Here is a 567016-nt window from a genome sequence, read left to right on the forward strand (position 1 = left end):
TCTCCCCTTGCGCTTCTGTCTTTTTTTCCTGCCAACTGCTAAGACTCTTTGACTTACCTGCCCTGAGAGGATAGGATCTGCATTTTTGGCTTCACATGCTTTAAGTTTGTCTAGTACAGAGATTCTCAAACTTTTTTGTCCACAGACCACTTAGGTGGGGCAAAAGAGCCTCCAGACCACCTACTGCTTCTACCCCACCCTCTGTCGCTTTCCACTGCAAAAAAAAAACATCAGAATTGATCGGAACTTATGGAAACTACAAATATTTCACTGCCTTTTTCCTAGTAATTGTGATAAATTTGTGATTTTTAAAATCAAAAATCATAAGTAAAATATTAATTTATGCCAGAAATAAAAATATAGACATTTTCATATTGTAAACATTTTTTTCTTTGGCCTCCTTGTCTCGGGAGACAATGGGTAAGCGCCTGGAGGTGGTCAGTGGTTTGTGGAGCAGCGCCTTGAGTGGCTATAAAGGCCAATTCTAGAGTGACAGACTCTTCCACAGGTGCTGCAGATAAAATTGGTTGTCGGGGCTGTTACATAGTTGGCTCTCCCCTTGCGCCTCTGTCTTTTTTCCTGCCAACTGCTAAGTCTCTTCGACTCGCCACACTTTAGCCCCGCCTTTATGGCTGCCCGCCAGCTCTGTTAATACTACAAGAAAGCACATTATATGTTATAATCTTCTTCTCGGAAACTAATACTGATCTTACATCTGTATTAATCAAACAAAATCAAGAGTAAAATCTTTCTTATAAAACTACATTGTTGTTACACGTGCTTATGATGACTCGTGCCATGCTCGCAGGAGCCGGTCTGTCTGTGTGACACCATGCGAGTGGAAGGGTTCAGGGTTCTCTCCTGTTCTCTCATATGGCCTCAGCTGTGGTGTTGTATGTCAGTGACTTGCATTTTGGACCAGCCCAGGACCACCTGGAGGACTTTTGTGCACCACTAGTGGTCGCAGACTACACTTTGAGAACCACTGGCCCAGTGTATTGCTGCCAAGTGGGGTTTATCTGTGGCCTGCAATGAAGCACAGTTGGCTCAGTAAGTACAGTACAGACTGACCATCAGAGGTTACCCACTCCCTGGAAAATCTCATACCCTTTGTAATGGTCCTGATGAATGATATAGAATCACAAGGGGAAGCTAGATAAGCACATGAGGGAGAAAGGAATAGAAGGATATGTTAATGGAGTTGGATGAAGAGGGGTAGGAGGCAGCTCATATGCAGCATAAGCACCTGCATAGACCAGTTTCTGTGCTGTAAATACTTTGTTGCCTATGCTGGCTTTATGGAAGAGCTACTAATTAACCCCACACCTCTGCAGTTGACCCAAATACTTCCTTTTCAAGTACACATCCAATTTCCTTTTGAAAATTACGATTCACTATTCAATCTGCTTCCACCAGTGCATTCCAGATCATAACAACTCGCTACGTGTAAAAAAAAAACATCTCGCCTCATCTCAATGAGAAATCTTCTGAAAGCTCCTTTAAAAGAAAGATGGGTTCAGTGTCACCTTGAGTTTGAAAGCATTGGATGTGCAAACGCTGGGACAAAAAGGGGACTTGTAACTTTGTCTTCTGCCTCTTTACAGCCTGAGAAAGAACAAAGCTTCACAGCCAATGAAGTACTTTAGAAGTGTAATCACTGCTGTAATGTAGGAACCGTAAGCACAATCAACACAGCTGGACTGTATATTCTAGGACTTACTAATACTCTATAGTTTCTGTATCACTTCCTGGATCTATATTCAAACAGACTACTTTAAGCTGTATAATTTATTTGTTGTCACATCTGCTGCCATGTACGGGAACTTTAACATCTAGTTAACTATTCCAGGAGACATTTTCCGAATCCCTTATGCCAACAGGGTTCAGGTATGCAGAACGCCAAGGGTTGCCAACTCTCCAGGACTGCCCTGGAGTTTCTAGGAACTAAAGATTCATCTCCAAGAGACTGCTGTGAACAACCCCAGGAGAAAAATCTTACAGCTAAAAAAAATTGCGTGTTTGTTTTTGCTTTTGCTTTCATTTATTAGTTAGAAAAATATCAGAGACGGGTGGGGGTGGGGAAGGCTGTTTGGGTGGATTGGGGCAGGAGGTAATGTATGTGATGAAACTTGCAAGTATACATGCAATCTGAATTGGTAACCCCACACAGCATACAGTTTTTATACTGACACTGATTGTCCACATTTTTGATGTGAAAACAGTTCAAATTTGGGAAATTCCCTTCACACATGATTCATTACTCGCCTTATATCAAAACAGAACATGCAACATGTTTTCCATGTTTAACACCAATCCAATATTACCTCATGTTTCTCACTAACGAATGCTGTTTGCAGTTAGGTGCCACCCAAATTCCTCAATAGTAGCCTCTGAGTCACAAGGTTGTGGGTTCACTCCAGAGCCTTGAGCACATCATCCAGCCTGACACTCCAATGCAGTACTGAGTGAGTGCTGCACTGTCAGAGGTGCCGCCTTTCAGATGAGATTTTGAACCAAAGTCCTGTCTATTATTCAACATTTTGCATCTAGCACACACTTCCTGCTTATTACACTTACTTTCTGTGTCAAAATTTTGTTGTATGCTTGGTATCACTTCTAGGTGTAATATTTTGCTATGACGTCTAACTATAAGGAGCATATACTTATCTTTCAGTTTTTTAGGAGGTGCTGCTCCTCCTCACAGATCTATTCCTCAGGTTTATTCCTCTTTGTGCTGCTACGCATTTGAGATTTACTTCTAGCTTCTATTTTTTTCTTCTAACCTTTTTAGTGTAAAATGTCTTTTTAAAAATTTACTTACCCTGCCTTGAGCCTCTCACATTCCTGACGTCTTCTTCTCCACCGCACATGCCATTGTGGGGCCTTGGATCTCTGGCCAACAAACTGTTCTCTCTTCCAATTGTCAATGCTTAACCTCAGGCCACCACATTTGCATCCATCTGGCATGTTGGGTCTCCAGTCCCCATCTGGCTCCAATGTCTGCCTAACCCTTGTCCTGCTCAGAGCTCAGGCCTATTGTTGTCTGCGCTCCTTGGCTCCATCGCCCACCTATTCATGCTCCCTTTTAGGCCTCTACCATCTGCCCTACTCCCTCACCTGCCCACTTCCCTGTGCTTAGTCTTTGCTAGTTTCCTGCCGATGTTCCATTTGGAGCACTGTAACAGCTTTCAAACTAAAATTACCAGTTTCAGTGGTGCAGCAATGCCAGCTTCCCACTCTACCTGATACACTGGTGATTGCTGCCATCTCAGGTCCAATTTCCCCCGGGACTGCAGCATTGGCCCTCAAACATATATACACACAGTAACTCCTACCACCCTTGTAATGTGTGAATGGAAGTTCTATATCTCGAGGTATAGATGTGTGAGGGCACCATTAGGGTCACCAACTCTGATTGGTTTCATCACCTGACCTCCAACCACCCCTTCCCATGCGCCTGCCACTGGTCACCTGACTCATCCATCCTCAGGGCACATCTCCTTCCTATTCCCAATTGAGAAGCGAACAGACTCTTTCTTACTTGATCGAATGAAATTCCACTTATCCTACCTCCAATGTTTTTCAGAACTAATAAACGAAAGTGTTCAGTGAAAGTTTAAAAAAACACTCGCTCGTGTGGAATACAAACAGCAGCATGGACCTGTTGGGCCGAATGGCCTGTTTCTGTGCTGTAAATTCTATGGGTTTTTTTAATATCCCAATGATTCTTCTCCAGGGTTGCTCACATCAGTGCCTGGGGGATCAATCTTCAATTCCTGCAGACTACATATCAATCCTGGAGTGTTGGCAACCTTTGGCACCTAGTAGATTAAAAAATATGGTGCCACATACAGAGCAAAAGATGGGTCAGCTGCCACACTGTGTGCAGACACTGTAATTTTGGGGACAATTTCAACCTAACCCACTTTTTGGGAAACTGACAGGAGAATGGGAGCAACACTGGTTTTATATCCCGCCTGACTTTTCTCACCATTGGAGTCATCTTTGCTTTTGTATGAACTGGATGAGAATCTTGTAAAAGGACTCCTGTCTGATTTCCTGCATTTGCTCAGACTTTCTGCAGCATTGGGTCAAATCCTGCCCACCAGACAATGCAGCCTTTGTACTAAATCAGTTGAAAAAGGAGTAAACTGTTAAGAAAGAGCTGCTTACCCGAGTATCTAATCAATCAAAAAGCAACTGACCTTTGGGCAGCCTGGTTTACAAATCTTGAGAATCATTCCTTATGATCGGCATGTTCTCGGAAAGTCAGCCAATATCAAGGCAGAATCCTTCTTAACAACAGACCATTGTCCTTTAGTGGAATTTAGAGTAATTAAATCAAAAAAGCAGGTACTGTTTATTAACAATGGTCATTAGGGGTTAGCCGAACTTCAAATGCTGGAATCCAATCTTGTTAACGATTAACCTTCCAAAAGAAGAGTCACAATTAATCATGTTCTTCTTCTGCAGGATTTTATAAGTAAACTCAAACAAAGCCCTACTCATAACTGCATTGTAGAGTATTGATATATCAGGTTTTAATTCTGATAGAATGTTACAATTTGACATACCTATCTACTTTGAGGCAAGCTGTTCAATGCTCTCATCCCACAATGAATGGGCTTCCTATTTTTAATTGCTTTCTTCTTTAATTCCTTTCCAATAATAATGATACATGCAGAGATATACTGATGGCAGATTTCTTACTCATAAACTTGTTATAAACAGTTATAATTAGCCCCATATCCCTTAGTAACAGCAATGTACAGTACTATATGTTCTAGGCTATCCGAAAATGAATCTGTGAAATGATCTGTAAGAATAACTGGATAATGGTAAACAAGAGATTCAGCGATCCTTCCTCTCAGATGATTAATAACCAAGGAAACATGTACATGCATCATATTGTACTGTAATTTTCCAATTTTCCCTCTTGTCATGATCCAATCTTTTTTTTCTCTCTGGGAAATAAGTAATGTGTCTTCAAGGCTTGCAAAGAATCAATATTGCTTTAAGAACCAGCAAGCCTTAGGAGTTAGAAAAAAATGCATTTTGGTTGCCGTTGGATACAGCTATTTGGAGACTGTGATTCAAAGGGTGCATTCTCATTACCTTGGATACAGCCACTTGGACTGATCATCAAGCAATACATTGTTACAATTCAATTTTGAACTGGCTTTTTAGTTGAAGACAGTCTGTTCTAACAAAACACAGACAGACAGCTGGTGTTAGCACCTGAAAGAAGAGCTTTCAACCATTTAAACTGAAGGAAGAGAATTTAGTCTGTTTAATTATTATTATCTCTCAAAATTCAATAAAAAAGTCAAAGCCAAAACAGAGATCTCTGACAATTTAAACTGAAGGAAGGGAAGTTAGACTGACAATCTTTCATCCCTCAAAAACTCTAAAGTCAGATTGATTCCATTGAAAGTGTTTGCAAGTTGTTAATTGTTGAAAATCATTGTTGAAAGGAAAGCATCACTTACTGCTGGAATTAGACTACGGACTGTTCTACTGTTGAAGAACCTTTTTCCCCATCAGATGGCTGTGAGGATTTCAAGCAACATTGAACTGTAAATTTGCAAGGACTCTAATTTTTTCTATTTTAAATGTTGTTCATGTCTTAGTAGTGTTTAAGAATTTTGTTTTTCTAATTAAACAGTTAATTTGTTGATTTAAAGACACCTGGCTTGGTTAGCCTCATTTGGGGGTTAATAGATGGTACAATTTGGCTGGGTCTTTCTTTCATTTGGAAAGTTTAAAATGATATGTTAGGAGATCTGTGGAGGGATGGGATTGAATTAACAGTGCATTTCTCCCACCACAATCAGAATCGTATATTTTGATTAGGGGCTTTGACTGGAACACTCTTCCATTGTGGAGCCTCCCAACACAATGGTGCAGATCGCAGAATCAGTTCTGTTTGTTATAGTCCTCATTCCCGTCTGTGCTGCTACCCAAAAAGGCTTCATGCCGGGAACAGAAACTTGGAATGTTTTTTACATGTGTTTGTGTGTTCTGCATATGTACAATGAGAAAGCCCAAGTACAGTATTGTAATGCCCTAATATACATAAAGAATAACATATCACTATCAATGATTCACAAAAGCAATTGTTCAGCAAGCATCAAGAAAATTGTGAACTGAATGCACTTGTAGTCAAATAATTATCCATATGTTTCACAATTTATTTTAAGAATCTTGTTGACATTTTGTTGTGGCTGGCCTGATTTTGGTGCATAAAATAATAGAGATGATCATGACAGGGGAACTGAAAGTATATAGATCACAGTAAAGCAAGTACAATGTATAAGGTACAGTCTTCTTCTTTCTTCTTTGGCCTCCTTGTCTCGAGAGACAATGAGTAAGCACCTAGAGGTGGTCAGTGGTTTGTGAAACAGTGCCTGGAGTGGCTATAAAGGCCAATTCTAGAGTGACAGACTCTTCCACAGGCGCTGCAGATAAAATTGGTTGTTGGGGCTGTTACACAGTTGGCTCTCTCCTTGCGCTTCTGTCTTTTTTCCTGCCAACTGCTAAGTCTCTTCGACTCGCCACACTTTAGCCCCGCCTTTGTGGCTGTCCGCCAGCTCTGGCGATCACTGGCAACTGACTCCCACGACTTGTGATCAATATCACAGGACTTCATGTCGCGTTTGCAGACATCTTTAAAGCGGAGACAAGGACGACCGGTGGGTCTGATACCAGTGACAAACTCGCTGTACAATGCGTCCTTGGGGATCCTGCCATCTTCCATATGGCTCACATGGCCAAGCCATCTCAAGCGCCGCTGGCTCAGTAGGGTGTATATGCTGGGGATGTTGGCCGCCTCGAGGACTTCTGCGTTGGAGATACGGTCCTGCCACCTGATGCCAAGGATTCTCCGGAGGCAGCGAAGATGGAATGAATTGAGACGTCGCTCTTAGCTGACATACATTGTCCAGGCCTCGCTGTCATAGAGAAAGGTACTGAGGACACAGGCTTGATACGCTCAGACTTTTGTGTTTCGTATCAATGCGCCATTTTCCCACACTCTCTTGGCCAGTCTGGACATAGCAGCAGATGGCTTTCCCATGCGCTTGTTGATTTCTGCATTGAGAGACAGGTTACTGGTGATAGTTGAGCCTAGGTAAGTGAACTCTTGAACCACTTCCAGAGCGTGGTCGCCTATATTGATGGATGGAGCATTTCTGACGTCCTGTCCCATGATGTTCGTTTTCTTGAGGCTGATGGTTAGGCCAAATTTGTTACAGGCAGCCGCAATCCTGTCGATGAGTCTCTGCAGACACTTTTCAGTGTGAGATGTTAATGCAGCATTGGCAGCCAAGAGGAGTTCCCTGATAAGGACCTTCCGTACTTTGGTCTTCGCTCTAAGACAGGCAAGGTTGAACGACCTGTCATCTGATCTTGTGTGGAGGAAAATTCCTTCTTCTGAAGACTTGAACGCATGTGAGAGCAGCAGTGAGAAGAAGATCCCAAACTGTGTAGGTGCGAGAACACAGCCCTGTTTCACGCCACTCAGGATAGGAAAGGGGTCTGATGAGGCACCGCTATGCTGAATTGTGCCTTTCTTATTGTCATGGAATGAGGTGATGATACTTAGTAGCTTTGGTGGACATCCAATCTTTTCTAGTAGTCTGAAGAGACTACATCTGCTGACGAGGTCAAAGGCTTCTTTCATACTAAACCCTGTCACCAGGTTTCATGGAGGCACCCAAGATCACGTCGTTGGCACCAGCTGGACCTCATCGTCACAAGGCGAGCCTCTATAAACAGTGTCCAAATCACACGCAGCTTCCACAGTGCAGATTGCAACACTGACCACTCCCTGGTGTGCAGCAAACCAAAGAAGTTACATCACTCCAAGCAGAAGGGCCACCCGCACATCAACACTAACAGAATTTCTTATCCACAGCTGTTATATATAAGTTTCTAAATTCACTTGAAAAAGCCCTTCAAAACACTCCTACAGGGGATGCAGAGACCAAGTGGGCCCACATCAGAGATGCCATCCATGACTCAGCAATGACCACCTATGGCAAACGTGTGAAGCGGAATGGAGACTGGTTTCAATCTCATAATGAAGAGCTGGAACCTGTCATCGCCGTTAAGCGCATTGCATTGTTGAACTACAAGAAAGCCCCAGCGAGTTAACATCCGTAGCACTTAAAGTAGCCAGAAGCACTGCACAAAGAACAGCTAGGCGCTGCACAAATGACTACTGGCAACACCTATGCAGTCGTATTCAGCTGGCCTCCGACACCGGAAACATCAGAGGAATGTATGATGGCATTAAGAGAGCTTTTGGGCCAACCATCAAGAAGATCGCCCCCCTCAAATCTAAATCAGGGACACGATCACTGACCAACGCAAGCAAATGGAACGCTGTATGGAGCAATACCGAGAACTGTACTCCAGGGAAAATGTTGTCACTGAGTCCGCCCTCAATGCAACCCTGTCTCTGCCAGTGATGGATGAGCTGGACGAACAGCCAGCAAAATCGGAACTCAGTGATGCCATTGATTCTCTAGCCAGTGGAAAAGCCCCTGGAAAGCTCGGCATTACCCCGGAAATAATCAAGAGTGCCAAGCCTGCTATACTCTCAGCACTCCATGAACTGCTTTGCCTGTGCTGGTATGAGGGAGCAGTACCACAGGACATGCGCAATGCCAATATCATCACCCTCTATAAGAACAAGGGTGACCGCGGTGACTGCAACAACTACCATGGAATCTCCCTGCTCAGCATAGTGCAGAAAGTCTTTGCTCGAGTTGTTTTAAACAGACTCCAGAAGCTGGCTGAGCATGTCTATCCTGAGGCACAGTGTGGCTTTCGAGCAGATAGATCCACCATTGACATGCTGTTCTCCCTTCGCCAGGAGAAATGCCGTGAACAACAGATGCTCCTCTATGTTGCTTTCATAGATCTCACCAAGGTACAGTACTATATATTTTATTGAACATGTATATAACTGTTACAATATAGGATATATTAGAAATATTCCGTATGATATGCTACTTGTATCTATTTTGGATATTTAAACTAGATATACTCTAGTGGTCCTCCTCTGATCTTTTTCTGACCCAAAACTTGGAACCAGTATTTGAGATGAATCCTGACCATGGCTTTGGACAGAGACAGAACAGTATTTCTTGTTTTGTATTTAATTGTACTGGAATTGCACCCTAACACCCTACTTGCTTTTGCAATAGCCTCGTGACACTGTTCATGGACCTTCCATGACTTGTGCACTCTAGCTAATAGTCTTTCATGCATTACATCCTTGTGTTGGCTAATGTGAATTTTATATCTGATCAGGAAATGTTTCCTGGGTGGGCATGAGCTGTCACACTTGCAAAATGTTACATGACTGAGCAAATTAAACAGTGAATGCTCAGAAACACCAGAGTATAGGCACAGAGTGAATGGACAATAGTACATCTGTCTAAAGGTTCACATTTACCTTCTTCTGTCTGGTGAGGTCACTGAACTTTATCTGGCATTGGAGCAACATCCTTGGCGCAGTGCTGCATCTACTGATGGTCTCGGCCACCTCTTTCCTTGCCTGGTGTGGCCACTGCCTTCAGGAGCTTTCCTTCAGTAGCAAATAAATGGTGGGAATGATACCCACCTTCACTGCCTGGGCGCAGCTGATCACCTTGCCTTTGCAAACCCCATGGTGCTGTTGATTTCGAGGGGATGTGAATGGAGCAGGTTCTGCAACTGGTGGGCAATCTGCTCCGCCAGATGATTCCCCCAGGTGATGAAAGTGAAAATTACCAGCCCTCTTCCATAAAACCCTCCTTTGCTGTACTTCCTGCAGTAACTGCTCAATTGTCTCAATGTCATAGCAGGGTGCCCTGATGTAACCTGCCCTCTTCTGAATGATTTGCCATTACTTCACCCACGTCTTACTTCATATATGTGCCGACAGAGCATTTTATTGCCAATTGTAATGATCTACAGCCACAAGTTCATTCACAGTCATACTCCAGGTTATCAGCTCACAGTTTGTGTGCTTGAAAAATGTTCACTCAGCTTCCGAGTTGTTTGGCTGGATTCAGGGTTACCCCTGCAGGTTCTGACCAGGTCCCAAGGCATGCCTCTCCCTTTAAGCATGGGTGACCCTTGAAGGCCTTTTACTTCCTGGGTCATCATCACTGTGCCAATAACAGGCCCTAACAACAACAACAAACACAACAAATTGCAGCATTGTATAGGTGCTTCACACGCGCGTTACCAAACTAAATTTGACACTGACCCACATGAGGAAACATTTGGACAGGTGATCAGAAACTTGGTCAAAGAGGTTGGTCTTTAGGAGCATCTTGAAGGAGGAGGGAGCGGCAGAGAGATTTAGGGAGGGAATTCCAGAGCTTAGGGCCTACGTACCTGAAGGCACAGCCTCCAATGGTGGAGAGAGTAAAATCTGGGATGCGCAAGGCCTTGGAGGAGAACAGAGATCTCAGAAGACTGTAGGGCTAGTGGAGGTTACAGAGATAGGGAGGCCCACCCAGTAATGCCCTGGAAATGCAAATGAAGTTTAAGACAAAATCTGGTTGGTCAGTACCCATGTCAGAAGCAGTGCTATCTTTGTGCACTGTCCAAGCACCGTGCTCATTTCCATGGAACTCAGGAAAATCGTCTCAAAATAATCCAACATTTCTTATCCTTCAGTAACTTATTCATTCGGGGTTTTATCTTGAATCCTCATTGCTTACAGCTTAACGAGTAGCACGTTATCAGATACTCTTTGCTATTGACAGTACATTGCATCTAAATCTCTTCGGAATATTACTTCCTTTTAAATGTGAAGGAGGGTGATCCGGCAGGAGGTTCCCTTCTGCATCAGTGTCATCTCAGTCATAGAGTCATTCAGCATAGAAACAGGCCCTTCAGCCCACCGCGTCCATGCCAACCATAATGCCTGTCTATACTAATCCCACCTGCCTGCATTAATTCCATATCCCTCTATGCCTTTCTCATTCAAGTACCTGTCCAGATGCCTCTTAAATGTTGCTACTGTTCCTGCCTCCACCACCTCCTCTGGCAGCTCATTCCAGATACCCACTATTATTTGTGTGAAAAATTTACCCCTTTGATCCCCTTTAAACCTCCTCCCTCTCACCTTAAATCTATGCCCTCTAATTTTAGCCACCCCTACCATCTATTGCTAATTAGATGTGATTGTGCTCCTGATAACTGCGTCCTGACAATCGTCCATTATTTCGCTCAGAATGGGAGTGAAGACAATGGGGATAATTTTGACTTTGGGCTCTGTGTGTAAATGAGTGACAGTGGATCGGAACCCCATTTTATTTCTCTGGCTCAATTTTGAGATGAATCTTGACCATGGCTTTGGTCAGAGACAGACAGTATTTCTTGTTTTGTATTTAATTGTACTCAATTTTTATTTCCTGCCAATTCGTTATTGCCTGATTTATCCTATCGCACAATGTCAAAATTAACCCCAGTGGATGTGCAGCTGCCAGCTGTTTCCAAGCTACTGGGACCTGACCACTGTTCATCAACTCCCTCATAGTGATTATCAATGCCTCAAGTCTCAGACCTGATCTGATATAGTGCTCTGGGATAAATACTATTCACCTCTGGAGATCTATTTGCTGTGACATTTCTAGATTTTTCTTTACACTTTAGACTGTATATTTTGATTTCCATGTTTCAGATTACTCTTAAAAGCACCAAACAAGCCCAAACACTCCTTCCAGGTGAAGCAGCGATTTACTTATACTTCTTTCAATTTACTATACTGTATTCGCTGCTCACAATGTGGTCTCCTCTACACTGGGGAGACCAAATGCAGATTGGGTGATCGCTTTGCGGAACACCTCCACTCAGTCCGAAAGCATGACCACGGGCTTCCAGTTGCTTGCCATTTCAACACCCGCCATCCCCCCACCCACTCTCATTCCCAAATTTCTGTCTTTGGCCTGCTGCAGTGTTCCAGTGAACATCAACACAAGCTTGAGGAACAGCACCTCATTTACCGATTAGGTACTCTACAGCCTTTCAGACTGAACATTGTGTTCAATAATTTCAGAGCATGACTGACCCTTTCTTATTATTATTTTATTTTGTTTTATCATTTTTTTACCATGTGCCTACCTTAAACTGGGTATTTCATGTTTGTGCTTTTGGCTCGGGCTGTTCATTATTCTGTCATTAACACCCTCTCTGCATTAATGTTTTGTCTTTCACCACACCATTAGCATGCTTTCTTTGCCTTTGCCCCATGACCTCCTTGTCAGTTAATCTCTCCAGACCTCTATCACACACTTTCCCTTTTGTTCTCTTTCCCCCCGCTTTACTTGCTTAAAACTTATTACATTTCTAACCTTTGTCAGTTCTGATGAAAGGTCATAGACCTGAAACGTTAACTCTACTTCTCTCTCCACCGATACTGCCTGACCTGCTGAGTATTTCCAGCACTTTCTGTTTCTATTAGCATTTCCACTTAGCCTGATATATAGATAAATTTCACGGCATACCATTTCTGCTATTCACAATGAGTTGCCCATAGTTGATTTTAACACTAACCCTAGCACCCAAACTGCAACCCCTAACCTTAATCCCCAGCCTAACACCACAATCTTAACAATCTAACCCTAACATCCTAACCCTCAACCCTAACCACTAACCCTTAACCCAATTCCAACACTAACCCTACCCCTACTTGCTAAACTCTAACACCGTAATTCTAACACTCTAACCAGAAATGTTAACTCTAACCATTAACTCTGAACCCTGAATTGTACGGTGTCAATAACACAATGCAGGGCAGGCTTCAGTGTTGATATGCAGTCCAGATGCAGAATCCTCCATGTCTAATATTCCAATATGGGTTTCCAAAGCAGATCCAGATCCTTGTACTTTCAACCATAAGTCATGATTGTAATTTCTTTGGCCTCCTTGTCTCGAGAGACAATGGGTAAGCGCCTGGAGGTGGTCAGTGGTGTGTGGAGCAGCGCCTGGAGTGGCTATAAAGGCCAATTCTAGAGTGACAGACTCTTCCACAGGTGCTGCAGAAAAATTTGATTGTCGGGGCTGTTACACAGTTGGCTCTCTCCTTGCGCTTCTGTCTTTTTTCCTGCCAACTGCTAAGTCTCTTCGACTCGCCACACTTTAGCCCCACCTTTATGGCTACCCGCCAGCTCTGGCGAACGCTGGCAACTGACTCCCACGACTTGTGATCAATGTCACAGGACTTCATGTCGCGTTTGCAGACGTCTTTAAAGCGGAGACATGGACGGCCGATGGGTCTGATACCAGTGGCGAGCTCGCTGTACAATGTGTCAGGGGATCCTGCCATCTAGAATTATAACAGATATTAATGAAACAGGTTTGAGGATCTAACAATTTGTTATAGGTGCTAAACTCCCATATTTTTGGTACTTCCAGATATTTTGAGTGAGTGGGCTAAGAAAAGATTCCAGTGAGCAGAAGCTCTCCAAGACCTCACCTTGTGTCAAAGATTGGTTAGGCTCCAGATGGAATATTACGTTCAATCTTTCCAAAAGGAGTCAAGGTATTGGAGAAGGTGCAGAAGAAATGATAGAAGGGGTGAGAAGCTTTGGTTATGGGGAGAAACTAGAGAAGTTAGGGCTCTTTTCATTAGAATAGAGAAATTTAAGAAGAGATCTGGTAGAAGTGTTCAATATTACAATGGGTTTTCAGAAAGGTGAATCATTGGTTAGTGAGTCAGTGGTGAAATCGTGTCCAGCTATGGATGGGTGCAGCTTCAACAACAAAGAACAAAGAAACAAAGAACAAAGAAAATGACAGCACAGGAACAGGCCCTTCGGCCCTCCAAGCCTGCGCCGATCCAGATCCTCTATCTAAACATGTCGCCTATTTTCTAAGGGTCTGTATCTCTTTGCTTCCTGCCCATTCATGTATCTGTCTAGATACATCTTAAAAGACGCTATCGTGCCCGCGTCTACCACCTCCGCTGGCAACGCGTTCCAGGCACCCACCACCCTCTGCATATCCCCCCTAAACTTTTCCCCTCTCACTTTGAACTTGTGACCCCTTGTAATTGAATCCCCCACTCTGGGAAAAAGCTTCTTGCTATCCACCCTGTCTATACCTCTCATGATTTTGTACACCTCAATCAGGTCCCCCCTCAACCTCCGTCTTTCTAATGAAAATAATCCTAATCTGCTCAACCTCTCTTCATAGCTAGCGCCCTCCATACCAGGCAACATCCTGGAGAACCTCCTCTGCACCCTCTCCAAAGCATCTACATCCTTTTGGTAATGTGGCGACCAGAACTGCACGCAGTCTTCCAAATGTGGCCGAACCAAAGTCTTATACAACTGTAACATGACCTGCCAACTCTTGTACTCAATACCCCGTCCGATGAAGGAAAGCATGCCGTATGCCTTCTTGACCACTCTACTGACCTGCGTTGCCACCTTCAGGGAACAATGGACCTGAACACCCAAATCTCTCTGTACATCAATTTTCCCCAGGACTTTTCCATTTACTGTATAGTTCACTCTTGAATTGGATCTTCCAAAATGCAACACTCAAGAAGCTCGACACCATCCAGGACAAAGTAACCCACTTGCTTGACCCTCATCCACCATCCCTCCAGCACCTGCATCAAGTGACAGCAGCGCATATCATCTACACTGTGCACTGCAGCAACTTGCCAAGGCTCCTTCGACAGCACCTTCCAAACCCTCGACCTTTACCAATTAGAAGTACAAGAGCTGCAGACACATGGGAACACCACCACCTGCACGTTCCCCTCCCAAGTCACACACCATCCTGACTTGGAAATATATCGGCGTTCCTTCATCAAAATCCTGGAACTCCCTACCTAACAGCACTGTGGGTCTACCTGCAGCACACAGACTGCAGCAGTTCAAGAAGGCAGCTCACCACCACTTTCTCAAGGGCAATTCAGGGTGGGTAATAAATGCTGGTCTTGCCAGTAATGACCACATCCCATGGATAAATAAAGAAGAAAAATGTAACCAGAGGGCACAGGGATAAGATCATCACCTAAAAATCAAAGGGAGGGCTGTCTTTTGAGTAGAAGGTTAGAACTTGGAATGCTCTAACAGAAACTGTGCCAGCCCATTCAGATCAAACTGCTACACAGAGTGCCCCATGATGACCAACCAGTAGGTCATCTCAAAGGAGGCACAGGGAGAGAGAAGTGATAGCCTGATCCACAGCTTTGACACAGTGCTAAAATTAAAGTCTATCTGTGATGAGCTCATGAGGGTTCTTCTGATAGCATTGACTTTTTTTTCTCTTAAGCCAGAGATTTGTAGAAATATTTGGAGTTTGTTTTGACAGCCGCAAAAATAGTAGAAAATCACGTAACTCATCATCACGATGGTATTCGGGTGAAAATTGGACATTTTGTAATAAACACCAATGGGTGAATGCGTGAGATAATGTAAATCTAGAGACACGTGATAGGTTGTCCCTGGTATATCTAAAAAAAAGTTCCATCCTGTGCTGCCGCCCATTGGTGCGTAAGAAACGAGTTGCATTTCTATAGCATCTTGTCACATCTTCAGGATGCCCAAAGTGATACTTTGTAGGCAAAGGGATTACTTCCGAAGAGTTACATAGTAAACACACCAGCCAGTTTGCAAATAGCGAGGCACCACAAAAACGGAATGATCAGATAACCTGCTGTCGGCTGAGGGAGGATTGCTGGGCAGGACATCTCTGTGCCTTTCTTCAAATAGCGCCAAGAGATTGGTTACATCCACCTGAGCAGGCTTTGGTTTAGGGCCTTGTTTGAAAGATGGTACCTTCAACAATGCAGCACCCCTCCAGTAGCACACTCTAGTGCTCGATGGTCTCAGTACCGCACTGGAGTGATGGCCACAATGTTGCATTGGAGTGACAGTCAGTAATGCGGCTTGAACTAGAGTTGCCAACTCTGACTGGACGCATTCTTGGAGGTTCCATGAATTTCCATCTCCAATCATCCCGCCCAGTCAAACAACTCCCCCCCCTCCCACCGCGCCCACCCACCCCCACCCCACACACACATCTATATTTTGATACCTAATAACAGACAGGTTTGGCCAAGAGTGGCTCAATAAATGCAGCCGAAGCTGTTGATCAAATGGTGCAGGAAAATCTTGCCATGGGCTAAAAGGAAACAATATAGTTCACTCCCTTATGTTTTAAATGGAATTGGAAAGTGTAAGATTGGTGTAGTTCATAGCACTCACTTATGTACGAGAGAAGTGTTGAAAATGATGAGGAGTTCTGGTAGAGTAGATTGGGAGAAACTGTTTCCAGTGACAGGAGGGTTGGTCACCAGGGGACACCGATTTAAGATAACTGGCAAAAGTACTGGGGAATGAGGAGAATTTTTTTTTACATGGCAAGTTTTTATGATCTGGAATGCACAACACCTAAAGGATTTGCGTTTGGTTTTATTGGGGACGCTTCATTGGATTAAAATTCCAAGGGGGCTCAAATCAAGATTTTTTTTACCGTGGGAAGTTGAGTATTTGAAACAATCTGTGGGATTCTGTCTGCCCATGTTCCAAATGTTCAATGAAGATGAGAACAAAAACTTTATTTAAATGATTTTTCTCCAGGGTCGATCAATGTCCAAGAGATTAATCCTTAATTCCTGGAGACCATAGTACTCACAACATTCAAGATTCCTAAGTGAGTGTTACCAACTGCACCAAATTTACACAATCTTTCCTTTGACATTTAAAAGGCGATAGGGTTGGGGTCGGGGTGAACTGTTCTTTCCTTTTAACCCATGGCACGGTTGTCCTGCACTTTTTGATTGACGGCTCCGGCTGATTTTACTGAGCTGTACATTCTTGGCCAAACTCGTCTGGCATGTGCTGGTGAGTCAGACCCACTCAGGCTCCTGCACAACGTGGGACACAACACATAACACGGACACAACACTCGGGAAATAAAACAAACAGCACTTAACAACACACTCTCAAAACATCTCCAGCAACTACATCCAATTGCACCCCTAGTGCTTGTTTGTTTCTGTTTTGTTCTGTTCTGTTCAGGATGCAAAAAAGTAAACTTTGGGAAACTGCCACTCGCATTTGCAGACCGCAGGGTTCCTTAAATAGTCCTGGGAAGGGGTGGGGGGGAAGAGGAGAGTTGATTGACAGGTGCAGCCATTCGAGCAAGTGAGCTAAGGCAAGTCTCAGAAGTGGCGGAATGGTTAGCAGAAACTTGCTTCCGTTGTATTAGAGCTATTATTTCCTACATTAGAGACTTTTTATCCGTGGATCCATTGTGAAACACAACTTCTGGTGACAAGGTAAGCACCTTCTCAAGGAAAATGGTGTATCACAAGATAGCCTGCTGGAGCTGTCACTGGTCTATTTTTAAACTCGACCAATAGCACTGTTATAACTGTGTATCCATGCTACTTTTTGCTTAATTTGCAGATGTACCTAATTTTATGTACTTGCAAAACCATTAATTTTAAATGAGGAATTTGAGAGAAAATATGCTGCAATTAAATTAAATTTAGATACATATTTATTGTTTTTGTTAGTCGACTTTTGAAATAGGATGTTACTAATTTGAGAGTTGCAGTATCTAATTTAACTTAATGTTGAAACTTCCTTTTATCAGCTGTACACAGAATCGAAAGGATCTGTGTGTCTGGTTGTATTCGGGACGCTTCATTGGATTTAAATTCCAAGGGTTGGAGTATTTGAAATCATCACAAGTCTGCACAAGTTGCAAGAGGGAGTAAAGAATGAGTTCCAAGCGGGCTATCCGATCTTACTCCAGCAACGGCCGGTACTCTTTTGATACTAACGAAGAGGATGAACCCCCTTCCAGGGGAGATGCTAGTCGCAATTACTTTCTCAACGTGCGACCTGAGAACAGGTGAGGTCCCCAGGTGCCCCAGTTCATTTCAGCAACAGTAAAGGCCATTCAGCCCCTTTAGCTGGGTCTGCCATTCAGTGAGATCATGTCTGATCCGTATCCTAACTCCATAAGCTTAATACCCCCGCCTAACAAAAATCCACCAATATCAATTGTGACATTTTGAATTGCTCCCCCCCCCCATCAAGCCTCAATTGCAGGGAAACCTGAAAATTCAGGAAAGCCCGGTCCCCACCTGCTGAATTTAGTCACAGGGCTTTATTTGAATTCTTGTACTCAGTACCTCTCCCTGCAATTGGCCAGATTGAGAAGCTGGTGTGGGAAAGCTAGATGATAAAGGCTGCAGCTGGGGACTGGAGAGACGGAGATATCATGTGGGGGGGGGGGGCTGCCAGAAGATTGTGGGGAGGGAGGCAGATCGTGACACTGGGAGAAACACTCCTGATTCTCCTGGCCTACAAGCAGAGCTGGATCTGGTTGGCTTCAACTCCCTTCAGCTGCCAGAGACCCTGGGAAAACCAGCCCCCAGCCATTACATCCAAATGACTGCTGAAGTCTCAGCACGCAGCCTCATTTAAGATGCTATAATTACTGACCCACCTCTCGAGCAGGTTACTTGCCCAACCCCCCAACTTGCTCTGCTTAAACTGGGAGTAGGCATGTCGGGGTTGTGTTTCCCATTTTTATGAATTTAAGCACACCTGGAAGGGGGGGGGGGGGTTAAAATTCCTTCCACAGCACAGCTCACAATCAGGCCATTCGGCCCATCATGCCTGTGCCATCCCTCTGAAAGAGCTATTCAATTAATCCCACTCTCTGCTCTTTCACCATAGCCCTGCACTATTTTTTCTTTTCAGATATAAAGCCAATTCCCTTTTGAAAGCCCTGGTTGAATCTGCTTCCACTACTCTTTCAGGCTGCCCATTCCAGATTGTAACAACTTGCTGCGTGTAAAAGAATTGTCCTCATCGCTGCCACTGATTCTTTTGTCAGTTAACTTAAAGCAGTGTCTGCTGGTTACTGATCGCCCTGGCAGTGGAAGCAGTTTCTCCCACCTACTCTGCCAAAACTCTTTATCTATCAAATCTATCTAGGGCGATCAATCCCAGCTGCTCTAGTCTCTTCACGTAACTGAAGTCTCTCACCCCTGGTACCATTCTAGTAAATCTCCTCTGCACCCTCTCCAAGGTCTTGATATCCTTCCTATAGTGTGATGTCCAAGAATTGGACAGCGTTCTCAGCTGAGGTCTAACCAAACATCTTCCCAGTTTTCACCCACTGCAGCAAAAAGGGCTAGATTGCACATCTGTACAAGGATGTGGCATTAACATCTGCCCAATAGCCTTTGATAGCCAAGGGCAAGCTACAGAGTATTATCGCATCTATCTTAAGAACATAAGAACTAGGAGCAGGAGTAGGCAATTCAGCCGCTTGAGCCTGCACCGCCATTCAACACGATCATAGCTGATCTCATCTCGGCCTCAACACCACTTTCCTGCCTGTTATCCAAAACCCTTCAACCCTTTACTAATTAAAAATCTTTCTATCTCCTCCTTAAATTTACTCAATGTTGCGGCATCCACCGCACTCTGGGTAAATTTGCTCTTGGCAAATTATGGCCAAGCAATGAGGGTTTTACTTTTTTTTGTACCTACTCTAATGTGTTTTTTCATAACATGTAAACTTATTTGTTTCTTAATGCTTTCATTGTTGTTTGGAATGTCAAGGTGGAGAGTGATAAGAGATAGAACTCCACCATCCTTTATGTGAGTCTTAATCAGTTTTATTGTCAGTAAAATAAATTCCACTTATTAACAAACTACTGTTGGGATTTGTTTTACTGATGATTGCAGGAATGTCATAGCTTCTGTATTATAGATTATAAATGGCATGTCTAGTACGCTTGGATCTCACAGTCCAGTTGTAACACTCGAAGCATCACATAGCAGATGTCATGTTTTGTTACAGATGCAAAATGATGTGGGGTTGCTGGGTGTTTCAGAGCCGCAACCTCAAACTGACAACCTGCAAAGTTTCCTGATCACGCAACAATTACACTCTGATTGGTCTGAGCAGGTGTTTACTTAACAACAGTTAGACTTTGTGGCCTTAAAGAGACACACTACCTTCACAGAATCATTCAAGTCACAGTACAGAAGGAGTCTATTCAACTATGTACCTGTTCTAACTCTTCAACTGGAACTGCCCACTTTAATTGTATTTCCCTGTCCTTACCACATATTTTATATGCTGTTCCCTTTTTAGTTATCACTAATTTATCAAAAGGCATTTGTGGCGAAGCACTTCATGTTTTAATATCATTCTGTGTGAAAATATTTCTTTCAACTTCCCTCTCTATTTTTCCAGTGATAATCCAGACTCTCTTTACCCCCCTGTTACCGATTCACCAACTAGTGGGAAAAAATCTTCCCCTATTTATCCACTTAAAACTATTCATAGATTGAAATTTTTTTGAGTCCTTTATGACTATACCTTACCCCTACAGGAGAGTTTCTTTGCTGTGCCCTTTCCATGCTTTTAATATCTTTGCTATAATTGAAAAGCTAAAGAGGTCCCTGGAACACACCAGCGGTCACCACCCACTAATCACAAAAACACCCATTCATCTCTAGACTTTGTTTCCTGTGACTTCATTCCCTTAATATGGCATGTTTTCATTTTCATAACATGTCTAAGTGACATCTCATCAAATTTCCTTGAAAATTCATATATTTTACATCTCTAATTGATTTCCTCAAAATAGCAATGAAACTAATATACCCGTAAAAATCCACACTGACTTTTCCTGATTATACATGTGACCTTTCCAAGAGTTCATACATCAGTGTTAAGCCTACTTGGTGTATAGTTTTTTGGCTTCTCCCTTTCACCTTTCTTGAACAGGGGTGCAACGTCTTTTTTTCCACAGTTTCCTGTCGAATATTTATCTGCAGAAGTGGTTCTTTTACACCCTTCTTAGGTAGTCCTTCAGTCCTAACTCTGTCAAACCCAATGTTAAATACAAAATGGTCCCCTTTCTTTCCATGTGGTTCCACCCTTCTCTGACTGTCCTTTAACTTATGTAGAATTTACCGCACAGAAACAGGCTATTCAGCTCAACGGGGTTATAGAGTCATAGAGTCAATTATGGCACAGAGGAGGCCATTGAGTCCATGCCAGTTCTCCACGGAGCAATCCAGTCAGTCTCAATCCCCTGCTCGATCCCCATAACCCTGCAAGTTTATTTCCTTCAAGCGCCTATCCATTTTCTTTTTGAAATCATTGATTGTCTCCGCTTCTAGGCACCGAATACCAGGTCATTACCACTCGTTGCATTTAAAAAAAAAAGATCTTCCTCATATTCCCCCCTGCATCTCTTGCCCAAAAGCTTTAATCTGTGTCCTTGTACCATCATTTCATGGAAACAGTTTTTCCTTGTCTATCTAAACCTGTCATAATCTTGTACACCTCTGTTAAATCTCTCCTCGATCACACTTGCTCTAAGGAGAACAACCCCAGCTTTTCCAACCTAACCTTGTAAATAAAATCCCCCATTCCTGGAACTTTTCTGGTAAATTTCCTCTGCACCCTCTCAAGGACCCTCACATCCTTTACCCGTTTGAAACGTACTTAATCTGCATTTTCTCTATCTTGTATTTAAATATCTTCCATTGTTGTTTCAGTGTTTGATCTGCTTTTTCCAGCCAGTTAATCTGCGCTCGCTCATCCCACTGAAATTAGCTAATTTCCACTCCCAACAGCTTTATCTTGGACTTCCATTTCTCTTCATCTATTTCCAACGTGACCCTCGTTAATTTATTTGCAGTCAGCTTTGGCCAGGTTCTGACAATGTAAAACTGCAAAGTGATTGGCGGGAGAAGAGGGTCATTAACCACCCCCCAATCCCCTGCTGACTACACTCCCAAGAGCATATATCAAGAAATCCCAAGCTCCTGTGCCCAAGGAGTGTGGAAAATTTACCGAGCTTCCCCTAAAAACTCACTTCAACTAGTCCTTGTGGTAGTGAGTTCCACATTCAACGATGGAATGTGAAGTCTATTATTCCGCTGCTGAGTTGGATCTCTGCTTATTATGGTCTGTCCCTTTGAGTCAGCCAAGTGGGAATTGATATAAAACCGGAATATTAACAATGGTAGGTCAGGGAAGTCTGGGTGGTATCTAAAGTAAGATTAGTATAAATAATCTGATCTCTCCGGGCATTCCCCTGGTGACACACCACATTATAAGGAGAGGAATACTAACTGCATTAGTCTTCAAAATAGATGCACTAATAATCAGATTCTCCACATTCTGTAACCTTTGGATCATGCATCCTGCTGTTACCTAGTTCAACACAACCGTTGTTAGACATTTACTATTGTAACTATGGAAACAGTCCTGCAGCTTTTCCAAGATTGCTCTTCATTTTGACAACAAGCTTTTGTCATTTTCTAGCTTAGTGAGAAAACTTAAATTTCCCTCGAATAACAATTCTTTTGCTACCGCAAGCCTCGCAAAATGCCTTTCCAGTCTCATCCTTGATGTCTTTCCCACTGTGTGGCGATCTCCCCCTGACTGGACCCCACCAGTAAAACCTTTTTGGCAGTTGTAGTTGTACCTTTCAGTTTCTTCCCTATCTCTCCAGGAAATATTGTAGCCGGAATATTTAGCTTGTCCTTGCTAAAGTCAAGTTTCTGTCATTCTAATTAGTGCATCTGCTTCCATGCGCAAAGAGGTGGCCGGGCATGGCTTGGGACGAGAAGGGCTCATGAGGATGCCATGAATGTCAGGGATCGCCTGATACAGGAACGTTTCAACTGAGCCCCTCTCACCCAGGTTGAGGGACATGGCATGGAAGGGAGTCCGAGATACCTGTGCAAACACATGCATGGAAGATGCAGTCTGGAACATCTAATCACTGACTGCCAATGAAGGAATCACATTTGCCCAGGGGCTTTGACCTCACCATGGTGGATTCCGTTATCTCTTTCATCACCTATACCACTTTTTCTGTTGTGGCAGTTATAAATGAAGTCCCAGCCCTGTGGATTACAGTGTCATCATTTATACAGTGTGAAGAGAGGGAAATAATAGCCAGAGACAGTAAGAACTTCTCTTCTTCTTTGGCCTCCTTGTCTCGGGAGACAATGGGTAAGCGCCTGGAGGTGGTCAGTGGTTTGTGGAGCAGCGCCTAGAGTGGCTATAAAGGCCAATACTAGAGTGACAGACTCTTCCAGGTGCTGCAGAAAAAATTGGTTGTCGGGGCTGTTACACAGTTGGCCTTCCCCTTGCGCTTCTGTCTTTTTTCCTGCCAACTGCTAAGTCTCTTCGACTTGCCACACTTTAGCCCTGCCTATATGGCTGTCCGCCAGCTCTGGCGATCGCTGGCAACTGACGCCCAAAACTTGTGATCAATGTCACAGGATTTCATGTCGCGTTTGCAGACGTCTTTAAAGCGGAGACATGGACGGCTGGTATGTCTGATACCAGTGGCGAGCTCGCTGTACAATGTGTCCTTGGAGATCCTGCCATCTTCCATGCGGCTCACATAGCCAAGCCATCTCAAGCACCGCTGGCTCAGTAGTGTGTATATGCCGGGGATGTTGGCCGCCTCGAGGACTTCTGCGTTGGAGATACAGTCCTGCCACCTGATGCCAAGGATTCTCCAGAGGCAGCGAAGATGAAATGAATTGAGACGTCGCTCTTGGCTGACATACGTTGTCCAGGCCTCGCTGCCGTAGAGCAAGGTACTGAGGACACAGGCTTTATACACTCGGACTTTTGTGCTCCGTGTCAGTACGCCATTTTCCCACACTCTCTTGGCCAGTCTGGACATAGCAGTGGAGGCCTTTCCCATGCGCTTGTTGATTTCTGCAGCGAGAGACAGGTTACTGGTGATAGTTGAGCCTAGGTAGGTGAACTCTTGAACCACTTCCAGAGCGTGGTCGCCGATATTGATGGATGGAGCTTTTCTGACGTCCTGTCCCATGATGTTCGTTTTCTTGAGGCTGATGGTTAGGCCAAATTCATTGCAGGCATCCGCAAACCTGTCGATGAGACTCTGCAGACACTCTTCAGTGTGAGATGTTAATGCAGCATCGTCAGCGAAGAGGAATTCCCTGATGAGGATTTTCCGTACTTTGGTCTTCGCTGTTAGGCGGGCAAGGTTGAACAACCTGCCACCTGATCTTGTGTGGAGGAAAATTCCTTCTTCTGAAGACTTGAATGCGTGTGAGAGCAGCAGTGAGAAGAAAATCCCAAAAAGTGTGGGTGCGAGAACACAGCCCTGTTTCACGCCACTCAGGATAGGAAAGGAGTCTGATGAGGCGCCGCTATGCTGAATTGTGCCTTTCTTATTGTCATGGAATGAGGTGATGATGCTTAGTAGCTTTGGTGGACATCCGATCTTTTCTAGTAGTCTGAAGAGACCACGTCTGCTGACGAGATCAAAGGCTTTGGTGAGATCAATGAAAGCAATGTAGAGGGGCATCTGTTGATCGCGGCATTTCTCCTGTAGCTGACGAAGGGAGAACAGCATGTCAATGGTGGATCTCTCTGCTCGAAAGCCTGTGCAAACACATGCATGGAAGATGCAGTCTGGAACATCTAATGACTGACTGCCAATGAAGGAATCACATCTGCCCAGAGGCTTTGACCTCACCATGGCGGATTCTGTTATCTCTTTCACCACCTATACCACTTTTTCTGTCGTGGCAGTTATAAATGGAGTCCCAGCCTTGTGGATTAGAGTGTCATCATTTATACAGTGCGAAGAGAGGGAAATAATAGCCAGAGACAGTAAGAACACATCGCTTTGCGCGATGCGGTGGCCTCTGCACTCGGCCACTCCTACTCGGTGCTCCCCTCTGTGGCCTCGGAGGAGGAGGAGGCAGCCTGCTTGCTTGTCTCTGTCTGGGGCTGAGCTGCTCGTGGCGGTCATCCTCATCGTGGAGGTGCCCTGGGGGTGTCTCCAGAGGCTGCTGCACCTGCATCATTGCAGGGGCAGCCTCCGACACTGGGCCCTGCTGCACAAGTGGTCCAGTCAGAGGGGCCAAGGAGGCCAAGGATGGTGAGGGCAGGGGTGGCACCCTCATCCTCCTCCGTGACATCCTTGGCCCTTGCCATGCGCTCTGGATGGCTGGAGGAGGCCTCCCTCTCGGGTGTAGCTGGTACCATTCCAGAGATCTCTGTGCCACTAGCGCCACTGAGTGGTTCATGCCACACAGCATGTTATGCATCCTGTGGACGTCAGTGCACAGTTCCTGCATACACTCCGAGTGATGACGCATATGGCTGTCCAAGAGGTTGGCCACTCTCTTCATGGAAGAGCTCATGCGCTCATAGCCCTGAGTCATGATGGCGCACTTGAGCTGGATGGACCCTTCCATCCTTTGCCCATGGCCCCACGCTCCCTCAGGGACTTCCGACATGCAGGAGGACATCTGCTGCTGCTGTTCCAGATAGAACCTCTTTTCCAGTCACTCCTGAGGCCCTGTATCTGTGCTCAGCTGCGTAGGACTGTTTCTGCCCACACTCCTCCAAGGGGAACTGACCACGGCTCCCTCTATCTCTGGCACCTCCTCCTGCCACCAGTGCCATGATCATCACCCTTTGTCATTCTATCTACACACATGTGAGAACCCACCGAGGTGAGAGTCTGTGCGCTGTAAGGCATGATGGTGCTTCTTCATCTCCATCTTGCTGCCCTGGGCCTGCGGAGGGAGGGGGAGAGGTTGCAGTGGGTTGGACATCTGCAGCTGCATGACACAAGAAGAGATGATGAGAGCTAGCCTTGGAGAGTAGAAACTGCTGCAGTGCTGAGGCTATCCAGTGTTACCCAGACAGCACCACCTTAATGACCACTTTGCCCTCTGTAATCACCAGGGCTATCAAGAGTTCTCATTTCACCAGGCCTGACTGCCTCCTCTTCCACTAACCTGGCTCTCTCCATTACTGCCTGCTCTATTGGGGTGATGCTGTAGAAGAACAGCACCTCTCTTCCCATCTGGGCCCTCTCCCAGACATTGTGTGCCTTTCTTCTGCAAGGACAAAAGAGAGCAAGATAAGGCACTGTTGTCATATGGCCAATGGTATCTGCCCCTGTCCATTAGGAGCTACATGTCTTAGTGGTGACAGGTCCTCAGCAGCACTATGACTGTGAGCCATTCTGAGGGGTAGGTGCCCTGGGCGCACACCCCTCCCATGTTGAGGAGCAGCATGCGTCCTGAGGCTCCTCAGGTGGTGTGTCTGCTGGAGGGTGCAAGCCCTGAGAACTGTCCTGAGGATTGGGGGTTTCATTCGTCTTGCCGGAACATGTGAGGTCGTTGAGCTTTTTACGGCACTGAATCCAGGTTCATCTCTCGGTGGCACCTTTCTGAATCTAGGCCTCTCAGGCTTCGTCTGTTGACTTCCTCCTGCCGCTCTCTGGGAAGAGGTCTACCCTCCTCTCCTTCACGGCCTCCAAATATTAGATCCACGTGGGCATAGATGAAGCGAGGGGCAGCCCTGCCCCGGGTGCAGGGCCACCAGCTCTACTGTGACATCTCACTTCTCTCTGGTACTTTGGAAGGCTTTGTCACAATCATCAGATTTCTCCCTTCGGTCAACCAGCAGCCTCAGTGATGGCGGCCGTGGGGAGACTCAATCAGTCCCGCACTTCATCTGACCCGCTTCCATTCCCACCCTCATGGGTTTGGTCAGGGAACACGTCTCTTTATCAGTTAAGGGCTCGCCCACTTGACAATCATGACTTTAATCACCAGAGGTGAGTGCGGGACCCAAAAACAAACCCACTTCCTGGTTCCTGACTCTGTGGCGAAAATTCAATCCTCTCTCTGTGTCGGTTCATCCTTGCCAATAGTATTTTATTTTCCAGTGCACACCGTATGCAGGCCATTTCCATCAGAGATGCCAACAGTAGTCTGTGTCATCTGAAAGTACCGTGCTGTAAATGCATGCTGAATCTGGTTCTGGATGAGGATGGCCATTCGGCCCATCTTAGCTCATCTAACCTACAAATCATTTCCTATATTCCAACAGTGACGACACTTCAAAGGTACTTCATTAGCTGCAAGGAACCTTGGGACATCCTGAGATTGTGAAAGGTTCTATTTTAAGGTCTTTTTGGGGTTTTTTTGGTCCAAAATGACCCTTATTGCAGCACTGAATTGTTTCTTAAATGATTCCAAGGTTTTCATCTCCAGTACTCGATCTGGGAATGTGGAACACTCTTTGTGTGAAGAACAATTTCCTGATATCAGTCCTAACTTTATCTTTTTTACTAGTTTAATCAAGTTACCACTTTCTATTCTCTGTATTTAGCTTAATGTAATTTTCCAGATATAGCTTTTCTATTTTAACTATCACATTCCAGAAAGGACGTTTGAGGACTCGTCTACTGAGGTAGTATGGGCCGAGGTTAGAAACAGGAGAGGTGAGGTCACCCTGTTGGGAGTTTTCTATAGACCTCCGAATAGTTCCAGAGATGTAGAGGAAAGGATAGCGAAGATGATTCTCGACAGGAGCGAGAGTAACAGGGTAGTTGTTATGGGGGACTTTAACTTTCCAAATATTGACTGGAAATACTATAGTTCGAGTACTTTAGATGGGTCTGTTTTTGTCCAGTGTGTGCAGGAGGGTTTTCTGACACAGTATGTGGACTGGCCAACTAGGGGCGATGCCACATTGGATTTGGTACTGGGTAATGAACCCGGCCAGATGTTAGATTTAGATGTAGGTGAGCACTTTGGCGATAGTGATCACAATTCGGTTAGGTTTACCTTAGCGATGGGCAGGGACAGGTATATACCGCAGGGCAAGAATTATAGCTGGGGGAAAGGAAATTATGACGCGATTAGGCAAGATTTAGGATATGTAGGATGGGGAAGGAAACTGCAGGGGATGGGCACAAACGAAATGTGGAGCTTATTCAAGGAGCAGCTAATGCGTGTCCTTGATAAGTATGTACCTGTCAGGCAGGGAGGAAGTTGTCGAGCGAGGGAGCCGTGGTTTACTCAAGAAGTTGAAGCGCTTGTCAAGAGGAAGAGGGCGGCTTATGTTAGGATGAGACGTGAAGGCTCAGTTAGGGCGCTTGAGAGTTACAAGCTAGCCAGGAAGGATCTAAAGGGAGGGCTAAGAAGAGCAAGGAGAGGACACGAGAAGTCATTGGCGGATAGGATCAAAGAAAACCCTAAGGCTTTCTATAGGTATATCAGGAATAAAAGAATGATAAGAGTTAGAACAGGGCCAATCAAAGATAGTAGTGGGAAGTTGTGTGCGGAATCAGAGGAGATAGGGGAAGCGTTAAATGAATATTTTTCGTCAGTATTTACAGTAGAGAAAGAAAATGTTGCCGAGGAGATTACTGAGATACAGCCTACTAGGCTAGATGGGATTGAGATTCACAAGGAGGAGGTGTTAGCAATTTTGGAAAGAGTGAAAATAGATAAGTCCCCTGGGCCAGATGGGATTTATCCTAGGATTCTCTGGGAAGCCAGGGAGGAGATTGCAGAGCCGTTGTTGTTGATCTTTATGTCGTCATTGTCGACAGGAGTAGTGCCGGAGGACTGGAGGATAGCAAATGTTGTCCCCTTGTTCAAGAAGGGGAGTAGAGACAGCCCTGGTAATTATAGACCTGTGAGCCTTACTTCGGTTGTGGGTAAAATGTTGGAAAAGGTTATTAGAGATAGGATTTATAATCATCTTGAAAAGAATAAGTTCATTTGCGATAGTCAGCACGGTTTTGTGAAAGGTAGGTCGTGCCTCACAAACCTTATTGAGTTTTTCGAGAAGGTGACCAAACAGGTGGATGAGGGTAAAGCCATGGATGTGGTGTATATGGATTTCAGTAAGGCGTTTGATAAGGTTCCCCACGGTAGGCTATTGCAGAAAATACGGAAGTATGGGGTTGAAGGTGATTTAGAGCTTTGGATCAGAAATTGGCTAGCTGAAAGAAGACAGAGGGTGGTGGTTGATGGCAAATGTTCATCCTGGAGTTTAGTTACTAGTGGTGTACCGCAAGGTTCTGTTTTGGGGCCACTGCTGTTTGTCATTTTTATAAATGACCTGGATGAGGGTGTAGAAGGGTGGGTTAGTAAATTTGCGGATGACACGAAGGTCGGTGGAGTTGTGGATAGTGTCGAAGGGTGTTGTAGGGTACAGAGGGACATAGATAGGCTGCAGAGCTGGGCTGAGAGATGGCAAATGGAGTTTAATGCGGAGAAGTGTGAGGTGATTCACTTTGGAAGGAGTAACAGCAATGCAGAGTACTGGGCTAATGGGAAGATTCTTGGTAGTGTAGATGAGCAGAGAGATCTTGGTGTCCAGGTACATAAATCCCTGAAAGTTGCTACCCAGGTTAATAGGGCTGTTAAGAAGGCATATGGTGTGTTAGCTTTTATTAGTAGGGGGATCGAGTTTCGGAGCCACGAGGTCATGATGCAGCTGTACAAAACTCTGGTGAGGCCGCACCTTGAGTATTGCGTGCAGTTCTGGTCACCGCATTATAGGAAGGATGTGGAAGCTTTGGAAAGGGTGCAGAGGAGATTTACTAGGATGTTGCCTGGTATGGAAGGAAGGTCTTACGAGGAAAGGCTGAGGGACTTGCGGATGTTTTCGTTAGAGAGAAGGAGGAGGAGAGGTGACTTAATAGAGACATACAAGATAATCAGAGGGTTAGATAGGGTGGATAGTGAGAGTCTTTTTCCTCGGATGATGATGGCAAACACGAGGGGACATAGCTTTAAGTTGAGGGGTGAAAGATATAGGACAGATGTCAGAGGTAGTTTCTTTACGCAGAGAGTAGTAGGGGCGTGGAACGCCCTGCCTGCAACAGTAGTAGACTCGCCAACTTTAAGGGCATTTAAGTGGTCATTGGATAGACATATGGATGAAAATGGAATAGTGTAGGTCAGATGGTCGGCGCAACATCGAGGGCCGAAGGGCATGTACTGCGCTGTAGTGTTCTAATGTTCTAATGTTCCTCTATATAAGATCATCAAAGATACTCTTTTCCAGACTTAAAAGCCTCAGTTTCTTCAGAATACAATGGATGCCCACACCAAACAGAGATTAGAGAAGTGAGTTGTCAGACACTGTATATTTGTGGTGGAACTCAGTGCTATTTTATTGGCAAACTGCTTGACTGTTTTATTGATTTGCTTCGTTGAGAAGAACCGTGTGGTTAGCTGATTGGGTAATTGAACTGTGTGGTGCGGCACTGAACCGTGCTGACTGGGAAAAGCCCCCCCCATTTTGATCACGTGTTTGTTTCTGAGCGGACTGACCTCAGCCAGAGCAACAGTGGGGTGACTGCTATTGGCTCCACGTCCTGGAACTAGGGATGTCAGTCAAGCGGAGAACCCCTGCGGGAAAGCACAGCTCAAGTGGGGACAGAATCGTCTCGGTAGTGTTGCTGCCCCAGTCGAATAGCTGGCCGGCATCCATCTGGATCTGGAACTGGAGAGTTGCCAGCGTCTGTGGAATCGTAGCTTAGCAGGAATCATGGCCTCTGGAAAGGAAAGTGGAGAAAGTATTTGGGCCTAATTGAAGTTCTTCTCATGCCTACATTTCTCAGAAAAACATACGTGACCAGGTCTTAACTGGAGACGAGCTCAGTCACATTGAAACAGGCACTATTGTTATGCTAGGCAGTCTACTCCTTTAACCAATGAAATTCGCAACACTTGAACAAGTACTAGTGCAGGTTGTCCAACCTTTTCACGTTACAATTTTTGTCTTACATAGGGGGCCAGTGATACAATTTCGGAAAGATAAAGGCATTAAAAATGTATCTTACTGTTAATCAAATCAACAACAAATGTCCATTTTTGTGAAGAAGCTTTAAATGAGAAGGCTGATTTATTGACTTACTTTCTCTTCACTATTTTGGACACTGATTTAGTGAGATGCATGGCATTTTTGCTGCTTGCACAGGTAGTCATTGTTTGCCTGCACACTTGTTCTAATGATGTGGAGTATTCTGGATAGTTTTCCATCTGTCAGGAGTGATCTTGATCACTCTCTCTCTCCCCCCCACTCTCTCTCTCGCTCTCTCTCTCGCTCCCCCCTCCCTCTCTCTCTCTCTCTCTCTGTCCTCCCCTCTCTGTGCTATCCCCTCCCCATGTCATTTTTGCTGTCTGTGTCCTCCCCCTCTCTGTCCCCCTTTTCTCTCTCTATCCCCTTCTCTCTGTCCCCCCACACTCTCTCTCTGCCTGTCGCTCTGTCTGTCTGTCTGTCTCTCTCTGTCCCTTTCTCTCTCTCTCCCTCTCTCTTTGTCCCCTCTCTCTTTCTGTACCCCTCTTTCTCTCTCTGTCCCCCCTCTCTCGCTCTGCCCCCCCTCTCTCACTCTGCCCCCCCTCTCTCGCTCTGTCTCCCCCCTCGCTCTGTCTCCCCCCTCGCTCTGTCCCCCCCCCTCTGTTCCCCCCTCTCTCTCTCTCTCAGCCCTCTCTCTCTCTTTGTCCCCCCTCTCTCTCTGCTCCCCTCTCTCTCTGTCCCCTCTTTCTCTCTCTGTTCCCCCTCTCTGTCCCCCCCCTCTCTCTCTGTGATCGTTGCAGAGAGCAGGAACACTCAGCAGATAGTTGGTCAGTTTTTTTAAAGAAGATCGCAAGCCAGTTTCACAGCTGACAGGTGCTGAGAGCAGGAACAGTGGTTTCTGAACTTTGGATTCACGGTTTTCTCGCTGGTTTTTAAAAAAAAGTCGGAACCCGCCAGAAAACCCCGAATCTGTCTGAAGTTGGGAAACCACTGTACTTGCTCCCAGCATCTGTCAGCTGTGAAACTGGCTTCCAATTTTTTTTTAAAGCCGGTCTGGAAGAAGAAGAAGACAAAGGGAAATTTCTCACCTCCCTGGACCCCTGGCGAGGATGAGGAACGGCCCGGGTACATTTTCCACCGGCGGGCTGGATGGAACCCTTTAGTGGGCCGGATCCTGACCCGCAGGCCGTATGTTGGACAACCCTGTAGGAGTGTATTTTCCCTTGGGTTAAGTATTTGTGGGGGTGAGTGGGTAGTGGTGGGTGAGGGAGGAGCACGTTTCAAAAATTAAAAAAGTATATATATTATGAATTAAACTTGGAGAATGTTTGGAGCAGATGGGTTTGGTAAGGGTGATGATTATTGACGATGGAATCACCTCCTGTCTCACTGCTGCAGGCAGAAACTTAGCTAAGTTGTCTTTTGAGACTCAACGGCAACTAGCGGAGCTGACCAGTAGACAGATGCAGTGGATACAACATGTGCTCCTCAGCAAAGGGAGTGTTAATTGTGTTGTAGCATCACACAACTCGTCACTGTCCAAGGACCTAGAGCGTGTTGCCACCTCCTGAATCTCTGCTCATCTTTGCTGTAACTCCCTATTTGAATCCCTCCAATTAGTTTTCCACTCCTCCCAAAGCACTGAAACGGCCCTAGCCAAAGTCACATATGTTGTTCTCTCCCATTCTGTGGTGGATTATCCCTCGTGTTCCTTGAGCTCTGCAGCTTCAGGCACGGTTGACCATATCATCCTCCTCCAATGTTTACTCTCCATTGTCCAGCTTGGTAGGACTTCCCTTGCTTAACTCCAACCTTATATATCTGACTGGAGCTCCGAGCATCTCTACCAAAAGCTTTTCTTCCATTCCTGCTCTATCATACTTGGAGTACCTCGAGGTCTATCCTTTGCCTCCTCCTAGTCCTTATGACATGTCGCTGCTTGGTAACATTATTCAAGACATGGGTCGCCTTTCATATGAGCACTGAAGGCAGTAAATTCTACCTCCACCAGCTCTCTCGACCCGCTCCACTGGCTCTGCTTGTCTGACATCAACTTGGCTTCTTGCAGTTTTCTACAGTTCAACATTAGGAAGATTGAAGCCATCATCTTTGACCCCTGCCATAAACCCTCACCACCGACTCCATCTCCAGCCTGGCCATTTTCTCAGGCCGAGTCACACCATCTGCAACTTTATCATTTTATTCAACCCTGAGCTGAGCGTCTGGCTCCATACCTTTAATAAAGCAGAGACCCTCAAATGACCAACGCTGTAACATTGCTCACCTCAGCCCATCTACAGCTGGAACCCTCGTTCATGCTCAGACTCAACTATCCCAACCTTTCATCAGCAACTCTCCGTAAACCTCAGTGTATACAAAAGCTCAGCTGCCTGTATCCTATCCCGCACCAAGTCCCCTTCACCCATCACCATGTTCTTGGCTGCTGGATCCCAACTTAACCTTCTGTTTAAATCTGTGGGCTCACTCCTCCCTATCTCTGTAACCTTGTCCTACATCCCCTTCTCAAACTTGTACCTCTGGCCCTGGCTTCTTGTTCAAACCCCCTCTCACCCCTTCCTCCTTTGCCTGATAGTTGGCTGCCACGCCATCGGGCTCTTGGGTCAGTGCGCTCCCTAAACTCCTTTGTCACAGCACCTCACTCTCATCCTTTAAATCTCTCCCTAATACCCTCTGCTGCGCATCTCAAAGGCAACTTGCCGCCAAAGTGGATTAAATTTGGGGCCAGTGTCACTGGCAGCTGCCCTCAGGCCGATTCTGGGGGAGAGAGGGGCGAGGCGGTGGGGGCAGCAGGGTGGGGGTGTAAGCTGGCAGTCATCTTCAGGGGACTGCTGTGGAACTGAGAATGGGATGGACACCCCATCTCTACATTCAGGTCATTTAAAAAAAAAGTTATCTTGTCAGCCGCAAGTAGACCTAGTTATCCTGAACGTGGTGCAGGCAGTGTTTAATACACTCCGGTTCTGAAACAGGCATTAGCCCCTCTATTTGCACAAGCAAAAGGCTAATGTCTGATTGAGATGCGAGCTCTGCTGCCTATATTTCAGCCTTTGTCAATATGACGAGTGACACACTTCCTGCAAGGAATGTGTGCTCACATACACCCTCCCTGCCATATTGGATGCCTGTGCAGACCAATGGGTTTGTGATGTTCCTCTACTTGCTGTTTTAACAAAGATATCATCTTGATCAAAATGAATGTGATAATACCTCTTAAAATAGCAGACAGAGGGATGTCACATGAATGTGTGGGCAATTTTATTACCACCGGCTGTAATTTCTGGTTGATAGTGGGTGAGCTGTGTTTGTCATTGTGGCTCAATTGGTCATACTCTGACCTCTGACTCATGAGGTGCTGGGTTCAACTCCCACTGCAGGACTGGAATGTAAAAATTAAACTTCACACTGCTGAGGGAGTGCTGCACTGTTGGAGGTGCTGTATTTTGGATGAGTTGTTAAACTGAGGCCCCACTTGCCTGCTTGGGTGGATGCAAAAGATCCCAGGGAACTATTTTGAAGAAGAGCTAGGGAGTTATCTCTGGTGTCCTGGCCAATATTTATCCCCCAATCAACGATATCGCTAAAACAGATTATCTGGTCATTATCACGTTGCTGTTCATGGGAGCTTGCTGTGCACATACTGGCTGCCGTGTTTCCTGCATTGTAACAGTGCCTAGACTTCAAAATGTACTTCATTGGCTGTAAAATGCTTTGAGATGTTTGGTGGTCGTGAAAAGTGCTATATAAATGCAAGTCTTTTATCTTTATTTATGATTAAATTAGAGCTTATAGCACATTCCAAAGTATCCATTGCAATATACAGACGCCACCGTAACCCATCAATAAGATTATAGCCTCTAACTCACTCCCACATATCCATTATTCTGTACATGAATCACCCGGTTACCTTGACTAAATTACAACCTATTATTGTCCTCACCCATTCAGCTTTTTAATGTGGAAACTGTTGCATCCCTCAATTAGATTGCAACTTATATTTTCTTCTGAGTAGCCAGAATTCACTATCTGCATCCAGCCATTCTGGAACCCATTAATGTTAGGAAGTGTCGAACTCCTGCTATGATTTTTACTGGCATGAGAAAACAGTTTTGTGGCTAGATTGAAACCTCACCTTGGCAGGAATTGATTTTTGCATATATAGTTTAGTTTAAAAACAGTAGTGGTCAAATGACCAATTTTCGTTTGTGATGAATTCTGTGCTGGATTTTAACTGCACACATAGGGTTAAAATTGGTTTTACTCTGATATTTGTAAAGAATATCTTGAGCATTATTGGTTGTCTTTTCTTTTTAGGCAAACGTTTTGCAGCATCATCGCTCAGATAACTGAAGAGACCCAGCCAGGTTTTGAAACCACACTTAAATCCCACGCAGTATCTGAGGATACCGATGTTAAGTTTACCTGCATAGTGACAGGTAATTATACGGGAACTCAGTTTTGTTCTTCAGTTCGGGCATGTGATGAGACTGTTGAATGGTTTCATGTGCCAAGTTGGCTTTATTGTTGATATATACTTCTTACCTATTGGGATCAAAGCTTTATTCGTGTGGCTTGTTAGCTATAGTGCTGGACTCCTAGCAAGGAGCCATAAGCATGATGCTAGTCTTGAGAGCAAGGGCCAACAAGGCAGGCCAAACTTGAATCTTCAGAGGACACCAGCCCGGGAGTATTCGATAACGAGACCCTAGTTTGAATCCCAGCACTGAGCATACAACCCAAAGGCTAGAATCTTGTACTGCTGATTAGGAGAGCAAGCTCAAATCCTAGTCTCCACAGTTCAGGAGGTAGACCAGTGGAGCATTTGGCTTTATTAAGGAGGCTTGTGTTTAAAACGCAGTCTTGAGAACTTCAGGGAACTTCCAAGGAGGATGCCTGAGCTCAAATATCAATCTCTAGCTTTACCCAAGAGCTCAATTTGGCTTTGAATTGTTTACATTTCATTGGTACTGGATTGCAAGTACCCCAAATTGCAGTTAATTTACGATTTCTTGAGTATTCCCAGGATATGGCAACACCCTATAATGTAGACAGGAAGCATCTGTGCAAAAGAGGCCCTGGGACTATAATGACAGATTGTTTCTACAGTCCCATCCTAAACGCATCAGAAATTCACCATCATTATATAATCCTCACTGTAAGGTATATGTGTATATATGTGGAGGCTGGGGCAGGGAACTCATTCGTGGATATTTCACAGCGGGGGATTCTATTGAAATTCTTGATGATGGCAAAGCTGATGAAAGGCTATTTCAACTCATACTTTCTGTCTTTCTTATTGTAGCCATTACTGAAAGATGTGATGAGCAACTGTACAAAGACCTGGGTCATTAGTTAGTTAGAAAAAGTCCTTTCGTAACTGTGATCTGGGCTCCCATCCAATCCTGGGCTAATGAGAATGGAAGTTTCCTCCCTCTATTACTGTGTGGGTCCTCAGTTTGGGCATGCTTAATCCAGTCCTGTAATGAGGCACAAAGAGCTCCAATTGTAAGTCTCAATGGACAGGTCTTAAGAAACATAGATGTGGGATTGGTGCAGTCCTGTAGTAAGGGGCTTAAGGCAGCTGGAGCGGGGGGAGGGGTAAATGTAGGTAGGAGGTGCTGCTAATCAGCTGACAATGCTTGGTACAGACCTGGGATGGCTGATCAAAAGCTGACCCCCTAAGTGGAATATTATTCCATATCCCAGCACAGAATGTCCTCACAGAAAAAGTTGTAAAATGTATCAGTTGCCTGAAGAAATTTGAAGCAGATCAGATCATGTGAGATATATTCAATTACAGACTATCCCATTGGGCAGCTGACCTGCTTCCAGTTGTAACTACTACCTTGCCTTCAGTTTTACGGAGACAGAAGCCCGAATTTTACCTCGGGCGAGCGGCAAGTGCGGGGTTGGTGGGGCAAGAGTCAACATCTCTAATGTGAGCTCACTGCCATTTTAACTCCCAGGCCTCATTTTAAATACACTAGATCCAACTCCTGCTCAAACCCGGTGTCGGTGACATCATGGTAGTGGGTGGGGTGGGGGCGAGAGTAGTAGGAGGTTGCAGCCTGTTTTGTGTTTTTGTCAGGTCTGCTGGTTGTTGGTAGTTAAAATCAGGGCTTTTAGATCCAGAAAATGTTTCTGAATCCTGACCTTTAATGTATTCACGTACAGTGCATTCTCTGTGAAATACTCCGATTGAAATTTGGCTGTTTCTATTCAGGAGATGGAAGTCCATTCCAATTAGAAATTTGGGATAAAGTAAATCAATTAATTTCCTAATCAACCATACTACAAAGCTACTGTCACAGTTTATTTCCAGGTTAGTGCAGAATACACAGGCCAGGATCTACCAATCCGCTCATCTCATATGAGGCTCACTGAAGATAACTAAGAAAGAACTTACATTTATATAGCGCCTTATGCTACCCTAAGGCACGCCAAAGCGCTCGGTAGCCAGTGAACACTTTTAGCCATGTCGTCACTACAACAGTGTAAGGAAACGGCAGCCAATTTGCGCACAGCAAGATTCCACCAGCAGTAGTGATAAATGACTGGATTATCTTTTTTTAGTGATGTTGCCCTGAGACAAATGTTGGACAAAGACGAAGAATTTGCGTTTTCTATAGCGCCTTTTACAACCTCAAGATGTAACAAAGGGCCTCACAGCCAATGAAGTACTTTTGAAGGATAGTCGCTGCAGGTTGTGTCGTTGGAATGTTGGCCAGGGCACTTGGGAGAACTCCCCCGCACGTCTTAGAACTAGGAACATAGAATCTTTTACATCCGCCTGAGAGGGCAGGCAGGGACCTCAGTTTAATGCTGAAAGACAACACCTCTGACAGTGCTGCCTGGATTATGTGCTCCACTCTCTGTTGTGAACTCACCTGCCAACTTAGAGGCAACAGTGGTACCACTGAGCCAAAGCTGACACCAATGTATGGGTTGTTAATGCAATGTGTTCAATCAGTGATGAATCTCAGTATGTTAATCTTGCAAAGCGTGACGGGATCTCTTAAGGAGACAATGGACAACGTGACCATTTATATTCCAGTAATTTAAAAATGATCTGCTGTATGGTTTGTTTCTGGAATGACAGTGTCCCAAGCATTATTCTGGGGTTGGATGTATTTTTAATGGAGAATATGACCTGCAATGGAATGGACGCAGAAGTGGACTGTGGTTGTTAATCACAGAAGTTTGAGAGCAATAATTGAGACTGAAAAATTAGTAAGAGCACAAATGCAGCTCTGATAAACATCAGGACATGTTTTTATGACTCTGTGATGTCTCCAATCTCAGTTTACAGTTTGCACAATGGCAAAAACGGGTATTACACATCAATTCAATTTTATTTTCGTAACACACCATATGACTTGCATGCACGGGGAAGAAACAGGCAGAGACATGTGAGCTAAGATGTAAGCTAATACAAGTTGTTGTGAGGTGACATGAATGTTCCCCATGCTGAAGGCTTCTGGTGCTGGTCTCTTGTTGCAGCCCTCAGCCTTCTGTCAGGGGCCCCCAGTTACAGAACCTCTCAGCAATGTGCATGTCAATGAAAAGAGCTCGTCAGTGCAATAAATCAGACCCTGTTAAGTGACTTGTAATACGCAGGAGGAAAATTCACTCCTATCTGGGCATTGTGCAATTCTTCTTTGTCACCGTGTCATACAATCACACGGCACTGAAAAAGCCATTCGGCCCTTAGTACCTATGTCAGCTCTTTGGAAGAACTATCCCATTAAACCCACTCTCCTGCTCTTTCCCTATAACCCTATACAGGTGGGCGGCACTCAGAGCAATTTTCATGTCACTGCTGCCTGGTTTTGTCTAAAACTGGGGAGTGTGTGAAGAGCACATCCAATCCACTGATTAACGCTTAAGATTACCCCCAAGCCCAAGGGTTTAAATCTGGCAGTCCACTCACATTCTAGTTCTATATGGAGTTGAGTTTTCTGTTCCCAGAGCTAATGGATTACCTATGCAGAGACGTACAGGGGTGAAGGAGCGCTCATCATCTTGGAGTCCAGGAAGGCTCCCCTGCTCAGGCCCACCTCATCTTGTTGCATTTTCCTGTGTTTGCTTTGCCCAGACAACTCAGTAGCTGCTGGCATAAGAGCAGGGTAAATCAGCCCTTCAATGCCATGGTGTCACTATAGACCAAGTGCATTTGTGCCTGCTGTTTTGTGGCTGATGTCTGACTCAGTATTAAAAGCAAAAAATGCTGGAAAACACTCAGCAGGTGCACAGCATCTGCAGAGAGAGAAATAGGGTTAACATATTAGCCTAAAGCCAATGGCATTTCATCAGAATTGGTATTACCTGCGGTACATCTTACAGTTAAATATATCTGGCGTCAATATATATCCATTATAAAATAAAAATGTGACTGTTACAGTGTTACGTTCAGTTTCAGCAGCATTTCAAGATGCCAAAGGACTTGGGACCAGAGCCTATTTTGAACTCTTGCTGTGGGAACTGCAATATAAGCAGTCCATTTGGAAAGAGAAGCTTTTTATGTTGGCTGATGCAGCATAAATGAGATGCGTGGAGTCCAGAATGTTGAAGATCTCAAACAGGTTTATTACAGCTAAACTAATATATATAGCGCAGAGCTAACTATTTACAGGACCTGCCTTTTGGTGTTACAATTACAGAGTGAGACTAGAAAGTACTAGACTGCGTCCTGGTACTTAGCTTACTAAGATCTTAAAGGGACATCACTCTTAAAGACAATCACACAACATCCCCTTTCTTTCCAAAAATAAGTCCCGTATGCTAAAAGTGAATATACATAAAATTAGATAACATCAAAATTATTTACACATGGATAGAGATTGTGAAGTTTACAGATACAGAGGCTCAAAATTGTCTCGGTGGTTTGACAACTCTAGCTCAGGGACTTTGTGTCTCATTTGTTGCTGTTCTTTCAGAAGTTTCTCCCGCTCTGCATTCAGTTTTTGTTGCTCTCTTCAGTCTGATAACATATTCTGTTGCTTTTATCAAGATGACTGCTTTTGGGGCCTTATCATTCTTGGAAGGTTCCGGCATCTCATCTCGAAGAGCCAGCAGACAGTGCTTCAACTCATTCCTCTTCTGCCTCTTCAGGACATTGTGTGTCCTTTGCCTCGCCTCGCCTCGCCCTCTGTGTCTGAAGGCTTGGGGCTCAAGGTCGAGGACTTGTTGGGGGAAGAGTACTTGGTCTCATGAAGATACCTGTCTGTTCTGGCTCGTTGTGGTGCTGGCAGTTTTCTAGAGAGCAGAAGCGAAGTCGTGGCATATTTGTGCTGTTGCTAGGTTTCCAGACTGCACGTTTGATGCTGGTTGGAGTCTGCGAGCGGGTTCGGGTCCTTGAAGATTTCCCCATGGCAATACTCTTGTGGATAGTTATGATGTTGAGGTCCTTACACACTGGTAGTCCTGCCACTGCTGGTCCGCTCATGTCTACCAGTTGAACGTTTGTGCTTTCTGTGCTGACTCAGTGTGAGTAATCTTGGTCTCTTCTGCTGTAATGGGTACCTGGTGACCCGTGGATAATGAATGTTTTTTTTGGTCAGATACTTAGGAAAACCCTTCATTCATGCTTAAGAGTGGAGTGTGTGCTATGGAGAGAGAGTGCGCATTCCAAATCAAGCAAACATAAACTCTACCTGTGTGGATTTCTTCATGTGGAGTTGCACTTTACACTCTCACCCTGTAGGAATGTGCCCCACTAACCAAAGACCCAGAGAGAATAGGTACAGATTGGTTGGGGTCCTGCAGGTGTGTGCAGCAAGAACGCATATGATAGTGTTATGACCAAGGCGGGAGGAGTGCACTGTTAATTCAGTCCCACTTCTCCACAGGTCACAACATATTTTTAAAATTTTCCCACTTTCTGAAACATTCAGATTTTCCCCAGAATAGATCACACTGGCCAGGTTTCTTTACTGAACAACAAAATTAACAGTTTATTATAAAACAAGTCTTAACTGGTAATGAAGTAAAACAATATCACACAGATCAAATTTTTAAAAACTCCAACATTAAATTATAAAATACCCCTTTCTACATTAACCAAATTTTAAAGTCCCTTTTTTACCTTAGTCCCTTCACATTCACACACACATATATACACGGGTTAGCCGTAAAAAAACCCCAGGATTTTTGGATCAGAACTCTATTACAGACAAAAAAAAACTCCCAGGCAGATCACTTGCCCACTCCTGAAGAAAATAGCAGATGAGACATGCTGCTCCAAACTGGCACACAGTCTAACCTCCAAGCACACGCAGGCAAGTCACTAGAATCTTCCAGAACAGTTCCCTTCAGGTGGCGTTGAAAATTATTTTTGCAGGCTCTCTTGAAATACAGGAAACAAGATGAATCGACACAGTGGACTTCACAGAATATTTTAGTGAATTGCGGGAAGGCGAGCTGGGTTGTAGTCTTCTGTTCTTTCTTGGAATTCTGTCCTTCTTCTGCAGCAGACTTGACTTTTATCTGCTTCCAGAAGGTAAAACCACAGGCACACTGACTGACAACCAGAAAGTTTGTCAGTTTTTCTGCCCATCCCAGGTGCACTGCTACCACTGGGCTTGTCCAATCAAAGGAGCGCTTGTCACTTTTCTGCCCCTGTTACTAGGGTTTCCATTCCATCTCCAACCCGAGTCGTGTGACAGCCAGCAACACTGTTGCCAATCTGACTCCCTCAGTGCCCTCTTGATGACTTCCTTTAAAAAAAATACCTGGTCCAACCTTTATTCATTAATCATAAATTCCTTCAAAAAATATTTTTTAACAAAAAAAGAATCACTTTCATAAAAATAGTCCATTGAGAGATGGTTCGACCAGTTGCAGGTGTAGAGCTCCAGCAGCAACTGCTTGCCTCTTTGCGACCCAGTCATCTTAAACAGGGATGTAGCAGTTGTCACACCTAGTATTCAGGCCGTGCTTCCCAGCAGTGCCTCAGAGACACCTGCCATCAACGTGGTGGCAGATCCCACTCAGGGTAACTTGCAATCTGCCCGATACCTCAAGGTCTAGATGTCCCTGTTCAGTGATGTTACAAACTGGCCTCCAGGTTGAGATGGCAATGGTTTTAGCAAAGAGACATGCCCATCATGAGAGTTTGCTGCCGGAGCACTCAGGTTGATATAACAGCGAATCACAGGAATTGTCATCACATTTTATATGTTATAAACTGACTGTGTAACTCAGGAGAGGGGGAACATGGACTACTTGAGGCATTTGAAACAACCATAAGGTTCTGAAGGAGGCATTGTTAAATATAGATCTATAATATCTTGTTGATCTGCATTATTAAGAGGTCTCCTTTAATATTTATCCCCAGTAACTGGGTCCAACTAATCATCAGCAAAACTGACTAACCTTTGGTCGCTATCAATAAGTGTCAAACATGTCTAAGTGTGCAGCAGTCTTCCCTCTCAGTCAGAATGCCCATTGCAAAGACTCAAATGCATAAAGCAGTCTGACAATCCAGTGCAGTACTGAGGGAGTGCTGCACTATCAGAGTTTCCGTCTTTTGATGAAGCATTAAACCAGGGCCTCGTCTGCCCTGTCAGGTGGATGTAAAAGATCCCATGGCACCATTTCAAAGAGCATCTGAGTTCTCCCAGAATCCTGGTCAATACTTAGCCCTCAACCAAACCTTCAAAAAAACAGATTATTTGGTTGTTATCCTAAGGCTGTTTGTGGGATCTTGCTGTGCACAATTAGGATGCTGCATTTTCAACAACAATGGGTACACTTCAAAAGTACTTCTTTGGCTGTGAAAAACTCTAATGAAATGCAACTCATTCTTTCTAATACAGGCAGATACAATGGATAAAAAAGCTTTGGTCCGGAATATTTTTGTGCGTGTTTGTTTTCTTTACTATGTTGTTAGCAAGGTTTGGACATCATGGACCGGATTTTCAAACACCGCTGAGAGGTGGAACAGCTGCAAGTGTCCCTGGATTGTTGGCACTTGGTCCTGTGGTCTCCGGAATGCGATGCTATTGTCAAAGTGCCGCTGGCAGGGAGGGAATGGGTCGGTGTCACGCCTCCAATTAATTGCCTGTTGAGCTCATTAAAGAGCTCATTAATAGGCTTGTCAGTATCAATAAGCAGTTTTTAAAGGCTGGGAACAGGGAAGACACCATGGGGAGCGGGGGGGGGGGGTGTGAAATGACATCAACAGTGCGGAGGGCCATTGGGGGCCATGGGAAGGGCTGATTAAATTAAATTAAATAGGCAGAAAATAAAGTTTAGTTACTTCAGATGAGTGGCTATTGCTGCAGCTGGACGTGTTTAATGTCACAGTGGAGAGTGGCAGGAAAGCGGAGAGGGAAATGAGCCTGCTGGCATCACTGGGGCAGCTGGGGGTTAGCAGGGGAAGGCCTGCTGAACGCACAACTCCCAGCTGAGGGAGGTTGGATGGGAAGAGGCCACGCTGACATTGGACAGAGCAGCCAGGTTGCGCTGCAGCAGCTGCAACTTCCTGGCCAGCAGGAGGCCAGAGGAGCACAGCGGCGGGGAGTTGGGGGTATGTGTGTGGGGAGTGTGGGTCTGCAAGAGGATGTGTTCCCTTGCCCTCACAGGCCCCTCCGAGATCCCCAGTGACTCATTTGTATCAGCAACGGCAAGCCCAAAGATGGCTGCCACTTGCCTTCAAAACCTGCTTTCAATTCCCCATCCCCTCGTCCATAACGCTTCTGCCACCTCTAATTGGGCACCAGACTCGCTCCCATGCCAATTACCTGCCATTCAAAAATAGTGCCTGTGGGGTCGGGACTTGGAAATGCTCCGGTTGCCAGGGTCCCGATCCGAAAACGAAAATCCAGTATGCCTGTGAATGTTTATATGACAGTGTCTGACTTGGATGTATTCCATTGCTAGGTCACCCAGCGCCAGAGATCACATGGTACAAAGATGACAAGGAGATGGACCGATACTGTGGCCTTCCCAAATATCAAATATTCCGCTATGGAAAGAAGCACTCACTTCACCTGTACAAGTAAGTGGGGGAGGCGACATTCCCTAAAATGAAAAAGGAGACGAGGAGATTACATAGAATTACATAGAATGTACAGTGTAGAAACAGACCATTCAGCCCAACTGCTCCACACTGGTCTTTATGTTCCACACGAGCCTTTTCCCACCTTCATCTAACCCTATCAGCATACCTTTCTATTCTTTCCTCCCTCATGTACTTATCTAGCTTCCCTTTGAATGCATCTAAGCTATTCACCTTGTGGTCGTACCACATTCTTTATCTGGGGAAAGAAGTTTCTCCTGATTTCTGAAGTGGGTCTGTTAGTGACTATCTTGTATTTATGGCCTACGGATCTTTGCTGTGCTGTGTTTTCTCCACTGGAGCAGGGTGCAGCACTGTGGGACCATGCCCCTCTCTCCTGCCATCTCTGATGCTATTTTAGTCGGTCAGCGGGTAGAGGAGTAGGTGGCATCTTGCTTGTTCTTTTCCCTCTGTAATGATGGACCAGATTTCCTCTAAGTGCATTGTTGTCACTCCAATATTTGTTAACTTTGAAATCAAAACAAGAAATGCTGGAACCACTCAGCAGGTCTGGCAGCATCTGTGAAAAGGGAAGCAGAGTTAACGTTTCGGGTCAGTGACCCTTCATCGGAACTTTGTATGGGGGCTGCGTATTAATGTGCAGGTGTGCTGCCCAAGAGGATACTCAGGTCTACTTATTAGATTGTTTTTAGAGATTATACAGCCACCTATGGAAGAAAGAGTAGCAAGACGGTTACTGTTTTAGCCCTACCCATTTATTGCAATGTATCTATATTGTGTTCTGTCTCTTGTGTCTCTACCAAGCACCATCACACAGTCCCAGGTTAGATGCAGCATTGATTAGACAGAGTGAAACTCCGCGTTATGAAGCAATCTAAGTGAAATAGGGTGAAGGGGTCTTGCAAAGTTGAACTCCTGCTTCTCTGCTGCATCAAGCCTTCCACAGTGAGGTTAATTGACGGTTAAAACTCCTCCAGTACACCAGCACATATTCCTGAATCACGTGCAGTGGATGATCAGACCAGTGCAAAGCTCCCTCAGCATCACTGTGATACTGCCCCAGATTTCCCTGCGCTTACTTTTTTTTTAACTTTTCACTGGTACAAACTTTGATTTGCTTTGAAGAAAGTACAGCCAAGATGGCAATGAATTCCACTCCATGGCAGTCTTCCATTTTCTTTAATCAGTGTTCAATCAGAGTAGGCTCACAAGCGGAGTGAGTGGTATAGGTGTGATTTCAGTGGGAAAATAGCGGCATTAAGAAAAGCCTTTTTTAAAATTTTGTGTCAGGTGTACTTAAGTTCTGAGTCTGCTGCGGTCCGAAAACGGCTGATATACAACATATACTGTATATATTGGAGAAGGCTGAGGAGATTGAATAGAGATGTTTAAAATCGTGAGGAGTTTAGATAGGGTAAATAAAGAGAAACAGTTTTCAATGGCTGAAGGCTTGATAACCAGAGGGCACAGATTTTAGGTGATTAGCAAAAGAACCAGAGACATTGTGAGAAAAAACCTCTTTACTCAGCGAGAAGTCGGGATTTGCAATGCTCTGTCTGATAGGGTGGGCAATTTAAATTCAATTGTAGCTTTCAAAGGAAATTGGATAAATGCTCAAAGGAGAAAAAATTGCAGTGACTTGGGGAAAGAGTGGTAGGGGAGTGGGATTGCTTTTCAACAGACCAGCGCATACGTGATGGGTCAAATGGCCTCTTGCGCTGTACTGTGATACTAGGATTGTCCAATTTCTTGACAACCAATTGTAAAGGATCTCTCTATATACCTGAAATAATGATGTCCCCATAACTAATGATGCTAGCGTCAGACCCGGTGACAGAGAAACGCAGTTAGTTGGTGTAAATATTGTGAAAATAGATTACTGCCCAAAAATCAAACATTGGGATTTAGATGATGCTTATATTCATTTAAGCTTTGTTGCCATGGATTGTGATCTGGGTTACATTATAGCCTGTAACGTACTCCCAGGTATCCATTATTGTAAGTAGAATCATAAAATCACAGAATCGTAGAAAGGTTACAGCACAGAACAAGGCTATTCGGCCCGCCGTGTTCGTGCTAACCCTCTACAAGAGCAACTCGGTTAATCCCCCTTCCCCACCCATTCTCTGTAGCCCTACAAATTGTTTCTCATCAGGTAATTATCTAATCTCCATTTGAAAGCCCTGACTGAATCTGCCTCCACCACACTCTCAGGCAGTGCATTCCAGATCCTAACCACTCACTGCATAAAAAAGGTTTTTCCTCATAGTTCTTTTGACAACCTCCTTAAATCGGTGTGCTCTGCTTTTTGACCCTTCTGCCAATGGGAACAGTTGTTCTCTATCTACTCTGTCCAGACACCCCATGATTTTGAACACCGATCAAATCTCCTCTCAAACTTCTCTAAGGAGAACACAATCCCAGCTTCTCCAATCTGTCCACGTAACTGAACTGGAATCATTCTCATAACACAGTGATTATTGACAACGCAGCTGGCAGCTGATGTCATCCGACTGTGCCAATATGCGCACATGCGCAAATTGGTTCCTACCTTTTGCGCATGCGCTGCGTTCTGCAGGACTGGTTGGTGCATGCGCAGAAGACGTCATCGTAACGCGGGCAGATGGTGGGTGATCCGGGCCGGAGAGATCCGGGGTTGGGGGAGTGGGGAGAGCGCTGTCGAAGACGTTGCTGGTGGCAGGTGCACTCTCCTTCTTCTGCCTCCCCCTCCCCCTGCTATGTGTTTAGGTTGCCATCTTGTGATTATTTGAGCAGCGCCATCTTTAATCCTGGCAGCTGCTTGATGTCGCAGATTGCGACATTTTACTGGCACAGGCTGCATTTGCACATGTGCCATTGCAGTGCCACCTAGTGGTTGCGTTGTCAGCAAATGCAGCCTTCTCATAAATCTCTCTGAAGCCTTCACATCCTTCCTAAAGTGCGGTGCCCAGAATTGGACACAATACTCCAGTTGAGGCTGAACCAGTGTTTTATAAAGGTTCATCGTAACTTCCTTGCTTTTGTACTCTGTGCCTCTATTTTTAAAACCCAGGATCTCATTTGCCTTTTTAACCACTTTCTCAACCTTCCCTGCCACTGATTTGTGCTCATATACCCTCAACTTCTGCACTGCTTTTAGAATTAGAGTTATTGAGAGATACAGCACTGAAACAGGCCCTTTGGCCCACCGAGTCTGAGCCGACCATCAACCACCCATTTATACTAATCCTACATTAATCCCATATTCCCTACCACATTCCCACCATTCTCCTACCACCTACCTACACTAGGGGCAATTTACCTACCAATCTGCAGTAGGATGGGAATAGAGGGATACGGACCCCGGAAGTGAGAAGGTTTTCGTTTAGGCAGGCATCAAGATCGGTGCAGGCTTGGAGGGCCGAATGGCCTGTTCCTGTGCTGTACTGTTCTTTGTTCTTTGTTCTTGTTCTTTGGCTGTGGGAGGAAACTGGAGCACCCGGCAGAAACAGGGAGAACTTGTAAACTCCGCACAGGCGGTATCCAGAACCGAACCCAGGTCACTAGAGCTGTGAGGCTGCGGAGCTAACCACTGCGCCACTGTTCCGCCCCAAATTGTGCCCTTTATTTTATATTGGTTCTCCTCATTCTTCCAAGATCTATCCATTCCACCAGCCTGTTTAAGTCCTCTTGGAAGTCTATTACGATCCTCCTCATAGTTCACAGTACTTCCAAGTTTTGTGTCATCTGCAAATTTTGAAATTGTGCCCTGCACACCCAAGTCTAGGTAATTAATGTACATCATGAAAAGCAGTGGTCCTAATACCGAACCCTGGGGGAACCCCATTGTATACCTTACTCCAGTCCAAAAAAAAAACCTTTCATCAATACTCAATTCCTGTCACTCAGCCAACTTCATATACTGGCATGGATTGAGAATTAGTTAATGGACAGAAAACAGAGTAGGAATAAATGAGTAATTCTCAGGAAGGCAGTCTGTGACTAGTGGGCTGCTGCAAGGAACAGTGCTTGGGCCACAGCTATTCACAATCGATATCAATGATTTGGATGTGGGGACCAAATTTAATAGTTCCAAGTTGATGACACAAAACTAGGTGGGAACGTGTGTTGTGAGGAGGATGCAAAGAGGCTTCAAGGGGATTTAGACAGGCTAAGTGAGTGGGCAAGAACATGGCAGATGGAATCTAATGTGGAAAAATGTGAAGTTATCCACTTTGGTAGGAGAAACAGAAATGCAGAGTATTTCTTAAATAGTGAGAGATTGGGAAGTGGGAAGGGACCTGGGTGTCCTTGTTCATAAGTCACTGAAAGCTAACATGCAGGTACAGCAAGCAATTAAGAAGGAAAATGGTATGTTGGCCTTTATTGCAAGGGGATTTGAATACAGGAGTAAAGAAGTCTTTCTGCAATTGTATAGAGCCTTGGTGAGACTGCACCTGGAGTATTGTGTACAATGTTGGTCTATTTACATTGGAACATAGGAGCAGGAGTAGGCCATTCAGCCCATTGAGCCTGTCCCACCATTCAATACGATCATGGCTGGATCATTCACTTCAGTGCCATTTTCCCACACTATCCCCATATCCCTTTATATCATTGGTTTACGTAAGGAAGAATGTACTTGCCATACAGGGAGTGCAGCAAAGTTCACCAGATTGATCTCTCGGATGGCGGGATTGTCCTATGATGAAAGATTGAGGAGCCTGGGCCTATATTCTCTAGAGTTCAGAAGAATGAGAGGTGATCTCATTGAGGCATACAAAATTCTTACAGGGCTCGACTGGGTAGATGCAGGAAGGATGTTTCCCCTGGCTGGTGAGTCTAGAACCAGGGGACACAGTCTCAGGATAACGGGTAGACCATTTAGGACTGAGATGAGGAGGAACTTCTTCACTCAGAGAGTGGTGAACCTTTGGAATTCTCTACCCAAAGGGTTGTGGATGCTCCATCATTGAATACATTTAAGGCTGGGATAGATAGAATTTTGGTCTCTCAGGGAATCAAGGTGAGTGGACAGGAAAGTGGAGTTGAATCCTAAGATCAGCCATGATCGTTTTGAATGGCAGAGCAGGCATGATGGGCTATATGGTCTACTCCTCCTATTTCTTGTGCCATTGTGCCTTTTGGAAATCCATGTACACCACCTCAACTGCATTGCCCTCATCAACCCTCTCTGTTACCTCAGCAAAAAATTCAGTCAAGTTAGTTTAACATGACTTGCCTTTAACAAATTGTGCTGGCTTTCCCTAATTAATCTGCACTTGTCCAAGTCACTGTTAATTTTGTCCTGAATTATTGTTCCTAAAAGCTTTCCCATCAGTTAAACTGACTGGCCTGCAGTTGCTGGGTTTATCCTTACACCCTTTTTTTTTTAACCAAGGGTGTAACATTTGCAATTCTCCAGTCCTTTGAAACTACCACCCCCCCTGAACATATCTAAGGAGGATTGGAAGATTATAGCCAATACTGCCACAATTTACACCCTAACTTCCCTCGACATCCTCGGATACATCTTATCCAGGCCTGATGACTTATCAACTTTAAGTACAGCCAGCCTTTCTAATATCTCCTCTTTATCAATTTTTAGCCCATCCAGTATTTCAACTACCTCTTTGACTATGACTTTGACACCATCTTGTTCCTTGGTAAAGATAGATGCAAAGTACTCATTTAATACCTCAGCCAGGCTCTCTGCCTCCATGCATGTATCTCCTTTTTTGGTCCTTTATTGGCCCCACATCCTCCTCTTACTGCCATTTTACTATTTATATGTTTATAGAAGACTTTTGGATTCCCTTTTATGTTAGTTGCCAGTCTCTTCTCATACTCTCGCTTTGCCTCTCTGATTTCCTTTTCCACTTCCTGTCTGAACTTCCTATATTCAGCCTGGCTCTCACTTGTTTTATCAACCTGACAACTATCATATGCCCCTTTTTCTGCATCTTCTGACTCTCTATCTCTTTCGCCATTCAGGGTACTCTTGCTTTGGTTGTCCTCCCTTTCCCCTTCGTAGGAATGTGCCTCAACAGTCCCTGAACCATCTCCTCTTTAAAGGCAGCCCATTGTTCCGTTACAATTTTGCTTGCCAGTCTTTGATTCCAATTTACCCGGGCCAAATCTGTTCTCACCCCACTGAAATTGGTCTTCCAATTTGGTATTTTTACTTTCGATTGTTCCTTCTTCTTTTCCGTGTCTAACCTAAACCTTATTTTGAAATTTTAGTTCCGATTCACGAGCCCAGATCATTTATCTAAGTGGTGAGCACCAGTGGTCTCAGCATCAATCATTATAGAACATTCTGAGTCATTGAATGTATTATTGAATGGCTTCGTTGGACAGATTTTTGATTGATAAGGGAGCCAACAGTTATGGGAGACAGGCAGGAAAGTGGAGTTAAGGTCACAATCAGATCAGCTATGGTCTTATTGAAAGGCAGAGCAGGCTTGAGGGCCGGAATGGCTTCCTACTGCTCCTATTTCTTATGTTCTTATAACACCACTTCACACCTTTTGACCTATTATCACTGTTCCCTAAAGTTCCCCTACTGACACTTGATCCACCTCATGTGCCAAAACTAGGTCGAGCAATACCTCCTCACACGTTGGGCCAGAAACATATTGATCAAGAACATTCTCCTGAAAACACTTCAGAAACTCTTCCTTCCTCTGCCCTTTACATTATTAATATCCCAGTCTATATTAGGATCATTGAAGTCCCATTAGAATAATAGATAATTGAGTGTGTATATATCATAGAGTAATTATAGAAAAGAGGCCATTCAGCTCAATTATATATGTATTTATTCTATATAATTACCATCCAAACCCCTCAATTATACAACAGCCTTTTAATTCTCTGAAGTATCCATTACTTACTCCATATGTAAACTACCTATTCACCTTGGTTAGCTTATAGCCATTTAATCACTCTCAGGTATCAATTATATATCAGTATGATCATTTTGAGGGCTTGGTTTGACTTGTATTTTAAAGTTGGAGTAATCAGAAGGTTGCAATCGAGCGGAAACTTTTCATTTTTAGTCTCCTTGTTTAATCAATTTTCAAGTAAGCCCACCCTCATTTTCACCTTGCTGCATGTCGAATTACATAAGAATTTACAGCACAGTAACTGGCCATTCAATCCACGAGGTCTATGTTAATACTCCATGCGAACCTCGTCTCACCTTACTTCATCTCAACCTATCAACATTTCCTTCTGTTCCATTCTCTCTCTTGCACTTGCCTAGCTTCCCCTTGAAGGCATTAAAGCCACTTTTATACTGCCCAATTTTACCGTCCAGGGAGAGCTACATCTGCACACTTATCCCTTCCTGTCGGGCTCTTCTCTCGTTATATGATGCGGAGACCCAGTTGTGAATGACATGAGGACCAGCTCCTTCTAAGTATTTTACTGAAACGCTCCTGTATACTGATGACAAGTTTCTAGACTCACATTTTCATTGGTGTATCATGCTATTGGTTACCTCAACATTGTGAAGTTCCTATTATTCTGCTGATAACAGAGAGAAACCGTCTTGGAATATAAACAGAGACCTTTTTAAAATAGTTTGTTTCAACTGATCCCCACCAGTAAATTCCTGGATTTTTCTGGGTTAGTAGATTGGTGGAAAAATGATTTTTGCCAATTTTTTTCTTTTCAAAAGCCAGAATTCACCTATTCCTCGCAGATTTTAAAATGCGTTTCCATCATACTGGTGATGTCAACATCTGCGTTAGATGATATCCACACACAATGGGGGGAGTTTTATGCTTTCCCCTGTGGTGGGTTTGGAGGCAGTGAGAGCATAAAATCGAGTGGGATGGTAGTGTGGGGGGTGGGGGGGTGGGGTGTGGGGGGGGGTGGAGGGGAGCCTGTGAACAGCCTTCCTGTCCCGCTGCCAATTGAGGCCCTTAACTGGGCAATTAATGCCCTGTCATCACACAGGAAGCACCACATGATAATCTGTGTGGGCTGCTTCCCTGCTCTAGGAAAGGGGTCCCTAGGAAAAAGGCACAGCGCCTGAACGAGGAACCCGGCAACGGGAAAGGGGGGTCCCACTGAGAGCCACACCCCTGCCCTTGATAACGACCCCTCCCACACCTCCCCTACCCCGCAACCCCCACCCCGCAAGACCCCTCCTGCCCTGACCTACCTGTGGTCTGGGTCCAGCGACACTCCGAGGCCTCAGATAGCTGCTCCACTGCAGCAGCCACCACCTCTGTGGTGGCGCTGCTCAGTGGAAGAGCTGCCGCTCTCTAATTGGCCGGCAGCTCTCTGAGGGCAGGACTTCTGGCGCCGGGGTCCTTGATCCCATGGAAGGCCCGCTGCTGTCCACTTTAATGCCTTCCACAGAAGAGGCGACATAGCGCTCTTGGCGTCGCTTTTTCCGCACATCAAGACTCCCGTCGACAGCATCAAATCCTGGCTAATGTGTACGATGATGTCACTCGTATAATGCGCGTGCATCCTGGGACTGCTTAGATATGTTCACTTGTTGAAGATAGTGATCAACTGATTGACGAGCTTCTCTCTTAATGCTTATAAAGAACCTGCATTTATATAGGGGCTTTCAGAACCTAAAGAGTTTCAGCGGTAATGAATTACGATTGAAGTGTAGTTGCTGTTGTAATGTAGGAAATGCAGCGGACAATTTGCACCCAGTAAGGTCCCACAAACAGCAATGAGACAACAGTAGTTAGTCTGCTATTTAGGGGCTGGTTGAGAGATAAATATTGGCCATAACACTGCGCAAACTCCCTTGCCCTCCTTCGAAATACTGCCATGAAATCTTTTATGTTCATCTGACAGAGCAGATGGGATTTTGGTTTAACATCGCTTCCAAAAGACAGCACCTCTGACAGTGCAGCATTGCCTCAGTAGTGCACTGGAGTGTCAGCCGAGATTAGATGCTTAGGTTCCTGGAGTGGGACTTGGGAACCCACAACCTTCTGACCTAGACACAAGTGTGCTCCCCACTGAGCCACAGACAACACATTACGCTGGGGTAGAGCAGCTGAGAGCCGAAGCAAAGTGTGATCAGTGAAATGTTGCTCAGTGCAGGATGTGTATGGAATGACAGGAGATCTAAAGAGCAAGAATATTTAAGGAAGATGTTTATAAATAAATAACGAAGTGCTTCATTAGTCTCTGGTTGCTTCCTTTTGAGGTATAGTGATATTCTGATTTTCTGCTCATTTTTTGATGGGCAACATTTGAAAACACCCGCTGTTTTAAATGGAGAATTGTAATAGCACAGGGGAGGCTCTTCGGACTATTGAGACTGTGCCGTCTCTTCTGAAAAAGCTGTGCACTCTCACTAGTCCTACTGCCCGCTCTTTCCCAAAATGATAGAATCTGACAAAGTTGTTTTTAATAACCTTTGGTTCCACTTAATGTGCCATTTACATAGTGTTTACAGCACAGAAACAGGCCATTCTGCCCAGCAGCTCCATGCTGGTGTTTATACTCCTTAACCGGCCCCCATCCTTCTTCGTGTCACCCCATCACCATACCCTTCTATTCCTTTCTCCCTCATTGTGCTTATCCAGCTTCCCTTGCATGCATCTCTGCTATTCATCTCAACCACTCCACATGGTAGCGAGTTCCACATTCGAATCACTGTCTGGGTAAAGAAATGTCTCCTGAATTCCATATTGGATTTATTAGTGACTATCTTATATTTATGGCCTCTTCTCTAGAGAAATGAGCACCTGTTCAGTCTCTTCTGACAGTTCTAATCCCTCATCCTTGTGAATCTTTTTTGTACCTTCTCCAGTATTTTTATAATGCGGAGAGCAGAACTGTGCTCAGTACTCTGTGTGATAAAATGCAAGTGGGAACTTCTCTACATCTACCTGTCAAACCTTTACATAATCTTAAAGGCCTTTATCAGGTCAGTCATAATTAACTATGAAGACAACAACTAAGTGGTTTTCTCCCAGACTTCATCCAGGATACCTGGTTAGACCTCATTTACAGTAACTGGGTTCAGTTCTGTGCACCACACCCCAGGAAGGATATATTGACCCCTGAGGAGTTGCAACACAGATTCACCAGAATGGCACTGTGACTAAAAGGGTTAAATTATGAGAACAGGTTGCATAGACTGTGCTTCTATTCCTTGAGTGTAGGAGAGTAAGGAATGATCTAATTGAGGTGTTTTAAGATGATTTAGAAGAGAGTCCAGAACAAGGGAATAACCTTAAAATCAGAGCTAGGTTGTACAGGGGAACACTTTTTCACAAAAAAGGTAATGGAAATCTGGAACTCTCCCAAAAGGCTGTTGAGGCAGTGGGTCAATTGAATATTTCAGAACTGCGGTCGATAAATTTTTGGGGGCAAAGGTATTAAGGAACCAAGATTGAGTTAAGATGCATCATCTAATTGATCAGCAGAACAGGCTGGAGAGGCTGAATGGTGTGCTCCTGTTCCTTGTTCCTTCACTTGACCCTTCTACCAGAGTGTCCACTCCCACTGCCCCACATCAATGCACATTTCAATTTGCGTATCTCTGCACACTGAATGTTTTCTTGACGGACTTAACTGGAGCTTTTAGAGAAGTTGCTAATAACCAGGAAACGTTTATGCCAACAGGTGTACTGAAGATGATGCAGCCATTTACCAGGCTTCAGCCAGGAACAACAAAGGGATCGTGTCCTGTTCTGGAATACTGGAGGTTGGCACCATGAATGAATACAAGATTCATCAGCGATGGTTTGCCAGGCTTAAGCAGAAAGCAGAAACCAAAAGGCGCGAGTTGGAGGAAACTCGGATTAGGGGCAAGGAGAACGTGGCGCACGCAGCTAATGCTCAACGTCAAGATCTCCTGAGGACAGTGAGTCCAGAGCGGGCCCAAAGGAAACGGAAGTCACAGGCTAAGGCCAATGCAAACTCAACTGACTCTCTGAGCAATGAAGATGTGTTCAAAGTGCGCATCCCTGATCCGGAGGCAGTGTTACACAAGAACATAGCGGGTCCATCGAGCGCTAATACAACGGGCAAACCAACTCCTTCAGCACCTGAAGTCCAAAATGGCTACTTGATGGGTCCCCAAGGGACCGAGCTTGTCGCGGTTAAAGATGGGAAACCACCAGTGAATAATTCACTGGAGAACTTGGTAGAAAATGGCATTTCATTCATCGATTACCTCTATGAAACAACTGAGCTTGTTAAGCCACGGCCCACGGCTAAGGATTTTGCAGCGAGAAAGAAAAAGAGGAAGCTCTCGGAAGAAGAGGGTGAACTATCGATGAGAAAAGCAGAGGACAATTCGCAGGGCATCTGCGATGAAAGTGCACTAAATGGTATTGATAAGAGCAAGGACCCTGACACATTATCACAGCGCCTCCCAGATACTTTGAAGAGAAACAAGTCAGGTGCAGATCCTCAACCCTTTAAGTCTGGGGATTACATGGAGGTTGATGAGCAGGTATCATCAGTGATGTTAGGATGGAGGCAACACTCAGCACTGCCTTCAAGTTCAAAAGGTGTGCTTACCGGGAAAGAAAAGGACCTGACGCCACTAAATTACCAGTCACCCAAAGACACAGAACCTGAACGGACTAAGTTCATAAACGATGCAAAGTCAGGCGTTGATGAAGAGCCAATGTATTCCAGTCTCCAAACTCCTGTTAAAGATATGTATTTCTCTGTGAAAGATATGTTCTTTGAAACTATTCAGGAACCTGAGAGGAACAGGCAGCCACAATTACCTCAAGTCATGGAAGCTAAAGACGAGGCTACCACCCAGCTCCAGGGTCACACTAACCATCAGGAGGCACGTTCGGGTGAGAGTATCGACGCGCCATACTTAATGGAGGTGATGCCAAATTGTGACCCTAAACAAGACAAGGCATCTGAGGATTTGCAAAATATAGGAACTTCCAGGACTGAACTGGACATTGTCCATTCAGAAATTCAAAATAAAGGCACATTTGACAACAACATAACCAATGATAGCAACAAAGCTTTAGAGTGTGGCATAAGTTATGTGGCCATATCTGGGAAGGGGACTCGAGAGAACTTCAGTTCTCCTCTCTGCTCTCTGGATACGATGCCACAACCCACTCTCCAGGCCTTGTGTCCATTGGCAGTCATTCAACTCGAAGATAAACCAAAGGCTTCACTTCCACTTGTGCAAACGGACCTCGCAGAAGGGCTGAAACGAGCTTCACCAACACAGCAGCTGACACATGAAGCTTTTTCTGAGGTAAGTGTCTTCTTCATCCAGGATGACCTCATGTAAAATTGCATTCTAATTGGGCTAGAGGGTAATGCAAGAGGCACTTCAGGCCTATTTATAGAAGCATTAAGCATGCACAGTTTGACAGGAGTTGAATTTGATGACATCTGTTCTGGCTTTTGATAGCAGTAATGGGTCACCTCCAGACTGGGAGGCAAAACCACATGCTCATCTGTGTAGGGGACATATGATACCATAACATATATAAAGAAATGCAACTGCCAGGAAAAATCAGCTAATTAGAGATAAAGTTGACCCTCTCTTTAACACTTTCTTTTGGAAACTACGCAAGAAGATATCGTTTGCAGAGGTGTGGTGCAGCGAAGGAGTTTTAAATGGTTTCTCAGTTACTGAGAGAGTTATAAATAGATTAGCTGTGTTGTACTTTTTTATTTTTCAAATGGAAGCACGTCTCTGCACCTCGAGGGACAGCGTAGATTGCCAATGAAGAAAGTTAGAAAGGTGACAGTCCCTCGTGCTTGGATGTCGTTATACGCTAACCTCAGTATGGTCTTCCTTTACTGATCCATTTAAAGACACCTCCCCTGCACTTCAGCATCTTTCATTCAGTTCTTATGAAGAGACGGAAAGCTGAATGTTTCAAGGATGAAGCCCCTACCCAGGAGGCAATTTAGCTTTCTTCTCTATTACAGTGTTCCCCCACATGCCGCTAACCCAGTGGAGAAGGAGACACTCAATGTAAGCAGTTTGCAGTGAGAACCAATCACTGGAACCAGTCGAACTGCAGGGAATCCAAACAGTGCAGTTTGTTGATGGGGATTGAAACAAGTGACTTTCTAAAGCTTACACACAGTTTTGCTGGAATTACCACTTAACCTGAACACTTCATACCTGTTAATGATAACAGTGCAGAACATCGGTTGAGCCTTGTTTTAATGCACTGAGCCTCGGGTAACCTTTGCTTACAGATAGAAACATAGCAACATATAAAAATAGGAGCAGGAGTAGGCCATTCGGCTCTTTGAGCCTGCTCCGCCATTCAATACGATCATGGCTGATCATCCAAACTCAGTACCCTGTTCCCGCTTTCTCCCCGTACCCCTTGATAACTTTAGCCCTAAGAACTACGTCTAACTCTTTCTTGAATATATTTAATGATTTGGCCTCAACTGCTTTCCATGGTAGAGAACTCCACAGGTTCACCACTCTCTGGGTGAAGAAATCTCTCCTCATCTCAGTCCTAAATGGCTTACCCCTTATCCTTAGACTGTGACCCCTGGTCCTTGACTCCCCCGCCATCGGGAACATCGTTCCTGTATCTAGTCTGTCCAGTCCTGTTAGAATTTTGTAGGTTTCTATGAGATCACCTCTCATTCTTCTAAACTCTAGTGAATACAAGCCTAATCGACCCAATCTCTCTTCATACGTCAGTCCTGCCATCCCAGCAATCAGTCTGGTGAACCTTTGCTGCACTCCCTCCACAGTAAGAACATCCTTCCTCAGATATGGGGACCAAAACTGCACACAATACTCCAGATGTGGTCTCACCAAGGCCTTGTATAATTGCAGCAAGACATCCTTGCTCCTGTACTCGAATCTTTCGCTATGAAGGCCAACATACCATTTGCCTTCTTAACTGCCTGCTGTACCTGCATGCTCACTTTCAGTGACTGGTGCACAAGGACACCCAGGTCTTACTGCACCTCTCCCTTTCCCAATCTATTGCAGTTCAGATAATAATCTGCCTTTCTGTTTTTGCCACCAAAGTGGCTAATCTCACATTTATCCACATTATACTGCATCTGCCATGTATTTTCCCACTCACTCAACCTGTCCAAATCACACTGGAGCTTCTCTGCATCCTTCTCACAGCTCATACTCCCATGGTAGCTTCCATGGCATTTCTGATGCTCTGTCCATATAGCGAAGACAAAGCCTTATTTGAACAATAGGGCGTACATTTCAGCTTGTATATTTATGGAGGTGGATAGTGAAACAGAACATTAATTTTCTGTTGTATACCCAGGGTAAAGTATGAAATCTGTCATGCTATCAGGGAGTGCAGATGATCAATCTGTGGGAACAAAGCACTTGCCTGGATAGGTGCAGCTCCAACAACACTCAAGAAGCACGACACCATCCAGGACAAAGCAGCCCGCTTGATTGGCACCCCATCCACAAACATTCACTCCCTCCACCACCGACATAGAGTGGAAGCAGTATGTACCATCTCCAAGATGCACTGCAGCAACGCACAGGGCTCCTTAGATAGCACCTTCCAAACCGGCGACCTCTACCAACGAGAAGGACAAGGGCAGCAAATGCATGGGAACACCACCACCTGCAAGTTCCCCTCCAAGTCACATACCATCCTGACTTGGAACTATATCACCGTTCCTTCACTGTCACTGGATCAAAATCTTGGAACTGCCTTCCTAACAGCACTGCGGACTGCAGTGGTTCAAGAAGGCAGCTCACCACCACCTTCTCAAGGGCAATTAGGGATGGGCAATAAATGCTGGCCGAGCCAGCGACGCCCACATCCCATGAATGAATTAAAAAAAAGCCATTAAGGGTTCAGTTTACAATGCAAAAAATATCAGGTCATACGAATCTAGAGCTGGGTTGTTCAACATACGGCCCGTGGGCCAGGATCCAGCCCGCCAAAGGTTTCAATCCAGCCCGCAAGTGTAAACTATACCCAGGCTGTTCCTCAACCTCATCAGGGCTCCGTGACTGAAGATGGGAAATGTTCTGTTGTCTCCTTCTTGCAGTCTGGCTTTTTAAAATAAATTGCGCTGAGTTTCACAGCTGACAGATCCTGACATGGGGAACAGCAGTCTCTGAACTTCGGACAGATTCGGGATTTTTTAAAAGGCCGCCGGAAAACCCTGAATCTGACCATTTAGAAAGTATTCTGATTTATCCTCTTTAGGTCCAAGGTGGATGACCTTACATTTGCCTACATTGAAAGCCATTTGCCAATTCACTTAATCTATTAATATCTCCTTGTAACTTTATGCTTCCATCAACACTGCTCAGAGTGCCACCTATCTTTGTGTCATTGGCAAACTTGGATATGTGGCTCTCGATCCCATCAGCGAAGTGTTTCTCCTGCTGATTGTGGTCTCTCTCTTTCCCTGCCATAATCACCTATTCCTCCTCCCCTCAACCCTGATAGCACTTCTCTACCTACTTCATGATCATTGACCTTCTCTCCACCCCACCCCTCTAATTGATGGGGATTATCTCTGGCTGAAACCTCTTGTCGGTGGCTCTCCCTCCTGGCTGCTCCTGAGACTGTCAGTTTGACCAGCTGCCAGGCGGGAAACTGAACAACAAAATGTTAATGAGGTCCTGCCATTAAGTTCATGGCTTTGCCAGGTTCTTCAGCCAATTTCAGTCTGCCCTGCACCCTCCCCTTAAATATCAGGGCCAAGGAGTAAACTTTGTGGAAAACTGGAATGTAAAGCTACATTTTACCCTTTCGTGGCATGTTGGCTTATTTTTTCTTTTGAACGATTGAGCCACCTGGACATATCTGTAGAGCTACCTCAAAAACTGTGTTGGAAGAGAGCAAGTTGCTCAACAAACTTGTTAGCCAGGGAATGTGTATTTCTTCGGGAAGATCTAAAAAAAAATGGGAAAAATTTTAGAAATGTGAAGTAAAATATTTAGGCCTCTATAATATGTTGCCTGTGTTTGAATTGACAGTAGATTGATTTGGCATGCCTTGTGTTAAACATAAATTGATAATGAAGTCAGTATGTTGGAAGCGAATAGGATATGATCTGGTGTGCAAAAGCAAAATACTGTGGATGCTGGAAGCTTGAAATAAAATAGGAAGGGAATAGAGGGATATGGGCCCCGGATGTGCAGAAGGTGTTAGTTTAGGCAGGCATCAAGATCGGCGCAGGCTTGGAGGGCCGAATGGCCTGTTCCTGTGTTGTACTGTTCTTTGTTCTTTGACCGAAGTTCAGAAACTGCTGTTCCCCATGTCAGGATCAGTCAGCTGTGAAACTGATTTAAGATTTTAAAAAAACTGACCAACCATATGCTGAGCAATCCCACTCTCTGCAGCCATCAGAGAGAGAGAGAGAAAGGGGGACAGAGGGAGAAAGGGGGACAGAGAGAGATAATGGGGGTCAGACAGAAAGAGAGAGGGGGCAGAGAGTGAAGGGGACAGAGAGAGAGAGAGAGAGAAAGGGGACAGAGAGAGAGGGGAGGACAAAGAGTTAGGGGGGGCAGAGAGAAAGAGAGGGGCAGAGAGAGGGGGACAAAGGGAGAGAAAGGGGGACAGACAGAGAGAGATAAAGGGGACGGAGAGGGAGAGAGAGAGAGGGGGAGCAGAGAGAGAGGCAGAGAGAGTGATGAAGATCACTCGACAGAATGACATCTATCCAGAATACTCCGCATCACTACAACAAGTGTGCAGGCAAACATTGACTATTTGTGCAAGCAAAAAAATGCTAGGTATCTCTCTAAATAAGTGTCCAACTAGTGACCAGAATGTAAGTCAATAAATTAGTCTTCTCATTTAAAACTTCTTTGCAAAAATGCACCTTTGTTGTTGTTTTGATTAATAGTAAGATAAATTTTAATGCCTTTATCTTTCTGAAATTGTCTCATCGTCCCATGTAAAATGAAAATTGTAATGTGGCTCCCCACGCGAAAAGGTGGGACACCCTGATCTAGAGGTTTAACCCCATCCATAAACATTCACTCCTTCCAACACCGACACACAGTGCCAGCAGTGTGTACCATCTACAAGATGCTCTGCAGCAACGCACCAAGGCTCCTTCGACAGCACCTTCCAAACCCGCGACCTCTACCACCTAGAAGGACAAGGGCAGCAGATGCATGGGAACACCACCACCTGCAAGTTCCCTTCCAAGTCACACACCATCCTGACTTGGAACTATATCACTATTCCTTCACTGTCGCTGGGTCAAAATCCTGGAACTCCCTTCGTAACAGCACTGTGGGTGTATCTACCCCACATGGACTACAGCAGTTCAAGAAGGCAGCTCACCACCACCTTTTCAAGGGCAATTAGAGATGGGCAATAAATGCTGGCCTGGCCAGCGATGCCCACATCCCATGAATGGAAAAAAATACGAGGATAAACTGTTTGAGAATTGATGAATTTAATTGCACTTCAGTGCAGTGTGAGGGAGTGCTGTATTATTATCATTTTGGTGATGCGTTGAACTGAAGTCCCATCTGTCTGCTGAGCCACAGGTAAAAATTTCATGGCATTACTCCAAGCAGCTCCGTGTTCTGGACATTTCTACTTTTCATCAGCATTATCAAAAAGAAAACAGATGAGATGATCATTGCTGCTTGTGGCTTCTTGCTGTGCACAAATTGGCTGTCGCTTTCGCCTTTATGACAACAGTTGAAAGGTAATGAATTGGCTGTGAAGTGTTTTGGGATGGTTTGAGGAGGTGGAAGATACTACACAAACCTGACTTCCTTCATTCTTGAGTGCAGCAGGTCAGGATTGAATGGTGAAGTTGTGAGGTTGAATATGCTGGAGTGCAGCTTGACACCAGTGTAATTTAGGGACAGCTTTCCCTAGGCAGATTAAACATGTGGGATAATGTCCACAATAAGGTAGTTTGTACATACTATGTGGAAGAAGTGAATTTAATGGGTGAATATCCTTTTCTGTTACATGCATTATGTTCTTGTATATGGACTGGGAAAAAATCAAAGGCCTTGAGTACTTGACTGCTTGTATGTTTACTTCCCAACTGGTCAACAATATCTTGCATTTATATCGCACCTTTACCTTAGTAGAGCACCCTAAGGAGCTTTGCAGGTGCAAAATCAGACAAAACTTGACCCAGAGCCATTAGGACAAAAGCTTGGTCAAAGAGGTAGGTTTTAAGGAGTGTCTTAAAGGAGGAGAGGGAAGTTTAAGGATGAATGTCCAGAGCTCACGGCCTAGACTGCTGAAGGCTCAGTCGGATGGTGGGGCGAGGGAATTTGGTGAGGCACAAGAGCCCAGAGTGCTCGGAGGTTGTAGGGCTGGAGGAGGTTACAGTGAAATGGAAGGGTGAGGCCACAGAGGGATTTGGAAAAAAGGATGAGAATTTTAAGATCGAGATTGGTTAAGAAGGTAAGAGCCCATGGGATTCAGGGCAATTTGGCAAATTGGATCCAAAATTGGCTTAGTGGTGGAGGCAGAGGGTGATGGTCGAGCGTTGTTTTGTTTTTGCGACTGGAAGCCTGTGACCAGTGGTGTAGCACAGGGATCGGTGCTGGGTCCCTTGCTTTTTGTAGTGTACATTAATGATTTAGATAAAAGCAAAATGCTGCAGATGCTGAAAATCTGAAATAAAAGCAAGAAATGCTGGAAATACTGAGCAGGTCTGGCTGCATCTGTGGAGAGAGAAGCAGAGTTAACGTTTCAGGTCATTGACCCTTCTTCAGAAATATTATTAATGATTTAGACGTGAATGCAAGAGATATGATCAGTAAGTTCGCAGATGACATGAAAATTGGTGGTGTCGTAAATAGTGAGGAGGAAAGTCTTAGCTTACAGGACGATATAGATGGGCTGGTAAAATGGGCAGAGCAGTGGCAAATGAAATTTAATCCTGAGAGGTGTGAGGCATTTTGGGAGGACTAACAATGCAAGGGAATATACAATGGATGGTAGGACCCTAGGAAGTACAGAGGATTAGCGGGACCTTGGTGTACTTGTCCATAGATCACTGAAGGCAGCAGCACAGGTAGATAAGGTGGTTACGAAGACATATGGGATACTTGCCTTTATTAGCCGAGGCATAGAATATAAGAGCAGGGAGGCTATGGATGGAGCTGTATAAAACGCTAGTTAGGCCTCAGCTGGAGTACTGTGTACAGTTCTGGGCACCACACTATAGGAAGGATGTGATTGCACTGGAGAAGGTGCAGAGGAGATTCACAAGGATGTTGCCTGGGCTGGAGCATTTCAGCTATGAAGAGAGACTGAAAAGCCTAGGGTTGTTTTCCTTAGAGCAGAGAAGGCTGAGGGGAGATATTATTGAGGTATACAAAATTATGAGGGGCATTGGATATGTTAGATGGAAGAAACCTTTTCCCTTAACGGAGGGGTCAGTAACCAGGGGGCATAGATTTAAAGTAAGGGGCAGGAGGTTTAGAGGGGATTTTAGGAAAAGTTTTTTCACCCAGAGGGTGGTTGGAATCTGGAACACACTGCCTGAAGAGGTGGTAGAGGCAGGAACCCTCACAACATTTAAGAAGTATTTAGATGAGCACGTGAAATGCCATAGCATACAAGGCTAAGGGCCAAGTGCTGGAAAATGGGATTAGAATAGTTAGGTGCTTAGTGGCCGGCACAAACACGATGGGCCGACTGACCTGTTTCTGTGCTGTATAAGTCTATGACTCTATGAGGTGTTGCTGGACCAGGCACCAGTGTAGGTCAGTGAGCACAGGTGCGATGGGTGAATGGGACTTGCTGCAAGTTAGGATACATCAACCAAATTTGGGATGAGCTCAATTTATGGACGATGGAAGATGGGAGGCTGGCCAGGAATGCGTTGGAATCATAATCTGTCACCAGGTATTGGTGAGTGCTTTGGAAATGATAAAGCCAGAAATTTCAAACATAGAGATCTAATGAAGGGTTATTCATCAAGTGTTACAAAGATAGCTGCTGCTGTCAGCCTTCTAGATAATGCTCCATTGATATTAAAAAAGGGATATCACACTTTATTCAACGCGAAGCAACTCAGGTTTCTGAAGTAGAGAGATAACTCAGTGCACAGTTGCCTTTCCAGTCCTTTGACAAGCAACTTTGATCAACAATCATCCAAATAAGAATATACATGCAAGAGCTGTGGTCATAAATAAACTGCAGCTATGAATAGGCATTTGTAAGCACTTTGGGATGTGTCGTTCAACCTGCAGGCATGAAAATCAGGCACAAGGCCCTAAAAATTAAGGACAATACGTCAAAATCAGGGACATTTCAGTTAACTGAAAACAGCATCAAGAATTAACTAATATTTTCATTTTTGCTGTATAATCTATGTGTTTCTCATCTATTACACAACTCAAAGTCTCAATTCAAATAACGGGAGTTTTAGTTTTGTTCTGACTTTCTTCTTCTTCTTCTTTGGCCTCCTTGTCTCGGGAGACAATGGGTAAGCGCCTGGAGGTGGTCAGTGGTTTGTGGAGCAGCGCCTGGAGTGGCTATAAAGGCCAATTCTAGAGTGACAGACTCTTCCACAGGTGCTGCAGAAAAAATTGGTTGTCGGGGCTGTTACACAGTTGGCTCTCCCCTTGCATTTCTGTCTTCTTTCCTGCCAACTGCTAAGTCTCTTCGACTCGCCACACTTTAGCCCTGCCTTTATGATTGCCCACCAGCTCTGGCGATCGCTGGCAACTGACTCCCACGACTTGTGATCAATGTCACAGGACTTCATGTCGCGTTTGCAGACGTCTTTAAAGCGGAGACATGGACGTCTGGTAGGTCTGATACCAGTGGCGAGCTCGCTGTACAATGTGTCCTTGGGGATCCTGCCATCTTCCATGCGGCTCACATGGCCAAGCCATCTCAAGCGCCGCTGACTCAGTAGTGTGTATAAGCTGGGGATGTTGGCCGCCTCGAGGACTTCTGTGTTTATGCACTGCTTAAGTCATATCGCTTATATTCTATATTGAATTGTTTTTTACACTCCTCTAATGGAGGGATTAATACTTTCCACAATTTTAATTTTACACCATTTAAATCTTTAGCTCTGTAAATTCAAAAGAAAACGTTCTCGGATTCAGAAATAAGATAAAACAATTAACCTGCTTTGTCTCCCAGCTCTGTAACTTTAAAAAGGTTTGATAAGACTGCAAACACATCAGACTGAATGTAGAGTGAGGTGAGTAAGTTCAGCACCATTTACTTCAGATGTCCAGAGCGATCCCTTACTCAGTGGGATCATCATGGGTAACCCAGAGGCCTGGACAAATAATCCAGAGAACTTGAGTTCACATCTCACCATGACAGTTTGTAAATTTGAATTCAGTTTAAAAAAACAAAACAAATCTGGAAGTAAAAAGCCAGTATCAGTAAAAATGACCATGAAGCAGTCTTATTGTTGTAAAAACCCAACTAATTCACTAATGTCCTTTAGGGAAGGAAATCTGCCATCCTTACCTGGTCTGGTCTACATTTGACTCCAGACCCACAGCAATGTGGTTGACTCTTAACTGCCCTCTGAAATGGCCTAGCAAGCCACTCAGTTGTCAAGGGCAATTAGGGATGGACAATAATTGCTGACCTTGCCAGCAACACCCACGTCCTGTGTAAGAATAAACAAAAAAAACTACTGACCAAGCTGGCTGAATGCAAGGACATAGCTGCCAGACGGGACCTGTGACAGATGGTGAGAGAACCAACATGAGGGAATAACCTACTTGGCCTTAGCCTCACCAACCTGTCGCAGATCTATCTGTCCATGACATTATTGGTAGAAGTGACCACTGCACAGTTCTTGTGGAGACCAACTTCCGTCTTCACACTGAGGATACCGTCCATCGTGTTATGTAGCACTACACGACCATGCTAAATGGGATAGATTCAGAACAGATCTTGCGGCTGAAAACTGGGCATCCATGAGGCACCGTGAGCATCAACGGGAGCAGAATTGTGTTCAACCACAATTTGGAACCTGATTGCTTGCATATTCCTCATTCCTCCATCAATATCAAGCCAGGTGACCAACCCTGATTCAACAGGCAGTGTCGAAGAGCATGCCAGGAGCAGCATCAGGCATACATAAAGATGTGGTGCCAACCTGGTGAATTTTAATAGGGCTACATGCATTCTAAACAGTGGAAGCTGCATGGTATGGACAGAGGTAAGCGATTCCGCAACCAACGGATCAGATCAAAGCTCTGCTGTCCTGCTACATGCAGTCACGAATGGTAGTGGCAGTAAGCAACTAACAGGAGGAGGAAGCTCTGTGTACACCCCCCATCTTCAATGATGGTGGAGCCCAGGACGTGAGTGCAAAAGACAAGGCTGACGTATTTGCGACCATCTTCAGTTTGAAGTGCCAAGTTTACAATTCTTCTCGGCCTCCTCCAGATGCCAGTCTTCAGCCAATTTGATAAACTGCATGTGATTATCAAGAAATGGCTGAGTGCACCGGATACAGCAAAGGTTACAGGTCCTGACAACATCCTGGCTGTAGTACTGAAGACCTGTGCTCCAGAACTAGGCACACCTCCATGCATATGGCACTGGCATCTAGTCTACAATGTGGAAAATTGCCAGGTACATCCTGTCCCCAAAAAGCAAAACAAATCCAACCCGTAATTAGCGTCCTCTCAGCCTACTCTCAATCAACAGCAAAGTGATGGAAGGAGTCGTCAAAAGGGCTATCAGGTAGCACTTTCTCACCAATCTGGAATGTTCTGCCTGAAAGGTTGATGGAAGCAGATTCAGTAATAACTTTCAAAAGGGAATTGGGTAAATCCTTTAAGGAGAACAGAAATGCAAGGTCATGGGGAAAGGGCAGGGGGAGTGGGATTAATTGGTTAGCTCTTTCAAAGAGCCAGCACAGGCATAATGGGCCAAATGGCCTCCTTCAGTGCTGCAGTGTAATTCTATAACCTGCTCACTGATGCTCAGTTTGGATTCTGCCAGAACCATTCAGCTCCAGACCACATTACAGTGCTAGTCCAATCATAGACATGACCTGAGTTCCAGAAGTGAGGTGGAACTAGTATTTGACCAAGTGTGGCACCCCAAGGAGCCCTAGTAAAAGTGAAGTAGTAGGCTGCAGAGGAAAACTCTCCAGTAGCTGGAGTCATACTTGGCACAAAGGAAGATGATCATGGTATTAAAAACAAGAAATGCTAGAAATACTCAGCATCTGTAGAGAGAGAAGCAGAGTTAACAATTTCAGGTCAGTGACCCTTCATCTGAACTGGCAAATATTAGAAATATAACAAGTTTTAAGCAAATAAAGCAAGGTGGGGCAAGAGATAACCAAAGAGAAGGTGTTGAAAGGACAAGTTCACAGAGAATAACTGACCAGAAGATCATGGAGCAAAGGCAAATGGTATGTTAATAGTGTGGTGAAAGACAAAGCATTAGTGCAGAGAGGGTGTTAATTGACAGAAAAATGAGCAGCCTGGCCCCAAGCACAAACCTGAAAAAGAAAACAGTGGGTATACACAGTAGAAACAAACTAATATAAAATAAACAAATAAAAAAGAAAAAAATAACTAAAAATAAAAATGAAAAGGGGGGGCCCGTCATGCTCTGAAATTATTGAACTCAATGTTCAGTCCAGCAGGCTATAGCCTGCCTAATCGGTAAATGGGATGCTGTTCCTCGAGCTTGCGTTGATGTTCACTGGAACATGCAGCAATCCCAGGACAGAGATGTGGGCATGAGAGCAGGATTGCTGTGTTGAAATGGCCAGCAACAGGAAGCTCGGGATCATGCTTTTGGACTGAGCGGAGGAAGATGATCATGGTCACTGGAGGGTAGACATCTCAGACACAGGAAATTCCTCCAGGCAGCATCCAGGGCCCATCTATCCTCAACTGCTTCATCAATGACCTTCCCTCCATCATGGTGGTAATGGGAATCTTTGCTGATGAGTGCACAATGTTTAATTCTATTCCCAACTCCTCAGATAAAGAAGCAGCCTGACCCTGCATGCAGCAAGACCTGTACAACATCCAGGCTTGGGCTGCATAGTAATATTTGCACCACATAAGTGCCAGGCAATGACCATCTCAAACATGGAAGCATCTTAAACCTCTCCCCTTAACATTTAGTGGCATTTCCATCACAGACTCCCCTACCATTAACATCCTGGGGGTTACCATTGACCTGAAACATAACTGAACCAGCCACATAAATGCTGTGGCTACAAGAGCAGGTCAGAGGTTGGGAACTGTGGCGAGTAACTCACCTCCTGTCTTCCCAAAGTCTGTCTGCCACCTACTAGGTTCTGAATGGATGCAGCTCCAGCATCACTCAGAAAGCACAACACCGTCCAGGACTAAGAAGCCACTTAATAGACCTAGCATCTACTGCTAATCAGCCCACTGTGGCAGCAGCGTGTATTATCTACAGGATGCACTGCAGCAACTTGCCAAGATTTCTTCAAACGCACCTTCCAAACTCAGAACCCCTACCACCTAAAAGGACAAGGGCAGTCGACGTATGGGAACACCACCACCTGCAGGTTCCTCTCCAAATCACACACCACCTGACTTGGAACTATATCACCGTTCCGTCACTGTCACTGGGTCACAATCCTGGAACTCCCTTCCTAACAGCACTGTGGGTGTATCTACCCCACACAGCCTGCAGCGGTTCAAGGTAAAATCTACCACCATTTTCTCAAGGGCGATGAGGGATAGGCAATAAATGCTGGCCACATCCAGAGACTGAATTTTTAAAAATCCCATCTTTTTTGTTGGTGGTTGTTGCTTAGGCCCATCATTAACTCATAGATTTTGATCTTCATCATTTGGTGGCTTTCATTCCTTTCCCCTGCTGATTGACACATTCACTGGTTGTTGAGATGATATTTGTTGCTCTTATAGGAATATCAAATTTGAGCCAATTTATACATGGCATGTGTGATTCCCAAGTGCGATGTTTGATGTGTATTGGAGAGACCGCAGAGGCTAGACACATTGGGCTGAATTTTTCCCCGGGTGGCGGGAACCTGACGTTGGGACCATATGCAGGTCCCAAGCCCGGGCTTTTGGTCAAGGCGTCGGCTGTCGCAATTTTGTCAGGCGGGCTCCTAATTGGCCGTTTCTGCATTCGCCGTTCAATTAAGGATGGTGGGCAGAACAGTGGCGTGGGAGGCCCAATCAGAAGGCCCACTGCTCTGGCTGGCTGGCAGCCCCCCACCAGGAGAGGTGGAGGCCGCTGAGGCAGAAAGGCGAGCACGAGGGCGAATCGAAATGCTGGTGCTCTCGGATGCCTGCAGAGAATGTAAAAAGAAAGAAGACCCACAGCTTTTCGGGACAGCGGTTTGGAGGGAGAACCACTCTCTAGGATTGATTGTGGCCACAGCTGCGGCCTCTTCACACTTGCGGCTCATTTTTTGGGTCAGTGAGAGGAGGCACCGATGGACCTTCAGCCTGTCGCTGGGAGGCTACCTCGAAGTTGTGGGGGGCTGGTTTGGCGTTGGAAAATTACTGCTAGCATCTGAAAATGACCCCTAAGCGGGGTCTTAATTAGCCTACAGAGCTGCCTGCCTCCGGGGAGCAGATAGCCGATTCCTGTGGTAGCTGGAGCCTGGCAAACTCATCCAGAGGTGGCACAGCATTGGGAAGCTGTCCTGAAAGGATTTTTTGCATATTTCCCGCCCCCTCCCGCCTCCATGGTGCTGGGAAAATTCCAGCCAATGGCTCGGAGGTCCTGAGTGTCCCAGATCTCAGTTTATTAAGCAAATGGCTGTTTGTCACGTGAACAAGAGATGGCGATCGGGAATTTCTTTGGAGCTACTCCAGCACAGACACATGCTTTCCGCGGGTCTTCCAGCAAAATTAGGATAGCAGACCTGGATAGGCCTTGTGGAAGTTCCTAGACCATAACTTACTGAGTCTCTTACCGATCCCAGTGTATGAGAACACAAAACAACGTCAAGGATCTGAAGAATTTATCTAGTGGATCTTATGAAATAAAATGTGCCCATGCTCATTTCTAGTAGAGGAGTTAGCTGTTTGTGACTGAGGTAATCATTTTTCAGAAAGCTTCGCAACTTGTGGGTTAAACAATATTCTCTTTGTCTTTATGAAGCCATTAGATACAAGTAATGCACGCTCTGCAATGAGATAACCAGTTGTTTCATCAGTTGTTCCAGTTCAGCATCAACTTTGCTATTCAGGAAGCGTGGAACTAATTTTATTTCCAGCGCTTTTGGATTGACATAAAATCTACAAAAAAACCCAAAATCACTGACCATTTCTCCACAAAGGAGGAAAGTGTATTCAGTGTTGCTTGTCCCAGCTGTGGCTCAGTGGATGACAATCTCACCACTGAGTGAGAGGGTTAAGGGTCTAAGTCCCACTGCTCAGCCGGGATTTCACATTGGGCGGATGGGAGCCAGCCACCGACTGAAAAGTTGGTTGCGAACCCGCTTCCGCCTTGCTTGGGGATCCGACCCGCATTTTACGGGTCCCAGGCTTTAATTGTTCCAAGGTGGGACTTCCACCCGCTTGAGGGAGGAAGTCCCGCCTCATTGAGCTGCTGGCCAATCAGCGGTCCGGCAGCTCTTAGTCCCAGCAGCGCCACCGGGAGCGGTGGTCACTGCTGGGACTGCAGCCCAGCCGAAGACAAGTAGCTGGTAAGACAGGTAGGTTTTGGGTGCTTCGCCGAGGGTAATTGGTCGGGTCCCGGTGAGGCAAGGTTGGTCAGTTGGGGGGAAGGGGGGCGTATTGGGTGCTGGGGTGGTTGGGGTAGCGGGGGCGGCCCTCCATCGGGCCTGGTTTTCACGGGTGGCATTTCCACCACAAGCAGTGGTCACTTAAGGGTTTTGATTGGCCTGGGACGGGCAGGCTGTTTTTTGCCCCCCCCCACCCTGCATAAAGGGGGGGAGGGTGGAAGATGAGAGCGGGCCAGGAAGCCTCCCGGAGCCTCCCCCTCCATTTTATGCCACCCCCCCCTCCCCCTCCCGCCACCACCATCCGTCACGTTGGGGTGGCGTAAAATTACGGCCCTCGACTTGGCACTCCAGTGCAGTACTGAGGGAGTGCTGAAGTTTCAGATGAGATTGTAAATTGAAATCCTGTCTGCCTTCTCAGCTGGATGTAAAGGCTCCAGTAGCGATATTCGAAGAAGAGGAGGGGGAATCTCCCTGCTGGCCTGGCCAATCCCTCAGCCAACACCACGCTAACCGATTACCTGGTCATTATTGCTTTGCTGTCTGTGGGAGCTTGCTGTGCATAAATTGGCTGCCACATTTCCTACATCGCAATAGTACTTCAAAAGTACTTCAATAAAAGCAAAATACTGCAGATGCTGGAAATCTGAAATAAAAATGAGAAATGCTCTCTACACTACCCCATCCTGCCCTCTTAAGACATTCTAGCATGGATTAGCTGCACTCCTGGAGCCAGGTCTAACAGAAGTTAGATGCAAAGTAAATGTTGAGATAATATACAGGCACATCATGCCCTAACCCTGACCGTAGAAGTCTCTTCCATTGACTAATGCACCATTTTCTTTTCCCACAATAGCCCTCCACCTGGACTGTGGTTTCTAATCCAGTAATGGCCAGCTCTCAGCTTACCACTCATTGCTTATAGGATTTATCACAGAGGGGAGACTCTTGAACTGAAGTGTATTCTATGCCCCTGTGCCAGCTAACCTGTGATACAGAGTTTAGAACTGGGCCCTTCTCAAAAAAAAAATACAGTATTTAATTCTGAGCTTCAAAGAACTAATAGGCTCTCACATCCGCAGGTCAACTTGTGATACATGCTCCCATTGCTTATAACGAATGAGCAAAGTCTACCTCAAAAAGTGTCAGTAGAGTGAAATTACATGTGAGGTTTGACCATATGGACACAATGTATTAGATTGAAATTCCTTGGTCCAGTATTGTGACAGAGGGGTTAACTTGGGTTATTAAAACAGTGGGAAAGAACATTTTATATCAATGTGCTAAGTGTTTGCCAATATTACAGTGTAATTTAATCTCAGAAACCTTTCATTGCAGCAAACATGCAAAAATGCAAGTGGAAGTCAGACTCTTTGACAGGCCATATCTGGAGAGCAAGTAACCTAAGATTTCTGACAGGTCTTAATCTGTTTAAAACAATGGGTTAAACTAAAACCAAATATAGAATCTAGACACAGGACTTTAAACAAACTCTGCTATGTAAAATGTGAACCATAGATGTTTACAACAAAGGAGGAGGAGGCTTTCAGCCCATTGTACTTGTTTATTTTAAGATACAGCACTGAAACAGGCCCTTCGGCCCACCGAGTCTGTACCGACCAACAACCACCCATTTATACTAACGCTGCAGTAATCCCATATTCCCCATCACCTACCTACACTAGGGGCAATTTACAATGGCCAATTTACCTATCAACCTGCAAGTCTTTAGCTGCGGGAGGAAACCAGAGCACCCGGCGAAAACCCACACGGTCACAGGGAGAACTTGCAAGCTCCACACAGGCAGTACCCAGAATCGAACCCGGGTCGCTGGAGCTGTGAGGCTGCAGTGCTAACCACTGCGCCACTGTGCCAGCTCTTTGCTACAGCAAACTAAAACTGATGTAAATATCGTCTCTGCCATCCCACCATTTCCTGGTCTTTCTTTTAAGCACATTACACATTACCCATTACCCATGTCTCGGCTCTTGTGTGTGCTTTTACTTATCTAGTCCCATTTCTTTTGTTCTGATCCTATTTAAGCATTGTGCATTTTTCAGTTTTCAGTTCTGCGGGAGGGTAACGCTCCAACCGTAACATGTCAGAGGCTGACTGACCGACTCTGTGTGTGTGTATTTGTGTGGTGTGTGTGTGTTTGTTTGTGTTTGTGTGTGGTGTCTGTGTGTGGTGTGTCTTTGTTTGTGTGTGTGTGTGTGTGTTTATGTGGTGTTTCTGACGTCTGAATTTGCTTCAATCCAATATCAACTCCACTGCCCTGCTCTGTCCCCATAGCGTCCAGTCCATCAAATGATGAAACAACAGCACTGGTCTCTGTGGCAAAGCATTACATGTTTTAACTACTCTGAATCAAGATATTTCTCCTGATTTCTCTCCTCACTCTCTCAGGTAGACCTTGACTTTATACGATATTGTGAAATGAGTGTTCGGCAGCCAGCAGCCTCTTTTACATCTCTCTTGCGTTTTATTTGCAGGAAGTCAATGGGGAGAGATAGAATCTGGCTGCTGACTTGCAATCACCCCTTTTACACCATCACACAAAGTCAAGATCTAGCCCTAAGTGTGACAGTTTTGGAACTAATGATCACTTATTACTGACTACCCAACTAGAGGAGATGGTCTTTCCCCATTCACCACATTCAAACCCATTATAATTAAAATGAAAACCTCTGTTAAAATTTCCACTTAACCTTCTTTGCCTTGTATTAATAGTAATGAGAAGCGATCACAAAACAGTAATAATCCCAGTATGTGTAACCTTGTAGAATAATTTGTGTTACTGATTTAAAGATTCATTTCTTTTTGTTTCCTATTTCAGAGTGTGGGGTGTAAGGAACAGGAGGGATCTGATATCTCACCTGTTTCTGAGAGTATAGGGGACGTGTGCAGTGTCGGTTCCTTGAATGGTGAGTGGGAGAAATTGGATTTCTTGAACATCTTGGAGCAAAATGACATCTCGGATGAGCACCCCACTCCAGAGACCACAACTTTGGAAGGGGCACAGCCGGAGCTAAGAGATTCCCCCAGCCCGTGCGTGTTACCGCTTCAGAACGACAAGGAGATGCAGTTAGCCGCAGGAAGGAGAAGCCAGACCACACAGCCTGTCTGTCAGCAAGGTCTGGACCTTAAAACTGATGCTGAAGCAATGGAAGTCACCACAACGGCTCCTGTTGGCGATAAGAGTCAAGTCCTAGACATGCCTCAGACCCCCAGAGAAGGCCCAGAGCCTGTAGATAATGTGGCCCCTGAAGTGAAGGAAGCAAGAACCACAGCAGGCCAACCATTTGTCACAGACAGCTTGGTGGCAGGAACTTTCATTGATTTAGCGCTTCCCTTTGTTGAAGAAAACACTGCTGAGGCAACGGCTACCGACAAAAAAGAACCCGAGGAAGCTGTTGGTGAGATTGAAGGTGAATTCCTGAAAGTTGATCATGCAGAGGAAGTAGAACCTGAGGAGCGTGTGCAACGCGATGTGTCCACAGACAGTTTTGGCGCTAACTTAGTCGAAAAGTTCCTATCTTACTTAAAGATACCCAGTTTTCTATTGGGGGAAAAAGCCCCCGCTGTCGATGTTGGAAAACCAAATATCTCACCCGTCCCTGAACTGCACTCGCATAATGAAGGCAAAAGCACTTTGAAACCAGCTAAAGGAGTTTCAGATCCAAATAAATCACTGCTGACCGCCATGGAGCCATTGTTACAGAAGGAGCTTGTTGGCACTGGAAGAACTGGTAGTGAAAATCTCCATGTTACTGAAGAACCTACTAGATCTTTGGCAGGGATAAATGTCGACCATGTCGGATTCAACGTTATGCCGTTATCTAGCACGGTGGAAGAATCTAATGTGGACACCTTTACCTCAGCGTCACCTTTGAGTAAGAAAAGCATTGATCTTGCCCTCCCAGCTGTCGCACCACCCAGCACTCCTAACCGCACTACTAGTGTGTCAGAGACGCAATCATCTGTGCACCCAACAATTTCTGCGGGGCCTTTGGAAGACCTTGGCGTTAGCCCTACAGAGATAAATCTAACGGTGACACCAGAAGGTGGAAAGATTGGAGGGGCACCTACTCTTCTGTCAATCTTGGATGTTAACAATCTTGAAGGCGCAGAGGAAGGGCAAGGTGTGGCTGCCTTTCCATCTGCCGACGGCAAAACCGCTAAAAACGCAGCCCCATGTTTGGTAGGCACAGCAGAAGAAAGTGGTGTGCTAAAGGAGGTTACCAGTGATGGAAGTAAACTGCTGGAAGTGACGTGTATTCCAAATAACGAAACAGTTTCTGCTCTAAAACCATTGATACCGAATACAGAAGATGTTACCTCAGCCAATGACTTACAAATTACAAAGGGTATCTCAGATACCCAGGTGTCCGAACTTAACCAAGTGCCATCCATTGTAGTGGGTAACGTTGCGTTTAAAAACACAGGAACAGCAAGCATAGAGGAGAACGAGGCAGTAAAGAGAGACATACCTACAGTGCCACTTCTGCAAGGTTCGGGCACCAAGATTAAGCTTAGTGATACCCCGCTCGTCATCCCATCTGCCACACCGGCTGAGCTTGCTTCAGGTGCCCGCCGCAAAATCTTCCTACCCAGGTCCAAGCAACTAGACGATTCCGAAGTGCCAGCTTCCGATGTGCTTAACTTGCCAACACAACCAAAGAAAGAGGAGGCAGTGAAGAGAATCCACCATACACAAGGGGATGCCGGCCACACCGAGGAGGAATCGAGCCAATTTCCGTTGGCACCCAGGAGAAGTGGCGCCCTCTTGCAAGCCCCTGTGGTGCAGCAGACTGTGCCGTTGGAGAGACGCTCTCCGACGATGGCACGGAAGATGTCCACACTTGAAGTGCCGAAGCTTTACCAGGAGCCCGAAGATAAAAATGGAGGCTCCCCATTGGCTAAAGGAGAGATGACCAAGAATGCCAAATCCGCTTCTGTTAAAAGTGAAGTAAAAACGGAAGAGGCCAAATCAACTAAGAACCCCTTTAAAGGTAAGAATCTGAATGAAACCTTCGGACAAATACAGCACTTGCAGTAGGGACTTGCCATCAAAGGGAACATGGATTGGAGAGTTGGAGCCGCTGTGTTGTAGCATTAGCTGCCAACCTGTTCTCTTTGAAAGTGGTTCCTGCTGGGAGTGTGTAGGAGCTGAATTTATCCTTTAGGTTTTTTCTGAAGGTTTTGATATTAATTTCTCCCTGGACCTTGCAACAACTGTGACCGGCATGACGCGCAAGTCAAACCTTTACTAATTCCCTGCTGGTGCCATTTGTAAGATGGTGATGAATTTTAATCCCCAAGAACGGGTGAGATGTTCAAACTTTAAAAATCTCCAACTGGACCCCAACTCGCCCAGAGACACTCACCATATAGCAACCTCCTCACCATCCCCAACTCCCCCTCCACTCTTGAGGTTGGGAATCAGACCTCTCCGCCCACCCTGGGATGCGAACTCCCCTCCCGGGATTGCAGATCCTCAGGATTGGGAAATGGATCCTCTCCTTGAGTCGGAGATTGATCCCCCCGCCCCCCCCCACCTTGCCGGCCATCACCTCACGCTCCACCAGTAAGAACAGGCAATATCCCTGCCTGTCCATGAGGTTGACTCGCGGGTGGGAAACCTGTTTCGGGGACAGAATTCTGATTTTCCCACTTCCTGTAAGGAAGTTTTTCTGGGATTGGCCACTAGGCAAGGTGATGGAGAGCAGCACAAGCCAGTCTCTTGAATAAAATGCCACTTGTTTATTTTTCTGCTGGATCTAAAACAGGAATTTCTGGGCTTTTGTGATCCTTTGGCATCAAGTACCAGTGAAGGGGCTGGGACAGAGTGGAGATATTTCATTGTGTGTTGCAATGCACATGATGGGCAGGATTTAGTGGAGCCAGCGGGGGTCCTGGTGCCAGGCTGAAGAGGCGTTTGGAAACGCTCCTTAACCATTTGGAGCCCCCCACTGCAGCGATTCTACAGCGCCAGGCCATTTAACAGCCCTGCACCAGGATCCCCACCCCTTTAAAGACGGAGATCCCACCTCCAAGAGCTGCCGGCCAATCACAAGGCTGGCAGCTCCGTAGTATCGGTGACGTCACTGGAAGCGGTGGCCAGTGCCAGTACTGCAGGAAGTGTTGGACCCAGGCCCACGCTGGAGACCCAGATTTAAGGTAAGTGAGGCGGGGTCACGGGGGCCAGTCCAGCAGGGCTGGGCAATGGAGGAATGGAAGGTGGGTGTTGAGTGCAGTGCGAGGGGAGGTTCAGTGAGGTAGGTGATTTTCTGCTGGGGGGGCCCTCCCTGGCCCACAGATTGCCCACAGAGGAGGCCACCCCTATCCACCCAAAGCTTGCAGGGAGGTTGCTTCATTTTACTGGGTGATCTCCCTGTGTGGTAGAGGCCCCCACCACTCTGGCCGCTGGTGTAATTCCAGCAGGAGGGGGAAGAGGCCCTTAAGTGGCTGATAATAACCCTCTTCAGGGCCTCAATTGCCCTCTGGGTGGGAAGGCTGTCTTCGGCCTATCCCACCTCTGACTAAATTCCGGTACAACGAGAAGGCAACAGACCCTCCGCACCCCTGCCTCCCGTCACAATTCTATGTACACCCCCACCCACCCCACCTCCTCGTCCGTCTCTCGGGGGCCCATTAAATTCAGCCCTATTTGTAATACTGTGACTAAGGTCCTAGCACCTGAATGAGTATTTGAATGAGTATTTGTAACCATTAGATGGACCAAAATATCTGGTTAAAGCTGCTTTTTCAATATGGGTTCGATCCTGTAGAAGGATGAGTGTTCATTTAGCTCAGTTGCACTGTCAGTTTTCAGCTTTCCCTGTGCATAACGGGAATCCTGGCTCGGAAATCAGTAAATCTAGCTCAATCTTCCATGAATTTCCCTGGATGGGAAATCCTACTTGGGCCCCTGATCTTTGCCCCAAGTCCCTGATGTACACTCTTGGTAGGTGAAGGAAGCATTGTGTTGGATAATACAGAACAACTCACTTCTGGTTGTTTCTATTTTACATCCCAGAGATCTGCCCTGTCATATTGCTGCCCAGGTAAAAACCCCTGCTGTCTTTTAGTGAATGTTGTATATAGTCCTTCCAGCTCCAGTATTAAGCCCCCATAGAAGGCAGCAAAAGTGAGCTCACGGGGTCCTCCAGTCAGACCTAGGCGACTTTTCCCTGAGGTGAGACATTCTAGGTTTTCTACCAAGACCTGATGCAATCCAGAACGCAAAGATAGCACCCCCTCCTCCACCTCAGATGATCTCCTTCCCATATTATTTCCCTTTCTTATGGAGGAACATCTAGCATCTGGTTCCACGCCCTTGTGACATAAGGAAATCAATGAACCCATCACCTCTGTGCTCACTGGTTTGTGTTGGCTCGCAGTTCAGCAACGCCTCGGATTTAAAATTCTCATGCTTATGGTCAGGTGTCTCCCTGGCCTCCGTGCAGCCTGCTCCAGCCCTACAACCCTCCAAGAACTCTACAATTCCGGCATCCCCGATTTCCTTCTGTCCACCAAGAGCCGCCAAGACCCTAAGCTCCTGAATTCTCTCCCTGAACCTCTCTACCTCTCTCTCCTCCTTTAAAATGCTTCTTAAAACCTACCTCTTTGACCAAGCTTTTAAAGCAAGTTACTGTTATAGATAGATGGGATTTTCAAGATGGTGGGCAGCTATGTCGGGAAAGATAGGGAGGGAGAGCGAGAGAGAGATCAGTGGCAACTTGTGTCATACTGTGGGGTGTAGAATTGTCACTGTTAGGGGAAGGGAAGGTATCAGTGTCGATATTATTGCATTGACATCTCCTGCAAGTGCCCCAGTGACTTGGATGAAGCTTTTGCACATTGGCAAACAAGGTTGGAAAATTGAGCCAGTAATTCTGGCATCTCGTTAAGCACATTCCGGTTTTGTAATAATCCTAGCTAAACTAAATTAAAAAAGAAATAAAACTTAAACTGGTTTCATTTTAATCAAACTCACTTTGCTGACTGGATCAGAATACACTGTGGGGAACAGAGAAAGAGTTAAGTTTATTTTACTGGTGAGAAAGAGGTTTTATAAGTCATGACTTCACCTTTTTCTTACTCATGAAGTGAGGTGAGTTGGCTCACTGTGTCCTGAATTAAAACTGGTCGCTGTGACTGATTTCACGCATGTCTGGGATGAGATTTGAACTGTTGGATCTGCTGTTCACGGAAGCTCTCGAGGCCACTTTCTCTGGGCCATCTGTGACGAGACTTTTTATATTTGCCTTCTTCAGCTCCTCAGGTAATTCGAAAGATTAGAGCGGAGCAGTTTTCAGACGCTTCTGGGAATCTGAAGCTTTGGTGCCAGTTCTTCAATCTGTTGAGCGACTCCACCATCACGTGGCAGAAAGATGGACGTCACTTGGACAAGTTAAAGCGAAGGTAACTATTGCCAGCTTGTGTTACATTCCATCTTATACCAGGGACCCCAGTGATAGATATTTTGGTCATTTGTTCCAAACGGATAGACTCCTTGTTGTAGGTCTGAATTTTACGCCCCCTCCCCCGCAGGAGCGGGCTGGATACGGGGTGGGGGGGGTGTGAAATTGTGTGGGGGAGCAGGTGGGTTGCTGTTCCCGTTGCCTTCCCTCCCCCTCTGCAATTTTACGAGCGGTGGGGGAGGTGACAAACGACCCGCCCGCACCAGGCCAATTGAGGCCCTTAAGCGGCCAATTAATTGCCACTTAAGGGCCTCCTCCCGCCACCGCTGGTATTTTACCAGTGGCAGCCGGGAACTTCACCACCCGGTAAAATCTGGCGACCCTCCTTGCGGGCCTGGGGTGGGGCAGGGTACCCTCCTGACTGGGCACCCTGCGCCCTTCAGAGGAGTTGCTCCCCCCACCGTCCAGAGTGACCCCAGCGCCCCCTCGTCCAGGGCCCAGCCAGTTGTCCCTGGCGAGGCCCAAAACCCTACTCACCTTTATGGAGGCCGATGTCCACGGTCCTCTTCTGGCTGGGTGCAGTCCCAGCAGTGGCCACCACTCCCAGTGGTGCTGCTGGGACCGAGAAGCTGCCGTCCCGCTGATTGACCGGTAGCTCTTGGAGTAAAATTACGGCGTAGCTTCCAGGTCCAGCAGAGGCGCGCTCACCCCTGACCTTTTGGCCGGTGGGCGGAGCCTTCACCCTGATCTAGAATTCCGTCCGCTGTTTCATCTGGGTACAGCCGTAAGCAACCTACTCAGGTCATAGGGCTGAGATTCTGATCTAGCACTGGCTGAAAATCCAGCATTTTTTTTTTCAGTATTGTCCTGGATGCTCTACAGATTGAAGATTAATCTCCAGGACAACACAGGAGAAAAATCATAGGGACAAAAATTCTTTCAACTCTTTTTGTTATTTATAAAAGGCTGTTTGACCGATGGTTAAGAACCGTCCGATCTGGTAATGAAGAGTCTGCTCATTTTACAGTTGGTGAGAGAAGGCTGTAATGCACAGAGGCTGTGTTTAAATGAACTCGGCTGTAAATAGACTTTGCTGTAAAATTGATTATTTGTTCTAAGTGTTGCCCTACCTCCAACTCATTGGCTGACAACAGTGTCATCACGTTGTTCATTTAAACAATTGGGGCGGCACAGTGGCGCAGTGGTTAGCACCGCAGCCTCACAGCTCCAGCGACCCAGGTTTAGTTCTTGGTGCTGCCTGTGTGGAGTTTGCAAGTTCTCCCTGTGACCGCGTGGGTTTCCGCCGGGTGCTCCGGTTTCCTCCCACAGCCAAAGACTTGCTGGTTGATAGGTAAATTGGCCATTGTAAATTGCCCCTAGTGTAGGTAGGTGGTAGGAGAATGGCAGGGACGTGGTAGGGAATATGGGATTAATGTAAGATTAGTATAAATGGGTGGTTGTTGGTCAGTACAGACTTGGTGGGCTGAAGGGCCTGTTTCAGTGCTGTATCTATAAAAAAAATAAATTGTTCCATTTAATTGAGACTTGTACCCTCATCTCACACTCCTTTCTGCTGTGGGGTTAAAGACTGGGGAAACTGGAACTGCCCCTGCCACTTTGAGCCATGCTACTTTGTGCCTGCACTTTAACAGGAGAGAGCCAATGGCCTTAGTTGCCCTTCCTGCAGCAGGAACTCCATTGGCCCCTCTAAAAAATGTAGGATTCTTCCCAGTTGTGCTCTTCACAAATATATTGTGCCCATCTTATCCTCACACCATCAGTGGAGCTGCTCATACCGCCTGAAGCTCACATTAATGGTGCATTCAGACTTCGAGAAAAGGTTAGCTTCAGAAGGCCAAGCCTGCTGGCTGTTGACACTCCTTAAAGAAAACCTCATGGAGCAGCGGGGAGCTTGAAGCTTCTGTCCTGCTGCAATTTGAACTGCACTGCAGGAACCTAGGCCAACAAAGAATATTCCCATTCAGTTAGATGGTCTCTAAGGAAGTGGTTTCTTGGCTTGAGGTGTTCACTGCCTGTGCAGTCTAATCATTTGCTTGTTGCATTTTTTTTTCAGTGCTGGTGATGAGAGTCAGGTGTCACTGGCAATTGTACAGGCCTCGAAGAAGGAATGTGGAGTTTACAAATGTGTCGTAGAGAATGAATACGGTTCTGACGCTACTGATTTTCTCTTCAGCAATGAAGGTTCGTGAAAATGTTAGGCCTGTTACGGAAATGTCTGAGGTGACATCACGGTGTTTTGATAAGAGGGGAAGGTGTTGCCGTGTTTGGGAGACTGGAGGATAGCTTGGATTTTTGAACTGCCAAGGATATGATTCTGTGATTATCATAGTCTTTGTGTCAGATGTGACAAGGTGCCTTTAGGCTCTTTGTCATTTGGGCACAGCTCCTGTAATAGACAACAAACCATTCAATGGGCTGATCCACCACGGGAAGTATAGCTACCAGTCCTCCTCCTAGGCTGGAAAAGCAGGCGTCACTGGCTCAGTCCCAGATATCAGAGATATTACTACATTAAGTTAATGGGCAAAACTGTGACAAATGGGATTTTATTGTGGGCAAGTGTAGATCATCCACTTTGAAACTAAAAATGATAGGTCAGAGTACTTTACTAGTGGTGAAAAGATAGAAGTAGTGGAGATCCAAACAGAATTAGGAGTCCATGTATATAGATCATTAAAATGGCCTTTATACCTAGAGGGCTAGAATGCAAGTGGTTAGAAGTCATGCTTCAGCTATACAAAGCCCTGGTTAGACTACACCTGGAGTTATGAGCAGTTCTGAGCACCACATCTTATGCATTTGCTGACAATACAACCACTAGGTGGCGCAGTACTTACACATGTGCAAATACAGCCTCTTCCACTGAAACGTCACTGTCTGCGACGTTCTGGCAGCTGCCAGTAGTAAAGATGGCACTGCTCAATTTATCACAAAACGAAAACATATGGAAACCAAAATGGCCACTTCTGGTCCCTGCTCCTGCTCCCCGCAACGGGTTGTTTCATGAATTTTATTGACGATTATTTCAGGACACAAACCCTCATTTTAAACCAGTGAGCATTTTAAAAAGAGGTTTCTAACATTTTGGAGGTTGGAACAGATAAATCCTGGGAGCTTGTGTTCAGCATGAACACCGGCAGAGAGCTGCTTCTGTGTTGTAATAAGAGCCAAATCCACAACTTGATCCAGCATCACTTCAGTGAGCTTTGTGTTTAGACCTGAACTCCAGGATAGCTGCATGTGTGGGATTGTGTGTGCAATTCAACTGAATCCGTGGCCTTGCCCCTTCTTCCCCCTCGGCCGCTCGCTCCCCTGCTCCCTCCCGCTCGCAGTCTCCCTCCTCTCCCCTGCCTATCTTGTCATTCTCTCTCTTTCACGTTTCCCCCGTGCGGGGGGAAAAAAGGCTGAGCGAGCACCGAGCGCATGCGCGGAGACCGACCAGGCACGTTAGGTGATGATGTTTTCCCGTGCATGCGCTGAACAATCCTGGCAGGACAGTAGGCCGCGCAGGTGCCGAGAGCAGGATCCCGTTTGAGCATGTGCGCAGCTTGCAGCGCTCTGATGAGGTCAGTGGGACGCTGCGTTGTCAGGAGTCACTTTGTATGAAGAATATATTGGCCCTGGAGGGAGTACAGTGTAGATTTACCAGAATGATGCTTAAACTCCAAGGGTTAAATTATGCGGAGAGATTACCCAAACTAGGGTTGTATTCCCTGGAATTTAGAAGATTAACAGGTGATTAGATTGAAGTTTTCAAGATATTAATGGGAACTGATAGAGGAGATAGAGAGAAACTATTTTCATTGGTTGAGAATCTAGGGGGCACCGTCTAAAAATTAGAGCCAGGCCTTTCAGAAACACTTTGACACACAAAGGGCTGAATTTTGTTGTCCGGCGGCTAAGAATGGCGGCAGGTGCAGAAAATGGCAGCTGCCCCGCATGGGACCCTTGCTGCTACGATTACTCAGTGGGTGACCACTTAACATACTGACGGCGGGCCCCCCACGCCCTCCCAGTCACGTAGCGGGGGCAGCATTGGCGATGCCGTTCATGGTGTCACCTGATACAGGAGCAGGTGCTGGTGCCATTTTGGAAACAGAATGTCTCCTGACAATGCAGAACATGCACAGAGCAATCGCTGACATCATCAGTGCGTTTGAACATTGGCAGCGTGCCAGTATGGGTCTGCATATGCGCATGTCAACATCACCAAGCAATCACGTCCGACGTGATGACGTCTGAGTGTTACTTCACCCATTAATGGCCGCACTCACTGCCTTCTTCCCCTCTAACAGCACGCGGCGACCCCCCCATCCCTGCAATCGGCGCCTCAATCACCGCTTCTCTTGCCGTCTCCCTCCCTCTGTCCTCTCCCTCGAGTAGCTGCTCGAGACCGTTCCCGCCTGCTTGCCGCTCCTGCCTGCTCACCACTCTATCCCGCCTTTCTTGCCTGCTCGTCACTCCATCCCGTTGCCCCCACCTGCTCGCCACTCCATCCCGCTGCTCCCGCCTGCTCGTCACACTATCCCGCTGCTCCGGCCTGCTCACCACTCCATCCCGCTGCTCCCGCCTGCTCGCCACGCAATCCTGCTGCTCCCGCCTGCTCACCACTCCATCCTGCTGCTCCTGCCTGCTCGCCACTCAATCCCGCTGCTCCCGCCTGCTCACCGCTCCATCCTGCTGCTCCTGCCTGCTCGCCACTCTATCCCGCTGCTCCTGCCTGCTCACCGCTCCATCCCGCTGCTCCTGCCTGCTCGCCACTCAATCCCGCTGCTCCCGCCTGCTAGTCACTCAATGCCGCTGCTCCCGCCTGCTCACCACTCCATCCCGCTGCTCCCGCCTGCTCGCCACTCCATCCCGCTGCTCCCGCCTGCTCGCCACTCCATCCCGCTGCTCCCGCCTGCTCGTCACTCAATCCCGCTGCTCCCGCCTGCTCACCACTCCATCCCGCTGCTCCCGCCTGCTTGCCACTCCATCCTGCTGCTCCTGCCTGCTCACCACTCCATCCCGCTGCTCCCGCCTGCTCACCATTCTATCCCGCTGCTCCTGCCTGCTCACCACTCAATCCCGCTGCTCCCGCCTGCTCACCACTCCATCCTGCTGCTCCTGCCTGCTCGCCACTCAATCCCGCTGCTCCTGCCTGCTCACCACTCCATCCCGCTGCTCCCGCCTGCTCGCCCCTCCCTCCCGCCTGCTCACCTCTCCATCCCGCTGCTCCCACCTGCTCGCCACTCCATCCCGCTGCTCCCGCCTGCTCGCCTCTCCATCCCACCTTTCTTGCCTGTTCGCCACTCCATCCCACTGCTCCCGCCTGCTCGCCACTCCATCCTGCAGTCAGGTTGGAGCAGGTAAGAGTAGCAGCGATATCAGGAGGGAGTGGGAAACTGAATTCGGCAATTGAGGTGGTGACTGCAGGAGGGAGGGGTTACTGTTCGGGGGGAGAGTGGAGGCGGTGATCGTGGCTATTGAGGAGTGAGGCAGTTTGGGTTCAATTTGTCTTTTTGTGTCAGATTGAGCAGCACCATTTTTATTACTGGCTGCTGCCTGAAACGTCACTGTCTGTGACGTCGCAGACAGTGACGTTTCAGTCAATGAGGCTGCATTTGTTCATGTGTCAGTACTGCACCACCTAGTGGTTGCATTGTTAGCAAACACAGCCAATTTAAAAGGCTGCCAGCGCTGAAAACTGTTCAACATAATGCGGAGTTGCCCCATTCCCCACCTCGGTGGCTCCAGCTTCTCCTGGACGGGAAAATGAAGGCGCGTGAGTCCGCACAACGTGCTCAAGATTGGGAACTGAAGGTAAGATGACGGGGAATTAAATTTAAATTGATGCAGAGTGTATTTTAAATATGTAAAGTAGGGTCCCATCGCAGAGCGGCGGAGTTGCCACCACAGAGCCTTGCCACCGCTGGGACCGGCAATCCTGGCATCGGGTTCCTTGGCGGCAGCTTGATTCTCCGGCTTCTCCCCCCACCGCTCCCCAACCCCCCCACCCCCGACCGCCAGGCAACCCAACATCGAGCTGGGAAAAAAATCCAGCCCAAAGAGTGGTAGCAGTTTGGAACTCTCTTCCACAAATGGAAGTTGATGCAAGGTCAGTTGTTAATTTGAAATCTGAGATTGGTAGATCTTTGTTGACCAAAGGTATTAAGGAATGTCGGGACAAGGCAGGCATATGGATCTAGCTATTTGAAGAAGAGCAGGGGAGTTCTCTCTGATGTCCTGGCCATTACTTTATCGCCCAACCAACACCTAAAGCAGATTATCTGGTCATTATCATGTTGCTGTTTGTGGGAGCTTACTGTGCGGCGATCGGCTGCTGTGTTTCAACAGGTCATTACACTTCCAAAATACTTCATTGGCTGTAAAGGGTTTTGGGAGATCCTGAGATTGTGAAAGTCTCAATATAAATGCAAGTCTTTCTCCTTATTTCCCGTCATGGCTGTGCAAAATATTGCTAAGTTTTGAATGAAAATCTAACTGCTTTGTTTGTCGTCGCAGTGTTGTCTGGATTTATTTCAAGGGAAGAAATCGAAGGTAAGGTACAAGCCCCTATTCGCATGCACCCCACTGACATTTTGCTAATAATCACAGCTCCGTCATTCTTTATAACGCAGTGTGCCCCCGCTGCTTTGCTTCTGTGTTCCAGTGGGTGAGGAAATCGAGATGACTCCCATGTTAATCACCAAAGGTCTAACTGATGCAGGATTCTGGGGTAGCAAACTCTTTGGCCGAATTATGACAAAGGAGCTGCATTTTGGTGATGGATTTCGGCGTAAAGCTAGTCGAGTGAAGGTTATCTATGGATTAGAGCCGATATTCGAATCTGGTGCTACTTGCATTATCAAAGTGCGGAACTGCATTTCCTATGGGACCAAAAGTAAAAATGGCCTTATTGAAAGAAACCATGATATCACTATGCAGGTGAGGAGTTCCTCTAGATAAAGATGGTTAATGGTATCCAAATAGATCCCGTTGGAATACCTGTGGAAATTATTGCCGATTTCCCCATCCTCCTTGGTAGGATTGGTATTCTGGAAATTATGGATCAACTGTATAATGAGGTAGGATTGATAAGAGATCTCATAGTTAAGGATCCTTTAGGGGGAAGCGATCATCACATGGTAGAATTTCAAATTCAGTTTGAGGGTGAGCAACTCTGGTCTCAAACCAGTGTCTTCAACTTAAACAAGGGCCATTACAGAGGTATGAAGAAAGAGTTGTCTAAAGTGGGCTGGGAAGATAAGACTACAGGGGAAGTCAGAAGATGAGCAGTGGCAGACCTTTAAGCAGATATTTCATAACACTCAGTAAACATTTATTCCGGTCGGAAGGAAGGACTGGATGAGAACGATGAACCACCCGTGGATAACAAAGGAAGTTAAGGAGAGTAGAGGCCTGCTCAGGTCGGGAAAAAGGAACCCATGTAGTGTATTTGGATTTTCAGAAGGCGTTCGATAAGGTGCCACATAAAAGGTTATTGCACAAAATAAGAGCTCAGGGTATTGGGGGTAATGTGTTGGCGTGGATTGAGGATTGACTAACACACAGAAGGCAGAGAGTCAGGATCAATGGGTCTTTTCTCAGGTTGGAAAGCTGTAACTAGCGGGGTACCACAGGGATCGGTCCTCGGGCCTCAACTATTTACTATTTATATTAATGACTTGGAGGAAGGGACAAAGTGTAGTGTATCCAAATTTGCTGACGATATAAAAATAGATGGGAGGGCATGTTGTGATGAGGACACAAAGAATCTGCAAAGGGATATAAATAGGTTAAGTGAGTGGGCAAAAACTTGGCAGATGGTGTTCAATGTAGGAAAGTGTGAGGTCATCCACTTTGGTAGGAAGAATAAAAAGGCAGATTATTATTTAGATGGAGAAAGACTACAAAATGCAGCAGTACAGAGGGATCTGGGTGTTCTTGTACATGTAACACAAAATGTTAGCACGCAGGTGCAGCACGTAATTAGGAAGGCAAATGGAATTTTGGCCTTTATTGCGAGGGGGTTAGAGTTTAAAAATAGGGAAGTTTTGTTACAACTGTAGACGGTGTTGGTGAGGCCACACCTGGAGTACTGCGAACAGTTTTGGTCCCCGTATTTAAGGAAGGATATACTGGCATTGGAGGCAGTTCAGAAATGGTTCACTAGGCTGATTCCTGGGATGAAGGGGTTGACTTATCAAGAATGGCTAAACAGGTTAGGCTTTTATTCATTGGAGTTTAGAAGAATGAGAGGTGATCTTATTGAAATATATAAAGTTTTAAGGGGGCTTGACAGGTAGATGTTGAGAATATGTTTCCACTGGTGGGGGAATCTTGAACTAGGGGGCATAGTTACAGAATAAGGGGTCACACATTTAAAACTGAGATTCGAAGGAATTTCTTCTCTCACAGGGTGGTGAATCTCTGGAATTCTCTGCCTCAGAGAGTTGTGGAAGCTAGGTCACTAAATGTATCTAAGGAGGAGGTAGATAGATTTTTGAAATCTCAGGGAGTCAAGGGTTATGCGGAGCAGGCCCGAAAGAGCAGTTAAGGCCTGGGATAGATCAGCCATGATCTTATTGAATGGCGGGGCAGACTTGAGGGGTTGAATGGCCTACTCCTGCTCCTATTTCTTATGTTCTTATGTAACTGAGCCAAAGGGCCTCCTTCAGCTGAATGCATCTTCTGAGATTTACAGATGGACAGTCATTAGCCCAGCGTTGCTCATGTTAATTAGCTCCCTCATGCTGCCAAGGTCAGGAACTCTATCAAGCCAATTTTCCTGATCCAATCAGTACTGAATTCTGTGTAGCCGACGGGAATCCTGACGCCAGGCCCAAAAGGGGAGGGGACACCCCACCTCAGCCATTTGGAGAATCCCCGGCTGTACTTAATGGCATTCAGGCAATTAACTGCCTGGCTCCGGGGTCCCTGTCCCTTTAAGGTTGGGGATTCCACCTCCAAGAGCTGCCGGCCAATCAGCGGGCCGGCAGCTCAGCAGTCCCAGCAGCACCACTGGGAGCGGTGGCCACTATTGGTACTGCAGCAGGCATTTGAAGAGTGGTGCTGGAACCTGGACTGCAGGTTTAGGGTGGCACAGTGGCGCAGTGGTTAGCACCGCAGCCTCACAGCTCCAAGGACCCGGGTTCGATTCCGGGTACTGCCTGTGTGGAGTTTGCAAGTTCTCCCTGTGTCTGCGTGGGTTTTCTCCGGGTGCTCCGGTTTCCTCCCACAAGCCAAAAGACTTGCAGGTTGATAGGTAAATTGGCCATTATAAATTGTCACTAGTATAGGTAGGTGGTAGGGAAATATAGGGACAGGTGGGGATGTTTGGTAGGAATATGGGATTAGTGTAGGATTAGTATAAATGGGTGGTTGATGTTCGGCACAGACTCGGTGGGCCGAAGGGCCTGTTTCAGTGCTGTATCTCTAATCTAATCTAATCTAAATGGAGGTGGGCTCACCAGGGACACTCATTCGGGCCCCAGCGAGGGTGGGGGTGTGGTTGTGTGTTGAAGTCAGGGGGTGGGGGGGATGGTTGATGGGAGAGGGGTGGCCTTTGCCGTCGGTGCCCTCCATGGGCCACAGATTGCCTAAGGAGGAGGTCCCTCCCCCACCCTAAAGCCTTGATTTACTGGGTGACCTCCTCCCGTGGTGGAGGCACCCCTCACCAGCAGCGGCTACAGGAGGCCCTTAAGTGGTCACTAATTGCCCACTTGAGGGCCTCAATTGGTCTCTGAGCGGGAAGGCCTATCCCGCCCTGGACTAAATTGATTGGTGTAGGGAAGGCAATGGGCATTCCACCCTCCCGCCTTCCTGCACAATTTTATGGGTCCCCTGCCTCCCTTCCCGTCACAAGGGGTCATAAAACTCAGCCCAAAATTACTTTATAACAAATCAACACAAATATTTAATTTTAGAAGCATCCAGATAATGGCCCTCACTCATCAAAATGGGACTTACTGGTGGTACACATCTCTCCTTAGTCTAGCCGCTCCCCCCACCCTTCAGCCAGAGGAATTAGCCTTTTCCCATTCACGCTTAAAAATAATTCAGAATTATAAAAAAAACTCTATTAAATCTCTTCTTGGTCTTCTGTGTTACAGTGGAAGCTGTTCCACTATTTCAAGTCCCTTCTCATGTAGTTTCCCATCTCTGGCACCATCCTGGTCAGTCTCGGCTGTAAAACTTCATGTCTTTACTATGGTGGTGGTGAGGAATGTGGTGAAGATGTTGCGGTTGATAACATTTTGAATCTGTCTATGAGGGGACTGATGATTGTTTCCAATTTACAGGAATGTAAGCTTCAAAACACAGCGAGAGAATACAGTAAAATATTTGCAGCTGAGGCTCGGGTGGTTGAAGACTTTGGCCCAGTGCCAGAGTAAGTGTTTTGGTGCACCATTAATTCTCTTATTGTTTGCTTGTCTTTATTTTCAAAAGATCGTCTGCCAGTCATTTGTTGCTTACTTGGAATTTTTGTTTCCAGGGTAATTCCATTGCATTTGCTGTATCGCCCTGCCAACAATATCCCCTACGCAACAATAGAGAAAGATTTGAATGGACATTTCACAAAGTATTCAATGGAAGACAAAAGCAAGAATCTGCCAGAGAATAGTGACTCGGAAATTGGACTGAAGTGTCACACCTTTCAACACTGGATTTACCAATGGACAAATGGCAATTTGCTAATAACTGACTTACAAGGTAGGGTTAAAATTTCACCGTGTAGCACAGAACAGATTGCTCACAAAATACTACCGACAGGCAACCTGTACTTGATAACAGCGTGATCACTGAAAATTTACTGATACCACTGAAATATAAAGCTATGTGAAATAGATGCCTTGACTGTAGAGCATTGTAAATACAGACCAATCTTTAGAGAAATGTAAGTATACGACCAGTGATCACACTTCCTTACTGTAGTGTGGTGTAAATTCAAACCAATTTACATGCCGTCTACTATGCACACAGCCTCATCATTCATATAGTTGTACTATACAACAATGGAAACATGGTTGGTATCTGCTTTACAACAATGCAAAAATGGACTAATCAGTGAGACAGCTGTATGGTAGAACAATGTTAATAATACAATTCAATCATCAGAGTGATGGAAGGTGTTGTCAACAGTGCCAAGATGCACTGCAGCAATTCACCAAAGCTTCCTTCGACAGCACCTTCCAAACCTGCGACCTCTACCACCAAGAAGCACAAGGGCAGCAGATGCATGGGAACACCATCACCAGCAAGTTTCCCTCCAAGCCGCACACCATCCTGACTTGGAACTATATCGGCATTCCTTCACTGTCGCTGGCTCAAAATCCTGGAACTCCCTTCCTAACAGCACTTGTGGGTGTACCCACACGCCGTGGACTGCAGCGGTTCAAGAAAGTGGCTCACCACCTTCTCAAGGGCAATTAGGGATGGACAACAAATGCTGGCCTTGCCAGCGATGCCCACATCCTGAGAATGAATAAAATATCACTAATACATACCTTTGATACTAAACAGCAGTGTTAATACAGACTCGCTAATGAACTTCCGTTTTACTGGGCACAAATGAAAATGTACCTGTCATCAGTGATAACAAGTATTAGGTCTTTCTAAATAAAACGGAGGAGTGCAAGATTGTTACCAGGTGTTAAGTGGCCGTGGTGCATTGTCTTGTTGTCTAATGGGCGGCACGGTGGGGCAGTGGTTAGCACCGCAGCCTCACAGCTCCAGTGACCCAGGTTCAGTTCTGGGTACTGCCTGTGCGGAGTTTGCAAGTTCTCCCTGTGACCGCGTGGGTTTCTGCCAGGTGCTCCGGTTTCCTCCCACAGCTAAAGACTTGCAGGTTGATAGGTAAATTGGCCATTGTAAATTGCCCCTTGTGTAGGTAGGTGGTAGGAGAATTGAGGGAAGGTGGGGATGTGGTAGGGAATATGGGATTAATGTGGGATTAGTATAAATGGGTGGTTGTTGGTCGGCACAGACTCGGTGGGCTGAAGGGCCTGTTTCAGTGCTGTATCTCTCTGTGACTCTAATGTATGCAACACTCTTGTTAACACTGCGATATGGTGGCAGTTACTGGACATTGGCTGCTTCACAGTTTTGCTGAGAAACGGTGGAGCAAAAGAATGCTTTGTTGGAGTCGCCAGCATAGTTTGGAGGGTTAACGGAACACAAGCGATTCATGAAATAGACCGGGCTGTGAAGGATATTCATAGATGTCTATGTTTCCTTTTCTGTTATGTATCCCAGGCAGTCTTGTGGAATTATCTTTTGTGGACGCGTGCCAATGTGTAAAGTGGCATGCCCAGGCTCAATGTTAAAAAGTTGCAATCAAGGCATCCTATTTACTTGTATCTCTTAAGAATTCATCAAGTACCATTTCAAATTTCTGGGACATGCCCCCATCCATCTGATTTCCCTCCCCACCTATTGATCTAATTTCTTGCATGCTACAGTTGTCATGTATGTGTACACTCATCATCTGAGAAAAAACTGCTGGTTGAAGGGGTCTAATTTGCCTCAGATTCCTCTACATCTCGTCACAATGCGTACATATTATTTGGTGTTTTATTGAGTCTGTTACTTCCCATTGCTGTTTACCGGCTTAATGTTTAGCCACATTCCTTGAAAGTCGAATCTAAGTGCCCATCCAATGAAATTTTGAGTCTTTGCATCTGTCCAAGGTCAATGGCAATCTAGGTGTCTATAGGAGCATCCATCTAGACTATGGTTTGCTTCTTCCTCCATCTTAGAGACTTGATAGTGTGGTGTCTGTGTGCTCCTGAATTCCCTCACAGTGCGATATCTTTAAAAATTATTTTTAATGGGAAGCGGATGCCTCTGGAAAAGGCCAACATATGTTGTGCATCCCCAGTTGCCCTTGAACTGAGTGACTTGCTAGGCCATTTCAGAGGGCAGTTAAGAGTCAACCACATTGCTGTGGATCTGAATTCATATATGGACGAAAGAGCTGAACTCAAGAGGTGAGGTGAGAGTGACTGCCCTTGACATCAAGGCAGCATTTAACCGAGTATGGCATCAAGGAGCCCTAGAAAAACTGAAGTCAATGGGAATCAGGGAGAAAACTCACCACTGGTTGGAGTCAGACCTAACGCAAAAGAAGATGGTTGTGGTTGTTGGAGGTCAATCATCTGAGCTCCAGGACATCACTGCAGGAGTTCCTCAGGGTAGTGTCCTAGGCCCAACCATCTTCAGCTGCTTCATGAATGACCTTCCTTCAATCATAAGGTCAGAAGTGGGGATGTTCACTAATGATTGCACAATGTTCAGCACCATTCGCAACTCCTCAGATACTGAAGCAGTCCGTGCAGAAATGCATCAAGACCTGGACAATATCCAGGCTTGGGCTGATAAGCGGCAAATGACATTCACGCCACACAAATGCCAGGCAATGACCATCTCCAACAAGAGAGAATCTAACCATCTCCCCTTGACATTCACTGGCATTACCATTGCTGAATCCCCCACTATCAACATCCTAGGGGCTACTATTGACCAGAAACTAAACTGGAGTAGCCATATAAATACTGTGGCTACAAGAACAGGTCAGAGGCTAGGAATGCTGCAGCAAGTAACTCACCTCCTGACTCCCCAAAGCCTGTCCAGCATCTACAAGGCACAAATCAGGATTGTGATGGAATACTCTCCACTTGCCTGGATGGGTGCAGCTCCAACAACACTCAAGAAGCTCGATACCATCCAGGACAAAGTAGCCCGCTTGATTGGCACCTCAGTCGCAAACATTCACTCCCTCCACCACCGATGCATAGTGGCAGCAGTGTGTACCATCTACAAGATGCACTGCAGCAAGGCACCAAGGCTACTCAGGCAGCACCTTCCAAACCCGTGACCTCTACCTCCTGAAAGGAAAAGGGCAGCAGATGCATGGGAACACCACCACGTGCAAGTTCCCTTCCAAGTCACACACCATCCTGACTTGGAACTATATCACCATTCCTCCACTGTGACTGGGTCAAAATCCTGGTATTCCCTTCCTAACATCACTGTACGTGTACCTAACTCACATGGACTGCAGCGGTTCAAGAAGGCAGCTCACCACCACCTTCTCAAGGGCAATTAGGGATGGGCAGTAAATGCTGGCCGAGCCAGCGATGCCCATATCCCATGAATGAATTAAAAAAAACATGTAGGCCAGATCAGGCAAGGACAAAAGATTTCCTTTCCTAAAGGACATTAGTGAACCAGATGGGTTTTTATGACAGTTGATAGCTTCATGGCACCATTACTGAATTCAATTCCAGATTTTTATTAATTAATTTGAATTTATGAATTAATTGAATTTAAATTCTACCAGCTGTCGTGGTGGAATTTGAACTTGTGTCCCTAGACCATTAGCCTGGGTCTCTGGATTACTAGTCCAGTGACATTATCACTGCGCCACCGTCTCCCCCATGTCCCTGTGCCTGAATCCCCTCTCATCGTGTCGTCTGTATGCCTGAGATCCCAGTGACTGTGCAGTTGCCATGTGTATCAGTCCTGGGCTCAGGAACAGGTAGAACAGAATGATTGAATACCAACACTATACATTTGAATGCTCTATTTACAGATTCTAAACTGATTCTGTCGGTGCCTCAAAACCAAAGTAAATAGTGTGAAGTGTTCGCTAACATTTACACAGTGCATTGACTCCAGTCTCTTGCTCAGAATTACTGAAGGTTGAGTGTTACAAAGCTTTAACAATATTGACAAAGGAACTAGACAAGAATATTTTTACATAGTGAGGGTGGTGGAAGCACATGCAATAATAGCTTTCAAAAGGGAATTGGATAAATACCTGAAAAGGAACATATTTACAAGGCTTTAGGAAAGAAGAGGGGAGTGGGACTAACTGGATATCTCTTTTTAAGAGCTGGCACAGGCGCAATGGGCTGAATGTATAATTCTGAGATTTCTGACGGGTTTCTGATGATATGGATCCCCATTCGATTTCCCGACTCTTGCTTGTCGATTCTGTGCTGCCATGAGCTATCCTGTCAGATGAACGATTTACCCTAATAAAATCTAACCCTTTCTGGTGTCTAATGGGGAAAATAGCATCATTGAGCCTCAATGCTAAGTGGAGCTGCTGCACGTTTTTTTTTGCACTTGGGGAAAATAATCTCTTGAACGTTCGAACGCAGCTGTAAAGGGCACATTGGGGTTGAAATTCCTCAAAAGGGGTTTCTGCTATGTCTCTGCCGTTCTGTAGCTGCTTTATAAAATGCAGAATCTCCGTCTGTCCCTGAGAAGGTACACAAGTCATGAGGTGGGGACACCCTAGGCCAGTGGTTCCTGATCCTCAGAATCTAATGAGACTGGAGTAGTATGGACAGTTGCTATGCTAATACTGGCCTCCACAAGGGCATATGCAGCTCCCACTTGTCCCCTCCTCCAGAGTTTAAATGTTCTTCAGAATGACTTTCCCATAGCAGTCCCCTTGCTAAAAGGGTTGAAGAGACCCGCAGCCAAGGTTGTTGGTATTGGTGTGTGGGGCGCATGGGCAACCAACCAATTGGAGATGCATCCACCCGACCCATGTAAATAAGCTGTCCTCCCACTGACTACAAACTCCGCTGAGGTCAACGCTGGAGGGCGTGACCTCAGGGTAATGGCCTGGATCGTGACCCAGGGAAATTAGAGGGTCTGTTTCTTTAAAACAAATGTCGTAGCTTAGTAAACCATTTTGTTTTCTGTCTGTACAGGAGTGGGACTGAAACTCACAGACGTGCAGATCGCAACGACTTCCAAAGGGTAGGTCAGGGTTGTGATTCATCCGGTCGAACTTTATTTGCAATTGAACAGCATCTTTCAACTCTGGAAGCTCAAATTGGATCCAGTCCAGACTGGAGAAAGTCTCCTCTCTCCGGCGTATGCAACAACAATAACAGCCTTGACAGCTGAAGGCATGTCCACCAATGGTGGTGTGATTAAAAACAGGGATGCATGAGGCCAGAATTGGAGGAGAGCTGGTATCTCGGAGGATTGTAGGGCTGGAGGAGATTACAGGGATAAGGCAAGGCCATAGAAGGATTTGAAAATAAGGATGAGAATTTTAAGATCGAGTTGAGCGTATTGTAAGTGAAATAACTGTGGCTACTCTCAACCCATTGCCTTGTGGCATGGATCCATAGCACAAAACTAACTGTAATCGACCCAAAATGGTACTTAAAATTAGCAAGAGATGAAAAAGTGAAACACAAAATGTTGGAAATGCACAGGAATTTGGTATCTGAAAGCAGCACATTTGTCAGTGTTCTCTGGCGTGATGTGGCAACCCAGCAGCCAAAATGTAGCCCTCTCCTCTTGTGATCCTTACAGGCCCACGGTGTAATTGTAGTATTTTCTGTTTCCATTTGGTTTTGGCAAATTAATTTAGAGAGGCTATGTAGAACGACTGGGGTGGGAAATGGAAAGATTCACAGTAGGAGACGGTCACCTGAAGAAGACACGTTATTTGTGAAGAGTAGAAAAGCTTCATGCTGCCCCAGTCATTGCTGCACCTGACCTGCTTTTAGCATTGATGCTAACACTGCAAAAGCATTGACTTCCATTAGCTTGATGAACAGAAACAGTCACAGATTAAAGCAAATTGTAATTAATATATCGAATATTGATGGCAAAAATGCACACACAAAGATGAGGTCTGTTAAATGTACAGAATTACATAGAATGCACAGCACAGTTCAGGCCACTGATTATGCTCCACACCAGCCACCTCCCACCTCTCTTCAACTAACCATAGCACCATCATCTTCCATTCCTTTCTTCCTCATGTACTTATGCAGCCTCCCCTTAAATGCATCTATGCTATTCACCTCAAACACTCCAACTGTTAGTAAGTTCCACATTCTAGCCATTCTGTAGTTAAAGAAGTTTCTCCTGAATTCCCTACTGGATTGTTTAGTGACTCTCTTATATTTACGCACCCTAGCTTTGGTCTCCCTTACATGTGGAAACATCTTCTCTACATCTAGCCTATTAAACCTTTTCATAATCTCAAAGATCTCGAATACAGAAAGTGGGTGAATAGTTTCTGTCTGTGTCCCCCACCCCTCCTCACTGTTAGTGGAGTGAAAAATTTAATTGTATTTCTTTCTGCAGGTATCAGAGCCTGACAGGGAACTGTTCTTCCTCAGTTATTGAAGAGTTTGCCACTGTCCATCGGTGTAACCGCTACTGTGAGGCGCTGGGACTAAAAGGCATTGAAACTGTCCAACCAGTTAAACCTAAAGCATCCAAGAGCCCATTGATGACTAGGAAGGCTCACTCGACACAGTCCAGCCCACAAGTCCAGAGGAAGGGTCAGTCCAGCCCACAAGTCCAGAGGAAGGATCCCCAATCTAGCCCATTAGCCCAACGCAAAGGCCTGTCAAGCCCACAGGCATCTCGAAAGAGCGTGACAAGCCCCAATGTTGCTCGCAAAGCTGGCAACGCAGAGGACAACACCCAGCAAACAGTAAAACACAAAACTGTGGAGATCCCCAAGTCTGTCAAACTGCGGTAAATGTGTTGGAACAACCGTCCATTGGATTGCGGCAGGGTATCAAGCACTTTTTATTTTGGCAAGCAATTGTTTAATGCGGTAAGATTTGAGTCAAATGAGGGATACAAGAAACCAATGAAAGTTAAGTGTCATCGGCAATAATGTCCCCGGGTACTTAATGCCCACAGGAAGCTTCATACATTTTAAATTACAAGAATGATCATGGGTGGGTGACATTGAGTTACAAGTCGTTCCATTGGGTGGTTCTGGAGATGTCAGAAACCAGGAGAACAAAGCGTTGAGTGTTTTATGAGCATAAGCAGAACCCTGAGATTTGCTCCTGAACTTGCTGCCTGCAGTTTGCTGTTCTTTATAGTATATTGGCATAGAAATTTGTCTTGGGCAGTGGTGCAAAACGGGTAGTATTGTTCTATGCTCCACTTGATACTCAGTTCCATTGCAGTCCACTGGAATTAAATAGCAGGAGCTCCATCACCCGGGACAAATTTCTGGGCCATAGTGTATGGTTTATTCTTGTTTTTTCAATTGGCTTTTGAGTTTATGATAGGAAAGGACCTCTGCAGCAGACATTCTGAGGTGGTAAGACATAGTGAAAGGGCGTTAAAGATGACAGTGATTAAAACCCTTAAGGTATACTGTGCCTCATGATGGGTACTTCAGTATTATGAGTATTTTTTTTTGGTAGCAGATTACGGGTAAGTAAACTATTCGGTATATATTATAATTAGCTGGATGGAGGATTACCTGGGACCATTATTGGGAGATCGACTCAAGTTTTGTAATGTTTTAAGGACAACACTTCAAAATGCTGGTATTAGTTTGGTTTGTGTTTTTTGTTTGCAATGACTGAAAAACTCAACTCTATTGGGAAGTGTCCCTCAGCGAGCAGTGAAGTGTAAGTAACAAGGAAATTTGCAAAAGGTTATTAACGGCAGTTGATTATAGTTGATTATAGCTCATGAATTTGGATGATCTGGATTAATCTGTAGTTAGAAAGCCAATGCTGAATGACACCATGTGCATGAGTTAACGCATCTCTTCTCCGACTGCTCTTGTTTCTGGATCACATCGTGTTGGCATACCATATATCCCCAGTCCCAATTTCTGGTGCAAACATGCGATCCCTAAATTCTTAGCTGTTTGCTGTCCGATTAAATACAAGTGGGGAGGATCACAGTTGGGTAATGGATCCTTCCTAATTTTCTGTCCATCTATTTAAATAAAATGGAAGATTGGGAGCGATGTGTGACCAGGGTGTGAACCTCCCTGCCTGATGTTCCTCTCTGCAACTCTGTCGAGGGATCCACAAGGCACAGGAGCAGCAACAAGAAAGTCTGTCCCTTTGTTCTCACTCCTGGGACCTGAATTCAGTGCCAGCTGAGATTGATGGGATTATCATTAATTTTGTCGCTGACCATCTAATTTGTCTTGGTACTGTGGGTGAGTAGTTGGGCTTGTTAGTGCCCCTTTATTTGGATGCTATGAATGCCCATAGAGCACACTTTTTGGGAGAATCCGACCATGTCCCGCACTGCTGTGGGCTCTAGCCTGCATGCATTGAGTATCTGCTGGAGGTATGCAGAACAGGCAGATTGTTGACGTCAGTAAGCATGCACTGCTGATTTGATGCTAGGGGTGCTATTTGGAGCCCAGTGCTCCAGCTAGCACTCTTTCTTAACCTTGCAAAGCTGAATGTGCATTGAGCACAGAAAGGACTCTCCCCCCCCCCCCCACCTCTCCCATTTACAGGGGTCATCACTGCTTATTGCAGGTTGATTTCTTCTGGCTTCTTCTTCCTGTTATGATTCTACAAGTAAAAGCAAAATACTGCGGATGCTGGAAATCTGAAATAAAAACAAGAAATGCTGGAACCACTCAGCAGGTCTGGCAGCATCTGTGAAAAGAGAAGCAGAGTTAACGTTTCGGGTCAGTGACCCTTCATCGGTGTTTGCTGCTTTCTAGGGTTGTTTCAAACTGTAAAAGTAAACAGGGAGCGGTGTTGGCCTGTACTGAAAGACTTTTTGATGACTTCAAGGCTTCTCCACAAACCAGTTGCTCCCAGACATGGGTGACCTCGTTGGCATTCTCCTTGGAAAACAGCATGACTGGGGGAGAATGAAAAGAGGCCACATGAAACAGGACAAGCTGCTGGAAGAGGGAGGAGGAAGAGGAGAGAAGAGTTCTCAGCAGGAGGCCATATCCACCCAGGATGTTCAGGCATCAATTCTCTTACCTGAATCTCAGCGAGGAGCAATGCGCAAGACATCTGCGCTTCATCAAGGGTGTCCTCACTGAAATCTGCTACCTGCTGCAGCCACACTTGCAACCTCAGAGCAGGGCAAGGATCGGATTGCCAGTGACCTGTGAAAGTGACCGTGACGATGAACATCTAGCACTGTTAAGGGAGGTCACTGAGGCTGTCTATTCAATGAGTGATATCTTGCCGGAGACAAGCAGGCGGAGTGAGCACACGGTTTCGCTAGGATTGCAGGCTTCCTCATGGTGTAGGGTGCATTAGTCGACACCACTTTGAGGGTGCTGCGTGCCAACTCTGCCCTATACCGGGACTGAAAGGGCTTCCACTCCCTGCCACAAGCTATACAACAAGTTGCTGAGGAGCAGGAGCATGAGGAGGACGAGGAAGAGAAGAGGCAACCTAGATATCTCCTTTCTGCCTGGGCTGTCCATTCAGAACTCATCCGGCTGCAATACCAGTAACCACAACCCCAATTCCTCATTCACCAACAGTCCCACACCTTACCTCCCCTCTGTCACTGACCATCAAAGCACCTGCTTGGCCACAATGTAAAATTAAAGGCATGCGCAAAATAAACATTCCAAACCAAGTTTAGAAATAAAATCATGCCATATTGCATACAAAGGTCAACTAATCACCCTTGGTTATTACCTTAGTGTCTGTCTTCCACGTGTCTTTGCTTGTCCTAGTGTTCCTACGCACTGCTGCCCAATTGACTGCAACATGGCTGGGGGAAGGTTGCTGACTTTCAGTAGAGGAGACTGCAGATGGTCTTGGAAGACGACCTTGAGCACCTCTGGGACTAGAAGGACCTAGGCCACTCATGTGAGGTCATTGAACCTCTTGCGCCACTGCATCCAGGTCCTCTGAACTTGGCTCCTGTTATTGACAGCTATCTTCTCCCACTGGCTTTTGAGCATGTATCTGGAGGCCTTCCTGGCCCCCTGTGGATACAGGACATCTCTCTTGCTTTCCACCTGCACCACCAAAGGCTTCCAGTTCAGCGTCCAAAAACCTTGGAGCCCATGCTCGCCCATTTTGTGCCATTTATCACTGTTTCCCAGGTCAGGTTCACTTCCTGCATGACTGCCAGCACTTGCTCCAGCCACAATGCACCTTCTTTTTAAACCAGCTTTAAGCAGTGCAGGTTAGCTTCAATTGATGTCAGCCACGCATGATGTTGGCCTCTAGCTGATGCATCTGGCCAATCAACGGTGCAGTTAGTGTTGGCTGCACGCTGAAATCATTCAAATCAGCAGGAAGCACAAAGCTGGCGTACTGCCTACATGGCAGTGAATGGCGCAGGATAATCACAGTCCCTGTCTCTGTTTACGGGGGCTATCCAATTTAGCTGTCAGTGAAGCCAAGTCCAAGTGGGCCGCAGTCCACTGCACTAACCTCAACTGACTGGCACTAAATTGGTCGCCCATTGATAAGGCACCTTTCTATCAAAGTGCACAAAATCGCAAGATAGACACAGATAAGAGAGGCCATTTGGCCCATTTTGGCTTGTCCATTCAGAATAAAATTCCTGCATCCCTCCCAGTCACACCAGTGCTATTGACTGCTGAAGCACAGGCCTTGTGGAGTTAAAGGCAGTGCATGTTGTCTAATTTACATTGTTCCAGCAGTGGTGAGTCTGTTGTTACCTGCTGGTGAATCCAGTAGGGCCTGCAAGAGACTAGTATCAGACTCCATGTGTAAAGGAGGTGAGCGACAAATGGAGATGGTTCTGGTGTTCCTTTCTTGGTGTTCCCAGTGCATAGAGCCACAAAGCGAAGCTGCCTACTGGAGCCCACCCAATTGGCTGGCGCGGGAAATGAAAATGTCACAGTGGCATGACGGTTAGAGATGTACCTCTGAGGTTGAGATTGAGGCATGTTGTTGGGACAGAGTGGAGGGCACTGAACAGTAGCAGCTAGAAACTTCTCCAGACTGGCAGTGCTGAATGCTCACATCAGGTAGAACAAAAAAATGGTGGGATTTCCACCATGTCTCACCACTGAGGTATTTTGACTTTTTGAGCACCAACGCTCAGCCAGAATGACTTGAGAACAGAAATGATCTGCTGAACCAAAATCCTGCTGCAAATGCCCACATTGGGTACACATTGGTTGGCCCAGTGCTGAGACCTAGTTAAAGTGTACAAGGTGGCATTAGGAGGTTAGGAATCCTGATTGATGAAGTTCGCAGGTCAGCACTTGCCTAATGTAGCACACAGGAGTGCATTAAGCATTCAGACAGGACACTGGTCGATCGCAGTTGCTACCCTATGACATCATGGAGACTTCTCATGGTTCATCTAGTTGAATGATGTATTTGACCAGCATATCTGCTCAGGGTAAAATGTCATTGGCTTTTATTGTCTAGTAACTTGAGATCTATCTTGGGAAGGAGCAGCTATCTCCAAATTCACACCTACCATTTGGATTTGGGACGTAATTGTGGGAATGCCCCAATATGGACTGGTGCAATTGGGTTACCAGTTAGTCTGGGAGTTGTTTGCGAAAATGCCTGACGTGACACTATGTGAAATGGCAGTAAGATCCAAGGGGGTTGGAAGTCGATGATCCTGGGAGAAAAAAATGCTATCAATTGGCGCAGTTTGGAAGCCACTTTGTATTTCACCCCTGCTGTTTCCTAGGATGTGGTGTGGCCATCAGCGCCATGTGACTGAGCAGAATGGATTCTGGAGCTGTAATCATTTAACCTTGCAACATGCCAAGGCAAACTGGCACTTCACAACAGAGTCATGGTGGTAAAATGCACATTTTATATATATATATATCTCTAGGGGAAAAAGTTTAAAAAAATTAAAAGCATTGAAGTTTTGGAGTGAGCATGCTTGGTCAGTCATTGGTCATCCCACAGACCATTAGTCTCTTACCGGGTATATCAGTAGAGCTAGAGGTCGGGGTCGGGTGGATGAAGTGTTTGCATATTTTGCTGCTGCTGCTGCTTTATACAGTAAAGCAACACTGACCCAAACACTAGCACCCCGAAGGGGTCTGACTCAAAGCCATTTGCATGCAATCAAAACAGTTTGGCAGTCATTAATGACCACAAGTTGGACACATTCACTTACCCTTTTCAGATTAATGTTGATTGATAGCGAGATAGTGAGTCATTCGGTTCTGTTAGTAGTGGCTACATGTTTGGTTAAACGTGCACCGATGACAAAATAGAGTGGGTGGCGTAGGAAGAACCCGTGTAAATATACAGACGCTATTGTTCTTGAAGACTTGTGTGCTGTTTACATTAAATGAACAAATCAGTTGATAAAATTCTATTCCAAGGACTAAAACTGTTTGAGAGTTTCCTGCAGTTGTGCTACATATAACGGGAGCTGTGCCAGGAAGACTGGGTCAGTCAGTGAGAGCCAATGGATGTAATCCCAGATATCTCAACGATACTTCTCTTCCCTGTTCTGGACTGTGCCCTTGGCTTGTGAATCTTGAGTGGATGATTCGACTGACTGGCAGGCAGACCGAGAACACCACTATATAAAAAGGAACAGATTCTGGATATCAGTGCTTCAGTTGGACTCACTCCTGTCACAGGCAATTGTGAGGCTGAAATGTTTGATTTTCCCACACCAGTTAAACATTGCTTCAGATGATCCTATCTATGAATTAACTGCTTGTGTGCAACCTGAGAATGGGGAATATGTTGCATCCCAGCTTGGTGTACAAGAATCAGCTAGAGATTATATTCTTTCTACTTGTTTATTTTAAACACAGCTTTAAACATTAACATTTGCGCTTCTGTATGTCCTTAATGGGCTACAATGATTTGAGCAAAAAAAAAGACAATTTTGCTATATACATAGGAACAGCAATAAGCCATTCAGCCCCTCGAGCCTGTTCCTTCATTCAGTTAGGTCATGGCTGATCTATACTTTAACTCCATTTATCCGCCTTTGATCCATAATCAAGCGGTCATGAAAATCCATCAATCTCAGTCTCGAAATTTCCCCCTTAGGCAGAGAGGGTTCCAGGTTTCCACTACCATTTGTGTGAAGAAATGCTTCCTGATTTCATTAGTGAATAGGCAGGTTCTAATTTTAAGGTTGTATCCTGTTTTTTCTGGATTCCCCAACAGCGGAGATAATTTCTCCATATCTATCCTACCGAATCCTTTTCTAACTTGAAACGCCTCAGTTGTGCTTGGCAAAGTGAGGCATGTAATGCCATTCTGGGCAAGCAGTATTAGTATTAGACATTCTCCAGATCTGGTGCAGCACAGATTGATGCAGAGCAAAGCTACCTCTGCCCTGCCCCATTGGTGTGCCTTTGCTCCCACCTCTAAAGAGCACCCTCTACTACACTGGTGGGGAAACTTTCCATCTCCAACAGAAACCATTATTGGGCCTGCCAGGATGATACTGCCAATTAATGACGAGACGTGGTCACTTCATCTGTCTACACTGGATTTGAACCAAGTTTACAAAGTGAAGAGACAGTCCTAGTTGTCAGTTCGGGGTTTCCAATGACTTCTCCATCAAAGTGATGACGAACCATTGGACGAATCTTGATGGAAATTTCCTCCCCCACCAGTGTCTAACCTACTGCATCACTCAGTTCCTCAAAACACAAATTTCAAATCCTTATAAAACTTCTTCTTGCAAGACTGACTATAGCAGTTCATGACTTTGACTATCAATGGACAGACTAGTCCGATCTAATTTGGATACGAGTACTTGTAATGTGGACCAAGGAATTCAAAACCTAAGAATAAATTAAACTAATTTACAATTTTCTTTCTTTATGAAATATCTTTGCGATGGTATTGTTACCAAAAGATTCTGCTTAAATAAGCACATGACCTTTGTTCCAAATCACCCTCTAAATATGAATATTTGTATAGTTCTATCAGATTTTCCTGCCCTTATACTCATGTTTTCTGTGATTTGTTCTTTGAGTTCTCTCTCTCATACATATAAAATAAATATGGCTGTTCTTAACAAACCTTATATCATGACTTGCATTTATAATAGTACCTTTAATGTAGTTAAACATCCTAAGGCACTTCAGAGTAGTAAATCAGACAAAAATTGATACCAAACTAAAAAAAGAGACTTCAGGACAAGTGACCAAAGCTTGTCCGTAGAGGCAGGTTTTAAGCAGCGTCTTAATGAAGGAGAGAGAGGCAGAGTTGCGGAGGTTCGTGGGGGGAAGGCACGGCTGCTAATAGTTGGATGAAGGGAATGGGGGATGCACAAGAGGCTAGGGTTGGGGCATATGCAGAGTTCTTGGAGGGTTGTAGGGCTGTAGGAGGTTACAGAGGCAGGGAGTGGAGAGACTATGGAGGAATTTGAACGTGAGGATGAGAAGTTTAAAACCGAGGGCTTGGTGGACCAGGAGCTAATGTATATAGAGAGTGTAACGACCCGGTGAGAAAGAGGTCTAGGGTTCCATTTCAGCCTTCACCTGGTCTTACTGTAACAGGGTTTAATTTTAAACACACCGTGTTTTCGCTCCTCCTTGGTGAATCCTTGTTCACTGCTTTCCAATTATAAGGCAAAAAAAACAGCACAAACAGGTTTTCTTAGGTTTAAAGAAGACAAGTTGAAATTTATTAAACTTGAACGGAAACTCTAATTTGGTTGACACCTATGGATACATGATTCGCCCACACTAGCATACATACACGATACACACATGCAAATAGAGACAGAAAAGAGCAGAAGAAAAATAAAGCGGAAAAATTTGAGGCAATATCTGAAGAGTTTTTGTTACGGTTCTTTGAGCTCACTGTAGAGTCCTCGTTTGTAGGTAGTTCTTGCTTTTCGTTGGGGACCAGTATTCTTCTTAAACTTTGTTCATTGTAGGAGACTTTTCTCTCTTGGGGTTCATGTGTCTTCAGTGGATTCAGAGGCTTGTGAGAAAGAGATGGGAGCAGACAGCAGAAATCTTCTCAGTCCAGGAGCAAACAGTCTTTCTCTCAATTCAAACTCTTCGTGGCCAGTTCAAAAAACACTGGAGCAACCAGTTAGTCATGTGAGCAGCTGGTCTAACCAGTCCTGGATTGTATCACCTTAGCAGTCTCTGGAATGCTTCTCTTACACACAATCCCTGGTGATCAAGGTCCATTGTGGATTGAATGTGTCAGGGAATGGTCCTTTATCCTTCCAGCACTGACAATATTGCAGATGTCTTTTCCAGCCATGGCTGATCTGTTTAACAAGTCATTTTTTCGCTCCAGCAACAGTTTAAAATCAACGTCATTGACAAAATTAATGTGCCTCATTCTTGGCAGGTGGGGGCCTAGCATGAAAAGAGAAAGAGAGAACTCTAATTTGTGACTTGCAATGCAACCTTTTGTATTTGCTAAATAAACAACCCATTGAATATAGTCGTTTGTATTGCTTTTCCTGTCAAAGTTACCTCAGCTAAAGTTCAAACATTCATGCTTTGTATTATTTTAATCTTTATCTAAAGGTAATTTCCCGATAATGTCAGCGCTCTTTATAATTGCCTCCTGACCATTAGTGTTAACAGCCCTCTGGACTTTTCCATCACTGGGCTTTCAAAAAGCAAGTTTTGGTATTCTGTGTGAATAGCTAATCTTACTGTCAATCCTATAAAGAATTTGGGGAATTACAGATGAATTGTTTGCAGGGAGTGACGCTGATATATTTAGGGAGTTTGTGGTTTAAAATAATGACATTGACGCTATTGAAAAACAAAAAACTGAGGTTAGAGTAGGCCGCTCCAGTTGAATAAGTGTAATGGGACTAATAGCCTCCTTTGTGCGGTGAACTCAATGACTCTATGATTGTTGATCCTTTTTACTCATCCAACAGACTGAAAGCTTTGGGAAATTCCATCAACTCTGAGTGCTATGCATCTCAGTGAGGCACAGGCCTCTGGCACACTTACAGGGCAGGATTTTAAGAGCTCACCATCGTTCCCCACGGCAAGATCAAAAAATGGCGGGCTGTACGCTGAAGAGCCGCCGCGATCTCCCACGAGGCGGCACTGTTACATAGCCAGGGCGGCCTGGCCCCCTCAATCATGTGGAGAGGGCGGGCTGTCTGTCGTTGGCAATGGCGTCAGCTGCCTATGTGCAGGCGCTGGCGCCACATTTTTAAAGGGCAACCAACCCTGCCGGTCAATTTGAATTTTTCAAGTGAACCGCCCCCACCCCCCCCAAATTTACAAAATAAAATTGTAACGTCCTTTTCCAACCCCCCAATAAAAATTACAGTAAGCTTTTGCCCTTCCCCCGCCCCCACAAAACACTTACCTTTGTATTCTGACCTTCCCCCACCCAGAGTGCACGAAGTTGAAAGTTCACCCCTTCCCACCATCCCCTACACTGATGATGCTTATTTGACCCCGTGACCCCCCCCCCCCACCGCAGTAAAAATCCTATCTCCTCCCCCCTCTCCACCAGTGTCACGCCTGCTTTCCCCAGATGGGGAATTGAAGGGGCATGAGTGCCGACCACCGTGCCAAAGATCACGGCAGGCCCGGTAGATTCAAGGTAAGTTGACTTCAGTTTATTCATCTCATTAATTTAAATATTTCAATCCAGATCCCGTCGCCCATTGGCGGCAGGTGCGGGTGTGGGGCGGGGAGGTGGGGGGTGGTGGGGATGCCACGGAGCCTCACTGCTGTCGGAAGGATCGGGCCGGGCCCTCCTGGTGTCGGCCTCCATGGCAGGCCTCTGCTGCAACCATCTTCTGGCCCCCTCCCCCACCAGAGAGCCTAGCTTGGTAAAATCCAGCCCATAGATTCTCATCCAGGTAAATGTAATCATTTTCTTGTTTATTTAATATTTAATGCTTTTATTGTGTTAGGAATCTTATTGCGTGAATTGAGTTGTGACACTTGATTCAAGCCGTTGATATATATTCTAGCCTATCTCCCATGGCATTGCACACAGACCCCGAGGAAAGACTTGCCCCTCTTACCTGCCTCTATGTTGTAAGTTCCTTATTTGCTTGCTGTTCTGATTTTGTGTATGTGTGTGTCTGTCTCTCTTTTACTGATCCCCTCTCTGTTTTCCCATCTCTTTTGTTTTTCCTCTCTTTGCTTTGGCTCTTTCTCTTACTTTGCACAGTCCCCCCGGTCCCCTTCAGCTTTTCTGTGTCCCTTTTTCACATGATGTGTCATATGAGGAAATCAATTGCTTTCAGTAACACTAAATGGATAGTACTGGGGAAATTCGAGCAAGATGTGAACGGCTTCATTTGTAAAGGCTGAGATCAAAACCACTTGGACAAGAAGGGGGACAGTTGGGGTAGGAAGTAACGGGTGCTCAGGGTGGATGATGGTAAGGAAGAGGGGAGCGGAAGAATCAGACAGTGCTTTAGGCCAGCAGGACAGTGGGGTGTTAGTGGCTCCAGGTCTCAGCTAATGGTTAGTGGGATAAACAGGTTGTACTGTTCATCGACACAGACAGATTAAAGGCCAGTGGTAGGATGCTTTAGGAAAAGGAAGGTGTTGGGGTGGGGGGAGGTGTGGGTAGGAAGGAATGGGAACTTGAGGTACTTGGAGCAGGAAGTGACAGGAGTGAGAGTGAAATAGTGAGGATCTGGCATTCGGAGCCGAGGGTGAGGAGCAGTAGGAGGCAGGTGAAAGGCTGAGGGATGGAAGAGTAGGGTGAGAGGAAAGCGTGGGAACATTTGGTTCTGCTCTCAGCTATAGAGCTGGGGAAGACCCTGTTATTAAAAGTCTTTTTCCAACTTAAAAGAGGAAAATCTGTTGGATAGCATCACACTCCTGTAACAGAGCCCCCTGTGCTGCCCGAGCCCCCTGTGCTGCCCGTCCCCCCCAATGTTCCTCCCACCTCCTCCCCACCCTCCTGCTGCCAACTTTCCGATAGTGACTCTGCCCACACAATCAGGGTCAGGAAAGATTACTCCAAGGTGTTTAATATTTTGTGGACAGGAGGTTTACAAGGATGATAATAAGGATGAGGAACTTGCATTATGTTGGGATTGTTCTCCTTAGAGCAGAGAAGGTGAAGGGGAGACCGAATAGAGGTATTCAGAATGACGAGGTGTTTTGATCGAGCAAGTCAGGTGAAAGTGTTTCCTCTGGCAAGTCGGGTCATAGATTTAAAATAGTTGGCAAGAACTAGAGGGGAAATAAAGAGAAATTTCTTCACACAGAGGATGTTAAGATCTGGAACACGCTATCTGAAAGGATGGTGGCATTAGATTCCACTGGAACTTCCAAAAGGAATTTGGACATGTACTTGAAGAGAACTAATTTGCAGGGTTATGGGGAAAAAGCTGGGATGCATGACTAAATTGAATAGCTCTTTCAAAGAGCCAGCACAGGCATGACGGACTGAATGGCCTCCTTCTGTACTGTAAAATGCTATGATTTTAATCACTGTCAGACTATTTGAGAATGTTTTAAAAATCAGGCTTGGTGTGGGACGGGAAAAAACACTTCCTTCACATTTGTCTTAATGTAAGCATTGACTGCTACCTGATCAAAACGACTGTATGTTGCATTAGTGCTGTTTAGACTATTCCTGCTCAACTGTAATTATAATACAGTGGAACCCCCTTTATATAAAGCATCAAAATTAACCATATCACAATGTCATTATGAGGAGTTTCATTACATGAAGAATTAAATGAATAATTCCATTAGGACTTTTGAAATGTTTCATTTTTTGGGAGTTTAATTATCAAGGGGAATTCTGCTACAAAAGAAATTTTATTCTAAAGGGACTTTTATTATAAGATTTCATTATAAAGGGTGTTTCATTATAAAGGGTGTTTCATTGTAACAATTTCATTATAACAGATGTTTGATTTTCACTGCATTGACTATGTTAATAATCATGGTACTGAGGTTAATATGCACATCCCTCAAACTCAAGTCTTTTCAAATTCACATCACTGTGTATCACACTAAGAGAAAATAAATAAAATATTGTCCAACTGAATTTGCTATTGATCGGATTTTTCTTTTATTTAAAAATAAATCAATATATGTTCAAACCAGTTTAACTGTTTAGCACAATGCATTCGAAAAGAAAAAAAGCTAACAGAATGTAAACTGTAGCTATTAGCGATGATAGGTTGTTTTTGATTCAGTGTTCAGCAGCTGCACTGGTTCAGTTTTGAGTTCCGGTCGTGCCATACTACACTGTTACATAGTGTAAAATGTTGCCGCCTTTCTCCTGTTAAAACGTACGTTCCAACTTGTATCAACATTCAGTACTTCTACCAGTTTGAATGCAATAAAACCAGGTTCCATTATTATCCACTTCAGAAAGAAAAGCTTGCGTTTATATAACACCTGTCATAACCCTAGGATGGCCCAATGTGCTTTACAGCCAACAAAGCACGTACTGAAATCTAGTCACTGTTGTAATATATAAAGTGTGGCAGCCAACTTACACATAGCAAGGTCCCATAAATGGCAATGTAATAATGACCATATAATCTGTGTTTAGTGGTGTTAGTTGAGGGATAAATATTATCCAGGACACTGGGGAGAACTCCCCTGGCTCTTCTTCAAAACAGTGCCATGGGATATTTTGCATCCACCGGAGACTAAACGGGGCCTTAGTTTATCTGGAAGACGCCACCTCTGACAGTGCAGCACTCCCTCAGTACTGCAGTGGAGTGTCAGCAAGGATTTTTGTGCTGAAGTTTCGGGAGGAGACTATAAACCACAACCTCCTGACTCAACGGCGAGAGTGCTACCAACTGAGCCAAGGATGACATTTAAAAGCCCCTCGCCCCCACCGCACACCAATGGCAACTCCCAGCCTCTCCCTCAAGCAGTCAGAATTTCTGTTGACTTCCACGCAGATAAACTTGAGGCTACGACAAGTCTGTACCCTGGAACAGTTTGCTCTGGCCGCCTGTCTCGATTCCACAGTCTTGTCCACGCCCAGACCCTGGAGAAAGCACGCGGGTTGTCCGCCAGTCTGCTTGAGGCCTTCCGTGACTGATGGACACCTCAGGGAGTAGAGGGCATCGTGAACACTGGGAACAATGTTTGATCAATTTACTTATGGTTTTATGCTTTAATTCCTTATTCGTTACGCTTCTTTAAAAAGGGTTCACTTTTCTTTGGCCTTTGATAACACTGGGGCACTCAGTGTCCCCTTATTGGTTTAGTTAGAAAAGACATCCTGAAACAGTCCAACCACACCCAGTGGGCACCACACACAGATATGATGGACACTTGGTACAATATTATTATTTAGTTTGCTAACTTTATGTTTTTCTTTTGTTTAACCTCTGTTATCGGTAATGCCCCTTTTAAAAAAATGTTATTAATTTTGTTTTCTTCAGTTGCTGTTACAGGTTAAACTATAAAAGAAGCCCTGAAACAGTGCAAACTCATTGACAGATTCGGAACTAAACCTACTCTTTATTCGAGGCAACTGTTATGATTTTCCTCGATTACACTCTGTTAAGAATTGACTGCATATTAAGTCGTTAATTCTTTGACACTTCTAATTGAGTCAATAATGGCTTGCAATTCAGTGTTCTAGTTAAATATAGCTCCAGATTTTTCTGATCTAGACTCAAAACGCTGAGGTTTGTTATTTCTGTGGAGTAAGAATGACATGGCAATACAAGGACAGTGGACACTTATTTAAAGATGTGACACTGTAAGCTGTCTGGTACATGTTCAACCACATGGTAGTGGGACGTTAATCAGTAACTCGGTCAATTGGGAGTTATTGGGAGTTAAAGCTAGCTTCAGAGTGAGTTATTGATCTCCTTTCTGGCAGGCAGCCATCAAACTTTCACTCAATCCATTTTGTTCCCTTTTGACAGTTGTTGCACATTTCGTGGATAACAGTACCTGCAAACTAATTGTCATCTCTGTGCAGGTGAAAATATATGGACTTCCTGAGTGTAAAGGTAGAATACTGATATAGCTCATGGCCAAGGGTTGCCAATCCTCCAGGATTATCCTGGAGTTTCCAGAACTTGAAGAGATTGACAACCAGGGCACTGCAGCAAGCGTTCCTGGAGAAGAATTATCGGGGCATGAAATGATCCTGAGCTTTTTTTTAATTGGCATTTTCTTCGAACACTTTCAACTTCGTAGTTATAAAGAAAAATTTGGAGATAGGGGTAAAAGGGCTCTTTAGTTGAAGTTGAGACTCATCCAATCGGGCGGCAAAGAGTCTAATTGCTTGTCAATTGGAAAACAATGCGCTATGAAGACGGACATGTTGGTAGACCAAGGGTGGGGGAGGGTCTGTTGGAGATGGGAAGTCATGTGACGACACACCAGGAACCCTAGCATGGCCGGGTGACTTTGGGGCACAATCATACGGTGCCCACTGACTGGCTCAAAGCCTTCCCAACCAGTGGACACTGTAGGTTAGGGCCTGCCTTATTGGCAATGGTAGGTTAGGGCCTGCCTTATTGGCAATGGTAACCAAATTGTTATTTACCATCGACAGTACACACGTTTAATTTGACTGGGTTGGTGGTTATTTATTACTCGTATCTGGCTTCCGATGCTTGTCCTGGTAAGGCCACTGTATCTGCCCAGACAAAGTGACATCAAAATACAAGATAGTCCCTTCACCTGATGATATAAAGCCTGCAGTGATAAGCTGAGGGGGCAGATCAGCAGGAATGTTTAGTTTATATTAGAGATGCTCAGTTTATATTAGAGTCACCGCTCTAGTTAAGCTGCATTTAGTGATGCCACTATTCCAGGCCAGAATGGAGATGATAACTCCTACGTCAGTTACACCTGGAGGCCGCACTGCTGTAAATGACTGGGTTTGATTTTATGTACATTGTGTAACTATCCTCCACTCACTGCGTTTTGCTGGAGAAATAATCCTGCTTTTATTGGGAGAAGTTGCTGTGATTTTGTTCTTGACTTCTGTACGCTGTAATGTGTGACAACTCTTTAAATAGACTCTGTAGACAGTTTACTATAGTGCACTGTTTATACAGACCCTGTAATGTATGGCAACTCTTCAAATAGATTCTGTACACTGTTGGCTGTAGTGCATTGTTTATACAGACCCCACTTGCTGAGTAAATAGACTGCTGTGAGTCCTGCTGTAAGTCAGACCCCACATCCAATTCATTGGCTGACACAGTGGTCTCAATAGACACTCTACCCCCAGGTACTGTGGAACCCGTTCTTTTGTTAGGTGTACGGAAATGAGGTCTCCATTAGTAAATGAAAAACAATTTGAAACAAGTTTTGAAGCAGCAAAACATTTTTTAATTGACAAAGCCAAAAATACTTAATTTGACAAAATATCAGTCTGTCCCTTGAAGCCTGTTGCCACCAGACTTATTTTAAGAGCAGTTTGTTGCACTGGGTCTATTACAGGAAATCTGTGTGGAGGCTTGTGACATTCATTTCCACATAATATACAATGCCGTGCTCTCCTGGCACAGACAGATGTGGCTCAGTAGATAAGGTCTCTCAGCTCTGAGGCAGAAGCTTCTGGGTTGGAGAAACTTGAGCACATAATTCAGTATGACACTCCCAGTGCTGTACTGAGGGAGTGCTGCACTGTTGGAGGTGCTGTCTTTTGGAATGAGAAGCTAAACTGAGGCCCCGTCTGCCCTCTCGGGCAGTTGTAAAAGATCCCATTTTGAAAAAGCGCAGGGGAGTTCTCCACGGTATCCTGGCCAATATTTATCCCTCACCAACATCACTTAAAAAAAATGATCTGGTCATTTAAATTGTTGCTGTTTGTGGGACCTTGCTGTACTGTGTTTACTACATTGACAACAGTTACTAGACTTTAAAAGGTACTTAATTGGTTGGGCAGTTGGGCATCCTGAGGTTGTGAAAGGCGCTACATAAATGCAAGCATCTCTTTAGACACCTGGAAAGCAAGGCAGAAAATTCAGCAACAGAGCTATTCAAACACAGAACAGGGACAAAGGATTAACATCCAATTTTCTTGTGTGTAGTGCCTGTTCTCAGGTACTAAAACCAGAACAGTCTGCTCAGTAGTCCCACATGCAGGTTTCTTCCATTTCAGGTACTATTATCTTGAGTGAAGGTCGTGATAATCTACGGTGCAGATGCACTTGTCTTACAAGCTTTCTTCTGCACTAACAGAAAGGAATGCTTAGAGATACCCACAGCTATATCTGACTGTGCCACTAGAATGGTGTAGTTCTGGGCACTGGACTCGTAGTGACTGAGAATGATAACTCATGCAGTAAATGTATAAATATCAGATTGTCCCTTAGACAACTCAGCACTTCCATCTATAGAGAAACAGTCGGCTGTACTGAGACCTGCTCATTAAGCATCGTGCTCCATAAGATGATCTAGAATACCCCTGTGGGACCGAGAAACTGGGTGTGTAACACTCACCCGAAATACTGATGGAGTGCTGCACTGTCGGAGGTGCAGTTGGAATACCCCAGAAAGACTCCGGCTGCTTTGGGTTCACATGGATGTCTGTCCTGGGAGGCACATCCAGCAGGGTTGGATCTTTTCTCTTAAAGGGGACTCATTCCTTTTTTTTTCCAACTTGCTGCTCAGTTTGTTTTCAATGTTTCTTTGCTTCCGAAAAATGAACTTTGAACTGCTCACAGTTTTAACCTGGCAACTGCTACCTGTCTTCCCAGGGAACAGACATGGTACTCTGCTGACACAGGTTTCACTAGAAGCAGCCTGCCCCTATAATTGTAAGTTGCCTTATTAGAGGAAATCTGTGCAGAGATATTTGACGTTTATTTGCATGTGATTTACACTGCAGCGGGGAGTAGGCAAGGACCCACTGGGTATCAGCCGTGGCTCAGATGTAGCTCTCTCACCTCTGAGTCAAAAATTTGTGAGTTCAGGCTTTGTTTCAGAGACTCAAGCACAGAGTCTTTGCTGAGGGAGTGCTGCACTGTTGGAGATGCCACCTTTGAGATGAGATGTTAAACAGCTCTCTGGGAAGATGCAGAAGATCCCACGGCACTACTTCGAAGGAGAGCAGGGGCGTTCGGCCAGGTGTACTGACTGAAAATTGATCCTGCAACCAACATCACTTAAAAAAGGACTGGCATGGCCCTCAGAGGTTTCTTACAGGCATCTGGATGGCAATTTTGAAGCCTAGGCCAGAATTGCTCAACTGACTTGGAGGTCATAGTAGCTCCAGTCCCGTCAGCTAGGATGACAGGGCTGCTTCAATCCACATCACTCCATTGTTGATGTTCATGCACTTGGGGAAGGTAAGGGGGTAAACTTCCATAATGGTTCTTCTGCTTTCTTGAAGTGAATCAATTATGCAAGATTTAGATATTATAGGCTAGACTTTCCACTTGGGAAAAATCCCAAGTAAAAGTGAAGTGGGCTGACCCTTTGGGAAAGTCCCAGTAGTATATAATCTCGCCGCTGAATGGGTGTTTGGAGTAGCTAGTGCTAAGCTAGTGACTTCAGAGGTGTTTGCAGTCGGGGTCAGAATACAGTGAGGCAATAGGTCAGGCTGTTCAGATCCAAGCAATGACCTCATTCATGGTTAACACTGCCCACTATTAGCCTGATGCCTGACAGCCCGATTAAACTGGGGTATTGTTCCCATGTACTCCATCCTTATTGAGTTGACAAGGCACTGATTATGTTTCTCGATAAGGACAGGGCGGCTGTTACGTTCACCATCGTAAGGACATTGGCACTTTGACCCTATAGCTCCACTAACAGGTTCATGAATAAGCTACTCAAGGCCTATTGTGATGATGTCACTGCTTGCGCGTCATGCTCTCTCTTCCACCCCTCTCCCCCCCCCCCCACAATAGATTAATAAATAGATAATCTAGGCACACTGGGTTGAAGTCATTGTGTGTTTGTGTCTCTCTTTCTCTTCCACCCTCCCCCACAGATTAATCAATAGATAATCCAGGCATATTGTGATGATGTCACTATGTGTGTCATGCCCTCTCCTCCTCCTCCTCCTCCACAGCACGACTGATAGACAGACAATCTAGGCTCATTTGATGGTCACAATGTACAAACAAGCCACGTTAAAATGCAGTACAAAAGGAAAAGTTTTATGCAGATCAAATCTGGACGGACAATCACTGCTGCAGTTATCAACTGGATGTACGTGTACAGAACTCACAACTCCAGTGACTAATTAATTGGGAGAATCTCCACATTTCAGGAATGTGTGATTTATCATATTAAGCAAATGTTTGTTTGGCTTGTACATGTTATTTTCTTTACGGGGGAAAGCATCATTCACACCACACACACACTATTGTTATACAGACCACAACAGTTATTGAAATAGGTTAAGCTCTGATTAACACTTGACCATTGTCCATCGAAGGTAATAGTTCCATTCCCAATAATGATCACACTGTGGGGAAAAAAGACAAGGTCAGTTCTGACAGTTACATAACAAGAATAACACAAGAAAGTATGGAGCAGGAAAAGCCCTTTCAGTAAACAAGTCCTCTAACCCCTGCACACAAGGGGGGTATTTTATGCTCTCCCAGTGTCAGGTTTGGAGGCAGGGGTTGCCCAAATTCAGGCTGAACAGCCTTCGCACCCCGCCACTAATTGAGGCCCTTAAGTGGGAAATTAATGCTCAGTTGAGGGCCTCATCCCGGGCGGGTCTGTTGCCGCACGGGGAGCCATGCCAAGCAAACCCATGCAGGTTGCTTGCTGGCTCCAGGGTGGGGAGGGGTGGGTCCCTCGTTAAAAGGCACTTAGTGCCTGAACGAGGGACCTGGCATCGGGAAGGGCGGGGAGCCAACTGAGAGCCACTCCCCTCCCCTTGCTACCAACCCCCCCCTACACTCTCCTGCGACCCTCACCACGCGAAGCCCCTCCTGCTGTGACTTACCTGTGGTGTGGTTTCAGAGCCTGGGGTGAGTCCATCTACCAGCAGCAGCTACCGCCTTCATCGTGGTGCTACTCAGTTAAAGAGCTGTCGGCCTCTGACTGGCCGGCAGCTCTTAGTAGGCAGGACCTCTGCAGCCGGGGTCCTTGATCCCGGGGAAGGCCCTGTCCACCTAAGTGCCTAATTGGCACTTCTTTAGGTGGGCCTTTCCCGGAGTAGGCGATGTGGGGCTCTCGCCAATGTTTTTGCCGGTGGTCGAGACCCTCAACCCGGCCAAGATACCGGATTTTAACTCATCAATTGCCTTGAGGCAACAGCCTTGCTCACAGGTCTTCAACCAGGGTGGCTTTCTATTGCACGTTGTTTTGGGGCTGATGTCAGCTTGTATCGATGCTGTTTTTCAGCATTTTTCAAGTTCTGTAGGTTGGCGTCAATGAGGTTTGGTGTTTGGGTAGCTTGGAGGTGGTGACAAACCGTGAATCATTGGGTTGGAATTTCTTGCTGTGATGCAGTGACGATGGAAGCAAGACTATGGGAGATGGAGGCTGGCAGATGCCACATGGTGGGCTACAATGGCCCGATCAGGTGCCGTGTTCCCTGGACAGATCTGCCTGGTCAAGACTCCCACCCAGTCATGGACTGAATGAGGATAATCAGCTAGTGAGATTGGCCATTACTGCCAATGGGTTCAGGCCTGTACCATGTGGTTCTGGAAGTTCCTGTGGGGGCTGCTGGTGGGGTGGGGAGGAGAGTGGATGGTGGAAGGATCATAGATTGCGCAAATTAATATTGTTTTCGTTTTCAATATAAAAACTTGGCTTTGAGATTTTGAACTTTGTAGAGAGAGGCATGCCTACGTTATTAATGCTTTTGCAACATGACAATATTTCAGTTTTTCCATTTGGAACTAAATGGATGTTTGTTCTTTCAGAAAGAAAGTAGAGTTGGGGAACTAATGGAAAGTAAGGGGTTGTTCGAGGAGCCGGCAGTCTGGGCAAGTGCTGTATCTCGGAAAACAGCAGCGCTGAACGGGAGAAGAATCACTGGGCTGCAAGCCAAATATTTCCCGAGATCAGCTTCCTCTGAGCACTGTGCAGCTGCCGGGAGTGCCAGATAGTGAACCCCCGCCCCCCTCCTTCCTGCCTTCACGTACAGCACTAGCTAAATTGCTCCTTCGGAGAGCAAGTGCAGACATGACAGGCTGAATGGCCTCCTTCTGTGCTGCCAAAAATTCTGTAAAGCTGACCATTTTTGTTTCCGTCCAGCTCACTGGAGTTCTAATTGAAGAGAAAACAATAACTTGCAAAACAGATATTGCTTATAAAAAACTTGGCGAGGCAGGTGTGAAAGAACAGTTTCAACCAACAGCAGTCAGAAAGAAATCAACCAATTGATTTAGATGTGAATATAGGAGGTATGATCAGTAAGTTCGCAGATGATACGAAAATTGGTGGTGTCATAAATAGTGAGGAGGAAAGCCTTAGATTACAGGACGATATAGATAGGCTGGTAAGATGGGCGGAGCAGTGGCAAATGGAATTTAATCCTGAGAAGTGTGAGGTGATGCATTTTGGGAGGACTAACAAGGCAGGGGAATATACAATGGATGGTAGGACCCTAGCAAGTACAGAAGGTCAGAGGGACCTTGGTGTACTTGTCCATAGATCACTGAAGGCAGTAGCACAGGTAGATAAGGTGGTTAGGAAGGCATTTGGGATAATTGCCTTTATTAGCCAAGGCATAGAATATAAGAGCAGGGAGGTTATGATGGAGCTGTATGAAACGTTAGTAAGGTCACAGCTGGAGTACTGTGTACAGTTCTGGGCACCACACTACAGGAAGGATTGATTGCACTGGAGAGGGTGCAGAGGAGATTCACCAGGATGTTGCCTGGGCTGGAGCATTTCAGCTATGAAGAGAGACTGGATAGGCTAGGGTTGTTTTCCTTAGAGCAGAGAAGGCTGAGGGGGAACCTGATTGAGGTATACAGAATTATGAGGGGCATTGATAGGTTAGATAGGAAGGAACTTTTTCTCTTAGTGGAGGGGTCAATAACCGGGGGCATAGATTTAAGGTAAGGCGCAGGAGGTTTGGAGGGGATTTGAGGAAAAAAATTTTCACCCAGAGGATGGTTGGAATCAGGAACGCACTGCCTGAAGGGGTGATAGAGGCAGGAACCCTCACAACATTTAAGAAGTATTTAGATGAACACTTGAAATGCCATAGCATACAAGGCTACGGGCCAAGGGCTGGAAAATGGGATTAGAATAGTTAGGTGCTTGATGGCCAGCACAGACACGATGGGCCGAAGGGCCTGTTTCTGCGCTGTATAATTCTATGACTCAAATTGGTCTCGAGGCATCAGCTGGGAAAAAGGCAATTGACTACCAGAGCAAACACTCCTGCTAAGTTGACTAAGAAAAGGGGGTGAAATTGGTCCATGCCAGTGGCGGAAATCAGTGGAAAAGATAACTGAGCATGAGTGCAAGAAGGACGTTCAATTTGTTGTTGCCTGTTTCTGTGGTAAAGGTGGAGATCAATTTCACTCTGCATCGAGAAGCTGAGCAACTCACCTGTCATAGAGATTTTGACAGCAGGTGAAAAGCTCACCACTGGTCCCATTGAAGGCGCTGATGTTGAAGTAACTCACACAATCCACCGATCCCCTGGGCACAAAGAGAATTCCTAATGCACAGAAACAAATGTGAGAGTCTGGCTGCTTTGAGAGTATTCAGTCATTGACACCTTTCAGTTTTGCAGGACATTTGGTTCATGTTTGGGGCGGATGGTGGTGGGGAGGGGATGCGCTACAGAATTAAGAAGGGGTGCAGAAGAGAACGTAATGTTAAAAAGTCCACTGCATACCTGCGACACATGCATTTGCCATCGAAGTAAAGAATCCCGTCAACAGAGCGTGGATGATGATTTCTGCCATGTCACTCTTTCGCGATGGAGCTATGCTGGCTGTTGAGAGCAAGAGAGAGAAAAAAATGTAGCTGAATCTAACGGAAAAAAAGACTTTCATTTATATAGTGCCTTTCGGGATGTCCGGAAGTGCTTTACAGCCAATGAAGCACTTTTTGGGTGCAAAGAGTGGAGACTTCCCCTGACTGAAACATAGTCAGAGTGTGAAGGTGGAAATTTGGTTCATGTGGGAATTAAGTGCAGAATAGTACAGTGCAGTTAGTAATCGAATAGTTAATTAAAACACAATAAAGATGGCAGGGCAGGTGATGTGTTGCAGCTGTAGCATGTGGGAGCTGGTGGACACCAATGTGATCCACAGCAATCACATCTGCAGTATCTGCGGCTCGAGGAGCTTCGGCTCAAAGTGGATGTGCTGGAGGCTGAGCTACAGATACTGCGATGCATCAGGGCGGGGGAAAGTTGCCTGGACACTTTGTTCCAGAAGGCAGTCACATCCTTTATGATACATCTTGTGATTTGGTCAGTGGTCAGAGACAGGAGGGTGTGACTGTGAGTGAGACAGGTAAGGTGATCCAGAAGAAAGAAATAGAGGTTCTGCAGCCCTTGCAATTGTCGAACAGGTTTGAGGTTCTTTCAGCTTCTATGGATGAGAGCAAGGGCTGCATGGTGGATGAGCAAACTGACCATGGCACCGTGGTGCAAAGAGCCATTCAGTGGGGGAAGTAAATAGGAATGTAGTGGTAGAAGGGGACAGTATAGTCAGGGTGATAAACACAGTTCTCTGCGACCAAGAGCGAGAGTCCAGAAGGCTGTGTTGCCTACCTGGTGCCAGGGTATGGGACATCTGCTTAGAGCTGGAGAGGAACTTGCATTGGGAGGTGGAGGATCCAGTAGTCATGATCCACGTGGGTACCAATGACATAGATAGGACTAGGAAAGTCTAGGAAAGAGGGTCTGCATAGAGAGTATGTGCAGCTAGGGGCTAAATTAAAAAGCAGAACCTCAAAGATAATAATCTCTGGATTGTTACCTGAGCTATGAGAAAATTGGAGTAAGGGAAATAAGAATAGAGAGTTAAATGCGTGGCTCAAAGATTGGTGTGGGAGAAATGAGTTTTGATTCATGGGCACTGGCACCAGTACTGGGGAAAGTGGGAGCTGTACCATTGTGACAGTCTTCGCCTAATCCATTCTGGGACCAGTGTTCTGGCGAGTCGTATAACTAGGGCGGTGGAGAGACTTTAAACTAAATAACAGGGATGAAGGCTCAAGTGAGGGAAGATGTGATAATTTAGAGAGAGAGGAGAAGTCAAGAGAGCAAGGTAACAGTAAGGGAAATTATAATCTGAGTGTGGCAGGAAGGGAAAATTGGAGGGAAGTAAAACTGGTAACAGGAAGTAGAAAAGCAGTAAGCGAAATTAGAAGATAGACAAAGCGAAGGCAAGACATCAATTAGGATCAGAATGCAGAATAATGTTAAAAAGACAAAGTTAAGGCCACTCTATCTGTATGCACACAGCATTCACAACAAGGTAGATGACTTGAAGGCACAAATAGATGGAAATAAATATGATTTAATTTCCATTACAGAGATGTGGTTACAGGGTGACCAAGACTGGGAACTGAATATTCAAGGATATTCGTCATTTAGGAAGGATAGGCAAAAAAGAAAAGGAGGTGGGGTAGTGTTCTTAATAAGGGACAAGATCAGTACACTAGTGAGAGAAGAATTTAGATTGAAGGATCAAGATGTAAAATCAATTTGAGTGGAGCTAAGAAACATCAAGTGGCTGCAAACATTGGTGGGAGTTGTTTATAGGCCAATCAGTAGTGGTAATGTTGAGCACGGTTTAAATCAGGAAATTAGAGGTGCATGTAACATGGGTAATACAGTAATAATGGGCAACTTCAATTTACATATGGACTGGGTAAACCTAATCAGCGCTAATGCTGTGGAGGATGAATTCCTGGAATATGTACAAGATGGGTTTCTGGAGCAGTACATTGAAGAACCAACTAGGGATCGGGCCATTTTAGATTTAGCATTATGTAATGAGAAAGGGCTAATTAATAACCTTGCTGTAGAAGAGCCTTTGGGAAATCGTGACCATAATATGATAGAATTTTACATTAAGTTTGAAAGTGATATAGTTCATCTGAAAGTAGGGTCTTAACCTGAACAAAGGAAACTATCAAGCTTTGAGGGACAAGTTGGCTATGGTGAATTGGGAAAATACACTAAAACAGGCAATGGCTAGTATTTAAAGAAGTATTACATGGTCTACAATAAATATATATTCCTCTAAGCCACAAAAGCCCAACAAGAAAGATGAATCAACCGTGGCTAACAAAAGAAGTTAAAGATTGCACCAGATCAAAGAAAGTGGCTTACAAGGTTGCCAGAAAAAGTGGTAAACCCGAGGATTGGGAGCAATTTAGAATTCAGCAAAGAATGATCAAGAAACTGATAAAGAAAGGGAAAAGAGAATATGAATGCAAGCTAGCAAGATACATAAAGGCGGACTGTAAAAGCTTTGTTAGGTATGTGAAAAGGAAAAAATTAGCAAAGACAAATGTGGATCCATTACAGTCGGAGACAGGAGAATTTATAATGGAGAAATGGCAGGGAAACTAAATAATTACTTTTTGTCTGTCTTCACAGAAGAAGATACAGAAAATCTCCAAGAAATACTGGGGAACCAAGGGACTTGTGATAATGAGGAACTGAAAGAAATTAGTATTCATAAAAAGGTAGTACTCGAAAAGTTAACTGAATTGAAGATTGATAAATCCCCTGGACCCTTTGAGCTACATCCCAGAGTGTTGAAGGAGGTGACTTTAGAGATAATGGATGCATTGGTGGTTATCTTTCAAAATTCTATAGATTCTGGAAAGGTTCCTGTAGACTGGAAAGTAGCAAATGTAACCCCATGACGTAGGAAAGGCGGGAGAGAGAAAACTGAGAACTACAGACCTGTTAGTTTGATGTCAATAGTAGGGAAAATATTAGAATCTATTATAAAGGATGTGATAACTAGATACTTAGAAAATAATTATATTATTGGGTAGAGTCAACACGGATTTATGAAAGGGAAATCATGTTTGACAAACCTGTTGGAGTTTTTTTGAGGCCGTTACTTGTAGCATAGATAAAGGAAAATCAGTGGATGTGGTGTATTTGGATTTTCAGAAGGCTTTTGATAAGGTCCCACACAGGAGGTTAGTAAACAAAATTAGAGATTGGGGGTAATATACTGCTATTGATTGAGAATTGGTTAACAGACAGAAAACAGAGAGTAGGAATAAGTGGGTCATTCTCAGGATTGCAGGCTGTTACTAGTGGGGTACTGCAAGGATCAGTGCTGGGGCCACAGCTGTTCACAATCTATAGAAATGATTTGGATGTGGGAACCAAATGTAATATTTCCAAATTTGCTGATGACACAAAACTAGATGGGAATGTTAGTTGTGAGGAGGATGCAAGGAGGCTTCAAGGGGACTTGGACAAGCTAAGTGAATGGGCAAGAAAATGGCAGATGGAGTAATGTGAGTAAGTGTGAAGTTATCCACTTTAGTAGAAAAACAGAAAGACAGAGTATTTCTTAACTGGTGAGAGGTTGGGAAGTGTAGATGCCGAAAGGGACCTGGGTGCTCTTGTTCATGAGGCACTAAAAGCTAGCAAACAGGTGCAGTAAACAATTAGGAAGGCAAATGGTGTGTTAGCCTTCATCACAAGGGATTTTGAGAACAGGAGTAAAGAAGTCTTGCTGCAGTTGTATAGAGTCTTGGTGAGACTGCACCTGGAGTATTGTGTAGAGTTTTGGTCTCCTCATTTAAGGAAGGATATACTTGCCATAGATTTTAGAGGGAGTGCAACGTTGGTTCACCAGACTAATCCCTGGGATAGCAGGGATTATGAGGAGAGATTGAGGAAACTGGTCCTGTATTCTCTAGAGTTTCAAAGAATGAAAGGTGATCTCATTGAAACTTATAAAATTCTTACAGGGTGGATGTAGATAGGATGTTTCCCCTAGCTGGTGAGTCTAAAACCGGGGACATAATCTCAGAATAAGGGGTAGGCCATTTAAGACTGAGATGAGGAGGAATTTCTTCACTCAGTGGTGAATCTTTGGAATTCTCTACCCAGACAGCTGTGGAAGCTCAGTCATTGAGCATGTTCAAGACAGAAATCGATAGATATCTGGATACTAATGATATCAAAGGATATGGGGATAGCACGGGAAAGTGTCATTGAGCAGATAATCAGTCATGATCTAACTGAATGGCGGAGCAGGCTCTTCTCCTGTTCCTATGTTCCTATTGAAGTTTAGTCACTGATACTGACCAGATAATCTGTTTTCGTAATTTTGGTTGAGGGATAAATATTGACCAGGGCACTGGTTGAATGCCCCACTTTTGTTTGAAATAGTGCTTTGGGATCTTTTACATCCTCCTGAGAGAGAAGACAGGCAGTGGAATTGTATGCTGGCAGCAGCGTCTCGACATCGGGGGAAAACGATGCCAAGATCCCAGCATTGCCTCTTCTACGGAAGGCATGCCAAATTTAGTGCCAATCAGGCACTTAACTGGTCAGTGGTGGGCCTTCCATTGTATTTAGGACCCCGTCGCCGCAAGTGATGCCCTTGCAGAGCTGCCAGCCAATCAGAGGCCGGCAGCTGCAGCAACCAGAAGCTGAGGAGTGCCGGTGGCACCAGGCTCAAGGTAGGTCAGGATGGGAGGGGTCTTGCGGGTGGGGTCGCAGGGGGGAAGGGGATGGGGGTCAGCAGCAAGGGCAGGGGTGTGGTCCTCAGTGGTCCACCTTTCCAATGCCAGGTCCCTCATTCAGGCCTTCCCGCCCCAGACTAAATTTCGGAGAAGGCAGCATGGTGGCAGGGTCCCTCCCACCACAAGCCAGCGCCCCACCCGATTTTATGCTCTCCCCACCTCCAAACCCGCCATGGGGGAGAGCATAAAATTCCACCCAGGACCTCAGTTTAACATCTCATCTGAAAGACAGCATCTCTGACAGTGCATCACTCCCTTAGTAGTGCAGTGGAGTGTCAGTCTGAATTGTGTGCTCAAGTTTCTAAGGTGAGACCTGAACCCATAATCTTCTCACTGAGAGCTGAGAGTGCTACAGTTGACTCTCTATGATCAAGGCTTAGACACAATTCTTTTTGTTCAGCTTTAAGTGTTGTCATACTGAGGGAGCTCGAGACAAGGCAGACAGTTCTCAAAACAAACTGGGATATTGGATACTGACCATGTTAATTTGTCTCAGTGGCCAGGATTCTTCCCTGTATGTCAGAAGATGTAGGTTCAAGCCCCACTGCAGGACCTGAGCACATAATCTAGGCTGACACTTTCCATGCAGCACTGAGGGAGTGCTACACTGCCAGAGGTGCAGTCTTTTGGATGAGACATTTAACCAAGGTCCCGTCAGCCTGTTCAGATGGATGCAAAAGATCCATGGCCCTGTGCAAGGAAGAGCAGAGAGTTCTTCCAGTGTTTTGGCCGACATTTATCGTGCAATCAGCACCACCACCAATAGAGTATCTGGTCCCTTATTTGCTGTCTGTGGGATTTTGCTATGTGGAAATTGGCTGCCACGTTTCTCCACATTATGACAGTGACTACACTTCAAAAGTACTTCATTGGTTGCAAAGTGCTTTGGTGCATTCCAAGAACATCCAAGATGTTATATAAATGCAAGACTCTTATTTCCAAATCTGGTGCAGCTTGAGCAGTTTATATTGGTATTGATACTAATGTTCTTATGCTCCAAATGACAATAAAATAGTGACTTATAACACTTAACTATTGTAAATGAAGCTTCCCCATGACATCACAGACCACCTCCATGAGCAATCCACAATGACCCAGGTATAATTCTAGAACAGTGGCGGCACGGTGGTGCAATGGCTAGCACTGCAGCCTCACAGCTCCAGTGACCTGGGTTCAGTTCTGGGTACTGTCTGTGTGGAGTTTGCAAGTTGTCCTTGTGACCGTGTGGGTTTCTGCTGGGTGCTCCAGTTTCCTCCCACAGCCAAAGACTTGTGGGTTGATAGGTAAATTGGCCATTGTAAATTGCCCCTAGTGTAGGTAGGTGGTAGGAGAATGGTGGGGATGTGGTAGGGTATTTGGGATTAATGTAGGGTTAGTATAAATGGGTGGTTGCTGGTCAGCACAGACTTGGTGGGCTGAAGGGCATGTTTCAGTGCTGTATCTCACTCTATTTAAAAAAAAAGAACTGTACTGAGTTAAGTTGATCTCAGTTAACTGTACAAGTGGCCTTAGTCTCCCTAGAATAGGATGTGGCTAGATCAGTCAGGGCTCCTTCTGATTACTATCCAGTGACCCTTAGTGGACATTACCCATGGGTGAAAAGGAGTACTGTTGGTTGCATTACGTTTAAAGGTCCAATATTGTCCTTGGGCTCATGAAGACAGAAAGAAAGAGCTTGCACCAGATTTGGAAATAGAAGTCTTGCATTTATATAACATAAAATAAAGGGTCTTTCATAACTGCAGGACGTCCCAAAGCGCTTTACAGCTAATGAAGTACTTTCAGCTTCATTTAATTAAAGAAGCCTGGAGCCGTACTCCAAAGTGTCTTCAAGAAAAGAGCAATAGGCGAAAAACGGAAAAAAACTGAACAAGAAAAATCAACATAGTGGTTTGGTAATGTGGTTTTAAACCACTTGAAGATCGTAGGTTAACATTGAAGGCCTTTTTGACATAGACTGATTTTGCGTTAGCTACTTACAGAGTCCTCCAAGCACGATACCAACGGAAGAGAAGTTAGCGAAGCCACAAAGGGCATATGTAGATAATGTTTCTGACCTGCTCTACAAAAGTAAAACAGAAAATGTAAACCTTTTTGACAAATCGTTCCGGTAAAAGCTCCCAACTGGGGTTAGGTGACGTTGCTTTCGACTTACCTGAATGCAAAATCATCAAATTTCAGAGGGGCCAAGTCGGTGGGCCCCTCAGAGCAGAAGAGAAACCTGTTGGTTGGAAGCGTTTGGGCCATGGGTGCAGCCTTTCCTGACGTCGGTCCCCTCTTTGGGCATGGAGCCTCTGGCTCCGAAGGGCCCCAGCCTACCACAAGATCACCATAATTGGGGCCTTAAAGAATGTAAATTGCCTGCCAACCTCCAGGCAGCAGGCAGGCAATCTGCTTCCCAGTCCGTCCCGGGAAACATGCCCGGCAGCAGAAATGCATCAGGGAGCCATCTCGACGCAGCTCCCCACTATTGTCCCAGTTCCCTCCCCGCCTCCAAGCCCACCACCACTAGGCCGGGCAAATTCAGCCCGTAGTCTCAGTTGATCTCCTCCTTAGTCGGCACAGACTTGGTGGGCCGAAGGGCCTGTTTCAGTGCTCTACCTCTAAATAAATAAATAAATAAAAACTGGCAGTAAGGCGAGAAAAGATTGACTTATTGGAATTGGATGCCATGTTGAGTTAATGCAATCTCCTGGGTTTGAATCCATGAGGTAAAGGGTTCCTCATTCCATTGGCTACCAGCACTCTCTGGTGGCTGACTAGTTATTTAACCTAATCCCCTTGATGACACTGTGCATACTCACTGAAATCCACTGCTTTTTGCCATTGATAAATTCGGCTACACCAGCCAGTCGGTTTGCCTGGTACATGGAAAGCTTCTCGTAGGCCACAAACTCATTGAGAAAGAGTTTGATTCCAATCAGTTCAGCGACGAGGAAAGAATCATTCCAGTCTATGCCTATCATGAAGGCAAGCGGCATGAAGACATAAGAGCAGATGACCTGCATAAACCATACAAAATAGACCTCACTACAGGACTCACAGCTTCAATTAGCCTCAGAGTGTTTGCGCAGGGCAGTTAGGGAAATTAAACATATTTTATTTATAAGGTAGAAAGCCAAACTGAGAAGTTAGACCTATCAGGAAAGATTGAACAGGAAAGGGCTCATTTCTCTGCAGAACAGGAAGTTGAAGGGTGACCTGATAGGGGTGTTTAAGATTATGAAAAGCTTTTTAAAAAAATTCTTTCATGGGATGTGAGTGTCTCTGCCAATGTCAGCATTTATTGCCCATCCTGAATTGCCCTTGAGAAGCTGATGGTGAGCTGTCTTCTTGAATAGCTACAGTCTATGTGCTTTGGTACACCTGTTGTGCTGTTAGGGAGGGTGTTCCAGGATTTTGACCCAGTGACCCAGTGACGGTGAAGGAACAGCGAAATAGTTCCAAGTCAGGATGGTGTGTGACTTGGAGGGGAACTTGCAAGTGCTGTTGTTGATGGGGCAGACAGAGAAAAGATGTTTCCACTTTTGGGGGAAACCAAATCTATAGGTCATAAATATTAGATAGTCATCAATAAAGCTAACAGGGAATTCAGAAGAAATCCCTTTACCCAGAGAGTGGTTAGAGTGTGGAATAAGGTGCAGTTGAGGTGAATATGTTTAAGGGGAAGCTAGATAAGCAAATGAGGGAGAAAAGAATAGAAAGTTATATTGATAGTGTTAGCTGGAGAGAGGTGGGAGGAGGCTTGTGTGGAACATAAACACTGGTTGGATTGAATGGCTGGATTTTGTGCTGTATATTCTCTGTAATTATTAATCAGAAGTCACTGTTACGGGAAGTGAGTCGGGAGCAGCAGAGAGAGCTGTATATAAATATTGAGTAAATGAAATGCAGCTCATTTGCAAGGTCATCAGTACCCGTGTGGAGATCACGCGCTGTACTTTCAGCCTGTCAGTGTACCTGTACACTTCAAATTTCTTTAGTTTTTATCATATCATTCTGAATCCCACTATCTATACTGAAATTAGTTTAGTTTAGCCTTTTCTGCCAATTACGCTTGAAACCTGTTATGCACACATTCATTTTCCTCAATCCCACTATCTTTAGTTATCCACTTGTGATCCCACTAGAATCCCATTATAATAAATCAGTCTTTTTATCAATCCTTCTGACCTTTACTCAAGCAGAAGGACCTGAGCAAATACATCCAAGGATCCTGAGGGAAATGGAAGAGAAATTAGTAGAGGGTCTTGAAATTGATATTGGCGAGTAGTCAGTGTAATACCCATTTTCAAAAAGGGAGTGGGAGCGAATCTGTGTAATTAAAGGACTGTTAGTTCAGCAACTGTGGGAGGGAAAGTTTTGGAATATTTAACTAATGATAAAATGACAAAATGTCTCGAAGAAGAGAAAATAATTATAAGCAGCCACCCCAAATTTCAGAAAGGAGAACTCTGTTTGATAATCTCTATAGATATCTTTGAGGAGGTGACAGATGTAAATGGGGAAATGCAGTGGATGTGGGGTACATGGACTTTCAGAAAGCCTTTGAGAAGGTACAAAGAAGGAAACTACTGGAGAACATTAATGGGTATGGAATTAGGAGAAGGGTAGAAACAGAGAGTAGGAGTTAGGAAAAGTCTCTCAGTGTGGTTGGATGTGGGTTACTTTCTGTTGAATGTGCATATTAATGATTTGGATATTGGACTAGAAGCAGTACTGTGCAAATTTGCAGACCATACTGAAATATGGTCTAATGACTTCTTAGTAAGACTACAGTTCAAGTCATGCACTTTAGAGCTCAACACAATAGGAAGGATTTTGAGGTAACAGAGAGATCACAAGGTAGATTCACTAGGATGTTGCTGGTAGGAAGAACAAGGGAGATTATTGGATTTATTTCAGAGCTGTTTAAATTATGAAGGGATGGGACAAAATACTAAGATGAAACAGTTCCAATGGTAGAGGGATCTAGAATGAAGAGGCATAGATATATTAAATGTAGGAGATATAGGAGAGAAAGAAAAAAGAAAGACTTGTATTTATATAGCGCCTTTCATGACCACCAGACATCTCAAAGCTCTTAAGCCAATGAAGTACTTTTGAAGTGTAGTCATTGGTGTAATGCAGGAAATGTGGCAGCCAGTACATGCACAGCAAGCTCTCACAAACAGCAATGTGATAATGACCGGATAATCTGTTTTTTGTGATGTTGGTTGAGGGATAAATATTGGCCAGGACACTGGGGAGAACCCCCCTGCTCTTCTTTGAAATAGTGCCATGGGATCTTTCACAGCCACCTGAGTAAACAGATGGGGCCTCATTTTAACTTCTCATCTGGACGATGGCACCTCTGACAGTGCAGCACTCCCTCAGTACCGCACTGGAGTGTCGGCCTAGAATTTTGTGCTCAAGCCCTGGAGTGAGACTTGAACCCAGAACCTTATGACTCAGAGGTGAAAGTGCTACCAACTGAACTAAAAAGATTGGTGAGGCTGTGGAACGCACAACCACACATACTGACTGAAGTAGAAACCATATCAACATTTAAGAGTAAGTTATATCGGTGGTTGAAGGGAAAGTGGGGTAAAGGGATAAAGGAACAGGGTGGGGACATGGGATTGGGATTTCTTATCATGTGGAGGGTAACCATCAATATGGACTGGTTCTGTGTTGTAATATCTATCTGATTCTTTTTCACAAAATGGTTCTCTCGTCCCTCCATTTTATTGCCTTTCTCAGTTATTTCGCACTTATTTAGGGTAAGTGGGGGGTCATTAGTTAGTTTAGTCAGCTAGCGTGTGATGCAAAAAGATGCCAATAGCACGGGTTCAATCCCTGTACCGGCTGTGGTAGTTTATGGAGGCCTGTCTCCTCACCTTACCCATGCTTGAGGAGTGGTGTCCTTCAACTTATACATCACCAACTGTCTCTCTCTAATGGGAGAGATGCCTATGGTCTTTTGGGACTATGGCTACAAATAACAATTTAGGGTAACTGAGTTGCCATGACATCTGTCTGTAGCCATAAATTGGCAGATGAAATTACCATAGGCTAAGTAAAGGCTGCCTGCGTGACAATGTTCTCCTTTAGGTGATAAAGTAGACAGGCCTGAACAACAAGTACAAATCTCTGATTGATTGCTGGATGGAGCTGTGCAGAATAACTACACTGTACCTGGAAGCTGAGCTCTGGATAGTCCACCATACCACCAAACCAGGAGAGAGCCGCATTGAGAAACTCCAGAATAGCTAAAAATGCAAGTAGGTTCACAGCGATGTTAGCAATCAGACCAATGGAGGCAGAGGCACCATTACTTGCAGCTTCTAGAATATTCTGCTCTTCTCTGAAGGGGAATAAATGAAAGAAATAATTACTTTCCCTCCAATGTGGAACTGGAATGGCAGAGAATGTTCATGACAATAGTTTGAAAAACTGAGCAAATCATAGATAGATACAGGACAGAAGGAGGCCATTCGACCCATCGTGCATGTGCTTTGAAAGAGCTATCCAATTAGACCCACTTGCTTACTCTTTCCCCATAGTCCTGCAAACCTATCCCCTTCAAATAAATATGTTGTATAAATTTATGTTTTCCTCATCTTTTCTCCCCCCGAGCCTCTGGTTACCAAGCCTTCTGCTGCTGGAATCAGTTTGTTCTTACTTACTCTATCAAAACCCTTCATGATTTTGAACACCCCTATCAAAGCACAACCTTCGCCGCTTGAACAAGACCAATCGCAACTTCTCCACACAACTGAAGACATATTTTTAAAAGTCAGAGTGATTATTGAGACCACTGCGTCAGCCAATGGGTTGGAGGTTGGGGGCGGGACTTGTTAGTTTTAATTTACAGAGTCCCGGAAGTCATGACTGAAATTACAGCAAACAGTGTCTATCAAGTACAGCAGGGCTACTTCTGAGGGGAGGATAGTTCCATAATAGAAATTAAATGTGTAAAGTCAATCCCAGTGCAGTCTCCAGGCATGATTGACGGGGGATTTATGCAAACATCTCCATTCTGGGCAGGACTTGGGGCATCACTATATACCGCCTCCATTTATTTTGGGTCAATTAAGTTTCACCAGATGGTTTCTCACCAAAACAGAGAGAGCTCGCTGGTTCTGGACAGTGGGTATCGGGTGGCTTGGAGGCTGCCCGGTTGGCACTCAGGTGAGTCATCGGTGGAGTAAGGGGATTTTGGGAGGGTAGCTGGCGATTGAGAGGAAATTGGAGGGAGCCTGGGGGACAGTGGGTCAAACTTTCGTTGTGGGGGATGGGGGAGCAGACCTGCTCTCCCTGGCCCCTCAAAAAGTAGATTTTAACCTACCTCACTGGGCCTCTGCTGAGTATCCAGCAAGTTCTACTGGGCGAAGCATCCATTACTCAATAGACCATTAAAATCGAAGTGATAGTTGCCAATTTGCCAACCCTTATAAGGGAACAGCCCAAGTCAGGTGGGCACCCCATCCACCCAATAAAACACTGGCAGGAAGTTGGACATAAGACAGAAAATGATGGGCAAGCCTACAGCTTTGATTTTAACTCCTGTACTGCCCAGTTTCCAGTGGGCAGAGGGCGTTAAAATCCCTTCTGTGGTGTCAACATCAAGCTTTCCCAGGCTCGAAGCTCTTGCCTACAATGTCTTACCAAGGACACCCAGGTCAGGCTGTAGGGCCTGAAACTCAGCTTCAAATTTAATGTCCCTGCTCCACCAGTGTGATTTTTTTTTTCTTTTTGCAATTCCCACACCATCCATTGTTGTCAGTGGCCGGCAATTTAATGCCAATTTCTGGGCAGCGTTTTGCTCTGGGCCCATAGGAGCTGAAAAGGAGTTCTCCTGATCTCCCACTTTAATGTTGGAAGGAACACTAGAAGTGGTCACGTACACCCAAGTTAAGGCAGGCAATTAGGAGACGCCCCAGGGAAATCTGACTCGGGAACCTTTGTAGCCAGTAGAAGATCAAACTTTTCTTTCCAAGCACTGTGGGCTGGAATTTGATGGTAGATCTTGGATGTTAATGCACCACATCTATAGCACCACCCACTGCTGAGCATATATATTAAAGGTAGTCCAAAGTTTTTCTATCATAAAATGAATATTATGATCGCAATCAGATTAGGCGAATGTCACACACCCAGAATCTAGTTTCACTCCTTCTTTGCTCATAAACTTGGATTCTTCGAGTTCAGGGTAGCTGAGTTTTGATAGAGCAAGTGCGCAAGGTGCTGCCATTACTGAGGCTGCTATCAAGCTGGAGGCGTTAATCTGTAATGCAAGATCAGAACGTCAGATGATTAAAGCAGTCGATTGAAAAGGAACTGATCAACACAGAAGGAGTAGACCATACGGCCCATCGAGCCTGCTCTGCTATTCAATGTGATCATGGCTGATCTAAGGCTTCAATTCCACTTTCCCGCCCGCTCCCCAATAACCCTTGATTCCATGAAAGACCAAAAATCTATCTATCCCAGCCCTTAAATGTATTCAATGATGGAGCATCCACAACCCTCTGGGGTAGAGAATTCCAAAGATTCACAACCCTTTGAGTGAATAAATTTCTCATCGCCGTCCTAAATAATCGGCCCTTTATCCTGAGACTATGCCCCTATGTTTTAGATTCCCTGACCAGTGGAAACAATCTCAGTGTCTATCCTATTCAGCCCCTTCAGAATCTTGTACGTTTCAATGAGATTGCCTCTCATTCTTCTAAACTCCAGAGAATACAGGCCCAATTTACTCAGCCTCTCATCCCAGGGAGCAATTTAGTGAACCTTCTTGCACTGCTTCCAATGCAAGTATATCCTTTTTTTAATATGTGAAGAACAAAACTGCACACACTACTCCAGATGTGGTCTCACCAAAATCCTCTACAATTGTAACAATACTTCTTTATTCTTGTACCTCAATCCCCTTGCAATAAAGGCCAACATGTCATTTGCCTTCCTAATTGCTTGCTGTACCTGCATGCTAATGCAACAGAGTATCTGTCAATTTCTTGATAACTAGTGGATTATTTAAAAAAAAAATAGGAATACTGCTTTGCCTTTGGAACAGAATTTAAATTAACCCACCAAATGAGGACACCAGTCTTATATTAAGTATCCTCTATATTTGCATATGCTTTGGACAGATTTTACAATTCAATATTGTGGTTTGTTTCGTAAGGTTTGGTGCTGACGGTACCCTGGGAATTTGTCAGGAAGTGGATCCAGGGCCAGAAGAAGCCCAGGTAAGAACACTTTTTGAAAGGTGTCCTTGGGGACTAGGGGAAGCTGGAGCTCTCCAGGCTTCATGAGGAAGTTGTGCATGTAGAGAAGAGGATTAGGCCAAATGCAAAGGCTCTGCTTTGATCTAGAATTCGGGTGTGACTAAATGTGGAAGGCAGGGGCATTTATATTGCTTGCAAACCAACACCAAATCACAAAATAAAAACTGAAAATGCTGGAGAGAGAAACAGAGTTAACGTTGCAGATCGATGACCCATCATCAGAACCAGATCACGAATTGTTGCTGCTTCTTGGACTGTGTAAGAACTATATTTTGAAGAAAATATTTTTAAAACCTTACAGACTGATTCATCCTTGGTTGTTTTATATGTAATCATTATTATTTTGAGTATTGCTAATAAAAGAGACATGCTGTCGAAACGTTCCGTCTTGCACTCATCAGGACAGACGCAAGAATGCCAAATTTCAAAGGGAGCAACAATTTATACTGCATGAGAAAAGGGTACTGATTGGTCGAGGTGTTGCCATGGAGAATGTACCAGGGAACTGTTGTCCCTCACGCCTTGTTTACTTCAAAAAAGGCGCATTGCCTGGACATGTTCCTTTTGCCTGTAGAGGATAGGTCACTGTGTATGAATATATGTAGCTTCTAATAACTGTAAGTCAGCCACAATGCAAGCCCAACTGATAATCTTAAAGTGGTTGTTAGTGTAATTCTTAGCATACTCTCCAGAGGCATGCTACTCCTATTCACAGGAACAGGAGTGGGCCATTCAGCCCCCAAGCCTGTGCTGCCATTCAATTAGACCATAGGTGATCTGTATCTTAACTCCATCTACCAATCTTGGTTCTGTAACCCGTAATACCCTGACTCATCAAAAACTATCAATCTCAGTTTTGATTTTTTTAATTGACCCCCCCCACTACCCCACCCCACCCTCGATCTTGCTAGCTTTTTGGAGAAGAGAGTTCCATATTTCCACCACCCTTTATGTGAAGGTTTCAAGAGAGGAGACAGTTTCTAGCCATAGATAGTGCACCAATAGATTGGAGAGAGAATCTGAACTGTACCAGTACACTTACCCCAAAGGAGATGTAGGCCCCAAGCACACTACCAGCAATCGTGGCAAAACCTCCGGTCATTACGGAATGCATTTCAGACTTGGTCAGATCTTCCAAATAGGGTCGAATGAGAAGCGGGGCCTCCGTCTGAAAAGGAATTAAATTTCCTTCATGGTTGTGTTACAACCCTGTCTGAAAACAGTTCCATCTGCCACATGTACAATAAGTGGAGAAGTCGGGCTTATGGATCAATTCTTTGACAAGTTCCTACTCATCAACTGTGACCTCGAGTTCTACCCCGGCGGTTTAATAACTTTGTTGGCCTTCTCCAAATCAAAGGAGGGCAGAGTGAGTGAAACTAGAATGACTGTCAGGTAATCTGGTCATGGCCATGGACCTACCTGCCCCACAAAGATATTACCAGCGATGCTCAGAGACTCTGTTGCTGATGTACCCATCGTGAGTTGCATCAATGTTGCAATCTGATATTAAAAAAATAACGACAAGTATGATTAAGGATTTCACACAGACGACATATTGGAATGAAATTAGGGACAATAGTGGTTTATTTCTGCTTAAAACATCAAAAGGGTGATGGTGTGGAACAGTGTGGTGAGTTGGCAAAGATGGATGGGGTGGCACTGTGTGATAGAACAGCAAGGAGGGCAAAATTACATGGTGGTGGGAGATGGATGTTCCTTCACATTGCCACCACCCACTGACGTCACTGTCAGAGCTGTGCTACCCTGAGGCAGTGCTGAATAAAGACTTTCCACACCCATGTGGGAAACGTCCTTGTCAATCCAAACATGTGCAGCAATCAAACATAACGTCACGGGGATGGATGTGGCAGAGCTGTGGTAAAACTATGAGGAATCAGTGTGGGCAGACTATCAGTACCTGAAATAAAAAGAGAGGGAGAGGATGTCACATCAACTTAAATTAATCAAATACAATAAAAGTGTTTCTTATTCAACCTTATTATTTACAGCCTTGAAGAAAGTTGAGGGGTAACCCAAAGGGAGTTTAAAATTATGAAGGGCTTTGATAAGGTAGACTTAGTGAAGATGGTTCCACTTATGGGGGAGACCAAAATTAAGGGCCACAAATATAAAATAAATCCAGCAGGGGAACCCACTTTACCCAGAGCGTGGTTAGAATGTGGAACTCACTACCACATGCAGTAGGTGAAGTGAAAAGCATAGATGCATTTAAGGGGAGGCTAGATAAATACGTGAGGGGGTGGGGGGAAAGTCATTTTAGGATATGTTATGTTAGGGTTAGATGAATTAGGGTGGGTGGAGGTTTGTATGGAGCATAAACACCAACATAGACCAGTTGGGCCAAATGGCCTGTTTTTGTGCTGTAGCTTCTCTTTACCTTAATAATCAGCCACTGCATCGCACCAACATAGTAGAGAATAGACATCACAGAGCTGAAGAAAACAATAATTGGCAATGCCTGTGGACAGAGAGATGGATCATCAGAACAGAAGCTGGGAGAAGAACTGAGGCAGCAAACCTGCCACGATTCTCATTTTTCTCCACTGACAACTACAGGACCTGCGCACGTGACCAAAGCTGACACTACAGTGCAGTACTGGGAGAATGCTGCGCTGTCAGAGGTGCCCTTTCTTCAAGAGAGATATTTAAAAAACTGTCTGCCCATCCAGGTAGAAGTTAAAGGCCTCCTGACACTTTTAGGAAAAGAGCAGCTGAGTTCTCCTGCACTGCTGACCAACATTCATCCCTCAACCAACAGCAACGTAAAGCAGCTTCATTGCTCATTTATCTCATCCATGCTTGAATCCCTGCAATCAGGTTTCTGCTCCTGCTGCAGCAGTGAACAGCTCTAATCAGAGTCACAAATGACATCCTATGTGACTGTGACCATTCGATCCTTCCTTGTCCTGTCTTCATCCTTTGATACAGTTAACCAATCCATCCTCCTCCAATACCTCTCTTCCATTGACTGTCTGCCAGAGACAGGCGTCACCGGTTCCACTACTACCATTCCAGTCATAACCAGAGAATCTCCTGCTTCTCTTCTACTCCTGTACCATTACCTCTGGTATCCCTCAAGGATCTATCCTTGGCCCTTTCCTATTTCCCATCTACCTGCTGCCCCTCAGTGACATTATTTGAAGACATGGCATCAAATTCCACCTGTTGGTTGATGACATCCAGCTCTATCTCACCACCAGCTCTCTTGACCCCCTCCACCGACTCTGTGCTATCAGACTGTTTGTCCAACATCCAGTACTGGATGAGCCTCAATTTCCTCCAATTAAACATGACTAAGTCCAAAGCCATTGTCTTCGGTCCCCACTGCAAACTCCATTCGCTCGCTACCCATTCCATTCCCCTCCCTGGCCACCGTCTCAGGCTAAACCAGACTATTGGCAATATCAAAATCCTATTTCAGCTTGAAATGAGCTACCTACTCCATATCACAAAGATTACTTCCACCTCCATAGCATTGCCCGACTCTGCCCCTACTTCAGTTTATTTGCTATTGAAACCTTCATCCATGTTTTTGGTACTTCCAGACTTGACTCTTCCTATTCTTATTCTTGTGTTCAAATTTCTCTAGCATCTCTAGCCTCCTTCACCTCCTCCAGCCTTACAACTCTTAAAGAACTTTGAAATAAAAACAGAAAGTGCTGGAAACACTCAGCAGGTCTGGCAGCTCCTATGGAGAGAGAAGCAGAGTTAATTTTTCAGGTCTGTGATCTGATGAAAGGTCACCGACCTGAAAGGTTAACTCTGCTTCTCTCTCCACAGGAGCTGCCTGACCTGCTGAGTATTTCTGGCACCTTCTGTTTTTATTTCAGATTTCCAGCATCCGCAATATTTTGCTTTTATTTTAGTCTAAAAGAGCTTTGCTTTCTTTCAACTCTAGGCTTGTGCATTCCCTAGTCTCTTCACTCCACTATTGGTGGCCTGTCTAGGCTCCAAGCTTTGAAATCCCCTCCCTAAGCCTTTCCGCCTCTCCACCTCTCTCCCCTCCTTTAAGAGGCTCCTTACTACTTGCATCTGTGACCAATTTTAGCTGCACATCCTAGCACCTCCTTCTTTGGCTTGGTTTAAATGTTTGCTTCTGTGAAGCACCTTGTGATGTTCTCCTGAGTTATATAAAAGCAGCTTATTGTAGTGTGGTTTGTGGGATCTTGCCATGCACAAATTAGCTATCTGGATAACAGAGGCTACACTTCAAAAGACTTGGTGATTATTTTAGCATATCTTCTCACTCAATTCAGGGCAGCCATGGCGGGGAAGGTAGGGGAGTGGGGAGGTGGGTGGGGGTGGAGCAAGTGAAATGGCACAGACCAGTCAGGTCTCAGCCTCTTCCAGCTGGATGGGCGATCCCCCTCTTTTCGGCGTACGATGGTAGCATCCGTAAAGGAGAAGGAGTTGCCACTAAGAGTTGGCAGGGAGAACATTTCCATTCATTCCTCTGTCAGAGTGAATAATGCAACCATAATGTTGAAAATGTTGCATATAATTAGATAAAACCAGTTTTTAAGTGGGTGGAGTTCTGTACTTAACAAAGCAAGAGATACCAATACGGAGGGGGTTTTTCCGCCCCCCTCCCCCCACAACCTTCTACATCCTGTGTCACGGTCAAACACTTCCAGGTCAGTTAGAACATGGACTAAATGCAAAGGTAATTTGCTGCCTCATTGATCCAAATACATTAACGTGACTTTGTCTAAGGAGGAAACTGTTGAGTATTCAGGTTTGATGGCATGTCATAGGCCTGAAACATTGATCTGAAGCACAGATGTTACCTGACCTACTGAGTGTTTCCAGCATTTTCTTTCTTTAATATTCACTCATAATTGCAGTCACATGAACTGTGCCAACATCCCATTTAGTATTTAAGTCTAATTCAATCAGATTGGTAATGCCAGTGTCTCCAAACGAGTGATGCCCACGTCTGAATTGCCCATCTGGATTTTACATCGGTCAATAAACTACCAAAGTGGCACAGCAGCTCCCATCGTTAGGTAACAGGATTTGTTGCTGGGCAATCTTTCAATTTATCGGAGGAATGATAGTTTGTAGAGAAAACATTTTATTAAAATATCATTAGAGAGCACTAACTAAGTGATTTTAACCTGACATTTATATCATGGTGACAATCGGAGCAGGTGCCAAAGTTCATCAGAGCATAAGAAAGTGGAATACTGACCTGAAAGGCAAAAATGCCGTTGATCAGATTATCTCCAAACAGAAATCTGGACCCTGCTGTCGTATAGTTCAAAAAGGTCTGTAAGAATAAATAAAAGAGGTAAGAGATATAGCAGCAACTGTAAAGCTTAGATTTTGTAGATGTCTCCGAGTTCTTTCTATCCAAGCTTGAGTGAAATGGAATTAGTGTTATTGAGAGCTAAAATTAAAACTATGTAGAAGATTATTCAACCCCTGCCATTAGCCCTTCTTCTTTCCTCTTTTGGGCTCTTACACCATCTGACCTGTCAATACAATATCAGCTATTTTCACCATTTTAATTGTTTTGTTAATAAGTACAGACACAGAAATTGGATCACATCGGAAACAGGTCATGATGCAGTGTGCAAACCAGAGTGCAGTGTGTGCCCCAGAGGGCAGTGTGTCTTACAGAGGGCAGTGTGTGCTCCAGAAGGCAGTGTGTGCCCCAGAGGGCAGTGTGTCTAACAGAGGGCAGTGTGTGCTCCAGAAGGCAGTGTGTGCTCCAGAGGACAGTGTGTGTTCCAGACGCCAATGTATACAGAGGGCAGGGTGTGCTCCAGAGGGCAGCGTGTACTCCAGAGGGTAGTGTATGCTCCAGAGTGCTGTGTGTGTTCCAGACACCAGTGTGTGTTCCAGAGGCCAATGTATACAGAGGGCAGTGTGTGCTCCAGAGGGCAGTGTGTGTTCCAGAGGCCAGTGTGTGTTCCAGAGGGCAGTGTGTGTTCCAGAGGGCAGTGTAAGTTCCAAAAGGCAGTGTGTGCTCCAGAGGGCAGTGTGTGCTCCAGAGGGCAGTGTGTGTTCCAGAGGGCAGTGTGTGTTCCAAAGGGCAGTGTGTGCTCCAGAGGCCAGTGTGTGCTCCAGAGGGCAGTGTGTGTTCCAAAGGGCAGTGTGTGTTCCAGAGGTCAATGTATACAGAGGGCAGTGTGTGCTCCAGAGGGTAGTGTGTGCTCCAGAGGGCAGTGTGTGCTCCAGAGGGCAGTGTGTGCTCCAGAGGGCACTGTGTGTTCCAGAGGCCAATGTATACAGAGGGCAGAGTGTGCTCCAGAGGGCAGTGTGTGCTCTAGAGGGCAGTGTATGCTCCAGAGTGCTGTGTGTGTTCCATAGGCCAATGTATACAGAGGGCAGTGTGTGCTCCAGAGGGCAGTCTGTGTTCCAGAGGCCAGTGTGTGTTCCAGAGGCCAGTGTGTGTTCCAGAGGGCAGTGTGTGTTCCAAAGGGCAGTGTGTGTTCCAGAGGCCAATGTATACAGACGGCAGTGTGTACTCCAGAGGGCAGTGTGTGTTCCAGACACCACTGTGTGTTCCAGAGACCAGTCTGTGCTCCAGAGGGCAGTGCGTGCTCCAGAGGGCAGTGTGTGCTCCAGAGGGCAATGTATACAGAGGGCAGAGTGTGCTCCAGAGGGCAGTGTGTGCTCCAGAGGGCAGTGTAAGCTTCAGAGTGCTGTGTGTGTTCCAGACACCAGTGTGTGTTCCAGAGGCCAGTGTGTGTTCCAGAGAGCAGTGTGTGTTCCAAAGGGCAGTGTGTGCTCCAGAGGGCAGTGTGTGCTCCAGAGGGCAGTCTGTGTTCCAGAGGCCAGTGTGTGTTCCAGAGGCCAGTGTGTGTTCCAGAGGCCAGTGTGTGTTCCAGAGGGCAGTGTGTGTTCCAAAGGGCAGTGTGTGCTCCAGAGGGCAGTGTGTGTTCCAGAGGCCAATGTATACAGAGGGCAGAGTGTTCTCCAGAGGGCAGCGTGTGCTACAGAGGGCAGTGTATGCTCCAGAGTGCTGTGTGTGTTCCAGACACCAGTGTGTCTTCCATAGGCCAATGTATACAGAGGGCAGTGTGTGCTCCAGAGGGCAGTCTGTGTTCCAGAGGCCAGTGTGTGTTCCAGAGGGCAGTGTGTGTTCCAAAGGGCAGTGTGTGCTTCAGAGCGCAGTGTGTGCTCCAGAGGGCAGTGTGTGCTCCAGAGGGCAGTGTGTGTTCGAGAGGGCAGTGTGTGTTCCAGAGGGCAGTGTTGGTTCCAGAGACAGTGTGTGTTCAGGAGGGCAGTCTGTGCTCCAGAGGGCACTGTGTGCTCCAGTGGGCAGTGTGCCTTCCAGAGGGCAGTGTTTGCTGCAGAGGGCAGTGTTTGTTCCAGAGCGCAGTGTGTGTTCCAGAGGCCAGAGTGTTTTCCAGAGTGCAGTGTGTGTCCCAGAGGGCAGTGTTTGCTCCAGAGTGCAGTGTGCCTTCCAGAGGGCAGTGTTTGCTGCAGAGGGCAGTGTTTGTTCCAGAGCGCAGTGTGTGTTCCAGAGGCCAGAGTGTTTTCCAGAGTGCAGTGTGTGTTCCAGAGGGCAGTGTTTGCTCCAGAGGCCAATGTGTACAGAGGGCAGTGCATACTCCAGAGGGCAGTGTGTGTTCTCGAGGCCAGTGTGTGTTCCAGAGGTCAATGTATACAGAGGGCAGTGACTGTTCCAGAGACCAGTGTGTGTTCCAGAGGCAAATGTATACAGAGACCAATGTGTGTTCCAGAAGGCAGTGTGTGCTCCAGAGGGCATTGTGTATTCCAGAGGGCAGTGTGTGGTCCAGAGGGCATTGTGTGCTCCAGAGGGCATTGTGTGCTCCAGAGGGCAGTGTGTGTTCCAGAAGCCAATGTCTGCTGAGGGCAGTGTGTGCTCCAGCGGTCAGTGTGTGCTCCAGAGGGCAGATTGTGCTCCAGGGGGCAGTGTGTGTTCCAGAGGGCAGTATGTGCTCCAGAGGGCTGTGTGTGCTCCAGAGGGCAATGTGTGTTCCAAGAGGGCATTGTGTGCTCCAAAGGGCAGTGTGTGCTCCAGAGTGCAGTGTGTGTTCGAGAGGCCAGTGTATACAGAGGGCAGTGTTTGTTCCAGAGACAAGTGTTTGTTCCATTTGGCAGTGTGTGTTACAGAGGCCAATGAAAACAGAGGGCAGTTTGTGCTCCAGTGACCAGTGTGTGTTCCAGATGCCAATGTATACAGAGAGCATCGTGTGCTCCAGAGACCAGTGTGTGTTCAACATGGCAGTGTGTGTTCCCGAGGCCAATTTATACAGAGGGCAGTGTGTGTTCTTGTGGGCAGAGTGTGCTCCAGGGGGCAGTGTGTGTTCCAGAGGGCAGTGTGTGTTCCAGAGGGCAGTGTGTGCTCCAGAGGGCAGTGTGTGCTCCAGCGGGCAGAGTGTACTCCAGCGGGCAATGTGTGTTCCAGAGGGCAGTATGTGCTCCAGAGGGCAGTGTGTGCTCCAGAGGGCAATGTGTGTTCCAAGAGGGCATTGTGTGCTCCAAAGGGCAGTGTGTGCTCCAGAGTGCAGTGTGTGTTCGAGAGGCCAATGTACACAGAGGGCAGTGTTTGTTCCAGAGTCAAGTGTTTGTTCCAGTGGCCAGTGTGTGTTACAGAGGCCAATGTATACAGAGAGCATTGTGTGCTCCAGACACCAGTGTGTGTTCCACAGGGCAGTGTGTGTTCCAGAGGGCAGTGTGTGCTCCAGAGGGCAATGTGTTTTCCAGAAGGCAGCGTGTGCTCCAGGGGGCATTGTGTTTTCCAGCGGGCAGTGTGTGCTCCAGAGGGCTGTGTGTGCTTCAGAGGGCAATGTGTGTTCCAGAGGGCAGTGTGTGTTCCAGAAGCCAATGTATACAGAGGGCAGTGTGTGCTCCAGAGGGCAGTGTGTGCTCCAGAGGGCAGTGTGTGTTCTAGAGGGCAGAGTGTGCTCCAGGGGGCAGTGTGTGTTCCAGAGGGCAGTGTGTGTTCCAGAGAGCAGTGTATGCTCCAGTGGGCAGTTTGTGTTCCAGAGGGCAGTGTGTGTTCCAGAGGGTAGTGTGTGTTCCAGAGGGAAGTGTGTGCTCCAGAGGGCCGTGTGTGTTCCAGAGGGCAGTGTGTGTTCCTGAGGCCAATGTATACAGAGGGCAGTGTGTGCTCCAGAAGCCAGTGTGTGTTCCAGAGGGCAGTGTGTGTTCCTGAGGCCAATGTATACTGAGGGCAGTGTGTGCTCCAGAGCGCAGTGCGTGCTCCAGAGGGCAGTGAGTGCTCCAGACTGCAGTGTGTAATCCAGACGGCAGTGTGTGCTCCAGAGGGCAGTGTGTGTTCCAGAAGGCAGTGTGCGTTCCAGAGGCCAATGTATACAGAGGGCAGTGTGTGCTCCAGAGGCTCGTGTGTGTTCCAGAGGGAAGTGTGTGTTCCAGAGGGCAGTGTGTGTTCCAGAGGCCAATGTATACAGAGGGCAGTGTGTGCTCCAGAGTGCAGTGTGTGTTCGAGAGGCCAATGTACACAGAGGGCAGTGTTTGTTCCAGAGTCAAGTGTTTGTTCCAGTGGCCAGTGTGTGTTACAGAGGCCAATGTATACAGAGAGCATTGTGTGCTCCAGACACCAGTGTGTGTTCCACAGGGCAGTGTGTGTTCCAGAGGGCAGTGTGTGCTCCAGAGGGCAATGTGTTTTCCAGAAGGCAGCGTGTGCTCCAGGGGGCATTGTGTTTTCCAGCGGGCAGTGTGTGCTCCAGAGGGCTGTGTGTGCTTCAGAGGGCAATGTGTGTTCCAGAGGGCAGTGTGTGTTCCAGAAGCCAATGTATACAGAGGGCAGTGTGTGCTCCAGAGGGCAGTGTGTGCTCCAGAGGGCAGTGTGTGTTCTAGAGGGCAGAGTGTGCTCCAGGGGGCAGTGTGTGTTCCAGAGGGCAGTGTGTGTTCCAGAGAGCAGTGTATGCTCCAGTGGGCAGTTTGTGTTCCAGAGGGCAGTGTGTGTTCCAGAGGGTAGTGTGTGTTCCAGAGGGAAGTGTGTGCTCCAGAGGGCCGTGTGTGTTCCAGAGGGCAGTGTGTGTGCCTGAGGCCAATGTATACAGAGGGCAGTGTGTGCTCCAGAAGCCAGTGTGTGTTCCAGAGGGCAGTGTGTGTTCCTGAGGCCAATGTATACTGAGGGCAGTGTGTGCTCCAGAGCGCAGTGCGTGCTCCAGAGGGCAGTGAGTGCTCCAGACTGCAGTGTGTAATCCAGACGGCAGTGTGTGCTCCAGAGGGCAGTGTGTGTTCCAGAAGGCAGTGTGCGTTCCAGAGGCCAATGTATACAGAGGGCAGTGTGTGCTCCAGAGGCTCGTGTGTGTTCCAGAGGGAAGTGTGTGTTCCAGAGGGCAGTGTGTGTTCCAGAGGCCAATGTATACAGAGGGCAGTGTGTGCTCCAGAGGGTGGTGTCTGTTACAGAGGCAGTGTGTGCTCCAGAAGGCAGTGTGTGTTCCAGGATCCAATGTATACAGAGGGCAGTGTGTGCTCCAGAGGCTAGTGTGTGTTCCAGAGGGCAGTTTGAGTTCCAGAGGGCATTGTGTGTTCCAGATGACAATGTATACAGAGGGCAGTGTGTGTTCCAGAAGCCAATGCATACAGAGGGCAGTGTGTGCTCCAGAGGGTAGTGTCTGCTCCAGAGGGCAGTGTGTGCACCAGAGGGCAGTGTGTGCTCCAGAGGGCAGTGTGTGCTCCAGAGGGCAGTGTGTGCTCCAGAGGGTAGTGTGGGCTCCAGAGACCAGTGTGTGTTCCAGAGGGCAGTGTGTGTTGCAGAGGGCAGTGTGTGCACCAGAGGGCAGTGTGTGTTCCAGAGAGCAGTGTGTGCTCCAGGGGGCAGTGTGTGCTCCAGACGTCAGTGTGCGCTCCAGAGGGCAGTGTGTGTTCCAGAGGCCAATGTATACAGAGGGCATTGTGTGCTCCAGAGACCAGTGTGTGTTCGATATGGCAGTGTGTGTTACTGAGGCCAATTTATACAGAGGGCAGTGTGTGTTCTAGCGGGCAGAGTGTGCTCCAGGGGGCAGTGTGTGTTCCAGAGGGCAGTGTGTGTTCCAGAGGGCAGTGTGTGCTCCAGAGGGCAGTGTGTGCTCCAGAGTGCAGTGTGTGTTCGAGAGGCCAGTGTATACAGAGGGCAGTGTTTGTTCCAGAGACAAGTGTTTGTTCCAGTGGCCAGTGTGTGTTACAGAGGCCAATGAAAACAGAGGGCAGTTTGTGCTCCAGTGACCAGTGTGTGTTCCAGATGCCAATGTATACAGAGAGCATTGTGTGCTCCAGAGACCAGTGTGTGTTCCACAGGGCAGTGTGTGTTCCAGAGGGCAGTGTGTGCTCCAGAGGGCAATGTGATTTCCAGAGGGCAGTGTGTGCTCCAGAGGGCAGTGTGTGCTCCAGAGGGCAATGTGTGTTCCAGAGGGCAGTGTGCGCTCCAGAGGGCAGTGTGTGTTCCAGAGGCCAATGTATACAGAGGGCAGTGTGTGCTCCAGAGGGCGGTGTCTGTTACAGAGGCAGTGTGTGCTCCAGAAGGCAGTGTGTGTTCCAGGATCCAATGTATACAGAGGGCAGTGTGTGCTCCAGAGGCTAGTGTGTGTTCCAGAGGGCAGTTTGTGTTCCAGAGGGCATTGTGTGTTCCAGAGGCCAATGTATACAGAGGGCAGTGTGTGTTCCAGAAGCCAATGCATACAGAGGGCAGTGTGTGCTCCAGAGGGTAGTGTCTGCTCCAGAGGGCTGTGTGTGCGCCAGAGGGCAGTGTGTGCTCCAGAGGGCAGTGTGTGCTCCAGAGGGTAGTGTGGGCTCCAGAGACCAGTGTGTGTTCCAGAGGGCAGTGTGTGTTGCAGAGGGCAGTGTGTGCACCAGAGGGCAGTGTGTGTTCCAGAGGGCAGTGTGTGCTCCAGACGTCAGTGTGCGCTCCAGAGGGCAGTGTGTGCTCCAGAGGGCATTGTGTGCTCCAGAGGGCAGTGTGTGCTCCAGAAGCCAATGTCTGCTGAGGGCAGTGTGTGCTCCAGCGGTCAGTGTGTGCTCCAGAGGGCAGATTGTGCTCCAGGGGGCAGTGTGTGTTCCAGTGGGCAGTATGTGCTCCAGAGGGCTGTGTGTGCTCCAGAGGGCAATGTGTGTTCCAAGAGGGCATTGTGTGCTCCAAAGGGCAGTGTGTGCTCCAGAGTGCAGTGTGTGTTTGAGAGGCCAGTGTATACAGAGGGCAGTGTGTGTTCCAGAAGGCAGTGTGCGTTCCAGAGGCCAATGTATACAGAGGGCAGTGTGTGCTCCAGAGGCTCGTGTGTGTTCCAGAGGGAAGTGTGTGTTCCAGAGGGCAGTGTGTGTTCCAGAGGCCAATGTATACAGAGGGCAGTGTGTGCTCCAGAGGGTGGTGTCTGTTACAGAGGCAGTGTGTGCTCCAGAAGGCAGTGTGTGTTCCAGGATCCAATGTATACAGAGGGCAGTGTGTGCTCCAGAGGCTAGTGTGTGTTCCAGAGGGCAGTTTGTGTTCCAGAGGGCATTGTGTGTTCCAGAGGCCAATGTATACAGAGGGCAGTGTGTGCTCCAGAGGGTAGTGTCTGCTCCAGAGGGCAGTGTGTGCGCCAGAGGGCAGTGTGTGCTCCAGAGGGCAGTGTGTGCACCAGAGGGCAGTGTGTGCTCCAGAGGGTAGTGAGGGCTCCAGAGACCAGTGTGTGTTCCAGAGGGCAGTGTGTGTTGCAGAGGGCAGTGTGTGCACCAGAGGGTAGTGTGTGTTCCAGAGGGCAGTGTGTGCTCCAGGGGGCAGTGTGTGCTCCAGACGTCAGTGTGCGCTCCAGAGGGCAGTGTGTGTTCCAGAGGGCAGTGTGTGCTCCAGGGGGCAGTGTGTGCTCCAGACGTCAGTGTGCGCTCCAGAGGGCAGTGCGTGTTCCAGAGGCCAATGTATACAGAGGGCATTGTGTGCTCCAGAGACCAGTGTGTGTTCGATATGGCAGTGTGTGTTACTGAGGCCAATTTACACAGAGGGCAGTGTGTGTTCTAGTGGGCAGAGTGTGCTCCAGGGGGCAGTGTGTGTTCCAGAGGGCAGTGTGTGTTCCAGAGGGCAGTGTGTGCTCCAGAGGGCAGTGTGTGCTCCAGAGGGCAGTGTGTGTTCCAGCGGGCAGAGTGTACTCCAGCGGGCAGTGTGTGTTCCAGAGGGCAGTATGTGCTCCAGAGGGCTGTGTGTGCTCCAGAGGGCAATGTGTGTTCCAAGAGGGCATTGTGTGCTCCAAAGGGCAGTGTGTGCTCCAGAGTGCAGTGTGTGTTCGAGAGGCCAGTGTATACAGAGGGCAGTGTTTGTTCCAGAGACAAGTGTTTGTTCCAGTGGCCAGTGTGTGTTACAGAGGCCAATGAAAACAGAGGGCAGTTTGTGCTCCAGTGACCAGTGTGTGGTCCAGATGCCAATGTATACAGAGAGCATTGTGTGCTCCAGAGACCAGTGTGTGTTCCACAGGGCAGTGTGTGTTCCAGAGGGCAGTGTGTGCTCCAGAGGGCAATGTGTTTTCCAGAGGGCAGCGTTTGCTCCAGGGGGCAGTGTGATTTCCAGAGGGCAGTGTGTGCTCCAGAGGGCAGTGTGTTTTCCAGAGGGCAATCTGTGTTCCAGAGGGCAGTGTTTGCTCCAGAGGCCAATGTGTACAGAGGGCAGTGCATACTCCAGAGGGCAGTGTGTGTTCTCGAGGCCAGTGTGTGTTCCAGAGGTCAATGTATACAGAGGGCAGTGACTGTTCCAGAGACCAGTGTGTGTTCCAGAGGCAAATGTATACAGAGACCAATGTGTGTTCCAGAAGGCAGTGTGTGCTCCAGAGGGCATTGTGTATTCCAGAGGGCAGTGTGTGGTCCAGAGGGCATTGTGTGCTCCAGAGGGCATTGTGTGCTCCAGAGGGCAGTGTGTGTTCCAGAGGCCAATGTCTGCTGAGGGCAGTGTGTGCTCCAGCGGTCAGTGTGTGCTCCAGAGGGCAGATTGTGCTCCAGGGGGCAGTGTGTGTTCCAGAGGGCAGTATGTGCTCCAGAGGGCTGTGTGTGCTCCAGAGGGCAATGTGTGTTCCAAGAGGGCATTGTGTGCTCCAAAGGGCAGTGTGTGCTCCAGAGTGCAGTGTGTGTTCGAGAGGCCAGTGTATACAGAGGGCAGTGTTTGTTCCAGAGACAAGTGTTTGTTCCAGTGGGCAGTGTGTGTTACAGAGGCCAATGAAAACAGAGGGCAGTTTGTGCTCCAGTGACCAGTGTGTGTTCCAGATGCCAATGTATACAGAGAGCATTGTGTGCTCCAGAGACCAGTGTGTGTTCCACAGGGCAGTGTGTGTTCCAGAGGGCAGTGTGTGCTCCAGAGGGCAATGTGTTTTCCAGAGGGCAGCGTGTGCTCCAGGGGGCAGTGTGATTTCCAGAGGGCAGTGTGTGCTCCAGAGGGCAGTGTGTGCTCCAGAGGGCAATGTGTGTTCCAGAGGGCAGTGTGTGTTCCAGAAGCCAATGTCTTCTGAGGGCAGTGTGTGCTCCAGCGGTCAGTGTGTGCTCCAGAGCGCAGATTGTGCTCCAGGGGGCAGTATGTGTTCCAGTGGGCAGTTTGTGTTCCAGAGGGCTGTGTGTGCTCCAGAGGGCAGTGTGTGTTACAGAGGGCATTGTGTGCGCCAGAGGGCAGTGTGTGCGCCAGAGGGCAGTGTGTGATCCAGAGGGCAGTGTGTGTTCCAGAAGGCAGGGTGTGTTCCAGCGGCCAATGTATACAGAGGGCAGTGTGTGCTCCAGAAGCCAGTGTGTGTTCCAGAGGGCAGTGTGTGTTCCTGAGGGCAATGTATACTGATGGCAGTGTGTGCTCCAGAGAGCAGTGCGTGCTCCAGAGGGCAGTGCGTGCTCCAGAGGGCAGTGTGTGCCTCAGACGGCAGTGTGTAATCCAGACGGCAGTGTGTGCTCCAGACGGCAGTGTGTGCACCAGAGGGCAGTGTGTAATCCAGACGGCAGTGTGTGCTCCAGACGGCAGTGTGTAATCCAGACGGCAGTGTGTGCTCCAGACGGCAGTGCGTGCTCCAGAGGGCAGTGTTTGCACCAGACGGCAGTGTGTGCTCCAGAAGCCAGTGTATGTTCCAGAGGGCAGTGTGTGTTCCTGAGGCTAATGTATACTGATGGCAGTGTGTGCTCCAGAGGCGAGTGTGTGTTCCAGAGGGCAGTGTGTGTTCCAGAGGCCAATGTATACAGAGGGCAGTGTGTGCTCCAGAGGGTAGTTTTGGCTCCAGAGGGCGGTGTCTGTTACAGAGGCAGTGTGTGCTCCAGAAGGCAGTGTGTGTTCCAGAGGCCAATGTATACAGAGGGCAGTGTGTGCTCCAGAAGCCAGTGTGTGTTCCAGAGGGCAGTGTGTGTTCCTGAGGCCAATGTATTCAGAGCGCAGTGTGTGCTCCAGGGGGCAGTGTGTGTTCCAGTAGGCATTGTGTGCTCTAGAGGGCAGTGTGTGCTCCAGAGGGCAGTGTGTGCTCCAGAGGGCAATGTGTGTTCCAGAGGGCAGTGTGCGCTCCAGAGGGCAGTGTGTGTTCCAGAGGGCAATGTACACAGAGGGCAGTGTGTGTTCCAGAGGGCAATCTGTGTTCCAGAGGGCAGTGTTTGCTCCAGAGGCCAATGTGTACAGAGGGCAGTGTATACTCCAGAGGGCCTTGTGTGTTCTAGAGGCCAGTGTGTGTTCCAGAGGTCAATGTATATAGAGGGCAGTGACTGTTCCAGAGACCAGTGTGTGTTCCAGAGGCAAATGTATACAGAGACCAATGTGTGTTCCAGAAGGCAGTGTGTGCTCCAGAGGGCATTGTGTATTCCAGAGGGCAGTGTGTGGTCCAGAGGGCATTGTGTGCTCCAGAGGGCATTGTGTGCTCCAGAGGGCAGTGTGTGTTCCAGAAGCCAATGTCTGCTGAGGGCAGTGTGTGCTCCAGCGGTCAGTGTGTGCTCCAGAGGGCAGATTGTGCTCCAGGGGGCAGTGTGTGTTCCAGAGGGCAGTATGTGCTCCAGAGGGCAGTGTGTGCTCCAGAGGGCAATGTGTGTTCCAAGAGGGCATTGTGTGCTCCAAAGGGCAGTGTGTGCTTCAGAGTGCAGTGTGTGTTCGAGAGGCCAGTGTATACAGAGGGCAGTGTTTGTTCCAGAGACAAGTGTTTGTTCCAGTGGGCAGTGTGTGTTACAGAGGCCAATGAAAACAGAGGGCAGTTTGTGCTCCAGTGACCAGTGTGTGTTCCAGATGCCAATGTATACAGAGAGCATTGTGTGCTCCAGAGACCAGTGTGTGTTCCACAGGGCAGTGTGTGTTCCAGAGGGCAGTGTGTGCTCCAGAGGGCAATGTGTTTTCCAGAGGGCAGCGTGTGCTCCAGGGGGCAGTGTGTTTTCCAGAGGGCAGTGTGTGCTCCAGAGGGCAGTGCGTGCTCCAGAGGGCAATGTGTGTTCCAGAGGGCAGTGTGCACTCCAGAGGGCAGTGTGTGTTCCAGAGGGCAATGTATACAGAGGGCAGTGTGCGTTCCAGAGGGCAATCTGTGTTCCAGAGGGCAGTGTTTGCTCCAGAGGCCAATGTGTACAGAGGGCAGTGTATACTCCAGAGGGCAGTGTGTGTTCTAGAGGCCAGTGTGTGTTCCAGAGGTCAATGTATACAGAGGGCAGTGACTGTTCCAGAGACCAGTGTGTTCCAGAGGCAAATGTATACAGAGACCAATGTGTGTTCCAGAAGGCAGTGTGTGCTCCAGAGGGCATTGTGTATTCCAGAGGGCAGTGTGTGGTCCAGAGGGCATTGTGTGCTCCAGAGGGCATTGTGTGCTCCAGAGGGCAGTGTGTGTTCCAGAAGCCAATGTCTTCTGAGGGCAGTGTGTGCTCCAGCGGTCAGTGTGTGCTCCAGAGGGCAGATTGTGCTCCAGGGGGCAGTGTGTGTTCCAGTGGGCAGTTTGTGTTCCAGAGGGCAGTGTGTGCTCCAGAGGGCAGTGTGTGTTACAGAGGGCATTGTGTGCGCCAGAGGGCAGTGTGTGCGCCAGAGGGCAGTGTGTGATCCAGAGGGCAGTGTGTGTTCCAGAAGGCAGGGTGTGTTCCAGCGGCCAATGTATACAGAGGGCAGTGTGTGCTCCAGAAGCCAGTGTGTGTTCCAGAGGGCAGTGTGTGTTCCTGAGGGCAATGTATACTGATGGCAGTGTGTGCTCCAGAGAGCAGTGCGTGCTCCAGAGGGCAGTGCGTGCTCCAGAGGGCAGTGTGTGCCTCAGACGGCAGTGTGTAATCCAGACGGCAGTGTGTGCTCCAGACGGCAGTGTGTGCTCCAGAGGGCAGTGTGTAATCCAGACGGCAGTGTGTGCTCCAGATGGCAGTGTGTAATCCAGACGGCAGTGTGTGCTCCAGACGGCAGTGTGTGCTCCAGAAGCCAGTGTATGTTCCAGAGGGCAGTGTGTGTTCCTGAGGCCAATGTATACTGATGGCAGTGTGTGCTCCAGAGGCGAGTGTGTGTTCCAGAGGGCAGTGTGTGTTCCAGAGGCCAATGTATACAGAGGGCAGTGTGTGCTCCAGAGGGTAGTGTGGGCTCCAGAGGGCGGTGTCTGTTACAGAGGCAGTGTGTGCTCCAGAAGGCAATGTGTGTTCCAGAGGCCAATGTATACAGAGGGCAGTGTGTGCTCCAGAAGCCAGTGTGTGTTCCAGAGGGCAGTGTGTGTTCCTGAGGCCAATGTATTCAGAGCGCAGTGTGTGCTCCAGGGGGCAGTGTGTGTTCCAGAGGGCAGTGTGTGTTCCAGAAGCCAATGCATACAGAGGGCAGTGTGTGCTCCAGAGGGTAGTGTGGGCTCCAGAGACCAGTGTGTGTTCCAGAAGGCAGTGTCTGCTCCAGAGGGCAGTGTGTGCGCCAGAGGGCAGTGTGTGCTCCAGAGACCAGTGTGTGTTCCAGAGGGCGGTGTGTGCTCCAGAGGGCAGTGTGGGCTCCAGAGACCAGTGTGTGTTCCAGAGACCAGTGTGTGCTCCAGACGGCAGTGTGTGCTCCAGAAGCCAGTGTGTGTTCCAGAGGGCAGTGTGTGTTCCTGAGGCCAATGTATACTGATGGCAGTGTGTGCTCCAGAGAGCAGTGCGTGCTCCAGAGGGCAGTGCGTGCTCCAGAGGGCAGTGTGTGCCTCAGACGGCAGTGTGTAATCCAGATGGCAGTGTGTGCTCCAGACGGCAGTGTGTGCTCCAGAGGGCAGTGTGTAATCCAGACGGCAGTGTGTGCTCCAGACGGCAGTGTGTAATCCAGACGGCAGTGTGTGCTCCAGACGGCAGTGCGTGCTCCAGAGGGCAGTGTGTGCTCCAGACGGCAGTGTGTGCTCCAGAAGCCAGTGTATGTTCCAGAGGGCAGTGTGTGTTCCTGAGGCCAATGTATACTGATGGCAGTGTGTGCTCCAGAGGCGAGTGTGTGTTCCAGAGGGCAGTGTGTGTTCCAGAGGGCAGTGTGTGTTCCAGAGGCCAATGTATACAGAGGGCAGTGTGTGCTCCAGAGGGTAGTGTGGGCTCCAGAGGGCGGTGTCTGTTACAGAGGCAGTGTGTGCTCCAGAAGGCAGTGTGTGTTCCAGAGGCCAATGTATACAGAGGGCAGTGTGTGCTCCAGAAGCCAGTGTGTGTTCCAGAGGGCAGTGTGTGTTCCTGAGGCCAATGTATTCAGAGCACAGTGTGTGCTCCAGGGGGCAGTGTGTGTTCCAGTAGGCATTGTGTGCTCCAGAGGGCAGTGTGTGCTCCAGAGGGCAGTGTGTGTTCCAGAAGCCAATGCATACAGAGGGCAGAGTGTGCTCCACAGTGCAGTGTGTGCTCCAGAGGGTAGTGTGGGCTCCAGAGACCAGTGTGTGTTCCAGAAGGCAGTGTCTGCTCCAGAGGGCAGTGTGTGCGCCAGAGGGCAGTGTGTGCTCCAGAGACCAGTGTGTGTTCCAGAGGGCGGTGTGTGCTCCAGAGGGCAGTGTGGGCTCCAGAGACCAGTGTGTGTTCCAGAGACCAGTGTGTGCTCCAGACGGCAGTGTGTGCTCCAGAAGCCAGTGTGTGTTCCAGAGGGCAGTGTGTGTTCCTGAGGCCAATGTATACTGATGGCAGTGTGTGCTCCAGAGGCGAGTGTGTGTTCCAGAGGGCAGTGTGTGTTCCAGAGGGCAGTGTGTGTTCCAGAGGCCAATGTATGCAGAGGGCAGTGTGTGCTCCAGAAGCCAGTGTGTGTTCCAGAGGGCAGAGTGTGTTCCTGAGGCCAATGTATTCAGAGCGCAGTGTGTGCTCCAGGGGGCAGTGTGTGTTCCAGTAGGCATTGTGTGCTCCAGAGGGCAGTGTGTGCTCCAGAGGGCAGTGTGTGTTCCAGAAGCCAATGCATACAGAGGGCAGAGTGTGCTCCACAGTGCAGTGTGTGCTCCAGAGGGCAGTGTGGGCTCCAGAGACCAGTGTGTCTTCCAGAAGGCAGTGTCTGCTCCAGAGGGCAGTGTGTGCGCCAGAGGGCAGTGTGGGCTCCAGAGACCAGTTTGTTCCAGAGGGCAGTGTGTGTTGCAGAGGGCAGTGTGTGCTCCAGAGGGCAGTGTGTGTTCCAGAGGGCAGTGTGTGTTACAGAGGCCAATGTATACAGAGGGCAGTTTGTGCTCCAGAGACCAGTGTGTGTTCCAAAGGCCAATGTATACAGAGAGCATTGTGTGCTCCAGAGACCAGTGTGTGTTCCAGAGGGCAGTGTGTCCTCCAGAGGGCAGTGTTTGCTCCACAGGGCAGTGTGTGCTCCAGTGGGCAGTGTGTGGTCCAGAGGGCAGTGTGTGCTCCAGGGGGCAGTGTGTGTTCCAGAGGGCAGTATGTGCTCCAGAGGGCTGTGTGTGCTCCAGAGGGCAATGTGTGTTCCAGAGGGCATTGTGTGCTCCAAAGGGCAGTGTGTGCTTCAGAGTGCAGTGTGTGTTCGAGAGGCCAATGTATACCAAGGGCAGTGTTTGTTCCAGAGACAAGTTTTTGTTCCAGTGGCCAGTGTGTGTAACAGAGGCCAATGTATACAGAGGGCAGTTTGTGCTCCAGAGACCAGTGTGTGTTACAAAGGCCAATGTATACAGAGAGCATTGTGTGCTCCAGAGACCAGTGTGTGTTACAGAGGGCAGTGTGTCCTCCAGAGGGCAATGTGTTTTCCAGAGGGCGGTGGGTGCTCCAGAGACCTGTGTTTGTTCCAGAGAGCAGTGTGTGCTCCAGAAGCCAGTGTATGTTCCAGAGGGCAGTGTGTGTTCCTGAGGCCAATGTATACTGATGGCAGTGTGTGCTCCAGAGGCGAGTGTGTGTTCCAGAGGGCAGTGTGTGTTCCAGAGGGCAGTGTGTGTTCCAGAGGCCAATGTATACAGAGGGCAGTGTGTGCTCCAGAGGGTAGTGTGGGCTCCAGAGGGCGGTGTCTGTTACAGAGGCAGTGTGTGCTCCAGAAGGCAGTGTGTGTTCCAGAGGCCAATGTATACAGAGGGCAGTGTGTGCTCCAGAAGCCAGTGTGTGTTCCAGAGGGCAGTGTGTGTTCCTGAGGCCAATGTATTCAGAGCGCAGTGTGTGCTCCAGGGGGCAGTGTGTGTTCCAGTAGGCATTGTGTGCTCCAGAGGGCAGTGTGTGCTCCAGAGGGCAGTGTGTGTTCCAGACGCCAATGCATACAGAGGGCAGTGTGTGCTCCAGAGGGTAGTGTGGGCTCCAGAGACCAGTGTGTGTTCCAGAAGGCAGTGTCTGCTCCAGAGGGCAGTGTGTGCGCCAGCGGGCAGTGTGTGCTCCAGAGACCAGTGTGTGTTCCAGAGGGCAGTGTGTGCTCCAGAGGGCAGTGTGGGCTCCAGAGACCAGTGTGTTCCAGAGGGCAGTGTGTGTTGCAGAGGGCAGTGTGTGCTCCAGAGGGCAGTGTGTGTTCCAGAGGGCAGTGTGTGTTACAGAGGCCAATGTATACAGAGGGCAGTTTGTGCTCCAGAGACCAGTGTGTGTTCCAAAGGCCAATGTATACAGAGAGCATTGTGTGCTCCAGAGACCAGTGTGTGTTCCAGAGGGCAGTGTGTCCTCCAGAGGGCAGTGTTTGCTCCACAGGGCAGTGTGTGCTCCAGTGGGCAGTGTGTGGTCCAGAGGGCAGTGTGTGCTCCAGGGGGCAGTGTGTGTTCCAGAGGGCAGTATGTGCTCCAGAGGGCTGTGTGTGCTCCAGAGGGCAATGTGTGTTCCAGAGGGCATTGTGTGCTCCAAAGGGCAGTGTGTGCTTCAGAGTGCAGTGTGTGTTCGAGAGGCCAATGTATACAGAGGGCAGTGTTTGTTCCAGAGACAAGTTTTTGTTCCAGTGGCCAGTGTGTGTTACAGAGGCCAATGGAAACAGAGGGCAGTTTGTGCTCCAGAGACCAGTGTGTGTTACAAAGGCCAATGCATACAGAGAGCATTGTGTGCTCCAGAGACCAGTGTGTGTTACAGAGGGCAGTGTGTCCTCCAGAGGGCAATGTGTTTTCCAGAGGGCGGTGGGTGCTCCAGAGACCTGTGTTTGTTCCAGAGAGCAGTGTGTGTTCCAGAGGCCAATGTGCACAGAGGGCAGCGTATACTCCAGAGACCAGTGTGTGTTCCAGAAGGCAGTGTCTGCTCCAGAGGGCAGTGTGTGTTCCAGAGGGCGGTGTGTGCTCCAGAGGGCAGTGTGGGCTCCAGAGACCAGTGTGTGTTCCAGAGACCAGTGTGTGCTCCAGAGGGCAGTGTGTGTTCCTGAGGCCAATGTATACTGATGGCAGTGTGTGCTCCAGAGGCGAGTGTGTGTTCCAGAGGGCAGTGTGTGTTCCAGAGGGCAGTGTGTGTTCCAGAGGCCAATGTATGCAGGGGGGAGTGTGTGCTCCAGAAGCCAGTGTGTGTTCCAGAGGGCAGAGTGTGTTCCAGAGGCCAATGTATACAGAGGGAAGTGTCTGTTCCAGAGACCAGTGTGTGTTCCAGAGAACAATGTGTGTCCAAAGAACAGTGTGTGTTCCAGAGGCCAATGTATACAGAGACCAATGTGTGTTCCAGAAGGCAGTGTGTGTTCCAGAGGGCATTGTGTATTCCAGAGGGCGGTGTGTGCTCCAGAAGGCATTGTGCGCTCCAGAGGGCATTGTGTGCTCCAGAGGGCAGTGTGTGTTCCAGAGGCCAATGTATACAGAGGGCAGTGTGTGCTCCAGAGGGCAGAGTGTGTTCCAGAGGGCAGAGTGTGTTCCAGAGGGCACTGTGTGCTCCAGAGGGCAGTGTTTGTTCCAGAAGGCAGTGTGTGCTCCAGAGGGCAGTGTGCGCTCCTGAGAGCAGTGTTTGCTCCAGAGGGCAGTGTGTGTTCCAGAGGGCAGTGTGTGCTCCAGAGGGCAGTGAGTGTTCCAGAGGTGAGTGTGTGCTCCAGAGGGCAGTGTGTTCTCCAAGGGGCAGTGTGTATACCAGAGGGCAGTGTGTTCTCCAGAGAGCAGTGTGTGTTCCAGAGGGCAGTGTGTGCTCCAGAGGGCAACGTGTGTTCCAGAGGGTAGTGTGTGTTCCAGAGGGCAGTGTGTATTCTAGAGGGCAGTGTTTGATCCACAGGGCAGTGTTTGCTCCAGAGGGTAGTCTGTGTTCCAGAGGGAAGTGTGTGCTCCAGAGGGCAGTGTGTGCTCCAGAGGGCAGAGAGTGCTCCAGAGGGCCATGTGTCTTCCAGAGGGCAGTGTTTGCTCCAGAGGGCAGTGTTTGCTCCAGAGGGCAGTGTGCGTTCTATCGGGCAGAGTGTGCTCCAGAGGGCAGTGTGTTCTCCAGAGGGCAGTGTGTGCTACAGAGGGCAGTGTGTGCTCCAGAGGGCAGTGAGTGTTCCAGAGGGCAGTGTGTGTTCCAGAGGGCCATGTGTGTTCCAGAGGGCAGTGTTTGCTCCAGAGGGCAGTGTGTGTTCCAGAGGGCAGTGTGTGCTCCAGAGGGCAGTGTGTTCTCCAGAGGGCAGTGTGTGTTCCAGAGGGCAGTGTGTGCTCCAGAGGGCAGTGTGTGTTCCAGGGGGCAGTGTGTGTTCCAGAGGGCCATGTGTGTTCCAGAGGGCAGTGTTTGCTCCACAGGGCAGTGTGCGTTCTATCGGGCAGAGTGTGCTCCAGAGGGCAGTGTGTTCTCCAGAGGGCAGTGTGTGCTCCAGAGGGCAGTGTGTGCTCCAGAGGGCAGTGAGTGTTCCAGAGGGCAGTGTGTGTTCCAGAGGGCAGTGTGTGTTCCAGAGGGCAGTCTGTGCTCCAGAGGGCAGTGTGTTCTCCAGAGGGCAGTGTGTGTTCCAGAGGGCAGTGTGTGCTCCAGAGGGCAGTGTGTGTTCCAGAGGGCAGTGTTTGCTCCACAGGGCAGTGTTTGCTCCACAGGGCAGTGTGTGTTCCAGAGCGCAGTGTGTGCTCCACGGGGCAGTGTGCGTTCCAGAGGGCAGTGTGCGTTCCAGAGGGCAGTGAGTGTTCCAGAGGGCAGTGTGCGTTCCAGAGGGCAGTGTGTGCTCCAGAGGGCATTGTGGGCTCCAGAGGGCAATGAGTGTTCCAGATGGCAGTGTGTGCTCCAGAGAGCAGTGTGTGCTCCAGAGGGCAGTGTGTTCTCCAGAGAGCAGTGTCTGTTCCAGAGGTCAGTGTGTGTTCCAGAGGGCAGTGTCTGCTCCAGAGGGCAGTGTGTGTTCCAGAGGGCAGTGTGGGCTCCAGAGGGCATTGAGTGTTCCAGATGGCAGTGTGTGTTCCACAGGGCAGTGTGTGTTCCAGAGGGCAGTGTGTGCTGCAGAGGGCAGTGTGTTCTCCAGAGCGCATTGTGTGTTCCAGAGGGCAGTGTGTGCTCCAGAGGGCAATGTGTGTTCCAGAGGGCAGTGTGTGCTCCAGAGGGCATTGTGGGCTCCAGAAGGCAGTGTGTGCTCCAAAGGGCAGTGTGTGCACCAGAGGGCAGTGTGTGTTCCAGAGGGCAGTGTGTGCTCCAGAGGGCAACGTGTGTTCCAGAGGGCAGTGTGTGTTCCAGAGGGCAGTGTGTGCTCCAGAGGGGCAGTGTGTGTTCCAGAGGGCAGTGTGTGTTCCAGAGGGCAGTGTTTGCTCCACAGGGCAGTGTTTGCTCCAGAGGGCAGCCTGTGTTCCAGAGGGCAGTGTGTGTTCCAGCGGGCAGAGTGTGTTCCAGAGGGCAGTGTTTGCTCCACAGGGCAGTGTTTGCTCCAGAGGGCAGTGTGTGTTCCAGAGGGCAGTGTGTGCTCCAGAGGGCAGTGTGTGTTCCAGAGAGCAGTGTTTGCTCCACAGGGCAGTGTTTGCTCCAGAGTGCAGAGTGTGTTCGAGAGGCCAATGTAGACAGAGGGCAGTGTTTGTTCCAGAGACAAGTTTTTGTTCCAGTGGCCAGTGTGTGTTACAGAGGCCAATGTATACAGAGGGCAGTTTGTGCTCCAGAGACCAGTGTGTGTTCCAAAGGCCAATGGAGACAGAGAGCATTGTGTGCTCCAGAGACCAGTGTGTGTTCCAGAGGGCAGTGTGTCCTCCAGAGGGCAGTCTGTGTTCCAGAGGGCAGTGTGTGCTCCAGTGGGCAGTGTGTGTTCCAGAGGGCAGTGTGTGCTCCAGAGGGCAACGTGTGTTCCAGAGGGCAGTGTGTGTTCCAGAGGGCAGTGTGTGTTCCAGAGGGCAGTGTTTGCTCCACAGGGCAGTGTTTGCTCCAGAGGGCAGTGTGTGTTCCAGCAGGCAGAGTGTGCTCCAGGGGGCAGTGTGTGTTCCAGAGGGCAGTATGTGCTCCAGAGGGCTGTGTGTGCTCCAGAGGGCAATGTGTGTTCCAGAGGGCATTGTGTGCTCCAAAGGGCAGTGTGTGCTCCAGAGTGCAGTGTGTGTTCGAGAGGCCAATGTATACAGAGGGCAGTGTTTGTTCCAGAGACAAGTTTTTGTTCCAGTGGCCAGTGTGTGTTACAGAGGCCAATGTATACAGAGGGCAGTTTGTGCTCCAGAGACCAGTGTGTGTTACAAAGGCCAATGTATACAGAGAGCATTGTGTGCTCCAGAGACCAGTGTGTGTTACAGAGGGCAGTGTGTCCTCCAGAGGGCAATGTGTTTTCCAGAGGGTGGTGGGTGCTCCAGAGACCTGTGTTTGTTCCAGAGAGCAGTGTGTGTTCCAGAGGCCAATGTGCACAGAGGGCAGCGTATACTCCAGAGGGCAGTGTGTGTTCCAGAGGCCAGTGTGTGTTCCAGAGGCCAATGTATACAGAGGGAAGTGTCTGTTCCACATACCAGTGTGTGTTCCAGAGAACAATGTGTGTTCCAAAGAACAGTGTGTGTTCCAGAGGCCAATGTATACAGAGACCAATGTGTGTTCCAGAAGGCAGTGTGTGTTCCAGAGGGCATTGTGTATTCCAGAGGGCGGTGTGTGCTCCAGAGGGCATTGTGCGCTCCAGAGGGCATTGTGTGCTCCAGAGGGCAGTGTGTGTTCGAGAGGCCAATGTATACAGAGGGCAGTGTTTGTTCCAGAGACAAGTTTTTGTTCCAGTGGCCAGTGTGTGTTACAGAGGCCAATGTATACAGAGGGCAGTTTGTGCTCCAGAGACCAGTGTGTGTTCCAAAGGCCAATGTATACAGAGAGCATTGTGTGCTCCAGAGACCAGTGTGTGTTCCAGAGGGCAGTGTGTCCTCCAGAGGGCAGTCTGTGTTCCAGAGGGCAGTGTGTGCTCCAGTGGGCAGTGTGTGTTCCAGAGGGCAGTGTGTGCTCCAGAGGGCAACGTGTGTTCCAGAGGGCAGTGTGTGTTCCAGAGGGCAGTGTGTGTTCCAGAGGGCAGTGTTTGCTCCACAGGGCAGTGTTTGCTCCAGAGGGCAGTGTGTGTTCCAGCAGGCAGAGTGTGCTCCAGGGGGCAGTGTGTGTTCCAGAGGGCAGTATGTGCTCCAGAGGGCTGTGTGTGCTCCAGAGGGCAATGTGTGTTCCAGAGGGCATTGTGTGCTCCAAAGGGCAGTGTGTGCTCCAGAGTGCAGTGTGTGTTCAAGAGGCCAATGTATACAGAGGGCAGTTTGTGCTCCAGAGACCAGTGTGTGTTACAAAGGCCAATGTATACAGAGAGCATTGTGTGCTCCAGAGACCAGTGTGTGTTACAGAGGGCAGTGTGTCCTCCAGAGGGCAATGTGTTTTCCAGAGGGTGGTGGGTGCTCCAGAGACCTGTGTTTGTTCCAGAGAGCAGTGTGTGTTCCAGAGGCCAATGTGCACAGAGGGCAGCATATACTCCAGAGACCAGTGTGTGTTCCAGAGGCCAATGTATACAGAGGGAAGTGTCTGTTCCACATACCAGTGTGTGTTCCAGAGAACAATGTGTGTTCCAAAGAACAGTGTGTGTTCCAGAGGCCAATGTATACAGAGACCAATGTGTGTTCCAGAAGGCAGTGTGTGTTCCAGAGGGCATTGTGTATTCCAGAGGGCAGTGTGTGTTCCAGAGGGCAGTGTGTGTTACAGAGGCCAATGTATACAGAGGGCAGTTTGTGCTCCAGAGACCAGTGTGTGTTCCAAAGGCCAATGTATAAAGAGAGCATTGTGTGCTCCAGAGACCAGTGTGTGTTCCAGAGGGCAGTGTGTCCTCCAGAGGGCAGTGTGTCCTCCAGAGGGCAGTGTTTGCTCCACAGGGCAGTGTGTGCTCCAGTGGGCAGTGTGTGGTCCAGAGGGCAGTGTGTGTTCCAGAGGGCAGTATGTGCTCCAGAGGGCTGTGTGTGCTCCAGAGGGCAATGTGTGTTCCAGAGGGCATTGTGTGCTCCAAAGGGCAGTGTGTGCTTCAGAGTGCAGTGTGTGTTCGAGAGGCCAATGTATACAGAGGGCAGTGTTTGTTCCAGAGACAAGTTTTTGTTCCAGTGACCAGTGTGTGTTACAGAGGCCAATGTATACAAGGGCAGTTTGTGCTCCAGAGACCAGTGTGTGTTACAAAGGCCAATGTATACAGAGAGCATTGTGTGCTCCAGAGACCAGTGTGTGTTACAGAGGGCAGTGTGTCCTCCAGAGGGCAATGTGTTTTCCAGAGGGCGGTGGGTGCTCCAGAGACCTGTGTTTGTTCCAGAGAGCAGTGTGTGTTCCAGAGGCCAATGTGCACAGAGGGCAGCGTATACTCCAGAGGGCAGTGTGTGTTCCAGAGGCCAGTGTGTGTTCCAGAGGGCATTGTGTATTCCAGAGGGCGGTGTGTGCTCCAGAGGGCATTGTACGCTCCAAAGGGCATTGTGTGCTCCAGAGGGCAGTGTGTGTTCCAGAGGCCAATGTATACAGAGGGCAGTGTGTGCTCCAGAGGGCAGAGTGTGTTCCAGAGGGCAGAGTGTGTTCCAGAGGGCACTGTGTGCTCCAGAGGGCAGTGTTTGTTCCAGAAGGCAGTGTGTGCTCCAGAGGGCAGTGTGCGCTCCTGAGAGCAGTGTTTGCTCCAGAGGGCAGTGTGTGTTCCAGAGGGCAGTGTGTGCTCCAGAGGGCAGTGAGTGTTCCAGAGGTGAGTGTGTGCTCCAGAGGGCAGTGTGTTCTCCGAGGGGCAGTGTGTATACCAGAGGTCAGTGTGTTCTCCAGAGAGCAGTGTGTGTTCCAGAGGGCAGTGTGTGCTCCAGAGGGCAACGTGTGTTCCAGAGGGTAGTGTGTGTTCCAGAGGGCAGTGTGTATTCTAGAGGGCAGTGTTTGATCCACAGGGCAGTGTTTGCTCCAGAGGGTAGTCTGTGTTCCAGAGGGAAGTGTGTGCTCCAGAGGGCAGTGTGTGCTCCAGAGGGCAGCCTGTGCTCCAGAGGGCCATGTGTCTTCCAGAGGGCAGTGTTTGCTCCAGAGGGCAGTGTTTGCTCCAGAGGGCAGTGTGCGTTCTATCGGGCAGAGTGTGCTCCAGAGGGCAGTGTGTTCTCCAGAGGGCAGTGTGTGCTACAGAGGGCAGTGTGTGCTCCAGAGGGCAGTGAGTGTTCCAGAGGGCAGTGTGTGTTCCAGAGGGCCATGTGTGTTCCAGAGGGCAGTGTTTGCTCCAGAGGGCAGTGTGTGTTCCAGAGGGCAGTGTGTGCTGCAGAGGGCAGTGTGTTCTCCAGAGGGCAGTGTGTGTTCCAGAGGGCAGTGTGTGCTCCAGAGGGCAGTGTGTGTTCCAGGGGGCAGTGTGTGTTCCAGAGGGCCATGTGTGTTCCAGAGGGCAGTGTTTGCTCCACAGGGCAGTGTGCGTTCTATCGGGCAGAGTGTGCTCCTGAGGGCAGTGTGTGCTCCAGAGGGCAGAGAGTGCTCCAGAGGGCCATGTGTCTTCCAGAGGGCAGTGTTTGCTCCAGAGGGCAGTGTTTGCTCCGGAGGGCAGTGTGCGTTCTATCGGGCAGAGTGTGCTCCAGAGGGCAGTGTGTGCTCCAGAGGGCAGTGTGTGCTCCAGAGGGCAGTGAGTGTTCCAGAGGGTAGTGTGTGTTCCAGAGGGCAGTGTGTGTTCCAGAGGGCAGTCTGTGCTCCAGAGGGCAGTGTGTTCTCCAGAGGGCAGTGTGTGTTCCAGAGGGCAGTGTGTGCTCCAGAGGGCAGTGTGTGTTCCAGAGGGCAGTGTTTGCTCCACAGGGCAGTGTTTGCTCCACAGGGCAGTGTGTGTTCCAGAGCGCAGTGTGTGCTCCACGGGGCAGTGTGCGTTCCAGAGGGCAGTGTGCGTTCCAGAGGGCAGTGAGTGTTCCAGAGGGCAGTGTGCGTTCCAGAGGGCAGTGTGTGCTCCAGAGGGCATTGTGGGCTCCAGAGGGCACTGAGTGTTCCAGATGGCAGTGTGTGCTCCAGAGGGCAGTGTGTGCTCCAGAGGGCAGTGTGTTCTCCAGAGAGCAGTGTCTGTTCCAGAGGTCAGTGTGTGTTCCAGAGGTCAGTGTCTGCTCCAGAGGGCAGTGTGTGTTCCAGAGGGCAGTGTGGGCTCCAGAGGGCATTGAGTGTTCCAGATGGCAGTGTGTGTTCCACAGGGCAGTGTTTGCGCCAGAGGGCAGTCTGTGTTCCAGAGGGCAGTGTGTGTTCCAGAGGGCAGTGTGTGCTGCAGAGGGCAGTGTGTTCTCCAGAGCGCATTGTGTGTTCCAGAGGGCAGTGTGTGCTCCAGAGGGCAATGTGTGTTCCAGAGGGCAGTGTGTGCTCCAGAGGGCATTGTGGGCTCCAGAAGGCAGTGTGTGCTCCAAAGGGCAGTGTGTGCACCAGAGGGCAGTGTGTGTTCCAGAGGGCAGTGTGTGCTCCAGAGGGCAACGTGTGTTCCAGAGGGCAGTGTGTGTTCCAGAGGGCAGTGTGTGCTCCAGAGGGCAGTGTGTGTTCCAGAGGGCAGTGTGTGTTCCAGAGGGCAGTGTTTGCTCCACAGGGCAGTGTTTGCTCCAGAGGGCAGCCTGTGTTCCAGAGGGCAGTGTGTGTTCCAGCGGGCAGAGTGTGTTCCAGAGGGCAGTGTTTGCTCCACAGGGCAGTGTTTGCTCCAGAGGGCAGTGTGTGTTCCAGAGGGTAGTGTGTGCTCCAGAGGGCAGTGTGTGTTCCAGAGAGCAGTGTTTGCTCCACAGGGCAGTGTTTGCTCCAGAGTGCAGAGTGTGTTCGAGAGGCCAATGTATACAGAGGGCAGTGTTTGTTCCAGAGACAAGTTTTTGTTCCAGTGGCCAGTGTGTGTTACAGAGGCCAATGTATACAGAGGGCAGTTTGTGCTCCAGAGACCAGTGTGTATTACAAAGGCCAATGTATACAGAGAGCATTGTGTGCTCCAGAGACCAGTGTGTGTTACAGAGGGCAGTGTGTCCTCCAGAGGGCAATGTGTTTTCCAGAGGGTGGTGGGTGCTCCAGAGACCTGTGTTTGTTCCAGAGAGCAGTGTGTGTTCCAGAGGCCAATGTGCACAGAGGGCAGCGTATACTCCAGAGGGCAGTGTGTGTTCCAGAGGCCAGTGTGTGTTCCAGATGCCAATGTATACAGAGGGAAGTGTCTGTTCCACATACCAGTGTGTGTTCCAGAGAACAATGTGTGTTCCAAAGAACAGTGTGTGTTCCAGAGGCCAATGTATACAGAGACCAATGTGTGTTCCAGAAGGCAGTGTGTGTTCCAGAGGGCATTGTGTATTCCAGAGGGCGGTGTGTGCTCCAGAGGGCATTGTGCGCTCCAGAGGGCATTGTGTGCTCCAGAGGGCAGTGTGTGTTCGAGAGGCCAATGTATACAGAGGGCAGTGTTTGTTCCAGAGACAAGTTTTTGTTCCAGTGGCCAGTGTGTGTTACAGAGGCCAATGTATACAGAGGGCAGTTTGTGCTCCAGAGACCAGTGTGTGTTCCAAAGGCCAATGTATACAGAGAGCATTGTGTGCTCCAGAGACCAGTGTGTGTTCCAGAGGGCAGTGTGTCCTCCAGAGGGCAGTCTGTGTTCCAGAGGGCAGTGTGTGCTCCAGTGGGCAGTGTGTGTTCCAGAGGGCAGTGTGTGCTCCAGAGGGCAACGTGTGTTCCAGAGGGCAGTGTGTGTTCCAGAGGGCAGTGTGTGTTCCAGAGGGCAGTGTTTGCTCCACAGGGCAGTGTTTGCTCCAGAGGGCAGTGTGTGTTCCAGCAGGCAGAGTGTGCTCCAGGGGGCAGTGTGTGTTCCAGAGGGCAGTATGTGCTCCAGAGGGCTGTGTGTGCTCCAGAGGGCAATGTGTGTTCCAGAGGGCATTGTGTGCTCCAAAGGGCAGTGTGTGCTCCAGAGTGCAGTGTGTGTTCAAGAGGCCAATGTATACAGAGGGCAGTGTTTGTTCCAGAGACAAGTTTTTGTTCCAGTGGCCAGTGTGTGTTACAGAGGCCAATGTATACAGAGGGCAGTTTGTGCTCCAGAGACCAGTGTGTGTTACAAAGGCCAATGTATACAGAGAGCATTGTGTGCTCCAGAGACCAGTGTGTGTTACAGAGGGCAGTGTGTCCTCCAGAGGGCAATGTGTTTTCCAGAGGGTGGTGGGTGCTCCAGAGACCTGTGTTTGTTCCAGAGAGCAGTGTGTGTTCCAGAGGCCAATGTGCACAGAGGGCAGCGTATACTCCAGAGGGCAGTGTGTGTTCCAGAGGCCAGTGTGTGTTCCAGAGGCCAATGTATACAGAGGGAAGTGTCTGTTCCACATACCAGTGTGTGTTCCAGAGAACAATGTGTGTTTCAAAGAACAGTGTGTGTTCCAGAGGCCAATGTATACAGAGACCAATGTGTGTTCCAGAAGGCAGTGTGTGTTCCAGAGGGCATTGTGTATTCCAGAGGGCGGTGTGTGCTCCAGAGGGCATTGTGCGCTCCAGAGGGCATTGTGTGCTCCAGAGGGCAGTGTGTGTTCGAGAGGCCAATGTATACAGAGGGCAGTGTGTGCTCCAGAGGGCAGAGTGTGTTCCAGAGGGCAGAGTGTGTTCCAGAGGGCAGTGTGTGCTCCAGAGGGCAGTGAGTGTTCCAGAGGTGAGTGTGTTCTCCAGAGGGCAGTGTGTGTTCCAGAGGGCAGTGTGTGCTCCAGAGGGCAACGTGTGTTCCAGAGGGCAGTGTGTGTTCCAGAGGGCAGTGTGTATTCGAGAGGGCAGTGTTTGATCCACAGGGCAGTGTTTGCTCCAGAGGGCAGTCTGTGTTCCAGAGGGAAGTGTGTGCTCCAGGGGGCAGTGTGTGCTCCAGAGGGCAGAGAGTGCTCCAGAGGGCCATGTGTCTTCCAGAGGGCAGTGTTTGCTCCAGAGGGCAGTGTTTGCTCCAGAGGGCATTGTGCATTCTATCGGGCAGAGTGTGCTCCCGGGGCAGTGTGTTCTCCAGAGGGCAGTGTGTGCTACAGAGGGCAGTGTGTGCTCCAGAGGGCAGTGAGTGTTCCAGAGGGCAGTGTGTGTTCCAGAGGGCCATGTGTGTTCCAGAGGGCAGTGTTTGCTCCAGAGGGCAGTGTGTGTTCCAGAGGGCAGAGTGTGTTCCAGAGGGCACTGTGTGCTCCAGAGGGCAGTGTTTGTTCCAGAAGGCATTGTGTGCTCCAGAGGGCAGTGTGCGTTCCTGAGGGCAGTGTTTGCTCCAGAGGGCAGTGTGTGTTCCAGAGGGCAGTGTGTGCTCCAGAGGGCAGTGAGTGTTCCAGAGGTGAGTGTGTGCTCCAGAGTGCAGTGTGTTCACCAAGGGGCAGTGTGTATACCAGAGGGCAGTGTGTTCTCCAGAGGGCAGTGTGTGTTCTAGAGGGCAGTGTGTGCTCCAGAGGGCAACGTGTGTTCCAGAGGGCAGTGTGTGTTCCAGAGGGCAGTGTGTATTCTGGAGGGCAGTGTTTGATCCACAGGGCAGTGTTTGCTCCAGAGGGTAGTCTGTGTTCCAGAGGGAAGTGTGTGCTCCAGGGGGCAGTGTGTGCTCCAGAAGGCAAAGAGTGCTCCAGAGGCCCATGTGACTTACAGAGGGCAGTGTTTGCTCCAGAGGGCAGTGTTTGCTCCAGAGGGCAGTGTGCGTTCTATCGGGCAGAGTGTGCTCCAGAGGGCAGTGTGTTCTCCAGAGGGCAGTGTGTGCTACAGAGGGCAGTGTGTTCTCCAGAGGGCAGTGAGTGTTCCAGAGGGCAGTGTGTGTTCCAGAGGGCCATGTGTGTTCCAGAGGGCAGTGTTTGCTCCAGAGGGCAGTGTGTGTTCCAGAGGGCAGTGTGTGCTCCAGAGGGCAGTGTGTTCTCCAGAGGGCAGTGTGTGTTCCAGAGGGCAGTGTGTGCTCCAGAGGACAGTGTGTGTTCCAGGGGGCAGTGTGTGTTCCAGAGGGCCATGTGTGTTCCAGAGGGCAGTGTTTGCTCCAGAGGGCAGTGTGCGTTCTATCGGGCAGAGTGTGCTTCAGAGGGCAGTGTGTTCTCCAGAGGGCAGTGTGTGCTCCAGAGGGCAGTGTGTGCTCCAGAGGGCAGTGAGTGTTCCAGAGGGCACTGTGTGTTCCAGAGGGCCATGTGTGTTCCAGAGGGCAGTGTTTGCTCCAGAGGGCAGTGTGTGTTCCAGAGGGCAGTCTGTGCTCCAGAGGGCAGTGTGTTCTCCAGAGGGCAGTGTGTGTTCCAGAGGGCAGTGTGTGCTTCAGAGGGCAGTGTGTGTTCCAGAGGGCAGTGTTTGCTCCACAGGGCAGTGTTTGCTCCACAGGGCAGTGTGCGTTCCAGAGGGCAGTGTGCGTTCCAGAGGGCAGTGTGTGTTCCAGAGGGCAGTGTGCGTTCCAGAGGGCAGTGTGTGCTCCAGAGGGCATTGTTGGCTCCAGAGGGCATTGAGTGTTCCAGATGGCAGTGTGTGCTCCAGAGGGCAGTGTGTGCTCCAGAGGGCAGTGTGTGCTCCAGAGAGCAGTGTCTGTTCCAGAGGTCAGTGTGTGTTCCAGAGGTCAGTGTCTGCTCCAGAGGGCAGTGTGTGTTCCAGAGGGCAGTGTGGGCTCCAGAGGGCATTGAGTGTTCCAGATGGCAGTGTGTGTTCCACAGGGCAGTGTTTGCTCCAGAGGGCAGTCTGTGTTCCAGAGGGCAGTGTGTGTTCCAGAGGCCAATGTATACAGAGGGAAGTGTCTGTTCCACATACCAGTGTGTGTTCCAGAGAACAATGTGTGTTCCAAAGAACAGTGTGTGTTCCAGAGGCCAATGTATACAGAGACCAATGTGTGTTCCAGAAGGCAGTGTGTGCTCCAGAGGGCATTGTGCGCTCCAGAGGGCATTGTGTGCTCCAGAGGGCAGTGTGTGTTCGAGAGGCCAATGTATACAGAGGGCAGTGTGTGCTCCAGAGGGCAGAGTGTGTTCCAGAGGGCAGAGTGTGTTCCAGAGGGCAGTGTGTGCTCCAGAGGGCAGTGAGTGTTCCAGAGGTGAGTGTGTTCTCCAGAGGGCAGTGTGTGTTCCAGAGGGCAGTGTGTGCTCCAGAGGGCAACGTGTGTTCCAGAGGGCAGTGTGTGTTCCAGAGGGCAGTGTGTATTCGAGAGGGCAGTGTTTGATCCACAGGGCAGTGTTTGCTCCAGAGGGTAGTCTGTGTTCCAGAGGGAAGTGTGTGCTCCAGGGGGCAGTGTGTGCTCCAGAGGGCAGAGAGTGCTCCAGAGGGCCATGTGTCTTCCAGAGGGCAGTGTTTGGTCCAGAGGGCAGTGTTTGCTCCAGAGGGCATTGTGCATTCTATCGGGCAGAGTGTGCTCCCGGGGCAGTGTGTTCTCCAGAGGGCAGTGTGTGCTACAGAGGGCAGTGTGTGCTCCAGAGGGCAGTGAGTGTTCCAGAGGGCAGTGTGTGTTCCAGAGGGCCATGTGTGTTCCAGAGGGCAGTGTTTGCTCCAGAGGGCAGTGTGTGTTCCAGAGGGCAGAGTGTGTTCCAGAGGGCACTGTGTGCTCCAGAGGGCAGTGTTTGTTCCAGAAGGCATTGTGTGCTCCAGAGGGCAGTGTGCGTTCCTGAGGGCAGTGTTTGCTCCAGAGGGCAGTGTGTGTTCCAGAGGGCAGTGTGTGCTCCAGAGGGCAGTGAGTGTTCCAGAGGTGAGTGTGTGCTCCAGAGTGCAGTGTGTTCACCAAGGGGCAGTGTGTATACCAGAGGGCAGTGTGTTCTCCAGAGGGCAGTGTGTGTTCTAGAGGGCAGTGTGTGCTCCAGAGGGCAACGTGTGTTCCAGAGGGCAGTGTGTGTTCCAGAGGGCAGTGTGTATTCTGGAGGGCAGTGTTTGATCCACAGGGCAGTGTTTGCTCCAGAGGGTAGTCTGTGTTCCAGAGGGAAGTGTGTGCTCCAGGGGGCAGTGTGTGCTCCAGAAGGCAAAGAGTGCTCCAGAGGGCCATATGACTTACAGAGGGCAGTGTTTGCTCCAGAGGGCAGTGTTTGCTCCAGAGGGCAGTGTGCGTTCGATCGGGCAGAGTGTGCTCCAGAGGGCAGTGTGTTCTCCAGAGGGCAGTGTGTGCTACAGAGGGCAGTGTGTTCTCCAGAGGGCAGTGAGTGTTCCAGAGGGCAGTGTGTGTTCCAGAGGGCCATGTGTGTTCCAGAGGGCAGTGTTTGCTCCAGAGGGCAGTGTGTGTTCCAGAGGGCAGTGTGTGCTCCAGAGGGCAGTGTGTTCTCCAGAGGGCAGTGTGTGTTCCAGAGGGCAGTGTGTGCTCCAGAGGGCAGTGTGTGTTCCAGGGGGCAGTGTGTGTTCCAGAGGGCCATGTGTGTTCCAGAGGGCAGTGTTTTCTCCAGAGGGCAGTGTGCGTTCTATCGGGCAGAGTGTGCTTCAGAGGGCAGTGTGTTCTCCAGAGGGCAGTGTGTGCTCCAGAGGGCAGTGTGTGCTCCAGAGGGCAGTGAGTGTTCCAGAGGGCACTGTGTGTTCCAGAGGGCCATGTGTGTTCCAGAGGGCAGTGTTTGCTCCAGAGGGCAGTGTGTGTTCCAGAGGGCAGTCTGTGCTCCAGAGGGCAGTGTGTTCTCCAGAGGGCAGTGTGTGTTCCAGAGGGCAGTGTGTGCTTCAGAGGGCAGTGTGTGTTCCAGAGGGCAGTGTTTGCTCCACAGGGCAGTGTTTGCTCCACAGGGCAGTGTGCGTTCCAGAGGGCAGTGTGCGTTCCAGAGGGCAGTGTGTGTTCCAGAGGGCAGTGTGCGTTCCAGAGGGCAGTGTGTGCTCCAGAGGGCATTGTTGGCTCCAGAGGGCATTGAGTGTTCCAGATGGCAGTGTGTGCTCCAGAGGGCAGTGTGTGCTCCAGAGGGCAGTGTGTGCTCCAGAGAGCAGTGTCTGTTCCAGTGGTCAGTGTGTGTTCCAGAGGTCAGTGTCTGCTCCAGAGGGCAGTGTGTGTTCCAGAGGGCAGTGTGGGCTCCAGAGGGCATTGAGTGTTCCAGATGGCAGTGTGTGTTCCACAGGGCAGTGTTTGCTCCAGAGGGCAGTCTGTGTTCCAGAGGGCAGTGTGTGTTCCAGAGGCCAATGTATACAGAGGGAAGTGTCTGTTCCACATACCAGTGTGTGTTCCAGAGAACAATGTGTGTTCCAAAGAACAGTGTGTGTTCCAGAGGCCAATGTATACAGAGACCAATGTGTGTTCCAGAAGGCAGTGTGTGTTCCAGAGGGCATTGTGTATTCCAGAGGGCGGTGTGTGCTCCAGAGGGCATTGTGCGCTCCAGAGGGCATTGTGTGCTCCAGAGGGCAGTGTGTGTTCGAGAGGCCAATGTATACAGAGGGCAGTGTGTGCTCCAGAGGGCAGAGTGTGTTCCAGAGGGCAGAGTGTGTTCCAGAGGGCAGTGTGTGCTCCAGAGGGCAGTGAGTGTTCCAGAGGTGAGTGTGTTCTCCAGAGGGCAGTGTGTGTTCCAGAGGGCAGTGTGTTCTCCAGAGGGCAACGTGTGTTCCAGAGGGCAGTGTGTGTTCCAGAGGGCAGTGTGTATTCGAGAGGGCAGTGTTTGATCCACAGGGCAGTGTTTGCTCCAGAGGGTAGTCTGTGTTCCAGAGGGAAGTGTGTGCTCCAGGGGGCAGTGTGTGCTCCAGAGGGCAGAGAGTGCTCCAGAGGGCCATGTGTCTTCCAGAGGGCAGTGTTTGCTCCAGAGGGCAGTGTTTGCTCCAGAGGGCATTGTGCATTCTATCGGGCAGAGTGTGCTCCCGGGGCAGTGTGTTCTCCAGAGGGCAGTGTGTGCTACAGAGGGCAGTGTGTGCTCCAGAGGGCAGTGAGTGTTCCAGAGGGCAGTGTGTGTTCCAGAGGGCCATGTGTGTTCCAGAGGGCAGTGTTTGCTCCAGAGGGCAGTGTGTGTTCCAGAGGGCAGAGTGTGTTCCAGAGGGCACTGTGTGCTCCAGAGGGCAGTGTTTGTTCCAGAAGGCATTGTGTGCTCCAGTGGGCAGTGTGCGTTCCTGAGGGCAGTGTTTGCTCCAGAGGGCAGTGTGTGTTCCAGAGGGCAGTGTGTGCTCCAGAGGGCAGTGAGTGTTCCAGAGGTGAGTGTGTGCTCCAGAGTGCAGTGTGTTCACCAAGGGGCAGTGTGTATACCAGAGGGCAGTGTGTTCTCCAGAGGGCAGTGTGTGTTCTAGAGGGCAGTGTGTGCTCCAGAGGGCAACGTGTGTTCCAGAGGGCAGTGTGTGTTCCAGAGGGCAGTGTGTATTCTGGAGGGCAGTGTTTGATCCACAGGGCAGTGTTTGCTCCAGAGGGTAGTCTGTGTTCCAGAGGGAAGTGTGTGCTCCAGGGGGCAGTGTGTGCTCCAGAAGGCAAAGAGTGCTCCAGAGGGCCATGTGACTTACAGAGGGCAGTGTTTGCTCCAGAGGGCAGTGTTTGCTCCAGAGGGCAGTGTGCGTTCGATCGGGCAGAGTGTGCTCCAGAGGGCAGTGTGTTCTCCAGAGGGCAGTGTGTGCTACAGAGGGCAGTGTGTTCTCCAGAGGGCAGTGAGTGTTCCAGAGGGCAGTGTGTGTTCCAGAGGGCCATGTGTGTTCCAGAGGGCAGTGTTTGCTCCAGAGGGCAGTGTGTGTTCCAGAGGGCAGTGTGTGCTCCAGAGGGCAGTGTGTTCTCCAGAGGGCAGTGTGTGTTCCAGAGGGCAGTGTGTGCTCCAGAGGGCAGTGTGTGTTCCAGGGGGCAGTGTGTGTTCCAGAGGGCCATGTGTGTTCCAGAGGGCAGTGTTTGCTCCAGAGGGCAGTGTGCGTTCTATCGGGCAGAGTGTGCTTCAGAGGGCAGTGTGTTCTCCAGAGGGCAGTGTGTGCTCCAGAGGGCAGTGTGTGCTCCAGAGGGCAGTGAGTGTTCCAGAGGGCACTGTGTGTTCCAGAGGGCCATGTGTGTTCCAGAGGGCAGTGTTTGCTCCAGAGGGCAGTGTGTGTTCCAGAGGGCAGTCTGTGCTCCAGAGGGCAGTGTGTTCTCCAGTGGGCAGTGTGTGTTCCAGAGGGCAGTGTGTGCTTCAGAGGGCAGTGTGTGTTCCAGAGGGCAGTGTTTGCTCCACAGGGCAGTGTTTGCTCCACAGGGCAGTGTGCGTTCCAGAGGGCAGTGTGCGTTCCAGAGGGCAGTGTGTGTTCCAGAGGGCAGTGTGCGTTCCAGAGGGCAGTGTGTGCTCCAGAGGGCATTGTTGGCTCCAGAGGGCATTGAGTGTTCCAGATGGCAGTGTGTGCTCCAGAGGGCAGTGTGTGCTCCAGAGGGCAGTGTGTGCTCCAGAGAGCAGTGTCTGTTCCAGAGGTCAGTGTGTGTTCCAGAGGTCAGTGTCTGCTCCAGAGGGCAGTGTGTGTTCCAGAGGGCAGTGTGGGCTCCAGAGGGCATTGAGTGTTCCAGATGGCAGTGTGTGTTCCACAGGGCAGTGTTTGCTCCAGAGGGCAGTCTGTGTTCCAGAGGGCAGTGTGTGTTCCAGAGGGAAGTGTGTGTTCCAGAGGGCAGTGTGTGCTGCAGAGGGCAGTGTGTTCTCTGGAGCGCATTGTGTGTTCCAGAGGGCAGTGTGTGCTCCAGAGGGCAGTGTGTGTTCCAGAGGGCAGTGTGTGCTCCAGAGGGCATTGTGGGCTCCAGAAGGCAGTGTGTGCTCCAAAGGGCAGTGTGTGCACCAGAGGGCAGTGTGTGCTTCAGAGGGCAGTGTGTGTTCCAGAGGGCAGTGTTTGCTCCACAGGGCAGTGTTTGCTCCAGAGGGCATTGAGTGTTCCAGATGGCAGTGTGTGCTCCAGAGGGCAGTGTGTGCTCCAGAGGGCAGTGTGTGCTCCAGAGAGCAGTGTCTGTTCCAGAGGTCAGTGTGTGTTCCAGAGGGCAGTGTGTGCTCCAGAGGGCAACGTGTGTTCCAGAGGGCAGTGTTTGCTCCAGAGGGCAGTGTGTGTTCCAGAGGGCAGTCTGTGCTCCAGAGGGCAGTGTGTTCTCCAGTGGGCAGTGTGTGTTCCAGAGGGCAGTGTGTGCTTCAGAGGGCAGTGTGTGTTCCAGAGGGCAGTGTTTGCTCCAGAGGGCATTGTTGGCTCCAGAGGGCATTGAGTGTTCCAGATGGCAGTGTGTGCTCCAGAGGGCAGTGTGTGCTCCAGAGGGCAGTGTGTGCTCCAGAGAGCAGTGTCTGTTCCAGAGGTCAGTGTGTGTTCCAGAGGTCAGTGTCTGCTCCAGAGGGCAGTGTGTGTTCCAGAGGGCAGTGTGGGCTCCAGAGGGCATTGAGTGTTCCAGATGGCAGTGTGTGTTCCACAGGGCAGTGTTTGCTCCAGAGGGCAGTCTGTGTTCCAGAGGGCAGTGTGTGTTCCAGAGGGAAGTGTGTGTTCCAGAGGGCAGTGTGTGCTGCAGAGGGCAGTGTGTTCTCTGGAGCGCATTGTGTGTTCCAGAGGGCAGTGTGTGCTCCAGAGGGCAGTGTGTGTTCCAGAGGGCAGTGTGTGCTCCAGAGGGCATTGTGGGCTCCAGAAGGCAGTGTGTGCTCCAAAGGGCAGTGTGTGCACCAGAGGGCAGTGTGTGTTCCAGAGGGCAGTGTGTGCTCCAGAGGGCAACGTGTGTTCCAGAGGGCAACGTGTGTTCCAGAGGGCAGTGTGTGTTCCAGAGGGCAGTGTGTGCTCCAGAGGGCAGTGTGTGTTCCAGAGGGCAGTGTGTGTTCCAGTGGGCAGGGTTTGCTCCACCGGGCAGTGTTTGCTCCAGAGGGCAGCCTGTGTTCCAGAGGGCAGTGTGTGTTCTAGCGGGCAGAGTGTGTTCCAGAGGGCAGTGTGTGTTCCAGAGGGCAGTGTGTGCTCCAGAGGGCTGTGTGTACTCCAGAGGGCAGTGTTTGCTTCACAGGGCAGTGTTTGCTCCACAGGGCAGTGCGTGTTCCAAAGGGCAGTGTGTGCTCCAGAGAGCAGTGTGTGTTCCAGAGAGAAGTGTGTGCTCCAGAGTGCAGTGTGTGTTCCAGAGGGCAGTGTGTGATCCAAAGGGCAATGAGTGTTCCAGCAGGCAGTGTGTGTTCCAGAGGGCAGTGTTTGCTTCACAGGGAAGTGTTTGCTTCACAGGGCAGTGTGTGTTCCAGAGGGCAGTGTGTGCTCGAGAGAGCAGTGTGTGTTCCAGAGAGCAGTGTGTGCTCCAGAGGGCATTGTGTGTTCCAGAGGGCAGTGTGTGTTCCAGAGAGCAGTGTGTGTTCCAGAGAGCAGTGTGTGCTCCATAGGGCAGTATGTGCTCCAGAGGGCCATGTGTGTTCCAGAGGGCAGTGTGTGTTCCAGAGGGCAGTGTGTGTTCCAGAGAGCAGTGTGTGCTCCACAGGGCAGTGCGTGTTCCAGAGGGCAGTGTGTGCTCCAGAGAGCAGTGTGTGATCCAGAGAGAAGTGTGTGCTCCAGAGGGCAGTGTGTGTTCCAGAGGGCAGTGTGTGTTCCAGAGAGCAGTGTGTGCTCCACAGGGCAGTGCGTGTTCCAGAGGGCAGTGTGTGCTCCAGAGAGCAGTGTGTGATCCAGAGAGAAGTGTGTGCTCCAGAGGGCAGTGTGTGTTCCAGAGGGCAGTGTGTGCTCCAAAGGGCAGTGAGTGTTCCAGCGGGCGGTGTGTGTTCCAGAGGGCAGTGTGTGCTCGAGAGAGCAGTGTGTGTTCCAGAGGGCATTGTGTGTTCCAGAGGGCAGTGTGTGTTCCAGAGAGCAGTGTGTGTTCCAGAGAGCAGTGTGTGCTCCAGAGGGCAGTATGTGCTCCAGAGGGCCATGTGTGTTCCAGAGGGCAGTGTGTGTTCCAGAGGGCAGTGTGTGCTCCAGAGGGCAGTGTGTGTTCCAGAGGGCAGTATGTGTTCCAGAGGGCAGTGTGTGTTCCAGAGAGCAGTGTGTGCTCCACAGGGCAGTGCGTGTTCCAGAGGGCAGTGTGTGCTCCAGAGAGCAGTGTGTGTTCCAGAGAGAAGTGTGTGCTCCAGAGGGCAGTGTGTGTTCCAGAGGGCAGTGTGTGCTCCAAAGGGCAGTGAGTGTTCCAGCGGGCAGTGTGTGTTCCAGAGGGCAGTGTGTGCTCGAGAGAGCAGTGTGTGTTCCAGAGGGCATTGTGTGTTCCAGAGGGCAGTGTGTGTTCCAGACAGTGTGTGTTCCAGAGAGCAGTGTGTGCTCCAGAGGGCAGTATGTGCTCCAGAGGGCCATGTGTGTTCCAGAGGGCAGTGTGTGTTCCAGTGGGCAGTGTGTGCTCCAGAGGGCAGTGTGTGTTCCAGAGGGCAGTGTGTGCTCCAGAGGGCATTGTGGGCTCCAGAAGGCAGTTTGTGCTCCAAAGGGCAGTGTGTGCACCAGAGGGTAGTGTGTGTTCCAGAGGGCAGTGTGTGCTCCAGGGGGCAACGTGTGTTCCAGAGGGCAGTGTGTGTTCCAGAGGGCAGTGTGTGCTCCAGAGGGCAGTGTGTGTTCCAGAGGGCAGTGTGTGTTCCAGAGGGCAGGGTTTGCTCCACAGGGCAGTGTTTGCTCCAGAGGGCAGCCTGTGTTCCAGAGGGCAGTGTGTGTTCTAGCGGGCAGAGTGTGTTCCAGAGGGCAGTGTGTGTTCCAGAGGGCAGTGTGTGCTCCAGAGGGCAGTGTGCACTCCAGAAGGCAGTGTTTGCTTCACAGGGCAGTGTTTGCTCCACAGGGCAGTGCGTGTTCCAGAGGGCAGTGTGTGCTCCAGAGAGCAGTGTGTGTTCCAGAGAGCAGTGTGTGCTCCAGAGGGCAGTGTGTGTTCTAGAGGGCAGTGTGTGCTCCAAAGGGCAGTGAGTGTACCAGCGGGCAGTGTGTGTTCCAGAGTGCAGTGTTTGCTTCACAGGGAAGTGTTTGCTCCACAGGGCAGTGTGTGTTCCAGAGGGCAATGTGTGCTCCAGAGAGCAGTGTGTGTTCCAGAGAGCAGTGTGTGCTCCAGAGGGCAGTGTGTGTTCCAGAGGGCAGTGTGTGTTCCAGAGAGCAGTGTGTGTTCCAGAGAGCAGTGTGTGCTCCAGAGGGCAGTATGTGCTCCAGAGGGCCATGTGTGTTCCAGAGGGCAGTGTGTGTTCCAGAGAGCAGTGTGTGTTCCAGAGAGCAGTGTGTGCTCCAGAGGGCCATGTGTGTTCCAGAGGGCAGTGTGTGTTCCAGAGGGCAGTGTGTGTTCCAGAGGGCAGTGTTTGCTCCACAGGGCAGTGTTGGCTCCAGAGGGCAGTCTGTGTTCCAGAGGGCAGTGTGTGTTCCAGCGGGCAGAGTGTGTTCCAGGGGGCAGTGTGTGTTTTTAGAGGGCAGTGTGTGCTCCAGAGGGCAGTGTGTACTCCAGAGGGCAGTGTGTGTTCCAGAGGGTGTTGTGTGCTCCAGAGGGCAGTGTTTGCTCCACAGGGCAATGTTTGCTCCACCGGGCAGTCTGTGTTCCAGAGGGCAGTGTGTGTTCTAGCGGGCAGAGTGTGTTCCAGAGGGCAGTGTGTGTTCCATAGGGCAGTTTGTGCTCCAGAGGGCAGTGTGTTCTCCAGAGGGCAGTGTGTGTTCCAGAGGGCAGTGTGTGCTCCAGAGGGCAGTGGGTGTTCCAGAGGGCAGTGTGTGTTCCAGAGGGCAGTGTTTGCTCCACAGGGCAGTGTGTGTTCCAGAGGGCAGTGTGTGCTCCAGGGGGCAGTGTGTGTTCGAGAGGGCAGTGTGTGTTCCAGAGAGCAGTGTGTGTTCCAGAGAGCAGTGTGTGCTCCAGAGGGCAGTGTGTGCTCCAGAGGGCAGTGTGTGTTCCAGAGAGCAGTGTGTGTTCCAGAGAGCAGTGTGTGCTCCAGAGGGCCAGGTGTGTTCCAGAGGGCAGTGTGTGTTCCAGAGGGCAGTGTGTGTTCCAGAGGGCAGTGTTTGCTCCACAGGGCAGTGTTGGCTCCAGAGGGCAGTCTGTGTTCCAGAGGGCAGTGTGTGTTCCAGAGAGAAGTGTGTGTTCCAGAGAGCAGTGTGTGCTCCAGAGGGCAGAGTGTGCTCCAGGGGGCAGTGTGCGTTCCAGAGGGCAGTGTGTGTTCCAGAGGGCAGTGTGTGCTCCAGAGGGCATTGTGGGCTCCAGAGGGCATTGAGAGTTCCAGATGGCAGTGTGTGCTCCAGAGGCAATGTGTGTTCCAGAGGGCAGTGTGTGCTCCAGGGGGCAGTGTGTGCTCCAGAGGGCAGTGTGTGCTCCAGAGGGTAGTGTGTGTTCCAGAGGGCAGTGTTTGCTCCACAGGGCAGTGTTTGCTCCAGAGGGCAGTCTGTGTTCTAGAGGGCAGTGTGTGTTCTAGCGGGCAGTGTGTGCTCTAGAGGGCCATGTGTGTTCCAGAGGGCAGTGTGTGCTCCAGAGGGCAGTGTGTTCTCCAGAGGGTAGTGTGTGTTCCAGAGGGCAGTGTGTGTTCCAGCGGGCAGTGTGTGTTCCAGGCGGCAGTGTGTGTTTTTAGAGGGCAGTGTGTGCTCCAGAGGGCCGTGTGATCTCCAGAGGGCAGTGTGCGTTCCAGAGGGCAGTGTGTGCTCAAGAGGGCAGTGTTTGCTCCACATGGCATTGTTTGCTCCACCGGGCAGTGTGTGTTCCAGAGGGCAGTGTGTGTTCTCGCGGGCAGAGTGTGTTCCAGAGGGTAGTATGTGTTCCAGAGGGCAGTATGTGCTCCAGAGAGCAGTGTCTGTTCCAGAGGTCAGTGTGTGTTCCAGAGGTCAGTGTCTGCTCCAGAGGGCAGTGTGTGTTCCAGAGGGCAGTGTGGGCTCCAGAGGGCATTGAGTGTTCCAGATGGCAGTGTGTGTTCCACAGGGCAGTGTGTGTTCCAGAGGGCAGTGTGTGTTCTCGAGTGCAGTGTGTGCTGCAGAGGGCTGTGTGTTCTCCAGAGCGCTTTGTGTGTTCCAGAGGGCAGTGTGTGCTCCAGAGGGCAGTGTGTGTTCCAAAGGGCAGTTTGTGCTCCAGAGGGCAGTGTGTTCTCCAGAGGGCAGTGTGTGTTCCAGAGGGCAGTGTGTGCTCCAGAGGGCAGTGTGTGCTCCAGAGGGCAGTGGGTGTTCGAGAGGGCAGTGTGTGTTCCAGAGGGCAGTGTTTGCTCCACAGGGCAGTGTGTGTTCCAGAGGGCAGTGTGTGCTCCAGGGGGCAGTGTGTGTTCGAGAGGGCAGTGTGTGTTCCAGAGAGCAGTGTGTGTTCCAGAGAGCAGTGTGTGCTCCAGAGGGCAGTGTGTGCTCCAGAGGGCAGTGTGTGTTCCAGAGAGCAGTGTGTGTTCCAGAGAGCAGTGTGTGCTCCAGAGGGCCAGGTGTGTTCCAGAGGGCAGTGTGTGTTCCAGAGGGCAGTGTGTGTTCCAGAGGGCAGTGTTTGCTCCACAGGGCAGTGTTGGCTCCAGAGGGCAGTCTGTGTTCCAGAGGGCAGTGTGTGTTCCAGAGAGAAGTGTGTGTTCCAGAGAGCAGTGTGTGCTCCAGAGGGAAGAGTGTGCTCCAGGGGGCAGTGTGCGTTCCAGAGGGCAGTGTGTGTTCCAGAGGGCAGTGTGTGCTCCAGAGGGCATTGTGGGCTCCAGAGGGCATTGAGAGTTCCAGATGGCAGTGTGTGCTCCAGTGGCAATGTGTGTTCCAGAGGGCAGTGTGTGCTCCAGGGGGCAGTGTATGCTCCAGAGGGTAGTGTGTGTTCCAGAGGGCAGTGTTTGCTCCACAGGGCAGTGTTTGCTCCAGAGGGCAGTCTGTGTTCTAGAGGGCAGTGTGTGTTCTAGCGGGCAGTGTGTGCTCTCGAGGGCCATGTGTGTTCCAGAGGGCAGTGTGTGCTCCAGAGGGCAGTGTGTTCTCCAGAGGGTAGTGTGTGTTCCAGAGGGCAGTGTGTGTTCCAGCGGGCAGTGTGTGTTCCAGGCGGCAGTGTGTGTTTTTAGAGGGCAGTGTGTGCTCCAGAGGGCCGTGTGATCTCCAGAGGGCAGTGTGCGTTCCAGAGGGCAGTGTGTGCTCAAGAGGGCAGTGTTTGCTCCACATGGCATTGTTTGCTCCACCGGGCAGTGTGTGTTCCAGAGGGCAGTGTGTGTTCTCGCGGGCAGAGTGTGTTCCAGAGGGTAGTATGTGTTCCAGAGGGCAGTATGTGCTCCAGAGAGCAGTGTCTGTTCCAGAGGGCAGTGTGTGTTCCAGAGGGCAGTGTGGGCTCCAGAGGGCATTGAGTGTTCCAGATGGCAGTGTGTGTTCCACAGGGCAGTGTGTGTTCCAGAGGGCAGTGTGTGTTCTCGAGTGCAGTGTGTGCTGCAGAGGGCTGTGTGTTCTCCAGAGCGCTTTGTGTGTTCCAGAGGGCAGTGTGTGCTCCAGAGGGCAGTGTGTGTTCCAGAGGGCAGTGTGTGCTCCAGAGGGTATTGTGTGCTCTAGAAGGCAGTGTGTGCTCCAAAGGGCAGTGTGTGCACCAGAGGGCAGTGTGTGTTCCAGAGGGCAGTTTGTGCTCCAGAGGGCAACGTGTGTTCCAGAGGGCAGTGTGTGTTCCAGAGGGCAGTGTGTGTTCCAGAGGGCAGTGTGTGCTCCAGAGGGCATTGTGGGCTCCAGAAGGCAGTGTGTGCTCCAAAGGGCAGTGTGTGCACCAGAGGGCAGTGTATCCTCCTGAGGGCAGTCTGTGTTCCAGAGGGCAGTGTGTGTTCTAGTGGGCAGTGTGTGCTCCAGGGGGCAGTGTGTGCTCCAGAGGGCAGTGTCTGCTCTGCAGGGCAGTGTTTGCTCCACAGGACAGTGTTTCCACCTGAGGGCAGTCCGTGTTCCAGAGGGCAGTGTGTGTTCCAGAGGGCAGTGTGTGTTCCAGAGGGCAGTGTTTGCTCCACAGGGCAGTGTTTGCTCCACAGGACAGTGTGTGTTCCAGAGGGCAGTGTGTGCTCCAGGGGGCAGTGTGCATTCCAGAGGGCAGTGTGTGTTCCAGAGGACAGTGTGTGCTCCAGAGGGCAGTGTGTGTTCCAGAGGGCAGTGTGGGCTCCAGAGGGCATTGAGTGCTCCAAAGGGCAGTGTGTGCTCCAGAGTGCAGAGTGTGTTCGAGAGGCCAATGTATACAGAGGGCAGTGTTTGTTCCAGAGACAAGTTTTTGTTCCAGTGGCCAGTGTGTGTTACAGAGGCCAATGTATACAGAGGGCAGTTTGTGCTCCAGAGACCAGTGTGTGTTCCAAAGGCCAATGTATACAGAGAGCATTGTGTGCTCCAGAGACCAGTGTGTGTTCCAGAGGGCAGTGTGTCCTCCAGAGGGCAATGTGTTTTCCAGAGGGCGGTGGGTGCTCCAGAGACCTGTGTTTGTTCCAGAGAGCAGTGTGTGTTCCAGAGGCCAATGTGCACAGAGGGCAGCGGATACTCCAGAGGGCAGTGTGTGTTCCAGAGGCCAGTGTGTGTTCCAGAGAACAATGTGTGTTCCAAAGAATAGTGTGCGTTCCAGAGGCCAATGTATACAGAGACCAATGTGTGTTCCAGAAGGAAGTGTCTGTTCCAGAGGGCATTGTGTATTCCAGAGGGCGGTGTGTGCTCCAGAGGGCATTGTGTGCTCCAGAGGGCATTGTGCGCTCCAGAGGGCAGTGTGTGTTCCAGAAGCCAATGTATACAGAGGGCAGTGTGTGCTCCAGAGGGCAGAGTGTGTTCCAGAGGGCAGAGTGTGTTCCAGTGGGCAGAGTGTGTTCCAGAGGGCAGTGTGTGCTCCAGAGGGCAGTGTTTGTTCCAGAAGGCAGTGTGTGCTCCAGAGGGCAGTGTGCGCTCCTGAGGGCATTGTGTGCTCTAGAAGGCAGTGTGGGCTCCAAAGGGCAGTGTGTGCACCAGAGGGCAGTGTGTGTTCCAGAGGGCAGTTTGTGCTCCAGAGGGCAACGTGTGTTCCAGAGGGCAGTGTGTGTTCCAGAGGGCAGTGTGTGTTCCAGAGGGCAGTGTGTGCTCCAGAGGGCATTGTGGGCTCCAGAAGGCAGTGTGTGCTCCAAAGGGCAGTGTGTGCACCAGAGGGCAGTGTATCCTCCTGAGGGCAGTCTGTGTTCCAGAGGGCAGTGTGTGTTCTAGTGGGCAGTGTGTGCTCCAGGGGGCAGTGTGTGCTCCAGAGGGCAGTGTCTGCTCTGCAGGGCAGTGTTTGCTCCACAGGACAGTGTTTCCACCTGAGGGCAGTCCGTGTTCCAGAGGGCAGTGTGTGTTCCAGAGGGCAGTGTGTGTTCCAGAGGGCAGTGTTTGCTCCACAGGGCAGTGTTTGCTCCACAGGACAGTGTGTGTTCCAGAGGGCAGTGTGTGCTCCAGGGGGCAGTGTGCATTCCAGAGGGCAGTGTGTGTTCCAGAGGTCAGTGTGTGCTCCAGAGGGCAGTGTGTGTTCCAGAGGGCAGTGTGGGCTCCAGAGGGCATTGAGTGCTCCAAAGGGCAGTGTGTGCTCCAGAGTGCAGAGTGTGTTCGAGAGGCCAATGTATACAGAGGGCAGTGTTTGTTCCAGAGACAAGTTTTTGTTCCAGTGGCCAGTGTGTGTTACAGAGGCCAATGTATACAGAGGGCAGTTTGTGCTCCAGAGACCAGTGTGTGTTCCAAAGGCCAATGTATACAGAGAGCATTGTGTGCTCCAGAGACCAGTGTGTGTTCCAGAGGGCAGTGTGTCCTCCAGAGGGCAATGTGTTTTCCAGAGGGCGGTGGGTGCTCCAGAGACCTGTGTTTGTTCCAGAGAGCAGTGTGTGTTCCAGAGGCCAATGTGCACAGAGGGCAGCGGATACTCCAGAGGGCAGTGTGTGTTCCAGAGGCCAGTGTGTGTTCCAGAGAACAATGTGTGTTCCAAAGAATAGTGTGCGTTCCAGAGGCCAATGTATACAGAGACCAATGTGTGTTCCAGAAGGAAGTGTCTGTTCCAGAGGGCATTGTGTATTCCAGAGGGCAGTGTGTGCTCCAGAGGGCATTGTGTGCTCCAGAGGGCATTGTGCGCTCCAGAGGGCAGTGTGTGTTCCAGAAGCCAATGTATACAGAGGGCAGTGTGTGCTCCAGAGGGCAGAGTGTGTTCCAGAGGGCAGAGTGTGTTCCAGAGGGCAGAGTGTGTTCCAGAGGGCAGTGTGTGCTCCAGAGGGCAGTGTTTGTTCCAGAAGGCAGTGTGTGCTCCAGAGGGCAGTGTGCGCTCCTGAGAGCAGTGTTTGCTCCAGAGGGCAGTGTGTGTTCCAGAGGGCAGTGTGGGCTCCAGACAGCAGTGTGTGTTCCAGAGGGCAGTGTGTGCTCCGGAGGGCAGTGTGTGTTCCAGAGGGCAGTGTGTGTTCCGGAGAGCAGTGTGTATTCCAGAGAGCAGTGTGTGCTCCAGAGGGCAGTATGTGCTCCAGAGGGCCATGTGTGTTCCAGAGGGTAGTGTGTGTTCCAGAGGGCAGTGTGTGTTCCAGAGAGCAGTGTGTGTTCCAGAGAGCAGTGTGTGCTCCAGAGGGCCATGTGTGTTCCAGAGGGCAGTGTGTGTTCCAAAGGGCAGTGTGTGCACCAGAGGGCAGTGTATCCTCCTGAGGGCAGTCTGTGTTCCAGAGGGCAGTGTGTGTTCTAGTGGGCAGTGTGTGCTCCAGGGGACAGTCTGTGCTCCAGAGGGCAGTGTCTGCTCTCCAGGGCAGTGTTTGCTCCACAGGACAGTGTTTCCTCCTGAGGGCAGTCCGTGTTCCAGAGGGCAGTGTGTGTTCCAGAGGGCAATGTGTGTTCCAGAGGGCAGTGTTTGCTCCACAGGGCAGTGTTTGCTCCACAGGGCATTGTGTGTTCCAGAGGGCAGTGTGTGCTCAAGGGGGCAGTGAGCGTTCCAGAGGGCAGTGTGTGTTCCAGAGGTCAGTGTGTGCTCCAGAGGGCAATGTGTGTTCCAGAGGGCAGTGTGGGCTCCAGAGGGCATTGAGTGTTCCAGATGGCAGTGTGTGCTCCACAGGGCAGTGTTTTCTCCTGAGGGCAGTCTGTGTTCCAGAGGGCAGTGTGTGTTCCAGAGGGCAGTGTGTGTTCCGGAGGGCAGTGTGTTCTCCAGAGCGCATTGTGTGTTCCAGAGGGCAGTGTGTGTTCCAGAGGGCAGTGTTTGATCCACAGGGCAGTGTTTGCTCCAGAGGGCAGCCTGTGTTCCAGAGGGCAGTATGTGTTCTAGCGGGCAGAGTGTGTTCCAGAGGGCAGTGTGTGTTCCAGAGGGCAGTGTGTGCTCCAGAGGACAGTGTGGTCTCCAGAGGGCAGTGTTTGCTTCACAGGGCAGTATTTGCTCCACAGGGCAGTGTGTGTTCCAAAGGGCAGTGTGGGCTCCAGAGGGCAGTGTGTGTTCCAGAGGGCAGTGTGTGTTCCAGAGGGCAGTGTTTGCTCCACAGGGCAGTGTGTGTTCCAGAGGGCAGTGTGTGCTCCAGGGGGCAGTGTGTGTTCCGGAGTGCAGTGTGTGTTCCAGAGAGCAGTGTGTGTTCCAGAGGGCAGTGTTTGCTCCACAGGGCAGTGTGTGCTCCAGAGGGCAGTCTGTGTTCCAGAGGGCAGTGTGTTTTCCAGCCGGCAGAGTGTGTTCCAGGGGTCAGTGTGTGTTTTTAGAGGGCAGTGTGTGCTCCAGAGGGCAGTGAGTTCTCCAGAGGGCAGTGTGTGTTCCAGAGGGCAGTGTGTGCTCCAGAGGGCAGTGTTTGCTCCACAGGGCAGTGTTTGCTCCACCGGGTAGTCTGCTTTCCAGAGGGCAGTGTGTGTTCTAGCGGGCAGAGTGTGTTCCAGAGGGTAGTATGTGTTCCAGAGGGCAGTATGTGCTCCAGAGGGCAGTGTGTTCTCCAGAGGGCAGTGTGTGTTCCAGAGGGCAGTGTGTGCTCCAGAGGTCAGTGTGTGTTCCAGAGGGCAGTGTGTGTTCCAGAGGGCAGTGTTTGCTCCACAGGGCAGTGTGTGTTCCAGAGGGCAGTGTGTGCTCCAGGGGGCAGTGTGTGTTCCGGAGTGCAGTGTGTGTTCCAGAGAGCAGTGTGTGTTCCAGAGGGCAGTGTTTGCTCCACAGGGCAGTGTGTGCTCCAGAGGGCAGTCTGTGTTCCAGAGGGCAGTGTGTTTTCCAGCCGGCAGAGTGTGTTCCAGGGGTCAGTGTGTGTTTTTAGAGGGCAGTGTGTGCTCCAGAGGGCAGTGAGTTCTCCAGAGGGCAGTGTGTGTTCCAGAGGGCAGTGTGTGCTCCAGAGGGCAGTGTTTGCTCCACAGGGCAGTGTTTGCTCCACCGGGTAGTCTGCTTTCCAGAGGGCAGTGTGTGTTCTAGCGGGCAGAGTGTGTTCCAGAGGGTAGTATGTGTTCCAGAGGGCAGTATGTGCTCCAGAGGGCAGTGTGTTCTCCAGAGGGCAGTGTGTGTTCCAGAGGGCAGTGTGTGTTCCAGAGAGCAGTGTGTGTTCCAGAGAGCAGTGTGTGCTCCAGAGGGCAGTGTGTGCTCCAGGGGGCAGTGTGTGCTCCAGAGGGCAGTGTGTGCTCCAGGGGTCAGTGTGTGTTCCAGAGGGCAGTGTGTGTTCCAGAGAGCAGTGTGTGTTCCAGAGAGCAGAGTGTGCTCCAGGGGGCAGTGTGCGTTCCACAGGGCAGTGTGTGTTCCAGAGGGCAGTGTGTGCTCCATGGGGCAGTGTGCGTTCCAGAGGGCAGTGTGTGTTCCAGAGGGCAGTGTGTGCTGCAGAGGGCAGTGTGTGCTCCAGAGGGCATTGTGGGCTCCAGAAGGCAGTGTGTGCTCCAAAGAGCAGCGTGTGCTCCAGAGGGCAGCGTCTGCTCCAGATGTCAGTCTGTGTTCCAGAGGGCAGTGTGTGTTCTAGTGGGCAGTGTGTCCTCCAGGGGGCAGTGTGTGCTCCAGAGAGCAGTATCTGCTCCACAGGGCAGTGTTTGCTCCACAGGACAGTGTTTCCTCCTGAGGGCAGTCTGTGTTCCAGCCGGCAGTGTGTGTTCCAGAGGGCAGTGTGTGCTCCAGTGGGCAGTGTGCGTTCCAGAGGGCAGTGTGTGTTCCAGAGGTCAGTGTGTGCTCCAGAGGGCAGTGTGTGTTCCAGAGGGCAGTGTGGGCTCCAGAGGGCATTGAGTGTTCCAGATGGCAGTGTGTGCTCCACAGGGCAGTGTTTGCTCCTGAGGGCAGTCTGTATTCCAGAGGGCAGTGTGTGTTCCAGAGGGCAGTGTGTGTTCCGGAGGGCAGTGTGTTATCCAGAGTGCTTTGTGTGTTCCAGAGGGCAGTGTTTGCTCCACAGGGCAGTGTTTGCTCCAGAGGGCAGACTGTGTTCCAGAGGACAGTGTTTGCTCCACAGGGCAGTGTGTGTTCCAGAGGGCAGTGTGTGCTCCAGGGGGCAGTGTGTGTTCCAGAGGGCAGTGTGTGCTCCAGGGGGCAGTGTGCGTTCCAGAGGGCAGTGTGTGTTCCAGAGGGCAGTGTGTGCTGCAGAGGGCAATGTGGGCTCCAGAGGGCATTGAGTGTTCCAGATGGCAGTGTGTGCTCCAGAGGGCAGTGTGTGCTCCAGGGGGCAGTGTGCGTTCCAGAGGGCAGTGTGTGTTCCAGAGGGCAGTGTGTGCTGCAGAGGGCAATGTGGGATCCAGAGGGCATTGAGTGTTCCAGATGGCAGTGTGTGCTCCAGAGGGCAGCGTGTGCTCCAGAGGGCAGCGTCTGTTCCAGAGGTCAGTGTGTGTTCCAGAGGGCAGTGTGTGTTCTAGTGGGCAGTGTGTGCTCCAGGGGGCAGTGTGTGCTCCAGAGGGCAGTGTCTGCTCCACAGGGCAGTGTTTGCTCCACAGGACAGTGTTTCCTCCTGAGGGCAGTCTGTATTACAGAGGGCAGTGTGTGTTCCAGAGGGCAGTGTGTGTTCCAGAGGGCAGTGTGTTCTCCAGAGCGCATTGTGTGTTCCAGAGGGCAGTGTTTGCTCCACTGGGCAGTGTTTGTTCCAGAGAGCAGTGTCTGTTCCAGAGAGCAGTGTGTGCTCCAGAGGGCCATGTGTGTTCCAGAGGGCAGTGTGTGTTCCAGAGGACAGTGTGTGTTCCAGAGGGCAGTGTGTGTTCCAGAGGGCAGTGAGTGCTCCAGAGGGCAGTGTTTGCTCCACAGGGCAGTGTTTGCTCCACCGGGCAGTCTGCTTTCCAAAGGGCAGTGTGTGTTCTAGCGGGCAGAGTGTGTTCCAGAGGGTAGTATGTGTTCCAGAGGGCAGTGTGTGTTCCAGAGGACAGTGTTTGTTCCACAGGGCAGTGTGTGTTCCAGAGGGCAGTGTGTGCTCCAGGGGGCAGTGTGTGTTCCAGAGGGCAGTGTGTGTTCCAGAGAGCAGTGTGTGTTCCAGAGAGCAGTGTGTGCTCCAGAGGGCAGAGTGTGCTCCAGGGAGCAGTGTGCATTCCAGAGGGCAGTGTGTGTTCCAGAGGGCAGTGTGTGCTCCATAGGGCATTGTGGGCTCCAGAGAGCATTGAGTGTTCCAGATGGCAGTGTGTGCTCCAGAGGCAATGTGTGCTCCACAGGGCAGTGTGTGTTCCAGAGGGCAGTGTGTGCTCCAGGGGTCAGTGTGTGCTCCAGAGGGCAGTGTGTGCTCCAGGGGGCAGTGTGTGTTCCAGAGGGCAGTGTGTGTTCCAGAGAGCAGTGTGTGTTCCAGAGAGCAGAGTGTGCTCCAGGGGGCAGTGTGCGTTCCACAGGGCAGTGTGTGTTCCAGAGGGCAGTGTGTGCTCCAGAGGGCAGTGTGCGTTCCAGAGGGCAGTGTGTGTTCCAGAGGGCAGTGTGTGCTGCAGAGGGCAATGTGGGCTCCAGAGGGCATTGAGTGTTCCAGATGGCAGTGTGTGCTCCAGAGGGCAGCGTATGCTCCAGAGGGCAGCGTCTGTTCCAGATGTCAGTGTGTGTTCCAGAGGGCAGTGTGTGTTCCAGAGGGCAGTGTGTGCTCCAGAGGGCATTGTGGGCTCCAGAAGGCAGTGTGTGCTCCAAAGGGCAGTGTGTGCACCAGAGGGCAGTGTATCCTCCTGAGCGCAGTCTGTGTTCCAGAGGGCAGTGTGTGTTCTAGTGGGCAGTGCGTCCTCCAGGGGGCAGTGTGTGCTCCAGAGAGCAGTGTGTGCTCCACAGGGCAGTGTTTGCTCCACAGGACAGTGTTTCCTCCTGAGGGCAGTCCGTATTCCAGAGGGCAGTGTGTGTTCCAGAGGGCAGTGTGTGCTCCAGGGGGCAGTGTGCGTTCCAGAGGGCAGTGTGTGTTCCAGAGGTCAGTGTGTGCTCCAGAGGGCATTGAGTGTTCCAGATGGCAGTGTGTACTCCACAGGGCAGTGTTTGCTCCTGAGGGCAGTCTGTATTCCAGAGGGCAGAGTGTGTTCCAGACGGCAGTGTGTGTTCCGGAGGGCAGTGTGTTCTCCAGAGCGAATTGTGTGTTCCAGAGGGCAGTGTTTGCTCCATAGGGCAGTGTTTGCTGCAGAGGGCAGTCTGTGTTCCAGAGGGCAGTGTTTGTTCTAGCGGGCAGAGTGTGTTCCAGAGGGCAGTGTTTGCTCCACAGGGCAGTGTGTGTTCCAGAGGGCAGTGTGTGCTCCAGGGGGCAGTATGCGTTCCAGATGGCAGTGTGTGTTCCAGAAGGCAGTGTGTGCTGCAGAGGGCAATGTGGGCTCCAGAGGGCATTGAGTGTTCCAGATGGCAGTGTGTGCTCCAGAGGGCAGTGTGTGCTCCAGGGGGCAGTGTGCGTTCCAGAGGGCAGTGTGTGTTCCAGAGGGCAGTGTGTGCTGCAGAGGGCAATGTGGGCTCCAGAGGGCATTGAGTGTTCCAGACGGCAGTGTGTGCTCCAGAGGGCAGCGTGTGCTCCAGAGGGCAGCGTCTGTTCCAGAGGTCAGTGTGTGTTCCAGAGGGCAGTGTGTGTTCCAGGGGGCAGTGTGTGCTCCAGAGGGCATTGCAGGCTCCAGAAGGCAGTGTGTGCTCCAAAGGGCAGTGTGTGCACCAGAGGGCAGTGTATCCTCCTGAGGGCAGTCTGTGTTCCAGAGGGCAGTGTGTGTTGTCGTGGGCAGTGTGTGCTCCAGGGGGCAGTGTGTGCTCCAGAGGGCAGTGTCTGCTCCACTACGGCAGTGTTTGCTCCACAGGACAGTGTTTCCTACTGAGGGCAGTCTGTATTACAGAGGGCAGTGTGTGTTCCAGAGGGCAGTGTGTGTTCCAGAGGGCAGTGTGTTCTCCAGAGCGCATTGTGTGTTCCAGAGCGCAGTGTTTGCTCCACAGGGCAGTGTTTGCTCCAGAGGGCAGTCTGTGTTCCAGAGGGCAGTGTGTGTTCTAGCGGGCGGAGTGTGTTCCAGAGGGCAGTGTGTGTTCCAGAGGGCAGTGTGTGCTCCAGAGTGCAGTGTGTTCTCCAGAGGGCAGTGTTTGCTTCACAGGGCAGTGTTTGCTCCACAGGGCAGTGTGTGTTCCAGAGGGCAGTGTGTGCTCCAGAGAGAAGGGTGTGTTCAAGAGAGCAGTGTGTGTTCGAGAGAGCAGTGTGTGCCAGAGAGCAGTGTGTGCTCCAGAGGGCAGTATGTGCTCCAGAGGGCAGTGTGTGTTCCAGAGGGCAGTGTGTGTTCCAGAGGTCAGTGTGTGCTCCAGAGGGCAGTGTGTGTTCCAGAGGGCAGTGTGGGCTCCAGAGGGCATTGAGTGTTCCAGATGGCAGTGTGTGCTCCAGAGGGCAGTGTGTGTTCCAGAGGGCAGCGTCTGTTCCAGAGGTCAGTGTGTGTTCCAGAGGGCAGTGTGTGTTCTAGTGGGCAGTGTGTGTTCCAGGGGGCAGTGTGTGCTCCAGAGGGCAGTGTCTGCTCCACAGGGCAGTGTTTGCTCCACAGGGCAGTGTTTGCTCCACATGACAGTGTTTCCTCCTGAGGGCAGTCTGTATTACAGAGGGCAGTGTGTGTTCCAGAGGGCAGTGTGTGTTCCAGAGGGCAGTGTGTTCTCCAGAGCGCATTGTGTGTTCCTGAGGGCAGTGTTTGCTCCACAGGGCAGTGTTTGTTCCAGAGAGCAGTGTGTGCTCCAGAGGGCCATGTGTGTTCCAGAGGGCAGTGTGTGTTCCAGAGGACAGTGTGTGTTCCAGAGGGCAGTGTGTGTTCCAGAGGGCAGTGTGTGCTCCAGAGGGCAGTGTTTGCTCCACAGGGCAGTGTTTGCTCCACCGGGCAGTCTGCTTTCCAGAGGGCAGTGTGTGTTCTAGCGGGCAGAGTCTGTTCCAGAGGGTAGTATGTGTTCCAGAGGGTAGTGTGTGTTCTAGAGGACAGTGTTTGCTCCACAGGGCAGTGTGTTTTCCAGAGGGCAGTGTGTGCTCCAGGGGGCAGTGTGTGTTCCAGAGGGCAGTGTGTGTTCCAGAGAGCAGTGTGTGTTCCAGAGAGCAGTGTGTGCTCCAGAGGGCAGAGTGTGCTCCAGGGGGCAGTGTGCATTCCAGAGGGCAGTGTGTGTTCCAGAGGGCAGTGTGTGCTCCAGAGGGCATTGTGGGCTCCAGAGGGCATTGAGTGTTCCAGATGGCAGTGTGTGCTCCAGAGGCAATGTGTGTTCCACAGGGCAGTGTGTGTTCCAGAGGGCAGTGTGTGCTCCAGGGGTCAGTGTGTGCTCCAGAGGGCAGTGTGTGCTCCAGGGGGCAGTGTGTGTTCCAGAGGGCAGTGTGTGTTCCAGAGAGCAGTGTGTGTTCCAGAGAGCAGAGTGTGCTCCAGGGGGCAGTGTGCGTTCCACAGGGCAGTGTGTGTTCCAGAGGGCAGTGTGTGCTCCAGAGGGCAGTGTGCGTTCCAGAGGGCAGTGTGTGTTCCAGAGGGCAGTGTGTGCTACAGAGGGCAATGTGGGCTCCAGAGGGCATTGAGTGTTCCAGATGGCAGTGTGTGCTCCAGAGGGCAGCGTGTGCTCCAGAGGGCAGCGTCTGTTCCAGATGTCAGTGTGTGTTCCAGAGGGCAGTGTGTGTTCCAGAGGGCAGTGTGTGCTCCAGAGGGCATTGTGGGCTCCAGAAGGCAGTGTGTGCTCCAAAGGGCAGTGTGTGCACCAGAGGGCAGTGTATCCTCCTGAGCGCAGTCTGTGTTCCAGAGGGCAGTGTGTGTTCTAGTGGGCAGTGTGTCCTCCAGGGGGCAGTGTGTGCTCCAGAGAGCAGTGTGTGCTCCACAGGGCAGTGTTTGCTCCACAGGACAGTGTTTCCTCCTGAGGGCAGTCCGTATTCCAGAGGGCAGTGTGTGTTCCAGAGGGCAGTGTGTGCTCCAGGGGGCAGTGTGCGTTCCAGAGGGCAGTGTGTGTTCCAGAGGTCAGTGTGTGCTCCAGAGGGCATTGAGTGTTCCAGATGGCAGTGTGTACTCCACAGGGCAGTGTTTGCTCCTGAGGGCAGTCTGTATTCCAGAGGGCAGAGTGTGTTCCAGACGGCAGTGTGTGTTCCGGAGGGCTGTGTGTTCTCCAGAGCGAATTGTGTGTTCCAGAGGGCAGTGTTTGCTCCACAGGGCAGTGTTTGCTGCAGAGGGCAGTCTGTGTTCCAGAGGGCAGTGTTTGTTCTAGCGGGCAGAGTGTGTTCCAGAGGGCAGTGTTTGCTCCACAGGGCAGTGTTTGCTCCAGAGGGCAGTCTGTGTTCTAGAGGGCAGTGTGTGTTCTAGCGGGCAGTGTGTGCTCTCGAGGGCCATGTGTGTTCCAGAGGGCAGTGTGTGCTCCAGAGGGCAGTGTGTTCTCCAGAGGGTAGTGTGTGTTCCAGAGGGCAGTGTGTGTTCCAGCGGGCAGTGTGTGTTCCAGGCGGCAGTGTGTGTTTTTAGAGGGCAGTGTGTGCTCCAGAGGGCCGTGTGATCTCCAGAGGGCAGTGTGCGTTCCAGAGGGCAGTGTGTGCTCAAGAGGGCAGTGTTTGCTCCACATGGCATTGTTTGCTCCACCGGGCAGTGTGTGTTCCAGAGGGCAGTGTGTGTTCTCGCGGGCAGAGTGTGTTCCAGAGGGTAGTATGTGTTCCAGAGGGCAGTATGTGCTCCAGAGAGCAGTGTCTGTTCCAGAGGGCAGTGTGTGTTCCAGAGGGCAGTGTGGGCTCCAGAGGGCATTGAGTGTTCCAGATGGCAGTGTGTGTTCCACAGGGCAGTGTGTGTTCCAGAGGGCAGTGTGTGTTCTCGAGTGCAGTGTGTGCTGCAGAGGGCTGTGTGTTCTCCAGAGCGCTTTGTGTGTTCCAGAGGGCAGTGTGTGCTCCAGAGGGCAGTGTGTGTTCCAGAGGGCAGTGTGTGCTCCAGAGGGTATTGTGTGATCTAGAAGGCAGTGTGTGCTCCAAAGGGCAGTGTGTGCACCAGAGGGCAGTGTGTGTTCCAGAGGGCAGTTTGTGCTCCAGAGGGCAACGTGTGTTCCAGAGGGCAGTGTGTGTTCCAGAGGGCAGTGTGTGTTCCAGAGGGCAGTGTGTGCTCCAGAGGGCATTGTGGGCTCCAGAAGGCAGTGTGTGCTCCAAAGGGCAGTGTGTGCACCAGAGGGCAGTGTATCCTCCTGAGGGCAGTCTGTGTTCCAGAGGGCAGTGTGTGTTCTAGTGGGCAGTGTGTGCTCCAGGGGGCAGTGTGTGCTCCAGAGGGCAGTGTCTGCTCTGCAGGGCAGTGTTTGCTCCACAGGACAGTGTTTCCACCTGAGGGCAGTCCGTGTTCCAGAGGGCAGTGTGTGTTCCAGAGGGCAGTGTGTGTTCCAGAGGGCAGTGTTTGCTCCACAGGGCAGTGTTTGCTCCACAGGACAGTGTGTGTTCCAGAGGGCAGTGTGTGCTCCAGGGGGCAGTGTGCATTCCAGAGGGCAGTGTGTGTTCCAGAGGACAGTGTGTGCTCCAGAGGGCAGTGTGTGTTCCAGAGGGCAGTGTGGGCTCCAGAGGGCATTGAGTGCTCCAAAGGGCAGTGTGTGCTCCAGAGTGCAGAGTGTGTTCGAGAGGCCAATGTATACAGAGGGCAGTGTTTGTTCCAGAGACAAGTTTTTGTTCCAGTGGCCAGTGTGTGTTACAGAGGCCAATGTATACAGAGGGCAGTTTGTGCTCCAGAGACCAGTGTGTGTTCCAAAGGCCAATGTATACAGAGAGCATTGTGTGCTCCAGAGACCAGTGTGTGTTCCAGAGGGCAGTGTGTCCTCCAGAGGGCAATGTGTTTTCCAGAGGGCGGTGGGTGCTCCAGAGACCTGTGTTTGTTCCAGAGAGCAGTGTGTGTTCCAGAGGCCAATGTGCACAGAGGGCAGCGGATACTCCAGAGGGCAGTGTGTGTTCCAGAGGCCAGTGTGTGTTCCAGAGAACAATGTGTGTTCCAAAGAATAGTGTGCGTTCCAGAGGCCAATGTATACAGAGACCAATGTGTGTTCCAGAAGGAAGTGTCTGTTCCAGAGGGCATTGTGTATTCCAGAGGGCGGTGTGTGCTCCAGAGGGCATTGTGTGCTCCAGAGGGCATTGTGCGCTCCAGAGGGCAGTATGTGTTCCAGAAGCCAATGTATACAGAGGGCAGTGTGTGCTCCAGAGGGCAGAGTGTGTTCCAGAGGGCAGAGTGTGTTCCAGTGGGCAGAGTGTGTTCCAGAGGGCAGTGTGTGCTCCAGAGGGCAGTGTTTGTTCCAGAAGGCAGTGTGTGCTCCAGAGGGCAGTGTGCGCTCCTGAGGGCATTGTGTGCTCTAGAAGGCAGTGTGGGCTCCAAAGGGCAGTGTGTGCACCAGAGGGCAGTGTGTGTTCCAGAGGGCAGTTTGTGCTCCAGAGGGCAACGTGTGTTCCAGAGGGCAGTGTGTGTTCCAGAGGGCAGTGTGTGTTCCAGAGGGCAGTGTGTGCTCCAGAGGGCATTGTGGGCTCCAGAAGGCAGTGTGTGCTCCAAAGGGCAGTGTGTGCACCAGAGGGCAGTGTATCCTCCTGAGGGCAGTCTGTGTTCCAGAGGGCAGTGTGTGTTCTAGTGGGCAGTGTGTGCTCCAGGGGGCAGTGTGTGCTCCAGAGGGCAGTGTCTGCTCTGCAGGGCAGTGTTTGCTCCACAGGACAGTGTTTCCACCTGAGGGCAGTCCGTGTTCCAGAGGGCAGTGTGTGTTCCAGAGGGCAGTGTGTGTTCCAGAGGGCAGTGTTTGCTCCACAGGGCAGTGTTTGCTCCACAGGACAGTGTGTGTTCCAGAGGGCAGTGTGTGCTCCAGGGGGCAGTGTGCATTCCAGAGGGCAGTGTGTGTTCCAGAGGTCAGTGTGTGCTCCAGAGGGCAGTGTGTGTTCCAGAGGGCAGTGTGGGCTCCAGAGGGCATTGAGTGCTCCAAAGGGCAGTGTGTGCTCCAGAGTGCAGAGTGTGTTCGAGAGGCCAATGTATACAGAGGGCAGTGTTTGTTCCAGAGACAAGTTTTTGTTCCAGTGGCCAGTGTGTGTTACAGAGGCCAATGTATACAGAGGGCAGTTTGTGCTCCAGAGACCAGTGTGTGTTCCAAAGGCCAATGTATACAGAGAGCATTGTGTGCTCCAGAGACCAGTGTGTGTTCCAGAGGGCAGTGTGTCCTCCAGAGGGCAATGTGTTTTCCAGAGGGCGGTGGGTGCTCCAGAGACCTGTGTTTGTTCCAGAGAGCAGTGTGTGTTCCAGAGGCCAATGTGCACAGAGGGCAGCGGATACTCCAGAGGGCAGTGTGTGTTCCAGAGGCCAGTGTGTGTTCCAGAGAACAATGTGTGTTCCAAAGAATAGTGTGCGTTCCAGAGGCCAATGTATACAGAGACCAATGTGTGTTCCAGAAGGAAGTGTCTGTTCCAGAGGGCATTGTGTATTCCAGAGGGCAGTGTGTGCTCCAGAGGGCATTGTGTGCTCCAGAGGGCATTGTGCGCTCCAGAGGGCAGTGTGTGTTCCAGAAGCCAATGTATACAGAGGGCAGTGTGTGCTCCAGAGGGCAGAGTGTGTTCCAGAGGGCAGAGTGTGTTCCAGAGGGCAGAGTGTGTTCCAGAGGGCAGTGTGTGCTCCAGAGGGCAGTGTTTGTTCCAGAAGGCAGTGTGTGCTCCAGAGGGCAGTGTGCGCTCCTGAGAGCAGTGTTTGCTCCAGAGGGCAGTGTGTGTTCCAGAGGGCAGTGTGGGCTCCAGACAGCAGTGTGTGTTCCAGAGGGCAGTGTGTGCTCCGGAGGGCAGTGTGTGTTCCAGAGGGCAGTGTGTGTTCCGGAGAGCAGTGTGTATTCCAGAGAGCAGTGTGTGCTCCAGAGGGCAGTATGTGCTCCAGAGGGCCATGTGTGTTCCAGAGGGTAGTGTGTGTTCCAGAGGGCAGTGTGTGTTCCAGAGAGCAGTGTGTGTTCCAGAGAGCAGTGTGTGCTCCAGAGGGCCATGTGTGTTCCAGAGGGCAGTGTGTGTTCCAAAGGGCAGTGTGTGCACCAGAGGGCAGTGTATCCTCCTGAGGGCAGTCTGTGTTCCAGAGGGCAGTGTGTGTTCTAGTGGGCAGTGTGTGCTCCAGGGGGCAGTCTGTGCTCCAGAGGGCAGTGTCTGCTCTCCAGGGCAGTGTTTGCTCCACAGGACAGTGTTTCCTCCTGAGGGCAGTCCGTGTTCCAGAGGGCAGTGTGTGTTCCAGAGGGCAATGTGTGTTCCAGAGGGCAGTGTTTGCTCCACAGGGCAGTGTTTGCTCCACAGGGCATTGTGTGTTCCAGAGGGCAGTGTGTGCACAAGGGGGCAGTGAGCGTTCCAGAGGGCAGTGTGTGTTCCAGAGGTCAGTGTGTGCTCCAGAGGGCAATGTGTGTTCCAGAGGGCAGTGTGGGCTCCAGAGGGCATTGAGTGTTCCAGATGGCAGTGTGTGCTCCACAGGGCAGTGTTTTCTCCTGAGGGCAGTCTGTGTTCCAGAGGGCAGTGTGTGTTCCAGAGGGCAGTGTGTGTTCCGGAGGGCAGTGTGTTCTCCAGAGCGCATTGTGTGTTCCAGAGGGCAGTGTGTGTTCCAGAGGGCAGTGTTTGATCCACAGGGCAGTGTTTGCTCCAGAGGGCAGCCTGTGTTCCAGAGGGCAGTATGTGTTCTAGCGGGCAGAGTGTGTTCCAGAGGGCAGTGTGTGTTCCAGAGGGCAGTGTGTGCTCCAGAGGACAGTGTGGTCTCCAGAGGGCAGTGTTTGCTTCACAGGGCAGTATTTGCTCCACAGGGCAGTGTGTGTTCCAAAGGGCAGTGTGGGCTCCAGAGGGCAGTGTGTGTTCCAGAGGGCAGTGTTTGCTCCACAGGGCAGTGTGTGTTCCAGAGGGCAGTGTGTGCTCCAGGGGGCAGTGTGTGTTCCGGAGTGCAGTGTGTGTTCCAGAGAGCAGTGTGTGTTCCAGAGGGCAGTGTTTGCTCCACAGGGCAGTGTGTGCTCCAGAGGGCAGTCTGTGTTCCAGAGGGCAGTGTGTTTTCCAGCCGGCAGAGTGTGTTCCAGGGGTCAGTGTGTGTTTTTAGAGGGCAGTGTGTGCTCCAGAGGGCAGTGAGTTCTCCAGAGGGCAGTGTGTGTTCCAGAGGGCAGTGTGTGCTCCAGAGGGCAGTGTTTGCTCCACAGGGCAGTGTTTGCTCCACCGGGTAGTCTGCTTTCCAGAGGGCAGTGTGTGTTCTAGCGGGCAGAGTGTGTTCCAGAGGGTAGTATGTGTTCCAGAGGGCAGTATGTGCTCCAGAGGGCAGTGTGTTCTCCAGAGGGCAGTGTGTGTTCCAGAGGGCAGTGTGTGCTCCAGAGGTCAGTGTGTGTTCCAGAGGGCAGTGTGTGTTCCAGAGGGCAGTGTTTGCTCCACAGGGCAGTGTGTGTTCCAGAGGGCATTGTGTGCTCCAGGGGGCAGTGTGTGTTCCAGAGGGCAGTGTGTGTTCCAGAGAGCAGTGTGTGTTCCAGAGAGCAGTGTGTGCTCCAGAGGGCAGTGTGTGCTCCAGGGGGCAGTGTGTGCTCCAGAGGGCAGTGTGTGCTCCAGGGGTCAGTGTGTGTTCCAGAGGGCAGTGTGTGTTCCAGAGAGCAGTGTGTGTTCCAGAGAGCAGAGTGTGCTCCAGGGGGCAGTGTGCGTTCCACAGGGCAGTGTGTGTTCCAGAGGGCAGTGTGTGCTCCATGGGGCAGTGTGCGTTCCAGAGGGCAGTGTGTGTTCCAGAGGGCAGTGTGTGCTGCAGAGGGCAGTGTGTGCTCCAGAGGGCATTGTGGGCTCCAGAAGGCAGTGTGTGCTCCAAAGAGCAGCGTGTGCTCCAGAGGGCAGCGTCTGCTCCAGATGTCAGTCTGTGTTCCAGAGGGCAGTGTGTGTTCTAGTGGGCAGTGTGTCCTCCAGGGGGCAGTGTGTGCTCCAGAGAGCAGTATCTGCTCCACAGGGCAGTGTTTGCTCCACAGGACAGTGTTTCCTCCTGAGGGCAGTCTGTGTTCCAGCCGGCAGTGTGTGTTCCAGAGGGCAGTGTGTGCTCCAGTGGGCAGTGTGCGTTCCAGAGGGCAGTGTGTGTTCCAGAGGTCAGTGTGTGCTCCAGAGGGCAGTGTGTGTTCCAGAGGGCAGTGTGGGCTCCAGAGGGCATTGAGTGTTCCAGATGGCAGTGTGTGCTCCACAGGGCAGTGTTTGCTCCTGAGGGCAGTCTGTATTCCAGAGGGCAGTGTGTGTTCCAGAGGGCAGTGTGTGTTCCGGAGGGCAGTGTGTTATCCAGAGTGCTTTGTGTGTTCCAGAGGGCAGTGTTTGCTCCACAGGGCAGTGTTTGCTCCAGAGGGCAGACTGTGTTCCAGAGGACAGTGTTTGCTCCACAGGGCAGTGTGTGTTCCAGAGGGCAGTGTGTGCTCCAGGGGGCAGTGTGTGTTCCAGAGGGCAGTGTGTGCTCCAGGGGGCAGTGTGCGTTCCAGAGGGCAGTGTGTGTTCCAGAGGGCAGTGTGTGCTGCAGAGGGCAATGTGGGCTCCAGAGGGCATTGAGTGTTCCAGATGGCAGTGTGTGCTCCAGAGGGCAGTGTGTGCTCCAGGGGGCAGTGTGCGTTCCAGAGGGCAGTGTGTGTTCCAGAGGGCAGTGTGTGCTGCAGAGGGCAATGTGGGATCCAGAGGGCATTGAGTGTTCCAGATGGCAGTGTGTGCTCCAGAGGGCAGCGTGTGCTCCAGAGGGCAGCGTCTGTTCCAGAGGTCAGTGTGTGTTCCAGAGGGCAGTGTGTGTTCTAGTGGGCAGTGTGTGCTCCAGGGGGCAGTGTGTGCTCCAGAGGGCAGTGTCTGCTCCACAGGGCAGTGTTTGCTCCACAGGACAGTGTTTCCTCCTGAGGGCAGTCTGTATTACAGAGGGCAGTGTGTGTTCCAGAGGGCAGTGTGTGTTCCAGAGGGCAGTGTGTTCTCCAGAGCGCATTGTGTGTTCCAGAGGGCAGTGTTTGCTCCACTGGGCAGTGTTTGTTCCAGAGAGCAGTGTCTGTTCCAGAGAGCAGTGTGTGCTCCAGAGGGCCATGTGTGTTCCAGAGGGCAGTGTGTGTTCCAGAGGACAGTGTGTGTTCCAGAGGGCAGTGTGTGTTCCAGAGGGCAGTGAGTGCTCCAGAGGGCAGTGTTTGCTCCACAGGGCAGTGTTTGCTCCACCGGGCAGTCTGCTTTCCAAAGGGCAGTGTGTGTTCTAGCGGGCAGAGTGTGTTCCAGAGGGTAGTATGTGTTCCAGAGGGCAGTGTGTGTTCCAGAGGACAGTGTTTGTTCCACAGGGCAGTGTGTGTTCCAGAGGGCAGTGTGTGCTCCAGGGGGCAGTGTGTGTTCCAGAGGGCAGTGTGTGTTCCAGAGAGCAGTGTGTGTTCCAGAGAGCAGTGTGTGCTCCAGAGGGCAGAGTGTGCTCCAGGGAGCAGTGTGCATTCCAGAGGGCAGTGTGTGTTCCAGAGGGCAGTGTGTGCTCCATAGGGCATTGTGGGCTCCAGAGAGCATTGAGTGTTCCAGATGGCAGTGTGTGCTCCAGAGGCAATGTGTGCTCCACAGGGCAGTGTGTGTTCCAGAGGGCAGTGTGTGCTCCAGGGGTCAGTGTGTGCTCCAGAGGGCAGTGTGTGCTCCAGGGGGCAGTGTGTGTTCCAGAGGGCAGTGTGTGTTCCAGAGAGCAGTGTGTGTTCCAGAGAGCAGAGTGTGCTCCAGGGGGCAGTGTGCGTTCCACAGGGCAGTGTGTGTTCCAGAGGGCAGTGTGTGCTCCAGAGGGCAGTGTGCGTTCCAGAGGGCAGTGTGTGTTCCAGAGGGCAGTGTGTGCTGCAGAGGGCAATGTGGGCTCCAGAGGGCATTGAGTGTTCCAGATGGCAGTGTGTGCTCCAGAGGGCAGCGTATGCTCCAGAGGGCAGCGTCTGTTCCAGATGTCAGTGTGTGTTCCAGAGGGCAGTGTGTGTTCCAGAGGGCAGTGTGTGCTCCAGAGGGCATTGTGGGCTCCAGAAGGCAGTGTGTGCTCCAAAGGGCAGTGTGTGCACCAGAGGGCAGTGTATCCTCCTGAGCGCAGTCTGTGTTCCAGAGGGCAGTGTGTGTTCTAGTGGGCAGTGTGTCCTCCAGGGGGCAGTGTGTGCTCCAGAGAGCAGTGTGTGCTCCACAGGGCAGTGTTTGCTCCACAGGACAGTGTTTCCTCCTGAGGGCAGTCCGTAGTCCAGAGGGCAGTGTGTGTTCCAGAGGGCAGTGTGTGCTCCAGGGGGCAGTGTGCGTTCCAGAGGGCAGTGTGTGTTCCAGAGGTCAGTGTGTGCTCCAGAGGGCATTGAGTGTTCCAGATGGCAGTGTGTACTCCACAGGGCAGTGTTTGCTCCTGAGGGCAGTCTGTATTCCAGAGGGCAGAGTGTGTTCCAGACGGCAGTGTGTGTTCCGGAGGGCAGTGTGTTCTCCAGAGCGAATTGTGTGTTCCAGAGGGCAGTGTTTGCTCCACAGGGCAGTGTTTGCTGCAGAGGGCAGTCTGTGTTCCAGAGGGCAGTGTTTGTTCTAGCGGGCAGAGTGTGTTCCAGAGGGCAGTGTTTGCTCCACAGGGCAGTGTGTGTTCCAGAGGGCAGTGTGTGCTCCAGGGGGCAGTATGCGTTCCAGATGGCAGTGTGTGTTCCAGAAGGCAGTGTGTGCTGCAGAGGGCAATGTGGGCTCCAGAGGGCATTGAGTGTTCCAGATGGCAGTGTGTGCTCCAGAGGGCAGTGTGTGCTCCAGGGGGCAGTGTGCGTTCCAGAGGGCAGTGTGTGTTCCAGAGGGCAGTGTGTGCTGCAGAGGGCAATGTGGGCTCCAGAGGGCATTGAGTGTTCCAGACGGCAGTGTGTGCTCCAGAGGGCAGCGTGTGCTCCAGAGGGCAGCGTCTGTTCCAGAGGTCAGTGTGTGTTCCAGAGGGCAGTGTGTGTTCCAGGGGGCAGTGTGTGCTCCAGAGGGCATTGCAGGCTCCAGAAGGCAGTGTGTGCTCCAAAGGGCAGTGTGTGCACCAGAGGGCAGTGTATCCTCCTGAGGGCAGTCTGTGTTCCAGAGGGCAGTGTGTGTTGTCGTGGGCAGTGTGTGCTCCAGGGGGCAGTGTGTGCTCCAGAGGGCAGTGTCTGCTCCACTACGGCAGTGTTTGCTCCACAGGACAGTGTTTCCTACTGAGGGCAGTCTGTATTACAGAGGGCAGTGTGTGTTCCAGAGGGCAGTGTGTGTTCCAGAGGGCAGTGTGTTCTCCAGAGCGCATTGTGTGTTCCAGAGCGCAGTGTTTGCTCCACAGGGCAGTGTTTGCTCCAGAGGGCAGTCTGTGTTCCAGAGGGCAGTGTGTGTTCTAGCGGGCGGAGTGTGTTCCAGAGGGCAGTGTGTGTTCCAGAGGGCAGTGTGTGCTCCAGAGTGCAGTGTGTTCTCCAGAGGGCAGTGTTTGCTTCACAGGGCAGTGTTTGCTCCACAGGGCAGTGTGTGTTCCAGAGGGCAGTGTGTGCTCCAGAGAGAAGGGTGTGTTCAAGAGAGCAGTGTGTGTTCGAGAGAGCAGTGTGTGCCAGAGAGCAGTGTGCGCTCCAGAGGGCAGTATGTGCTCCAGAGGGCAGTGTGTGTTCCAGAGGGCAGTGTGTGTTCCAGAGGTCAGTGTGTGCTCCAGAGGGCAGTGTGTGTTCCAGAGGGCAGTGTGGGCTCCAGAGGGCATTGAGTGTTCCAGATGGCAGTGTGTGCTCCAGAGGGCAGTGTGTGTTCCAGAGGGCAGCGTCTGTTCCAGAGGTCAGTGTGTGTTCCAGAGGGCAGTGTGTGTTCTAGTGGGCAGTGTGTGTTCCAGGGGGCAGTGTGTGCTCCAGAGGGCAGTGTCTGCTCCACAGGGCAGTGTTTGCTCCACATGACAGTGTTTCCTCCTGAGGGCAGTCTGTATTACAGAGGGCAGTGTGTGTTCCAGAGGGCAGTGTGTGTTCCAGAGGGCAGTGTGTTCTCCAGAGCGCATTGTGTGTTCCAGAGGGCAGTGTTTGCTCCACAGGGCAGTGTTTGTTCCAGAGAGCAGTGTGTGCTCCAGAGGGCCATGTGTGTTCCAGAGGGCAGTGTGTGTTCCAGAGGACAGTGTGTGTTCCAGAGGGCAGTGTGTGTTCCAGAGGGCAGTGTGTGCTCCAGAGGGCAGTGTTTGCTCCACAGGGCAGTGTTTGCTCCACCGGGCAGTCTGCTTTCCAGAGGGCAGTGTGTGTTCTAGCGGGCAGAGTCTGTTCCAGAGGGTAGTATGTGTTCCAGAGGGCAGTGTGTGTTCCAGAGGACAGTGTTTGCTCCACAGGGCAGTGTGTTTTCCAGAGGGCAGTGTGTGCTCCAGGGGGCAGTGTGTGTTCCAGAGGGCAGTGTGTGTTCCAGAGAGCAGTGTGTGTTCCAGAGAGCAGTGTGTGCTCCAGAGGGCAGAGTGTGCTCCAGGGGGCAGTGTGCATTCCAGAGGGCAGTGTGTGTTCCAGAGGGCAGTGTGTGCTCCAGAGGGCATTGTGGGCTCCAGAGGGCATTGAGTGTTCCAGATGGCAGTGTGTGCTCCAGAGGCAATGTGTGTTCCACAGGGCAGTGTGTGTTCCAGAGGGCAGTGTGTGCTCCAGGGGTCAGTGTGTGCTCCAGAGGGCAGTGTGTGCTCCAGGGGGCAGTGTGTGTTCCAGAGGGCAGTGTGTGTTCCAGAGAGCAGTGTGTGTTCCAGAGAGCAGAGTGTGCTCCAGGGGGCAGTGTGCGTTCCACAGGGCAGTGTGTGTTCCAGAGGGCAGTGTGTGCTCCAGAGGGCAGTGTGCGTTCCAGAGGGCAGTGTGTGTTCCAGAGGGCAGTGTGTGCTGCAGAGGGCAATGTGGGCTCCAGAGGGCATTGAGTGTTCCAGATGGCAGTGTGTGCTCCAGAGGGCAGCGTGTGCTCCAGAGGGCAGCGTCTGTTCCAGATGTCAGTGTGTGTTCCAGAGGGCAGTGTGTGTTCCAGAGGGCAGTGTGTGCTCCAGAGGGCATTGTGGGCTCCAGAAGGCAGTGTGTGCTCCAAAGGGCAGTGTGTGCACCAGAGGGCAGTGTATCCTCCTGAGCGCAGTCTGTGTTCCAGAGGGCAGTGTGTGTTCTAGTGGGCAGTGTGTCCTCCAGGGGGCAGTGTGTGCTCCAGAGAGCAGTGTGTGCTCCACAGTGCAGTGTTTGCTCCACAGGACAGTGTTTCCTCCTGAGGGCAGTCCGTATTCCAGAGGGCAGTGTGTGTTCCAGAGGGCAGTGTGTGCTCCAGGGGGCAGTGTGCGTTCCAGAGGGCAGTGTGTGTTCCAGAGGTCAGTGTGTGCTCCAGAGGGCATTGAGTGTTCCAGATGGCAGTGTGTACTCCACAGGGCAGTGTTTGCTCCTGAGGGCAGTCTGTATTCCAGAGGGCAGAGTGTGTTCCAGACGGCAGTGTGTGTTCCGGAGGGCTGTGTGTTCTCCAGAGCGAATTGTGTGTTCCAGAGGGCAGTGTTTGCTCCACAGGGCAGTGTTTGCTGCAGAGGGCAGTCTGTGTTCCAGAGGGCAGTGTTTGTTCTAGCGGGCAGAGTGTGTTCCAGAGGGCAGTGTTTGCTCCACAGGGCAGTGTGTGTTCCAGAGGGCAGTGTGTGCTCCAGGGGGCAGTATGCGTTCCAGAGGGCAGTGTGTGTTCCAGAGGGCAGTGTGTGCTGCAGAGGGCAATGTGGGCTCCAGAGGGCATTGAGTGTTCCAGATGGCAGTGTGTGCTCCAGAGGGCAGTGTGTGCTCCAGGGGGCAGTGTGCGTTCCAGAGGGCAGTGTGTGTTCCAGAGGGCAGTGTGTGCTGCAGAGGGCAATGTGGGCTCCAGAGGGCATTGAGTGTTCCAGACGGCAGTGTGTGCTCCAGAGGGCAGCGTGTGCTCCAGAGGGCAGCGTCTGTTCCAGAGGTCAGTGTGTGTTCCAGAGGGCAGTGTGTGTTCCAGATGGGCAGTGTGTGCTCCAGAGGGCATTGTAGGCTCCAGAAGGCAGTGTGTGCTCCAAAGGGCAGTGTGTGCACCAGAGGGCAGTGTATCCTCCTGAGGGCAGTCTGTGTTCCAGAGGGCAGTGTGTGTTCTAGTGGGCAGTGTGTGCTCCAGGGGGCAGTGTGTGCTCCAGAGGGCAGTGTCTGCTCCACTAGGGCAGTGTTTGCTCCACAGGACAGTGTTTCCTACTGAGGGCAGTCTGTATTACAGAGGGCAGTGTGTGTTCCAGAGGGCAGTGTGTGTTCCAGAGGGCAGTGTGTTCTCCAGAGCGCATTGTGTGTTCCAGAGGGCAGTGTTTGCTCCACAGGGCAGTGTTTGCTCCAGAGGGCAGTCTGTGTTCCAGAGGGCAGTGTGTGTTCTAGCGGGCAGAGTGTGTTCCAGAGGGCAGTGTGTGTTCCAGAGGGCAGTGTGTGCTCCAGAGTGCAGTGTGTTCTCCAGAGGGCAGTGTTTGCTTCACAGGGCAGTGTTTGCTCCACAGGGCAGTGTGTGTTCCAGAGGGCAGTGTGTGCTCCAGAGAGCAGGGTGTGTTCCAGAGTGCAGTGTGTGCTCCAGAGGGCAGTGTGTGTTCCAGAGGGCAGTGTGTGTTCAAGAGAGCAGTGTGTGTTCCAGAGAGCAGTGTGTGCTCCAGAGGGCAGTATGTGCTCCAGAGGGCAGTGTGTGTTCCAGAGGGCAGTGTGTGTTCCAGAGGTCAGTGTGTGCTCCAGAGGGCAGTGTGTGTTCCAGAGGGCAGTGTGGGCTCCAGAGGGCAGGGAGTGTTCCAGATGGCAGTGTGTGCTCCACAGGGCAGTGTTTGCTCCAGAGGGCAGTCTGTGTTCCAGAGGGCAGTGTGTGCTCCAGGGGGCAGTGTGCGTTCCAGAGGGCAGTGTGAGTTCCAGAGGGCAGTGTGTGCTGCAGAGGGCAATATGGGCTCCAGAGGGCATTGAGTGTTCCAGAGGGCAGTGTGTGTTCCAGAGGGCAGTGTGTGCTCCAGAGGGCATTGTGGGCTCCAGAAGGCAGTGTGTGCTCCAAAGGGCAGTGTGTGCACCAGAGGGCAGTGTATCCTCCTGAGCGCAGTCTGTGTTCCAGAGGGCAGTGTGTGTTCTAGTGGGCAGTGTGTCCTCCAGGGGGCAGTGTGTGCTCCAGAGAGCAGTGTGTGCTCCACAGGGCAGTGTTTGCTCCACAGGACAGTGTTTCCTCCTGAGGGCAGTCCGTATTCCAGAGGGCAGTGTGTGTTCCAGAGGGCAGTGTGTGCTCCAGGGGGCAGTGTGCGTTCCAGAGGGCAGTGTGTGTTCCAGAGGTCAGTGTGTGCTCCAGAGGGCATTGAGTGTTCCAGATGGCAGTGTGTACTCCACAGGGCAGTGTGTGCACCAGAGGGCAGTGTATCCTCCTGAGGGCAGTCTGTGTTCCAGAGGGCAGTGTCTGCTCCACTAGGGCACTGTTTGCTCCACAGGACAGTGTTTCCTACTGAGGGCAGTCTGTATTACAGAGGGCAGTGTGTGTTCCAGAGGGCAGTGTGTGTTCCAGAGGGCAGTGTGTTCTCCAGAGCGCATTGTGTGTTCCAGAGGGCAGTGTTTGCTCCACAGGGCAGTGTTTGCTCCAGAGGGCAGTCTGTGTTCCAGAGGGCAGTGTGTGTTCTAGCGGGCAGAGTGTGTTCCAGAGGGCAGTGTGTGTTCCAGAGGGCAGTGTGTGCTCCAGAGTGCAGTGTGTTCTCCAGAGGGCAGTGTTTGCTTCACAGGGCAGTGTTTGCTCCACAGGGCAGTGTGTGTTCCAGAGGGCAGTGTGTGCTCCAGAGAGCAGGGTGTGTTCCAGAGGGCAGTGTGTGCTCCAGAGGGCAGTGTGTGTTCCAGAGGGCAGTGTGTGTTCAAGAGAGCAGTGTGTGTTCCAGAGAGCAGTGTGTGCTCCAGAGGGCAGTATGTGCTCCAGAGGGCAGTGTGTGTTCCAGAGGGCAGTGTGTGTTCCAGAGGTCAGTGTGTGCTCCAGAGGGCAGTGTGTGTTCCAGAGGGCAGTGTGGGCTCCAGAGGGCAGTGAGTGTTCCAGATGGCAGTGTGTGCTCCACAGGGCTGTGTTTGCTCCAGAGGGCAGTCTGTGTTCCAGAGGGCAGTGTGTGCTCCAGGGGGCAGTGTGCGTTCCAGAGGGCAGTGTGAGTTCCAGAGGGCAGTGTGTGCTGCAGAGGGCAATATGGGCTCCAGAGGGCATTGAGTGTTCCAGATGGCAGTGTGTGCTCCAGAGGGCAGTGTGTGCTCCAGGGGGCAGTGTGCGTTCCAGAGGGCAGTGTGTGTTCCAGAGGGCATTGAGTGTTCCAGATGGCAGTGTGTGCACCAGAGGGCAGTGTATCCTCCTGAGGGCAGTCTGTGTTCCAGAGGGCAGTGTGTGTTCTAGTGGGCAGTGTGTGCTCCAGGGGCCAGTGTGTGCTCCAGAGGGCAGTGTCTGCTCCACAGGGCAGTGTTTGCTCCACAGGACAGTGTTTCCTCCTGAGGGCAGTCTGTATTCCAGAGTACAGTGTGTGTTCTAGCGGGCAGAGTGTGTTCCAGAGGGCAGTGTGTGTTCCAGAGGGCAGTGTGTGCTCCAGAGTGCAGTGTGTTCTCCAGAGGGCAGTGTTTGCTTCACAGGGCAGTGTTTGCTCCACAGGGCAGTGTGTGTTCCAAGCGCAGTGTGTGCTCCAGAGAGCAGTGTGTGTTCCAGAGGGCAGATGTGTTCCAGAGAGCAGTGTGTCTTCCAGAGAGCATTGTGTGCTCCAGAGGGCAGTATGTGCTCCAGAGGGCAGTGTGTGTTCCAGAGGGCAGTGTGTGCTCCAGGGGTCAGTGTGTGCTCCAGAGGGCAGTGTGTGCTCCAGGGGGCAGTGTGTGTTCCAGAGGGCAGTGTGTGTTCCAGGGAGCAGTGTGTGTTCCAGAGAGCAGAGTGTGCTCCAGGGGGCAGTGTGCGTTCCACAGGGCAGGGTGTGTTCCAGAGGGCAGTGTGTGCTCCAGAGGGCAGTGTGCGTTCCAGAGGGCAGTGTGTGTTCCAGAGGGCAGTGTGTGCTGCAGAGGGCAATGTGGGCTCCAGAGGGCATTGAGTGTTCCAGATGGCAGTGTGTGCTCCAGAGGGCAGCGTGTGCTCCAGAGGGCAGCGACTGTTCCAGATGTCAGTGTGTGTTCCAGAGGGCAGTGTGTGTTCCAGAGGGCAGTGTGTGCTCCAGAGGGCATTGTGGGCTCCAGAAGGCAGTGTGTGCTCCAAAGGGCAGTGTGTGCACCAGAGGGCAGTGTATCCTCCTGAGCGCAGTCTGTGTTCCAGAGGGCAGTGTTTGTTCTAGTGGGCAGTGTGTCCTCCAGGGGGCAGTGTGTGCTCCAGAGAGCAGTGTGTGCTCCACAGGGCAGTGTTTGCTCCACAGGACAGTGTTTCCTCCTGAGGGCAGTCCGTATTCCAGAGGGCAGTGTGTGTTCCAGAGGGCAGTGTGTGCTCCAGGGGGCAGTGTGTGTTCCAGAGGGCAGTGTGTGTTCCAGAGGTCAGTGTGTGCTCCAGAGGGCATTGAGTGTTCCAGATGGCAGTGTGTACTCCACAGGGCAGTGTTTGCTCCTGAGGGCAGTCTGTATTCCAGAGGGCAGAGTGTGTTCCAGACGGCAGTGTGTGTTCCGGAGGGCAGTGTGTTCTCCATAGCGAATTGTGTGTTCCAGAGGGCAGTGTTTGCTCCACAGGGCAGTGTTTGCTCCAGAGGGCAGTCTGTTTTCCAGAGGGCAGTGTTTGTTCTAGCGGGCAGAGTGTGTTCCAGAGGGCAGTGTTTGCTCCACAGGGCAGTGTGTGTTCCAGAGGGCAGTGTGTGCTCCAGGGGGCAGTATGCGTTCCAGAGGGCAGTGTGTGTTCCAGAGGGCAGTGTGTGCTGCAGAGGGCAATGTGGGCTCCAGAGGGCATTGAGTGTTCCAGATGGCAGTGTGTGCTCCAGAGGGCAGTGTGTGCTCCAGGGGGCAGTGTGTGTTCCAGAGGGCAGTGTGGGCTCCAGAGGGCAGTGAGTGTTCCAGATGGCAGTGTGTGCTCCACAGGGCAGTGTTTGCTCCAGAGGGCAGTCTGTGTTCCAGAGGGCAGTGTGTGCTCCAGGGGGCAGTGTGCGTTCCAGAGGGCAGTGTGAGTTCCAGAGGGCAGTGTGTGCTGCAGAGGGCAATATGGGCTCCAGAGGGCATTGAGTGTTCCAGATGGCAGTGTGTGCTCCAGAGGGCAGTGTGTGCTCCAGGGGGCAGTGTGCGTTCCAGAGGGCAGTGTGTGTTCCAGAGGGCATTGAGTGTTCCAGATGGCAGTGTGTGCACCAGAGGGCAGTGTATCCTCCTGAGGGCAGTCTGTGTTCCAGAGGGCAGTGTGTGTTCTAGTGGGCAGTGTGTGCTCCAGGGGCCAGTGTGTGCTCCAGAGGGCAGTGTCTGCTCCACAGGGCAGTGTTTGCTCCACAGGACAGTGTTTCCTCCTGAGGGCAGTCTGTATTCCAGAGTACAGTGTGTGTTCTAGCGGGCAGAGTGTGTTCCAGAGGGCAGTGTGTGTTCCAGAGGGCAGTGTGTGCTCCAGAGTGCAGTGTGTTCTCCAGAGGGCAGTGTTTGCTTCACAGGGCAGTGTTTGCTCCACAGGGCAGTGTGTGTTCCAGAGGGCAGTATGTGCTCCAGAGGGCAGTGTGTGTTCCAGAGGGCAGTGTGTGCTCCAGGGGTCAGTGTGTGCTCCAGAGGGCAGTGTGTGCTCCAGGGGGCAGTGTGTGTTCCAGAGGGCAGTGTGTGTTCCAGAGAGCAGTGTGTGTTCCAGAGAGCAGAGTGTGCTCCAGGGGGCAGTGTGCGTTCCACAGGGCAGTGTGTGTTCCAGAGGGCAGTGTGTGCTCCAGAGGGCAGTGTGCGTTCCAGAGGGCAGTGTGTGTTCCAGAGGGCAGTGTGTGCTGCAGAGGGCAATGTGGGCTCCAGAGGGCATTGAGTGTTCCAGATGGCAGTGTGTGCTCCAGAGGGCAGCGTGTGCTCCAGAGGGCAGCGTCTGTTCCAGATGTCAGTGTGTGTTCCAGAGGGCAGTGTGTGTTCCAGAGGGCAGTGTGTGCTCCAGAGGGCATTGTGGGCTCCAGAAGGCAGTGTGTGCTCCAAAGGGCAGTGTGTGCACCAGAGGGCAGTGTATCCTCCTGAGCGCAGTCTGTGTTCCAGAGGGCAGTGTTTGTTCTAGTGGGCAGTGTGTCCTCCAGGGGGCAGTGTGTGCTCCAGAGAGCAGTGTGTGCTCCACAGGGCAGTGTTTGCTCCACAGGACAGTGTTTCCTCCTGAGGGCAGTCCGTATTCCAGAGGGCAGTGTGTGTTCCAGAGGGCAGTGTGTGCTCCAGGGGGCAGTGTGTGTTCCAGAGGGCAGTGTGTGTTCCAGAGGTCAGTGTGTGCTCCAGAGGGCATTGAGTGTTCCAGATGGCAGTGTGTACTCCACAGGGCAGTGTTTGCTCCTGAGGGCAGTCTGTATTCCAGAGGGCAGAGTGTGTTCCAGACGGCAGTGTGTGTTCCGAAGGGCAGTGTGTTCTCCATAGCGAATTGTGTGTTCCAGAGGGCAGTGTTTGCTCCACAGGGCAGTGTTTGCTCCAGAGGGCAGTCTGTTTTCCAGAGGGCAGTGTTTGTTCTAGCGGGCAGAGTGTGTTCCAGAGGGCAGTGTTTGCTCCACAGGGCAGTGTGTGTTCCAGAGGGCAGTGTGTGCTCCAGGGGGCAGTATGCGTTCCAGAGGGCAGTGTGTGTTCCAGAGGGCAGTGTGTGCTACAGAGGGCAATGTGGGCTCCAGAGGGCATTGAGTGTTCCAGATGGCAGTGTGTGCTCCAGAGGGCAGTGTGTGCTCCAGGGGGCAGTGTGCGTTCCAGAGGGCAGTGTGTGTTCCAGAGGGCAGTGTGTGCTGCAGAGGGCAATGTGGGCTCCAGAGGGCATTGAGTGTTCCAGACGGCAGTGTGTGCTCCAGAGGGCAGCGTGTGCTCCAGAGGGCAGCGTCTGTTCCAGAGATCAGTGTGTGTTCCAGAGGGCAATGTGTGTTCCAGAGGGCAGTGTGTGCTCCAGAGGGCATTGTAGGCTCCAGAAGGCAGTGTGTGCTCCAAAGGGCAGTGTGTGCACCAGAGGGCAGTGTATCCTCCTGAGGGCAGTCTGTGTTCCAGGGGGCAGTGTGTGTTCTAGTGGGCAGTGTGTGCTCCAGGGGGCAGTGTGTGCTCCAGAGGGCAGTGTCTGCTCCACTAGGGCAGTGTTTGCTCCACAGGACAGTGTTTCCTACTGAGGGCAGTCTGTATTACAGAGGGCAGTGTGTGTTCCAGAGGGCAGTGTGTGTTCCAGAGGGCATTGTGGGCTCCAGAAGGCAGTGTGTGCTCCAAAGGGCAGTGTGTGCACCAGAGGGCAGTGTATCCTCCTGAGCGCAGTCTGTGTTCCAGAGGGCAGTGTTTGTTCTAGTGGGCAGTGTGTCCTCCAGGGGGCAGTGTGTGCTCCAGAGAGCAGTGTGTGCTCCACAGGGCAGTGTTTGCTCCACAGGACAGTGTTTCCTCCTGAGGGCAGTCCGTATTCCAGAGGGCAGTGTGTGTTCCAGAGGGCAGTGTGTGCTCCAGGGGGCAGTGTGTGTTCCAGAGGGCAGTGTGTGTTCCAGAGGTCAGTGTGTGCTCCAGAGGGCATTGAGTGTTCCAGATGGCAGTGTGTACTCCACAGGGCAGTGTTTGCTCCTGAGGGCAGTCTGTATTCCAGAGGGCAGAGTGTGTTCCAGACGGCAGTGTGTGTTCCGGAGGGCAGTGTGTTCTCCATAGCGAATTGTGTGTTCCAGAGGGCAGTGTTTGCTCCACAGGGCAGTGTTTGCTCCAGAGGGCAGTCTGTTTTCCAGAGGGCAGTGTTTGTTCTAGCGGGCAGAGTGTGTTCCAGAGGGCAGTGTTTGCTCCACAGGGCAGTGTGTGTTCCAGAGGGCAGTGTGTGCTCCAGGGGGCAGTATGCGTTCCAGAGGGCAGTGTGTGTTCCAGAGGGCAGTGTGTGCTGCAGAGGGCAATGTGGGCTCCAGAGGGCATTGAGTGTTCCAGATGGCAGTGTGTGCTCCAGAGGGCAGTGTGTGCTCCAGGGGGCAGTGTGTGTTCCAGAGGGCAGTGTGGGCTCCAGAGGGCAGTGAGTGTTCCAGATGGCAGTGTGTGCTCCACAGGGCAGTGTTTGCTCCAGAGGGCAGTCTGTGTTCCAGAGGGCAGTGTGCGTTCCACAGGGCAGTGTGTGTTCCAGAGGGCAGTGTGTGCTCCAGAGGGCAGTGTGCGTTCCAGAGGGCAGTGTGTGTTCCAGAGGGCAGTGTGTGCTGCAGAGGGCAATGTGGGCTCCAGAGGGCATTGAGTGTTCCAGATGGCAGTGTGTGCTCCAGAGGGCAGCGTGTGCTCCAGAGGGCAGCGTCTGTTCCAGATGTCAGTGTGTGTTCCAGAGGGCAGTGTGTGTTCCAGAGGGCAGTGTGTGCTCCAGAGGGCATTGTGGGCTCCAGAAGGCAGTGTGTGCTCCAAAGGGCAGTGTGTGCACCAGAGGGCAGTGTATCCTCCTGAGCGCAGTCTGTGTTCCAGAGGGCAGTGTTTGTTCTAGTGGGCAGTGTGTCCTCCAGGGGGCAGTGTGTGCTCCAGAGAGCAGTGTGTGCTCCACAGGGCAGTGTTTGCTCCACAGGACAGTGTTTCCTCCTGAGGGCAGTCCGTATTCCAGAGGGCAGTGTGTGTTCCAGAGGGCAGTGTGTGCTCCAGGGGGCAGTGTGTGTTCCAGAGGGCAGTGTGTGTTCCAGAGGTCAGTGTGTGCTCCAGAGGGCATTGAGTGTTCCAGATGGCAGTGTGTACTCCACAGGGCAGTGTTTGCTCCTGAGGGCAGTCTGTATTCCAGAGGGCAGAGTGTGTTCCAGACGGCAGTGTGTGTTCCGGAGGGCAGTGTGTTCTCCATAGCGAATTGTGTGTTCCAGAGGGCAGTGTTTGCTCCACAGGGCAGTGTTTGCTCCAGAGGGCAGTCTGTTTTCCAGAGGGCAGTGTTTGTTCTAGCGGGCAGAGTGTGTTCCAGAGGGCAGTGTTTGCTCCACAGGGCAGTGTGTGTTCCAGAGGGCAGTGTGTGCTCCAGGGGGCAGTATGCGTTCCAGAGGGCAGTGTGTGTTCCAGAGGGCAGTGTGTGCTACAGAGGGCAATGTGGGCTCCAGAGGGCATTGAGTGTTCCAGATGGCAGTGTGTGCTCCAGAGGGCAGTGTGTGCTCCAGGGGGCAGTGTGCGTTCCAGAGGGCAGTGTGTGTTCCAGAGGGCAGTGTGTGCTGCAGAGGGAAATGTGGGCTCCAGAGGGCATTGAGTGTTCCAGATGGCAGTGTGTGCTCCAGAGGGCAGCGTGTGCTCCAGAGGGCAGCGTCTGTTCCAGAGGTCAGTGTGTGTTCCAGAGGGCAATGTGTGTTCCAGAGGGCAGTGTGTGCTCCAGAGGGCATTGTAGGCTCCAGAAGGCAGTGTGTGCTCCAAAGGGCAGTGTGTGCACCAGAGGGCAGTGTATCCTCCTGAGGGCAGTCTGTGTTCCAGAGGGCAGTGTGTGTTCTAGTGGGCAGTGTGTGCTCCAGGGGGCAGTGTGTGCTCCAGAGGGCAGTGTCTGCTCCACTAGGGCAGTGTTTGCTCCACAGGACAGTGTTTCCTACTGAGGGCAGTCTGTATTACAGAGGGCAGTGTGTGTTCCAGAGGGCAGTGTGTGTTCCAGAGGGCAGTGTGTTCTCCAGAGCGCATTGTGTGTTCCAGAGGGCAGTGTTTGCTCCACAGGGCAGTGTTTGCTCCAGAGGGCAGTCTGTGTTCCAGAGGGCAGTGTGTGTTCTAGCGGGCAGAGTGTGTTCCAGAGGAAAGTGTGTGTTCCAGAGGGCAGTGTGTGCTCCAGAGTGCAGTGTGTTCTCCAGATGGCAGTGTGTGCTCCACAGGGCAGTGTTTGCTCCAGAGGGCAGTCTGTGTTCCAGAGGGCAGTGTGTGCTCCAGGGGGCAGTGTGCGTTCCAGAGGGCAGTGTGAGTTCCAGAGGGCAGTGTGTGCTGCAGAGGGCAATATGGGCTCCAGAGGGCATTGAGTGTTCCAGATGGCAGTGTGTGCTCCAGGGGGCAGTGTGCGTTCCAGAGGGCAGTGTGTGTTCCAGAGGGCAGTGTGTGCTGCAGAGGGCAATGTGTGTTCCAGAGGGCATTGAGTGTTCCAGATGGCAGTGTGTGCACCAGAGGGCAGTGTATCCTCCTGAGGGCAGTCTGTGTTCCAGAGGGCAGTGTGTGTTCTAGTGGGCAGTGTGTGCACCAGGGGGCAGTGTGTGCTCCAGAGGGCAGTGTCTGCTCCACAGGGCAGTGTTTGCTCCACAGGACAGTGTTTCCTCCTGAGGGCAGTCTGTATTCCAGAGTGCAGTGTGTGTTCTAGCGGGCAGAGTGTGTTCCAGAGGGCAGTGTGTGTTCCAGAGGGCAGTGTGTGCTCCAGAGTGCAGTGTGTTCTCCAGAGGGCAGTGTTTGCTTCACAGGGCAGTGTTTGCTCCACAGGGCAGTGTGTGTTCCAGAGCGCAGTGTGTGCTCCAGAGATCAGTGTGTGTTCCAGAGGGCAGATGTGTTCCAGAGAGCAGTGTGTCTTCCAGAGAGCATTGTGTGCTCCAGAGGGCAGTATGTGCTCCAGAGGGCAGTGTGTGTTCCAGGGGGCAGTGTGTGTTTTTAGAGGGCAGTGTGTGCTCCAGAGGGCAGTGTGTTCTCCAGAGGGCAGTGTGTGTTCCAGAGGGCAGTGTGTGCTCCAGAGGGCAGTGTTTGCTCCACAGGGCAGTGTTTGCTCCACCGGGCAGACTGCTTTCCAGAGGGCAGTGAGTGTTCTAGCGGGCAGAGTGTGTTCCAGAGGGCAGTATGTGTTCCAGAGGGCAGTGTGTGCTCCAGAGGGCAGTGTGTTCTCCAGAGGGCAGTGTGTGTTCCAGAGGGCAGTGTGTGCTCCAGAGGGCAGTGTGTGTTCCAGAGGGCAGCGTGTGTTCCAGAGGGCAGTGTTTGCTCCACAGGGCAGTGTGTGTTCCAGAGGGCAGTGTGTGCTCCAGAGAGCAGTGCGTGCTCCAGAGGGCAGAGTGTGCTCCAGGGGGCAGTGTGCGTTCCAGAGGGCAGTGTGTGTTCCAGAGGGTAGTGTGTGCTCCAGAGGGCATTGTGGGCTCCAGAGGGCATGGAGTGTTCCAGATTGTAGTGTGTGCTCCAGAGGCAATGTGTGTTCCAGAGGGCAGTTTTTGCTCCACAGGGAAGTGTTTGATCCAGAGGGCAGTGTGTGTTCCAGAGACCAGTGTGTGTTCCAGGGACCAATGTGTGTTCCAGAGACCAGTGTGTGTTCCAGAGGCCAGTGTGTGTTCCAGGGACCAATGTGTGTTCCAGAGACCAGTGTGTGTTCCAGAGGCCAATGTATACAGAGACCAATGTGTGTTCCAGAGGGCAGTGTGCGCTCCAGAGGGCAGTGTGCATTCCAGAGGGCAGTGTCTGCTCCAGAGGGCATTGTGTGCGCCAGAGGGCAGTGTGTGTTCCAGAGGGCATTGAGTGTTCCAGATGGCAGTGTGTGCTCCAGAGGGCAGTGTGTGCTCCAGAGGGCAGTGTCTGTTCCAGAGGTCAGTGTGTGCTCCAGAGGTCACTGTGTGCTCCAGAGGGCAGTGTGTGTTCCAGAGTGCAGTGTGGGCTCCAGAGGGCATTGAGTGTTCCAGAGGGCAGTGTGTGTTCCAGAGGGCAGTGTGTATTCTAGAGGGCATTGTTTGCTCCGCAGGGCAGTGTTTGCTCCAGAGGGCAGTCTGTGTTCCAGTGGGCAGTGTGTGTTCTGGCGGGCAGTGTGTGCCCCAGGGGGCAGTGTGTGCTCCAGAGTGCAGTGTGTGCTCCAGAGGGCCATGTGTGTTCCAGAGGGCAGTGTTTGCTCCAGAGGGCTGTGTTTGCTCCAGAGGGCAGTGTGTGTTCTATCGGGCAGAGTGTGTTCCAGAAGGCAGTGTGTGTTCCAGAGGGCAGTGCGTGCTCCAGAGGGCAGTGTGTTCTCCAGAGGGCAGTGTGTGTTCCAGAGGGTATTGTGTGCTCCAGAGGGCAGTGTGTGTTCCAGAGGGCAGTGTGTGTTCCACAGGACAGTGTGTGCTCCAGGGGGCAGTGTGTGCTCCAGAGGGCAGTGTCTCTTCCAGAGGTCAGTGTCTGCTCCAGAGGGCGGTGTGTGCTCCAGAGGGCAGTGTGTGCTCCAGAGGGCAGTGTCTCTTCCAGAGGTCAGTGTCTGCTCCAGAGGGCGGTGTGTGTTCCAGGGGGCATTGTGGGCTCCAGAGGGCATTGAGTGTTCCAGAGAGCAGTGTGTGCTCCAGAGGGCAGTGTGTGCTCCAGAGGGCAGTGTCTCTTCCAGAGGTCAGTGTCTGCTCCATAGGGCGGTGTGTGTTCCAGGGGGCAGTGTGGGCTCCAGAGGGCATTGAGTGTTCCAGATGGCAGTGTGTGTTCCACAGGGCAGTGTTTGCTCCAGAGGGCAGTCTGTGTTCCAGTGGGCAGTGTGTGTTCCAGAGGGCAGTGTCTGTTCCAGAGGGCAGTGTGCGCTCCAGAGGGCAGTGTGTTCTCCAGAGCGCATTGTGTGTTCCAGAGGGCCGTCTGTGCTCTGGAGGACAGTGTGTGTTCCAGAGGGCAGTGTCTGTTCCAGAGGGCAGTGTGTGCTCCAGAGGGCAGTGTGTTCTCCAGAGCGCATTGTGTGTTCCAGAGGGCAGTCTGTGCTCTAGAGGACAGTGTGTGTTCCAGAGGGCAGTGTGTGTTCCAGAGTGCAGTTTGGGCTCCAGAGGGCATTGAGTGTTTCAGAGGGCAGTGTGTGTTCCAGAGGGCAGTGTGTATTCTAGAGGGCATTGTTTGCTCTGCAGGGCAGTGTTTGCTCCATAGGGCAGTCTGTGTTCCAGTGGGCAGTGTGTGTTGTAGTGGGCAGTGTGTGCCCCAGGGGGCAGTGTGTGCTCCAGAGGGCAGTGTGTGCTCCTGAGGGCCATGTGTGTTCCAGAGGGCAGTGTTTGCTCCAGATGGCAGTGTGTGCTCCAGAGGGCAGTGTGTGCTCCAGAGGGCAGTGTCTGTTCCAGAGGTCAGTGTGTGCTCCAGAGGTCACTGTGTACTCCAGAGGGCAGTGTGTGTTCCAGAGTGCAGTGTGGGCTCCAGAGGGCATTGAGTGTTCCAGAGGGCAGTGTGTGTTCCAGAGGGCAGTGTGTATTCTAGAGGGCATTGTTTGCTCCGCAGGGCAGTGTTTGCTCCAGAGGGCAGTCTGTGTTCCAGTGGGCAGTGTGTGTTCTGGCGGGCAGTGTGTGCCCCAGGGGGCAGTGTGTGCTCCAGAGTGCAGTGTGTGCTCCAGAGGGCCATGTGTGTTCCAGAGGGCAGTGTTTGCTCCAGAGGGCTGTGTTTGCTCCAGAGGGCAGTGTGTGTTCTATCGGGCAGAGTGTGTTCCAGAAGGCAGTGTGTGTTCCAGAGGGCAGTGCGTGTTCCAGAGGGTAGTGTGTGCTCCAGAGGGCAGTGTGTGTTCCAGAGGGCAGTGTGTGTTCCACAGGACAGTGTGTGCTCCAGGGGGCAGTGTGTGCTCCAGAGGGCAGTGTCTCTTCCAGAGGTCAGTGTTTGCTCCAGAGGGCGGTGTGTGCTCCAGAGGGCAGTGTGTGCTCCAGAGGGCAGTGTCTCTTCCAGAGGTCAGTGTCTGCTCCAGAGGGCGGTGTGTGTTCCAGGGGGCATTGTGGGCTCCAGAGGGCATTGAGTGTTCCAGAGAGCAGTGTGTGCTCCAGAGGGCAGTGTGTGCTCCAGAGGGCAGTGTCTCTTCCAGAGGTCAGTGTCTGCTCCAGAGGGCGGTGTGTGTTCCAGGGGGCAGTGTGGGCTCCAGAGGGCATTGAGTGTTCCAGATGGCAGTGTGTGTTCCACAGGGCAGTGTTTGCTCCAGAGGGCAGTCTGTGTTCCAGTGGGCAGTGTGTGTTCCAGAGGGCAGTGTCTGTTCCAGAGGGCAGTGTGCGCTCCAGAGGGCAGTGTATTCTCCAGAGCGCATTGTGTGTTCCAGAGGGCCGTCTGTGCTCTGGAGAACAGTGTGTGTTCCAGAGGGCAGTGTCTGTTCCAGAGGGCAGTGTGTGCTCCAGAGGGCAGTGTGTTCTCCAGAGCGCATTGTGTGTTCCAGAGGGCAGTCTGTGCTCTAGAGGACAGTGTGTGTTCCAGAGGGCAGTGTGTGTTCCAGAGTGCAGTTTGGGCTCCAGAGGGCATTGAGTGTTTCAGAGGGCAGTGTGTGTTCCAGAGGGCAGTGTGTATTCTAGAGGGCATTGTTTGCTCCGCAGGGCAGTGTTTGCTCCAGAGGGCAGTCTGTGTTCCAGTGGGCAGTGTGTGTTGTAGTGGGCAGTGTGTGCCCCAGGGGGCAGTGTGTGCTCCAGAGGGCAGTGTGTGCTCCTGAGGGCCATGTGTGTTCCAGAGGGCAGTGTTTGCTCCAGAGGGCAATGTTTGCTCCAGAGGGCAGTGTGTGTTCTATCGGGCAGAGTGTGTTCCAGAGGGCAGTGTGTGTTCCAGAGGGCAGTGCGTGCTCCAGAGGACAGTGTGTTCTCCAGAGGGCAGTGTGTGTTCCAGAGGGCAGTGTGTGCTCCAGAGGGCAGTGTGTGTTCCAGAGGGCAGTGTGTGTTCCAGAGGGCAGTGTTTGCTCCACAGGGCAGTGTTTGCTCCACAGGGCAGTGTGTGTTCCAGAGGGCAGTGTGTGCTCCAGGGGGCAGTGTGTGTTACAGAGGGGTGTGTGCGTTCCAGAGGGCAGTGTGTGTTCCAGAGGGCAGTGTGTGTTCCAGAGGGCATTGTGGGTTCCAGAGTGCATTGAGTGTTCCAGAGAGCAGTGTGTGCTCCAGAGGGCAGTGTGTGCTCCAGAGGGCAGTGTCTCTTCCAGAGGTCAGTGTTTGCTCCACAGGGCAGTGTTTGCTCCAGAGGGCAGTGTGTGTTCCAGAGGGCAGTGTGTGCTCCAGGGGGCAGTGTGTGTTACAGAGGGAAGTGTGCGTTCCAGAGGGCAGTGTGTGTTCCAGAGAGCAGTGTGTGCTCCAGAGGGCCATGTGTGATCCAGAGGGCAGTGTGTGTTCCAGACGGCAGTGATTGCTCCACAGGGCAGTGTTGGCTCCAGAGGGCAGTGTGTGTTCCAGCGGGCAGAGTGTGTTCCAGGGGGCAGTGTGTGTTTTTAGAGGGCAGTGTGTGCTCCAGAGGGCAGTGTGTTCTCCAGAGGGCAGTGTGTGTTCCAGAGGGCAGTGTGTGCTCCAGAGGGCAGTGTTTGCTCCACAGGGCAGTGTTTGCTCCACCGGGCAGACTGCTTTCCAGAGGGCAGTGAGTGTTCTAGCGGGCAGAGTGTGTTCCAGAGGGCAGTATGTGTTCCAGAGGGCAGTGTGTGCTCCAGAGGGCAGTGTGTTCTCCAGAGGGCAGTGTGTGTTCCAGAGGGCAGTGTGTGCTCCAGAGGGCAGTGTGTGTTCCAGAGGGCAGCGTGTGTTCCAGAGGGCAGTGTTTGCTCCACAGGGCAGTGTGTGTTCCAGAGGGCAGTGTGTGCTCCAGAGAGCAGTGCGTGCTCCAGAGGGCAGAGTGTGCTCCAGGGGGCAGTGTGCGTTCCAGAGGGCAGTGTGTGTTCCAGAGGGTAGTGTGTGCTCCAGAGGGCATTGTGGGCTCCAGAGGGCATGGAGTGTTCCAGATTGTAGTGTGTGCTCCAGAGGCAATGTGTGTTCCAGAGGGCAGTTTTTGCTCCACAGGGAAGTGTTTGATCCAGAGGGCAGTGTGTGTTCCAGAGACCAGTGTGTGTTCCAGGGACCAATGTGTGTTCCAGAGACCAGTGTGTGTTCCAGAGGCCAGTGTGTGTTCCAGGGACCAATGTGTGTTCCAGAGACCAGTGTGTGTTCCAGAGGCCAATGTATACAGAGACCAATGTGTGTTCCAGAGGGCAGTGTGCGCTCCAGAGGGCAGTGTGCATTCCAGAGGGCAGTGTCTGCTCCAGAGGGCATTGTGTGCGCCAGAGGGCAGTGTGTGTTCCAGAGGGCATTGAGTGTTCCAGATGGCAGTGTGTGCTCCAGAGGGCAGTGTGTGCTCCAGAGGGCAGTGTCTGTTCCAGAGGTCAGTGTGTGCTCCAGAGGTCACTGTGTGCTCCAGAGGGCAGTGTGTGTTCCAGAGTGCAGTGTGGGCTCCAGAGGGCATTGAGTGTTCCAGAGGGCAGTGTGTGTTCCAGAGGGCAGTGTGTATTCTAGAGGGCATTGTTTGCTCCGCAGGGCAGTGTTTGCTCCAGAGGGCAGTCTGTGTTCCAGTGGGCAGTGTGTGTTCTGGCGGGCAGTGTGTGCCCCAGGGGGCAGTGTGTGCTCCAGAGTGCAGTGTGTGCTCCAGAGGGCCATGTGTGTTCCAGAGGGCAGTGTTTGCTCCAGAGGGCTGTGTTTGCTCCAGAGGGCAGTGTGTGTTCTATCGGGCAGAGTGTGTTCCAGAAGGCAGTGTGTGTTCCAGAGGGCAGTGCGTGCTCCAGAGGGCAGTGTGTTCTCCAGAGGGCAGTGTGTGTTCCAGAGGGTATTGTGTGCTCCAGAGGGCAGTGTGTGTTCCAGAGGGCAGTGTGTGTTCCACAGGACAGTGTGTGCTCCAGGGGGCAGTGTGTGCTCCAGAGGGCAGTGTCTCTTCCAGAGGTCAGTGTCTGCTCCAGAGGGCGGTGTGTGCTCCAGAGGGCAGTGTGTGCTCCAGAGGGCAGTGTCTCTTCCAGAGGTCAGTGTCTGCTCCAGAGGGCGGTGTGTGTTCCAGGGGGCATTGTGGGCTCCAGAGGGCATTGAGTGTTCCAGAGAGCAGTGTGTGCTCCAGAGGGCAGTGTGTGCTCCAGAGGGCAGTGTCTCTTCCAGAGGTCAGTGTCTGCTCCATAGGGCGGTGTGTGTTCCAGGGGGCAGTGTGGGCTCCAGAGGGCATTGAGTGTTCCAGATGGCAGTGTGTGTTCCACAGGGCAGTGTTTGCTCCAGAGGGCAGTCTGTGTTCCAGTGGGCAGTGTGTGTTCCAGAGGGCAGTGTCTGTTCCAGAGGGCAGTGTGCGCTCCAGAGGGCAGTGTGTTCTCCAGAGCGCATTGTGTGTTCCAGAGGGCCGTCTGTGCTCTGGAGGACAGTGTGTGTTCCAGAGGGCAGTGTCTGTTCCAGAGGGCAGTGTGTGCTCCAGAGGGCAGTGTGTTCTCCAGAGCGCATTGTGTGTTCCAGAGGGCAGTCTGTGCTCTAGAGGACAGTGTGTGTTCCAGAGGGCAGTGTGTGTTCCAGAGTGCAGTTTGGGCTCCAGAGGGCATTGAGTGTTTCAGAGGGCAGTGTGTGTTCCAGAGGGCAGTGTGTATTCTAGAGGGCATTGTTTGCTCTGCAGGGCAGTGTTTGCTCCATAGGGCAGTCTGTGTTCCAGTGGGCAGTGTGTGTTGTAGTGGGCAGTGTGTGCCCCAGGGGGCAGTGTGTGCTCCAGAGGGCAGTGTGTGCTCCTGAGGGCCATGTGTGTTCCAGAGGGCAGTGTTTGCTCCAGATGGCAGTGTGTGCTCCAGAGGGCAGTGTGTGCTCCAGAGGGCAGTGTCTGTTCCAGAGGTCAGTGTGTGCTCCAGAGGTCACTGTGTACTCCAGAGGGCAGTGTGTGTTCCAGAGTGCAGTGTGGGCTCCAGAGGGCATTGAGTGTTCCAGAGGGCAGTGTGTGTTCCAGAGGGCAGTGTGTATTCTAGAGGGCATTGTTTGCTCCGCAGGGCAGTGTTTGCTCCAGAGGGCAGTCTGTGTTCCAGTGGGCAGTGTGTGTTCTGGCGGGCAGTGTGTGCCCCAGGGGGCAGTGTGTGCTCCAGAGTGCAGTGTGTGCTCCAGAGGGCCATGTGTGTTCCAGAGGGCAGTGTTTGCTCCAGAGGGCTGTGTTTGCTCCAGAGGGCAGTGTGTGTTCTATCGGGCAGAGTGTGTTCCAGAAGGCAGTGTGTGTTCCAGAGGGCAGTGCGTGTTCCAGAGGGTAGTGTGTGCTCCAGAGGGCAGTGTGTGTTCCAGAGGGCAGTGTGTGTTCCACAGGACAGTGTGTGCTCCAGGGGGCAGTGTGTGCTCCAGAGGGCAGTGTCTCTTCCAGAGGTCAGTGTCTGCTCCAGAGGGCGGTGTGTGCTCCAGAGGGCAGTGTGTGCTCCAGAGGGCAGTGTCTCTTCCAGAGGTCAGTGTCTGCTCCAGAGGGCGGTGTGTGTTCCAGGGGGCATTGTGGGCTCCAGAGGGCATTGAGTGTTCCAGAGAGCAGTGTGTGCTCCAGAGGGCAGTGTGTGCTCCAGAGGGCAGTGTCTCTTCCAGAGGTCAGTGTCTGCTCCAGAGGGCGGTGTGTGTTCCAGGGGGCAGTGTGGGCTCCAGAGGGCATTGAGTGTTCCAGATGGCAGTGTGTGTTCCACAGGGCAGTGTTTGCTCCAGAGGGCAGTCTGTGTTCCAGTGGGCAGTGTGTGTTCCAGAGGGCAGTGTCTGTTCCAGAGGGCAGTGTGCGCTCCAGAGGGCAGTGTGTTCTCCAGAGCGCATTGTGTGTTCCAGAGGGCCGTCTGTGCTCTGGAGAACAGTGTGTGTTCCAGAGGGCAGTGTCTGTTCCAGAGGGCAGTGTGTGCTCCAGAGGGCAGTGTGTTCTCCAGAGCGCATTGTGTGTTCCAGAGGGCAGTCTGTGCTCTAGAGGACAGTGTGTGTTCCAGAGGGCAGTGTGTGTTCCAGAGTGCAGTTTGGGCTCCAGAGGGCATTGAGTGTTTCAGAGGGCAGTGTGTGTTCCAGAGGGCAGTGTGTATTCTAGAGGGCATTGTTTGCTCCGCAGGGCAGTGTTTGCTCCAGAGGGCAGTCTGTGTTCCAGTGGGCAGTGTGTGTTGTAGTGGGCAGTGTGTGCCCCAGGGGGCAGTGTGTGCTCCAGAGGGCAGTGTGTGCTCCTGAGGGCCATGTGTGTTCCAGAGGGCAGTGTTTGCTCCAGAGGGCAATGTTTGCTCCAGAGGGCAGTGTGTGTTCTATCGGGCAGAGTGTGTTCCAGAGGGCAGTGTGTGTTCCAGAGGGCAGTGCGTGCTCCAGAGGGCAGTGTGTTCTCCAGAGGGCAGTGTGTGTTCCAGAGGGCAGTGTGTGCTCCAGAGGGCAGTGTGTGTTCCAGAGGGCAGTGTGTGTTCCAGAGGGCAGTGTTTGCTCCACAGGGCAGTGTTTGCTCCACAGGGCAGTGTGTGTTCCAGAGGGCAGTGTGTGCTCCAGGGGGCAGTGTGTGTTACAGAGGGGTGTGTGCGTTCCAGAGGGCAGTGTGTGTTCCAGAGGGCAGTGTGTGTTCCAGAGGGCATTGTGGGTTCCAGAGTGCATTGAGTGTTCCAGAGAGCAGTGTGTGCTCCAGAGGGCAGTGTGTGCTCCAGAGGGCAGTGTCTCTTCCAGAGGTCAGTGTTTGCTCCACAGTGCAGTGTTTGCTCCACAGGGCAGTGTGTGTTCCAGAGGGCAGTGTGTGCTCCAGGGGGCAGTGTGTGTTACAGAGGGAAGTGTGCGTTCCAGAGGGCAGTGTGTGTTCCAGAGGGCAGTGTGTGTTCCAGAGGGCATTGTGGGTTCCAGAGTGCATTGAGTGTTCCAGAGAGCAGTGTGTGCTCCAGAGGGCAGTGTGTGCTCCAGAGGGCAGTGTCTCTTCCAGAGGTCAGTGTCTGCTCCAGATGGCAGTGTGTGTTCCACAGGGCAGTGTTTGCTCCAGAGGGCAGTCTGTGTTCCAGTGGGCAGTGTGTGTTCCAGAGGACAGTGTCTGTTCCAGAGGGCAGTGTGTGCTCCAGAGGGCAGTGTTTTCTCCAGAGCGCATTGTGTGTTCCAGAGGGCAGTCTGTGCTCTAGAGGACAGTGTGTGTTCCAGAGGGCAGTGTGTGTTCCAGAGGACAGTGTGTGCTCCAGAGGGCATTGTGGACTCCAGAAGGCAGTGTGTGCTCCAAAGGGCAGTGTATACACCAGAGGGCAGTGTGTTCTCCAGAGGGCAGTGTGTGTTCCAGAGGGCAGTGTGTGCTCCAGAGGGCAACGTGTGTTCCAGAGGGATGTGTGTGTTCCAGAGGGCAGTGTGTATTCTAGAGGGCAGTCTTTGCTTCACACTGCAGTGCTTCCACCTGAGGGCAGTCCGTGTTCCAGAGGGCAGTGTGTGTTCCAGAGGGCAGTGTCTGCTCCTAAGGGCAGTGTTTGCTCCACAGGGCAGTGTTTGCTCCACAGGGCTGTGTGTGTTCCAGAGGGCAGTGTGTGCTCCAGGGGGCAGTGTGTGTTCCAGAGGGCAGTGTGTGTTCCAAAGGGCAGTGTGTGCTGCAGAGGGCAATGTGGGCTCCAGAGGGCATTGAGTGTTCCAGATGGCAGTGTGTGCTCCAGAGGGCAGCGTCTGTTCCAGAGGTAAGTGTGTGTTGCAGTGGTCAGTGTGTGCTCCAGAGGGCAGTGTATGTTCCAGAGTGCAGTGTGGGCTCCAGAGGGCATTGAGTGTTCCAGATGGCAGTGTGTGCTCCAGAGGGCAGTGTGTCCTCCAGAGGTCATTGTGTGTTCCAGAGGGCAGTGTGTGCTCCAGAGGGCATTGTGGGCTCCAGAGGGCAGTGTTTGCTCCAGAGGGCCATGTGTGTTCCAGAGGGCAGTGTGTGTTCCAGAGGGCAGTGTTTGCTCCACAGGGCAGTGTTTGCTCCTGAGGGCAGTCTGTGTTCCAGAGGGCAGAGTGTGTTCTAGCAGACAGAGTGTGTTCCAGAGGGCAGTCTGTGTTCCAGAGGGCAGTGTGTGTTCCAGAGGGCAGTGAGTGCTCCAGAGGGCAGTGTGTGTTCCAGAGGTCAGTGTGTGTTCGAGAGGGCAGTGTTTGCTTCACAGGGCAGTGATTGCTCCACAGAGCAGTGTGTGTTCCAGAGGGCAGTGTGTGCTCCAGACAGCAGTGTGTGTTCCAGAGAGCAGTGTGTGCTCCAGAGGGCAGTGTGTGTTACAGAGGGCAGTGTGTGTTCCAGAGAGCATTGTGTGTTCCAAGAGAGCAGTGTGTGCTCCAGAGGACAGAGTGTGCTCCAGGGGGCAGTGTGCATTCCAGAGGGCAGTGTGTGTTCCAGAGGGCAGTGTGTGTTCCAGAGGGCAGTGTGTTCTCCAGAGCGCATTGTGTGTTCCAGAGGGCAGTGTGTGCTCCAGAGGACAGTGTGTGTTCAAGAGGGCAGTGTGTGTTCCAGAGGGCAGTGTGTGTTCCAGAAGGCAGTGTGTGCTCCAGAGGGCAGTGTATTCTCCAGAGGGCAGTGTGTTCTCCAGAGGGCACTGTGTGTTCCAGAGGGCAGTGTGTGCTCCAGAGGGCAATGTGTGTTCCAGAGGGCAGTGTGTGTTCCAGAGGGCAGTGTGTATTCTGGAGGGCAGTGTTTGCTACACAGGGCAGTGTGTGTTCCAGAGGGAAGTGTGTGCTCCTGGGGGCAGTGTGCGTTCCAGAGGGCAGTGTGTGTTCCAGATGGCAGTGTGTGCTCCAGCGGTAAGCGTGTGCTCCAGAGGGCAGTGTCTGTTCCAGAGGGCAGTGTTTGCTCCACAGGGCAGTGTGTGTTCCAGAGGGCAGTGTGTGCTCCAGAGGGCTGTGTGCGTTCCAGAGGGCAGTGTGTGCTCCAGAGGGCAGTCTGTGCTCCAGAGGGCATTGTTGGCTCCAGAGGGCATTGAGTGTTCCAGATGGCAGTGTGTGCTCCAGAGGGCAATGTGTGTTCCAGAGAGCAGTTTTTGCTCCACAGGGAAGTGTTTGCTCCAGAGGGCATTCTGTGTTCCAGAGACCAGTGTGTGTTCCAGAGACCAATGTGTGTTCCAGAGACCAGTGTGTGTTCCAGAGGCCAATGTATACAGAGACCAATGTGTGTTCCAGAGGGAAGTGTGCGCTCCAGAGGGCAGTGTGCATTCCAGAGGGCAGTGTGCGCTCCACAGGGCATTGAGAGGTCCAGAGGGCCGTGTGTGCTCCAGAAGGCAGTGTGTGCTCCAAAGGCCAGTGTGCACACCAGAGGGCAGTGTGTTCTCCAGAGGGCAGTGTGTGTTCCAGAGGGCAGTGTGTGCTCCAGAGGGCAACGTGTGTTCCAGAGGGCAGGGTGTGTTCCAGAGGGCAGTGTGTGTTCCAGAGAGCAGTTGTGCTCCAGAGGGCAGAGTGTGCTCCAGGGGGCAGTGTGCGTTCCAGAGGACAGTGTGTGTTCCAGAGGCAGTGTGTGCTCCAGAGGGCACTGTGGGCTCCAGAGGGCATTGAGTGTTCCAGATGGCAGTGTGTGCTCCAGAGGACAGTGTGTGCTCCAGAGGGCAGTGTGTTCTCCAGAGGGCAGTTTGTGTTCCAGAGAGCAGTGTGTGCTCCAGAGGGCAGTGTGTTCTCCAGAGGGCACGGTGTGTTCCAGAGGGCAGTGTGTGCTCCAGAGGGCAATGTGTGTTCCAGAGGGCAGTGTGTGTTCCAGAGGGCAGTGTGTATTCTGGAGGGCAGTGTTTGCTACACAGGGCAGTGTGTGTTCCAGAGGGCAGTGTGTGCTCCTGGGGGCAGTGTGCGTTCCAGAGGGCAGTGTGTGTTCCAGGTGGCAGTGTGTGCTCCAGCGGGCAGCGTGTGCTCCAGAGGACAGTGTCTGTTCCAGAGGGCAGTGTTTGCTCCACAGGGCAGTGTGTGTTCCAGAGGGCAGTGTGTGCTCCAGAGGGCAGTGTGCGTTCCAGAGGGCAGTGTGTGCTCCAGAGGGCAGTCTGTGCTCCAGAGGGCATTGTTGGCTCCAGAGGGCATTGAGTGTTCCAGATGGCAGTGTGTGCTCCAGAGGGCAATGTGTGTTCCAGAGAGCAGTTTTTGCTCCACAGGGAAGTGTTTGCTCCAGAGGGCATTCTGTGTTCCAGAGACCAGTGTGTGTTCCAGAGACCAATGTGTGTTCCAGAGACCAGTGTGTGTTCCAGAGGCCAATGTATACAGAGACCAATGTGTGTTCCAGAGGGAAGTGTGCGCTCCAGAGGGCAGTGTGCATTCCAGAGGGCAGTGTGCGCTCCACAGGGCATTGAGAGGTCCAGAGGGCCGTGTGTGCTCCAGAAGGCAGTGTGTGCTCCAAAGGCCAGTGTGCACACCAGAGGGCAGTGTGTTCCCCAGAGGGCAGTGTGTGTTCCAGAGGGCAGTGTGTGCTCCAGAGGGCAACGTGTGTTCCAGAGGGCAGGGTGTGTTCCAGAGGGCAGTGTGTGTTCCAGAGAGCAGTTGTGCTCCAGAGGGCAGAGTGTGCTCCAGGGGGCAGTGTGCGTTCCAGAGGACAGTGTGTGTTCCAGAGGCAGTGTGTGCTCCAGAGGGCACTGTGGGCTCCAGAGGGCATTGAGTGTTCCAGATGGCAGTGTGTGCTCCAGAGGACAGTGTGTGCTCCAGAGGGCAGTGTGTTCTCCAGAGGGCAGTTTGTGTTCCAGAGAGCAGTGTGTGCTCCAGAGGGCAGAGTGTGCTCCAGGGGGCAGTGTGCGTTCCAGAGGACAGTGTGTGTTCCAGAGGGCAGTGTGTGTTCCAGAGGGCACTGTGGGCTCCAGAGGGCATTGAGTGTTCCAGATGGCAGTGTGTGCTCCAGAGGGCAGTGTGTGCTCCAGAGGGCAGTGTCTGTTCCAGAGGTCAGTGTTTGTTCCAGAGGTCAGTGTGTGTTCCAGAGGGCCGTGTGTTCTCCAGAGGGCAGTGTGTGTTCCAGAGAGCACTGTGTGCTCCAGAGGGCAGAGTGTGCTCCAGGGGGCAGTGTGCTTTCCAGAGGACAGTGTGTGTTCCAGAGGGCAGTGTGTGTTCCAGAGGTAAGTGTGTGCTCCAGAGGGCAGTGAGTGCTCCAGAGGGAAGTGTTTGTTCCAGAAGGCAGTGTGTGTTCTAGTGGCCAGTGGGTGCTCCTGAGGGCAGTGTGTGTTCCAGAGGGCAGAGTGTTCTCCAGAGGGCCGTGTGTGCTCCAGAGGGCCGTGTGTGCTCCAGAAGGCAGTGTGTGCTCCAAAGGCCAGTGTGCACACCAGAGGGCAGTGTGTTCTCCAGAGGGCAGTGTGTGTTCCAGAGGGCAGTGTGTGCTCCAGAGAGCAGTGTGTGTTCCAGAGAGCAGTGTGTGTTCCAGAGGGCAGTGTGTGTTCCAGAGGGCAGTGTGTGTTCCAGAGAGCAGTGTGTGTTCCAGAGAGCAGTGTGTGCTCCAGAGCACAGAGTATGCTCCAGAGGGCCGTGTGTGTTCCAGAGGGCAGTGTGTGTTCCAGAGGGCAGTGAGTGTTCCAGAGAGCAGTGTGTGCTCCAGAGGGCAGTGTGTGCTCCAGAGGGACATGTGTGTTCAAGAGGGCAGTGTGTGTTCCAGAGGGCAGTGTGTGTTCCAGAGTGCAGTTTGTTTTCCAGAGGGCAGTGTTTGCTCCACAGTGCAGTGTTTGCTCCAGTGGGCAGTGTGTGTTCAAGAGGGCAGTATGTGTTTTAGCGGGCAGAGTGTGTTCCAGAGAGCAGTGTGTATTTTTAGAGGGCAGTGTGTACTCCAGAGGGCAGTGAGTGTTCCAGAGGGCAGTGTGTGCTCCAGAGGGCAACGTGTGTTCCAGAGGGCAGTGTGTGCTCCAGAGGGCAGTGTGTTCTCCAGAGGGCAGTGTGTGTTCCAGAGGGCAGTGTGTGCTCCAAAGGGCAGTGTGTGTTCTTGAGGGCAGTGTGTGTTCCAGAGGGCAGTGTTTGCTCCACCGGGAAGTGTTTGCTCCAGAGGGCAGTGTGTGTTCCAGAGGGCAGTGTGTGCTCCAGAGAGCAGTCTGTGTTCCAGAGAGCAGTGTGTGTTCCAGAAGGCAGTGTGTGTTCCAGAGGGCAGTGTGTGTTCCAGAGAGCAGTGTGTGTTCCAGAGAGCAGTGTGTGCTCCAGAGGACAGAGTATGCTCCAGAGGGCCGTGTGTGTTCCAGAGGGCAGTGTGTGTTCCAGAGGGCAGTGTGTGCTCCAGAGGGCAGTGTGTGCTCCAGAGGGACATGTGTGTTCAAGAGGGCAGTGTGTGTTCCAGAGGGCAGTTTGTGTTCCAGAGGGCAGTTTGTTTTCCAGAGGGCAGTGTTTGCTCCACAGCGCAGTGTTTGCTCCAGTGGGCAGTGTATGTTCCAGAGGGCAGTGTCTGTTTTAGCGGGCAGAGTGTGTTCCAGAGAGCAGTGTGTATTTTTAGAGGGCAGTGTGTGCTCCAGAGGGCAGTGTGTTCTCCAGAGGGCATTGTGTGTTCCAGAGGGGAGTGTGTGCTCCAGAGGGCAGTGTGTGTTCCAGAGGGCAGTGTTTGCTCCACAGGGCAGTGTTTTCTCCACAGGGCAGTGTGTGTTCCAGAGGGCAGTGTGTGTTCCAAGAGAGCAGTGTGTGCTCCAGAGGACAGAGTGTGCTAAAGGGGGCAGTGTGCGTTCCAGAGGGCAGTGTGTGTTCCAGAGGGCAGTGCGTGTTCCAGAGGGCAGTGTGTTCTCCAGAGCGCATTGTGCGCTCCAGAGGGCATTGAGTGGTCCAGAGGGCGGTGTGTGTTCCAGAGGGCAGTGTGTGCTCCAGAGGGCAGTGTGTGCTCCAGAGGGCAGTGTGAACACCAGAGGGCAGTGTGTTCTCCAGAGGGTAGTGTGTGTTCCAGAGGGCAGTGTGTGCTCCAGAGGGCAACGTGTGTTCCAGAGGGCAGGGTGTGTTCCAGAGGGCAGTGTGTGTTCCAGAGAGCAGTGTGTGCTCCAGTGGGCAGATTGTGCTCCAGGGGGCAGTGTGCGTTCCAGAGGACAGTGTGTGTTCCAGAGGGCAGTGAGTGCTCCAGAGGGCACTGTGGGCTCCAGAGGGCATTGAGTGTTCCAGATGGCAGTGTGTGCTCCAGAGGACAGTGTGTGCTCCAGAGGGCAGTGTGTTCTCCAGAGGGCAGTGTGCGTTCCAGAGAGCAGTGTGTGCTCCAGAGGGCAGAGTGTGCTCAAGGGGGCAGTGTGCGTTCCAGAGGACAGTGTGTGTTCCAGAGGGCAGTGTGTGCTCCAGAGGGCACTGTGGGCTCCAGAGGGCAGTGTGTGCTCCAAAGGGCAGTGTGTGTTCTTGAGGGCAGTGTGTGCTCCAGAGGGCAGTGTTTGCTCCACCGGGCAGTGTTTGCTCCAGAGGGCAGTGTGTGTTCCAGAGGGCAGTGTGTGCTCCAGAGGGCAGAGTGTGTTCCAGAGGGCAGTGTGTGTTCCAGAGGGCAGTGTGTGTTCCAGAGAGCAGTGTGTGTTCCAGAGAGCAGTGTGTGCTCCAGAGGACAGAGTATGCTCCAGAGGGCCGTGTGTGTTCCAGAGGGCACTGTGTGTTCCAGAGGGCAGTGTGTGTTCCAGAGAGCAGTGTGTGCTCCAGAAGGCAGTGTGTGCTCCAGAGGGACATGTGTGTTCAAGAGGGCAGTGTGTGTTCCAGAGGGCAGTGTGTGTTCTAGAGAGCAGTTTGTTTTCCAGAGGGCAGTGTTTGCTCCACAGTGCAGTGTTTGCTCCAGTGGGCAGTGTGTGTTCCAGAGGGCAGTGTGTGTTTTAGCGGGCAGAGTGTGTTCCAGAGAGCAGTGTGTATTTTTAGAGGGCAGTGTGTGCTCCAGAGGGCAGTGTGTTCTCCAGAGGGCAGTGTGTGTTCCAGAGGGCAGTGTGTGCTCCAGAGGGCAGTGTGTGTTCCAGAGGGCAGTGTTTGCTCCAAAGGGCAGTGTTTTCTCCACAGGGCAGTGTGTGTTCCAGAGGGCAGTGTGTGTTCCAAGAGAGCAGTGTGTGCTCCAGAGGACAGAGTGTGCTAAAGGGGGCAGTGTGCGTTCCTGAGGGCAGTGTGTGTTCCAGAGGGCAGTGCGTGTTCCAGAGGGCAGTGTGCTCTCCAGAGCGCATTGTGTGTTCCAGAGGGCAGTGTGTGCTCCAGAGGACAGTGTGTGTTCAAGAGGGCAGTGTGTGTTCCAGAGGGCAGTGTGTGTTCCAGAGGGCAGTTTGTGCTCCAGAGGGCATTGTGGGCTCCAGAAGGCAGTGTGTGCTCCAGAGGGCAGTGTGTTCTCCGAGGGCAGTGTGTTCGCCAGAGGACACTGTGTGTTCCAGAGGGCAGTGTGTGCTCCAGAGGGCAATGTGTGTTCCAAAGGGCAGTGTGTGTTCCAGAGGGCAGTGTGTATTCTGGAGGGCAGTGTTTGCTACACAGGGCAGTGTGTGTTCCAGAGGGCAGTGTGTGCTCCAGGGGGCAGTGTGCATTCCAGATGGCAGTGTGTGTTCCAGATGGCAGTGTGTGCTCCAGTGGGCAGCGTGTGCTCCAGAGGGCAGTGTCTGTTCCAGAGGGCTGTGTTTAGTCCACAGGGCAGTGTGTGTTCCAGAGGGCAGTGTGTGCTCCAGAGGGCAGTGTGCGTTCCAGAGAGCAGTTGTTGCTCCACAGGGAAGTGTTTGCTCCAGAGGGCAGTCTGTGTTCCAGAGACCAGTGTGTGTTCGAGAGACCAATGTGTGTTCGAGAGACCACTGTGTGTTCCAGAGGCCAATGTATACAGAGACCAATGTGTGTTCCAGAGGGCAGTGTGCGCTCCAGAGGGCAGTGTGCATTCCAGAGGGCAGTGTGCGCTCCAGAGGGCATTGAGAGGTCCAGAGGGCCGTGTGTGCTCCAGAAGGCAGTGTGTGCTCCAAAGGCCAGTGTGCACACCAGAGGGCAGTGTGTTCTCCAGAGGGCAGTGTGTGTTCCAGAGGGCAGTGTGTGCTCCAGAAGGCAACGTGTGTTCCAGAGGGCAGGGTGTGTTCCAGAGGGCAGTGTGTGTTCCAGAGAGCAGTGTGTGCTCCAGAGGGCAGAGTGTGCTCCAGGGGGCAGTGTGCATTCCAGAGGACAGTGTGTGTTCCAGAAGGCAGTGTGTGCTCCAGAGGGCACTGTGGGCTCCAGAGGGCATTGAGTGTTCCAGATGGCAGTGTGTGCTCCAGAGGACAGTGTGTGCTCCAGAGGGCAGTGTGTTCTCCAGAGGGCAGTTTGTGTTCCAGAGAGCAGTGTGTGCTCCAGAGGGCAGAGTGTGCTCCAGGGGGCAGTGTGCGTTCCAGAGGACAGTGTGTGTTCCAGAGGGCAGTGTGTGTTCCAGAGGGCACTGTGGGCTCCAGAGGGCATTGAGTGTTCCAGATGGCAGTGTGTGCTCCAGAGGGCAGTGTGTGCTCCAGAGGGCAGTGTCTGTTCCAGAGGTCAGTGTTTGTTCCAGAGGTCAGTGTGTCTTCCAGAGGGCCGTGTGTTCTCCAGAGGGCAGTGTGTTCTCCAGAGGGCAGTGTGTGCTCCAGAGGGCAGAGTGTGCTCCAGGGGGCAGTGTGCTTTCCAGAGGACAGTGTGTGTTCCAGAGGGCAGTGTGTGCTCCAGAGGGCACTGTGGGCTCCAGAGGGCATTGAGTGTTCCAGATGGCAGTGTGTGCTCCAGAGGGCAGTGTGTGCTCCACAGGGCAGTGTCTGTTCCAGAGGTCAGTGTTTGTTCCAGAGGTCACTGTGTGTTCCAGAGGGCCGTGTGTGCTCCAGAGGGCAGTATTTGCTCCAAAGGGCAGTGTGTACTCCAGATGGCAGTGTGTGCTCCAGAGGGCAGTGTGTGCTCCAGAGGGCAATATGTGTTCCAGAGGGCAGTGTGTGTTCCAGAGTGCAGTGTGTGTTCCAGAGGGCAGTGTGTGTTCCAGAGGGCAGTGTGTGTTCCAGAGAGCAGTGTGTGTTCCAGAGAGCAGTGTGTGCTCCAGAGGACAGAGTATGCTCCAGAGGGCCGTGTGTGTTCCAGAGGGCAGTGTGTGTTCCAGTGGTCAGTGTGTGTTCCAGAGAGCAGTGTGTGCTCCAGAGGGCAGTGTGTGCTCCAGAGGGACATGTGTGTTCAAGAGGGCAGTGTGTGTTCCAGAGGGCAGTGTGTGTTCCAGAGGGCAGTTTGTTTTCCAGAGGGCAGTGTTTGCTCCACAGTGCAGTGTTTGCTCCAGTGGGCAGTGTGTGTTCCAGAGGGCAGTGTGTGTTTTAGCAGGCAGAGTGTGTTTCAGAGAGCAGTGTGTATTTTTAGAGGGCAGTGTGTGCTCCAGAGGGCAGTGTGTTCTCCAGAGGGCAGTGTGTGTTCCAGAGGGCAGTGTGTGCTCCAGAGGGCAGTGTGTGTTCCATAGGGCAGTGTTTTCTCCACAGGGCAGTGTGTGTTCCAGAGGGCAGTGTGTGTTCCAAGAGAGAAGTGTGTGCTCCAGAGGACAGAGTGTGCTAAAGGGGGCAGTGTGCATTCCAGAGGGCAGTGTGTGTTCCAGAGGGCAGTGCGTGTTTCAGAGGGCAGTGTGTTCTCCAGAGCGCATTGTGTGTTCCAGAGGGCAGTGTGTGTTCCAGAGGGCAGTGTGTGTTCCAGAGGGCAGTTTGTGCTCCAGAGGGCATTGTGGGCTCCAGAAGGCAGTGTGTGCTCCAGAGGGCAGTGTGTTCTCCAGAGGGCAGTGTGTTCTCCAGAGGACACTGTGTGTTCCAGAGGGCAGTGTGTGCTCCAGAGGGCAATGTGTGTTCCAGAGGGCAGTGTGTGTTCCAGAGGGCAGTGTGTATTCTGGAGGGCAGTGTTTGCTACACAGGGCAGTGTGTGTTCCAGAGGGCAGTGTGTGCTCCAGGGGGCAGTGTGCATTCCAGAGGGCAGTGTGTGTTCCAGATGGCAGTGTGTGCTCCAGTGGGCAGCGTGTGCTCCACAGTGCAGTGTTTGCTCCAGTGGGCAGTGTGTGTTCCAGAGGGCAGTGTGTGTTTTAGCGGGCAGAGTGTGTTTCAGAGAGCAGTGTGTATTTTTAGAGGGCAGTGTGTGCTCCAGAGGGCAGTGTGTTCTCCAGAGGGCAGTGTGTGTTCCAGAGGGCAGTGTGTGCTCCAGAGGGCAGTGTGTGTTCCAGAGGGCAGTGTTTGCTCCACAGGGCAGTGTTTTCTCCACAGGGCAGTGTGTGTTCCAGAGGGCAGTGTGTGTTCCAAGAGAGAAGTGTGTGCTCCAGAGGACAGAGTGTGCTAAAGGGGGCAGTGTGCGTTCCAGAGGGCAGTGTGTGTTCCAGAGGGCAGTGCGTGTTTCAGAGGGCAGTGTGTTCTCCAGAGCGCATTGTGTGTTCCAGAGGGCAGTGTGTGTTCCAGAGGGCAGTGTGTGTTCCAGAGGGCAGTTTGTGCTCCAGAGGGCATTGTGGGCTCCAGAAGGCAGTGTGTGCTCCAGAGGGCAGTGTGTTCTCCAGAGGGCAGTGTGTTCTCCAGAGGACACTGTGTGTTCCAGAGGGCAGTGTGTGCTCCAGAGGGCAATGTGTGTTCCAGAGGGCAGTGTGTGTTCCAGAGGGCAGTGTGTATTCTGGAGGGCAGTGTTTGCTACACAGGGCAGTGTGTGTTCCAGAGGGCAGTGTGTGCTCCAGGGGGCAGTGTGTGCTCCAGGGGGCAGTGTGTGTTCCAGATGGCAGTGTGTGCTCCAGTGGGCAGCGTGTGCTCCAGAGGGCAGTGTCTGTTCCAGAGGGCAGTGTTTGCTCCACAGGGCAGTGTGTGTTCCAAGAGAGAAGTGTGTGCTCCAGAGGACAGAGTGTGCTAAAGGGGGCAGTGTGCGTTCCAGAGGGCAGTGTGTGTTCCAGAGGGCAGTGCGTGTTTCAGAGGGCAGTGTGTTCTCCAGAGCGCATTGTGTGTTCCAGAGGGCAGTGTGTGTTCCAGAGGGCAGTGTGTGTTCCAGAGGGCAGTGTGTGCTCCAGAGGGCAGTGTGCGTTCCAGAGGGCAGTGTGTGCTCCAGAGGGCAGTCTGTGCTCCAGAGGGCATTGTTGGCTCCAGAGAGCAGTTTTTTCTCCACAGGGAAGTGTTTGCTCCAGAGGGCAATCTGTGTTCCAGAGACCAGTGTGTGTTCCAGAGACCAATGTGTGTTCCAGAGACCAGTGTGTGTTCCAGAGGCCAATGTATACAGAGACCAATGTGTGTTCCAGAGGGCAGTGTGCGCTCCAGAGGGCAGTGTGCACTCCAGAGGGCAGTGTGCGCTCCAGAGGGCATTGAGAGGTCCAGAGGGCCGTGTGTGCTCCAGAAGGCAGTGTGTGCTCCAAAGGCCAGTGTGCACACCAGAGGGCAGTGTGTTCTCCAGAGGGCAGTGTGTGTTCCAGAGGGCAGTGTGTGCTCCAGAGTGCAACGTGTGTTCCAGAGGGCAGGGTGTGTTCCAGAGGGCAGTGTGTGTTCCAGAGAGCAGTGTGTGCTCCAGAGGGCAGAGTGTGCTCCAGGGGGCAGTGTGCATTCCAGAGGACAGTGTGTGTTCCAGACGGCAGTGTGTGCTCCAGAGGGCACTGTGGGCTCCAGAGGGCATTGAGTGTTCCAGATGGCAGTGTGTGCTCCAGAGGGCAGTGTGTGCTCCAGAGGGCAGTGTCTGTTCCAGAGGTCAGTGTTTGTTCCAGAGGTCAGTGTGTCTTCCAGAGGGCCGTGTGTTCTCCAGAGGGCAGTGTGTGTTCCAGAGAGCAGTGTGTGCTCCAGAGGGCACTGTGGGCTCCAGAGGGCATTGAGTGTTCCAGATGGCAGTGTGTGCTCCAGAGGGCAGTGTGTGCTCCAGAGGGCAGTGTCTGTTCCAGAGGTCAGTGTTTGTTCCAGAGGTCACTGTGTGTTCCAGAGGGCCGTGTGTGCTCCAGAGGGCAGTATTTTCTCCAAAGGGCAGTGTGTACTCCAGATGGCAGTGTGTGCTCCTGAGGGCAATGTGTGCTCCAGAGGGCAATATGTGTTCCAGAGGGCAGTGTGTGTTCCAGAGGGCAGTGTGTGTTCCAGAGTGCAGTGTGTGCTCCAGAGGGCGGTGTGCGCTCCAGATGGCAGTGTGTGCTCCAGAGGGCAGTGTGTGTTTCAGAGGGCGGTGCGTGTTCCAGAGGGCAGTGCGTGTTCCAGAGGGCAGTGTGTTCTCCAGAGTGCATTGTGTGTTCCAGAGGGCAGTGTGTGTTCCAGAGGGCAGTGTGTGTTCCAGAGGGCAGTGTGTGCTCCAGAGGGCATTGTGGGCTCCAGAAGGTAGTGTGTGCTCCAGAGGGCAGTGTGTTCTCCAGAGGGCAGTGTGTGTTCCAGAGGGCAGTGTGTGCTCCAGAGGGCAATGTGTGTTCCAGAGGGCAGTGTGCATTCCAGAGGGCAGTGTGTATTCTGGAGGGCAGTGTTTGTTATACAGGGCAGTGTGTGTTCCAGAGGGCAGTGTGTGCTCCAGATGGCAGAGTGTGCTCCAGCGGGCAGCGTGTCTCCAGAGGGCAGTGTCTGTTCCAGAGGGCAGTGTCTGTTCCAGAGGGCAGTGTGTGCTCCAGAGGGCAGTGTGTGCTCCAGGGGGCAGTGTGCGTTCCAGAGGGCAGTGTGTGCTCCAGAGGGCAGTGTGTGCTCCAGAGGGCATTGTTGGCTCCAGAGGGCATTGAGTTTTCCAGATGGCAGTGTGTGCTCCAGAGACCAGTGTGTGTTCCAGAGACCAATGTGTGTTCCAGAGACCAGTGTGTGTTCCAGAGGCCAATGTATGCAGAGACCAATGTGTGTTCCAGAGGGCAGTGTGCGCTCCAGACGGCAGTGTGCATTCCAAGGGCAGTGTGTGCTCCAGAGGGCATTGAGTGCTCCAGAGGGCCGTGTGTGTTCCAGAGGGCAGTGTGTGCTCCAGAGGGCAGTGTGTGCTCCAGAGGGAAGTGTTTGTTCCAGAAGGCAGTGTGTGTTCCAGTGGCCAGTAGGTGCTCCTGAGGGCAGTGTGTGTTCCAGAGGGCAGAGTGTTCTCCAGAGGTTCGTGTGTGTTCCAGGGGGCCATGTGTGCTCCAGAAGGCAGTGTGTGCTCCAAAGGCCAGTGTGCACACCAGAGGGCAGTGTGTTGTCCAGAGGGCAGTGTGTGTTCCAGAGGGCAGTGTGTGCTCCAGAGGGCAACGTGTGTTCCAGAGGGCAGTGTGTGCTCCAGAGGGCAGTGTGTTCTCCAGAGGGCAGTGTGTGCTCCAGAGGGCAGTGTGTGCTCCAAAGGGCAGTGTGTGTTCTTGAGGGCAGTGTGTGTTCCAGAGGGCAGTGTTTGCTCCACCGGGCAGTGTTTGCTCCAGAGGGCAGTGTCTGTTCCAGAGGGCAGTGTGTGCTCCAGAGGGCAGTGTGTGCTCCAGGGGGCAGTGTGCGTTCCAGAGGGCAGCGTGTGCTCCAGAGGGCAGTGTGTGCTCCAGAGGGCATTGTTGGCTCCAGAGGGCATTGAGTGTTCCAGATGGCAGTGTGTGCTCCAGAGGGCAATGTGTGTTCCAGAGAGCAGTTTTTGCTCCACAGGGAAGTGTTTGCTCCAGAGGGCAGTCTGTGTTCCAGAGGGCAGGGTGTGTTCCAGAGGGCAACGTGTGTTCCAGAGAGCAGTGTGTGTTCCAGGGAGCATTGTGTGCTCCAGAGGGCAGAGTGTGCTCCAGGGGGCAGTGTGCATTCCAGAGGACAGTGTGTGTTCCAGAGGGCAGTGTGTGCTCCAGAGGGCACTGTGGGCTCCAGATGGCATTGAGTGTTCCAGATGTCAGTGTGTGCTCCAGAGGGCAATGTGTGTTCCAGAGAGCAGTTTTTGCTCCACAGTGAAGTGTTTGCTCCAGAGGGCAGTCTGTGTTCCAGAGGGCAGGGTGTGTTCCAGAGGGCAACGTGTGTTCCAGAGGGCAGTGTGTGCTCCAGAGGGCAACGTGTGTTCCAGAGAGCAGTGTGTGTTCCAGGGAGCATTGTGTGCTCCAGAGGGCAGAGTGTGCTCCGGGGGGCAGTGTGCATTCCAGAGGACAGTGTGTGTTCCAGAGGGCAGTGTGTGCTCCAGAGGGCACTGTGGGCTCCAGAGGGCATTGAGTGTTCCAGATGGCAGTGTGTGCTCCAGAGGGCAGTGTGTGCTCCAGAGGGCAGTGTGTGTTGCAGAGGTCAGTGTTTGTTCCAGAGGTCAGTGTGTGTTCCAGAGGGCCGTGTGTGCTCCAGAGGGCAGTATTTGCTCCAAAGAGCAGTGTGCACTCCAGATGGCAGTGTGTGCTCCTGAGGGCAGTGTGTCCTCCAGAGGGCAATACGTGTTCCAGAGGGCAGTGTGTGTTCCAGAGTGCAGTGTGTGCTCCAGAGGGCAGTGTGTGCTCCAGAGGGCAATATGTTCCAGAGCCCAATGTGTGTTCCAGAGACCAGTGTGTGTTCCAGAGTCCAATCTATACAGAGACCAATGTGTATTCCACAGGGCAGTGTGTGCTCCAGAGGGAATTGTGTGCTCCAGAGGGCAGTGTGTATTCCAGAAGCCAATGTATACAGAGGGCAGTGTGTGCTCCAGAGGGCAGTGTTTGCTCCACAGGGCAGAGTGTGTTCCAGAGGGCAGTGTGTGCTCCAGAGGGCAGTGTGTGCTCCAGAGGGCAGTGTGTTCTCCAGAGGGCCGTGTGTGTTCCAGAGGGCAGTGTGTGCTCCTGAGGGCAGTGTGCGTTGCAGAGGGCCGTGTGTGTTCCAGAGGGAAGTGTTTGCTCCACAGGGCAGTGTGTGTTCCAGAGGGCAGTGTGTGCTCCAGGGGGCAGTGTGTGTTCCAGAGGGCAGTGTGTGTTCCAGAGAGCAGTGTGTGTTCCAGAAAGCAGTGTGTGCTCCAGAGGGCAGAGTGTGCTCCAGGGGGAAGTGTGCGTTCCAGGGTGCAGTGTGCGTTCCAGAGGGCAGTGTGTGTTCCAGAGGGCAGTGTGTGCTCCAGAGGGCATTGTGGGCTCCAGAGGGCATTGAGTGTTCCAGATGGCAGTGTGTGCTCCAGAGGGCAGTACGTGTTCCAGAGGGCAGGTTTTGCTCCACAGGGCAGTGTTTGCTCCAGAGGGAAGTCTGTGTTCCAGAGGGCAGTGTGTGTTCCAGAGACCAATGTGTGTTCCAGAGACCAGTGTGTGTTCCAGAGGGCAGTGTGTATTCTAGAGGGCAGTGTTTGCTCCACAGGGCAGTGTTTTCTCCAGAAGGCAGTCTGTGCTCCAGAGGGCAGTGTGTGTTCTAGCGGGCAGTGTGTGCTCCAGGGGGTAGTGTGTGTTCCAGAGGGCAGTGTGTGTTCCAGAGGGCAGTGTTTGCTCCACAGGGCAGTGTTTGCTCCAGAGGGCAGTCTGTGTTCCAGAGGGCAGTGTGTGTTCTAGCGGGCAGAGTGTGTTCCAGAGGGTAGTACGTGTTCCAGAGGGCAGTATGTGCTCCAGAGGCCAGTGTGTACACCAGAGTGCAGTGTGTTCTCCAGAGGGCAGTGTGTGTTCCAGAGGGCAGTGTGTGCTCCAGAGGGCAACTTCGTGTGCCAGAGGGCAGGGTGTGTTCCAGAGGGCAGTGTGTGTTCCAGGGGGCCATGTGCGTTCCAGAGGACAGTGTGTGTTCCAGATAGCAGTGTGTGTTCCAGAGGGCAGAGTGTGCTCCAGGGGGCCATGTGCGTTCCAGAGGACAGTGTGTGTTCCAGAGGGCAGTGTGTGCTCCAGAGGGCACTGTGGGCTCCAGAGGGCATTGAGTGTTCCAGATGGCAGTGTGTGCTCCAGAGGGCAGTGTGTGCTCCAGATAGCAGTGTCTGTTCCAGTGGTCAGTGTGTCTTCCAGAGGTCAGTGTGTGTTCCAGAGGGCAGTGTGTGCTCCAGAGGGCAATGTGTGTTCCAGAGGGCAGTGTGCATTCCAGAGGGCAGTGTGTATTCTGGAGGGCAGTGTTTGTTATACAGGGCAGTGTGTGTTCCAGAGGGCAGTGTGTGCTCCAGATGGCAGAGTGTGCTCCAGCGGGCAGCGTGTCTCCAGAGGGCAGTGTCTGTTCCAGAGGGCAGTGTCTGTTCCAGAGGGCAGTGTGTGCTCCAGAGGGCAGTGTGTGCTCCAGGGGGCAGTGTGCGTTCCAGAGGGCAGTGTGTGCTCCAGAGGGCAGTGTGTGCTCCAGAGGGCATTGTTGGCTCCAGAGGGCATTGAGTTTTCCAGATGGCAGTGTGTGCTCCAGAGACCAGTGTGTGTTCCAGAGACCAATGTGTGTTCCAGAGACCAGTGTGTGTTCCAGAGGCCAATGTATGCAGAGACCAATGTGTGTTCCAGAGGGCAGTGTGCGCTCCAGACGGCAGTGTGCATTCCAAGGGCAGTGTGTGCTCCAGAGGGCATTGAGTGCTCCAGAGGGCCGTGTGTGTTCCAGAGGGCAGTGTGTGCTCCAGAGGGCAGTGTGTGCTCCAGAGGGAAGTGTTTGTTCCAGAAGGCAGTGTGTGTTCCAGTGGCCAGTGGGTGCTCCTGAGGGCAGTGTGTGTTCCAGAGGGCAGAGTGTTCTCCAGAGGGCCGTGTGTGCTCCAGGGGGCCATGTGTGCTCCAGAAGGCAGTGTGTGCTCCAAAGGCCAGTGTGCACACCAGAGGGCAGTGTGTTCTCCAGAGGGCAGTGTGTGTTCCAGAGGGCAGTGTGTGCTCCAGAGGGCAGTGTGTTCTCCAGAGGGCAGTGTGTGCTCCAGAGGGCAGTGTGTGCTCCAAAGGGCAGTGTGTGTTCCAGAGGGCAGTGTTTGCTCCACCGGGCAGTGTTTGCTCCAGAGGGCAGTGTCTGTTCCAGAGGGCAGTGTGTGCTCCAGAGGGCAGTGTGTGCTCCAGGGGGCAGTGTGCGTTCCAGAGGGCAGCGTGTGCTCCAGAGGGCAGTGTGTGCTCCAGAGGGCATTGTTGGCTCCAGAGGGCATTGAGTGTTCCAGATGGCAGTGTGTGCTCCAGAGGGCAATGTGTGTTCCAGAGAGCAGGTTTTGCTCCACAGGGAAGTGTTTGCTCCAGAGGGCAGTCTGTGTTCCAGAGGGCAGGGTGTGTTCCAGAGGGCAACGTGTGTTCCAGAGGGCAGTGTGTGCTCCAGAGGGCAACGTGTGTTCCAGAGAGCAGTGTGTGTTCCAGGGAGCATTGTGTGCTCCAGAGGGCAGAGTGTGCTCCAGGGGGCAGTGTGCATTCCAGAGGACAGTGTGTGTTCCAGAGGGCAGTGTGTGCTCCAGAGGGCACTGTGGGCTCCAGAGGGCATTGAGTGTTCCAGATGGCAGTGTGTGCTCCAGAGGGCAGTGTGTGCTCCAGAGGGCAGTGTGTGTTGCAGAGGTCAGTGTTTGTTCCAGAGGTCAGTGTGTGTTCCAGAGGGCCGTGTGTGCTCCAGAGGGCAGTATTTGCTCCAAAGAGCAGTGTGCACTCCAGATGGCAGTGTGTGCTCCTGAGGGCAGTGTGTGCTCCAGAGGGCAATACGTGTTCCAGAGGGCAGTGTGTGTTCCAGAGTGCAGTGTGTGCTCCAGAGGGCAGTGTGTGCTCCAGAGGGCAATATGTTCCAGAGCCCAATGTGTGTTCCAGAGACCAGTGTGTGTTCCAGTGTCCAATCTATACAGAGACCAATGTGTATTCCACAGGGCAGTGTGTGCTCCAGAGGGAATTGTGTGCTCCAGAGGGCAGTGTGTATTCCAGAAGCCAATGTATACAGAGGGCAGTGTGTGCTCCAGAGGGCAGTGTTTGCTCCACAGGGCAGTGTTTGCTCCAGAGGGCAGTCTGTGTTCCAAAGGGCAGTGTGTGTACTAGTGGGCAGAGTGTGTTCCAGAGGGCAGTGTGTGTTCCAGAGGGCAGTGTGTGCTCCAGAGGGCAGTGTGTTCTCCAGAGGGCCGTGTGTGTTCCAGAGGGCAGTGTGTGCTCCTGAGGGCAGTGTGCGTTGCAGAGGGCCGTGTGTGTTCCAGAGGGAAGTGTTTGCTCCACAGGGCAGTGTGTGTTCCAGAGGGCAGTGTGTGCTCCAGGGGGCAGTGTGTGTTCCAGAGGGCAGTGTGTGTTCCAGAGAGCAGTGTGTGTTCCAGAAAGCAGTGTGTGCTCCAGAGGGCAGAGTGTGCTCCAGGGGGAAGTGTGCGTTCCAGGGTGCAGTGTGCGTTCCAGAGGGCAGTGTGTGTTCCAGAGGGCAGTGTGTGCTCCAGAGGGCATTGTGGGCTCCAGAGGGCATTGAGTGTTCCAGATGGCAGTGTGTGCTCCAGAGGGCAGTACGTGTTCCAGAGGGCAGGTTTTGCTCCACAGGGCAGTGTTTGCTCCAGAGGGAAGTCTGTGTTCCAGAGGGCAGTGTGTGTTCCAGAGACCAATGTGTGTTCCAGAGACCAGTGTGTGTTCCAGAGGGCAGTGTGTATTCTAGAGGGCAGTGTTTGCTCCACAGGGCAGTGTTTTCTCCAGAAGGCAGTCTGTGTTCCAGAGGGCAGTGTGTGTTCTAGCGGGCAGTGTGTGCTCTAGAGAGCAGTGTGTGTTCCAAAGGGCAGTGTGTGTTCCAGAGGGCAGTGTTTGCTCCACAGGGCAGTGTTTGCTCCAGAGGGCAGTCTGTGTTCCAGAGGGCAGTGTGTGTTCTAGCGGGCAGAGTGTGTTCCAGAGGGTAGTATGTGTTCCAGAGGGCAGTATGTGCTCCAGAGGCCAGTGTGTACACCAGAGTGCAGTGTGTTCTCCAGAGGGCAGTGTGTGTTCCAGAGGGCAGCGTGTGCTCCAGAGGGCAGTGTGTGCTCCAGAGGGCATTGTTGGCTCCAGAGGGCATTGAGTGTTCCAGATGGCAGTGTGTGCTCCAGAGGGCAATGTGTGTTCCAGAGAGCAGGTTTTGCTCCACAGGGAAGTGTTTGCTCCAGAGGGCAGTCTGTGTTCCAGAGGGCAGGGTGTGTTCCAGAGGGCAACGTGTGTTCCAGAGGGCAGTGTGTGCTCCAGAGGGCAACGTGTGTTCCAGAGAGCAGTGTGTGTTCCAGGGAGCATTGTGTGCTCCAGAGGGCAGAGTGTGCTCCAGGGGGCAGTGTGCATTCCAGAGGACAGTGTGTGTTCCAGAGGGCAGTGTGTGCTCCAGAGGGCACTGTGGGCTCCAGAGGGCATTGAGTGTTCCAGATGGCAGTGTGTGCTCCAGAGGGCAGTGTGTGCTCCAGAGGGCAGTGTGTGTTGCAGAGGTCAGTGTTTGTTCCAGAGGTCAGTGTGTGTTCCAGAGGGCCGTGTGTGCTCCAGAGGGCAGTATTTGCTCCAAAGAGCAGTGTGCACTCCAGATGGCAGTGTGTGCTCCTGAGGGCAGTGTGTGCTCCAGAGGGCAATACGTGTTCCAGAGGGCAGTGTGTGTTCCAGAGTGCAGTGTGTGCTCCAGAGGGCAGTGTGTGCTCCAGAGGGCAATATGTTCCAGAGCCCAATGTGTGTTCCAGAGACCAGTGTGTGTTCCAGTGTCCAATCTATACAGAGACCGATGTGTATTCCACAGGGCAGTGTGTGCTCCAGAGGGAATTGTGTGCTCCAGAGGGCAGTGTGTATTCCAGAAGCCAATGTATACAGAGGGCAGTGTGTGTTCCAGAGGGCAGTGTGTGTTCCAGAGGGCAGTGTGTGCTCCAGAGGGCAGTGTGTTCTCCAGAGGGCCGTGTGTGTTCCAGAGGGCAGTGTGTGCTCCTGAGGGCAGTGTGCGTTGCAGAGGGCTGTGTGTGTTCCAGAGGGAAGTGTTTGCTCCACAGGGCAGTGTGTGTTCCAGAGGGCAGTGTGTGCTCCAGGGGGCAGTGTGTGTTCCAGAGGGCAGTGTGTGTTCCAGAGAGCAGTGTGTGTTCCAGAAAGCAGTGTGTGCTCCAGAGGGCAGAGTGTGCTCCAGGGGGAAGTGTGCGTTCCAGGGTGCAGTGTGCGTTCCAGAGGGCAGTGTGTGTTCCAGAGGGCAGTGTGTGCTCCAGAGGGCATTGTGGGCTCCAGAGGGCATTGAGTGTTCCAGATGGCAGTGAGTGCTCCAGAGGGCAGTACGTGTTCCAGAGGGCAGGTTTTGCTCCACAGGGCAGTGTTTGCTCCAGAGGGAAGTCTGTGTTCCAGAGGGCAGTGTGTGTTCCAGAGACCAATGTGTGTTCCAGAGACCAGTGTGTGTTCCAGAGGGCAGTGTGTATTCTAGAGGGCAGTGTTTGCTCCACAGGGCAGTGTTTTCTCCAGAAGGCAGTCTGTGTTCCAGAGGGCAGTGTGTGTTCTAGCGGGCAGTGTGTGCTCCAGAGAGCAGTGTGTGTTCCAAAGGGCAGTGTGTGTTCCAGAGGGCAGTGTTTGCTCCACAGGGCAGTGTTTGCTCCAGAGGGCAGTCTGTGTTCCAGAGGGCAGTGTGTGTTCTAGCGGGCAGAGTGTGTTCGAGAGGGTAGTATGTGTTCCAGAGGGCAGTATGTGCTCCAGAGGCCAGTGTGTACACCAGAGTGCAGTGTGTTCTCCAGAGGGCAGTGTGTGTTCCAGAGGGCAGTGTGTGCTCCAGAGGGCAACTTCGTGTGCCAGAGGGCAGGGTGTGTTCCAGAGGGCAGTGTGTGTTCCAGGGGGCCATGTGCGTTCCAGAGGACAGTGTGTGTTCCAGATAGCAGTGTGTGTTCCAGAGGGCAGAGTGTGCTCCAGGGGGCCATGTGCGTTCCAGAGGACAGTGTGTGTTCCAGAGGGCAGTGTGTGCTCCAGAGGGCACTGTGGGCTCCAGAGGGCATTGAGTGTTCCAGATGGCAGTGTGTGCTCCAGAGGGCAGTGTGTGCTCCAGATAGCAGTGTCTGTTCCAGTGGTCAGTGTGTCTTCCAGAGGTCAGTGTGTGTTCCAGAGGGCAGTGTGTGCTCCAGAGGGCAATGTGTGTTCCAGAGGGCAGTGTGCATTCCAGAGGGCAGTGTGTATTCTGGAGGGCAGTGTTTGTTATACAGGGCAGTGTGTGTTCCAGAGGGCAGTGTGTGCTCCAGATGGCAGAGTGTGCTCCAGCGGGCAGCGTGTCTCCAGAGGGCAGTGTCTGTTCCAGAGGGCAGTGTCTGTTCCAGAGGGCAGTGTGTGCTCCAGAGGGCAGTGTGTGCTCCAGGGGGCAGTGTGCGTTCCAGAGGGCAGTGTGTGCTCCAGAGGGCAGTGTGTGCTCCAGAGGGCATTGTTGGCTCCAGAGGGCATTGAGTTTTCCAGATGGCAGTGTGTGCTCCAGAGACCAGTGTGTGTTCCAGAGACCAATGTGTGTTCCAGAGACCAGTGTGTGTTCCAGAGGCCAATGTATGCAGAGACCAATGTGTGTTCCAGAGGGCAGTGTGCGCTCCAGACGGCAGTGTGCATTCCAAGGGCAGTGTGTGCTCCGGAGGGCATTGAGTGCTCCAGAGGGCCGTGTGTGTTCCAGAGGGCAGTGTGTGCTCCAGAGGGCAGTGTGTGCTCCAGAGGGAAGTGTTTGTTCCAGAAGGCAGTGTGTGTTCCAGTGGCCAGTGGGTGCTCCTGAGGGCAGTGTGTGTTCCAGAGGGCAGAGTGTTCTCCAGAGGGCCGTGTGTGCTCCAGGGGGCCATGTGTGCTCCAGAAGGCAGTGTGTGCTCCAAAGGCCAGTGTGCACACCAGAGGGCAGTGTGTTCTCCAGAGGGCAGTGTGTGTTCCAGAGGGCAGTGTGTGCTCCAGAGGGCAACGTGTGTTCCAGAGGGCAGTGTGTGCTCCAGAGGGCAGTGTGTTCTCCAGAGGGCAGTGTGTGCTCCAGAGGGCAGTGTGTGCTCCAAAGGGCAGTGTGTGTTCTTGAGGGCAGTGTGTGTTCCAGAGGGCAGTGTTTGCTCCACCGGGCAGTGTTTGCTCCAGAGGGCAGTGTCTGTTCCAGAGGGCAGTGTGTGCTCCTGAGGGCAACGTGTGCTCCAGGGGGCAGTGTGCGTTCCAGAGGGCAGCGTGTGCTCCAGAGGGCAGTGTGTGCTCCAGAGGGCATTGTTGGCTCCAGAGGGCATTGAGTGTTCCAGATGGCAGTGTGTGCTCCAGAGGGCAATGTGTGTTCCAGAGAGCAGTTTTTGCTCCACAGGGAAGTGTTTGCTCCAGAGGGCAGTCTGTGTTCCAGAGGGCAGGGTGTGTTCCAGAGGGCAACGTGTGTTCCAGAGGGCAGTGTGTGCTCCAGAGGGCAACGTGTGTTCCAGAGAGCAGTGTGTGTTCCAGGGAGCATTGTGTGCTCCAGAGGGCAGAGTGTGCTCCAGGGGGCAGTGTGCATTCCAGAGGACAGTGTGTGTTCCAGAGGGCAGTGTGTGCTCCAGAGGGCAGTGTGTGCTCCAGAGGGCAGTGTGTGTTGCAGAGGTCAGTGTTTGTTCCAGAGGTCAGTGTGTGTTCCAGAGGGCCGTGTGTGCTCCAGAGGGCAGTATTTGCTCCAAAGAGCAGTGTGCACTCCAGATGGCAGTGTGTGCTCCTGAGGGCAGTGTGTGCTCCAGAGGGCAATACGTGTTCCAGAGGGCAGTGTGTGTTCCAGAGTGCAGTGTGTGCTCCAGAGGGCAGTGTGTGCTCCAGAGGGCAATATGTTCCAGAGCCCAATGTGTGTTCCAGAGACCAGTGTGTGTTCCAGAGTCCAATCTATACAGAGACCAATGTGTATTCCACAGGGCAGTGTGTGCTCCAGAGGGAATTGTGAGCTCCAGAGGGCAGTGTGTATTCCAGAAGCCAATGTATACAGAGGGCAGTGTGTGCTCCAGAGGGCAGTGTTTGCTCCACAGGGCATTGTTTGCTCCAGAGGGCAGTCTGTGTTCCACAGGGCAGTGTGTGTACTAGTGGGCAGAGTGTGTTCCAGAGGGCAGTGTGTGTTCCAGAGGGCAGTGTGTGCTCCAGAGGGCAGTGTGTTCTCCAGAGGGACGTGTGTGTTCCAGAGGGCAGTGTGTGCTCCTGAGGGCAGTGTGTGTTGCAGAGGGCCGTGTGTGTTCCAGAGGGAAGTGTTTGCTCCACAGGGCAGTGTGTGTTCCAGAGGGCAGTGTGTGCTCCAGGGGGCAGTATGTGTTCCAGAGGGCAGTGTGTGTTCCAGAGAGCAGTGTGTGTTCCAGAAAGCAGTGTGTGCTCCAGAGGGCAGAGTGTGCTCCAGGGGGAAGTGTGCGTTCCAGGGTGCAGTGTGCGTTCCAGAGGGCAGTGTGTGTTCCAGAGGGCAGTGTGTGCTCCAGAGGGCATTGTGGGCTCCAGAGGGCATTGAGTGTTCCAGATGGCAGTGTGTGCTCCAGAGGGCAGTACGTGTTCCAGAGGGCAGGTTTTGCTCCACAGGGCAGTGTTTGCTCCAGAGGGAAGTCTGTGTTCCAGAGGGCAGTGTGTGTTCCAGAGACCAATGTGTGTTCCAGAGACCAGTGTGTGTTCCAGAGGGCAGTGTGTATTCTAGAGGGCAGTGTTTGCTCCACAGGGCAGTGTTTTCTCCAGAAGGCAGTCTGTGTTCCAGAGGGCAGTGTGTGTTCCCGCGGGCAGTGTGTGCTCCAGGGGGCAGTGTGTGTTCCAGAGGGCAGTGTGTGTTCCAGAGGGCAGTGTTTGCTCCACAGGGCAGTGTTTGCTCCAGAGGGCAGTCTGTGTTCCAGAGGGCAGTGTGTGTTCTAGCGGGCAGAGTGTGTTCCAGAGGGTAGTATGTGTTCCAGAGGGCAGTATGTGCTCCAGAGGCCAGTGTGTACACCAGAGTGCAGTGTGTTCTCCAGAGGGCAGTGTGTGTTCCAGAGGGCAGTGTGTGCTCCAGAGGGCAACTTCGTGTGCCAGAGGGCAGGGTGTGTTCCAGAGGGCAGTGTGTGTTCCAGGGGGCCATGTGTGTTCCAGAGGACAGTGTGTTCCAGATAGCAGTGTGTGTTCCAGAGGGCAGAGTGTGCTCCAGGGGGCCATGTGCGTTCCAGAGGACAGTGTGTGTTCCAGAGGGCAGTGTGTGCTCCAGAGGGCACTGTGGGCTCCAGAGGGCATTGAGTGTTCCAGATGGCAGTGTGTGCTCCAGAGGGCAGTGTGTGCTCCAGATAGCAGTGTCTGTTCCAGTGGTCAGTGTGTCTTCCAGAGGTCAGTGTGTGTTCCAGAGGGCCGTGTGTGCTCCAGAGGGCAGTATGTGCTACAAAGGGCAGAGTGTGCTCCAGATGGCAGTGTGTGCTCCAGAGGGCAGTGTGTGCTCCAGCGGGCAATATGTGTTCCAGAGGGCAGTGTGTGTTCCAGAGGGCAGTGTGTGTTCCAGAGTGCAGTGTGTGCTCCAGAGGGCAGTGTGTGCTCCAGAGGGCAATATGTTCCAGAGCCCAATGTGTGTTCCAGAGACCAGTGTGTGTTCCAGAGTCCAATGTATACAGAGACCAATGTGTATTCCACAGGGCAGTGTGTGCTCCAGAGGGCAGTGTGTGCTCCAGATGGCAGTGTTTGCTCCACAGGGCAGTGTTTGCTCCAGAGGGCAGTCTGTGTTCCAGAGGGCAGTGTGTGTTCTAGCGGGCAGAGTGTGTTCCAGAGGGCAGTGTGTGTTCCAGAGGGCAGTGTGTGCTCCAGAGGGCAGTGTGTTCTCCAGAGGGCAGTGTGTGTTCCAGAGGGCAGTGTGTGTTCCAGAGGGCTGTGTGTGTTCCAGAGGGCAGTGTTTGCTCCACAGGGCAGTGTGTGTTCCAGAGGGCAGTGTCTGCTCCAGGGGGCAGTGTGTGTTCCAGAGGGCAGTGTGTGTTCCAGAGAGCAGTGAGTGTTCCAGAAAGCAGTGTGTGCTCCAGAGGGCAGAGTGTGCTCCAGGGGGAAGTGTGCATTCCAGGGGGCAGCGTGCGTTCCAGAGGGCAGTGTGCGTTCCAGAGGGCAGTGTGTGCTCCAGAGGGCATTGTGGGCTCCAGAGCGCATTGAGTGTTCCAGATGGCAGTGTGTGCTCCAGAGGGCAATGTGTGTTCCAGAGGGCAGTTTTTGCTCCACAGGGCAGTGTTTGCTCCAGAGGGAAGTCTGTGTTCGAGAGGGCAGTGTGTGTTCCAGAGACCAATGTGTGTTCCAGAGACCAGTGTGTGTTCCAGAGGGCAGTGTGTATTCTAGATGGCAGTGTTTGCTCCACAGGTCAGTGTTTTCTCCAGAGGGCAGTCTGTGTTCCAGAGGGCAGTGTGTGTTCTAGCGGGCAGTGTGTGCTCCAGGGGGCAGTGTGTGTTCCAGAGGGCAGTGTGTGTTCCAGAGGGCAGTGTTTGCTCCACAGGGCAGGTTTTGCTCCAGAGGGCAGTCTGTGTTCCAGAGGGCAGTGTGTGTTCTAGCGGGCAGAGTGTGTTCCAGAGGGCAGTGTTTGCTCCACCGGGCAGTGTTTGCTCCAGAGGGCAGTGTGTGTTCCAGAGGGCAGTGTGTGCTCCAGAGAGCAGTGTGTGTTCCAGAGAGCAGTGTGTGCTCCAGAGGGCAGTATGTGTTCCAGAGGGCAGTGTGTGTTCCAGAGGGCAGTGTGTGCTCCAGAGGGCAGTGTGTTCTCCAGAGGGCCGTGTGTGTTCCAGAGGGCAGTGTGTGCTCCTGAGGGCAGTGTGTGTTGCAGAGGGCCATGTGTGTTCCAGAGGGAAGTGTTTGCTCCACAGGGCAGTGTGTGTTCCAGAGGGCAGTGTGTGCTCCAGGGGGCAGTGTGCGTTCCAGAGGGCAGTGTGTGTTCCAGAGAGCAGTGTGTGTTCCAGAAAGCAGTGTGTGCTCCAGAGGGCAGAGTGTGCTCCAGGGGGAAGTGTGCGTTCCAGGGTGCAGTGTGCGTTCCAGAGGGCAGTGTGTGTTCCAGAGGGCAGTGTGTGCTCCAGAGGGCATTGTGGGCTCCAGAGGGCATTGAGTGTTCTAGCGGGCAGAGTGTGTTCCAGAGGGCAGTGTTTGCTCCACCGGGCAGTGATAGCTCCAGAGGGCAGTGTGTATTCCAGAGGGCAGTGTGTGCTCCAGAGAGCAGTGTGTGTTCCAGAGAGCAGTGTGTGCTCCAGAGGGCAGTATGTGTTCCAGAGGGCAGTGTGTGTTCCAGAGAGCAGTGTGTGTTCCAGATGGCAGGGTGTGCTCCAGAGAGCAGAGTGTGCTCCAGAGGGCCATTTGTGTTCCAGAGGGCAGTGTCTGTTCCAGAGGGCAGTGTGTGTTCCAGAGAGCAGTGTGTGCTCCAGAGGGTTTTGTGTGCTCCAGAGGGTCATGTGTGTTCCAGAGGGCAGTGTGTGTTCCAGAGGGCAGTGTGTGTTCCAGAGGGCAGTTGTGTTCCAGAGAGCAGTGTTTGCTCCACAGGGCAGTGTTTGCTCCAGTGGGCAGTGTGTGTTCCAGAGGGCAGTCTGTGTTCTAGCGGGCAGAGTGTGTTCCAGAGAGCAGTGTGTGTTTTTAGAGGGCAGTGTGTGCTCCAGAGGGCAGTGTTTTCTCCAGAGAGCAGTGTGTGTTCCAGAGGGCAGTGTGTGCTCCAGAGGACAGTGTGTGTTCCAGAGGGCAGTGTGTTCTCCAGAGCGCCGTGTGTGCTCCAGAAGGCAGTGTCTGCTCCAAAGGGCAGTGTGTACACCAGAGGGCAACGTGTTCTCCAGAGGGCAGTGTGTGTTCCAGTGCGCAGTGTGTGCTTCAGAGGGCAACTTGTGTTCCAGAGGGCAGTGTGTGTTCCAGAGGGCATTGTGTATTCTAGAGGGCAGTGTTTGCTCCACAGGGCAATGTTTTCTCCAGAGGGCAGTCTGTGTTCCAGAGGGCAGTGTGTGTTCCAGAGGGCAGTGTTTGCTCCACAGGGCAGTGTTTGCTTCACAGGACAGTGTGTGTTCCAGAGGGCAGTGTGTTCTCCAGAGGGCAGTGTGTGTTCCAGAGGGCAGTGTTTGCTCCACAGGGCAGTGTTTGCTTCACAGGACAGTGTGTGTTCCAGAGGGCAGTGTGTGCTCCAGAGGGCAGTGTGTGTTCCAGAGAGCAGTGTGTGCTCCAGAGGGCAGTGTGTGTTCCAGAGGGCAGTGTGTGTTCCAGAGAGCAGTGTGTGCTCCAGAGGGCAGTGTGTGCTCCAGAGGGCAATGTGTGTTCCAGAGGGCCATGTGTCTCCCAGAGGGCAGTGTGTGTTCCAGAGGGCAGAGTGTGTTCCAGAGAGCAGTGTGTGCTCCAGAGGGCGGTGTGTGCTCCAGACGGCCATGTGTGTTCCAGAGGGCAGTGTTTGTTGCAGAGGGCAGTGTGTGTTCCAGAGGGCAGTGTTTGCTCCACAGGGCAGTGTTTGCTCCAGAGTGCAGTGTGTGTTCCAGAGGGCAGTGTGTGTTCTAGCAGGCAGAGTGTGTTCCAGAGGGCAGTGTGTGTTTTTAGAGGGCAGTGTGTTTCTGGAGGGCAGTGTGTTCTCCAGAGGGCAGTGTGTGTTCCAGAGAGCAGTGTGTGCTCCAGAGGGCAGTGTGTGTTCCAGATGGCAGTGTGCGTTCCAGAGGGCAGTGTTTTCTCCACAGGGCAGTGTGTGTTCCAGAGGGCAGTGTGTGTTCCAGAGGGCAGTGTGTGCTCCAGAGGGCAGGGTGTGCTCCAGGGGACAGTGTGCGTTCCAGAGGGCAGTTTGTGTTCCAGAGGGCAGTGTGTGTTCTAGCGGGCAGAGTGTGTTCCAGGGGGCAGTGTTTGCTCCACCGGGCAGTGTTTGCTCCAGAGGGCAGTGTGTGTTCCAGAGGGCAGTGTGTGCTCCAGAGAGCAGTGTGTGTTCCAGAGAGCAGTGTGTGCTCCAGAGGGCAGTATGTGTTCCAGAGGGCAGTGTGTGTTCCAGAGAGCAGTGTGTGTTCCAGATGGCAGGGTGTGCTCCAGAGGGCAGAGTGTGCTCCAGAGGGCCATGTGTGTTCCAGAGGGCAGTGTGTGTTCCTGAGGGCAGTGTGTGTTCCAGAGAGCAGTGTGTGCTCCAGAGGGCAGTGTGTGCTCCAGAGGGCCATGTGTGTTCCAGAGGGCAGTGTGTGTTCCAGAGGGCAGTGTGTGCTCCAGAGGGCAGTGTGTGTTCCAGAGGGCAGTGTGTGTTCCAGAGGGCAGTGTTTGCTCCACAGGGCAGTGTTTTCTCCACAGGGCAGTGAGTGTTGCAGAGTGCAGTGTGTGCTCCAGAGCGCAGTGTGTGCTCCAGAGAGCAGTGTGTGTTCCAGAGAGCAGAGTGTGCTCCAGAGGACAGAGTGTGCTAAAGGGGGCAGTGTGCGTTCCAGAGGGCAGTGTGCGTTCCAGCGGGCAGTGCGTGCTCCAGAGGGCATTGTGGGCTCCAGAGTGCATTGAGTGTTCCAGATGGCAGTGTGTGCTCCAGAGGGCAGTGTGTGCTCCAGAGGGCAGTGTGTGCTCCAGAGGTCAGTGTGTGTTCCAAGGGTGACTGTGTGCTCCAGATGTCAGTGTGTGCTCCAGAGGGGCGTGTGTGCACCAGAGGGCAGTGTGATCTCCAAAGGGCAGTGTGTACTCCAGAGGGCAGTGTGTGCTCCAGAGGACAGTGTTTCCTCCAGAGGGCAGAGTCTGCTCCAGGGGGCAGTGTGTTCTCCAGAGGGCAGTGTGTGCTCCAGAGGACAGTGTGTGTTCCAGAGGGCAGTGTGTTCTCCAGAGGGCCGTGTGTGCTCCAGAAGGCCGTGTCTGCTCCAAAGGGCAGTGTGTACACCAGAGGGCAACTTGTTCTCCAGAGGGCAGTGTGTGTTCCAGTGCGCAGTGTGTGCTTCGGAGGGCAACTTGTGTTCCAGAGGGAAGTGTGTGTTCCAGAGGGCATTGTGTATTCTAGAGGGCAGTGTTTGCTCCACAGGGCAATGTTTTCTCCAGAGGGCAGTGTGTGTTCCAGAGGGCAGTGTGTGTTCCAGAGGGCAGTGTGTGCTCTAGAGGGCAGTGCGTTCTCCAGAGTGCAGTGTGTGTTCCAGAGGGCAGTGTTTGCTCCACAGGGCAGTATTTGCTTCACAGGACAGTGTGTGTTCCAGAGGGCAGTGTGTGCTCTAGAGGGCAGTATGTGTTCCAGAGAGCAGTGTGTGTTCCAGAGGGCAGTGTGTGTTCCAGAGAGCAGTGTGTGTTCCAGAGAGCAGTGTGTGCTCCAGAGGGCAGTGTGTGCTCCAGAGGGCCATGTGTGTTCCAGAGGGCCATGTGTGTTCCAGAGGGCAGTGTGTGTTCCAGAGGGCAGTGTGTGTTTCAGAGGGCAGTGTGTGTTCCAGAGAGCAGTGTGTGCTCCAGAGGGCGGTGTGTGCTCCAGACGGCCATGTGTGTTCCAGAGGGCAGTGATTGTTGCAGAGGGCAGTGTGTGTTCCAGAGGGCAGTGTTTGCTCCACAGGGCAGTGTTTGCTCCAGAGGGCAGTCTGTGTTCCAGAGGGCAGTGTGTGTTCTAGCGGGCAGAGTGTGTTCCAGAGGGCAGTGTGTGTTTTTAGAGGGCAGTGTGTTTCTAGAGGGCAGTGTGTTCTCCAGAGGGCAGTGTGTGTTCCAGAGAGAAGTGTGTGCTCCAGAGGGCAGTGTGTGTTCCAGATGGCAGTGTGTGTTCCAGAGGGCAGTGTTTCCTCCACAGGACAGTGTTTGCTCCAGAGGGAAGTCTGTGCTCCAGGGGGCAGTCTGTGTTCCAGAGGGCAGTGTGTGTTCCAGAGAGCAGTGTGTGTTCCAGAGAGCAGTGTGTGCTTCAGAGGGCAGAGTGTGCTCCAGGGGACAGTGTGCGTTCCAGAGGGCAGTGTGGGCTCCAGACGGCATTGAGTGCTCCAGATGGCAGTGTGTGCTCCAGAGGGCAGTGTGTGCTCCAGAGGGCAGTGTGTGCTCCAGAGAGCCATGTGTTTTCCAGAGGGCAGTGTTTGTTCCAGAGGGCAGTGTGTGTTCCTGAGGGCAGTGTTTGCTCCACAGGGCAGTGTTTTCTCCAGAGGGCAGTCTGTGTTCCAGAGGGCAGTGTGTGTTCTCGCTGGCAGAGTGTGTTCCAGAGGGCAGTGTGTGTTCTTAGAGGGCAGTGTGTGCTCCAGAGGTCAGTGTGTTCTCCAGTGGGCAGTGTGTCTTCCAGAGGGCAGTGTGTGCTCCAGAGGGCAGTGTGTGTTCCAGGGGGCAGTGTGTGTTGCAGAGGGCAGTGTGTGTTCCAGAGAGCAGTGTGTGTTCCAGGGGGCAGTGTGTGTTCCAGAGGGCAGTGTGTGTTCCAGAGAGCAGTGTTTGTTCCAGAGAGCAGTGTGTGCTCCAGAGGGCAGATTGTGCTCCAGGGGACAGTGTGCATTCCAGAGGGCAGTGTGTGTTCCAGAGGGCAGTGTGTGCTCCAGAGGACATTGTGGGCTCCAGAGGGCATTGAGTGCTCCAGATGGCAGTGTGTGCTCCAGAGGGCAGTGCGTGCTCCAGAGGGCAGTGTCTGTTCCAGAGGGCAGTATATGCTCCAGAGGGCAGTGTGTTCTCCAGAGTGCAGTGTGTGTTCCAGAGGGCAGTGTGTGCTCCACAGGGCAGTGTATGTTCCAGAGGGCAGTGTGTGTTCCAGAGAGCAGTGTGTGTTCCAGAAAGCAGTGTGTGCTCCAGAGGGCACAGTATGCTCCAGGGGGCAGTGTGCATCCCAGGGGGCAGTGTGCGTTCCAGAGGGCAGTGTGTGTTCCAGAGGGCAGTGTGTGCTCCAGAGGGCATTGTGGGCTCCTGAGGGCATTGAGTGTTCCAGATGGCAGTGTGTACACCCGATGGCAGTGTGTTCTCCATAGGGCAGTGTATGTTCCGGAGGGCAGTGTGTGCTCCAGAGGGCAACATGTGTTCCAGAGGGCAGTGTGTGTTCCAGAGGGCAGTGTGTATTCTACAGGGCAGTGTTTGCTCCACAGGGCAGTGTTTTCTCCAGAGGGTAGTCTGTGTTCCAGAGGGCAGTGTGTGCTCCAGGGGGCAGTGTGTGCACCAGAGGGCAGTGTGTGCACCAGAGGGCAATGTGTGTTCCAGAGGGCAGTGTGTGTTCCCGAGGGCAGTTTTTGCTCCAGAGGGCAGTGTGTGCACCAGAGGGCAATGTGTGTTCTAGCGGGCAGTGTGTGTTCCAGAGACCAATGTGTGTTCCAGAGACCAGTGTGTGTTCCAGAGGCCAATGTATACAGAAACCAATGTGTGTTCCAGAGGGCAGTGTGTGCTCCAGAGGGCATTGTGTGCTCCAGCGGACTGTGTGTATTCCAGAAGCCAATGTATACCGAGGGCAGTGTGTGCTCCAGAGGGCAGTGTGTGTTCCAGAGGGCAGTGTGTGCTCCAGAGGGCATTGTTTGTTCCAGAAGGCAGTGTGTGTTCCAGAGGCCAGTGTGTGCTCCTGAGGGCAGTGTGTGTTCCAGAGGGCAGTGTGTGCTCCAGAGGGCAGTGTCCGTTCCAGAGGGCAGTGTGTGTTCCAGAGGTCAGTGTGTGCTCCAGAGGGCAGTGTGTTCACCAGAGGGCCATGTGTGTTCCAGAAGGCAGTGTGTGCTCCAAAGGGCAGTGTGTACACCAGAGGGCAGTTTGTTCTCCAGAGGGCAGTGTGTGTTCCGGAGGGCAGTGTGTGTTCCAGAGGTCAGTGTGTGCTCCAGAGGGCAGTGTGTTCACCAGAGGGCCATGTGTGTTCCAGAAGGCAGTGTGTGCTCCAAAGGGCAGTGTGTACACCAGAGGGCAGTGTGTCCTCCAGAGGGCAGTGTGTGTTCCAGAGGTCACTGTGTGCTCCAGAGGTCAGTGTGTGCTCCAGAGGGCAGTGTTTCCTCCAGAGGGCAGAGTGTGCACCAGGGGGCAGTGTGTTCTCCAGAGGGCAGTGTGTGCTCCAGAGGACAGTGTGTGTTCCAGAGGGCAGTGTGTTCTCCAGAGGGCCGTGTGTGCTCCAGAAGGCAGTGTCTGCTCCAAAGGGCAGTGTGTACACCAGAGGGCAACGTGTTCTCCAGAGGGCAATGTGTGTTCCAGTGCGCAGTGTGTGCTTCAGAGGGCAACTTGTGTTCCAGAGGGCCATGTGTGTTCCAGAAGGCAGTGTGTGCTCCAAAGGGCAGTGTGTACACCAGAGGGCAGTGTGTCCTCCAGAGGGCAGTGTGTATTCCAGAGGTCACTGTGTGCTCCAGAGGTCAGTGTGTGCTCCAGAGGGCAGTGTTTCCTCCAGAGGGCAGAGTGTGCACCAGGGGGCAGTGTGTTCTCCAGAGGGCAGTGTGTGCTCCAGAGGACAGTGTGTGTTCCAGAGGGCAGTGTGTTCTCCAGAGGGCCGTGTGTGCTCCAGAAGGCAGTGTCTGCTCCAAAGGGCAGTGTGTACACCAGAGGGCAACGTGTTCTCCAGAGAGCAGTGTGTGTTCCAGAGAGCAGTGTGTGCTCCAGAGGGCAGTGTGTGCTCCAGAGGGCCATGTGTGTTCCAGAGGGCCATGTGTGTTCCAGAGGGCAGTGTGTGTTCCAGAGGGCAGTGTGTGTTTCAGAGGGCAGTGTGTGTTCCAGAGAGCAGTGTGTGCTCCAGAGGGCGGTGTGTGCTCCAGACGGCCATGTGTGTTCCAGAGGGCAGTGATTGTTGCAGAGGGCAGTGTGTGTTCCAGAGGGCAGTGTTTGCTCCACAGGGCAGTGTTTGCTCCAGAGGGCAGTCTGTGTTCCAGAGGGCAGTGTGTGTTCTAGCGGGCAGAGTGTGTTCCAGAGGGCAGTGTGTGTTTTTAGAGGGCAGTGTGTTTCTAGTGGGCAGTGTGTTCTCCAGAGGGCAGTGTGTGTTCCAGAGAGAAGTGTGTGCTCCAGAGGGCAGTGTGTGTTCCAGATGGCAGTGTGTGTTCCAGAGGGCAGTGTTTCCTCCACAGGGCAGTGTTTGCTCCAGAGGGAAGTCTGTGCTCCAGGGGGCAGTCTGTGTTCCAGAGGGCAGTGTGTGTTCCAGAGAGCAGTGTGTGTTCCAGAGAGCAGTGTGTGCTCCAGAGGGCAGAGTGTGCTCCAGGGGACAGTGTGCGTTCCAGAGGGCAGTGTGGGCTCCAGACGGCATTGAGTGCTCCAGATGGCAGTGTGTGCTCCAGAGGGCAGTGTGTGCTCCAGAGGGCAGTGTGTGCTCCAGAGAGCCATGTGTTTTCCAGAGGGCAGTGTTTGTTCCAGAGGGCAGTGTGTGTTCCTGAGGGCAGTGTTTGCTCCACAGGGCAGTGTTTGCTCCAGAGGGCAGTCTGTGTTCCAGAGGGCAGTGTGTGTTCTCGCTGGCAGAGTGTGTTCCAGAGGGCAGTGTGTGTTCTTAGAGGGCAGTGTGTGCTCCAGAGGGCAGTGTGTTCTCCAGTGGGCAGTGTGTCTTCCAGAGGGCAGTGTGTGCTCCAGAGGGCAGTGTGTGTTCCAGGGGGCAGTGTGTGTTGCAGAGGGCAGTGTGTGTTCCAGAGAGCAGTGTGTGTTCCAGGGGGCAGTGTGTGTTCCAGAGGGCAGTGTGTGTTCCAGAGAGCAGTGTTTGTTCCAGAGAGCAGTGTGTGCTCCAGAGGGCAGATTGTGCTCCAGGGGACAGTGTGCATTCCAGAGGGCAGTGTGTGTTCCAGAGGGCAGTGTGTGCTCCAGAGGACATTGTGGGCTCCAGAGGGCATTGAGTGCTCCAGATGGCAGTGTGTGCTCCAGAAGGCAGTGCGTGCTCCAGAGGGCAGTGTCTGTTCCAGAGGGCAGTATATGCTCCAGAGGGCAGTGTGTTCTCCAGAGGGCAGTGTGTGTTCCAGAGGGCAGTGTGTGCTCCACAGGGCAGTGTATGTTCCAGAGGGCAGTGTGTGTTCCAGAGAGCAGTGTGTGTTCCAGAAAGCAGTGTGTGCTCCAGAGGGCACAGTATGCTCCAGGGGGCAGTGTGCATCCCAGGGGGCAGTGTGTGTTCCAGAGGGCAGTGTGTGTTCCAGAGGGCAGTGTGTGCTCCAGAGGGCATTGTGTGCTCCAGCGGACTGTGTGTATTCCAGAAGCCAATGTATACAGAGGGCAGTGTGTGCTCCAGAGGGCAGTGTGTGTTCCAGAGGGCAGTGTGTGCTCCAGAGGGCAGTGTTTGTTCCAGAAGGCAGTGTGTGTTCCAGAGACCAGTGTGTGCTCCTGAGGGCAGTGTGTGTTCCAGAGGGCAGTGTGTGCTCCAGAGGGCAGTGTCCGTTCCAGAGGGCAGTGTGTGTTCCAGAGGTCAGTGTGTGCTCCAGAGGGCAGTGTGTTCACCAGAGGGCCATGTGTGTTCCAGAAGGCAGTGTGTGCTCCAAAGGGCAGTGTGTACACCAGAGGGCAGTTTGTTCTCCAGAGGGCAGTGTGTGTTCCGGAGGGCAGTGTGTGTTCCAGAGGTCAGTGTGTGCTCCAGAGGGCAGTGTGTTCACCAGAGGGCCATGTGTGTTCCAGAAGGCAGTGTGTGCTCCAAAGGGCAGTGTGTACACCAGAGGGCAGTGTGTCCTCCAGAGGGCAGTGTGTGTTCCAGAGGTCACTGTGTGCTCCAGAGGTCAGTGTGTGCTCCAGAGGGCAGTGTTTCCTCCAGAGGGCAGAGTGTGCACCAGGGGGCAGTGTGTTCTCCAGAGGGCAGTGTGTGCTCCAGAGGACAGTGTGTGTTCCAGAGGGCAGTGTGTTCTCCAGAGGGCCGTGTGTGCTCCAGAAGGCAGTGTCTGCTCCAAAGGGCAGAGTGTACACCAGAGGGCAACGTGTTCTCCAGAGGGCAATGTGTGTTCCAGTGCGCAGTGTGTGCTTCAGAGGGCAACTTGTGTTCCAGAGGGCCATGTGTGTTCCAGAAGGCAGTGTGTGCTCCAAAGGGCAGTGTGTACACCAGAGGGCAGTGTGTCCTCCAGAGGGCAGTGTGTATTCCAGAGGTCACTGTGTGCTCCAGAGGTCAGTGTGTGCTCCAGAGGGCAGTGTTTCCTCCAGAGGGCAGAGTGTGCACCAGGGGGCAGTGTGTTCTCCAGAGGGCAGTGTGTGCTCCAGAGGACAGTGTGTGTTCCAGAGGGCAGTGTGTTCTCCAGAGGGCCGTGTGTGCTCCAGAAGGCAGTGTCTGCTCCAAAGGGCAGTGTGTACACCAGAGGGCAACGTGTTCTCCAGAGAGCAGTGTGTGTTCCAGAGAGCAGTGTGTGCTCCAGAGGGCAGTGTGTGCTCCAGAGGGCCATGTGTGTTCCAGAGGGCCATGTGTGTTCCAGAGGGCAGTGTGTGTTCCAGAGGGCAGTGTGTGTTTCAGAGGGCAGTGTGTGTTCCAGAGAGCAGTGTGTGCTCCAGAGGGCGGTGTGTGCTCCAGACGGCCATGTGTGTTCCAGAGGGCAGTGATTGTTGCAGAGGGCAGTGTGTGTTCCAGAGGGCAGTGTTTGCTCCACAGGGCAGTGTTTGCTCCAGAGGGCAGTCTGTGTTCCAGAGGGCAGTGTGTGTTCTAGCGGGCAGAGTGTGTTCCAGAGGGCAGTGTGTGTTTTTAGAGGGCAGTGTGTTTCTAGTGGGCAGTGTGTTCTCCAGAGGGCAGTGTGTGTTCCAGAGAGAAGTGTGTGCTCCAGAGGGCAGTGTGTGTTCCAGATGGCAGTGTGTGTTCCAGAGGGCAGTGTTTCCTCCACAGGGCAGTGTTTGCTCCAGAGGGAAGTCTGTGCTCCAGGGGGCAGTCTGTGTTCCAGAGGGCAGTGTGTGTTCCAGAGAGCAGTGTGTGTTCCAGAGAGCAGTGTGTGCTCCAGAGGGCAGAGTGTGCTCCAGGGGACAGTGTGCGTTCCAGAGGGCAGTGTGGGCTCCAGACGGCATTGAGTGCTCCAGATGGCAGTGTGTGCTCCAGAGGGCAGTGTGTGCTCCAGAGAGCCATGTGTTTTCCAGAGGGCAGTGTTTGTTCCAGAGGGCAGTGTGTGTTCCTGAGGGCAGTGTTTGCTCCACAGGGCAGTGTTTGCTCCAGAGGGCAGTCTGTGTTCCAGAGGGCAGTGTGTGTTCTCGCTGGCAGAGTGTGTTCCAGAGGGCAGTGTGTGTTCTTAGAGGGCAGTGTGTGCTCCAGAGGGCAGTGTGTTCTCCAGTGGGCAGTGTGTCTTCCAGAGGGCAGTGTGTGCTCCAGAGGGCAGTGTGTGTTCCAGGGGGCAGTGTGTGTTGCAGAGGGCAGTGTGTGTTCCAGAGAGCAGTGTGTGTTCCAGGGGGCAGTGTGTGTTCCAGAGGGCAGTGTGTGTTCCAGAGAGCAGTGTTTGTTCCAGAGAGCAGTGTGAGCTCCAGAGGGCAGATTGTGCTCCAGGGGACAGTGTGCATTCCAGAGGGCAGTGTGTGTTCCAGAGGGCAGTGTGTGCTCCAGAGGACATTGTGGGCTCCAGAGGGCATTGAGTGCTCCAGATGGCAGTGTGTGCTCCAGAGGGCAGTGCGTGCTCCAGAGGGCAGTGTCTGTTCCAGAGGGCAGTATATGCTCCAGAGGGCAGTGTGTTCTCCAGAGGGCAGTGTGTGTTCCAGAGGGCAGTGTGTGCTCCACAGGGCAGTGTATGTTCCAGAGGGCAGTGTGTGTTCCAGAGAGCAGTGTGTGTTCCAGAAAGCAGTGTGTGCTCCAGAGGGCACAGTATGCTCCAGGGGGCAGTGTGCATCCCAGGGGGCAGTGTGTGTTCCAGAGGGCAGTGTGTGTTCCAGAGGGCAGTGTGTGCTCCAGAGGGCATTGTGGGCTCCTGAGGGCATTGAGTGTTCCAGATGGCAGTGTGTACACCCGATGGCAGTGTGTTCTCCATAGGGCAGTGTATGTTCCGGAGGGCAGTGTGTGCTCCAGAGGGCAACATGTGTTCCAGAGGGCAGTGTGTGTTCCAGAGGGCAGTGTGTATTCTACAGGGCAGTGTTTGCTCCACAGGGCAGTGTTTTCTCCAGAGGGTAGTCTGTGTTCCAGAGGGCAGTGTGTGCTCCAGGGGGCAGTGTGTGCACCAGAGGGCAGTGTGTGCACCAGAGGGCAATGTGTGTTCCAGAGGGCAGTGTGTGTTCCCGAGGGCAGTTTTTGCTCCAGAGGGCAGTGTGTGCACCAGAGGGCAATGTGTGTTCTAGCGGGCAGTGTGTGTTCCAGAGACCAATGTGTGTTCCAGAGACCAGTGTGTGTTCCAGAGGCCAATGTATACAGAAACCAATGTGTGTTCCAGAGGGCAGTGTGTGCTCCAGAGGGCATTGTGTGCTCCAGCGGACTGTGTGTATTCCAGAAGCCAATGTATACAGAGGGCAGTGTGTGCTCCAGAGGGCAGTGTGTGTTCCAGAGGGCAGTGTGTGCTCCAGAGGGCAGTGTTTGTTCCAGAAGGCAGTGTGTGTTCCAGAGGCCAGTGTGTGCTCCTGAGGGCAGTGTGTGTTCCAGAGGGCAGTGTGTGCTCCAGAGGGCAGTGTCCGTTCCAGAGGGCAGTGTGTGTTCCAGAGGTCAGTGTGTGCTCCAGAGGGCAGTGTGTTCACCAGAGGGCCATGTGTGTTCCAGAAGGCAGTGTGTGCTCCAAAGGGCAGTGTGTACACCAGAGGGCAGTTTGTTCTCCAGAGGGCAGTGTGTGTTCCGGAGGGCAGTGTGTGTTCCAGAGGTCAGTGTGTGCTCCAGAGGGCAGTGTGTTCACCAGAGGGCCATGTGTGTTCCAGAAGGCAGTGTGTGCTCCAAAGGGCAGTGTGTACACCAGAGGGCAGTGTGTCCTCCAGAGGGCAGTGTGTGTTCCAGAGGTCACTGTGTGCTCCAGAGGTCAGTGTGTGCTCCAGAGGGCAGTGTTTCCTCCAGAGGGCAGAGTGTGCACCAGGGGGCAGTGTGTTCTCCAGAGGGCAGTGTGTGCTCCAGAGGACAGTGTGTGTTCCAGAGGGCAGTGTGTTCTCCAGAGGGCCGTGTGTGCTCCAGAAGGCAGTGTCTGCTCCAAAGGGCAGTGTGTACACCAGAGGGCAACGTGTTCTCCAGAGGGCAATGTGTGTTCCACTGCACAGTGTGTGCTTCAGAGGGCAACTTGTGTTCCAGAGGGCAGTGTGTGTTCCAGAGGGCAGTGTGTGTTCCAGAGGGCAGTGTGTGCTCCAGAGAGCAGTGTTTGCTCCACAGGGCAGTGTTTGCTTCACAGGACAGTGTGTGTTCCAGAGGGCAGTGTGTGCTCCAGAGGGCAGTGTGTGCTCCAGAGAGCAGTGTGTGCTCCAGAGGGCAGTGAGTGTTCCAGAGGGCAGTGTGTGTTCCAGAGAGCAGTGTGTGTTCCAGAGAGCAGTGTGTGCTCCAGAGGGCAGTGTGTGCTCCAGAGGGCCATGTGTGTTCCAGAGGGCCATATGTGTTCCAGAGGGCAGTGTGTGTTCCAGAGGGCAGTGTGTGTTTCAGAGGGCAGTGTGTCTTCCAGAGAGCAGTGTGTGCTCCAGAGGGCGGTGTGTGCTCCAGACGGCCATGTGTGTTCCAGAGGGCAGTGTTTGTTGCAGAGGGCAGTGTGTGTTCCAGAGGGCAGTGTTTGCTCCACAGGGCAGTGTTTGCTCCAGAGGGCAGTCTGTGTTCCAGAGGGCAGTGTGTGTTCACGCGGGCAGAATGTGTTCCAGAGGGCAGTGTGTGTTTTTAGAGGGCAGTGTGTGCTCCAGAGGGCAGTGTGTGTTCCAGAGGGCAGTGTGTGTTCCAGAGGGTAGTGTGTGCTCCAGAGGGCAGTGTGTTCCAGAGGGCAGTGTGTGTTCCAGAGAGCAGTGTGTGTTCCAGAGAGCAGTGTGTGTTGCAGAGGGCCGTGTGTGTTCCAGAGGGAAGTGTTTGCTCCACAGGGCAGTGTGTGTTCCAGAGGGCAGTGTGTGCTCCAGGGGGCAGTGTGTGTTCCAGAGGGCAGTGTGTGTTCCAGAGAGCAGTGTGTGTTCCAGAAAGCAGTGTGTGCTCCAGAGGGCAGAGTGTGCTCCAGGGGGAAGTGTGCGTTCCAGGGTGCAGTGTGCGTTCCAGAGGGCAGTGTGTGTTCCAGAGGGCAGTGTGTGCTTCAGAGGGCATTGTGGGCTCCAGAGGGCATTGAGTGTTCCAGATGGCAGTGTGTGCTCCAGAGGGCAGTATGTGTTCCAGAGGGCAGGTTTTGCTCCACAGGGCAGTGTTTGCTCCAGAGGGAAGTCTGTGTTCCAGAGGCCAGTGTGTGTTCCAGAGACCAATGTGTGTTCCAGAGACCAGTGTGTGTTCCAGAGGGCAGTGTGTATTCTAGAGGGCAGTGTTTGCTCCACAGGGCAGTGTTTTCTCCAGAAGGCAGTCTGTGTTCCAGAGGGCAGTGTGTGTTCTAGCGGGCAGTGTGTGCTCCAGGGGGCAGTGTGTGTTCCAGAGGGCAGTCTGTGTTCCAGAGGGCAGTGTGTGTTCTAGCGGGCAGAGTGTGTTCCAGAGGGTAGTATGTGTTCCAGAGGGCAGTATGTGCTCCAGACGCCAGTGTGTACACCAGAGTGCAGTGTGTTCTCCAGAGGGCAGTGTGTGTTCCAGAGGGCAGTGTGTGCTCCAGAGGGCAACTTTGTGTGCCAGAGGGCAGGGTGTGTTCCAGAGGGCAGTGTGTGTTCCAGAGAGCAGTGTGTGTTCCAGATAGCAGTGTGTGTTCCAGAGGGCAGAGTGTGCTCCTGGGGCCATGTGCATTCCAGAGGACTGTGTGTGTTCCAGAGGGCAGTGTGTGCTCCAGAGGGCACTGTGGGCTCCAGAGGGCATTGAGTGTTCCAGATGGCAGTGTGTGCTCCAGAGGGCAGTGTGTGCTCCAGAGGGCAGTGTCTGTTCCAGTGGTCAGTGTGTGTTCCAGAGGTCAGTGTGTGTTCCAGAGGGCCGTGTGTGCTCCAGAGGGCAGTATGTGCTCCAAAGGGCAGAGTGTGCTCCAGATGGCAGTGTGTGCTCCAGAGGGCAGTGTGTGCTCCAGCGGGCAATATGTGTTCCAGAGGGCAGTGTGTGTTCCAGAGGGCAGTGTGTGTTCCAGAGTGCAGTGTGTGCTCCAGAGGGCAGTGTGTGCTCCAGAGGGCAATATGTTCCAGAGCCCAATGTGTGTTCCAGAGACCAGTGTGTGTTCCAGAGTCCAATGTATACAGAGACCAATGTGTATTCCACAGGGCGGTGTGTGCTCCAGAGGGCATTGTGTGCTCCAGAGCGCAGTGTGTATTCCAGAAGCGAATGTATACAGAGGGCAGTGTGTGCTCCAGATGGCAGTGTTTGCTCCACAGGGCAGTGTTTGCTCCAGAGGACAGTCTGTGTTCCAGAGGGCAGTGTGTGTTCTAGCGGGCAGAGTGTGTTCCAGAGGGCAATGTGTGTTCCAGAGGGCAGTGTGTGCTCCAGAGGGCAGTGTGTTCTCCAGAGGGCAGTGTGTGTTCCAGAGGGCAGTGTGTGCTCCAGAGGCCAGTGTGTGTTCCAGAGGGCTGTGTGTGTTCCAGATGGCAGTGTTTGCTCCACAGGGCAGTGTGTGTTCCAGAGGGCAGTGTCTGCTCCAGGGGGCAGCGTGTGTTCCAGAGGGCAGTGTGTGTTCCAGAGAGCAGTGAGTGTTCCAGAAAGCAATGTGTGCTCCAGAGGGCAGAGTGTGCTCCAGGGGGAAGTGTGCATTCCAGGGGGCAGTGTGCGTTCCAGAGGGCAGCGTGCGTTCCAGAGGGCAGTGTGTGCTCCAGAGGGCATTGTGGGCTCCAGAGCGCATTGAGTGTTCCAGATGGCAGTGTGTGCTCCAGAGGGCAATGTGTGTTCCAGAGGGCAGTTTTTGCTCCACAGGGCAGTGTTTGCTCCAGAGGGAAGTCTGTGTTCGAGAGGGCAGTGTGTGTTCCAGAGACCAATGTGTGTTCCAGAGACCAGTGTGTGTTCCAGAGGGCAGTGTGTATTCTAGAGGGCAGTGTTTGCTCCACAGGGCAGTGTTTTCTCCAGAGGGCAGTCTGTGTTCCAGAGGGCAGTGTGTGTTCTAGCAGGCAGTGTGTGCTCCAGGGGGCAGTGTGTGTTCCAGAGGGCAGTGTGTGTTCCAGAGGGCAGTGTTTGCTCCACAAGGCAGGTTTTGCTCCAGAGGGCAGTCTGTGTTCCAGAGGGCCGTGTGTGCTCCAGAGGGCAGTATGTGCTCCAAAGGGCAGAGTGTGCTCCAGGTGGCAGTGTGTGCTCCAGAGGGCAGTGTGTGCTCCAGCGGGCAATATGTGTTCCAGAGGGCAGTGTGTGTTCCAGAGGGCAGTGTGTGTTCCAGAGTGCAGTGTGTGCTCCAGAGGGCAGTGTGTGCTCCAGAGGGCAATATGTTCCAGAGCCCAATGTGTGTTCCAGAGACCAGTGTGTGTTCCAGAGTCCAATGTATACAGAGACCAATGTGTATTCCACAGGGCGGTGTGTGCTCCAGAGGGCATTGTGTGCTCCAGAGCGCAGTGTGTATTCCAGAAGCGAATGTATACAGAGGGCAGTGTGTGCTCCAGATGGCAGTGTTTGCTCCACAGGGCAGTGTTTGCTCCAGAGGACCGTCTGTGTTCCAGAGGGCAGTGTGTGTTCTAGCGGGCAGAGTGTGTTCCAGAGGGCAGTGTGTGTTCCAGAGGGCAGTGTGTGCTCCAGAGGGCAGTGTGTTCTCCAGAGGGCAGTGTGTGTTCCAGAGGGCAGTGTGTGCTCCAGAGGCCCGTGTGTGTTCCAGAGGGCTGTGTGTGTTCCAGATGGCAGTGTTTGCTCCACAGGGCAGTGTGTGTTCCAGAGGGCAGTGTCTGCTCCAGGGGGCAGCGTGTGTTCCAGAGGGCAGTGTGTGTTCCAGAGAGCAGTGAGTGTTCCAGAAAGCAATGTGTGCTCCAGAGGGCAGAGTGTGCTCCAGGAGGAAGTGTGCATTCCAGGGGGCAGTGTGCGTTCCAGAGGGCAGCGTGCGTTCCAGAGGGCAGTGTGTGCTCCAGAGGGCATTGTGGGCTCCAGAGCGCATTGAGTGTTCCAGATGGCAGTGTGTGCTCCAGAGGGCAATGTGTGTTCCAGAGGGCAGTTTTTGCTCCACAGGGCAGTGTTTGCTCCAGAGGGAAGTCTGTGTTCGAGAGGGCAGAGTGTGTTCCAGAGAACAATGTGTGTTCCAGAGACCAGTGTGTGTTCCAGAGGGCAGTGTGTATTCTAGAGGGCAGTGTTTGCTCCACAGGGCAGTGTTTTCTCCAGAGGGCAGTCTGTGTTCCAGAGGGCAGTGTGTGTTCTAGCGGGCAGTGTGTGCTCCAGGGGGCAGTGTGTGTTCCAGAGGGCAGTGTGTGTTCCAGAGGGCAGTGTTTGCTCCACAAGGCAGGTTTTGCTCCAGAGGGCAGTCTGTGTTCCAGAGGGCAGTGTGTGTTCTAGCGGGCAGAGTGTGTTCCAGAGGGCAGTGTTTGCTCCACCGGGCAGTGTTTGCTCCAGAGGGCAGTGTGTGTTCCAGAGGGCAGTGTGTGCTCCAGAGAGCAGTGTGTGTTCCAGAGAGCAGTGTGTGCTCCAGAGGGCAGTATGTGTTCCAGAGGGCAGTGTGTGTTCCAGAGAGCAGTGTGTGTTCCAGATGGCAGGGTGTGCTCCAGAGAGCAGAGTGTGCTCCAGAGGGCCATGTGTGTTCCAGAGGGCAGTGTCTGTTCCAGAGGGCAGTGTGTGTTCCAGAGAGCAGTGTGTGCTCCAGAGGGTTTTGTGTGCTCCAGAGGGCCATGTGTGTTCCAGAGGGCAGTGTGTGTTCCAGAGGGCAGTGTGTGTTCCAGAGGGCAGTTGTGTTCCAGAGAGCAGTGTTTGCTCCACAGGGCAGTGTTTGCTCCAGTGGGCAGTGTGTGTTCCAGAGGGCAGTCTGTGTTCTAGCGGGCAGAGTGTGTTCCAGAGAGCAGTGGGTATTTTTAGAGGGCAGTGTGTGCTCCAGAGGGCAGTGTTTTCTCCAGAGAGCAGTGTGTGTTCCAGAGGGCAGTGTGTGCTCCAGAGGACAGTGTGTGTTCCAGAGGGCAGTGTGTTCTCCAGAGCGCCGTGTGTGCTCCAGAAGGCAGTGTCTGCTCCAAAGGGCAGTGTGTACACCAGAGGGCAACGTGTTCTCCAGAGGGCAGTGTGTGTTCCAGTGCGCAGTGTGTGCTTCAGAGGGCAACTTGTGTTCCAGAGGGCAGTGTATGTTCCAGAGGGCATTGTGTATTCTAGAGGGCAGTGTTTGCTCCACAGGGCAATGATTTCTCCAGAGGGCAGTCTGTGTTCCAGAGGGCAGTGTGTGTTCCAGAGGGCAGTGTGTGCTCCAGAGGGCAGTGTGTTCTCCAGAGTGCAGTGTGTGTTCCAGAGGGCAGTGTTTGCTCCACAGGGCAGTGTTTGCTTCACAGGACAGTGTGTGTTCCAGAGGGCAGTGTGTGCTCCAGAGGGCAGTGTGTGTTCCAGAGAGCAGTGTGTGCTCCAGAGGGCAGTGTGTGTTCCAGAGGGCAGTGTGTGTTCCAGAGAGCAGTGTGTGTTCCAGAGAGCAGTGTGTGCTCCAGAGGGCAGTGTGTGCTCCAGAGGGCCATGTGTGTTCCAGAGGGCCATGTGTCTCTCAGAGGGCAGTGTGTGTTCCAGAGGGCAGTGTGTGTTCCAGAGAGCAGTGTGTGCTCCAGAGGGCGGTGTGTGCTCCAGACGGCCATGTGTGTTCCAGAGGGCAGTGTTTGTTGCAGAGGGCAGTGTGTGTTCCAGAGGGCAGTGTTTGCTCCACAGGGCAGTGTTTGCTCCAGAGGGCAGTGTTTGCTCCAGAGTGCAGTGTGTGTTCCAGAGGGCAGTGTGTGTTCAAGCAGGCAGAGTGTGTTCCAGAGGGCAGTGTGTGTTTTTAGAGGGCAGTGTGTGTTCCAGAGACCAGTGTGTGTTCCAGAGTCCACTGTATACAGTGACCAATGTGTATTCCACAGGGCAGTGTGTGCTCCAGAGGGCATTGTGTGCTCCAGAGGGCAGTGTGTATTCCACAAGCGAATGTATACAGAGGGCAGTGTGTGCACCAGATGGCAGTGTTTGCTCCACAGGGCAGTGTTTGCTCCAGAGGGCAGTCTGTGTTCCAGAGGGCAGTGTGTGTTCTAGCGGGCAGAGTGTGTTCCAGAGGGCAGTGTGTGTTCCAGAGGGCAGTGTGTGCTCCAGAGGGCAGTGTGTTCTCCAGAGGGCAGTGTGTGTTCCAGAGGGCAGTGTGTGCTCCAGAGGCCAGTGTTTGTTCCAGAGGGCTGTGTGTGTTCCAGAGGGCAGTGTTTGCTCCACAGGGCAGTGTGTGTTCCAGAGGGCAGTGTCTGCTCCAGGGGGCAGTGTGTGTTCCAGAGGGCAGTGTGTGTTCCAGAGAGCAGTGAGTGTTCCAGAAAGCAGTGTGTGCTCCAGAGGGCAGAGTGTGCTCCAGGGGGAAGTGTGCATTCCAGGGGGCAGTGTGCGTTCCAGAGGGCAGCGTGCGTTCCAGAGGGCAGTGTGTGCTCCAGAGGGCAGTGTGTGTTCCAGAGACCAATGTGTGTTCCAGAGACCAGTGTGTGTTCCAGAGGGCAGTGTGTATTCTAGAGGGCAGTGTTTGCTCCACAGGGCAGTGTTTTCTCCAGAGGGCAGTCTGTGTTCCAGAGGGCAGTGTGTGTTCTAGCAGGCAGTGTGTGCTCCAGGGGGCAGTGTGTGTTCCAGAGGGCAGTGTGTGTTCCAGAGGGCAGTGTTTGCTCCACAGGGCAGGTTTTGCTCCAGAGGGCAGTCTGTGTTCCAGAGGGCAGTGTGTGTTCTAGCGGGCAGAGTGTGTTCCAGAGGGCAGTGTTTGCTCCACCGGGCAGTGTTTGCTCCAGAGGGCAGTGTGTGTTCCAGAGGGCAGTGTGTGCTCCAGAGAGCAGTGTGTGTTCCAGATGGCAGGGTGTGCTCCAGAGAGCAGAGTGTGCTCCAGAGGGCCATGTGTGTTCCAGAGGGCAGTGTCTGTTCCAGAGGGCAGTGTGTGTTCCAGAGAGCAGTGTGTGCTCCAGAGGGTTTTGTGTGCTCCAGAGGGCCATGTGTGTTCCAGAGGGCAGTGTGTGTTCCAGAGGGCAGTGTGTGTTCCAGAGGGCAGTTGTGTTCCAGAGAGCAGTGTTTGCTCCACAGGGCAGTGTTTGCTCCAGTGGGCAGTGTGTGTTCCAGAGGGCAGTCTGTGTTCTAGCGGGCAGAGTGTGTTCCAGAGAGCAGTGGGTATTTTTAGAGGGCAGTGTGTGCTCCAGAGGGCAGTGTTTTCTCCAGAGAGCAGTGTGTGTTCCAGAGGGCAGTGTGTGCTCCAGAGGACAGTGTGTGTTCCAGAGGGCAGTGTGTTCTCCAGAGCGCCGTGTGTGCTCCAGAAGGCAGTGTCTGCTCCAAAGGGCAGTGTGTACACCAGAGGGCAACGTGTTATCCAGAGGGCAGTGTGTGTTCCAGTGCGCAGTGTGTGCTTCAGAGGGCAACTTGTGTTCCAGAGGGCAGTGTGTGTTCCAGAGGGCATTGTGTATTCTAGAGGGCAGTGTTTGCTCCACAGGGCAATGTTTTCTCCAGAGGGCAGTCTGCGTTCCAGAGGGCAGTGCGTGTTCCAGAGGGCAGTGTGTGCTCCAGAGGGCAGTGTGTTCTCCAGAGGGCAGTGTGTGTTCCAGAGGGCAGTGTGTGCTCCACAGGGCAGTGTTTGCTTCACAGGACAGTGTGTGTTCCAGAGGGCAGTGTGTGCTCCAGAGGGCAGTGTGTGTTCCAGAGAGCAGTGTGTGCTCCAGAGGGCAGTGTGTGTTCCCGAGGGCAGTGTGTGTTCCAGAGAGCAGTGTGTGTTCCAGAGAGCAGTGTGTGCTCCAGAGGGCAGTGTGTGCTCCAGAGGGCCATGTGTGTTCCAGAGGGCCATGTGTCTCCCAGAGGGCAGTGTGTGTTCCAGAGGGCAGTGTGTGTTCCAGAGAGCAGTGTGTGCTCCAGAGGGCGGTGTGTGCTCCAGACGGCCATGTGTGTTCCAGAGGGCAGTGTTTGTTGCAGAGGGCAGTGTGTGTTCCAGAGGGCAGTGTTTGCTCCACAGGGCAGTGTTTGCTCCAGAGGGCAGTGTTTGCTCCAGAGTGCAGTGTGTGTTCCAGAGGGCAGTGTGTGTTCTGGCAGGCAGAGTGTGTTCCAGAGGGCAGTGTGTGTTTTTAGAGGGCAGTGTGTTTCTGGAGGGCAGTGTGTTCTCCAGAGGGCAGTGTGTGTTCCAGAGAGCAGTGTGTGCTCCAGAGGGCAGTGTGTGTTCCAGAGGGCAGTGTCTGCTCCAGGGGGCAGTGTGTGTTCCAGAGGGCAGTGTTTGTTCCAGAGAGCAGTCAGTGTTCCAGAAAGCAGTGTGTGCTCCAGAGGGCAGAGTGTGCTCCAGGGGGAAGTGTGCATTCCAGGGGGCAGTGTGCGTTCCAGAGGGCAGCGTGCGTTCCAGAGGGCAGTGTGTGCTCCAGAGGGCAGTGTGTGTTCCAGAGACCAATGTGTGTTCCAGAGAGCAGTGTGTGTTCCAGAGGGCAGTGTGTATTCTAGAGGGCAGTGTTTGCTCCACAGGGCAGTGTTTTCTCCAGAGGGCAGTGTGTGTTCCAGCGGGCAGTGTGTGTTCTAGCAGGCAGTGTGTGCTCCAGGGGGCAGTGTGTGTTCCAGAGGGCAGTGTGTGTTCCAGAGGGCAGTGTTTGCTCCACAGGGCAGGTTTTGCTCCAGAGGGCAGTCTGTGTTCCAGAGGGCAGTGTGTGTTCTAGCGGGCAGAGTGTGTTCCAGAGGGCAGTGTTTGCTCCACCGGGCAGTGTTTGCTCCAGAGGGCAGTGTGTGTTCCAGAGGGCAGTGTGTGCTCCAGAGAGCAGTTTGTGTTCCAGAGAGCAGTGTGTGCTCCAGAGGGCAGTATGTGTTCCAGAGGGCAGTGTGTGTTCCAGAGAGCAGTGTGTGTTCCAGATGGCAGGGTGTGCTCCAGAGAGCAGAGTGTGCTCCAGAGGGCCATGTGTGTTCCAGAGGGCAGTGTCTGTTCCAGAGGGCAGTGTGTGTTCCAGAGAGCAGTGTGTGCTCCAGAGGGTTTTGTGTGCTCCAGAGGGCCATGTGTGTTCCAGAGGGCAGTGTGTGTTCCAGAGGGCAGTGTGTGTTCCAGAGGGCAGTTGTGTTCCAGAGAGCAGTGTTTGCTCCACAGGGCAGTGTTTGCTCCAGTGGGCAGTGTGTGTTCCAGAGGGCAGTCTGTGTTCTAGCGGGCAGAGTGTGTTCCAGAGAGCAGTGGGTATTTTTAGAGGGCAGTGTGTGCTCCAGAGGGCAGTGTTTTCTCCAGAGAGCAGTGTGTGTTCCAGAGGGCAGTGTGTGCTCCAGAGGACAGTGTGTGTTCCAGAGGGCAGTGTGTTCTCCAGAGCGCCGTGTGTGCTCCAGAAGGCAGTGTCTGCTCCAAAGGGCAGTGTGTACACCAGAGGGCAACGTGTTCTCCAGAGGGCAGTGTGTGTTCCAGTGCGCAGTGTGTGCTTCAGAGGGCAACTTGTGTTCCAGAGGGCAGTGTGTGTTCCAGAGGGCATTGTGTATTCTAGAGGGCAGTGTTTGCTCCACAGGGCAATGATTTCTCCAGAGGGCAGTCTGTGTTCCAGAGGGCAGTGTGTGTTCCAGAGGGCAGTGTGTGCTCCAGAGGGCAGTGTGTTCTCCAGAGGGCAGTGTGTGTTCCAGAGGGCAGTGTTTGCTCCACAGGGCAGTGTTTGCTTCACAGGACAGTGTGTGTTCCAGAGGGCAGTGTGTGCTCCAGAGGGCAGTGTGTGTTCCAGAGAGCAGTGTGTGCTCCAGAGGGCAGTGTGTGTTCCAGAGGGCAGTGTGTGTTCCAGAGAGCAGTGTGTGTTCCAGAGAGCAGTGTGTGCTCCAGAGGGCAGTGTGTGCTCCAGAGGGCCATGTGTGTTCCAGAGGGCCATGTGTCTCCCAGAGGGCAGTGTGTGTTCCAGAGGGCAGTGTGTGTTCCAGAGAGCAGTGTGTGCTCCAGAGGGCGGTGTGTGCTCCAGACGGCCATGTGTGTTCCAGAGGGCAGTGTTTGTTGCAGAGGGCAGTGTGTGTTCCAGAGGGCAGTGTTTGCTCCACAGGGCAGTGTTTGCTCCAGAGGGCAGTGTTTGCTCCAGAGTGCAGTGTGTGTTCCAGAGGGCAGTGTGTGTTCTGGCAGGCAGAGTGTGTTCCAGAGGGCAGTGTGTGTTTTTAGAGGGCAGTGTGTTTCTGGAGGGCAGTGTGTTCTCCAGAGGGCAGTGTGTGTTCCAGAGAGCAGTGTGTGCTCCAGAGGGCAGTGTGTGTTCCAGATGGCAGTGTGCGTTCCAGAGGGCAGTGTTTTCTCCACAGGGCAGTGTGTGTTCCAGAGGGCAGTGTGTGTTCCAGAGAGCAGTGTGTGCTCCAGAGGGCAGGGTGTGCTCCAGGGGACAGTGTGCGTTCCAGAGGGCAGTTTGTGTTCCAGAGGGCAGTTTGTGTTCCAGAGGGCAGTGTTTGCTCCACAGGGCAGTGTTTGCTCCAGAGGGCAGTCTGTGTTCCAGAGGGCAGTGTGTGTTCTAGCGGGCAGAGTGTGTTCCAGGGGGCAGTGTTTGCTTCACCGGGCAGTGTTTGCTCCAGAGGGCAGTGTGTGTTCCAGAGGGCAGTGTGTGCTCCAGAGAGCTGTGTGTGTTCCAGAGAGCAGTGTGTGCTCCAGAGGGCATTATGTGTTCCAGAGGGCAGTGTGTGTTCCAGAGAGCAGTGTGTGTTCCAGATGGCAGGGTGTGCTCCAGAGGGCAGAGTGTGCTCCAGAGGGCCATGTGTGTTCCAGAGGGCAGTGTGTGTTCTGGCAGGCAGAGTGTGTTCCAGAGGGCAGTGTGTGTTTTTAGAGGGCAGTGTGTTTCTGGAGGGCAGTGTGTTCTCCAGAGGGCAGTGTGTGTTCCAGAGAGCAGTGTGTGCTCCAGAGGGCAGTGTGTGTTCCAGAGGGCAGTGTCTGCTCCAGGGGGCAGTGTGTGTTCCAGAGGGCAGTGTTTGTTCCAGAGAGCAGTCAGTGTTCCAGAAAGCAGTGTGTGCTCCAGAGGGCAGAGTGTGCTCCAGGGGGAAGTGTGCATTCCAGGGGGCAGTGTGCGTTCCAGAGGGCAGCGTGCGTTCCAGAGGGCAGTGTGTGCTCCAGAGGGCAGTGTGTGTTCCAGAGACCAATGTGTGTTCCAGAGAGCAGTGTGTGTTCCAGAGGGCAGTGTGTATTCTAGAGGGCAGTGTTTGCTCCACAGGGCAGTGTTTTCTCCAGAGGGCAGTGTGTGTTCCAGCGGGCAGTGTGTGTTCTAGCAGGCAGTGTGTGCTCCAGGGGGCAGTGTGTGTTCCAGAGGGCAGTGTGTGTTCCAGAGGGCAGTGTTTGCTCCACAGGGCAGGTTTTGCTCCAGAGGGCAGTCTGTGTTCCAGAGGGCAGTGTGTGTTCTAGCGGGCAGAGTGTGTTCCAGAGGGCAGTGTTTGCTCCACCGGGCAGTGTTTGCTCCAGAGGGCAGTGTGTGTTCCAGAGGGCAGTGTGTGCTCCAGAGAGCAGTTTGTGTTCCAGAGAGCAGTGTGTGCTCCAGAGGGCAGTATGTGTTCCAGAGGGCAGTGTGTGTTCCAGAGAGCAGTGTGTGTTCCAGATGGCAGGGTGTGCTCCAGAGAGCAGAGTGTGCTCCAGAGGGCCATGTGTGTTCCAGAGGGCAGTGTCTGTTCCAGAGGGCAGTGTGTGTTCCAGAGAGCAGTGTGTGCTCCAGAGGGCGGTGTGTGCTCCAGATGGCCATGTGTGTTCCACAGGGCAGTGTTTGCTCCAGAGGGCAGTGTTTGCTCCAGAGTGCAGTGTGTGTTCCAGAGGGCAGTGTGTGTTCTGGCAGGCAGAGTGTGTTCCAGAGGGCAGTGTGTGTTTTTAGAGGGCAGGGTGTTTCTGGAGGGCAGTGTGTTCTCCAGAGGGCAGTGTGTGTTCCAGAGAGCAGTGTGTGCTCCAGAGGGCAGTGTGTGTTCCAGATGGCAGTGTGCGTTCCAGAGGGCAGTGTTTTCTCCACAGGGCAGTGTGTGTTCCAGAGGGCAGTGTGTGTTCCAGAGAGCAGTGTGTGCTCCAGAGGGCAGGGTGTGCTCCAGGGGACAGTGTGCGTTCCAGAGGGCAGTTTGTGTTCCAGAGGGCAGTGTGTGTTCCAGAGGGCAGTGTTTGCTCCACAGGGCAGTGTTTGCTCCAGAGGGCAGTCTGTGTTCCAGAGGGCAGTGTGTGTTCTAGCGGGCAGAGTGTGTTCCAGGGGGCAGTGTTTGCTTCACCGGGCAGTGTTTGCTCCAGAGGGCAGTGTGTGTTCCAGAGGGCAGTGTGTGCTCCAGAGAGCTGTGTGTGTTCCAGAGAGCAGTGTGTGCTCCAGAGGGCATTATGTGTTCCAGAGGGCAGTGTGTGTTCCAGAGAGCAGTGTGTGTTCCAGATGGCAGGGTGTGCTCCAGAGGGCAGAGTGTGCTCCAGAGGGCCACGTGTGTTCCAGAGGGCAGTGTGTGTTCCTGAGGGCAGTGTGTGTTCCAGAGAGCAGTGTGTGCTCCAGAGGGCAGTGTGTGCTCCAGAGGGCCATGTGTGTTCCAGAGGGCAGTGTGTGTTCCAGAGGGCAGTGTGTGCTCCAGAGGGCAGTGTGTGTTCCAGAGGGTAGTGTGTGTTCCAGAGGGCAGTGTTTGCTCCACAGGGCAGTGTTTTCTCCACAGGGCAGTGAGTGTTGCAGAGTGCAGTGTGTGCTCCAGAGGGCAGTGTGTGCTCCAGAGAGCAGTGTGTGTTCCAGAGAGCAGTGTGTGCTCCAGAGGACAGAGTGTGCTAAAGGGGGCAGTGTGCGTTCCAGAGGGCAGTGTGCGTTCCAGCGGGCAGTGCGTGCTCCAGAGGGCATTGTGGGCTCCAGAGGGCAGAGTGTTCCAGATGGCAGTGTGTGCTCCAGAGGGCAGTGTGTGCTCCAGAGGGCAGTGTGTGTTCCAGAGGTCAGTGTGTGTTCCAGAGGTCACTGTGTGCTCCAGATGTCAGTGTGTGCTCCACAGGGGCGTGTGTGCACCAGAGGGCAGTGTGTGCTCCAAAGGGCAGTGTGTACTCCAGAGGGCAGTGTGTGCTCCAGAGGACAGTGTTTCCTCCAGAGGGCAGAGTCTGCTCCAGGGGGCAGTGTGTTCTCCAGAGGGCAGTGTGTGCTCCAGAGGACAGTGTGTGTTCCAGAGGGCAGTGTGTTCTCCAGAGGGCCGTGTGTGCTCCAGAAGGCCGTGTCTGCTCCAAAGGGCAGTGTGTACACCAGAGGGCAACTTGTTCTCCAGAGGGCAGTGTGTGTTCCAGTGCGCAGTGTGTGCTTCAGAGGGCAACTTGTGTTCCAGAGAGAAGTGTGTGTTCCAGAGGGCATTATGTATTTTAGAGGGCAGTGTTTGCTCCACAGGGCAATGTTTTCTCCAGAGGGCAGTGTGTGTTCCAGAGGGCAGTGTGTGCTCTAGAGGGCAGTGTGTTCTCCAGAGTGCAGTGTGTGTTCCAGAGGGCAGTGTTTGCACCACAGGGCAGTATTTGCTTCACAGGACAGTGTGTGTTCCAGAGGGCAGTGTGTGCTCCAGAGGGCAGTGTGTGTTCCAGAGAGCAGTGAGTGCTCCAGAGGGCAGTGTGGGTTCCAGAGGGCAGTGTGTGTTCCAGAGAGCAGTGTGTGTTCCAGAGAGCAGTGTGTGCTCCAGAGGGCAGTGTGTGCTCCAGAGGGCAGTGTGTGTTTCAGAGGGCAGTGTGTGTTCCAGAGAGCAGTGTGTGCTCCAGAGGGCGGTGTGTGCTCCAGACGGCCATTTGTGTTCCAGAGGGCAGTGATTGTTGCAGAGGGCACTGTGTGTTCCAGAGGGCAGTGTTTGCTCCACAGGGCAGTGTTTGCTCCAGAGGGCAGTCTGTGTTCCAGAGGGCAGTGTGTGTTCTAGCGGGCAGAGTGTGTTCCAGAGGGCAGTGTGTGTTTTTAGAGGGCAGTGTGTTTCTAGAGGGCAGTGTGTTCTCCAGAGGGCAGTGTGTGTTCCAGAGAGAAGTGTGTGCTCCAGAGGGCAGTGTGTGTTCCAGATGGCAGTGTGTGTTCCAGAGGGCAGTGTTTCCTCCACAGGGCAGTGTGTGTTCCAGAGAGCACTGTGTGCTCCAGAGGGCAGAGTGTGCTCCAGGGGACAGTGTGCGTTCCAGAGGGCAGTGTGGGCTCCAGACGGCATTGAGTGCTCCAGATGGCAGTGTGTGCTCCAGAGGGCAGTGTGTGCTCCAGAGGGCAGTGTGTGCTCCAGAGAGCCATGTGTTTTCCAGAGGGCAGTGTTTGTTCCAGAGGGCAGTGTGTGTTCCTGAGGGCAGTGTTTGCTCCACAGGGCAGTGTTTGCTCCAGAGGGCAGTCTGTGTTCCAGAGGGCTGTGTTTCCTCCACAGGGCAGTGTGTGTTCCAGAGGGCAGTGTGTGCTCCAGGGGGCAGTCTGTGTTCTCGCTGGCAGAGTGTGTTCCAGAGGGCAGTGTGTGTTCTTAGAGGGCAGTGTGTGCTCCAGAGGGCAGTGTGTTCTCCAGTGGGCAGTGTGTCTTCCAGAGGGCAGTGTGTGCTCCAGAGGGCAGTGTGTGTCCCAGGGGGCAGTGTGTGTTGCAGAGGGCAGTGTGTGTTCCAGAGAGCAGTGTGTGTTCCAGGGGGCAGTGTGTGTTCCAGAGGGCAGTGTGTGTTCCAGAGAGCAGTGTTTGTTCCAGAGAGCAGTGTGTGCTCCAGAGGGCAGATTGTGCTCCAGGGGACAGTGTGCATTCCAGAGGGCAGTGTGTGTTCCAGAGGGCAGTGTGTGCTCCAGAGGACATTGTGGGCTCCAGAGGGCATTGAGTGCTCCAGATGGCAGTGTGTGCTCCAGAGGGCAGTGCGTGCTCCAGAGGGCAGTGTCTGTTTCAGAGGGCAGTATATGCTCCAGAGGGCAGTGTGTTCTCCAGAGGGCAGTGTGTGTTCCAGAGGGCAGTGTGTGCTCCACAGGGCAGCGTATGTTCCAGAGGGCAGTGTGTGTTCCAGAGAGCAGTGTGTGTTCCAGAAAGCAGTGTGTGCTCCAGAGGGCACAGTATGCTCCAGGGGGCAGTGTGCATCCCAGGGGGCAGTGTGCGTTCCAGAGGGCAGTGTGTGTTCCAGAGGGCAGTGTGTGCTCCAGAGGGCATTGTGGGCTCCTGAGGGCATTGAGTGTTCCAGATGGCAGTGTGTACACCCGATGGCAGTGTGTTCTCCATAGGGCAGTGTATGTTCCGGAGGGCAGTGTGTGCTCCAGAGGGCAACATGTGTTCCAGAGGGCAGTGTGTGTTCCAGAGGGCAGTGTGTATTCTACAGGGCAGTGTTTGCTCCACAGGGCAGTGTTTTCTCCAGAGGGCAGTCTGTGTTCCAGAGGGCAGTGTGTGCTCCAGGGGGCAGTGTGTGCACCAGAGGGCAATGTGTGTTCCAGAGGGCAGTGTGTGTTCCCGAGGGCAGTTTTTGCTCCAGAGGGCAGTGTGTGCACCAGAGGGCAATGTGTGTTCCAGCGGGCAGTGTGTGTTCCAGAGACCAATGTGTGTTCCAGAGACCAGTGTGTGTTCCAGAGGCCAATGTATACAGAGACCAATGTGTGTTCCAGAGGGCAGTGTGTGCTCCACAGGGCATTGTGTGCTCCAGCGGACTGTGTGTATTCCAGAAGCCAATGTATACAGAGGGCAGTGTGTGCTCCAGAGGGCAGTGTGTGTTCCAGAGGGCAGTGTGTGCTCCAGAGGGCAGTGTTTGTTCCAGAAGGCAGTGTGTGTTCCAGAGGCCAGTGTGTGCTCCTGAGGGCAGTGTGTGTTCCAGAGGGCAGTGTGTGCTCCAGAGGGCAGTGTCCGTTCCAGAGGGCAGTATGTGTTCCAGAGGTCAGTGTGTGCTCCAGAGGGCAGTTTGTGTTCCGGAGGGCAGTGTGTGTTCCAGAGGTCAGTGTGTGCTCCAGAGGGCAGTGTGTTCACCAGAGGGCCATGTGTGTTCCAGAAGGCAGTGTGTGCTCCAAAGGGCAGTGTGTACACCAGAGGGCAGTGTGTTCTCCAGAGGGCAGTGTGTGTTCCGGAGGGCAGTGTGTGTTCCAGAGGTCACTGTGTGCTCCAGAGGTCAGTGTGTGCTCCAGAGGGGCGTGTGTGCACCAGAGGGCAGTGTGTGCTCCAGAGGGCAGTGTGTGCTCCAGAGGGCAGTGTTTCCTCCAGAGGGCAGTGTGTACACCAGAGGGCAGTGTGTTCTCCAGAGGGCAGTTTGTGTTCCGGAGGGCAGTGTGTGTTCCAGAGGTCAGTGTGTGCTCCAGAGGGCAGTGTGTTCACCAGAGGGCCATGTGTGTTCCAGAAGGCAGTGTGTGCTCCAAAGGGCAGTGTGTACACCAGAGGGCAGTGTGTTCTCCAGAGGGCAGTGTGTGTTCCGGAGGGCAGTGCGTGTTCCAGAGGTCACTGTGTGCTCCAGAGGTCAGTGTGTGCTCCAGAGGGGCGTGTGTGCACCAGAGGGCAGTGTGTGCTCCAGAGGGCAGTGTGTGCTCCAGAGGGCAGTGTTTCCTCCAGAGGGCAGAGTGTGCACCAGGGGGCAGTGTGTTCTCCAGAGGGCAGTGTGTGCTCCAGAGGACAGTGTGTGTTCCAGAGGGCAGTGTGTTCTCCAGAGGGCCGTGTGTGCTCCAGAAGGCAGTGTCTGCTCCAAAGGGCAGTGTGTACACCAGAGGGCAACGTGTTCTCCAGAGGGTAATGTGTGTTCCAGTGCGCAGTGTGTTCTTCAGAGGGCAACTTGTGTTCCAGAGGGCAGTGTGTGTTCCAGAGGGCAGTGTGTGTTCCAGAGGGCAGTGTTTGCTCCAGAGGGCAGTCTGTGTTCCAGAGGGCAGTGTGTGTTCTGGCAGGCAGAGTGTGTTCCAGAGGGCAGTGTGCGGTCCAGAGGGCAGTGTTTTCTCCACAGGGCAGTGTTTGCTCCAGAGGGCAGTGTTTGCTCCAGAGTGCAGTGTGTGTTCCAGAGGGCAGTGTGTGTTCTGGCAGGCAGAGTGTGTTCCAGAGGGCAGTGTGTGTTTTTAGAGGGCAGTGTGTTTCTGGAGGGCAGTGTGTTCTCCAGAGGGCAGTGTGTGTTCCAGAGAGCAGTGTGTGCTCCAGAGGGCAGTGTGTGTTCCAGATGGCAGTGTGCGGTCCAGAGGGCAGTGCGTGTTCCAGAGGTCACTGTGTGCTCCAGAGGTCAGTGTGTGCTCCAGAGGGGCGTGTGTGCACCAGAGGGCAGTGTGTGCTCCAGAGGGCAGTGTGTGCTCCAGAGGGCAGTGTTTCCTCCAGAGGGCAGAGTGTGCACCAGGGGGCAGTGTGTTCTCCAGAGGGCAGTGTGTGCTCCAGAGGACAGTGTGTGTTCCAGAGGGCAGTGTGTTCTCCAGAGGGCCGTGTGTGCTCCAGAAGGCAGTGTCTGCTCCAAAGGGCAGTGTGTACACCAGAGGGCAACGTGTTCTCCAGAGGGTAATGTGTGTTCCAGTGCGCAGTGTGTTCTTCAGAGGGCAACTTGTGTTCCAGAGGGCAGTGTGTGTTCCAGAGGGCAGTGTGTGTTCCAGAGGGCAGTGTTTGCTCCAGAGGGCAGTCTGTGTTCCAGAGGGCAGTGTGTGTTCTGGCAGGCAGAGTGTGTTCCAGAGGGCAGTGTGCGGTCCAGAGGGCAGTGTTTTCTCCACAGGGCAGTGTTTGCTCCAGAGGGCAGTGTTTGCTCCAGAGTGCAGTGTGTGTTCCAGAGGGCAGTGTGTGTTCTGGCAGGCAGAGTGTGTTCCAGAGGGCAGTGTGTGTTTTTAGAGGGCAGTGTGTTTCTGGAGGGCAGTGTGTTCTCCAGAGGGCAGTGTGTGTTCCAGAGAGCAGTGTGTGCTCCAGAGGGCAGTGTGTGTTCCAGATGGCAGTGTGCGGTCCAGAGGGCAGTGTTTTCTCCACAGGGCAGTGTGTGTTCCAGAGGGCAGTGTGTGTTCCAGAGAGCAGTGTGTGCTCCAGAGGGCAGGGTGTGCTCCAGGGGACAGTGTGCGTTCCAGAGGGCAGTTTGTGTTCCAGAGGGCAGTGTGTGTTCCAGAGGGCAGTGTTTGCTCCACAGGGCAGTGTTTGCTCCAGAGGGCAGTCTGTGTTCCAGAGGGCAGTGTGTGTTCTAGCGGGCAGAGTGTGTTCCAGGGGGCAGTGTTTGCTCCACCGGGCAGTGTTTGCTCCAGAGGGCAGTGTGTGTTCCAGAGGGCAGTGTGTGCTCCAGAGAGCTGTGTGTGTTCCAGAGGGCAGTGTGTGCTCCAGAGGGCATTATGTGTTCCAGAGGGCAGTGTGTGTTCCAGAGAGCAGTGTGTGTTCCAGATGGCAGGGTGTGCTCCAGAGGGCAGAGTGTGCTCCAGAGGGCCATGTGTGTTCCAGAGGGCAGTGTGTGTTCCAGAGGGCAGTGTGTGTTCCAGAGAGCAGTGTGTGCTCCAGAGGGCAGTGTGTGCTCCAGAGGGCCATGTGTGTTCCAGAGGGCAGTGTGTGTTCCAGAGGGCAGTGTGTGCTCCAGAGGGTAGTGTGTGTTCCAGAGGGCAGTGTGTGTTCCAGAGGGCAGTGTTTGCTCCACAGGGCAGTGTTTTCTCCACAGGGCAGTGAGTGTTTCAGAGTGCAGTGTGTGCTCCAGAGGGCAGTGTGTGCTCCAGAGAGCAGTGTGTGTTCCAGAGAGCAGTGTGTGCTCCAGAGGACAGAGTGTGCTAAAGGGGGCAGTGTGCGTTCCAGAGGGCAGTGTGCGTTCCAGCGGGCAGTGCGTGCTCCAGAGGGCATTGTGGGCTCCAGAGTGCAGTGTGTGCTCCAGAGGGCAGTGTGTGTTCCAGAGGGCAGTGTGTGTTCCAGAGGTCAGTGTGTGCTCCAGAGGGCAGTGTGTGTTCCAGAGGTCAGTGTGTGTTCCAGAGGTCACTGTGTGCTCCAGATGTCAGTGTGTGCTCCAGAGGGGCGTGTGTGCACCAGAGGGCAGTGTGTGCTCCAGAGGGCAGTGTGTGCTCCAGAGGGCAGTGTTTCCTCCAGAGGGCAGAGTGTGCACCAGGGGGCAGTGTGTTCTCCAGAGGGCAGTGTGTGCTCCAGAGGACAGTGTGTGTTCCAGAGGGCAGTGTGTTCTCCAGAGGGCCGTGTGTGCTCCAGAAGGCAGTGTCTGCTCCAAAGGGCAGTGTGTACACCAGAGGGCAACGTGTTCTCCAGAGGGTAATGTGTGTTCCAGTGCGCAGTGTGTGCTTCAGAGGGCAACTTGTGTTCCAGAGGGCAGTGTGTGTTCCAGAGGGCAGTGTGTGTTCCAGAGGGCAGTGTGTGCTCCAGAGAGCAGTGTTTGCTCCACAGGGCAGTGTTTGCTCCAGAGGGCAGTGTTTGCTCCAGAGTGCAGTGTGTGTTCCAGAGGGCAGTGTGTGTTCTGGCAGGCAGAGTGTGTTCCAGAGGGCAGTGTGTGTTTTTAGAGGGCAGTGTGTTTCTGGAGGGCAGTGTGTTCTCCAGAGGGCAGTGTGTGTTCCAGAGAGCAGTGTGTGCTCCAGAGGGCAGTGTGTGTTCCAGATGGCAGTGTGCGGTCCAGAGGGCAGTGTTTTCTCCACAGGGCAGTGTGTGTTCCAGAGGGCAGTGTGTGTTCCAGAGAGCATTGTGTGCTCCAGAGGGCAGGGTGTGCTCCAGGGGACAGTGTGCGTTCCAGAGGGCAGTTTGTGTTCCAGAGGGCAGTGTGTGTTCCAGAGGGCAGTGTTTGCTCCACAGGGCAGTGTTTGCTCCAGAGGGCAGTCTGTGTTCCAGAGGGCAGTGTGTGTTCTAGCGGGCAGAGTGTGTTCCAGGGGGCAGTGTTTGCTCCACCGGGCAGTGTTTGCTCCAGAGGGCAGTGTGTGTTCCAGAGGGCAGTGTGTGCTCCAGAGAGCTGTGTGTGTTCCAGAGAGCAGTGTGTGCTCCAGAGGGCATTATGTGTTCCAGAGGGCAGTGTGTGTTCCAGAGAGCAGTGTGTGTTCCAGATGGCAGGGTGTGCTCCAGAGGGCAGAGTGTGCTCCAGAGGGCCATGTGTGTTCCAGAGGGCAGTGTGTGTTCCAGAGGGCAGTGTGTGCTCCAGAGGGCAGTGTGTGCTCCAGAGGGCCATGTGTGTTCCAGAGGGCAGTGTGTGTTCCAGAGGGCAGTGTGTGCTCCAGAGGGTAGTGTGTGTTCCAGAGGGCAGTGTGTGTTCCAGAGGGCAGTGTTTGCTCCACAGGGCAGTGTTTTCTCCACAGGGCAGTGAGTGTTTCAGAGTGCAGTGTGTGCTCCAGAGGGCAGTGTGTGCTCCAGAGAGCAGTGTGTGTTCCAGAGAGCAGTGTGTGCTCCAGAGGACAGAGTGTGCTAAAGGGGGCAGTGTGCGTTCCAGAGGGCAGTGTGCGTTCCAGCGGGCAGTGCGTGCTCCAGAGGGCATTGTGGGCTCCAGAGTGCAGTGTGTGCTCCAGAGGGCAGTGTGTGTTCCAGAGGGCAGTGTGTGTTCCAGAGGTCAGTGTGTGCTCCAGAGGGCAGTGTGTGTTCCAGAGGTCAGTGTGTGTTCCAGAGGTCACTGTGTGCTCCAGATGTCAGTGTGTGCTCCAGAGGGGCGTGTGTGCACCAGAGGGCAGTGTGTGCTCCAAAGGGCAGTGTGTACTCCAGAGGGCAGTGTGTGCTCCAGAGGACAGTGTTTCCTCCAGAGGGCAGTGTGTGCTCCAGAGGACAGTGTGTGTTCCAGAGGGCAGTGTGTTCTCCAGAGGGCCGTGTGTGCTCCAGAAGGCCGTGTCTGCTCCAAAGGGCAGTGTGTACACCAGAGGGCAACTTGTTCTCCAGAGGGCAGTGTGTGTTCCAGTGCGCAGTGTGTGCTTCAGAGGGCAACTTGTGTTCCAGAGGGCAGTGTGTGTTCCAGAGGGCAGTGTGTGTTCCAGAGGGCAGTGTGTGCTCCAGAGAGCAGTGTTTGCTCCACAGGGCAGTGTTTGCTCCAGAGGGCAGTGTTTGCTCCAGAGTGCAGTGTGTGTTCCAGAGGGCAGTGTGTGTTCTGGCAGGCAGAGTGTGTTCCAGAGGGCAGTGTGTGTTTTTAGAGGGCAGTGTGTTTCTGGAGGGCAGTGTGTTCTCCAGAGGGCAGTGTGTGTTCCAGAGAGCAGTGTGTGCTCCAGAGGGCAGTGTGTGTTCCAGATGGCAGTGTGCGGTCCAGAGGGCAGTGTTTTCTCCACAGGGCAGTGTGTGTTCCAGAGGGCAGTGTGTGTTCCAGAGAGCATTGTGTGCTCCAGAGGGCAGGGTGTGCTCCAGGGGACAGTGTGCGTTCCAGAGGGCAGTTTGTGTTCCAGAGGGCAGTGTGTGTTCCAGAGGGCAGTGTTTGCTCCACAGGGCAGTGTTTGCTCCAGAGGGCAGTCTGTGTTCCAGAGGGCAGTGTGTGTTCTAGCGGGCAGAGTGTGTTCCAGGGGGCAGTGTTTGCTCCACCGGGCAGTGTTTGCTCCAGAGGGCAGTGTGTGTTCCAGAGGGCAGTGTGTGCTCCAGAGAGCTGTGTGTGTTCCAGAGAGCAGTGTGTGCTCCAGAGGGCATTATGTGTTCCAGAGGGCAGTGTGTGTTCCAGAGAGCAGTGTGTGTTCCAGATGGCAGGGTGTGTTCCAGATGGCAGGTTGTGCTCCAGAGGGCAGAGTGTGCTCCAGAGGGCCATGTGTGTTCCAGAGGGCAGTGTGTGTTCCAGAGGGCAGTGTGTGTTCCAGAGAGCAGTGTGTGCTCCAGAGGGCAGTGTGTGCTCCAGAGGGCCATGTGTGTTCCAGAGGGCAGTGTGTGTTCCAGAGGGCAGTGTGTGCTCCAGAGGGTAGTGTGTGTTCCAGAGGGCAGTGTGTGTTCCAGAGGGCAGTGTTTGCTCCACAGGGCAGTGTTTTCTCCACAGGGCAGTGAGTGTTTCAGAGTGCAGTGTGTGCTCCAGAGGGCAGTGTGTGCTCCAGAGAGCAGTGTGTGTTCCAGAGAGCAGTGTGTGCTCCAGAGGACAGAGTGTGCTAAAGGGGGCAGTGTGCGTTCCAGAGGGCAGTGTGCGTTCCAGCGGGCAGTGCGTGCTCCAGAGGGCATTGTGGGCTCCAGAGTGCAGTGTGTGCTCCAGAGGGCAGTGTGTGTTCCAGAGGGCAGTGTGTGTTCCAGAGGTCAGTGTGTGCTCCAGAGGGCAGTGTGTGTTCCAGAGGTCAGTGTGTGTTCCAGAGGTCACTGTGTGCTCCAGATGTCAGTGTGTGCTCCAGAGGGGCGTGTGTGCACCAGAGGGCAGTGTGTGCTCCAAAGGGCAGTGTGTACTCCAGAGGGCAGTGTGTGCTCCAGAGGACAGTGTTTCCTCCAGAGGGCAGTGTGTGCTCCAGAGGACAGTGTGTGTTCCAGAGGGCAGTGTGTTCTCCAGAGGGCCGTGTGTGCTCCAGAAGGCCGTGTCTGCTCCAAAGGGCAGTGTGTACACCAGAGGGCAACTTGTTCTCCAGAGGGCAGTGTGTGTTCCAGTGCGCAGTGTGTGCTTCAGAGGGCAACTTGTGTTCCAGAGAGAAGTGTGTGTTCCAGAGGGCATTGTGTATTCTAGAGGGCAGTGTTTGCTCCACAGGGCAATGTTTTCTCCAGAGGGCAGTGTGTGTTCCAGAGGGCAGTGTGTGTTCCAGAGGGCAGTGTGTGCTCTAGAGGGCAGTGTGTTCTCCAGAGTGCAGTGTGTATTCCAGAGGGCAGTGTTTGCTCCACAGGGCAGTATTTGCTTCACAGGACAGTGTGTGTTCCAGAGGGCAGTGTCTGCTCCAGAGGGCAGTGTGTGTTCCAGAGAGCAGTGTGTGCTCCAGAGGGCAGTGTGTGTTCCAGAGGGCAGTGTGTGTTCCAGAGAGCAGTGTGTGTTCCAGAGAGCAGTGTGTGCTCCAGAGGGCAGTGTGTGCTCCAGAGGGCAGTGTGTGTTTCAGAGGGCAGTGTGTGTTCCAGAGAGCAGTGTGTGCTCCAGAGGGCGGTGTGTGCTCCAGACGGCCATGTGTGTTCCAGAGGGCAGTGATTGTTGCAGAGGGCAGTGTGTGTTCCAGAGGGCAGTGTTTGCTCCACAGGGCAGTGTTTGCTCCAGAGGGCAGTCTGTGTTCCAGAGGGCAGTGTGTGTTCTAGCGGGCAGAGTGTGTTCCAGAGGGCAGTGTGTGTTTTAGAGGGCAGTGTGTTTCTAGGGTGCAGTGTGTTCTCCAGAGGTCAGTGTGTGTTCCAGAGAGAAGTGTGTGCTCCAGAGGGCAGTGTGTGTTCCAGATGGCAGTGTGTGTTCCAGAGGGCAGTGTTTCCTCCACAGGGCAGTGTGTGTTCCAGAGGGCAGTGTGTGCTCCAGGGGGCAGTCTGTGTTCCAGACGGCCATGTGTGTTCCAGAGGGCAGTGATTGTTGCAGAGGGCAGTGATTGTTGCAGAGGGCAGTGTGTGTTCCAGAGGGCAGTGTTTGCTCCACAGGGCAGTGTTTGCTCCAGAGGGCAGTCTGTGTTCCAGAGGGCAGTGTGTGTTCTAGCGGGCAGAGTGTGTTCCAGAGGGCAGTGTGTGTTTTAGAGGGCAGTGTGTTTCTAGAGGGCAGTGTGTTCTCCAGAGGGCAGTGTGTGTTCCAGAGAGAAGTGTGTGCTCCAGAGGGCAGTGTGTGTTCCAGATGGCAGTGTGTGTTCCAGAGGGCAGTGTTTCCTCCACAGGGCTGTGTGTGCTCCAGGGGGCAGTCTGTGTTCCAGAGGGCAGTGTGTGTTCCAGAGAGCAGTGTGTGTTCCAGAGAGCAGTGTGTGCTCCAGAGGGCAGAGTGTGCTCCAGAGGGCATTGAGTGCTCCAGATGGCAGTGTGTGCTCCAGAGGGCAGTGTGGGCTCCAGAGGGCATTGAGTGCTCCAGATGGCAGTGTGTGCTCCAGAGAGCCATGTGTTTTCCAGAGGGCAGTGTTTGTTCCAGAGGGCAGTGTGTGTTCCTGAGGGCAGTGTTTGCTCCACAGGGCAGTGTTTGCTCCAGAGGGCAGTCTGTGTTCCAGAGGGCAGTGTGTGTTCTCGCTGGCAGAGTGTGTTCCAGAGGGCAGTGTGTGTTCTTAGAGGGCAGTGTGTGCTCCAGAGGGCAGTGTGTTCTCCAGTGGGCAGTGTGTCTTCCAGAGGGCAGTGTGTGCTCCAGAGGGCAGTGTGTGTTCCAGGGGGCAGTGTGTGTTGCAGAGGGCAGTGTGTGTTCCAGAGAGCAGTGTGTGTTCCAGGGGGCAGTGTGTGTTCCAGAGGGCAGTGTGTGTTCCAGAGAGCAGTGTTTGTTCCAGAGAGCAGTGTGTGCTCCAGAGGGCAGATTGTGCTCCAGGGGACAGTGTGCATTCCAGAGGGCAGTGTGTGTTCCAGAGGGAAGTGTGTGCTCCAGTGGACATTGTGGGCTCCAGAGGGCATTGAGTGCTCCAGATGGCAGTGTGTGCTCCAGAGGGCAGTGCGTGCTCCAGAGGGCAGTGTCTGTTCCAGAGGGCAGTATATGCTCCAGAGGGCAGTGTGTTCTCCAGAGGGCAGTGTGTGCTCCACAGGGCAGTGTATGTTCCAGAGGGCAGTGTGTGTTCCAGAGAGCAGTGTGTGTTCCAGAAAGCAGTGTGTGCTCCAGAGGGCACAGTATGCTCCAGGGGGCAGTGTGCATCCCAGGGGGCAGTGTGCGTTCCAGAGGGCAGTGTGTGTTCCAGAGGGCAGTGTGTGCTCCAGAGGGCATTGTGGGCTCCTGAGGGCATTGAGTGTTCCAGATGGCAGTGTGTACACCCGATGGCAGTGTGTTCTCCACAGGGCAGTGTATGTTCCGGAGGGCAGTGTGTGCTCCAGAGGGCAACATGTGTTGCAGAGGGCAGTGTGTGTTCCAGAGGGCAGTGTGTATTCTACAGGGCAGTGTTTGCTCCACAGGGCAGTGTTTTCTCCAGAGGGCAGTCTGTGTTCCAGAGGGCAGTGTGTGCTCCAGGGGGCAGTGTGTGCACCAGAGGGCAGTGTGTGCACCAGAGGGCAATGTGTGTTCCAGAGGGCAGAGTGTGTTCCCGAGGGCAGTTTTTGCTCCAGAGGGCAGTGTGTGCACCAGAGGGCAATGTGTGTTCTAGCGGGCAGTGTGTGTTCCAGAGACCAATGTGTGTTCCAGAGACCAATGTGTGTTCCAGAGGGCAGTGTGTGCTCCAGAGGGCATTGTGTGCTCCAGCGGACTGTGTGTATTCCAGAAGCCAATGTATACAGAGGGCAGTGTGTGCTCCAGAGGGCAGTGTGTGTTCCAGAGGGCAGTGTGTGCTCCAGAGGGCAGTGTTTGTTCCAGAAGGCAGTGTGTGTTCCAGAGGCCAGTGTGTGCTCCTGAGGGCAGTGTGTGGTCCAGAGGGCAGTGTGTGCTCCAGAGGGCAGTGTCCGTTCCAGAGGGCAGTGTGTGTTCCAGAGGTCAGTGTGTGCTCCAGAGGGCAGTGTGTTCACCAGAGGGCCATGTGTGTTCCAGAAGGCAGTGTGTGCTCCAAAGGGCAGTGTGTACACCAGAGGGCAATGTGTTCTCCAGAGGGCAGTGTGTGTTCCGGAGGGCAGTGTGTGTTCCAGAGGTCACTGTGTGCTCCAGAGGTCAGTGTGTGCTCCAGAGGGGCGTGTGTGCACCAGAGTGCAGTGTGTGCTCCAAAGGGCAGTGTGTACTCCAGAGGGCAGTGTGTGCTCCAGAGGGCAGTGTTTACTCCAGAGGGCAGAGTGTGCACCAGGGGGCAGTGTGTTCTCCAGAGGGCAGTGTGTGCTCCAGAGGACAGTGTGTGTTCCAGAGGGCAGTGTGTTCTCCAGTGGGCCGTGTGTGCTCCAGAAGGCAGTGTCTGCTCCAAAGGGCAGTGTGTACACCAGAGGGCAACGTGTTCTCCAGAGGGCAGTGTGTGTTCCAGTGCGCAGTGTGTGCTTCAGAGGGCAACTTGTGTTCCAGAGAGAAGTGTGTGTTCCAGAGGGCAGTGTGTGTTCCAGAGGGCAGTGTGTGCTCCAGAGAGCAGTGTTTGCTCCACAGGGCAGTGTTTGCTTCACAGGACAGTGTGTGTTCCAGAGGGCAGTGTGTGCTCCAGAGGGCAGTGTGTGCTCCAGAGAGCAGTGTGTGCTCCAGAGGGCCATGTGTGTTCCAGAGGGCCATGTGTGTTCCAGAGGGCAGTGTGTGTTCCAGAGGGCAGTGTGTGTTTCAGAGGGCAGTGTGTCTTCCAGAGAGCAGTGTGTGCTCCAGAGGGCGGTGTGTGCTCCAGACGGCCATGTGTGTTCCAGAGAGCAGTGTTTGTTGCAGAGGGCAGTGTGTGTTCCAGAGGGCAGTGTTTGCTCCACAGGGCAGTGTTTGCTCCAGAGGGCAGTCTGTGTTCCAGAGGGCAGTGTGTGTTCTCGCGGGCAGAATGTGTTCCAGAGGGCAGTGTGTGCTCCAGAGGGCAGTGTGTGTTCCAGAGGGCAGTGTGTGTTCCAGAGAGCAGTGTGTGTTCCAGGGGGCAGTGTGTGTTCCAGAGGGCAGTGTGTGTTCCAGAGAGCAGTGTGTGTTCCAGAGAGCAGTGTGTGCTCCAGAGGGCAGAGTGTGCTCCAGGGGACAGTGTGCGTTCCAGAGGGCAGTGTGTGTTCCAGAGGGCAGTGTGTGCTCCAGAGGGCAGTGTGTGTTCCAGGGGGCAGTGTGTGTTCCAGAGGGCAGTGTGTGTTCCAGAGAGCAGTGTGTGTTCCAGAGAGCAGTGTGTGCTCCAGAGGGCAGAGTGTGCTCCAGGGGACAGTGTGCGTTCCAGAGGGCAGTGTGTGTTCCAGAGGGCAGTGTGTGCTCCAGAGGACATTGTGGGCTCCAGAGGGCATTGAGTGCTCCAGATGGCAGTGTGTGCTCCAGAGGGCAGTGCGTGCTCCAGAGGGCAGTGTCTGTTCCGGAGGGCAGTGTGTGTTCCAGAGGGCAGTGTGTGTTCCAGAGGGCAGTGTTTGCTCCACAGGGCAGTGTGTGTTCCAGAGGGCAGTGTGTGCTCCAGGGGGCTGTGTGTGTTCCAGAGGGCAGTGTGTGTTCCAGAAAGCAGTGTGTGCTCCAGAGGGCAGAGTATGCTCCAGGGGGCAGTGTGCATTCCAGGGGGCAGTGTGCGTTCCAGAGGGCAGTGTGTGTTCCAGAGGGCAGTGTGTGCTCCAGAGGGCATTGTGGGCTCCAGAGGGCATTGAGTGTTCCAGATGGCAGTGTGTGCTCCAGAGGGCAATGTGCGTTCTAGAGGGCAGTTTTTGCTCCACAGGGCAGTGTTTTCTCCAGAGGGCAGTCTGTGTTCCAGAGGGCAGTGTTTGCTCAAGAGACCAATGTGTGTTCCAGAGACCAGTGTGTGTTCCAGAGGGCAGTGTGTATTCCAGAGGGCAGTGTTTGCTCCACAGGGCGGTGTTTTCTCCAGCGGGCAGTGTGTGTTCCAGAGGGCAGTGTGTGTTCCAGAGGGCAGTGTATGTTCCAGAGGGCAGTGTGTGCTCCAGCGGGCAGTGTGAGCTCCAGAGGGCCATGTGTGTTCCAGAGGGCAGTGTGTGTTCCAGAAGGCACTGTGTGTTCTCGCGGGCAGAGTGTGTTCCAGAGGGCAGTGTGTGTTCCAGAGGGCAGTGTGTGTTCCAGAGGGCAGTGTATGTTCCAGAGGGCAGTGTGTGCTCCAGAGGGCAGTGTGTGCTCCAGAGGGCAGTGTGTGTTCCAGAGGCAAGTGTGTGTTCCAGAGGGCAGTGTTTGCTCCACAGGGTAGTGTTTGCTCCACAGGGCAGTGTGTGTTCCAGAGGGCAGTGTGAGCTCCAGGGGGCAGTGTGTGTTCCAGAGAGCAGTGTGTGTTCCAGAGAACAGTGTGTGCTCCACAGGGCAGAGTGTGCTCCAGGGGGCAGTGTGCGTTCCAGAGAGCAGTCTGTGTTCCAGAGGGCTGTGAGTGTTCTAGCGGGCAGAGTGTGTTCCAGAGGGCAGTGTGTGTTCCAGAGAGCAGTGTGTGTTCCAGAGAGCAGTGTGTGCTCCAGAGGGCAGAGTGTGCTCCAGGGGACAGTGTGCGTTCCAGAGGGCAGTGTGTGTTCCAGAGGGCAGTGTGTGCTCCAGAGGGCAGTGTGTATTCTACAGGGCAGTGTTTGCTCCACAGGGCAGTGTTTTCTCCTGAGGGCCGTCTGTGTTCCAGAGGGCAGTGTGTGCTCCAGGGGGCAGTGTGTGCTCCAGAGGGCAGTGTGTGCACCAGAGGGCAATGTGTGTTCCAGAGGGCAGTGTGTGTTCCCGAGGGCAGTTTTTGCTCCAGAGTGCAGTGTGTGCACCAGAGGGCAATGTGTGTTCCAGAGACCAATGTGTGTTCCAGAGACCAGTGTGTGTTCCAGAGGCCAATGTATACAGAGACCAATGTGTGTTCCAGAGGGCAGTGTGTGTTCCAGAGGGCAGTGTGTGCTCCAAAGGGCAGTGTGTGTTCCAGAGGGCAGTGTGTGTTCTAGCGGGCAGAGTGTGTTCCAGAGGGCAGTGTGTGATTTTAGAGGGCAGTGTGTGCTCCAGAGGGCAGTGTGTTCTCCAGAGGGCAGTGTGTGCTCGAGGGGGCAGTGTGTGTTCCAGAGGGCAGTGTGTGTTCCAGAGAGCAGTGTGTGTTCCAGAAAGTAGTGTGTGCTCCAGAGGGCAGAGTATGCTCCAGGGGGCAGTGTGCATTCCAGGGGGCAGTGTGCGTTCCAGAGGGCAGTGTATGTTCCAGAGGGCAGTGTGTGCTTCAGAGGGCATTGTGGGCTCCAGAGGGCATTGAGTGTTCCAGATGGCAGTGTGTGCTCCAGAGGGCAATGTGTGTTCTGGAGGGCAGTGTTTGCTCCACAGGGCAGTGTTTGCTCCAGAGGGCAGTCTGTGTTCCAGAGGGCAGTGTTTGTTCCAGAGACCAATGTGTGTTCCAGAGACCAGTGTGTGTTCCAGAGGGCAGTGTGTATTCTAGAGGGCAGTGTTTGCTCCACAGGGCGGTGTTTTCTCCAGCGGGCAGTCTGTGTTCCAGAGGGCAGTATGTGTTCTGGCGGGCAGTGTGTGCTCCAGGGGGCAGTGTGTGTTCCAGTGGGCAGTGTGTGTTCCAGAGGGCAGTGTTGCTCAACAGGGCAGTGTTTCCTCCAGAGGGCAGTCGGTGTTCCAAAGGTTCAGTGTCTGTTCCAGAGGGCAGTGTGTGTTCCAGAGGGCAGTGTGTGCTCCATGGGGCAGTGTGTGTTCCAGAGGGCAGTGTGTGTTCCAGAGAGCAGTGTGTGTTCCAGAAAGCAGTGTGTGCTCCAGAGGGCAGAGTATGCTCCAGGGGGCAGTGCATTCCAGGGGGCAGTGTGCGTTCCAGAGGGCAGTGTGTGTTCCAGAGGGCAGTGTGTGCTCCAGAGGGCATTGTGGGCTCCAGAGGGCATTGAGTGTTCCAGATGGCAGTGTGTGCTCCAGAGGGCAATGTGCGTTCTAGAGGGCAGTTTTTGCTCCACAGGGCAGTGTTTTCTCCAGAGGGCAGTCTGTGTTCCAGAGGGCAGTGTTTGCTCAAGAGACCAATGTGTGTTCCAGAGACCAGTGTGTGTTCCAGAGGGCAGTGTGTATTCCAGAGGGCAGTGTTTGCTCCACAGGGCGGTGTTTTCTCCAGCGGGCAGTGTGTGTTCCAGAGGGCAGTGTGTGTTCCAGAGGGCAGTGTATGTTCCAGAGGGCAGTGTGTGCTCCAGAGGGCAGTGTGAGCTCCAGAAGGGCCATGTGTGTTCCAGAGGGCAGTGTGTGTTCCAGAAGGCACTGTGTGTTCTCGCGGGCAGAGTGTGTTCCAGAGGGCAGTGTGTGTTCCAGAGGGCAGTGTGTGTTCCAGAGGGCAGTGTGTGCTCCAGAGGGCAGTGTGTGCTCCAGAGGGCAGTGTGTGTTCCAGAGGCAAGTGTGTGTTCCAGAGGGCAGTGTTTGCTCCACAGGGTAGTGTTTGCTCCACAGGGCAGTGTGTGTTCCAGAGGGCAGTGTGAGCTCCAGGGGGCAGTGTGTGTTCCAGAGAGCAGTGTGTGTTCCAGAGAACAGTGTGTGTTCCAGAGAACAGTGTGTGCTCCACAGGGCAGAGTGTGCTCCAGGGGGCAGTGTGCGTTCCAGAGAGCAGTCTGTGTTCCAGAGGGCTGTGAGTGTTCTAGCGGGCAGAGTGTGTTCCAGAGGGCAGTGTGTGTTCCAGAGAGCAGTGTGTGCTCCAGAGGGCAGAGTGTGCTCCAGGGGACAGTGTGCGTTCCAGAGGGCAGTGTGTGTTCCAGAGGGCAGTGTGTGCTCCAGAGGACATTGTGGGCTCCAGAGGGCATTGCGTGCTCCAGATGGCAGTGTGTGCTCCAGAGGGCAGTGCGTGCTCCAGAGGGCAGTGTCTGTTCCGGAGGGCAGTGTGTGCTCCAGAGGGCAGTGTGTGCTCCAGAGGGCAGTGTGTTCTCCAGAGGGCAGTGTGTGCTCCACAGGGCAGTGTGTGTTCCAGAGGGCAGTGTGTGTTCCAGAGGGCAGTGTTTGCTCCACAGGGCAGTGTGTGTTCCAGAGGGCAGTGTGTGCTCCAGGGGGCTGTGTGTGTTCCAGAGGGCAGTGTGTGTTCCAGAGAGCAGTGTGTGTTCCAGAAAGCAGTGTGCGCTCCAGAGGGCACAGTATGCTCCAGGGGGCAGTGTGCATTCCAGGGGGCAGTGTGCGTTCCAGAGGGCAGTGTGTGTTCCAAAGGGCAGTGTGAGCTCCAGAGGGCATTGTGTGCTCCAGAGGACATTGTGGGCTCCAGAGGGCATTGAGTGCTCCAGATGGCAGTGTGTGCTCCAGAGGGCAGTGCGTGCTCCAGAGGGCAGTGTGTGCTCCAGAGGGCAACATGTGTTCCAGAGGGCAGTGTGTGTTCCAGAGGGCAGTGTGTATTCTACAGGGCAGTGTTTGCTCCACAGGGCAGTGTTTTCTCCTGAGGGCAGTCTGTGTTCCAGAGGGCAGTGTGTGCTCCAGGGGGCAGTGTGTGCTCCAGAGGGCAGTGTGTGCACCAGAGGGCAATGTGTGTTCCAGAGGGCAGTGTGTGTTCCCGAGGGCAGTTTTTGCTCCAGAGTGCAGTGTGTGCACCAGAGGGCAATGTGTGTTCCAGAGACCAAGGTGTGTTCCAGAGACCAGTGTGTGTTCCAGAGGCCAATGTATACAGAGACCAATGTGTGTTCCAGAGGGCAGTGTGTGTTCCAGAGGGCAGTGTGTGCTCCAAAGGGCAGTGTGTGTTCCAGAGGGCAGTGTGTGTTCTAGCGGGCAGAGTGTGTTCCAGAGGGCAGTGTGTGATTTTAGAGGGCAGTGTGTGCTCCAGAGGGCAGTGTGTTCTCCAGAGGGCAGTGTGTGCTCCAGGGGGCAGTGTGCGTTCCAGAGGGCAGTGTGTGTTCCAGAGGGCAGTGTGTGCTCCAGAGGACATTGTGGGCTCCAGAGGGCATTGAGTGCTCCAGATGGCAGTGTGTGCTCCAGAGGGCAGTGCGTGCTCCAGAGGGCAGTGTCTGTTCCGGAGGGCAGTGTGTGCTCCAGAGGGCAGTGTGTGCTCCAGAGGGCAGTGTGTTCTCCAGAGGGCAGTGTGTGCTCCACAGGGCAGCGTGTGTTCCAGAGGGCAGTGTGTGTTCCAGAGGGCAGTGTTTGCTCCACAGGGCAGTGTGTGTTCCAGAGGGCAGTGTGTGCTCCAGGGGGCTGTGTGTGTTCCAGAGGGCAGTGTGTGTTCCAGAGAGCAGTGTGTGTTCCAGAAAGCAGTGTGCGCTCCAGAGGGCACAGTATGCTCCAGGGGGCAGTGTGCATTCCAGGGGGCAGTGTGCGTTCCAGAGGGCAGTGTGTGTTCCAAAGGGCAGTGTGAGCTCCAGAGGGCATTGTGTGCTCCAGAGGACATTGTGGGCTGCAGAGGGCATTGAGTGCTCCAGATGGCAGTGTGTGCTCCAGAGGGCAGTGCGTGCTCCAGAGGGCAGTGTGTGCTCCAGAGGGCAACATGTGTTCCAGAGGGCAGTGTGTGTTCCAGAGGGCAGTGTGTATTCTACAGGGCAGTGTTTGCTCCACAGGGCAGTGTTTTCTCCTGAGGGCAGTCTGTGTTCCAGAGGGCAGTGTGTGCTCCAGGGGGCAGTGTGTGCTCCAGAGGGCAGTGTGTGCACCAGAGGGCAATGTGTGTTCCAGAGGGCAGTGTGTGTTCCCGAGGGCAGTTTTTGCTCCAGAGTGCAGTGTGTGCACCAGAGGGCAATGTGTGTTCCAGAGACCAATGTGTGTTCCAGAGACCAGTGTGTGTTCCAGAGGCCAATGTATACAGAGACCAATGTGTGTTCCAGAGGGCAGTGTGTGTTCCAGAGGGCAGTGTGTGCTCCAAAGGGCAGTGTGTGTTCCAGAGGGCAGTGTGTGTTCTAGCGGGCAGAGTGTGTTCCAGAGGGCAGTGTGTGATTTTAGAGGGCAGTGTGTGCTCCAGAGGGCAGTGTGTTCTCCAGAGGGCAGTGTGTGCTCCAGGGGGCAGTGTGTGTTCCAGAGGGCAGTGTGTGTTCCAGAGAGCAGTGTGTGTTCCAGAAAGTAGTGTGTGCTCCAGAGGGCAGAGTATGCTCCAGGGGGCAGTGTGCATTCCAGAGGGCAGTGTGCGTTCCAGAGGGCAGTGTATGTTCCAGAGGGCAGTGTGTGCTTCAGAGGGCATTGTGGGCTCCAGAGGGCATTGAGTGTTCCAGATGGCAGTGTGTGCTCCAGAGGGCAATGTGTGTTCTGGAGGGCAGTGTTTGCTCCACAGGGCAGTGTTTGCTCCAGAGGGCAGTCTGTGTTCCAGAGGGCAGTGTTTGTTCCAGAGACCAATGTGTGTTCCAGAGACCAGTGTGTGTTCCAGAGGGCAGTGTGTATTCTAGAGGGCAGTGTTTGCTCCACAGGGCGGTGTTTTCTCCAGCGGGCAGTCTGTGTTCCAGAGGGCAGTATGTGTTCTGGCGGGCAGTGTGTGCTCCAGGGGGCAGTGTGTGTTCCAGTGGGCAGTGTGTGTTCCAGAGGGCAGTGTTGCTCAACAGGGCAGTGTTTCCTCCAGAGGGCAGTCGGTGTTCCAAAGGTTCAGTGTCTGTTCCAGAAGGCAGTGTGTGTTCCAGAGGGCAGTGTGTGCTCCATGGGGCAGTGTGTGTTCCAGAGGGCAGTGTGTGTTCCAGAGAGCAGTGTGTGTTCCAGAAAGCAGTGTGTGCTCCAGAGGGCAGAGTATGCTCCAGGGGGCAGTGTGCATTCCAGGGGGCAGTGTGCGTTCCAGAGGGCAGTGTGTGTTCCAGAGGGCAGTGTGTGCTCCAGAGGGCATTGTGGGCTCCAGAGGGCATTGAGTGTTCCAGATGGCAGTGTGTGCTCCAGAGGGCAATGTGCGTTCTAGAGGGCAGTTTTTGCTCCACAGGGCAGTGTTTTCTCCAGAGGGCAGTCTGTGTTCCAGAGGGCAGTGTTTGCTCAAGAGACCAATGTGTGTTCCAGAGACCAGTGTGTGTTCCAGAGGGCAGTGTGTATTCCAGAGGGCAGTGTTTGCTCCACAGGGCGGTGTTTTCTCCAGCGGGCAGTGTGTGTTCCAGAGGGCAGTGTGTGTTCCAGAGGGCAGTGTATGTTCCAGAGGGCAGTGTGTGCTCCAGAGGGCAGTGTGAGCTCCAGAGGGCCATGTGTGTTCCAGAGGGCAGTGTGTGTTCCAGAAGGCACTGTGTGTTCTCGCGGGCAGAGTGTGTTCCAGAGGGCAGTGTGTGTTCCAGAGGGCAGTGTGTGCTCCAGAGGGCAGTGTGTGTTCCAGAGGCAAGTGTGTGTTCCAGAGGGCAGTGTTTGCTCCACAGGGTAGTGTTTGCTCCACAGGGCAGTGTGTGTTCCAGAGGGCAGTGTGAGCTCCAGGGGGCAGTGTGTGTTCCAGAGAGCAGTGTGTGTTCCAGAGAACAGTGTGTGCTCCACAGGGCAGAGTGTGCTCCAGGGGGCAGTGTGCGTTCCAGAGAGCAGTCTGTGTTCCAGAGGGCTGTGAGTGTTCTAGCGGGCAGAGTGTGTTCCAGAGGGCAGTGTGTGTTCCAGAGGGCAGTGGCTGCTCCAGAGGGCAGTGTGTTCACCAGAGGGCAGTGTGTGTTTCAGAGGGCAGTGTGTGTTTCAGAGGGCAGTGTGTGCTCCAGAGGGCAGTGTGTGTTCCAGGGGGCAGTGTGTGTTCCAGAGGGCAGTGTATTCTCCACAGGGAAGTGTTTTCTCCACAGGGCAGTGAGTGTTGCAGAGTGCAGTGTGTGCTCCTGAGGGCAGTGTTTGCTCCACAGGGCAGTGTTTTCTCCAGAGGGCAGTCTGTGTTCCAGAGGGCAGTGTTTGCTCAAGAGACCAATGTGTGTTCCAGAGACCAGTGTGTGTTCCAGAGGGCAGTGTGTATTCCAGAGGGCAGTGTTTGCTCCACAGGGCGGTGTTTTCTCCAGCGGGCAGTGTGTGTTCCAGAGGGCAGTGTGTGTTCCAGAGGGCAGTGTATGTTCCAGAGGGCAGTGTGTGCTCCAGAGGGCAGTGTGAGCTCCAGAGGGCCATGTGTGTTCCAGAGGGCAGTGTGTGTTCCAGAAGGCACTGTGTGTTCTCGCGGGCAGAGTGTGTTCCAGAGGGCAGTGTGTGTTCCAGAGGGCAGTGTGTGCTCCAGAGGGCAGTGTGTGTTCCAGAGGCAAGTGTGTGTTCCAGAGGGCAGTGTTTGCTCCACAGGGTAGTGTTTGCTCCACAGGGCAGTGTGTGTTCCAGAGGGCAGTGTGAGCTCCAGGGGGCAGTGTGTGTTCCAGAGAGCAGTGTGTGTTCCAGAGAACAGTGTGTGCTCCACAGGGCAGAGTGTGCTCCAGGGGGCAGTGCGCGTTCCAGAGAGCAGTCTGTGTTCCAGAGGGCTGTGAGTGTTCTAGCGGGCAGAGTGTGTTCCAGAGGGCAGTGTGTGTTCCAGAGGGCAGTGGCTGCTCCAGAGGGCAGTGTGTTCACCAGAGGGCAGTGTGTGTTTCAGAGGGCAGTGTGTGTTTCAGAGGGCAGTGTGTGCTCCAGAGGGCAGTGTGTGTTCCAGGGGGCAGTGTGTGTTCCAGAGGGCAGTGTTTGCTCCACAGGGCAGTGTTTTCTCCACAGGGCAGTGTGTGTTGCAGAGTGCAGTGTGTGCTCCAGAGGGCAGTGTTTGCTCCACAGGGCAGTGTTTGCTCCACAGGGCAGTGTGTGTTCCAGAGGGCAGTGTGAGCTCCAGGGGGCAGTGTGAGCTCCAGAGGGCAGTGTTTGCTCCACAGGGCAGTGTGTGCTCCAGAGGGCAGAGTTTGCTCCTGGGGGCAGTGTGCGTTCCAGAGGGCAGTGTGCGTTCCAGAGGGCAGTGTGTGTTCCAGAGGGCAGCGTGTGCTCCAGTGGGCACTGTTTGCTCCACAGGGCAGTGTGTGTTCCAGATGGCAGTGTGTGTTCCAGAGGGCAGTGTGTGTTCCAGAGGGCAGTGTTTGCTCCACAGGGCAGTGTTTGCTCCACAGGGCAGTGTGTGTTCCAGAGGGCAGTGTGAGCTCCAGGGGGCAGTGTGTGTTCCAGAGGGCAGTGTGCGTTCCAGAGGGCAGTGTTTGCTCCAGAGGGCACTGTTTGCTCCACAGGGCAGTGTGTGTTCCAGATGGCAGTGTGTGCTCCAGGGGGCAGTGTGTGTTCCAGAGGGCAGTGTTTGCTCCACAGGGCAGTGTTTGCTCCACAGGGCAGTGTGTGCTCCAGAGGGAAGAGTTTGCTCCTGGGGGCAGTGTGCGTTCCAGAGGGCAGTGTGTGTTCCAGAGGGCAGTGTGTGTTCCAGAGGGCAGCGTGTGCTCCAGTGGGCATTGTGGGCTCCAGAGGGCATTGAGTGCTCCAGATGGCAGTGTGTGCTCCAGAGGGCAGTGTGTGCTCCAGAGGGCAGTGTCTGTTGAAGAGGTCAGTGTGTATTCCAGAGGTCAGTGTGTGCCCCAGAGGGCAGTGTGTGCTCCAGAGGGCAGTGTGAGCTCCAGAGGGCATTGAGTGTTCCAGATGGCAGTGTGAGCTCCACAGGGCAGTGTTTGCTCCAGAGGGCAATCTGTGTTCCAGAGGGCAGTGTGTGTTCTAGCGGACAGAGTGTGTTCCAGAGGGCAGTGTGTGTTCCAGAGGGCAGTGTGTGTTCCAGAGGGCAGTGTGTGCTCCAGAGGGCAGTGTGTTCTCCAGAGGGCAGCGTGTGTTCCAGAAGGCAGTGTGTGCTCCAGAGGGCAGTGTGTGTTCCAGAAGGCAGTGTGTGTTCCAGAGGGCAGTTTTTGCTCCACAGGGCAGTGTTTGCTCCACAGGGCAGTGTGTGTTCCAGAGGGCAGTGTGTGCTCCAGAAGGCAGTGTGTGTTCCAGAGGGCATTGTGTGCTCCAGAGGGCTTTGTGTATTCCAGAAGCCAATGTATACAGAGGGCAGTGTGTGTTCCAGAGAGCAGTGTGTGTTCCATAGAGCAGTGTGTGTTCCAGAGAGCTGTGTGTGCACCACAGGGCAGAGTGTGCTCCTGGGGGCAGTGTGCGTTCCAGAGGGCAGTGTGTGTTCCAGAGGGCCGTGTGTGGTCCAGAGGGCAGTGTGTGCTCCAGAGGGCATTGTGGGCTCCAGAGGGCATTGAGTGTTCCAGATGGCAGTTTGTGCTCCAGAGGGCAGTGTGTGCTCCAGAGGGCAATGTGTGTTCCAGAGGGCAGTTTTTGCTCCACAGGGCAGTGTTTGCTACAGAGGGCAGTCTGTGTTCCAGAGGGCAGTGTGTGTTATAGCGGGCAGTGTGTATTCCAGAGACCAATGTGTGTTCCAGAGACCAGTGTGTGTTCCAGAGGCCAATGTTACAGAGACCAATGTGTGTTCCAGAGGGCAGTGTGTGCTCCAGAGGGCAGTATGTATTCCAGAGGGCAGTGTGTGCTCCTGAGGGCATTGAGTGCTCCAGAGGGCAGTGTGTGTTCCAGAGGGCAGTGTGTGCTCCAGAGGGCAGTGTTGTTCCAGAAGGCAGTGTGTGTTCCAGTGGCCAGTGTGTGTTCCTGAGGGCAGTGTGTGTTCCAGAGGGCAGTGTGTTCCAGAGGGCAGTGTGTGTTCCAGAGGGCAGTGTGTGTTCCAGTGGCCAGTGTGTGCTCCTGAGGGCAGTGTGTGTTCCAGAGGGCAGTGTGTTCTCCAGAGGGCAGTGTGTGTTCCAGAGGGCAGAGTTGTCACCAGAGGGCAGTGTGTGTTCCAGAGGGCAGTGTGTGCTTCAGGGGGCAGTGTGTGCTCCAGAGGGCCACGTGTGTTCCGGAGGGCAGTGTGTGTTCCAGAGGGCAATGTGTGTTCCAGTGGGCAGTTTTTGCTCCACAGGCCAGTGTTTGCTACTGAGGGCAGTCTGTGTTCCAGAGGGCAGTGTGTGTTCTAGCGGGCAGTGTGTATTCCAGAGACCAATGTGTGTTCCAGAGACCAGTGTGTGTTCCAGAGGCCAATGTCACAGAGACCAATGTGTGTTCCAGAGGGCAGTGTGTGCTCCAGAGGGCAGTGTGTATTCCAGAGGGCAGTGTGTGCTCCAGAGGGCATTGAGTGCTCCAGAGGGCAGTGTGTGTTCCAGAGGGCAGTGTGTACTCCAGAGGGCAGTGTTGTTCCAGAAGGCACTGTGTGTTCCAGTGGCCAGTGTGTGTTCCTGAGGGGAGTGTGTTCCAGAGGGCAGTGTGTGTTCCAGAGCGCAGTGTGTGTTCCAGGGGGCAGTGTGTGTTCCAGAGGGCAGTGTTTGCTCCACAGGGCAGTGTTTGCTCCACAGGGCAGTGTGTCATCCAGAGGGCAGAGTTTGCTCCTGGGGGCAGTGTGCGTTCCAGAGGGCAGTGTGTGTTCCAGAGGGCAGTGTGTGTTCCAGAGGGCAGCGTGTGCTCCAGTGGGCATTGTGGGCTCCAGAGGGCATTGAGTGCTCCAGATGGCAGTGTGTGCTCCAGAGGGCAGTGTGTGCTCCAGAGGGCAGTGTCTGTTGAAGAGGTCAGTGTGTATTCCAGAGGTCAGTGTGTGCCCCAGAGGGCAGTGTGTGCTCCAGAGGGCAGTGTGAGCTCCAGAGGGCATTGAGTGTTCCAGATGGCAGTGTGTGCTCCACAGGGCAGTGTTTGCTCCAGAGGGCAATCTGTGTTCCAGAGGGCAGTGTGTGTTCTAGCGGACAGAGTGTTTTCCAGAGGGCAGTGTGTGTTCCAGAGGGCAGTGTGTGTTCCAGAGGGCAGTGTGTGCTCCAGAGTGCAGTGTGTTCTCCAGAGGGCAGCGTGTGTTCCAGAAGGAAGTGTGTGCTCCAGAGGGCAGTGTGTGTTCCAGAAGGCAGTGTGTGTTCCAGAGGGCAGTTTTTGCTCCACAGGGCAGTGTTTGCTCCACAGGGCAGTGTGTGTTCCAGAGGGCAGTGTGTGCTCCAGAAGGCAGTGTGTGTTCCAGAGGGCATTGTGTGCTCCAGAGGGCTTTGTGTATTCCAGAAGCCAATGTGTACTGAGGGCAGTGTGTGTTCCAGAGAGCAGTGTGTGTTCCATAGAGCAGTGTGTGTTCCAGAGAGCAGTGTGTGCACCACAGGGCAGAGTGTGCTCCTGGGGGCAGTGTGCGTTCCAGAGGGCAGTGTGTGTTCCAGAGGGCCGTGTGTGTTCCAGAGGGCAGTGTGTGCTCCAGAGGACATTGTGGGCTCCAGAGGGCATTGAGTGTTCCAGATGGCAGTTTGTGCTCCAGAGGGCAGTGTGTGCTCCAGAGGGCAATGTGTGTTCCAGAGGGCAGTTTTTGCTCCACAGGGCAGTGTTTGCTACAGAGGGCAGTCTGTGTTCCAGAGGGCAGTGTGTGTTATAGCGGGCAGTGTGTATTCCAGAGACCAATGTGTGTTCCAGAGACCAGTGTGTGTTCCAGAGGCCAATGTTACAGAGACCAATGTGTGTTCCAGAGGGCAGTGTGTGCTCCAGAGGGCAGTATGTATTCCAGAGGGCAGTGTGTGCTCCTGAGGGCATTGAGTGCTCCAGAGGGCAGTGTGTGTTCCAGAGGGCAGTGTGTGCTCCAGAGGGCAGTGTTGTTCCAGAAGGCAGTGTGTGTTCCAGTGGCCAGTGTGTGTTCCTGAGGGCAGTGTGTGTTCCAGAGGGCAGTGTGTTCCAGAGGGCAGTATGTGTTCCAGAGGGCAGTGTGTGTTCCAGTGGCCAGTGTGTGCTCCTGAGGGCAGTGTGTGTTCCAGAGGGCAGTGTGTTCTCCAGAGGGCAGTGTGTGTTCCAGAGGGCAGAGTTGTCACCAGAGGGCAGTGTGTGTTCCAGAGGGCAGTGTGTGTTCTAGCGCACAGTGTGTGCTCCAGGGGGCAGTGTGTGCTCCAGAGGGCCACGTGTGTTCCGGAGGGCAGTGTGTGTTCCAGAGGGCAATGTGTGTTCCAGTGGGCAGTTTTTGCTCCACAGGCCAGTGTTTGCTACTGAGGGCAGTCTGTGTTCCAGAGGGCAGTGTGTGCTATAGCGGGCAGTGTGTTTTCCAGAGACCAATGTGTGTTCCAGAGACCAGTGTGTGTTCCAGAGGCCAATGTCACAGAGACCAATGTGTGTTCCAGAGGGCAGAGTGTGCTCCAGATGGCAGTGTGTATTCCAGAGGGCAGTGTGTGCTCCAGAGGGCATTGAGTGCTCCAGAGGGCAGTGTGTGTTCCAGAGGGCAGTGTGTGCTCCAGAGGGCAGTGTTGTTCCAGAAGGCAGTGTGTGTTCCAGTGGCCAGTGTGTGTTCCTGAGGGGAGTGTGTTCCAGAGGGCAGTGTGTGTTCCAGAGGGCAGTGTGTGTTCCAGTGGCCAGTGTGTGCTCCTGAGTGCAGTGTGTGTTCCAGAGGGCAGTGTGTTCTCCAGAGGGCAGTGTGTGTTCCAGAGGGCAGTGTTTTCACCAGAGCGCAGTGTGTGTTCCAGAGGGCAGTGTGTGTTCTCGAGCACAGTGTGTGCTCCATGGGGCAGTGTGTGCTCCAGAGGTCCACGTGTGTTCCGGAGGGCTGTGTGTGTTCCAGAGGGCAGTGTGTGTTCCAGAGGGCAGTGTGTGTTCCAGAGGGCAGTCTGTGTTCCAGAGGGCTGTGTGTTCTGGCGGGCAGAGTGTGTTCAAGAGGGCAGTGTGTGTTCCAGAGGGCAGTGGGTGCTTCAGAGGGCATTGTGTTCTCCAGAGGGCAGTGTGTGTTTCAGAGGCCAGTGTGTGTTTCAGAGGGCAGTGTGTGCTCCAGAGGGCAGTGTGTGTTCCAGGGGGCAGTGTGTGTTCCAGAGGGCAGCGTTTGCTCCACAGGGCAGTGTGTGTTCCAGAGGGCAGTGTGGGTTCCAGAGTGCAGTGTGTGTTCCAGAGGGCAGTGTGTGTTCCAGAGGGCAGTGTTTGCTCCACAGGGCAGTGTTTGCTCCACAGGGCAGTGTGTGTTCCAGAGAGCAGTGTGAGCTCCAGGGGGCAGTGTGTGTTGCAGAGGGCAGTTTGTGTTCCAGAGGGCAGTGTTTGCTCCACAGGGCAGTGTTTGCTCCACAGGGCAGTGTGTGTTCCAGATGGCAGTGTGTGCTCCAGGGGGCAGTGTGTGTTCCAGAGGGCAGTGTTTGCTCCACAGGGCAGTGTTTGCTACAGAGGGCAGTCTGTGTTCCAGAGGGCAGTGTGTGTTCTAGCGGGCAGTGTGTATTCCATAGACCAATGTGTGTTCCAGAGACCAGTGTGTGTTCCAGAGGCCAATGTCACAGAGACCAATGTGTGTTCCAGAGGGCAGTGTGTGCTCCAGAGGGCAGTGTGTATTCCAGAGGGCAGTGGGTGCTCCAGAGGGCATTGAGTGCTCCAGAGGGCAGTGTGTGTTCCAGAGGGCAGTGTGTGCTCCAGAGGGCAGTGTTGTTCCAGAAGGCAGTGTGTGTTCCAGTGGCCAGTGTGTGTTCCTGAGGGGAGTGTGTTCCAGAGGGCAGTGTGTGTTCCAGAGGGCAGTGTGTGTTCCAGTGGCCAGTGTGTGCAACTGAGTGCAGTGTGTGTTCCAGAGGGCAGTGTGTTCTCCAGAGGGCAGTGTGTGTTCCAGAGGGCAGTGTTTTCACCAGAGCGCAGTGTGTGTTCCAGGGGGCAGTGTGTGTTCCAGAGGGCAGTGTTTGCTCCACAGGGCAGTGTTTGCTCCACAGGGCAGTGTGTGCTCCAGAGGGCAGAGTTTGCTCCTGGGGGCAGTGTGCGTTCCAGAGGGCAGTGTGTGTTCCAGAGGGCAGTGTGTGTTCCAGAGGGCAGCGTGTGCTCCAGTGGGCATTGTCGGCTCCAGAGGGCATTGAGTGCTCCAGATGGCAGTGTGTGCTCCAGAGGGCAGTGTGTGCTCCAGAGGGCAGTGTCTGTTGAAGAGGTCAGTGTGTATTCCAGAGGTCAGTGTGTGCCCCAGAGGGCAGTGTGTGCTCCAGAGGGCAGTGTGAGCTCCAGAGGGCATTGAGTGTCCCAGATGGCAGTGTGTGCTCCACAGGGCAGTGTTTGCTCCAGAGGGCAATCTGTGTTCCAGAGGGCAGTGTGTCTTCTAGCGGACAGAGTGTTTTCCAGAGGGCAGTGTGTGTTCCAGAGGGCAGTGTGTGTTCCAGAGGGCAGTGTGTGCTCCAGAGTGCAGTGTGTTCTCCAGAGGGCAGCGTGTGTTCCAGAAGGAAGTGTGTGCTCCAGAGGGCAGTGTGTGTTCCAGAAGGCAGTGTGTGTTCCAGAGGGCAGTTTTTGCTCCACAGGGCAGTGTTTGCTCCACAGGGCAGTGTGTGTTCCAGAGGGCAGTGTGTGCTCCAGAAGGCAGTGTGTGTTCCAGAGGGCATTGTGTGCTCCAGAGGGCTTTGTGTATTCCAGAAGCCAATGTATACTGAGGGCAGTGTGTGTTCCAGAGAGCAGTGTGTGTTCCATAGAGCAGTGTGTGTTCCAGAGAGCAGTGTGTGCACCACAGGGCAGAGTGTGCTCCTGGGGGCAGTGTGCGTTCCAGAGGGCAGTGTGTGTTCCAGAGGGCCGTGTGTGTTCCAGAGGGCAGTGTGTGCTCCAGAGGACATTGTGGGCTCCAGAGGGCATTGAGTGTTCCAGATGGCAGTTTGTGCTCCAGAGGGCAGTGTGTGCTCCAGAGGGCAATGTGTGTTCCAGAGGGCAGTTTTTGCTCCACAGGGCAGTGTTTGCTACAGAGGGCAGTCTGTGTTCCAGAGGGCAGTGTGTGTTATAGCGGGCAGTGTGTATTCCAGAGACCAATGTGTGTTCCAGAGACCAGTGTGTGTTCCAGAGGCCAATGTTACAGAGACCAATGTGTGTTCCAGAGGGCAGTGTGTGCTCCAGAGGGCAGTATGTATTCCAGAGGGCAGTGTGTGCTCCTGAGGGCATTGAGTGCTCCAGAGGGCAGTGTGTGTTCCAGAGGGCAGTGTGTGCTCCAGAGGGCAGTGTTGTTCCAGAAGGCAGTGTGTGTTCCAGTGGCCAGTGTGTGTTCCTGAGGGCAGTGTGTGTTCCAGAGGGCAGTGTGTTCCAGAGGGCAGTATGTGTTCCAGAGGGCAGTGTGTGTTCCAGTGGCCAGTGTGTGCTCCTGAGGGCAGTGTGTGTTCCAGAGGGCAGTGTGTTCTCCAGAGGGCAGTGTGTGTTCCAGAGGGCAGAGTTGTCACCAGAGGGCAGTGTGTGTTCCAGAGGGCAGTGTGTGTTCTAGCGCACAGTGTGTGCTCCAGGGGGCAGTGTGTGCTCCAGAGGGCCACGTGTGTTCCGGAGGGCAGTGTGTGTTCCAGAGGGCAATGTGTGTTCCAGTGGGCAGTTTTTGCTCCACAGGCCAGTGTTTGCTACTGAGGGCAGTCTGTGTTCCAGAGGGCAGTGTGTGTTTTAGCGGGCAGTGTGTTTTCCAGAGACCAATGTGTGTTCCAGAGACCAGTGTGTGTTCCAGAGGCCAATGTCACAGAGACCAATGTGTGTTCCAGAGGGCAGTGTGTGCTCCAGAGGGCAGTGTGTATTCCAGAGGGCAGTGTGTGCTCCAGAGGGCATTGAGTGCTCCAGAGGGCAGTGTGTGTTCCAGAGGGCAGTGTGTGCTCCAGAGGGCAGTGTTGTTCCAGAAGGCAGTGTGTGTTCCAGTGGCCAGTGTGTGCTCCTGAGTGCAGTGTGTGTTCCAGAGGGCAGTGTGTTCTCCAGAGGGCAGTGTGTGTTCCAGAGGGCAGTGTTTTCACCAGAGCGCAGTGTGTGTTCCAGAGGGCAGTGTGTGTTCTCGAGCACAGTGTGTGCTCCATGGGGCAGTGTGTGTTCCGGAGGGCTGTGTGTGTTCCAGAGGGCAGTGTGTGTTCCAGAGGGCAGTGTGTGTTCCAGAGGGCAGTCTGTGTTCCAGAGGGCTGTGTGTTCTGGCGGGCAGAGTGTGTTCCAGAGGGCAGTGTGTGTTCCAGAGGGCAGTGGGTGCTTCAGAGGGCATTGTGTTCTCCAGAGGGCAGTGTGTGTTTCAGAGGCCAGTGTGTGTTTCAGAGGGCAGTGTGTGCTCCAGAGGGCAGTGTGTGCTCCAGGGGGCAGTGTGTGTTCCAGAGGGCAGCGTTTGCTCCACAGGGCAGTGTGTGTTCCAGAGGGCAGTGTGGGTTCCAGAGTGCAGTGTGTGTTCCAGAGGGCAGTGTGTGTTCCAGAGGGCAGTGTTTGCTCCACAGGGCAGTGTTTGCTCCACAGGGCAGTGTGTGTTCCAGAGGGCAGTGTGAGCTCCAGGGGGCAGTGTGTGTTGCAGAGGGCAGTTTGTGTTCCAGAGGGCAGTGTTTGCTCCACAGGGCAGTGTTTGCTCCACAGGGCAGTGTGTGTTCCAGAGGGCAGTGTGTGCTCCAGGGGGCAGTGTGTGTTCCAGAGGGCAGTGTTTGCTCCACAGGGCAGTGTTTGCTCCACAGGGCAGTGTGTGCTCCAGAGGGCAGAGTGTGCCCCAGGGGGCAGTGTGCGTTCCAGAGGGCAGTGTGTGTTCCAGAGGGCAGTGTGTGTTCCAGAGGGCAGTGTGTGCTCCAGAGGGCATTGTGGGCTCCAGAGGGCATTGAGTGCTCCAGATGGCAGTGCGTGCTCCAGAGGGCAGTGTGTGCTCCAGAGGGCAGTGTCTGTTCAAGAGGTCAGTGTGTATTCCAGAGGTCAGTGTTTGTCCCAGAGGGCAGTGTGTGCTCCAGAGGGCATTGAGTGTTCCAGATGGCAGTGTGTGCTCCACAGGGCAGTGTTTGCTCCAGAGGGCAGTCTGTGTTCCAGAGGGCAGTGTGCGTTCTAGCGGACAGAGTGTGTTCCAGAGGGCAGTGGGTGTTCCAGAGGGCAGTGTGTGTTCCAGAGGGCAGTGTGAGCTCCAGGGGGCAGTGTGTGTTGCAGAGGGCAGTTTGTGTTCCAGAGGGCAGTGTTTGCTCCACAGGGCAGTGTTTGCTCCACAGGGCAGTGTGTGTTCCAGAGGGCAGTGTGTGTTCCAGAAGGCAGTGTGTGTTCCATAGGGCAGTGTGTGTTCCAGAGGGCATTGTGCTCTCCAGAGGGCATTGTGCGCTGCAGAGGACTTTGTGTATTCCAGAAGCCAATGTATACAGAGGGCAGTGTGTGTTCCAGAGAGCAGTGTGTGTTCCATAGAGCAGTGTGTGTTCCAGAGAGCAGTGTGTGCTCCACAGGGCAGAGTGTGCTCCAGGGGGCAGTGTGCGTTCCAGAGGGCAGTGTGTGTTCCAGAGGGCAGTGTGTGCTCCAGAGGGCATTGTGGGCTCCAGAGGGCATTGAGTGTTCCAGATGGCAGTTTGTGCTCCAGAGGGCAGTGTGTGCTCCAGAGGGCAGTGAGTGCTCCAGCGGGCAGTGTGTGTTCCAGAGGGCAGTGTGTGCTCCAGAGGGCAGTGTTGTTCCAGAAGGCAGTGTGTGTTCCAGTGGCCAGTGTGTGTTCCTGAGGGTGTGTGTTCCAGAGGGCAGTGTGTGTTCCAGAGGGCAGTGTGTGTTCCAGTGGCCAGTGTGTGCTCCTGAGTGCAGTGTGTGTTCCAGAGGGCAGTGTGTTCTCCAGAGGGCAGTGTGTGTTCCAGAGGGCAGTGTGTGTTCCAGGGGGCAGTTTTTGCTCCAGAGGGCAGCGTTTGCTCCACAGGGCAGTGTGTGTTCCAGAGGGCAGTGTGTGTTCCAGAAGGCAGTGTGTGTTCCATAGGGCAGTGTGTGTTCCAGAGGGCATTGTGCGCTCCAGAGGGCTTTGTGTATTCCAGAAGCCAATGTATACAGAGGGCAGTGTGTGTTCCAGAGAGCAGTGTGTGTTCCATAGAGCAGTGTGTGTTCCAGAGAGCAGTGTGTGCTCCACAGGGCAGAGTGTGCTCCAGGGGGCAGTGTGCGTTCCAGAGGGCAGTGTGTGTTCCAGAGGGCAGTTTGTGCTCCAGAGGGCATTGTGGGCTCCAGAGGGCATTGAGTGTTCCAGATGGCAGTTTGTGCTCCAGAGGGCAGTGTGTGCTCCAGAGGGCATTGAGTGCTCCAGAGGGCAGTGTGTGTTCCAGAGGGCCGTGTGTGCTCCAGAGGGCAGTGTTGTTCCAGAAGGCAGTGTGTGTTCCTGAGGGGAGTGTGTTCCAGAGGGCAGTGTGTGTTCCAGAGGGCAGTGTGTGTTCCAGTGGCCAGTGTGTGCTCCTGAGTGCAGTGTGTGTTCCAGAGGGCAGTGTGTTCTCCAGAGGGCAGTGTGTGTTCCAGAGGGCAGTGTTTTCACCAGAGGGCAGTGTGTGTTCCAGAGGGCAGTGTGTGTTCTCGAGCACAGTGTGTGCTCCAGGGGGCAGTGTGTGCTCCAGAGGTCCACGTGTGTTCCGGAGGGCTGTGTGTGTTCCAGAGGGCAGTGTGTGTTCCAGAGGGCAGTGTTTGCTCCACAGGGCAGTGTTTGCTGCAGAGGGCAGTCTGTGTTCCAGAGGGCTGAGTGTGTTCGAGCGGGCAGAGTGTGTTCCAGAGGGCATTGTGTTCTCCAGAGGGCAGTGTGTGTTCCAGAGGGCAGTGTGGGTTCCAGAGGGCACTGTGTGTTCCAGTGGCCAGTGTGTGCTCCTGAGTGCAGTGTGTGTTCCAGAGGGCAGTGTGTTCTCCAGAGGGCAGTGTGTGTTCCAGAGGGCAGTGTTTTCACCAGAGGGCAGTGTGTGTTCCAGAGGGCAGTGTGTGTTCTCAAGCACAGTGTGTGCTCCAGGGGACAGTGTGTGCTCCAGAGGTCCACGTGTGTTCCGGAGGGCTGTGTGTGTTCCAGAGGGCAGTGTGTGTTCCAGAGGGCAGTGTGTGTTCCAGAGGGCAGTGTGTTCTCCAGAGGGCAGTGTGTGTTCCAGAGGGCAGTGTTTTCACCAGAGCGCAGTGTGTGTTCCAGGGGGCAGTGTGTGTTCCAGAGGGCAGTGTTTGCTCCACAGGGCAGTGTTTGCTCCACAGGGCAGTGTGTGCTCCAGAGGGCAGAGTTTGCTCCTGGGGGCAGTGTGCGTTCCAGAGGGCAGTGTGTGTTCCAGAGGGCAGTGTGTGTTCCAGAGGGCAGCGTGTGCTCCAGTGGGCATTGTGGGCTCCAGAGGGCATTGAGTGCTCCAGATGGCAGTGTGTGCTCCAGAGGGCAGTGTGTGCTCCAGAGGGCAGTGTCTGTTGAAGAGGTCAGTGTGTATTCCAGAGGTCAGTGTGTGCCCCAGAGGGCAGTGTGTGCTCCAGAGGGCAGTGTGAGCTCCAGAGGGCATTGAGTGTTCCAGATGGCAGTGTGTGCTCCACAGGGCAGTGTTTGCTCCAGAGGGCAATCTGTGTTCCAGAGGGCAGTGTGTGTTCTAGCGGACAGAGTGTTTTCCAGAGGGCAGTGTGTGTTCCAGAGGGCAGTGTGTGTTCCAGAGGGCAGTGTGTGCTCCAGAGTGCAGTGTGTTCTCCAGAGGGCAGCGTGTGTTCCAGAAGGAAGTGTGTGCTCCAGAGGGCAGTGTGTGTTCCAGAAGGCAGTGTGTGTTCCAGAGGGCAGTTTTTGCTCCACAGGGCAGTGTTTGCTCCACAGGGCAGTGTGTGTTCCAGAGGGCAGTGTGTGCTCCAGAAGGCAGTGTGTGTTCCAGAGGGCATTGTGTGCTCCAGAGGGCTTTGGGTATTCCAGAAGCCAATGTATACTGAGGGCAGTGTGTGTTCCAGAGAGCAGTGTGTGTTCCATAGAGCAGTGTGTGTTCCAGAGAACAGTGTGTGCACCACAGGGCAGAGTGTGCTCCTGGGGGCAGTGTGCGTTCCAGAGGGCAGTGTGTGTTCCAGAGGGCCGTGTGTGTTCCAGAGGGCAGTGTGTGCTCCAGAGGACATTGTGGGCTCCAGAGGGCATTGAGTGTTCCAGATGGCAGTTTGTGCTCCAGAGGGCAGTGTGTGCTCCAGAGGGCAATGTGTGTTCCAGAGGGCAGTTTTTGCTCCACAGGGTAGTGTTTGCTACAGAGGGCAGTCTGTGTTCCAGAGGGCAGTGTGTGTTATAGCGGGCAGTGTGTATTCCAGAGACCAATGTGTGTTCCAGAGACCAGTGTGTGTTCCAGAGGCCAATGTTACAGAGACCAATGTGTGTTCCAGAGGGCAGTGTGTGCTCTAGAGGGCAGTGTGTGTTCCAGAGGGCAGTGTGTGCTCCAGAGGGCAGTGTTGTTCCAGAAGGCAGTGTGTGTTCCAGTGGCCAGTGTGTGTTCCTGAGGGCAGTGTGTGTTCCCGAGGGCAGTGTGTTCCAGAGGGCAGTATGTGTTCCAGAGGGCAGTGTGTGTTCCAGTGGCCAGTGTGTGCTCCTGAGGGCAGTGTGTGTTCCAGAGGGCAGTGTGTTCTCCAGAGGGCAGTGTGTGTTCCAGAGGGCAGAGTTGTCACCAGAGGGCAGTGTGTGTTCCAGAGGGCAGTGTGTGTTCTAGCGCACAGTGTGTGCTCCAGGGGGCAGTGTGTGCTCCAGAGGGCCACGTGTGTTCCGGAGGGCAGTGTGTGTTCCAGAGGGCAATGTGTGTTCCAGTGGGCAGTTTTTGCTCCGCAGGCCAGTGTTTGCTACTGAGGGCAGTCTGTGTTCCAGAGGGCAGTGTGTGTTATAGCGGGCAGTGTGTTTTCCAGAGACCAATGTGTGTTCCAGAGACCAGTGTGTGTTCCAGAGGCCAATGTCACAGAGACCAATGTGTGTTCCAGAGGGCAGTGTGTGCTCCAGAGGGCAGTGTGTATTCCAGAGGGCAGTGTGTGCTCCAGAGGGCATTGAGTGCTCCAGAGGGCAGTGTGTGTTCCAGAGGGCAGTGTGTGCTCCAGAGGGCAGTGTTATTCCAGAAGGCAGTGTGTGTTCCAGTGGCCAGTGTGTGTTCCTGAGGGGAGTGTGTTCCAGAGGGCAGTGTGTGTTCCAGAGGGCAGTGTGTGTTCCAGTGGCCAGTGTGTGCTCCTGAGTGCAGTGTGTGTTCCAGAGGGCAGTGTGTTCTCCAGAGGGCAGTGTGTGTTCCAGAGGGCAGTGTTTTCACCAGAGCGCAGTGTGTGTTCCAGAGGGCAGTGTGTGTTCTCGAGCACAGTGTGTGCTCCATGGGGCAGTGTGTGCTCCAGAGGTCCACGTGTGTTCCGGAGGGCTGTGTGTGTTCCAGAGGGCTGCGTGTGTTCCAGAGGGCAGTGTGTGTTCCAGAGGGCAGTCTGTGTTCCAGAGGGCTGTGTGTTCTGGCGGGCAGAGTGTGTTCCAGAGGGCAGTGTGTGTTCCAGAGGGCAGTGGGTGCTTCAGAGGGCATTGTGTTCTCCAGAGGGCAGTGTGTGTTTCAGAGGCCAGTGTGTGTTTCAGAGGGCAGTGTGTGCTCCAGAGGGCAGTGTGTGTTCCAGGGGGCAGTGTGTGTTCCAGAGGGCAGCGTTTGCTCCACAGGGCAGTGTGTGTTCCAGAGGGCAGTGTGGGTTCCAGAGGGCAGTGTGTGTTCCAGAGGGCAGTGTTTGCTCCACAGGGCAGTGTTTGCTCCACAGGGCAGTGTGTGTTCCAGAGGGCAGTGTGAGCTCCAGGGGGCAGTGTGTGTTGCAGAGGGCAGTTTGTGTTCCAGAGGGCAGTGTTTGCTCCACAGGGCAGTGTTTGCTCCACAGGGCAGTGTGTGTTCCAGAGGGCAGTGTGTGCTCCAGGGGGCAGTGTGTGTTCCAGAGGGCAGTGTTTGCTCCACAGGGCTGTGTTTGCTCCACAGGGCAGTGTTTGCTACAGAGGGCATTCTGTGTTCCAGAGGGCAGTGTGTGTTCCAGCGGGCAGAGTGTATTCCAGAGACCAATGTGTGTTCCAGAGACCAGTGTGTGTTCCAGAGGCCAATGTCACAGAGACCAATGTGTGTTCCAGAGGGCAGTGTGTGCTCCAGAGGGCAGTGTGTATTCCAGAGGGCAGTGTGTGCTCCAGAGGGCATTGAGTGCTCCAGAGGGCAGTGTGTGTTCCAGAGGGCAGTGTGTGCTCCAGAGGGCAGTGTTGTTCCAGAAGGCAGTGTGTGTTCCAGTGGCCAGTGTGTGTTCCTGAGGGGAGTGTGTTCCAGAGGGCAGTGTGTGTTCCAGAGGGCAGTGTGTGTTCCAGTGGCCAGTGTGTGCTCCTGAGTGCAGTGTGTGTTCCAGAGGGCAGTGTGTTCTCCAGAGGGCAGTGTGTGTTCCAGAGGGCAGTGTTTTCACCAGAGCGCAGTGTGTGTTCCAGGGGGCAGTGTGTGTTCCAGAGGGCAGTGTTTGCTCCATAGGGCAGTGTTTGCTCCACAGGGCAGTGTGTGCTCCAGAGGGCAGAGTTTGCTCCTGGGGGCAGTGTGCGTTCCAGAGGGCAGTGTGTGTTCCAGAGGGCAGTGTGTGTTCCAGAGGGCAGCGTGTGCTCCAGTGGGCATTGTGGGCTCCAGAGGGCATTGAGTGCTCCAGATGGCAGTGTGTGCTCCAGAGGGCAGTGTGTGCTCCAGAGGGCAGTGTCTGTTGAAGAGGTCAGTGTGTATTCCAGAGGTCAGTGTGTGCCCCAGAGGGCAGTGTGTGCTCCAGAGGGCAGTGTGAGCTCCAGAGGGCATTGAGTGTTCCAGATGGCAGTGTGTGCTCCACAGGGCAGTGTTTGCTCCAGAGGGCAATCTGTGTTCCAGAGGGCAGTGTGTGTTCTAGCGGACAGAGTGTTTTCCAGAGGGCAGTGTGTGTTCCAGAGGGCAGTGTGTGTTCCAGAGGGCAGTGTGTGCTCCAGAGTGCAGTGTGTTCTCCAGAGGGCAGCGTGTGTTCCAGAAGGAAGTGTGTGCTCCAGAGGGCAGTGTGTGTTCCAGAAGGCAGTGTGTGTTCCAGAGGGCAGTTTTTGCTCCACAGGGCAGTGTTTGCTCCACAGGGCAGTGTGTGTTCCAGAGGGCAGTGTGTGCTCCAGAAGGCAGTGTGTGTTCCAGAGGGCATTGTGTGCTCCAGAGGGCTTTGTGTATTCCAGAAGCCAATGTATACTGAGGGCAGTGTGTGTTCCAGAGAGCAGTGTGTGTTCCATAGAGCAGTGTGTGTTCCAGAGAGCAGTGTGTGCACCACAGGGCAGAGTGTGCTCCTGGGGGCAGTGTGCGTTCCAGAGGGCAGTGTGTGTTCCAGAGGGCCGTGTGTGTTCCAGAGGGCAGTGTGTGCTCCAGAGGACATTGTGGGCTCCAGAGGGCATTGAGTGTTCCAGATGGCAGTTTGTGCTCCAGAGGGCAGTGTGTGCTCCAGAGGGCAATGTGTGTTCCAGAGGGCAGTTTTTGCTCCACAGGGCAGTGTTTGCTACAGACGGCAGTCTGTGTTCCAGAGGGCAGTGTGTGTTATAGCGGGCAGTGTGTATTCCAGAGACCAATGTGTGTTCCAGAGACCAGTGTGTGTTCCAGAGGCCAATGTTACAGAGACCAATGTGTGTTCCAGAGGGCAGTGTGTGCTCCAGAGGGCAGTATGTATTCCAGAGGGCAGTGTGTGCTCCTGAGGGCATTGAGTGCTCCAGAGGGCAGTGTGTGTTCCAGAGGGCAGTGTGTGCTCCAGAGGGCAGTGTTGTTCCAGAAGACAGTGTGTGTTCCAGTGGCCAGTGTGTGTTCCTGAGGGCAGTGTGTGTTCCAGAGGGCAGTTTGTTCCAGAGGGCAGTATGTGTTCCAGAGGGCAGTGTGTGTTCCAGTGGCCAGTGTGTGCTCCTGAGGGCAGTGTGTGTTCCAGAGGGCAGTGTGTTCTCCAGAGGGCAGTGTGTGTTCCAGAGGGCAGAGTTGTCACCAGAGGGCAGGGTGTGTTCCAGAGGGCAGTGTGTGTTCTAGCGCACAGTGTGTGCTCCAGGGGGCAGTGTGTGCTCCAGAGGGCCACGTGTGTTCCGGAGGGCAGTGTGTGTTCCAGAGGGCAATGTGTGTTCCAGTGGGCAGTTTTTGCTCCACAGGCCAGTGTTTGCTACTGAGGGCAGTCTGTGTTCCAGAGGGCAGTGTGTGTTATAGCGGACAGTGTGTTTTCCAGAGACCAATGTGTGTTCCAGAGACCAGTGTGTGTTCCAGAGGCCAATGTCACAGACACCAATGTGTGTTCCAGAGGGCAGTGTGTGCTCCAGAGGGCAGTGTGTATTCCAGAGGGCAGTGTGTGCTCCAGAGGGCATTGAGTGCTCCAGAGGGCAGTGTGTGTTCCAGAGGGCAGTGTGTGCTCCAGAGGGCAGTGTTGTTCCAGAAGGCAGTGTGTGTTCCAGTGGCCAGTGTGTGTTCCTGAGGGGAGTGTGTTCCAGAGGGCAGTGTGTGTTCCAGAGGGCAGTGTGTGTTCCAGTGGCCAGTGTGTGCTCCTGAGTGCAGTGTGTGTTCCAGAGGGCAGTGTGTGTTCCAGAGGGCAGTGTTTTCACCAGAGCGCAGTGTGTGTTCCAGAGGGCAGTGTGTGTTCTCGAGCACAGTGTGCGCTCCATGGGGCAGTGTGTGCTCCAGAGGTCCACGTGTGTTCCGGAGGGCTGTGTGTGTTCCAGAGGGCAGTGTGTGTTCCAGAGGGCAGTGTTTGCTCCACAGGGCAGTGTTTGCTGCAGAGGGCAGTCTGTGTTCCAGAGGGCTGAGTGTGTTCGAGCGGGCAGAGTGTGTTCCAGAGGGCATTGTGTTCTCCAGAGGGCAGTGTGTGTTCCAGAGGGCAGTGTGGGTTCCAGAGGGCAGTGTGTGTTCCAGTGGCCAGTGTGTGCTCCTGAGTGCAGTGTGTGTTCCAGAGGGCAGTGTGTTCTCCAGAGGGCAGTGTGTGTTCCAGAGGGCAGTGTTTTCACCAGAGGGCAGTGTGTGTTCCAGAGGGCAGTGTGTGTTCTCAAGCACAGTGTGTGCTCCAGGGGGCAGTGTGTGCTCCAGAGGTCCACGTGTGTTCCGGAGGGCTGTGTGTGTTCCAGAGGGCAGTGTGTGTTCCAGAGGGCAGTGTGTGTTCCAGAGGGCAGTGTGTTCTCCAGAGGGCAGTGTGTGTTCCAGAGGGCAGTGTTTTCACCAGAGCGCAGTGTGTGTTCCAGGGGGCAGTGTGTGTTCCAGAGGGCAGTGTTTGCTCCACAGGGCAGTGTTTGCTCCACAGGGCAGTGTGTGCTCCAGAGGGCAGAGTTTGCTCCTGGGGGCAGTGTGCGTTCCAGAGGGCAGTGTGTGTTCCAGAGGGCAGTGTGTGTTCCAGAGGGCAGCGTGTGCTCCAGTGGGCATTGTGGGCTCCAGAGGGCATTGAGTGCTCCAGATGGCAGTGTGTGCTCCAGAGGGCAGTGTGTGCTCCAGAGGGCAGTGTCTGTTGAAGAGGTCAGTGTGTATTCCAGAGGTCAGTGTGTGCCCCAGAGGGCAGTGTGTGCTCCAGAGGGCAGTGTGAGCTCCAGAGGGCATTGAGTGTTCCAGATGGCAGTGTGTGCTCCACAGGGCAGTGTTTGCTCCAGAGGGCAATCTGTGTTCCAGAGGGCAGTGTGTGTTCTAGCGGACAGAGTGTTTTCCAGAGGGCAGTGTGTGTTCCAGAGGGCAGTGTGTGTTCCAGAGGGCAGTGTGTGCTCCAGAGTGCAGTGTGTTCTCCAGAGGGCAGCGTGTGTTCCAGAAGGAAGTGTGTGCTCCAGAGGGCAGTGTGTGTTCCAGAAGGCAGTGTGTGTTCCAGAGGGCAGTTTTTGCTCCACAGGGCAGTGTTTGCTCCACAGGGCAGTGTGTGTTCCAGAGGGCAGTGTGTGCTCCAGAAGGCAGTGTGTGTTCCAGAGGGCATTGTGTGCTCCAGAGGGCTTTGGGTATTCCAGAAGCCAATGTATACTGAGGGCAGTGTGTGTTCCAGAGAGCAGTGTGTGTTCCATGGAGCAGTGTGTGTTCCAGAGAGCAGTGTGTGCACCACGGGGCAGAGTGTGCTCCTGGGGGCAGTGTGCGTTCCAGAGGGCAGTGTGTGTTCCAGAGGGCCGTGTGTGTTCCAGAGGGCAGTGTGTGCTCCAGAGGACATTGTGGGCTCCAGAGGGCATTGAGTGTTCCAGATGGCAGTTTGTGCTCCAGAGGGCAGTGTGTGCTCCAGAGGGCAATGTGTGTTCCAGAGGGCAGTTTTTGCTCCACAGGGCAGTGTTTGCTACAGAGGGCAGTCTGTGTTCCAGAGGGCAGTGTGTGTTATAGCGGGCAGTGTGTATTCCAGAGACCAATGTGTGTTCCAGAGACCAGTGTGTGTTCCAGAGGCCAATGTTACAGAGACCAATGTGTGTTCCAGAGGGCAGTGTGTGCTCCAGAGGGCAGTATGTATTCCAGAGGGCAGTGTGTGCTCCTGAGGGCATTGAGTGCTCCAGAGGGCAGTGTGTGTTCCAGAGGGCAGTGTGTGCTCCAGAGGGCAGTGTTGTTCCAGAAGGCAGTGTGTGTTCCAGTGGCCAGTGTGTGTTCCTGAGGGCAGTGTGTGTTCCAGAGGGCAGTGTGTTCCAGAGGGCAGTATGTGTTCCAGAGGGCAGTGTGTGTTCCAGTGGCCAGTGCGTGCTCCTGAGGGCAGTGTGTGTTCCAGAGGGCAGTGTGTTCTCCAGAGGGCAGTGTGTGTTCCAGAGGGCAGAGTTGTCACCAGAGGGCAGTGTGTGTTCCAGAGGGCAGTGTGTGTTCTAGCGCACAGTGTGTGCTCCAGGGGGCAGTGTGTGCTCCAGAGGGCCACGTGTGTTCCGGAGGGCAGTGTGTTTTCCAGAGGGCAATGTGTGTTCCAGTGGGCAGTTTTTGCTCCACAGGCCAGTGTTTGCTACTGAGGGCAGTCTGTGTTCCAGAGGGCAGTGTGTGTTATAGCGGGCAGTGTGTTTTCCAGAGACCAATGTGTGTTCCAGAGACCAGTGTGTGTTCCAGAGGCCAATGTCACAGAGACCAATGTGTGTTCCAGAGGGCAGTGTGTGCTCCAGAGGGCAGTGTGTATTCCAGAGGGCAGTGTGTGCTCCAGAGGGCATTGAGTGCTCCAGAGGGCAGTGTGTGTTCCAGAGGGCAGTGTGTGCTCCAGAGGGCAGTGTTGTTCCAGAAGGCAGTGTGTGTTCCAGTGGCCAGTGTGTGTTCCTGAGGGGAGTGTGTTCCAGAGGGCAGTGTGTGTTCCAGAGGGCAGTGTGTGTTCCAGTGGCCAGTGTGTGCTCCTGAGTGCAGTGTGTGTTCCAGAGGGCAGTGTGTTCTCCAGAGGGCAGTGTGTGTTCCAGAGGGCAGTGTTTTCACCAGAGCGCAGTGTGTGTTCCAGAGGGCAGTGTGTGTTCTCGAGCACAGTGTGTGCTCCATGGGGCAGTGTGTGCTCCAGAGGTCCACGTGTGTTCCGGAGGGCTGTGTGTGTTCCAGAGGGCAGTGTGTGTTCTGGCGGGCTGAGTGTGTTCCAGAGGGCAGTGTGTGTTCCAGAGGGCAGTGGGTGCTTCAGAGGGCATTGTGTTCTCCAGAGGGCAGTGTGTGTTTCAGAGGCCAGTGTGTGTTTCAGAGGGCAGTGTGTGCTCCAGAGGGCAGTGTGTGTTCCAGGGGGCAGTGTGTGTTCCAGAGGGCAGCGTTTGCTCCACAGGGCAGTGTGTGTTCCAGAGGGCAGTGTGGGTTCCAGAGGGCAGTGTGTGTTCCAGAGGGCAGTGTTTGCTCCACAGGGCAGTGTTTGCTCCACAGGGCAGTGTGTGTTCCAGAGGGCAGTGTGAGCTCCAGGGGGCAGTGTGTGTTGCAGAGGGCAGTTTGTGTTCCAGAGGGCAGTGTTTGCTCCACAGGGCAGTGTTTGCTCCACAGGGCAGTGTGTGTTCCAGAGGGCAGTGTGTGCTCCAGGGGGCAGTGTGTGTTCCAGAGGGCAGTGTTTGCTCCAGAGGGCAGTGTTTGCTCCACAGGGCAGTGTTTGCTACAGAGGGCAGTCTGTGTTCCAGAGGGCAGTGTGTGTTCTAGCGGGCAGTGTGTATTCCAGAGACCAATGTGTGTTCCAGAGACCAGTGTGTGTTCCAGAGGCCAATGTCACAGAGACCAATGTGTGTTCCAGAGGGCAGTGTGTGCTCCAGAGGGCAGTGTGTATTCCAGAGGGCAGTGTGTGCTCCAGAGGGCATTGAGTGCTCCAGAGGGCAGTGTGTGTTCCAGAGGGCAGTGTGTGCTCCAGAGGGCAGTGTTGTTCCAGAAGGCAGTGTGTGTTCCAGTGGCCAGTGTGTGTTCCTGAGGGGAGTGTGTTCCAGAGGGCAGTGCGTGTTCCAGAGGGCAGTGTGTGTTCCAGTGGCCAGTGTGTGCTCCTGAGTGCAGTGTGTGTTCCAGAGGGCAGTGTGTTCTCCAGAGGGCAGTGTGTGTTCCAGAGGGCAGTGTTTTCACCAGAGCACAGTGTGTGTTCCAGGGGGCAGTGTGTGTTCCAGAGGGCAGTGTTTGCTCCACAGGGCAGTGTTTGCTCCACAGGGCAGTGTGTGCTCCAGAGGGCAGAGTTTGCTCCTGGGGGCAGTGTGCGTTCCAGAGGGCAGTGTGTGTTCCAGAGGGCAGTGTGTGTTCCAGAGGGCAGCGTGTGCTCCAGTGGGCATTGTGGGCTCCAGAGGGCATTGAGTGCTCCAGATGGCAGTGTGTGCTCCAGAGGGCAGTGTGTGCTCCAGAGGGCAGTGTCTGTTGAAGAGGTCAGTGTGTATTCCAGAGGTCAGTGTGTGCCCCAGAGGGCAGTGTGTGCTCCAGAGGGCAGTGTGAGCTCCAGAGGGCATTGAGTGTTCCAGATGGCAGTGTGTGCTCCACAGGGCAGTGTTTGCTCCAGAGGGCAATCTGTGTTCCAGAGGGCAGTGTGTGTTCTAGCGGACAGAGTGTTTTCCAGAGGGCAGTGTGTGTTCCAGAGGGCAGTGTGTGTTCCAGAGGGCAGTGTTTGCTCCACAGGGCAGTGTTTGCTCCACAGGGCAGTGTGTGCTCCAGAGGGCAGAGTTTGCTCCTGGGGGCAGTGTGCGTTCCAGAGGGCAGTGTGTGTTCCAGAGGGCAGTGTGTGTTCCAGAGGGCAGCGTGTGCTCCAGTGGGCATTGTGGGCTCCAGAGGGCATTGAGTGCTCCAGATGGCAGTGTGTGCTCCAGAGGGCAGTGTGTGCTCCAGAGGGCAGTGTCTGTTGAAGAGGTCAGTGTGTATTCCAGAGGTCAGTGTGTGCCCCAGAGGGCAGTGTGTGCTCCAGAGGGCAGTGTGAGCTCCAGAGGGCATTGAGTGTTCCAGATGGCAGTGTGTGCTCCACAGGGCAGTGTTTGCTCCAGAGGGCAATCTGTGCTCCAGAGGGCAGTGTGTGCTCCAGAGGGCAATGTGTGTTCCAGAGGGCAGTTTGTGCTCCACAGGGCAGTGTTTGCTACAGAGGGCAGTCTGTGTTCCAGAGGGCAGTGTGTGTTATAGCGGGCAGTGTGTATTCCAGAGACCAATGTGTGTTCCAGAGACCAGTGTGTGTTCCAGAGGCCAATGTTACAGAGACCAATGTGTGTTCCAGAGGGCAGTGTGTGCTCCAGAGGGCAGTATGTATTCCAGAGGGCAGTGTGTGCTCCTGAGGGCATTGAGTGCTCCAGAGGGCAGTGTGTGTTCCAGAGGGCAGTGTGTGCTCCAGAGGGCAGTGTTGTTCCAGAAGGCAGTGTGTGTTCCAGTGGCCAGTGTGTGTTCCTGAGGGCAGTGTGTGTTCCAGAGGGCAGTGTGTTCCAGAGGGCAGTATGTGTTCCAGAGGGCAGTGTGTGTTCCAGTGGCCAGTGCGTGCTCCTGAGGGCAGTGTGTGTTCCAGAGGGCAGTGTGTTCTCCAGAGGGCAGTGTGTGTTCCAGAGGGCAGAGTTGTCACCAGAGGGCAGTGTGTGTTCCAGAGGGCAGTGTGTGTTCTAGCGCACAGTGTGTGCTCCAGGGGGCAGTGTGTGCTCCAGAGGGCCACGTGTGTTCCGGAGGGCAGTGTGTTTTCCAGAGGGCAATGTGTGTTCCAGTGGGCAGTTTTTGCTCCACAGGCCAGTGTTTGCTACTGAGGGCAGTCTGTGTTCCAGAGGGCAGTGTGTGTTATAGCGGGCAGTGTGTTTTCCAGAGACCAATGTGTGTTCCAGAGACCAGTGTGTGTTCCAGAGGCCAATGTCACAGAGACCAATGTGTGTTCCAGAGGGCAGTGTGTGCTCCAGAGGGCAGTGTGTATTCCAGAGGGCAGTGTGTGCTCCAGAGGGCATTGAGTGCTCCAGAGGGCAGTGTGTGTTCCAGAGGGCAGTGTGTGCTCCAGAGGGCAGTGTTGTTCCAGAAGGCAGTGTGTGTTCCAGTGGCCAGTGTGTGTTCCTGAGGGGAGTGTGTTCCAGAGGGCAGTGTGTGTTCCAGAGGGCAGTGTGTGTTCCAGTGGCCAGTGTGTGCTCCTGAGTGCAGTGTGTGTTCCAGAGGGCAGTGTGTTCTCCAGAGGGCAGTGTGTGTTCCAGAGGGCAGTGTTTTCACCAGAGCGCAGTGTGTGTTCCAGAGGGCAGTGTGTGTTCTCGAGCACAGTGTGTGCTCCATGGGGCAGTGTGTGCTCCAGAGGTCCACGTGTGTTCCGGAGGGCTGTGTGTGTTCCAGAGGGCAGTGTGTGTTCTGGCGGGCTGAGTGTGTTCCAGAGGGCAGTGTGTGTTCCAGAGGGCAGTGGGTGCTTCAGAGGGCATTGTGTTCTCCAGAGGGCAGTGTGTGTTTCAGAGGCCAGTGTGTGTTTCAGAGGGCAGTGTGTGCTCCAGAGGGCAGTGTGTGTTCCAGGGGGCAGTGTGTGTTCCAGAGGGCAGCGTTTGCTCCACAGGGCAGTGTGTGTTCCAGAGGGCAGTGTGGGTTCCAGAGGGCAGTGTGTGTTCCAGAGGGCAGTGTTTGCTCCACAGGGCAGTGTTTGCTCCACAGGGCAGTGTGTGTTCCAGAGGGCAGTGTGAGCTCCAGGGGGCAGTGTGTGTTGCAGAGGGCAGTTTGTGTTCCAGAGGGCAGTGTTTGCTCCACAGGGCAGTGTTTGCTCCACAGGGCAGTGTGTGTTCCAGAGGGCAGTGTGTGCTCCAGGGGGCAGTGTGTGTTCCAGAGGGCAGTGTTTGCTCCAGAGGGCAGTGTTTGCTCCACAGGGCAGTGTTTGCTACAGAGGGCAGTCTGTGTTCCAGAGGGCAGTGTGTGTTCTAGCGGGCAGTGTGTATTCCAGAGACCAATGTGTGTTCCAGAGACCAGTGTGTGTTCCAGAGGCCAATGTCACAGAGACCAATGTGTGTTCCAGAGGGCAGTGTGTGCTCCAGAGGGCAGTGTGTATTCCAGAGGGCAGTGTGTGCTCCAGAGGGCATTGAGTGCTCCAGAGGGCAGTGTGTGTTCCAGAGGGCAGTGTGTGCTCCAGAGGGCAGTGTTGTTCCAGAAGGCAGTGTGTGTTCCAGTGGCCAGTGTGTGTTCCTGAGGGGAGTGTGTTCCAGAGGGCAGTGCGTGTTCCAGAGGGCAGTGTGTGTTCTAGTGGCCAGTGTGTGCTCCTGAGTGCAGTGTGTGTTCCAGAGGGCAGTGTGTTCTCCAGAGGGCAGTGTGTGTTCCAGAGGGCAGTGTTTTCACCAGAGCACAGTGTGTGTTCCAGGGGGCAGTGTGTGTTCCAGAGGGCAGTGTTTGCTCCACAGGGCAGTGTTTGCTCCACAGGGCAGTGTGTGCTCCAGAGGGCAGAGTTTGCTCCTGGGGGCAGTGTGCGTTCCAGAGGGCAGTGTGTGTTCCAGAGGGCAGTGTGTGTTCCAGAGGGCAGCGTGTGCTCCAGTGGGCATTGTGGGCTCCAGAGGGCATTGAGTGCTCCAGATGGCAGTGTGTGCTCCAGAGGGCAGTGTGTGCTCCAGAGGGCAGTGTCTGTTGAAGAGGTCAGTGTGTATTCCAGAGGTCAGTGTGTGCCCCAGAGGGCAGTGTGTGCTCCAGAGGGCAGTGTGAGCTCCAGAGGGCATTGAGTGTTCCAGATGGCAGTGTGTGCTCCACAGGGCAGTGTTTGCTCCAGAGGGCAATCTGTGTTCCAGAGGGCAGTGTGTGTTCTAGCGGACAGAGTGTTTTCCAGAGGGCAGTGTGTGTTCCAGAGGGCAGTGTGTGTTCCAGAGGGCAGTGTTTGCTCCACAGGGCAGTGTTTGCTCCACAGGGCAGTGTGTGCTCCAGAGGGCAGAGTTTGCTCCTGGGGGCAGTGTGCGTTCCAGAGGGCAGTGTGTGTTCCAGAGGGCAGTGTGTGTTCCAGAGGGCAGCGTGTGCTCCAGTGGGCATTGTGGGCTCCAGAGGGCATTGAGTGCTCCAGATGGCAGTGTGTGCTCCAGAGGGCAGTGTGTGCTCCAGAGGGCAGTGTCTGTTGAAGAGGTCAGTGTGTATTCCAGAGGTCAGTGTGTGCCCCAGAGGGCAGTGTGTGCTCCAGAGGGCAGTGTGAGCTCCAGAGGGCATTGAGTGTTCCAGATGGCAGTGTGTGCTCCACAGGGCAGTGTTTGCTCCAGAGGGCAATCTGTGCTCCAGAGGGCAGTGTGTGCTCCAGAGGGCAATGTGTGTTCCAGAGGGCAGTTTTTGCTCCACAGGGCAGTGTTTGCTACAGAGGGCAGTCTGTGTTCCAGAGGGCAGTGTGTGTTATAGCGGGCAGTGTGTATTCCAGAGACCAATGTGTGTTCCAGAGACCAGTGTGTGTTCCAGAGGCCAATGTTACAGAGACCAATGTGTGTTCCAGAGGGCAGTGTGTGCTCCAGAGGGCAGTATGTATTCCAGAGGGCAGTGTGTGCTCCTGAGGGCATTGAGTGCTCCAGAGGGCAGTGTGTGTTCCAGAGGGCAGTGTGTGCTCCAGAGGGCAGTGTTGTTCCAGAAGGCAGTGTGTGTTCCAGTGGCCAGTGTGTGTTCCTGAGGGCAGTGTGTGTTCCAGAGGGCAGTGTGTTCCAGAGGGCAGTATGTGTTCCAGAGGGCAGTGTGTGTTCCAGTGGCCAGTGCGTGCTCCTGAGGGCAGTGTGTGTTCCAGAGGGCAGTGTGTTCTCCAGAGGGCAGTGTGTGTTCCAGAGGGCAGAGTTGTCACCAGAGGGCAGTGTGTGTTCCAGAGGGCAGTGTGTGTTCTAGCGCACAGTGTGTGCTCCAGGGGGCAGTGTGTGCTCCAGAGGGCCACGTGTGTTCCGGAGGGCAGTGTGTTTTCCAGAGGGCAATGTGTGTTCCAGTGGGCAGTTTTTGCTCCACAGGCCAGTGTTTGCTACTGAGGGCAGTCTGTGTTCCAGAGGGCAGTGTGTGTTACAGCGGGCAGTGTGTTTTCCAGAGACCAATGTGTGTTCCAGAGACCAGTGTGTGTTCCAGAGGCCAATGTCACAGAGACCAATGTGTGTTCCAGAGGGCAGTGTGTGCTCCAGAGGGCAGTGTGTATTCCAGAGGGCAGTGTGTGCTCCAGAGGGCATTGAGTGCTCCAGAGGGCAGTGTGTGTTCCAGAGGGCAGTGTGTGCTCCAGAGGGCAGTGTTGTTCCAGAAGGCAGTGTGTGTTCCAGTGGCCAGTGTGTGTTCCTGAGGGGAGTGTGTTCCAGAGGGCAGTGTGTGTTCCAGAGGGCAGTGTGTGTTCCAGTGGCCAGTGTGTGCTCCTGAGTGCAGTGTGTGTTCCAGAGGGCAGTGTGTTCTCCAGAGGGCAGTGTGTGTTCCAGAGGGCAGTGTTTTCACCAGAGCGCAGTGTGTGTTCCAGAGGGCAGTGTGTGTTCTCGAGCACAGTGTGTGCTCCATGGGGCAGTGTGTGCTCCAGAGGTCCACGTGTGTTCCGGAGGGCTGTGTGTGTTCCAGAGGGCAGTGTGTGTTCTGGCGGGCTGAGTGTGTTCCAGAGGGCAGTGTGTGTTCCAGAGGGCAGTGGGTGCTTCAGAGGGCATTGTGTTCTCCAGAGGGCAGTGTGTGTTTCAGAGGCCAGTGTGTGTTTCAGAGGGCAGTGTGTGCTCCAGAGGGCAGTGTGTGTTCCAGGGGGCAGTGTGTGTTCCAGAGGGCAGCGTTTGCTCCACAGGGCAGTGTGTGTTCCAGAGGGCAGTGTGGGTTCCAGAGGGCAGTGTGTGTTCCAGAGGGCAGTGTTTGCTCCACAGGGCAGTGTTTGCTCCACAGGGCAGTGTGTGTTCCAGAGGGCAGTGTGAGCTCCAGGGGGCAGTGTGTGTTGCAGAGGGCAGTTTGTGTTCCAGAGGGCAGTGTTTGCTCCACAGGGCAGTGTTTGCTCCACAGGGCAGTGTGTGTTCCAGAGGGCAGTGTGTGCTCCAGGGGGCAGTGTGTGTTCCAGAGGGCAGTGTTTGCTCCAGAGGGCAGTGTTTGCTCCACAGGGCAGTGTTTGCTACAGAGGGCAGTCTGTGTTCCAGAGGGCAGTGTGTGTTCTAGCGGGCAGTGTGTATTCCAGAGACCAATGTGTGTTCCAGAGACCAGTGTGTGTTCCAGAGGCCAATGTCACAGAGACCAATGTGTGTTCCAGAGGGCAGTGTGTGCTCCAGAGGGCAGTGTGTATTCCAGAGGGCAGTGTGTGCTCCAGAGGGCATTGAGTGCTCCAGAGGGCAGTGTGTGTTCCAGAGGGCAGTGTGTGCTCCAGAGGGCAGTGTTGTTCCAGAAGGCAGTGTGTGTTCCAGTGGCCAGTGTGTGTTCCTGAGGGGAGTGTGTTCCAGAGGGCAGTGCGTGTTCCAGAGGGCAGTGTGTGTTCCAGTGGCCAGTGTGTGCTCCTGAGTGCAGTGTGTGTTCCAGAGGGCAGTGTGTTCTCCAGAGGGCAGTGTGTGTTCCAGAGGGCAGTGTTTTCACCAGAGCACAGTGTGTGTTCCAGGGGGCAGTGTGTGTTCCAGAGGGCAGTGTTTGCTCCACAGGGCAGTGTTTGCTCCACAGGGCAGTGTGTGCTCCAGAGGGCAGAGTTTGCTCCTGGGGGCAGTGTGCGTTCCAGAGGGCAGTGTGTGTTCCAGAGGGCAGTGTGTGTTCCAGAGGGCAGCGTGTGCTCCAGTGGGCATTGTGGGCTCCAGAGGGCATTGAGTGCTCCAGATGGCAGTGTGTGCTCCAGAGGGCAGTGTGTGCTCCAGAGGGCAGTGTCTGTTGAAGAGGTCAGTGTGTATTCCAGAGGTCAGTGTGTGCCCCAGAGGGCAGTGTGTGCTCCAGAGGGCAGTGTGAGCTCCAGAGGGCATTGAGTGTTCCAGATGGCAGTGTGTGCTCCACAGGGCAGTGTTTGCTCCAGAGGGCAATCTGTGTTCCAGAGGGCAGTGTGTGTTCTAGCGGACAGAGTGTTTTCCAGAGGGCAGTGTGTGTTCCAGAGGGCAGTGTGTGTTCCAGAGGGCAGTGTTTGCTCCACAGGGCAGTGTTTGCTCCACAGGGCAGTGTGTGCTCCAGAGGGCAGAGTTTGCTCCTGGGGGCAGTGTGCGTTCCAGAGGGCAGTGTGTGTTCCAGAGGGCAGTGTGTGTTCCAGAGGGCAGCGTGTGCTCCAGTGGGCATTGTGGGCTCCAGAGGGCATTGAGTGCTCCAGATGGCAGTGTGTGCTCCAGAGGGCAGTGTGTGCTCCAGAGGGCAGTGTCTGTTGAAGAGGTCAGTGTGTATTCCAGAGGTCAGTGTGTGCCCCAGAGGGCAGTGTGTGCTCCAGAGGGCAGTGTGAGCTCCAGAGGGCATTGAGTGTTCCAGATGGCAGTGTGTGCTCCACAGGGCAGTGTTTGCTCCAGAGGGCAATCTGTGTTCCAGAGGGCAGTGTGTGTTCTAGCGGACAGAGTGTTTTCCAGAGGGCAGTGTGTGTTCCAGAGGGCAGTGTGTGTTCCAGAGGGCAGTGTGTGCTCCAGAGTGCAGTGTGTTCTCCAGAGGGCAGCGTGTGTTCCAGAAGGAAGTGTGTGCTCCAGAGGGCAGTGTGTGTTCCAGAAGGCAGTGTGTGTTCCAGAGGGCAGTTTTTGCTCCACAGGGCAGTGTTTGCTCCACAGGGCAGTGTGTGTTCCAGAGGGCAGTGTGTGCTCCAGAAGGCAGTGTGTGTTCCAGAGGGCATTGTGTGCTCCAGAGGGCTTTGTGTATTCCAGAAGCCAATGTATACTGAGGGCAGTGTGTGTTCCAGAGAGCAGTGTGTGTTCCATAGAGCAGTGTGTGTTCCAGAGAGCAGTGTGTGCACCACAGGGCAGAGTGTGCTCCTGGGGGCAGTGTGCGTTCCAGAGGGCAGTGTGTGTTCCAGAGGGCCGTGTGTGTTCCAGAGGGCAGTGTGTGCTCCAGAGGACATTGTGGGCTCCAGAAGGCATTGAGTGTTCCAGATGGCAGTTTGTGCTCCAGAGGGCAGTGTGTGCTCCAGAGGGCAATGTGTGTTCCAGAGGGCAGTTTTTGCTCCACAGGGCAGTGTTTGCTACAGACGGCAGTCTGTGTTCCAGAGGGCAGTGTGTGTCATAGCGGGCAGTGTGTATTCCAGAGACCAATGTGTGTTCCAGAGACCAGTGTGTGTTCCAGAGGCCAATGTTACAGAGACCAATGTGTGTTCCAGAGGGCAGTGTGTGCTCCAGAGGGCAGTATGTATTCCAGAGGGCAGTGTGTGCTCCTGAGGGCATTGAGTGCTCCAGAGGGCAGTGTGTGTTCCAGAGGGCAGTGTGTGCTCCAGAGGGCAGTGTTGTTCCAGAAGGCAGTGTGTGTTCCAGTGGCCAGTGTGTGTTCCTGAGGGCAGTGTGTGTTCCAGAGGGCAGTGTGTTCCAGAGGGCAGTATGTGTTCCAGAGGGCAGTGTGTGTTCCAGTGGCCAGTGTGTGCTCCTGAGGGCAGTGTGTGTTCCAGAGGGCAGTGTGTTCTCCAGAGGGCAGTGTGTGTTCCAGAGGGCAGAGTTGTCACCAGAGGGCAGTGTGTGTTCCAGAGGGCAGTGTGTGTTCTAGCGCACAGTGTGTGCTCCAGGGGGCAGTGTGTGCTCCAGAGGGCCACGTGTGTTCCGGAGGGCAGTGTGTGTTCCAGAGGGCAATGTGTGTTCCAGTGGGCAGTTTTTGCTCCACAGGCCAGTGTTTGCTCCACAGGGCAGTGTGAGCTCCAGGGGGCAGTGTGTGTTGCAGAGGGCAGTTTGTGTTCCAGAGGGCAGTGTTTGCTCCACAGGGCAGTGTTTGCTCCACAGGGCAGTGTGTGCTCCAGAGGGCAGAGTGTGCCCCAGGGGGCAGTGTGCGTTCCAGAGGGCAGTGTGTGTTCCAGAGGGCAGTGTGTGTTCCAGAGGGCAGTGTGTGCTCCAGAGGGCATTGTGGGCTCCAGAGGGCATTGAGTGCTCCAGATGGCAGTGCGTGCTCCAGAGGGCAGTGTGTGCTCCAGAGGGCAGTGTCTGTTGAAGAGGTCAGTGTGTATTCCAGAGGTCAGTGTGTGTCCCAGAGGGCAGTGTGTGCTCCAGAGGGCATTGAGTGTTCCAGATGGCAGTGTGTGCTCCACAGGGCAGTGTTTGCTCCAGAGGGCAGTCTGTGTTCCAGAGGGCAGTGTGCGTTCTAGCGGACAGAGTGTGTTCCAGAGGGCAGTGTGTGTTCCAGAGGGCAGTGTGTGTTCCAGACGGCAGTGTGAGCTCCAGGGGGCAGTGTGTGTTGCAGAGGGCAGTTTGTCTTCCAGAGGGCAGTGTTTGCTCCACAGGGCAGTGTTTGCTCCACAGGGCAGTGTGTGTTCCAGAGGGCAGTGTGTGTTCCAGAAGGCAGTGTGTGTTCCATAGGGCAGTGTGTGTTCCAGAGGGCATTGTGCACTCCAGAGGGCATTGTGCGCTCCAGAGGGCTTTGTGTATTCCAGAAGCCAATGTATACAGAGGGCAGTGTGTGTTCCAGAGAGCAGTGTGTGTTCCAGAGAGCAGTGTGTGTTCCATAGAGCAGTGTGTGTTCCAGAGAGCAGTGTGTGCTCCACAGGGCAGAGTGTGCTCCAGGGGGCAGTGTGCGTTCCAGAGGGCAGTGTGTGTTCCAGAGGGCAGTGTGTGCTCCAGAGGGCATTGTGGGCTCCAGAGGGCATTGAGTGTTCCAGATGGCAGTTTGTGCTCCAGAGGGCAGTGTGTGCTCCAGAGGGCAGTGAGTGCTCCAGCGGGCAGTGTGTGTTCCAGAGGGCAGTGTGTGCTCCAGAGGGCAGTGTTGTTCCAGAAGGCAGTGTGTGTTCCAGTGGCCAGTGTGTGTTCCTGAGGGGAGTGTGTTCCAGAGGGCAGTGTGTGTTCCAGAGGGCAGTGTGTGTTCCAGTGGCCAGTGTGTGCTCCTGAGTGCAGTGTGTGTTCCAGAGGGCAGTGTGTTCTCCAGAGGGCAGTGTGTGTTCCAGAGGGCAGTGTTTTCACCAGAGGGCAGTGTGTGTTCCAGAAGGCAGTGTGTGTTCCAGGGGGCAGTTTTTGCTCCAGAGGGCAGCGTTTGCTCCACAGGGCAGTGTGTGTTCCAGAGGGCAGTGTGTGTTCCAGAAGGCAGTGTGTGTTCCATAGGGCAGTGTGTGTTCCAGAGGGCATTGTGCGCTCCAGAGGGCTTTGTGTATTCCAGAAGCCAATGTATACAGAGGGCAGTGTGTGTTCCAGAGAGCAGTGTGTGTTCCATAGAGCAGTGTGTGTTCCAGAGAGCAGTGTGTGCTCCACAGGGCAGAGTGTGCTCCAGGGGGCAGTGTGCGTTCCAGAGGGCAGTGTGTGCTCCAGAGGGCATTGTGGGCTCCAGAGGGCATTGAGTGTTCCAGATGGCAGTTTGTGCTCCAGAGGGCAGTGTGTGCTCCAGAGGGCATTGAGTGCTCCAGAGGGCAGTGTGTGTTCCAGAGGGCAGTGTGTGCTCCAGAGGGCAGTGTTGTTCCAGAAGGCAGTGTGTGTTCCTGAGGGGAGTGTGTTCCAGAGGGCAGTGTGTGTTCCAGAGGGCAGTGTGTGTTCCAGTGGCCAGTGTGTGCTCCTGAGTGCAGTGTGTGTTCCAGAGGGCAGTGTGTTCTCCAGAGGGCAGTGTGTGTTCCAGAGGGCAGTGTTTTCACCAGAGGGCAGTGTGTGTTCCAGAGGGCAGTGTGTGTTCTCGAGCACAGTGTGTGCTCCAGGGGGCAGTGTGTGCTCCAGAGGTCCACGTGTGTTCCGGAGGGCTGTGTGTGTTCCAGAGGGCAGTGTGTGTTCCAGAGGGCAGTGTTTGCTCCACAGGGCAGTGTTTGCTGCAGAGGGCAGTCTGTGTTCCAGAGGGCTGAGTGTGTTCGAGCGAGCAGAGTGTGTTCCAGAGGGCAGTGTGTGTTCCAGAGGGCAGTGTGGGTTCCAGAGGGCAGTGTGTGTTCCAGTGGCCAGTGTGTGCTCCTGAGTGCAGTGTGTGTTCCAGAGGGCAGTGTGTTCTCCAGAGGGCAGTGTGTGTTCCAGAGGGCAGTGTTTTCACCAGAGGGCAGTGTGTGTTCCAGAGGGCAGTGTGTGTTCTAGCGCACAGTGTGTGCTCCAGGGGGCAGTGTGTGCTCCAGAGGTCCACGTGTGTTCCGGAGGGCTGTGTGTGTTCCAGAGGGCAGTGTGTGTTCCAGAGGGCAGTGTTTGCTCCACAGGGCAGTGTTTGGTGCAGAGGGCAGTCTGTGTTCCAGAGGGCTGTGTGTGTTCTAGCGGGCAGAGTGTGTTCCAGAGGGCAGTGTGTGTTCCAGAGGGCAGTGGGTGCTCCAGAGGGCATTGTATTCTCCAGAGGGCAGTGTATGTTTCAGAGGGCAGTGTGTGTTTCAGAGGGCAGTGTGTGCTCCAGAGGGCAGTGTGTGTTCCAGGGGGCAGTGTGTGTTCCAGAGGGCAGCGTTTGCTCCACAGGGCAGTGTGTGTTTCAGAGGGCAGTGTGGGTTCCAGAGGGCAGTGTGTGTTCCAGAGGGCAGTGTGTGTTCCAGAGGGCAGTGTTTGCTCCACAGGGCAGTGTTTGCTCCACAGGGCAGTGTGTGTTCCAGAGGGCAGTGTGAGCTCCAGGATGCAGTGTGTGTTGCAGAGGGCAGTTTGTGTTCCAGAGGGCAGTGTTTGCTCCACAGGGCAGTGTTTGCTCCACAGGGCAGTGTGTGTTCCAGAGGGCAGTGTGTGCTCCAGGGGGCAGTGTGTGTTCCAGAGGGCAGTGTTTGCTCCACAGGGCAGTGTTTGCTCCACAGGGCAGTGTGTGCTCCAGAGGGCAGAGTGTGCTCCAGGGGGCAGTGTGCGTTCCAGAGGGCAGTGTGTGTTCCAGAGGGCAGTGTGTGCTCCAGAGGGCATTGTGGGCTCCAGAGGGCATTGAGTGCTCCAGATGGCAGTGTGTGCTCCAGAGGGCAGTGTGTGCTCCAGAGGGCAGTGTCTGTTCAAGAGGTCAGTGTGTATTCCAGAGGTCAGTGTGTGCCCCAGAGGGCTGTGTGTGCTCCAGAGGGCAGTGTGAGCTCCAGAGGGCATTGAGTGTTCCAGATGGCAGTGTGTGCTCCACAGGGCAGTGTTTGCTCCAGAGGGCGGTCTGTGTTCCAGAGGGCAGTGTGTGTTCTAGCGGACAAAGTGTGTTCCAGAGGGCAGTGTGTGTTCCAGAGGGCAGTGTGTGTTCCAGAGGGCAGTGTGTGCTCCAGAGGGCAGTGTGTTCTCCAGAGGGCAGCGTGTTCCAGAAGGCAGTGTGTGCTCCAGAGGGCAGTGTGTGTTCCAGAAGTCAGTGTGTGTTCCAGAGGGCAGTTTTTGCTCCACAGGGCAAAGTTTGCTCCTGTGGGCAGTGTGTGCTCCAGAGGGCAGTGTGTGTTCCAGAGGGCATTGTGTGCTCCAGAGGGCTTTGTGTATTCCAGTAGCCAATGTATACAGAGGGCAGTGTGTGTTCCAGAGAGCAGTGTGTGTTCCATAGAGCAGTGTGTGTTCCAGAGAGCAGTGTGTGCTCCACAGGGCAGAGTGTGCTCCAGGGGGCAGTGTACGTTCCAGAGGGCAGTGTGTGTTCCAGAGGGCAGTGTGTGCTCCAGAGGGCAATGTGTGTTCCAGAGGGCAGTTTTTGCTCCACAGGGCAGTGTTTGCTACAGAGGGCAGTCTGTGTTCCAGAGGGCAGTGTGTGTTATAGCGGGCAGTGTGTATTCCAGAGACCAATGTGTGTTCCAGAGACCAGTGTGTGTTCCAGAGGCCAATGTTACAGAGACCAATGTGTGTTCCAGAGGGCAGTGTGTGCTCCAGAGGGCAGTATGTATTCCAGAGGGCAGTGTGTGCTCCAGAGGGCAGTGTGTGCTCCAGAGGGCAGTGTTGTTCCAGAAGGCAGTGTGTGTTCCAGTGGCCAGTGTGAGTTCCTGAGGGCAGTGTGTGTTCCAGAGGGCAGTGTGCTCCAGAGGGCAGTGTGTGTTCCAGAGGGCAGTGTGTGTTCCAGTGGCCAGTGTGTGCTCCTGAGGGCAGTGTGTGTTCCAGAGGGCAGTGTGTTCTCCAGAGGGCAGTGTGTGTTCCAGAGTGCAGTGTTTTCACCAGAGGGCAGTGTGTGTTCCAGAGAGCAGTGTGTGCTCCACAGGGCAGAGTGTGCTCCAGGGGGCAGTGTACGTTCCAGAGGGCAGTGTGTGTTCCAGAGGGCAGTTTTTGCTCCACAGGGCAGTGTTTGCTACAGAGGGCAGTCTGTGTTCCAGAGGGCAGTGTGTGTTATAGCGGGCAGTGTGTATTCCAGAGACCAATGTGTGTTCCAGAGACCAGTGTGTGTTCCAGAGGCCAATGTTACAGAGACCAATGTGTGTTCCAGAGGGCAGTGTGTGCTCCAGAGGGCAGTATGTATTCCAGAGGGCAGTGTGTGCTCCAGAGGGCATTGAGTGCTCCAGAGGGCAGTGTGTGTTCCAGAGGGCAGTGTGTGCTCCAGAGGGCAGTGTTGTTCCAGAAGGCAGTGTGTGTTCCAGTGGCCAATGTGAGTTCCTGAGGGCAGTGTGTGTTCCAGAGGGCAGTGTGTTCCAGAGGGCAGTGTGTGTTCCAGAGGGCAGTGTGTGTTCCAGTGGCCAGTGTGTGCTCCTGAGGGCAGTGTGTGTTCCAGAGGGCAGTGTGTTCTCCAGAGGGCAGTGTGTGTTCCAGAGGGCAGTGTTTTCACCAGAGGGCAGTGTGTGTTCCAGAGGGCAGTGTGTGCTCCAGAGGGCAGTGTGTGTTCCAGAGGGAATTGTGTGCTCCAGAGGACTTTGTGTATTCCAGAAGCCAATGTATACTGAGGGCAGTGTGTGTTCCAGAGAGCAGTGTGTGTTCCATAGAGCAGTGTGTGTTCCAGAGAGCAGTGTGTGCTCCACAGGGCAGAGTGTGCTCCTGGGGGCAGTGTGCGTTCCAGAGGGCAGTGTGTGTTCCAGAGGTCAGTGTGTGTTCCAGAGGGCAGTGTGTGCTCTAGAGGGCATTGTGGGCTCCAGAGGGCATTGAGTGTTCCAGATTGCAGTTTGTGCTCCAGAGGGCAGTGTGTGCTCCAGAGGGCAATGTGTGTTCCAGAGGGCAGTTTTTGCTCCACAGGGCAGTGTTTGCTACAGAGGGCAGTCTGTGTTCCAGAGGGCAGTGTGAGTTATAGCGGGCAGTGTGTATTCCAGAGACCAATGTGTGTTCCAGAGACCAGTGTGTGTTCCAGAGGCCAATGTTACAGAGACCAATGTGTGTTCCAGAGGGCAGTGTGTGCTCCAGAGGGCAGTATGTATTCCAGAGGGCAGTGTGTGCTCCAGAGGGCATTGAGTGCTCCAGAGGGCAGTGCGTGTTCCAGAGGGCAGTGTGTGCTCCAGAGGGCAGTGTTGTTCCAGAAGGCAGTGTGTGTTCCAGTGGCCAGTGTGTGTTCAAGAGGGCAGTGTGTGTTCCAGAGGGCAGTGTGTTCCAGAGGGCAGTGTGTGTTGCAGAGGGCAGTGTGTGTTCCAGTGGCCAGTGTGTGCTCCTGAGGGCAGTGTGTGCTCCAGAGGGCAGTGTGTTCTACAGAGGGCAGTGTGTGTTCCAGAGGGCAGTGTTTTCACCAGAGGGCAGTGTGTGTTCCAGAGGGCAGTGTGTGTTCTAGCGCACACTGTGTGCTCCAGGGGGCAGTGTGTGCTCCAGAGGGCCACGTGTGTTCCGGAGGGCAGTGTGTGTTCCAGAGTGCAGTGTGTGTTCCAGAGGGCAGTGTTTGCTCCACAGGGCAGTGTTTGCTGCAGAGGGCAGTCTGTGTTCCAGAGGGCTTTGTGTGTTCTAGCGGGCAGAGTGTGTTTCAGAGGGCAGTGTGTGTTCCAGCGGGCAGTGTGCGCTCCAGAGGGCAGTGTGTTCTCCAGAGACCAATGTGTGTTCCAGAGGGCAGTGTGTGCTCCAGAGGGCAGTGTTTGCTCCAGAGGACAGTCTGTGTTCCAGAGGGCAGTGTGTGTTCTAGCGGGCAGTGTGTGTTCCAGAGACCAATGTGTGTTCCAGAGACCAGTGTGTGTTCCTTAGGCCAATGTATAAAAAGAACAATGTGTGTTCCAGAGGGCAGCGTGTGCTCCAGAGGGCAGTGTGTATTCCAGAGGGCAGTGTGTGCTCCAGAGGGCATTGAGTGCTCCACAGGGCAGTGTTTGCTCCACAGGGCAGTGTGTGTTCCAGAGGGCAGTGTGTGCTCCAGGGGGAAGTGTGTGCTGCAGAGGCCAGTGTGTGTTCCAGAGACCAGTGTGTGTTCCAGAGTCCATTGTATACAGAGGGCACTGTGTGCTACAGAGACCAGTGTGTGTTCCAGAGGCCAATGCATACAGAGGGCAATGTGTGCTCCAGAGACCTGTGTGTGCTCCAGAGACCAGTGTGTGTTCCAGAGACCAGTGTAGACAGCGGGCAGTGTGTGTTCCAGAGACCAGTGTGTGTTCCAGAGACCAATGTTTGTTCCAGAGACCAGTGTGTGTTCCAGAGGTCAATGTATACAGAGGGCAGTGTGTGTTCCAGAGGCCAATGTGGACAGCGGGCAGTGTGTGTTCCAGAGGGCAGTGTGTGTTCCAGAGGCCAATGTACACAGAGGGCAGTGTATGTTCCAGAGACCAGTGTGTGTTCCAGAGGCCAATGTCTACAGAGGGCAGTGTGTGCTCCAGAGACCAGTGTGTGTTCCAGAGGCCAATGTACACAGAGGGCAGTGTGCGCTCCAGAGACCAGTGTGTGTTCCAGAGACCAGTGTGTGTTCCAGAGGCCAGTGTGTGTTCCAGAGGGCAGTGTGTGTTCCAGATGCCAATGTATACAGAGGGCAGTGTGTGCTCCAGAGGGCAGTGTGTGTTCCAGATGCCAATGTATACAGAGGGCAGTGTGTGCTGCAGAGACCAGTGTGTGTTCCAGAGACCAGTGTGTGTTCCAGAGGCCAATGTATCCAGAGGGCAATGTGTGCTCCAGAGACCTGTGTGTGCTCCAGAGACCAGTGTGTGTTCCAGAGGCCAATGTATACAGAGGGCACTGTGTGTTCCAGAGGCCAATGTAGACAGCGGGCAGTGTGTGTTCCAGAGAACATCGTGTCTTCCAGAGACCAATGTTTGTTCCAGAGACCAGTGTGTGTTCCAGAGGTCAATGTATACAGAGGGCAATGTGTGCTCCAGAGACCAGTGTGTGCTCCAGAGACCAGTGTGTGTTCCAGAGACCAGTGTGTGTTCCAGAGGCCAATGTATACAGAGGGCAGTGAGTGTTCCAGAGACCAGTGTGTGTTCCAGATGCCAATTAATACAGAGGGCAGTGTGTGCTCCAGAGACCAGTGTGTGTTCCAGAGTCCAGTGCATGCAGAGGGCAGGGTGTGCTACAGAGACCAGTGTGTGTTCCAGAAGCCATTGTATACAGAGGGCAGTGTGTGTTCCTGAGACCAGTGTGTGTTCCAGAGGCCAATGTATACAGAGGGCAGTGTGTGTTCCAGAGACCATTGTGTGTTCCAGATGCCAGTGTTTCCAGAGGGCAGTGTGTGCTCCAGAGACCAGTGTGTGTTCCAGAGACCAGTGTGTGTTCCAGAGGCCATTGTATACAGAGGGCAGTGTGTGCTCCAGAGACCAGTGTGTGCTCCAGAGTCCAGTGTGTGCTCCAGAGTCCAGTGTGTGCTCCAGAGACCAGTGTGTGTTCCAGAGGGCATTGTGTATTCCAGAGGCCAATGTATACTGAGGGCAGTGTGTGCTCCAGAGACCAGTGTGTGTTCCAGAGGGCAGTGTGTGTTCCAGGGGCCAATGTGTACAGAGGGCAGTGTGTGCTCCAGAGGGCAGTGTGTTTTCCAGAGGCCAGTGTGTGTTCCAGAGGCCAATGTGTGTTCCAGCAGCCAATGTATACAGAGGGCTGTGTATACGCCAGAGGGCAGTGTGTGCTCCAGAGGCCAGTGTGTGTTCCAGAGATCACTGTGTGTTCCAGAGGCCAATGTATACAGAGGGCATTGTGTGTTCCAGAGACCAGTGTTTGTTTCAGAGGCCAGCGTGTGTTCCAGATGCCAATGTATACAGAGGGCAATGTGTGCTCCAGAGGGCAGTGTGTGTTCCAGAGGCCAATGTATACAGAGGGCAGTGTGTGCTCCAGAGACCAGTGTGTGTTCCAGAGGGCAGTGTGTGCTCCAGAGGGCAATGTGTTTTCTAGAGGGCAGTGTGAGCTCCAGAGGGCAGTGTGTGCTCCAGAGACCAGTGTGTGTTCCAGAGACCAGTGTGTGTTCCAGAGGCCAATGTATACCGAAGGAATGTGTGCTCCAGAGACCAGTGTGTGTTCCAGAGGCCAATGTACACAGAGGGCAGAGTGTGCTCCAGAGGCCAATGTATACTGAGGGCAGTGTTTGTTCCAGAGACCAGTGTGTTCCAGAGACCAGTGTGTTTTCCAGAGACCAGTGTGTGTTCCAGAGACCAGTGTGTGTTCCAGAGGCCAATGTATACCCAGAAACTAGTGTGTGTTCCAGAGGCCAATCTATTCAGAGGGCAGTGTGTGCTCCAGTGGGCACTGTGTGTTCCAGAGACCAGTGTGTGTTCCGGAGACCAGTGTGTGTTCCAGAGACCAATGTGTGTTCCAGAGGGCAGTGTTGTCCAGAGACCAGTGCTTGTTCCAGAGGCCAATGTATTCAGAGGGCAGTGTCTCATCCAGTGGGCAGTGAGTGCTCTAGAGGCCAGTGTGTGTTCCAGAGGGCAGTGTGTATTCCAAAGGGTGGTGTATACACCAGAGGCCAATTTACACTCCAGAGGGCAGTGTGTGCTCCAGAGGGCAGTGTGTATTCCAGAGGGCAGTGTATACTGCAATGAAAATGCAAACGTTTATTGGATTTGTTTTTTTTAAAATGCATTTTGTGGAGGTTGCATCTTATACTTGCTCACCACCTGCACACCCATCCATACCTTAACCCCTTTGACATACCTGAATTTGTAAGCCAAGCCAGTTGAAAGCCTGAAAGCCAGGTTCTGACCTGATGATGAAGATGCCAAGAAGAAATTGCATGCCCAGTCCCACAAACAGTGTTCGAAAGGATACCTGAGCAGTGGGAAGCGACAATTAGCACATGAGGGAACAAAGCACCTTGGCATACATCAGAAATATTCCACAAGCCTCACCGCAGCAAACATACTGGAATGACTGCATTGTGACTTATCCTACTTGTTTGGGGTGAAGTGTTCACATCTTGTCAGAGATGGTGGTGACATTGCTGGCCAGCCTGATCTTAGAATCATAGATTCATTGAATGGTAGAACACAGGAGGAGGCCATTCAACCCATCGTGCCTGTGTCGGCTCTTCGGAAGAGCTATCCAATTAGTCGCACTCTTTCCCCAGAGCCCTGCAAAATTTTTCCTCTTCATTCATTTAACCAATTCCCTTTTGAAAGTTATTATTGAATCTGCTTCTGTCACCCTTTCTGCCAATGCATTCCAGATTAGCACAAATCACTAAATAAATAATTTCTTTTTATCTCCTCTTTGGCTCTTTTGACAATTAACTTAAATCATTGTCGGCTTTACTGACTCTCCTGCCAGTGGAAACAGTTTCTCCTTATTTGCTCTAAAGTTCCTCATAATTTTGAACAACTTGAATAAATCTACTCGTAATCTTCTCTACTTTAAGGAGAACAATCCCAGTTTCTCCAGTCTCTTCACATAACTGAGTCTTTCATCCCAGTTACTATTCCAGTAAGTCTCTTGGCATTGACATCCTTCCTAAAGTGTGGTTCCCAGAATTGAACACAATAGTCCAGCAGAGGCCTAACCAGTCATTTCTAATATCTTAGCATAACTTCCTCGCTTTGGTAGTCAAAGCCTCTATTTTTGAAACCAAAGAATCCGTATGCCTTTAGCCTTAACTACTCATCCTGCCACCTTCAAAGATGTGTGTGCATCAACCCCAAGGTCTCTCTGTTTCTGTTTTCCGGTGGAAAGGGTGACTAGCAGTTGGAAATTGGGGAGAAATTGAGCCTCGGTTTGTGACCCACCCTATGGATTTTGCAGGTGGACCTAGAATTAGGTGGGGAGGGGCTACACCAGAAACATGTGGGAGCGTATTGTCCTGGTTAGGCCTCCGCACATGGTCCTACACTGGTTGGTGGAACCCATTTTCAATCTTCAGTGTCAATGGGAAGAGTATATGTTGTGCACACTCCTCCCATTGGCTCCAAGCTTGGAGCAGCCTAACCAGCAGTCATTAAAGAGCTGCTGCAGGCCGCTCAAAAACACTTAAACTTCAAGGGTACATGTGATTTCTAGGCAGTTAGTCAGAGGATTAATGATTCTCCTGGCCACTCCAAAGTCGACCCACACTCTGGCCAACTCTTCCTGGGATCACCATGTTGCACCATTGCTGGGTCTTCATCTCCCTTCAATCTGCGAGGTGCTTGGATTGTGTGATTTTGTGGAAATGAGGGCCTTAGCTTCAACCGTAGGGTATTCTTGTAGTGAGCAACCCTGCTTGCCTTGTCCCTTACCCAATGCTTTGGGTGAGAGGTGGCAGTACCTTCGCAGCCTCTTGACTTGGTAGCCTCCTCCCAACCCCATCCCCCAACTGACATGACAGGACCTCACCGAATCGGGCCGCTTTTGAGACGAGGTGACTCACCGCCTGAGGCTTTTTAGAGAAGACAAAGAGTATGATGACGAGCAGGCACAGTCCTCCGAAGGAGATCAGTTGCTCTGGCCTCCTTGCTGTGTCAATGGCTAACCAGGCAACCAATCCCACCAATGCCAATAAGGTAAATATCCTAACGGAAATAAACAGGAGTAAAGTCAACAGTTAGCCCACTTATTTATTTCAACACATTTTGTTTAACAGCTCATAAGATTGAGGTGAAATGTCTTGAGGGTTTTGCCTGTTGTGGTGAGCGCACCCACTTTGGAGTGAAGTGCTTCGTATTTTAGAGCCTTCATGAGGTGGCAGTTGTGGCTCAGTGGATAGTACTCTTATCTCTGATTCTGATGGTTGTGTGTTCAAGTCCCCTTCTAGAAGTTAGAGCATATAGTCCAGACTGACATTCCAGTGTGGTACTGAGGGAATGCTGCACTGTTGGAGATGCTGTATTTCAGATGAGGTGTTAAACTGAGGCTCTATCTGCTATCTCAGAGCCCATGGCCCAGGCTGGAGCAAGGAAATTCTAAATCAATGGTGTTGTCCCCAATATTTATCCTTAAACAACTTCACGAACGAAGCATAGATTATTAGCGTTAAAGCACTTTGTGACATCATGAATAGATGTATAAATGCAAGTTTTCTCTTTAAATCATCACATGGGAACAAGGTGGATCCTACCAGACTAATATCAAACAGTGGAAGACACACAGGGATAGCAGCATTTGTGTGCAGTCCAAGTGAAAATGACTTACCATTTAAACCATTTGGAATATTGCCGGAGGCAGGATCTCACAGGGGTGAAGAGGTGAACAATCCTTTTTCCCAGAAACTTTTTTATGAGATCATAAATCACAAAGAAAGCAACCACACTGGTCATTATGAGGAGAGCGAGGGCCCGTTGAACGTTGAGTATACAGGCAGTGATGAGGAATCCAAGAAAGGCTAGGTTGGTGAGTAACAAACAAACCATTAATTTCTCGGGCATAATCTTTTTTGCACTCAGTAAAGTTTGGGCTTTCATTGCTGTCAAACATTCCTCTTCTGATCCCCAAAACCCCCTCCTGGTTGGTCTATCCCTGCTGCCCCGCTCAGAGCCTCTGACTAAGATTGTCATCGGGACCTGATCTGCGTATTTAAAGAAGGACCCCGCTTGCATCCTGTGGGTGTTTTGCTCACCTGCTCAAGATCCGGACAGTTTGGGAAGGCAGCAGTTTCAGAGGAGGTAAGTGACTGCCTCATTTTAACTGTCCCCTTTGCTCAGTTTCCAGGGTCATTATCTCTGTTTAATATAGTTTTTAACATGAGGCAGTCTGGATTATTAACAAGGCATTGTGCTCCAACATGAGAAGACAGGCTGGTGGAATGGGTGAACACGTGGCAGATGAAATTTAATGCAGGGAAGTGTGAAGTGATACATTTTGGTAGGAAGGATGAGGAGAAGCAATCTATAATAAAGGATAAAATTCTAAAGGCGGTGCAGAAGTAGAGGGACCTGGGGGTATATCTGCACAAATCATTGAAGGTGGCAAGACAGGTTGAGAAAGTGATTAAAAAGGCAAATGGGATCCTGGGCTTTATAGAGGCACAGAGTACAAAAGCAAGGAAGTTATGGTGAACCTTTACACAACACTGGTTTGGCCTCAGCTGGAGTATTGTGTCCAATTCTGGGCACCACACTTTCGGAAGGATGTGAAGGTGCAGAAAAGATTCACAAGAATGGTTCCAGGGATGAGAGATTTCAGTTACCTGGATAGATTAGAGAAGCTGGGGCTGTGGTGGTGACAGATTCAATTGCGGCTTTCAAAAAGGAATTGGATATTTATCTGAAGAGAAACGAATTTGCCACAGGGAAAAGGCAGGGGACAAGGAGGAGCTGAGCTGCTCTTACAGAGACCTGACATGGACACGATGGACTGAATGGCCTCCTTCTGTGTTGTAACCATTCTATGATTCTATCCCACTGCACCAGTCTAACACTTCCATCTTCCACTCTAGCCATCTTTGTAGCTGTTCTGAGTGAGGTCTGCCTACTTAGTCTAAATATGGGCCATATTTGAGGCAGATTATCCTATTGACATACTTCTCGTGGGATGAGTGTTAAGACTGACCCAAGTTATAGCTCATAAAGAAAGTAAACGTTAACCTTATCTGTGGGGGCAGAATTTAAACCCAGAAGGAAAGATAACCCCACGGTGCCAGCCAACATCCTCAATGAATAACTTTTACCTCCGAGGAGGAGCACAATGATGACATATTTGATGACAGTAGCGTGAGCTTTGTATGCAAACTTCACTCCTGAGACAGACTGAGATATTTTACTGAAAAAAAAGAGAGATAAATCTGTCAACCCATTGCTCAGAGAAAAGGTTTCCAGATTATTCCAAGAGCTGAACATTTGAGTCTAACATTTGACATACTCCAGTGAATTAGTGTTGTGTGCCTTGGAATCAAGTCAATGTATCCAAGCCACTCAGTAGGCAAATCATCAATTTAGCCAAGTTGATAGGTCATCTGGTTATCACCCCATTTGTTCCAGAAAATAATCTTGGGCTCAGCTTCCTTCATTACAACTTCTGCTTCATATTGTAAAAATGACGTAATTCTCTATCCAACCAGCAGAAACATTCTTCCTCTCTGATTTTTTTCATTGGTGGTGGGGGGGGGGGGGGGGGGTGGTTTATCACCTTCGGGAGAATGAGAGGAAGGGAAAGAATTGGTTGAGAATGATTGGTGAATGAAAAACTACATTGGTGCCACTGCATTCATTGACGTGAGAGACAGTCTCAGAGTATGCAAATAATGTGGTAGAATTTGTCGTGGGCAGTAGTGCAAAATGGGCAGTTTCAAATTGGCTGCCTGTTATATTTCCCATCTGATATTCACTTCTGTAGAAGGGAATATTAAGCAGGGCATGTAACAGGTGGGCAGTATAATATTGCCCATTTAGAAATACCACCCTATAAATTTCTACCCCTTTCAGTTAGTCCTAGACCAGGTCCAACACAGCCAGTTGTGGAGTAAAGTTCTACCTATTCTGTTCAATCACAGTGCCTTAGTGCTCAGGTTCTCAAGAATGCATCCTACTGTACAGGTGTGAAATCTTTCACTTCCCACATCAACTATCTTCTCCATAAGTCTGCCAATTTCATTCCAAAATCAAATTAGCTGAACGAGTTAAGATGGAGTAATCGGGCACTGGAGGCTCTTTTGATAACTACAAATATTCTTTGGCGGCACAGCATATGCTTCATGGCCTCACTAGGTCCAGACTTAGTGACCCATTCTGGTGTGATCCCATCGGACTTACAGTAACAGCACATTTCAGAATGGCTGGGGATTGTCGGGGGCAATAGTGAGTGGGTAGGTGGTGGCCTAGCAATGTACAGCCTCCAGCTAATGCTCTGGGGGCATGGGTTCAAATCCCACTACATCAGGTGATGAAGTTTGAATTCAATCAATAAAAATCTGGAATTAGAAGCTAGTCTAATGGTGACCATGAAACCCTTGTCAATTGTTATTAAAAACCCATCTGGTTTATTCATGTCCTTACCTGGTCTGGCCTACATGTGACTGCAGACCCACAGCAATGTGGTAGATCTCTGAAATGGCCTAACAAGCCACTCAATTCAAGGGCAATTAGGGATGAGCAATAAATGCAGGCCGAGCCAATGCTGTCCACATCCCATGAACATATAAAGAACAGTTAATGCCAAAAAGGCTTCTTATAGTTGTTAGGAACCCTCCAATTAACATCAAGAGCTTCTGTTTTATCCCTATTGAAGTGCTTAGGAATGCTGTTTGAATGTTCAAGGTATCAATTGATGTTCTGCAGAAGCAGACTTGCTCAGAGATATCCAGCTTTAACAGCAATGTTCCATTCTGGTCAAGGACCTTACTGAAGGGCCATCTATTCCAGCCAGCAGCTGGTTTAAAGAGGTGCACAGTCTATCAGGCGTGGCTGGTAAGGTCCCGAATTTGATGGTGTTATCATCTGACATTGCTTTGGCCAGACCCCATTCTGAGTACTGCATACAGTTTTGGAACTGTTGCATAATGTAGACTTGTATTCTCTTGAGTTCAGAAAGTTGAAGGGGTGATCTGATCAAGTAGCTTTAAATAATTAAAGGATGAGATATGGGGAATCTGTTTCCTCTGGGAAATCTAGAACGAGGCAGCACAAGCTTAAAAGTTTGATCTGGGTCATTCAGGGATGAAATAAGGGGGCACTTTTTCACACAAAGGTTAGCGGAAATCTGGAACTCTCTTCCTCAAAAGTCTGCAAATGCTGGGACAATTGGAGTTTTCACGAGTGAAATGGATAGAGTTTTGTTAAGTAAGGGTGTCAAGGAACAAAGGTGGGAAAATGGATGATCCAATTGAATGCTCGAGCAGGCTCAAGGGGCAGAATGGCCTCCTCCTGTTCTTAGTGTTCCGATGATCCCTTCAGAAACAAAACAGCACTGATATGTGAAGAAAATAACTCATAATTCCTTTTGATACGTACCTCAGAAATTTTGGGGTCCTTTTCCTTCCAGATGATTTTTGCTGAGGATCACCTGGGGGTTTGGAAAATGCACCTTCCTGCATAGATAAGAGACAAATAAAAGGAATCCAACAGGATTAACAATCTCACTTTGATGGAAGTGGATCAAGTATATATAAAGGGTGTGCAGAACACTTACCTCCATTTCAAATCCTGGATTGTCCATACAATAATCATGTTTTATTTCAGATGAAGTCTTTCTGTCGTCCATTTCCAAGTTTCACTTGAGCGTACATAAAAAAGAGTTTAATAATTAAAGAAAAATAGTCGCTTATCAGAACTAACAAACAGAAGCGGTTAAGAATGAAGAAAGGTCATTCAACTGATACCTCTGAATCAGCCAATTGTTGCTGAATATTTTGCCTATTTCCAGCCCATATTTGGACATCCCTGTATAACATTGTAACCCACAGTGATCTTGTTTCTATTTTACAGTTGAACAGGTTGTAGCTGTTAGCCCAGCACCAACAATCATCGATAAATCCAACAAAGGATGGTCATGGTATCTTCAGCACTTTTTGCATATTCCCTCTGTCACACATGCGTGATTACTCTCATGAGCTTTATCTTGTCTTTCCCACTCAGCCTCCCTTACGGTTCCTCGACACTTTTCCCAACTTTCCCGCCCAATGCCCTTACTCTGCTTTTAGTTCCCCAGAGCTTTCTGGGATTCCATCACTGCTCAAGGTATTCAGGGCACTGCTCTATCGGACTAGTTCCATAGTTAAATGTGGCTGTGGACCGTAGTTGTGGATAAGGTCAGAGCCTGAATCCATTAGCAAGGTTCCGTTACTGGTAAAGGTTCTGGTATAACTGCACTGCCTGTTTATGGCTACATGTAGGTATTTACCGGGCAGTTACTTGGGAGCAGATAGGAGGTCAGTAGGTACCTGCATCTGCTTCTTTTTATTGACAGTAGGTACAGCCTAAAAAAAAAAGTTGTCAACCAATTCAGCTTCCGAGATGTCCCAAACTGGAGTACAAGGACCTTGCACTCAATTGCACCCAACACTGGGTTATACCGCACCAAGGCTCCTTCGACAGCACCTTCCAAACCCGCGACCTCTACCAACTAGAAGGACAAGGGCAGCAAATGCATGGGAACACGACCACCTGTAAGTTTCCCTCCAAGTCACACACCATCCTGACTTGGAACTATATCACTGTTCCTTCAGTGTCGCTGGGTCAAAATCCTGGAACTCCCTCCCTAACAGCACTGTGGGAGTACCTACCCCACATGGACTGCAGCGGTTCAAGAAGGCAGCTCACCATCACCTTCTCAAGGGCGATTAGGGATGGGCAATAAATGCTGGCCTGGCCAGCGACGCCCACATCCCATAAATGAATTTTACAAAAACGGGATCAATACATTTGTGTATGATGATACAACAGTTTCCCATGTGAAGCCGCTCCTGTAACAATGAACCTATCCATCTCCAGCTCCTAGCCTCATCTCAGCTCCTTCCTGAAACCTGAGTTTCCATCATGTTGACTCTGATACCACAAGCTTTTCCTAATTCATTCTACCATGATGTCGCTGCTGTTCACCCTATCTCCCTTGAGTTCAGCAACCTTGATCTCTTGAAGCTAAAAATATCTATCCTTGACTTAACTAACTTCATCTGCTGCCATTATAGCTCTCCTAACCTGTCTAGAGCATTCAGCCTTCTAATAGATAAATTCAAGCTGGGAAACCTACCTTCAACATGGCTAAATACATCATTGTTGGTGTTTCTAATGTTCAAGTTGAACAGTAGATCCAGTTCTCTTCTACAGACCAGTATAGTAGTGTAGTGGTTATATTACTAGATTAGTAATGCAGCAAACATGAGCTCATAGCCTACCATAGGAGTTTGAGAATTTGGATTCAGTTAAAAAGTAAATATGACCATGTAGCCATCAGTTTGTAGTAAAAACCCAATTGATCGTGACTCCAGTCCCAAACCAACATGGTTGATTCATAACTTCCCTCTGAAGTGGCCTAACAAGCTATTCAGTTGTATGAAATCACTTAACAGCCCTGAGGGAAATCTTTCACATGCAGTTTCTTCATATTTCTTCCAAAGTCCAAGCAGCAACAAAGATGTCTTGCATTTAATGTTACATTACTTCATCTGCTTGCAATATTTTATATACACAAAATAAGTGTTTCCTTGGGAGTGATAGTAAACTCATGTTGCCCGTTGTGGTCCTGGACCTCATTTATCAGCCACTCAGTGTAACTTGCTGGTTGCGAGAGGGGCACAAAGATCAAAAATTTCGTGAGTGGTCGTGCCAGCCGACAGGTTGGGCCTGAGAATGGGGGGGGGGGGGGGGGGGGGAGGGGGGCGGTTGTCGGGTAAGTGAGTTGACCCCGGAAAGATATGAACACAGGCCAGAAGTATTTTTGTGGAAGTGGAGGGGGGAGGCAAACTTTTACAAAAATGAAAGATAAAAATAAGAGCGGCCTTTTCTTGTGTGTGCACCAGTGTGGTCCCTTTAAGAACTACTGATTAGGCAACTCGACACCTGGCACACCCACTTGTGCCTAAAAATTTCAAAGCACGTCCTGACACTGGCGTAGGGCTCTGATTTGCATATTTAAAGTGCCTTCGTCCTGAAACAAGTGGACGTGCTGCTTGCCCATTTAAGGACCCCACTGAAAATTACGTGAGTGGGTGGGAGGACTTTGGCTTCAAGGGGCAGCCGTGGTGCCACTCTCCTTCCACACTTTTTAACAGCCTTTTCTTTCAGGCAGTAAAAGGGCAGTCACCAATCGTTAACTGCCCCCCTTGCTTCGGTCCACTATCGCGGTGTGTTTAGGCTGGTGCTGTGTGAGCTAATAGTGTTTCGCAATATTTCCTGCAAAGTGAGAGCACATCCTGAGCCTGTTAGCACACAGCCCTACGGAAACAGCAGAGGGACCTTCTTCCCATAATGTCCTGCAAAATAGATCTCATCAGTATGCAAATATAAACTTCAAAGGAATTTCACTGAACTAGATCAGCAACCACTCAGGTTACATTGCGATAATGAGTACCTTGTGTACATACTTTGCAGAAATACAGGATACATAATGTGACAAAGCCATGCCAGTTAAGTTCCAAGTTACTACAACAGAAATTGCCCAGATAAATATTGGAGTTGTGGGTGGGGAAATGGTGGTGCAAGGTGATTTGATCTACAAAAGTCTGGTCAACTAGTTTATGAAAAAATGTTCAAAGCAGCACAGAGAGATGTCTCAAAATCACTGCCTACATTTTCTCATAGAGGGAGAGAGTCAGAGAGTCATACAGCACAGAAACAAGCCCTTCTGGCCTGGTTGGGTGAACATAGCCCTGACTTAACAATTAACCAATCGACAATTGATTACCCTACTGTAGGTTATCTAAGGACACATTTCCCCTGCCCTTCCCCCTCCCCGCTGCATTCCAGTTCTTCACTGCACATATCTGCTCTCCCACCTTGCACCCTCTGTTAACCTGAGTTCACTAAAACTCTGCTGCCTGTATTGTAACTCACACCAAGTCCCATTCACCCATCACACCTATCACACCTGTGTTTGCTGACTGACATGAGCTCCCTGTCCTGTATAACATCCCAGAAATGAAGAGGGAGTTCCAGGAATGGCTTCATGGAGGTTTTGGACATGGCTCAGTGTGTAAGTCTCTCATCTTTAAATCAGAAGTTTGTGGGTTCAAATCCCACTCCAGACAGCTAAGCACAAAATCATCTGCTGCACCGTTGAAGATGCTGTTGCTCAGATGAAAAGTTAAAGTGAAGCTCCTTCAGGTGGATATAAAAGATATTGTGGAACCATTTCAAAGAAGGGCAGAGAGTTCTCCTTGGTATCCAGGCCACCAGGCTCACCACCACCTTCTCAGGGGCAATTAGGGATGGGCAATAAATGCTGCCCGTAAATGCTCCCACCAATAAATGTTTACATCCCATGAAAGAATTTAAAAAAAATACTTGTCCCTTAACCAGCATCCCTAAAAGCTTATTATCTGGTCATTTGTGGGATCTTGCTGTGTGAAAATTGGCTCCTGGCTTTCTTGCATTACAACAGTGAAAATACTCCAAAAGTACCTCATTGGCTGTAAAGTGCTTTGGGACATCTTGACGTCATGACAGGCGCTATATAAATGCAAAGCTTTCCTTCTATCTCTTCTCATTTGACTGGTTCCATTGGGCCTGTCCAGCACAGAGACTTTGCTTGAGCTGCTGCAGAAATGCCCCTGGAAGTTCCACAGCAATGTTTAAAGCAGCAGAGATCTGAGGCTGACCATCACATCCAGGGAACTGGACTTTCCCCGGGGTCAAGGGGTAAGGGTTTACAGGCTGGACATTTGGCCCATTAGCACCTTTTGTTGGGGTGTGTGAGCGTCCAAAATGGTGTCAGCAGTGTGAGTGCACATCTGGGGACCTAACTATGCGGAATGACCTGTTGGTGAGGCCATTAGCACATCTGCAGTGAGCATCCACCGGAATTATTCAGAGCAGACAGATATTGCGTTGCATGTTGATCTGACACCATTTTGGAGCTCTACGTTCAAGCTAATACTGTCTCTGAACCTTGCACAGCTGAACACACGTTCAGCAGCAGGAAGGAACTCCCACCAGCGATATTTGAAAGGGATCATCAACCGCTTATAGGTTAGTTCCTGGTTCATTTATTCTGGCTGTTACAAGATTGAACAAGTGTTTGTGCTATCTGGAGTTGCAGAAAATAAAAGCTCATGGTGTAGGGGGTAACATATTGGCATGGTTAGAAGATTGGCTAGCTAACAGGAAACAGAGAGTAGGCATAAATGGATCATTTTCTGGTTGGCAAGATGTAACATGCAGTATGCCACAGGGATCAGTGCTGGGGCCTCAACTGTTTACAATTTATATAAATGACTTGGATGAAGGGACCGAAGGTATGGTTGCTAAATTTGCTGAAGACACAAAGATAGGTCGGAAAGTAGATTGTAAAGCGGACATAAGGAGGCTACAGAGGGATATAGATAGGTTAAGTGAGTGAGCAAAGACCTGGCAAATGGAATATAATGGAGGAAAATGTGAAATTGTCCATTTTGGCAGGAAGAATAAAAAGAGAAGCATATTATCTAAATGGTGAGAGTTTGCAGAGCTCTGAGATGCAGAGGGATCTGGGTGTCCTAGTGTATGAATCGCAAAAGGTTAGTATGCAGGTTCAGCAAGTAATTAGGAAAGATAATAGAATATTATCGTTTATTGCGAGGGGAATTGTATACAAAAGTAGGGAGGTTATGCTTCAGTTATGCAGGGCATTGGTGAGACCACATCTGGAGTACTGTGTACAGTATTGATATCCTTATTTAAGGAAGGATGTAAATTCGTTGGAAGCAGTTCAGAGAAGGTTTACTAGACTAATACCTAAAATGGGTGGGTTGTCTTATGAGGAAAGGTTGGACAGGCCAGGCTTGTATCTGCTGGAGTTTAGAAGATCCTGAGGGGTCTTGACAGGGTGGATGTGGAAAGGATGTTTCCCCTTGTGGGAGAATCTAGAAGTAGGGGTTCATTCTTTAAAAATAAAGGGTCACCCATTTAAGACAGAGATGAGAAGAAATTTTTTCTCTTCAAGGGTCGTGAGTCTTTGGAACTCTCTTCCTCAAAAGACGGTGGGAGCAGAGTCTTTAAATATTTTTAAGGCAGAGGTAGATAGTTTCTTGATAAGCAAGGGGGTGAAAGGTTATCGAGGGTAGGAGGGAATGTGGAATCGAGGTTATAATCAGATCAGCCATGATCTTATTGAATGGTGGAGCAGGCTCAAGGGGCCGAGTGGCCTCCTCCTGCTCCTAATTCATCTGTTCATATATATGGAATCTGTCCTTATCTCAATTAATGGGATGCCCCGGTCAAAATCACAAAGAGTGATTGTTTCCCCCGGATGTGGGGTCAGGACCCAGAAACCACCCTGACACCTGTTTCCTGCCCCCGACGTGAAAATTCAGCCCAATGTGTGGATGTCCTCACTGAAATCTGCTACCTGCTGCAATCACACCTGTAACCTCAGAGCAGGGCAAGGATTGGATTGTCAGTGACTGTGAAGGTGACTGCAGTGATGAACATTTATTGAACTGGTGATATGTGAAACATCTTGTAGTTTGCCATTCACTGTTGCATATGGGAGGTGGGTGCCAGATGTCAATTTCCCCCATACAGGAACCGAAAGGGATTCCACTCTCTCATGGCCCAGCTGGTGTGTGACCATAGGCAGTGAATCATGTAGGTCAATTCCTTTTATCCTGGCAGCAATCATGATGTCTTCATTCTGCGGCGGTCCACTGTGCCAACTGCATTTGAGCCACTATGCCAAAGGAAAGGGTGGTTACTGGGTGGCAAGGGCTGTCTACTGACTACATCTGATGACTTTGGTGTAGAACCCATTCACACGTGTAGCAGTTATACAATGAAAACCATGCTGCCACACAAAACGTGTTAGAACAGATCATTTGTGTAATGAAACACTTCCACTGCCTGGACCACACTGGAGGAATGGCCAATCACATAACTAGGGCTGTGGACAGGGCTTTAAACTAACAAGGGGGGTGGGGGTGGGGTAAGGTTTGGGAAAAGGGAAATTTAGAACGACAGAGAAAAATTAACAAAAAATTCTACATTGGCAAATAAGGTCATTGCAGGGAATAGAGGTTTAAAAAAAGAATTTAAAGTTCCTTTATATGAATGCACGAAGCATCTGCAATAAGATAGACGAACTAGTGGCACGAGTAGAGATAAATGATCTAGATCTAATTGCCATTACCGAGACGTGATCACAAGGAGATCAAGGTTGGGAAATGAATATTCCAAGGTACACAATATTTTGGAGATACAGACAGAATGGAAAAAGAGGAGGGGTAGCCCTGATAGTAAAGGATGACAGAAGGACATTAATAGGAAGGGATCAGGCCTCAGAAGATCATGAAGTAGAATCAGTTTGGGTGGAAATTAGGAATAGCAGGAGTCAGAAAACACTGGTGGGAGTAGGCTCCCTAACAGTAGTTATATTATTGGACAGAACATTAAATGGGAAATTATTGGAGCAAGTAAAAAAGGTAATGTATTAATAGTGGGGGACATTAATCTGCATATAGACTGGGACAATCAAATTGGCAACAGTGGTCTAGAAGATGAGTTTGTAGAATACTTTTGTGACAGTTTCTTTGAGCAATACATTGTAGCAATACAGACTAGGGATAAAGCTATCTTAGATCTCCTACTGTGTAATGAAGCAGGGTTAATAAGCAATGTAATCATAAAAGATCTACTGGGAAATAGTGATCATAATACCATTCAATTTCATGTTAAGCTTGAAAGTGACACATTTCAATAACAAACAAGAATCTTAAACTTTAACAAAGCCAATTATGAAGGTGTGAGGAGAGAACTGGCTAAGGTTAATTGGGTAAGCAGACTGGAAAGTATGGTGGTAAAGAACAGTGGGAAACATTTAAAGAAACAATTCAAAGAGTTCAACAAAAATACATTCTGTACAAAAACAGAAATTCATCAAGAAAGACCCATCTGTGGCTCACTCAGGAAGTTAAGGAGAGTATTAGACTGAAAGAAGAGTTTACAATGTTGCAAAAATAGTAGCAAGTCTGACGAGTGGGAGAGTTTTCAAACCAGCAAAGGGTCACCAAAAAGTTGATAAAAAGGGAAGAAATAGAATGAGAGTAAACTAGCCAGCAATTTATAAACATATTTTAAGAGCTTTTATAAGTACATAAAATGGAAGAGAGTAGCTAAAGTAGATGTTGGTCCCTGAGAGGCAGAGACAGGAGAAATCATCATGGGGAATGAGGAAATGGCAGAGGCATTGAACAAATATTTTGTGTCTGTCTTCTCAGTAGAAGACATAAGGTCCATACCAGAAATAGGGAGTAACCTAGGGGCTAAAAAGAGTGAGGAAATTAAGGATATTGATATCAGTCGAGTATTGGAGAAACTTAAGGGACTAAAATCTGACAAGTCCCCAGAACCAGATGGCCTACATCCTAGGGTTCTAAAAGAGATAGTTGCAGAGATAGTGGATGCGCTGGCTATGATTTCCTTAGATTCAGGAATGGTCCTGTCAGATTGGAAGTTGGAAAATGTTACACCGCTTTTCACGAAAGGAGGTAGAGAGAAAACAGGAAACTATAGGCCAGTTCGCCTAACATCAGGGCAGATGCTGCAAACTATTATGAAAGAAGTCTTAACTTGGAAAAACATAGTATGATTAGAACAAGTCAGCATGGTTTTATTAAAGGGACATCCTGTTTAACAAATTTATTATAGTTTTTTGTGGATGTAACTAGTAGAGTAGATAAAGGGGAACTAGTAGATGTAGTATACCTGGATTTTCAAAAGGGTTTTGATAAGGTGCCACATGTAAGATTAATAGGCAAGATAAGGGTTCATTGTGTTGGGGTTAATATACTAGTGTGGATAGAGGATTGGTTAACAGGCAGGAAGCAGACAGTAGGCATAAATGGGGCATTTTCAAGTTGGCAGGCAGTGAATAGTGGGGTGCCGCAAGGATCAGTGCTTGGGCCACAGCTATTTACACTCTATATTAATGAATTGGATGAAGAGACAGAGTTATGTATCTAAGTTTGTTGATGATACAAATCTTGGTGGAAAGGTAAGCTGCAGGGAGGATGTAGAGAGGCTGCAAAGAGATATAGACAGGTTAAGTGAGTGGGCAAGAAGATGGCAGATGGAGTATAATGTAGGGAACTGTGAAGTTGTACACTTTGGTCATAAAAATAGAAAAGCAGAATATTTTTTAAAAGGTGTGAAACTGTTAAGTGTTGATGTTCAGAGAGATTTGGGGGTACTCGTACAAGGAACGCACAAAATTGACCTGCAGGTGCAGCAGGCTATTAGGAATGCAAATGACATGTTGGCCTTTATTGCAAGGGGATTGCAGTACAGGAATAAAGAAGTCTTACTGAAACTGTAACCGCACCTGGAATACTGTGTGTGTTTTGGACTCCACGTTTAAGAAAGGATAAACTTGCACTGGAGGCAGTGCAGTGAAGATTTACTAAATTGGTCCTTGGGATGAGGGGATTGTCCTATGATGAGAGGCTGAGTAAATTGAGCCTATAGTCTCTGGAGTTTAGAAGAATGAGAGGTGATCTCATTGAGACATACAAGATTCTGAAAGGGCTTGATAGGGTGGAAGCTGAGAGATTGTTCCCATTGGTTAGGGTATCTAGAACACGGGGACACAGTCTCAGGATAAGGGGTCAATCATTCAGGACTGAGATGAGGAGAAATTACTTCACTCAAAGGGTTGTGAATCTTTGGAATTCTCTACCCCAGAGGGTTGTGGATGCTCCATCATTGAATGCATTTAAGGCTGAGATAGATAGATAGATTTTTGGTCTCACAGGGAATCAAGGGATATGGGGAGTGGGCAGGAAAGTGGAATTGAAGCTCAAGATCAGCCATGATCGTATTGAATGGCAGAGCAGGCTCGATGGGTCGTATGGTCTACTTCTGCTCCTAGTCCTGCAGTACTCAGCAGAGCGGGTGTTAAGATTCATAGTGGTCTGTTGCATGCCACACATTCTCACCATCATGAAGGGACAGCCCTTGTCACAAGCTATATGGAGAGCAGCTGAAGAGCAGGAGGCGAAGCAGGTATCTCCTTTCTGGCTGGCTGTTTGTGAAGAACGTATCAAAGTGTGACACCAGTAATCACAGCTCCAATTCCCCATTCACCAACAGTCCCACACCTTACCTCCCCTCTGTCACTGACCATCACAGCGTCTGCTTAGCCACAATGTAAACATAAAAGGCAGCACAAAATAAATATTCCAAACCAAGTTTATAAATGAAATCATGCCATATTGCATACAGAATATGGGGTGGCGCAGTGGTTAGCACCGCAGCCTCACAGCTCCAGCGACCTGGGTTCAATTCTGGGTACTGCCTGTGTGGAGTTTGCAAGTTCTCCCTGTGTCTGCGTGGATTTTCGCTGCGTACTCCGGTTTCTTCCCACCACCAAAGACTTGCAGGTTGATAGGTAAATTGGCCATTATAAATTGCCCCTAGTATAGGTAGGGGAAGACAGGGACAGGTGAGGATGTGGTAGGAATATGGGATTAGTGTAGGATTAGTATAAATGGGTGGCTGATGGTGGGCTGAAGGGCCTGTTTCAGTGCTGTATCTCTAAATAAAAATAAATAAAATAAAAATAGAAGTCAACTCATCACCCTTGTTTATTCCCTTCGTGCCTGTCTTCCATGTACCTTTGCCTACCCTAGTGCTTCTACACCATGCTAGCCCAGTGGCTGCTGGAAGGCTGCTGACTTCCATTGGGGAGAGGGGGAGGGGACCTTGCAGGACGACCTCGAGCAGCTCTGGGACTAGTAGGCCTGGCTTTGGACTGTACCATCTCAGTATGGGTGGCAGCAGTCTGGGCTGGCCGGCAGGTTAACAGCAAGGGCACTGGCAGAGTGGCACTGGTGGGAGGACGAATGCTATCAACCTGAGGTTTGTGCTCCATGGAGTTACTGCCATACTGCCACTCTCTCAGGGCGGAGCCTCAGTAATCCACGTAATTTGTTAGAAGACAGATTGCTGGACTGCTGTGATGTCTGGCAAGGCCCTTTGTACAATGTAATCCACAGCCATGATGGCAGCAGTCTGACATTGCATGCCCTCTGTCTAAGCTTCCAATGCAGCTTTCAGATATTGGGTCGCAGCTGCCAAGCCGCAATGGAAGCTGAGACATCGGCCATCAGACACTGCATCATGGTTGGGTCCACAAGTGTACGAGAGCAGTTGGCCACCGCTTCCACACTGGACTCCAAGCTCTGAACAAACCCTGTGCCAACTTGGTGCCAGTCATCTCCATGCTCCTTGACTTTACACGCAGGCTTTTTGACAGACTTCCCAATTCATTATGCATGCCCATCAGCCTTCGACTATAGGTTGCCAAATCAAAGTATTCATCTGAGTCCTGTGCAGCAGAACTCATGTGTAACCTTGCCCTCTGGTGAGCTGGCATCTATGCTGTCCTAACCCCTGCCTGACTGCAACCCACTCTTGCCCAGTGTCTCAGCATTTGCAGATCCTGCCTCTAAACTGTCCTGTAAGATATGTGCACTATCAGTATCTGAGCTGGTGGCTGTGAGTCCGAAACCAAGTGTCAGTACTGTGATTTCATCATCACTGCCTTCTTGGACTTCCTCTGGTGCCTGGCCAGGTTGCATGTCTAGGGTGTCTAAAAGGGAAAAAGGCACAAGGGTAAGTTTGTGATGTGGGATGAGTGGAAAGTAAGAGGTGCGTGCTTACACCATCTGCAGCTTGTAAATCAGAAGATTGTGTGGGATGAGGGGGACGTCAGAGGTGAGAAAGAGGATACCATCATCTTTGATGGTTTCAGCTCCACTCTTGGCCATGGCCTCAGCAGTGTTCGCTCCAATGATGATGACCAGCGTCACCTCCATGGGGATGAAGACAAGTAGCTGTGCCTGTCTCCCTCTGGCTAGCTCCAACTGCCTCCGGTTGTGCACCACTTTGTCCTGCAAAAGAGAGGAAAGTGTGTCAGTGAGGTTGGTGTTATGTGCTTTAGTGATATGTCTGTCATGGTTGAACAGCTGGAAGTGCAGGCAAGCTGTGAGATATGGATGATAAGTTTAGACCAATGGAAAGTGTGTGAGGGTAAGGTGAAGCTATGAATGTTAGGTAAGAGTCCTGATTGATAGAAATCTTTGGTAGGTGAGTGAAGGGGATGTGGTGCATTGAGCAGTGTCTGAGGCTACTGGTGCAGTTAGGGGGATAAGACATTTGAAGATGGTTTCACTGACCTTGACCATTCATGTGAGGTCAGTGAACTTCTTGTGGCCCTGTATCCAGGTCCTCGGAGTTATACTGCTGATGTTGACCAACACAGCTATCTGCTCCCATTGTCTTTTGACCATGTCTGGAAAGGCCTCCTGGTACCCTGCATATACAGGATATCTCTCCTCCTTTCCACATCCTCCATCAAAGCTCCAGCACAGCAAGTGAAAATCTTTGGGTCTGCTCTCTCCCATGTTGTACCATTCTGCACTGTTTCCCAGGTCATATCACTTCCCACCACCTTCTCCAGCCAAATGCATTTCCCCTTTAAGAGGTGAAGACTAACATCAAGCAGCGCAGGCTAGCTTTAAGTGCTGGTAGGAAGTTACAGTTCTGGCACCCTGCTCATCATAGAATGTTTACAGCACAGAAGAAGGCCATTTGGCCCATTGTGTCGGTGCCAGCTCTCTGCAAGAACAACTCAACTGGTCCCACTCCCTGGCATTTTCCCAGAACCCTGCATATTTCTCCTGTTCAGATAATTGTTCAGTTTTCTTTTGAATACCTTGATTGAACCTGCCGCCACCACACTCTCAGGCAGTGCATTCGAGATCCTAACTTCTTTTGCCAATCACCTTAACTCAGTGTCCTCTGATTCTGGATCCTTCAGCCAATTGGAACAATTTCTCCCTATCTACACTGGCCAGACCTCTCATGATTTTGAACATCTCTATCAAATCTCTAAGGAGAACAGCCCCAGCCTCTCCAATCTATCCACATGCCTGAAGCCTCTCATCCTTGGAACCATTCTCGTGAATCTTTTCTGTACCCTCTCTAATGCCTTAACATCCTTCCCAAATTATGGGGCCCCGAACTGGACACAACACACCAGTTGAGGCTGAACCAGTGTTCTATATAGGTTTGTCATAGCTTCGCTGTTCTTGTGCCCCTCTTTATAAATCCCAGTATGCTGTATGCTTTATTAACCATTTTCTCAACCTGGTCTGCAATCTTCAGTGATTTGTGCACATAAACTCCCAGGTCCCTCTGTTCCTGTACTGCCTTTAGAATTGTGCCCATTAATTTATATTGCCTGTCCTCGCTCTTTCTATCAAAATAAATCACTTCATACTTTTCTGCATTAAATTTCATCTGCCACTTGTCCACCCATTCCACCAGCCTGTCTATGTCCTCTTGAAGTTTATCACTATCCTCCTCACAGTTCACAATACTTCCACGTTTTGTGTCATCTGCAAATTTTGAAATTGTGCTCTGTACACCCAAGTCTACGCCATTAATATATATCAAAAGCAGGGGTCCTGGCACTGACCCCTGGAGAACCCCACTATATAGTATCCTGCAGTCCAAAAAACAACCATTCACCACTACTCTCTGTTTCCTGTTACTCAGCCAATGTTATATTCATGCTGCTACTGTCCCTTTTATTCCATGGGCTCTAACTTTGCTGACAAACCTGTCAAGTGGCACTTTATCAAATGCCTTTTGAAAGTCCATGTACACCACATCAACAGCATTACCCTCATCAACCCTCTCTGTTACCTCCTCAAAGAAACTCCAGCAAGTTAGTTAAACACAATTTGCCCTTAACAAATCCATGCTGGCTTTCCTTAATTAATCCACATTTGTCCAAATTATCACTTCTAAAAGCTTTCCCACCACCAAGGTTAAACTGACTGGCATGTAGGTGCTGGATTGTCCTTGCACCCTTTCTTGAACAAACTTTAGAGTTATTAACAACTTCATGCCCAATTCACACTTTCCTATGAGTAACCTAGTTTGCCCCTGCAATTACCCCATTTACTAGGGCCTAACCCAATTCGTCCTTTTACCGGTGCCCTCCCCCAATTCCATTATTTAATGCGGATCCCCCAATTCCCCCATTCACTTGTTCCCCCAATTCCCCCATTTACTGGTGCCCTCTCCAATTCCCCCATTAACTGGTGCCTCCACATTTCCTCTATTAACTGGTGCCCTCCCAATTCCCCCATTTACTGGTGCCCCAAATTCCCCCATTAACTGGTGCGCCCCACTCTCTCCCCATTTACTGGTACCCCCTCAATTCCCCATTTTACTGGTGCCATTCTCAATTTCCTCATTTACTGGTGCCCTCCTCAATTTCCTAATTTACTGTTGTCCCCCAATTTCCTCATTCACTGGTGTTCCCACCCCAATTTCCCCATTTGCTGGTGCTTTCCCAATTTCCCCATTTACTGGTGACCCCCAATTCTCCCTTTTACTGGTGCTTTCCCAATTCCTCCGTTTACCGGTTTAATGCAAGGCCACTTCCTTTGAAACAATCAAGTAGAGTGCAATGTTTAGAGTCTTAGCACCCTTTAATAAATCGAAGATAATGGTTTATCACATACAGCTTCCTATTCGCGTTTGCCGGAGGCTAATTTTCACGCCTGCACCACAATTGAAACAATGGGTTCCATTTTAACCCTACTGCTCCCGGCTTCCACAGCAAAATAGAGGGGGGGGGATGGACTTACTCATTCCCGACTCCCAGATTTTGCTGGTCAGGCTCTGATGCCCTCCTCGAGGTCCGAGGTGCCATTTTAATCTGAGGCCCGGGCAGGGAGGGGTGCAGTTGTGGCCTTGCAGCCTGGCAGAGGCTGATGGGAACAGCAGCCAGGGCCCATAGAAGACCAGCAAGGTAGTTTTATCACATTTCTGTTTAGTTTGCTCGTGGGTCAAGAAGAGTAGCAGTGTTCCTCTGGGCCCCACAGTGAAACCCTGAGCCTCTGCTGCCCCTGGCCTTCCTCCTCCCTCCCCAAGGATTTCCCTCACGGTTACCCAGGAATGTTCCTCTGGGATAGCGGAGGCAGTGCACAGTACACAGCCTCACCTCCCCTCCCCTTGTCCTTACCATTAGTCAGATCACAGCTTCTGGTGGGCCATCTCCCTCCCAGACTGTTCTGCTCATGTCCAACTGCCAGGCTCAAGTCTGGGTCGGCCTGGCTGCTCTTTGGAATGGCTGTGGCCTAACCAGGCCCACCCATGACCAGTTTCATAGCCACATGATGTTTTCAGAAAACTTGTCTCACAATCTAACGTTTCAGCCGGCCTCGCACCTTACCTCCGGGATCTCGTAGTGATAGTCCTGTGAGGGGCCAGAAACTAGATTTCGAATAAACACTGGAGAAAAATTCCAATGAATCATCTATATCTTTCAACAGTCATTATTGTTGTGTAAATTTACAGTGATTGATTCGTCTATAACAGGGAGTGAGCATACTGGTCTCAGAAAAGGAGGTTTTATCTTAATACAATGTCACTAAACAAATCCGTGATAAGAGGTATTGTGTTTCCAGTCCCCGGAAGTTTAGCTAGATTCTCTTCTCTTAAATATGTACAAGGAAGTTGACACATTGATCTTTTCCCCAAGGTCAGAGGCATTGGTTGGAATTTTATGCCATCCCAGCAAGCCGGATGGTGGGGAGGAGGCGTAAAATTGAGCAGGAGGTTCCGAGAGGCCTTCCCGACCTGCTCCCACCTCCATCCCACTTTACGTGGGCCAGGGTGGGGGGCGAAACGTGCTGCCCGTCCCAGGCCAATCAAGGCCCTTATGTGGCCACTTAATAGCCACTTAAGGGCCTTCGCCCACCTCCACGGGGATTTTACCCATGGCAAATGGGCGTCTGGAGGACGTGCAAGGCCGCCCAGTAAAAGCTGATTGAGGGCCATCCCCCCCTTCCCCAACCACCCCCAGGACCCGAGACGCACCCCCCCCCCTTCCTCCCACATGACCACCCTTGCCTCACCAGGGCTCAACCAATCACCCCGTCGAGGCAACCCAAACTTGCCTGTCATCCTGGCTCCATGTCCTCAGCTGGGCTGCAGTCCCAGCAGTGGTCACTGCTCCCGGTGGCACCGCTGGGACTAATGAAGTGGGTGGAAGTCCCGCCTCGGAACAATTAAAGCCCAGGGTCCCGTAAAATACGGGCCGGTTCCCCGGGCCGGGCGGAAGCGGGTGCCACCAACTTTTACGTCAGTGGCCAGCTCCCGTCCGTCCAACGTAAAATCCAGCCCATTACTGTTTTGTGGTCATATAACTTCGCTGACAACCTGCACAGGGTACAATAGCACACCCTAGGTGTCTTGTTCTCTGAGCCCAGGACTGCCAGAATTTCTTGTCCTGGGTGATTTCACATAGCCGAGGGTCACTGACCTCACTTTATGTGGTGGGATGACACAGAATAATGGCGCGATTATTACTTTTCGGCAAGATGGTAGAATTTGACATCATTTGTCCCCAAATTTCAAACAAGCAAAATAATAACACCCAAGATTTGCCGACAGAAAATGCCTTTGTGTGTCCACTTTAACTTTTCACCAAACCTTCCTTCCTGACCTCCTGTACTGGGCCACATGTCAGGATAGTTAAGGAATATTCCATCGTCAAATCCAGCAATTGTAAATATATAAAAGTTTTAAAATCTGTATTTGAATGAACCTGGTGAAGTTCAGAGAAATCACGGAAACACAAAGAAAAGCGGTCTGAGTAGAGCAAATCAGCAGAAAGAAGATTATTGGTCTATCTGGCTTTCTAATTGCAATGTTGGAGATTAGCTGTAGGAGGATCAATTGAAAATCTTGCTCTTGAATCTGCTATGACCTCTCCACTGGAACTTCCATACACCTGGCATGTTGGAAAGCCAAGCTACATGTTGAACCTGCCTAATCAACCAGTTAAATTACAACTGGTTCCTACTTACTTAACCACCCTGGACTCCCACTGGAGCTAGCACTGGGTCTGAAGCAGCTTACCAACTTTCTCATCCATGTTTAAACATTGATGCATGCTGCTATGTGGGACTGGGCAGGACAGAGAATAGTCTTCAATATAGATATTCTGAAAAATAAATCTGACTCATGTGGGTTTCCTCCAAATAAGATGTGCCTGTATAGAATACAGAACAGTTGCAGGATGCTCAGTGTAGGAGATATTTGGAAAACTCTGCCAAGGAGCTCTCATGTCAGAGTGCTCACAAGGAAGTGCTTTACCCCCTTCACCCCATTCTCCAGTAGAGGCAGGAACATAGGTGCAAGGGTAAGCCATTCAGCCCTTTGAGTCTGTTCTGTCATTCAGTTAGATCACAACTGATCTGTATCTTAACCCCATTAAACTGCCTTGCTTCCATAATCCTTAATACTCTTGCGTAGCAAAAATCTATCACTCCCAATTTTGACATTTTCAAAATTGACCCACCACTACCCCCGCCCCCCCCCTCCCTTCCCCCCGCACTGTCTCAACAGCTTTTTGGGGGAGAGAGCTCCAGATTTCCACTGCTCTTTGTGTGAAGATGTGCTTCCTGCTGTCACTCCTGAACGGCCTATCTCTGTTTAAGGTTACGTTGCCTTTGCTCTGGACTCCCCCAGCAGAGGAAATAGTTTCTCTTTATCTCCGATCAAAACTTTTGGTCATCTTAAACACATCAAAAGATCACCGCTTCATCTTCTACAGAAAGGAAATACAAGCTTAGTCTCTGCAACTTGTCTTCATAATTTAACTATTCAGCATCTGTGCTTATACAACTTAATAGGGTGGTTAGTCCTATCCAGTTGGGAGGGTTATAGTGGAAGAGTGTGAAGATACAAACATAACAGCAACCATGTTTAGTGCCTAGGGACAGATCCAACAAGTAAGGTTAAAAGACTTGAAGCAGACCAAGTTCGCAAGGTCAAAGTGGGTGGCACAGTGGCGCAGTGGTTAGCACCGCAGCCTCACAGCTCCAGCGACCCGGGTTCAATCCTGGGTACTGCCTGTGTGGAGTCTGCAAGTTCTCCCTGCGTCTGTGTGGGTTTCCTCCGGGTGCTCCGGTTTCCTTCCAAAGACTTGCAGGTTGATAGGTAAATTGGCCATTAGCAATTGCCCCTAGTATAGGTAGGTGGTAGGGAAGTATAGGGACAGGTGGGGATGTAGCAGGGATATGGAATTAGTGTAGGATTAGTATAAATGGATGGTTGATGGTCGGCATAGACTTGGTAGGCTAAAGGGCCTGTTTCAGTGCTTATATCTCTAAAACTAAAACTAAACTAAAGTGAGTCAATATGCTTTGTAATGCTGGGCTTCACATCTCCTCAACCTCAATTTTGCATAGTTACAGGGGAGTAGGAATAAAAAATAGTGAAGGTTGTAAAATCTTGTAGCAGAGAAAACCGTTCAGCTCCGAATTCAGGAGGGTCAATGTTTTGGGAGAACCTGGAGATCAGAGCAGTCCTGACTGGAGGAGGTCTTCCTCCAGATCCCCTTAGATAATCCATCCAGGTAGCTCCTCTGCCTGAGAGTACCCTGCAAACAAGGATTTAGAGTTCTGCACTCTGAAAAGGGACCATACTTAGACCAACATTGCCCCTGAATTTGCTCTTGGGAAGAGAGCAACGCATTCATTTTCTTGCATATTTTCAGGGGGAGATAATCTACCTCACCACAACCTTCTGGAGACTGGCAGCATTATCCCTCTTGTTTATTTATTTAGCGACAATGTACACAAAACCCTATTCTTCTGATACTAGCACAGTCACTCCCTGTTTTAACATGAATCAATCACTGTAATTTACACAGCAATAATTTCTTTCCGCTGGTCTAATGAAACTTAGTTCCTGGTGGCTCACAGGAGGTCTCTGAGGTAAAGTATGAAACATTAGATTGTGTGAGACAAGGTTTTTGAACACAATGTTTCGCTTTGAAATTGGGGCCTAGCCATGGGTGGGTCTGGCTTGGCCACGACCCACTTAATTAGCACCCAGGCCCACGCAAAGAGCCTGGCAGTGGGCCATGGGCAGAACAGCCAAGTGCAGTCTGAGAGGGAGGTAGTCCACTAGAAGCAGTGATCGGAATAACAGCAGAGGCAACAAGAGGAGGGGAGCTGAGGTGAGTCTCAGAACGTGCTGTCCTGTGTATGTGTCTCTAAAGTGCTGCATTCTGTGGGATAATTGAGTAGGTGCAGCATTTAAAACGAAACACTGACTTCAGTTATCTGTACATCAGGATAAAAATAATTTTCTGTCGCATCAGACCCCTGGTCCTTTCCAATCTGCACTTCCCTTCCTATCAGTGGCTCTGCTATCAAACTTCTGATTTATTCTGATGCACAAAGATTTGGTGCTGGGAGTCAGTGGGTACGCTTTTGTAAAGTTCTGTGCTGTTTCAGTATTTAAGGACGAGCTTGCCACACCTCTGTTCAAGCAAATGCATCAACAATAGGTACTTACATTGTAACTTGGCTCCCAACTATCGCCAGTGGGGCTCAAGATGTGTGATCCCTTGTCTTACAGCCTCCACTGTGTCTTGAACTGAACTAAACACCCTGTTCCAGTCTCCGTTGAAGAGCTACCCTTTCTCAACTCCAGGACTTCAATTAATTTCACTTCAGGTATGTCAGTGCATGTTCTACTCGTCAGTCTCTCTCTGCTTCTCATACCAAGTTTGGTGATTCAGCAGCCAAATGATATGGAACTATTTGCATATGACTCTATTGCCACTGTGCAGGCTGAGGTTCCGAAACAAATTAACTTTAAGAGCTGTTGGAGGGAAGAAAGTATTAAACTGCCATTTACATCACACCTTTCATAGCATCAGGACTTTCCAAAGCGCTTTTACAGTCAGTGCAGAACTTTTAAAGTGAGCTCACTGCTGTAATGCAAGAAACTTTGTAGATGCAAATTTGCGCACAGCAAGCTCCCACAAGCAACAATATGATGATGGCCAAGATCATCTCTTTTAGTAATGTCAGTTGAGGGATAAAAGTTGGTTGGGATACTGGGGAGAATTGCCCCCTGCTCTTCTCCGAGTTGTGCCATGGGATCTTTTATGGCTGGTTCAGAGGGCAGACAGGGATTTGGTTAAATGCCTCATTCAAAAGACAGCAGTGCAGCCCTCCTTCAGTACTGCACGAGTCAGTCTCAGATGTTGTGCTAAAGTCTCTGGAGTGGGACTGGAACCTTTTGACTCAGAGGCAAAATTACAATGTACAGTGGCACAGCTGACACAGTGTGTGTGGGGCGAGGTGGGGAGGGGGGGTGTGTGAAATGACTGCCATTCCTCTACTCCCTCCTACCCATTCCTCCTGCACGCCAGCTGAAAGCTCACTCACCGGTAGAACAGTTTCTCCCTGGTGGGAGACACATTCCCAGGGAATCCCCGTAAATGATGCCAGGTTATCAACACCCCATTTTTTACCATGAGAATTCTGAACCCTTTCCGGAACCAACCACCACTGACCCGCTACCTACCTCAGCTACCATTTGAGAAGTGCTGGACAAACATGGCATAACGATTTTTTTCCTCAATGAATCTGGGAGCAGCTTCATAAAGAATGTAATTTCACGGCTAATACATAGAGGAAATCTTCTCTCAGTCCTCTTCAAGGGTGGAATTCGGATAGAGGTCAGACCCCAGTTTGTACAACCAACAAATTGCCAATTAAGAGGGCGTCTCCTTTTTCTCAAAGCATCACTGGTTAATGTTTGGCCATTTCGATTATAACAAGACAATTGAACGTCGTGTCATTTTTAGACTTAAAGTATTTAATTACTTATTTTTCATGACTGTAATCTCATTCGGTGTACACTCCACATTTTTTCTTTCAAGATAAAGGCTGTGAATAGAAGGGAGCTTTTAATTACGCAATTTTGAACCCTCTGTTACATTTTTTGGATCTTGTAACTAATATGTGAACATCTGCAAATACGAATTTGGAACTTTTCCCAGTGCTAGAACAGGAAAAACAGCTTGAAATCCATAGATACATTTACTATTAACCATGTGCAAGCTGGGGGCCTGGCCCCGTAACGATAGAGGTGGCTATGCTGAGGATTTCCGTAACCGTGCATAATACCTCTGGATCTTGCTGTAACAAGGCAGGTCTAATCTGACAATAAAATTCCTCTTTCACCGTTGTTCCATTCTCTGAATGGATATGGGGGTAATATGTCTATTTTGAGGGTCAGGTCAGGGGTCAAGATGCCTATTTTGAGCATCGATCAGTTCTCATTGTGTCCAATTTTGAAGATCGGCTCAGCGGTCAATGGGCAGAATTTGCCCGCCAGCTTCGGGACCCTGACATCGGGACCCAAACTGGAATCCCGAGCCCGCGCTTGCTGGGAGCCAGACTGGGGGGAGCTATTTTCCTGGAGGTAGCTTCCTAATTGGCCGCTGCTACGCTTGCCATCCAAAGAAGGTTGTGGGTGGGCTCCCGATGCTGCTGGTCCAATCACAGGGCCGGCAGCTCTCGAGCCTCGGTGGCCCCACCAGGAGAGGCAGATGTTGCTGAGGCAGTTGGACACTGCACGGGCACCTCAACAGAGAATAAAAGCAAAATGCTGCGGATGCTGGAAATCTGAAATAAAAACAAGAAATGCTGGAACCACTCAGCAGGTCTGGCAGCATCTGTGGAAAGAGAAGCAAAGTTAACGTTTCGGGTCAGTGATCCTTCTTCGGAACTGACAATTATTACGAATGTCACAGGTTATAAGCAAGTGAGGTGGGGGTGGGACAAGAGATAACAAAGGAGAAGGTGCAGACTGGACAAGGCCACATAGCTGACCAAAAGGTCATGGAGCAAAGGCAAACAATATGTTAATGGTGTGTTGAAAGACAAAGCATTAGTACAGATTCGGTGTTAACGGACTGAATATTGAACAGCAGCAAGTCCAAACATGAAAAAAACAGTGGGTAAGCAAACTGAACAAACTAAGATGAAATGAAATAAATGCAAAAAAAAGGTTGTAAAAAAGAAAAAAAGAAGAAAAAAGAAAAAACAACTAAAAATGAAAGTAAAGTGGGGGGCTGTCATGCTCTGAAATTATTGAACTCAACGTTCAGTCCGGCAGGCTGTCGTGTGCCTGATCGGTAGATGAGATGCTGTTCCTCGAGCTTGCGTTGATGTTCACTGGATCACTGCAGCAATCCCAGGACAGAGATGTGAGCATGAGAGCAGGGGGGAGTGTTGAAATGGCAAGCAACCGGAAGCTCAGGGTCCTGCTTGCGGACCGAGTGGAGGTGTTCCGCAAAACGGTCACCCAGTCTGCGCTTGGTCTTCCCAATGTAGAGGAGACCACATTGTGAGCAGTGAATACAGTATACTACATTGAAAGAAGTGCAAGTAAATCATTGCTTCACCTGAAAGGAGTGTTTGGGGCCTGGGATAGTGAGGAGAGAGGAGGTAAATGGGCAGGTATTACACCTCCTGCGATTGCAGGGGAAGGTGCCATGGGATGGGGACGAGGTGGTGGAGGTAATGGAGGAGTGGACCAGGGTGTCGCGGAGGGAATGATCCCTCCGGAAGGCTGACAGGGGAAGGGAGGGGAAGATGCGTTTGGCAATGGCATCACGCTGGAGGTGGCGGAGGATGATCCTTTGGATATGGAGGCTGATGGGGTGGAAAGTGAGGACAAGGGGAACCCTGTGGCGGTTTTGGGAGGGAGGGGAAGGGTTGAGGGCAGAGTACGGGAAATGGGCCGGACACGGTTGATGGCCCTGTCAACAACAGTGGGGGGGAATCCTCGGTTGAGGAAAAAGGAGGTCATACCAGAAGCACCATCATGGAAGGTAGCATCATCAGAGCAGATGCGTCGAAGACGGAGAAACTGGGAGAATGGAATGGAGTCCTTACAGGAGGTAGGGTGTGAAGAAGTGTAGTCGAGGTAGCTGTGGGAGTTGGTGGGCTTATAATGGATATTAGTAGACAACCTATCCCCAGAGATGGAGACAGAGAAGTCGAGGAAGGGAAGGGAAGTGTCAGAGATGGACCATGTAAAGGTGAGAGAAGGGTGGAAATTGGAAGCAAAGTTGATAAAGTTTTCCAGTTCGGGGCGGGAGCAGGAAATGGCACCGATACAGTCATCAATGTACCAGAAAAAGAGTTGGGGGAGGGGGCCTGAGTAGGACTGGAACCAAGAATGCTCGACATATCCCACAAAAAGACAGGCATAACTAGGACCCATGCGGGTACCCATAGTGACACCTTTTACTTGAAGGAAGTGCGTGGAGTTGAAGGAGATGTTGTTCAATGTGAGAACAAGTTCAGCCAGGCGGAGGAGGGTGGTGGTGGATGGGGACTGGTTGGGCCTCTGTTCCAGGAAGAAGCGGAGAGCCCTCAAACCATCCTGGTGGGGGATGGAGGTGTAGAGCGATTGGACGTCCATAGTGACGAGGAGGCGGTTGGGACCAGGAAACTGGAAATTGTCAAAATGACGTAGGGTGTCAGAAGAGTCACGGATGTAGGTGGGAAGAGACTGGACCAGCGGAGAAAAGATAGAGTCTAGATAGGAAGAAATAAGTTCAGTGGGGCAGGAGCAGGCTGACACAATGGGTCTGCCGGGACAGTCCCGTTTGTGGATTTTGGGAAGGAGGTAGGTGGGCTGTCCGGGGTTGCGGGACTATGAGGTTGGAAGCTGTAGAGGGAAGATCTCCAGAGGAGATGAGGTCAGTGACAGTCCTTTGGACGGTGGCTTGATGTTCGGTGGTGGGGTCATGGTCCAGAGGGAGGTAGGAAGAAGTGTCTGTGAGTTGGCGTTGAGCTTCTGCAAGGTAGAGGTCGGTACGCCATACAACAACAGCACCACCCTTGTCTGCAGGTTTGATGACCATGTCGGGGTTAGACCTGAGAGAACGGAGTGCCTCAAGTTCAGAGGGGGACAGGTTAGCGTGAGTGAGGGGGGCAGAGAAATTGAGATGACCAATGTCTCGCCGACAGTTTTCAATGAAGAGATCAAGAGCGGGTAAGAGGCCAGGGGGAGGGGTCCAGGTAGAGGGTGAATGCTGGAGGTGGGTGAATGGGTCTGCTGGTCGGGGGGAGGACTCCTGGTGAAAGAAGTGAGCCCGGAGGTGGAGGCGACGGAAGAAGAGCTCAACCTCATGCCGAGCGCGAAATTCATTGAGGTGGGGGCGTAAGGGGATAAAACTGAGACCTTTGCTGAGCACAGAACATTCAGCATCAGAGAGGGGGAGGTCAGAAGGTATAGTGAATACACAGCAAGAGGTCAGATCAGAAGTGGTGGGATCAGAGGGAAGTGAAGCGGTAGGAGGATCTGGAGGAGCATTAGTCCCCATCAGCTGCTGGAGCTTGCGTTCCTTGACACCTGAAAGGAAGTAAAAATGTTTTTTGTTAATGCATCGGATGAGACGAAAGATGAAATGAAACTGCGGAGTAGAACAGCTTTGAGATAAGGTGAGGCGGTGCTGCTGGAGAGAGAGGTCCAGTGTGTACATGTGGCGGCGCATAGCACTGAGTGTGGATCTCAGGATGCGGCGAGAGTAGCAGTCCGAGGAACGTTGTATTTCTCGGAGATACCTGTGATCCTGGGTGGAATCAAAGCATGATGGGTGAAACTGCAGTTGGAATCCACGTGGAATAAGTCGGAACCGGAGACAGTCACTGAGGAAGGAGATGTGGCCTTGTCCAATCTGCACCTTCTCCTTTGTTATCACTTGCCCCACCCCCACCTCGCTTGCTTATAACCTGTGACATTTTTAATATTTGTCAGTTCTGAAGAAGGGTCACTGACCCGAAACGTTAACTCTGCTTCTCTTTCCACAGATGCTGCCAGACCTGCTGAGTGGTTCCAGCATTTCTTGTTTTTATTTCACCTCAACATAGAGGTGCCCTTGGAGTGGTGATGATAACTTTTTAGATGGGCCACGCAGGCAGGCCCATTGGATCTGAGGGGGGAATCCCTCGAGCAGCAGTGTTTGGGCCGCAGACACGGCCTTTGCTACTGGCAGACCCCTCTTTGGTTTATGCAGCCTCCGGCCCCGATGGTCCCCTGGACTGCTGCAGTGAGACTGCCTCTGTTAAGCTGGCGGCCTCAGCATGCTGCGGTGGGGTTGCTCTGCTGCCGCCAAAATGGCAGCGGTGCCGCAAAATCACCCCAAATTGGAGCCTTAACTATGCAGGTTGGCAGTGTGTCGCCACCTTGCAATGGGGAGCTGATTGGAATGCCAGCCTGCTTCTGGGAAACTTCCCCGGTGGTGGGAATGCAGTAGGTAACTGTCCCGACACGAGTCCCTGCTATGTTCCCGGCATCCCCGCCTCCACTCCAAAATTGGATCCAAAATTCCTTAGTGGCAGGAGGCAGAGGGTGATGGTAGAGGGTTGTTTCTGCGAATGGAAGCCTGTGACCAGTAGTGTACCACAGGGATCGGTGCTGGGACCCTTGCTGTTTGTAGTGTACATTAATGATTTAGACGTGAATATAGGAGGTATGATCAGTAAGTTCGCAGATGACACAAAAATTGGTGGTGTCGTAAATAGTGAGGAGGAAAGCCTTAGATTACAGGATGATATAGTTGGGCTGGTAAGATGGGCGGAGCAGTGACAAATGGAATTTAATCCTGAGAAGTGTGAGGTGATGCATTTTGGGAGGACTAACAAGGCAAGGGAATATACAGCGAAGTCCAAAGTACGGAAAGTCCTCATCAGGGAACTCCTCTTTGCTGACGATGCTGCTTTAACATCTCACACTGAAGAGTGCCTGCAGAGTCTCATCGACAGGTTTGCGGCTGCCTGCAATGAATTTGGCCTAACCATCAGCCTCAAGAAAACGAACATCATGGGGCAGGACGTCAGAAATGCTCCATCCATCAATATTGGCAACCACGATCTGGAAGTGGTTCAAGAGTTCACCTACCTAGGCTCAACTATCACCAGTAACCTGTCTCTAGATGCTGAAATCAACAAGCGCATGGGAAAGGCTTCCACTGCTATGTCCAGACTGGCCAAGAGAGTGTGGGAAAATGGCGCAATGACACGGAACACAAAAGTCCGAGTGTATCAGGCCTGTGTCCTCAGTACCTTCCTCTATGGCAGCGAGGCCTGGACAACGTATGTCAGCCAAGAGCGACGTCTCAATTCATTCCATCTTCGCTGCCTCCGGAGAATACTTGGCATCAGGTGGCAGGACCGTATCTCCAACATAGAAGTCCTCGAGGCAGCCAACATCCCCAGCTTGTACACACTACTAAGTCAGCGACGCTTGAGATGGCTTGGCCATGTGAGCCGCATGGAAGATGGCAGGATCCCCAAAGACACATTGTACAACGAGCTCGCCACTGGTATCAGACCCACCGGCCGTCCATGTCTCCGCTTTAAAGACGTCTGCAAACGCGACATGAAATCCTGTGACATTGATCAGAAGTCGTGGGAGTCAGTTGCCAGCGTTCGCCAGAGCTGGCGGGCAGCCATAAAGACGGGGCTAAAATGTGGCGAGTCGAAGAGACTTAGTAGTTGGCAGGAAAAAAGAGAGGCGCAAGGGGAGAGCCAACTGCGTTACAGCCCCGACAAACAAATTTCTCTGCAGCACCTGTGGAAGAGCCTGTCACTCTAGAATTGGCCTTTATAGCCACTCCAGGCGCTGCTTCACAAACCACTGACCACCTCCAGGTGCATATCCATTGTCTCTCGAGATAAGGAGGCCCAAAAGAAAAGAAAAGAACAAGGCAAGGGAATATACAATGGATGGAAGGACCCTAGGACTCACAGAGGGTCAGAGGAATCTTAGTGTATTTGTCCATAGATCACTGAAGGCCGCAGCACAGGTAGATAAGGTGGTTAGGAAGGCATATGGGATACTTGCCTTTTATCAGCCAAGGCATAGAATATAAGAGCAGGGAGGTTATGATGGAGCTGTATAAAATGCTGTGTACAGTTCTGGGCACCACACTATAGGAAGGATGTGATTGCACTGGAGAGGGTGCAGGGGGGATTCACCAGGATGTTGCCTGGGCTGGAGCGTTTCAGCTATGAAGAGAGACTGAAAAGGCTGGGGTTGTTTTCCTTAGAGCAGAGAAGGCTGAGGGGAGATATGATTGAGGTGTACAAAATTATGAGGGGCATTGATAGATTAGATAGGAAGAAACATTTTCCCTTCACGGCGGGGTCAATAACCAGGTGGCATAGATTTAAGGTAAGGGGCAGGAGGTTTAGAGGGAATTTGAGGGAAAAACTTTTCACCCAGGGGGTGGTTGGAATCTGGAACACACTGCCTGAAGAGGTGGTAGAGGCAGGAACCATCACAACATTTAAGAAGCATTTAGATGAGCACTTGAAACACCATAGCATACAAGGCTACGGGCCATGCCGGAAAATGGGATTAGAATAGGTAGGTGCTTGATGGCTGGCACAGACACAATGGGCTGAAGGGCCTGTTTCTGTGCTGTATAACTCTGACTCACTCCCGCCTTCCAGTGGCCAGGAAAATTCTGCCCAATTTGTCTATTTTGAAAGTGGGGTCAAGGGTTATGTGGGTGGGGCCAGTTGAAGTGTCTTTTATGCGGGCCAGGTCATGGGTCAAGGTGTCAATTGTTGGGTGGGGGTCAGGGGTATGTGTGCTTATTTTGGAGGTGGGAGCCAGTTAATATGTCTATTTCGAGGATGGTTAGGGTTCAAAGTGTCGATTTTGAAGGCGGGGCCAGTTTTCAGTGTGTCTGTTCTGGGGGGGTTCAGACTCCAGAGATGTGAGTCCACAGCCTGAATCAGGATATCCATAGCTGACTCCGAGAACCTGCCCACCTTCCCTGCAGGACCTCTACCTGCTATTTTGGACATTTGAAAATGTCCCCCTGTTGTCAGTTGCCAGAGCGCACCTCCCGATTAAAAGATGCGGGCTGCTTTTAAGTGGAATAAGTCAAGCCCGATTTCCCATTCCGCCCCCGGACAGGAGCGCTGGCAGCACCAATTTCGGGTGCTCCCTGCACCCCCATGCAGAGGTGTGTGCACTGCGTGCCCCTCCCACCACACCCCCTCCATTTTCAGGTGCAATCAAATGTTTAGGCCAAGGTGAATCTAAAGAGACGAGGCCATAACGCAAGATTCCCACTGGGGAGCAGCTCCAGTGGGGAGCACGGGACAGAGAGTCGGCACAATTGGAGCTGCTGAAGCTAATCTCTAATTCATGCTCCCTTTCAGTGCAGTCATTTGCTTGTTGGAGGGGAGCGGAATTGTGGAATTAACCCTTAAACCACCTCCTCGGGGTAACCTGTTTTCAGCAAGTATGGGATGGGAGAACAACTAGAGTTTTAAAAAAATGATCACAATGTAAAATGGCCACATTCGCCAATTTCTCGGACTTTGTAAACCCCATAAAAGGTCCTGTAAAACAAATGAGCAGAAGGGGGCACCCTCTTGAGATCCATTTGTTTGTTTATTCTATGCCTTATTTTAGATTGATTTCATCCTTATTAAGTCAGCTCCAATTCATAATTGCGTCCTAGTAGTGCTAGGTCTAAGAGCATTAACAGGACCTTGCTCTTTCATGACACATTTAGTTTTTTGGTACTCAGTTCCAAGTCTCTGCTCAGTGATTTGAGTCATTTATGGCTTAGAATGAGGCCATTTGGCCCATCGAGGCCATTAGATCCCAATTCTTCATCCTTGAAGCAGAAATTAATGAGACCAAAAGAAACGTCAACGCCAGCTGTTAACATTCCAGCTGGCATTTTATCGGAAAGCATTAAGTCCCGAGCACGGCACCAAATGCAGGTCCCAAGCCCGCACAGGCAGACAGCAGGAACCCGGCTGCGGCCTCCTAATTGGCAGCTGTTGGGTCTGCTGTCCCTTTAAGGACGGTGAGCTGGGTCGGCAGCTCTGCAGCTTCAGCAACGGCACCGAGATAAAGGTTGCAACAAAAGCGAGAGGGCACCTACATTTTGAGGCCCCACTCACAGGGTAGTTAGAAATTTATTTTCTGTGCCAGGGCCAGGCAGTCAGGTGCTGGCGATTGGAGGGGTAACCACTCCAGCAGCGGTGTCAGGGCCGTGAGGGTGGGCTTTGCGGGAGGCCCCCCTCCGTGGGCCATGGAGTCCCCGGATGCACTGGAGCTGGTTTTGTGAAAGGGAAACCATGTTTAACCAATTTATTGGAGTTCTTTGAGGGAGTTACATGTGCTGAGGATAAAGGGGAACCAGTGGATGTACTGTACATAGATTTCCAGAAGACATTTGATAAGGTGCCACATCAAAGGTTATTGCAGAAAATAAAAGCTCATGGTGTAGGAGGTAACACATTGGCATGGATAGAAGATTGGCTAGCTAACAGGAAACCGAGAGTAGGGATAAATGGGTCATTTTCTGGTTGGCAAGATGTAACAGGTAGTATGCCACAGGGATCTGTGCTGGGGCCTCAAATTTTTACAATTCATATAAATGACTTGGATGAAGGGACCGAAGGTATGGGTTGCTAAATTTGCTGATGACACAAAGGTAGGTAGGAAAGTAACTTGTGAAGAGGACATAAGGAGGCTACAAAGGGATATAGATAGGTTAAGTGGGTGGGCAAAGACCTGGCAAATGGAATATAATGTGGGAAAGTTTGAAATTGTCCACTTTGGCAGGAAGAATAAAAAAGAAGCATATTATCTAAATGGTGAGAGTTTTCAGAGCTCTGAGATGCAGAGGGATCTGGGTGTCCGAGTGCATGAATTGCAACAGGTTAGGATGCAGGTACAGCACGTAATTAGGAAAGCTAATAGAATGTTATCCTTTATCGCGAGGGGAATTGAATACAAAAGTAGGGAGGTTATGTTCAGCTATACAGGGCATTGGTGAGACCACATCTGGAGTATTGGAGGGTTGTAATCTCTGGATTACTCCCTGTGCCACGTGCCAGTGAGGCTAGAAATAGGAAGATAGTGAAGCTAAACACGTGGCTGAGCAGCTGGTGTAGAAGGGAGGGTTTCAGATATCTGGACCATTGGGCTCTCTTCAGGGACAGATGGGACCTGTACAAGAAGGACGGGTTGCATCTAAACTGGAAGGGCACTAATATCCTGGCTGCAAGGTTTGCTAGCGTCACTCGGGAGGGTTTAAACTAGTGTGGCAGGGGTTGGGAACCAGAGCAGTAGGACAGATAGTGAAGTAAATGAGGAGGACATAGTAAATAAGGCCAGTAGGACTAAGAGGAAGAGCAGGAAGGGAGATGTTGCTGAGCATAGCGGGACTGGTGGGCTGAAGTGCATTTGTTTCAATGCGAGAAGTATAACAGGTAAGGCAGATGAACCTAGAGCTTGGATTAGTACTTGGAAATATGATGTTGTTGCTATTACAGAGACTTGGTTGAGGGAAGGGCAGGATTGGCAGCTAAATGTTCCAGGCTTTAGAAGCTTCAGGCGGGATAGAGGGGGATGTAAAAGGGGTGGGGGAGTTGCATTACTGGTTAAGGAGAATATAACAGCTGTACTGCGGGAGGACACCTCAGAGAGGTCATGCAGCGAGGCAATATGGGTGGAGCTCAGGAATAGGAAGGGTGCAGTCACGATGTTGGAGGTTTACTACAGGCTTCCCAACAGCCAGCAGGAGGTAGAGGAGCAGATATGTAGACAGATTTTGGAAAGATGTAAAGGTAACAGGGTTGTAGTGGTGGGTGATTTTAACTTCCCCAATATTGACTGGGACTCACTTAGTGCTAGGGGCTTGGATGGGGCAGAATTTGTGAGGAGCATCCAGGAGGGCCTCTTGAAACAGTATGTAGATAGTCCAACTAGGGATGGGGCCATTCTGAACCTGGTATTGGGGAATGAGCCCGGCCAGGTGGTCGAATTTTCAGTGGGGGAGCATTTCGGGAGCAGTGACCATAATTCCATAGGTTTTAAGGTACTTGTGGATAAGTTTAAGAGTAGCCCTCGGATGAAGGTGCTAAATTGGGGGAAGGCTAATTATAACAATATTAGGCAGGAACTGAAGAATTTAGATTGGGGGCGGCTGTTTGAGGGTAAATCAACATCTGACATGTGGGAGTCTTTCAAATGTCAGCTGATTAGAATCCAGGACCAGCATGTTCCTGTGAGGAAGAAAGACAAGTTTGGCAAGTTTCGGGAAGCTTGGATAACACGGGATATTGTGAGCCTAGTCAAAAAGAAAAAGGAAGCATTTGTAAGGGCTGGAAGGCTAGGAACAGATGAAGCACTTGAGGAATATAAAGACAGTAGGAAGGAACTTAAGCAAGGAGTTAGGAGGGCTAAAAGGGGTCATGAAAAGTCATTGGCAACCAGGATTAAGGAAAATCCCAAGGCTTTTTATACATATATAAAGAGCAAGAGAGTAACCAGGGAACCACTCAAGGACAGAGATGGGAATCTATGCGTGGAGCCAGAGGAAATGGGTGAGGTACTAAATGAGTTCTTTGCATCAGTATTCACCAAGGAGAAGGACTTGGTGGATGATGAGCCTAGGGAAGGGAGTGCAGATAGTCTCAGTCATCTCATTATCAAAAAGGAGGAGGTGTTGGGTGTCTTGCAAAGCATTAAGGTAGATAAGTCCCCAAAGCCTGATGTGATCTACCCTAGAATACTGAGGGAGGCAACGGAAGAAATTGCTGGGGCCTTGACAGAAATCTTTGCATCCTCATTGGCTACAGGTGAAGTCCCAGAGGACTGGAGAATAGCCAATGTTGTTCCTTTGTTTAAGAAGGGTGGTAAGGATAATCCAGGAAATTATAGGCCGGTGAGCCTTACGTCAGTGGTAGGGGAACTATTAGAGAGGATTCTTCGGGACAGGATTTACTCCCATTTGGAAACAAATGAACTTATTAGCGAGAGACAGCATGGTTTTGTGAAGGGGAGGTCGTGTCTTACTAATTTGATTGAGTTTTTTGAGGAAGTGACGAAGATGATTGAGGGAAGGGCGGTGGATGTTGTCTATATGGACTTTAGTAAAGCCTTTGACAAGGTCCCGCATGGCAGACTGGTGCAAAAGGTGAAGTCACACGGGATCAGAGGTGAGCTGGCAAGATGCATACAGAACTGGCTCAGTCACAGAAGACAAAGGGTAACAGTGGATGGGTGTTTTTCTGAATGGAGGGATGTGACTAGTGGTGTTCCGCAGGGATCAGTGCTGGGACCTTTGCTGTTTGAAGTATATATAAATGATTTGGAGGAAAATGTAGCTGGTCTGATTAGTAAGTTTGCGGATGACACAAAGGTTGGTGGAGTTGCGGATAATGATGAGGATTGTCAGAGGATACAGCAGGATACAGATCGGTTGGAGACTTGGGGGGAGAAATGGCAGATGGAGTTTAATCCGGACAAATGTGAGGTAATGCATTTTGGAAGGTCTAATGCAGGTGGGAGGTATACAGTAAATGGCAGAACCATTAGGAGTATTGACAGGCAGAGAGATCCGGGCATACAGGTCCACAGGTCACTGAAAGTGGCAACGCAGGTGGATAAGGTAGTCAAGAAGGCATACGGCATGCTTGCCTTCATCGGTCGGGGCATAGAGTATAACAATTGGCCAGTCATGTTGCAGCTGTACAGAACCTTAGTTCGGCCACACTTAGAATATTGCGTGCAATTCTGGTCGCCACACTACCAGAAGGACGTGGAGGCTTTGGAGAGGGTACAGAAGAGGTTTACCAGGATGTTGCCTGGTCTGGAGGGCATTAGCTATGAGGAGAAGTTGGAAAAACTCGGATTGTTTTCACTGGAACGACGGAGGTGGAGGGGCGACATGATAGAGGTTTACAAAGTTATGAGCTGCATGGACAGAGTGGATAGTCAGATGCTTTTTCCCAGGGTGGAAGAGTCAGTTACTAGGGGACATAGGTTTAAGGTGCAAGGGGCAACATTTAGAGGGGATGTGCGAGGCAAGTTCTTTACACAGAGGGTGGTGAGTGCCTGGAACTTGCTGCCAGGGGAGGTGGTGGAAGCAGATACGATAGCGACATTTAAGAGACATCTTGACAAATATATGAATAGGAAGGGAATAGAGGGATATGGGCCCCGGAAGTGCAGAAGGTGTTAGTTTCGGCTGGCATCAAGATCGGCGCAGGCTTGGAGGGCCGAATGGCCTGTTCCTGTGCTGTACTGTTCTTTGTTCTTTGTTCTACTGTGTACAATACTGGTCTCCTTATTTAAGGAAGGATGTAAATGCATTGGAGGCAGTACAGAGAAGGTTTACTAGACAAATACCTGGAATGGGCGGGCTGTCTTACGAGGAAAGATTGGACAGGCTAGGCTTGTATCTGCTGGAATTTAGAAGAGTAAGAGGCAACTTGATTGAAACATATAAAATCCTGAGGGGTCTTGACAGGGTGGATGTGGAAAGGATGTTTCCCCTTGTGGGAGAATCTAGAACTAGGGGTCACTGTTTAAAAATGAGGGGTCGCCCATTTAAGACAAGGATGAGGAGATATTTTTTCTTTCAGGGAGTCTTTGGAATTCTCTTCCTCAAAAGGTGGTGGAAGCAGAGTTTTGAATACTTTTAAGGCAGAGGTAGATAGATTCTTGATAAGCAAGGAGGTGGAAGGTTATCGGGGGTAGGTGGAAATGTGGAGTAATCAGTTCAGTCATGAAGTTATTGAATAGCGGAGGAGGCTCGAAGGGCTAAGTAGCCTACTCCTGCTCCTAATTCATATGTTCTTATGAGCTCTCTGGGAAGCCACTGGAAGGCCACCTCCATGCAGCTGGCGGGGGCGGGGGAGGTGGGGGACGGCCACTTCACTGCCGGCAAAATGGTATCAACCCACTAAAATGGCCCTTAATTGGGCCTTTATTTGGCTAAATTGCCCACCCGCCTTCTGTCGGCTGGCGGCCATGCCGCTGCTGAGCCCACCACTGGGAAAATGGCGGGACTGTGTCAGGGAGCCCTCCCGATGGGGCTCCTCAACATTTCACCTCCCCCCCCACCCCCCCCAGCCCGCCACCTGGGGACAGGTAAAATCATGCCCTCTTGAGTCAGTGGAATGTGGGTTCAAGCCCCACCCCAGAGATCTGAGCACATCAGTTAGTCTGGAACCCCAGTGCAGTACAGAGGGAGAGTCGCATTGTCCGAGATACTGTCTTTGAGATCACATCTCAGGTGGATGTAAAATATCCCCTGACACAATTTGAACGTAAGCAGAGGAGTTTTCCCCAGTGTCTTGGTCAAGATTAAATCCTCAGCCAGCATCACTCACACAGCATCGTCACTCATGCCTGGCCACAAGCTCAGAGTCACTCAGTCATTATCTCATTGCAGATTGTGGGACCGCGCGGTGCTGTGTGCAAATTAGCTGCTGTGATTCCGACGGTGCCTGAAACTTCATTGGGTGTAAAGCACTTTGGGATGTTCTGAGGTCATGAAAGGAGCTATAGCAATGCAAGTTCTTTCTGTTTTTTCTCTTTCCTGTGTATGGCCTGTCATTGGAGAGACTCGATTCCAAACTCAATATGACCACACCCATGAAATCTTAGCACCTGAGAAAAGGAATTACTGGAATGTATTTTAGGCCTGCAATCTAATGTTCAAGTTCAAATGACGATTATAAACCACTTGATCTTTGCCCTGTTTTGTGGACACCAGATCATTTCCTCCATTGGAGTCCAGCGTTTTGCAGTTGCGTGCAGTAAAAATTAAATTGTTACTGTGCCTATGGGTCATTGCTGTTAATGAGTAGATGGTGAGTTTCTGTAACAAAGGCTGTTATTTCCCTACATTGAGCAAAAAGCAAAAGATAAAATCCACACCAAGCTGAAGCTGCAAACATTGAGCCCAGCGGAATATTCCACCCTGCATAGTGCATGCTCTGCTTATTTGCACTGGTGATGAGTTGCCTTACAGGGACCACTGGAGGGCATTTAGTGGGAGATAACTGGGGCTGAACTTTACAGCTCCCGAAGATGGAGGTGGGTCTGGTGATGCACAATTACCCCGTGCCCGCTCAATGTGATGCAGGTAGCTCACCAACATTGTGCTAGATATGCATTACCCTGATTGCAGCGTGTAGCCAGGGCCAGGGCTCAGAGGCTAGCACCAGTTAAAGCCAGCCTGCGCCTCTTGAACAGGAGGTGCGCTGTGGCTGGAGATGGTGGTTCAAGTCTCACCTGGTAAAAGACTGAATGAGAAACATGGGAGAGTGCGGGCTCCAAGATTCTTGGATGCTGCACTGGAGGCCTTGGTGGAGGAGGTGGAAAGGAGGAGAGATGTCGTATCCGCAGGGGGTCAGGAGCCTTCCAGACACATGGTCAAAAGACAATGGCAGCAGATAGTTGTGTTGGTTAATACCAGCAGTCTAACTCCAAGGATCTGGATTCAGTGCCGCAAAAAGTTCAATGACCTCACAAGGTCAGTGAAACTATCTTCAAATGTCATATCCCACCGCTAGTCCCTCTCTCTAGCAGGACCACAACTGGAGGCGGCAGCACCTAACCAGTAGGGGACCACCAGGGCTGTGTGTCCTCAGCCACATTAAAGAGGTGGTGCTTGACATGGTGGAGGCTGTGGCAGCAGTGGCACGGAAACCATCAAAATGACAGTATCTTCATACCTAATCATTCTCACATCCCACTTCTCCCTCATCCCACACTCTCTCTTCTGAGTTACAAACTGGAGGTGATGTAAGCGCGCACCTCTTAATATCCCCACCCTCCCCTCACCACAACCTTGCCCTTGTGCCTCTCTCCTTTCAGATACCCGAGAGGAGGACCCCGGCCGGGCAGTGGAGGAACAGCAAGAAGACAGCGATGATGAAGGCACAGCACCATCACTCAATTTCTCACGCGAGGCCGCAAGCTCGGATACTGGTACTGCATGTAAATTAGAGGATAGCTTAGAGGCAGGATCTGCACGTAGTGAGACGCTGGGCAGGAGTGGCCTTTAGTCAGGGCAGGGAGCAGGGGTGCCAGCTCACTGGAGGGCGAGGTCGCACACAAGTTCCGCTGGATGGGACTCAGATGAGGACTTCGATGGGACAGCCTACAGAAGCAGGCTAATGGGTATGCACAATGAAATGCTTGGTGCATTGGGAGCTCCGCCAGAAAGGCTCTGTCAGGCAGCATGGAGGTGTTCACCACTAATGTTAGACAGGGCTTTGCACAGAGCTTGGAACTCATCCTTTCCAGCATGGAAGTGGTGGCCAACTCTATTAGCAAACTGGCAGACCCAACCATGATGTGGTATCTGATGGCTGATGTCTCAGCTTCCATTGCAACATAAGCAAAATACACCCAACATCTACGTGCTACAGTGCAAGCTCAGGCACGCAGGCTTAGACTGTTGCCATTATGGCTGTGGATACCAGTGCTCAAAGGGGCTTGCAGGATGTCGCAGCAGTCCAGCAATCTGTCTTCAAGCAAATTACATGGATTACTGAGTCTCTGCCCCCCTGGAGAGTGGCAGCAAATCCATGGAGCACGAACCTGCTGCCCTATCTCAGGATGACGACATTTGCCCTCCCACTCTGCCAGTGCCCTTGCTGCTGCCTGTCAGCCGGCCAGCCCAGTCTGCTGCCACTCATGCCGAGATGGTGCAGTCTGAAGCCAGGCCCTCAAGGCCCAGTGCTGCTCAAGGTCGTCCTGCAGTCCCACCCAGTGAAAGTCAGCAGCCTTCCAGCAGCCACTGGGCAAGCATTGTGTAAGGGCACTCGGACAGGCAAAGGTACATGGAAGACAGGCACTAAGGGAATAAACAGGGGTGATTAGTTGACTTCTGTATGCAATATGGCATGATTTCATTTATAAACTTGGTTTGGAATATTTATTTTGTGCTGCCTTTTATTTTTACATTGTGACCAAGCAGACGCTGTGATGGTCAGTGACAGAGGGGAGATAAGGTGTGGGACCTTTGGTGAATGGGGAATTGAAGCTGTGATTACTGGTATCGCAGTCGACGCAGTTCTTCACCAACAGCCTGCCCAGAAAGGAGCTGCCTAGATTTCTACCTACCGTCCCCTCCACCTCCTCCTCCTCGTCTTGATCCTCAGCCGCTGCTCCTGTAGTCTGTGGTAAGGGTTGATCCCTCATGATGGTGAGGTTGTGCAGAGTGCAATCTTGACAGCCACTCCGCAGACCTTCTCCACAGCAGTCCAGGCAGTGGAAGCATGTTTCCGCTGGGCCGCTCGGTCACGTTTCGTGTGGCAGCTTGGCTTTCGCTGTATGCATACTGTGCATGTGCGCGTGTGTTGTGCACTGGAATTATCAGTGATAGCCCTTGTTGCCCAATAGCCCCTCTTTGCTTTGCCTGTGTTGCCTCTAATGCAGCTGGCACAGCAGGCTGCCAGAGAATGAAGGCATCATGATTGCTGGCGGGTTACTGATTATTGACCTGGATGATTCGCTGCTGATGGTCACAGACCTGCTGGACATTGAGGGACCCTTTCAGTTCCCCTAGAAGGGAGAGCTGACATGTGGCACCTGTGAAGTGACGCGCGTACATTCAGTGGCACCCTGCGCCATGGGGAAGCCTGCAGTGCTAGCGAGGTTGTGCGTTCACTCCACCTGCTGCTCCCTGGAAAGAGAGAATGAAATGTATTCAGCTCTCTTGGGATACAGAGTCTCTGTGACATCCCTTGTGCAACAGTGGATGGCAAACTGCGGGATCTTGCAAAAGTCTCCTGCTCCGGTCTAGAAGGAACTCAATGCATAAAGGTTCACAGCCATGGTGACCTTCACAGCTGCAAGCAATGCAGTCCTTGCCCTGCTTTGAGATTGCACTTGTGGCTGCAGTAGGTGGCAGATTTCAGTGAAGATGTCCTTACTGGAGTACAGACATGTCGCATATTGTTCCTCGCTGAGGTCCAGGTAGGGGAATTGCGCGTTGAACACTCTGGGCCCTCCAGATGAGGGCCCTTCTCCCCTCCTCCCTCTTCCAGCAGCTTGTCCTGCTCCGCATGGCGGGAGCCTTGAAGTCAGGACAAAGTCCTTCAACACCACTCATTGTAGACATTAGCAACTTTAAAGATCTCTAGAACACACCAAACATTTGGACAATCATAGCTACAGCAGCAGAAGGCAATCAACAACTAACTTGTAAGTAGTTGATGATTCCTTTAAATACCTGTGGTGGAAGGTCCTTCAAGTTGCTGAATGCGTGTTCAGCTGCACGAGGTTAAGAGATCGCATTAGCTGGAGTGTTGAGCTCCAAATGCTGACATCAACTCAGTGTTAGATACTGATTGACATCATGATCTGCCTCCTCTACATAGCCCAGCAAACGCTCACTCTGTGCTCTCTAACGCCTTCATCACTATGGCGTCTGGCACGACTTGCACCAGAGGTGTCCCCATGCATCACGGAAACCATTTTGAGCCTCTAAGGCTCCAAAAAACGGTAACTATGGATCCGAATTTTGTGCCCTTTTTGTTCATGTTTTGTTGGGTGGCAGGAATTGTTTGAGTTGCTTGGAAGCTCTGCTGATGGATGCACATTTGTGGAGGTTGCCACGGAAATGGATGCCCCTTCCTGTCTGCATCACTGTTTATTGGCTTCCTGACAGCCAAACGTTGCAAATGGGTGTGTGGCCCATGCCTTCTTAATGTGTCAGTTTACAGGTCACCCATCAACCCAGCAGTAGTCATCAATGATTGACATCTGGACTGTGATCTCGGATGCTAATTGCAAGAAATACCACTCACGCCTGTAAAGGAGGTGATCTTGAATTTTCACTTTAGATCAGCTCAGACACAAACAGCACCAGGTGATTTTTGGCCCCGCCTTCTCAAACCCATGATGCAGCTCGATCATCAACAAAGTGACGGAAGGTCTCATCGACAGTGCTATCAAGCGGCACTTAAACAGCAACAATCTCTTACAAACGCTCAGTTTGGGTTCCGTTAGGGCCACTTGCCTCCTGGCCTATTATAGCCTTGGTCCAAATGTGGACAAAAGATCTGAACTCATGAGGTGAGGTGAGAGTGATTGCCCTTAATATCAAGGCAGCATTTGACCGAGTGCGGCATCAAGGAGCCCTCGCCAAATTAAGGTCATTGGGAATCAGGGGGAAAACTCTCCACTGGTTGGAGTCATACCTAGCACAATGGAAGATGGTTGTGGTTGTTGGAGGTCAATCATTCAGTCCATAATATCACTGCAGGAGTTCCTCAGGGTGGTGTCCTAGGCCCAACCATCTTCAGCTTCTTCATCAATGACCTTCCCTACATCATAGGTCAGAAGTGGGAATGTTCGCTGATGATTGTATGATGTTCAGTATCATTCGCAACTCCTCAGATACTGAAGTAATCCTTGCCCATATGCAGCAAGACCTGAGCAACATTCCAGCTTAGGCTGATTTGTGGAAAGTAACATTTGCGCCTCACAAGTGACAGGCAACGACCATCTCCATCCAACAGGAGAGAATCTAACCATTTCCCCTTGACATTCAATGGCATTACCATCACTGAATCCCCCACTATCAATATCCTGGGGGTTGCCATTGACCAGAAACTGAACTGGAGTTGCCATATAAATGCTGTGGTTACAAGAGCAAGTTAGAGGCTGAGAATTCTGCAGCGAGTAACTCACTTCCTAACTCCACAATACCTGCCAATATCTACGAGGCACAAGTCAAGAGTGTGATGGAACCCACTTGCCTGGATGGGTGCAGCTCCAACAACACTCAGGAAGCTCGTCACCATCCAGAAAAACAAAGCAGTCCATTTGATTGGCACCCCATTCACAACCTTCAACATTCACTCCCTCCGCCACCGACACACAGTGGCAGCAGTGTGTACTATATACAAGATGCACTGCAGCAACTCGCTAAGCGTCCTTAGACAGCACCTTCCAAACCTGCGACTTCTACAACCTAGAAGGACAAGGGCAGCAGATGCATGGGAACACCACCACCTGCAACTTCCCCTTCAAGGCACACACCATCCTGACTTGGAACTGTATTGCCGTTCCTTCACTGTTGCTGTATTAAAATCCTGGAACCCTCTCCCTAACAGCATTGTGGGTGTAGCTGCACCAGATGGACTGCAGTAATTCAAGAAAGCAGTTCACCATCACCTTCTCAAGGACAATTAGGGGTGGGAAACAAATGCTGGCTTTGCCAGCGATGCCCACATCCCATGAAACGGATAAAGAGGATGTGAGTCTGCACCACAGTTCTTATTTTAGTCAGCTGAATCTTCGTCATACATTTACCATGTTTTTACCTAACATAGGAAATAGGAGCAGGAGTAGTCCATTCACCATTTCGAGCCTGCTCCGCCATTCAATAAGATCATAGCTGATCCTCTATCTCAACACTTTCCCACCCTATATCCGTATCTCTTGATTCCCATTGTGTCCAAACATTTATCAATCACAGTTCTGAATATACTCATTGACTGAGCAAGCACAGCTCTCTCGGATAGAGAATTCAAAGATTCACAACCCTCTGAGTGAAGAACTTCCTGCGTGTCTTCATCCTAAATGGCCACCCCCCCTTACCCTGAGACTTTGACCGCTAGTTCTAGACTCCGCAGCCAGGAAAAACGGACTCTCCGCATCTACCTGTGTCAAGCCCTCTAAGAAATTTCTGTTTCAATGAGATGGCCTCCTTCTTCTAAACTTCAGAGTTGTTACGAAAGCGATTATGTTTTTGTTAAAATATTTTTTGAGGAATTCATAATCATACTGAAGAAATGTTGGACCAGTTTTTTTTTCAAGCGGGTCATTAAGAGGACACAGAAAGAACTAGTTTGGCAGCAATGATTACTGGTTGTTACATGACTCAAGTTAAAACTAGAACAGAAACCCTGGTAATTGGGGAAGATGTGTACAGAGAAGTGACAGTCGCGTGCCCCTTGATAGGACAAGCCAGGAGTAGCAGCATGCCCTTGAGAGCAGCAAACTCACAAGCATTTGGTTGTATTGTCAGTGTGTTTACCTTCTAGAATGAGATAAAGTTAGAGCCTGCTGAAGAAGTGTCGCAGAGGAAGAGACCAGATTCTTGCTAAATATTTAAAGAGTTAAGCCTGATGGAGAAGAAAATTCCCAAGGAAGGAGAGAAGACCACAACCCAGCTCAGCTTTCCAGCACCTCTCTAAAAGACCCTGAGAAGTCCACTGTGTTCACTCATCTCGTCTCCTGTCTTTGAAGAAAAGCCTGCTAAATTAATTCTCAACGTCGCCTGAAAAGAACTGTTCTAAAAGATCCCAGTGACCTGTCTACGTATACTCAGAGACCAGACTGTATGCCAGTTTTGGAACACAACATATCTCATCTGCTGTTTTCTTCAAGAATGAGCCAGTACTCAGCCCAAGTGGTTTTTGGCTGTAACGAAGCTCTGAACAAAAAATCCCTTTTATTTTTTCCGGTTAACCTGTGTATATGTGAATGTGAGTAGCTAAGGTAAAAAGGGAACTTTAAATTTTCAATCTGTGCATTTGTGCTTTACTTCATTACTGGTTAAGACTTGTTTTATAACAAACTGATAATTTTGCTGTTCATTAAAGATACCTGGTTAGTGTGTTTTATTCTGGGAAAAATAGAGTATATGATTGACCGTATCAATAAGTGGGAAAATGTAAATATATGTTGTGACCTGTGGAGAAGTGGGACTAGAGTAAACAGTGCACTCTTCCCGCCTCAGTTGTAACCCATTCTACTCAATCTCTCCTTGTTGGACAACCCTTTCATCCCAGGACTCAATCTAGTTTTAAAGTCTACAAACCAAACTATTGCGAAATCCACCAGGGTAGAGCTTCTGTTGGCCCGATATAGTCAGCACACACTATCTCTCTGTAGAAATACACCCCATTTACTTGCTGTCAGTGATCAAGTGCAAGCTATCAAGTGCTGAGGCTTAGGGAATCTCGAGTGTACATGAAGGCACAGCTAGAAAGGCACAGCTGTAATTTAACTGGCTAAGACTGGCACAGTTCATTCGTGGATTGAAAGCGTCTAATACTTTTCCATCAGGGTTACGCTACACCAGTACCAGATTAACTTATAGTCTTATCTAGAGTCCAGTTGCCAGTGACAGGTCAATCCTGCAGGCAGGCTCCATGAATGCGCCAAGTGCTGCAAGTTCAGTGGCAAACTTACCAACAGGCAGAAAAACCTCTTCTTGACTAAAAATTGGTCTTGATAGTGAGAGATGTGCCTTAAAAGGAATATGTGTGACAACACTTCCTTATCGAGTTCGCAGGCAAGCCATGCTTTTTTACTGTAGCAGGTTAGGGGGTATGATAGGGAATTAAACTCTTGAGTGTTGGGGCAACTCCCAAAGTCAAACCATTATTGAATCTTAAAGCACCAAAGGAGGCCACTCATCCCATCCTGCCTGTGCTGGCTCTTTGAACGAGCTATCCAATTAGTCCCACTCCCCTGATCTTTCCCCATAGCCTTTCTAATTTATCCTTTTCAAGTATAAATCCAATTCCCTTGGGATAGAATCTGCTTCCACTACCCTTTCAGGCATTGCATTCCAGATCATAATAACTCACTGTGTTTAAAAAAAATTCTCCTTATTTCCGCTCTGATTCTTTTACCAATTAAGCTAAATCTATGTCTCTAGTTAATGACCCTCCTGTCAGTGGAAACCATTACTCCTTATCTACCCGAGCAAAACCCTTGAAAATAACTTACTTAGATGGGAACCCAATGGTACATATTTGATGATTCCAGATCTGAGCCAGTCAGGAGGAATGTAATCCATGGGCTGTTGATGATTGACTAAAGGGTTGGCTCCATTATGGGCTCTGAAAGGGTTGACCTGTTGTTGGCAGCTGTGATTGTTCTCACTTAACGCCAGGTAATCCTGAATACCAATGCGATAATAGTCAGAATGACCTAACTGGGCAAGTCTCAGGAAGCTTACAATCTGATTGTAAACTGTGCCAGCCTCAGCTGGTTAAATTCTAGCAGTACCTTGTTGCACACTTGTGGTACTTACTGGGCTTTTGTAAGTGTGATGTGTCCCTAACGTGAGTGTGCTCTCCATATGGGGCAAATAGAGGTTCGATGCTTGTGGATGTCTCAGTAGTTGGTTTGGGGACTCCAAATGGTAGCGTGGAGCAGATGAAAAATAAGAACTGTGGTGCAGACTCCCAATATACAAGGCTGATGTATGCATTAAATGATACGATCGGACACGCCACATATAAAGACAAGACTTGCATTTTTATAGCACCTTCTACAATCTTAGGACATCCCAAATTGCTTCAAACCCAGTGAAGTACTTTTTGAAGTGTAACTACTGTTGTAATGTAGGAAATGTGGCAGCCAAGCTACTCACAGCAAGCTCCTGCGAACAGCAATGCAATACTGACCAGATAATCTGTTTCAAGGATGGTGAATCACAAAAGTACAAAACTGTAGAAACTGCTGCAGCAGCCTCCCTTTACCAATTAATTATTAAACTGACTAACATAGTTTACACAAAAACATTTACCAAAGATGAGAAATATCTCCTGACTTACATGTGTCGGTGGGTCCCAGTAACAAAACAGCAGCAGGAATCCAGGTTTCCGTGATAAATGTTACTACTCAAGATAGCTGAACACACTGATACGTCCTGGCATTGGTCACAGTTATAAGGAGAATCGCAGCATGTTACGAATAAACTGGAGTCCAAAGTATTTCATGGATAATTAACTTGTTCAATTTCAACTACTTCCTTGGAAAGATAACTGTAATTTATAGTGTTAGAAATTTAAGCCTGTTAATGGGACACCATAAAGAGGAATGATAGTCCAAGCTGGATATGTTATGTTTAAGTTTTTATCATTGTCAAGTTTTTTGATACAGGAAGGGCTGAAATTTGTGCTGGAGACGGGGCTCCCGGTACCAGGTTGAAAAGACGGGGAGAGCCCCGCCTGCCTTCCACCACTGCCGGTCCTGCAGAAGCCTCGGACTAAGACCCCAGCGTTGGAACCCCAGACCAGAGGTAGGTGAGGTGGGATCACCGGGGCCAGTCCGGAAGGCCACAGCGAGGGGGGTTGGTGGGGTGGTTGTTCAGTCCAGGGAGAGGTGGGTCACGAAGGTAAACTTGTTCCTAATGGAGGGTCTTTGTGGGCCTCAAATTTCCCATGGAGGAAGGACCCTCCCCCAACCCGCAGGAGGGGGCCTCATTTTAATAGGCGTCCTTTCCACATGGCAGAGGCCCCCCCGCCCTCCCCCCCGGCACTGGTAAGATCCCAGCGGAGGTGGGAAAAGGCCCTTAATTGGCCTTTAATAGGCCACTTAAGGGACTCAATTTGCCTCTGGGCGGGAAGGCAGTCGTCGGCCTTTCCTGCCCCTGGGAAGATAGCTGGGCGACAGAGAGACGATGGGCCATCCACCCCCACCACAGAATCACAGAATCATTACAGTGCAGAGGAAGGCCATTCGGCCCATCGTGTCCACACCAGCTCTCCGAAAGAGCAATTCCCTCAGTTCCATTCACCCACTTTCTCCCCATAACCCTGCACATTCTTCCTTTTCATATAACTGTCTAATTCCCTTTTGAATGCTTCAATTGAACCCGCCTCCACCACACTCTCAGGCAGCGCATTTCAGACCTTAACCACTCGCTGTATAAAAAAGTTTTTCCTCATGTCATTTTTGTTTTTCTTATCAAATACTTTAAATCTGTGCCCTCTCGTTCTCAATCCTTTCATGAATGGGAGCAGTTTCTCTCTATCTGTTCTGTCCAGACCCCTCATGATTTTCAATACCTCTATCAAATCACCTCTCAGCCTTCTCTTCAAGGAAAACAGTCCTAACTTCTCCAATCTATCTTCGTAACAGAAATTCCTCACCCCTGGAACCATTCACATGAATCTTTTCTGTACTCTCTCCAATGCCCTCACATCTTTCCTAAAGTGCGGCATCCAGAACTGGACACTGTACTCCAGCTGAGGCGGAACCAGTGTCTTATACAAGTTCAACATAACTTCCTTGCTCTTGTACTCTATGCCCCGATTAATAAAGCCCAGGATACTGTATGCTTTGTTAATCGCCCTCTCAACCTGTCCTGCCACCTTCAATGACTTATGCACATATACACCTCGGTCCCTCTGCTCCTGCGCCCGCTTTATTCTATATTGTCTCTCCATGTTCTTCCTACCAAAATGAATCACTTCACATTTCTCTGCATTGAACTTCATCTGCCACCTGCCTGCCCATTCCACCAACTTGTCTATGTCCTTTTGCAGTCCTACACTATCCTCCTCATAGTTCACAATGCTGCCAAGTTTTGTATCATCTGCAAACTTTGAAATTGTGTCCTGTACACCAAGGTCTAGGTCATTAATATACATCAGGAAAAGCAAGGGACCCAACACTGATTTCTGGGGAAATTCACTACAAACTTTCCTTCAGACCAAAAAACATCCATTAACACCCTCTTTGTTTCCTGTCACTCAGCCAATTTCACATCCATGTTGCTACCATCCCTTTTATTCCATGAGCTATAAGTTTGCTCATAAGTCTGTTGTGTGGCACTGTATCAAATGCCTTTTGAAAGTCCATGTACACCACATCAACAGCATTGCCCTCATCAACCCTCTCTGTTACCTTCTCAAAAAAACTCCAGCAAGTTAGTTAAACATGATTTTCCCTTAAGAAATCCACGCTGGCTTTCCTTAATTAACTTGCATTTGTCCATATGACTATTGATTTTGTCCCGAATTATTTTTTCTAGAAGTTTTCCCATCATCAAAGTTAAACTGACTGGCCTGTAGTTGCTGGTCTTAGCTTTACACCCCTTTTTGAACAAGGGTATAACGTTTGCCATTTCCCAGCCCTCTGGCACCACCCCCAGGTCTAAGGAAGACTGAAAAATTATGGCCAGTGCCTCTGCAATTTCCACCCTCACTTCCCTCAGTATCCTTGGATGCATTTTATCTGGTCCTGGTGCTTTATCCACTTTAAATACAGACAACCTATCTAATACATCCTCTATCATTTTTAAACCCCTCTAGTGTCTGACTTACCTCCTCTTTCAATATTGCCTGGGTTGCATCTTCTTCCTTGGTAAAGACAAATGCAAAGTATTCATTTAATACCTCAGCTATGGCCTCTGCCTCCATGTGTAAATCCCCTTTCTGGTCTCTAATCGGCCCCACTCCTCCTTTTACCACCCTTTTACTATTTATATGCCTATAGAAAACTTCGGGATTTCCTTTAATGTTAGCTGTCAGTCTCTTTTCATGCTCTCTCTTTGCTTCTCTTATTTGCTTTTTCATTTCCCCTCTGCACCTTCTATGTTCAGCCTTGTTCTCAATAGTATTTTCAACCTGGCATCTGTCATAAGCACGCTTTTTTTTCTTTATCTTAATTTCTACTTCTTTTGTCATCCAGGGAGCTCTGGATTTGTTTGCTTTACTTTTCCCTTTTGAGGGAACATACCTTGACTTTGCCCAAGCTATCTCTTCTTTGAAGGTAGCTCATTGTTCATCTACCAGTTTTCCTGCCAGCTTTTGACTCCAATTTATTCGCCCCAGCTCCATTCTTAGCCCATTGAAGTTGGCCTTCCCCCAATTAATTATTCTTACCCTGGATTGCTCTTTGTCCTTTTCCATAGTTAGTCTAAACCTTATGATACAATGATCACTATCCCCTAAATTTGTTAGGCCCTTTGCTTACGCAAGTAGGGGGTTGAAGCCTGTTTGAGGCACCCTTTGTGAAAATTAGGCTGCTTTGGAGGAAAACATGGTCTACACGGGGCCTTGGGGCAGTCCCGAAAAGCAAGTTTTCACAACATTTTTGGGATGGATTTGTATTCCTGCCACCGGGAGCAGCGGCGGTCACAGGACATGGCAGCTGTCCCCCGTGGGACCCGTGCCGCCATGATTGTGCGGCATTTGGCCATTTTACATATTCATGGCAGCTGCTCCCGTTTCCCCACCCCCCCACCCCCACCACCACCAACCTGCCTGCAGTCACGTGGCGGGGGCAGCCTTGGTGATGCCATGAACAGCATCACCTGATGCAGGAGCAGGTGCTGCCACCATTTTTAAAAGGCTGCCAGCCCTGCATTCAATCTCTCCCTGCATTGCAGGGCTGCTGAACACAGCAAGCAGCCCCACTGAGCAACCTTCGTGTGATGGCTGAGGTCCGAGCAAGTGTGGCCCCATGGTTCAGTGATGCTTTTCTGCTGATTCTCCTTCAGGCTGCAAGGGAACGTCAGACGGTCCTTTTCCCCAGCGATGGCAAAATGAGGTCCTCCCTCCTGATCATGCAAGCCTGGACGGAGATCGCAGAGGAGGTCAGCAGCTGTGCGGTCACCCGATGAGACTGGCCACAGTGTCGTAGGAAGGTGAATGGCCTCCTTTGTTTAGTCAAGGTAAGTGTCATGTTTCCAAATGCTTAGTGTGATCCGGTTGTCTCCACACGGTATGCCGCATGGGTGCCACTGCCTTTTCAGAGACAGGGAGGTCAAGGAAGGTTGATGGCACATGACTGGCTGCATATGTGCCTGGCTGCGTTTGCTGACAACACAACCACTAGGTGGAGCAGTACTGGCACATGTGCAAATACAGCCTCATCCACCGAAACGTCACTGTCTGCGACATATCGGGCAGCTGCCAGGAATAAAGATGGCGCTGCTCAATTTGACACACAAAAAGCAATTTGAACTTAAGTCTCCTCAATGGCCGCAATCACATCGCCACCTCTACAAAACCTGCCCCAAACGCTGCCTCAGTTAAGGTCAGGCGGCAAGGTCCAAGGAAAGGTCGGGAAAAGGAATGATGAATGCATCTGGTGCTGGGAAGGAGGCAAGCAACCATCTCCGCAGTGAGGAAAGTCTACCTGAGAAGGAGAAGAAAGGGGAGGCAGCTGAAACCAGTGACCCAGCACCTACCCTGTACCCGGAAACCCCTCCTTTACAGACAGAGTCAATGGAGGAGGAGGCAGCAGATGGACAACCTGGTTAGTGGCAAGTGGTACAAAGGAAAACCACAAAGAAAAAAACCTCCGAAAACAGAACAGGCCACCAACCAAACCAGTGGCAAGAGGAGGCTACCGTCTGAGACAGACTGTAGCAGCTCCTCCTCACTGGTGGAGTAAGTGCCGGAATGACAGCACCTCCAAAAGAAGCGACAGAACTCAAAGGAGCTGGAAGGTAAAGCCCCCCCAGATCTAGGGCACTGGAAGCTGTGATGGGCCCAGCGTGCCCCAAACCCAAAGCGCCGAACCTAGCGACATGCCCAGCGCACCCCAGCTCCGGGACACCGAGAGCAAAGAAGTGCCTGGCACACTCCAGCTCCGGGAAGCCGGGAGCAGTGATGTCTTCAAGGAGGAACAGAGGGGAAAGACACCAACAGCAGAGGACAGCCCAAGCCATGCTGCCTACAAGACCCCTGATGTCACCCCAGCAGAACAAACCCCCCATGAAAAACCAGGAGGGGGTTCTGAGCCCAACGAATGTGAAACAGCTTGCGTACAGTATGGGTATGCAGGAACCTACCCAAGGACTGGGACTAGCAAGGACAACTGGTGTAGGAAGCAACAACAAATTAAAAAGAGTATAAAGATTGCTTCAATTAATGTGCGTAGCATTAAATCCACTATGCGATGTGTTTCAACCTTGGACTACCTCGACAAGGTCAAAGCCGACCTCCTGTTTCTGCAGGAGTGTGGAATACCACACCTCAGCACCTACAGGCAGTGGTCGCGATGGTGGTCCCACGGGCCATCGGTCTGGTCAGGGGGTAATGATTCCCGTTCCTCCAGCCTGGGTATTCTGCTGCGGGGAGGTAACATAACCATCTCCCAAGTTAAGGAGGTGGTGGGCAGTCGCCTCCTCATAGCAGATGTAATGTACAACAATGCTCCGCTCTGGTTGATCAACGTGTACGCCCCGGTTCAATGCAGCAAGCAGCTGACCGTCTTCCAGCAGTTCCCACTGCTGCTGGCGACGTCCAGGCCGGTCATTCTAGGTGGTGACTTCAACTGCATCATCGATGCAGCTGGATGATCCGGCAGTGACGACAGCAAACTAGGTGCTACATCCAGATTCCTAATAGAAACAGTAAAAGATGCCAAACTGCACGACGTCTTCAGCAAACCTGCAGATGGAGCACAGCATAGATACACCTGGTCAAGATCGGACGGGTCTGCCCGTTCCAGGATTGACTTCCTGTTTGTGTCCCATGCTGTCACGGTCAGATCCACTGACGTCAAGCCGGTGTTTTTCTCCGACCATTGCCTCTTACTGGCCAACTGTCACTTACAGGATGACCAGCGGGTTGGCAGGGGGACATGGAAGCTCAATGCTACACTGCTAACCCCAGAGAACGTTGAGGAACTCAAAAGGGATTACAAAGGTTGGAGTACTGTGAAACCCCTCTTTGAGTCTCCAGTTCACTGGTGGGAGGCGATCAGGAGAACGTCAAGAGGTTCTTTATCTTCAAAGATGTTCAGAGGGCGAGAGGGAGAGACAGAGGGAGATGTCCCAACTCCAGAAGAGAATGCAAAATCTGCTCTGGCTGCAGTCGATGGGGGTCGAGGTCAAGGAGGATCTCCAAGAGGTGAAGAGCCAGCTGGCCTCGCTCTTTGCCAAGGAGGCCTCCAAGATCATCTTCCGGTCCAGAGTCCGCTCCATTGAGCAGGATGAGACGTGCTCGCGTTACTTCTTCCAAAAGGTACACAGAGAGAGCTCTGTGATCAGCAGCCTGAAGGAAGAGGATTGCTCCGTAACGTCTTCGCAGTCCAACATGCTAAGGATCAGCAAATCCTTTTATGTTGGACTGTACGATGTGAAGCCCACAGACAGCAGAGCCTCCCAGTCCTTCCTGTCATCTATCACAGAGGTCTTAGATGACAGCATGAGGGAGAGATTGGACAAGCCGCTAACTCTGGACAAGCTGACAAACGCCGTCAGGTCCTTTGAGACGAGTAAAACTCCTGGAAGCGATTGCTTAACGGTTGAGTTGTATTTGGGACTATGCTCCTGGCCGGCAGCCTGTCAGAATCTATGAGGAAGGGCATCATCACCCTCATCTACAAGCGGAAGGGGGAGAGGGCGGAAATCAGAAATTGGTGGCCCATCTCACTGCTTAATGTTGACAAGATTCTGTCCAAAGTCATCAACAGTTGGGTCAAGTCTGCTCTGGAGTTGGTGATTCACCCTGACCAGACCTACACTGTACCCGGCAGGAAGATCTCTGATAGTCTCGCGCTACTCAGGGATATGATCGCCTATGTACGGGACAGGAGAGTGGTCACCGGCCTCATCAGCCTGGATCAGGAGAAGGCTTTTGACAGGATATCACACACATACCATGATGGACGTGCTCTCCAAAATGGGGTTTGGGGAGGGAATCTGCGATTGGATCAAACTGTTCTACACAAACATCAGTAGCGCAGTCTCAATCAATGGGTGGGAATCAGAAAGTTTCCCGATCCAATCTGGAGTCAGACAGGGCTGTCCTCTCTCCCCTGTCTTGTTTGTTTGCTGTATTGAACCCTTTGCTGAGTCCATTAGGAAGGATGTGGGCATAAGAGGGGTGACAATCCCAGGCAGCAGAGGCACTCAGGTTAAAACCTCCCTGTACATGGACAGTCGCTGTCTTCTGCTCAGATCCGCCGCCGTTCATAGACTGATGAGCATCTGCGACCAGTTCGAACTGGCCTCGGGAGCCAAAGTCAACCACGACAAAAGTGAGGCCATGTTCTTTGGGAACTGGGCCGACTGATCCTTTATCCCCTTCACATTCAGGTCAGACTACAAGGGAAGGAGCCTGCAATCAAACCAGCAATCAAAATTTTTGTTGACGGTTCCTCTACAGTGGCAGATGGGATTAGGCAGACAGGATGTGGATTACATGTACAGGAGGATGGAAGTCCCAGACTCAGGGATGAATTGCAGTGTGTCTTTCATGTAAATGTTACTATTGGACAATGGGTATGTGTCGAATGCCCAAAAGGGACCCACCAGGGACACCTCCCACACCCCCCCCCCCCCCACCCCGAGTTCCCTGTATGACAGTGCGATGATAAAGACTGTAAAAAACAATCAATATGTGTGAAACCACACAATGATGGGGGTTAATGGCTCTATTGTGTTGGGAAAAATAAAAAAGGATAGTTCCTATTCCAGGTCGTGAGCGTAAATGGGTTACAAGCTCCAATCACCATGGTTACCCCCACATCCGAATTACCGACGAGTAAGGTTACGACCCAGCAGCCACAAGTGACTGATCTCCCTTGCCCTGCCTTAACTGCAGGACCAGAAAATGGACTTGCAATAATAAAAACTAATAAAATTGTATATAATATACAGCATGAGTTGGTACCGGTAATATTGAATATCTCAGATATCCAGCTACCTGGCTGGTGCCCTGAGAAGACCCGAGAGTTGTACAAGGTATTACTGCAACAATTGCTGTGACAGGAATTTGGTGATGAGGGAATAATAGAGGGAAAGAGACGTAAACATAGTTTCGTGAATGACGTAGCCACAGTCTTTAAAACAGGAACTTCAATTGTTAATACTATAGATTTGGAAAATGTGGACCAGAAGTTTAGAACTCTCAGTCAGCTAGTGAAAGATATTTTGAAAAAGGAACAAAAGGGACAGAGTGGTGTAGCTAAAGTAGGACAGGATCTGACAAAAACAATGACAGGACTGGTGAAAGTACTGGAAGGTCATGCTCATACTATTAATTATATAATAGAAAAGGTAAAGGAGGTCCACGACATTTCAAATAATGAAAGTGTTTGCAGTACATATGGTTCGTGGATGTTGGAACAAACTCGAGAAAATTTGAGGCAAATTGTTGCGGGACAGGTACCAGTTTGGATAAATGACACCCAGTTGGAGGACTTAGCTCGTCACACAAATGATAAAATTACCAGATGCCAACTTAGAAAACTTGTTAAGGTATGGAAAGGTGTGTAAGTACAAGATCTTTGAATATTGAAGTAGTATTGGGAATACCTGTAATTCCAAGAGATAAGTTAGGGATGCAATTATACAAAGTAGAAAATATAGAGGTGATAAGGGGAAAAGATTACATAAAATACCATGATATTTTACCCTATTTTGTGGAAATTGGAAAAGAGCTGGTTAGAACCACATTGTCTGAGTGTAGTTATGGGTGGCACAGTGGCGCAGTGGTTAGCACCGCAGCCTCACAGCTCCAGGGACCCGGGTTCGCTTCTGGGTACCGCCTGTGCGGAGTTTGCTAGTTCTCCCTGTGACCGTGTGGGTTTTCGCCAGGTGCTCCAGTTTCCTCCCACAGCCAAAGACTTGCAGGTGATAAGTAAATTGGCCGTTGTAAATTGCCCCTAGTGTAGGTAGGTGGTAGGGAATATGGGATTGCTGTAGAGTTAGTATAAATGGATGGTTGTTGGTCGGCACAGACTCGGTGGGCCGAAGGGCCTGTTTCAGTGCTGTATCTCTAAATAAATTAATAAATAAAATAGTCTGGAAAACCAGGTGATCATATGTCCTCATCCTATATATAAAACCGCAGAATCAAAATGTAGATTTAATGCCACTGTAAATTGCACCATGGAGACGAGGAAAGCATTGTCAGGGCTATATGGGAAAGAGGAGATATTGTTTAACCAGTACGGAGGAGGAGTACCAGTACGGACATAACCAGACTTGTCCGATGAGCAACAGTACGTTTTGTTTTAACCCACAAATACCAACCCGAGTAGGGAAGATGGAGTTGGTAGACATACATAAACAAAAGACAGAAACGATAACTGTGACAGAAAGTATAAAGGAGGATTTGACAAATTACCTCCGGGAATATGAATATACTATTCAGCCATTGCCCACACGCTTGGGTAAAGGGAGACAGCAGCTAGAAGCCATTGCTGTAGTGTACTACAATCTGGAACAACAGTCGAAGATGCTACAAGATGAGATTGACGAGATAAATGATTCTACCTGGTGGGAGGACTTATGGAACTGGGGGTCAAACGTGCAGATACACCCCTGGTTTCGAATTATCTCCCATGTCCTGATAGTGGTTTTGGATATCATGGTGTTATATGTGACATACTTAATTTGGAAACTTAAGAAATTGATTAAGGAATGTGAGCGGATGTATGAACACAGGTTGGACAGCGACCTTAAAGGCGATCAGTGTTCGAACTTGCTCTATAAAAGGATAGAGAATTAGTTATGTAATACAAGGGTAATTGCATAACCTATTTGTATATACTTAAAATGAGTTAATGAATGATCAATGTACTCGAAGAATGAAATTGTATTATGCTCACGTAATTGTTATGTAATAGTGATGTTTAAATGGTGCTTTCTTTAACATTACACTGCTTATGCTTTTGCTTTGAAAATGCCATTGCAATTGCACAAGTGTACTACCTCAGAGACATGAGAGTGTGATCCCTTGGGCATAGCCCTGTAGGATCAAAGTGGGGACTGCAGACCCAGTAAAAACACATAAGAACTTAATTAAAACAAAGGGGTCAGTAACACAACAATGACCAGTGTGTTGAAGCAGGATGAGTACAAAGGGCACAGCACACAGATAGCCGAGGAATTCTAGATATGATGATAGGAAAGGTATTGAGGAGGATCCCAGAAACTAGGAGTCGTCATGGACACCAGATATGATTAAACTCATAATAAACAATGGGAAACCGTGAAGTTTTGAACAGGTTCTCACTGAGCCAAATAAGGAATTATCATTATGTCATTATACCAGACCCCTATGAGTAAGTAAGAGAACCAGGTTTTAGAAACAAGATTTAACCCCTGACTAAAACTGAGGAAGGCACGAGAACCCCGGGAAAGAACACTCGAGAAGACACCCTGAGACAGGGGCTCAGAGAACCGAAGAGCAGCCGCAAGTCCGAGACTGATCACCTCATGCCTTGATGGGTAGTATACTGTACAAGGAGTGAGAGCTTGTACTTTTACGAGTTAGTGGGTGAATAAAATATTGATATACCTTTCACCAATCGGATTCCATGGATTCTTTAAGAGTAGAAAGCGTGTTAGGCACAACAGCACTCAGGCAAAAACCTCCCTGGTTTGAACTGGCCTCAGGAGCCAAAGTCAACCACGGCAAGAGTGAGGCTATGTTATTTGGGAACTGGGCTGACTGATCCTTTGTCCCCTTCACCTTCAGGTCAGACTACCTCAAGGTGCTGGGGATATGGTTCTGCAGGGCCGGGGCGTGCACCAAAACCTGGAAGGAACGAGTAGCCATGGTACACCATAAATTGAGCATGTGGGAGCAGCGATCTCTCTCCATTGTGGGTAAGAACCTGGTCATCAGGTGCGAGGCGCTCACGTTGTTGCTGTATGTGGTACAGGTCTGACCCATACCCCACTTCTGCTCCGTGGCAGTCACCTGAGCCATTTTCTGCTTCATTTGGAGATTCAAAATGGACCGGGTCCAGAGGGACACGATGTTCAAACCTCTGGATAAGGGCGGGAAAAATGTACCCAATGTCGCCCTCATCCTGATGGCCACCTTCGTGTGCGTCTGCATCAAGCTGTGTGTAGAACCCCAGTACATAAACTCCACATGCTACAATTCTATCTGTCCCCGGTGTTGTGAAGGATGAGTCTGGTCACATTGCCGCGGAATGCTCCATCCATTTGGACCGTGCCGTACCACCTATCCTTTGTGGGAAAGTTTCTGCGGGAAAACTCCTTTGAGCACCAATCCATCAGGCAGTGGTCTGCACGGAATGTCCTCAAGGCCCGAATGGGAAAAGGAGACAGGGGATCCTGTCGGATGGTTCCCCGAGCAGACTGCCAAAGTCATTTGGCAGAATGCCTCATCACCAGAACTTTCAAACAAGCACCAAGATACCCACTGTTTTTTTTCAGGTTTGCACTTGCTGCTGTTCAATATTCAGTGTATTTACTCCTAATCTGTACTAATGCTTTGTCTTTCAATACACCATTAACATATTGTTTGCCTTTGCTCCATGACCTTTTGGTCAGCTATGTGGCCTGGTCCAATCTACACCTTCTCCTTTGTTATCTCTTGCCCCACCCCCACCTCACTTGCTTATAATCTGTGACTTTTCTAATATTTGTCAGTTCCGAAGAAGAGTCACTGACCCGAAACGTTAACTCTGCTTCTCTTTCCACAGATGCTGCCAGACCTGCTGAGTGACTCCAGCATTTCTTGTTTTTATTTCAGATTTCCAGCATCCGCAGTATTTTGCTTTTATTTTAGTGTTTAATTCACTGCCACTTCTCTTCCAGGAATGCCTACCTTGAAGAAGTTCTGCTCTTCTCTCCGACGGGATTTTCATTTGTCTCTTTTACCTTGTTCACCTTCATTGCTTTCTATTTCCCTCCTGGTGTTTGATAAGGTATCTACCAAAACTCGCTTTCACAGCCACATCTCCTTCCTCAGTGACTGTCTCCGGCTCCGACTTATTCCACGTGGATTCCAACTGCAGTTTCACCCATCATGCTTTGAAACCACCCAGGATCACAGGTATCTCCGAGAAATACAACATTCCTCGGACTGCTGCTCTCGCCGCATCCTGAGATCCACACTCAGTGCTATGCGCCGCCACATGCACACACTGGACCACTCTCTCCATCAGCACCGTCTCACCTTATCTCAAAGCTGTTCTACTCCACAGTTTCATCTCATCTTACGTCTCATCCGACGCATTAACAAAAAACTTTTTTTCTTCCTTTCAGGTGTTAAGGAACGCAAGCTCCAGCAGCTGATGGGGACTAATGCCCCTCCAGATCCACCTTCTGCTTCACTTCCCCCTGACCCCACCCCTTCTGATCTGACCCCTTGCCGTGTATTCACTATACCCTCTGACCTCCCCCTCTCTGATGCTGAGCGTTCTGTACTCAGCAAAGGTCTCAGTTTTATCCCCTTACGCCCCCACCTCAATGAATTTCGCGCTCGGCATGACGTTGAGCTCTTCTTCCGTCGCCTCCGCCTCCGGGCTCCCTTCTTCGACCAGGAGTCCTCCCCCCGACCAGCAGACCCATTCACCCGCCTCCAGCATTCTCCCTCTACCTGGACCCCTCCCCTGGCCTCTTACCCGCTCTTGATCTCTTCATTGAAAACTGTCGGCGAGACATTGGTCATCTGAATTTCTCTGCCCCCCTCACTCACTCTAACCTGTCCCCCTCTGAACTTGAGGCACTCCGTTCTCTCAGGTCTAACCCCGACATGGTCATCAAACCTGCAGACAAGGGTGGTGCTGTTGTTGTATGGCGTACCGACCTCTACCTTGCAGAAGCTCAACGCCAACTCACGGACACTTCTTCCTACCTCCCTCTGGACCATGACCCCACCACCGAACATCAAGCCACCGTCCAAAGGACTGTCACTGACCTCATCTCCTCTGGAGATCTTCCCTCTACAGCTTCCAACCTCATAGTCCCACAACCCCGGACAGCCCGCTTCTACCTCCTTCCCAAAATCCACAAACGGGACTGTCCCGGCAGACCCATTGTGTCAGCCTGCTCCTGCCCCACTGAACTTATTTCTTCCTATCTAGACTCTATCTTTTCTCCGCTGGTCCAGTCTCTTCCCACCTACATCCGTGATTCTTCTGACGCCCTACGTCATTTTGACAATTTCCAGTTTCCTGGTCCCAACCGCCTCCTCTTCACTATGGATGTCAAATCGCTCTACACCTCCATCCCCCACCAGGATGGTTTCAGGGCTCTCCGCTTCTTCCTGGAACAGAGGCCCAACCAGTCCCCATCCACCACCACCCTCCTCTGCCTGGCTGAACTTGTTCTCACATTAAACAACTTCTCCTTCAACTCCACGCACTTCCTTCAAGTAAAAGGTGTCGCTATGGGTAACCGCATGGGTCCTAGTTATGCCTGTCTTTTTGTGGGATATGTCGAGCATTCTTTGTTCCAGTCCTACTCAGGCCCCCTCCCCCAACTCTTTTTCCGGTACATTGATGACTGTATCGGTGCCGTTTCCTGCTCCCGCCCCGAACTAGAAAACTTTATCAACTTTGCTTCCAATTTCCACCCTTCTCTCACCTTTACATGGTCCATCTCTGACACTTCCCTTCCCTTCCTTGACTTCTCTGTCTCCATCTCTGGGGATAGGTTGTCTACTAATATCCATTATAAGCCCACCAACTCCCACAGCTACCTTGACTACACTTCTTCACACCCTACCTCCTGTAAGGACTCCATTCCATTCTCCCAGTTTCTCCGTCTCCGACGCATCTGCTCTGATGATGCTACCTTCCATGACGGTGCTTCTGATATGACCTCCTTTTTCCTCAACCGAGGATTTCCCCCCACTGTGGTTGACAGGGCCCTCAACCGTGTCCGACCCATTCCCCGCACCTCTACCCTCACCCCTTCCCCTCCCTCCCAGAACCGTGACAGGGTTCCCCTTGTCCTCACTTTTCATCCCACCAGCCTCCATATCCAAAGGATCATCCTCCGCCATTTTCGCCACCTCCAGCGTGATGCCACTACCAGTCGCATCTTCCCCTCCCTTCCCCTGTCAGCATTCCGAAGGGATCGTTCCCTCCGCGACACCCTGGTCCACTCCTCTATTACCCCCACCACCTCGTCCCCGTCCCAGGGCACCTTCCCCTGCAATCGCAGGAGGTGTAATACCTGCCCATTTACCTCCTCTCTCCTCACTATCCCAGGCCCCAAACACTCCTTTCAGGTGAAGCAGCGATTTACTTGTACTTCTTTCAATGTAGTATACTGTATTCGCTGCTCACAGTGTGGTCTCCTCTACATTGGGGAGACCAAGCGCAGACTGGGTGACCGCTTTGCAGAACATCTCCGCTCAGTCCGCAAGCAGGACCCTGAGCTTCCGGTTGCTTGCCATTTCAACACTCCCCCCTGCTCTCATGCTCACATCTCTGTCCTGGGATTGCTGCAGTGTTCCAGTGAACATCAACGCAAGCTCGAGGAACAGCATCTCATCTACCGATTAGGCACACTACAGCCTGCCGGACTGAACATTGAGCTCAATAATTTCAGAGCATGACAGCCCCCCATTTTACTTTCATTTTTAGTTATTTTTTCTTCCTTGTTTTTACATTCTTTTTTACATTTTTTACAATCTTTTTTTTGCATTTATTTCATTTCATCTTAGTTTGTTCAATTTGCTTACTCACTGTTTTTTTTCAGGTTTGCACTTGCTGCTGTTCAATATTCAGTGTATTTACACCTAATCTGTACTAATGCTTTGTCTTTCAATACACCATTAACATATTGTTTGCCTTTGCTCCGTAACCTTTTGGTCAGCTATGTGGCCTGGTCCAATCTACACCTTCTCCTTTGTTATCTCTTGCCCCACCCCCACCTCACTTGCTTATAATCTGTGACTTTTCTAATATTTGTCAGTTCCGAAGAAGGGTCACTGACCCGAAACGTTAACTCTGCTTCTCTTTCCACAGATGCTGCCAGACCTGCTGAGTGATTCCAGCATTTCTTGTTTTTATACCAAGATGTAGCTTGGCTGGTGGTGAGAAGGGCCCTTCCTGTCATATCCTTCCTGCACGCCCGGAGTCTCGCCACCTCCACACGGTGCCCTCGAGGTGGAAGCGGTGGGGAAGAGATTGTTGCCCACCTCCTTCTGGAATGTGTGTTTGCAAAGCAGGTGTGGAAAGAGATACAGTGGTTTTTGTCGAGGTTCATCCCAAGCAGCTCTGTAACACAGGAGTCTGTGCTCTACGGGCTGTTCCCAGGGACACACACCGAGACAAACATCAACTGCTGCTGGAGGGCCATCAATTCGGTAAAAGACGCTCTTTGATCTGCCCGAAACTTGCTGGTCTTCCAGCGAAAAGAGTTGTCCACGACCGAGTGTTGCAGATTGGTACATTCCAAGGTCCAGGACTACGTGCTGAGGGACGCACTAAAGCTTGGGGCAGCCGCTGCGAAGGCTCAATGGGGAAAGACCATTGTGTAAGGTACCCCCGCCAAAGTGATCCGAGGTGCTGGACCCATGGGAAACCCCTCGGGCTGTATACGTCAAATATGGGTTTGCTGTAAAATCTACATGGCTTGTAAAATGGAATGGAAGGGTTGTGAGGCAACTCACTCCTGTATCGAAGAAAACTTGTTGCAATGTCAACTTGATGCTGTTTTGAACTGTTTTGTAATGCATTTTTTTTAACAGATTTTTATGAATAAAGTATATTTTTGGGAAATAAAAGACGAGGCCTCTGACAGACGCAGGGCTGTGGGTGTCTAGGCCCATGCTGAGCCTCAGGTTGATGACGACAGCACAGGGCAAGCTGGAGCTGCAGGGAGAGGTAAGGCAACATCTGGATGAGATGTCAGAGGCTATGTGCAGCCATGAGCGGATGGTGGGAGAGTCCAACCATGCCTTGACAGCTGCCATGTCCCAGGCATATGAGCGCATGGCTTCCTCCATAGAGAGTTTGGAATCCCTCATGGAGAACCACATTCCACAGATGTTTAATCATCTGCAAACCCTTGCCTTGGGCATGACTGCAATTCAGCAGTGACTAGGCTCCAGGTCCTCCGGAGAGCAGGGAGGTTCCAATGAGTCTTGAGAGGGAGGAGAGGCTGGGCTCCACATCTGGGGTCTCCCTTCAGGGCCCTCCAGGTGTGGACACCGACTCCTCAGCCCCTGCGCCAGTGAGTCCAGCTCCAGCAGCTATGACTTGCGAGGACAGCCCTGCACTGGTGCAGGAGGCCTCAGGCAGCCGGGGCCCTCCAGGCCTCAGGCACATTGAGCGCGACCACCAAAGTCATCCCAGGCCAAGGGGCGTCCTGATCAGCAGCTTGCCTCCAGTCCAGCTGCTAGTGCAGAGGTCACACTGTGAAGGAGCACCCGCAAATGTTTTGAAAAGACACCTTGACACATATGGGTATTCACGGGTGAGACGAATATGTCATGTCTAGTTTGATTGAATGTGTTGTCCAACAATCATCAGCCGTCATTGTTTGAATAACACCTGCCACCATGAATTGATTGAGTGTCTTTCCATTACATTATGAGCTTGACAATACTGCCAGTGTAAGCAATAATATCGTTGCCATGCCAATATGCACGATGTGACACTGCATGGATTAAGTCACATGGTCAATGGTTCAGTTAGCTGCTGCCAGTCATGCTGGTGAGATGGGCGTTACAGAGGCAGAAGACTTCCGATGCAATGCAGGATGGTACTTTGTGCTCTGAGGCACATGTGTTGAACTTCAGCGATTGTGGAAGTGCCCAGTTATCAGTCGTCGCCTTGCCACCTTTGCTCACTGCTCGCCATCTCAGCCCTCCGTCACTACTCTATGTGCTCCCATGAGTGGTCGTTCTTGGTTGGCCTCTGTGTCCTCATCGTCAGAGGATGTGTCCTATTCCTGTACCTCTTCACCCTGCAAGGCCTCCGGGCTCTGGACTGAGAAGTTGTGCAGAATGCAGCAGACTACAACGATGTGCTCTACCCTGTCTGCCGCATACTGAAGGGCTCCACCTGATCTATCAAGGCAGCAGTCACCTTGAGGGCCACAGGCATAGGCTGATCACCAAAGCCCAATGGTTGCAGGTCAGTATACAGCAGTGCGCAGAGGTGTGTGACTGGTCATCTGCAGTCCTCCCTGACATCTGGAGGTATGTCAAGCGAGTCCTATAGACTCCTCTTGGGCCTGTCTCCGGCGGAAATGTCTCATGACAGCAAGGGGATCCAGGAAGACAGGGTGGAACATACCCATCTGTAGACTCCTAGTCACTTCCGCTTCCTTCAACAGGTCATTCTCACCTATGGGGGCAGAGATTTGTGTTAATTTCTGCTTCAGCATGAGCTGTATGTTGTGGCATGAAGCTTCACACACACAAGTCAGATAAGAATGGGAGCCAATCATTTCATTTGCCTTCACTGAACCACCAACAACAGAAAGCTCTACAGTTTTCCAGTTGTCCCTCCCCCCAAAACTGTTCATCCAAATGCAGAGCGAGCTCTTCCCCCTCCCCTTGCCGAAACATGATAAACGGAGGCAAAGTTCCAACCCCCCTCATTTCTGGGAATTTCACTTCACCGCAAATGTCTGAATTTACTACGGAAAATAATAAGATCAGGGCATTGCTCAGCAACCTTTGCAGGCACCGAGGACTCTCACCTTGGTGGGGCCAGCTTTTCAAGGATGGGAAAGCGAAGACACGTGAGTGTCGCACGTCCAGCTCCAGACTGGAACCGGCTGGGAGGATCACAGTGAATTCATTGAAATGACTGCAGAAAGGTAATTTAAATATGTTAACTCAGGTCCCGTCGCAGAGCTGCGGCCACTCTAATTTTCTGGTATCCACCCCCCCCCCCCCCCTGCCACAGAACCTGTTGGAGGGCTGGGAATAAAATACAGCTCATTGAATGTGGAGCTGGAAGGGGCAGGAGTTCATCTTAGAAATTCACAATAAAACCATCGTCCACTGTTCCCTCTCCCGATTGGTACACCCTCCCCCTCCCGATCACTCCAGCCCCCCATCCCGATCACTACCTCCTCCCTCCCCTGATTACTGCACTCCCCATCCTAATCACTCCAGCCCCCAACCCGATCACTACCTCCTCCCTCCCCTGATTACTGCACTCCCCATCCTGATCACTCCAGCCCCCCATCCCGATCACTACCTCCTCCCTCCCCTGATGACTGCACTCCCCATCCTGATCACTCCAGCCCCCAACCCGATCACTACCTCCTCCCTCCCCTGATTACTGCACTCCCCATCCTGATCACTCCAGCCCCCCATCCCGATCACTACCTCCTCCCTCCCCTGATGACTGCACTCCCCATCCTAATCACTCCAGCCCCCAACCCGATCACTACCTCCTCCCTCCCCTGATTACTGCACTCCCCATCCTGATCACTCCAGCCCCCAACCCGATCACTACCTCCTCCCTCCCCTGATTACTGCACTCCCCATCCTGATCACTCCAGCCCCCCATCCCGATCACTACCTCCTCCCTCCCCTGATGACTGCACTCCCCATCCTAATCACTCCAGCCCCCAACCCGATCACTACCTCCTCCCTCCCCTGATTACTGCACTCCCCATCCTGATCACTCCAGCCCCCCATCCCGATCACTACCTCCTCCCTGCCCTGATTACTGCACTCCCCATCCTGATCACTGCAGACCCCAACCCGATCACTACCTCCTCCCTCCCCTGATTACTGCACTCCCCATCCCTAACTGTTGTTCTTCAAATTGGCATCTTCCATTGTTCCTTTGATCTAGCCTGATTGACAGCTCTGTTCTCAAAGGTTTCTCAGTGGGGAATATGCTCTGCAGGCTCTCAGTCCAAAAACATGACCCTAAGGAGACATGGGTAGAGCAGGGACAGGAATGGATGTTGCAGGTTCCGGGATTTAGTTGTTTCAGTAAGAACAGAGAAGGTGGTAAAAGAGGGGGGTGTGTGGCATTGTTAATCAAGGAGAGTATTACGGCGGCAGAAAGGACGTTTGAGGACTCGTCTACTGAGGTAGTATGGGCCGAGGTTAGAAACAGGAGAGGAGAGGTCACCCTGTTGGGAGCTTTCTATAGACCTCCGAATAGTTCCAGAGATGTAGAGGAAAGGATAGCGAAGATGATTCTCGACAGGAGCGAGAGTAACAGGGTAGTTGTTATGGGGGACTTTAACTTTCCAAATATCGACTGGAAATACTATAGTTCGAGTACTTTAGATGGGTCAGTTTTTGTCCAGTGTGTGCAGGAGGGTTTTGTGACACAGTATGTAGACAGGCCAACCAGGGGCGATGCCACATTGGATTTGGTACTGGGTAATGAACCCGGCCAGGTGTGAGATTTAGATGTTGGTGAGCTATAATTCTTGCCCTGCGGTATATACCTGTCCCTGCCCATCGCTAAGGTAAACCTAACCGAATTGTGATCACTATCACCAAAGAGCTGGGGGAAAGGAAATTATGATGCGATTAGGCAAGATTTAGGATGCGTAGGATGGGGAAGGAAACTGCAGGGGATGGGCACAATCGAAAAGTGGAGCTTATTCAGGGAGCAGCTACTGCGTGTCCTTGATAAGTATGTACCTGTCAGGCAGGGAGGAAGTTGTCGAGCGAGGGAGCCGTGGTTTACTAAAGAAGTTGAAGCGCTTGTCAAGAGGAAGAAGAAGGCTTATGTTAGGATGAGACGTGAAGGCTCAGTTAGGGTGCTTGAGAGTTACAAGCGAGCCAGGAAGGATCGTAAGGGAGAGCTAAGAAGAGCGAGGAGAGGACACGAGAAGTCATTGGCAGATAGGATAAAGGAAAACCCTAAGGCTTTCTTTAGGTTTCTCAGGAATAAAAGAATGACCAGAGTTAGATTAGGGCCAATCAAGGATAGTAGTGGGAAGTTGTGTGTGGAATCAGAGGAGATAGGGGAAGCGTTAAATGAATATTTTTCGTCAGTATTTACAGTAGAGAAAGAAAATGTTGTCGAGGAGAATACTGAGATACAGACTACTAGGCTAGATGGGATTGAGGTTCACAAGGAAGAGGTGTTAGCAATTTTGGAAAGTGTGAAAATAGATAAGTCCCCTGGGCCAGATGGGATTTATCCTAGGATTCTCTGGGAAGCCAGGGAGGAGATTGCAGAGCCTTTGTCCTTGATCTTTATGTCGTCATTGTCGACAGGAATAGTGCCGGAAGACTGGAGGATAGCAAATGTTGTCCCCTTGTTCAAGAAGGGGAGTAGAGACAGCCCTGGTAATTATAGACCTGTGAGCCTTACTTCAGTTGTGGGTAAAATGTTGGAAAAGGTTATAAGAGATAGGATTTATAATCATCTTGAAAAGAATAAGTTCATTAGAGATAGTCAGCACGGTTTTGTGAAGGGTGGGTCGTGCCTCACAAACCTTATTGAGTTTTTTGAGAAGGTGACCAAACAGGTGGATGAGGGTAAAGCCGTGGATGTGGTGTATATGGATTTCAGTAAGGCGTTTGATAAGGTTCCCACGGTAGGCTATTGCAGAAAATACGGAAGTATGGGGTTGAAGATGATTTAGAGCTTTGGATCAGAAATTGGCTGGCTGAAAGAAGACAGAGGGTGGTGGTTGATGGCAAATATTCATCCTGGAGTTTAGTTACTAGTGGTGTACCGCAAGGATCTGTTTTGGGGCCACTGCTGTTTGTCATTTTTATAAATGACCTGGATGAGGATGTAGAAGGGTGGGTTAGTAAATTTGCGGATGACATGAAGGTCGGTGGAGTTGTGGATAGTGCCGAAGGATGTTGTAGGTTACAGAGGGACATAGATAGGCTGCAGAGCTGGGCTGAGAGATGGCAAATGGAGTTTAATGCGGAAAAGTGTGAGGTGATTCACTTTGGAAGGAGTAACAGGAATGCAGAGTACTGGGCTAATGGGAAGATTATTGGTAGTGTAGATGAGCAGAGAGATCTTGGTGTCCAGGTACATAAATCCCTGAAAGTTGCCACCCAGGTTAATAGGGCTGTTAAGAAGGCATATGGTGTGTTAGCTTTTATTAGTAGGGGGATCGAGTTTCGGAGCCACGAGGTCATGCTGCAGCTGTACAGAACTCTGGTGCGGCCGCACCTGGAGTATTGCGTGCAGTTCTGGTCACCGCATTATAGGAAGGATGTGGAAGCTTTGGAAAGGGTGCAGAGGAGATTTACTAGGATGTTGCCTGGTATGGAGGGAAGGTCTTACGAGGAAAGGCTGAGGGACTTGAGGTTGTTTTCGTTAGAGAGAAGGAGGAGGAGAGGTGACTTAATAGAGACATATAAGATAATCAGAGAGTTAGATAGGGTGGATAGTGAGAGTCTTTTTCCTCGGATGGTGATGGCAAACACGAGGGGACATAGCTTTAAGTTGAGGGGTGATGGATATAGGACAGATGTCAGAGGTAGTTTCTTTACTCAGAGAGTAGTAGGGGCGTGGAACGCCCTGCCTGCAACAGTAGTAGACTCGCCAACTTTAAGGGCATTTAAGTGGTCATTGGATAGACATATGGATGAAAATGGAATTGTGTAGGTCAGATGGTTTCACAGGTCGGCGCAACATCGTGGGCCGAAGGGCCTGTACTGCGCTGTAATGTTCTATGTTCTAAGCTTCCTGTCGCTTGCCAATTCAACACATTCCCCTCTTCTCATGCCCACATATCTGTCCTGGGCTTCCTGCAGTGTTCCAGTGCACATCAATGCAAGCTCAAGGAACAGCATCTCATTTACTAATTCGGCACACTACAGACTACCAGACTGAACATTGAGTTCAATAATTTCAGAGTGTGACTGGCCCCCCTTTTTCATTTCTAGTTTTCTTTTTTTAAATTTTATTTTAGTTTGTTTCATCATTCATTTTTTTCCCATGTGCCTGTCCACTGTTTTTCTCAGGTTTGTGCTTTTGGCCAGGGCTGTTCATTATTCTGTCATTTAACACCCTCTCTGCAGTAATGCTTTGTCTTTCACCACAACATTAACACCTCCCCTTTGCCTTTGCTTCATGACTTTCTTATCAGTTATTCTCTGTGACTCTCTGTCTTATCAACACCTTCCCTTTTATTATCTTTTGCTCACACCTGCTTTATTTGCTTAAAATCGATAACATTTCCAACTTTTGCCAATTTCTGATGAAAGGTCACTGACCTGAAACGTTAAGTTTGCTTCTCTCTCCACGGATGCGGCAAGACCTGTTGAGTATTTCCAGCAATTTTTTGTTTTTATTTCGGATTTCCAGCGTCTGCAGTATTTTGCTTTTATTTCAGATGCATGTAATTGCGTCACTTTACGCAACTTAAAAAGAGTTCTTATTGAAAAGGAACCAAACTCCATTAATTTTTTTTTCAGAAGTCTTGGTATCTTTTCTTCATTAGGATTCTTCCATAAAGGGCATAAGCTTAAAATTGGAGCTAGGCTGGACAGGAGAGAAATTATGAAGCACTTTCTCACACAAAGAATATTGGAAAGTTGGGGTCAGTTGGACCTTTCAAGACTGAGATCTATTGACTTTTGTTAGACAAGGGTATCGAGGGATATGGAAATCTTGATATTTTTATGGTACAAAATGTGGTACTTTACATTTTCTCAGCCATCACTCTTGATTCTCTTGTGGGTCCTGTGATTGAGAAATGTGCCAGCCATGACTCAGTAGGTAGCACTTTCACCTCTGAGTCACAAGGTGTGGGTTCATAGTCCACTTGAGCACGAATGTCAAGGCTGACACTCCAGTGCAAGTAGCCTTTATTCCAATATTTTTATCATTAATAAACAAAAGTGATCAAAGAAAATGCAAAAGGCTCCAATATTTATTGACACCTGAGTTTTCTCCCGAGCTGCTTTTTTCAGTATCCTGGAGATTCATCTTTAAATCATGGGGATACCAGTACAGTCCCTACATGTTTGACATGCGAGTGCTGTGCATCCCCGACTGCAGCACACCGCTTGCGTTTAATGGGTTAGAATCGCATCGTGCAACACGGGCAACCGTGTGAACGACTGCTGTCGGCCATTTTACCCGAGGCAGTAAAGCTAGAGGTTGTTCCCCTCCAGGATTGTTCTGGATTATCTGGGAATGTAAGATTAACCTCGAGGGCACTGCTGTGAACAAGACCCGGGTGAAAAATCATAGGGACATTAAACTAAAGATGTTTTTTTCATATTCTTTGAGCACATTTGTTCATTAATCGTAGAAATTTTGGAAATGTGGTAAAAAGACTATTTGACTCTGTGGGGCTGTTGGAGGCAGGAGGTCATGCAATGAACTCTGCAAGAATAAGTTCAACCCAAACTGACACATTTGGTGTAAACGTCTTGTCTCATTTGTTAATGGGAATTTTAGTAGAGCTTTGTGTCTCTTCATCAATTGTGTGGACATATCTCCCACTCCTGGGCATCCAATTCTGTAACATAAGGTGAGGCCCTTCACCCACAGGGTCGTGAAAATCTCCTCAAAATGGATGCTGCGGGACAACTGAACTTTTCAGGATAATGTTTGGTAGATTTTTATTAGCTAATGGGGTATGGAGCAAAGGTGGGGAAATGGAATTAAGATATAGATCAGCCATGATCTAACTGAGTGGCAGAAGAGGCTCGAGGGGCTGAATGGCCTGCTGTAATGCTCACTGATCATGAGTGAAGCCTCCAGTAGGCCCACATTTTTTTTTGTTGCAAAGTTGTGGGGGTGTGGGGGGTGGCGGGTGGTGCAGTCAGGCACACAAATACCTCTCACTCCCGGCATTCCTCCGATGGTGATGACACTGAGGACAGCCTCACATGGACACACACATAAATGTGTACACGCCCACACACATGCACACACATGCACGCACACATACACACATGTGCACAATTACACAGAACAATCTGAGCTGCCCCAAATCTCGGGAGAACGTACCAGTTCACTGTACATCACTTTGCTAGTTTTCTCTCAGTGTCGTCCCTGAGCTGCAAGCCGAATTCAGGCACACATTGTTTTCCTAAATCTTCAAACAACTGCCATGGAATGACAACATTTGTACACAGGAAATTACAGTACTTTTGAAACAAACAAACATTAATAAAAATAATTATACTGGTAAATAACAAGGTGGAGGAAAATGTAGCTGGTCTGATTAGTACTTTTGCGGACGACACAAAGGTTGGTGGAATTGCGGATAATGATGAGGATTGTCAAAGGATACAGCAGGATATAGATCAGTTGGAGACTTGGGTGGAGAAACGGCAGATGTAGTTTAATCCGGACAAATGTGAGGTAATGCATTTTGGAAGGGCTAATGCAGGTGGGAGGTATACAGTAAATGGCAGAACCCTTAGGAGTATTGACAGGCAGAGAGATCTGGGCGTACAGGTCCACAGGTCACTGAAAGTGGCAACGCAGGTGGATAAGGTAGTCAAGAAGGCATTCGGCATGCTTGCATTCATCGGTCGGGGCATAGAATATAAAAATTGGCAAGTCATGTTGCAGCTGTACAGAACCTTAGTTAGGCCACACTTAGAACATTGCGTGCAATTCTGATCGCCACACCAGCAGAAGGACGTGGAGGCTTTGGAGAGGGTACAGAGGAGGTTTACCAGGATGTTGCCTGGTCTGGAGGGCATTAGCTATGAGGAGAGGTTGGAAAAACTCGGATTGTTTTCACTGGAACGACGGAGGTGGAGGGGCGACATGATAGAGGTTTACAAAGTTATGAGCGGCATGGACAGAGTGGATAGTCAGAAGCTTTTTTCCAGGGTGGAAGAGTCAGTTACTAGGGGACATAGGATTAAGGTGCGAGGGGCAAAGTTTAGAGGGGATGAGCGAGGCAAGTTTTTTACACAGAGGGAGGTGAGTGCCTGGAACTTGCTGCCATGGGAGGTGGTGGAAGCAGATAAGATAGCGACGTTAAAGAGACATCTTGACAAATACGTGAATAGGCAGGGACTAGAGGGATATGGGCCCCGGAAGTGCAGAAGGTGTTAGTTTAGGCAGGCATCAAGATCGGCGCAGGCTTGGAGGGCCGAATGGCCTGTTCCTGTGCTGTACTGTTCTTTGTTCTTTTGTTCTTTGTACAGTTTCTTAAATTTCCCATTTTGAAGTTTTCCCAGCCTTCATTGCTGGCTTTGAGTCAGTATCTCCTCCAAATTTATCTCAACTGGATTTATGTTGCAGGGTTGTCCTCTCCTTCACAAATTGAGTTATTTTACCAGAAAATGATAAGGTCACCTTGGTAACACAACTACTGATAGTCATATTGAGAATGTTTATAACTTTCCAGAATACAACAACTACATGTATCTAAGACCTTTGACTTTGTTCACTATCTGACCAGTGGTTCTGTTGTGAAATAAATAGACGTGGCACGGTGACTACTCGAAACCCACCTTTATTGACTTGTGCACAAGGAGAATAGCCACAGCGCGACCTGCAGTGGGGCTCACTGCAATGTTCCAAAGAGTTTCCGCAAAACAGTGACAATTATAGTGTTCTGTAACCAATAGTCTTACAATAATAATTTCAATCCTTAATTTGCATTCAAAGACACCAATGATACTACAGTTGAGCATTTGCCCAAAACGAATGGGATACAGCATTAATTCAATCCTTCATTTACATATCTATCTCACTATTGGCCTTGCAGCTGGTACAGCAGTCCACAGCGTGAGACACAAAAGCACATTCCATCTCAGCAACACTCATCTTATCTCAACTCCCTTGCACATTCCTAAGTACATTCCGAAGGAACAGCAAATGTATAAACAAGATGACTAACCAAATCCACACCCCTTGTCCAAGGATGGCTCACCTCAAATTCCACAGTTCAACACCATGATACAAAGTAAGAGGGTATTTCCAGGATCGGTAACTTGAGTTGTCACCTACATGTGGCAAATAACCTTGACTCTTGATTGGCGTGGCCATTTCTAGAACATTATCTTGGATCCAGGTAACATAAACTAAACTGACTGTTAGCTTTTAGTTAGGGCTAAAATGAACTGATTTAAAGAGCCAGGGGAGTTTAAACAGTTTAAGAGGGTAGATTGGGGGAGAAAGCACTAAGAATGGGAGCAGATGGCCACGGATAGAGTTGAACAGCAAGGGAGCTTCCTAGGGAGCTTACAGCCCAGGAGCCATCTTGCACACTCATTACAATATAATGAGTATATTTCAATGTCGTATACTGTATTCGCTGTTCACAATGTGGTCTCCTCTACATTGGGGAGACCAAGCGCAGACTGGGTGACCGTTTTGCGGAACATCTCCGCTCGGTCCGCAAGCAGGACCCTGAGCTTCCGGTTGCTTGCCATTTCAACACTCCCCCCTGCTCTCATGCTCACATCTCTGTCCTGGGATTGCTGCAGTGTTCCAGTGAGCATCAACGCAAGTTCGAGGAACAGCATCTCATCTACCGATTAGGCACACTACAGCCTGCTGGACTGAACATTGAGTTCAATCATTTCAGAGCATGACAGCCCCCCATTTTACTTTCATTTTTAGTTGTTTTTTCTTTTTACTTCTTTTTTACGTTTTTTACAACCTTTTTTTTGCATTTATTTCATTTCATCTTAGTTTGTTCAGTTTGCTTACCCACTGTTTTTTTCAGGTTTGCACTTGCTGGTGTTCAATATTCAGTCCGTTAACACCTAATCTGTACTAATGCTTTGTCTTTCAACACACCATTAACATATTGTTTGCCTTTGCTCCATGTCCTTTTGGTCCCATCTACACCTTCTCCTTTGTTATCTCTTGCCCCACCCCCACCTCATTTGCTTATAACCTGTGACATTTTTAATATTTGTCAGTTCCGAAGAAGGGTCACTGACCCGAAACGTTAACTCTGCTTCTCTTTCCACAGATGCTGCCAGACCTGCTGAGTGTTTCCAGCATTTCTTGTTTTTATTACCTTAAAGGCAATCAGTGTTCGAACTTGCTCTGTAAAAGGATAGAGAATTAGTTATGTAATACAAGGGTAATTGTATAACCTATTTGTATACACTTTTCTTTCTTTTGGGCCTCCTTATCTCGAGAGACAATGGATACGCGCCTGGAGGTGGTCAGTGGTTTGTGAAGCAGCGCCTGGAGTGGCTATAAAGGCCAATTCTAGAGTGACAGGCTCTACCACAGGTGCTGCAGAGAAATTTGTTTGTCGGAACTGTTGCACAGTTGGCTCTCCCCTTACGCCTCTGTCTTTTTTCCTGCCAACTACTAAGTCTCTTCGACTCGCCACATTTTAGCCCCGTCTTTATGGCTTAAAATGAGTTAATGAATGATCAATGTACTCTAAGAATGAAATTGTATTATGCTCGCGCAATTGATTATGTAATAGTGATGTTTAAATGGTGCTTTCTTTAACATTACACTGCTTATATTTTTGCTTTGAAAATGACATTATAATTGCACAAGTGTACTACCTCAGAGACATGAGAGTGTGATCCCTTGGGCATAGCCCTGTAGGATTAAAGTGGGGACTGTATCTTTGGCCTCCTTAGCTTGAGAGACAATGGGTAAGTGCCTGGACCCAGTCAAAACACATATAGCAAAAACACAAAAGAACTTAATTAAAACAAAGGGGCCAGTAACACAACAATGGCCAAATGTGTTGAAGCGGGATGAGCACAAAGGGCACAGCACACAGATAGCCGAGGAATTGTAGATATGATTATCGGAAAGGTATTGAGGAGGATCCCAGAAACTAGGAGTCGTCATGGACACCAGATATGATGAAACTCATAATAAACAATGGGAAACCGTGAAGTTTTGAACAGGTTCTCACTGAGCCAAATGAGGAATTATTATGATGTCATTATACCAGACCCCGATGAGTAAGTAAGAGAGGCTGGATTTAGAAACAAGATTTAACCCCTGACTGAAACTGAGGAAGGCACGAGAACCCCAGGAAAGAACACTCGAGAAGATACCCTGAGACAGGGGCTCAGAGAACTGAAGAGCAGCCGCAAGTCCGAGACGGATCACCTCGTGTCTTGACCGGCAGTATACTGTACAAGGAGTGAGAGCTTGTACTTTGACGAGTTAGTGGGTGAATAAAATATTGATATACCTTTCACCAATCGCATTCCGTGGATTCTTTAAGAGTAGAGTGCGTGTTAGGCACAACAGCACTCAGGCAAAAACCTCCCTGTACATGGACAACGTCGCTGTCTTCTGCTCAGATCCGCTGTCCGTTCGCAGACTGATGAGCATCTGCGACCAGTTTGAACTGGCCTCAGGAGCCAAAGTCAACCACGGCAAGAGTGAGGCCATGTTATTTGGGAACTGGGCTGACTGATCCTTTGTCCCCTTCACCTTCAGGTCAGACTACCTCAAGGTGCTGGGGATATGGTTCTGCAGGGCCCGGGCGTGAACCGAAACCTGGAAGGAACGAGTAGCCATGGTACACCATAAACTGAGCATGTGGGAGCAGCGATCTCTCTCCATTGTGGGTAAGAACCTGGTCATCAGGTGCGAGGCGCTCACATTGTTGCTGTATGTGGTGCAGGTCTGACCGATACTCCACTCCTGCTCCGTGGCGGTCACCCGAGCCATTTTCTGCTTCATCTGGAGATCCAAAATGGACCGGGTCCAGAGGGACACGAGGTTCAAACCTCTGGATAAGGGCGGGAAAAATGTACCCAACGTCGCCCTCATCCTGATGACCACCTTCGTGTGCGTCTGCATCAAGCTGTGTGTAGAACCCCAGTACGCAAACACCACGTGCTACGGTTCTATCTGTCCCCGGTGTTGTGAAGGATGAGTCTGGTCACATTGCCGCGGAATGCTCCATCCATTTGGACCGTGCCGTACCACTTGTCCTTTGTGGGAAAGTTTCTGCGGGAAAACTCCTTTGAGCACCAATCCATCAGGCAGTGGTCTGCACGGAATGTCCACAAGGCCCTATGGGAAAAGGAGATGGTGGAGCCTGTCGGATGGTTCCCCGAGCAGACTGCCAAAGTCATTTGGCAGAATGCCTCATCACCAGAACTTTCAAACAAGCACCAAGATGTAGCTTGGCTGGTGGTGAGAAGGGCCCTCCCCGTCAGATCCTTCCTGCACGCCCGGAGTCTCGCCACCTCCACACGCTGCCCTCGAGGTGGATGCGGTGGGGAAGAGACAGTTGCCCACCTCCTTCTGGAATGTGTGTTTGCAAAGCAGGTGTGGAAAGAGATACAGTGGTTTTTGTCGAGGTTCATCCCAAGCAGCTCTGTAACACAGGAGTCTGTGCTCTATGGGCTGTTCCCAGGGACACACACCGAGATAAATATCAACTGCTGCTGGAAGACCATCAATTCGGTGAAGACGCTCTTTGGTCTGCCCAAAACTTGCTGGTCTTTCAGTGAAAAGAGTTGTCCACGACTGAGTGTTGCAGACTGGCACATTCCAAGGTCCAGGACTACGTGCTGAGGGACGCACTAAAGCTTGGGGCAGCCGCTGCGAAGGCTCAATGGGGAAAGACCACTGTGTAAGGTCCCCCCACCAGGCTGAACTGAGGGGCTGGACCCCTGGGAAACCCCTCGGGTTGTACACGCCAAATTTGGGTTCGCTGTAAAATCTACATGGCTTGTAAAATGGAATGGAAGGGTTGTGAGGCAACTCACTCCTGTATCGAAGAAAACTTGTTGCAATGTCAACTTGATGCTGTTTTGAACTGTTTTGTAATGCATTTTTTTTTACATATTTTTATGAATAAAGTATATTTTTGGGAAATAAAAGACGAGGCCCCTGACAGTCGCAGGGCTGTGGGTGTCCAGGCCCATGCTGAGCCTCAGGTTGATGACGACAGCACAGGGCAAGCTGGAGCTGCAGGGAGAGGTAAGGCAACATCTGGAGGAGATGTCAGAGGCTATGTGCAGCCATGAGCGGATGGTGGGAGAGTCCATCCATGCCTTGACAGCTGCCATGTCCCAGGCATGTGAGCGCATGGCTTCCTCCATAGAGAGTTTGGAATCCCTCATGGAGAACCACATTCCACAGATGTTCAATCATCTGCAAACCCTTGCCTTGGGCATGACTGCAATTCAGCAGTGACTAGGCTCCAGGTCCTCCGGAGAGCAGGGAGGTTCCAATGAGTCTTGAGAGGGAGGAGAGGCTGGGCTCCACATCTGGGGTCTCCCTTCAGGGCCCTCCAGGTGTGGACACCGACTCCTCAACCCCTGCGCCAGTGAGTCCAGCTCCAGCAGCTATGACTTGCGAGGACAGCCCTGCACTGGTGCAGGAGGCCTCAGGCAGCCGGGGCCCTCCAGGCCTCAGGCACATTGAACACGACCACCAAAGTCATCCCAGGCGAAGGGGCGTCCTGATCAGCAGCTTGCCTCCAGTCCAGCTGCTAGTGCAGAGGTCACACTGTGAAGGAGCACCCGCAAATGTTTCGAAAAGACACCTTGACACATATGGGTATTCACAGGTGAGACGAATATGTCTAGTTTGATTGAATGTGTTGTCCAACAATCATCAGCCATCATTATTTGAATAACACCTGCCACCATGAATTGATTGAGTGTCTTTCCATTACATTATGAGCTTGACAATACTGCCAGTGTAAGCAATAATATCGTTGCCATGCCAATATGCACGATGTGACACTGCATGGATTAAGTCACATGGTCAATGGTTCAGTTAGCTGCCGCCAGTCATGCTGGTGAGATGGGCGTTACAGAGGCAGAAGACTTCCGATGCAATGCAGGATGGTACTTTGTGCTCTGAGGCACATGTGTTGAACTTCAGCGATTGTGGAAGTGCTCAGTTATCAGTCGTCGCCTTGCCACCTTTGCTCACTGCTCGCCATCTCGGCCCTCCGTCACTACTCTGTGTGCTCCCATGAGTGGTTGTTCTTGGTTGGCCTCTGTGTCCTCATCGTCAGAGGATGTGTCCTGTTCCTGTACCTCTTCACCTTGCAAGGCCTCCGGGCTCTGGACTGAGAAGTTGTGCAGGATGCAGCAGACTACAACGATGTGCTCTACCCTGTCTGCCGCATACTGAAGGGCTCCACCTGATCTATCAAGGCAGCAGTCACCTTGAGGGCCACAGGCATAGGCTGATCACCAAAGCCCAATGGTTGCAGGTCAGTATACAGCAGTGCGCAGAGGTGTGTGACTGGTCATCTGCAGTCCTCCCTGACATCTGGAGGTATGTCAAGCGAGTCCGATAGACTCCTCTTGGGCCTGTCTCCGGCAGAAATGTCTCATGACAGCAAGGGGATCCAGGAAGACAGGGTGGAACATACCCATCTGTAGACTCCTAGTCACTTCCGCTTCCTTCAACAGGTCATTCTCACCTATGGGGGCAGAGATTTGTGTTAATTTCTGCTTCAGCATGAGCTGTATGTTATGGCATGAAGCTTCACACACACAAGTCAGATAAGAGTGGGAGCCAATCATTTCATTTGCCTTCACTGAACCACCAACAACAGAAAGCTCTACAGTTTTCCAGTTGTCCCTCCCCCCAAAACTGTTCATCCAAATGCAGAGCGAGCTCTTCCCCCTCCCCTTGCCGATACATGATAAACGAAGGCAAAGTTCCAACCCCCCTCATTTCTGGGAATTTCACTTCACCGCAAATGTCTGAATTTACTACGGAAAATAATAAGATCAGGGCATTGCTCAGCAACCTTTGCAGGCACCGAGGACTCTCACCTTGGTGGGGCCAGCTTTTCAAGGATGGGAAAGCGAAGACACGTGAGTGTCGCACGTCCAGCTCCAGACTGGAACCGGCTGGTAGGATTGCAGTGAATTCATTGAAATGACTGCAGAAAGGTAATTTAAATATGTTAACTCAGGTCCCGTCGCAGAGCTGCGGCCACTCTAATTTTCTGGTACCCACCCTGCCACAGAACCTGTTGGAGGGCTGGGAATAAAATACAGCTCATTGAATGTGGAGCTGGAAGGGGCAGGAGTTCACCTTAGAAATTCACAATAAAACCATCGTCCACTGTTCCCTCTCCCGATTGGTACATCCTCTCCCTCCCCCTCCTGATCACTCCGGCCCCCAACCCGATCACTACCTCCTCCCTCCCCTGATTACTGCACTCCCCATCCTGATCACTCCAGCCCCCAACCCGATCACTACCTCCTCCCTCCCCTGATTGCTGCACTCCCCCTCCCGATCACTCCAGCCCCCCAACCCGATCACTACCTCCTCCCTCCCCTGATTACTGCACTCCCCCTCTCGATCACTCCAGCCCCCCAACCCGATCACTACCTCCTCCCTCCCCTGATTACTGCACTCCCCATCCTGATCACTGCAGACCCCAACCCAATCACTACCTCCTCCCTCCCCTGATTACCGCACTCCCCATCCTGATCACTCCAGCCCCCAACCCGATCACTACCTCCTCCCTCCCCTGATTACTGCACTCCCCATCCTGATCACTGCAGACCCCAACCCGATCACTACCTCCTCTCTCCCCTGATTACTGCACTCCCCATCCCTAACTGTTGTTCTTCAAATTGGCATCTTCCATTTTTCCTTTGATCTAGCCTGATTGACAGCTCTGTTCTCAAAGGTTTCTCAGTGGGGAATATGCTCTGTAGGCTCTCAGTCCAAAAACATGACCCTAAGGAGACATGGGTAGAGCAGGGACAGGAATGGATGTTGCAGGTTCTGGGATTTAGATGTTTCAGTAAGAACAGAGAAGATGGTAAAAGAGGGGGGTGTGTGGCATTGTTAATCAAGGAGAATATTACAGCGGCCGAAAGGACGTTTGAGGACTCGTCTACTGAGGTAGTATGGGCTGAGGTTAGAAACAGGAGAGGAGAGGTCACCCTGTTGGGAGCTTTCTATAGACCTCCGAATAGTTCCAGAGATGTAGAGGAAAGGATAGCGAAGATGATTCTCGACAGGAGCGAGAGTAACAGGGTAGTGGTTATGGGGGACTTTAACTTTCCAAATATTGACTGGAAATACTATAGTTCGAGTACTTTAGATGGGTCAGTTTTTGTCCAGTGTGTGCAGGAGGGTTTTCTGACACAGTATGTAGACAGGCCAACCAGGGGCGATGCCACATTGGATTTGGTACTGGGTAATGAACCCGGCCAGGTGTTAGATTTAGATGTAGGTGAGCTATAATTCTTGCCCTGCGGTATATACCTGTCCCTGCCCATCGCTAAGGTAAACCTAACCGAATTGTGATCACTATCACCAAAGTGCTGGGGGAAAGGAAATTATGATGCGATTAGGCAAGATTTAGGATGCGTAGGATGGGGAAGGAAACTGCAGGGGATGGGCACAATCGAAAAGTGGAGCTTATTCAGGGAGCAGCTACTGCGTGTCCTTGATAAGTATGTACCTGTCAGGCAGGGAGGAAGTTGTCGAGCGAGGGAGCCGTGGTTTACTAAAGAAGTTGAAGTGCTTGTCAAGAGGAAGAAGAAGGCTTATGTTAGGATGAGACGTGAAGGCTCAGTTAGGGGGCTTGAGAGTTACAAGCGAGCCAGGAAGGATCTAAAGGGAGAGCTAAGAAGAGCGAGGAGAGGACACGAGAAGTCATTGGCAGATAGGATAAAGGAAAACCCTAAGGCTTTCTTTAGGTTTCTCAGGAATAAAAGAATGACCAGAGTTAGATTAGGGCCAATCAAGGATAGTAGTGGGAAGTTGTGTGTGGAATCAGAGGAGATAGGGGAAGCGTTAAATGAATATTTTTCGTCAGTATTTACAGTAGCGAAAGAAAATGTTGTCGAGGAGAATACTGAGATACAGACTACTAGGCTAGATGGGATTGAGGTTCACAAGGAAGAGGTGTTAGCAATTTTGGAAAGTGTGAAAATAGATTAGTCCCCTGGGCCAGATGGGATTTATCCTAGGATTCTCTGGGAAGCCAGGGAGGAGATTGCAGAGCCTTTGTCCTTGATCTTTATGTCGTCATTGTCGACAGGAATAGTGCCGGAAGACTGGAGGATAGCAAATGTTGTCCCCTTGTTCAAGAAGGGGAGTAGAGACAGCCCTGGTAATTATAGACCTGTGAGCCTTACTTCAGTTGTGGGTAAAATGTTGGAAAAGGTTATAAGAGATAGGATTTATAATCATCTTGAAAAGAATAAGTTCATTAGAGATAGTCAGCACGGTTTTGTGAAGGGTAGGTCGTGCCTCACAAACTTTATTGAGTTTTTTGAGAAGGTGACCAAACAGGTGGATGAGGGTAAAGCCGTGGATGTGGTGTATATGGATTTCAGTAAGGCATTTGATAAGGTTCCCCATGGTAGGCTGTTGCAGAAAATACGGAAGTATGGGGTTGAAGGTGATTTAGTGCTTTGGATCAGAAATTAGCTAGCAGAAATAGCAAATTAGCAGAAAGAAGGCAGAGGGTGGTGGTTGATGGCAAATGTTCATCCTGGAGTTTAGTTACTAGTGGTGTACCGCAAGGATCTGTTTTGGGGCCACTGCTGTTTGTCATTTTTATAAATGACCTGGATGAGGGTGTCGAAGGGTGGGTTAGTAAATTTGCGGATGACACGAAGGTCGGTGGAGTTGTGGATAGTGCCGAAGGATGTTATAGGTTACAGAGGGACATAGATAGGCTGCAGAGCTGGGCTGAGAGATGGCAAATGGAGTTTAATGCGGAAAAGTGTGAGGTGATTCACTTTGGAAGGAGTAACAGGAATGCAGGGTACTGGGCTAATGGGAAGATTCTTGGTAGTGTAGATGAGCAGAGAGATCTTGGTGTCCAGGTACATAAATCCCTGAAAGTTGCCACCCAGGTTAATAGGGCTGTTAAGAAGGCATATGGTGTGTTAGCTTTTATTAGTAGGGGGATCGAGTTTCGGAGCCACGAGGTCATGCTGCAGCTGTACAAAACTCTGGTGCGGCCGCACCTGGAGTATTGCGTGCAGTTCTGGTCACCGCATTATAGGAAGGATGTGGAAGCTTTGGAAAGGGTGCAGAGGAGATTTACTAGGGTGTTGCCTGGTATGGAGGGAAGGTCTTACGAGGAAAGGCTGAGGGACTTGAGGTTGTTTTCGTTAGAGAGAAGGAGGAGGAGAGGTGACTTAATAGAGACATATAAGATAATCAGAGAGTTAGATAGGGTGGATAGTGAGAGTCTTTTTCCTCGGATGGTGATGGCAAACACGAGGGGACATAGCTTTAAGTTGAGGGGTGATGGATATAGGACAGATGTCAGAGGTAGTTTCTTTACTCAGAGAGTAGTAGGGGCGTGGAACGCCCTGCCTGCAACAGTAGTAGACTCGCCAACTTTAAGGGCATTTAAGTGGTCATTGGATAGACATATGGATGAAAATGGAATTGTGTAGGTCAGATGGTTTCACAGGTCGGCGCAACATCGTGGGCCGAAGGGCCTGTACTGCGCTGTAATGTTCTATGTTCTAAGCTTCCTGTCACTTGCCAATTCAACACATTCCCCTCTTCTCATGCCCACATATCTGTCCTGGGCTTCCTGCAGTGTTCCAGTGCACATCAATGCAAGCTCAAGGAACAGCATCTCATTTACTAATTCGGCACACTACAGACTACCAGACTGAACATTGAGTTCAATAATTTCAGAGTGTGACTGGCCCCCCTTTTTCATTTCTAGTTTTCTTTTTTTAAATTTTATTTTAGTTTGTTTCATCATTCATTTGGTGTAAACGTCTTTTCTCATTTGTTAATGGGAATTTTAGTAGAGCTTTGTGTCTCTTCATCAATTGTGTGGACATGTCTCCCACTCCTGGGCATCCAATTCTGTAACATAAGGTCAGGCCCTTAACCCACAGGGTCGTGAAAATCTCCTCAAAATGGACGCTGCGGGACAACTGAACTTTTCAAGATAATGTTTGGTAGATTTTTATTAGCTAATGGGGTATGGAGCAAAGGTGGGGAAATGGAATTAAGATATAGATCAGCCATGATCTAACTGAGTGGCAGAAGAGGCTCGAGGGGCTGAATGGCCTTCTCTAAGGCTCACTGATCATGAGTGAGGCCTCCAGTAGGCCCACATTTTTTTTTGTTGCAAAGTTGAAGGGGGTGTGCGGGGTGCGGGTGGTGGCGGGTGGTGCAGTCAGGCACACAAATACCTCTCACTCCCGGCATTCCTCCGATGGTGATGACACTGAGGACAGCCTCACATGGACACACACATAAATGTGTACACGCCCACACACATGCACGCACACATACACACATGTGCACAATTACACAGAATAATCCGAGCTGCCCCAAATCTCGGGAGAACGTACCAGTTCACTGTACATCACTTTGCTAGTTTTCTCTCAGTGTCGTACCAGAGCTGTAAGCCGAATTCAGGCACACATTGTTTTCCTAAATCTTCAAACAACTGCCATGGAATGACAACATTTGTACACAGGAAATTACAGTACTTTTGAAACAAACAAAAATTAATAAAAATAATTATACTGGTAAATAACAAGGTGGAGGAAAATGTAGCTGGTCTGATTAGTAAGTTTGCGGACGACACAAAGGTTGGTGGAGTTGCGGATAATGATGAGGATTGTCAAAGGATACAGCAGGATATAGATCAGTTGGAGACTTGGGTGGAGAAACGGCAGATGTAGTTTAATCCGGACAAATGTGAGGTAATGCATTTTGGAAGGTCTAATGCAGGTGGGAGGTATACAGTAAATGGCAGAACCCTTAGGAGTATTGACAGGCAGAGAGATCTGGGCGTACAGGTCCACAGGCCACTGAAAGTGGCAACGCAGGTGGATAAGGTAGTCAAGAAGGCATACGGCATGCTTGCATTCATCGGTCGGGGCATAGAATATAAAAATTGGCAAGTCATGTTGCAGCTGTACAGAACCTTAGTTAGGCCACACTTAGAACATTGCGTGCAATTCTGGTCGCCACACTACCAGAAGGACGTGGAGGCTTTGGAGAGGGTACAGAGGAGGTTTACCAGGATGTTGCCTGGTCTGGAGGGCATTAGCTATGAGGAGAGGTTGGAAAAACTCAGATTGTTTTCACTGAAACGACGGAGGTGGCGGGGCGACATGATAGAGGTTTACAAAGTTATGAGTGGCATGGACAGAGTGGATAGTCAGAAGCTTTTTCCCAGGGTGGAAGAGTCAGTTACTAGGGGACATAGGTTTAAGGTGCGAGGGGCAAAGTTTAGAGGGGATGAGCGAGGCAAGTTTTTTACACAGAGGGAGGTGAGTGCCTGGAACTTGCTGCCAGGGGAGGTGGTGGAAGCAGATAAGATAGCGACGTAAAAGAGACATCTTGACAAATACATGAATAGGCCGGGAATAGAGGGATATGGGCCCCGGAAGTGCAGAAGGTGTTAGTTTAGGCAGGCATCAAGATCGGCACAGGCTTGGAGGGCCGAATGGCCTGTTCCTGTGCTGTACTGTTCCTTGTTCTTTTGTTCTTTGCACAGTTTCTTAAATTTCCCATTTTGAAGTTTTCCCAGCCTTCATTGCTGGCTTTGAGTCAGTATCTCCTCCAAATTTATCTCAACTGGATTTATGTTGCAGGGTTGTCCTCTCCTTCACAAATTGAGTTATTTTACCAGAAAATGATAAGGTCACCTTGGTAACACAACTACTGATAGTCATATTGAGTATGTTTATAACTTCCCAGAATACAACAACTACATGTATCTAAGACCTTTGACTTTGTTCACTATCTGACCAGTGGTTCTGTTGTGAAATAAATAGACGTGGCACGGTGACTACTCGCAACCCACCTTTATTGACTTGTGCACAAGGAGAATAGCCACAGCGCGACCCGCAGTGGGGCTCACTGCAATGTTCCAAAGAGTTTCCGCAAAACAGTGACAATTATAGTGTTCTGTAACCAATCGTCTTACAATAATAATTTCAATCCTTAATTTGCATTCAAAGACACCAATGATACTACAGTTGAGTATTTGCCCAAAACGAATGGGATACAGCATTAATTCAATCCTTCGTTTACATATCTATCTCACTATTGGCCTTGCAGCTGGTACAGCAGTCCACAGCGTGAGACACAAAAGCACATTCCATCTCAGCAACACTCATCTTATCTCAACTCCCTTGCCTAGTACATTCCTAAGGAACAGCAAATGTATAAACAAGATGACTAACCAAATCCACACCCCTTGTCCAAGGATGGCTCACCTCAAATTCCACAGTTCAACACCATGATACAAAGTAAGAGAGTATTTCCAGCATCGGTAACTTGAGTTGTCACCTACATGTGGCAAATAACCTTTACTCTTGATTGGTGTGGCCATTTCTAGAACATTATCTTTCCTAAAATAGTTCATGCTGTGTTGAGGGAGTAAATGGGATGCTGTGTAAGAGAATGGAGGTCTTTAAGTTCCTGGGTCCAATGGAAATGCCATGTCAGGTTTGATCAGTACCCCTCCGCCACCTCATTCACATCCAACAAGCTCAGCTTTGAGACTTGCTGATGAGTCATTCCTTACTGGGAATGTCTCAATTGAATAAACCAACTGGGTAGCGGTGAACATGTGCAACCCGAGTCAGATTGAAGAAGGATTTGATGCCTTACACGTGATGCACGGATAGAGCTGGAGTATTGAGTTCAATTCTGGGCGCCACACTTTGGGAAGGATGAAAGGCCTTGTACAGGGTGCAGAGAACATTTGCTGGAATGATAGCAGGGATGAAGGACTTTGATTGAGTGGAGAGACTAGAGAAGTTGGTTCACGATCACCGGACGTCCCAAAGCACTTTACAGCTAATGAAGTACTTTTGAAGTGTAGTCACCGTTGTAGGAAATGCGGCAGCCAGTATGTGCACAGCAAGCTCCCACAAACAGCAATGTGATAATGAACAGATAATCTGTTTTTGTGATAGTGGTTGAGGGATAAATATTGCCAGGACACTGGGGATAATTCTCCTGCTCTTCTTCAAAATAGTGGCCATGCAATCTTTTACGTCCATCTGAGAGGGCAGACAGGACCTTGGTTTAACATCTCACCCAAAAGACAGCACCATCAACCCTGCTGTACACCCTCAGTACTGCACTAGAGTGTCAGCCTTGATGTTTGTGTTCAAATTGTGAAACTTGAACCCACAACCTTCTGACACAGAGGTGAGAGGGACACCTGTGTGGAGCAGCTGAATAGTGAAGGGAGTGAATATTTAATATGGTGAATGAATTGTAAATCAAGTGGGCTGCCACTGGATGGCATCAATAGAATCTGTTGAAACAAAAAATATTCACAGAAAATGGAACAGAATAAAAAGCAAAAGGAATAGGGGTTGAGAGAAACATTTATTAAGCATCAATGTGCTAACAAGGTACATTAACCGTGTGATCAGAATCTGAATGTTTCATTCTTGTCCAGTATCTCACTGCTAAGACACCCACAAATCTGTTTGTCGCATTTAAGTAGTCTCAACTCTGCAGAAGTCATTTAGAATATTGATTTACAGTCTGCAAGATAAAGATAAAGTACAAGCTGACGGACAGTTTACTGAAATGTTTATTTTTGCAGGCAGTAACCAGTAAGATTAATTTTATTGCTGCAGAGGGAGCATTACTGTGATTGGGTCAGGACAGTTGATTTAAAAAAGTAGGAAAACCTGTGATAATTTAAATTCTTTTCGGATTATATTGCTACTGATTATAACCACCAGGGGTTAGGATAGCTGTAAAACTGACCGTAGTCTCAGCTCATCTCCAGTCAATGTGTTCCAGCCTCACCCAGTAAAGACACGTCTATTGTTTCTTAACTGTAACTAAATAGATTCAGTCCTTGACACCCCTGTATTGTGATGTTGAACTGTGGAATCTGAGGTGAGCTCCAGGGACCCGGGTTCAATTCTGGGTACTGCCTGTGCGGAGTTTGCAAGTTCTCCCTGTGACCGTGTGGGTTTTCACCGGGTGCTCCGGATTCCTCCCACAGCCAAAGACTTGCAGGTGATAGGTAAATTGGCCATTGTAAATTGCCCCTAGTGTAGGTAGGTGGTAGGGAATATGGGATTACTGTCGGGTTAGTATAAATGGGTGGCTCTTGGTCGGCACAGACTCGGTGGGCCGAAGGGCCTGTTTCAGTGCTGTATCTCTAAATAAATAAAAAATAAATAAAGTCACTACGACTTGGCTCAAACTTACAAATTTCAGGCAAAAACACAACACTTTTGTCCCAAAACCCTCAGACCAAGATCACTACGATTTGGCTGAAAGCACTTCCAATCACCCACACGGCCGGTGGGTCCCAGTGTTGATTGTAGGTCCTGAGTCAAGATGACCAATCTTGACCCTTCTTCCGACTGCACATACAATATTTTAATACATACAATAATACAATCAGCTGTGCAATTACTAGTACATGTGAAGCTATTCGAATCCAGGAAGGGATTTCAATATTAAAACCCAATATCGCACCAAGGTGGTGTAATTACTCCCCTGATCTCATCTCTTGTGTCCCTGTCTTTATGTTCGAGAGTATAATAATGCTTTTGGGAGAGCTCAGCTCCAACACAATTTCACCCCCCTCTTTATTCCCGTAATCCATCTGTGTGTGCTGTTCCCCGATCTTTCCCAATCCCCAAATTCATCACCCTTTGCCTTGTCTGTCTTATGTAACCACCACCACCATCCCACGGGGGTGCTACCCTGACATTCTAGGCCACCTGCCTTCCCTCTGTTACCTGCACCTTGCTGGTTGTGATATATAATCTTGGGCAAGGCACTGATGCTTCAACCATGAGTTGTTTTATTGAATCCAATAATATCCCTAATACAGACACCTCTATGGTGAATTGAAACAGAAATAAAACAAAACTGTCCTCAGTACAAAGCCTCCTGCAGTAACTTAAAATTGGCACCCCAATTCCCAGCTGAACCCTTCAGCGATTTGACCACTGCTCCCATCATCAACAACGAGCTCAGTAGACTCAATGTAGACATTGCAGCAGTTCAGGAGACACGCGCCCCCGCGAGTGGATCTCTACGCTTTTGTCCCAAACCCTCAGACCAAGATCACTCCGATTTGTACAGTACAAACCCCTTCAAGATATGACTGAAAAACGTACAATCACCCACACGGCTGGTCATTACCAATGTTAATTGTAGGCCTGGACCTGAGATGTTTTTTATTATTTCCAAAATATACTTTATTCATAAAAATCTGTAAAAATTCCATTCCCAGTTTCAAACAGCACCAAGTCAAAAAATATAAACTGTGCAAAGGAGGTCCGTTTGCTTCATTACAATCATGAGTTGCCTCACAACCCTTCCATTTCACATTTGTCATGCCATATACATTTTTACATTTTACAGCAAATGAAAATTTTCCCGATACAGTTCGAGGGGTTTTCCATTGATCCAACCCCTCAGTTCAGCTTGGTGGGGGGGACCTCACACTGTGGTCTTTCCCAATTGAGCCTTTTCAGAGGCTGCCCCAAACTTTAGTGCGTCCCTCAGCACGTAGTCCTGGACCTTGGAATGTGCCAGTCTGCAACATTCGGTGGTGGACAACTCTTTGTGCTGGAAGACCAGCAAGTTTCGGGCAGACCAAAGGGCGTCTTTCACCGAATTGATGGTCCTCCAGCAGCAGTTGATGTTTGTCTCGGTGTGCGTCCCTGGGAACAGCCCGTAGAGTACAGACTCCTGTGTTACAGAGCTGCTTGGGATGAACCTCGGACCTGAGATGACCAGTCCCCGTCCTGCTTCACATAACTGCAGCCCCTTCACACTGATGTGGCTGCTTTTTATAATAAACTGACTCAGGACCGAAGACATGTTCTGTTGTTCATGCTGTGCTGTGTGCAGCAGGTAAACATCCTTAATTTCACACCTAGCCCAGACGAATCTGATGAGCTCATACTGGGAGAAATAACGTGGAGGAAATAACTGGAACAAATCTTCAGACCAATCTGATCAGTGAAACAATACAGTCCTTCCATGACAGAAATAACCCAGACAAAATCTTCAAACTTTCATGTTGTTTAAAACAAACAAAGTGATTCCTGACAACGCAGCCGGCCACTGACGTCATCAGGCTGTGCCGCGGTGCGCACATACGCAGACGGTCTCCTGCTCTCTGCGCGTGCGCTGCATTCCGACTTGCCAGGACTGGTTAGCGCATGCGCTGATGACGTCATCGCGTGACGTGTGCATCTTCGGGAAACGTGCCTAATCGGCCTCTGCGCATGCGCTTTACGCGTACAGCAATGCAACGCCTTCCGGTATTCACGCATGTGTCAACCTTCAGATATACACGCATGCGTCAAGCTTCGGCGCGAGTTTCTGAAAGTGGAAGGAGGAGAGGTTTCGTCGGGCATTTTCTGGCATTTTATCGCGATTATTTAGTCGTTTTGGAGATTTCAGTCTGCTTCATTTTTGTTAGAAAGAGGAGATTGCTCCAAGGTAAGTTGCTCTGCTGTTGTAAGTTACTCTGAAAACATTTCCATTGTCTGGGGCTATGTGCAGGCAGTATATGTGCTCCAGTCCAACGAACAGCTTTCCATCTAAACGGTCACTTTCATTTCTGTAAAGTTTCTATGGAGTGGTACAAAGGAAAACCACAAAGAAAAAAACCTCCAAAAACAGAACAGGCCACCGACCAAACCAGTGGCAAGAGGAGGCTACCGTCTGAGACACACTATAGCAGCTCCTCCTCACTGGTGGGGTAAGTGCCGGAATGACAGCACCTCCAAAAGAAGCGACAGAACTCAAAGGAGCTGGAAGTTAAAGCCCACCCAGATCTAGGGCACTGGAAGCTGTGATGGGCCCAGCGTGCCCCAAACCCAAAGCGCCGAACCTAGCGACATGCCCAGCGCACCCCAGCTCCGGGACACCGAAAGCAAAGAAGTGCCTGGCACACTCCAGCTCCGGAAAGCCGGGAGCAGTGATGTCTTCAAGGAGGAACAGAGGGGAAAGACACCAACAGCAGAGGACAGCCCAAGCCATGCTGCCTACAAGACCCCTGATGTCACCCCAGCAGAACAAACCCCCCATGAAAAACCAGGAGGGGGTTCTGAGCCCAACGAATGTGAATTAGTTTGTGTACACTATGGGTATGCAGGAACATACCCAAGGACTGGGACTAGCGAGGACAACTGGTGTGGGAAGCAACAACAAATTTTAAAATGGGTATAAAGATTGCTTCAATTAACGTGCATAGCATTAAATCCACTATGCGATGCATTTCAACCTTGGACTACCTCGCCAAGGTCAAAGCCGACCTACTGTTTCTGCAGGAGTGTTGAATACCACACCTCAGCACCTACAGGCAATGGTTGCGATGGTGGTCCCACGGGCCATCGATCTGGTCGGGGGGTAATGATTGCCGTTCCTCCAGCCTGGGTATTCTGCTGCGGGGAGTTAACTTCACCATCTCCTCCTCGTAGCAGATGTAATGAAAAACAACGCTCCGCTCCGGTTGATCAACGTGTACGCCCCGGTTCAATGCAGCGAGTAGCTGACTGTCTTCCAGCAGTTCCCACTGCTGCTGGCGACGTCCAGGCCGGTCATCTTAGGAGGTGACTTCAACTGCATCATCGATGCGGCTGGACGATCCGGCAGTGACGACAGCAAACTGGACGCTACGTCCAGATTCCTAATAGAAACAGTTAAAGATGTCAAACTGCACGACGTCTTCAGCAAACCTGCAGACGGAGCGCAGCATAGATACACATGGTCAAGATCGGACAGGTCTGCCCGTTCCAGGATTGACTTCCTGTTTGTGTCCCGTGCTGTCACGGTCAGATCCACTGACGTCAAGCCGGTGTTTTTCTCCGACCACTGCCTCTTACTGGCTGACTGTCACTTACAGGACGACCAGCGGGTTGGCAGGGGGACATGGAAGCTCAACGCTACACTGCTAACCCCAGAGAACATTGAGGAACTCAAAGGGGATTACAAAGGTTGGAGTACTGTGAAACCCCTCTTTGAGTCTCCAGTTCACTGGTGGGAGGTGATCAGGAGAACGTCAAGAGGTTCTTTATCTTCAAAGGTGTTCAGAGGGCCAGAGGGAGATGTCCCAACTCCAGAAGAGAATGCAAAATCTGCTCTGGCTGCAGTCGATGGGGGTCGAGGTCAAGGAGGATCTCCAAGAGGTGAAGAGGCAGCTGGCCTCGCTCTTTGCCAAGGAGGTCTCCAAGATCATCTTCCGGTCCAGAGTCCGCTCCATCGAGCAGGATGAGATGTGCTCACATTACTTCTTCCAAAAGGTACACAGAGAGAGCTCTGTGATCAGCAGCCTGAAGGAAGAGGATTGCTCCGTAACGTCTTCGCAGTCCAACATACTAAGGATCAGCAAATCCTTTTATGTTGGACTGTACGATGTGAAGCCCACAGACAGCAGAGCCTCCCAGTCCTTCCTGTCATCTATCACAGAGGTCTTAGATGACAGCATGAGGGAGAGACTGGATAAGCCGCTAACTCTGGACGAGGTGACAAACGCCGTCACGTCCTTTGAGACGAGTAAAACTCCCGGAAGCGACGGCTTAACGGTTGAGTTGTATTCGGCCCTGTGGGACTGGATCGGCCCAGACCTGCTGGAAGTGTACAAGAGTATGCTTCTGGCTGGCAGCGTGTCAGAATCCATGAGGAAAGGCATCATCACCCTCATTTACAAGCGGAAGGGGGAGAGGGCGGATATCCGAAATTGGCGGCCCATCTCACTGCTTAATGTTGACAGGATTCTGTCCAAAGTCATCGCCAGTTGGGTCAAGCCTGCTCGGGAGTTGGTGATTCACCCTGACCAGACCTGCACTCTACCCGACAGAAAGATCTCTGACAGTCTCGCGCTATTCAGGGATATGATCACCTATGTACGGGCCAGGAGGGTGGACACCTGCCTCATCAGCTTGGAGAAGGCTTTTCACAGAATATCACACACATACCATGATGGACGTACTCTCCAAAATGTGGTTTGGGGAGGGAATCTGCGATTAGATCAAACTGCGCTACACAAACATCAGTAGCGCAGTCTCAATAAATTGGTGGGAATCAGAAAGTGTCCTGATTCAATCTGGAGTCAGACAGGGCTGTCCTCTCTCCCCTGTCTTGTTTGTTTGCTGTATTGAACTTTTTGCTGAGTCCATTAGGAAGGATGTGGGCATAAGAGGGGTGACAATCCCAGGCAGCAGAGGCACTCAGGTTAAAACCTCCCTGTACATGGACAGTCGCTGTCTTCTGCTCAGATCCGCCATCCGTTCGCAGACTAATGAGCATCTGCGTCCAGTTCGAACTGGCCTCGGGAGCCAAAGTCAAGCATGGCAAGAGTGAGGCCATGTTCTTTGAGAACTGGGCCGACTGATCCTTTGTCCCCTTCACTGTCGGGTCAGGTGAAGCAGCAATTTACTTCTACTTCTTTCAATGTATTATACTGTATTCGCTGCTCACAGTGTGGTCTCCTCTACATTGAGGAGACCAAGCGCAGACTGGGTGACCGTTTTGCGGAACATCTCCGCTCGATCCGCAAGCAGGACCCTGAGCTTCCGGTTGCTTGCCATTTCAACACTCCCCCCTGCTCTCATGCTCACATCTCTGTCCTGGGATTGCTGCAGTGTTCCAGTGAACATCAACGCAAGCTCGAGGAACAGCATCTCATTTACCGATTAGGCACACGACAGCCTGCCGGACTGAACATTGAGTTCAATCATTTCAGAGCATGACAGCCCCCCATTTTACTTTCATTTTTAGTTGTTTTTTCTTTTTTTCTTTTTTACATTTTTTACAGCCTTTTTTTTGCATTTATTTCATTTCATCTTAGTTTGTTCAGTTTGCTTACCCACTGTTTTTTTCATGTTTGTACTTGCTGCTGTTCAATGTTCAGTCCGTTAACACCTCTTCTGTACTCATGCTTTGTCTTTCAACACACCATTAACATATTGTTTGCCTTTGCTCCATGACCTTTTGGTCAGCTATGTGGCCTTGTCCAGTCAGCACCTTCTCCTTTGTTATCTCTTGCCCCACCCCCACCTCACTTGCTTATAACCTGTGACATTTTTAATATTTGTCAGTTCCGAAGAAGAGTCACTGACCCGAAACGTTAACTCTGCTTCTCTTTCCACAGATGCTGCCAGACCTGCTGAGTGGTTCCAGCATTTCTTGTTTTTATTACCTTAAAGGCAATCAGTGTTCGAACTTGCTCTGTAAAAGTATAGAGAATTAGTTATGTAATACAAGGGTAATTGCATAACCTATTTGTATATACTTAAAATGAGTTAATGAATGATCAATGTACTCGAAGAATGAAATTGTATTATGCTCACGTAATTGTTATGTAATGGTGATATTTAAATGGTGCTTTCTTTAACATTACACTGCTTATGCTTTTTCTTTGAAAATGACATTGTAATTGCACAAGTGTACTACCTCAGAGACATGAGAGTGTGATCCCTTGGGCATAGCCCTGTAGGATCAAAGTGGGGACTGCAGACCCAGTAAAAACACATACGAACTTAATTAAAACAAAGGGGCCAGTAACACAACAATGACCAGTGTGTTGAAGCAGGATGAGTACAAAGGGCACAGCACACAGATAGCCGAGGAATTCTAGATATGATGATAGGAAAGGTATTGAGGAGGATCCCAGAAACTAGGAGTCGTCATGGACACCAGATATGATGAAACTCATAATAAACAATGGGAAACCGTGAAGTTTTGAACAGGTTCTCACTGAGCCAAATGAGGAATTATTATGATGTCATTATACCAGACCCCTATGAGTAAGTAAGAGAGGCTGGATTTAGAAACAAGATTTAACCCCTGACTGAAACTGAGGAAGGCACGAGAACCCCGGGGAAGAACACTCGAGAAGACACCCTGAGACAGGGGCTCAGAGAACCGAAGAGCAGCCGCAAGTCCGAGACTGATCACCTCGTGTCTTGATGGGTAGTATACTGTACAAGGAGTGAGAGCTTGTACTTTGACGATTTAGTGGATGAATAAAATATTGATATACCTTTCACCAATCGCATTCCGTGGATTCTTTAAGAGTAGAAAGCGTGTTAGGCACAACAGCACTCAGGCAAAAACCTCCCTGTACATGGACAACGTCGCTGTCTTCTGCTCAGATCCGCTGTCCGTTCGCAGACTGATGAGCATCTGCGACCAGTTTGAACTGGCCTCAGGAGCCAAAGTCAACCACGGCAAGAGTGAGGCCATGTTATTTGGGAACTGGGCTGACTGATCCTTTGTCCCCTTCACCTTCAGGTCAGACTACCTCAAGGTGCTGGGGATATGGCTCTCCAGGGCCCGGGCGTGAACCGAAACCTGGAAGGAACGAGTAGCCAGGGTACAACATAAACTGAGCATGTGGGAGCAGCGATCTCTCTCCATTGTGGATAAGAACCTGGTCATCAGGTGCGAGGCGCTCACATTGTTGCTGTATGTGGTGCAGGTCTGGCCCATACCCCATTCTTGCGCCGTGGCGGTGACCTGAGCCATTTCTGCTTCATTTGGAGATTCAAAATGGACCGGGTCTGGAGGGACACGAGGTTCAAACCTCTGGATAAGGGCGGGAAAAATGTACCCAACGTCGCCCTCATCGTGATGACCACTTTCGTGTGCGTCTGCATCAAGCTGTGCCTAGAACCCCAGTACGCAAACACCATGTGCTAGGTTCTATCTGTCCCCGGTGTTGTGAAGGATGAGTCTGGTCACATTGCCGTGGAACGCTCCATCCAGTTGGACCGTGCCGTACTACCTGTCCTTTGTGGGAAAGTTTCTGCGGGAAAACTCCTTTGACCACCAATCCATCAGGCAGTGGTCTTCACGGAATGTCCACAAGGCCCTATGGGAAAAGGAGATGATGGATCCGGTCAGATGGTTCCCCGAGCAGACTGCCAAAGTCATTTGGCAGAATGCCTCATCACCAGAACTTTCAAACAAGCACCAAGATGTAGCTTGGCTGGTGGTGAGAAGGGCCCTTCCTGTCATATCCTTCCTGCACGCCCGGAGTCTCGCCACCTCCACACGCTGCCCTCGAGGTGGATGCGGTGGGGAAGAGACTGTTGCCCACCTCCTTCTGGAATGTGTGTTTGCAAAGTAGGTGTGGAAAGAGATACAGTGGTTTTTGTCGAGTTTCATCCCAAGCAGCTCTGTAACACAGGAGTCTGTGCTCTACGGGCTGTTCCCAGGGACGCACACCGAGATAAAGATCAACTGCTGCTGGAGGACCATCAATTCGGTGAAAGACACTCTTTGGTCTGCCCAGAACTTGCTGGCCTTTCAGCGAAAAGAGTTGTCCACGACCGAGTGTTGCAGACTGGCACATTCCAAGGTCCAGGACTAAGTGCTGAGGGACGCACTAAAGCTTGGGGCAGCCGCAGCAAAGGCTCAATGGGGAAAGACCACTGTGTAAGGACCACTGTGAAAGACCCCCACCAAGCTGAACTGAGGGGCTGGATCCATGGGAAACCCCTCGGGTTGTATACGCCAAATATGGGTTTGCTGTAAAATGTGCATGGCTTGTAAAATGGAATGGAAGGGTTGTGAGGCAATGGAATTAAGATATAGATCAGCCATGATCTAACTGAGTGGCAGAAGAGGCTCAAGAGGCTGAATGGCCTGTTCTTATGCTCACTGATCATGAGTGAAGCCTCCAGTAGGCCCACATTTGTTGTTGTTGCAAAGTTGTTGGGGGTGAGTGCTGCAGTCAGGCACACAAATACCTCTCACTCCCGGCATTCCTCCGATGGTGATGACACTGAGGACAGCCTCACATGGACACACACATAAATGTGTACACGCCCACACACACGCACACATACACACGTGTGCACAATTACACAGAACAATCTGAGCTGCCCCAAATCTCGGGAGAACGTACCAGTTCACTGTACATCACTTTGCTAGTTTTCTCTCAGTGTCGTACCAGAGCTGTAAGCCGAATTCAGGCACACATTGTTTTCCTAAATCTTCAAACAACTGCCATGGAATGACAACATTTGTACACAGGAAATTACAGCACTTTTGAAACAAACAAACATTAATAAAAATAATTATACTGGTAAACAACAAGGTACAGTTTCTTAAATTTCCCATTTTGAAGTTTTCCCAGCCTTCATTGCTGGCTTTGAGTCAGTATCTCCTCCAAATTTATCTCAGCTGGATTTATGTTGCAGGGTTGTCCTCTCCTTCACAAACTGAGTCATTTTACCAGATAATGATAAGGGCACCTTGGTAACACAACTACTGATAGTCATATTGAGTATGTTTATAACTTCCCAGAATACAACAACTACACGTAGCTAAGACCTTTGACTTTGTTCACTATCTGACCAGTGGTTCTGTTGTGAAATAAACAGACTTGGCACGGTGACTACTCGCAACCGACTTTTAGTAGGAAAACCTGTGATAATTTAAATTCTTTTAGGATTATATTGCTACTGATTATAACCACCAAGCGTCAGGATAGCTGTAAAACTGACCGTAGTTTCAGTCTTATCTCCAGTCAATGTGTTCCAGCCTCACCCAGTAAAGACACATCTATTGTTTCTTAACTGTAACGAAATAGATTAAGTCCTTGACACCTCTCTATCATGATGTTGAACTGTGGAATCTGAGGTGAGCTCCAGGGACCCGGGTTCAATTCTGGGTACTGCCTGTGCGGAGTTTGCAAGTTCTCCCTGTGACCGCGTGGGTTTCTCCCGGGTGCTCCGGTTTCCTCCCACAGCCAAAGACTTGCAGGTGATAGGTAAATTGGCCGTTGTAAATTGCTCCTAGTGTAGGTAGGTGGTAGGGAATATGGGATTACTGTAGGGTTAGTATAAATGGGTGGCTCTTGGTCGGCACAGACTCGGTGGGCCGAAGGGCCTGTTTCATTGCTGTAGTTTTAGAGATACAGCACTGAAACAGGCCCTTCGGCCCACCGAGGCTGTGCCGACCATCAACCACCCATTTATACTAATCCTACACTAATCCCATATCCCTGCCACATCCCCACCTGTCCCTATATTTTCCCTGCTTCCTACCTATACTAGGGGCAATTGCTAATGGCCAATTTACCCCTCAACCTGCAAGTCTTTGGCATGTGGGAGGAAACCGGAGCACCCGGAGGAAACCCACGCAGACACAGGGAGAACTTGCAAACTCCACACAGGCAGCACCCAGGATTGAACCCGGGTCGCTGGAGCTGTGAGGCTGCGGTGCTAACCACTGTGCCACAGTGCCGTCCCTTTTGGGAGCGCTCAGCCCCAACACAATTTCACCCCCCTCTTTATTCCCGTAATCCATCTGTGTGTGCTGTTCCCCGATCTTTCCCAATCCCCAAATTCATCACCCTTCGCCTTGTCTGTCTTATGTAACCACCACCACCATCCCACGGGGGTGCTACCCTGACATTCTAGGCCACCTGCCTTCCCTCTGTTCCCTGCACCTTGCTGGTTGTGATATATAATTTTGGGCAAGGCACCGATGCTTCAACAAATGTGTACCCAGTGTGATTGGAATACTTGGTTGAATTTGACCCCAACCAACCCAGCCACTTTCCCTCATGGAAGTATGTAGCTATCCTGTCAGTGCCCTGTGTCTCACCCCACTGTGTGACAGTGGGCCTGGCTCCTCCCATACACCCGGAAGTGAAAGACATCTTGATGCGCCCTCGATCCGTCTGTCCTGCTCCAATCAGGATTATCATCACACTCAGCCACAGAATACGTCCTGTCTTGCGTTCCTGACTCAACTTTGTTTCTGCAGAAAAGGAAAAGAAACGAAAATAGCACTGCTCTGTTAGGGGTCTTCCCTCCACAGGTCAGACTTAGGTTATGTACAAATTTACACTACCTGAGAGATCTTCTCTCCACAGGTCAGACTTCCTTTTGTGTTACTTTACACTGTGTGCCGCAGTCACCGTGTTGCCTTTTTGTTTTTCCCAGGTTGGGACTTATTGCGGTTCGGAGTCGGTGTACGAGGAGGTGTCCAGGTCACCCTGGATCGGTGTGTCTGACTACACCTTCTTACCGCCCTGCTCACTGGGTATAGCCTTTAAACAAAGGAAACTCCCTTTTCCAAAATTAAAACCCTTTTACTTAAAAAAACATTTTCCCAAATTGGCTTATTTCACCCTTTAAATTCATTTTGGCAAATGATCCTTTGTTCTTCCTGACAGAACCCCCTATATCTCTCTCAGAACAATAAAACAATCGTTTTTTTTTACAGTTCAATATCCATGTTATCATAACTTTTTTCTCACTTACATCCATTAAAAAAACTCTTGAAACACATTAAACAATGTGTATGTTTTAAAATCACATACAAAAACAGACCACAAGGGGTTAAACAACTTTTAAGTGACACAGACACTGGCTTGCAAACTCGGAGAAATCAGAGACATGAGTCTCTCTCTCTCTCTCTCTCTCTCTCTCTCAGTACAAGAGCACAGCACAACTAGATTTTAACACTTCCAACACCCACTCAGTGACAGACACTGAGCACTGGAGCATAGACACACAAAATCAAACAGGACACTCTAATAAAACATACAAACAGAAAACTGAACCAACTCACATACACACAAGGGTTTCTTTTACTATTCACACAGTGTTATAAAATCTACAATGTGAATCTTCCAATTAACTTCCTCTAACCATTATCTTTCGATCCGAGCACCTTTCCCTGTCCCTTGCCCAGAACCTGCTGTAATGCAGCCACCAGAAGTTTCACTGGGTCTTCTCTGCCTCTACTGCGCATGGTTTCAACCCTGAGGGACTCCCACTTCCTGGTTTCTCCCCTTTCGGAGACTTGCACTCCCTACTCCAGTGTCCTGTTTTCCCACAATTGAAACCTGCCTGGGATCTGTCTGCATTACCCTCTTCTTGCTTCCACTCCTTTCTACCACTCACACTTCCCTTTATTTCGAGTACCTTTCCCTGTTGTTTATTCTCCTCCCCCCAGTCAGATTTAAAAGCCAGAGTCAGTTTCCTTCAATACACCTGCCTCTGTATTTGTCTCATCCTTGGGGTCAAACCATGATTCTACCCTTGGCCTGATCTGTGGCGAGCTGTTAGCTACTAGGGCCCTCAACCAATGATTCCTGGGAGCGCCTATCAGCTGCGTTCGGGCTAGATTTCTCCCATTGCTTTCATATATATGGGCCATTACCTACCTGTAAATGCCTCTGATGCCACTAAGATTTCTTCCTTCAAACTGTCCGTGGTTCCCCCTCCCAACTTAGTAGCTGTTGACAGACTCTGATACAGCTTTCCATCGAGGGAGAACAGGATAAGTTTCTTCATTTCCTCCTCATCAGTTATTCTTTCCCCCTATCTGCTCTATGCTAGCAAAATAGACAGAAGCTACACTTCAGTTTCGGCACACTGGCCAGCATTTCCTGAAACTGAAGGGGCGTGTAGGAGAGTGCATAATTGCTCTGCAACAGCGCTGGACCACTGCCTGCCGGGGGTGGACCAAACGTTTGCCGTCGCAGGGGGCACATTGGTCTGGGTGGTCCCGGTGCCTTAGGAGCGGGCTGAGACTCTCTATACTGGGTCCCATCATCGGACACCCTTCTCTCCACATCCCAGTCTACCCCAACTTGTCCTGGTGCCATAAGACAAGCCATGCCCCTGGCACCAGATTGTACTAGGGTAAGCTTCCCAATTTCCTCATTATATGGCCCGTGATCGGCCTCTTCATGTATCTGCCTCTGAGCTACCCAGTATACCACCTTGTTATCCTTCAATTGCTTCTCAGCCTTGTCAGCTCTCTCCAAGTTCCTGGCACTTTCCTCATGCTGAACCTGACCCTCCGTTTTACTCTCTGTGACCGGACATTGTAGGTACACTATCGCATTCTTGGACGTTTCTTCCTGCGCCTTCCTCTCCTGCCTTTCCTTACTTTGATCTTCCATTAGCCGATTCACTACAGCCTCTCTGTCACTCACCCTGTTCTCTGATTCCCTTTTCTCCTGTTCTGACTGTTTAACCCTTTCTGTGGGAACCTGAATTTGTTTCTGCATACACAGTAACCAAATTGCTTTTCCATTTGATTTCTAGTACTTGCTACTACCTAGCCACTCTGCTGCCCTCTCCTGGGGACTGTCAGAATGCATCATTTCCATCACTCATGGCTCAGAAAGGTTTAACTTGCTGCACACATACTGAGATACCCTATTGAGGGTTTCTTGCCAATGACCCTGTCCATAATTACAATTTTGCTCTTAACCTAAAGTCCTGCTGCAGTCACCAATTCTGTAAGAGGTTCCGTTCCCGTACCCCCTTACTACAGTTCTTGGACTTTAGCAATTACAAAAACAAAATTGCACATGACAGGGTTTGGCTGAACCATGAGTTGTTTTATTGAATCCAATAATATCCCTAATACAGACACCTCTATGGTTAGTTGAAACAGAAATAAAACAAAACTGTCCTCAGTACAAAGCCTCCTGCAGTAACTTAAAATTGACACCCCAATTCCCAGCTGAACCCTTCAGCGATTTGACCACTGCTCCCAGTTACCCAAAACAATGTCACTCCGACTTGGCTCAAACTTAACAAATTTCAGGCAAAAAAACTACGCGAGTCCCTCGAGGAGTATAGGGGATGTAGGACTACACTTAAGAAGGAAATTAGGAGGGCAAAAAGGGGCCATGAGATTTCCCTGGCAGATAAGATAAAGGAGAATCCTAAAAGATTCTATAAGTATATTAAGAGTAAAAGGGTAGCTAGGGAGAGAGTAGGTCCCCTTAAGGACCAGTGTGGCAATATCTGTGTGGAGCCGCAGGAAATGGGCGAGGTCTTAAATGAATATTTCTCGTCTGTATTTACCGTGGAGAAGGTCATGGAAGCTAGTGAGTTCAAGGGAGGGAACACCGATATCCTGGAGCATATAAACATTACAAAGGAGGAGGTGTTGGAGGTTTTGAAGCGCATTAAGATGGATAAATCCCCAGGGCCTGACCAGGTGTATCGTAGGATGCTATGGGAAGCAAGGGAGGAGATTGCTGGGGCCCTGGCAGAGATTTTTGCATCATTGTTAGCCACGGGTGAGGTACCGGAAGACTGGAGGATAGCTGATGTGCTTTTATTTAAGAAGGGCAGCAGGGATAAGCCAGAGAACTACAGGCCGGTGAGCCTTACATCAGTGGTGGGAAAGTCACTGGAAGGGATTCTGACAGACAGGATTTATATGCATCTGCAAAGGCATGGTCTGATTCAGGATAGTCAGCATGGCATTGTGTGTGGGAAATCATGTCTCACGAATTTGATTGAGTTTTTCGAGGAGCTGACCAAGAGGATTGACGAGGGCAGGGCGATGGACGTTGTCTACATGGACTTTAGCAAGGCCTTTGACAAGGTCCCGCATGGTAAGCTGGTCCAGAAGGTGCGAACACATGGGATCCAGGGTGAGCTAGCAAATTGGATATAAAATTGGCTTGGTGATAGGAGGCAGAGGGTGGTAGTGGAGGGCTGTTTTTCAGATTGGAGGCTGGTGACCAGTGGTGTGCTGCAGGGATCGGTGCTGGGCCCTCTGTTGTTTGTCATATATATTAATGACTTGGATGTGAATGTAAGGGGCATGATTAGTAAGTTTGCAGATGACACCAAAATTGGTGGTATAGTGGACAGTGAAGATGGTTGTCTAAGGTGACAACAGGATATAGATCAACTGGGAAAGTGGGCAAAGGATTGGCAAATGAAATTTAACGCAGACAAGTGCGAAGTGATGCATTTTGGGAAGTTAAACCAGGGCAGGACATATACAGTGAATGGCAGGGCCCTGGGGAGTGTTCTTGAGCAGAGAGACCTTGGGGTGCAAGTACATAGTTCTCTGTAAGTGGCAACACAGGTAGACAGGGTGGTGAAAAAGGCGTATGGCATGCTTGCCTTCATCGGCCAAGGCATTGAGTACAAGAGTTGGGACGTCATGTTACAGTTGTACATAACATTGGTTAGGCCTCATTTGGAGTACTGTGTGCAGTTCTGGTCACCGCACTACAGCAAAGGTGTGATTAAGCTAGAGAGGGTGCAGAAAAGATTCACAAGGATGTTGCCTGGTTTGGAGGGCTTGAGTTATAAAGAGAGATTGGATAGGCTGGGTCTGTTTTCCCTGGAGCGAAGGAGGCTGAGAAGGGACATGATAGAGGTATATAAAATTATGAGAGGCATAGATAGGGTAGATAGCCAGATTCTGTTTCCCATGGTAGGGGTGACTAAAACTAGAGGCCATAGATTTAAGGTGAGAGGGAGGAGGTTTAAAGAGGATCAAAGGGGTAAGTTTTTCCACACAAAGAATAGTGGGTATCTGGAATGAGCTGCCTGAGGAGGTGGTGGAGGCAGGAACAGTAGCGACATTTAAGAGGCATCTGGACAGGTACTTTAATGAGCAAGGCATAGAGGGATATGGAATTAATGCAGGCAGGTGGGATTAGTGTAGATAGGTATTATGGTCGGCATGGACGCGGTGGGCCAAAGGGCCTGTTTCTATGCTGTACGACTCTATGACTCTAGCACTCTAACATGTGTCGGGTTCGGTTCGGGTCGGGTCTCTCTTCCAAGTCCAGCATTCAGGCTTGGGTCGGATCGGGCTGGACATGGACAGTGCTGCCTTGCTCCAGGAAGGAATCTTCAAATGAACATTCAGGACGTCAAGGTGGGAAACGTGCAGGTACTCTGAAATCAGCACTATTCTTCCTGTTTGAAAACATATCTCGGTAACCTCCAGGTAGCAGCTGTGATCTTATTACTGATGCACTCACATGAATATCGAGGTGTGAAATGCTCAAACGCACTTACCCCGGCAGCTCAGAGCACGCCAGCCTCACAGGTCTCTTTCACTAGTTTACTCATTTAGCCTGTTTTAGTGCATTTGTGTGTGTGTTTTTTTTAAATAGAGCGGTTCTCTGTCCTTGATGAGCTGATTGGCCGTCTTTTGTGCTGTAGGGAACGAGCTCATCAAGTCCATGACAGCTCTCTGCAAGAGCACTTAATTTGTGAGTTTCTGAAATAAATCTGGCCAAATCAATATCCATCGTTTGAACTCCCTTCCCACATTGCTTGAGTTTCTTGGGCATGCAATACTATCCTAAAAACATTTCCATTGTCTGGGGCACTGCATGTGCTCCAGTCCACTGCACTGCACTAAAACCTTTTCCATTGTCTGGGGCTATGTGCAGGCAGTACATGTGCTCCAGTCCAGCGAACAGTTTCCCAACTAAATGATCACTTGCATTTCTGTAAAGTTTCTATAGAGTATGCACCCCACTCCCCCCACCCACCCCCCCCCCCCCCCACCCACCCACCCCGCCCCCCAGGATCAGTTTATGTGTCTACGGACTGCCTTCGTTGTGATTTCCTGGATGGAGCAATGGCTGGTCGACCACCGCTGCACAACCTCCTCTGCACTGTGAAACAGGTGCGCACCAGTTTTTGGGACCTTGTCATGGTGCGCATGTAAACTGCTGCCAACAACACACCTGGGGATGGCTGACGTTTTGGTGAGGGCACAAGGAACTTGGGCGTGCTCATTGAATGTCTGTGTAACTTTTCAGGTATCTCACCCTGGGCTGTGAGGTCTTCATCAGTGTGAAATTCAATACGAGCAAGAACAATCTGTGTGTCAGCTCCTACCATCTTGTACATACCGGTCATGTTTTGGATCCAGAATGTTTACACTTCTATGCAAGGAGACAACAACTGAACCAGGATGAAAGGCAGAAGGTAGAAGAGTTGGTCAAGCTGCAGGCTGGGAACAGCTGAAGGATTATATCGAGTGTTCATTCAACAAGACCGTGACCCTTATTGACATTAGAAATGTAAAATCCCGGCTCAAAACAGGGGATGACAGCATGGATGCACGGTGTGATACGCTGGAGAAGATTCAGCAGGACGGGGCCACGGTGCGGGTTGGCCTGCAGGGAAGCAACATCCTCTATATTGCCTTAATGACACCAGCCATGAAGGCCCACCTGCAGGCATTTCCTGAACTGCTGTTCATGGACGGAACGTACAAAGTGAACAAATGCGGCTACCCTCTGTACCAGGTGATGGTGCAGGACAATGTTGGTAGGAGCAGGGCTGTGTTCTATGCCATGGTGAGGAATGAGACGGCTCAGATGCTGGACGAGATTGTGGGTGTTTTTGTCGATTTCATGGGATCCAGCGCCTGCCGCGTGAGATCAGCCATTGTGGATAAGGACATCAATGGGATCAATGCGATCAGGAAGCATCTCCCAGCTGCAATGGTTCTCCTCTGTCAGTTCCATGTGATACAGAGCATGAGGAGGAAGATCAGCAGCTACCCACTGAATGGTGAACTGAGGGATCAGTTGTTAATGATCTGCAAGGAAATGGTTCATGCACCTTTGGAGGACAAGATCACAAGTTGTGTAGAAAGGATTGGACACCTCTACCCACCCCTGCAGGACTACCTGCTTACAAACTGGATTCCACAGAAGGAGATGTGGGCATCATGTTCACACGGTAAAGTCCTAACATTTGGGAACAACACCAAAAATTGCATTGAGTCAGAGAATGGCAAGATAAAGCACCTGCTCCACTCCTCCTCATCCATGAAGGAATACATCTCAGCGCTGATCTTCCACAATAGTGTCCTGGATCGGGAGCGCTCCTATTCCACATTCCTGCAGGGAGCCTCTTTCAAGCGCATTGCAGAGGCACCAGCAGATCTACAATCATTTTACACAGGATTCACCAGTCATGCTATGAAGCTGATGCATCAGGATCATAGCCACATTCAGCGAGTACATGTCAAGCAGCAGGATGAAGGCACAGTGACTGTGATTTCTGGTACACACTGCAGATACATGATGGCCAGGCTACCTGCAGCTGCATCTTCTCCATTCAGACTTTGTTGCCCTGCAAACATGCTATTGTTGTACAGAGACATCTGGGTCTGTCTTTGCAGAGGCTTTCCCCCAACTGCCGCTGGCGTGAATCTCAGACATCGAGGACAGGCATGACTGCTGCCATTGTGATTACAGAGGAACAGCCAAGGCCCCTCAGCTACAATGAAAAATACCGATTGCTTTCAGATCAATTGTATCAGCTACAACAGGCCATTCTGCAGAGTGGAACGGCATCATTCATGTGGAAACTGGACTGGCTGCGGCGACAGACTCTCCGCTGGCAGCAAGGACTGGCCGATGAGATGGAGCCAATTAATTTGCCCAACAATTGCCCGGACGCACCTTCGGATGGAGGTGGCCTCGAGCTGGACATCAGTCACATGCCACAATCCATGGATTCTGAACGTTTCACCCCTTGGCCTAATGAGCTGATGGACCATACATACGCCTGCTTGTTCACAGCTCCCCTTCCCCCACCTGCGGGATCCACTTCTTGCTGTTCAGTCACACAGCCACCTGTTCCTGCACCCATCAGAGCAGTGAACATGGACACACAGCCACCTGTTCCTGCACCCATCAGAGCAGTGAACATGGACACAGTGCCACCTGTTCCTGCACCCATCAGAGCAGTGAACAAAGACACACAGCCACCTGTTCTTGCACCCATCAGAGCAGTGAACATGGACACACAGCCACCTGTTCCTGCACCCATCAGAGCAGTGAACATGGACACACAATCACCTGTTCTTACACCCATCAGAGCAGTGAACATGGACACACAGCCACCTGTTCTTGCACCCATCAGAGCAGTGAACATGGACACACAATCACCTGTTCTTACACCCATCAGAGCAGTGAACATGGACACACAGCCACCTGTTCTTACACCCATCAGAGCAGTGAACAAAGACACACAGCCACCTGTTCCTGCACCCATCAGAGCAGTGAACATGGACACACAATCACCTGTTCTTACACCCATCAGAGCAGTGAACATGGACACACAGCCACCTGTTCCTGCACCCATCAGAGCAGTGAACATGGACACACAGCCACCTGTTCTTACACCCATCAGAGCAGTGAACATGGACACACAGCCACCTGTTCCTGCACCCATCAGAGCAGTGAACATAGACACACAGCCACCTGTTCTTGCACCCATCAGTGCAGTGAACATGGACACACAGCCACCTGTTCTTGCACCCATCAGAGCAGTGAACATAGACACACAGCCACCTGTTCTTGCACCCATCAGAGCAGTGAACATGGACATACAGCCACCAGTTCTTACATCCATCAGAGCAGTGAACATAGACACACAGCCACCTGTTCTTGCACCCATCAGTGCAGTGAACATGGACACACAGCCACCTGTTCTTGCACCCATCAGTGCAGTGAACATGGACACACAGCCACCTGTTCCTGCACCCATCAGAGCAGTGAACATAGACACACAGCCACCTGTTCTTGCACCCATCAGTGCAGTGAACATGGACACACAGCCACCTGTTCTTGCACCCATCAGAGCAGTGAACATGGACATACAGCCACCAGTTCTTACATCCATCAGAGCAGTGAACATAGACACACAGCCACCTGTTCTTGCACCCATCAGAGCAGTGAACATGGACACACAGCTACCTTACATCCATCAGAGCAGTGAACATGGACACACAGCCACCTGTTCTTGCACCCATCAGAGCAGTGAACATGGACACACAGCCACCTGTTCTTACATCCATCAGAGCAGTGAACATGGACACACAGCCACCTGTTCTTGCACCCATCAGAGCAGTGAACATGGACACACCGCCACCTGTTCTTACATCCATCAGAGCAGTGAACATGGACACACAGCCACCTGTTCTTGCACCCATCAGAGCAGTGAACATGGACACACAGCCACCTGTTCTTGCACCCATCAGAGCAGTGAACATAGACACACAGCCACTTGTTCTTACATCTATCAGAGCAGTGAACATGGACATACAGCCACCAGTTCTTACATCCATCAGAGCAGTGAACATAGACACACAGCCACCTGTTCTTGCACCCATCAGAGCAGTGAACATGGACACACAGCCACCTGTTCTTACATCTATCAGAGCAGTGAACATGGACATACAGCCACCAGTTCTTACATCCATCAGAGCAGTGAACATAGACACACAGCCACCTGTTCTTACATCTATCAGAGCAGTGAACATGGACACACAGCCACCTGTTCTTACATCTATCAGAGCAGTGAACATGGACATACAGCCACCAGTTCTTACATCCATCAGAGCAGTGAACATGGACACACAGCCACCTGTTCTTACATCCATCAAGCAGTGAACATGGACACACAGCCACCTGTTCTTGCACCCATCAGAGCAGTGAACATGGACACACAGCCACCTGTTCTTACATCCATCAGAGCAGTGAACATGGACACACAGCCACCTGTTCTTGCACCCATCAGAGCAGTGAACATGGACACACAGCCACCTATTCTTGCACCCATCAGAGCAGTGAACATGGACACACAGCCACTTGTTCTTGCACCCATCAGAGCAGTGAACATAGACACACAGCCACCTGTTCTTGCACCCATCAGAGCAGTGAACATGGACACACAGCCACCTGTTCTTGCACCCATCAGAGCAGTGAACATGGACACACAGCCACTTGTTCTTGCACCCATCAGAGCAGTGAACATAGACACACAGCCACCTGTTCTTGCACCCATCAGAGCAGTGAACATGGACACACAGCCACCTGTTCTTGCACCCATCAGTGCAGTGAACATGGACACACAGCCACCTGTTCTTACATCTATCAGAGCAGTGAACATGGACACACAGCCACCTGTTCTTACATCTATCAGAGCAGTGAACATGGACACACAGCCACCTGTTCTTACATCTATCAGAGCAGTGAACATGGACACACAACAACCTGTTCTTACATCCATCAGAGCAGTGAACATGGACACACAGCCACCTGTTCTTACATCTATCAGAGCAGTGAACATGGACACACAGCCACCTGTTCTTACATCTATCAGAGCAGTGAACAAAGACACACAGCCACCTGTTCTTACATCTATCAGAGCAGTGAACATGGACACACAACAACCTGTTCTTGCATCCATCAGAGCAGTGAACATGGACACACAGCCACCTGTTCTTACATCCATCAGAGCGGTGAACATGGACACACAACAACCTGTTCTTACATCTATCAGAGCAGTGAACATGGACACACAGCCATCTGTTCCTGCATTCATCAGAGCAGTGAACATGGACACACAACAACCTGTTCTTACATCTATCAGAGCGGTGAACATGGACACACAACAACCTGTTCTTACATCTATCAGAGCGGTGAACATGGACACACAGCCACCTGTTCTTACATCTATCAGAGCAGTGAACATGGACACACAACAACCTGTTCTTACATCTATCAGAGCAGTGAACATGGACACACAACAACCTGTTCTTACATCTATCAGAGCAGTGAACATGGACACACAACAACCTGTTCTTACACCCATCAGAGCAGTGAACATGGACACACAGACACCTGTTCCTGCACTCATCAGAGCAGTGAACATGGACACACAGACACCTGTTCCTGCACCCATCAGAGCAGTGAACATGGACACACAGCCACCTGTTTCCCCATCCACCCTTGAAACAACCAGCAGAGCCTTGTGAGACTCCACAATTGTCAGCTGCTGCCTGTCAAGCAGAGAGGGCGTCCAAAGGGGTCCAGCGCTTGGGGAACATTCAGAAAGAAGAGACTGAGCACAAAAAGAAACAAACATGCCGTGTCCAGTGGTAGCACGAATGTAAATGCTCTTGCTGTGTTCACTACTGGTGAGGTGGGAGTACAGCCACACCGTTCTCCATCCTCAATGTTGCTTGAGGGCAAAGGTAGGTAAGAGTGAAAGAAATGGAAGGTGATGCTGATAGTAGTAGGCAGGATTAAATGGGAGTGGATGGGAAGGCGCACGAGTAGCATAACCACTAGCAGGGAACAGCTGGGCTAAATGGCCTGCTTTATGTTCATAGTCCAAAAGAAATGTGCTTCTTTTTCCAGCACCCTCACATCATTCATGTTGTCCCTGAGAGCAGCATTGAACCATCACGAGATAGAGGCAGTAACATCATCCTGACTCCTACAGCTGAGGTGGGTACTAAGTGATTTATTGGCGGTGTTCTCAGTACATGTCTTTACTGCAGACCATAAAGCATGCTCAACAGTAATTTCATTGGAGGGGGGAAGCTCTGACACTGATGTTCTTTCCTTATTTCTTTGCCTGGAAAACATGCCCTTGAGAAAACAATCCTTGAAATTTAAGGTCAGCATTCAAGCAACGAAGGATCATGCTGCGGAGCTTGTCACGATGTGGAAAGGAACCTGGCATTTATGGATGAAGTGGGAGCGCACATTGGGATGCGTTTGGGGCTCATTCACGAAGAATAGACTGAGCTCAGACTCTTGTGACTTTGCCTTCTTCACATGGACAATACAGTAGTGGAATAGAGAGCCAAGTGTTCATTCACCGCAAGGCTCTCCAGGAACAATCTCTTTCGTTCTGCATAGCAGAGACTCGGCCTGTCTGTTTAACGGGAATGCTGGTGACACAACACTCATGTATCCATGCACAGCAGTGCCTCGAATGTTTAATGTACTTAATAACATTTCTCAATAATTAAACACAGAATTGTTGAGGTTTTTGATGATATTTTCCCGACTTTGCAACTGCACTTCAGATATTCAACTGTGGTATGGTCCATGGGTGGGGGGGAGGGGGAGAGGGGAGGTAGAGGGGGATAGAGGGGGAGAGGGAGTGGTGAGGGGGGAAGGGGGATGGGGGGTTGGGGGGAGAGGGGGGAGGTAGAGAGGGGATGGAGGTGTAGTGGGAGGGAGTTAAATTCAGAAGTGCCTGAAGAGGGGGATGCAAAAGGCAGGGACCAGACAGCTGGAATGCCTGAAGTACAGTTGAGAAGTAGGGGAGAGAGTGGCTGGATGGGGGATCTTGGGCTGGAGGGAGTGGCTGGATGGGGGATCTTGGGCTGGAGGGAGTGGCTGGATGGGGGATCTTGGGCTGGAGGGAGTGGCTGGATGGGGGATCTTGGGCTGGAGGGAGTGGCTGGATGGGGGATCTTGGGCTGGAGGAAACGGCTGGATGGCGGGGGCCAGAAGCGAGAGGCCGTAGAGAGCCGTGGGGAGCAAGCGGCCAAAGACCTTGGTGTCGCCGGGTGCGGGGACCGGCCAGTACGTCTTTTGCTGTTGCAGGTTTATGGCGCATGCGCAGAAAAACGCACTCCTCCTCCCTCCCTCCCCCCTCTCCGGCCGCTCCGCTCCCCCACCACCCTCGCTGCTCTCTCCGGACACTCTGCTCCCCCCCGCCCCCACTGTCCCCAGCCGCTCCACTCCCCCCTGGCCCGCTCCGCTCCCCCACCCCCCATCCCCGGCCCCATCCGCTCCCACACCCAATCCTCCCCTGTCACTGGCCCGCTCCACTCCCTACCCACAGTGGATGTGGTGTATATGGATTTTAGCAAGGCGTTTGATAAGGTTCCCCATGGTAGGCTCATTCAGAAAGTAAGGAAGCATGGGATTCAGGGAAAGTTGGCTGTCTGGATACAAAATTGGCTGGCCCATAGAAGTCAGAGGGTGGTAGTAGATGGAAAGTATTCAGTATGGAGCTCAGTGACCAGTGGTGTTCCACAAGGATCTGTTCGGGGACCTCTGCTCTTTGTGATTTTTATAAATGACTTGGATGAGGAAGTGGAAGGCTGGGTTAGCAAGTTTGCCGATGACACGAAGGTTGCTGGAGTTGTGGATAGTGTGGAAGGCTGTTGTAGGTTGCAACGGGACATTGACAGGATGCAGAGCTGGGCTGAGAAGTGGCAGATGGAGTTCAACCTGGAAAAGTGTGAAGTGATTCATTTTGGAAGGTCGAATTTGAATGCGGAATACAGGCTTAAAGACAGGATTCTTGGTAGTGTGGAGGAACAGAGGGATCTTGGGGTCCATGTCCATAGATCGCTCAAAGTTGCCACCCAAGTTGATAGGGTTGTTAAGAAGGTGTATGGTGTGTTGGCTTTCATTAACAGGGGGATTGAGTTTAAGAGCCGCGAGGTTATGCTGCAGCTCTATAAGGCCCTGGTTCGACCACACTTGGAATATTGTGTTCAGTTCTGGTCGCCTCATTATAGGAAGGATGTGGAAGCTTTAGAGAGGGTGCAGAGGAGATTTACCAGGATGCTGCTTGGACTGGAGGGCATGTCCTACGAAGAAAGATTGAGGGAGCTAGGGCTTTTCTCATTGGAGCGAAGAAGGATGAGAGGTGACTTGATAGAGGGGTACAAGATGATGAGAGGCATAGATAGAGTGGATAGTCAGAGACATTTTCCCAGGGTGGAAAGGGCTATCACCAGGGGGCATAATTTTAAGGTGATTGGAGGAAGGTTTCGGGGAGATGTCAGAGGTAGGTTTTTTACACAGAGAGTGGTGGGTGTGTGGAATGCACTGCCAGCGGTGGTAGTAGAAGCAGATACATTAGGGGCATTTAAGCGACTCTTGGATAGGTACATGGATGATAGTAGAATGTAGGGTAGGTAGTTAGTTTGATCTTGGAGTAGGTTAAAGGTTCGGCACAACATCGTAGGCCGAAGGGCCTGTACTGTGCTGTACTGTTCTATGTTCTATGTACCCACCACCTCCCCCCCCCCCCACCCCCCCGCGTCCCCAGCCTGCTCTGCTCCCCACCCTGGCCCCGGCCCACTCCACTCCCTCCCCCACCTCCACCCCGTCCCCAGCCCGTTTGCTCTCTCCCTCTGGCCATTGTGTGCTGCCATGTGTCTGTTAAGTTGCCTTCGTGTGATTATTTGAGCAGCGCCATCTTTAGTCCTGGCAGCTGCCTGAAGTCCAGTCTGTGACTTTTTAGTGCTGCAGGCTGCATTTGCACATGTGCTACTGCAGCGCCACCTAGCGGTAGCATTGTCAGCAAATGCAGCCATCTCTTAATTACATTCGCCGATGGTAGGTGATGCCTACCTTTGGTACCATTGTTACATTGAAAGCACTCAGTCAATGTTTGAATTCCTTTTGATGAACCACTGTCTTTTCCGAATGTCCAAATTAACCCTTTTCTGCCCAGCCTGTGCTGTTGGCTGCAGTTTGGCTTTTTGTAGTGTAACCCAAACATAGGGTCAAAACGTATGTGTGTGTGTCTGAATTTTATAGTCCATAAAGTTTCCCAGTTGGAAGGGATTCCGATCCTACATCACCACAACATCATTCATCCATCTGGCTATTTGTGCCTGTGGCTCACCAACCGTTTTTAGCACACTCTGGGATGGATCTTGTGCTTGACCCAACGCCTGGTTCCGTGGCCGGGGTGGGGAGGGGGGTTGGTGGTGTGGTGCCAGAGAATCGGAGCGGCAGTGGCTGCCACAGAACCCAAGGCCAGGATTGCCGGTCTCGATGTTCCTGGTAAAACCTGGCTCGGGTATAAAATTAAAACCCGACCCAGGCCCGAGTCCTTTAATTTCTTTTCACGCCCCACCCGACCTGAAAATATCAAACATATTATTGAAACAGAAATAAACTGTAGATTAAAAAGAAAACAATACCACCAGCTAATGGGAATGGCAATTAGTAGTGCAATTGGGAAATCTACATCAGTAGTACTGTGTCAGAGAGTTCCCAAACTCTGCTCGGGTGCTTAACGTAGACAAGATAAGTCAACAAGTGTGAGGATGACCCATTCACATTACTCTTGCATTAGCAGACAGTTCAGGAACACAGATAGGGTGCTGTCAGAGAGCATAACCTACCTTTGTCTGTTTTAGATCCTCTGTTACTTACTTCTTCGCCTACAATATTGAGGAAGGAGGTACTTGTAGTATTTGTTGCATTCCAGTCCCTGTACAATATGAGTAGACATAGAGGGAAATTTCTAGCTTACAAACTTATGGAAAGGACGCAGGAGGAAGAGTTGGCCCATCAAGACTGTCCCACACCAAAATAGCTGGACCATCAAGGCTAAACACTTCTTCCCTCTCCCTAACTCGCATCTAACTCTACATGGAGTGGCAAAAAACATAAAAACCCAGGGCCAATATAGGGAAAAAAACTCAGTAAATTTCCTCTCCAATGCCCTGCTTCCCTGGCAGTTGAAAACCTGTCCAGGAGATTACATGGACCACGTGTTACCTATAAAGAAACTTACCTTCTATATGACGCAATCTTTCTCACAGTCAGAAACTGATCGAGCTCCCTCTTGAAGCCGCTGAGAAAGTCACACCAGCTGACAATGTATTCCAGAGGCTCTACATTCTCTGGGAAAAGAACAACCTAACATTCTGTCTATTCGTACGTGTACGTGGTTTGATATACGTTTTTTTTAGTTGAGCTCATAGATGGTTTTCTCTCTGCACTGTTACTTGTCTGCTACTGTGAAACAATCAGTTGGCAAGTAATGGGGCAAAGGGTTACTTTTGAAAATCAATCAACATTACTTCTACAGCCATTATAGCTTGTTTGAAATTATCTACATTTGTTAGGAAAATATTGCATTAATAATGCTACACTGTTTAATGTCTTCCAAATGGTTTTGACATGAACCGAAATTTCTCGAGATAGCCAACTCTCTATTCACTCCCATGGAACAGAACAGCAGCCCTTTGGGATCGAGGAATACTTCATTCAAGGAACACAAGCTATTCGGTTGACTAATATAGACTGTAACGACAGAGTAATATGCTAAGGTGTTTTAATGCATTACTGTGGAAAATTTAGAATTTTTACTTGGATGGCCAGTGGTGATTATTCAACACCCCCCACACCATATATCCAAAAATAAAACAGTGTGCACAATACCAATTAATGTCTAGATTAGATACACTAAATATCGGTTCTATGCATTTTCATTTTTAATATTTGCATTTGAAACACTGGATTATCAAAACTAAGATAACTTGAGTATAAGTTAGTCTCTCATCCACTCAGTAATGAGAATTATGTAAATTGGATCCTGTGATTTGATTATCTCATAATTCCTAGTGGATTTTGTCCACAAGATCCATTGATGTGGTCAATGGCACTCGCTTTCAATCATAATGTAGCAGTTTTCCAGATGTACATCGCACAACAGCTGCAACATAACTTTCTACATAAACAATCCCATCATGGAATTCCGTGGTAGACTTTTTTTTTGTCCCCTTTCAATAACCAGGTAGATCTAATTCTTGAAAATGTTTTTTTCTTAAGACCACAGGCTTACTACCAGGGTGGTCTGGGCAGGGCACTACAGCTAGTTTTCCAAGCCTATACTTGCAATGTTAAAACAAACATGTTCATAAATTTTTTTTAAGCCGGTGTTATGTATAAAATGAGACATTAGTATTCCTTTAGAGGCTAATTTTAACTCACACGAATTTTACTCTAATTAACCAGTAAATTTCATACCATTTTGGCAGCATTGTGTGTAAAGATGCTCTGTGTTGTGTGTATAGATGGGGGAAGGGTTAACTCTGCATTGTGTGTAAAGATGGGGGAAGGGTTAAATCTGCATTGTGTGTATAGATGGTGGGGGGAGGGGTTAACTCTGCATTGTGCATAGAGATGGGGGGGTCAACTCAGCATTGTGTGTAGATGGGGGGAAGGGTTAACTCTGCATAGTGTATAGAGATGGGGGGGTCAACTCAGCATTGTGTGTACAGATGTGGGAGGGGTTAACTCTGCATTGTGTGTACAGATGGGGGGGGGTGGGGTCAACTCTGCATTGTGTCTATAAATGGGGGAGGGGTTAACTCTGCATTGTGTGTATAGATGGGGGGTGGGGTCAACTCTGCATTGTGTCTGTAAATTGGGGGGAGGGGTTAACTCTGCATTGTGTGTATAGATGGGGGTGGGGTCAACTCTGCATTGTGTCTGTAAATTGGGGGGAGGGGTTAACTCTGCATTGTGTGTATAGATGGGGGTGGGGTCAACTCTGCATTGTGTCTGTAAATTGGGGGGAGGGGTTAATTCTGCATTGTGTGTATAGATGGGGGTGGGGTCAACTCTGCATTGTGTCTGTAAATGGGGGGAGGAGTTAACACTGCATTGTGTGTATAGATGGGGGGTGGGGTCAACTCTGCATTGTGTCTGTAAATGGGGGGAGGGGTTAACTCTGCATTGTGTGTATAGATGGGGGGTGGGGTCAACTCTGCATTGTGTCTGTAAATGGGGGGAGGGGTTAACTCTGCATTGTGTGTATAGATGGGGGGTGGGGTCAACTCTGCATTGTGTCTATCAATAGGGGGAGGGGTTAACTCTGCATTGTGTGTACAGATGGGGTGTGTGGTCAACTCTGCATTGTGTGTATGGATGGGGAGGGGTTAACTCTGCATTGTGTGTACAGATGGTGGGTGGGGTCAACTCTGCATTGTGTGTATAGATGGGGGAGGGGTCAACTCTGCATTGTGTGTATAGATGGGGAGGGGTCAACTCTGCATTGTGTGTACAGATGGGGGGTGGGGTCAACTCTGCATTGTGTATATAGATGGGGGGTTAACTCTGCATTGTGTGTACAGATGGGTGAAGGGTCAACTCTGCATTGTGTGTTTAGATGGGGGGAGGGGTCAACTATGCATTGTATGTCTGGATTGGGGGAGGGGTCAACTCTGCATTGTGAGTCTGGATTGGGGGAGGGGTCATCTCTGCATTGTGAGTCTGGATTGGGGGAGGGATCAACTCTGCATTGTGTGTCTGGATTGGGGGAGGGGTCAACTATGCACTGTGTGTACAGATGGGGGGTGGGGTCAATATTGCATTGTGTGTATAGATGGGGGAGGGGTCTACTCTGCATTGTGTGTACAGATGTGGGAGGGGTCAACTCAGCATTGTGTGTCTGGATTGGGGGAGGGGTCAACTCTGCATTGTGAGTCTGGATTGGGGGAGGGGTCAACTCTGCATTATATGTATCAAGATGGGGGGAGGGATCAACTCTGCATTGTGTGTACAGGTGGGGGTGGGGTCAACTCTGCATTGTGTCTATAAATGGGGGAGGGGTTAACCCTGCATTGTGTGAATAGATGGGGGATGGGGTCAACTCTGCATTGTGTCTGCAAATGGGGAGAGGGGTTAACTCTGCATTGTGTGTATAGATGGGGGATGGGGTCAACTCTGCATTGTGTCTGTAAATTGGGGGGAGGGGTTAACTCTGCATTGTGTGTATAGATGGGGGTGGGGTCAACTCTGCATTGTCTGTAAATGGGGGGAGGGGTTAACTCTGCATTGTGTGTATAGATGGGGGGTGGGGTCAACTCTGCATTGTGTCTGTAAATGGGGGGAGGGGTTAACTCTGCATTGTGTGTATAGATGGGGGATGCGGTCATCTCTGCATTGTGTCTGTAAATGGGGGGAGGGGTTAACTCTGCATTGTGTGTATAGATGGGGGGAGGGGTTAACTCTGCATTGTGTGTATAGAGATGGGGGGTTAACTCTGCATTGTGTGTACAGATGGGGTGTGTGGTCATGTCTGCATTATGTGTATGGATGGGGGAGGGGTTAACTCAGCATTGTGTGTACAGATGGTGGGTGGGGTCAACTCTGCATTGTGTGTATAGATGGGGGGTGGGGTCAACTCTGCATTGTGTGTATAGATGGGAGAGGGGTCAACTCTGCATTGTGTGTATAGATGGGGAGGGGTCAACTCTGCATTGTGTGTAAAGATGGGGAGGGGTCAACTCTGCATTGTGTGTACAGATGGGGGGTGGGGTCAACTCTGCATTGTGTATATAGATGGGGGGAGGGGTCAACTCTGCATTGTGTATATAGATGGGGGGTTAACTCTGCATTGCGTGTACAGATGGGTGAAGGGTCAACTCTGCATTGTGTGTTTAGATGGGGGAGGGGTCAACTCAGCATTGTGTATAGAGATGGGGGGAGGGGTCAACTATGCATTGTGTGTCTGGTTGTGGGAGGGGCCAACTCTGCATTGTGTGTCTGGATTGGGGGAGGGGTCAATGCATTATGTGTATCAAGATGGGGTGAGGGGTCAACTCAGCATTGTGTGACTGGATTGGGGGAGGGCTCAACTCTGCATTGAGTGACTGGATTGGGGAGGAGTCAACTCTGCATTGTGTGTATAGATGGGGCAGGGGTCAACTCTGCATTGTGTGTACAGATGGGGCAGGGGTCAACTCTGCATTGTGTGTCTGGTTTTGGGAGGGGCCAACTCTGCATTGTGTGTACAGATGGGGCAGGGGTCAACTCTGCATTGTCTGTACAGATGGGGCAGGGGTCAACTCTGCATTGTGTGTCTGGTTTTGGGAGGGGCCAACTGCATTGTGTATAGAGATGGGATGAGGGGTCAACTCTGCATTGTGTGTATAGATTAGGGAGGGGTCAACACTGCATCGTGTGTATAGATGGGGGTGGGGTCAACTCTGCATTGTCTGTAAATGGGGGGAGGGGTTAACTCTGCATTGTGTGTATAGATGGGGGGTGGGGTCAACTCTGCATTGTGTCTGTAAATGGGGGGAGGGGTTAACTCTGCATTGTGTGTATAGATGGGGGATGCGGTCATCTCTGCATTGTGTCTGTAAATGGGGGGAGGGGTTAACTCTGCATTGTGTGTATAGATGGGGGGTGGGGTCAACTCTGCATTGTGTCTATAAATAGGGGGAGGGGTTAACTCTGCATTGTGTGTACAGATGGGGTGTGTGGTCAACTCTGCATTGTGTGTATGGATGGGGAGGGGTTAACTCTGCATTGTGTGTACAGATGGTGGGTGGGGTCAACTCTGCATTGTGTGTATAGATGGGGGAGGGGTCAACTCTGCATTGTGTGTATAGATGGGGAGGGGTCAACTCTGCATTGTGTGTACAGATGGGGGGTGGGGTCAACTCTGCATTGTGTATATAGATGGGGGGTTAACTCTGCATTGTGTGTATAGATGGGGGTGGGGTCAACTCTGCATTGTCTGTAAATGGGGGAGGGGTTAACTCTGCATTGTTTCTATACATGGGGGATGGGGTCAACTCTGCATTGTGTCTGTAAATGGGGGGAGGGGTTAACTCTGCATTGTGTGTATAGATGGGGGATGCAGTCATCTCTGCATTGTGTCTGTAAATGGGGGGAGGGGTTAACTCTGCATTGTGTGTATAGATGGGGGGTGGGGTCAACTCTGCATTGTGTATATAAATAGGGGGAGGGATTAACTCTGCATTGTGTATAGAGATGGGGGGGTTAACTCTGCATTGTGTGTACAGATGGGGTGTGTGGTCATCTCTGCATTGTGTGTATGGATGGGGGAGGGGTCAACTCTGCATTGTGTGTATAGATGGGGGGTGGGGTCAACTCTGCATTGTGTGTATAGATGGGGGAGGGGTCAACTCTGCATTGTGTGTATAGATGGGGAGGGGTCAACTCTGCATTGTGTGTAAAGATGGGGAGGGGTCAACTCTGCATTGTGTGTACAGATGGGGGGTGGGGTCAACTCTGCATTGTGTATATAGATGGGTGAAGGGTCAACTCTGCATTTTGTGTTTAGATGGGGGAGGGGTCAACTCAGCATTGTGTATAGAGATGGGGGGAGGGGTCTACTCTGCATTGTGTGTACAGATGGGGGAGGGGTCAACTATGCATTGTGTGTCTGGTTGTGGGAGGGGCCAACTCTGCATTGTGTGTCTGGATTGGGGGAGGGGTCAATGCATTATGTGTATCAAGATGGGGTGAGGGGTCAACTCAGCATTGTGTGACTGGATTGGGGGAGGGCTCAACTCTGCATTGTGTGTATAGATGGGGCAGGGGTCAACTCTGCATTGTGTGTACAGATGGGGCAGGGGTCAACTCTGCATTGTGTGTCTGGTTTTGGGAGGGGCCAACTCTGCATTGTGTGTACAGATGGGGCAGGGGTCAACTCTGCATTGTCTGTACAGATGGGGCAGGGGTCAACTCTGCATTGTGTGTCTGGTTTTGGGAGGGGCCAACTGCATTGTGTATAGAGATGGGGTGAGGGGTCAACTCAGCATTGTGTGACTGGATTGGGGGAGGGGGTCAACTCTGCATTGTGTGTATAGATTAGGGAGGGGTCAACACTGCATCGTGTGTATAGATGGGGGTGGGGTCAACTCTGCATTGTCTGTAAATGGGGGGAGGGGTTAACTCTGCATTATGTGTATAGATGGGGGGTGGGGTCAACTCTGCATTGTGTCTGTAAATGGGGGGAGGGGTTAACTCTGCATTGTGTGTATAGATGGGGGATGCGGTCATCTCTGCATTGTGTCTGTAAATGGGGGGAGGGGTTAACTCTGCATTGTGTGTATAGATGGGGGGTGGGGTCAACTCTGCATTGTGTCTATAAATAGGGGGAGGGGTTAACTCTGCATTGTGTGTACAGATGGGGTGTGTGGTCAACTCTGCATTGTGTGTATGGATGGGGAGGGGTTAACTCTGCATTGTGTGTACAGATGGTGGGTGGGGTCAACTCTGCATTGTGTGTATAGATGGGGGCGGGGTCAACTGTGCATTGTGTGTATAGATGGGGAGGGGTCAACTCTGCATTGTGTGTACAGATGGGGGGTGGGGTCAACTCTGCATTGTGTATATAGATGGGGGGTTAACTGCATTGTGTGTACAGATGGGTGAAGGGTCAACTCTGCATTGTGTGTTTAGATGGGGGGAGGGGTCAACTATGCATTGTATGTCTGGATTGGGGGAGGGGTCAACTCTGCATTGTGAGTCTGGATTGGGGGAGGGGTCAACTCTGCATTGTGAGTCTGGATTGGGGGAGGGGTCAACTCTGCATTGTGTGTCTGGATTGGGGAGGGGTCAACTATGCATTGTGTGTACAGATGGGGGGTGAGGTCAATTCTGCATTGTGTGTACAGATGGGGGAGGGGTCTACTCTGCATTGTGTGTACAGATGTGGGAGGGGTCAACTCAGCATTGTGTGTCTGGATTGGGGGAGGGGTCAACTCTGCATTGTGAGTCTGGATTGGGGGAGGGGTCAACTCTGCATTATATGTATCAAGATGGGGGGAGGGGTCAACTCTGCATTGTGTGTACAGGTGGGGGTGGGGTCAACTCTGCATTGTGTCTATAAATGGGGGGAGGGGTTAACCCTGCATTGTGTGAATAGATGGGGGATGGGGTCAACTCTGCATTGTGTCTGCAAATGGGGAGAGGGGTTAACTCTGCATTGTGTGTATAGATGGGGGATGGGGTCAACTCTGCATTGTGTCTGCAAATGGGGAGAGGGGTTAACTCTGCATTGTGTGTATAGATGGGGGTGGGGTCAACTCTGCATTGTCTGTAAATGGGGGGAGGGGTTAACTCTGCATTGTGTGTATAGATGGGGGTGGGGTCAACTCTGCATTGTGTCTGTAAATGGGGGGAGGGGTTAACTCTGCATTGTGTGTATAGATGGGGGATGCGGTCATCTCTGCATTGTGTCTGTAAATGGGGGGAGGGGTTAACTCTGCATTGTGTGTATAGATGGGGGGTGGGGTCAACTCTGCATTGTGTATTTAAATAGGGGGAGGGGTTAACTCTGCATTGTGTATAGAGATGGGGGGGTTAACTCTGCATTGTGTGTACAGATGGGGTGTGTGGTCATCTCTGCATTGTGTATAGAGATGGGGGGAGAGGTCAGCTCTGCATTGTGTGTGTAGATGGGGGGAAAGGTCAGCTCTGTATTGTGTGTATAGATGGGGGGAGAGTGTTGTTTCGTCTTTATGTTGTTTCTGGTTCCCAGATGTTGGAAAGAATCACTCTTTAAACTTGGAAAAGGCTAGAGTCAGTCTTGTTTATTACAGTACCATGCTTTGTGCTGTTGAGCCTGATTCTTGTGTTACATATAACATGGCCCCCCACTGGAACACTTAAACATAACAACTAGTTCCTAGCTAATTAGTTCCTAACACTTTACAGATAGTATAACAATGCATACATATATATATAACATCCCTCTTTAAAACATAATGCCCCTCTATCAATATAACTGTCAATATAAATAAAAAAGATTATCATCCGAGTTGTGGAAATAATCTGGACCCCTTTTTAGCATCTTTTATAGCGTGTATTTTAAAAAAAAAATATGATTCACATTATCGCTTGGGTGGTAAGATGTTGTGCCTCCATCTTGTAGATTTGGTATTTGTTGCTCTTAGTGCTGAGTTGTCATGCTGTACAGGCAATGTTGTGTCACTTGCTGGTGATGTTGTTAATGTTGTCTCGCTGGATAGTGATGTTTCCGGTGTTGTTGATGGTCTTTTCTGTTGTTCCAGCTCAGGTGTAGGTCGAATATGGATTCTGTTCCTTCTCATTTGGTTACCGGTTTCGGTCTCAATGATATGTGACCTTGGAGGCTCAGCTTCACTAACAACTTTTGCTGGGCTCTAGGTTTTCATGATTGGATCCTGCACGTATACAGTTTGTCCTTTCAACAGCTCGGGTAGGGATGTGGCATATTTAGAGTCATAGAGTTATTAAGCACAGAAACAGGCCCTTCGGCCCATCGTGTCCGTGCCGGCCATCAAGCACCTTACTATTCTAATCCCATTTTCCAGCACTTGGCCCGTAGCCTTGTATGCTATAGCATTTCAAGTGCTCATCTAAATACTTTTTAAATGTTGTGAGGGTTCCTGCCTCTACCACCCCTTCAGGCAGTGCGTTCCAGATTCCAACCACCCTCTGGGTGAAAACATTTTTCCTCAAATCCCCTCTAAACCTCCTGCCTCTTACCTTAAATCTATGCCCCCAGTTTATTGACACCTCCGCTAAGGGAAAAAGTTCCTTCCTATCTAACCTATCAATGCCCCTCATAATTTTGTATACCTCAATCTTGTCCTCCCTCAGCCTTCTCTGTTCTAAGGAAAACAACCCTCGTCTTTTCAGTCTTCCTTCATAGCTGAAATGCTCCAGCCCAGGCAACATCCTGGTGAATCTCCTCTGCACCTTCTCCAGTGCAATCACATCCTTCCTATAGTGTGGTGCCCAGAACTGTACACAATACTCCAGCTATGGCCTCACTAGCGTTTTATACAGCTCCATCATAACCTCCCTGCTCTTATATTCCATGCCTCGGCTGATAAAGGGAAGTATCCCATATGCCTTCCGAACCACCTTATCTACCTGTGCTGCTGCCTTCAGTGATCTATGGACAAGTACACCAAGGTCCCTTTGACCTTCTGTACTTCCTAGGGTCCTACCATCCATTGTATCCCTGCCTTGTTAGTCCTCCCAAAATACATCACCTCACACTTCTCAGGATTAAATTCCATTTGCCACTGCTCCACCCATCTTACCAGCCCATCTATATCGTCCTGTAATCTAAGGCTTTCCTCCTCACTATTTACGACACCAAAAATGTTCATGTCATCTGCAAACTTACTTATCATACCTCCTATATTCACATCTAAATCATTAATGTACACTACAAACAGCAAGGGTCCCAGCACCGATCCCTGCAGTACACCACTGGTCACAGGCTTCCACTCGCAAAAACAACCCTCGACCATTACCCTCTGCCTCCTGCCACTAAGCCAATTTTGGATCCAATTTGCCAAATTGCTCTGGATCCCATGGGCTCTTACCTTCTTAACCAATCTCTGATGCGGGACCTTATCAAAAGCCTTACCGAAGACCATGTAGACTACATCAACTGCTTTACCCTCATCTACACATTTAGTCACCGCCTTGAAAAATTCAGTTAAGTTAGTTAGACACGACCTCCCCTTGACAAAGCCATGATGACTATCCCTGATTAATCCTTGCCTCTCCAAGTGGAGATTAATCCTGTCCCTCAGAATTTTTTCCAATAGTTTCCCAATCACTGATGTTAGACTCACCGGCCTATAATTACTTGGTTTATCCCTGCTACCCTTCTTGAATAATGGTACCACATTCGCTGTCCTCCAATCCTCTGGTACCTCTCCTGTGGCCAGAGAGGATTTTAAAATTTGTGTCAGAGCCCCTGCTATCTCCTCCCTTGCCTCACATTTGTTGAAGTGGTGCTCTCCTCTTACTTGTGCTTCAGTGAGTTGTCTCACTTCCTCCGGGTCACTTGAAGGATGTATTTTGCTTGGCAGAGTGGTCTTATATTTTCTTCCATTTAACAGCTCTGCAGGTGATTTCATGTCAGCCTTGACAGCTGTGGATCGGAGTGACAATAAGGCCAGGATTGGGTCTTCCTTCGTCTCTTGGCATTTCACAAGTGTTCTTTTGACTGTCTGGACGTGTTTTTCTATAAACCCGTGTCCCCATGGGTAGTGTGGTGATGAGGTGATGATGTTGAACCCATACTGGTCAGCGAATTCCTTAAATTCTCTGGATGTAAATTGGGTGCCATTGTCACATATTAACCTTTCAGGAATCCCTTGCTCAGTGAACCGAACTCAAATTGCTAAGATTATTGTTGTAGCTCTCAAGTCTTTCATCTTCTGGATAAAAGGGAACTTTGAGTAGGAGTCTGCGACTATGAGATACCATTGTGTGTTTCTGTACTTCTGGTATACATTGCCGGTAGGCACCATATTTTCAATATCTTTGTATATGCCTATCCAGTACACAGCTGATCTGGCTCTGAGCTTACATTTCTCCATTCCATGTGGCCTTCGTGTACCTTCTGGAGAAGTTCTTCCTGCATTGTTTTGGGTATGATTAACCTGTATCCAGCTTGTAGAACACCATCTTCTAGTGAGATGTCATCTCTGATAGACTCGTACTGTCGTATTGCTGGTTGTGTGTGTTGTATCCTATCAGGCCATCCCTGGATCACTTGCTGAGATAGCATCTGTAACTCCTCATCTTTGCTGGTCTCATCTCTAATTTGACTCAGTTTCGGTGGTGTTACGTTCACTAGGTGATGAATCTTTATGTCTAGATCTTCTATCTCACGTTTTTCCTGTGGTGATAACTGAGATAGGGTGTCTGCCAGCACCGTTTCTCTTCCTGGTTTATATTTCAGAGTGAAATCATAACACTGAAGCCTAAGAGTAAAGTCTGCAGTCTTGCTGGTGCTTTACATAGATTTTTCTTGTAGATCTGCTCCGGTGGACGATGATCAGTCTCCACTATGAACTTTCTCCCATAGAGATATGTGTGGAACTTCTCACATTCATACACGACTGCCAAAAGTTCTCTCCCTATGTTGGCATATCTTGTCTCAGCTGATGTCAGAGCTTTGGATGCAAATGCTATTGGCTTTCCCTCTTGTACTAGGGCTGCTCCCAGTCCTTTTGTAGAAGCAGTTACTTGTAGAGTGACAGGTTTCTTTCTGTCGTAGTACGACTGACTTGTCTCCTCGTATACTATTTTTTTGAGTTTGTTGAAACTCCTGTCGTGTGACTCTGACCACTGGTACTGTACATCTTCATTCATCAGCTCCTGCGGGTTTGCTGTGTGTTCTGACATATGCAGAATAAAGGAGCTCATGTATTGTATCAAACCAAGGAAACTTCTCAACCCTCTCTTATCTCTTGGGGTTTCCATCCGTAAGATGGCTGAGATTCTTTCAGGACTCGGCTTAACTCCGTCAGGTCTGTACACCATTCCGAAGAACTGGCATTCTGTCACTTTCACAATGCATTTGTCTGCGTTTAGTTTAATCCCAGCTTTCCTGGTTCTCTCCATGGCTTCATGTAGATGGTTGTCATGATCTTTTCCATCTACATGATGGTTTCTATGCTGTATAACTCAACACCATATATCTGGATATCATCAGCTATGCCGACTGCTCGTTTGCATTCCCTGTATGTCTCGTCTACTTTCTGTTGGAACACATCCTGGCTCACTTTGAGACCAAAAGGTAGACGCAGAAATTAGTACCGTTGAATGTTGTCAACAATGAAGATTCTGCGTCTAGCTTCACATTCCAGTAGCCATTTCTGGCATCAAGCTTGCTGAAAACTTTTACCCCTGCCAGTGCTGGTGTGATTTCTTCCAGTGTGGGAATAGGGTAGTGATCCCTCTTTGTTGCTTGGTTAAGAAATTTGGGATCTAGGCAAATTCTTAGCCGTCCATTTGGTTCCTCTCTCACCACGATAGAATTTATCCAATCTGTAGGCTATGTGACTCTGGTGATTACCTTCTTTTCTTCCATTTCTTGGAGCTCTCTTTCAAGCTTTCCTTTTAGTTCTACTGGTACTTTACATGGGGGATGAATCACTGGTTTCATCACTGGATCAATAGTGATGTGATACTCAAAATCTTCAAAGCATCCAACCGTCTCATCAAAACACTCTGTGTACACTTTGATATACAAAGTACATCAGTTCTTTGCTTCTGATCGGAGGGCACTTTTCAATGGGTGTACTGTCCTCAACCCTCAGTGTCGCCTCCTTAACCTCATGCTTTACTGAGATAATCTGCAGCTGTTCACAACTGCTCAACCCCAGGATAGCTGGACCATCTGTTTCTGTGACATAGAACATACAGTTAACATCTTTTCCTTTGTGTGTCCCTCTGATTTGATTGTTCCTAACTGTCGAATATGCTGTTAGCATGACGTTGTTTGGTTTCAGAGCACCTTCCCTTGGATAACCATTTTCCTCCAAATTTTCAGGAAAGATCTGCTGGTATAGTCTGAGCAGGATGATGTTACTCTGCGCTCCAGTATCAATCTTCACCTTCAGATTTATCATTGTGGGCTTATTTCTCAGCCTCTTCCTGATCTGAATGGTTGTGTGAATTTCTTTTCTCTGGGAACTGTTAGATCCAGACATTTCATGCAATTGTATGGTTCCTATGTCTATCATGTTCTCAAACCATCGCCATCTTCCAGGCTATGGATGTTTTGGTTTCTTTCACTATTCCTTCGCCCTGTTACTCTGGCTCTGGTGACTCGTCTACCACCTTCTTGTTCTGCACATCTTTTCCCAGTGATTGGTCTTTCCGCAAGCTCTGCAGATTGATCCATATGCAAGACATTTCCTTCTGTCTGTCAATTCATGTGGTTGTCTACAGCGCCTGCACGTCTTTCTCTCTGTTTAGTGTACATTCTTTAGTTGTTGCTTCACTGCATCAACCCTGCTGCCTTTCTCTTGGCTTAACTCAAGACTCGCCATTTTGGAGATCAGAGTCTTCATCTGTCTGCTCGTAGCTTCATGTGCTCTGGCAATGTCTACAGCCTGCGATATTGTGAGCTTGTCCTGTCCGATTAGAGCTTTCTGTACTTCAGGATGTGCAGAACCCCAAATGAGCTGATCTTTCAGCCGTTCATCTGTGTCCTTAAATTTACATTTTCTGACTGCATTTTTCAATCTTGCTGCAAAATTGCCAATAGGCTCACCTAGTTCCTGTCTGAGGCCTTGAAATTCATATTGGTATATCCGATGATTTGATTTTGGCTGGAGATGGGTGCTGAATCTTTCAAAAATTTTGTCTGGGTTTCTGCTGTCCTCTTCGCTTAGGTCCCAGCTGTTAAATAAGTTTAATCCTTTATCTCCAGCCCACAGAAGGATATAGCTGACCCACTTCTCTGCACTAGTGCCTGTTAGGAAACTACCGAATGCCAAACTGCACTTTTGTTTAAACTTCTCAAATGCCTCTACGACATCATCAGCTTCCCAAATCATGGAGCTGTAGCAGTGCATTCATTTCTTAACTGGCTGACATTTCATTTTTTTTAGTATTTTCGCACGAGTCACTCAGTTTTTCTTTCTCTCTGGCACTAATTTGGGTCACTTTTCTCAATCTGATGCTTTTAAAAATGTTCCAGGTTTACTCACAGACACTCGCTGCCACCATGTTTTGTCTTTATGTTGTTTCTGGTTCCCAGATGTTGGAAAGAATCACAATTTACACTTGGAAAAGGCTGTAGTCAGTCTTGTTTATTACAGTACCATGCTTTGTGCTGTAGAGCCTGATTCTTGTGTTACATATAACATGACTCCCTAGTGCAGCCGTGAATGAGGCCCGCCACGGGAACACTTAAACATAACAACTAGTTCCTAGCTAATTAGTTCCCAACACTTTACAGATAGTATAACAATATATACATATATAACAGGTGTCAACTCTGCATTGTCTGTATAGATGGAGGGAAGGGTGTCAACTCTGCATTGAAGTAATGACGTAATTTTGAAGTGTAGTTACTGCTGTAAGATAGCCAAATGCAGCAGCTAATTGTGCACAGCAAGATCCCAGAAAGCAAGATAACTAAATGCCCAGATGATCTGCTTTAGCAATGTCGGTTGAGGAATAGATGCTGGCCTAGACACCAGGGAAGAACAACCTGGCCCTTCTTCGAATGGTGCAGTGGGACTCACCTGACAGTACTTTGGTTTAATGTTTCATCTGAAAGATTGCAGCTCCGACAGTGCAGCATTCCCTCAGTACTGGACTGAATACAGTAGATCTTGGCTTTGTGAGATACTGCAAAAGGAGCAGTAGCCAGCTGGCAGCCCATTTTACAATCAATTTTTTTTTATTGAAATCAATGGGAATAAAAATTGGAAGTCTAAGAAATGTTGTTATTTGTTTTACACAATGCAAAAATTACTCTCTGTTCAATGACAAAGCCTCCTGTCTGATATCGAGAGTGTGAAAGGAATGCATTCAATCCATGCACTACAAAAGACCTCTAGGTACAAAAGACAAAACTAAAACATTTATTTAACTGCATAATTAATTTACATTTATTCATATCCCGAACCTTCTTCCTGTAATATTATGACATCCGAGGTGGAAATGCTAAAAACAAAAGTCAACGAGTGCCAGCAACCTTGAATTTCCTTTAAAAAGGGACACACTAAAGAATTAATCATATCAACATGCTCTTTGCAAAGAAACAAATTTGGCTTCTGGTATATGACATTTACTATTTGCTTCCTTTGATTGTTTCATTTGTTCTCAGTATACGTCCATCACTAGCAAGGCCACATTTATTGGCCATCCAGAGTTTTTTTTTGTGATAGGGCTATCTGCACTAAAAATCAGGCACTCATCACCATCCAGGTGGGAAGGAAAATACAATTTAATAGGTTATTTTTAAAAAATGAAACACACCTTAAAAGGAAGAAGAAGATGCCCAAGTCATAGCGAAAGAGATTGGAGGTAATTGAGACTGGATGGGCTAAAAATTGATGAAGAGGTATTAAAAAGGCTGGCTGTATTTAAAGTTGATAAATCACCAGAACTGGATCAGATGCATCCGAGGATACTGAGGGAAGTGAGGGTGGAAATTGTGGAGGCTCTGGCTATAATCTTCCAATCCTCCTTAGATATTTGGGTAGTGCTAGAGGACTGGAGAATTGCAGATAGGACACCCTTGTTGAAAAAAGAGTGTATGGATAAGTCCAGTAACTATAAGCTAATCAGTTTAACCTTGGTGGTGGGAATGCTTTTAGAATTAGAATTAGAATTAGAACATTACAGCGCAGTACAGGCCCTTCGGCCCTCGATGTTGCGCCGACCTGTGAAACCATCTGACCTACACTATTCCATTTTCATCCATATGTCTATCCAATGACCATTTAAATGCCCTTAAAGTTGGCGAGTCTACTACTGTTGCAGGCAGGGCGTTCCACGCCCCTCCTACTCTCTGAGTAAAGAAACTACCTCTAACATCTGTCCTATATCCATCACCCCTCAACTTAAAGCTATGTCCCCTCGTGTTTGCCATCACCATCCGAGGAAAAAGACTCTCACTATCCACCTTATCTAACCCTCTGATTATCTTATATGTCTCTATTAAGTCACCTCTCCTCCTCCTTCTCTCCAACGAAAACAACCTCAAGTCCCTCAGCCTTTCCTCGTAAGACCTTCCCTCCATACCAGGCAACATCCTAGTAAATCTCCTCTGCACCCTTTCCAAAGCTTCCACATCCTTCCTATAATGCGGTGACCAGAACTGCACGCAATACTCCAGGTGCGGTCTCACCAGAGTTTTGTACAGCTGCAGCATGACCTCATGGCTCCGAAACTCGATCCCCCTACTAATAAAAGCTAACACACCTTCTTAACAGCCTTCTTAACAGCCCTATTAACCTGGGTAGCAACTTTCAGGGATTTCTGTACCTGGACACCAAGATCTCTCTGTTCATCTACACTACCAAGAATCTTCCCATTAGCCCAGTACTCTGCATTCCTGTTACTCCTTCCAAAGTGAATCACCTCACACTTTTCCGCATTAAACTCCATTTGCCATCTCTCAGCCCAGCTCTGCAGCCTATCTATGTCCCTCTGTACCCGACAACATCCTTCGGCACTATCCACAACTCCACCGACCTTCGTGTCATCCGCAAATTTACTAACCCACCCTTCTACACCCTCTTCCAGGTCATTTATAAAAATGACAAACAGCAGTGGCCCCAAAACAGATCCTTGCAGTACACCACTAGTAACTAAACTCCAGGATGAACATTTGCCATCAACCACCACCCTCTGTCTTCTTTCAGCTAGCCAATTTCTGATCCAAAGCTCTAAATCACCTTCAACCCCATACTTCCGTATTTTCTGCAATAGCCTACCTTGGGGAACCTTATCAAACGCCTTACTGAAATCCATATACACCACATACACTGCTTTACCCTCATCCACCTGTTTGGTCACCTTCTCGAAAAACTCAATAAGGTTTGTGAGGCACGACCTACCCTTCACAAAACCGTGCTGACTATCTCTAATGAACTTATTCTTTTCAAGATGATTATAAATCCTGTCTCTTATAACCTTTTCCAACATTTTACCCACAACCGAAGTAAGGCTCACAGGTCTATAACTACCAGGGCTGTCTCTACTCCCCTTCTTGAACAAAGGGACAACATTTGCTATCCTCCAGTCTTCCGGCACTATTCCTGTCGACAGTGATGACATAAAGATCAAGGACAAAGGCTCTGCAATCTCCTCCCTGGCTTCCCAGAGAATCCTAGGATAAATCCCATCTGGCCCAGGGGACTTATCTATTTTCACACTTTCCAAAATTGCTAACACCTCCTCCTTAGAAATTGGACATTTCAGGCAGCTTTCATAGATGAAACAAAAAGATGACAGAGATACTTTAGTTCTGGAGAATTTATGAAGCATTAACATATCACAACAGTTGACAAACCAGGCAATAGTTTAACTGGTCGCAAGCAATTTTTACTTCCCTTACAGACCATGGAGCCAGTCAGCTTCCTCTTCTTCCTCTTGCTTCAGTGTGGATCCTCCTTCTCTTCTCTTCTCTTCTCTTCTCTTCTCTGCTCTGCTGTGCAGGGATCTTTCAAACCCTTTCCTTTTATCCACTTTCTGTGTCCTGTTTATATGGTCTCTTCATGAATTTAACCTGTTTTCCTGCGTCAGTAGTCCTGGGTATCCAAAGATAACATTTCAAGCAGAGCCCACATAGCTTCTTCATAATGCAATTAAGATCAGGAGTTAATGATGTTTGCAATCATACTTTGGCAATTTAGTCCAAACCAATGAGTTGTCCCTGAGTTCATTATACAGGCACGAAGAGTTTAAAACAGATAAAACTAATGGTCTCAGTAGATACAAAATGGAATGTTAACATGGTTAAATGCTAATTATAATCGAACATAATCCCTTTAAATGTTAACACAATTAGTACAATTGAATACCAAGTATAGTTCCCTTACAAAATGATAATGCAGGACAAAATTAACAGTCACTTGAACAAACATGGATTAATTAAGGAATGACAGTACAGATTTGTTAAGGGCAAATTGTGTTTAACTAACTTGATTGAGTTTTTTGAGGGTTGATGAGGGTAATGTGGTTGATGTGATGTATATGGACTTCCAAAATTGCCAGATGACAGGCTTGTCAGCCCAAAGTTAGACAGTAGCAGCATGAATACAAAATTGGCCGAGTGACAGGAAACAGAGAGTAGTGGTGAATGGTGTTTCTCGGACTGCAGGAGGTTTATAGTGGGGTTCCCCAGGGGTTGTTGTTAGGACCACTGCTTTTCTTATTATATATTAATGCCCTAGACATGGGTGTGTAGAGCACAATTTCAAAATTTGCAGATGACACAAAACCTGGAAGTATTGTGAACTGTGAGGAGGATAGTGATAAAACTCAAGAGGACATAGACAGACTCGTGGAATGGGCAGACACCTGACAGATGACATTTAATGCAGAAAAGTGTGAAGTGATTCATTTTGGTAGGAAGAATGAGGTGAGGCAATATAAACTGAAGGGTACAATTTGAAAGGGGTGCAAGAGCAGAGGGCCCTGGGAGTACATGTGCACAAATCATTGAAGCTGGCACAGCAGGTTGAGAAAACAGTTAATAAAGTATATGGGATCCTGGGCTTTATAAATAGGGGCATAGAGTAAAAAAGCAAGGAAGCTTTGATAAAATAAAAGCAAAATACTGCAGATGCTGGAAATCTGAAACACAAAGAAGAAATGCTGGAAATACTCAACAGGTCTGGCAGCATCTGTGGAGAGAGAAGCAGAGTTAATGTTTCAGGTCAGTGACCGTTCATCAGAAGCTATGATAAACCTGTATAAAACACTGGTTCAACCTCCACTGGAGTATTGTATCTAGTTCTGGACATCACAATTTAGGAAGGATATGAAGACATGAGAGAGGTGCAGGAAAGATTTATGAGAATTGTTCCAGGTATGAGGAACTTCAGTTTTGTGGAGAAGCTGGAAAAGAGAAGATTCAGAGATTGATAGAGATGTTCAAAATCATGAGGGGTCTGGGCAGAGTAGAAAGAGAGAAACTGTTCCCATTGATAGAGGTTAAAGAACCAGAGGACACTGAGTTAAGCTGATGGGCAAAAGAAGCTAAAGCCTGGCTCGTGTATAAGATTAAAAACCGACCCAGGCCTGACCCTACAACAGCCAACCCGAACCCGAGCCGAGCGCCAGTCCTTTAATTTTTTTAAATGCCCGACCCGACCCGAACCCGACGCATGTATTCGGGTTTGGTCGGGTAGCCAGGCTTTCGACCTGTGATGAGTACAGGTGCCAGTTGTTGATGTACCCGTGTTCAATTAACATCATAAAGTTTAAAAAAAACAACAAATACTCGAGCAGGCAACGGCGCTTGGGAAAAATAGTAACCACTTCAGGAAATCATGCAATGTAACAAACAAGCTTCTGAACTGTATCAAGTTCCGATGTCATTAGCAAAAACAATCTCCGCGGAGAACTCGGGTTGGGAAGTTTAATCTCCCTATTTCCAGATAATTTTAAATCCTTGGGCCAAGTATAGATTAAAGCAAGAGCTCAGTTGATGTTTCTGTACTTACTGCAGTTACTGGTATCTTCCCCGGGCTTGTCAGTGTCTCCCGGACTTGATAGATTTCAGAGTGTAAGGGGTTTGGTTAATTTCACTAGGATGGTTTCTGTCGGAACTTGTAGCTGTTTCTTTCTCCTCCTTTCCACCCCCCCCCCCCCCCAACACCCCCCCGCCCACCCCCACTATTCTCACCTCTGATTTCTGTTTGTCCTGATCTCTGTCCACATCCCATCCGACCTGACCCGAGCCCGAATTTTGGACCCGGAAGAGCGACCCGACCCAAACCCTACACACGTCGTCGGGTCCCGTCGGGTTTGGGTTGGGTAGCCATGCTCTAAAAGAAGTAACAGCGACATGAGGAAAAACTTTTCTTTTTTACGCAGCCAGTGGTTAGGATCTGGAATGCACTGCCTGAGAGTGTGGTGGAAGCAGATTCAATCGAGGCCTTCAAAAGAGAATGGCATAATCATCTGAAGAGAAAACATCTACAAAACGATGGGCAAAGGGTGAGGGAGAGGACTCTTACAGAGAGCTTGCACAGACACAACGGGCCAAATGGCCTCCACTGTGCTGTAACCATTCTATGATTCTAAAACAAATGGAAAATTGATTTGCTTCAGAAAAAATCGATAATATTTCAGACACAATTTGTCCTTTACAAATCCACGCTGGTTGTCTATAATTAATCTGCTCCTTCTAACTGAGCATTTGTACATTCTGGAGTTAAGTAGCAAACCCATTGGTGTTAGGCTGGTAATGTAAACCAGTGGACAGTCAGTCAGTTTTCCTGATTTTTAGTTTGCATTGGCTTCAATATCCCCCATTGTTGCAGTGGGTCTATCTGCAGGATGCACTGCACCAATTCACCAATGTTACCTTGACTTTCTCTCTCCAAAGGAAAAGACCTAACAGTAATATCAGAGAAATATCGTCACGTCCCTCCTCCTCGCTGCGTCAAAACCATCAGCTCAATATATGCGAAGGCTGCAGGAGAGGAACCACAGTTGTGGGCTAGTCCGGAAATATTGTCTAGTTTTCACCCACTACACACTAAGAAGATGTTATCTCGGTTACTCATTACTTACACACTCGCTGAGAATAGATAACGTATCCACTTATCGAAACCACTTATCCGAGTCGCCGTGGATTCTGTTCAGTCTGAAAGGGTTTTGCAGTTTCGATGCGCAATGGCTGTGATCGCCGCCTTTCTATTCCTGTTGCTGAGCTGCATTTCAGCCAAATCGTCACCCCGACTCAAACTGGATTTGAGAGGTAAGTGGAGCTCCAGTCTCGGAGGGTGAGTCGGGTCCTGAGCCCCAGTCTCGGGGATGGGGAGGGTCCACTCGCTGTGTGAAAAAGTTTTCCATCCTGTTGCTTTTGCTTCTGTCACCTATTACTATCCAGACAATCATAGTCTATGTTTAAGTGTAAGTGAATATTTGAAACTTGTTTTATTTGTAGGAGTGCATAACCAAGTTGAGGACAGTGCAGTAAATATTGGAATTGAATATTCCCAGCAAATCATTGCTGTGCACCGCCTTGCTTTGTGGAAGTATTTCAATCAGGGCTTCTCAAGAAATAGTGAGCTGGTCTGCATTAGTCAGCAGTCGTTGACCCATCACCTGCTATGCCAGTAGAGAAATTATAATGGCCACACTCATGCAGAGAATAATCTTATCCTGTGCTTGCATATTGTGTTTACATAGTATCAGTCATGAGAAATTGGGCCATTTCAGTGGATCCAAGTCCTTGAGTTCCAATCACCGTGATTGGCATTTCTTTCAAATTACATTTTGTTCCTTTCCCTGACTTTGTGTTTATCATTAATCAGTAAAGCTATGCTCCTTTATATCTTTACAGGTGAAATTAAAGATCGAATCAAATTTGGCTCGAATGAGGACTACACAGTCACACTTCGTGAAGGAAGTACTGTTTATGTTGGTGGAAATGCAATTCTTTATCGCATAAAGTTTGGAGAACCTCGCCCAATAGAAAAGGTATAGAATCAGCCTGTTCCTGATACGTTAATAAGATGTAATATCTTGACTAGTGCCCATTATTTGTAAAATTACAGACAGACCATAAACAATCTGTGAAGGATCGTGCATTTTCCAGCCCTGTTTTGTCATGTTGAGTGTGGTAATTACCTAAGGACATTTGTTTTGTGATCCACTGTTCTTGCTTACACATATTAGGGTCTGTTTTTAGGATAGTATTGCATGCCCAAGAAACTCAAGCAATGTGGGAAGGGAGTTCAAACGATGGATATTGATTTTGGCCAGATTTATTTCAGAAACTCACAAATTAAGTGCTCTTGCAGAGAGCTGTCATGGACTTGATGAGCTCGTTCCCTACAGCACAAAAGACGGCCAATCAGCTCATCAAGGACAGAGAACCGCTCTATTTAAAAAAAACACACACACAAATGCACTAAAACAGGCTAAATGAGTAAACTAGTGAAAGAGACCTGTGAGGCTGGCGTGCTCTGAGCTGCCGGGGTAAGTGCGTTTGAGCATTTCACACCTCGATATTCATGTGAGTGCATCAGTAATAAGATCACAGCTGCTACCTGGAGGTTACCGAGATATGTTTTCAAACAGGAAGAATAGTGCTGATTTCAGAGTACCTGCACGTTTCCCACCTTGACGTCCTGAATGTTCATTTGAAGATTCCTTCCTGGAGCAAGGCAGCACTGTCCATGTCCAGCCCGATCCGACCCAAGCCTGAATGCTGGACTTGGAAGAGAGAACTGACCCGAACCGAACCCGACACATGTTAGAGTGCTAGAGTCATAGAGTCGTACAGCATAGAAACAGGCCCTTTGGCCCACCGCGTCCATGCCGACCATAATACCTATCTACACTAATACCACCTGCCTGCATTAATTCCATATCCCTCTATGCCTTGCTCATTAAAGTACCTGTCCAGATGCCTCTTAAATGTCGCTACTGTTCCTGCCTCCACCACCTCCTCAGGCAGCTCATTCCAGATACTCACTATTCTTTGTGTGAAAAACTTACCTCTTTGATCCTCTTTAAACCTCCTCCCTCTTACCTTAAATCTATGGCCTCTAGTTTTAGTCACCCCTACCATGGGAAACAGAATCTGGCTATCTGCCCTATCTATGCCTCTCATAATTTTATATACCTCTATCATGTCCCTTCTCAGCCTCCTTTGCTCCAGGGAAAACAGACCCAGCCTATCCAATCTCTCTTTATAACTCAAGCCCTCCAAACCAGGCAACATCCTTGTGAATCTTTTCTGCACCCTCTCTAGCTTAATCACACCTTTCCTGTAGTGCGGCGACCAGAACTGCACACAGTACTCCAAATGCGGCCTAACCAATGTTATGTACAACTGTAACATGACGTCCCAACTCTTGTACTCAATGCCTTGGCCGATGAAGGCAAGCATGCCATACGCCTTCTTCACCACCCTGTCTACCTGTGTTGCCACTTACAGAGAACTATGTACTTGCACCCCAAGGTCTCTCTGCTTTCTTGTTTCTAAATTCTATCCATATGGCCTTGCTGGACGTTCCCCCCCAGGATATCCTCTCTAAGTACTGCCGTGATGTCCTCCCTAATCAATAGTGCAACTCCCCCTCCTCTCTTACCTCCACCTCTGTCACGCCGGAAGGATTGGTACCCTGGAACATTGAGCTGCCAGTCCATCCCATCCCTCAACCACGTTTCCATAATAGCTATGATATCATAATCCCATGTACCGATCCATGCTCTGAGTTCATCTGCCTTACCTGTAAGGCTTCGGCTTCTTGCATTAAAGTAAATGCAGTTTAGCCTACCAGACCTTCCACGTTCCCTGTCCTGCCCCTGCCCACTGGACTTGCTTGCTTTAACCTCTACATTTGCCTCAACTATCTCATCTGAGAGACTACTACTTTGGGTCAAACCCCCCTGCAAGACTAGTTTAAACCCTCCCGAGTAGGACTAGCAAACCTCCCCGCAAGGATATTGGTCCCCCTCCAGTTTAGATGCAACCCGTCCTTCTTGTACAAGTCACTTCGGCACCAGAAGAGATCCCAATGATCCAAGTGACTGAAGCCCACCCGCCTACACAAGCTCTTCAACCACGCATTCATTTGCCTAATCCTCCTATTCCTACCCTCACTAGCATGGGGAGTAATCCTAAGAATACAACCCTAGAGGTCCTGCTTTTTAAGCTTCTGCCAAACTCCCGATATTCACTTTGCAGGACCTCATCTCTCTTCCTGTCCATGTTAGTGCCAATATGGACCACGAACTCTTCCTGCTCACCCTCCCCTTTCAGAAGGTCCTACAACCGCTCCGAGACATCCTTGACCCTAGCACCAGGGAGGCAACATACCATCCTGGAGTCTCATTTGTGGCCACAGAAACGCCTATCTCATAGAGTGATACTGCACTGAAACAGGCCCTTCGGCCCACAGAGTCTGTGCCGACCATCAACCACCCATTTATACTAATCTTACATTAATCCCATATTTCCTTCCACATCCCCACCTTCCCTCAATTCTCCTACCACCTACCTACACTAGTGGCAATTTACACTGGCCAATTTACCTTACAACCTGCAAGTTTTTGGCTGTGGGAGGAAACCAGAGCACCCGGTGGAAACCCACACAGTCACAGGGAGAACTTGCAAACTCCACACAGGCAGGACCCAGAACCGAACCCGGGTCGCTGGAGCTGTGAGGCTGCAGTGCTAACCACTGTGCCACCCTCTTACGATAGAATCCCCATCACTATAGCTCTTCCAACCCTTTTCCTCCCCTGCTGTGCAGCAGAGCCCTCTGTGTTGCCAAGCACTTGGCTGTTGCTGCTTTCCCCTGGGAGGTCATCCCCGCCAACAGTATCCAAAGCGGTATGTCTGTTTGAGAGGGGGATGGCCACAGAGGACTCCTGCACTACCTGCCTTTGCCTACTACTCCGTCTGGTGGTCACCCATCTCTTTTCTGCCTGCGCAGCCATTACCTGCGTTGTGATCACCTCACTAAATGTGCTATCCACGACATCCTCAGCATTGCGGATGCTCCACAGTGAATCCACCTGCAGCTCCAGCTCCGTAATGCAGGTAGCCAGTAGCTGCAGCTGGATACACTTCCTGCACACATGGTCGTTAGGGACACTGGAAGCGTCCCTGATTTTCCACATAGCTCAGGAGGAGCATATCACGGGGCTGAGCTCTCCTGCCATGACTTACCCTTCTGTTAATTAGTTACTCCCTTAATTAAAAAATACTAATTATACTTTGGGCCTTGTTCTACCCACTTCAATCTAAAGTCCTTAAAAAAAAACACTTTAGTAGTACTCACCTTATCACCAGAGATGTTGTCGGGTCTGGTCGGGTTCGGGTTGGGTAGCCATGCTTTACATTAGCTTACCCAGAACTGTCCATTTCTATAGGCTATTAATTTACTTACAGTTTAATCTGTTTGCCCTCTAAGCCTTTAATGTTCTTTCCATAATGGAGTCTCCAAAATTCCACACAGTATTCCAATCATAGCCTACTCATTGTCCTGACAGACAAAAAGCAAAAGGTGGTGGAGTGGCATTGCTGGTTAAAGAGGAAATTAATGCAGTAGTGAGGAAACATATTAGCTGTGGTGATGTGGAATATGTATGGGTAGAGCTGAGAAACAGTAAGAGGCAAAAAACGTTAGTGGGAGTTGTATATTGACCTCCAAACTGTAGTGGTGATATTGGGAATGGCATTAAACAGGAAATTAGAGACACATGCAATAAAGGAACATCTGTAATTATGGGTGAGCTTAATTTGCATATAGATTGGGCAAATCAAATTAGTCACAATACCGTAGAGGAGGAATTCTTGGCGTGTATACGGTTGGTTTTCTGGACCATTATGTTGAGGAACCAACTTGAGAACAGGCCATCCTAGACTGGGTATTGTGTAATGAGAGAGGAATAATTGACAATCTAGTGGTGTGAGACCCCTTGGGGATGAGCAACCATAATATGATAGAATTCTTCATCAAGATGGAGAGTGACGTAGTTGATTCTGAGACTAGGGTCCTGAATCTTAGTAAAGGAAAGTACGAAGGTATGAGGCGCGAGTTGGCTATGACTGATTGGGAAACGTTACTTAAAGGGATGACAGTGGATAGGCAATGGCAAACATTTAATGAGCGCATGGATGAACTGCAACAATTGTTTATCCCTGTCTGGCGCAAAAGTGAAATGGGAAAGGTATCCAAACCATGGCTAACAAGGTAAATTAGAGATAGCATTAGATCCAAGGAAGAGGCTTATAAATTTTCCAGAAAAAACAACAGACCTGAGGATTAGGAGCAGTTTAGAATTCAGCAAAGGAGGACCAAGGGATTGATTAAGAAGGGAAAAATACGAGTACAAGAGCAAGCTTGCGGGGAACATAATAACTGACTGTAAAAGTTTCTATAGGCGTGTGAAGAGAAAAAGATTGGTGAAGACAAATATAGGTCCCTTACAGTCAGAAACAGGGGAATTTATTATGGGGAACAAAGAAATGGCTGACCAACTAAATGCATACTTTGGTTCTGTCTTCACAAAGGAGGACACAAATTTCATACCAGAAATGTTGGGGAACACAGGGCTTAGTGAGAGAGAGGAACTGAAGGAAATCAGTATTAGTAGAGAAATGGTGTTGGGGAAATTGATGGGATTGAAGGCCGATAAATCCCCAGGGCCTGATGGTATGCATCCCAGAGTACTTAAGGAAGTGGCCCTAGAAATAGTGGTTGCATTGGTGGTCATCTTCCAAGATACTGTAGACTCTGGAACAGTTCCTACAGATTGGAGGGTAGCTAATGTAACCCCACTATTTAAAAAAGGAGGTAGAGAGAAAGCAGAGAATTATAGACCAGTCAGCCTGACGTCGGTAGTGGGGAAAATTCTGGAGTCCATTATCAAAGATTTTGTAGCAGAATCGGGCAGAGTCAGCATGGATTTATGAAAGGGAAATCATGCTTGACAAATCTACTAGAATTCTTCGAGGATGTAACTAGTAGAGTTGGTGAGGGGGAGTCAGTGGATGTGGTGTATTTGGACTTTCAGAAGGCTTTCGACAAAGTCCCACAGAAGAGATTAGCGTGTAAAATTAAAGCGCATGGGATCGGGGGTAGTGTATTGCGATGGATAGAAAATTGGTTGGCAGACAGGAAACAAAGAGTAGGGATAAATGGGTCTTTTTCCAAATGGCAGGCAGTGACTAGTGGGGTACCGCAGGGATTGGTGCTTGGACCCCAGCTATTCACAATATATATTAATGAGTTAGATGGTAGATTCCATAATTGTCATTTGTTTTAGGAATGCATCAGGTGCTCGGATAGTCAGGTGCTCGGATAGTCAGGTGCTGCTTTCTTTGGGAATGGGACATTCCAAGACTTGTTGGCAGTTTGAAAAACATGACTTAGTAGGGTGAATCTAGTCAATGGCTTGAATTACTTTTTTTAACTCATTTCATGGGATGTGGACGTCACTGGCCAGGCCAGCATTTATTGTCCATTTCTAATTGCCCCTGAGAAGGTGGTGGTGAGCTGCCTTCTTGAACCACTGCAGTCCATGTAGGGTAGGTATACCCACAGTGCTATTAGGAAGGTAGTTCCAGGATTTTGACCCAGCGACAGTGAAGGAACGACGATATAGTTCCAAGTCAGGATGATGTGTGGCTTTGAGGGGAATTTGCAGGTGATGGTGTTCCCACGCATCTGCTGCCCTTGTCCTTCTAGGTGGTAGAGGTCATGGGTTTGGAAAGTGCTCCCTGAGGAGCCTTGGTGCATTGCTGCAGTGCATCTTATAGATGGTACACACTGCTGCCACTGTGCGTTGGTTGTGGAGGGAGTGAATGCTGTGGATGGGGTGCCAATCAAGTGGGCTGCTTTGTCCTGGATGGTGTCAAGCTTCTTGAGTGCTGTTGGAGCTGCACCCATCCAGGCAAGTGGAGAGTATTCCATCACACTCCTGACTTGTGCCTTGTAGGTGGTGGACAGGCATTGGGGAGTCAGGAGGTGAGTTACTCACCGCAGGATTCCTAGCCTCTGACCTGCTCTTGTAGCCATGGTATTTATATGGCTACTCCAGTTCAGTTTCTGCTCAATGGTAACCCCCAGGATGTTGATAGTGGAGGATTCAGCAATGGTAATGCCATTGAATGTCAAGGGGAGATGGTTAGATTCTCTCTTGTTGGAGATGGTCATTGCCTGGCACTTGTGACGCGCAAATGTTACTTGCCACTTATCAACTCAAGCCTGGATATTGTCGAGGTCTTGCTGCATTTCTACATGGACTGCTTCAGTGTCTGATGAAATGCAAATGGTGCTGAACATAGTGCAATCATCAGCGAACATCCCCACTTCTGACCTCATGACTGAAGGAAGGTCATTGATGAAGCAGCTGAAGATGGTTGGGCCCAGGACACTACCCTGAGGAACTCCTGCAGTGATGTCCTGGAGCTGAGATGATTGCCCTCCAACAACCACAACCATCTTCCTTTGCATTAGGTACAATTCCAACCAGCGGAGAGTTTTCCCACTGAATCCCATTGACTCCAGTTTTGCTCGCACTCCTTGATGCCATACTCAAGTCAAATGCTGCCTTGATGTCAATGGCGGTCACTCTCACCTCACCTCTGGAGTTCAGCTCATATGTCCATGTTTGAACTAAGGCTGTAATGAGATCAGGAGCTGAGTGGCCCTGGCAGAACCCAAACTGAGCGTCACTGAGCAGGTTAATGCTAAGCATGTGCTGCTTGATAGCACTGTCAATGACACCTTCCATCACTTTATTAACGATCAAGACTGATGGAATGGTAGTTGGCCAGGTTGGATTTTTCCTGCTTTTTGTGTACAGGACATACCTGGGCAATTTTCCACATTGCAGGGTAGATGCCAGTGTTGTAGCTGTACTGGAACAGCTTGACTAGGGGCACGGCAAGTTCTGGAGCACAGGTCTTCAGTACAATTGCCGGAATGTTGTCAGGGCCCTTAGCCTTTGCAGTATCCAGTGCCTTCAGTTGTTTCTTGATATCACACGGAGTGAATTGAATTGGTTGAAGACTGGCATCTGTGATGCTGGGGACTTCAGGAAGAGGTGTAGATAGATCATCCACTTGGCACTTCTGGCTGATGATTGTTGCAAATGCTTTAGCCTTTTGCACTGATGTGCTGGGCTCCCACATCATTGAGGATGGGGATATTTGTGGAGCCACCTCCTCCTGTTAGTTGTTTAATTGTCCACCACCATTCACACCTGGATGTGGGAAGGACTGCAGAGCTTAGATCTGGTCTATTGGTTATGGGATCGCTTAGCTCTGTCAATTGCATGCTGCTTACGCTGTTTGGCATGCAAGTGGTTCTGGGTTGTAGCTTCACCAGGTTGACAATGGTATAATAAGAGCAAAATACTGCAGATGCTGGATATCTCTCCACAGATACCAAATCTGCTGAGTATTTCCAGCTCTTTCTGTTCTCATGACAAATGTTTGTGCAAAAATATTGGCTGGTGTTCAGCTGCAATTATGACCAATAGCAAATCTATTCTCTCCTGTAAATTTATGTTGTGTTACACTTTACTAAATCCCAACCTTAATTACCACCAAGAAAATTGTAAAAAAAAAATTAGGGATTGGCCTCCTTGGAGCAAAGAAGGTTCAAGGGACCTTGAAAGGTCATCGGCCCGAAATGTTAACCCTGTTTCTGTCTCCACAGATGCTGCCTGAGCTGCTGAGTATTTCCAGCATTTTCTGTTCTTATTTCATATTCCAGCATCCTCAGTCCTTTGCATCTTGTAGATGGTACACACTGCTGCCACTGAGCGTCAGTGGTGGAGGGAGTGAATGTTTGTAGATGGGGTGCCAGTTAAGCAGGCTGCATTGTCCTGAATGGTGTCGAGCTTCTTGAGTGCTGTTGGAGCCGCACACATCCAGGCAAGTGGAGAGTATTCCATCACACTCCTGACTTGTGCCTTGTATGTGGTGGACAGGCTTTGGGGAGTCAGGAGGCGAGTTACGCACCGCAGGATTCCGAGCCTCTGACCTGCTCTTATAGCCATGGTATTTATACGGCTACTCCAGTTCAGTTTCTGTTCAATGGTAACCCCCAGGATGTTGGTAGTGGGGGATTCAGCGATCGTAATGCCGTTGAATGTCAAGAGGAGATGGTTAGATTCTCTCTTGTTGGAGATAGTCATTGCCTGGCACTTGTGTGGCGCAAATGTAACTTGCCACTTATCAGTCCAAGCCTGGATATTGTCCAGGGCTTGCTGCATTTCTACACAGACTGCTTCAGTATCTGACGGACCACAACGGGTGTTGAACATTGTGTCATCATCAGCAAATGTCCCCACTTCTGACCTTGTGATTGAAGGAGGGTCATTGATGAAGTAGCTGGAGATAGTTGGGCCTAGGGCACTACCCTGAGGAACTCCTGCAGTGATGTCCTGGAGCTCAGATGATTGACCTTCAACAACCACAGCCATCTTCCTTTGCGCTAGGTATGACTCCAACCACAGTTTTCCCCCTGATTCCCATTGACTTCAGTTTTGCTCGCACTCCTTGATGCCATACTCAAGTCAAATGCTGCCTTGATGTCAAGGGCAGTCAATGGGAACTGCTCTTCAGAACATATAATAGTACTTTATGTCAATCAACATTCATTGTATAAAGTACAAAGACATTCTAATCACTGGTGCATGTAATTAGAAGTCATACAAAAGTCATACACTTTTCACTTTCTATATTTATGGTATGTGGAAGCTTTCTGTTTTGTTCTCCTTATCATTTCTTTGGTTCCTACATGAATTTAAGAAAGCTGATCAATCAGGACGCATGATATACTGAAGTGTTTTGCCAGGAAGTATTTTGAGTTCTGGATCACTGCTCTGTTTTACTGATTGGTTGAAATTGTTGGAATTTCATACTGCTGGCTTGGTACCAATCGTATACTAAGAGTCCAAAGTAAACTAAACATAACAAATGGTATAATAAGAGCAAAATACTGCAGATGCTGGATCTCTCTCCACAGATGCCAGATCTGCTGAGTATTTCTGACACCATCTGTTCTCATGACAAATGGTATCATGTTTGTGCTTAAATATTGGCTGGTGTTCAGCTGCAATTATGACCAATAGCAGATCTAATCTCTCCTGTAAATTTATGTTGTGTTACACTTTATTAAATCCCAACCTTAATTACCACCAAGAAAATTGTAAAAAAAAAATTAGGGATTGGCCTCCTTGGAGCAAAGAAGTTTCAAGGGACCTTGAAAGGTCATCGGCCCGAAATGTTAACCCTGTTTCTGTCTCCACAGATGCTGCCTGAGCTGCTGAGTATTTCCAGCATTTTCTGTTCTTATTTCATATTCCAGCATCCTCAGTCCTTTGGTTTTGTATTAAGGCTAAGGGGAGATTTAATAGAGGTGTTCACATCATGATGGTTTTGATAGGGTGGATGGGGAGATACTGTTTCCACTTGCAGGAGGGTCAGTAATCAGAAGAGACAGATTTGAGATAATTGACAAAAAAAATCCTATGGGGAGATGAGAATTTTTTTTACACAGTGAGTTATTGTGGAAGCAGATTAATAGAAACTTTAAAAAAGTTTCAAACGATGAAAAAGTTGTGAGTACTGGTTACTGACAAGTGTCTCTGCTATGCAGAGAATACTAATGGAATATGCTCAATAATGGCTTCAACTAACTAGTGTTTGGTGATGGTGAAACAGAAATATATAGATTTTTTGAAAAAACTACAGTAGCAAAAATCAAGTATTTTTATAAATCTGATGGATTAATCGGGACGAATAAATGATTATGTCTGTTTCTCTAACACAGCGTCCATCCTCACTCTGACACAGTGAGACCACGCTGATGGTCTACAGTAAAGCCAGTGATGCAATACATTGGGATTCAACTGTGTGCAGTATCTCTGTAGTTTTCTTGTGGCCAATTTGCTCTCTCAGTTAGATGCAAAAGATACCTTGACATTATTTGAAGACGAGAAAGAGATTTCTCCCTGGTGTGCTGGTTAATATTTACCCCTCAACCAACACCTTAAAGCAGACAATCTGTGGGAGTGTAAACTGGCTGCCAGCTTTCCAACATTACAACAGTGACTACAATTCAAATGTAGTGCATTGGCTGCTAAGGGAACATGCTGAGGTTGTGAAAGACACTATATAAATACAAGTCCCTCTTCATTACAACCCACTGTAAGATACTACAACATTATTAAAGTGTTGAATTGCCTTATTATTGGGGAAGGATTGTGCAGAGCTTCACAATAGTGAAATAAAGGAGTAAAATTAGCTGTGTTACTTTTCATATTAAAGCCCATCATCAGTCACTACCCTTCTCTCTTCACCTTCCAGATCTCAGTGCCAGCTGATGACAAATCCACTGAAAAATGCACAAAAGCGACATTGGTGAGTTCTGATCTGGAAACTCTTTCAGTTCACTTCGCTTTGTTGAAACTCTACAATTGAATAGAATTTCACAGTAGAAAGCTCTCTAATAGTCTTATAATCGAGTATTTGTACAACTCTCTCCCAGCTGAAGTGTTTATGTGCTGCTATTATGTGGAAATATTTTCCGATGTGACAAAATAGCTTTCCAATCAGAGCTGCCATTTTTGCACCGTTCCTGAAATATGACTTGGCTTCCAGCAATCTCACCACCAGCTTCACAATGTCAAGTAGGAATGGGCAATAAATGCTGGCCTAGCCAGTGACGCCCATATCTCACGAACGAATAATTTAAAAAAATTCCTCTTCCTAATGATCCAAAATTGCCAGGCCACGTCAGAAGGCAGTTAGTAATGGGAAGTTTTCATTATAAGCATGGATGTGGGAATGAATAATTTGTAAGGTCACACGTAAGGCCTTCAAAATTACATGAGCTGCGATCTTGGCACATGACGGGATCTTACCTGCCAGAGATCTCCAGCATTGGCCCCTTCGGATGATGTGGGATTGGTGGAGGGCACCTCATTTGCATGGGGCTAGTGGGTACCTGTGATACTAAGGATTTATCTTGGATGCTGCTTATCCGAGGAGGCTGCAGGGATGTTGCATTCTGAATGATATCTCTTTTAATGGGCCTCTGTGGTATTGTTCTGTCTCATTTCCTTAACCTTGTTTAAACATTCATGACCTTTATTTAACTCCAGGGTTATTGTGAGAATGTTATCATGGTCTTGCAAAGATTCAATGCAACTCACATTCTTCTGTGTGGAACCAATGCCCAGGATCCACGATGTTGGCTACTTGTAAGTACGTTTTGGATAAATTCTAAAATTTATTCCTCCTAACTGTGCCTTTCACCTTAAAGTTTTGATCGAAGTACAGACAGCATGGAGACAGCTCGAACACACTGGGGGCCATTTTGATTCTGCCCAATAGTGTATATGGGCGAGATTGGATCATCTTTCCATTATACACCTCACCCAATTGGGGGAACTATGTATTGGGCACCAATTCCAATATTGCCCCAAAGTTAATGTTACCCCTCAGTGTGTCACAGGATGGTGTGCTTCAGGCCTGAGCCATTGACTGATCAATTTGGCAATTTCTCGTCTATGTCATGATATCTGAGGCCAGATGCTTCTAAACCAATAAGGGCTGGAGAATGGGCTGGAGACTGTTGTCCTGTTTGTATACCTCGTTATCACCCAGTCGCAGGGCAGCGTAGACAGAGAGCTCTTCTTTGGCCTCCTTGTCTCGAGAGACAATGGGTAAGTGCCTGGAGGTGGTCAGTGGTTTGTGCAGCAGTGCCTGGATTGGCTATAAAGGCCAATTCTAGAGTGACAGACTCTTCCACAGGTGCTGCAGATAAAATTGGTTGTCAGGGCTGTTACACAATTGGTTCTCTCCTTGCGCTTCTGTCTTTTTTCCTGCCAACTGCAAAGTCTCTTCGACTCGCCACGCTTTAGCCCCGCCTTTATGGTTGCCCGCCAGCTCTGGCGATCGCTGGCAACTGACTCCCACGATTTGTGATCAATGTCACAGGACTTCATGTTGCGTTTGCAGACGTCTTTAAAGCGGAGCCATGGACGGCTGGTGGGTCTGGATTCTCCGGAGGCAACAAAGATGGAATGAATTGAGGCGTCGCTCTTGGCTGACGTACGTTGTCCAGGCCTCGCTGCCGTAGAGCAAGGTACTGAGGACACAGGCTTGATACACTTGGACTTTTGTGTTCTGTGTCAGTGCGCCATTTTCCCACACTCTCTTGGCCAGTCTGGACATAGCAGAGGAAGCCTTTTCCATGCGCTTGTTTAATTCTGCATCGAGAGACAGGTTACTGGTGATAGTTGAGCCGAGGTAGGTGAACTCTTGAATCACTTCGAGAGTGTGGTCACCGATATTGATAGATGGGGCATTTCTGACGTCCTGTCCCATGATGTTCGTTTTCTTGAGGCTGATGGTTAGGCCAAATTCATTGCAGACACTCTTCAGTGTGAGATGTTAATGCAGCATCGTCAGCAAAGAGGAGTTCCCTGATGAGGACTTTCCGTACTTTGGTCTTCGCTTTTAGATGGGCAAGGTTGAACAACCTGCCACCTGATCTTGTGTGGAGGAAAATTCCTTCTTCTGAGGACTTAAATGCATGTGAGAGCAGCAAGGAGAAGAAGATCCCAAACAGTGTAGGTGCAAGAACACAGCCCTGTTTCACGCCACTCAGGATAGGAAAGGGGTCTGGTGAGGCGCCGCTATGCTGAATTGTGCCTTTCTTATTGTCATGGAATGAGGTGATGATGCTTAGTAGCTTTGGTGGACATCCAATCTTTTCTAGTAGTCTGAAGAGACCACATCTGCTGACGAGGTCAAAGGCTTTGGTAAGATCAATGAAAGCAACATAGAACATGTTGTTCACGGCATTTCTCCTGTAGCTGGCGAAGGGAGAACAGCATGTCAATGGTGGATCTCTCTGTTCGAAAGCCACACTGTGCCTCAGGATAGACCCGCTCAGCCAGCTTCTGGAGCCTGTTTAAAGCGACACGAGCGAAGACCTTCCCCACTATGCTGAGCAGGGAGATTCCACGGTAGTTGTTGCAGTCACCGCGGTCACCCTTGTTCTTAGAGAGGGTGATGATATTAGCATCGCGCATGTCCTGTGGTACTGCTCCTTCATCCCAGCACAGGCAAAGCAGTTCGTGCAGAGCTGAAAGTATAGCAGGCTTGGCACTCTTGATGATTTCAGGGGTAATGCCGTCCTTCCCAGGGGCTTTTCCGCCGGCTAGAGAATCAATGGCATCACTGAGTTCCTATTTTGTTGGCTGTATGTCCAGCTCATCCATGACTGGCAGAGGCAGGGTTGCATTGAGGGCGGTCTCAGTGACAACATTTTCCCTGGAGTACAGTTCTAGGTAGTGCTCCACCCAGCGGTCCATTTGCTTGCGTTGGTCAGTGATTGTGTCCCCTGATTTAGATTTGAGGGGGGCAATCGTCTTGATGGTTGGCCCAAAAGCTCTCTTAATGCCATCATACATCCCTCTGATAGTTCCTGTGTCAGAGGCCAGCTGAATATGACTGCATAGGTGTTGCCAGTAGTCATTTGCGCAGCGCCTGGCTGTTCTTTGTGCAGTGCTTCTGGCTGCTTTAAGTGCTACGGATGTTAACTCGCTGGGGGCTTTCTTGTAGTTCAGCAGTGTAATGCGCTTAGTGGCTATGACAGGTTCCAGCTCTTCAATGTGAGATTGAAACCAGTCTGCATTCCGCTTCACACAATTGCCATAGGTGGTCATTGCTGAGTCATAGATGGCATCTATAATGTGGGCCCACTTGGTCTCTGCATCCCCTGTGGGAGTGTTTTGGAGGGAGAGAGACAGAGAGCTAGAGGCAGGAAAACTGGACTCTGCTGTTGGTAAGAGTAGATTGTCCACTTCTGGGGAGATTGAGAAATCAGTAATGAGCCAATATTTTAAATATTTTCCTATCATCTTATTCATTTGCAAATCTACAATGCATAGTGTAAACCCCATTGACAGGTCTTACCTGGCTGGGACATTCGTGTGATGACAATCGTGTTCCTCCTTAAATGAAAAAAAATTATCAAACCCGTTTTCATGGCTATGCAGCTAAAATGTCTTTCATTATCTCAAAGGAAGGAGTCAAACTCGAATAAACATATCATATATCTCACCTACTTTGGGAACTGCACACTTATTTCTGATAAAAATACTTTCAGAGACAAGAAGCCAGATTCCAAGGAATCCTGGAACAACAACATAGGAATTGCTAGAGGGAAAAAGACCAAGGTTCATCTACATCACCTTCTACCGTCCTGGTAGTCACATGATATGACGATAATGGTGTTATTTCCGTACGCGTTTTTCTATTTAAGTAATAATCCCTCACGGACTACTGTTTATCTGTTCCATGAGATCAACCCGTTAAGTTGAGAAAATAAAAATATTAACCAACTGATTTATTTTTACAGTTTGACAATGAGATTAAAGTAATTATCAATGGGCATAGAGGTCCTTTAGGAAGTGGTGTCTGTTCTTTCACTCGAAAGCAGGGTGTCACCTCATTGGTTGAAGGTAGGTCCCCTTGCAATTCAAGTTTGAATCCTTTGTAGACCAAGGACCAGTTCATTCAGGGTGTGTATTTTGACTTCTAATTACAGGAGGAAGACTCTATTCAGCAGCACCTTTATATAATGGGGATCGTGTGCGCCTTCGGGGGTATAAAAAAGAAAATGACACATTGTGGTTACATTCTGTTGACAAGTGGTTGGATGGTAAGTGTGATTCTAAATGCTTTTCCGATTCTTTTTAAATGCTTTAATCTGCCTATGTCTCCTTCTCATCATCACTGCTGCAGGATTGTCATTTTTTTTTTGCACCTTTAATTTTCTTCTGTGACCCCCCCTCCTTATCATAAAAGCACGGGACCAATTGCATGAATGCTGCCTGAGATTCACTAATAAGCACCAGACACGTGGGAAGCTATAGGCCCGGGAATTGCTGGAGTTTCCTTTCCAGGGATACTGAGGCTATTAGAATACCTTACCTCCCCGTAATCAGCCCATCACCACATTGGTTCAGATCAGGTCCCTCAGCATAGACTGGGAATTGACCCTTAAGTGACTCAGTGTCATACCTAATACTTCGGTTAATCACTGAGTCATGGGGTTCATGTTGATTTTGAACTTTTTCTTGCATTTTAACTGTTCTATTCACTTGATATTTGTTTACTTCCTCCTTTTCACTGGTAACTATGGACCGAAGGCAGCACTCCACACTCATGGGAATTGAACTTGAACCTCATTATACTCATTTTACAGGCATAAAATGGATGCAGTGAGGCCCAAATTGGGGGGCCCAACATCTTGCCCCTTAAGACAAGTACTCAAACTGAAATTGGATCAGGCCATTTTTCAGGCATACCTGATGGCTACCTAAAATAGGCCGCAGGGTCCCTAAACATGCAAATGAGGGACCGAAGGCTTGTTTTCGGTCCTCTCACTGGAATGAAGCTGGGCAGGGTCAGGATTCTTCAGCAGCTGTTATGGCTTCCAACCGAAAGTAAGTCCTGTGGAAACAAGAGAAGCAGGAGAGATTCTCCAACTCAGCAATCACCATGGTCACACCTTACCCATGGCCTGCCTCAACTGGTTGTAGCCCCCTCAACAACTTGAAATTTCAACCAGCGAATTCAGCACAGACCAGACCAGTCAACTTGACATTTTCCAGGCCTGTATGACTCACTGAGTCATTGGCTACATTTGACTACAATGAGCTACTCTGGAGGCCATGTGGGTTTACTCAACTTGTGACATCAAAAGGATCCTGGGGCAGTTCAGCAGAACATACCTTCCCTTTTAGAAGGGGGAAGTGACCACAAAAGAATTGATGATCTATAATTTAATATTCTACCAGAGATCCTGGCTTCCATTTTTTAAATATTTGTCTGTGATTTGTTGCTTCAGATTTCCTCTTTGCTGTGACAGATGCAAATTGGGTTCCTAAAAAACCCCAAATCCAAGTCACATATTAATGTAGTAGAAACAAAAAATGAAGCAATACTGTCTAAGTTGAGAGATTTAGTGACAAAGAACAGTGTGTGACAACAGGATATATAAAAATCTGAAGCTTCATATCTTTAAATGGTATGGAATGCCATTAGGATCCCTTAAGTCACATTATACTCGACCCGACCCGACCATCCCTTTACTTACCTTCCGACTGGGAAGCTCCATGGAGCTGCAGTGCATGAGTGATGACATCAAAGTGACATCACTTGCTCATTACGCAGACTCAGTTTCGTCTCGGACTCCCAGCTCAGCTAAGTTTTTTATTTTTAATACTTACCGGCAGAGCACTTACCGTGTGTGTCCGGCCCAACCTGACCAGAGCACGACCCGGACTCGGCCCGACCCGACCGGAGCCCGAAAGTCAGACCTGGAAGAGGGGCCCGACCCGACCCAAACCCGACACATGTTGGGTAGGGTAACAGCCCTTCAATTAGGATCCCTTAAGTCATATTATATGGGTTCAGTGACTTGAGCACACAATCTAGGCTGACACTCCAAGGAGTATTGAGGTCAGAGGTGCCATCTTTTGGCTGTCCTCTCGGATCAATGTAAAAGACCCAATGGCACTATTTTTCCCTGGTGTTCAGGCCAATATTTATCTCTCCATCAACATAACTAAAACATGATCTGATTGTTTTATCCAACTGCCATTTGTGGGAGCTTGTTGTGCGCAAATTGGCTGCCACGTTTCCTACATTGCAACATTAACTACACTTCAGAAATTGGCTGTGACGTGCTTTGGGAGGTCCTGAGGTACGGAAAGGTGCTATATAAATGCAAGTCTATCTTTCCGAAGCTCTTGTTAGAGACATCCAGCCATCATTTATTTTCCGTGTCTCTAGTTTCCAATTTAACATATAGTGCCCTGATCTTCCCCACACTCTCCTCACTGAGTCTTCATGTTATATTATTGATCTATATTCCTGCTTTCTTCCATTTAGATCCTAAGTTTGTAGGAATATCACCACTGGCTGACCAGGTTTACATGTTCTTCAGGGAAAAGAATTCAGCAGAAAACGCAGACATTGACCCCTGGATATCACGGATTGGCCGTTTGTGTAAGGTGAGTGAATCCGACATTTCATGGTGTGACTTGCCACCATTTTTAGCTGGATGTTGAGTACCTCAGTGTGAAACTTCACTGTAATCTGCGGTCACATTTTCCTGAGAGATGGGCATCTCTATTGCTGTCTGTTCTCAATATTCTACAGACCACCTTTAGCAGCTTGTTGAATATTCCTATCCCAACATGGGGTAGGTGTTCAACTTACTGACTGGGTGGACAACTGATGTTGCAGATTAGACACTTGCTATAGAAACTGCCCAAGTTTCATTTCCTTTGCTAGCGAGTGGCCGATCTACTTTATTTATAAAAACATTGAGCGTATCTAAACCTCTGACACTGACCTGTCATGATCTCCCTCCTGTTGGGGCACTGAAACTGTTTCAGCTGAATCCCAGGAGCAGTTGTCTGCTTTTGAAAGGCAGAACCTGGAACAACAAAATGATAAAGTTGAGCTCGATTATGTCCTCAGCCGACCTCCTGCCTTCTAGTCTGAGACATTGTCTAATTGAGAGCAGGAACTCTGGCCAATATTCCCCTCTTTAACCTACAGGTGACAAGACATTTGTAGCAACCCCATCATCCCAGCTATGTCCAACTAACTCAGCACAGATCACAGACTGAACCTGAGATTTTCCAGGTCAAATGACCCAGCTGCTCATTGTCTAAACCTGATGAGCCATTGGATGGCCAGATAGCTATTTCAACTTGCCCCATCAAGAGACTCCCTATCTCCGTAACCTCCTCCATCCCTACCACCCTCCAAGATCACCCTTAATATTCTTATCCTTGTTTTCAAATTCATCCATGACCTCGCCTGTCCCTATCTCTGTGATCTCCTCAAGCCCGACAACCCTCCAAGATTTCTGTGTTTCTCCAATTCCGGCCTCTTGCCTCTCCCATAGTTACATTGATGGTTGTATCTTCAGCTGCCTGGGCCCTGAACTCTGGAACTAACTCCTTAAACTTCCTTACATTTCTGGGTTACTAGTCCAGTGACATTACCACTCCACCACTGCCTCCCCATCTACTCCAGTGTTTCCTTACGTGACTCGGTGGTCAGTTTTGTTTGATAATCGCTCCTGGGAAGGATGTTTTACTCTGTTAGAGGTGCTAGATAAATGCAAGTTGGTGGGCTGGATTTTATGGAGACCTCGATGTTGGGATCCATGGCGGGGAGAGTTGAGTGGGGGGGGGGTTCCTGATGATGGCCCCGGATGAGGCCCGTCACAGGCCTCGACTCCGCAGGGTCTAGCCCGACGGCCCCCCTGCCGCCGCTCTGCGACAGGACCACAATTTAAATTAATTAATTAATTAATATCACGTTGCCTCCTGATGTCCTGCCGTGATCTTCACCCCAGTGGCCGGCCTTGCAAGCCTTTGGATGCCCATCCTGGGAAACGGGGCTGAACACTGGTCGGGATGGGGGGTGGGGTGGGAGGAAGGCAAGTTTATCAGTGGTGGGGGAGGGGGGAAACAGAGTCAAATTAGCATCATGGTGTAGGGGATGGTCAGAAGGGTTGCAGGTAAAGGTTTGTGCAGTTTGGGGTGGGTAAGCTCAGATCATCAAGGTAAGTGTTTTGGGAGGAAAAGGGCAAATAATTAATTTAATTGTTATTGGTGGGGGCAGGAGAGGGGCAAAAGTGATTTTTTAAAATTCCATTTAACTTTAAATATTTAAATTTCCCAGTAGGGCTGACACCCTTTAAAAAGGGCATCAGCACCTACGCACAGGTAGCTGATGCCATTGCCGGGGACGGACAACCCACTCCCTCCACGTGATTGGCGTTGGGTGGGGGGGTGGTGTGGTGGCCCGCCCCGGCTACTAAAATAAGCCGCCGCGCTTGGAATTGCGGCGGTTCTTTGGCTTGCGGCCCCCCATTTATTCCGCCCACCCTCAATTTTTCTGGCGGGGCTTATTAAATTCAGCCCGTTGTTGTTGATTTGTGAATCAATTCAGTACAACATGTTGTTGAATTAAATGATCACTATCTACCAAAATAAATATCTATAACAAGTGCCACCGTGCAACAAGAGACAGTGCAGCAAGGGCAGTCTGTATTCACACATTGCTGTGTAATTGCAGATCTCATTGTAAAACCTTTACTTTGTACACAAACAATCCAGTGCTCACTGACGCCACAGCAAAAAGGTTAAGGAAGCTACAAGTGCTCGGTCATTGGGACTGTATGATCTGGGCACCTCATAGCAGACAAGGTCCCATTCTTTTCCTCTTAATAGGTTCACTGTACATGTGATGGAATATTAAAGGCTGTGATCTCTTTTCCTGAAGGATGACAGAGGTGGTTCTAGACAGCTCTTGCATAACAAATGGGCGACCTTTCTGAAAGCACGACTGCTGTGTAATATTCCCTCCGACAATGTGCATTTCAACAGGATTAAAGATGTTTTCATCGCTAGATCATTCAATGAGAGTGAAGACAGAGTTTATGGAATTTTCAACAGTAACTGGTGAGCCCACAAGAATTGCAAAATAGGTCGAACATATAAACATAAGGAAAAATAAAAATCTGGTCCATTAAAGCCTGACCCATTCTGACATGGTGCAATCTGTTCATGCTTTTTACCCCATTCCCAACACCTCCCGTCTCCCACAGTCACGCCTTCATTCCACCTACACATTGGGAATCACTTTGCCCAAGCATTGAGATTAATAACCCATTAACAAATGTCACAAAAATAGCATGAGCTCTCTCATGGACAGAATGTCTGTATAATCCAATTGACCAAGAGATATTCGACATGAAATATGTGTAAGCGATGCGGTGGTAAGCAGGTAGAGGCAAGAGAGGTTTCTCATCTGATAACACTTATTGCAGGAAGTGCACAGTAGGCCTCTCATCACACGGTTAAAGGACACTTTCTCCCTAATATAAATGTGAAACGAACAATTGGGAATGGGGCAGAGGCTGATAAAGTCTCACCATTTAATATGTAATGTCTGGATTAATGCTGCAGTGTTGCCATATAGAGAGGGTAGGATTGGGTTTGGTTGTGATACCCAGTGTGTAGAATCATACACAGAGATAAGCTGCCTGAGTGACATCTCATGAGGGTCCCACTGCCGATGGAGCTGTATTTAATATCCATCCGATTCCCATCCTGCACTGGAATATCCATCTGATCCCCGCCCTGCACCCCAATACTCATCAGATTCCCGTCCCGCACTTGTATACCCATCAGATTCTCGTCCCTCACTCGAATACCCATCAGATTCCCGTCCCTCACTCGAATACCCATCAGATTTCTGTCCCTCACTCGAATACCCATCAAATTTCTGTCCCTCACTCGAATACCCATCAGATTCCCGTCCCTCACTCGAATACCCATCAGATTCCCGTCCCTCACTCGAATACCCATCAGATTCCCGTCCCTCACTCGAATATCCATCAGATTTCTGTCCCTCACTCGAATACCCATCAGATTCCCGTCCCTCACTCGAATATCCATCAGATTTCCATCCCGCACTTGTATACCCATCAGATTCCCGTCCCTCACTCGAATACCCATCAGATTCCCTTCCCTCACTCGAATACCCATCAGATTTCTGTCCCTCACTCGAATACCCATCAGATTCCCGTCCCTCACTCGAATACCCATCAGATTCCCGTCCCTCACTAGAATATCCATCAGATTCCCGTCCCTCACTCGAATACCCATCAGATTCCCATCCCTCACTCGAATACCCATCAGATTCCAGTCCATCATTCGAATACCCATCAGATTCCCGTCCCTCACTCGAATACCCATCAGATTCCCATCCCTCACTCGAATACCCATCAGATTCACATCCCTCACTCGAATATCCATCAGATTCCCGTCCCTCACTCGAATACCCATCAGATTCCCATCCCTCACTCGAATATCCATCAGATTCCCATCCCTTACTCAAATACCCAGCAGATTTCTGTCCCTCACTCAAATACCAATCAGATTCCTGTCCATCACTTGAATAACTATCAGATTTAGCTTCCGTGATGAAAGTTGAAAGTTAAGAAATAGTTTTTTAAATTGTTCCAATAGTTTGGGGAATGTTTTATCTAAAACCAGCCGTGAAAAACAAGGTTTGGGACTTTGATTTTACTATCTTGAAAGGGAATCAATACAATTTGTTTTATTTCTCTTTATTAACCTGAACATTTGATGAAATATCTTGTGTTTTTCAGGAATGGAACAGCAATATGTGTCTACTCCATGAAGGATATTAATGATGTGTTTTGAACTTCCGCTTTTAAAGGTTTCACTGAAGCTATTCCTAATCCCAGACCCGGCACGGTAAGAAGCTACTAATGGTTCATCGATTGGACATTTTAAGTTCTTGTGATCCAGAATCAGTCATATTTAATTAATTAATTATTCTGTGAGTAATGAAGACCCAGGCTATCTATATCTTTATTACTCTATTAATAAAGCTCAGGATACTGTTTTCTTTATTAACTGCTCTCTCAACCTGTCCTGCCACCTTTAATGACTTGTGTACATGTACACTTAGGTCCCTCTGCTCCTGGACCTCCTTTAGAATTGTACCCTTTATTCTGTATTGTCTCCATGTTCTTCCCACCAAAATGAATCACCTCACATTTCTCTACATTGAACTTCGTCTTCCCATTCCACCAACTTGTCCATGTCCTCTTGAAGTTCTACACTATCCTCCTTCACAGTTCACAATGCTTCCATGTTTCATATATTCTGCAAACTTTGAAATTGTGCCCTGTACACCAAGGTCCAGGTCATTAATATATATCAGAAAAAGCAAGGATCCCAACACTGATCCCTGGGCAACTCCACTACAGACCTTCCAGCCTGAAAAACATCCATTAACCACCACTCTTTATCTCCTGTCACTCAGCCAATTTCGTATCCATGTTGCTCTCGTCCCTTTTATTCCATGAGCTACAAGTTTGCTCACAAATCTGTTGTTTAGCACAACATCAAATGCCTTTTGAAAGTCCATTTACACCACATCAACAACATTGTCCTCATCAACCCTCTCTGTTACTTCCTCAAAAAACTCCAAGTTAGTTAAACATGATTTTCCCTTAAGAAACCCATGCTGCTTTCCTTCATTAACTCTTATTTGTCCATGTGACTATTGATTTTGTCCCGAATTATTTTTTCTAGAAGTTTTCCCACCACTGAAGTTAAACTGATTGGCCTGTAGTTGCTGGGCTTATCTTTACACCCTTTTTTGAACAAGGGTGTAACGTTTGCAATTCTCCAGTCCTCTGGCACCACCCCTGAGTCTAAGGAAGACTGGAAAATTACGGCAGTGCCTCTGCGATGTCCACCCTCACTTTACTCAGTACCCTTGGATGCTTCTCATCCAGCCCTGGTGCCTTGTCCGCTTTAAGTTCAGACAGCTGATCTAATACTTCCTCTTTATTAATTTTAAACCCCTCTAGTGTCTGACTTACCTCCTCTTTCAACATTGCCTGGGTTGCATCTTCTTCCTTGGTAAAAACAGATGCAAAGTAATCATTTAATATCTCAGTTATGCCCTCTGCCTCCATGTGTAAATCCCCTTTCTGGTCTCTAATCAAATAAATTCAGTCTTTGAACCCTCGGGTATATCATCCCTATATACAGCTGTAATACTATCCTCGATCAATAATGCCCCCACCCCACCCCAATCAGCAGTCTTTTTCTTCTCCTGAAAACATTGTAGCCAGGAATGTTTAATTCCCATTCCTTCCCATGTTTAAGTCATTGGACCTGTAGCTCGTCAAACTTATTAGGAATACTCCTCGCATTATAACACACTTGCATTTCAACACAATGCTAATCAGCTTTGCTTTTTTTCTCACTTTCTAATTCCTGCTGCTCTTAAACTATTCTTTGTTCTGTTGCTGTTTGTCGTTCCTAGTTTTCTACATACCCTGTCTCTCTCCTCTGCTGCTGTGTTTTGGTGCCCCTCCCCATGCCAAATTTAAACCCTCTCCCATTTAACCAGGTAACATCCCATGAGGACATTGGTCCCAGCCTCCTTCAGGTGTGACCCATTTGGCTTGTACAGATCCTTCTTGCCCCAGAACTGGTCCCAATCTAAAGCCCTCCCTCCTGCAACACTTCTCCAGGCACACATTCACCTGCACTGTTTTCCTGTTTCTGTACTCATTAGAACGTGAGACTCTGAGTAATCCAGAGATTAACAACTTTTGAGGTCCTGTTCTTTAATTTTTTTTTCAAGTTCCTGAAACTCTGCCTATAGGACCTCAACCCTTTTCCTACCTATGTCATTGGTTCCAACAGGGACCATGACTTTTGGCTGTTTCTCTTCCCCTTGCAGAATGTCTTGCACTCGTTCAGTAATATCTGAAATAAATGAAAAATGCCAGAAATAAACTGCAGGTTCATGAGTATTTGTAAAAGGAAAAGTCAGGTAATGTTTTGAGTACAGACTAATCTTTCATCAGCAATCAAAACTGGTGGATATGAAAGCCCCTAACTATTGTCGAAAGCAAGGAGGAAAATTTGCTGACAAAATGTAGTAATTGCAAAGACAAAGTTAATATGTTTAAAAGCAGGAGATTGGTAGATGATATAAAAGAATATTTTGGTGAAAGTTAGTGGTCACACCGGGGGTTGCAGAGTGTGGAAGAGAAGAGGGGATACCATTCCTGAAGCATGTGTTGAATGAATGTGGACAAGGACTGAAGCCAAAAAGGCAATGAAAATTGTTAAGTCATGAGTCACATTTGGGGATTGGACTGGTGTGTTAGCAAACATTTATTGATCAAAACAATCTGTCTTTGGCTCACTTAGTGTTAGAGGACTATAGCGTGAACAATGAATATAGTTTTCCAAATTGAAGTAAATACCAACAGTCTTGCGTGGAAGGAGTGTTTGGGACCCTGTACGATAGTGTGGAAAGAGAATACAAAAGAAGGTGCCAAGGAAAGGGCAGCTAGAAGGTGGATTGCAGAAGAATCAATAGCTATGTAAGAATCTGGCTAATGCCTTGTCTTATTATTTAGTTGGTTTGAGAATCTAGCATTGACAAACTTAGTAAGGAATGTAAGATTAGCAGATTCTTCAAGGTTGCTCTGTTCAGCATTTCCCCACGATACTTCTGTATCCATTGTAAGCTAGCTTAATTGTTCTTTAAATTTCTGCACTCCTAAAGTCAGGTGATACAATTCTTATAAAAAGATCTATTGGTCTATAGGAATATAATTAATTAACCTGCTGTCTTATCTTGCTCAGGGTCCTTATTCTGCAAAGAGATGTTTTAGACACTATTAGTTTTCTGCTCATGTCAAGTTATCATAACATGAGTCATTTTCTACTATTATTCCTAAATATACAAGATCCATCCCAGATCGAATGGACCTTCTGGAAAAAAGGAAATTGTGTTTCTTGGTGGAATCGCATGGATAGAAAAGGTGTTCAAGTGATTGTGAAGGTCCCAGATTGATATGTTCAAGGGGCCTTGTCAACTATTGCTGACTTAAAGCCTTAGCTGAGGAGCAAGGAGGATGTTTCAGAAACTCTGGTGCTGAATATGGAATCATGAAGAGTGGATGCAACATGTACTGAGAATAGTCATTTGGTAGTATAGAATGGCGGCACAGTGGCGCAGTGGTTAGCACTGCAGCCTCACAGCTCCAGGGACCCGGGTTCGATTCTGGGTACTGCCTGTGCGGAGTTTGCAAGTTCTCCCTGTGTCTGCGTGGGTTTCCTCCGGGTGCTCCGGTTTCCTCCCACATGCCAAAGACTTGCAGGTTGATAGGTTAATTGGCCATCATAAATTGCCCCTAGTATAGGTAGGTGGTAGGGAAATATATAGGGACAGGTGGGGATGTGATAGGAATACGGGATTGGTGTAGGATTAGTATAAATGGGTGGTTGATGGTCGGCACAGACTCGGTGGGCCGAAGGGCCTGTTAAAGTGCTGTATCTCTAAACTAAACTAAACTAGTCACTCTCTCATGGTGTTGCACATATTGAGTGGAGACAAAATGTAGTCTTTCAGGTGAAGCAAGGTGAGTAAGAGAGATAATTGGACCAGGGCATGTGGATATAGTTCAGTGCCCACTTTAAAGTCATACATTCTACCCTTATGTTTCTGTGATGCTTTGATTTAATTTTAATACATGTGATTAAGTAGTAAAACCTGCAGCAATTTGAATAGCAAGAGATGTAGAATTGGTCAGACCAAGGAGCTTCTCTGTGTTACAAGCTGAGTAGCTGGGAGAGGTGGGAGGGTGTAATTACAATATGACATGTTTACATGGGTAGTTCCCATTATTAAGTTCACAAAGGAATTTATAACAGAAAAAGTGACAGAGAAATGTGAAAAAACGTGACATGAGGATATAAGGTTTAGTGGCATCTACTTGCCCAGTTGACTGAACAGTATCTTGAAAATCCATTTGATGTGGAGTTAAGTCAAAATTTCTCCTTGAAGAATATAGCCTATTATACATTTCTGGCATTGTAGAAATACAATCTATATCAAAGATTGATCTGTTACTGTTACAGCCTTCACTTACCTGAAGTCAGGGGCAGCGGCAGGCAGTGGCGGACCTGGAAGGAACTGGGACTGGAGAAGAGCTGTAAAATAAAGAGCGAGGCTCGAGGCCTTTCACTAATCTGCAGTCCAGGGCAGCGGCAAGCTCTCTGACTGTGTCAGCACGCGCTCTGTTTTGATAAGTGGAAAAAAACTAATAGTGACATCACTGAAATTCTGTGGGCTGATTGGTCGGTGGGCAGCAGCTGTTATTGCCTGTGGATAGCTGAGAGAGACCAGAGTAAACAAAAAAGATTCTTTTTAAAGTAAAACTGTCGGATAACTACCCGTAATTTATTAGTAATTACTAGCTGTGCTAGTGCTGTTTGCACAGAATGTGGGTTGAGTGTGGGTTTTCGCTGGCTGGTGGCGGGGTGGGGGGGGGATGTTCGCAGTGGAAGGTGCTCTTTGGTCTCTTTTTTGCCTTCTCAGCTTCAATGGTGCAGAGGATAAAGCTGATTGTAAATAGCTGGTAAGTTATTACAATCACAAATTTTCATTGTAAAGTTAAGTAATGGCAGGGCAGCTCAGCCAAGTGGATTGTGCCTCCACTGCAATGTGGGAAGTCGTGGTCTTGCCATGTGACCTTGGCGAACATGTCTGCAGAAAGTGTCTCCAGTTGCAGAAGCTTGAGCTTCAGGTTTCGGAGCTCGAACGACAGCTGGAGTCACTGTGGCGCATCCGTGAGGTGGAGGACTACGTAGATGGCACGTTTCAGGAGGTCGTCAACCTGGTGCCTCGGCGAGCACAGTCAGTTGGGGGGTTGGTGGTGGAATTGGGTGGCTGCTGGATGGACAAAGAGGTCAGGGCAGGTAATGCAGGAGTTCCCAGAGGACATCCCACTTTCTGACCAGTTCTGAGTACCGATGGGAAAGAGGGTTCCTCCGGAGAGTGCCCCGAGAGTCATGACCAGAACATCATGGGTGACTCAGCTGTACTGGAATGAAGAAAAAGGTACAAGAGGGCAATAGTGGTAGGGGATTCTATGGTTAGAGGAACAGATAGGCGTTTTTGTGATCGCAGACGTGATACCAGGATGGTATGTTGCCTCCCTGGTGCAAAGGTCATGGATATCACCGAGCGGCTACAAAGTATTCTGGAGGGTGAGGGTGCACAATCGGAGGTCGTGGTCCACATTGGTACCAATGACATAGGTAGAAAGAGGGATGAGGTCCTGCAACAAGAGTTTAGGGAGCTAGGTAGCAGGTCAAAAAGCAGGCCCTCAAAGGTTGTAATCTCTAGATTACTGCTGGTGCCATGTGCTAGTGAGGATAGGAATAGGAGGGTAGAGCAGATGAATGCGTGGCTGAAGACATGGTGCAGGAGGGAGGGCTTCAGATTCCTGGATCACTGGGTCTGTTTCTGGCGAAGGTGGGACCTGTACAGGTTGGATGGGTTGCATCTGAACCGGAACAGGACCAACATCCTTGCTGGGAGGTTTGCAAGTGTTGTTGGGGGGAGGGAGGTGGTGGTGGTGATGCACAATCAAATATAGAAGAGAAACTAAGTCAGTCTGGAAGGCAGAGCAAATATAGACCTGTTAAGGCACAAGAGAAAAATGCAAGGCTGGATTGCATCTATTTTAACGCAAGGAGTCTTACTAGTAAGGCAGATGAATTGAGGGTGTTTATTAACACATGGGAATATGATATTATTGCTATCACAGAGACAAGGTTGAGGGAAGGGAAGGACTGGCAGCTCAGCATCCCAGGGTATAGAATCTTCAGGCGTGATGGTTGGGGGGTGAGGGGGTGGTGTAAAAGAGGAGGTGGCATTGCACTGTTGATCAAGGAGTCAATTCCTGCAGTAAGGAGAGATGATCTCTTAGAAGGTTCCTCAAATGAGGCCATATGGGAAGATCTTAAAAACATAAAGGGGGCAATCACTTGGCTGGGAGTGTACAACAGGCCTCCAAACAGTCAAGAAGAGATAGAGGAGCAGATATGTAGGCAAATCTCAGAGATGTGTAAAAATAACAGAGTAATAATAGTAGGGGATTTCAACTTCCCCAATATTAGTGGGGATAGTATTAGTGCAAAAGGCTTAAAGGGGGCGGAATTCTTATAGTGCAATCAGGACACTTTTTTGAGCCATCACGTAGAAAGTCCTACAAGAGGAGGGGCGGTACTGGACCTAATCCTAGAGAATACAAGTGGTAGAAGTGGCAGTGGGGGAGCTTTTCGGGGATAGTGACCATAACTCTGTAAGATTTAAGGTAGTTATGGAAAAGGACAAAGAGGGGCCGGAAATAAAAGGTACTGTGAGAAGTATAACAGGTAAGGCAGATGAACTTAGAGCTTGGATTAATACTTGGAACTATGATGTTGTTGCTATTACAGAGACTTGGTTGAGGGAAGGACAGGATTGGCAGCTAAATGTTTCAGGATTTAGAAGCTTCAGGTGGGATAGAGGGAGATGTAAAAGGGGTGGGGGAGTTGCATTACTTGTTAAGGAGAATATCACAGCTGTACTGCGGGAGGACACCTCGGAGGGTTCATGCAGCGAGGCAATATGGGTGGAGCTCAGGAATAGGAAGGGTGCAGTCACGATGTTGGGGGTTTTCTACAGGCCTCCCAACAGCCAGCGGGAGGGAGAGGAGCAGATATGTAGACAGATTTTGGAAAGATGTAAAGGTAACAGGGTTGTGGTGGTGGGTGATTTTAACTTCCCCAATATTGACTGGAACTCACTTAGATGGGGCAGAATTTATAAGGAGCATCTAGGAGGGCTTCTTGAAACAATATGTAGATAGTGGGATGAGGCTGTACTGGACCTGGTATTGGGGAATGAGCCCGACCAGGTGGTCGAAGTTTCAGTAGGGGAGCATTTTGGGAACAGTGACCAGAATTCCATAAGTTTTAAGGTACTTGTGGATAAGGATAAGAGTAGTCCTCAGTTGAAGGTGATAAATTGGGGGAAGGCTAATTATAACAATATTAGGCAGGAACTGAAGAATTTAGATTGGGGGCGGCTGTTTGAGGGTAAATCAACATCTGACATGTGGGATTCTTTCAAATGTCAGTTGATTAGAATCCAGGACCAGCATGTTCCTGTGAGGAAGAAGGATAAGTTTGGCAAGTTTCGGGAACCTTGGATAACGCGGGATATTGTGAGCCTAGTCAAAAAGAAAAAGGAAGCAGTCGTAAGGGCTGGAAGGCTAGGAACAGACGAATCCCTTGAGGAATATACAGACAGTAGAAAGGAACTTAAGCAAGGAGTCAGGAGGGCTAAAAGGGGTCATGAAAAGTCATTGGCAAACAGGATTAAGGATAATCCCAAGGCTTTTTATACTTTTATATAAAGAGCAAGAGGGTAACGAGGGAAAGGGTTGGCCCACTCAAGGACAGAGAAGGGAATCTATGTGTGGAGCCAGAGGAAATGGGTGAGGTACTAAATGAGTACTTTGCATCAGTATTCACCAAAGAGAAGGACTTGGTGGATGATAGGCCTAGGGAAGGGAGTGTAGATAGTCTCAGTCATCTCATTATCAAAAAGGAGGAGGTGTTGGGTGTCTTGCAAAGCATTAAGGTAGATAAGTCCCCAGGGCCTGATTGGATCTACCCCAGAATACTAAGGGAGGCAAGGGAAGAAATTGCTGGGGCCTTGACAGAAATCTTTGCATCCTCATTGGCTACAGGTGAGGTCCCAGAGGACTGGAGAATAGCCAATGTTGTTCCTTTGTTTAAGAAGGGTAGCAAGGATAATCCAGGAAATTATAGGCCGGTGAGCCTTACGTCAGTGGTAGGGAAATTATTAGAAAGGATTCTTCGGGACAGGATTTACTCCCATTTGGAAACAAACAAACTTATTAGCGAGAGGCAGCATGGTTTTGTGAAGGGAAGGTCGTGTCTCACTAATTTGATTGAGTTTTTTGAGAAAGTGATAAAGATGATTGATGAAGGAAGGGCAGTGGATGTTATCTATATGGACTTCAGTAAAGCCTTTGACAAGGTCCCTCATGGCAGACTGGTACAAAAGGTGAAGTCACATGGGATCGGAGGTGAGCTGGCAAGATGGATACAGAACTGGCTCTGTCATAGAAGACAGAGGGTAGCAGTGGAAGGGTGCTTTTCTGAATGGAGGGATGTGACTAGTGGTGTTCCGCAAGGATCAGTGCTGGGACCTTTGCTCTTTGTATATATAAATGATTTGGAGGAAAATGTAGCTGGTCTGATTAGTAAGTTTGCGGACGACACAAAGGTTGGTGGAGTTGCGGATAGTGATGAGGATTGTCAGAGGATACAGCAGGATATAGATCGGTTGGAGACTTGGGCGGAGAAATGGCAGATGGAGTTTAATCTGGACAAATGTGAGGTAATGCATTTTGGAAGATCTAATGCAGGTGGGAATTATACAGTAAATGGCAGAACCCTTAGGAGTATTGACAGGCAGAGAGATCTGGGCGTACAGGTCCACAGGTCACTGAAAGTGGCAACGCAGGTGGATAAGGTAGTCAAGAAGGCATACGGCATGCTTGCCTTTATCGGTCGGGGCATAGAGTATAAAAATTGGCAAGTCATGCTGCAGCTGTACAGAACTTTAGTTAGGCCACACTTAGAGTATTGTGTGCAATTCTGGTCGCCACACTACCAGAATGACGTGGAGGCTTTGGAGAGGGTACAGAAGAGGTTTACCAGGATGTTGCCTGGTCTGGAGGGCATTAGCTATGAGGAGAGGTTGGATAAACTCGGATTGTTTTCACTGGAACGACGGAGGTGGAGGGGTGACATGATAGAGGTTTACAAAGTTATGAGCGGCATGGACAGAGTGGATAGTCAGAAGCTTTTTCCCAGGGTGGAAGAGTCAGTTACTAGGGGACATAGGTTTAAGATGAGAGGGGCAAAGTTTAGAGGGGATGTGCGAGGCAAGTTCTTTACACTGAGGGTGGTGAGTGCCTGGAACTTGCTGCGGGGGGCGGTGGTGGAAGCAGGTACGATAATGACGTTTAAGAGGCATCTTGACAAATACATGAATAGGATGGGAATAGAGGGATATGGACTCCGGAAATGCAGAATGTTTTAGTTTCGGCAGGCATCAAGATCGGCGCAGGCTTGGAGGACCGAATGGCCTGTTCCTGTGCTGTACTGTTCTTTGTTGAATTGGGGGAATGCCTATTTCAATATGATAAAACAGGATCTGGCCAAAGTGGACTGGGGACAGCTTCTTGTGGGAAGGTATACATCAGACCAGTGGGAGTCATTCAGAAAGGAAATAGTGAGAGTTCAGGTCCAACATGTTACTGTCAAGGTGAAGAGTAGGATCAACAAGTCCAGGGAACCCTGGATGTCAAGGGATATAGAGGATTGGATAAGGAAAAAAAGGAGGCTTATGGCAGATTCAGAGGGCTGAAAACAGCAGAGGCCCTAGAGGAGTGTAGAAAGTGTCGGGGGGTACTTAAAAAAGTAATTAGGAGAGCAAAGAGGGGGCATGAGAAAACACTGGCAGACAAGACAAAGGAAAATTCCAAGGCATTTTATAAGGGCCCATTAAGGACCAAAGTGGCAATCTGTGTGTGGAGCTGGAGGACATAGGTGAGGTTTGAAATGATTACTTTTCATCCGTATTCACTATGGAGAAGGGCGATGTAGGTGTAGAAATTAGGGAGGGGGATTGTGATATACATCAACAAATTAGCATTGAAAGTGAGCAAGCATTAGCTATTTTAGTGGGCTTAAAGGTGGATAAATCCCCAGGCCCCAATGAGATGTATCCCAGGCTGCTGTGTGAGGCAAGGAAGGAGATAGCAGGGGCTCTGACACAAATTTTTAAATCCTGTCTGGCCACAGGAGAGGTACGAGACTACTGGAGGACAGCGAATGTGGTACCATTATTTAAGAAGGATAGTAGGGATAAACGAGGTAATTATAGGCCGGTGAGTCTAACATCAGTGGTAGGGAAACTATTGGAAAAAATTCTGAGACAGGATTAATCTCCACTTGGAGAGGCAGGGATTAATCAGGGATAGTCAGCATTGCTTTGTCAGGGGGAGATTGTGTCGAGCAAATTTGATTGAATTTTTCGAGGCGGTGACTAGATGTGTAGACAAGGGTAAAGCAGTTGATGTAGTCTACATGGAATTCAGTAAGGCTTTTGATAAGGTCCCGCATGGGAGATTGGTTAAGAAGGTAAGAGCCCATGGGATCCAGGGCAATTTGGCAAATTGGATCCAAAATTGGCTTAGTGGAAGAAGGCAGAGGGTGATGGTCAAGGGTTGTTTTTGCGAGTGGAGGCCTGTGACCAGTGGTGTAACGCAGGGATCGGTGCTGGGATCCTTGCTGTTTGTAGTGTACATTAATGATTTAGACGTGAATATAGGAGGTATGATCAGTAAGTTCGCAGATGACACTAAAATTGGTGGTGTCTTAAATCTTCTTCTTCTTCTCCTTCTTTGGCCTCCTTATCTCGAGAGACAATGGATAAGCGCCTGAAGGTGGTCAGTGGTTTGTGAAGCAGCACCTGGAGTGGCTATAAAGGCCAATTCTAGAGTGACAGGCTCTTCCACAGGTGCTGCAGAGAAATTTGTTTGTCGGGGCTGTTACACAGTTGGCTCTCCCCTTGCGCCTCTGTCTTTTTTCCTGCCAACTACTAAGTCTCTTCGACTCGCCACACTTTAGCCCCGCCTTTATGGCTGCCCGCCAGCTCTGGCGGACGCTGGCAACTGACTCCCACGACTTGTGATCAATGTCACAGGATTTCATGTCGCGTCTTAAATAGTGAAGAGGAAAGCCTTAGATTACAGGATGATATAGTTGGGCTGGTAAGATGGGCAGAACAGTGGCAGATGGAATTTAATCCTGAGAAGTGTGAGGCGATGCATTTTGGGAGGACTAACAAAGCAAGGGAATATACAATGGATGGTAGGACCCTAGGTAGTAGAGGGTCAGAGGGACCTTGGTGTACTTGTCCATAGATTACTGAAGGCCCCAGCACAGGTAGATAAGGTGGTTCGCAAGGCATATGGGATACTTGCCTTGATTAGCCGAGGCAGAGAATATAAGGGAGGTTATGATGGAGCTGTATAAAATGCTAGTTAGGCCACAGCTGGAGTACTGTGTACAGTTCTGGTCACCACACTATAGGAAGCATGTGATTGCACTGGAGAGGGTGCAGAGGAGATTCACCAGGATGTTGCCTGGGCTGGAACATTTCAGCTATGAAGAGAGATTGGATAGGCTAGGGTTGTTTTCCTTGGAGCAGAGAAGGCTGAGGGGGACCTGATTGAAGAATACAAAATTATGAAGAGCATTGATAGGATAGATAGGAAGAAACTTTTTCCCTTAGCGGAGGGGTCAATAACCAGGGGGCATAGATTTAAGGTAAGGAGCAGGAGGTTTAGAGAGGATTGGAGGAAAAATATTTTCATCCAGAGGATGGTTGGAATCTGGAACACACTGCCTGAAGGGGTGATAGAGGCAGGAACCCTCACAACATTTAAGAAGTATTTAGATGAGCACTTGAAACGCCACAGCATACAAGGCTATGGGCCAAGTGCGGGAAATGGAATTACACTGGATGGGTGCTTGATGGTCGGCGAGGCACGATGGGCCGAAGGGCCTGTTTCTATGCTGTATAACTCTGAGTCTATGACCAATGCGGGAGGCGTGCATTGTCTTTTCTTGTTCCACTTCTCCACAGGTCACAACTTATATTTTTTAAATGTTTACCCAGTTACTGTTGCGGTCAGTCATGGACTCTACTCTTTATCCCAGAATAAAATACACCAACAAGGTTTCTTTAACAAACAACAAAATGATCAGTTTATTATGAACAAGACTTAACCAGTAATAAAGCAAAGCATTAACTCACAGATTGAAATATGAAAGTTCCCTTTTCAAACTCCTCACATGCAAACTCTCACACACACACACATACACACACACACACACACAGGGAAAAAAAATTCTCTCTGCAGGGGTCTGTTACAAAAAAAAGACAAAAAAGAATACTTTGGCCAAATTCTTGCTAATTCTTGAAGAAAGAAGAGAAGATATGGGAAGATTTCAGTTGTCCTTTTGGTCTGGCGTCCCAAATACACATAGATGGCTGTCACTGGGATCTTTCTAGAGCGGTTCTTTTCAGGCAACGTTGAGGATCAGTTTGGCAGGTTTTCCAGGAGAAATGCGGCATCAGGGGTTTCTGGTAGGCTTTTCAAGAGAAATACAGCATCAGTTTGTCTATTTCTTACACTTGATTCTCAGGAAGTTCTCAAAGGGATGGAAGAGGGTGAGATGATGGTGGCTGCCCTTTTGGCTGGTTTAACTCCAACTGTCTTAAAAACAGTTCACATACAAACACACAGTCCAAAGCAAAAGCAAGATCTCAAGAGTCAAGCTTCCTGACCCCTATAAGTCTTGACCTGTTACTTCTCTGTAATCATCTTCCCCAGGTCACCAAGGTTTCTGTTGTTTATTGCTTAAAGCACATGACTTCCAGCAAGGTTGTTTTTAAACAACATCTCAATGTCCTTTCAATCAAATGTCAACAACAAAGCAAAGTCCAGCTTCTACGAAATCTTCAGCCTTCCAATGAATCCATTTCCACAATTTAGATATAAGTCCTCAAAAACATATACTTAACAAAAAATATAGAAGCGCTTTTGTAACAAAACAGAATCTATATCAAAGACTGATCTGTTATACAAAAAGCACAAATACTCACACTGATAAGCAGCATTCAATTTGATCTGATAACCCAGAATTTGCTGATAAAACAGGCCCTTCGATAGTGATCTTTAAATACTGGCCTAGATTGCATGTTTAAATATTATGGGCTAGATGTTTGATCAGTCCAAACTGGATTCCATCCCAGACACCAGAGGTTTAAGAACAGTGTGAATTACTGCACCATCCAATCTCCACATTATTAGATAGTTCAAATCTAATCAAGTACAATCTTTTGTGATAACATTTCTTCTCATTTTTGTTTGAGTCTGTGCTGTCTGTCAATGTTCTTCTTCCTTGTCACTTTTCTAATTGGTTAGATTGGTTATTTTCTACTTTCATCATTCACCAATCATATTAAAACTTTTACTCCCTAAGTTTTATTCTTTCCCCTACCATTTTTACATTTCATATTCTACCAGAACAAACCTATGCAATTATTCTCAAGCAAAAAAAAACACAGCTTAGAGAGTGAGGAGCTCACCGACCTTTCACCTTGGGTAGGGTACCATATGGTATAGAGAGATTCTAAAGTGCATCCCGTTAGTAAATAACTTACAAGCTTTTATTCTTCCTCCATTATTGCAGTGCGTCAGAGACTCTCAAAGGCTACCAGATAAAGTATTGAGCGTTGTGGAGAATTATCCTGAAATGGAGACTCAGATCCACCCCATCGAACAAATCCCACTTCTCATTAAGAATGAGGATTCCTTCGCGAAAATAGTAGTGGATTCTGTTCTTGGCATCGATGGAACTGTGTCCCGTGTCCTCTACCTGGCTACAGGTAGGTCCTGCCAGCTAATAGTTTGTATAAGAAGATACCTGATTTTGCCATTTTAGGTTACTAGATGCCCAACATATCAATTGACAACTATACCAATATAAATGGATGTGCATAGAATGATGCAGCACAGAAGAAGGCCATTCAGTCCATTGTGTCTGTGCTGTCTCTTTAGTAAAGCAATCCAATGAACCCACTCTCCTGCTCTTTCCCCATAGCCCTGCAATTCATTTTTCCCTTCAAGTATTTATGCAATTCTCTTTTGAATGTTATTATTGAATCTGCTTCCACCACCCATTCAAATGGATGTTTGTGATAGTGGAATAATGCTTCAGGTCCTTCTTTGAGTGAAACTGTGAGGAGGTGGGTGGGATCTCATCATTTTAGATCATTTCCTGAGGTGGGATTGGTGAATATAGTGTTTGTTTGTAGTGCCAGTGTCCTCATTTTTTTTTCTATTTTGTTTTTCTACTCCTGGAATTTGGCTCCCTACAAATTATGTGGATAAACTTCATGCTGGAAAGTTTGGGATTGATTAACATACAAGCTCTTTGTCGAAAAAGGAGTATTAGTACTAAGGATATATATTGGCTGTCTTTGTGGTATCTTGTCTATATTACCAATAGAACTAACTAATATAGACAGGACAGCGGATTTTCCAGTAATCAGCAAGGTGTAGTAAAGGAAGAAATGACTTAAATTTATATAGTACCTTTCACATCCTCAGGATGTCCCAAAGCATTTTACAACCAAGTAATTACTTTTGAAGTAAAATCATGGTTAATTAGGGAACTTTTGAAGCCAATTTGCACACAACAAGTTCTCTCAAATAGCAATGATATAAATGACCAGATAATCATTTTCACTTGTTGGTTGAGGAGGTTGTCCAGGACACCAGGAGAAACCTCCTGCTCTTCTTGAAATCGTGCCAGAGGATTTTACTTTACATCCACTTGACAGGAACTTAGTTTATTCTCTCGTTCAAAAGACAGAACTTCTGCCAGTGCAGCACTGAGCAGGACTTGCACCCACAACCTTCTGATTCAGGGATACCCACTGAGCCACAACTGACAACTGAGATATTCTAGTCTCATCACATAACTGAAGTCCTTCATCACTGGTATCACTCTGGCAAATCTTCTCTTCACCTCACCCTCTCTGAGAATAATTTAAAAAAAGGTTTACCAGCAGTTGTTTAAGAGCTCTTGATAATGAGTAACTCCTCATTCATTTCCCCCAATCCCAATGTCCTCCCAGTACATCATACTGTACATTGTTGCTGTACATCCGATTTGATGAAAATGAACTGACCTTATGCTATATTGTGAGTCTCTTTCTTTCAATACAGGTTTCCTTCTCCTTAGCCACAAGAGCTAAATTGCTGGAGTTAAATCATGAGATAAAAGGGTGAATTATAACTGTCAGGGGTAGTGGTAAACTGATGATATTGGCTGCCCAATATAAATTCTACTCATTTTCTGTCTACTGACTTCAGTCAGGCTGTGTATATAACCGAGGGTCAACCTGCTACCACCAGTTCACTATCAGCTCAAGAAAGTTCAATTCACCCCTAAAATAAACTTGGATTCCTTTCTCTTGAACAAATAATTCTTAACAATGCATGGGAACACCATGCCTCCAAGTTCCCCTCCCAAGTCACAGACCATGCTGACTTGGAAATATAATCACCGTACCTTCACGGTTGCTGTGTTAAATCCTGGAACTCACTCCCTAACAGCTCTGTGGGTGTACCTACACCACATGGACTATAACGGTTAAAGAAGAAGACTCACCATCGCCTTCTCAAAGGGAATTAGAGATGGGCAATAAATGCTGGCCTTGCCAGCAATGCCCACATCCCATGGACTAATTAAACAAAAGTGTGGGAGCTATTCTTCAAAGGAGAGTTTTTGGTGCCTTGGGAATTTTCGATGCTATGGTGTCATGGGCCAGTGACACGGTGATAGTTTTGCAATACGATGGTGCATTTGCATACGAATTGAGTGATGGTTAAACGCTGAGGCAATTTACAACATAAACATAGTTTGATACCCCTGCGAAAGAATTATGATTTGAAGCTTATGCCAGGAGTTTATCGGGATTTGGTAGTAATTTGCCTTCTGGCCTTGCATAAATTATGATCATAAAATTGTGAGGAAGGAATTCTATTCTGATACAGATTAGCCATGCTCTAATTAAATGGTAGGACAAGCTCGAGAAACCGAATGGGCTCCTTCTGCTTCTGTGTTCCTAAATGGAAAACTTGATTCAACTGGTATACCGAGCGTAATCTTTATCTTATCTAGTATTGGACATGCTGACTTTTGAATGAGGTGTTAAACTGAGGCCCCATCAGCCTTCTCAGAGGGAAGTTAAAGATTCCATAACAATGTTTTGAAGAATAGGGGAGTTCTCCTGGTGGCTTACCCAACTTTTATCCCTCAACTAAGTGAATCCAAGTTAATGATTACCATTATATAAGTCAGATAATGCGATTCATTTGTTGCAATTAAATGATATTTTAAGAATATTGAAGGTCTAGTTTGTCATGTTGGGATCCTTGTCCCTTCTAGAGATTTCAGCTGTAGGATGTCATGCCATGAGGAATGTGAATTCATATTGTTTTTACATTTTTGAAAACTTGGGCCTCTTTTTTTTCCCCACAGGAGATGATAAAATCCAGAAGGTTCTTGAGGCTAATCATTCAACTTTCACCATTTCAGAACTTGTGGTTTTGAAGGAGCCAGGACCCATCTTATCAATGTCTCTTGACTCTGAAACCGTAAGTGCAAAGGTCAATGGTCAGCGTCCTGACCTGGAAATGATAGTCAGCAGTAACATCGATAAGAAATAATTTTTCTCTGAAGAACAGGACATTGAAAATAGTTTTTATTTTCTTTCTAGAAACTTCTGTACATTACTACTGCCAAAGAGCTGGTTCGGTTCCCACTGGCGCAATGTGAAAAATATAATAAAAGCTGTGAAAGCTGTGTTATGGCCAGAGACCCTTACTGTGCATGGAATGCAGCAAAAAAAGAATGTGTCCCCATCTCATCTGATTTTAGGTAGGTCTTGAGAACAGTTTTTATATTTTATATATTTTAAATCCCTTATGCTAATTTTTTCAAACCCTCTTCTTCCTCATCTCATAAAGGAACCTAATCTCGGCTGAAACCCCTGTGGAATACTGAGGGTGTGCTGCTGTGTTGGAAATGCTATCTTTTTGATAAGACATTAAACTGAAGCCCTGTCTGCCCTCTCAGGTGGATATAAAAGATCCCATGTCACTACTTCTATGAAGGGCAGGGAGGGTCAGGGAGGCCCAGTGTCAGGCCCAAAATCTTTTCCCTCAACCAACATCACTAAACACAGATTATCTGGTCATTATCACTTTGCTATTTGTGGGAGCTTGCTGTGCAAAACTTGGCTTCCTCATTTTCCACATTACAACAGTGACTACACTGCAAAAGTACTTCATTGTATGTAAAATGCTTTGGGTCATGCTGAGGTTACCTAGAAATACAGGTTTTTCTAAGCCATCATCATGTGGATTTCACGATGAACTCATCGTGCATCACTGTAGAGGTCGTTCTTCATTCACGCCAGTGGCAACTACTGGAGAGGTTTCCAAGCCAGAGTGCTTGTTCCAGCCAGTACTGTGTCCACTACAGTGTCCAGTACAATGCCAATACAATTACACAGTACAGTGCCCATTATTTAGTACAGACCAGGGATTGAACTTGAGGTTGCTGAACTGGGAGCCAGTGTAGGCCAGCAAGCACTGGAGTGATGGGTAATCGGGACTCAATGTGAGTTAGGACACAGGCCGCAGAGCTTTCCTCCCACCAAAATATTTTGCAAAACAAGACTTCTGAAAGCAGAGAATCTGGAAAACAGTAATTAAAAGGAAAGTTATTTTTAAATGGAAGTCTAACACTGCCCTGTCAGTCTCTTCTTTGTGACCCGTGTAATGAGGTTAATTAAATGAGTGCTGTTTAGGGCTGTGAAAGTAATATTGTACTCGCAACTAACCACACAGAGGGGTAGACTGCAGACTGTGCACACTCACCAACCCCAGCACACAGACTAAACTTGATATCATATTTCTTTTTGCAGATATCTTATCCAAAATCTTGAAGATGGTGATTTCACGAAATGTTCTCCTAGAAAAGGTAAGGTTGCTTTGAGAAATGATCCAGTGATTTGCACTGTCATTGCTCTGGTCACAGTTTCAGGTCTCCATTCACTTCAAAGTTATTACTCACAGGCACAGAGATTATGACTATCACTTGATTCAGTGAGTGGATAATTTCTTGGTGAGCAAATCAAGTACAATGGTGCAAAATAATCAGAAACATTTCTAGCTAAATTACATACACTTTGGTGAGATATTGTTAAGCTAATCATTTCTGCTTTTAAAATTCAAAACATTTCCATTTTTGTTTTTGTTATGAAATGACACCCACATTTTTTATCCTTTTTAAATACTTGGAGTTCACCCTCCCCGCTGCCTCCCCCCTGCCCCCCCCCCCCACAATTTTCATTTGCCCGAAGCTGGCCTTTTTTCACCTGCTGGCTGGCAGGATGCAAATAGGGCACGTGGGTGAAAATAACCTGGACCTCAAACTGATGACAGCTGTTCTGCCCCTTCACCGAAAACCCACCCTCAGTTAAAATGCCCTCCCAAGTGGGGAAATTTTAACATATTTCTCTGGTGGGAAACCTATGAGATTGGTTGGAAGGACAGTTTGACACCTCACCCGAATTTTACTCCCCCTTGAAGTCAGTGGAGAGCATAATTGGGTCAGTATAAAGCCAGTGTACCACCCGATCCCAAGGGGTTCTTCCTTCTCCTGTGAGTTAGGTTCAAATTGTCACCCCCCCCCCCCCCCCGCCCCCCACCCCCCCGGCCCCAGGAACAAAAACATATCATTTGCAGATCATGATTAGTGCAGAGTTGTAAAAAGGCAGTGTTTGAGGCAAAGATCATTGCACAGTAGTTTGAATCTGGGGAAAATTCAGAGCCCTGGGGAGATTTCAAAGCAGTGGGATTAGTTTGGATTGCTCTCGTAAAGAGATTGCATGGATACGATGGGGCAAATGGCCCCCTATTGTGTTGCAAATGTTGTGGTTCTCTGAGTTGGAATGTCTGAACTGAACTAATTGTAAAAACAGTTTAAGACGGAAATATGTAGAACCTCAACAGTTCAGAAGGCTCAGTTTGTTGACGACAGCTTTAACAAGACAGCAAACCAATTATTTCTGTTTTCTTCCTCCTAGTTGAACGTTTGCATTCCTCACAGAGAGGCAGTGAGGATACGACCTCCTTTTTCCCCCTGGAGGGACATGGCCCTGTGTACCTCCCATGTCCAAAGCAATCATATCATGCAGATTACTCATGGACGGTGAATGACAAGGTGCTGCGTTGTTCTTTGAATGAAGATGATTGCCTGCTCTTCGTTAATGACCTTTCTGAAGCTATTGCTGGTGATTACAAATGTACTTCAAATGAAGAAGGACATGAACTGCTTCATGCTTCTTTTCGGATTCACAATACTGGATCTTCAGTTTATTTATCCAGATACAGTGTTGCTTTGTATTCTGTTCTGATAACAGTTGCAGCTCTCCTTTTGCACTGAATTTGAGTAATGATTCACTGTCATGTCCTCAGACAAGAGAGATGTTCAAATTTCCTGTTTTGATTGTTGCTGGAAAGTAACGTGTATTGTTCTCTCTGAATTCTCCAACTTCCATGGTCAAGTGACCTGCCAACACCCCAGGGTCTGAATTTCAAATGAATGACCTTGGTGAGATCTGCTGGTACCTGTGGAACACAAGTCTTCAACTTTAATACAGGAAGGCAGAAAGTTTGAGGACAAGCACACTCCATTATTATCTGTTTGAGAATTATGATTTAGCCCTTGAAACCTCCATTCCCCCAAAAATTTAGCAAAACAATGTTCCTTCTCTTATCTGATGGTTAAGTGAATGGAGGTTTCAAAGATTAAATCTGAAACCATTCACACATTTACATCTCAGCTCTTTATTCCCATGGAGAGGGCAAATTTGTCCTAAGTGTTCACTCCTTCAGTACAAATCAGGCTGGTGATTGTCTTGGCTTGTTTTAATTGGCTCAGTTTGTGCATACGACCCCTACCTCCACTTATCCAGCACGTCCCAACTCCATGTCACTTATATATACACATTTTCTGACTGCCAGCTCACCAAGAAGCATCGACAATTATAACAATGGAAGAGACTCCAGCTGCTTGTTAAACCTTTGGACTTATTGATTTGTGATGGTGTTTATAAGAAGTAAGAGGATGGGGAATAAGAAAGTGCAGTGTTCCATTCAGTTGAAGATAGTTTTGTGTATAAGCCAAGAAACTTGGGCTGAGTCTAATCATTAGCAGTCATACAAATAACAGATTTTTTTCACCTGGTGAAGCATTGTCAATACTAGATGAATCTTCCTTCTCACCAATTTTTGTCCCTCTTCTGAAGATGTTGTTCTCTTTGTTGAAGGACCATTCCCGAGCACTGACTACCTTCTGGTACGTCACCTGAGTGACTATTATTGATGTGTGAGTCTTGGCAGGCTATTTGATCTTGGACATCACAAGCAAGCATGGCTTGTCCTTGCCAAGTGTCTACTTGAGCACATGTCCAGTAATTCTTGCTGTCGGGCAATGAAAAGCATAAGATATTCCTGGTCTGAATGGCTCAACTACTCACTGGATAATTTCTCTTCGGCATCAATGGAACTACTATCTAATGTTTAACATGAAAAAAGCTAGAAATTATTGTTGCGTGTTAACAGGAGATTAATGCTAAATGCTATTCCATTCTCAAGAATTCAGGGAGTTGGGAAGTAGACTAAAAAGCAGGACCTCTCGGGTTGTAATCCCTGTATTACTCCCAGTGCCATGTGCTAGCGAGTATAGAAATAGGAGAATAGCACAGATGAACGCGTGGCTTAAGAGTCGGTGCAGGAGGAAGGGTTTTAGATTCCTGGACCACTGGGACCGTTTCTGGGGAAGGTGTGACCTGTACAAGCGGGACGGTCTACATCTGAACATCCTTGCTGGCGGGTTTGCTAGTGCTGTTGGGAAGGGTTAAACTAATTTGGCAGGGGGAGGGGATCGAGACTCCTAGCAGAATAGGGACACAGCTAAACACAGGAAAGCGAACAAGTCAGAGGGAATACAGCGGAAGTAAGTTTCAAGGGAGTAATACCAGGATGGAAGGCCTCTACTTTAATGCCAGGAGTATTGCAGGTAAAACGGATGAGTTAAGGGCAAGGATTGACACGTGGAATTGTGATATAGTAGCCACCACGGAGACATGGTTGAGGGAGGGGCAGGATTGGCAGCTCAATATCCCGGGATATAGAATCTTCAGGCGAGACAGAGGAGGGGGTAAAAGAGGAGGGGGCATTGCAATATTACTTAAGGAGTCAGTTACTGCAGTCAGGAGAGATGATATCTTGGAGGGGGCATCAAATGAAGCTTTAAGGGTAGAGTTTAGGAATAAAAAAGGGACAGCTACATTGCTAGGTGTTTATTATAGACCCCTAGATAGTCAGCGGGAAATTGAGGAGCAAATATGTGCGCAATTTGCAGAGTGTGTAAAAATAATAGGGTAATTATATTAGGTGATTTCAACTTTCCCAACATTAATTGGGATAGTCATCGTGTTAAGGGCTTAGATGGAGTGGAGTTCTTAAAATGTATACAGGAGAACTTTTTAGCTCAATTTGTAGAGGATCCACCAAGGGAGGGTGCAGTGCTGGACCTAGTTCTGGGGAATGAAGCCGGACAGGTGGTTGGTGGGGGAGCATTTTGGTGATAGCGACCACAAAATGGTACAATTTAAGCTTGTTATGGAGAAAGAAATAGACAAGTTGCAAAAAAAGGTTTTGGATTGGGGGAGAGCAAATTTTAGTAAAATAAGGCAGGATCTGGCCAAGGTAGACTGGAAAGAGTTACTTGTCGGGAAATCTATAGAAGAGCAGTGGGGGGCATTCAAAAAGGAAATGGGGAAGGTACAGGCCCAACATGTTCCCTCTAGGATAACAGGTAGGAGCAACAAGCCCAGAGAACCATGGATGACCAGAAACATTCAGGGTACGATGAGAAGGAAAAGAGAGGCTTTTAGCAAATACAAGGAGAGCAAATCAACGGAAGCATTAGTGGAGTACAGAAAGTGTAGGATGGAGCTTAAGAAAGCAATTAGGAGAGCAAAGAGGGGATATGAGAAAGCTCTGGCTGGTAAAAGTAGGGAAAATCCCAAGATATTATATTAGTATATCAATGGGAAGAGGATAACCAGGGAAAGAGTAGGATCCATTAGGGACCAAGGGGGAAATTTGTGGGTGGAGCCAGAGGACATTGGTAGGGTGTTGAACGAATACTTCACATCTGTCTTCACCCAAGAGAATGAGGATGTAGATATGGAACTTAGACTGTGAGGTTATTGAGCAAATTGTCATAGGGAGTGACAGTTTTGGAAGGCTTAAAAGTGGACAAATCTCCAGGTCCGGACAATTTGTGTCCCAGGATGCTGTGGGAGGCGAGGGTGGAGATTGCAGGGGCTCTGACCCTAATTTTTAATTCCTCTCTGGCCACCGGGGAGGTGCCAGAGGACTGGAGAGCAGCTAATGTGGTCCCACTATTTAAGAAAGGTTGTAGAGATAAGCCAGGGAACTACAGACCAGTGAGTCTCATGTCAGTGGTAGGGAAACTATTGGAGAAAATTCTGAAGGAGGGAATCTATCTCCACTTGAAGAGGCAAAACTTGATTAGGAATAGTCAGCATGGCTTTGTCAGAGGGAGGTCATGCCTAACAAATTTGATTGAATTTTATAAGCATGTTACCAGGTGTGTAGATGAGGGTAGTGCAGTTGATGTAGTTTACCATGGATTTCAGCAAAGCCTTTGACAAGGTCCCACATGGGAGACTTATCAAGAAAGAAAATGCACACGGTATACAAGGTAACTTGATAAGGTGGATTCAAAATTGGCTTAGCTGTAGGAGACAGAGAGTGATGACAGATGGCTGTTTTAGTGACTGGAAGCCAGTGTCCAGTGGCGTACCACAGGGATCTGCGCTGGGTCCCCTATTGTTTGTCATTTATATAAACAACATAGATGACTATGTGGGGGGTAGGATCAGTAAGTTCGCGGATGACACAAAGATTGGCCGAGTGGTTAATAGTGAGGTGGAGTGTCTTGGGTTACAGGAAGATATCGACGGGATGGTCAAATGGGCAGAAAAGTGGCAGATGGAATTTAATGCTGAAAAGTGTGAGGTGGAAGGACTAATGTGACACGGAAGTATTCAATAAGTGGCCTGACACTGGGAAGTTCCGAGGAACAAAGGGACCTTGGCGTGTTTGTCCATAGATCTCTGAAGGCAAAAGGGCAGGTTAATAGGGTGGTGAAAAAGACATATGGGACACTTGCCTTTATCAATCGAGGCATAGATTACAAAAGCAGGGAGGTCATGTTGAAGTTGTACAGAACTTTGGTAAGGCTGCAGCTGGAGTACTGTGTGCAATTCTGGTCGCCACATTGTAGGAAGGATGTGATTGCGTTGGAGGGGGTGCAGAGACAATTCACCAGGATGTTGCCTGGGATGGAACATTTAAGATATGAAGAGAGGTTGGATAGATTTGGGTTGTTTTCGCTGGAGCAGAGAAGACTGAGGGGTGACCTGATCGAGGTGTACAAGATGGGTGGCACAGTGGCGCACTGGTTAGCACTGCAGCCTCACAGCTCCAGGGACCCGGGTTCGATTCTGGGTACTGCCTGTGCGGAGTTTGCAAGTTCTGCCTGTGTCTGCATGGGTTTTCGCCGGGTGCTCCAGTTTCCTCCCACATCCAAAAGACTTGCAAGTGATAGGTAAATTGGCCGTTGTAAATTGCCCCTAGTGTAGGGAGGTGATAGGGAATATGGGATTACTGTAGGGTTAGTATAAATAGGTGGTTGTTGGTCGGCACAGACTCGGTGGGCCGAAGGGCCTGTTTCAGTGTTGTATCTCTAAATAAATAATGAGTGGTATGGACAGTGTGGATAGGGAGCAGCTGTTCCCTTTAGTTGAAGGGTCAATTACAAGGAGTCACAAGTTTAAGGTGAGGGCGGGATGTTTAAGGGGGATTTGAGGAAGATCTTTTTTACCCCGAGGTTGGTGATGGTCTGGAATGCCCTGCCTGGGAGGGTGGTAGAAGCGGGTTGCCTCACATCCTTTAAAAAGTACCTGGACGAGCACTTGGCACATCATAACATACAAGGCAATGGGCCAAGTGCTGGCAAATGGGATTAGGTAGACAGGTCAGGAATCTTTAATGCATCGGTGCAGACTGGATGGGCCAAAGGGCCTCTTCTGCACTGTATTATTCTGTGATTCTTCTGACTGCTGTTTTAACAGAGGTATTAACCTAAGATTTAGGAACAGAGGAACATCTTCTCGACCCTGTTCTGCAGTGCAGTTTGACCATGGCTAATCTGTGTCTTAACTTAATTTACCTGCCTTGGTTCCGTAACCCTTAATACCCTAGCCGAAATAAAATCTGTCAATCTCAGTTTTGAAATTTTCAATTGACCTAGCCAACCTCAACAGCTTTTAGACGGATACAGTTCCAACTTTCCACCTCCTTTTGTGTGAAGAAGGTCTTCCTGACATCACCTCTGAATGGCCTAGCTTTAATTTTAAGGTTCTGCTGCCCTTATTCTGGACTTGTTCATCAGAAGAAATAGATTCTCTCTACCTACCCTATCAAATCCTTTAATCATCTTGAACACCTCAATTAGATCACTTCTTAATCTTCTATATTTAAGGGACTACAAGTCTAGTTTAAGTAACCTGTCCGAAAAACTTAACTTTAAGTACCCTGCAGAAAAAATTTTGAGGTGGCTTGAATAAGAAAAAGCTATTTCTACTGTTTGGGGAGTGGGGAAACAGAGGGCAAAATTTCAAACCAACACCAAGACAATTAGAGGAGAAGTTAGGACAATTAGTTTTTTTATGCAGAGGTTTGTTAGCATTTGGAATGCCCTTCTAGAACCAGTATACTGGACACAAAATAATAATAGTCTGTAAAAGGGAAGTGGATAAAAAATTGAATAAGAAAATTTAAATAGGGCAATGGGGAGAGGACAAAATGGACAGATTACCAGTACAGGTGATGGTGTGCAGAATACACTATACGATTCTATGATTCTGATTTTACATTCTTCTTTTAACTAACCTGACCATCATGCTGAACTCTCCAGAGGAAATTCCCTCCCCGCTCACCCTCAGTTAAAACTGTCCCATGCTTCTAATTTTGCATATCTCTTTTAAATGAGCAAAAAGGAGGGGGTGTGAAATCCCAGAAACATGTTGACCATTCTCCCGGTATGATCACCAATATTAATTTCTAAACAAGATCTTTCCTCCTGTTGAACTTCCCTGTGTAAAACTAGGCAGTTCCTGGGTGTCAAGTGTATAATCTAGTTGGCAATTCATCTGATTTTCTTGATGAGAAATCCACCAGCAATCAAATATGGAAATTGCGAAGTTGAAAATAGTCTGGAATATTTGTGGAGAGGAACCAGGGATCTATGTAAATCTGAATATTTTCAGTTTTCTATTGTAAGGATAACAAACATGCAAATGGTGTAAAGAGCTGAAATAACTTGAGGTCGGGCAATCGCCCTTCATTTGTGTTTATCTACTCACATTGTCTTCACTGAGAGAGCAGTGAGAAAGTGAAATAGACTTCGTAGCGGTTAGGTACAACTGAATGGCTTGCTAGGCCATTTCAGAGGGCATGTAAGAGTTAACCACATTGCTGTGGGTCTGGAGTCACATGTAGGCCAGACCAGGTAAGGACAGCAGATTTCCTTCCCTAAAGGACATTAGTGAACCAGATGGGTTTTTACAACAATCGACAATAGTTTCATGGCCATCATTAGACCAGTTTTTTTTAAATTCCAGATTTTTTATTAAGTTCCAATTCCACCTTCTGCTGTTTAGTTAGTTTAGAGTTACAGCACTGAAACAGGCCCTTCGGCCCACCGAGTCTGTGCCGACCATCAACCACCCATTTATACTAATCCTACACTAATCCCATATTCCTACCACATCCCCACCTGTCCCTATATTTCCCTACCACCTACCTATACTAGGGGCAATTTATAATGGCCAGTTTACCTATCAACCTGCAAGTCTTTTGGCTTGTGGGAGGAAACCGGAGCACCCGGAGAAAACCCACGCAGACGCAGGGAGAACTTGCAAACTCCACACAGGCAGTACCCAGAATTGAACCTGGGTTGCTGGAGCTGTGAGGCTGCGGTGCTAACCACTGCGCCACTGTGCACGAACCCATGTCCCCAGAGGAATACCCTGGGTCTCTGGGTTACTAGTCCAGTGATAATACCACTATGCCACCGCCTACCCTAGGTAGTTGTGGTTGAGGCTATTACCATAGATGCACTTAAGTAGAAGCTGAATCAACAAATTAGGGAAGATGTGTTGATAGGATGAGATAAAGAAGGGTGGGAAGAAGCTTGTGTGGAGCATAAACGCCAGCCTAGATCTATTGGGCCAAATGGCCTGTTTCTGTGCTGTGACGATAGTGTTGAGAGTGTTCTGCTCTAAGGTTTCAGCTCTGGGTGTCTTACATTGCCTGCAGGTGTTAAACATGCTCCACTGATGGCCCATTGAGTAAATGTATCTCAGACTATGCTTCTGAGATGCCCAGACTGGAGGATCCCAGGTTTCATCCATGATTTCACTTCAGCTAAGTTGGGGGCCTGGATTACTAACGAAGGATTCAGCAGTTCAGGGCCAGGAATGGGACAATCAGTCAGGACTGCTGTCCAGTGACTTTTGGTAGACAGAGTGAAGGATGGGTGAGGACAGGCTCCGCTATGATGCACGCACAGTTAAATAGTCACTGCGCAGACTCGCAGCTAAAGAAAGATTATCAGTGCATGGTACCAGAGAGATATCTGCCCCTTGTGAAACCGGGCACTGGGTGTTTTCAGGAGAGAAAATTGGGAACATTGAGTGCATTATAACCGAAACTGTGTAACAAAGCTAACATGTAAGTGGGATCCTCTGGACTAGATCTTTTCGACGCATCTTGGTAATCCATCTCTGTTTAATGCTAGATCATATGGTTTGGGAAGCACATCATTCTCAAAAGAGCCCAATTTCAAGCCCCAATTTGGTACAGTGTAAATCGTCATTTCAGCTCAAAAAATGAACTCATTTAGAAGTAACTAGATGGGTGGTGGCTCGGGTTATTCTGGATGGCTGATCTAAAATGGGCTAAATGGCCTTCCTTCTCTGTAAGCATCTTGTGAGCAAAAATTCTCGGTAGTTTGGGAATGTTTGCACTTCCGCAGTCAGTGTGAAAATGTTATTGTAGATTGATTATTGTGACAGGAGAACTGCATGACTGCAAATGAAACCACATGTGACTTTGAGACACCTGGTTAGACCGTGCAGTGTGAGCTGCTTCTGGGTTTGTGACTGGCCTTGTGAAATCTACGCAGAGCACAAGCCTATGGGCAGTCTGATGCTGTGTACATTCCAGTGTTAGTCATGGCATAGAGTCCTCAAGTGTTTTTAAAGATGGATTATGACCTTTAGGTTGCACGGAACCTTCTAAATCTGAGTGGCAAGAGCTGGCTGTTTGTTTCCAATGATGACAGCGATGGAAATAATCAGACGGTGTTGCTGAATTGCAGGCATTAGGCAAATAGCATCATCTTCTTCAATGACCATTTCATCTTCAAGCTGGTAGCTTTATTATATTTAGCTTGGTGATGTTTGATGAGTCACTGCAGATATCGCTTAGTACTTTAATGCATGTGCCTTTCTGCAAAGACAGGCCATTCTTGCCCAAACTACAAGTACAAGTAAGAATCGCGTAATAGCTACAGAGCTCAAGCATAAGCATTTTAACTACAGCGTACAGTTGAGCAACATCTTCCATTGTCATTGAACTAATCAACTTTATTGACCCAACTTCATTGAACCAGCAGCAGTGCTGATGTCCGCAGCCTTGTTTCGAAGGAAAAGATTTTCTCAGGGCTGCTTTCATTATATAGCAACAACAACTTGCATTTATATCGCACCTTCAACATAGTAAAACATCCCGAGGCATTTCACAGGAGCGCTATCAAGCAAGATTGGACACCAGACACAGGCCAAGTTCATACAAGTTCTTATTCTCAAACTGGCTCCTCACCACTCTAAATAAGTTTATATTTTCTCAAGCATTTTATCACAGTCACTTTTGCTTAAAAAGGATCATATAAAATTATTGTTTGCAGATAATCTCTTTTAAAATACAGAAAGATGTGCTTAAAATGCATTTCGGAAATGGTGACCACTTATGGCTATTTATAATTTTTTGTGAATAAATTGAAACATCTTAATATTTCCAACTCTGAATTCTATTTCCTGCACTTTAACAGATTGATTGTATGTTCTTCTACCTGCTCAGGGCTCTATTCCTTGACGTCCAAATACTGGCGACACTTTCGATGCTTTTGAAGAGCTGATGGACTGTCAGCTTTTTGCTGTCATTAACCGTCTGAAACACACAAATTTGAAAAACTTTGTTTTAAGCACTTTTTCTGCTGCACTACTCCTACAGTAATATCTTGCTGGCCAGAGCCTTGAGTGTGGGGATGTGTGATCGGGTTGGCAGTGGGGAATGAAGACCATCTCCTGCTCCTTTGCAGAATTCCATCTGGCTGACTTCGCTCTGATCTCTGCCCTCCAGTCTGTGTGGAGGTGTAGCTAATCTGTGCAGCGTAACTGGGTGTTACAATAAGAGTTGGAATCACAGACCAGAGATTGTGGCCTCTAATGAACCCGTTAGATTAAAAAATTGCACGTCACTCCACTATTTAAGAAAGGTGAGACAGGGAAACCAGGGGATTATAAACTAGTTGCCCTAATATCTGTTGTCAGGAAATTACTACAGTCTCTAATTAGGGAAAGAGTGATCGAACACCTTGAAACTTTTCAGATGATCAGGATTTCTAAAGGGTAGGTCACATCTGACTGAAATTTAATTGAAGTTTTTGAAGAGGTGACTAAAGTAGTGGACAGGGGAATGCCAATGGATGTTATATGGATTTCCAAAGGCATTTGATAAATCTTTCTTAAGGGATTGCTAGCTGAAGCTGAAGCTCATAGAATTAAAAGCAAATTATTGATCTGGTTAATAAATTGGTTGAGTGGCAGGAGACAGACAGTAGGCATAATGGGCAGGTATTCTAATTGGCAGGATGCACCTTGTCACATTCCACAAGGATCTGTGTTGGGGCCTCAACTTTTAAGTTTGAGATTGATGTTTTCTATTAAGCAGAAGTATGAAGGGATTGCAGCAAAGGCGGGTATCTGGAGTTAGATTACAGATCAGCATGATCTCACTGAGTGGCGGAACATGCTCAAGGGATTAAATTACTTTTGGCCTGGTTTACTAGTTTTTGTCAAGCTTGAGTGTAATACAACTTCATTGTTCACTGAAATTTTAATCAAGGTTTGTGATTTGCGCTTTGAACAACTTGCCAATAAAGCAAGCATTTGCCTTGTAACTAAATATGTTTCTTGTTGTTCATACATCCCAAATGCTGAGAAACTGTCACAGCACAAAATGAAAACTCACAGACAAGCGATCAAACTTCAACCACTATGATTTCCAGCATATGTGTCATTTAAAGTGTGACATGTTATCAGGCTGGGTGTTATCTTATATTTTACACTCTCTACCCTAAGTGTTGCCCTGTACCTAACATGCTATCACGCATTTAATGCTCCAGCCTGTGCATTATCCTGTATACAACCCATTCCAGCCTAGTTTACAGTAACATATGCAACATCATGACCCCTTTAACATAGCAAAGGTATTAACCTAAGATTTAGGAACAGAGGAACAACTTCTCGAACCTGTTCCGCAGTGCAGTTTGACCATGGCTAATCTGTGTCTTAACTTAATTTACCTGCCTTGGTTCCGTAACCCTTAATACCCTAGCCGAAATAAAATCTGTCAATCTCAGTTTTGAAATTTTCAATTGACCTAGCCAACCTCAACAGCTTTTAGACGGATACAGTTCCAACTTTCCACCTCCTTTTGTGTGAAGAAGGTCTTCCTGACATCACCTCTGAATGGCCTAGCTTTAATTTTAAGGTTCTGCTGCCCTTATTCTGGACTTGTTCATCAGAAGAAATAGATTCTCTCTATCTACCCTATCAAATCCTTTAATCATTTTGAACACCTCAATTAGATCACCTCTTAATCTTCTATATTTAAGGGACTACAAGCCTAGTTTAAGTAACCTATCCGAAAAATTTAACTTTAAGTACCCTGCAGAAAAAATTTTGAGGTGGCTTGGATAAGAAAAAGCTATTTCTACTGTTTGGGGAGTGGGGAAACAGAGGGCAAAATTTCAAACCAACACCAAGACAATTAGAGGAGAAGTTAGGACAATTAGTTTTTTTATGCAGAGGGTTGTTAGCACTTGGAATGCCCTTCTAGAACCAGTATACTGGACACAAAATAATAATAGTCTGTAAAAGGGAAGTGGATAAAAAATTGAATAAGAAAATTTAAGTAGGGCAATGGGGAGAGGACAAAATGGACAGATTACCAGTACAGGTGATGGTGTGCAGAATACACTATAAGATTCTATGATTCTGATTTTACATTCCTCTTTTAACTAACCTGACCATCATGCTGAACTCTCCAGAGGAAATTCCCTCCCCGCTCACCCTCAGTTAAAACTGTCCCATGCTTCTAATTTTGCATATCTTTTTTAAATGAGCAAAAGGGAGGGGGTGTGAAATCCCAGAAACATGTTGACCATTCTCCCGGTATGATCACCAATATTAATTTCTAAACAAGATCTTTCCTCCTGTTGAACTTCCCTGTGTAAAACTAGGCAGTTCCTGGGTGTCAAGTGTATAATCTAGTCGGCAATTCATTGGAATTCGACTGGGTTTTGGCCGGTGCAGACATGATGGGCCAAGTGGTCTCTTTTTGTGCTGTAAACTTTCTATGATTCTATCAGTTTCTGTTGTTTTCCAAACTGCTTAAGTGCCAAAAGAGTGCCCCATTATTTGACATCAGGTTGTAGATTTTGCTCCCTGTATCAAGATAAAGACAAGGGCCCGGAATTTTCACTGTGGTTCTCTCGTTCTCTCCCACTGTAACTTCCTACAAAATATACTTTCCAGTAAATTTGTCAGGCTTTTCTATTCAAACATGGGGGGCGGACTTGGTCCCAGTTGCACCTGATTTAGAAATATAGAAAGAAACATCGAAAAATAGGAGCAGGAGTAGGCCATTTGGCCTTCAAGCCTGCTCTGCCATTCAACACGATCATGGCTGATCTTCCAAACTCAGTAACTTGCTCCCGCTTTCTTCCCGTATCCCTTGATCCCATTAGCCCTAAGAACTACATCTAACTCTTTCTTGAATATATTTAATGATTTGGCCTCAATTGCTTTCCATGGTAGAAAATTCCACAGGTTCACCACTCTCTGGGTGAAGAAATCCCTCCTCATCTCAGTCCTAAATGGCTTATCCCTTATCCTTAGACTGTGACCCCTGGTCCTGGACTCCCCCGCCATCGGGAACCTCCTTCCTGCATCTGGTCTGTCCAGTCCTGTTAGAATTTTGTAGGTTTCTATGAGATCCCCTCTCATTCTTCCAAACTCTAGCGAATACAAGCCTAATCGACCCAATCACTCTTTATACGTCAGTCCTGCCATCCCAGCAATCAGTCTGGTGAACCTTCGCTACATTCCCTCCATAGCAAGAACATCCTTCCTCAGATAAGGAGACCAAAACTGCACACAACACTCCAGATGTGGTCTCACCAAGGCCTTGTATAATTGCAGCAAGGCATCCTTGCTTTTGTACGCAAATCCTCTCGCTATGAAGGCCAACATACCATTTGCCTTCTTAACTGCCTGCTGTACCTGCATGCTTACTTTCAGCGACTGGTGCACACACAATGACACCCAGATCTCGTTGCACCTCCCCCTTTCCTAATCTATCGCCATTCAGATAATAACCTGCCTTTCTGTTTTTGCCACCAAAGTGGATAACCTCACATTTATCCACATTATACTGCACCTGCCATGTATTTGCCCACTCACTCAAACTGTCCAAATCACACTGGAGCTTCTCTGCATCCTCCCACCCAGCTTTGTGTCCTCTGCAAATGTAGATATATTACATTTAATTCCCTCATCTGTGTAATTAATATATATTGTGAATAGCTGGGGTCCTAGCACTGATCCCTGCGGTACTCCACTAGTCACTGCCTGCCACTTGGAAAAAGACCCATTTATTCCTACTCTTTGTTTCCTGTCTGCCAACCATTTATCTATCCATGTCAGTACCTTACCCCCCAATCCCATGTGCTTTAATTTTGCACACTAATCTCATATGTGGGACCTTATCGAAAGCCTTCTGAAAGTCCAAATACACCACATCCACTGGTTCTCCCTTATCGATTCTACTAGTTACATCCTCAAAAAATTCCAGTAGATTTGTCAAGTATGATTTTCCTTTCGTAAATCCATGTTGACTTTGTTCGATCCTGTCATTGTTTTCCAGGTGCTCTACTATTACACCTTTTATAATGGACTCTAGCATTTTCCCCACTACTGATGTCAGGCTAACCGATCTATAATTCCCTGTTTTCTCTCTACCTCCTTTTTTAAATAGAGGGGTTACATGAGCTACCCTCCAATCCGTTGGAACTGTTCCAGAGTCTATAGAATTTTGAAAGCGCATCTACTATTTCTAGGGCCACTTCCTTAAGTACTCTGGGATGTAGATTATCACGCCTTGGGGATTTATCGGCCTTCAATCCCATCAATTTCCCGAACACCATTTCCCTACTAATACTGATTTTATACAGTTCCTCCTTCTCACTAGACCCTATGTTCCCCAACATTTCTGGGAGGTAATTTGTGTCTTCCTTTGTGAAGACAGAACCAAAGTATGTATTTAATTGGTCTGCCATTTCTTTGTTCCCCATTATAAATTACTCATTTCTGACTGTAAGGGACCCACATTTGTCTTCACTAATGTTTTTATCTTCACATGTCTATGGAAGCTCTGACAGTCAGTTTTTATGTTCCCTGCAAGCTTACTCTCATACTCTTATTTTCCCCTTCTTAATCAATCTCTTTGACTTCCTTTGCTGAATTCTAAACTGCTTCCAATCCTCTGGTTTGCTGCTTGTTCTGGTCATTTTATATTTCTCCTCCTTGGATCTAATACTATCCCTAATTTCTTTTGTAAGCCATGGTTGAGCCACCCTTCCGGTTTTATTTTTGTGCCAGACAGGAATCAAAAATTGTTGTAATTCATCCATGCTCTCTTTAAATGCTAGCCATTGCCTATCCACTGTCAACCCTTTAAGTAATGTTCCCCAATCTATCATAGCCAACTTGCACCTCATACCTTCATAGTTTCCTTTATTTAGATTCAGGACCCTAGTCTCGGAATCAACTCGCTCACTCTCCATCTTAATGAAGAATGTTATGATCGCTCTTCCCCAAGGGACCCCGCACAACAAGATTGTTAACTAATCCTTTCTCATTACACAATACCCAGACTAGGATGGCCTGTTTGCTAGTTGGTTCATCAACATATTGGTCCAAAGAACCATCACGTAGGCACTCCAGGAATTCCTCCTCTACAGTATTATTGCTAATTTGGTTTGCCCAATCTATATATAAATTAAACTCACCCATAATTACAGTTGCACCCTTACTGCATGCATCTCTACTTTCCTGTTTAATGCCATCCTCTACATCACCACTGCTGTTTGGGGTCTATATACAACTCCCACCAACGTTTCCCCCCCCCCCATGGTGTTTGTTAGCTCCACCCATACAGATTCCACATCAGGATTCTGAGCTAATATCCTTCCTCACTGTTGTATTGATTTCCTCTTTTACTAACTGCGTTATTCCACCTCCTTTCCCTTTTTACCTGTCCTTCCTAATATTGAATACCCTTGGATGTTCAGTTCTCATCCTTAGTCACCCAGCAGCCATGTCTCCGTAAGCGCAACTATATCATATCCATTTACATCTATTTGTGCGGTAAATTCGCCTACCTTATTACAAATATTCCGCGCATTGAGACACAATGTCTTTAGGCTTGCCTTTTAACATTCTTAGTCATCTTAACATTATTTCACACTATGTCCCTATTTGTTTCTTGCCCTTGATTTCTATGCCTTCCACTGTTGCTTTTTGTTTCTTGTCTTTCATTTCTATCCTTGTTTCCTCCTCCTCAGACTCCCCGTTCAGGTTCCCAATCCCCTGCCATTCTTGTTTAAATCCTCCCCAACAGCACTAGCAAACACCCCTGCAAGGACATCGGTTCTGGTCCTGCCTGGGTGTAACCCGTCCCACTTGTACAGGTCTCACCTTCCCCAGAACTGGTCCCGATGTCCCAGAAATCTATATCCCTCCCTCCTGCACCATTTCTCCACCATTCATCTGGTCTATTCTCCTGTTCCTATACTCACGAACACGTGGCACAGGAAGTAATCCTGAGATTACTACCTTTGAGGTTCTGCTTTTTAATTTAGCTTCTACCTCCTTAAATTCATCTTGCAGGACCTCATCCCCTTTTCTACCTATGTCGTTTCTCCCCTGCTGTGCAGCAGAGCCATCCGTGGTGCCACGAACTTGGCTGTTGCTGCTTTCCCCAGGAGCCCATCCCCCTAATAGTATTCAAAGTGAGATATCTGTTTGAGAGGGGTTGGCCACAGGGGATTACCTGCCTGCGCCTACTACTCCAACTGGTGCTCACCCATCCCTTTTCCGCCCGTGTAGCCATTACCTGCGGTATGACCACCTCGCTAAACATGCTATCCATGATGTCCTCAGCATCGCGGATGCTCCATAGTGAATCCAACTGCATCTCCAGCTCCGTACCAGCGGGTAGCCAGTAGCTGCAGATTGATACACTTCCTACACACATGGTCGTCAGGGACACTGGAAGCGTCTCTGATTTCCCACAGAGCGCAGGAGGAGCATATCATGGGTGCGAGCTCTCCTGCCATGACTGACCTTTAGATTACTTAGTTACTCCCTTTAATTAAAAAATACTAATTACGCTAGGGGCCTTGTTCTACTCCAAACACTACTCACTGCAATCTAAAGTCCTTAATAAATTACAGTGATTTTAAAAAAACACACCTTAGTGGTACTAGAACAAAGAAAAAAGAACAGTACAGCACAGGAACAGGCCATTCAGTCCTCCAAGCCTGCGCCGATCTTGATGCCTGCCGAAACTAAAACCTTCTGCACTTCCGGGGACCGTATCCCTCTATTCCCATCCTATTCATGTATTTGTCAAGATGCCTCTTAAACGTCATTATCGTACCTGCTTCCACCACCTCCCCCGGCAGCAAGTTCCAGGCACTCACCACCCTCTGTGTAAAGAACTTGCCTTGCACATCCCCTCTAAACTTTGCCCCTCTCACCTTAAACCTATGTCCCCTAGTAACTGACTCTTCCACCTGGGAAAAAGCTTCTGACTATCCACTCTGTCCATGCCGCTTACAACTTTGTAAACCTCTATCATGTCACCCCTCCACCTCCGTCGTTCCAGTGAAAACAATCCGAGTTTATCCAAACTCTCCTCATAGCTAATGCCCTCCAGATCAGGCAACAGCCTGGTAAACCTCTTCTGTACACTCTCCAAAGCCTATATGCCCCAACCGATGAAGGCAAGCATGCCGTATGCCTTCATGACTACCTTATCCACCTGCGTTGCCACTTTCAGTGACGTATGGACCTATACGCCCAGATCTCTCTGCCTGTCAATACTCCTAAGGGTTCTGCCGTTTACTGTCTACTTCTCACCTGCATTAGATCTTCCAAAATGCATTACCTCACATTTGTCCGGATTAAACTCCATCTGCCATTTCTCCGCCCAAGTCTCCAACCGATCTATATCCTGCTGTATCCTCTGACAATCTTCATCACTATTCGCAACTTCACCAACCTTTGTGTCGTCCACAAACTTATTAATCAGATCAGCTACATTTTCCTCCAAATCATTTATATATACTACAAAGAGCAAAGGTCCCAGCACTGATCCCTGCGGGACACCACTAGTCATATCCCTCCATTCAGAAAAGCACCCTTCCACTGCTACCCTCTGTCTTCTATGACTGAGCCAGTTCTGTATCCATCTTGCCAGCTCACCTCTGATCCTGTGTGACTTCACCTTTTGTACCAATCTGCCATGAGGGACCTTGTCAAAGGCTTTACTGAAGTCCATATAGATAACATCCACTGCCCTTCCTTCATCAATCATCTTTGTCACTTCCTCAAAAAACTCAATCAAATTAGTGAGACACGACCTCCTCTTCACAAAACCATGCTGCCTCTCGCTAATAAGTTCGTTTGTTTCCAAATGGGAGTAAATCCTGTCCCGAAGAATCCTCTCTAATAATTTCCCTACCATTGATGTGAGGCTCACCGGCTTATAATTTCCTGGATTATCCTTGCTACCCTTCTTAAACAAAGGAACAACATTGGCTATTCTCCAGTCTTCTGGGACCTCACCTGTAGCCAATGAGGATGCAAAGATTTCTGAAACTTCGATCACCTGGCTGGGCTCATTCCCCAATACCAGGTCCAGTACGGCCCCATCCCTAGTTGGACTATCTACATATTGATTCAAGAAGCCCTCCTGGATGCTCCTTACAATTTCTTTCCTTGCCTCCCTTAGTATTCTGGGGTAGATCCCATCAGGCCCTGGGGACTTATCTACCTTAATGCTTTGCAAGACACCCAACACCTCCTCCTTTTTGATAATGAGGTGACTGAGACTATCTACACTCCGTTCCCTAGGCTCATCATCCACCAAGTCCTTCTCTTTGGTGAATACTGTTGCAAAGTACTCATTTAGTACCTCGCCCATTTCCTCTGGCTCCACACATAGATTCCTTTCTCTGTCCTTGAGCGGGCCAACCCTTTCCCTAGTTACCCTCTTGCTCTTTATATATGTATAAAAAGCCATGGGATTTTCCTTAATCCTGTTTACCAATGACTTTTCATGACCCCTTTTAGCCCTCCTGACTCCTTGCTTAAGTTCTTTTCTACTGTCTTTATATTCCTCAAGTGCTTCATCTGTTCCTAGCCTTCCAGCCTTTACGAATGCTTCCTTTTTCTTTTTGACTAGGCTCACAATATCCCGCGTTATCCAAGGTTCCTGAAACTTGCCAAACTTATCCTTCTTCCTCACAGGAACATGCTGGTCCTGGATTCTAATCAACTGACATTTGAAAGACTCCCACATGTCAGATGTTGATTTACCCTCAAACAGCCGCCTCCAATCTAAATTCTTCAGTTTCTGCCTAATATTGTTATAATTAGCCTTCCCCCAATTTAGCACCTTCACCCGAGGGCTATTCTTATCCTTATCCACAAGTACCTTAAAACTTATGGAATTATGGTCACTGTTTCCGAAATGCTCCCCTACTGAAACTTCGACCACCTGGCCAGGCTCATTCCCCAATACCAGGTCCAGTACGGCCCCATCCCTAGTTGGACTATCTACATATTGTTTCAAGAAGCCCTCCTGGATGCTCCTTACAAATTCTGCCCCATCTAAGCCCCTAGCACTAAATGAGTCCCAGTCAATATTGGGGAAGTTAAAATCACCCACCACTGCAACCCTGTTACCTTTACATCTTTCCAAAATCAGTCTACATATCTGCTCCTCTACCTCCCGCTGGCTGTTGGGAGGCCTGTAGAAAACCCCCAACATCGTGACTGCACCCTTCCTATTCCTGATCTCCACCCATCCTATTCCTGATCTCCACCCATATTGCCTCGCTGCACGACCCCTCAGAGGTGTCCTCCCACAGTACAGCTGTGATATTCTCCTTAACAAGTAATGCAACTCCCCCACCCCTTTTACATCCCCCTCTATCCCGCCTGAAGCTTCTAAATCCTGGAACATTTAGCTGCCAATCATGATCATACTAACCTTATCACTTAAAGGTAGGTTTAAAAAAAGAACTTCCCCCTGATTTTTTAAGCTATTTCCAGGCAATGACAGCTGTTACTCACCAATCAATCACCTTGCAGCTTTCCTGTGATGTCACTGTTGACTTTTTTTTTCAAACTCAGGCGCGCCTGGACTGCTCTCACACAGGTCTGCTCCTCTCCGCTCCGTTCCCGGAAGGTAAGTGACTGGGTCTCGATCCTCGGGCTCAATTTATCCTCTTCTCTTGCTTGCCGTTCTCCCCACAGGTCCACTCCTCTCCACTCCGCTCCTGGAAGGTATGTTGACACCAATACCGTACACACTACTAGGAGAAAAATAGGCACTGTTGGGTGCGTGGACGGAGCAGTTTCCAGGTGTGACCTCCTGCTCCTGCTCCTGATCCCTATGCAGGCCATGGAATCCATGAATTTTTCAGAGTCTGGACGTGGCAGAGCGGTCGCGAACTGGCAGAAACATGAGGCATTTTCCTACTCAAGTCCAAGTTAAAAAACCATTTGGCATCCCATTGATGTTCTAGCACCAGTAATAGTAAAGGCTGCGTTTGCTGAGAATGCAACCACTAGGTGGTGCAGTACATGCACATGCACAAATGCAGGCTCTTCAACTGGAACGTCAGTGTCTGCGACATTCAGGCAGCTGCCAGGATTAAAGATGGCGCTGTTCAATTTATCATCAGAAATGCTTATGGCTAGATGTTCTAGCAAACTAGCCTGACATTAAGTTGGATGGAAGCCAGTAATAGTCTACTACGTAGTTATAGGATACTAACTGTAATCCTCAGATCCATTTAATATTCCAGTAATCCTATTAAATACAGAAGGAATTTTATGCTTGAGTTTCCATTGGAAAATAGTGAATAGTCACCCTGATCGATGGAAAAGAAAATTGGGCAGCATAGAAAATGTGCTGCCAATTCGTTATTGTGATTCATTTATCTGACTGACCAGGACTGATTTCACCTAAACGTAGCTACTAGCGCCCGCCCCACTGGCCGCGCTCCCCCCTCAGCAACTTGCTTTCTCCCCTTCCTCCCTAACGACTGCCTCCCCCTCCTCAGCTGCTCGCTCCAGACCTCGCCGCTCCCCCTCACTCTCCTGGCTGATTGTTCCCTGCTTGCACCCCCCCCCGCCCCCACCCACCTTCCCCCCAGCCACTAACTCTAGGCCGTGCCGCTTCCCTCCTCTCGGCCACTCGGTCCCATGTTTCATCAGTCACCAGGCGCTGGCCGAAGAAGCAAGATGAGCCGCAAGGGGTTACAAGGTGACGTAGGAGCGAGTGTCCGAGAGAAGGGAAGCGGCGCGGCCTAGAGCTAATGGCTGGAGGGACGGGAAGCAGGAAGCGAGTGGCCAGGGGAGTGGGGGGTGCGGCGGAGCAGCGAGGTCTGGTGCGAGCGGCTGAGAGATGGGAGGAAGGGCCGGTCGGGAGAAGGGAGGAGAAAGCAAGTTGCCAAATGGTCAATTCCTGCTCCTATTTAGAGTCATAGATACAGCATCGAAACAGGCCGTTCGGTCCACCGAGTCCGCGCCGACCATCAACCACCTATTTATACTAATCTTACCTTAATCCCATTTTTCCCTCTCACATCCCCACCTTCCCTCAATTCTCCTACCACCTACCTGCACTAGGGGCAACTTTTTACAATGGCCAATTTACCTCTCAATCCAGCAATGTCAATACTTAGTCTTTTCTCAGTCACACTTTTTGTAGTGTACATTGTCCCACAAAGAACCATTATCCACATAACATTCAATGGGTATCTTGCTTCAGTATGTCCCTTGTTCAGAATTTCACCTGAAATATTTGACAAATAGAACCCCATATCCAATGCCTCTACAAAACCCAGTCATTCCACATCAAACGACCCTTTTTATTTTCTTAGCCTCCCAAACTAAAGGACAACATTTCACATTTTCACCCATCAGAAATATTATGAAACCAGCTGCACTCAAATACCCATCAGGATGATTAGCATGTGAAGCATCACTAAAAATGACGCTTCATGTTCTTTGGGGGAACTAAGGATGGGAACTTCAGTATGCAATTCTCCAAATTTAATTTTTTTAATGTTTGATTTTCCCTTAAAACATTCTCAACTTTCAGATACTTCATCGTACTTAGCTCCACCACATCAAAACTAGCATCTGATCTAATCTGAGTGCACAACCAGCTCAACTGACCAATCATGCTTCGCATTTGCAATTGCTCAGTCACTTGCTTAGATATAGCATCATCTTTCTCTAACGATCTACCACGATTAACCAGAATGGGAGTAACACTCTCTAAATAGGATTATTGGTTTAAAGTCATTCCTGACTTAGTCTGCTTAATATCTAAACCAACATATTTAAAGGCTCCACAAGCCTGATTCCCAATTCTGCCCTACTCTTATGAATAACATATTTTTCAAAATCCACAGCACCACCCCATAGGAAATCATCAACGTGCATCATGAAGATGCCTGAAAGTTTCCCTTTATGATACCAATAAAACATTGCAGGATCTGCTTTTAGTTGAACACAACCAATTTCAACAAAAAAGATCTCACCGAGAAATAACATACTCTGGAAGCATCATTAAAGTCATAGATGCATTTGTTCAGTTTCCATAGTTTTCCTTCTGCATCTGCTGCCTCTTTAGGCACTTTCAGAAACTTTTCTCTCTGAAAAGTATCACCCTGCAGAAATGTGGCTTTCATGTCAATGAATCTACACTCCCATGAATATGTGGTCAAAAGAGCTAAAAAGATTTTCAAGATTGTAGAAGGAAAAAATTGTGGCCGATGCAGCTAAATAAATACACACACACATATATATATATATATATATATATATATAAGATGAAAGTATAGCCACATATTGTAACAAAATGGAGTATTTACCCAAGGCATTGTGGGACAGGTTAGTTAGCTTGCAGCCTTGAGCATGGTACTGCTTAGCACAGACAATTAGCCTGACCAAGGAGGGCCCCTCATATCAGTGTATAAGACAGCTGCTTTGTGTAACTGCAGACTGCACGAAGCAATCAGGAAGGCAAGCTTGATAAAGGTAGAAGGATTCATTGTGAAGACTCAAGGATAGTTGATAAGGGGGTCTGGGAAACATCACAAGATGATCAGGGGGCTTGCATGAGCTGATCATGTAGCCACATGATGCCTAATGAGTAATCTAATTGGTAATATGTGTAATGTATGTAATCAATAACCGTTATGGTTGGATCATGTCCAGCCAGGATGGGCTGAGTAACTGTTTGAAATATGTATAAGTATGCATGATTTTCCTTTGTTCGGTGGAGAGGCATCTGGACAGACCAGTGACCTGCTCCCCGCTGGCGTAATAAACTGTTTGACATTGGAGCAGACCTGAGTGTTGAGTGATTCTTTTAGATTCATTCCCGCTAACAATTGGTGTAGTCAGCAGGATCAGGGGTAAGTCAACTCTTCTGCGACCCTGATATCCCAATCACCCAGCCTGAGCCGGAATTAAGAGGACGGCTGAGTCCCACGTGAAGGCCAGGAATCAAATGGGCGAAGGGAACAAAGGGGGCAAGGGAGAGTTGGCTGGAGCCTGATCCCGAACTTGAGAACAGGATTCGGTGGGCGCTTGATGCCATCAGGAATACCGGGTGAGTATCTTTAAAGCTTATCCCAGGGCCGGGTGGTGTTTCGCGACCGACGAATGCCAAGTTTGTGAACAGGATCTGAACAATGGTCAAACGGTGGTAGGTAGTTCGTTAAGAGACGTAGGCACTGTCAAGGAGGGTTTGGAATATATGTATGCGTATATATATCATAAGCTTGTTGTATGAAATACGGACAGACTTGTGACCCGACTGTTAGCCAGGAGACGGTCTACTACAAGTTGCGCTAAGTTAAAAGCGGACCTCTGACAGTAGATTCTAACGGTTCTAATCCTACCCAAGCCTGGCCAGTGAAAAGATAGAGCTCGAGTGGGGACTGGAGGGGTCCATTACCTGCCAGCTGGCAGAGAAACAAAACGAAAAAAAAACATTCACTAAGTTTATGGCAGAGTGACACAAAGGGCTATGTTTTAGAGTAAAAACTGTGTCTTTGATTCGAATGTGTGATTGTTGGAAGCGTCCACGAATGAATTGAATGTCTGGGATGTACAGCTTGTGTTCTGTACAGCTTGTGTTCTGTAGAACTGACTGTCGTTAACTCTTTGTTGTCTGGCTTTAATGTTGAAAGATTGAGTCTATTAAGTTGCTTGGAATTGAATGAGTGTAAAAAGTGATTGTTGAGTGTGTTCATTTCGATTTAAGATTGTGCACCCAGGAATGGGATATAAAATTGAATTATATTTTAAGTTAAAATTTTATTTTGATTTTAAAGGTTGGTTTTGCAACTGTGAAAAGGCAATGAACAATTTTCTAAGAGATAAGCTTCAGCCTTGAAGGTCTGAAGATGTTTGGCAGAAATCCAATTTGAAGTTTACAACTCCTGATTTAATTGGAGTTCCAGTTTAAAATCTGTTCTAGTTTTTTTGGAGTTTAAATTAAAGACATGTTTTACTGACAGTTTTAAGTAGCAAATGTCAGGAATTGGATATTGGTTTTAAGGGAGAGAAGGATAAACAAAGGAGATAATGGGAAAGATTAAAGTTTGTGTAAGGAGCTGGTGTTAAGTCTTTTGTTGTAAGAATGTTAAATAACGTTTTCTTTCGTTTTTGGTTTTATTACAGTCATTTGAAAAGGCGCCTGAAGAACAAGAAAAATGACGTAATTTACCTTTTTTTTAAAAAAGCACATGCTATTCTGTTCTGTGTGTAGTTAATAAGTATTATAAGTTGATAAGTCTGAATTAAATTAATACTGTTAAGGTTAATTGACCTGTTAAATTGAAAAAAAAAACTGGAAATGTCATTTGCAACCACAATGAACTTTCAAGTTTAGCATGTCGAGTTTTGGGGGAGTCTTACGTTCCGGACATAAGACTCACTCATATAACATCGGCAGTTTTAGAACACAGAACATAGAACAGTACAGCACAGTACAGGCCCTTCGGCCCACGATGTTGTGCCGAACATTTAACCTACTCTAATATCAAATTAACTACCTACCCTTCATTCTACTATCATCCATGTACCTATCCAAGAGTCGCTTAAATGCCCCTAATGTATCTGCTTCTACTACCACCGCTGGCAGCGCATTCCACACACCCAACACTCTCTATGTAAAGAACCTACCTCTGACATCTCCCCGAAACCTTCCTCCAATCACCTTAAAATTATGCCCCCTGGTGATAGCCCTTTCCACCCTGGGAAAAAGTCTCTGACTATCCACTCTATCTATGCCTCTCATCATCTTGTACCCCTCTATCAAGTCACCTCTCATCCTTCTTCGCTCCAATGAGAAAAGCCCTAGCTCCCTCAATCTTTCTTCGTCGGACATGCCTTCCAGTCCAGGCAGCATCCTGGTAAATCTCCTCTGCACCCTCTCTAAAGCTTCCACATGCTTCCTATAATGAGGTGACCAGAACTGAACACAATATTTCAAGTGTGGTCGAACCAGGGCCTTATAGAGCTGCAGCATAACCTCGCGGCTCTTAAACTCAATTCCCCTGTTAATGAAAGCCAACACACCATACGCCTTCTTAACAACCCTATCAACTTGGGTGGCAACTTTGAGCAATCTATGGACATGGACCCCAAGATCCTTCTGTTCCTCCACACTACCAAGAATCCTGTCCTTAAGCCTGTATTCCGCATTCAAATTCGACCTTCCAAAATGAATCACTTCACACTTTTCCAGGTTGAACTCCATCTGCCACTTCTCAGCCCAGCTCTGCATCCTGTCAATGTCCCGTTGCAACCTACAACAGCCTTCCACACTATCCACAACTCCAGCAACCTTTGTGTCATCGGCAAACTTGCTAACCCAGCCTTCCACTTCCTCATCCAAGTCATTTATAAAAATCACAAAGAGCAGAGATCCCAGAACAGATCCTTGTGGAACACCACTGGTCACCGAGCTCCATGCTGAATACTTTCCATCTACTACCACCCTCTGACTTCTATGGGCCAGCCAATTTTGTATCCAGACAGCCAGCTTTCCCTGAATCCCATGCCTCCTTACTTTCTGAATGAGCCTACCATGGGGAACCTTATCAAAGGCCTTGAAAGGTTTTGATTTTTAAATATTTATTGCAGTGAATTGGAATTAGGAATCATCTTTGTTATAAAAAATCCTTGGATTAGAAACCTCTTACAAAAGATGCTAAAAGTTTGGAAACAATTGGAGTTTAATCTAAAATGCTGTCTTTCCTGATGGAGATGGTTTCCTTTGAAGTTGATAATATTACTAAAGATTTTGTTGTTTGAAAATCCTAAGGATACCAAAAAAACATTTAAAATGGAGTTTAGTTCTTTTCCATTAAAAAAAAGGGTTACGTAAAGCGACGCAGTGGAGAATGCTTTGCTCCGCCCATTTGGAGACAAGCAAGAAATTAACCTTGCTGCAACTATCTTTATCAATGAGACAAAGTGCTTGAGAAGGAGAAATAGTTGCAAGCACTTCTGTCTTTACTAAAAAAATGCAATATCACCAAGTCTGGGCATAAGAAATTGGAATCGATAAACAAAATTAAATTGATATGAGTGGTTAATTAAAGCATTCAGAGGGAAATTTACTGTTATTTGAATTTGGAATAATCTGAGATGTCGAAAATCCAGTTTAATTTGACAAGTTATTTCAGGAATTAAAGGTTAAAAGAAAACACACACAATATACACTAATGTCTGGAATCAAACGGAAATGTTTGATTTCTGTTTGAAGGAATTATGAATATTAATTGTAAAGGTTCTCCAGGGCTCAAAATGAAATAGAATTATAATTAATGGGAATTGGCAATCAGATCTGGCTGATGCAAGAGCTAATAAAGGAATTCTGGGTATAAACAAATAGTGAAATAAACAGCTAATTTCCAAGAATATAAATTAACTCCTGGATTCCCCAGGACATGTTCGGTCCCCACAGGTCGACATGTATTCCTCGTTAGGGGATACTCACAACATGGACAAGTACTAACACCTGGTGACCACCAGGGCAGTGTGTTTAAATTACAGATATAACCACTAGTGGAGAATGGGAAAGAACCGGACTGCAGTGGCTGTGGGGCCTGATGCTAATATCCGGAGAGGAAGAACAAAGACCCGGTAATGGATGCACAACGGATTAATGAAAGGAGTATTAATATGGACTATATGAACTATGGGGCATTGCACAACATGTTGGATGGGAAGTGTATAACGGCGAGTAAACCTACTTGACTGCATGGCTTACGGTGAATCCGGGCAAAGATGCAGTATGTGTTTGGTGTTCCACAGATGACCGCGCTAACTGCGTGACCAGACAGAAAGGGGAAGGGGTAACTGAGAGCTGTGTCTTTGGAATTGTTTGTGCCCCTCCCATTGGGCAACAGATGATAAGGAAAGTTGAAAGGAACATGGATGTGGGTGGGTACATCGAGCCCAGGGGAAGCGTTGTATGATAATGTAAAACATGTAATTGTGCCTGTGTTGATCAATGTCTCAGGTATCCGGATGCCAGAGTATTGTTCAGAACAGGCTAAGAATATGTATCACACAAGAATATGTATCATACTAAGAATATGTATAGTATGTTAGCCACTGTAATAGTGTGACAAGCTGCTGACACCACAGGGGCCACAAGGATAAGGGGGCGTAACCCATTTCATAGATACAAGAGGAAAAAATATTAAATGATGAAGTAACAGGGATCAATACTGGGACTTCTTTAATCAATTCTTTACATACACAAGCGGTAAACGAATGCGGAACGACTCTGGAGGTTATAAGGGAGCTCATAATTCAAGCTGAGGGGGCCCAATCAAACAGGTCTGGGGCAGAGAACAATGGAAATACAATTAGATGGAATAGCGGTGCTGGAGGCCCATGCCAAGACATTTAATCACTTTGGATGCCGGCAGGGACAATTGTGCCACACTTATGGGCTGTGAATGGTGGAACAAATGAGACACAACTTCGATCAGCTCCAAAGGGGGGAGGTACCAGATTGGATCGACAGGGCAATACCTCCCTACGATATTATCTGACAGAGATTTTGCAAGGTCGGGGTACCAGGGAAATGGAAAGTACTGTGTTTCCACCATCGAAACATCATACTGCTATGGAAGTTGTCGCTGTCTCATACCATACCCAGACTTCTGTTTTACCCCTCAACAACCAGTCACTATAGGACTAGCCTGGATAGTTTATATCCAACAGCGGGGGCTGGAAACCGTTAATGCAACTGATCAACTCCACAATCACCTCCAGCATGATTAAGAGTCAGAGCAAGCCCCAATCCCACACATAGTTGAGAAATTGAGCGGATTACGGGACAAAGTAGGTCACTCAGTGAAGCTTTACCATCAGTTAAAAAGAAAGTTTAAGGTTCTCAAGGAAAATAATGAACAGGAACTTCAAAGTACAAGCTGGCGGGGAAGAGTTTGGTATTGGGGGATGAACGTCAATATTCACCCTTGGATCAGGATAATATCACATGTGTTGGTCGGAGTGCAATTGGTACTGGCTCCCACTGGGGGAATATTGGCTTGTAGATCATGCGGACAATATACAAAGCGAAAGAAAGCAAAGGCTTTGGTAAAGAAACAACACAGGAGGTTAACCTCAAAGGGACACGCTAATTTGGGTCATATTGATTTGATTGACTGGCCAGCACGTAGAGGCAGGGAATACCGGACAGGGTTAAAATGGGGATAATAAAGTAGGTATGTCGGTTAACAGGACCAGGGGTAGTCCTTTACCGAAAGGGGGGATTGTAGAAGGAAAGAATTGTGGCCAATGCAGCTAAATAAATACACACATATATATATATATATATATATATAAGATGAAAGTATAGCCACATATTGTTACAAAATGGAGTATTTACCCAAGGCATTGTGGGACAGGTTAGTTAGCTTGCAGCCTTGAGCATGGTACTGCTCAGCACATACAATTAGCCTGACCAAGGAGGGCCCCTCATATCAGTGTATAAGACAGCTGCTTTGTGTAATTGCAGACTGCACGAAGCAATCAGGAATGCAAGCTTGATAAAGGTAGAAGGATTCATTGTGAAGACTCAAGGATAGTTGATAAGGGGGTCTGGGAGACATCACAAGATGATCGGGGGCTTGCATGAGCTTATAATGTAGCCACATGATGCCTAATGAGTAATCTAATTGGTAATATGTGTAATGTATGTAATCAATAACCGTTATGATTGGATTCTGTCCAGCCAGGATGGGCTGAGTAACTGTTTGAAAAATGTATAAGTATGCATGATTTTCCTTTGTTCGATGGAGAGGCATCTGGACAGAGCAGTGACCTGCTCCCCGCTGGCGTAACTAAATAAACTGTTTGACATTGGAGCAGACCTGAGTGTCGAGTGATTCTTCTAGATTCATTCCCGCTAACAAAGATTACTTTTCGAGCTGTGGGAGAGTCCACTCCAACATCAGTATCACCCAGTCGCTCTTCAAAACCCCTTGCAACTAACCTCACCTTATAAGACCCATCAGGAAAGACTTTTTCAGTACAAATCCATGTATGTGACCAGGCTGGCTTTCCCCATCTGGTGCCTCAGGATAAATGCCAAGCTGTCTCCAACTCTCTAATTCCTTATGTTTTGCTTCTCTTATTAGTTTATCCTCAAGCTTATCGGCAGCCACTAAAACGTCACGATCATGAGGACTTCTGCTTCTAGTACTCTTCTGAGACTGTTCTCCAGCCTTCGTTTCATTATGGAATCTGCATAAACTATGGCCTCTATTAGCACTTTGATGTCTTTTGGGACTACTGCAATAAGATCTCCCTCATGCATTATCGAAGGCTCTTTCTCCAGTACGGGATCGTTTCCTGATGCAAGAGTCACTTCCAGACCCACTATTAGAACTTGCACTGCGCTTTCTTACTCTCCACTCTTGCATCCCATTCTGCCAATCCATGGACTTTGCTTCTTGGCCATCATCTTGAACATTCAGCCAATATTTAAACTTGTCAGTAGATATCCTGCATGTCCCACAATTGTTGCATCCCTCCATTTAATCGACCCTCTGGAATATATGTTACCCGAGTACCTACTCGGAGCAATTGTCCTTTGGATGCGATAGCTCTTTCTTGAGCTTCATGATCGCTCACATTACTATCCAACCCTTGATCTACCTTATACTGGTCCTCAGGACATTCATCACAAACACATAATCATTTGAGGTATAAGGTGCCTCGTTTCCCTCTATCAGCTGCTCAGATTCTGAGATTTTCTGATCACCCCCATCTAATCATGCGGATTGAACCTTAGCATTTTGATTTCCATACTTGATAACTACTGTCATTACTTATTACCTTCCCAGGGCCTTTCCATTCCCTATGACGCATCTTTTATAATACACCAGATCGCCTGAATTAAATTCTGCCTCAGGATGCTTCAGAGCTGTCCGAATTTTCTCAGAGACCTTAGCCTCGAAAAAAGCCCGTCTCCCTGCATGTAAAGCATTCAAATTTGTAGAAAGAAATGGAACTAATTGTAGTACTTTCTTGAGCAGGAGGACTGTCACACAGTACAGAAGGCAATTTGGGATTTTGCCCACAGACCAATTGATCAGGTAATTATAGACCGGTGAGCCTGACGTCAGTGGTAGGGAAGCTGCTGGAGAAGATACTGAGGGATAGAATCTATTCCCATTTGGAAGAAAATGGGCTTATCAGTGATAGGCAACATGGTTTTGTGCAGGGAAGGTCATGTCTTACCAACTTAATAGAATTCTTTGAGGAAGTGACAAAGTTGATTGATGAGGAAAGGGCTGTAGATGTCATATACATGGACTTCAGTAAGGCGTTTGATAAGGTTCCCCATGGTAGGCTGATGGAGAAAGTGAAGTCGCATGGGGTCCAGGGTGTACTAGCTAGATGGATAAAGAACTGGCTGGGCAACAGGAGACAGAGAGTAGCAGTGGAAGGGAGTTTCTCAAAATGGAGACGTGTGACCAGTGGTGTTCCACAGGGATCCGTGCTGGGACCACTGTTGTTTGTGATATACATAAATGATTTGGAGGAAAGTATAGGTGGTCTGATTAGCAAGTTTGCAGCCGACACTAAAATTGGTGGAGTAGCAGATAGTGAAGGGGACTGTCAGAGAATACAGCAGAATATAGATAGATTGGAGAGTTGGGCAGAGAAATGGCAGATGGAGTTCAATCAGGGCAAATGCGAGGTGATGCATTTTGGAAGATCCAATTCAAGAGTGAACTATACAGTAAATGGAAAAGTCCTGGGGAAAATTGATGTACAGAGAGATTTGGGTGTTCAGGTCCATTGTTCCCTGAAGGTGGCAACGCAGGTCAATAGAGTGGTCAAGAAGGCATACGGCATGCTTTCCTTCATCGGACGGGGTATTGAGTACAAGGGTTGGCAGGCCATGTTAGAGTTGTATAAGACTTTGGTTCGGCCACATTTGGAAGACTGCGTGCAGTTCTGGTCGCCACATTACCAAAAGGATGTAGATGCTTTGGAGAGGGTGCAGAGGAGGTTCACCAGGATGTTGCCTGGTATGGAGGGCGCTAGCTATGAAGAGACGTTGAGTAGATTAGGATTATTTTCATTAGAAAGACGGAGGTTGAGGCGGGACCTGATTGAGGTGTACAAAATCATGAGAGGTATAGACAGGGTGGATAGCAAGAAACTTTTTCCCAGAGTGGGGGATTCAATTACTAGGGGTCACGAGTTCAAAGTGAGAGGGGGAAAGTTTAGGGGGGATATGTGTGGAAAGTTCTTTATGCAGAGGGTGGTGGGTGCCTGGAACGCATTGCCAGCGGAGGTGGTAGACGCGGGCACGATAGCGTCTTTTAAGATGTATCTAGACAGATACATGAATGGGCAGGAAGCAAAGAGATACAGACCCTTAGAAAATAGGCGACATGTTTAGATAGAGGATCTGGATCGGCGCAGGCTTGGAGGGCTGAAGGGCCTGTTCCTGTGCTGTAATTTTCTTTGTTCTTTGATAGGGACTATATCCCACACCATCTGAAGCAAATTCCTCGCATGAACCACCCGTGCCAAAGCAGTTGTCAACTTGCAGTTTGGTTGTTCAGCTAAGATGTTATGTAGCATTTCATCAATCACTGTGATTCCTTTCGCAGAGCCCATTGTTGAAAGGACTTTCAGCTGTGGTATTCATAACCATAATGTTCATGTTTTCACACTTGTCTCTGAACTCGGCATTGGCAAATTCACCTCCATTATCAGTCAGAAACTTAGCTGGTGCCCCAAGTCCAGGCCTGATCCATTTCTCCATGATTTTATCTATAATCACCCTTATGTCCTTGCTATGTATTATGATCGAAAAAAGTAAATCTGGTTGCTGGGTCTACAAAATGTAGAACGAAAATATTCTTGTCTTTATACCATACCTTTAAATCCATGGCAACTACCTCATTAAAGTCACATGCCAATGGAAGGACATGATGCATCCTCCGATACCTTTTACAGCTTTCACACTTTTCACTAATCTCTTCTATTATCCTCATATACTCTTCATCAATCACACCTGCATCCTTTAGCAAGGTTTTTAATCTTTGACAGGAAGGGTGAGAAAATTGTCTGTAACTTTAAAACAATTTGCTATTCATCTCTCTGATTCTTATTACCTGATGCCATTAATACTCCTCTAACACTCTGACTGGAAACATCAGGTTTTGTTAAGTGGAATACAATAATGCCCTGACTGGGTAAACTGCAAATTTACTGACTTTCCAAGAACAATTGCCTTATCATGCTCCACATCAAGTTTCATTTGTGCCTTTTTCATTGAAGGTTTACTTAACAGTAAAGATATCTCACCAGAGACTAAATCAGTATTGATAAAGTGGCTTACTCCAGCTATTTTACATGGAATTACTACTTTCTTCAGTGACTTCAATGTGTTGTCATCACTAAACCAAAAGCTGGTAGAGGGGCTGAGAGAAACAATTATTAAGCGTCAGTGTGCAAACCAGGTGCATTAACGGTGTTACCAGAATCTGTATGGTTAATTAATGTCCTGTATCTCACTAAAATAAAAGCAAAATACTGCGGATGCTGGAAATCTGAAACAAAAACAAGAAATGCTGGATTCACTCAGCAGGTCTGGCAGCATCTGTGGAAAGAGAAGCAGAGTTAACGTTTCGGGTCAGTGACCCTTCTTCGGAACTGACAAATATTAGAAAAGTCACAGATTATAAACAAGTGAGGTGGGGGTTGGGCAAGAGATAACAAAGGAGAAGGTGCAGATTGGACCAGGCCACATAGCTGACCAAAAGGTCATGGAGCAAAGGCAAACAATATGTTAATGGTGTGTTGAAAGACAAAGCATTAGTACAGATTAGGTGTGAATATACTGAATATTGAACATCAGCAAGTGCAAACCTGAAGAAAAACAACCTGAAAAAAACAGTGGGTGAGCAAACTGAACAAACTAAGATGAACTGAAATAAATACAAACAAACAAATAAATACAACCCCCACCTCACTTGTTTATAATCTGTGACTTTTCTAATATTTGTCAGTTCCGAAGAAGGGTCACTGACCCGAAACGTTAACTCTGCTTCTCTTTCCACAGATGCTGCCAGACCTGCTGAGTGAATCCAGCATTTCTTGTTTTTGTTCCTGTATCTCACTGTTGGATACTCACTAACCTGTCAGTCATGTTTAAATTGTCCCAACTCTGCAGAAATAATTTAAAATATCTATTTACATTCTGCAAGGTAGAAATAAATCACAAGCTGATAGACATTTAAATATCTATGGTCGCAGGCAGTAATGATTTTATCACTGCAGAGGCCCTGTGATAATTTAAATTCTTTTTGGATTATAGTGCTACTGATTCTAACCACCAGGGGTCAGAATTGGACAGTAGTTACCTCATCTCCAGTAAAGTCCTTCTCAGGTATACGATTTAAACCCGATCCGAGTCCGAGTCCTTTGGTTTTTTTCCCCGTGCCCGACCTGACCCGCCCTGACTCGACTACCGGAAATTAATGATGCTTACTCTTACGTCCCTTTCTCTTCCTGACCAAAAGGCAGCACTGACACTATGTCCGACCCGGCCCGATCCTGAATGCCGGACCCGAAAGAGCGACCCGACCCAACCCGAACTATGTCGTCAGGTTCGGGTCGGGTCGCCATGCTCTAATCTCCAGGAATCATGTGTTCCTGCTTCACTATTTACCCGTTGTTACCAGCAGAGCGTACAGCTTTATCATTGTGAAAGACCTTGCATTTATATAGCACCTTTCAGTACCTCAGGATGTCCCAAGGTGCTTTACAGCCAATGAAGTACTTTTGAAGTGTAGTCAATGTTGTAATATAGGAAACAGGACAGCCAATTTGTGCACAGCAAGCTCCCACAAACAACGATACAGTAATAATGACCAGCTAACTTTTTTGGTGATGTTGGTTGAGGGATAAATATTGTCCAGGACACCAGGGATAACTCGCATTTGAAAGAGTACAGCTGATTCCAGGGAATTTAATGTTATTAGTTCCCATAAAATTGCCAGCTTTTATTGAGTTTGAATTCACTATTTGCTCGGGTGGGATTTGAACTCACACCACCGGGCTGCCCATCCACTCTGAGTTTCATAGCTACAACACTGGCAATTGGAGCTTCTGGACCTTCATGGGACCGAAGAGGGCAGATAGAAAGATAGCCACCTCAGTGGGGTGAAGGAATTTGTAGCAAAGCCTGGCTTGTAATCAGGCCTTGCAGAAATAATTTTGTTGTGATTCTAAAATCATATATTCTGTCCTTATTTTATATTTGAAACTTTGATAATATTATTTATCATTCAATTGTAAAATTTACAGTAATTGGAAAAACACAAGAGGTTCAGTTGGTTGTAGCACAGGCGTTTCTCTGAGGACACAAAATGGAGGCACATTGAATGCAAAAACTTATTATAATGGACAAAGTTGCAAAGATTTGGGGCAGCACATTGGTGCAGTGGTTAGCACCACAGCCTCACAGCTCTAGCGATCTGTGTTCAGTTCTGGGTACTGCCTGTGTGGCGTTTGCAAGTTCTCCCTGTGACTGTGTGGGTTTCTGCTGGGTGCTCTGGTTTCCGCCCACAGCAAAAGACTTGCAAATTGATAGGTAAATTGGCCATTGTAAAAATTGCCCCTAGTGTAGGTAGGTGGTAGGGAATATGGGATTAATGTAGGATTAGTATAAATGGGTGGCTGATGGTCAGCACAGACTCGGTGGGCCGAAGGGCCTGTTTCAGTGCTGTATCTCTCTATGAATCATTGTAATCACTAAGTATTCTCCAATTAAAGATGAGCTTAGAAGGTGATTTCACCAGAGACAGGGAGGAAGACTGTGAACAGAAGGACCTGGAGATATTTGCTCTCCTTTGTTGGCATTGTAGAATCATTCCACACCAAAAGAGGCCATTGTACCAGTGCTGCCTCTCTGAAAGAGCCATCCAATTTGGTCCCTCTCCTCTTTTTTCATAGTCCTGCAAAATTTTGCTTTTCAAATGTTTTTATCCAATTCCCTTTTGATAGTTCCTATTGACTCTGCTTCCACCGCCCTTTCAGGCAGTGCATTCCAGATCAAAGCAACTCACTGTGTGAAAAGAAATTCTCATCTCCTCGTGGAAGAGAATTGGCAGAGAGTTAAGAATGATGATCCAACGCTTGGAATTATAAGGAACAATGTGTAGAATGGAGCTGGGTGATTGATTCCAAGTGAGTAGCTTGTTACCTTTGCCTTGGATGCTGGATATGATTTCCCACTCTCCATTGTCACTCTATTCACTTGCTTGTATTGCATCAAGCTGCGATCCAATCACATACCCAGGAACCGGTTATCATGAGGAAATTCCCAGGACAGAATGTGAAGGAAGCGATATCCGTTGTGAAAGGTCTTTTTAACAGTTTGCTGCTGGGTCCCAGATGATGGTGTCGTCACATCTTACAACATCTTCCTGAATCTTCAAAATCCCCATCAGTGCTGAAAGATAATAACAGAAGTCCTGTTACAACACATATTGGGCTGGATTTTGTTCTCCCCCAGGCATCGGGTTCCGACGTGGGTGGGGTGGGGGGGCGGCGTTCCTGAAGATGTCTCCGGATGAGGCCCACCACGGACCTCGATGCTGGGAGGGCCCGGCCTGAGCCTCCCAGTGGCAGCGAGGCACTGTGGCGTCCTCCCCCGCCGCTAGGCGACAGGACCACAATTTTAATATGCAAATCAATTAAAGTAATTAATTCAAATAAACATACGTCGCCTCCCGATGACCCACTGCGATCTTCAGCCCGGTGTCTAGCACTCCCGTGCCTTCAAGATTCCCATCTGGGGAAACGAGGCACCACACTGGTGGGGAGGGGGGTGGGGGGGAGGTACGTTTATCAATGCAGAGTGGGGGGAGGGGAGGGGGGAAGGGTCAAATTAAAGTCATGGGTGTAGGGCATGGTGGGAAGGGTTGTACATTAAAGTTTGTGCAGTTTGGCAGGGGGGAAGGTCAGATGGTAAAGGCAAATGTTTTGGGGGGGGCAAGGGCAATTAATTAATGTAATTGTTAATCGGGGTGGGGGAGGGGCAAAATAAATATATTTATTTAATCTCATTAAATCAATATTTAAATATGCTGGTAGGGCTACGTGCACAGGCAGGTGATGCCATTGCTGGCGATGGACAGTCCGCCCCCTCCACCTAATTGGGTGGGTGGTAAGGGGGCTCACGGGCGGCCCACCCCCACTATTTAAATGAGCCGCCACGCTCAGGATTGTGGCGACTCCGCGACATGCAGCCCGCGTGGGCGGTCCGCCATTTGTTGGCCGGAATCGGCGGTGGGCACATAAAATTCAGCCCACTGTGTGCAATCCTCAGAACACTTGCCAGTTATTCAGCCCAATGTTACATGCACGATGGAGAATTTCAACAATAACAATTTGTCTTCAGATAGCACCTTCAACATCCTATAATGTCCTGAGGTGCTTCTCAGGAGCGATACCAAATAAAATTTGACATTGAGCACCATTAGGAGATAGTTAGTCAAAGAGGTAGGTTTTCAGGAGCATCTTGATGGAGGAGACTGAGGGAGAGAGGCAGAGAGGTTTAGGGAGGAATGCCAGAGTTTGGGGCCTAGGCAGCTGAAGGAATAGCCATCAGTGGTGGAGTGATTTAAAAACATATGCGGAAGAGGCCAGAATTGGAGGAACGCAGATGTCTCGGAGGGTTGTAAGGCTGCAGGATGTTATATATTGGAGGAACTAGTAAAGCAAGACTGACACCAAGATGGCCAGATCACATGTTGCCTTCTTCTGAGTCTGGGCCTCTTCACTTTCACCTTCGAGTTTTGTATATTATTAGCTCTGAAGAATACGTCCATTCTTTCAATGTATGAACTGAATGGTTCTCGAGCTCTATCATACGTTCCTAGCCTTTCGATGTATTCTTTAGGTGCAGCCATTTTGTCCCATTTACAAATGTAAGAGTGATCCAGTAAAAACTGTACTGTGCCTTCTGTAACAGTGATAGCTAAGTCAGCCTGATCAGAACAAACTCACCAAAGCCAGGGTAGTCCACAGTTGAATCAGACCGACACTAGGGGTCGAATTATGTTCTGCCCTTAGAAGCGGGCAGGGAGGCTTGGGCCCCCTGCCATTTTGTCCGGCTCAGGGATGCTGAGGACGGCCTTACCGCCCCGGGCCAATTGAGGTCCTTAAATGGCTAATTAATGACTACTTAAGGGCCTCTTCCCACCTCCACCTCAATTTTGGGGAAGGCAGAGCGGCTGTGTAGAGATGCTGCCAGGTAAAGCCTGGAGGCTTCCCAGCGATGTCAGTGGGTCCCTCCTTTGAAAGAAATCTACGGTCCCCGGATGACTTTCCCGGAAACGATCACCGTCTCCTTGGGAAGACCGCCCCCCCACCCCAACACAGGGGCCTGCCTGACTGGCCCCAGCAACCTTGACCCCTCTGGGGTATTCTTGCAGGTTCCAATTTTTTTTTAAAGCTCGCCAGAATACCCTGAAGCTCTCCGAAGTTCGGAAGCCACGGTTCCTGCTCTCAGAAGCTGTCAGCTGTGAAATTGACAGCTGTGATTTTTTTTTAAAGTTGGCCAACCACAAAGCTGCTCTGCTGACTGGTCCCACTGTCAACAATGGTTAGAGAGAGAGATGGGAGGTGGGTAAAGAGAGAGAGGCAGGGACAAAGATGGATGGGGGCAATAGAGAGGGAGATAGAGAGAGAGAGGGGGACAAAGAGAGCAGGGACAGAGAGAGGGGGACAAAGAGAGAGAGGGGAGACAGAGAGGGGGGAGAACACTGGAGGGGGGAATGACACAGAGAGGGAAGGGAATAATATAGAGAAGGAGGGACAACAAAGAGAGTGGGGGAATGACACAGAGAGGAGGGACACAGAGAGGGAGGGGTAGAGAGAGACAGACAGAGAGAGAGAGAGGAGGGAGGGAGAGTGATCAAGATCACTCCTGACAGATGGACATCTATCTGGAATACTCCGCATTGCTACAATAAGTGTGCCGGCAAACACTGACTGTGCAAGCAAAAAAAAATGCCAGGAATCTCACTAAATCAATGTCCAACATAGTGACAGGAAAGTAAGTCAATAAATTAGTCTTCTCATTTAAAGCTTCTTCACAAAAATACACATTTGTTGTTTTGATCATAAGATCAGAAGTGGGGATGTTTGCTGATGATTGCACAATGTTCGGCATCATTCGTGACTCCTCAGATACTGAAGCAGTCCATGTAGAAATGCAGCAATACATGGACAATTTGCAGGCTTGGGCTGATAAGTAGCAAGTAACATTTGCGCCACACAAGTGCCAGGCAATGACCATCTCCAACAAGAGTGAATCTAACCATCTCCCCTCAACGGCATTATGATCGCTGAATCCCCGACTATCAACATCCTGGGGGTTACCATTGACCAGAAAGTGAACTGGAATAGCCATATAAATACTGTGGCTACAAGAGCAGGTCAGAGGCGAGGAATCCTGCAGTGAGTAACTCACCTCCTGACTCCCCAAAGCCTGTCCACCATCTACAAGTCAGGAGTGGATTGGAATACTCTCCACTTGCCTGGATGGGTGCAGCTCCAACAGCACTCAAGAAGCTCAACACTATCCAGGACAAAGCAACCTGCTTGATTAGCACCCTATTCACCACCTTCAACATTCACTTCCTCCACCACTGACACATAGTGGCAGCAGTGTGTACCATCTACAAGATGCACTGCAGCAATGCACCAAGGCTACTCAGGCAGCACCGTCCAAACCCGTGACCTCTACCACCTAGAAGGACAAGGGCAGTAGATGCATGGGAACACCACCACCTGCAAATTCCCCTCCAAGCCACACACCATCCTGTCTTGGAACTATATCACCGTTCCTTCACTGTCACTGGCTCAAAATCTTGAAAGTTCCTTCCTAACAGCACTGTGGATGTACCTATCCCATATGGAATGCAGTTGTTCAAGAAGGCAGCTCACCACCACTTTCTCATGGGCAATTAGGGATGGGCAATAAATGCTGGCCTGGCCAGCAATGCCCACATCCCGTGAAACAAATAACAAGAAAACATTTTTAATGCCTTTATCTTTCCAAAATTTTCTCTCTGGCCCCCTATGTAAGACGAAATTGTAATGTGTCCCCCCTCCATGTGAAAATTTTGGACACCCCTGCTCCAAGCCTTTAGCCTTACATTTTAAAATATCCTCATGATAGGTTTTTTAAAACACAATTTTAAAGGCTTGCGTTATGTAAATTTAAAATGGAATAAGTCACTTAGGAAATGTCTCGATTCCTATGCACTGGCGTGCATTACTTCCACCTGGGACACATGTTTAAAGTTGCTGGACTTTTACTTTATATAAATGTCGCAATTCCACTGCTATCCATTTGGAATCACATTGTTCCAGAACTTGTACTGAGGGGAAAGCAGGCAAGAAAATCCATGGAATCTCCATACATCAGCATGGTAAGTTCCTCATGAATACAAGAGTACGGTGTAATGGACCTGAATGATGTTGGCAAAAAAAGACTGCTGCCAACCCATATACAATAGTTTGCAAATACAATATAACGGATCACTTTAATAAACCTTAATCTATGACGAACTGTCCATGTTTCCTTAACAAAATCCATGCTGCATTTGCAGTTTTAAAAACTGCTGGGGAAGACATAGTAAAAATTTATTATGTTTCGATGACCATGTTAGAAACAGTCATTAACTGATCTTTTTTTTGCTGTGAATTGGGTTAAAGGACAGTTTTACAAGTATGTCAAAGATCAGTAACTGCAATGTGCATCATTTACTATCCAGTTTGAGGGCAGATAACATGAGTGGCCAATGTCATTTGAAAGTTGTCTGTATCATATAATTCATTTGTTCGTTGGTGTTATCTCCTTCCCAGAAGGTTAACTGTCATGGATCTCTACCTCTATCTGTCCTGTGCTGTCCTTACACATTCTGCATAGGTCAACCGCATACAATCCATTATATCTGTCATCCATTTTCTTCTCTGCTTCCCTCTCCTACTTTTTCCATCAATCTTTCCTTCCACTAATTTTCTCTGTCTATCTTCTGCTGTAATTATATGACGGAAGTATTGTATCTTTCCCTCTTTGATATTATGCACTAATTTCCTCTTTTTTCCAGCCAGTTCCAGCACTTCCTCATTAGTTTTTCTGTCTGTGTATTAATATAATTACATCACGTTAAAAGTGCACCTTTGCTAACAGTTAAGAGATTTGTCTTGGATATAAATTGGTTAGTCTGGAGTACAATCTTACAGATAGTGATTAAACATTTTGTAACTGAATAATACATGCAGTAACAACCACTCAACGTTTTGTGAATAATTATCTTGCCAGAGCTGAATCGGAATCAACAGATATAGACATAAGTGACTTTAAGAGAATTGCTTTATTGGAGGAACTGAAGGGTGCTCTTTATTTGTAATTGTGTTTATCTAATTTTGTCACTGGGTTTGGTGAGCTAATGAAATTTTGTCCATGAGAGATTCTCTTATTTCTACATTTTAGAATCCAGGACCTAGTTTAACAGCCTATCAAGATGAATAAGCTAGTCTTGGCTCCCTACCATTAATCTCTCTGTCCCTTCTGGTCCCACTATGCTTTTCTGTTTTACATGACTCTTCTGAAGTACTATCTGCTCCATCCTATAAAATTCCTCTGATGTGGTGATCACTGTCCTTTTGTTGGCCGCTGTGTCTTCAGACCCATATTACAAGCAGGTTGAGAAGTTGCACAAACATTGACCGTCACGGGTTAAATTGTCTTGTGACAACAGCAGTGTGAGAAATGGTTCATCTTCCAATTGCTGATTTTTCTACTGCCTCACCTCAATGACCACAATAACAATCCTCTCCTTGAGTTTCATGGTTTATTGGATGAATTTGCATTCCTGATACAATGTGAATCCACAGAGGTCATCCAATAAGATCCACCCACCCTGTGACATGGTGTAGCTAGCTCTATCCTGTCAATAAAAGTAATTCACATTGGCATTGCATACTATTTGGCTTTCTAGCTAATACAGTTGTGATGCTCTCCATTGATGTTTGTATGCTTAGCTACTTTATTTATAAGGAGAAATATGCTTTAAATCAGATTTTGATTTGATGTCATTAGATTGGTTATATACTTTATATACAAATTAATTGCTCCCATGTCCGTGGCTGAGTCAATAATTTTGTCAAATGTCCGTGGTGCAACATTTCGGTGCCTATCCCTGGTCAAATTTAGAGGTAACAAAGGCATGAATGAAAGTTTCAGCAGCAAATGAGTTGAGGCAGGGGCGAAGTCGGGTGATGTTATGGAGGTGGAAATAGGCGGTCTTAGTGATGGTGCGGATGTGAGGTCGGAAGCTCATCTCAGGATCAAATGTGACACCAAGGTTGCGAACAGACTGGTTCAGCATCAGATAGTTGCCAGGGAGCAGGATGGAGTTGCTAGCTAGGGAACGGAGTTTGTGACAGGGACTGAAGACAATGGCTTTGGTCTTCCCAACATTTAGCTTCTTTTGTAAAAAATGCAATCATAAATAAATACATTAATTCCATATCAGATCAACATGACTGTCGTCCTCTTATTCATACTGGCAACAGGATGCAATGCATTCAGTTCTTGTGAATTTTTACCTTGATTAGAAGTGGATACAATTCTGTAGGTTTCTCCAACAACCCATGAGGGTCACTTAGGGGCGACATTGGCTATTTCCAGTGGTGTGAAGCAGGCTGACAGCGAGTTCAAAGGTGATGCAAAAGAGGATTTGAATTATCCATTTCACGCTACTGGCGTAGATTAATTTCACCCCATGTGGACTCTGTCTAGTGGATAATTATACACCTGCTATACACACGATACAGACTGACCCACACAGAGTGTTAAACAGGTCACAATTCAAAGGTTACCATGCAGTAGCAGGCAAACTGAAGCATCATAGAGTGAAGGGATGGAGTTTCAAATGCCCCACTCACAGAGTGCCTGAGCGCAGAAGCATGGACGCAGATAGAAACGGAGCGGAGGCCAGCTATCTCCCCAGGGAGGGAAAGCGGGACAGGTATCTTCAACTTCGGGGTGTCTAACCCAGAGCAGCACCGGCTTTCCTCTGGGATTATGCCCCATCTTTTTGACCACAGGAAGTGCAGGGCTCCGGAAACTGGAGGAAGGGCATATTCAGAGGGGGACACGTCTACACAAAGTGAGAGGAATAACCATATTTGTAAGCCGGGATGGTGTGTGACTTGGAGGGGAACTTGGGTGCTGAAACATTTACACTTTGGAATTATTATTAGTGATACTAAAGAAGGAACACTCAGTACTTTCATGCGTCATTTCTCCAATGAGTTGAGGTTTGCAGGAGTGGATTTGGGGGAAGTGTTTCTTTTTTGTGGTATAAAACATTTCTGCGAGATCTGGAGTCACTCATTACTCTTCTGGTGGGCGTAGTCAACCGAGACAGTCAGAATGGGATGTCGGCTAATGTTTTAATTCCCTGTTATTCCACTTCAAACAGACTGAGGGTAAACTCTGCCTGAATAAAGCAGGGTTGTCAGGATCAGCTGGTTCTCGCAAAAAAACCTTTCTGCTTCTGGATCATTCCTGGTTAGCAGTGCAGGGTCAGCCAATGAGCAGGTAACTGATGTCTTGTCAGAATGTCCAATCTCCTTCATCTCCTACCCATCAAAGTGCAACAGCACCAGGCTACATTTGAATATGTACAGTCATCAATGATGGCTATATAGTCAGTCATCTGATTAGCAAGTTCCTGCCCATCCTTTTCCCTTCCCCCATGCTCCTCCTTACATTTGCTGGCTATCTCCTCTTCTTGGCATATGATGACACAATTAGAGAAAAATACAACAACAAGAAATGCTGGATTCACTCAGCAGGTCTGGCAGCATCTGTGGAAAGAGAAGCAGAGTTAACGTTTCGGGTCAGTGACCCTTCTTCGGAACATCCGCAGTATTTTGCTTTTATTTTAGAGAAAAATACAAGACTGCTGGCTCCAAGACACACCCTGTGTTTAGGTTGGTGTGGAAATAATTAATAAGCCAGTGTTGGGGGGGAGACACAAGTACAAGAAGATACTAGCCCTGAGCTTGGGATTGATCTGATATTTCACCTTTCCCCATCCCTTCCATGCTCTGGGACACCCTGTGGGTGGGGGAGGGAGGGGGCAGGGCGAATGCTTCAAGCCAATCAAATGTCTGTGACTTCTTAGCGCCCCTCCTGATTGGCTCTGCTCAGTTTTATTATTATCGACTTGTCTATTCTGAGTGCATATCAAAAAATGTACCCTCATGTACTAATGTGCTGTGACACAGAGAAATATTCTTGAGATAAAACCAGAAAATGCTAGAATCACTTCGAAGGTCTGATCGCATTTGTGGAGAGAGAAACAGAGTTAACGTTTCAGGTCTGTGACCTTTCATCAGGCCAGTTATGATGAAAGGTTGCAGACCTGAAAAGTTAACCCTGTTTCTCTCTCCACAGATGCTGCCAGGCCTGGTGAGTGTTTGCAGCATTTTCTGTTTTTAATTTCAGATTTCCAGCTTCCGCAGTATTTTGCTTTAATGTTCTTGAGACGTTGCAATTTGAAGGAGCGCAGAGACTGTGATAGAATGATCTCTTTCTGTGCTGTATCATTCTCTGAATCTCTGATCATTCTGGTGAATCTGTTCTGCATCCCCTCCAAGGACAATATATTCTTCCTGAGGTCCAGTGACCAGAACTGAAATCAGTTACTCCAGACGGGGTCCAACCAAGGCTCTGTAAAACTGAAGCATCACTTCCTCCTCTTTGTATTCCAGCTCCTTGAGATAATGGTCAAGATTCCAGTAGCCTTTTTGTACCTGTTCACTAACTTTTAACTGTTTGTGTATCTCTCTGCTCCTCCACATCAATGTTGCAAGCAGAACATCATTAACATTTCCTTTGGGGTTTAATAAGCCTGGTGTGAAGGATTTAAGCACCTTGTGTCTTCCCCAATCACACTATCCTGTTCATAAACAATGCGCCTCAGTCACAACAATACAAAATACCTGTGTCCAATGGGCATAATCATTCCCAGCAACCGTGATAGAACAACAACAACATGCATTTATATAGCACCTTTAACAGAGTAAAATCTCCCAAGATGTTCACAGGAGCGTGATCAAACAAAATTTGACACCGAACCACATAAGGAAATATTAAATCAGGTGACTAAAGATTGGCTTTAAGGAATGTCTTAAAGTATCAGAGAGAGGGGGAGAGGCGGAGAGGTTTAGGAAGGGAATTCCAGAGCGTAGGGCCCAGGCAGCAGAAGGCACGGCTACCAATGGTGCAGCAATTAAAATTGAGCACCCTCAGGAGGCCTGATTTGGGGAAGCACGAGGGTTGGAGAGATTTCTAGAGGTTTGATCATGTGACTTTTTGATGATGTTGCATCTGACCAGGTGAGGCCCAATCATATGACATTGGGTCACGTGACGTCTGACCTCGTGAGTTCTACAAATGCTGTGGCATTTCCCTTTTCAGGTTTGGCTGTTCTGGAATTTTTCCTCCATGGTGTTTTTTCGGACTATCACAATGACCTGGGAATTTTGAGTAAACTAACTGGCCTGTCCCCATTAACAACACATCAAAGGCAATCACTTGGGACATTAAACTGGGGGAGACAAACCACTCATATCTAATCACTTGAACAGTTGAGAGAAGGGAATTCCTAGATATGAACTGATTAAATTGTAAAAGGAGATACACACTGGGTGATGGTCTGTGTATTTAAGCTGTTTTTTTCCCTCCCTGCAGACCAGACAAGCAGCTAGACACTGATCAGAGAAGACCCAAGTGGGGTCTTCCTCTATCTCTCTCTCAAGTCCAACGTACAAGCTTTGAACTCTGCCTGCTGACCGTAACCACCCGGACCTATAGCTGCTGCAGACAGAGACCCCATGAAGTAAAGCATCTGCATCACTGTTTCCAGGAGAACCACCGAATCTGCTGTTGACATCTGCAAGCCAGAAACCTCAGGACCACCGAGTTCAGCTAGAAGACAACTGAGACACCAAACTCCACAGACTGTATACCCCTTTTTAATGCTCCGGACTCGAATCCGACCAAGCAATCCTTCCCCGCTCTGTAACCTATTTGTGTGTGCGTGTGTGAAAGTTGGAGCGTAGTTTATTATTTTACTTAGATCGGTTTAAGTACAAAAAAGCTAACCTCTTTCTTTGTTAAACTCAGGAAAATCTGTCTGATTGGTTCCTTTATGATTGTAGCACATAACTAGCTAAACACCACTGAATTGGTAAGCATATCTACTTTTAAAAAGAAATAAACCCTGTCACTGTCAAACAAGGAGAGGGACAAGATGGAAGCCCTCGGACCCCTCCTCATCTGATTGTAACAGTACCAATCCCTTTGAAATGTTGAAACCTTGGAACTCACATGTGGTGAAGTATCCCACGGTCTAATAGTCCTCAGTTCCAGAACCTACCTTCTCACTTCACCCTTGTTCTCCCAGAGAGAATCCTCAGTGTCGTCCCTTTAATCTCCATTTACATACCAGTCGAAACAATCTTGCACCATTTAGCCAGTTTCACTTGCCCCTTTACTGGCTGCTGCTCCCACTCATCATGTTGTTAATGCAGCTCCCAGCTCTGCAGGAAATGCTGGTCCCCAAATAAATTCCACCTCGCCCCTAACACTCTGCCCCCTTCTCTTCCCAAACCCCCATTCCCCAGTCTCGATGTATCACCCATCCTCCAGTCTCCCTGAGCTGTATTCTCATTTATTTAGAGATACAGCACTGAAACAGGCCCTTTGGCCCACCGAGTCTGTGCCGACCAACAACCACCCATTTATACTAATCCTACAATAATCCCATATTCCCTACCACATCCCCACCACCGACCTACACTAGGGGCAATTTACCTAACAACCTGCAAGTCTTTGGCTGTGGGAGGAAACCAGAGCACCCGGCAGAAACCCACACGGTCACAGGGAGAACTTGCAAACTCCGCACAGGCAGTACCCAGAATTGAACCTGGGTCGCTGGAACTGTGAGGCTGCGGTGCTAACCACTGCGCCGCCCAAATTCTCTCCCCAAGCCCTCATTCCTCGGCCCCCTTCTTCCCTGATTCCCCATTCCCCAGTCTCCTCTTCACCAATGACCCCTCATTCCCCATATGCCTCTCTCAAGTCTCCATTCTCCAGTCTCCCCCCTCTCTTACCCTTCACTCTTGAAACCCACCGATTTCAGAGACCACCCAATTTCAGAAAAATTGCTGAGTCACTGATTACAAAGACTGCCCCCCCCCCCCCCCCCCCCGCCACCCCACGATTGCTGAGACCCAGCAACTGCTGAGACTCCAATTGCTGAAACCCGGCAGGAAGTTCCGCCTAATGGAACTGCCAGCCAATCACCGGGCCAGCAGCTCTTAGTCCCAACAGTGCCACCGGGAGCAGTGGCCACTGCTGGGACTACATCCAACTATCGCCAGCAAAGTGTAGGACAGCTGGGATGACAGGTAAGTTTTGAGGCTTTTGCTGGGGACAATTGGCCGGGCCCCGATGAGGCAAGGTGGGTGTCGGGTAGGGGGGGAGGGGCGGGGGAAGTGTTGTGTGTTGGGGGCGGTTGGAGCTTCGGGGGCAGCTCTCCATGGGACACAGGGTGCCCGATCAGGAGAGTCCCCCTCCCAGCCTGCAAGAAGGCGGCCTGGTTTTACCTGGCAGGGTTCTTGGGGCCTTTGCCATTTGGCCGCCAAGGGTAAAATACTCATGACGGTAGGCAGAGGCCCTTAAGTGCCAGGTAATTGGCCACTTAAGGGCCTTGATTGGCCTGGGATGGGCAGGCCATTTCCTGCTGCTGCTGCTGCTCCCCCCCGCCCCCGCATAAAATTGCAGCAGAGGCGCGAGGGGTCAGGAACGGACCCCTGCCCCCGGTTCCCACTCAATTTTATGCCCCCACCCCATCCCCACCACCAGACTGCTCGTTTGGGGGCCGTAAAATTCCGGCCTCTGAGAATCCCAATTCCTGTCTCTCAGCCTCCTCCTTGATGTGGTCAAAGCTCTATGGGCTGATGTACTCTATGCTGAAGTCTCCTCTAACAGAAACTGGTGACATCAGGGAGTGAGGTGTTGCTGGGGGAGGAGTGGGGGGGAGGGTGCACTCGGTGCACACTGTGAATGGAAATTTAAATTGCTAATCCCCTGGGCCACTGGAGGCAGCACTCGGAGAAACCCAAGATTCCAGGAAAACCCCAGTCTTTCTGGGAAGGCTAGGAACCCAAAGGAGCTCAGAGATCTTGGAGGGTAAGGGGCTGGCGGAGTTTACAGAGTTAAGGAGGGGGAGAGGCCATGGAGAGATTTGAAAATAAGGTTGAGAATTTTAAAACTCAGAGCAGGAATCCATTAATATTAAATGGGTTCAGGAGACAGCTAGAGATGGAGACTGAGCTCAGTGTGGGATTCATTAAGAAATTGGTTGATGGCAATTTTGCTTGTTGGGGAGTGGGGTTTTTCAATCCATGGAATCAACCCGACACCTTAACTTAATATTTACAAACACGTCAAGGTACTTATTCAGAGTTGATAAAGCTTCAAAGAAAATTAGCCTTAGAGCAATATTTTCCACGTAGGGGTGACCTCTGGAGGAGACAATTACTGTGGGCTGTGTGAGACTTGATACCTAATGGAAGATTATGCTCTCGTCCACCCCCATTAATCGTGGGCAAGAGATATATATGAAACGGAAAGTGAGAAAGAGAGGTCGGGGGAGTTTAAAAGCGTGGTGTGGACTTGATACCTTCAAAAAGTTTTAGTCATTTTTTGAAAGCTTTCAGAAGAGTGAATCGTAAAAGGTTGTTCCCATTGGTTGGTGAATGGGTTTAAAAAATTACATTTATATACTGCCTTTCACAACCTCTGAGTGTCACAAAGTGCTTCACAATCAATAGGATAAGGATTTGAAAGGGCAGAATATTAAAGGATACAGGGATTGGGCAGAGAAATGGGATTAAATTCGATAGTGGGAAGACATATTACACAGAATGCTACAGCACCGAAACAGACCACTTGGCCCAACAAGTCTGTGATGTTGTTTATACTCTACACGAGCCTTCGCCCACATTACTTCATCGCAACCGATCAACATATTCTGTTGTTACTTCCTCCCTCGTGCTTATCTAGCTTCACCAGAAGCTGAGTCTGTTTACACTAGAAAAGACTGAGATCTGTTTACAAAATTTAAAAAAGTCTCGTTTCTCCTGAAGGTTCAAGGCCCAACTTAGTTTGAATCACATCTGTGAGTGAACTCTTGCTCCCTGTGAACCAAAGTATACCTTTACCTGCCAAATAATGAGGTAATTTGTGTTTGAGGAGGCTCATGTGAAACACCAACACTATGAAGTAATGGTTGTCCCTGTGTTATTGTACGTATTTGACCGATGGAACATGAAAGGTTGGTTAGCTAAATATACTGGCAGCAGAGATGAGTTGGTTGAATGGAACATTGGGAGTATCCAGGATGTAAAGAATGAGCAGTGATATAATAACAACATGGGTTTGACAAGAGATAATGCTTGTTTAGCAGGTACCAGGATGGCATAGGAACATTTTAAGGAGCTAAACAGGCAGACTACCATCCATGGCCCAACACACACAGATTCATGGAGCAAGGAAGAGGAAGAGGCACTGGATAGACCAATGGTTTTCAAACTTTTTGGTTGATGAACCCCTTTTCAAATAGATTAGTAATCATGGACCCCCATCTAAATTATAACGCTGTACAAAATTCAAGATGAAAGTGCTGAATGTAAAACATGTTTCAACAATGCTTTTAGGAAAACAGATATTTACTTATGGACATTGGTGTGATGGATGTGCCTGCTTCTCACTGCAGAGTTTGTCTATGCTTGGCAGGAGCCCGGAGGGAGCAGGAGCACGGAGAGAGCAGGAGCCCGGAGAGAGCAGGAGCACAGAGAGAGCAGGAGCCCGGAGGGAGCAGGAGCACAGAGAGAGCAGGAGCCCAGAGAGAGCAGGAGCCTGGAGAGAGCAGGAGCGCAGAGAGAGCAGGAGCACAGAGAGAGCAGAAAACAGGGAAAGCATTAGGGGTGCAGTGGAAGAGCAGGAGGAAGGCGGGAGCACAGCACAGAGATAGCAGGCACTTGGGGAGGAGAGAGCCCGGAGAGAGCAGGAGCCTGTGCGATCAGGAACACGGAGAGAGCACTGAAGGAGTGGGGAGCTGACCATACCTCCAGCCAATGTTGACCCGTTAATCTTGACCATGGTGCCCTGTCCAGTCACCCATGTTGCTTACGTAAGGGCCAGCTCTGCAGACCCCAGTTTGAGAACTCACTGGGATTGACAATGTCACAAATGACTTGTCACAGAAAGATGACTGAAGTCACCAGGGCTAGTTCAAAGCCAAACACAGTGGAGTGAATTTATTGTGCCCATCATTGCTGCTGAGCTGACTGATGTAATGTTAGTAGCGATAGTATCAGTGGCAAGATGAGCCAAGAGACCTATATTTCTGCTGAAGCTTCTATGATTATGTAAAAATCTCACTTCTTCTCCAGCAATTTCATACTTTCACACTGAACTTGCATTCTTCAATGTGTAATCAGTCAGCAGAACCATACCCATGGCTTCAGACCATGCTAATCCTTACCATTTTAATTCCCATCTTTGTAAGCTCACCCCTGTTTTAGTGACAGGCCTGGCCCCAATTCCCAGCTGACAGAAGCAACCATTTCTAAAGGCACTCACAGCCCTCGAGGAGCCATTGTTGGGTCCGCTTCATGTGAATTGTCACATTTCACCTTCCCTTTGCCGGATAATCTTCCACTAGACAGGTGCATTCATCCCTGGCATTACTGCATTTACCAGAAACTAATGGTACAAACAACTTTTCTCTCCTGGCATTCGGTCAATTTTGCCAAGAATAGTTGCTTACTTACAGGATGATAGAAGGTTTATATTTTGCTTAACTGGCTCCTTAGCGACTGAAGAGGTGGTAGCAGATCATCACTGCAGAGGTGTCGCTGCTCTGTTACTTTATCAATTATTCATTTCTCGCTCTTTGAATTTAGAAACCGAGGGACTTTTGGGTGATGGACTGAGTCAGTGAATTGTCCCAGTGGTGAAAAGGCCCTCCTGATGGAGGTTGCTCAAATTAGAGGGGTTGTTTTTTGACTTGCCATCAATTCCAGACGGTACAGGTCAGGAGACGGCCATTTCCACCGACATTTAAAAGGTTCCTCCACCACTCTCAGGCAAAACGCTTGTGAGATTTGATCAGGGGTAACAGATTACTCAGGAGAGTTGAGGAGTCATAAGTGTTTTCATTTAAAGAGTTAAAGTGGTTTGTTGAGAAGTGACAGTTCAAATGCAACGCACAATCCGAAATAAAATCAAGAAATGCTGGAACCACTCAGCAGGCAGCGTCTGTGGAAAGTGAAGCAGAGTTAACGTTTCGGGTCAGTGACCCTTCTTCGGAACTAGCAAATATTAGAAATGTCAAAGGTTATAAGCAAGTGAGGCGGGAGTGGGGCAAGAGATAACAAAGGAGAAGGTGTAGATTGGATAAGGCCACATAGCTGACCAAGAGGTCAAGGAGCAAAGACGAACAATATGTTAATGGTGTGTTGAAAGACAAAGCATTAGTACAGGTAGGGTGTTATAATCTGAACTGATAGAGTAGACATAAGACCCATGACAGGTGAGAAGGTTTACCAGTCCGGAATCAGATGGGTAGAATGGCCTGGACTCCACTGCCTGCCATAACAATCTCTTCCACACCTTTAGGGTGTTAAGCTAAAGCCGGCAGCAAAAAAACGAGCTCTCTCCCTTCGACCATGCTTTTCACTTCCTAACTGCTCATTTATTTGCAGGGATTGGTGGGGTGTCTCATGACAATCACTCATTCAATTGTGCCTTCCCTTTCAGTTGTCCAATTACCAAGGGACAGATAGCCACGGTAGATGCCTCCTTTTCCATTCCTTTTCCTAGAGGTTTACAAAGTTATAAGCGGCATGGACAGAGAGGATAGTCAGAAGCTTTTTCCCAGGGTGGAAGAGTCAGTTACTAGGGGACATAGGTTTAAGGTGAGAGGGGCAAAGTTTAGAGGGGAATAGAGGCAAGTTCTTTACACAGAGGGTGGTGAGTGCCTGGAACTTGTTGCCGGGGGAGGTGATGGAAGCAGGTACCATAGAGACGTTTAAGAGGCATCTTGACAAATACATGAATAGGATGGTAATAGAGGGATACGGACCCTGGAAGTGCATAAGGTTTTAGTTTAGGCAGGCATCAAGATTGGCGCAGGCTTGGAGGGCTGAATGGCCTGTTCTTGTGCTGTACTGTTCTTTGTTCTTTGTTTGTTGTTTTCCAGCCTCTTCTTGCCCCAAGGCCACTTCATCGCTTATCTCTTGTAAGAATATCTTGTTCATTCATTTGGATGAGTGAGCACAATTCTCCATCATCTCAGGCCCAGGAATGTCCACATGAAAGCTTGTATCTGAAGAAACTTTGTAACCAAGATAATACCCTTCTGAAGGACAACAGACAATTACCTGTGCTTTGTACATGTTATCTCCCGCAGGGGGTGGAGAGTCCTTGAACCAGAGACGAACAGAGAGAGAGAGAGACACTGTCCTTTATCTTGCCCATTTTCCCAGGCAGCGCTATTGACCATAGAGGGCTTCACCGCCATGCCTGACTCTGTCCTCTCCTGACAGGCTCTCCCTTAGGGAACCACCCTCCCCGTCCCAGGCTGGTCTGCGTGAAAATAAAACAGAATTGTCTGGTTGTTATCACATTACTGTTGGTGCACAGCAAGATCCCACAATTTGGTTGCAATGTTGCCTACATTACAAATGTGACGACATTTCAAAAAGTGCTTCATTGACTGTAAAGTGCTTTGGGACATCCTGTAGTCGTGAGAAGCGCTATATAAATGTGTGTCTTTCTTTCTTTCAGAAAGGGCTTAGCAAGCCACTCAATTGTAAAGCTAATTAGTTCAGTGAAGGACTGGTAACACCTTCATCACCTCCCTCTCGGGGTAAGCAGAGATGTGCAATGGAAATGAAATAACCGCCCCAAGGTGAATTAAATTAACATTTTTTTGTACATATCTGCCGACTCTGTAGACGGTTGCCGCCCAAAGTGGAGAAAACCTTTGCACCATGTGATGGTCGCTGAAAAAAAATCTTACATGAGATGTATGGCTGTCTTGAATTTCTGACATTTACTCATTTCTTTCATTGATTTTAAGGAAGGAAAATAGCTTGCAATCCCATTCAGGTACTGTTCTACTCAACTATGAACTGTTTCTGGGATGAAGCGTTAAACTGAGGCCCTGTCTCCCCTCTCAGATGGATGTAAAAGATCCCATGGCACTATTTCGAAGAAGAGCAGGGGAGCTCCTCCCAGTGTCCTGGCCAATATTTATCCCTCAGTCAACATCAGTAAAGCAGATTAACTGGTCATTATCACATTATTGTGTTTGGGAGCTTGCTGCGCACAAATTGGCCACCACATTTCCTGCATTTACAACAGTGCCAACACTTCAAAAGTACTTCACTGGCTGTAAAGTGCTTTGGGAGGTCCAGAGGTGGTGAAAGGCGCTAAATAAATGCAAGTCTTTCCTTTTTTCTTTCTCTACACGATCAAAACAAATAGTTTCTCTGAACTTCCCACCTTAAAATACCAAAATACCAATTCCGAGTCTGGAGCCTATGGCTGAGTGATTAAGGAAACAAATGCAACACATATTGCAGTTTATATTTTAGTAATTAATGGGAGGCAACATTTAGCTTCTTTCAAATTAGAGAAATTACATAAATACATCAAAGTAGAAAGGGGGAATTAATAACTTGGTAATGCAAATCATAAGAATTATTTTAGGAGCAGGAATGGTTCATTGGGACACACACAAGCCTTTGGGTAGATTGCAATTCCACCCAACCAATGTCCTACATATTCCTGGATCCCTGGTCTGTTTGCCTCTTTGATCTTTGTGAGCTGTTGGCACAAGTAGTCTTATTTTTTAACTTTATCCACAAGTGATGGTTAGGGTTGCGAACTCTAGTTGGATATATTCCTTTTATATTTCCATTTATCTCTTGACCCACTTCATCCAGCCAACCTTTTATTCCCCCCCCCCCCACCCCAAGCACAATATTTCAATAAAATGAAAGTTTTTTAATGGCTTAATAATTTTTCTCTTGAGCTGGTTGGAGTAGTGTCTTGGAGATTTGAATTCCTGATGACGCCAGGAAAATACTGGAGGGTTAGCAAAGCCAGGCACTGCCTACAGCCTGGGAACAAATAATAACAAAGCTGTCAGATATTCCTTCTTACTCCTGACTCCCTTGTTTGTAACCTGATCCTTCATTCCCACCCGAAACCTGTTTTTGGGGTTAAAATTCCCCTCGTTAAGTCTTGTCTTTTCTGAAGGAAACAGGCATAACTGCCATAAGTGTTCCTCAAATCTTAAATTCCCAATACCTGGAATCAGCTGGACTCTTTCAAATGGGAGTTCTCCCCGGTGTCTTGGCCAATATTTACCCCTCGACCAACATCACTAAAACAGATGATCTGGTCATTATGACATTGCTGTTTGTGGGAGCTTGCTGTGTGCAAATTGGCTGCTCCATTGCATCAGTTACTACCCTTCAAAAAGCACTTCATTGATTATAAAGCACTTTAGGACATCCTGAGGTCTTTGAGGTGCTATATTAATGCACATTCTTTTCAGTTTCCTGTGATTAGTTGATGAGCGCCATGATGTCACATGGTACTCCACATAGAGTCTGCCTAACATCTTATACAGTAACAATAATAGTGGGTGACTGGTCATGATTTATTACCAGCAATTGTCTCTGGTTTTCTTTCTTCACTAAATCTCTGTATGCCTGTTCCATTTAATACCAATATATTTTGGTTCTTTGCTGTCAAACAAATTGATATTACCTTTACCAACATTGAACAGAATCTTTTATGCAGCTTTTATTGCCTGTGTGAATACCATCAGAAAGGTGATGAAATGTCACAGATTGGACCCGTTAACTCTGTTACTTTCTCCACAGAGGCTTTTTTAAAATTCGTTCGTGGAATGTGGGTGCCGCTCTCAAAGCCAGCATTTATTGCCTATCCCTAATTGCCCTTGAGAAGGTGGTGGTGAGCTTCCTTCTTGAACCGCTGCAGTCCTTGGGGTGTAGGTACATCCACAGTGCTGTTAGAGAGGAAGTTTGAGGAATTTGACCCAGTGACAGTGAAGGAACGGCAATATAGTTCCAAGTCAGGGTGTTGTGTGACTTGGAAGGGAACTTGCAGGTGGTGGTGCTCCCATGCATCTGCTGCCTTTGTCCTTCTAGGTGGTAGAGGTCACAGGTTTGGAAGGTGCTGTCAAAGGAGCCTTGTTGAGTTGCTGCAGTGCATCTTGTAGATGGTACACACTGCTGCCACTGTGCGTCAGTGGTGAAGGGAGTGAATGTTGAAGGTGGTGAATGGGATGCCAATCAAGCGGGCTGCTTTGACTTGGAAGGTGTCAAGCTGCTGGAGTGTTGTTGGAGCTGCACCCATCCAGGCAAGTGGAGAGTATTCCATCACATTCCTGACTTGTGCTTAGTAGTTGGTGGACAGGCATTGGGGAGACAGGAGGTGAGTTCCTCGATGCAGAATTCCCTGCCTCTGACCTGCTATTATAGCCACAGCATTTATGTGGCAGGTCCAATTCAGTTTCTGGTCAATGATGACCCCCAGGATGTCAACGGTGGGGATTCAGCTGCCAGACCTGCCAAGTATTTCCAGCATTTTCTGTTTCTATTTCAATTAAAGTTCTCTAGATTGATTTGGAGTGAGCTGGAGAACTTCTTATTCGTCTTCAAACACAGCTATAAGATCTTTAATGTATACCTGAACAGGTAGGCACCTCATCTGAAGGAAGGCTTTGCTGACGTTACTCAGCTAGGTTAAATGCGTGAGTCCTGGGAGTGGGGCTTAAACCAACATCCTTCTGGAATGTGCCTTTGCAAAGCAGGCCTGGAAAGAGATGCAGTGGTTTTTATCAAGATCCATCCCGAGCCGCTCCATAACGCAGCACTCTGTGCTCTACGGGCTGTTCCCGGAGACACACACTTAGATAAACATTAACTGCTGCTGGAGGACCATCAACTCGGTGACAGACGATCTTTGGTCTGCCCAAAACTTGCTGGTCTTCCAATGCAAAGAGTTGTCCACAACTGAGTGTTGCAGACTGGTACATTCCAAGGGCCAGGACTATGTGCTGAGGGATGCACTAAAGCTTGGGGCCGCCGCCGCAAAGGCTCAATGGGGAAAGACCACAGTGTAAGGTCCTCCCGCCATAGTGAGCCGAGGGACTGGAAATCTGCAAAACCCCTCGGGCTGTATGCACCAGGGAATGTTTGACATGAAATGTAAATATACACTGTAAATATAACCTGTAATGGCAAGTGTAGTGAGGCACCTCATGTTCTGCATTGAAAGAAACTGATCTGTATAGCACTTTATATAATGTCAAATTTGAAATGTTATGTAAGATACTTTAACAAATTATATGAATAAAGTATATTTTTTGGGGAAAAAAGCATTTGGGCTTGAACCTGCAATCCTTGCATCCTACGATCTATCTAGGCTCGAAGCTCTGGAATTCCCTTCTATACCTCTTCCCTTTTCTCTCCTCCTTTAACAAGCTCCCTAAAACCCACCTGTTACATCTTCTGGTTCTCATAACTTAGAAATAATCAAACTATAAGCTTAAAATTCTGGAGGTCTTTGTTTATTTCATATAGCCTGCCATGCTGCTTGGTAAGGGACTTGTAGACTGGCGTAATGTTACGTGTCACCTGATTCTCCAGTGAAGCCATGAATGTGGCCCCCTGGAACATTTACACATAACAATTAGTTCCTAGCTCTTTACAGGTACTATAACACATAACAACACTTTTTTGACCAAGCTTTTGCTCACCTGTCCCAATATCTCCGGTGGCTTGGTGTCAAATTTTGTGTGATAATGCTCCTGTGAAATGCCTTGGAACGCTTTGCTATGTTAAAGGCACCATATTATTATAATTTTTTGTTGTTGAGGTGGCTGCCAATTGAGCTATGCCACTGCTTAGTTTGGGCTGATTTTAGGAAACAATTACAGATACCATGTATTTTTTGCCACAAGGTTTGCACTTCTTGATCTGACTTGAGCTTCAGTTACATGGGGATGTGTTTTGCAGTTTTAAATGATAGACAGACTTGCATTCCCTGATTGAGTTTTGGAAGGGTCGTGGTTGTGAGTTTGATGTTCCCACCCGTTGCCCTTTTCTTCCCCTCTCCTGTAACAGTTGCCCTTTTCACTATCTAGTACCTCATCCAGGCGGACAGTTGTCATGGCTGAGCATCAAGAGCAAGCATCACCTGGCTATTCAACTGCAGGCTGTGTCACTGCCAAGCCCGGTCCCATCCTTCCTCAAGATCCACATGTGCACTGCTGTGTGGGTCGTGATCACCAGCAGATTTCCCCTTTCCTAACCCAAATGACTTGCCCCTATCGCCATCTTAGCTAAGAGGACTCAACCTAGTGCAGAAGTTGAAGCAGAAACCTTCCTGATCTGTGTGGACTGCATACCCACTGCACTAAGCAGATAAGCTTTCTGGGGAGTGATGTTGTACTCTTTAACAGAACTCTGCTTGGAATTATCTCTCGGCCTTTTGACCCAAAGAGCAAGTAATCCTTATCTACCATATGCAACTGGCAGTGGTTAAAAGCACTGGATAGTGTGACACTCAGCAGTAGGATGATAGAATTGTGCAGTATCATGCCTGTGTGAACATTTTGAAAGAGCTTTTCCAATTAGTCCCACTCCACTGCTCTTTCCCCACAGTCCCTGCAATTTTTTTTCTTTTTTATGTACTTATTCAATTCCCTTTTGAATGTTACTGTTGAATCTGCTTCCAACCCCCTTTCATGCAGGGCATTCCAGATCACAAAAACTCACTACGTAAAAAACATTTCTCCTCACCTCACCACTGGATTCTTTTTCAAATTATCTTAAGTCTTGTCCTTAACTGGCCCACCCAGTAAAAACAGTCTCTTCCCATTTACTTTATCAAAACCCCTTTTGAACACCTCTATTAAATCTCTCCTTAACTTTCTCTGTTTCAGAGAGAACAACACCAGTTTCTCTAGTCACTGGCCAGTGCAAACCCGAGACCTGGCTGCATAGGGGGAAACAGAGTTTCTGTTCCTGAATGATATCAAGTGGCAAGTACATTAATGCATCAGTTTTAAAATCCCCTTGAGTTATTGTAAGAACATATTGTAATATTGACACTTTCACTGGTCAGAATGTACACAACTTGCAAAACGGAACTGAACGCTCAACTTAAGACTCCTTTTGGCATCAAGTGAGATTGGCACCATACACAGTAAAATTCTCCATGTGATACTTTCATCTTCATTTTTAATTTACTTGACGCCACCACTCAAACGCAACGCCCCGTCCGCTCTCTCAAGTGGCCATGAAAGATTCCACGGCACTATTTTGAAGGAAATTCTGGCCAACATTTATCCCTCAATCAACTCTACCCGGTATAGATTATCTGGTCATTTATCCTATTGTTGTTTTGTGGGATCTTGCTGCGCACAAATTGGCTGTTGTGTTTGCCTGCACAAACAACAGGGACTTCACTTTAAAAGTAATTCATTGGCCGTAAAGCACTTTGGGACGTCCTGAGGTTGTGACAGGTGCTATATAAATGTAAGTCCTTTCTTTCTTTAAGGAGTGATGTTCAACATGAACTTGTATTTTGCTGATATCTGCAGTTTCTGCAGCTGTGAGAATACAGATACAAGAGATCTGACACCAGGATCTCAGAACATCCTGAGGTTCATTGCAACTCAGGGTTAAAGGGTTAAGGAGGAACTTTGAAATCATATTTGCAAATCTAGATAATGAATTTGTAGCATCATGGTGCAAACACCTGTAATGGTGCTGCCTTTATGTGTTTAAAGCACATAATGTGTTTAAATGTTAAAAGCATCCCAAATGCTGTTGAAGTTGAGGGTTAATTGAGGTTGATAATTTTTTCTTTTCGAGATGATGTTACATAATATGGATCCAAGGCAGGTAGATAGAGTTAAGATACAGATCAGCTATAACAAAATTTAATGGTGGGATTGTTTTGAGGGGTTGAATGGCCTCCGCCTGTTCCTATGGTCCTCCGCAGATCAGAGCAGGAATCACTTATTGTGATAGCGAGTCATAAAACACTTGGAAATCTGGCTCTGTGATTCCATCAGAACACCAGAGTTTGTCTGCTTTACATTGAGAGTTCCTGTTGCTGATGGTTCTGACTCCAGGTATAAACTCCAGACCCTCACCACCAGTTCCATCCCCTTCCCCTGCCACTGTCTCAGGCTGAACCCAATCAGTCTCGTCCTCACCATCCTATTCAACTTCGAGCTTCGGTGTTTCCGACCCAATGTGGACTGTCTACTTCCACCTCCGTAACATCACCCACCTCCGCTGCTATCTCACCTCATCCGCACTTCGTGTCTTTGTCGCTTCACAACTTGACTATTCCAACGTTCTCCTGGCCGACCTCCCATCCTCCTCCCTTCAGAAACTTCAGTTCATCCAAGACTCTGCTGCTGTGCCCCATCTCAAATCCTCCTCTCCCCTGGCTACACTGGCTCCTGGTCCCCCAACATTTCAAATGTAAAATTCTTATTCTCCTCATGTTTCAATTCTTTCAATTCTTTCAATTCTATAACCTTCACCCTACCACTGGCAGCTGTGCCTTCGGTTTGCTAGGCCCCACACTCTGCAATTCATGCCCTAAACCTTCCTGTCTATCCACCTCCCCGTCGTCCTTTCAGACCCTCCTTAAAACCCACCTCTTTGTCCCAACGTTTGGTCAGCTGTTCTAACATCTTCCTTGCTTTGACATCCTTTTCTTCTTCCCTATCATAAAATGATAGAACAGGAAGCCATTCGGCCTCAATGAAATAGCTGAGGACATTGTCCTTGGTTAAAGGCATTATATCACTGCTCAGAATTGCTTCAAACGATATACTTCACATCTCATGAGATGTTGGAGCATTTGTTGGCTCTCTTGTATATACACAATGGAAGGCCTAAGTTAACCTCTGAAATTATGAGACTTATAGTCATTAAATGTAATAATATTAGGAATCTCTGGAGGGTTTTGAAGTGCTTCACAATTTCACCAAGTATGAAAGCAGTGAGATTGTCTGTTCTGCAAAATCCAACAATGACCGACACAGGGTGCTATATATAACGTTTGCAATTCAACATCATTCACAGCTGGTCAGCACCTGTAACTGACACACAGATATATCAGAAGCAGAGATATTCCTGTACAACTCTCTACTGATTTCTTTTACATAGAATTTACACCACAGAAACAGGCTATTTGCTCAACTGGTCTATGCTTCCTCCCTCTCCTCTTCATCTCACCCTACCAGCATTTCCTCTATTTCTTTCTCACTCATGTGCTTATCTAGCTTCCCCATAAAGACATTAATGTTATTCACCTGAACTATTCTATGTGGCAGCAAGTTCCACGTTCTAACCACTATCTGCGTAAAGAAGTTTCCTTTGAATTCCTTATTGGATTTATCAGTACCTACCATATATTTATGCCCCTACTTTTGGTCTCTCCCACAACAGGAAACATATTTTCGTCATCTACCCTATCAAAGCCCCTTCGTAATTCTAAAGACCTTTAAAGGCTCTTTCAGAGAGCCAGTGCAGACATGATGGGCCAAATGGCCTCCATCTGCACTGTAACAATTCTGTGATTCTGTGGCCTCTATCAGGTCACTCCTTAGTCTTCGCTTTTCTAAAGAAAAGAGCCCCAGCCTGTTCAGCCTTTTCTGTTGGGTATACCTTTTGCTATCGAGAAATCCGGAAGAGGGTTAATTGGCTTCTCAGCTTTTTGTCTCATTCTACATTTAAATTATTTTTAAAAATAAAATGCCCTTGGGCTTTTTGAGGAACTGAAATCCCAAAATTGCCATGTAAAACAAAAGTTAACAAAAAACTTCCCTGTCACTGGGTTTTTTTCTGTATTTCAGTTTCAATAGCGAAAGACGTCACCTTATTTTCTTAAAGGAATTCCTTTTTTTACCAAAAATATACTTCATAAAAATTGGCAAAAATACATTACAAAACAGTTCAAGTTTCACACTTCAAAGGTCAGATTTCTTCGATACATAAACATGAGTTGTCTCGCAGATCTTGCCATTCCATTTTAAATGCAATGTGCATTGGCATTACATAGCAAAAAATATTTCGGTGCATACAGCCCGAGGGGTTTTGCACGGGTTCCAGACCCTCGGTATACTATGTCAGGAGGACCTTACACAGTGGCCTTTCCCCATTGAGCCTTTGCGGCAGCTGCCCCAAGCTTTAGTGCATCCCTCAGCATGTAGTCCTGGACCTTGGAATGTGCTGGTCTGCAACACTCGGTTGTGGACACTCTTTGCACTGGAAGACCAGCAAGTTTCAGGCAGACGAAAGAGCGTCTTTCACCAAGCTGATGGTCCTCCAGCAGCAGTCGATATTTATCTTGGTATATGTCCCTGGGAACAGACCGTAGAGCACAGACTCCTGTGTTATGGAGCTGCTCGGGATGAACCTTGACACCTCTTTTGTTTAAGACCAGGTGAGCAATGTGTCTAGGGGTCTTCAGTTGTCTTTATCTGGTCTTATTGTAACAGGGTTTAATTTTAAACACACTGTGTTTTGAGCTCCCCTTTTTTGTGAATCCTTGTTCACAGTTTCCAATTATAAGGCAAAGAAATGAGCACAAACAGGCTTTCTTTGGTTTAAAGCAGAAAGAGGAAAGAGGAAAAAACCTTAAAACTTAAACTCTAATATGGTTCACGCCTATGGATATACGACATGCCCACGTAAGCATGCATACGCGATATAAACATGCAGATAAGGACAGAATAGAGTAGAAGAAAAGATAAGTAGAGCAGTTTGAGGCAATATCTTGTTACTGTTTCTCGAGCTCGCTGTAGTCCTTGATTGAAGTTATGGTCTGGTGTTTCATTGGGGCCCAGTAATCTTCTTACAACCTTGTTCACGTAGGAAACCTTTTCTCTCTGGGTTTATGTGTTTTCAATGGTTTCAGTCCCCTGAGAGATGAACAGGCAGACAGGCAGACAGAGGAGATGTTCTCAGTCCATGAGCACACGACATTCTGTCTTCAATCCCTTTGTTGGGATTAAAATCCAAAAGCTGCAACCAGCTAGTCATGTGACTAAAACTGGGTTGATCACTTGTGCATTGGAGAAGCAACTGCTGGGTCCCCATTGTTTCAACATTGTCTGGCACTAGGCAAATGTCCTTCCGCTCAGGGCTTGCAATTTTAAGTTTTAATGTTCATATGGTGAAATGTGTGCCTCAGTCTTGGCAGGTGGGGTTTGCCTGACACTTTCCACACCTGCTTTGCAGAAGGAGGTGGGTAACAGTCTCTCCCCCACCCTCCCCCGACAGTCACCTTGTGGGCAGCATGCGGAGGCGGTGAGATTCTGGGCATGCAGGAAGAATCTGACGTGGAGGTCTTTTCTCACCACCAGCCAAGCTACGTCTTGGTGCTTGTTTGAAAGTTCTGGTGATGATGCATTCTGCCAAATGACTTTGGCAGTCTGCTCGGGGAACGATCCTACAGGATCCACCATCCACTTTTCCCATAGGGCCTTGAGGACATTCCATGCAGACCATTGCCTGATGGATTAGTGGTCAAAGATTTTTTTTCTGCACAAACTTTTCCGCAAAGGATAGGTGATATGGCGTGGTCTAACTAGATGGAGCATTCTCCGGCAATGTGGCCAGACCCATCCTCTGCAACACTGGGGACAGATAGAACCTCAGCACATAGTGACACCTGGTGTTTGCGTACTGGGGTTCTACGCACAGCATGATGCAGCCGCACACAAAGGTAGTCATCAGGATGAAGGCAACGTTGGGTGTGTTTTTTTTTCCCCTTTATCCAAAAGTTTGAACATCATGTCCCTTCAAACACGGTCCATTTTTGATCTCCAGATAAAGCGGAAAATGGCTCAGGTGACTACCACAGCCTTTCAACCTCCATTAGAATCGAAGTGAGGAATTCGCCACAGTCACATGTTGTGTGGTCAGTCACAATGCTGAATTTCAGGAAATGTTTCCTAATCGCCCTTATGCAGATTTCTCTTCCCTTTCTCTACTGGGACTATGCTGGCCACTCCTATCCTGAAAATGGTATCAGGGGAGTGGAAGGGGGAGGTTGTGGGAAGTGACAGGGCGAAAGAGAGGGCGAGAAAGGTGTTGGAGTGGGATGATGAAGGGAAAGTGAGGAAAGAGAGGGGGAGTAGGCGAAGTGGAGAAGGGGAGCGGAGAAGTAGAGGGGGATGGGTCGGGGGGAGTAAGAGTGGGTTTGGGGCCTGGTTCTCAGGAGCATTTTCCTTCTATCTGCTCCAGTTATTGTCACTTCCTTGGACTGCTGTGTGGAAGATGGTGATAGGCCACATGAAGCAGCAATAAGGGCCCAGTGTTTCTCCCAGTGGAGGGAGAGGGCCTTGAACCAGACTCCTCTCCCTCCAGTTTGCCCAGCAGCTTACCCGCTAAAGGAATCAGCTAGCGAACACTCAATAGCGGAAAAGAATTGCCCAATGATCACGGAGCACGGGTTATACAGAAAGATCAACGTCAATTATGGGACTGATCGCAAATGACTTTTAAGAAGTCAGATGATTCATACGTACATGGTTAAACAAAACCAAAAGTGAATGTTTAGGGAAGTTCATTATTAAATGGCCGGATTTTATTTCGCATTTTCTCTTTTGAAATGATACCAGACAGAGCTTTGTAGGAATGATAGGTCCTAAAGTGTGATAATGGTGGTTGGACACCTGCATCCATGAGGTATTGAATAGGTGTGGACATGCTTGAAATGTTGGCTAGTTGACTGGGTTGTGAAGAGAAATGTTGAGCTCAAAGACCAGAGAACCCCACTCAGTATACTCAAGAACGAGAGGTACTTGAAAATATTCTCCACAAAATGTTTGGCCCACAGGTGGAGAGATAGGGGAATTAATCAGTGACGACCCATTGAACTGGGAGGTGGTAAGAGGGAAGAGCAGGAAGCACCTGTCACACTGAAGTTGTTCCACAGATTCTGATTGCTGAATTTGGCCAAAGATGAAAAGACAAATGAAGATAACCTGGTGCCAGTGGTTACCCAAGGAAAATGGAGTCAAAATACAAAAAAAAAAAACAGGTTGGAGCAGCAAGGATCCTTTAGTTAGGGGGAAAGATAATCTCATTTGCAGTGGTAATTGGGAGTCCTGAGTTTTTTTTTATTCATTCATCGGATGTGAGCGCCATTGACAAAGCCAGCATTTATTGTCCACGCTGTAGATTCCTTTCAGATACCAGGGTTTGGGATTTCAATGAGAGGACAGGAATGATTATGCAAAGATAGTGTGAGCAACCAGAGGTTGTGGTTCCTGTGGGAACCAATGATGCACGAAGCTGCAAGGGGCTTTTGAGGAACTAAGTGAACAGTTCAGGAGAAT

General features: G+C 49.5%; 3 protein-coding genes across 5 annotated transcripts; 2 read left to right on the plus strand and 1 right to left on the minus strand.

Moving 5' to 3' along the window:
• The first annotated feature begins 17643 nt into the window (after nucleotides 1-17643).
• Nucleotides 17644-96211, plus strand: alpk3a (alpha-kinase 3a). The gene is given in 27 exon segments (XM_068015192.1): nucleotides 17644-17883; nucleotides 28663-28686; nucleotides 34969-35090; nucleotides 43537-43654; nucleotides 54269-55883; nucleotides 60164-60208; nucleotides 61276-61282; nucleotides 63454-63634; nucleotides 63953-64036; nucleotides 64632-64722; nucleotides 65977-66165; nucleotides 67538-67601; nucleotides 68460-68652; nucleotides 68702-68897; nucleotides 71559-71650; nucleotides 72745-72832; nucleotides 73089-74883; nucleotides 74968-75264; nucleotides 78532-78679; nucleotides 80753-80880; nucleotides 85204-85239; nucleotides 85352-85626; nucleotides 88983-89071; nucleotides 89177-89394; nucleotides 94410-94458; nucleotides 95809-96008; nucleotides 96072-96211. Coding segments are annotated over 27 exon segments (6618 nt in total). The 5' UTR covers nucleotides 17644-17749.
• A 12821-nt stretch (nucleotides 96212-109032) lies between these two features.
• On the minus strand, nucleotides 109033-377136 carry slc28a1 (solute carrier family 28 member 1). Of its 3 annotated transcripts, none has more exons than XM_068015396.1 (18): nucleotides 354160-354290; nucleotides 334253-334336; nucleotides 334075-334151; nucleotides 331797-331888; nucleotides 330323-330512; nucleotides 329562-329703; nucleotides 327878-327991; nucleotides 137435-137512; nucleotides 134621-134701; nucleotides 133642-133722; nucleotides 133262-133387; nucleotides 131086-131216; nucleotides 129125-129293; nucleotides 125752-125949; nucleotides 124928-125009; nucleotides 118101-118199; nucleotides 117809-117920; nucleotides 109033-114749 (listed from the first exon to the last, which is right to left on the minus strand). In XM_068015396.1, exons 2-18 carry the CDS (start codon nucleotides 334322-334324, stop codon nucleotides 114629-114631), a joined length of 1965 nt encoding a protein of 654 aa, XP_067871497.1. In that variant the 5' UTR covers nucleotides 334325-334336; nucleotides 354160-354290; the 3' UTR covers nucleotides 109033-114628. The 3 variants fall into 3 exon arrangements, with proteins under 3 accessions (XP_067871497.1, XP_067871496.1, XP_067871495.1); XM_068015395.1 differs by lacking the exon at nucleotides 354160-354290 and adding an exon at nucleotides 353140-353424; XM_068015394.1 differs by lacking the exon at nucleotides 354160-354290 and adding an exon at nucleotides 377022-377136 and having other exon boundaries at nucleotides 109034-114749.
• An 85736-nt stretch (nucleotides 377137-462872) lies between these two features.
• Nucleotides 462873-504903, plus strand: sema7a (semaphorin 7A (JohnMiltonHagen blood group)). The gene is given in 14 exon segments (XM_068015397.1): nucleotides 462873-463004; nucleotides 463593-463729; nucleotides 474093-474146; nucleotides 474890-474988; nucleotides 478159-478261; nucleotides 478348-478461; nucleotides 480699-480820; nucleotides 483114-483292; nucleotides 485008-485116; nucleotides 498599-498794; nucleotides 501458-501573; nucleotides 501696-501856; nucleotides 502908-502963; nucleotides 504072-504903. Coding segments are annotated over 14 exon segments (1890 nt in total). The 5' UTR covers nucleotides 462873-462919; the 3' UTR covers nucleotides 504431-504903.
• Nucleotides 504904-567016: the final 62113 nt, after the last annotated feature.

The sequence above is a fragment of the Heterodontus francisci genome, chromosome 35, assembly GCF_036365525.1.
Source record: "Heterodontus francisci isolate sHetFra1 chromosome 35, sHetFra1.hap1, whole genome shotgun sequence".
NCBI lineage: Eukaryota > Metazoa > Chordata > Chondrichthyes > Heterodontiformes > Heterodontidae > Heterodontus > Heterodontus francisci.

Bases quoted from the DNA above. Each gene is read 5' to 3' on its own strand.
- slc28a1 (XM_068015396.1), bottom strand. From the start codon at position 334,324: ATGGACGACAGAAAGACTTCATCTGAAATAAAACATGATTATTGTATG. The intron at 125,950-129,124 runs GTACAGTGTAGT...TGGTTTATGCAG, and splicing joins ATCCAGAGCTCAGCTTCCAG to GTCATCTGCTCTTATGTCTT. The intron at 118,200-124,927 runs GTAAGTAGCTAA...TGCTCTCAACAG, and splicing joins TATCGTGCTTGGAGGACTCT to CCAGCATAGCTCCATCGCGA.